At 45.0% G+C, this 576,716-nt stretch overlaps 2 protein-coding genes across 13 annotated transcripts; one reads left to right on the forward strand and one right to left on the reverse strand.

The window, feature by feature from the left end:
• Positions 1-12,975: 12,975 nt before the first annotated feature.
• On the reverse strand, positions 12,976-321,375 carry LOC117020555 (uncharacterized). Of its 7 annotated transcripts, XR_004422721.1 has the most exons (15): positions 321,265-321,375; positions 319,771-320,332; positions 310,045-310,125; positions 186,713-186,785; positions 134,254-134,433; positions 78,942-79,038; positions 63,133-63,241; positions 39,774-39,873; positions 28,698-28,805; positions 25,324-25,840; positions 22,231-22,373; positions 17,131-18,102; positions 15,663-15,719; positions 14,410-14,490; positions 12,976-14,215 (listed from the first exon to the last, which is right to left on the reverse strand). XR_004422721.1 is itself a non-coding variant. In XM_033103138.1 (4 exons), exons 2-4 carry the CDS (start codon positions 319,908-319,910, stop codon positions 228,730-228,732), a joined length of 642 nt encoding a protein of 213 aa, XP_032959029.1. In that variant the 5' UTR covers positions 319,911-320,332; positions 321,265-321,375; the 3' UTR covers positions 227,441-228,729. The 7 variants fall into 7 exon arrangements, 2 of the variants coding, with proteins under 2 accessions (XP_032959037.1, XP_032959029.1); XR_004422722.1 differs by lacking the exons at positions 12,976-14,215; positions 14,410-14,490; positions 15,663-15,719; ... (5 more) ...; positions 63,133-63,241; positions 78,942-79,038 and adding exons at positions 121,635-121,699; positions 123,739-123,810 and having other exon boundaries at positions 321,265-321,370; XR_004422723.1 differs by lacking the exons at positions 12,976-14,215; positions 14,410-14,490; positions 15,663-15,719; ... (6 more) ...; positions 78,942-79,038; positions 134,254-134,433 and adding an exon at positions 171,976-172,101 and having other exon boundaries at positions 321,265-321,368.
• Positions 321,010-357,434, forward strand: PNPLA4 (patatin like phospholipase domain containing 4). 6 transcript variants are annotated; one of them, XM_033103094.1, is made up of 7 exons: positions 321,010-321,158; positions 322,736-322,920; positions 326,471-326,565; positions 326,734-326,869; positions 335,047-335,112; positions 338,387-338,539; positions 339,311-339,981. In XM_033103094.1, exons 1-7 carry the CDS (start codon positions 321,140-321,142, stop codon positions 339,440-339,442), a joined length of 786 nt encoding a protein of 261 aa, XP_032958985.1. In that variant the 5' UTR covers positions 321,010-321,139; the 3' UTR covers positions 339,443-339,981. The 6 variants fall into 6 exon arrangements, with proteins under 6 accessions (XP_032958985.1, XP_032959014.1, XP_032958993.1 ...); XM_033103102.1 differs by lacking the exon at positions 321,010-321,158 and adding an exon at positions 321,419-321,548; XM_033103088.1 differs by lacking the exons at positions 321,010-321,158; positions 339,311-339,981 and adding exons at positions 321,645-321,841; positions 356,675-357,434.
• Positions 357,435-576,716: the final 219,282 nt, after the last annotated feature.

Below are 576,716 nucleotides of genomic sequence, written 5' to 3' on the forward strand. Positions count from 1 at the left end.
CATGACGTCGAAAGCTTCAAGTCTCCAGTGTCCAAAAAGCATGTGGAGAGCTGCTTGTATTCTCCACTTTGAGATGCAATGGATGCAGCCTGTCTACTGGAGAATTAGAAGAATGCTGTTCCTTAAAGCATGACAAATAAAGTGGTGTCTTCCGGAGGAAACTGGGTCATTCTTTTCTCCATCAAAACCACTTCTTTATTTACCTGTCATTTATCCAATAGACATGTCCTCACTTTCCTGCTATGTTCCTAGTCCAGGTGTAGAGGTGGGACACTGAGCAAGAAGGGGAGCTCCCAGGATGCACTGGTTCTCCATTCTAGAAAACACTGTTGGCAGGGAGTGACAGAGGCTCCTGAGTATGAGGTGGGCAGTAAGACCTGTGTGGGATGGACAGGCCAGCTCAGACTTGAGCAATGGAAAGACATTTGCCCAGAGTGTGACAGCCTCTGAAACCACAGCACACGGTCAGCGCTAGGAAACTGATGTCAGTACCCCCCAAAGAGCTTACTCGGATCTCCCTGGGTGCTACAGGCTCACACTGTGTCTGCATTTCGTTCTGTGTAATTGGATCACGTGTGCATGGCAGTGTGTTTAGGGAGAACGGCATCTAAGAGACACAAATTAGTTTTAAGGCAGGCAGTACTGCATATCTTTGCACATTTCCCTAAGGCCGGATGCATTTGTTTTAGACACATTGGAAGTTTAATGCTACAGAAATGACCCACTCAATCTGCATTTGATGCTGGCTTGAATTTCACGTGATGCATTCTTTGCTAAGACGCCTGTATGCCTCACAAGTCTGCCTCAAAAAATCCGTCTTGTCCAACGAAACCAAATTTACATGTAAGTAAAATCTGTGGATTGGAAGTCATTTCACAAACAGAGAAATTCAAGGGCACATTTATGGTCCAGATGTAGATTTGAGGGAGGGGGCAAACAAAAAACCAACCAAAAACAGTGACTTCATTACTGTTTGGAAAGTTCGACAGCGCCCAAAGTAGGAAAGTGATTCGAGCCTCTGATTAATGTGACATTTCTAGATTGACCTTTGAACAATGACCTCTGATATGCGTACAAACCCGGGCCAGACGCCGTCTAAACTGACTGCTTATCGGAATGCCTGGGGGAGCTTTTAAGAAGAGCAGTGTCTCCTGGCACCTTCAGATCTGGAGTGAATGGTGGCTGTCTGGGCTGTTTTCAAGGGTCCCCAGAGAATTCTCACAGGCACCCCGTGTTGAGAACCACTGCTGCGGACCACGTGGAGATACGGGATGATAGCAGTTGTAAACATCCCTGCTTGCAGGCCTGATGAAGTGAAAAGCTACCGAGAAGCATGACGCCGGGCGCTGATGTTCTCTCCCCACTGTCTGCTGCGCTGCCTTCCACGTCAATATACAGCTGTAGACGTGAGTATGACGCATGCCAATATACACAGGTGTAGACAGCTGCATGAGTGCGTAGACATTTCCCATTCCATCTTCTGTTGGGCGGGATTTATTGGGGGAAATGCTGATGAAACACAGGGCTAGTCAAAGCCGGTTTCAGCCATTCTAGGGTGTCATTAGAAGAGATTACATCTGTCACACAGGGTGTCATGCGGGGTCTCTGGTCCTGCTCCCCACATAAGAACGCGGGACATGGTGAGGCCAAAAAGGAACACCCACGGAGCCATAGGTAGGGGAGTCACACCACTATATTCTCACTGAGCGCTGGGCTGGAGATACAAAAGCAAACATTCGCCAGAACCCCAACAAGGGGTCTTCCTGTGCCCCCGTTTCTCTGGCGGCTGGGGGAGATACAGGAAGTAGGATCCACACGATCTGCAATCTACCATCCACTTCTCTGCCTGCCAACCAACCAACCAACCAATGCAGTCAAGGCAGTTATCAGTGGCTAATGGCTCACTGGTCACAGCTGATGGCCAACCAGTCACAGCTGACGGCCATTTACTACCCGAGCCAGCACCTTTCCCCGTGAGGCCGAGAGCCTGGAAACTGCTCTCTGGGGCTCTGTCCCCACAACGTCTCTTCCCCGGCCTTGCACAATGGCTCTTGCGCAGGCAGCTTGTCGTGATTGAAATGTAGTCACATGGCTGCTTAGAATCTGTCAGTCGGCCTGCTGACAGCACCAGTCTGTGCAACCCGACGCTGACAGGGACCGACCTTTTCATCCCACAGGCTCCCGCCTCATGTCCCGCCACACCTGTCAAATGCAGTCGGGTCCACTATGAAAAACGGACACCATCTGTTCTTCCTTGGAGTGGACCGTTTGGTATTACAGTAGGTCCATCGTGAGCTCCCTTTTGTATTTTGCTAGAGAAACAGCTAACAGAATGAACCTCTGGACCTAACATTTACCGAGGGCCAACTCATTGTGAAGCACTTGGGGAAGCGTGTTACTTGGGGCATTGGGCTAGCCGCATCGGGAGGCAGAGGACAGAGACACACAAATGGTTCCAGTCAGCTGCCGCAGCTCAGGTGGCTAGTGAGTGCCACGGTCTGAAAATGAGCCCAGGGCATGACCACCAGGCAGTATCCATGCAATTAACCAGTAGCCTCTCCTGCCTGCCTGCCTCCAAGTACGAAAGATATGATGTTGCAAGTAATATATGATTTTATGTGTGTGTGTAATTATGTGTATGAAATGTGCGTGTGTGGGGACAGAGTCCCAGAGAGCAGTTTCCAGCCTCTTGGCCTCATGTGGAAAGGTGCGGGCTCGGGTAGTAGACGGCCATCAGCTGTAACTAGTTGGCCATCAGCTGTCACCTAGTTACATCAGCTAGTTATTAGTTTACATCAGCTGTCAACTAGTTAGCCATTAGCCACGTATGTAACCGCCATGTCTGAGCCAGCAAGAGAAGACTGCCATTAGCTAGTGGGTTGGTTGGTTGGTTGGTTGGCAGAGAAGCGGTCGGCGGATAGCAGTCAGCAAGGGGTTGTTAGTTGGCAGAGAAGCAGACGGCAGATTGCGGCTCATGAGGCTCCTGCTTCCTGTGTCTCCAACCCAGCCACCAGCAAGAATATAGTGGTATGAATCCCCTATCTGTGGCTCCGTGGGTGTTCCTTTTTGGCCTCACCATATCCTGCGTTCTTGTGCAGGGAGCAGGACTAGAGACCCTGTATGACAGTGTGTGACTATACCTGTGTGTGTAACTATATGAGGTCTGACAATGAAGATCGTGAACTCATCCTAGAAAAAGTGCTACACACCTCATTGCTGAATATCACTATGGTCACCTTCGAAGGACTCCCCTTGGGAAGCTATGCACCAATGCCAGCACCTAGTCTACTCTTCCAAGCAATTTTGGAACTATTTTTCTGGAATGGCCATCAGACCTGTCGTCGTATTACCCTTGATGTCCTGAATGTCATCCAAATGTCTTCCTTTCAATATTTCCTTTACCTTTGGGTAAAGAAAGAAGTCATTGGGGGCCAGATCAGGTGAGTAGGGAGGGTGTTCCAATACAGTTATTTGTTTACTGGCTAAAAACTCCCTCACAGACAGTGCTGTGTGAGCTGGTGCATTGTGGTGATGCAAGAGCCATGAATTGTTGGTGAAAAGTTCAGGTCGTTTTCGTGTGACTCTTTCATGCTGCCTTTTCAGCACTTCCAAATAGTAAACTTGGTTGTTTGTCCAGTTGGTACAAATTTACAATGAATAATCCCTCTGATATCAAAAAAGTTTAGCAACATTGGTGCAACAGGTTCGCGAATATAATTGTCAGACCTCGTGTGTATGAAATGTGTATATGAGCTATGTATATATGTATAAAATACCATGTATATGTCTGAAATGCATTTGCTACCAAATGTGTAAGCTACTAGATCTATTTATCTATGTATAGCTAGAGCAAGTGAAGTATCATGTGACTTGCTAGGGAGGAGGGTTTTTTGTTTATTCTGCTTTGTGTTTTGCGTTATATCTGACTGATTCCATCACAGTCTTGAAGGGGGGATGTTTTCAGAGCTGCTGAATTGATTCTAATTTGCAGCCACAGAGGGAACCGCCGCCTTTTGGGGTTTTCCACTCTCAGTGCGGATGGCAGGGTCTGGCAATCTGCCCGCAACCTAACTTCCTCCCGATGTCACGTGGGTCAGCGAATGGCAGGTACAGAATGACCATGGCTGATGTGGAAGTTTTACAAAATGCCCTTTTTTTTCTCTCCTCCCTCCTTTATCCCGACAGCAATGGAGGAGGGGGTCCTACTTGTTATGTTTTTTTACACAGAAAATAATCCCTACATTTTAGTTTCTGAGTCAATTTGGGAAACTGAATTCAGGAGACACTTTGAAAGACTTAGAGACTGAGGCAAAGTTCTGTTTTTATAGTTGTGTTAGCACTGACTGCCCGCCCTGGGGTTGGCAAATATCTGTATTGTCCCCACTTGTCACTGACTTCCTGTCAAGTAGCCCGTGGGAAGGCGAGGCTGGAGGTTTTGGCAAGCCAAGGAAAAGAAGCTCCTCTGCGAGGTTTGATAGGACTCCGGGTTCCGGTTTGGAAGCTAATACGTACAGGGGGTGCGGTCTGTCCATTTGGCTCTGTGCTGCGTTTGTGGGCAGTCATGTGCCAGCTCCAACGGGACTGTGCATCGAACGTGCGCTGCTGTGGGCATTTTGGATGAGCAGATGTTTTTCAGTTTATTTGTCCTACAGTTATACGTCGGCATAAGTGATTATCGAATGAACTTGATCAAATGTTAAACCTGAGTCTCAGTAAGTCAGTCCTTTCCTTCACTTAAAAAAGTTTATTAACTGATGAGTCGATGGAAGACCCCGTATCATTCTTTGTCCACAGGAGGAGAATTCTGTATTTTTTTCCTAAATGGATTGCACGCAAAGGTTGAAGATTTCATACTGAAAGTATTTAGTAGTCTCCTGTTCGTAGAGTCATCATGCTGGAGGGAAAGGTTGATAAAAGGTGCCCCGGGGTTTCCATGGGCAGCAACGCAAACCATTTTCGCGCCTTCTTCCTTATCAAGTTCACTTACAACATGTCCTTCATCCCGATTGGCAGGGTGTGGGTGAAGACGCCAATGGGCTGTCACCTCTCCCAGGGTCATCCATCACACCTGCCCTCGGCGTCCTCACACAGGTCCCCAGAAGTGGCACCACGCCGAAGCCCGGGCCACATTCTGTCACAGGGTGTGAAAACCAAGGCTGCCTCTGCAGCTGCCACCCCCAGGCAGGCCTGAGTCTTCCACAGCTCTGCACCTCCCTTCCTGTCTTTACAAGTGCTGTATTGTCACTTGGGCAAGTGCCAGCCTCCTCACGGGAGGCCCAAAGCCGACGCGTGCATATTTACCCGCCCGTTGAACAACCCAGCACCTGGCGAAGGAAAAGGAAAATGCTGCGTGAGGTACACAGGCAGCCATATCCAAGCCTGGCTTGGCATCACCTGTCTGCCACCCAGCGACACCCCGCTGCCCGACCCGGGATGGGCTGACATCAGCACACAGGCTCCGGCGCCGAGGCATGACAGAGAACCGGAAACCTGTTTGATGGAGACGGACGGCCATCCCCGTGAGGTCCCTGCAGAGCTTTCCCGATGTGACCCCTTGCAGGCATTTTCTCACTGCCTCCAGGTCATTTGGGAGGGTGGCTATGAGTTGTGGGGATGCTGTCCATTGCCCTCACAGCCCCGCAGGACTCTCAGGACTGGCCGGGGTTTGTTTTCTTGATGGCTGTCCAGAATCCAAAGGCAAGAAACTAAGGCTGGGCTTTGGGGCGGGGAGGGGGCCTTCCTGTCAATGCTGGTGTACAGTTGGGGAGTTTATTTGCATCCTCAGACAGAGCTCTGTCAACCCAGGGCTACCTGCATGGCTGGGGGGCCCTGCTCAGCAAGGAACCGTTAATTGGGTGTGCGGGGTGGAACAGGTAAGTGGCATATCTGATGACAAGTACACAGCAATTCACCTGGGAAGCTCCAGCTCATTTGGACGTGCAGACAACAGTCCACATGGAAAGGACCCAGCAGTCCTGCCCTGGGGACCACCCGGGGAAACCTCAAAACGGAGCTGGGGGTCCAAGCCAGTACTTAATCCCAGAGATACTTTCTGTGCAAAAGCCTGAGTCTTTCAGACAACGGGAGTTCTTATGCTTTTTGGGTTCAACAATTTAATCAAATATCCGAAAAGTAAGGGCTTTCTTCAAGCTATTTCTTCAGTCCCTTCCCAGTTTTAAATGAGGCCGGCTGGATGTGGGTGAAAGCGCTTACCTACCTAAGGCTTATTTTTATAACAAGAGCCTGTGACCTTATGCGTGGATGAGCTTCCCTGTCTGCTATGGCCGCTCCCTAGTGCCAAAGACACAGGACATCATCCCAGGGAATTCTTTGGGGGATTCAGGGAAATCTTGGAGCAGGATGTTAAGAATTGTTTTGGTTCATCCTTGGGAATCTTTTGTCTTACAATTTACGAAGCACACTTTACAAAGAACCGAAGGAGAACTATTCTGAACCACAACATAATAGTTTCACAAAGAGGGGCCGACAGCACGACCTCACCGGATGGGCTGGGGGTCCTGGACTTCACTCTCCCAGACCCCCGTCTCCCAGCTCGTGCAACCACGGTCACCAATCATTTTCTTGTTCACTTACAACCCCCCTAGTAAACAGTTTTCAGCATTCATCCTCAATTTGTTGCTATTCATTACTTTGCAAATTATAGGCATGCATTATTGTATTCATGTGTTACTTGAAATTGTAAAACCAACGCAGAAAGAGAAAAAAGCTGGGGTCCACCTAAAATTGTCATGCAAAAATATTTTTCCACATATTTTTATGTATAAAGGATGCACATTCACTTTTATTCTCATTAAAATATAAATTAGCTTGAATAATGTCCAGGATGGTCGACTTTTAATTGCTTTGCTAATTTGGATGGCTTAATAATAACAATTATTGATGACCTCAAGACATATACTCAGGGGAGGTTCACGGCTGACGTGTAAATTCACATTTCAAATAATGCTCTTGATAACTTCGGATCTGGCGGGTGATTGTTTCATTGGATGGTGGTGGTGCTGACCTCATAAAAAGGCGAATGCAAGGCTTCTATGGGGATTAACCAGGAGAAGACGGCTGGCTCTTACCTTGGACTTGAGGTATGGAGAAATATTTTCAGTCCACAGTTCTTCTGCAAGAAAATTCAGCCACATGTCCATTTTTGGGGGGAGTGGGGTAGGGTGGGGACGAGGTTACTTAAACCTACATAAAATAATCTGCAAAGCTACTGACTGGTGCGTAGGGTCTGTTACTGACGAAAAGGTGGGGGTTAGATGGGAGGCCAGGCCTGAGTGTCTCTGTGCTGGACAAACTCCCAATTGGCTCTGAGGAGCTGTCACCCTCCAAAGACATGGCATATCCTATCCATCACGGGGGGCTCAACATCAAGCCCCCTGTCACAAATCAATACATCTTCGTCACTCTCTTTTTTATGTAGGTAGAAATAAGTACAAATGAAAGTTCTAGGACTTTCTTCCGACATCCAGACTGGTTGTCTTACGAACCTCACCATCAAGTGAGACAACCATCATTGGAGAACAGGAAGACTGGGACCACCTCTGCGGAATTTTACCTCTGGGAGGGAACTGTAAAAAAAACTCTAGCATCTTTCAGTTCACTCTGTGGATGGGTGACGCCTGTGGGAGGAGAACACTTCTTGGGGTATCAAGAAAGGAAATATCCATCAGTGGTGTTTCTATTTCCACAGATTATACCAACTCTAGTATTTGGACATGAGGGTTATCTGGGGCAATCGGTATTTTGGTTATGCAATCCTCCAGCCATTAATGCAAGGGCATAAGCATTTAAGAAATGAATTCATGATGCAAATGAATCAATGACTTGTAAGGAGAGAGAAGAAGATTTGCTTGAATTCTCACGTGATCCGTACTGGGAGTTCCAGCCTTCAAGATGGCGGCCGCCAACAGCTGCCCTGGAGCATGGGATCTCGGTCGGGCAGACGGTGGTGCTGGTGGCATGTAGATGTGTCATGCATCGGATAGTCCAACACACTATTTAGCAGCAAAGAGCCTCGCTGTATTCCGAAAGCTCTGTTTTTTTAGTCATCGTTTCCTTCTTTTTTTCCTAACTTCTATCTTGCACCATTACGGAATGCCTGCTAAAGCTAAATACTTCTTAGTGACGAAAAGACCCAGTACAGAGAACTATGAATGAGAGAGACCACCGTCCTCTCCTTCTGGCCCTCCCCCTGCCGCTTCAGTATGGAGTTGGTACCACGTGTGTTCAGCAACTGTTGAGCGGACTCTGATTCTCACTCTGGCCCAGGACAGCCAAAGGAAGTGACACAGACCGAGAAGAAAAATCATGCGAATCTGAAGGTGGACTCAGGATGTTTCTGAGGTACCGTGAAAGATCAAGAGATGTAAGTAGAGGAAAAAGTATGAGAGCTCACGCTGAATGACCAGGGTGATTTCCCTCTTCCCATTTTTCCATTGCTTAATATATATGTATATATACTGGGGGTGCCAAAAAAACGTATACACATGACTTGTATTCACCTATTGTCATTGGTGTATACTGAGTGCTACAATTTTAATAGTTTTTTTTCCTTTCTTAAAATGTGTAGACATTTTTTTGGCACCCTCTATACATTATAAAATACATGGTCTGTTTTTAAAAAACTAAACTTGCCAGAGGATTGTTTTGATCAACATTAGATGAAAACGGAGAGGGGGGGAAGACGGAGACTGGTTCCTGAAGAAATACTCCCTTTCTCCATTAGTGCCATGTTTATCCAAGTGTTATCTGTATATTTCCATAAGTTACTTAGCATTCATTGTTTACCACAACAATAAACAACACTTTCTTTGAAGGACTCAATATGTTTCATTTATCACTGTAAAACTAAGGACAGTTTTATAACGTCCCTAGACCTGGTTGTTAATTAATGGGGAACATTTTCCTACGTAGACATAAATCCTAGTTCATTTTTTCCTGCAAGTGCCTCGTTGTTTTCAAATGTTCGTTTTATTTTTGAAGCAATGATACAGACACGAGGTATGCAACAAAATACAAAGATTGGATTTATGTGCAAAGTGAATTTACAGCATTAAAAAGCACAAAAACAAAACAAAACTCACGGCCCTGTTTTAACGAAAAGAAAATGGGAAACGCTGACTCTTCTCTCCTACAGAACCAAGTTGAATTTCTCACAAGAGCATGACTGCTGATGCCAGCACACAGAATGCATGTTCAGTGTACCCCTCCAATCTCAGCAGCTTCTGACCTGGAACAACATCTACCATGATACAGTGAGCAAGCGTCATCAGATGGCACAGTGACCTCGGATAGGCAAACAACTCCTGCCAGGAGACGTGCCCAAAGCGTTGTCATCTGAGCTGGGTTGGAAGCCCTGCGTTGGCACAGCTCTTGCTTATTTCAATGCTTCTATTTTAAGCATCACTTCTCAGTCCAGTGGGTCTTATTTACCCTCCCTCCAATGGGTGTGTGAAATGCCACAATATCCAAATTACCATCCAAGGTCTCTGTGGACGGAAGCTCCTTGCTGATCTGATGATTTGCCCTTGACCTCAGTAAATGTCATGTTGTCTTGAAATCCTTGGACGGTAAGTCATGGATCTATCGGGTCAATGAAAGAGAACTGGCCTAAGGCTGAGTGAGATGTCTTTAAGGTCTTTCTAATTCTGATTTGGGCAGGCGTCATTTTCAGGTCTCCTATGTCTGTGGACAGGTTTCTCTTTTTCATATTTAGAGCATACACTTTAATGCATGTAAGTTCCGAGGCAAGACAGCCTGCTAACATATCCTGAGGCTGTTTGGCAAGGTGACATGACTCCAGGCGAGATAGCCGAAACTGGCTGCTATCTGCCAAGCATTTGCAGACTCTCAGAACACGTCTGTGGTGTCCGTGCCAGAGAGCAACGAGAAGCAACCATTTATCAAGTGGAGAGCTCTTGCCACGTCTCCTGTGTGCAAAGTTTCAATGTGTATAGTAAGGGTGCTCATTTCTCATTTTCCTTAAAAAACAGAATTGTAAATGTAATTCTATGTGCCAAAAAAATGTAGATTTTTAATTGGAAATCATCTACACATCCAGATTTTTATAGACAACAAAAGCATTTTAAAATTTTGTATTACTGGGGAGTTTTTACGTACAATTGTATGATTTTTTTCATCTCCAAGTGTGCAAATTACCTAGGTTAAAGTGTGGTAATAAAAGTCACAAAATGCATGTGGAATCCTGGGGGGGGTAAATGTTAGAGAAAATGACTATATTGACTTAACAAAAGGATGTCTAATAATTCTAACATATTTTAATCACCTGGTAAAGAAACAACCATGGGGAAGAGTGAAAGTAGACTGTTCCAGCTTCTTTGGCCAACCACAAACACCATTACCAATGAGGCCGTGGGCCGTGAATAAAGCTTTGGTTCCGACTTCAGCAGATGTCACTTGAAGTCTGTCTTTCTCAAGAGAAATTTAAATTTTTTGAACTAAATGAAAATGAAAACATCAAAATTTGTGTCATGTAGTGAAAACAGTGCATAGGGGGAAATTTATTGCCTTGAATGTACATAAAATCAGTAATTCAACTTGTCACCTTAGGAAACTAGGAAAAAAAGAAGAAATTAAATCCAAAGTAAGCAGAAGAATAAGAATCACAGCACAAATCAATTGCATTGAAAACAGGAAACCAGTAGAGAAAAATCAATGAAACCAAGACCAGGTTCTTTGAAAAGATCAATAAATCAGGGAGCCTCTGTTAAGATTTTTCCCTTTGATCTTGGTGATGGTGCATACTCTTTTTCAATTTACAAATGAATCAATCGATTTACAAACGATTAGGTTTCAGGGGTCGTTTGGTGTTGTTACCTAGCTTTGTTTATGAAAATGATTTGTAAGATCTGGATATTTTTAGAAAGAGGATTATTGTTGCAAAGTCATAATAGTATACAGATAAATACATGCCTAACACATGTATCTATAGATATAAATGTACAGATATAGGTGTAATTGGAGATATAGATACTGATAGTTTTATATGTATAGATTAGATATAGATACAGACATAGTTATAGATATATATAGATATATGATGGAGACATAGATATATGGTTATTGGTATAGATCTATATAGAGACATACAGTGCTATAGAGATACATACACATATACCGTTATAGATTATAGATATCGATACGATACAGATACAGGGATGATATAGACATGTAGATACAAACACAGATATAGCTATCCTGCCATATTCCCTGAGTCCTTATGGTTTTCAGGAGCACGGCTCTTGTGTGTCTTCTAGCTCCCTGCACCTGTGTCTCCTTGGAGAAGGACCTTCTCTGGCCCCCAGCGCCTGCTCTGGCAAAGCACACCGCGTGCCGGAAGTGCCAGGGGATCAAACCTCCCACCTTGGCTTCAACCCATGGCTGATGGGAGCTGATCTCTCACAGCTGTGGCTCCCTCCCCCGCGGGGCAGGCTGAGGCGTGGGTCCTGCACTGCCTCCCAGAGGCCCTCAGTGGAACGGACAGCCAGTTCCCCACATTCCAGCAAGTTTGCTGGAACAAACCTCACCTTTTTATTAGCTTCTTCCCTTCCCTTCCTTCCCCTTTCTCTCCCATGTCCCAAAAGCAATGGCCGACAGGTGTCTGGGACCCTATCTTTTAGTAAGTGATGAGTTAGACCGGGCGAGAAGCTCATTTTTTCTACTCAGTTCAGTATCACCTTCTTCAACAATGACAGCAGGAAACCACGGTGGGACGATCCAAATCAGTATTTGAGCAGCCTTTACTTGGAGAAAAGAAGAACGAGCATGAAAAGTTTGGCAGCCCCGTGATATGTAGAAGGGCTTGGTCTGGGTCTACACACATTTGCTGGTTTGAGAAAAAAAAAAAAAAAAAAGCCAAAACAAAGCAAGTACATATAACGTGAGCTGCTGAATTAGAGATCTGTAATCACTTCAGGCTGGATGCAATGAGGTTGGAAACCAGCCTCAGCGAGTCCCATCTCTGGAGCATTCAAACTGACGTGAATTGGGGATTCCTGGGGTGTAATCCTTTCTGAAGTTCCTAAATAATGGTTTGGGGCTCCGGCTGTAATACGCCAGAGGCGGCTTAACAGAGGGCGGGTTAATGGCCCTCTCTCTCCTCTACATGACAGGACGTACTCACACAGATCGTAAGTCGTGTAATGCGTGAAATGCTCCTAGAGATTAAGTGCTTAGAAAGGAAGTGAATACAAATTGAGATGAAAAGCATGTTGCATTCTCTGGTCTTCCTCAACTGGTATTTGGAAGGATAACGAGAGCATTTCTACTTTCAAGCACCGGAGCCTCTTTCCGGCTTATCTAGTCATGCGGTGTGTAGGGATTTTTCAGGACTTCTTCTTCAAGAATGATTTCAGAGGTCGAGAGTTCACCTGTGGGCCAGAGTGGGTACCATCACCGTTATTCATCGGAGTCACCTGATTCCATGAAAACCTAGTCAAAATGATTAATTAGCTTTACTCTTTGGCATCGTGTGAGTATGATGTTGAAATGATTAAAGTATTTTGCTTATTGAGCCCAGTGGTCCCCTAGTGAGTTTGTGGTTATGTCCATGAAACAAACTCTGGGTCTTTAAATGCTGAATAGTCCTGGTAATATTACCTCTTTGTTACGGAAAGTTTCTCAGTGCGTACACGGGACGTATGTGGATATAAGCAAAGATGACGATGGCTATTGTCTTATTTGTAACAAAAGCTATCTATCTCTCTAATGCTAGAGAACAGTGTTTTTGATTTTCTCGGATGTAATGTAGCTTAACTCAAGGTTTGTTTTGTTTTTTAAATATATTTTCTTAAGACACCTGTGGAGAACAAGCAACCTTCCAGAGGCTGCTGGAGAACGATGCCAAGTAATTATGCGTGGAAACCTGAAGCGTTGTTCTCACTTCTTCCAGCTCTCCTTGTGCTAATGTCACCCCTTTCCACACAGGGTTTGAGCCTGCTCTGCAGACACTGGGCTTGGTGACAGGACTTGGCCAGGCTGGGCCCAGCTCACCTGTATGACCGTGCGTGACCTTTCAAATGTTTGTTGTTGTGGGCTGGGTGTGGGGATGACTTTTTCTTCTTAGCATTACTGTGACAATTGCTCCCTAACAGATGCCTTAACCATGGCTTGCCCACATAGTTTGACCCCATCTTGCACGAGAGCCCTTTGGCTAAAAGCGTAACAGTTCCAACAAGATAACTGTCTGGCCCAAACCCGGGTGCTCGCACACAACCCCACCCCACTGTGAAGGGAGCTCCATTACCCACTGTGCCCTCCTGAGCCAACACAGGTGATTTCTTACACAAAAGTCCCTGACCCACATTTCGGAAACCTTGGGCCAAAGGACAGCCGCTGTGTTGGAGACAAGAGCAAATGCAGCAGAGAGAGCAGGAGGCAAAAGCAGTGAAAACCAGTAATTTCTGAGGCTGGGCGAGCAACAAAGAGAGGTTGATCAGATCTGCCTGTAACTCTATTCTCCATGATTCTCGTGATATTTGGGTCCCTTTTCTTCCAGTGAAACCTATGCAGACAATCCCATCTGAATTACCTCTTCAGCATGTGGCCTCTTGACGGAGACACTGTAGGTTCCTTATTTTCATGCATCTCACTGTTTGCGGTAAATGGAGTGATGTTCTGGTTTTAAAGCTGGGAAAACCTATTCCCACACTTGTCAACAGGAGACCTTTCTGTCAGGTGCCATGGCTCTCACTATATCAATGCTACTACTGGAAAACATCTAGACTGTGAGTTCAAAACACCACTCCTGTTGCTCTGGCGAGAGGCTGGGCATCGTGTGTACTTTTGTTGTCATGGTGAGTGATGGTTTTATGACGTCTGAACATCTTGTCGGTGCCAGGCTTTGTATTCTGTGCCTGGGGCACAAAGACACCGACTCCCTTTCCCCGGGAATCTGGTTGGACATGGAGACGTATACAAGATCGTTTCCATGAAGGGCGTTAAATGCTTGTACCCACTGGGCGTTCGGGACTCTAGCAGAGGGGCACAGTAGCAGCTTTGTTGGAATTCACGAGTTTTAAACAACTGGTTTGCAAGGTCTCTTTATGAGTCAGTCCTTCACTGTAGCGCATTTATACCGGCTTTCTGAGCGTGAACCAGAAGTGCAAACTACGCAGCAGGAGCTCCAAGCATTCCTCCTGGGATCCACCCTTGGATGCGCTTTGGAGGTGAGGAGACCCTAACAAAAAAAAGAGAGAGGGTAGACCAGAAGGCTGAAAAATTCTGCTGGCCCGAGTCCCATCTTCACTGCTCCATGTCACCTGGGTGTGTTAATTGTCATGAATTCCTCATATGTTGGGAATGCACATTCAAACAAATCCCGAAACGCAGTCAAGTTAGACATACATTGGTCTGTCATCATTACACATTTACGATAATGCATGCCCCCAAAGATTCTTCCCCAACAGTGCAGAAATGAAAGTTAAGATTCAAACGGAACTGGAAGAGTTCTCCCTGTTGACAGAGTAGGAAGACAACATTACTATTAATAGCATTTAAACTACTGAGTTAAAATAGGAACAGTTTCCATTTAAAATGAAATTTGATAATATACAGTAACGCATACACCAGTGGCTCGGAAGTATAAACGACAAAAGATGGTGAGGCTCCGTCTTTGTGACATATCCCGTCAGCATATTCCAAAATGGACTTTATAAGCCTAAGTTCTGTCATCCTGTGTTTGGCTTCTAGGCTGATCTTAGTGAAAACCTCAGGGGAACATATTTTAAAACTTTCTAGACCAATATGCTTTGTTGCTCATGGAAAGGGACGTCTCACAGGTGAAGATAAGGTTTGAATTGTGTAACGTCGTTGAAAAATAAAACTAGGCAGTTTATTTTCTCACTTTATATTCTATTCATACATGCACTTTTACCTCACACTTAAAGTTTTCAGATTGAAAAGCAGAATGTGTACTGCCAGCTGTTTCACACGTTTGACATCTCAGTAGTGACAGGAAATAATCACAATGCTTACTTAATTTGCATAACGCCCAGAGTTCTGAAGAATGTATATATATAATATATAATACATATGATATATAATTAAATGATATATGATATGTAATACATAATATATATTATGTATTATACATAATATGTAATATATTATACATAATATATAATACATACTACATAATAGTATGTATTATAGTAATTAATATTATTTATTAATATACAGAGGGTGACAAAAAATGTATATACATTTTTAAAAAGGAAAAAACTATTAAAATTGTAATGCTCTCTATATATTGATAACAAAAGATGAATGCAAGTCATGTGTATACAATTTTTTGGCACCCCAGTATATGCATTTATAGTAAATGTCTAAAAAAAGATCTTGCTTGCAAGGAATACGCATGCATATATACGCTTGCAATATTATCTAATGGTATCGGTATGATTCTGCCTAGGAGACAACTTTTAATGTTGCAAATTTGGAAGTCACTTGCAATTACAATCTCTGGAAAAAATTCACTCAACTCTTTCATATGTGGTAAATTGTAATTTTCTTATTCTAGACAGAATGTTCACGTCCTTCCTTTTTTATTCAATGTTGTGGGCACCCTTTGGAGAGGACACTTCCCCTCCCCCTTCCACCCCGCCTGGGGATCCCCATTTCCTTACCTTCACGGCTTGTGCAAATCCCTCCTACTGAATGTGGTTGGAAGTACTGCCTTCGTTCTAAGGAAGAGAATAGTGCCAAGTGTTAGGATAACACATCGGAGATTAAGTTACAAAACATCATGACTTGTATTTTGTTGGTCTTCTCTTTTGGGTTCCTCTCACTAGCTTGTTTTAATGACGTCATTTCTGAGCGGCCCCTGAGGTAGGCGAGGAACTGAGGGCAGCTTCTGGCCAAGAGCCAGCGAAAACAAAGGCCTTTCGGCCAACAGCACATGGGAACTAAATCCCGACACCCTTCCGGTAACTATGAGAGCCTGGGAGAGAGTCAGGCTAGGCTTGAGACTGTTTCCCAGGTGACTGCAGCCTCATGACAAACCCTGGGCCAGGCGACCCAGCTACGCCATGCCACAATTCCTGACCCACAGACATGCCCTTGTTTCCAGCCGTTACATTTGGGGATAATTTGTTATGCAGCAATAGGTAACTGGTATCTTCAGTATACACCACCTCTGACCGTGAAACGTCACAAAATCTCCTTGACTAAATCCATCATCAGTAAACAGAAATCACTGTGTCCCATCTCTCGGTATATTTCTCTTGGAAATAACTCACTAGTTATTTACTAGATATTGGTTGAAAGTGCATCAGTTATAGATTAAGCATAGGTCAGTTCTTGGGAATACTAAGATTAATATATGTGATCCACGGTGGTTGTTTAAATGTCTCCGATGGTGACTTTTGGCAGAACTCGTTGCAAGTCTGAAAGTGACCACTAATTTTTGATATGATGTTGAGCAGGCAAGTGGGCCTTTTTGAGCCTGTCTTACTAACAAAACGGAAATGACAAAACCTACCGTGGAGCATTTTTATGAGACTAAAATAATGTCTAGGGAGGACCTGACATCTAGATGGACGTTAATTCACCACAAGTATTATTATTATGCCCCCAGTCACCAAGGAGCACTTAATTCGATAAAAAAAGGCAGAAACGGTTATGGAAACATATGGTAGGTGGTTTAATAGCAGTGGATTCAGTGTACAATGGGAATACAGCTAAGGAGCAAACACTCCTTCCTCTAAATATTAAGAACACCTTTATTTGATTGCCTGTGAAGAGGAGAAAGTGAAAAATGGATAGGACTACGATTTCTTTCCCCTTTAGCAAGACTTCACTGGCTAGCTCTGAAGTGCGGCCAGCCTTATCCATCATACTTGGGTTTTCGTAAGTCGACTTAGAGGAAGAGAACATGTGTGTTTGGTCTGCAAGTCGACTGCCAGCAACGCAAAGAATTTATCTGACACACACATACACACACTCCCTCGCTAATGATTGGCTGTCCTTAGTTTACTGTACAGTGTCGTCTGACAATGCACGCCAGCTCTGCCTGGTGTGAAAAGCTTCATTAAACGTTTCTTGAGTCCAGCTGTCAGGACATGAGACGAATTTAGATAAGGCATCAATCAGTACCTCGGGAAGATGTCTGATGGCAAACCGCTTTGTCTTGATGTGCAATTCACGTTTGTTGAGGGGCATTTCTCCATTTTCACGGGGCAGTGTGACTTCCTCATCTTCCAGCTCCTTCTACCACGTAGTTATTCCCATATTTACCTTTTCAGCTAAACCCATTACAAGGGGAGACATTTACCTTTGCTTTTTCTTTTTTTGACTGGCTGCCTCATATAAATACCATGCTACTTCAGTGGGTTGAGGGGAAGCCATTACAACTCGCAAACAACACATGTAGAGCGTGAAGCTTCTTGCTTGTGGCGTCGGAAATATGGGGAGCGGCGGGGGACGTGTCAGAAGGCCACAGGTGCCCGTTGGAAGGGCTCACTTCAAAACTATGCACGAGTGTCATCCGCGAGCTTTTCTGGGTGGTGAAAAACATAGTGGAGCACAACGGGATGACCTTCTTCAGCCAGCTAATAAGTGTTCAAGGCATGGAGTGAGACAGTCACCATTTTGCAGCCATCCCTTCGCCATCAATGGCTACTGGCTGCCAAACGCGTTTGATGGTAAAGATGACAGAAACATAGCCTCCAACTATCTCACTGGTTTCTTATTAATGCCACACATTTCTTATGAATTGCATAGGGAAAATCTGTAACTGTATGGCAGAAAGCATCATGGAAATCCCACCGAACCAAGTGACGGAGTTTAACGTCACTGAAAACAGGGGAAAGGGACGCCTGTCACGCAGGCTTCCTGATGTGAGGTTCTGGAGAGCACACAGCGTCACTGAGGTGGCTTTCTTGCCCCAAACGAATAAACGGAGTCATGAGGACTCAGACAGACACACGTTGAAGGGCATTCAACAACATAATCTCACTGACGTGGCAAAACTAATATCCTAACTACAACAAGAGATGCAAGGACTAATCCAGATGGAAGGCAATGAAACACACGACAATGTCACCAGTACGTGGTGGTGACTGGATCCTGGAAAAGAAAAAACAGATAAAAAGAAAATTAGAGAGACAATGGGCAGAGGCTGAATATGGCTGTGAGTCAGATGATGGTATTATACCACCGTGCCCACGTCCCATAACTGACCCAGGGGTATGCAGTCTTTACCCTCTGGAAATACACACCAAAACATTTAGGGCTATGTGGATGTGATATCTGATATCAAAAATTGTGTATGCATTTTGTGTACCACGGTGTGTGTATACGTGTTGTGTGTGTGTGTGCATGAAAACACATGGGAGAGAATAGATAGGTAGGTAGATAGATAGATAACAGATAGATAACTAGATAAATAGATACATACACAGACAACAGATGATAGATAGATGATAGATGATAGATAGATAGATAGATAGATAGATAGATAGATGACAGATAGATAGGATACAGCAATCAAATGTGGAAAACTTTTAACAAATCTGGATTCTGGGTAAATATTTCCAGTTAATTTTGAACTATACTTAGACATTTTCTGTATCCTTCAAAATATATCGAAATAAAAAGTGACCAAAAAAATCAAAGAGAAAGTGCAGTAAGGATTGAGATAAATGAAAAATAAACCTAAAAATCGTCTAGCTCTGTGTGACTGATACGTTGATTTTGAGTTCCTCCTGACCAAATTTTCCGATGCATTGACTTTAGTGGTGGACCTTGCTTTCTAAGAAATTTGTCATCTGACAAATCAGGCCATCGGACACAAAAGTCAGTCTCTAAAACAGTAGAAACAAAGCACAAGAAATGAGGGTAAACATTTTACTAGACTACAGCAGATTACTTTGTAAGACGAAGTGCCGTGAAACTTACCTTAACCAGGAAGATGCCCCATAATATTTAGGTTTTTCAAGGTGTGTGGGATTCTACCGTTGGCACCTGCATAATGCCTGGGGTGCCTGGACTTCTGAACAGTGACTGCAAAATTTCTGGGGTGCTCTGTGCCAAGTGTACAAGCTGGGAAGTATCATGCATTTCTAGAGTCTGCCTTGAATGATACATGTTTGAGGATGTGCTTATTTACATATGGTGAACGGTAATGTAACGTGTATGCTTCATTCCGTGGGTCATCCAAATTTTAAGTAAAAGATTCGCATACGATATGTTAGCCAACAAAATATGAAAAAAAATAAGTAATTCACACTTGGCTTCCCGTGACAGCCGCCAAGTTCCATTATATGTATACAACTTGCTTTAACTGTTCAATGTCATTCTTGATTTTTCAGAAATGGAATCAACACGACTTACATGTTTGAGGAATTCTGGCCCCAAATCCTCGGTGCCAATTACCTGTCTCCCCAGGGAAAAATGCATTGTTTACTCCCCTCGTCCGAGGGGAAGCAGAAAGACCAGGGCCAGAAAATGGGTTTGAATAAAACAAATGACCACTGCGTTTCTCATTTGTGAAACCCATTCCTCAATGGGTTTTAAGAATATTAGAAGTGGTTCTGTCTGCTCAGTGTGAAGAATAGATGTCACGCTATTTGGTGATAAATGACCATGCTACATGACACTTTGTCTACAACGGTTTCTTCTCCTTCTGTCCTGCAAAGAAGCACAGAAGCTCATGTCTCCTGAGTCTTAGATGGTAAGTGAGCAGAGACTGTTTGGCCAAGGGGATTCGAACTCAAGCACGGCCTCATTCTCCTCAGGCTTCTGAAATGCCGCCACTAGTCCCCTCAGGTGGAGAACAATGTCACAGAAGGGCTGTCCATTTCGGCAGCCCTTGGGGAGAACCAGAAGGGTAACTATGGCATGCATTTCAGAATTTCAGTTTGGAAAGCAAAAGTGGAGGACACGGTTCTTCTCCCAGCTAGCAAGTGACCGGTTGTCTCTCGAGTCCAGAGGCCATCAGGTTAGAATTCACACTTTATTCCTGGGAAGTCAGACCCGGGTTGCCCACCAGAGCGGGTGGTCCTCACACGAGGGTCACTCCATGAGGACTTCACTTTCCTCACCACTGGTTCCGTCCATTCGCTGAGACTGACGGGTGCCGACGCCTCAATCAAGCCTAAAATTCAACACCGACCACTGTCAAGGTGGGTCATCTGTCCACCTGGCCCTTCACTGTCCCCACCCCCGGCTCCATTCTGTGCAGGGGGGCCTGTTCCTTTGAAAAGTAACAGGTCAGGGAATCACTTCCTTTTCTGAGTTGTGACCCGACGTTGCGCATGAAAGCCCTACGTCAGTCACACTCCGTGCTCACTGACCATGAACACGAGAAGGACCTTCAACACGGCTGCTCCATTCGTCCAGGGCCGGGCTGAACAGTTTCCATGCTTCCCACAAACCAGGAGTGACACCACGAATGTCTCTTTCACTGTGTTTTTGGAAAACGGGAGATAGTCTCCATGATGTTCTTTGCATCTTGGCTCTTTCTTTATGACTTTATGACTTTGTACTTTTTCATCTAAAATATGGGTAATGCTGAGATGGCGTAATGGAGAAGTGCTTATTTCATCCTTCACTTAAGCGCAGTATTCTGGGAGACTTCAAGAGCTCAGAATGCTTCACTCTTAAGAGAATACCCACGAGGAGACACACAGTACACAACAGCAGACGCGAGCAGTATCCATTTCCTGGTGTAGAAAGAATGGACACTTTCCAACAAGAGGCAGTGTCTTCCTACGCCTGCCAGTTTCATTCCTGGTCCCGTCCTTACCTGGATCGGCCGGAAGCATCCTTAGGCCGCCAGTGGAATGGGGAGTGCTAAGCGACTTTTCACACTTCCCCAGATGCGAATGCTTTCAACACTCAAAGCCTGCACCCTCGGGGCTATTGTTTTGTGCAAGGAACTGGAGTAACGAGATTTGTGTTCCTGTCTTTCGTTTCAGGAACCGTAAATCTTGAGCGAGTTAAAAATGCTTGTGTGGAGATTTCATGAGCAGCTGGTGTTCTGGGGTCTGTTTGCTCCATCAGATGTCTGTGCGCCGTAGCTCACAAGGTATTCGAGGAGTGTTACAAGTCACACTTGTAACAGCAGTTTCCTCTAGGATAACTCTGTGAAACGATAATGTATGTGGCTCCTGGTCCCTGCAGCCGGCCTCAGGTTAAACATTCTGCAAACACGTCTGTGTGAATTCAAGTGTGCATGTAATTTTCCTGTCCATTTTAGCAAAGCGTCTCTGTTTTCTATCACTCATAACTTTAGTTAAAAAATGCCTTTTTTGGGGGGGAAAAAAACAACATTGTCAAGGTTTGTGCTATTAATATAAATTATATGAGTTTCCCTAGCTTTGGACTATAAGAACGTCTAGAAAACACGTTAGTTTTTTTTTTCTTTTTTAAATGATACTTTCCTTTAGCAGCGATTCAAAGAGAGAAAATAAGGGATTCATCTTCCATTTGGGAGACTGTATCCAAATAAGAAAATCTTAATAAAAGAGAATGGAAAACAAAACCAAAACAAAACTTTCATTTGTCGTATCAACACTTCCAAAGTGTTTCAAGACCCTCATTCAGGCCTACAAAACTCTGGTGACATTTCATGGGATAAATCCCTTCTCTTTTTAACTTCGGACAGTTACAGAAACCCAAATATCTCTGGTAAGACTCACTTCTTGATGGAAACTCTACAGCGGCAAGGGTACATGAAACAACGTCTGTCAGCTGCTGATTTTCGGAATAATCACAACCACAAGCATCTCGTTTGATGTTGTCCTCTTATTTCCAACCATATGCAATGTACCCTCTTTTAATTTTTTTGCAATAATATCGGATGCCATTTTCCTTCCTGGTACTTCTTTCTCTGCAGCCTTGGGTTGAAGGTTATGGCCCCATGAGACAATGAGCACAAAAGAACCTGCAAGGACCAGAGTGAAATTTGTGGCTTTGAGTGGCAAAGCTGAAAGAACTCTTTTGGTTCAGAGCAGAAATATTGGTCTCGAAATCAAAGCATTTCTTCCAAACATGGGGGTTTCAGAAAGTTTTTGTGGTTTTTTTTAATTCCAATTTTTTCTTTTAAATGTCGAGGCAAATCCCAGAGAATGCAAACATTATAGCTTTCACCCCGGAGTGACAGAAATGCACAATGAGACAAGTGCCTCCCCACGCAAGGGGGGGTGAGTTTTAACAGAGACCAGTAGGATGAAGGGATGTTTTCAACCTTACCTGCAGGTGGGCAGGTGAATGTCTTTTCCCAGGAAGCAGATGAGACTTCAAGATAGATTTAGGCATCTTTTCCTCATGTGGAACTCTTGGCAGCGGCCATCTCTTTCTTCCTCCAAAAGGAAAAACATTTGTGTAGGAAACGGCTGTACGAGAGTAGGAATGGCGGTTAGACAGAGGGATGGAGGTGATCTTCGGACTCTCTGGGGCCCCACTGAGGTCAGGAACTTTCGAACAAGAGAGGTATGGGGGCTACCAGGCCCTCCCAAGTCAGCTGAAATGAACCATGGGGAAGCTCAGGGAAATGGAGACTTCCTCAAGAGGAAGGAGACTGAAAATCCATTTCCCTCCAGGAAGTGAGAGCCTTGCATTGGCACAATGGGGACGTGAAGGGCTGAGCCGCCGCCAGATACAGAGGAAAAGAAACACGTGTGTGGGCTTGGACCTTCGCTTCCACCATCACTAGCAATGCACGCTATCAAGAGCAAACGAATTAATCTCTCTAGAGTTCGTTTTCCTCGCAGCAAAGCGGGGATACAGTAACCCCTACATGTTAAGGTCGTTGCTAGGATTTGACGCAAGTGCAAAGCAAATGACAGGCGGCAAGCACTCAATAAGTTGTACTTACTATTACGACAGCGATCATTCTGTTAGAAAAACAAGCCTGTGATGCAGGTTATTCACCGTGATCGCTGTGCCCGAATCTAACTAGATGAGAATAGTCTGTGCCCATCCTCTCTCCCTAGGACTAGTAGCACACGGCCACCATTCCAGCGAAACAAAACGAAACACGCGACGAACCATTCCAACCCATTTCTGGGGCTCTTGCTAATTTCAGAGCCATGATTTTGCAGTGGCAGCTGCAAAGCTCACGGAGATGCAGGGTGAGCCATTCCTAGCTCCCCGTGACTTCTGAAATGGAGAAACCCCTGCAAGACCCACTTGTGTAAGAGAGTGGGATTTGGGGTAAAAACCAGTTCCATTCTGTGGCTATCCTGACTGATCTCTTCCAGCCAAGCGTGGAGCAGACGGAAAGTGTCACGGGGCCGTGTGATGGGACATTCCAGGACCAGCTGCCCAGATGGTTTAAACAACATGCCACAGACGCAGTGGACTCCGTTCCTTGTTCCAGGTATGGCCCATGGACCAGCATGTCCACACCACCTGGGACACGGTGAGAAACGCACACTCTCAGGCTCCAACCAGCCCTGCTGTGTCAGCCCCTGTATTTTAGCAAGTCTCCACCAATGCCTGACAGACACATTACAGTTAGACCGACTTCCAGGTTAAAATTCTAACACTTGCATTACACAAAGCGGGAGAAATCATTCTGAGTAGTGTCTGTTAGTCAAGTTCATTTTTATGGAGTATTACACAAATAGAGAAGTTACATATAATCACAGGCACTGGTAGAGACGAACAATTTTAGAACGAAAGGAGGAAGTAAAATTCTATGGAACGTCACGTGAATATCATGTAAAAGTGACATCTATGCTCCATAAATATTAGTTTTTGTTTGAAATTATATTGTTTCCAGAAATCAATAAAGTGAAGGCCACGGTCCTGGGAGTAGAGTATCGGTGCTTTTTTCCATTGTGTCAAAACCATGGGTGTAAAAAAACATATTTTTGTAGTGCAGACGTCCATCCCTTTGTCACCAAGCCCCGACACCACTGAGTTATAATCTTCCTGAAAAACTTCGGGCCCATCTTCCGGTTTCAGATAATTAAAATGGTTTGCAAATAAATAATTCCTGCTTCCAAAATATAAACTCTTTTCCACTGATCGCATGAGAGTTACTCCGTGGTAGTCACGCTGACCTACCTAGTACGTCACCTGCTAAGATGTTCAGAGAGTAATGCTTACAGAACCCACATCAGTGACCACATTGCACGGGCAGTGTTTTATGTACCTGTCTTGTTCCCTGAGCAGACAGGGGACGTGTCTTCTACATGTTTATTCATCCCCAGCATTCATCGCTGCCCAGCATGTTGTGGCTGCCCAATTAACGCTGTTAAACTAAGAAATGGTTGTAGCAAACCTTATGTGTTTGTCTGTCCCTGCCATACTTGTGGTAACGGCCTGGAACAGGGCATACGTCACTTCCTATCAGGTGCTTAAAAATAGGAAGTTTTCTACGTGAACTCAGCTTGTCATCTTTTGCCTTCATTTGTATGACTTTTTATGCGTTGTTTGCTGAATTCACGTAACTCTGATATTGGGTGCCGTGCTACCTTTCGGGAATCTGAACGCCTATGGGCGACATTGGCAGAGAGCGTGGTGATGATGACAAGCTTTGAGAGGAGAGAGAGTGGCCAGGCTCTCATCCACCTTTAGACCACCAGAATGGCCCCTATGAGCTCAGGTAGCCGGGAGTCCCGGCCTGCCCCCAGGCCGCAGTGCTGGCTGGAACCCTGGCCATCGAGAACCAATTACTATCCAGCAGTTTCCTTATGTCCTGACCTTCAAGTTCACTGCAAAATCAGTTTGCAACAAACACCCTGTTCCATTTTCTATTCAGAGTAACATATTTCTGGGCACTCAGGCATTGAAACTAGTAATGGGTGTTTTTCACACTCACTTTCTTTTCCTGGAAGAAATACATAATTTGTTTTTTGAGGATTTTGTCATTGCTTCATAACCTTTGATAGCCTCTACTTTTTATAGTTTTTTTTTTAATCCCATGTCTTTTAAAGTTTATTTTTAAATAATTTTACCTTTCACCCTTGATAATTTGGGAACATTTAACATGGCAACGATGACAGAAAGAAAACCGAGACCCTCACTTTCTGATAAATCTGGAATTCATTTGTGAGCTTTAAAATAAATTTCACATATTACTCACCTGAAATGTCAGTATTTGCCTGTAAAATTAAAACTAAATGGCAGCGCTGTTTTACTTAAGAAAAAAATAGAATTTAAAACTGTTCATGGCAAATATTGACAGTATAAATAACACCTATTCCATTTAAGACTGTTTTTAAAGATGCATACATAGGATGCTAAAAATAGAGACAGAAACCAAATGATTCTAGTCCAATTAGATGTTTGCTCAGTTAAATACAGAAAAGAATCTTCCATAGTGACTGCACTCACCGGTAGGTATTTCAATGGAACCAGACAAATGAGTGAGTCAGACTTTTGACTGGTGTCTTCTGGAGAAATGTCCCTGGCTGTGGTTTCCGGGGCCATCAAAGCAGTGAGACCCACACAGTGTAAAGAGCGTGCAGGGTTCACTTAAGGAGGCGGGAACGTCTCTGAGGACAGTGACATTTCGAAAACCCTTTGGTTACTGTGATCAAGTAGGCAGTGAAGGCTTTGGCTCATTTTCCTCCTTGGAAGCTGGTCAAACTCCCTCTGTGTACGTGATGTCCATCGCTACCCCTTCCCAACAAAAATACCGGAGGACAAACTCCCAGGTGACTGCTGGACATCTATCTCGCTGATGTGAACTGGGGTTGGAGTCAGCTCATCTGACGCAGATTCCAATTTTGAGTCAATTTGGGTCAATCTGGTAACTGCTGTGTAGCTTTGGTCTCTTTCTGGGAATTAAGACACACATTCTTACCCCGTGAAAACAGCCCGAAGGTAATGGAATGGTATCCAGAAAGTTCTGAAAAGAAAAACCAAAAACAAAACAACTTGTCAGTGTATAATTCCACATACAATGAAAATATCATTAAAAATGATGGCAGACATTTATATAACTTACCACTATGCTGTATACCTGAAACTAATATAAAATAATACTGACTGTCAATGGTAACTGAAAAAAAAAAGTTAAAAATATGGTGGGGGGAAAATAGAAACTTTTTAAGACACACAAGAGCTGAAAAATTTGTCTGAAGCAGACCTGCCCTTCAAGAAATATTAGACAAACTTCTTCAGGCTCCACAGAAATGATACATGAAGGAAAATCGAATCCTTCCAAGGTGAAGGGTGAGAATGGTGACTCTGTGCAAATATAAAAGGCTTTTCTTGTTTTTAAATTTCTTTAAAAGATAATCAACAGTCTAAAGCAAAATTTAATACTACGCGATGGGTATATACTGTTGGCACTTCTTATAATATACATGGCTTTACTATTACTTGAAGATATTACAGATGCATTATAAACACTAGAGTAACCGCTGCAAAATATTTTTAATTAGAAAGAGGTATGTCTAAGAATCCTATGGTAGAGATAAATGGGATTCCACAAAACACAAAAATGGATTTTTATCTTTCACATACTCAACATGGTTACCTTTCTTTATCTTAAGTAGTACTTATCATTTTAATACAAATAATAAGATGCCCAAGCCCGACCGTGAGAATCTTCCTAAGATTTCTACGGAGATTAAAGGCACATGCTGACTTCATTGAAAAGTTAAAAATCTATGAATGATCACGTCTTGAATTTGCTGACTGGCTGCTTAGAAATGCCAAGTGTGACACGACGCGGCATGCCCTGCCGAACTGTGAGCTGGGGTGGCACCGGGCCTGTCTCCCCACCCCCCACACAGCCCTCCCAGCCAGCGGCACCCTCCCCATTATGACATCACACCCAGCATGGGGTGAGTCCTCATTTCCACGGCAACCACCAACCAGGCAAAGCCTGCTCTCTTTCCCTCAGAGATGACTGAGGTACCCCAGACAGAGTGAGCCCAGGACACCTGCTTTCCAGGCCATGCGACTGACCCAGTGACGAGAGTATTAACACCGGTGCCTGTTCTTATGCTGGAAATTCCTGGGTCAGGGGTCATGTGGGACACCGGAAGCAGGGAGATAAAGGTCAAAGAAACCAAGGGAAGGGCAGAAAACCAGATCCAGAGTCCTAATGACCCTGTCTAGGAACCTACAAAGACATATGCCAAACAGTCACTATGTAAGAGAACGGAATGGATCTCCGATTACTTCTGATGTGCAATCTGCACCATGAATACGTCAAAATACTTTAATAAAAATGTTGGAAGGCATATCTGATAAGAAGGAACCAAATAATCCCAAGACCAAGTTAATGAGTGAAACATCAAACACGAACTGTTGACCCTGAACCGTTTACAGGGCTCAGTACCCACTTGGATGGGGATTCCAGGGACAGACAGAGGCATAGCTAAGGCTCTGAATTACTTTAACAGCAAACTAGTAGAATCTACAAAACGTACTATGCGTGAGCATCCAGTAAGGATCCATCTAGGAGCACGCTTGAGGCTCATCGACTATGGTTTACTCCAACGTAAAAGAGAAAACAATGGGATCTCTATGGCCTGGAGTATGAGCTCAGAAATTTTCTTCCAGGAAGCAGGTCTCCGAGCATTGTGTTCTCAAAGAGATATGAGACATGAATCCTCCCCATTCTTAAAATGATGGAATTCAATGGAAAATGGGGAGAAGGGAGGACGTAACTTTGGAAATGGTGTGGGTGAGGGTGCAGAGGTAAGCATGCACAGAGCATATTTGGAAGAGAAGGAGAAGGCCAGCCTTTCGGAATGGATAAACACATTTGAGTGAGCTCATTACTTTAATCACAGACTGTGTTTTAAATGGATCCCTTCTTCACTCCTTTCTAACATGTGTATTGAAATGCCATATACCTCACTTTGTTTCTCCCTTGGATTTCAAATGCATACAGCCACAGATATTTCAGTAAGTGAGGCAATCCTCACCAACCCCCTCCAAAAAAACAAAAAACAAAAAAACCCACACAAACAAAAAGCAAAACTCCATTCACTGCAAATCTCAACAATAAAAAAATAGTTTACCGACTGTAAATAAGACAGTGATAGATGCTAAGGCATACATAACACATGGTCCCTGTTCTTAAATAACTCCTCTCCCGACTACAGTCCATATGCACGTGTGATTACCTTTGGAAGCAGGTTACAACAGCAGTACGAGGAAATTCAGAGCGGGGATTATGGCTTCCAGTTGGGACTAAACTAATGGAGTAGGTCATGAATCTGCTAGGGCTGCATAGAGCTGTGCCATAGACTGGGGCGCTTAAACAACAGACCTTTATTTTCTCCCAGTTGGGGAGGTTGGGAAATCCAAGATCAAGGTGCCAACAAGGTAGGTTTCATCCAGAGGCCTCTTTCTCTTGGCTTGGAGGCGGCCACCATCTTGCTGTGTGCTCACATGACCTGCTCTTTGTGTGCGCTTGGGCAGGAAAGAGGAAACACGCTGGTGTGTCTTCTTGCAAGGGCACAAATCCCATCATGGGGGCCCCACCCCTGCACGTGGAGTGACTGGAGATTGTTCCCATCTTTCCTGTCCCTAGTTAGGGGTCGTTGATGGAATCCCATTCTGGCTACAGGCAGAAGGGTTCTTTTGAGAACTGTTTGTGGGAGTTTCGCAATTGGTCAAGGTTCAGAGGAGGGCGAGTTAGCAAAAAAAGGGGAAAGGGAAAAAGGGAAGAGAAAAAAATAGTGGACATGTTTCAAGGGTTCAAACAAAGGAAACTGGACTGTGTTTTAATCCATGCATACCACCTTGGGCTGTCCCCATGGGCTGTGTCCTGGCGTCAGTCATTTTTTACCCACGACTTTGGGAGACGGGGCAGTACATCAACATAGGGAAGACACTTTTCTGACCATCTCCTATTAAAAAGAAAAAAAAAATTTCATTTTGAAAAGACGCTTGAGGTTTATTGGGTCTTTCTCATTTTATGGTTCAAGCTGACCTCCCACCCTGCTTTGGAAATGTCTTTTGGTCTCATCTATAATTAGCGTAAAGCTCCTTGGAGTTACATCGAAGTGCAGATTTTCTTCCCACTGCTTTACTCTTTTACGTGGCTCTAAGTGGATAATTGCAGTGAGACACATGTCCTCTCGTCAGGAAGAGGAAGCAGTGATGTCAGCAGATGTGGAAGGTTCTGTTTCCCAGAGTGTGGCCCCTGTCATGCGTGAGTTGCAGGCGAATTGTGAATACAGTTAGGAATACATTTCAGTTGAACTTCCTGTTCGTGAGAAGTGATAACAGGATTCAAGTAATCGTCAGAATATAAAGTCTACCTTGAAAGATAGTTACTTACATTCAAGAGCAAGTTGAAGGAGAATGTTAAGAAATAACAAGACGGGAGCTATGAGGGTGTGGCAGACGTTCTGACAGGTGCCACTGGCTATGTCTGGGGGAACCAGCCAAAGATGTGGGTCGGCCAGAGGTGCGCCTTCTCCTCCGGCTACTAAGCCTGGGGCTTGGCATCAATATGATGGCATTTCATTCCTCACTGTGGGCATGTGGCCTGATGGCCACCCTTCACCCCTGTGCCCCCAACTTTTGTCCCAAGCATTGTGTCCTCGGAGAGATGTGAGACACAATTCCCCCCCACTCTTACACCAGTGTCCTGGACTCCACATCCAGAATATCGTCTCCAGCCTGCCTGCACCGTACCTCGGCCCTGGACGTTAAGTCTTCACATTTCTTTTAAGGAAAGACATTTCCTTCAAAGAGTTCAAGGTTTTCAACCGAGCCCTTGAGTCAGCAAATACCTCGTGTTGCAAAATGTGCACAAAAAGAGGCAGACAACGAGACAGACGGAGCTGTATCAAGGACAGGCATGTTATGAGGACTGTGCCGGAGAGACTCCAAGGAAAAATGGGATGGACGTGTCCAAGGGGGCTGCACACTCTCAGATGTGGCCTCCACGCTGCTTCTGCTCTGTCTGAGCGTGTGCTACGTAGGAGGCAGGGCCCTCACAAGTCTCATGTAGTCGGAGCTGACTGCTGCGTCAGAAGCTATGACCCCTGTGTGCGCACAGGACCCAGCACAGAACAACGTGACCCAGGCTGGCTGGCGCCTTGTCAGTCTCTGGACCAGGAAGTACGTTGGGTAATGCTGGACATGTAATAAAATGCATCCGCCTGGGGGCCAGCTTTGTGGGGAAGCTGAGAGGACTTAGTGGGAGGCCACACAAAGCTTTTGGAAACCTTTCAGCCCTGCGGAAAAGCTGAGTCTGTGCTCATTCTTAGTATGTGCAAAGGAACGGACATGAAGGCTGGGCGAGGTATACTCCTGTGTCCGATTTCATGTACCTGACGAGCTTCCTGACTCTTGACTCAGCAATTAAGCATCACATAGTCATTCAGGGCAGGGAGTCCTTTCCTCATCCACGTCTGGACACACAGCACATAGTAGGGACTCAGCAAAAACCACTGAGGATGGATGCCACCCAACCAGTGTTCTGCATCACATCCCTTCTTGTGTTACTGATGTCCTCAGGACATCAACCCAAAACAGGTTTCCGCACGGTACTCCCTTCTGTTCCCGTTCTCATGGGCAGATCGGCCGTGCTTGTGCTATGGTCCATTTCCATGGCTAGCAGACGGCCAGACCAAAGAAGGCTTTTCAGAGAAGCCAGAGGTCGGGCTGGCCGCCCTGTGCTCCCGCCGAGGACCAAACAAGCAGCGGGGCCGTTCTGGTCCCCGCATCCCATGGACAGGAGACAGCCCGTCAGCACAAGCACACACCCTCACAGCTGCGAGGGGCTTCCAGTGCGGGCTCCATCCCAACCCTTGCTGGAAAACAGCAGGGAGCAAACGTCAGCCTGCACTTGCTGCAGCTGCAGACAGGGCACTTCGTCCGTCCTTAGGGGGGACGGTGACGCAAGAGGAGCAGGAACGAGAAGAATGGAACCACTACACCCTCTGCTGGGGAGGGGACATGGGCCCTGCAGGGACAAGGACTCCTTAATCTCCCTAGAGAACCACTGCCAAGGGCGGGAGCTGCCCTGCAACAGCTCCTTTCTCACAGACCTGACAGCCGTCTTCCTGCAGCACACAAAAACAAAACAGCACGCGGATTCCGTCAAGCGGGCTCAGTCCCCTGACCTCCTCTGTCCAAACACACAGCGATCACAGGTAAACATGAAAAGGGAAGCTGTACATGTCCGTAGGTTAGAGCCGGGGTCTGCTTTCGGCACGCATGGCTCCCAGATGCGTGTGTGCCCTGACAGAGCAAGGACTGCGTGTTCCGACACAGGTGAGGGGACCGCGCTCTGTACCTACAGGAAATCCGAAGGCCCTGGGGGGAGTGGGGGCTACGTTGTGACACCTGGTGGCTCTAGCTTATTTTACGGGGGTGGCCTGGAGCCCCACCTCGAGTAGACACACAGGAGATAAAGTAACTGCCCCACTCGCTCAGCTGTGTGAAGGTCAGCCCCCACTCCCGAGGTCACCATGGGGTCCTGTCGGGCACGACACCCCTCCCCACTCGGGACTCTGGTGGCATGGCACAGGTTGTGAAATGAAAACTAGGAGATGTAAGGTGCACAAGAACAGCTCCTTCTCTAAATCCACCGACAAATACAGATTCTTACGCCTTGAGAGAAATACGAAAAGGGCAGCCAGTGAAACCAATGATTGTAAGGTTACGTTTAGTCCACATGAAACTAGAAATATAGAAACGTGACAGAGATTTTGAAGTAACTATTTTGGATGTGCCAAAGGATAAATGAAAGTGGAAAATTGAAAGAAAAAAAAGAAATTGGAAAAAAAAAAAGGCAGATGTGATGGAATAAAGATGGATTTTTAAAAAAGAGACAATTGGAAATACTGAAGATGAAAAACATTCTCTAAAATCAAAACAAAACACAAAAACAAGAAAACAAACGGAATGGACAGAATAAATACCAAACTGGGAAAATCTAAACAGAGAATTTGTAACCAGGAAGGTAGTGTGTACCAAGTTACTCCAAGTCAGCATCGTGACAGAAGGAATAAAAAAATGTAAAAGAGAGGTTTGACAATATGGAGAACGGATTGGGAAGATACTACGTAATGTTAATTCAAGTTCTAGAACAAAAATAAACATTTGAGGAAGGAATATCTGGCAATTTTATGTAAATTGAGAACAGCCAAAAAGTATTCCACTCAAACGTACCATGCGGTTCCGTAAAAGCCAACAAATCCTAGGCCGTGAGGGGCCGCCCAGCAGGGGCTGGGCCCATTAGGGTGTCCTGGGGAACTCCTGGAAATCTGACACCCCGGTTGCCCTCCAAAACCTCTGGGTTTGGGCCCCAAGCATTGCATAAAACAGCATTGCGTGTAATAGTGAAAAACTGGAAGTAACTCAGGTGCTGACTGGTCAGAAAGCGCGTAAATATGGGATGTACACTGCAGTCTCGATGTGAAATAAAATCTATCCTGCACTTAAAATTAATGAATCCGTACCCTCATCGTACAGCATGAGGGAAACCCAAACACATAATTTGGTGTGGAAAAAAAAGCACAAAAAAATGGAGACAATAATTCGCATCTTCATAACATAAGCATAGTGAACCCTACTATATACAGTTTACAGAAGCATGCGTATGATAAAAGTTCATGTGGGAAAAGAAAAACCGAGCAAATGTGACTAGTTACGTCTGGGACCCGAGGGAGAGTACGGTGAGAGGGGGTGATAGCACGCTGGATGATTCTGTCTGTAATATTTTAAAAATATCTGAAGCAAATAATAAAGCAAAAAACACAACTTAATGCAAGGGGACAAACTGTTGACTACGGATTCTCTATCCTTCTTTTTCTGTGTGTTTTAAAAGTAGTTTATGATTGGAAAGTAAGGATAGCGGACACTAATAAAAATCTAACCCAAAGCAAGTGGCAGAACTAAGGTGCATCACCAAACCCATTACCATAATTACTATTGTAATAATGATTTTCTTTTATCTCCAGGAACAACATTCTATGCCGACTGTCCATTTTTTTTCACCACGTCTTCCTTCCAGTTTCCATCCAATTCCTTCCTTTTCCAGCTTTTCCTACTTATTCTAACAGGAACACAAAAAGCTTCACGAAGCAAAGGAGAAAACAGCACACACAGATACACACACACACACACACACACACACGTTTTAACTATATTGCGTTTTCAACATGGTTTATTCCTCTTTAGAGAAAAACGCTGATAACAGGATCTGATTTCACCGGCCAAGCAGCACACGTTGGCTCAGTGTTGCAATCTGGTCTGGTCATCATTGCTTCCAGATCCTAACACCCCACATGATGAAGTGTGAAACGAGGACGCCTCTTAAGAGACGCAACTTCTGTGGTCACCAGTTATCGGCAGCGAAATGTCTCCCGAAGGAGATGGTTGGTTCACTGAACGCCTAGAAAGCCTCCGCCTTCGCCATCGCAGGGAACTGGCTTCTCGGACTCAACACACGATTTCAATAATCGATGCAAACCTTGCCTTGTTTTCTTGGCTTGTTTGGAAATGTCGCTTTGCAGCTGTGCACGTCCTGCTGATATCCTGACTGGGAAACCCAGGGAGATGGAGAACGTGGTCTGGCACGGACAACGCATTCAGCACGCTCGCTCCTTTTCAAACCTGACGCGCAGCAGTTTTTACACAGAACCTTGCGGGCGGTTTCCAGTGGGCTGCTTGTGCCATGAGGACACACGTGCATCTGCCATGCCCCTCTGCAGGTGGGAAGTCTGTCAGGAGGAACCACAGCGGAGTGGCAGAGTTGGAATGAAAGGCGCCGGGCTCCACACCATCTGCTTCTTGCTGCAGCCCTGGGGGCACAGCCTGCAAATGCGGTCTTTCCGTGCACATTCCGGTTCCTGCAATCTTTCTCCAAGGGGGGAGACTCACATTTAAATGCATCCCGCGTGCAGGTCAGGAGACGACACGATTTCACGTATCATTTGATTGAAGCCCCAAATAACATGAAACTGGCATTCTGAGCCCTTTCTCAAAGTAAGAAGAATGTGAACGAGAGGTGTTCATTTGCTCGCCTGTACACAGCGCGTGAGAGGAGAACCCTGTATTCGCACGGCCTGGATCACTACAGCCCGTACCTCTCCTTGGCAAAGCTGCTTCTGCAGCTCGGTCTCTGCTGTCACCAGCTGCTCCTGTACACCACAGCCCAAGGACACTCTCTGTCCTCAGCCTCTCCTCTTATGGCAGCCATGCTTCTCCAGCTCCCAGCTCCCCTTCTACTCATGGCCATGCTTCTCCAGCTCCTTCTACTCACAGCCATGCTTCTCCACCTTCTTCTACTCACAGCCATGCTTCTCCAGCTCCTTCTACTCACAGCCATGCTTCCCCAGCTCCTTCTACTCACGGCCATGGTTCTCCAGCTCCTTCTACTCATGGCCATGCTTCTCCAGCTCCTTCTACTCATGGCCATGCTTCTCCAGCTCCTTCTACTCACAGCCATGCTTCTCCAGCTCCCAGCTCCCCTTCTACTCACAGCCATGCTTCTCCAGCTCCTTCTACTCACAGCCATGCTTCTCCAGCTCCTTCTACTCACAGCCATGCTTCTCCAGCTCCCCCAGCTCCCCTTCTACCCCCTCTGCATCTCATGTCTGTCCATTTGACCCAGCCACTTCTGATTCCTGCACGTTGGAAGTTCTCTTGGTCCTCTTCCATGTCCGAGCCTGATCCAATGTTTCTGTACCAAAGCTGCATCTGTTGTGTAGATGCCAAGACCAAAACTATGAGGTTTTCACTCCCGCAGGCATTAATTACCCTGAGGTCATGTCTGCTCCCTGCAGTTGTGTGATACAGCAGAAACTGCGGACCCACCAAGAGCAGACGTCTCTTCACCTGGAACTACCACGTCTGCTTACCTAAGGTAGTTGTGAGAGCACAACCGAGAGGCGGGCTCACCCGGTACATGTGTCCCCCTCACTTCTAAGGGCGTCCTATGGTTTCCAAGCACACCTTCCTTTTCTCGGCCTGGTTTTGAACTTGAAAATCAGATTCAGGACTGGAGAGAGAACAGTCGCCCAGTTCATGCTCTTTGAATTAAACCCGATACACTTCCAGTCTCTTCTAAGGATGCAGACTTCTTGAAATAAACGTACTATTTTTGAATAATTCTGGACCCGTACAGCAAAGTTGGAAAGTTAGTTCGTAGACAGGGGTTCCTGGGTGTCCCTCATACAGTGTCTCCTCACTGTAAGGTCATTTACAACTAGAAGACAGTTGTCACAACTAAGAAATGAATGCTGCCACGGCACTATTAGCCAAACTCCAGACTTCATGTGGATTTCCTCAGTTTTCCCCATGAACGCCCTCTTCCGGTCCCACGGTGCCATCTAGGATCTCACACAGCGATGGTCACGTCTCATGGTCCTCATCCAACGTGTGGTGGTTTCTTTGTCTTGCCTTGTTTTTCATGACCTTGAGCATTCTGACTACCGGTCAGGATTTTCTAGAACGTCCCTCCCTGCGGCTTCGCCTGATGCTTTTGTGACCAGCAGTCTGGGGTTAAAGGTGATGGGGAAGAACTCCTCAGAGGGACACGCCCTTCTTGTCACTCCAACAGAGGGGACATGATAAGGAGGCTGTGTTCTGAGCCTGCCACCTGTCCTGTTGCCGGGAATCCGCGAAGCTCCTGGAAATGACCCACACCTCAGAATGACTTTGCTCAGAATGCCACATCACACACAGCTTCTCAGTGGTTTCCGGACCATGGATGTGAGCCGTTTCCAACAGGGCATGTGAGCTGAGCTGCTGGGTACACAGTGCACCACCCAGAAGCAGGGTGGCAACGGTTACTTTGCCAAATGCCCCTCGCTGTGCCGGCCTGAAGCTCGGAGCTGCCATCCTGATTCTGAGTCCGTAACGCCTGTTATAAACAGCTGTGCCCTTCTGCAAACAGTGCCACCACATGCGCACACACAGAATGAACTATCCCGGGCTGCGTGGGTGGCCCCGCTGAGCCTGGGACCTGCTCCTGTGAAAACAGAATCATTCTTCCCACTCTGAGAGGGAGGGATTTAGTACTTGAGAAACTCTAGCTTGGTGAAAGGACACACAAAATGCACGCTTCCTATGTACACACAGCACGGGAGTGGTGCGTGGAAGTGTAGGGACGCGGGCGGCGAGAGCTGGAGGTTTTCCCAAAGCAGAAACGGATGCGGATAGCGTCTTTCTCCTCCCTTTTTTCCCTCGCCCCACTCTTTTCTTCTCTCCCTCACACACTGAGGTCTAACTCCAAGTCAGTGGTTCTCAACCACGCTCACTGCCCTCCGAAGGGGACATCTGGCCACACGTGGGCACTTCTGTCACCCTTGAAGAAGGGTGGTCCTGGAATCTGGTGGCTGGAGACCAGGGAGGCAGCTCAACGCGCTACAGGGCACAGGACGTCCCACAGCAGAGTGTCCCAGCCCCAGGTGCCCACACTGCCCACAGTGAGACCCCTGGGGTACATGGATTCCTCACCTGTTCCAGTCTCCACAAATCCTGAAGCCTAACGCGTCTGTCTCTGCCCCGTCTTCTTCATGCTTCCTGTACACTTTCTGATCGGAATCCATCCTCACCACTCCCTGGGTCCGCTGCATGGCTTTCTCCCGTGACTATGGCTGCAACTTGGCCCTGCGATGCCCCTGGACTCTGCTCCGTTGTCTTCTTGACACCCCGGCCTCCCTGTAGGGTCCTGCATGTGTTCAGCTCCAGCTCGCTCTCCGAGCTTCACCACGGTTTTGGACGAGCTCCAGCAGAGGCTCCCAACTTGCGTCTCTCTGCACATTTCTCACGACGTCCATGATTGTTTTTCTTTTTTTTTTTTCAATTAAATGTATTGGGGTGACAACGGTTAGTAAAATTATATAGGTTTCCAGTTATTTTCTTTATTGTATCGGACATCCCTTTGAAATTACTCGACACCAGCTTCACCTCTGTTTGCACGTCTTCCCCTTTCTTTGAGTCTGTGTGGCCCACACTTCAGGTTTTTCTCTTCCCACCTTACCTGACCCCCACCCCCAACTTTATTTCTGTGCACAGCAGTGCGATTTCCCCGGGCTTCCAGGCTCAACACGTCATCTCTGTGTGAGTCAGCCCTCTGTCATTCCCCATCCAACCAGCCATCCACGCCCACCAGTTCTTCCTCTGAAACGGCTTCCATCCACTGAAGGCCAAACAGAATGAAAGGCAAAAGAAGGCAGGGAATTCAGGCCTTTTCTCCTGCCTCGCTGTGTCAGCTGGGACATCTTGTCTCATCTCGTCCTGTCCAGGGACTGGAATTTACACCACCAGCTCCCCTGGTTCTCAGGCCTTTACACTCAGACTGAACGACACCACTGGCTTTCCTGGGGCTCCAGCCTGCAGGTCTGGGCACTTCTCAGTCTCTGTCATCATCTGAGCCAATTCCTCATAATAAATCTCCATATAGTTGTATTATAGATATATTAAAATCTATCTATCTCTTTGGTCTCTCTATATCCCCATCCATCCATCCATCCATCCATCCATCCATCCATCCATCCATTATCTGCTATTGCCTCTGTTTCTCTGGAGAATCCAGTGTAACCTGGAACCTAAGCCCTATCTATACGCAGTATATTTTGAGGATGTTTGCATCCCTCCATCCCAGGGCCTTCTCTGAAGTTTTTGTTGCCTTGCGTTTCACTGAAGAGTTTTGCATTTCGCTGTTCTCTCTTGGCCTCTGCTCCAGGACGTCCCGCTTTTCTGTAATAGATGCGCGGTCTGGTGCAGAACCGTGTCCATCAGAAACCTTCCAAAGACACATGCTGAGGGCAATGAATGAGCCATTCACGAAGAGCTTATGCTGGGGTCCTCACTCCCAATATCGTATTTCTTGCACCAAAGCAAGACTAATGCAGGTTTAATTAAGACAACACTGAAAACCTTCTGGTTGCAAAGCTAGAAGCATGCAAGGGCTCGGAAACGCAGCCCAGTTTTAAACATGTGGCAGACACCAGCACACAGCTATGCTTTCCTTTACAGAGAGACAGTTTCTGGACGGTGAACGCCTGGGTTGGCAGCAGGGTACAGAGCAGTTCCTACCTACACACCAACGGGGAGTCAGCACGCCGGACACTGCGTGGCATGGGCTCAGAAATGCACCCCGCAGCCCAGCCCAGCTGCACATGTGCCAGAAAGCCTTTCCTCATGATCTAGTTGGGAACCAATCTGTTTGTCCACTGACATCGTACAGACGTCTGTCCGAGCGCCCCCACTCCTTATCACTGGGTCCCTTCAGTTCTTACACTCCCGTCTCCCTTTTGCTTCCATCCACATGCCATGCTGCCTTGAATATGCAGGAATAGCAGCAGCTGTTCCCCTCTGGGCAGGGACACCCGAAACACCCCGAGACAGGGATTCTGGCAGCAAAGGGGGCTGCTTTTCAGAATGAAACCCGTACAGAGCCCTTCGTATAACCCATTTCTTCTCCTAAGATATGCCATCCCGACTGCAAGACACAGTTCTTCTAAAATTAGTCTGGGATGCGGTCTTAACATGAAATCTGTCAGTCAATACCCATTTGCTGACTGATGAATTGATTTCCCTGTAGTATCTGCATTCAACGGCCCACGCCACCTCCCAAGAGTGAATGTTCCAGAAAGGTCTGCGTCCTATGCCACCTCCTTTTCTCCCAGCCTCCCCACCGCTGCAAAAGCTCCATGAATCATGAAAACGGCCACAGACTTTTCCAGTCTGCTTCTCATCACCAAACCTGGACAATATACAAATAGGACTCTGAGCATGTTCCAAGTATGTTCTCTTTACACCCCGAAGGAAATAGTGGGCTCTGTGATCGTACAGCTGAGAGCGTTTTTATTCCAAACACCATCATTCACGCTTAACGATTAAATGAATGATTTCACTATTTAAGACACGGCATGTGTTAATTGTTGAGTCTATTTTGAGCGACTTTTCCACCTTTGACCTCACGCTTTTCCAGGCTTCACCTACTACAAATCCTCAATCTGTATGTGTGAACTCAAGAGTTTGGGGTAATACAGACGCGTCTAAGATAAGATAGCAGTCCCTGCCTAAATTCATAGGGTTAGCTTTGGGAGAAAAATTCTGTCCCACCCAGAACACAAAATGATGCTGAATCTTTGCAACTGTCACAAAAGTTCCTGTCACACGAACGAATGCCTTGTCAGAAACCGTCCATCGGCCGGAAACAGCTGACGGCACACGGCTCTCATTTTAATTGTCGACATTTGTGTTTTTCACATTCAGCTGTATATGAACAAAAAAGTGGAGAATCGAGACCAAAATTCAGAAAATTAAAAAAAAAAAAATTCTAATTTTTACCAACGATTTGAGTATGAAAGTGAAGGTTAAAAAAAATAAAAACAAAGATTTAAATTTTTACCTGGGCAGTAGAAGGGGTAACTGGCTATTAAAATGCAATTTCCATGTATTTGAAGCGTTTACTTTAATTTTCATATTTTAAATACAATGAGACCAAGACATGACATAAAGATAGCAGAACTACTGTATCTAAGCTGAATATGAAGCACAGGGCAGCAATGGAGTCTTTATGCACAAAAATTCTTGAGGTCACGGATCAACAGCAAACACTGAATTTTCAGAAGTGGCTTTATATCGGGGCTTATACATACTTCATTACTGTAAGTACATGACTGCTCCTCTAAGCCACTGATCAGTCTTCTGAATCATGTTCCATGTTTACAAGTAGGATCTGATATTTAAACAGTACACGCAGCCTGAATATAACAGGAATGAGTCGCTCACTTCGTCTGGTCACCTGGAAATGTTTGGCTCCCATGTCAGGATACGTGCTTTCCCACTTTCGGCAAAGAATCGAGGCAGACGCACCCCCTTATCCAGGGCGTGCTTACCTGAGCTGGTTTATAAGATGTTTTACAGCCGTAACTGCAGCTCCCAGACACGTGTGTGTGGGGGACACACGACTGAATGTTGTCAGTCGGCACCTGAAAACTAAGTGAATTTACAGGCAAGAAGGATGCTAGGACACCAATCTGTTAACCCTCCCGTAGGTGCCACGTCCGAATGGTGGGAGCTCTGAATGGGAACAGTTCTCGGTCACACCGTGAGAAGGCGGGTTGGTGGCAAACTACCATTTGTCAAACGGAAGGTGTTGTGAGTTGATCTGGGTGTCCTGTGTGACGGGCATGGAGGTGAAGCCTGTTCCGAACAGGGAGAGATGCTGTTTCCATTCTCTACAGTCTCGCAGTGGCCTTGAACTCCACTCGTCATTCCCTCTTTCGCTGGACCTAGCAAGGGCGTGGGTGATCGGACCAGGGCTGTCGGGGAGCTGGACGCCCTCCCGGCACAGACGACACAGAGGGCTCTGTGTGAGAGCTGCTGACTCGGACACACACGCGGGAGTCTCCCAAGTGACCTTAAATCCCACAGCCAGGACGGGTAGGAATTCTGCTGAGTCATGGATTCAGATCTTCGTAAATCTGGTCCATAACTTAGCTCTGGGGCTCCTTCGTCAGTCTGGCATTGCCCCCCGCCACCCCTCCATTCTCTACTCCTCATTGTAGACGCTGCTTTTCTTAGGGAGCATCTCTACTTTGCTCTGTCTCCATCTCTAATTTACTCTATCTCGACTGTCTGTATACTGACAAAGGACACTGGCAATCTCATCACTGTCTTTTCAGGTTCAGGTATGCATTCTAGAGGTACTCATTAATTTGGAAGTTTGCACAGATCTCAGGATATATCCTTGGCGAAAATCCAGGCGGTATGCTAATGACTTATTTGCATAGCTGTTAGTTTACAAAGTATTTCCACTTCAAGTCTCTTTTTGAACTTTTATGAATAACATGCTGTGGGGACAGAGCCAGGAGAGCAGTTTCCAGGCTCTCGGCCTCACGGGGAAAGGTGCTGGCTCAGGTAGTAAATGGCCATCAACTGTGATTGGATGGCCATCAGCTGTGGCTAGTTGGCCGTCAGCTGTAACCAGTGAGCCATTGGCCACTAATATAACTGCCGTGGCTAGGCTAGCAGACAATGGGGGGCTAGCAAGGAGATGGTGGCTGAGCCTGCAAGCGGCGCAGTGAACGTTGAGAACAGTGTGGCTCCTGCTTCCTGTGTCTCCAACCCAGCCGCCAGCGAGACTATAGTGGTGTGACTCCCCTACCTATGGCTCCGTGGGTGTTCCTTTTTGGCCTCACCATGTCCTGCGTTCTTATGTGGGGAGCGGGACCAGAGACCCCGCCTGACATCCCGCATGAGTCCCTGCATGACACATGCCTTATGCTGTGTTTTTAAGACATTCTTTCTCATCAACCAAAACACATTAAAATTTCCCGATGAAGCACATGCCGACCGGCGTGTCTTAAAAAATGACATTTAATTTTAAAACAGGAAATTGGCATTTTTGAACCGCAGTGGAGAAATCACAATGACATGATCACGTGGGGTTTTGGGGAAGCAGCAGAGTCCATGAGTCAATTTAGGAAGACGGCGATTCCTAGAAAAGCAGGGGTGACGCTCAAATGATTTCAGGTTAATTAAAAGCGGGCTTCACTTAATGGCCCTGTGGACCTCAGCTAGCTGGTGTGACCTGGGTCAGAAAGTCCCCTCGGTGGCCTGGCTTGTCAATAAATAAACTTAAGGGCCGGGATCTTTACTTTCAAAATGAAAGCACTTTGAAAAGGCGTCCTATGCTGTAGAAATCAATGTCACATTAAGGAGTCCAAGCCAATGAACGGTCTAAAGTAGCAAGTCCCCACATCGATTCCAAATCACATCAAGTCCAATCAAATGAGCATCCGATAATTTCCTCAGTGTCAAAAGTGCTGCCTTTTTACTTCAGAAGCTAATTTTCTTTTTTAAAAAGAGAGATGAACCAAAAAATCCACACCGTCACTTAGTAAGTGGAAAATAAGTGATCTGTCTCTTAAAAGGTTTAAATTTGTATTTTCTGGGTGACTTTTGAAGTCGTGTATGTTGATGGGTGGACATGCATTTTCATCAATCAATATGCATTATTTAATTATAAATAGACACTGAGCAATAATATAATATAGTGCTCCAACTTATAAAGCAAGATGGGACATGGCTTAGGTTTTCTGTGTGTACAGATGTCAAAGCCATACACAAAGTGAGGTAAGGAAAGTGGAATGAATAAAAAAAAAGTAACCAATTATTAATATTTTTAAACTAAATTTATCTCCCCTGCTTTAACAACTGTTGAGGATGCACCCATGCTTGATGCAAGGGAAACACTGGTACATGTCTCAGACACGAGGAGCAAGGGGACAGCTGCAGAAAGACCGACGGTTAGTTTTGAAGGACAGATACGACCGCTGCTTGAGCAAGAAATGGGGTCGCAGCTTAGATTTTTCGTTGCCTGGATGGAAAGTATCTTGTGATTTGGGAGGTGTACAGTAGGTATGAATGTACAAGATTGGACAATGAAGTTTGTGAACTCACCCTAGAAAAAGTGCTACACACCTCACTGCTGAATATCACTACGGTCACCTTAGAAGTGCTCCCCTTGGGAAGCTATGCATCGACGTCAGTGCCTAGTCCACCCTTCAAAGCCATTTTGGAACTCTTTTTCTGGAATGGCCATCAGAGCTGTCATATTACCCCTTGATGTCCTGAATGTCATCAAAATGTCTTCCTTTCAATATTTCCTTTCTCTTCGAGTAAAGAAAGAAGTCTTTGGGAGCGAGATCAGGTGAGTAGGGAGGGTGTTCCAATATAGTTATTTGTTTACTGGCTAAAAACTCCCTCACAGACAGTGCCCTGTGAGCTGGTGCATTGTTGTGATGCAAGAGCCATGAGTTGTTGGTGAAAAGTTCAGGTCGTCTAACTTTTTCACGCAGCCTCTTCAGCACTTCCAAATAGTAAACTCGGTTAACTGTCTGTCCATTTGGTACAAATTCATAATGAGTAATCCCTTTGATATCAAAAAAGGTTAGCAACATCGATGCAGCAAGTTCGCGAAACTTCACTGTCAGACCTCGTATGAAGGAATGAGTATCCTGAACAATGTCAGGGACTCACCGGTGATCACTCTTAGCACTGGGAATGCACCCACCTTAGGAGGGGTCTCCAGTATGCACCCCCCACGTATGTTCCACCTACACGTTTAGTCCTGAGTGTCCACCTCCATCGTTTCTTTTAACCGAAGTCCCCTCAGAGGGACAAGAGTGAAGCGTCTCTCTCCTCAGGCCGTGCATGACCCTGGTGCCCTCTGAAATGTGCCTGCACTGTGTGGTCTCCAGACGCCAAAACCTCTGATGAATACTAGCTAAGAATTCAAGTGGACAACTATTTTTGATCTGCCTGACCCCTAACGTGGAGACTCTGTTGTTTTGTGTTTTTGTTTTTTTTTCCGGTTCTGCAAGTGGATTTTTAAGTGATCATGTTGTGTCTACTGATTATCTCTAGAAAAATCTTTTTTTTCTCATAAGAGAAAATGTGGTAAATCATAAGTAAAGTTAATCACAGAAAATGCATTAGTACAACAGTTAAATTAAAAGTCTATTCTATTCTTAGACTCCAAATATATAATGGCAAAGCTAAACGATAAGTGACAGCTTTTTTTGGTTGTTTATTCTTGCATTAAAGAGGACACATGTTTGACACATACGTTTCCAAACCTTCTCTCCCCAAATTTGCATTAGATTTTTATTGTTCATGTTTTTGACATTTCTGCTTTTATTCGGTATATAGTGAAAAGCAGGGGGCAGACACTTACCTGCAAAGGGCCACACAGTGTAGACTTTAGGTTTTGTGGGCCACATAAACCTGTCGCATGCTCTTCTTTGTTTTCTTTCATTTTTCTCTATTTGCCTTTTTTTCCTCCTTTCTTGTATTTTTCTTCTTCTGTTTTTTTCTACACACAAGAAGTGCATTCTTAGACTGGGCCACACTGAATCCACTCCCAGGTTAGATCTCGGCATAATTTGAATCCTTGTTCAGGCAGGAACCAGTAGGAGGGCAGTGAAATGGGAATAACTGGTCTTGATAACATTAGATAAGAGGTAAGAGGTAGTGAAATAGAGGAAGGGTTTGCTCAAGACGGAGGGTGTTTCCAAAGGCTTTATTTTTTCCTTCAGAATAAAGATAATCGCATACATATGTCCAAACTGTGGAGTGTGAGTCCAGAGTAATCATAGCAGTTATGTTGTGTCGTCCGATTGTCATTTAAGAACTATCTGACTTCATAAATGGACAGATTAGGGTGGCTGGTTTATTCTTTCACAACACGGACACGATGCTGTATCATCACCCTGGTATTTTTCTACTGTCGGCTTGACCTCTACTTTCAGATCCTTAAAACAAATCGCCAATTCAGGATACAGCCAACTAGCCCGTCTTCAAATGGGCACATTTTACGGAAGGAAATGGAGTTGACCAACACTGTTACTTGAATTGCTCTGAAAATGTTTTACAGTTGTCTCTGCCAGTTATCTTCGGAGAGACAGGTCACGTTGTCTGATCCCAGGCTCTAGCGTCTTCATTTCTGAAATGAGCTCATCCGCACAAGATTTCTAAGGGATGTCCGCACGTCAGCGTGTGCTGGTAGGAAGTGTGCAGGTTAGTTGAGGGAGACCCAGCTGTGTCTCCGTGGATCTCTTGATTGGAGAATTCAGCTTCATGCATGGGAATTCTGTTAGTATAAACTGAGTGCAAGGGGAATTTATGCTGCTTAGGCACGGTGCATGGATTCAACAGGTGCGCTGTTTGGTGGGTGGGCGTGGGTCTCTTGCTGAGGACTGCACAGGGCTCAGAGGTCATGCTTCAAGGGCAAGGTCCTGGATGCCTGGCAAACCTCGGCAGCCTTTCACAGAGAAGGGGAAAAAAAGGAATGCAGTCTCTGTGAAATTTATGGGCTGCAAAAGATAACAGCTCCTGCATCTGTTTTCTGTTATTGAAAACACGTGAAAGCTAGGAGAGGCAAATTCAACTCTCGTTTCTGCAAGCGCAACGCTGCCGGAACCCCAAGGTGACCTGGGATGTATTGGACATGTGCAAAGTCATCAGTGGACCACAGGAACCCACACTGGACACTCCCACGTGTCCTGAGCTTTGGACCATGAGCTTCTGTGAGAACCAGCAGGTGCAGATTTCAGAGGGGGGCTGTGTTCAATGTACATGACGTGAGCGCAAAGGGTTCCACATGTTTCAGAAAGTTCTCTCCTAGCTATTTCGGTCAAAGGTGATTTCCCCAGGTGTACGTACGCGTGTGGACCTGCACTGCCCAGTATGGCTAAACCTACCTACCTACTTCTACCTCTGATGACGAATAACCACAATGCAACTCATACCCGTCATTTGCAAGCGCCACGTGAAGCCGTGAAGCAGTTGTTCCACAGGGTTGAGAACTTTCCATGAATTCATAATAGGTCTGGCATTTGAAATTGAAAGATGCACAAACTATCATCCCTTGATTCAGTAGATTGGAGCGTTTCTAAGTGTTTCTGTTCCTTACACCATCATTTTATTAATTTTTCTTACAGTCTTTCTAAGTTTTCGTTCATTACTGTCCATCTCCATTTCTTAACTATGATTTTTCTCATTAGTTGATGACCCACATAGGACATATTAATACCAAACCATCCTTTGACGCCTCCGTATTTCCCTGAAGGACAGAATTGGGTGGTTGGAGATTTTAGTTTCCCTCAGAAGAGCAACTGGATTAATTCAGGTCCCGGTAAAGCCATTTGCCTCCCTTCAAAACAAGCAGCTTAGCAAGACAGTCTCTGCTGTCCCTTCTAGTTTCCAGGATTCCACGATTCAAGGTGAGCTGCTAACCTTAGGTATTCACCCACACAGTGCAGCTTTGATTACTAGATGTTACTAGGATGAATGTGAAGCCAGAGTTTTACTAGAATCATGGCTCATAATGATATGTACCTATAGTTCTATTTCTTGATAGGAAAAAGTACTTTTTCTGGATATTTCTCACGCTTCTCCCTTAATGGAATAGTCTCCAGATAACTTACGACATTTTTCAGAATTCCAAACCCTTCTTTACAAGATTTGTTTTCGAATGCTTACTTGAAGAAATATGTATAAACTCTAAAATAAGATTCCCAAGGTATTTTGGATTATCGGAGCATCACTGAAATAATTATGTAACTTAAACGAAACATCATGCTATCCACTGCTCAAGTCCAATTAATTGTCATTTTCTTGCATGCACAACGTACTCCGTTTCATGTTTTATTAGCTTTTCATTTACTGCATTGCAGGAGAATAACATAGTCACGTCTTATTGTGATCCATTTTTTCGTACTTAAGTAACAGTATTGTGCAAAATGTCTAGCACAGACCAGCGAGTACATGAAATTTGTCTTCAAACAGTCAACTACAAAGAAGACAGTGGGTTCTGTGTGTTAAAATAAATCTGAGAAGTAGACGCAGTGAAACAATATGGCATGTTCTCACATGTGGAACCTGAACCATAGAAAGCAGAAAGTGGAATGGTGGTTGTCAGGGGCTGGTGGAGAGGCAGGGGGAGTTATCCACGGTCGTAAAGTTGAGTAAGTTCTGGAGGTCCAATATGCAGCAGAGACCCTCCAGCTCGCAATATGCATCGCTACTTAAAACTTGCTAAGAGGGTAGGTCTTGTGTCATGTATTCTTCACATAACCAGTCACCATCATCATCGTCATTGAGGGTGGGCGGAGATGCTGGGAGATGATGGATGTGTCTGTGGTCTTGATGGTGGTGACGATTTCACAAGTGGACACTTATCCTCAAACCCACTGACCCGTATACGTTACACAGGTGCAGCTTTTTACATCTGGATCACACCTCACTAACGTGGCTTGGAAAAGCATGAAGAAGCATTGAACCCCACTACTGACAGAAGCACACGTTGAGTAAAAAAGTAAATACCTGGCTTTCCATGAGCCAAACCTTTGAGAAGGTAAGACTGTGTATTGTCTGAGTGTGTGCAGTGGATATAAATTGTAATTTGGTAAGCTTTTGATTTATCAAATATGCTCTTGATTGGCAATTTTACATTTGGAAGTTTATCCTAAGGATATTAAACCTAAAAAGTTATCCTACAAATATTAATATGTAAAATGACTACCTTAACAAATATTAAAAAACATAAAAAACTATCAATCTTAGTCAAAGCACTAACCATTAACTAAAAATAGAAAAATATCTAGCAACAGAAAAATGTGTAAGTAAAAACATAAGATGGTATTCTATGCAATTATAAAAAATGTTTAGCATGGGGACATATCATGCTACCTGACATCAAATCATACTACAAGGCTATAGTAATCGAAACAGCATGTACTGGCATAAAAACAGACACATAGATCAATGGAACAGAATAGAGAGCCCAGAATAAATCCATGCCTATAGGGTCATTTAATCTACGACAATGGAAGCAAGAATTTACATTGGGGTAAGGACAGTCTATTTAATAAATGGTGCTGGGAAAACTGGACAGACACATGCAAAAAATGAAACTAAACCACCTTCTTACGCCATATAGAAGAATAAACTCAGAATGGATTAAAGACTTAAGTATAAGACCCGAAACCATAACATTCCTAGAATATAGGAAGTAAACTCTCAGATATTACCCTTAGTAATATTTTTACTGATCTCCTTGGGAAAGAGAAACAAAAGAAAAATAAACAAATGGGACTGTATCAAACTAAAAAGTGTTTCACAGCAAAGGAAACCATCAACAAAACAAAAAGACATCCTACTGAATGGAAGAAGGTATTTACCAATGATACATCTGATAAGGGATTAATATCCAAAATGTATATATAAACTTCATACAACTCAATACCAAAAAACAAACAATCCAATTTAAAAATGGGCAGAGGACCTGAATAGACATTTCTCCAAAGAGGACATACAGATGGCAAACAGACATATGAAAAGATGCTCAACCTCACTAACCATCAGAGAAATGCAAATAAAAACCACAATGAGATACCACCTCACCCCAGTCAGAATGGCTATCATCAATACATCAACAAACAACAAATGTTGGCGAGGATGTGGAGAAAAGGGAACCCTGGTGCACTGCTGGTGGGATTGCAGTTTGGTGCAGCCACTACAGGAAACAGTATGGAGGTATCTCAAAAATCTGAAAATGGAACTACCTTATGACCCAGCAATTCCACTCCTGGGTATATATCCAAAGAACTCCCAAACACTGATTCGGAAACATATATGCACCCCTATGTTTACAGTAGCGCTATTCACAATAGCCAAGATATGGAAATAACTGAAATGCCCATCAATAGACAATTGGATAAAGAAATGGTGGTATATTTATCCAATGGAGTATTACTCTGCCATTAAAAAAAAAAATGAAATCTTACCATTTGCAGCAACATGGCTGGCCCCAGAGAACATTACGCTGAGTGAAATAAGTTAGACAGAGAAAGACAAATACCATATGATCTCACTTATATGTGGAATCTGAAAAACAAAATAAATGAACAAACGAAACAGAAACAGACTCATAGATACAGAGAACAAACTGATGGTGGCCAGATGGGAGAGGGGTTGTGGGACTGGGTGAGAAAGGGGAAGGGATGAAGAAGTACAAGCTGATAGTTACAAAATAGTCACAGGGATGTAAAGTGCAGCACAGGGAACATTCGCAGTCAGTGATACTGTAGTATCTGTAAGGTGCCAGGTGGGGACTAGAGTTATTAGGGGGATCATTCTGTAAATTCTGTAAGTGTGTAACCACCATGCTGTACTTCTGAAACTAACATAATATTGAGTGTCAACTGTAATTGAAAAATAAAAATAAATGCAATGTTAAAAAGTAATATGTATTCATTTTATCACTCAGCAACATTTACTTCATTTAACTCTTCCACTGCCTTGATTTCAAGTTTTTTTCAAAATGTGTCAAAAATCCACAAAAAAGAAAAAGTTGATATTTTGACTATTTTATGCATTTGATAACAGTTTGAGCTGCTTTGTACATCAATGACATTATGTTTATTTTAAACCTTTGTTATATGGTAATAAATTTACCATTATATTGAATTTTAGCCAAAAATACTCAAAACATACTAAGCGGCATCAAGTAGATTTAAGTAGAGATAAATTAGAACCTAGTGGCATTGATGACATAAAAAATTTATTATAAAATGTTACAAAATATGGCATTCAAAACATCTTTGGTGTTGATTGTGCAAGCCACAGGAAAACACCCCCACGTCGCAGCAAAATTAAAAGCAGGCACTACCAAACTATGTTTGTCTTTTCCACATTCATTTAGCGTTTTAGTGTGGCCATGAATTTCTTCAGAACTCTGGTCTCAAAGTTCATAATTATCACACGCTAGTGTACACGCTAGCACCGGGTCAACCTCTAGCTTTCTACTCAATTTATTTCTATGATTTTCTTTTTAAAAGAGATATATCAATTGTCACGAACAAGCCAGTGAAAACACAACAGCCACCCAGAAGATGAAGTTAAAAATCATGTAACAGGGTTTTGGCAAGTTACTTGAAAACCGACCATCAACCGGGTGGAATTAGCTCATTTCACTCAGCGAATGGATCAATCAAATAGTCACAAAAAGGTCTGGTTGTGGAATGAGGGAAACGCAGGCAACAGTCATAAATGACTCCCTTTGGTCTTGATAATGAGCTTGTTCAGCTTTTTGCTACCACATGAGTGACCGGCTCCCAAACTAGGATTTGTCCACGTGAGTGTATCAGACAGACGAGGACGGCCTGCAGCTCACATATCAGACCACAGAGGGGAACGTGGTGGGCCTCTCTTTCCTGAGGCAAAACAAAAGGGGGGGGGGCTGGGGAATAAAAGTAGGGAGACTCTACGTCATGATGATGGCTGATGCCTACCCACGAGGCTCAATCTTACGGTAAAATACATACATTTGCGAGTTCTTCGGTTCTAGTGTTAAAAATCGTGGGCCTGAAATGTTTCTTCAAAATATCCTGAGCGGCAGCACATTGTACATAATTAAATTGAAACTTGTCTGAGGTATTTTTAAGAGAACAGTATTTTAAGTGAACAGGACTACTTTAAAATCATCGAGTGACATTTGTGCGACAGCTTCTAAATTGCCAGGCTGTTTTTGTTTTCCCAATAATGCAGGGAGAGGGGTACAGTGAGAGGTAAGCTTTGCCGAGTGTCCTGTCTAATGGATAATCATCGATACTCAAAACACTAACCAAGTTCAGCGACACACAGTTGTTAACTAAGGCAAAAGAGGTAGCCACACTATGTGTACATAAAGACAACTACTAATCATCTTTTCCCAACTCTCTAAATGAATCCTGATGGTATTATAAGAAATAGGGATAGGTGAGGATAAAACTGTGACAGCAACCTGTGAATATAGTTTTCACGGAAAAGGAAGAAAACTTGTTGGCTGTGATTAAGGAACCCACTGCTTATAAACCTGACTGAATGTGTTCCTTAGCTAAGAACCACAAAACCTACAATAGCCTCACGCTCCCGTGTGTCAGCCGTTTCTCAATGTGGCATCACGACTGCTCTCGTCCCCATGGTGCCTAGAACACTGGGAGTATGACAGAGCTGTGCAGGCCCACGTGAAGACGGATTTTGGCCCAAGCCACTTGCTGCTGTCCCTTTTCCACCTGTCCCAGAAAGGACCTAGCTGTCTCCTGCTGCACACATGTGAAAAAAATACATGGATGGCGCCGCAAATTCTTTTGCTTGAGAGGAATGGAAACTACATTGGTCGAGCTCACACAAAAAGGTCTTTACATGTCTCAAGAAATTCCACGGGAATCCGGGAGAAGTGGCACATCCACTGCTCAGGAAACACAGACACCTCATGAAATGTGCACTCCCCCATCTGTTCCCGTCATTGCCAGCTCAGCCTTGGCCGACACCTGCTGTATTTCTTCCAGACTTGAAACCTCCAGGATCAACCTGCTCCTGGGACCCACCAAGACCCCTGCTCCACCCGGCAAGTCACATGCCATTCCAACATGCTAGAGACATGATGACACTCTTCCAACACTCCCCCCAGACTGTGTGAGGATATTTTTATGGCAAAAATATTAACATGAAACAGCATCCCTTATTCAGGGCAAACAGACAGCAGTTAAGTGACACTTACTGGGTGTGAATTCTTGATATTTTTCTTTTTTTTTTAATTGGGGAATCTTGGGGAACAGTATGTTTTTCCAGGACCCATCAGCTCCAAGTCAAGTCGTTGTTTTGAATCTAGTTGTGGAGGGCGCAGCTCACAGTGGCCCATGTGGGGATCGAACCAGCGACCTGGGTGTTAGGAGCGCCGCGCTCCAACCACTGAGCCAACTGGCCGCCCCCCCCAAATCTTGCTATTCTTGATTTGAATAGAAAAAAAAGATGTGAGTTGAAGGGGAATACTTAGGAGTTTATTCTCTATGCACACAACCACGTTGATCTTAGCACACAGGCAGCAAACTGAGGCGGGTGCTCCCTCCACAAATGAGGAATCTCTTCTATTTCACCTCGGCACGTCTTTCTTACTCTGTGGGACTCAACTGGACATGGTTCTGTAAGGACTAGTCACCTATTTTGCTCACAACAACTTTGCCTTTCCAATGATATTTCCCGTCTAGATGATTTTTCTTACTATTCAGATACTTTCACTTGAAGTGTACATGCTATTACTTATTTTCCTTGTTCTCAAAGCAATAGATTTGTATGTAAAGGAAGGTTTTCAAAATTCTAAACACCTACTTAAAACTCCAGCTCCCAGACAGAGCTAGAGAACCTACCGGAGATGCGTATCTCTGACACTGGATTTTATCACACATCCACCTGCCAATATATCATTCACATCTTTCCATGGCACATGTCATTTCCACAGCATAGCTTGAATGCTTTCCACTGGATCAAGGTAAGATCAATTATTTAATATATTTAATACATTTCCATTGTGAACAACAATGAGTGCATGCTTTGCTCTATAAAGATAAACACCTCGGTTTGCGTAGCTTATATATATATATATTTGTATCTACTCTTATTTTCTAGATAGATATACCTTTGAGCACTTCTGCAAATATTTCCATAAACTAGCTTATTTGAAGCAAATCACAAGATCAATGACTACATATAGTTTAAAACTGAACATACAGTGAATACATATAATGAGTACATTTGAGTATATTTATCAATTTATAATACCGCCAAGATTGTACGTGAGTTTCAGTTTTTCAGCCCCGTTTTAGAAAAACGCGATACTTCCACTTCGCTAAATCTCTGCCAGAATAAAAGAATAAAACAAAAGTCTGGCAACATTATTTTTCTGGCAAGAGGGATAGTCGTGAGTTTTGCTTTTTAAAATATGTTTATTGTCTAATTTTCTTCTCTGATTCTGGACATTGTCTGTTCACGCCTCTCCTCATTTTAGTTTTGTGGGTTGTGAAGTCTATTGGAGGGGTCAATAACAGGTATCAGCTTTTTGCTCTATACATGTCTTTATACATTTCTATAATCATTTGTTTCCAGATAGTTGTGTCATTTCAACTCTTATGCAGTGCGCTTTGCACACAGAACAAACAATATATCAAAGTTGACTGTGGGCTGTCTTTTCCGGTTGCCATACCTGAAAATGCCTTCTTCAGCAGAACCTGCGATAGCCACACATGCTTGTTTGTGTTTTTTTTGTGGTTCTGCTATAGTTTCACTACATGCAATTAAAAAAAAAAATCTACCTAGAACGCATTTTGCTGTGTGGAGTGAGACAACCTCCAGTTTTTATTAGAATCATCCATCTTGCCATGACATTTAGAATGCTAGCTTTCTGAGACACGACTTCTATTTCTTCCTCCATTCTTGGTTTTGTTACCATTTTATTCCCGCATGTGTTTATCACCATTTCAATTTCACAGTCCTATGTCCCAATACCCCATAAATTTCTCTTTTCAGTATTGTTCTGGCTGTTCTTTCCCTCCAGATGATTTTAAAAAGCCAACAAAGGACTTTTGGCTGGCGTTGTTTTGACTTTCTGTACGTTAATTTAAGGAGTACCAACATTTTTACCAGAGTGAGCTGTCTCTCTGACAATTTATGCCTCGATTCACTGAAGCTTTAATTTTCTTTAGCCTTATGGCTTTCTTCATAGTTTTCGTTCATGGTCCTGGCTAAGTTTACTCCTGGGAAAGTAATTATTGTGTTAGCTACTTCCAATCGGTATTTCTTACATACTACCTTCGGAGAGGTATTTGAGTATAGAAACGTGTTTTCTATAAGTGTCTTTCATTAAGTGAATTCTTGTGGTTTTTTTCCCCCCAATCCTATCACACTCCACTTGAACATTTTTTAGTGGTTAGCACTTTCATGTGCAAACATGTTGGTGATACCAGAACACTTCTCTTTTTTCTGAGTGTACTTAGGAAGGCTTCTTATTGCATTGTCTAGCATGAGGCTGAGATTAGTTTTAGCATCGCCCGGATGCAGCAAGCAGTAAACCCTTCTCCTTTCACGAAGGAATTTTATTAAGACGAATGCTAACTTTTCCCCTATGTCTGTTTTTGTGCAGTAGTGACAGCATCTCACTGCTTTGACTTTGCCCTCGTGACGAATCTCACCCACGTGTTCACTACCGTGAACTTGGACCTAACCTTCGATTTCTGCCGTGGGACCCTGTCACATGCTCTCTTTAAATAAAGTACGATAGGTTCACTTCTGCCTTCAATCGTTGAACGTATATTTGTTCCATCCCAACACCTGTAGCGTGATGTAATGTGACGTCCCGTACGCAACATGTTGAAAAGTCATGCAACGTAAGGAAACGCAATGTAATGCTGCGAGATGTAACAATCAAACATAGCGTAAAGTAATGTAGGTACGTAACGTGATGTAATGTAATGTAAGTAATGTAACCTCATGTAATTCCAGAGTGTGCAATGATTAAACACATGCATATTGACCTTGGAGTGGGGTGCTGTGTGAGTACCCCAGATTCGCACCCAGGGCCCATCTCTCAGAAAAGCTGACCATTTCCATGAAGGAAGGATGCAAAGGATCCAGCCTGCACCTCGCAAAAACAATGCCGGCTTGCCACGTTAATTTTTAAAAACCAGTATTCGATTTAGGATAAAACTAATGAATCTTGGCAAGGCTCATTCCAGTCTGAGACCTTGCACCTACATTCAGATTTCGTAGTTTTCTATTCTTTTCTAAAATAATTCTTCAAGCTTCACATCTCATAAAAGCTGTATCTGCCTCTGCTGGCAATAGAATACTGAGTGATAAACAATGAGATGTGATAAGCTTTTGGCCCAGTCAATTAAGCAATCTAGACTTTCCTTTAAGGATAACGGAAGTTTATAAACAGAGGAATAGCTTGACATATATATATCTATGATGTGTGTATGCATATATCTGTGTATATACTATGTGTATATATATATATATTTGTGGTATATATGTGCATATATGTCTATATATATGTATAAAAGATCATCGTGGTTCTTGCTCAGGTAATTATACAAAGGGAACATTGGAAGAGAGGAAACAAGTTTCTATGAGTTGGCATTTTGTTTTGCTTCTTGCGTTACTATTGTAAACAACGAAACGGATTCTAATTGTTGTTAGATTTGACGCTTAAAATATCTTTCAGAAGTTGGAGTTTTAAGCCTTTTCTCAGAAATGAAGCTACATTCCTGTAAAGTCTTTGGCTTTACAGTATCCAAGAGAATATTGTGAATCTCCTTTCCATCGTTTGGTGGTCAGCGGACCTAAACTAACGAGACAATGTAACTTCTCCTCAGGGAGAAGAACCAAACCAGAGGGTGTCCAGGTCACCAGAATGAGCACATGGCCACGTCTGTGTACTAAGGGCCGTGACACAGAGGTACGTTGGGGCCTCACGTACCCTTCCTTTTCTGGGGGTGGCTGTTCTGTGTGTTCCCATGACACCCATGGATACTTCCTGCAGCATAATCTCTCTCAACCACACAGTTGGTTTTCATTATTTGTGGTCGTAGTGTCCCATCAATCACCATAAACACTGGCTTTGCAAATCCTGAACCATTGCTCCTAGGAGAAATACAGGGGTAGGTGTCTGCCAGCCTTCTGACACTTACGGACACCACTGAGTACTTCAGCCCGCTCTCAGGGGTTCTTCTGAGCAACAAACTCACCAACCAAAAGCACAAAAATGGGAAAGCCCTTCAGACCACGTACAGGAGACCTGTTCACAGTATGAGTGCTGAAAAGGGGAAAGCCGACCACTCACGCCGCTAAGAATTCTGACCCCTCGGTGCAGGTCCACGGGTGACTAAGAACGCAGTACGAGTATTGATGTGAGCGTTACAGGTAAATGTTAGGTGAGCCTGCAAGTTAGAGCCATCCTATAAATAATGAGGGTCAACTGTGTGTGACAATACCTTTTACGATGGACCGTGAGTTTTCGGAGGGGAGGACTCAGACATTTCTCATCCTGTTCCAGTGGAGACAGCATTGTACTCGGCAAATCCATGGACTACATTATTTTCAAACTTTAAAACACCACAGCGTTCTTTTTCCTAAACCTGAAACCCAGATACGACAGATGAATTTGATAACAGTCAGTTATTTTTCTCGGCTTGATTTTTGTCCTTCCTCTTGCCCTCTACAATAACACCACGTGATGATAAGCAAGCACTGATACTCTATAGAGATCAAGCTTTTCAGATTCTAGAACCTCAGTTCAGGGCGTGTTTCCTTACCCAGTGCCATCTCACTCACTCCGCAGCTGCTCTTCCAGTCAGACAGGGGTATTTCCGCTCCTAGAAAATGAGCGACGAACCACCACCTACGATTCCTAACTACATATGTGTCCCCCTCGAGCTCTCTGCTGTGTGAAAATGTCTAATAAAGAACAGCTGTTACCACAACGAGTATTTCACCACACACTGTAAATTGTCCAGTTGGTATTTCCAATGGCCTTTGTCCCCCTGGGAATTATTTGGTAAAAGAGCCACCTAGAAAAATTAATCTCTGCTGTATGTGGAGTCCTGTTAGGGACATGGCAGCCCCCGAGACCAGTTAAGGCGCATGATTTAAAGGGGCCTGCATAGAAATCCGGCACTGACATAACCCTCCACGTGGGACGTCTTTGGGAGCGTTTTCAGTGCATTTTTGTCTCATAACTCACCCTGCATGGAGGTATACGAAAACCGTGCTTAAACCTTAGGGTTGGATCATGTAAAACAAAGCAGAGTTAGACTTTAACCTGTGTCAACATCAAGTTGATGAAGTTTTCCACAGACTCAGTCCCTGGTTCTGGCAGAGAAACGGTGTCATGCAGGGTCTCAGCTCCCGCTCCCCACATAAGAACGCAGGACATGGTGAGGCCAAAAAGGAACACCCACGGAGCCACAGATAGGGGAGTCATACCACTATATTCTCGATAGCAGCTGGTCGAGACACAAAAGCAAACATCTGCCAGTACCCCAATGGGGATTCTTCCTGCACCCCAGTCTCGCTGGCAGCCCGGCAAGACACAGAAAGTAGGATCAACATGATCCGCAATCCGTTTCTCTGTCAACCAACCAACCAACCACTAGCTAGCTGCAATCCGCGCTTGCGAGCTTAGCCATGGCAGTTATATCAGTGGCCAATGGCTCACTGGTCACAGCCGATGGCCAACTAGTCACAGCTGATGGCCATCTACTACCTGAGCCAGCACCTTTCCACGTGAGGCTGACAGCCTGGAAACTGCTCTCTGGGACTCTGTCCCCGCAATCGGGGTGACGAAGCCAACAGTTTGCATGTCTGCCAGCTCGCCTTCTCTTTGCGGGTAAGGGCTGTGATAGGAAGAGTTCCCATGGTCCCAGGACCTCAGAAGCTGTCTGTAGGTGCACACCCCCTTTCACAAGCCCGACGTTTGAGAAGGTACCCTGACGTAAACAGCCTGGCTGCAGGAGAGAGGACCAGCGGGTTCTTTCGGCCTCCCAACGCCTATAAACCCACACGCGGAAAAGTCTGGAGCTTCCTGGCGGGAAAATACCAGGAAATCAGTGGGTATAATGCCATGCTCCTATGGGAGCTGCTGAGAATGAAGGAAGACCAGGTACACTGATAGGGGAGGATGGGAAAGTCAGATAGCCAGTGCGTGGGGGGAGGCAGGGCTGGGCTCCCACGCATTCCCGTTGGGTTCACATCAGAACGCCCACTGCCACTAGGGAACCCGGTCGGCACGGGAGGCCTGGGAGAGCTACCAGGGGATGGATTCCTGCAGACCCTTCGGGCACCTTCGCCAAGATCAGTTCCAAATCCCAGCTCCAGGCAGCGCGGGGCTGGGCTTCTCAAGCAGCACCAGGTGTGGTCAGGACTGGCTCAGGCATCTGGTGAAGCTGGCTCTCGCCTCTGATGTGTGTGTGTAAGACATGAGGCCACTCAGAACACAGGACAGAGCCGCCGGGCCGTGGTTCCTTCTCTCACCGGAAGGGCCAAAGGTCGCTCCATCTTCCTCTATTTCCCTTCTCGTGCAAATAAACCAGCTTCCTGCAAGAGTACTCTAAGCAGACAATTTCTCTAGGACTCAAAATAAACGTTTAATCTAGGAGACTGGCACTCACACGGTAACCTAAAACTACTGTACAGTGGGACCTCGGTTTTCGAAGGTAATCCGTTCTGGAAGACCCTTCGAGTTCTGAAACGTTTGAAAACTGAGGCACGGTTTCCCCATAGAATCCATTCCAGACCTTTAAAATCCACCCCTAAAAGTGCAAATTTAGCATGAATTTTACTATCTAATGGTACCGTACGTAGGCCAATAAAATTTATGGCGTTCTTAAACCGAAATGTCCGTCAATGGAAACGTTTGAAAACTGAGGTACCACTGTACTTTTAACACTGGACAATGATAATAAGATCGGGTCTTGTATTAATTTTTGCTCCAAAAGATGCATTAGGGCGTATTTTCAGGGGATGTCTTATTTTTTCATGTACAACAATCTGCATTTATTCAAACACAGTCATGTCATCTTCTGCAACATTGTGAGAACGTACTAAATGTGTCCGTCTGGCTGATGATCTCAACTGGGGCTTATTTTCAGGGTAGGTCTTATTTTCAGGGAGACACGGTAGTCTTGCTAAGAATAAATACTGAAGAGATGTTTGCTTCCTGGGTTTGCCCGCTCTGTATGTATGATCGCTTCAGCATTAGTTGGCAATAAACTTCTAGCAGAGCCAAAAACCATGACATACAGTGAAAATGTTAGTCCCGAGACAGGGAAATGAGGACGTGGCTTATTCTTCATTCTCTAGTCTTAAGCAATTCATTGTGGTCGAAAAGTGGAGAAGAAACACATTAAATTTGTTTGTTTACTTCTCAAATTGAACTAATCTTACCATTTGTATGTCTATAGGCTCAAAAGCAGAAGTATAAATGTTGTTTCTAAGAATTCCAGTGTTTACAATTTAAATTTGTTTTCATGTCTAAAGTAGACCTAAAAATCCTCTCATTGCAGCACTCCAAGTCAACTAACATTTAAACAGATATCTAGGTCTGTTTATTGCGTTGCACATTCCTTTTTAAAATGCTCTATCTTGTGAAACGTAGGTTAATTGGAACTTTTTTTTCTAGTTTTGTTTTTTGTAAATCTCAAAGGTTACACTCCTGCTAATTTTGACACAAAAGCATGTTGTGCTAATAAATCTCTCGATAATTCTGTCTCTGTTCTTGTCAGAAGAAAAACAACTATTACACATATTTCAGCATTCTAAACTGTTCCTGGAGGTCCAATCCATTCTGAGCTATGACTTTTCTTGGATGGGACAAATTTCCCTTTGCTATTTTAACAGGATAGGTTGAAATGGTATAAAATGATGGGAGAGTTAAAGGATTTGGTTAACTGACTGTGATTAAATAACAATTAATTTCAATCAAGTGATAAGCAGGCAGGCCGATATAAATTACATCGACATCAAAGAAAAACAAATGAAAATTCCCAAAACTTAGGTCAAAGGAATTGCAACTTAATAAAACATTTTAAACTATTAAATTAAGTAGATTGGGAGAGAAAATGTGTTGCGATGGGAAGAAAGTTAGCTTGAAAGAGTTGGAAGACCGAGATCTTAGTCCTAAATTAATATCATTTAATGCAGTGACCTCCGAGGTTCAACGTCTCAGTGTGTGGTTATAGAATTGATTTACTGAGACCCAAGTAGGTGCCACGTGAGTTACTCCTTCGCGTCACATAACAGACATGTAATTCACGTTTTAAAAAGCTGGGGCGGCTGCATGGCTCAGTTGGTTAGAGCATGGGCTCTCAACAAGGTTGCCGGTTCTATTCCCGCATGGGATGGTGGGCTGTGCCCCCTGCAACTAAGATTGAAAACGGCAGCTGGACTTGGAGTTGAATTGCACCCTCCACAACTAGACTGAAGGACACCGACTTGGAGCTGGAGCTGGAGAAACACACTGCTCCCCAATATTCCCCAATAAAATTTATATATATATATATATATATAAAACATTTACTTAAGAAAATTTCTCTTTACCAAGAGACTACACATTCCATGAGGCAGGACATATGAAGTTTGTTTGGATTTTTATTTTGTTCACTATTTTTCCCCAGTGCTTCACCCAACCCTTGGCACATAGTAGATGCTTAAGAAACAGTTCTTGTAAAATGGATGAGTGAATTAACACATACTAACTGTTTCAAACAGTCATTCCCTTTTCACGTGGAGGAAATAACATACGCGGTCTGTGTCCAGACAACAGACTACACCTTTTGTAAAGAGCCCTTTCTGTATGCCGACCTGTGCATCTGCTATTTTGAAGAGCAAATAATTCTTACTATGTAGCTTCCAAAGCACGGGCCTTCGTATGCTTTTTAAAAATGGACATCTTCCTACTGTGCGATTTAGAATTTGGAATACCAGAGGGAGGGAGCATATCTGTGTTGTCTCAGACTTGGTTTTGTCCTGGCCTGGAAACTCTGCTGGACTGTCCCTGGTGGGATACCTAACGTAACGCTAACTCTCACTTTCCCAATCGGGGATATTTGTGTTCACATTGATGGCCCTTGCTGTCTGCCTCACGGGTGTCTGTCCGTGCCTGTCGGGAGGGAACTGTGATAACGGAATCAGCAGTATTTTCAAAGCACCATATACAACCGTTAGTGACTGAATGTTTGCTTCCCCACACCACAGTTCCCCAGCCAATGCATAGGTTGAAATCCTAACCCCTAATGTGATGGAGAGAGGACGTCATGAGGTCATGGGGGTGGCACCCTCACCAATGGGGTTAGTGCCCTGATCACAGAGGCCCCTGGGAGCTCCCTCAAACCTTCTACCATGTGGGGACACGGCCAGGACTCTATGAACCGTCTATGAACCACAAAGGGAGTCCTCACAAGTCAGTGAATCTACGGGCACCTTGATGTTGGACTTCCAGCCTCAAGGACTGGGAGGAATAAACTGTTGTTTACAAGACACAAGTCTGTGGTGCTCTGTTACAGCAGCGCGAATGGACTACGACAATTCCGTAGTATTGTCATCCAGAATAGCCCCTGCATGTACTCTGTGTACAAACGCAAAGTACTACGAATGACCACCTATAGAGGAGAATATTCACGGGGCTTGAAGACAAAATGAAACACGGGTAGATTATTTATTCGTATCCTGGTCATTAGTCAAACTTGATTCGATCTATTTTTTCTCACTGACTGCATTCTATAATTTCAAGACGACATACCTATATACAAAACAATGATTTACAACTTGAAAAACACCCACAGCTATTTCCCTTCTTGAACACTCCTTTCACATGCGAGATGGTAATTTAGTCCCGGTCTTTAAAAGCACAAAAATAATCAGTTAAGAACGTCAATGAGCATTTGGGCCCTTCTAGTGACTCATTTGATTCAGGTCTTTGAGCTTTCATTTCGTTTTTTGGATATTCATTCTCCCAAGTCCTGGCATTGGTTTGGAACCGTGACAATCTGTTTTCTATTCTTTCTACGTTTGATTCCTTGTTAACTTATATTGGAAGGGAGAGGCTCCGAAAGGCTCAGCCACACTCTCTAAAACGTTTCATCATTGTGTTCAGTGCGAGTGAGGAGGCCTGGACCTGAGAATTGAGACTAAGGCCAGGAATCGAGAAGTACAGAAAACCTGACCTTTGCCGACGTGCTGATGTCGGTGACAACCCCTGGGTTATGAGCATGGCGGCGCAGAGAAAAATGCCGCTGGCTGTTAAGCAACACTGGCTTTGCACAGTGTGTATTCTGCTGGTCACCAGGAGTAAAATGATATAGAGAAGAGATCATGGATGATCATATATATGCTAGATTAGATGTGATACATTACATAGGGTGATATGTATGTTATAAGTAAAATATATATGTGGATGAAATCATATGTATATTTGCCTGTAATCTACCTTTGTAAAATTTATTTTTCAATGACAGTTGACATACAATGCTATATTAGTTACAGGTGTACAGCACAGTGGTTAGACATTTATATACCTTATGAAGGGATTCCCTGGATAAGTCTAGTCCCCACCTGGCACCATCCATAGTTACCATGAGAGTATTGACTATATTCCCTGTGCTGTACTTTACATCCCCCTGGCTGTCTTTATAACTGGTAATTTGTACTTCTAAATGCCTTTCACCTTTTTTGCCCAACCTCCCAACCCCTCCCATCTGGCTGCCATCAATATGTTCACTGTGGCATTATTTACAGTAGCCAAGATATGGAAGCGCCCTAATTGTCCATCGATAGAAAATAAAGCAGATGTGGTACATATACACTAAATGGAATATTACTCAGCCATAAAAAAGAATGAAATCTTACCCTTTGTGACAACACGGATGGATCCAGAGGGTATTATTTAAGTGAAATCAGTCAAACAGAGAGGAAAAAAAACCCCACCTCATTTCATTTATATGTGGAAGCTAAACAACTAAATAAGTGAATAAACACAAACAAACTCCTAGATACGGGCAACAAATTTGATGACCGCCTGTAATCTACTTTTAGAGGAATCTTTTGGCATCTCATATAATTCATGTAAAAATACAAACGGTGTCCAATCTTATTTCTTGTATACTCGACTCTTGATTGCAACATTTTGGAACAACAAACAAAACCACATTCAAATGAAATCATGCTGTACACGGTCGCCTGGAACATGCTGAAATGTCCCAGCAATTCACTTCCCGGAGTCTAACAGGACTTTTCCACATAAGTACATAAGTGTTTAGTGCGTGTAAAACAATTCGGGGCATTCAATACGAATCGACAAAATAATATCTTGTTTATCATGAATATTTACCTAAGCCCCCAGCTATTCTAACATGAATCATCGTTCGAGGTGGTGAAATATCCAAGATAAGATAACGTTTGTGAACCTGTGTTTACTTACAGAGCAGTACTGCTCATATCTAAATGCCTGGGAAGACGATTTTTAAATGTAGCAATTAAAATATTGTATCTTTAAGTCTTAGTACGATCGCGGAGTGCAATGTTGGCCATATTGGATTTGCTAAGGTCCTGCATTGGCTTCACATATTCTATGATGGGAGAAAAATGCAGCTTATTTCATGAAACCAGGGGGTTTAGAAGCAGTGTGGTGTTTGTCTGATAAGAAGGAATGCTTTATGTTCCAAAGCAGTTAAGGTTTAGGATTTTTCACTGTTCACACATAAATCACAGATCTGTATGAGGGGAGCAGTATTACTTAATCTCATTCAATCCTTTCAATTTGAAGGATCTGAGCCCTCTGGAATTTAACTGAGTCACGATATGTCGACCGAATACCGAGCACATGGATGTCCAAGGCACAAAGAGCAGGTCTCCAATCACCGGGGACGTGTGCTATTATCTGCCATCGCTTTGCAGTGTTCCCCAGCTGCAAATTCGTAAAGCCCTTCCAAGCCTCTGCATCCACACCGTGCTATGGCCATACTTCTCTGTACTGTGCAGAACCTACGTAATTGAAAGTGTTCATTGCAAATACTAATTACACGTGAGTATAGCTTCGAGAAGATAAATATTAGCCACACCGGACCGTGATGCTAAGGACAGCACAACGGCTGCCATCCTCAGAGCAGGGCTGCCTGCGGAACTGGAAGGTGGCCCACAGATCCATTCGCTACCTGTTCCCGGTTTCCCTCTGACATAGGTCTGTGGGGTGCTGCACCCACAGCCAGCATTCTCATCCAAAGTTATGTAAGACAACCGTGAAGACTCCCGGGCAGGTCTACGTAAACTCATGCCCATGCTGACCCCGGTGTAGACTCAGAAAAGAGTAGCAGGACCTACCTGTCCCGTGCTGACCCACGCTGGTCATGAAATGACTGTAGATGCAGGAAGCCGCGGGCTTTCTTAGTTGTCCTGGATAAGGAGCCCAACTGCAAGCAAAATGCAAAACCTAAACAAAGAAAAAAACAAAGAGTGTGCATCAGGATGCACCAAGGCAGATGTAGCTGGATCAGGCATGTGGGCCATAGAGAATAAACCGTGACCCCCATCCTCTGGGGGCTTGCATCTCAGTTGGAAGGATGGGCCACATATGCCCAAGGAGGCTTTAAATAACCAGCTGGAAGTGACACAGAGGGCTCCAGGCTGAATGGTATCTGTATGGGGCCGGCAGCAAGGAACCAAGTGTCTCAGCTTCGCTGCTCTGAAGCCAGTTAGTTTGGACACGTGAAGAGACTGGCTCAGCTGAACTTCGTTTATCAAAGCAGGGATTGACGTTAGCATGATGTCACAAACGGGCTAACGTCACCTCCAGGAATTCCATAAAACCCCAAAAGGAAAGGAATGCTACGCTCAACTGCGTCACGCGTCTTCCCCTAACTTCTCATTTCTGCCCCTGACCTGCTTCTCTCAAGGTCAAGAGAGAAATGGAAACCCCTGTGCCCTTGGGACAGACGCATCCCACCACACCCAGCAGGTGGCCTGTGGTTCCGGTTCCAATAGGATGATTGCATCCGAACGCCGTAGTCTGCTCATCTATCCCTACGTACGCATTCAATCAAAGAGTATTTACTGGATATTTGAGGGGAAAGCCCATTTCTGACACTGGATTCTGTGAGGGCAACACTGAACAGCATGGACAGAGCCCCTGGCTTTAGGGACGCTGGTGTGACACCAGCAGGTTCTCCAAAGTGCAAAGGTGTGGGTCGTTTGGGTTTAAATCATCGCTTAGCGTCCCAGCCAGAGCTTTAGCGTCCAGCACGTCCTTCTCAGGTCCTCTCCTCTGGAAACAACTGCTCACACCAGGACACAAACAGCTGTATGGACACAAACAGTAGACAATGCAGCATCTTGCATCACCATGGATTTTATACTGATCCTCCTGGAACAAAAAAATCCACACTCCAGACACAAAGCTGTGACTCCACCAATGACAGCAATTACGACACCAGACGGAAGCTGTCTTCTGGGCTTCTCTGCCTCCGGACCCCGGGTCAGCCTGGAAAGAGTCACAGGATGGCGTCATAGACAGGCAGACTGGTTCGAGGAGGTCATCATCAGGGAAAGCCCTTACGGCCTCAGGCGAGAGCGGGGCCATGAAGGGGTGGGGGCACCCGATCCAAAGAGGAGGGCTTGTCCCGTGTGGAGAGGAACTCGTGGGATTGGGCGTGGAGTGGGGGCCGGAGGGTCGTGCTCAGGACATGCAATGAATGACCATGGCTTTTGGGGGCCGGGAGGCTGCTCCAATGCACCCAGCAGTCCATTCGTGGGGAGAGCCGTAGGGACGAGAGTGGGTACCAGGTCTGACCAAGCTATGCCCATCTTGAAAGTTATACTCCATGAACCTATTTCTCCTTTCTCTCCCATCATTCAGAAAAGCCCTGAATCTCAAAGGGAGACGTGGAATTTCTCCTGGAGATACTGGGAAAATGCAGGTGATCAAAGCCTCACCATGGGAGGGATGCACCTGGCGGTTTGCCACCTGTGGGGTTTCCAGAAGCTCCCTGGGAAGCCAGGGCATTCTATTCCTTCTGCCAGCGTAGGTCCTAGGCTACCCCTCGCCCCCTGCCACATTTCCTGTTGACGTGTATCAGATCTGGGCATCCATCTGATGCCACCTTCTAAGCTTTGGAGAGAAATCCTGAGCAATGGGTTTCAGAGCCAGAGCAAAAACATTCTGACAGCTGCTCTACGGGAAGGGCATTTTTTATCCTGGTGAAAGCTGGAGGAAAAAAGAGAAAATCTGGTTTGACACTGATAACCAGCCATTAGCTAGAAAAAAGTCACTGTGACTAACTGTGTACACACCATAAGAAAAAAAAAATCACTAATTACCTTTCTTTATTCTTTATTTGACATTGTATTATATCAGAATTTGGTAGTTTTCGTTCATAAACCTCATTTTCGTCTTTCTGCCCAAGGAAACACCAGTTATGACACAACTCCTGCTAAACCTGACCAAATCAGGCGGAGACAGTGGAGTGAGCTGGGTGGTACCCTTTCTGCAGGTGGCTAGTCCCAAAGGGAGATACCAGTTATTTTCTCTAAACATGTGCATGTGTAAGAGTGGATTGTTCATCCACCCACACACCCAAACACACGTATTTATGAAGATACATAATGAGACAAGGTGGCTTTTTTTCAGGCTCAAGCTCAATGCATCAAAGGCTCCTTTTAGGGCAGAGACAAGAGCTGGATCTCTCTACTACTTTATTTTCTGACATTTTCACAGAACACTACACCCCTAGCCAGGGAGGGAAGCTAAGATTTTGTTTTCAATATTCTAGGAAAGTTTGCCGAGGTTTTATGAGCTATACCAACGCCTGCATATGGAAAAGTCATTTCAAAACTAACTGAGACCCGGTCATGGGGTCTCCACCAACGAGAGATTTCCATGGTAGCTCCAACTACAGGCACTCAGCATTTTCAAGCTCAGTTACCTTCCTTGCAGTACATTTAAATTGACACCAAGTCTGTGCCTGCTTGGGACCTCTGGATGGGTGAGTACGTGGGCAGAAGCTGAACTTGGCACAAAAACAACCCTCCCCCCCAAAAAAAAAAACACAACAATGAAGCTTCACAATTCTTTCACGATTCTCTAGCCAGACCTGAATGGAGCTTTGCGTGTTTTTCGTTTTAGCTGCTGAAAAGGTTTTCTCAGGATCCCATTGCTGAAAACACTGACAGAAAAGGCAGTGCTGTAAAGGATGGTTTTCTATTGCATCTACTACAATGACATTGAAGTCAACCTACCTTTATTATCAGGCAAAGCCGTGCTCGGTACTTTGGGGATATAAAGGTGGATGGAACAATGTCAGAGGAAGTTTGGGGGAAAATACGTGTTGCAAGGACAGGTCTACAGGGTACACTGAACAATGGGGGCTGCATGGTTTCAGAAAGTATCACAGGAGTTCACTGAAGCACTTGGTCACAGTGGGTGGAGAGTCATAAAGCATCTTATTTAAAACCCAACTGCGGTCTACAGGTCTCTTGAGGGCTGGATACAGAGAAGATGGACATGGAGGGAGTCTCCAGGAGTGTAAAACACTGTCAGCCAAGGTCAAATCTAAGCTGTGTGAAGGGAAACGGTGTCTGAACTACACACAGAGGAAGAGACAGAGATATGCTGGGAAAGAGGAGTACTGGCACGGAATGAAAACTATTCGGAGGCTGTCGAGATTTGATAAGAAAACGCTACGCTCAGGGCTGTACGTCTGGTGGGACTGGTGTGAGCTGTGTCAGGAGGCGCATCGGGAAACTGCCCTAAAAATGTACTGAGATGTCGTTGTGTCTATAACAGCTTTGAGAAACAAGTGAGGATGGAAAAGAAGAAGGATGTAGAATGATGTCTATACGTTGATTAATGTTTGTGCAGTGAGAGAAGAATTTAAAAATTACTTCACTTATTGTTGGTTGCACCAAAGGGTAAGGTCAAACAGTTGTCTCAGGATTCAATAAAACCTGAACGCTATGCAGACAACCATGAACGAATGGGACATTTACAAGTCAGGAAACAAACAAATAAGTGAACATATAATATGCAATACCGTCAAAGATACCAAAATAGCAAGAAACAAATCTAATGAACAATGTGAAATCTTTTATGCAGGAAACCACAAAACGTGCTGAGAGAATTTAAACAAGACCTAAATAGAGCGTGTTTACAGATGGAAGGATTCAGTATTTTTAAGGTACCACTCTCGCCAGCTTGATTTATAGGTTTAATGAAATCCTTATCAATATTTCACCAGGCTGTTTTGTGGCCCTTGAGAAGCTGACTTCTCCAAGTTATATGGAAAGTGAAAGCACGACCAGTAAACCTGAACAAGACCCAATACCAAGGGCTTACTTTTCCAGAGATGAAGACATACTTTGAAGTTACAGGAATCAAGACAGTAACACGATATGTGTAAAACACATACAAGAAAAGTAGCACAAGAACAGACAAAAAGACCTGTGGAAAACAGCCGAATCTGGAGGATGACCCATTTGTATAGGCAACTTAATTATGAAAAGGCGCCCCAACAATTCATTGGGGGGAGGACTGCCAATTAAGTATGTCATTTTGGATCAACTGGATATCAATATTTTTTTTAAAAGACTCTTTATCTCTACCTCAAATAAATTAATATGAAATAGATCACAGACCGTCTGTGAACTGTAATTAGTGCAGCCTGTAGAAAAAAAACAGGAGAGTATATTTACGGACTTAGGGTATATACCACAATTTTTAAACGACATGCAAAAATCACTAGGCACAAAAGAAAAAAAAACCTGTAAGTTTTTTTCTTTCATTAAAATTAAGAACTCTTGTTCATGAGCAGACATCAGTACACGAGGGGAAGGATACACAGAGAACAGGACATGAGAGTCTTTATGTATTCCAGTATCCAGAGTATATAAACAACACCTACAAATCTGTACAAAAAAGACCGCTGAATTAAACATTTTCAAAAAGACTTGAACACTTTCCAAATGAGGACTTCCACACGGTCAATAAGCTTGTGAAAAGTGACTCAACATCATTATTCTGTGGGAAAACACAAATGAGAAAGAGCCAGAGTGCACACCCCCGCCAGCAACGAGGATAGATGCCATTGTAACAAAACAAAGAATGACAACCTCAAGTATTTACACGGCTGTGAAGGGACTGAAACCAACCCCACGGCGAGCGGGTGTGTGCATTGGCACAGCCGCTGCGGAGGGCTGCTAAGCAGGGTCAGCTAGGCCAGACAAGTAGCTAGCCCACAAATGTGCATGTCGCATTCCCAGGTGTATACCAAAGACCTCCGAATGTGTCTGTCCAGCGAAAGTGCAAAAGTGTTCATCGTGGCTATAGGGACGATTGCCGCAGATTGGAACAACCTGAATATCGTTAACAATATGTAGATGAAACAATACTGCAGTCAAGTGTTACAAAACATGCTACCCAGGAATGATGAAATTACAATGAAATGTCACTGCAGGGAACAACACGAATGAATCTCAGAGACACGATGACGACCACAAAAATAACACAGAAAGAAAAGAGTGCCGACTGTAAGGCCGATGTAGGTCCATGTTAAGAAAAGCTAACCTAATCTGTGATAATAGGTGTCACAATGATGGCAATTTCTAGTTTGGACAAGGGAGGCGCCTGGAAATAATTCTCTTTTGACCAGAGTGCTGGTCACATACATCTATCCACATGTAATATGTAAGTGAAGTCGCACTTAAGACTTGTATAGTTTGTGTCTGTTATGCTGAAAACAGAATGGTAACATTCGACCCTAATACTCCCCGCTTCCTTAGAATGTGCTAAACTGCTGCACTGTAACAAAAAAAAAAAAAAAAAAAAAAACAAAGAAAAGGAAAAAAAAAAGATCGTAAAGGCATTTTCTTAAGAAAGGAGGCAAAAATCAATTTCTGCTTCGTTTCCCCCTGTCCCCCTCACCCAGAACCCCATGCACATATACATTTTCACATATTATGCCTTTCAGCAAACCAGTGGAGAAATATATTTTCTTCAATTTACTGAGGGAAAAAAAGATCCCTGCGGCGACTGAGAAGCACAGCAATAATTGGAGGCATAAAAACGGAGCTATCTTCTTTTATAAAAATGATCGTCCTCATCATATTACATATTGGTCTTTCAAAAGAAATGTTACCCCACAGAATTCCACTGTACCATTCAGCACACTCATTCCATTTCTAATATATCGTACAGCTCTCTCTGGAAAGAAAATGGTTCTTTGGTAATCTACACGGAATCGTATGCTGAATTTGCAAAGATGGGTAATTTTGACTGGAACAAATTCGTAACAGCGTTAATACGTTTTAAATAGACGGGCTGATAGTCACTTTACTCTCTGCGCCTTTTCTCCACTCTTTGTCATCTAATGACATTTACGGGAAACTCACTGGCTGATCTGAAAGCTCATATTCCAAAGCGATTCCAACGTAACTAATTTAAAGCATCTAATAATGTAAAAAACACTCACATCGTTGGAAAATTCCCATTGGTCAAAACATGCTACCATGTCCGAATGATGTCGAGTAAGTATATTCCACAAAGCTCTTGTCGTAAGAAACACGCTCGCATTATTTTAAGAAAAATAATTTGGTATTAAAACAAGCAGATGTAACGGAGAGCTTCCCGTGTGCTTCCACCACCTCCGACCAGGTTGACTGTGGGTCAAAATCTGTGTTGAGAAGAAGCGCCACGATTGCAGGGTCCAGAGGATGGTTGTACGGATCTCTGCTCTTCAAGAACACACAGGGGAAACCAAGCCACCATCTTATATTCTTTCCATCATCTCAGTAGATTTCCCTGTTGTAACCAGACAAGCTCTGGGGCCGTCCCGTAGCTTTCACGTCACTCTGCCAATCTGCGGTCGGGATCTTGTGAGCTAATCATTTCATTATGGCTGACAAATGCAGAACTCATGGCATTGCCACAGCCCAGCATATGCCCGAGGGTAACATGTATCCACTGTTGGCAAGACAATAGTGAAACATGTCAGAAAGTGTCCCTGCTCTGTGCCGTTGAGAAGGGATCTGAGTGATAGGATTTGCGTTATTGGAAATCTGATCAATGTCAAGTTAAGTGATTGTGTTTTCCAAAGAATAAGACAGATTGGCAACACACCAGATACTTTATAGAGAGCTGTATTTTCCTTGGATGGAGAGCGTGTGCCATGAAGGCTTACGGCTGGGGTTCCACCGAGGTTTGTTATTTCCGCCTTCTTACAGAGGTGGGGTACCCAACCGATCTGTGCATCACTCAAATTAGTTAAGGCCGGTTTCACCCCACTCCTCAGGTTAGTGGGGACGGCGCTATGTTGTTCCAAGCAATAAGGGTAAGTCACATCTTGGAGAAGAGACACTAAACACAGGTTCAATACACCACAAAAACTGGGTAACATAAGCCGATTCTCTTGTAAGCTTTTTCTTCACAATTCTTTGTGGGGGAGGAAACCTGCCTTTTCATTACAGCTCCACGATTTTTCTCTGCTCTTCCTGACATGGCTTGTTAGCCACCCTGATTACATTCTAGAGACTTAGGGAAATTCTGGGTTTTACCATGTTTGCAAAATGTTTCTCATAGAGCAAAGGGCCTGCTGAGATGGCAGCCTGCTGGGCTAATATAATGTTACTCTGATTGAGCTGATTAAACGCGGTGTGTTTTGACACACACCCTGGAAACGGCTAAGCTATTGGCATCGCAGCCTGTAATGAAACAGAGCTTAGCCTTGTTCCATGTCATACGATAGCACGCTCCCTCCTTGCAAAGATTACGACGACATTTCCAGGTTCTTTTCTCATCGAATGCTGGACTTGGTGAGGCAATGAACACACACATTTCACAAAGCGTGGCTAACAGCAGAATGGCTGAGAAAGCGGTTCCCCAGGCCAACTCTTAATACAATGTGTTCTGTGACATTAACTCACATTTCCTAAGTTTAGAATTGTAAAGGCCATCCGTCAAGAAACGGGCGATTTCCCCAGAACTCTTTCCAGCTGTCGGAAAGCTGACGCTGGATGCATCCGGGGTGGTTTGCATTCCTGACGCTGCTCCCGGACATTTAGCACCAGATTCTGCCAATCGAGCAGGCACTTTCTACAGACACACACACACACACACACACACACACATTTCTTTCTTATTGTGATGACAGGGTAACATTGATCAAAACACCGTATTTCCTCGGTTTCAGCAAAGGAAGAAATGAAAGCATTTATGTACCTGAGTTCTGGGCAAACAGTTAGGCCGATAAACTGAACAGTAACCAACTGTTTCTTACCTTGAATTGCCACAGTAAATGTCCACCCAAAAGAAATTAGGGAATGAAAATGGCAGACAGAGAGCATGAAAGCCGGGGACACAAGGCAATGTCGTGACTGAATTTCGAAAACGTGCTGCTGGGAAACAGAGCCTGTTCTTGCAGCGCCCCCACCTCCCCGGTGGAAAGGGGACAGGGAGGGAGTCACGGCAGCGCCAACGGCAGTTCGGTGGCACCTGTGTTGTCTACGAAGGATGGGTCTTTAGGAAAAGACAGCAAAGATGCCAGACGTCCCCGAGGTGGGAACCAAACTGCGCTGCCAGGCTGTGAACGATCACTGAACATACACGAGTCAACGTGTCTACGTACGCTGCCGGTTTCCGATTTCCCTTGTTTTTCAGGACTTAAAAGGAGCGCTTTGACCCAAGCGTTGGTTTTTCCAAAGTGGTGACACGCAGAAAACTGTCACTGCAGTGGTGATCAGGTCACGAGCCTGGTTCCAGCCTTCACAGGTGTGAAAGGAAGCGACATGGGGGACCAGTGGTCTCCTGTTAGCGCCGCTGTCCTCAGATCAAGGCAGGTGCGAACAAAGGTGTCTGCGGTCACGTATGGCGGGGAACCCTGCAGAGATTCCTCCGAGTACTCAGAACCGTGTCCTTCTCGTCTGATCTCTCCCTTTCGCCATCCACAGCCTTTGCCACCTTCCTTCAGCCTTCTGACCCTGAGATCACACCCACCTCTCTGCCTGCCTACCCTCTGGGGAAAGTTCCTCATGCTTTGTCAGGCCGAACAAGATGCTTTATCTTTCTGCATTCCTCCACATCGTTCCTCTAAGGACATTTCTGTACTCCGAGGTAGTCGCAGATTCGATGCAAAGGTCAGAAATAACGCAGAGAGGTCTCAGGTCTCTTCTGCCCGCTTTCCCCCAAGGTGACATCTCACACGCTTACCAAGGTGGCAGCAAGAAATGGACACACACCAACCTGATTCACGTTTCCCCCACTCCACATAGATGCGATTCCATTGCATATACAGTCACTCCCCACTTGGATGAAGTCTCAAAATTCAGTGTGTCAAAATTTGCCCAAACTCTCCGAGACCCTGACTCCTGTTTGCACTCAGCCTGTAACCCTATTTGGCGGGAGGTGAATATTTTTGGATCCTGAAATTCCTTTCAATTAACCACTAGTCAATACTTTGTTGGGAAGGCTTCCCTGAGAAGCGCAGTCCCTAGAATTTAAGTCACGCGTCTGAATGGCGAACCCTCACTCTGAAACGTCTCGGTCACCTTCTCTCGTGAACACGATCCTATCATTTACCGGTACATTCTGCCACGGTCCGATTTCAGTCCTTTAGATAACAAAACTATAAATGTACATACATCTGATACCTGAGGACAGATGCTACACAGGTGGTAGAAAAGACTTCTCACTATTTGATTTCATTTTACTGCAAAGCCCCGGATTAGAAGAAGACGCTGGATCACGAAAAATGGTTAGACAATTTCTGATTATTTGCAGAGCATGGGGAAGACTCTGCTGATCCAAGGAACGTATAGGGAGGATTTTATTTGCCTGCCCAGCAGGAAAGTTCCAGAACGTGGCAGAGGGATGAAAAGAGGTGTGTAAGAAGCACGTGTTACGTTTTAATAAATTACACGGACAAGGGAGGAGTCAGCGATGGCTGCCTCTAAAGTTGACAGATGAAAACGTCTGCTACCCCAGGGAGCAACTGCAGTCATTTTCTTCCCCAAGGCGAGGGGACAGGCGACATGCTGGCTGCAGGGAGAAGCACATCTTTGCAGGCAGACGGTGCCGGGAGGAAGCCACAGACGATGACCCTTCTAAACAACACTTCTCCAGTTGTGTAACATTCAACACAGTCGCGACAACCACGGTTAAACAGGGAAACAGCACGAGGTGCATCCGATGGAGCCAAGTGGGGACACAAAGGGTTTGGGGAAAGTGTGTTCACCCACGGTCACCTGCCCTGCGGACTGAGATGGAGGGAGGCACAGGCCGGCCGTGCAGGTGTGAGGCTCAGGTGTGTGTGTGTGTGTGTGTGTGTGTGTGTTTGGTGGGGGGCGTGAGTTACCTGAGCACAGGTGGGGGGGCGTGAGTGACGTGTTGCCCTGTAAACAGGAAAGCAGATGAAAAGGAAATACTCTGTGTACAGGGAATGTGTCCACCGTCCTAAAATAATTACTGAAGCCAGAAGAGCACGCAGACCAGCCAGGGTTATGCATGAATGTTTTAAAAAATGGAACTGCATGGACCCATTTTTCTAGGGGCAACTCCTGGCATGGGGAAGGAAACAGGGCCCCCACCGACTAAATAATCTCCTTTGGGTAGACAACGTGTGTTGCAGTCTCTCGTTTAGTTACATGCGCCCTGGCCCCCCGAGTCCACGGCTGCATCCAGACGACAGCCTTTCTTGTTCCCTGAGGCTCTCCAGAGAAACAAGAGTGCATGCACGCTGTTTGTCTGCGTTAAGCCAGGGAAAACGTCATTCTGCATCTCCCTCTGTCCCAGCAGCCAAACTAGGATTTCACAAGTTGGTCTTTGCCCATAAGAAGCAAAGCAGCTGCTGCCAAGCCGAGAGCCAGGACTGCTCGGCCGCCTGCACTCTGAGCCGGGAAGGAGGTGATTTTGTGCTGAAGCTGTGGATCCAGAGCAAAGGCTTCCTGTCTCTGTGAACCCCCCTCTACCCCTCCCGCAGCCGAGAGGCACTTCCTGCCACCTCCCAGGTGAGCTGCAAGTTTCCAGTCCTGTAACAGGGCCCACACGCCTCAATAGCAACCTGGAAAGATTCTTCTTTTCCTTGGCACAACCTCTGGAACTTGTAGGTGGTTAACACAAGCTCCTAAGAACTGTCATCTGAGAAGCTCACAAACCGCCAGCATGTTTGTGCTTGTGATTCCCCAGGGGGGGCAGCCGGCAACAATGGACAAGTTCCCTTCTGTGTGGGGGGCCCCCCCCCTGAGTGTCGGTTTCCGGGCACAGCATCACCACCCCATTATCAGGACACCCGAGAAACGGGGACATAGTCTCTGCTGCCTTCTTGGCACGGAGGCCTGGAACACTTTTCGCCTCTTAATCTGGATTTCCCTTCCGCTTGGCAAATACAGCCAGCTCCTTCAACAGACGTCCTGCCCACTGTTAAGACTGCAGGTCACGGTGGATAGGGAGCGTTAAATCAAGGTATGCATTTTGTACACGGCAGGCTTGGCAGAGTGAGCACGAGAGTTTTAAAACAAGAGCCTGGATACCTTCTTTTTCTTTTTTTAACCAAAATTAATTTTTGTCTCAGTAATTTTTTGGGGTTACGTTTAAGGAAAGAATGTCTGAATGCAAAGATGGTCCTCTTACATATTTCCCGAGACACAGCCCTGGATTTGTGATTTTTGAGAGGAATGCCGCAGAGATGTTGGTCCTCATTCCAGAACATTCCCGGCAAAATGCCAGCCGCCTACTTCCTTAGAGAATGGGCCCCCCTCTTAGGGCAAGAGAAACGGAGTGGGTGGAAGGTGGTTTTATTATGAAGCCAGAGAAAAAAACGGGGGGGAGGGGTGTTTAAAGAATGACTTCGGCTAATGGCTTCTTTAAAATGTTAAAGGAAAGAAAAGAGGTCTGTTTGCTGAGCTGGGAGCAGTTCCCTCTTACACTTTAAGACATGAGCGCTTTTCCATTCCAGGCAGATGGTTCCCGAAATGGAAGCATTCCCTGGTATAAATCAGAGTTTGTCCATGTAAAATTAAGACAGTGGGAAAAAAAAAAGAAAAAAGGCAAACACGGTGTGGATAGGTGTATTTTTTGCACATTAACCGGACTACACCGTCAGCTGGAAGAACGCGTCTTTGTACCTGGACGCTGGGACCCCATCGCTCATGAGAACCAGTCTCAAGACTGAGGAGGGTCTGTGTGGGGTTTTCTGACTTCATGCAAGCCGTGGGCAACCCCGAGCTGACAGGCAAAACCATCACAAGCGCTAGCGGATGCCAAGACGACTTCCTGGCCCCCTAAGCGGTGGGAGTATCACAAAGCCACTGCCACCTGGGCTGTCCAGGCTGAGAAGATCTGATTCTGTTCAATGCAGGGACTTGATTTTCAGTGTGGCCAGTAGCTTCCATTTGGAATATTTCCAATAGCTTCGCTTTGGGATAATTTAAGGAATTCGTTTTTCCTTCGCTCTCCCCAGCTACCATCCTGAAGGGTGTCCTAGCTTGCATGGGTTCAGCTCAGACTTTTCAGATTTTTATTCATACCCTGGCCCACAGAGTTTTCTGTACAATTTTCCTGTAAGTGCTCGAGAGGACACAGTTTTGGTTTTGTGGGGCATGTGGTCTTTGTTGCAATGACTGCCATCGAAGCACAAAAATATGTGCCATCAAAGCACAAAAATAATAATATGCAAACAAATGAATGTGACTCTGTCCCAATAAAACTTTATTTAAGGAAACAAGCGGTGGGCTGGCCACTTGTGGCCCACGGACTTAGTCAGCCGGCCCCTGCTCTCGCGTCTGGAGCCCTGAGCACTGGGGTAACAGCTTAGCTAATGGGACTGGAAAACGGCTGCCTGTGAGCCACATCTTACCAGGTTAGCAGTGAAATGTTTCAGGACAAGCAGAATAAATAAGGTAGAATGAATGAACCAGGGCAACAAGTAACAGTATCTTAGGAACGTGATACTCTGGGAAGTAAAATCAAGGCCCTGGATACTACATTGAACGTCCTTCTTTATGAAGCACAGAAGCTCACAAACGGCTCTGCCTCGGTGTCATGCTGCAGTGTCCTCTGTTGCAGCATTTAGCCCCAATGCAATCCTGCAGGAAGTGCTTTTCCATCTGGTTTCTTTCCCTCAGCATAGGGAGTCTGAGAGTAGTCCACCCTGCTGCAGGTAACATAGTTTCCTCATTTCATTGCAGAGAATCCATCAGTGCTTGTCAGTTTGTTTCCCTTTTGTCCTGTTGACAGACGTTGATTCCAGTTTAGGTCTGTTCTGAAGGAAGCTGCCAGGACCCTCGTGCATCCATCTTTGTGTGGATATATGTGTAACTTTTTAAGAAAATGCTAAGTTTGTGTTGCCAGTGGGAGGTGACATCTCACATCCCCACCAGCCATGTGTGACCAGCCCAGCTTCTCTACATCTTCCCCACACTTCCTATGGCCAGTCTTTCATTTTGATTATTTTGGTAAGTATGGATAGATGTCTCATTGTGGTTTTAATTTGCATTTTCCAATGTTGAACGATAATGAGAATTTTTGGTCAACAGCTTCCCGGAGCTAAGAAGGCTATGCCGGGAATTATTACGAAGGGGGATGAAATAACATTTTGGGGTGATGGAAACATGCTCTGTCTCATTATGGAGGTTGTTAGATGAGTGTATATCCATTAAAACCAAAAATAGACGCACTTCGTTATATATGTAATAACCTCAACAAAACGAATACGTACATATAAAATAGATTCAGAAAACCCTCAAAAACATCTCTTTAGGTACAAATAACATACGTAATAAAAATTCTATTAAAAAGAACCCCAAGATAATAAAAAGCACAAAACTTCAACATAGTGGCTATTGCTGGGAAGAGACGCAATAGATGACAGAGGAAGGCAGAGATAAAGTGACAGGTGTTTGGAGGGTCCATCGGGGTTATTTTTAGTTTTGGTCAGGAGTGAAGAGTACAATAACGGAAATGAAGAACGCACTAGAAGGACTCGCCAGCAGACCAGGTGAAGCGAAGGGTCAAATCAGTCATTCGGAAAACAAGGTAGCAGAAAATACACAATCGGAAGAGCACAAAGAAAAAAGAATCCAAAAAAATGAGGAGAGTTGAAAGGACCTTGGGGACAACATCAAGTGTAACAACACTCGCATCATAGAGGTACCAGAAGGAGAAGAGAGAGAGCAAGGAATCGAGAATGTATTTGAAGAAATAATGACTGAAAACTTCCCTAACTTGGGATGGAAATAGGTAGGTACACAAGCCCAGGAAGCGCAGAGAGTCCCAAACAAGATGAACCTAAACAGGCCCACACCAAGACACATCATAACTAAAATGGCAAAGGTTAGAGACAAAGAGACACTCTTAAAAGCAGCAAGAGAAAAGCAGTTAGTCACCTACAAGGGATCCCCTACAAGACTGTCAGCTGATTTCCCAACAGAAACTTGGCAGGCCAGAAGGGATTGGCAGGAAATATTCAAAGTGATGAAAAGCAAGGACCTACATGCAAGAGTACTCTACCCAGTGAGGCTGTCATTTAGAATCAAAGGACAAATAAATAACTTCCCAGACAAGAAAAGGCTAAAGGAGGTCATCACCACCAAACCAGTATTACAAGGAATCTTAGAGGGACTCTTTAAGATGGAAAAAACCAAAACAAAGCAATATGAATAATAAAATGGCCAAAACTATGTATCTATCAACAATTACTTTCAATGAAAATGGAATAAATGCTCTAATCCAAAGACATACGAGGGCTGAATGGATAAGAAAACACAACCCTTATAGACACTGCCTACAAGAGACTCACTTCAGATCAAAAAACACACACAGACTGAAAGTAAAGGGATGGAAAAAGTTATTTCATGAAAAATGTTATTTCATGAAACATGTTATTTCATGAAAAAAACAGCTGGGGCAGCAATACTGACACCAGACAAAACAGACTTTAAAAGAAAGGCTATAACAAGAGACAAAGAAGGACCCAGTAATCCTTCTTCCCATTTCCGGGAAGTAATCCCACTTCCAGGTGCTTATCTGAAAAAACCTAAAACACTACTTCGAAGGGACATATGCATCCACATGTTCACTGCAGCATTTACAGTGGCCAAGATGTGGAGGCAGCCTGGGCGTCTGCCGATGGAAGAACGGAGAAAGGGGACGTGGTATATCATACAGAGTTGAATTTTTGCTCAGCCATCGATGTGAACGGGTTGTTGTCATCTGCCGCTGCATGGATGGACCTGGAAGTATTGTGCTGAGTGGCGTATGTCAGACAGAGAAAGACAGACGCAGTGTGATTCCACTTATATGTGGAATCCTAAAGAACAAAGAAACAAGCAAAACAGAAACAAATTCATAGATAGAGAACATTTTGATGGTTGCCAGATGGGAGTGTGGTGGGCGTTGGTGAAAAAGGGGAAGGTGTTAAGAAGTACAAATTGGTAGTTGCAAAACAGTCACAGTGATGTAAAGTAAAGCATAGGGAATATAATCAATAATGTGGTAGGTAATACCTACGCATAGTGCCAAGTGGGTGTTAGACTAGTTAGGGGGATCCCTTCGAAGCTAAATGAAATAAACGTCTAATCATTATGCTGTACACCTGAAATTAATATAAAATACTATTGAATGTCAACTGTAATGGAAAAAATTAAAGTGGGGGAGGGTCGAAGTGAAGGGCAGTAAGAGGTTCAAATTTTCAGGCAGAAAACAGACAAGTCACGGGGACGTAATATGCAGCACAGGGAATATAGTCAATAATATTGTGACAGCGTGCGATGGTGTCAGATGGTTGCCGGACTTATCGTGGTGATCACTTCTTTAGGTCTACAAATGTTGAATAACTATGGCGTACCCCTGAAACTGATATAACGTTGCATGCTAACTATATTTTTCCTAGAAATCTTTAAAAAAAATAGCGACATGATCAAGTTTGGCTCAATGGCTGCAACTGACAAACTATAATAAAGCTGTCTAGAGAGCAACATAATTTATTCCCATATTATTGCGTTCAGGGGTTTCATTTTCAGCAGGGCGCATTATAAAATCTTCACTGCGATCTTTATGTAAAAAAGATGCCAATACATATTAATGAAATGACCTCATATACATATCTGACGCAGATGGGATTCAAGCGGTCTACCTGACAATGAAAATCAAGTACCTGAATATACGAAGTCCGGCAGCTTCCACCTGCTGCGAAGGAGATTATTAGTCTTGAAAATCTGGCATCATGTGAAGCTTGCAAGTCTTCTCCTCCCCTAAAAGATAATAAAATTGAGGACAGCGTTGCAATTATTCGCCTAATAAGCAAATAAAGGAGACACTTAACATTCAGTATCCTTGTCTGCTGGGATTTACTGCTGTGCTTAATTTCTTCCTGCCACCTCCCTCAAATGTACATAAACTTTTACTGTCTTAAACAAATGGGATTTTCTCTCTCTCTCTCTTTTTTTTTTTTTTTTTTTTTTTTTGATGAGCAAGACGGTGACTGCAATTTGCCATAGTACAAGTGGGAAACATAGGTTTCATTCTTGGATAGCATCCACGGAATGTTCTAGCAGCAGAGGAAAAGGCAGCACGAGCACACACTTGCCCAGGCGCCAACAGAAACGGAGACGCCTGGAGACAATGTTGGATACGAAATGAAGGAGATGCAGGTAGTGACGTGGTCGGTGTGTACATCTTTCCCAGGAAACCAGGTCTGCTGAAAACCACGGTTTCAAATATTACAGTTGTGCCTACAGGACCATGAAAAATTTTCCAGTGGCTACACTGCAAACGGTGCCAAACAGCAGTCTGACTTCAAAGCTACATAAGAACTACGCCATGTGTTTGAAGTCCACAGGACAATGGGGGATATTCATTGCTACAAAGTAGTCATTTAAGGGAAAATGTTACTTTTCATCTCGCTGCCATCCAGGAACTTCAAAATGTTCAGTGTTGAGAAACAAGTAAGACCCTGATTACGTGCCAGTGGGTTGGGACTTTTAGGCTCTGTTTGTGCAAGTTCTGGAGAATGGACTGTTTTCCCCTAAGGTTGTTCCAAAGGGGAGAATTATGAGACATTCAGTGGTGGAAACCGAGGGCTTTTGTGTTGATTGTTTCTCCCGAGGAAACGTTATTCTGCTACCTACGTGTCTTTCACACCTTTCCCAACTTAATAAACACAAAGGATACAAAACAGAATATCCGTTTGGAGAGGCTGCGGACTCTAATATTTGTAAAGCAGAAGCAAAACCTACAGGAAGGTTGAATTTTTGACATACTGAAACTTCATGTGCTGATTTTGTGCAAGGGTAAGGTTGCCAAACTAACACAGTTTTTGGATCAAAAAGCTGGTTTCTCTTTGCCTTGCTCACGTACGTATGTGCAGTCATAGATGATTACAATGTAGACTAGGAACCCGATACTTTGACAACTCATGTGGAAACGTGTCCCCAGGGTATGGAATCCAGCTCCTCTCTTACACAGAACACGGAAACGTAAACGCAAACGGTCCCTTCTTTTGGTCACGCAGACCAAGCATGGTTCCATGAGGCAGAGAACCACACGAGACCAGGCACATAGGACTCGTCAGAGCTTGTCCTGAAGATCGGCTGCCAGACTGTAGAAATATGTTTTACAGACCGTTCATCTTCACTTCAAAATTCTCCTTCATTTTGCATGTGTCCAAATTGACATTTCCCCTCACGATGTAAAGACTAAAATTTCTGGATAAAATAAGACATGGTTTTAAGGCTGGCGGAAAACAACATGGTTGAGGATTAACTGAGAGTTCCAATTGTCTTTGAAATATGTTTGGCTCAGCCAGCTCTGAGATGCATCGTGCCAAAGTCAAAATTGCTTTTACTTTAAACTCCGGAGGATTTTCAGGAAATTTAAATCTGAAGGCTATTGTTCATTCCTTTACTCAACTCTTGAGAAAATAGTTTTTTTATAAGCTACTTAACATCCAAAAATTGTTCACGTCTGATTTCTTACAGAGAGAAGGCCACGTTTGCCAGCGCTATATCAAATGATACACCCAGAATTTGGGGTTTGGTTTACATTTTCTACCTGCTTAGGGATCTGGTGCTGGCCCTCCATTATTTCTTTACTAATTCTGCTTCCTTTCAAAACTCTTTCCTAGATATGTAGGTGTCTGTTCTTGTTCTCTCGTAAAGTGAAAAACACAAGCAAAACACAAGTAGACTAGCCCAATCGATCCAGAAGCATAAATTCCTATAGAAATAAAGTGTAAGAAATAAAAAACAAAACAAAACATAGTATCTTTTTAGACCCACTCTGCGGGGTCTCCATGGATGTCTGAATTCCTTGTCTGAAAGACCTAACTGTGGGATGATGGTTCCATTACATCTTTGCATCCATGTAAGTGAGGAATTGTTACTTGAGGTCCAGTGTCCCACGGGACCTTCCGCAGGCCTCCGTCATTTCGAAGCACTCGTAAGTGATGGGATTCTCGCCCTCACTGAGAGCACAGGTGTCGTTCCGCTGAGACCCCGGATACCCACAGGGAAGGAATCAGATGTCAGAGAAGCACAGCCCTCCTTCCAGCAGTTGGTGGCCTCCGGAAAGCTGGGACAAGGCTCCAGAGCACCTGTCATACCTCAACCCCCACCAGCAGACCTGTCCCGAGGAGCTACACCAAAACCACGTCTGCTGCTGTGGGCCTGGGGACACCAATTGACCCCCAGGACGACTGTTTTCTACCCCTAAGGGTATAACAGCAGCAGCAGATAACCCTTCTATAGCACCCACTATATGCCACACACCGTGCCATTAACCTTTCATTTCATGTGTTTAATTCTCAAACAATTCCACAGGTAGGTGTTCTGTCATTATCCCCACTCTGCACACGAGAACGCCCGAGGCACAGAGAGGTTAAGGAACTTGCCCGAGGCCACACAGCAAACACGATGTGAAGACCATCCCATGCCATAGTGTGTGCTCATAACCGCTTGACCTACACCCCCTCCTTTAAAGCCGGGGCAGAGCTGTTTGAGGACGAAACCAGGTAAGGGATTTTGAGAGTGAAAGTAAATGTGTGGGCATCTGCTTCTTTGAAAGTGAAGCCATCAACTGTGACTGTTTGGACGTGCCTCGTCAACGCCTACACCTAGACGTGTATCTGTTCTTCCAGTTACACAGCATCACACAGACCAGAAGTCTGTGTTAATATAAAAGAGAATCTAGTATCCTGTTACTTTAGGTAACGTAAATTCAGACTGGTTTCTGAAAGCTGCCTTTCCTTACGGAAGGACGCAAACTTCCAAAGCAAACACGTAAACATGGTCTTTCAATGGAGGAAAATCAAAGATTCGACGGGTCAGTGCATTTCAAGCAGTGAAAGTGGAAATGTCTCTGCCTTTTGCCCTATAGATAGCCATCAGGAAGCCACCAGCGTCCCAAGCCCTTCCCATGATGCATTTGCTTCTTCTCCGCTGTATTAAATGGAAACTCAACGTGCAGTTGTAATTAATTCACGACGTTTGGTTCTCAGGATACAGAAGGAGTCATTCCCAAACTGCCTGAGACAAACGTAGAAGAACCCTTGCCTTGTTTTAGGTCCAACCAACCCTACACGTCACACTGCCTAGGAAAGGCTCCATATTTTCAAGAAAAACTTTTTTTTTTAATTTTGCCTCGACTGAGAATTTGGTCACTCGTGCTGCCTCTTTTTACTAAGGAAAGAAAGTTAGTTTTTGTTCCTCCCTCCATTCCCCACCTCGCTGGCTCACTCTTGAATGTAGCGTATCACTGCTGTTCCGGGTAGACCAGACCCCTTGCACAGGAGAAGCTAGGAGAGGACAGAAGGCCGGGCCCCGGGAAAGGCAGCCGGAAAAGAGCACACCGGGTGGCCTGGCTGTCCTCACTTGGTTTCTCTCAGAGCCCATGGCAGTGACGGCCCCCAGCCAAGCCAGTACGTGGCTATGATGAGCGTGCGTGCATTACTGGAATGTCAGGGGCAGCTGGATGACTCAAAAGCTACTTATTCTTCGGTGGTGTGGAATAACCAGGAACTTTGGGTTTTGAAAGAGCATCGTTTAGGAGGAAAATGACATGAGAAGATACTTTGGAATCCGTTTCTGGTTCCTGTTGGGACTTCCTCTGTGTGACGTTTGAGTTTTAATTGCATTTCGATGGGGAGCCTGGACCCCCGTCACAGAGTTGGGGTGAGACCTACAGTGCTTTGGGGATTACACAGGGGATTTTACAAGTTTTGAATGACACGTTCATTCGAGAACTAATTGTTCTGATGTAACACTTCAGGGGACTAACGCTCGAGGCTACAAGTAAACCCAATGAAGGGAAAATACCAACATACTGTCTCTGCAGCTTGTAGGATCTGCATGCTTGTGGTTTAGGTATTAGGCCGTTTAAAAAAAATTCTGGGCATTCCAGGAAATAATGCCACGGGACGTATTTTAGAAGGAATAATGATCGATGCCCCGAGACTTTAAAACATAATCCTTTCGGTTTTTTTTCCTTGCGTAACGTTCATAGAGCTCTGTGAGTCGTGCTATGTTTCTAATTTTATTTTTGCGCGCCGTGAATGTGCTCTATTCCGATTAAGTCAGGTAAAGGCGATTTTGTCCTCCCTGTGAAGTCCTCCAGAGGGGCCGTCCTCACTGCACCAGAAATAAAAGAAATGACATTTAATGGAACGTGGCTGCTTCGGGCCACAGCTCTTTTTGCGGGATAAGCAAAGAGGTGAACTCTGGAGGTCCGTATGACGCTTTTGATCGGGGTTTTCGCTGTCTGGTATTCAGGCTCAGACCAAAACATTTTGGTTGAAGTAAGAGCATTAGAAAAATAAAAAAGAACGGTGCCAGCCTAGGTTGCAACCAGCAGCACGAAAAAACAACAGGACTGAGCTGAACAGGGGAGAAAAGGTGTCACCAGCCCAGTGACGCCACTTCTCTTCCCCCGTGAAGACCCTCATGGCAGTTCTGGCAGCTCCTGTAAGAGCCCCGGGAGCCGGCAGTGTTGCAGACCTCTGGGACAGCTGACCTGTGGGACAGCTGCGCTCGGGTCAGCGGCGATGCTGGAATCCGCCCCTGGGAGCCGCCGGCTTCATGCCCAGTGAGGTCCCCCCACGAGGGAAGGGATGAAAACGCAGAGCAAAGCCTGCCCTGCCGTCCTACACACAACCACGCACACACAGCGCCCCCCCATGTCACCGGGTGAAGCCAGACGGCCGTCTGTGGGGGGCGGTTTGCTGTACTTTGCAACCAGCGTCAGTGAGGCCTCCTCAGAACGGCCGTGTGGGACCAAGGACAGCCTCCGAGTGGGTCACCGGAGAAGAAGCACGTAGGGACGGGGCCTTCGTCACGGCCATGGGCTGTTTCTAAGAAGTCCGAGGGAGTCAGCGTACAAAAAACTGCATCCTGAAACGTACGCTAAAGCAAAGTGAGTTTAAATAGAAAAGGAAGGTCAAACAATGCTCAGCATGACCACAATATAATCAAATTGTCTGCCATGTGAAGGCGTCCAGATTCATCCGCATGATGCAAAGCAGACACTGAAAAACACTAATTGCTCCACTAATGCAAGGAGAAGGGAACGTCACCGGAAAACGTGGCGTTCGGCCCAGATGACAAACCAAAGAACACAGCTGCTCCGCTTGGCCCTTGTGTGACAAACCAGCCCCACCCCCCACCCGGGCTTAGAGGGTCACATGTGCTTTGCTCAGGGACGCGGGCTGAGCAAGCTGAAGCAGGTCCCTGGCCTGCAGCTGCCATCAGACAGGGGCCGGCCCAGGGATGGTCTCAAAGACCTCTCCACTCGTGTGTCTGGGAGCCAGGCTGGGGTGGCACACACAGCTGGAGGCTGCTCCCACTGTCCCCCTGCCCTCCCCCCACCGCTCGGCATGGTCTCTCCAGGCAGTAACCTCAGGGTAGCCAGACTTCTTACAGGATGAGTCACGGCTCCGAGAGCCCTGTTCCCAAGAGATGCCAGCAGCCACGGCCTCCTGCAGCTTTCTAACAGGCCTCAGGAGCAGAGCCTGAACACTCTGCTGCATTCTTTCCACCGAGGATGTCACAAAGGCCCACCCAGGCTCTGTAGGAGGGACCCCTCCCCCACCACCCCAACGCCCGCTTCTGGATGTGGAGGAAGGTCAAGAGTTTGTGGATATATTTGAAAACCATCACAGTCTGCTCTTTGGTGGTGGATGATTTACACGTGTCTCACATGCTACCTGCCCTTCTATAGACTTATCCTTTCTCAAAATCCCTTAGTGGTCTGGTCTATGAGGGCATCAAGTTGACGGTGAGTGCCCAGGATCCTGGCACCTAAATAAGGACCAGGGGCAGAGAAGGTGCTTTTTCATCTGAAGATCAGTGACATAGGGACAGCTGACCCCTGTCCAAACACACCCATCGTGCAGTGGGGACAGTCCCAATGCCAGGATAAGCACTGCAGCTAATGCCATTGAAAATGCAGCAAAGCACATGACAAATGCGGCTGAGCCCATCCCCGACTAAAGCGGACGGGTCTGAGCCGGGCTCCCTGCAGCTCGGGGCTCTGCCTTCTGGGAGTTTGGGGTTTTTTCCCCCTGACTCAGTTTTTCTCTTCCCATAAAAATGCTGCTCCGTCCCATAAAAATGACTCCAGGTCCCAAACGGAGGAGTATTTTTCTCAGCCTGGACACCCAGGATCCAAAGCCCTTTCATTCTGTACCATCTCTGGCTTTTCTATTCTGAGTTGGAGGTACGTCCATCAACACAAGTCCTTTAAAGCTTCCTATGGTTTCCATGAATCTTACCGGAGTTCACGCTTTTAAACAAAGGCCTCACCCCCAAGTCTCCCCAGTGTAAGCCCTGTTCTTTCTTGAGTTCCCTGTGGAATTACTGAGGGTCAACATAGGGCCAGCCTATGTCTGGATTCTTAGCATCTCTAGTATTTAACCAAGAAGATCTGTGGGACACGCCCCTTACGACTGCTACAGAAATCTGATAAATTCTACCAGGAACAACCATAAATCTAACAAAAGGTTTTATATTCACCCTTGCATGCATATTTATTTTTTAAAGTTATTTTTTAAATTACAGCTGACAGGGCGGCCGATTAGCTCAGTTGGTTAGAGCGCAGTGCTCTTAAGAAAGTTGCCAGTTCGATCCCCACATGGGCCACTGTGAGCTGCGCCCTCCACAACTAGATGGAAACAACTACTTGACTTGGAGCTGATGGGTCCTGGAAAACACACACTTAAATAAATAAAAGCTTCAAATGACAGCTGACATACACTATTCTATTAGTGTCAGGTGCACAACGCAGTGATTAGACATCGGTCAACCGTGCAAAGTGATCGCCCTGATAAGTGTGACCCAGGTGACGTCATCCGTATTTACTATTATATTATTGACTAGGTGCCCGGCGCTGTACATTGCACCCTGACTTATTTTATTGCTGGCAGTTTGTCTTCATTAATCCCGTCCCCTTTTTCACCCACCTTCAACCCCCGCTCCCATCTGGCCACCATCAGTTTGGTCCCTGTATCGATGAGTCTGTTTCTGTTTTGTTTTGTTTGTTCATTTTTAGGCCATGTTTTCCTGACAGCACCCACCCTGGATTTGATCTTTGGCTGGGAGATATTTCTTAATTTGAGAACCATTTGCCATCTGGAAAGCCTGGGAATGAGAAATAGTGTACGCGTGCGTTCAGCAGTACCTGGCTCTTTTTTATAGTTAATGTTTTAATTCTGGAACTCATCTCGCCTCTTTAATTTTATTATGGGCAGACGGAAGAACGCAGGTGGCACCTCTGACACTCTGATCTTAGCTAGATTATCCAATTCAATGGGGAGACTTTCTATTTGCCAAGTTATTTCAGGGGACAGCGTTGCTACATTGTCTGCCTGCACAGAGCAAAGGACCCCTTTCTTTGAGTTTGCAGTGACATTTTTCTCAGTTTCCTCTGAGCTCTTGACAACCTCTTCTTCGAGGATTATCAGGTTTCACTAGCAACCTCTTGAAGGACCTTCTGACTTCTGCCCACCCCCAATCCCAAAGCCACAGTTTAGGCTCTGTTACAACACTAATCCACGTGAAAACAACAGATTTGTGTTTTGTTGCTGTTGTTCACACGTGTGCAATATGGGCCTGGCTCACTGTGGAAGGTCGTCTCTGCTCAGTGTTGCATTGACCAGAGCGGTCTGATGGAGGCCTGGAGCAGCCCTTCCGAGACCATGTTTTCCTCGCATCCCTGCCTGGTTACCAGCTGGTCGCGGGGAGCCTCGGTTTCCCTGCACACACGCGTCTGCGTGGGACCTGTGCTTCCTCACAAGGTGGCGGCTTGGCGCCCAGGTTGAGGGTCCTGAGAGAGAACAAGGCTACAGCTGTATCACTGCGTACGTCGTGAGATTCAGCGGTCACACTGTGTCACTCCCACCGTCCTTTATTAGCCAAAGCAGACAAGGGTGCCCCTGCTTGATGGGGAAGGGGGAAGGAGGTTCTGGAAGAGAATCTGGGACTAGAAGTACAGTTGGGCCATTTTTTGGAAAGCGCAGTCCTCCTTCCACAGTCATGATCCATATGCAATTTCACGTGCGCAGGTGACGAGCACACGTCGTTCTGTGTCCTCAGAATGGAAGGGAAATCCAATCGTCTAGTCACACCGGGTGCTATCTGCTGAGACTCAACAGCACAATGGCCCTTCTAAGCTCTCCCCTGTACTGCCGGGCATAAAGCCTGGAAATGATGTGTCTGGATGTTCTTACCACAAGGGTGCTGTTTAGATCCTGAGGATGACGGGTCCTCAAGCAAAACTTGACAGGTAGAAGAGAGAGAAGGCATGTTTCCCTTTGGATCTCGGTGCGGCAGCTTCTGGTTGGCTGACCACACCCAGGATTTCCCCCATGGCTCTTACGTGACCTTCTGAGAACCCAGATGCGTGAGCTGCAGGAGGCAAAGAACACTAAGGGCTCATCCCTGGGAGCCCCATGCCTGAGCTCGGCCCACCCTAAACCCAGGGCGGCTTGGGTGCTGACAGAGCCATGTGGGCAGTGCCCGGTGGACGACTGTCTCTGCTCCCCACGGTGTCTGCTGACGGGGGCCGCTCGAGGGCAGGTCTTTCATAATTCCTCTTGGTGGCAGGTTGTGAGTTGGCTAAGATCTGGGGGTTTAGCTGGGGGACGGGGGGACACCCTGATTCTCCTTATATGGTCTCCGTCACAACATGGCGATGGCTTCCAAATGCAAGAGTCCGAGAGAGAGAGAGCCCGGCTGGCATCCCCGTAGGTGTGAAAAATTATGATGTGTGTATGTATGCGATGGACACTGATACAGGACTGTGCATGCATCTTCTACATACCCATCCGCACATGTGTCACTATTACGATAGATACGTATACACAGTTTGATCGGTGTAGCTGTATTACTCACTGTATACCAGTAACGAAAGATGAATACAGGTCGGGTGTATACATTTTTTTGGCACCCTCGGTAATTTGAGCATTACAATTTTTTTTTTAATTTATTGGGGTGACAATTGTTAGTAAAGTTACATAGATTTCAGGTGTACAATTCTGTGTTACATCATCTATAAATCCCATTGTGTGTTCACCACCCAGAGTCAGTTCTCCTTCTATCACCATATATTTGATCCCCCTTACCCTCATCTCCCACCCCCGAGCATTACAATTTTAATACAGGTTTTTCCTTTCTTAAAATGTGTTTACATTTTTTTTGGCACCCTCTGTACACGCATTTATATTTTGAGAAAAAATTTTCTAAGAGACACAAATGTTGACTTTGACAATTAATTAGCAAGCAACAGGCTCTGCACAAACCCTGAGGAGGATATGGGGTGGAGAAAATTACTCTGTGTCTCTAAGGACACAGTAAACCGCGCTTTAAAACGATTAACTCCCAATTCTGCTCTGCTCATCTGTTCGTTGGCTTCTACTGCCCGCATAACAGTCTTATCTTTTCAGTAAATGCTAAACGCTGAAGAGCCAGGAAAATCGAACAGAACTTTGGCGCTTTTCTTTTTCCCCAATGCCCCTACATCTCTCAATGCGGAGTGCAACACGTGAGCTCAAAATCTGCTAAATGACGAAACAGAAACAAGCCATACTTCTGTTTTGCCTTTCCCGAAGAGATGGGGAAAGAGGTGCCCGCTTTTGGCGTCAGGGGCTGCAAAGCAGGTGGCAAATATTGCAGTCCACCACGTCCAAGTTCAGGGGCATTCTAACGGGTGTAGCCCACCTCCCATGCATGGCTGTGAGCGAGTTTTTATTCGGTTGGGCCCTGGGGCAATTTAATTGTTCCTCCCACAGAAAGCACGCCAAGAGAATGCTTTCTCTGGACTAGTGAACCCAACATCTGCTGCGATCAACTGGCAGAAGGGAGAGACTTTGAACGCAATTGAGAGCTAATACATAAACTAAATAAATGGCTGAGACGCTCTTACTATGAAGTACGACTTTTGTAATTGCTGCCAGCAAAGTCTGGAGAGCTGGACTGCTCCAACACTCATAAACATCATAATAACAATAATAAATAACTGTTAAAAGCCCTCTCCTTCCCCCACGACCTACAGTCTTACTGGCTATACTGCATCTGGATGCAGCTTCCAAGCCATGCCTTCAATGTATCATCCGAATTTGCCAACAAAAGACCGTCATGTGTTGCTGAAGAGAAAATGTGTCCGTGGTGAAAGAAGAACTCATGGTACAGATTTGTAACTGTTATTTCAATCGTAGGAAATATGTAAGCTGTCAAGAAAACTGTATTTACTGACTGTCCATCGGGTCAATGGATACAAGAATTCAATAGTCTCCATCTGCGCATGTCGGAGACAAAACAACAGGCAATGTCATGACCTGCCTTCATTTCTTTCTCAGTGTGACCTCGTAGCTCTACCACGTTTCTTTCTAGCAGGCACAAATGTCTGCATTTGAAACCTGTCGGGAAGTGGTAAATCTAAATCATTGAATCTATTCAAGTAGCAGAGTATCAGGCAGCCATGGCCTGAGGCCTTAAACCAAAGTTGGGATCTCACTCGGGCCGGAAGTCTAAACAGTTCTAAAAAGTGTCACCGCTGTCCTTTTCCCCAAAGCCCCTACAGACTCCCGTTTTATCCCCTGAACGGGGACCTGAGCAGGGCGTGCTGGGGAGGACAGCTGGGAGCCATCCCACGTCCTGGGAACCTTGGTAACTGGAATTCTTACAAAGTCTCAGCATTTGCAAAGCACTTGCACGTGAATTCTGCCCACGTGTCTGCGCCGTCGTCCTCAGTAGAGCAGGACCCAGCTGCCTGAGACGAGTGGCAAGTCACCCATCACGACGCCCCGTACCTGCCTGCCTCCCTGTCTCCACGGTCCAGCTCTGTCTCGGCGCCACACGACGGTAAATACGGGACGCCAGGGAAACTGTCCATGCTGATTACTGCTCTTCTGTCTCTGCCTGGCACACAGCAGTGACACAAACCTGCTTCTTCACAGGAGGGACACGCGCCTTCCGTGAGTCCCTGCCGCCAAGGGGCCAAGCTCAGCCGGGAACTGCCGGCCCTGTCGTGTTCCGGGCAGTGAAGGATCGGGAGCAAGGGTGCATCCGCTGAGGGACCAGAGAAGAAGAGCAGGAAGGAAGCTGGGAGGAGGGCGGGGAGAGCAGTCGGTGGGCAGGACCGGCTCTCGTGTCTGGCCGCCGTCCCTCGTGAGGCACAGACAGAACTGGGCTCCGGCCTCCCTGATGTTTACGTTGCTTTGCCCCGCTCCTTTACATACCTGCGCATTCACCCCTGGAGGCTGCTTCGTAATCGTTCTACACTTTCAACTTTCCATCGCTATGTCCGTCTCAGGCTCAGCCGTTGAAACGGATTCACAATATGTAGTGCATTCGTACTCGGCGCCAAAAGCCGCCGTAAGCAGATATAACAGGTTCACATACGTAGTCGTCATTATTGCCACCCCCGAGGGCCTCGGATTATCCCATTTGGGGGCTACAGAAAGGGAGGTGGAGGCGCGTCAGGCCACCTGACTCAGCAAGAACACCTCTGAGGCGGGATTTGGGAACTGACACGCTCAGGACTCTACGCGATTCTCCGTTAGGGAATTTCTGCCTGCCCTCCTCCCCCATGGAGAGATGCCCCACTCCTTATCTAAGACTGTAGCTTCCACAACGGCTCAGGACTCTAGCCCATCTAACCCTCCTCGCTCAGTCGCTTTTCCCGTATCTTCATCTCCACCCTGTGTCTGGTTCCTGGCCAGGAGTACCTACACGTGACGTGCTTTCCCTTATAGAAAAATCCACCACCCTGCACCCTGCCTTCTCTTAGAGCCTCTCACCATGTCCACTGCGCCCCCCATGCAGGATCAAAGACGTGTCTCCATTTTCCATCTCTTCTTCTTCACATTACATTCAACGCAAGTCCACGGTCGCATGGTCATGCCCCGCTGTGCCCCGCAACTCCTCCTGCTACAGATCCCTCTGACCTTCCCACTCTGTGACCCGACGACTAGGCCCTGACCTTCCCACTCTGTGACCCAACTCTGACCTTCCAATTCGGTGACCCAATGACTCCTCTGACCTTCCAACCCTGTGATCCAATGACCCCTCTGACCTTCCAACTCTGTGACCCAATGACTCCACTGACCTTTTAACCCTGTGACCCAATGACCCCTCTGACCTTCCAACCGTGTGATCCAATGACCCCTCTGACCTACCAACCCTGTGATCCAATGACCCCTTTGACCTTCCAACCCTGTGACCCAATGACCCCTCTGACCTTCCAACCCTGTGACCCAATGACCCCTCTGACCTTCCCACTCTGTGACCCGACGACTGCCCTGACCTTCCAACTGTGGCCCAATGGCTGCTTTCTTGGTCTTTCTGACGTGATCTCTCCGGGCCACGATATCCTGCTGTCTCTGTGTCTTCCCTTGGCTTCCATGACACCACAGTGTCTTGAGTTTCGGTGTCTCTCTGTTTCTTTACAGTCTCTCGTGTGGGAGCCTTTCCTACCACTTCACTTTCCACGTGAAAGCGAGGAGGATGCTGTCCTCACGCCTCCATCTTGCACTCCTGCAGCTCTGTGTCAGGGTTTCTCAACGTCAGCACGACTGACGGACCGTGGGCCTGGGTGACCCTCTGTTGTGGGGCGGCCGTCCCGTCCACTGTGGGATGTGTGGCAGCGTCCTGGGGCACACCCAGAAGCTGGTGGCACCCCTTCCTCTGACTGCAAGACCTGAGCTGTCTCCAGACTTCACCAAGTGTCCCCTGGGGGTAAAATCGCCCTGGCTGAGCTCCATTTCACATAACCTCCATGCTTTCATTAGCGTCGGTGTTACGATCCATGAGTCAACAGTGACGACGTTTACATTCCCAGCCCAGACCTTTCTCCTGAGCAGGAGACTCTCCAGCATATTGGGTCATCCCCCCAAAGCAGAGGAAGACTGAGTTCAGCATTGCACACAGGGACTCACCTTCTCCCCATGTGTGTGTGCTCCTGAGACGCCCAAGCTCAGCACATGGCACCATCACGCGCTCAAGTGCCCGGTCCAGGGCCGCAGGGCCTCTCTCCCCACGTCTAATCCAGCCCAAGTGCCTCCGATCGCCCTTCGTCGACACCTTCTCTCTCTCCCCACCTTCTCTCTGGCGCCCGCTGTCTCTCCTGCACTGGGCTCCACAGTTCCCTAAAGTCATTTCTTTTCAACGTTCATTAGTCTAAAGGCAACCAGTGATCCTGGTAAAGCGGAAGCCGGCCCGTGCCTTGCAAACACCTTCCTGTCTGAACACATTTCCAAGTCGTCACACTCAAGTCCAAACTCCCGAGCTCTACCACGTGGCTCTGCTCAACTCTGGTCCCTGGGGAAGATGCTGACGTCATCCCCACCCGTGTCCTGACGTCTCCTCCTCCAGCCGTTGGTCTCCTTACAGCTGCCATCTCTGAGGCTCGGGCCTGCAGGTTCCTCCCACCCGAGCAGCCGTCCTCATGTCTCTCCACTCCTTTCTGTCGCCCAACTTACTGGTCCAAGTCTCAGCTTACCTCAGAAACGTCCCCAAGCCACCCAGACGGAGTGGAAGGTTCCTCCTCTTAGCCCGTCTGTCTGATGTCCGTGACACGGAACCCACACTGCACTGCCGGCTTCCTTTTGTTCCCTCCGCAGGTTTAAGGTCCTGGGAGCTGGCTGCTCATGTGATTACTGTTTGTTGTTTAGCTGCCATTATAAATGATAGTATTACCCTGTATGTCCTTCTTACATGTATTGATGGAGTACTTCTGGGCCATCGTGTATTTTAGCGCCCAGGAACAATTTTGTGACACTGTAAAGCACAATGCTGCAAGTTAAAACGATGGAATGAAATTTGACTGCTATGTTCTTTGTTACTAGCATCACCCTTTCTCCTGGTAAGGGACGCGGAATGAAAAGGAATTAGGTAGGAGAGGCAAGGGACTAGCATTTGCCGACTACCGGTCCTACGCCAAGCTCTCTACGTCCCATCATTCAATGCTCCCGGCAGCCGGGGAGGCAGGCACCCGTTTACAGACCGGGCAACAGAGGCTCCCAGGATGGAGCCACCCCTTGGTGACTCATACAAACATGGAGTTAGTATCTCAGTTTCCATGGGTCAGGGATGAGGGCACAGGAAGTGTCATCCCATCGTGTTCACAGGTGCAGCCCCAATTCAAGACAACGGGGTTTTACAGGGCACGTGTGGGACGGGGAAGGGATCCAGTAACCTGAAAAGACAGGAGACTGCCTGCCAGAGAAGCTGGGTTCAAACCCCACATCCTCAGTGGGGTAGCTCGTCACACGTGCGTCTCGGGGAGCTGCCGTGGCTTGTGCTGGCGCGTTAGCCAGCAGTGGATGACGCATCAACGGTGCTGAGTGTCTGCACAGAAGCCTCACGCAGAGCCTGCAGGAGACAGCAGGAAACTCCCTCCTTCCCAATATCCGGGACCCCCTGGGAGGGGCTGCCAATCATGTCCATTCAACAACAACAAAAAATCCTCAAATCTGCTCTGTCAAGAAACCTCGTTTCGCCAGTAACAATGTCTCTCTCCATACAAATTACCTAGTAAGCTAGAGCCAATTGCAATTCTACGCACCTCAGCAGTTCCCCATCTTTTGAAAGGACTTTCCCCACAGCCAGTGTTCTCCAACGAGAGACCTGAGTGAAAACACAGCTGCACAGCACAGTGTCTGGTAAACAGGGGCTGCACTCAGGTGGGCCTCCCGGCCCAGGTTTACTGGGCTGAGTTGGCCTGACTTCAGACGCAAGTTACAGTGAAGCGTGCTGGGAATTCCTTGCTACGGTTCCGCTGAAGAGCGGGTAGGTCTGGACTCGCACAGACCTCTTCCTGGGAAGTGTAGGGATTGAATCCCAGATGGAGTGGTGTCTTGCCAACAAAAACCCAAAGCTTCAGAAGGTAACAAACCAGCCTACCTCCAGTCTAGGGTTTCTCATCCTTGTACTACTGATATTTGGGGCTGAGTAATTTTGTGGTTGTGGTGGGGGCTTTGCATTGTAGGACATGGAGCAGCGTCCCTGGCCTCTAGCCACCAGATGCCAGTACAAACCCCCTCTCCTCGCAACCAACAATGTCTCCCAGGTTGTTGACCCGAGAGGGGTGCTAAATCACTCCCAGTGGCGAGTCCCTGTTTTATACACATGAGGTCTGACAATTAGATTCGCGAACTCATCCTAGAAAGAGTACTCCGTACCTCATTGCTGAATACCACTACGGTCACCTTCCAAGGACTCCCCTTGGGAAGTTATGCACTCACACCAGTGCCTAGTCCACCCTTCAAAGCAATTTTGGAATTCTTTTTCTGGAATGGCCATCAGAGCTGTCATCGTTTTATACTTGGTGTCCTGACTGTCATCCAAATGTCTTCCTTTCACTATTTCCTTTATCTTCAGGTAAAGAAAGAAGTCACTGAGGGCCAGACCAGGTGAGTAGGGAGGGTGTTCCAACACAGGTATTTGTTTACTGGCTAAAAACTCCCTCACAGACAGTGCTGTGTGAGCTGGTGCATTGTTGTGATGCAAGAGCCATGAATTGTCGGTGAAAAGTTCAGGGCGTCTAACATTTTCACGCAGCCGTTTCAGCACTTCCAAATAGTAAACTTGGTGAACTGTGTGTCTAGTTGGTACAAATTCATAATGAATAATCCCTCTGATACCAAAAAAGGTGCAACAAGTTCACGACGTTCATTGTCCGACCTCGTAGAACAGCTGTGTTGTCAGCACCAGTGACAGCCCAGTGATCTGGTGTGAGCAGGATCACGAACACTCACAAAGCGGAGCATCTGAGGAGGTTGCTAGGTTCTAAAACGCAAGCTTCCAACGTCCACGGCAAGGTGCCTTTTCAGTTGTTTCCCAGACTTGGGAGACACAGAGCCAGAAGAGAAGCACCCTGATTACGGCACCTCCGTCGTGGATTCTATGGGGAAACCCACTTTAACTAAGCATGGTCGGACAGCTCACGGGGTGTGTGTCTCTGCAGCATCCTTCTAGAAAATTCTACTTCATTTTCAAGATAGGTGAACCAGTGTTCCTTGTAAAGAGGATTGATTATTCTTTTGAATCGCAACCAGCTAATAACTGGGCGGCTTGCGTTCACATTTCTCCAGGCCCTGTTTCCGTAAGAAGCCTGCGCCCTGATAAAGATGGATTGTTCTGAGATTGGTCTTGGTCCTTGGAACACGACGTCCGTATCCTATTATTTTCAGTGTCTCTAGAATCACAAAAATATTTACATTTCCTTTGGCTGCTTGAGGGAAGTTTCTCATTAGTTGTTAACTGTTTGTGTGAACATCTTTTATTTTAGAAAAATGTAAAGTAGTAATAGTTCGGTTTATCTTGAGTCATACTCAAAAATTTTCAAAGCTGGAAACAAAAGCAATATTGAAAGGACTTCTTTTTCGGGCCAACTTGTTTTAGGCAAAATTACCATTATCTCTAATGTACCATGTTTTAATGGAAATGCTTTCTGTTCCTTGAAGGGCATATTCTTAAAATGAGCACAACATTTCTTTTCAATTTTATTTGCACACTAATAAATGTAAATCACATGTGTGCTAAGGTGTATGACAAATTTAATTGTGTTTCAAAGTCTTTGTTTAAATACGGAGACGACTACTAATCCCAGAGATGTGGGTTTTATTTGAACACAAATGGCCTCCTAACCCACAGTAGATTGATGCTATTTCTGAGCCAGGAATTAAAACTACATTTTAAAAAAGAGAGAGTGGAAAATATCTTTATATAGCCACTCCGTAGGTGGAGAGGAACTGGAGCGTGGATGCTTTTTCTAAAGTCATGAAGTTGGATGTGGCAGAATTTGCCCATGTTTAGAAATGAGGGACAGGAGAGGAGAGGAGAGGAAAGAAGAGACGAGAGAGAGAGAGAGAGAGAGAGAGAGAGAGAGAGAGAGAGAGAGAGAGACAGACAGACAGACAGACAGACAGAGAGAGAGAGAGAGGAATGCAATGACCATCCTTTTATTTCAAACACAGCGGCTGGCTGACTAGCCAACACTGAATACCGACACTCTAGAACTTGGCAGAACCACCATGCACCCTGCACTAAATCCAGCATTTTAGCCCATTTCCCTTCTAATACCCAATCTGAGCAATGTGACTATGCAGCAATGACCAGCCTTGTGCACTGGGCGAGGAGCAGCTACACGTCCTCTCCTTCCTAACCTCACCACCCCGTGACGTGGTACAAGACAATCAAGCTTCCGACCCCTGTCAGGGCAACACCCACACACATTTACTGGCGAGTGTCAGGCTGTTCTGCAGCCTCCGGAAAGCAGTACCTTCCACTCTGAGGCACTCAGAGTACTGCGGGCTTCAGAGTCACCAGTAGCCACACGGGACCGTCTTCCCGGCAGGATCCCACCAGGAAGCAGACGCCACAGAAACACTGGCCTTCCTCCTGCAGCACGGACCGGGAGACCGGGGACTGGGGGCCAGGGCTCAGGCTCTCAGGCCACTGGCCCTGCACAGGCTTTTCAAACCAGCAGCAGGCATTCCGCAATCAGGCTCTGTTGTCTCTAATGCTGCTGAGGCTATCTGACAGGTTAACCGGTATCGTTCTAAATAGCAATGTCTCGGTGCTAAGTAAGCACCTCTGAACGGACCGCTGGGGGCGGTCCCCGGCAAGTGAGCCCTGAATGGTGAATTCTTCCTACAAGTCCTGCAAAGGTTGGCGCCTTGAGGAGTGTAAGGGGATTAATTACTACGGGTACATCCACACGTGGCAGTCTGACCGTCACTACCGTGTCTCCCCGAAACTAAGACCTGGCCGGACCATCAGCTCTAATGCGTGTTTTGGAGCAAGAATTAATACAAGACCCGGTATTAGGTTGTATTATATTATATTATATTAACTATATTACACTATACTATACACTATATTATATATTATATTAATTACATTATACTATATTACATATTATATTGTATTATATTATACTATACTATACACTATATTAATTGTATTATACTATACTATATATTATATTATATTATTATTATATTATATATTATATCCTGTCTTATATTAAAATAAGACCTGGTATTATATTATATTATATTATATTATATTATATTATATTATATTATATTATATTATATTATACCTGGTCTTATAGTAAAATAAGACCTGGCCTTATATTAAGTTTTGCTCCAAAAGACGCATTAGAGCTGATGGTCCGGCTAGGTCTTATTGTCGGGGACACACGGTGTATTACCGTGATCGTAACTATTTACAAAACCATTACAGACAATACAACTATATTACTTTCTGCAATGCACACATAGCCCTAAGATTCTAGTGGGAGTTCTCTATTTCTACAAATGGGTGATTTAAAACGAGCAATCAGCAATTAAAACGTGCTACACAGTTGGAACGCAGTTTATTTTCTCGGATTTCTCATTCACGTGCATTCTGGTATTCCCACTGCTGTGCTGGCTGTAGTGAGTGGACACTGGAAATCACATCCCGGCCACAGGTGAACACATTGGGAAACAGTCGTGAAACGGTGGGATCTGCAGCTATAAAACAGAAGGGAGGGGCAAGTTCAAAGAAAACAAGAGAATGGACAAAACGTTTAAAGTGAAAAGACTGTCAGAACAGTGAGCGTTTTAGGGGGCAGGCAGGAGAGAGGAAGAGATACAGAAAGGGGAAGAAGGGTCTTTACTTTTCAATTTCTGCCTTTTTACCTCTTTGAACTTTTTTTTTTACAATGTCTGTGTTACAATGTTTACAGCTTTCCTTTAACTCTATAATATATTACAAACACGGGTTCGCCTCCTCTGTTAACAATTTTAGGAGACGTAAAAAAGAAGTCAAAGGGAGACTTTTTTGTTTAACACATACGATTGTGTTAAATACGAATATTAAAAGAATTAAGATAATGTTTAAATATTTAATCCAAGACTAACGGTTGTGGTCAGGATGAAACGAGGAAAAAAATAACAAGAGAAAGGGAGAGAGATGAATGAAAAATCATGCATGGAGGAGTTGAGACTGAATTGGGTGGAATTCCAGGGAGGCCGGGGAGGGTTAGTTAACACATGAAAACATCTCAGAAAGAAATGTATATATTTTATAGATCTTTGAGAAAAGGGACTAATAGTACTTTTCTAATACGACTAAACCTGACCGACAGAGTTCGACCCATTGTGCCAGTCGGGGACACACTTTTACCAAAATAAAATACTCGTTGGTTGCTTTGAAATAAATCACCCCCACGCACACACCCCCACTCACTGAACAACACTGTGACCACAACCTGCTGTTCACCAAAGCGGCTTGAGGACGCCAATGGCACAGGAAGTGACCAGGTCGCTCTAACACGGACCAAGCTGAACTTCAGTAACATGGCGAGAACTACAGACCTGTGGCCTCAAAGACCTTCAGACCGAAAGTTCTCAGGTGGACAAACCCCATTATAGCTGTTCAATCAAACACAGTTGCAACAGCTGAAAGCAGCAGTGACGTCTAGGCCACCGGACCAAACCAAATTAGGTCACGAGGCAGTTTAAATTTCAAATGATTTCCTAATATTGGTTCTCCCGTGGCCCCTGGCTGAGTGTGAAACTGAAAAGAATGAATACAGGACGAAAACGACCCGGCCTCAGGTCACCGGGTATCCGCTCTCTGTTATTTTCCCATTTCTCAGCTGTTAGCAAAGGAGGTGACATTTTCGTCTCTGTCAGGGGAGGACTCCTGCTCCAATGTAAACTTCCTCGCGGAGAAGTTTCTTTGTGGAGGAAGGATACTTATCGTACAGCAGATGTGTTTAAAGTTGTCTGGGTTTAGCTTACTGCCTGCAGGAATTTCAGAGCTCTCCCTTTCATAAGGCCCATCAAATACTTCTATAGGCAACTGGACATTTGCCTTCCATGGAGTGAGGCAGGTACATCACCATGAAAGGAACAGGGCTTGGTCGCATCACGCTTTCTAATATACTTGCTGAGAGAGACCAACCACGGCCAGCAACACAGACGTTCTGTCCCCTTCTGCACAAGTGGAAAGCTTATAATTTGGAGTCTTCCCCACGGCCTGCGCTACTGGTGTCACCATGTGTGGTCCCTTCAAGGCTGATGCCCGAGGCGGCCTCACTGCACGTCAGGTGCATGACTGTTCGGATGTTCCCAATCTCCCTTTGACCTTCCTTTTAATTTTTGTTTTTTCTTGCACACTTTAGGAAATGCAGACAACAATGAACGGGTAAGTGCAGTGAAAAGAGCAACATTTTTTTTATTTTTTTTGGCATTGGACTGAATTTAGTGTTCAACACCTGCAAACACTGATATTGCAGTAACGGGAGTAAGACCCATTCTCCGGATGAATGACTCTCACAATGTGCTGCCTGACGCAGCAGCAGCAGCGTAACCTGGGGACCCTTTAAAAGCGGCCATGCCGATGCTCCACCTGACCCACCAGTCGGAGCTGTGGCGGTGGTTTCAGAGCCGCTGCTCCAGGCGGTCACCAGAGTATCAGCTTCTCTGGAACATGATCACGAAGGCTGAGTGACGCGCTGTGCCAGCTACCTCTGCATCACACAGTGACAGCTCATCTGCTCCGCCAGAAAGAGGACGCTCTCCTGGGTCTCATGGTTGGCTGATTACTTCCTTAGTGAGGCATGTCTATGCTCATGTGAGACTGTCTCTTCTTTGAAGGCTTCTCTGAAGAACACACAAATGGGGCAAACCACTGAACAGAATCGCCAGCCTCGGGACGACCATGGTGACGCCATGTAATGCCTGCGCCCGCACCGACGCCAAGCTAACTGTCTGGCATGGATGGTTTCTTGGAAACCTCACCAATTGCCTAGGGTTTGGATGTTCCTATGAGTCACACTCAACCCAGAAGAAAAGTGAGTTTCCCAGCATTTGGACATCTTCCCTGAAAGCACACGCAAGGCTCGTGAGGCAGGTTTCATACCCCAGGTGTGGAGCCCATGCGTTCCCCTCTGGGGAACTACACGCGTGTTCTTTTTGGTGAAAGGTGACAAGGGTAAGGAGCGTGTGTGTGTGCATGCATGTGTGTGCACACATGTGTGTGTGTTCATGTGTATGTGTGCGTGTGTGAGCTCACTGCAAGCCAGGACAAAGCACCTGGGAGGTGAGGGTGACAAGAACGTCCTCCCTCTGGTCCAGCAGGAACACTGTTTGTACGTCCACCTCACTCGTGCTATGCTCGTCTCAGCAGTTTGGCTGGCAACATGCCTCTGGTGAGAAATGGTGACTGTTCTGAGATGTCACCACTCACAAGTCACCTGTCAGCACCTGAGTCTCCAGGATCTACTAATACAGAGAGAGAAATTAAGGTTATTCTTCAAGGACAAAGAGCCACCCAGAGAATGTGCAATGGTTAATAATAAAGAATTAAATGAATTCAAATGATGGAACTCAAGACATTTGTAGGCAAGCCGAGTTCCATGGTTTATGTTTAAACAATATATGAAGTAATAGAGTTGGTGTTTGAACTGTGTGCTTGAGGGAGAGTATGTGTGTACTTTGAATAAGAGGAGGTGCCGCCAAAACATACATCACTAGGAATCCTCAGCTCTCCTGTCTTAATATTTGCAATATGCTCAAGGAAGCCTGATCTCCTGCTTTCAACTTCATCTGCACGGATTTTAACTTTCTGGCTTTCACAGCAATTCCTGCACCCCTGGACGACTTTCCCAACAGGGGGGTCCAGGCCGTTCCCGTCTGTCGCCTGGACCGAGACAAGAGTCTTTTGCCTGTTGGACCATTCTTGCCTCCGTCAACCTATCCTCTGCCTGAAGTCCGAGTAAAGCTGTTAAAATGGAAGTCAAATCTTACTCCCTCAACCCCCGCAATGACTTCTCAACTAATTCCCTGTAGAAAGCCAAATCCTTATACTGGCCCGCAGCCCTCCACGGTCCAGCCTCCGTACATCCCTTACTTATGCACTTTTTTCTCTCCCTTGAACTTCTCCATCCTGGCTCTCCTCTTTGCTGTTCCTGTAAAAACGCCCATTTCCCAACCCTCAGACCCCTCCCTTCAGCCCCCTCCACCCAGCCTGCTTTCATCTGTAGAGCTCCCATCATGAGCAGACACGTTACATTTTTGCTTCCTTCTGCTCCTCTCATGCAATGCATAGCACCAAGAACTGGCCGAGGAGTATGGAAAACAGAGCCATGTCACGTTACAGGCGCTCAGAAAATAACAGTGTCACCCTTGAGTACGTGGTGACAAATATCTAGGAAATGTCCACAGAAATGCAATGCAGAATTTCCCATCGAAAATCCCACCAAAATTTCAAGCGCTAAGCTAAGGAGCGTCATTCCAAAGTGTTGGGCCCAAACACTGGTGTATAAGTCATGCGAGCTGGTTTGAAAGCAGACGACACGCCTCCCACTCAGTCCCCCAGAAGTCGGGCACAGGAAGCCCTCGTCTGTCGTGTTGCCTGGGGCCCATGCTTTACAGCAGCACAATGCAGATTCCACTTCAGAGGCCCGGGTCTACTTTCGCAAAACTACCTCCCCGCCTCCGTGCTGGTCCTCAGAACACTTGTTATCATCTCAATGACCGAGGTGAAGGTGCGGACCGGTGCCTTCCTGACAGCTTCTGCTTTTGTGCCGTAAGGGCTGGGTTGACCAGTTCTGACACAATATGCAAAGCATAAAACATTACTATCTGGCCATTAACAGAAAAAAAAAGCTCACCCCTTATCTATGCTATGATTTTTAAAGTCTATATGGACTATTTTTTCTTTTAAATTTGACATCCATTCATGGCATTGAATTTGTATTATATACGAAATATGCTTACTACTCAGAGAGGTTCTATTACCTTTTGATAAAATATCATAATTGGTAAGAAAGAGAGACATTTGGGCCTTGTCTTGAGGAAGGAAAATATCTTGATTTTTTTTTTTCTTTTCATACTTCAGGGCTTTTGTTTTAGTTTATTCTACTGTAATATATTTTGAATTGAGCAACAACTAGTTATTTGGTCTTCACTGGATTAAAATATTTTCCTTGCAATACGTTGCCCGAGTCATGAGTTGCTGAACAAACCCAGTATGATCTTTACAATTTACTCAATGGAATTTTTTTTTTTTTTTTAAAACAATGGTTAGAACTGGGCTCTACCAAGCAATGATGACACGTAAAGCGGTCGTCTTTTTCTTTTCTCTCGGACAGCAACAGTTAGCATCCGAGGGTGGGGAAGCGTTCCTCATCGTTTTTAGGTCTAGACATTCCTAAACCTCCACTAAAGTCTCTTTCACAAAAGTGTGCAGCGGATATTATGGGAGGAAGTCTCACGTTATTCCCCTCACTACTCCACTGAGGCCCGTCTGCAATCGGGGTCTATGGTTATTGCAATAACAGAGCCAAAAAAGAACACTGGTGTTGGAGCTCTCAGGCGCACAAGACATGTTCAACACATTATTTTTGGAAGAGGGTTTGGGAGTGTAACTTTCTATGGTAATAAAGTTGCAAATTTTATCTCAAAACAAATGAGATTTCATGATGATTAAATGGAAAGAGAATTATGTGTGCTAACTCCAGATTTCCTTATTTAGACCCCATTCATTTGGAAACCCTTTAATGAGAATTAGTCTTGGACTAACATCCTTATTGTATCTTGTTCCTTTTCATTCTTGAATTTTGAAGTATAAAGAAATGTTTCTGAGATTGTTATTGTAGGATACAAGAGTTTCCTTCACCAAATGTTTTCATGATAAATGATTAGTTATCAATGGGTATTGACTTCACCAATGAAGACGAATGAACACGAATGAATTATCAGTTAGTTTTAAATTACTGCTGTTGTTTGCAAGGTTACATGAATCGTAGGTCAGTTTTTGCTCCTGGTTGTTTGTTTTTATGCCATAACCAGTCCTCTAGGAATAACTAATGAGCCCTAGGCTGGTTCATTTCTCCGACCCTGCACTTCCCCCTCTTTGGCTGACAACCAATCGTTCAGTTGGCATTTCTCACTTTTCACCTGGGAAGTTCGACCCAGTGTGTCTGACTCCTCCAGGCTGGAAGACGTGGCCTGATCTCTCCTCTTCCCCAGACAAGTTTTCAAGGGAAGGGGAAGGGGGACAAGGTACGTCGAGAGGGGACAGGATAGGATGAGAAGGTTTGGGAAGGACTAGCAGACATGGAAGAGAACAAAGTTTCTATTTTAATCTAAGACCATACTGCATGGTGTAGGTGACTGCTGGTTTTATCAAACAGCGGATTTCAAAGCAGACGTGTGTGAAACGAGTTTGAGACATGCAATTGATCCAGCTCATCTTTGAGGAGTCATATCCCACATTTTAACCTCAAACACGTGAAGTTCTGCAATCCTGTTGGTATCACTTCAGTTTCCTTTTCTAAATTTAAGAGAACTGTATGTAGCAATTATCACTTAAAGAGCAGGATCCATCTACCTGTATCTGTCTAGCTGTGTATCCTGGTATCTATATATTGAAAGAAATCTGGAATGATGTCCTCTAAGCACTAACACAGATTATGGCTGAGGTGCATTCTGGGTAACTCACTGCAATGTCTTATTTCCCTAGTACTTTAAAATTTGTAGAATTGCATAATTTCTATCTAAACAATAAAATTATTTCTGTAATTTACTTAATGAGCTGTGTAATGTTAGCTATTTTGCTTGACGTACTTCTTAAAGTTATAAATCTTTACGTAGAGGATACTTTTGCACTTAAATCTTGGTCCACATTTGTAATAGGGCCAGACTCCTAGATCCAGAATCTCCAAGCCCAAACGTAAGAAGACATTTAAGGAGCTTGACACATATTATGCTATTTTCCAGAAACGTGCCTTCCTCATGACACTTCTGTTTTGTTTCACTTTAGAGCTAGTCATCGAAACCTCTTTCCTAAAATAATAATGCCTTTCCAATCAAAGGACAAAACATGCAAAAATATATACTTCTTTCATTTTCTGCTTTTATAAAGATCAACTGATGCTGTAATCTGGCAACCGAGATCTGGAAACACTGGCCAGTGGACAAAAGCATGGTGTCGTCTATACACTCTTTCCTGTGTGGAAATCTGTCTGTGAAATGCGGTCTCTGTGTTCCTCTCCTCCATCACTTCACTACCTTCCCAAAGACTGTTTCTGCTGAAACGACAAGGTAACGTGCAAACGTCATACTGTTTTAAACACAATTATTTATCACATACTCACACTGGACTAACAAATTACACACCACATGTCTCCTTTTTGTGTCCTAAAACCAAAGTCTTACACTGAAACAGCAGCACACCAAACCCCCTGCATTGTTTAATGTAAAAACTAATTATAAAACCCTCAAGATAATATTTTTGTTGAACAAACCAGTGATACCTGCAAAGAGTCTTTAAAATGAATCATGCCAATGTTTGTAATTAATCCGAATAAACAGCATGATTTACAAATCAATACATTTCCACTAAAATCTGCAATTTATATTTAACTTTTTAAAATATTTTTGTGAATCTATTGAATACACAGTGTATCTTGAAGGATCACATACAGGGGATATATTTTGTTCAGTGACAAATTAGTTACATCAAATGCCATTATTTTTGGACTGGGATAGTCTTACCTATAAATGTCATTATGATAATTTGCTACACACTTTGCTAAGAACCACAATATTGCAAACCATCTTAAATATTATTGGCTTACGTACATATTGATGCCAAAGGGCTCAATGAATTGACATATTTCCATATCAGAGAACAAAGTGGCTATGAAACAGGAGACATTAGTACATTGAGCAGTTTCTACCACCACAAAACTTCACGTCTTTATATCCAGACTCGGTGTCTAATATTTGACCAGTGAGAAATCCAGCAACATTTAAAGGAACAGCTTCCAAAGCATGTGTTTTATCCTTCTAAATCTACAGCCTCTACAAGTTCATCACGGTTAACTTGTAGCTACGTACTTAGTGCAATCTCAAACTGGAGGGCTTTGAGGTGGCCTATGACCTGGACATCTTAGGAAAATCTAAGTTAATCAGGGAAATTTCTAAGTTTTTCTCTTTCAGCCAAACCTTTCTTTCATCTTCGTCTTGTTTGAAAGATCGAAATCTCTTTAGACTGATGAGGAAGATTGGTCAAGCCAGAAGGACAGAGTGGAAACTCAAAGCCTGAAGCTGCATCTAGAATGTAAATGCTATTCTAATATAATTTGAGCCTGATTGAAATGCCCAAATTTCTACCACCCTCGACCCAAAACAGGAAATCTGTACCGTAGCCAGAGACATTCCCTGAATTCCAATGAAAACAGAGTATTTCTCCAATCCTTGAAGTTGTACCAGACTCAAGTATGTAGCCCAGAAAATAATGATGAAATGCTGGTTTTGGACCAACTCACGAGTTAGTTTTAAAGCTGCTACAATAAAAAAGGAAAGAAAAAAATTACCCTCATACAAAAAAAAAACACAACAACAAACAAACAAAAAAAAAAACCCCACAAGATCAAATTGTCTTCTGGCTCAAATTTTCTTCACATTATTTTACTGAAGTTCATATTAAGTCTTTCTGAAAATAAATTTTTCTGTGGCCTTGATTCCCAGAGAAAATGTGAGTTGGCTCTCATTTACCCCACAGCATCTGAGAGAGCCCCATGGTACCACGATTGCAGCCCCGAAGGAATCGGTCCCTTAACATTTGATAAGGGACATGAACGAAATAATAGACAAGACATTGATATTTCTTCCTGAATACGGGACACAATTCTGATTGTTTTACTCAACTTTCATTTTTGCCCTCAACACCTTGCATTTCAAGTATAAAGTACTCTAGGATGGCTACAATCAAAAAAGAGAGACCATCATGGATGTTGATGGGAGTGGAAGAAAGTGGAGCCCTCATTCGTTGCTGGTGGGAAGGAAAAGTCGGGCAGCCATTTTGGACAACCGTTTGGCAGGTTCTTAAAAAGTGAACTATAAATGTACCAGGTGACCCAGCAATTCAACTCCGAGGGATCTATCCAAGAGATATGACAATGTGTCCACACAATGCCTTTCACACGAATGTCCACAGCAGCATTTTCCAAGAGCCACACATATGCAATCAACGTAAATGTCCATCAACTGATGAACGAACCCACAATATCTGGTGTAGCCATTCCATGAGCTACTGTAGCAGCCTGGGTCCATGAGGAGATGGAAACCACGCAGTAGGTTAAACAGGGGAATTTTGATGTAAGAATTATGAAGTATGATTGACAAGTGACTATAAGATATATGGAAACTCTATATTGGTCCCTGGGCTCCTAGTGGCTTCACAAAGACAAACTACCGACCGAAAGTGTGGAGATGTATGCTGGTTTGATCAGGTGATGCTGGGAAAACCGTAGGCCACCCGCTGGAATGCAGGTAATCCAGCCAGCAGGTAATCAGCAACCAGCGGGTGAGGCCATGTGGAGAGCTGGGTAATGGCGTGGTGTGTGACCCTCTGTGGGGACTCAGGTGTCTAAACTAGAAGGCTGGGGACAGAACACTGCCAGGCCCAAGTGTGAAGGATGCACAGCTGTCTTAGTCCCTGGCTGAGGCAGTGCCATACTTCCCATCTCCCCTGCCCACCTGCACAGGAAGTTGTAGGAACTTCTTCCTCTTGCAATGTCCCTCCCGCACCCCCTACTGAGAAAGCTTAACATGGTGCTCACGTTACACGGAGAAATGTTTACAGGGATTCAACACGTATAGAGGGGTGCCCTGGGAGCTGACGGGAAATGAACTGATGGCTGACAGAAGGAGTATCGAGCAATAAAAAGGCATGCAGTGTTGGTACTTCCAACTGTATAGATGAGATGCAAAAGCACGCTCAGTGACAGACGACTGTTACGAAAACCCGCATACTGCATGACTTTATTGACATGAAATGTCCAGAACAGGCGAACCCACAGGGACAGAAAGCCGAGTGGTGGTTACCAGGGCGTTCCGGGGAGGGAGCATGGGGAGGGACTGCTAAAGGGGTGGAGTTTTTTAGGGGGCTAATAAAAATATTCTAAAATTACATTATGGTGAAGGTTGCACAACTCTGTAAACATACTAAAAACATTGATTGTACACTTTAAAGAGGTGACATTTATGGTATATAAATATATTTCAATAGAGCAGTTTCAGAAATACAGCTACACAATTGGAAAAAAAACTTTGATGAGACCTAGCTTCCACCACGTTGCGTTGTTCGAAACGTAAAGAAGGGAGAGTTGTAGCAACATGGAAAAATTCTATAATTAGTGTTTGGAATCCTGTATGAGCTAGTCCTGCATAGTTTGAATGATTTGAAGAATTATGCTGACTCGAAATTTATGTGCTTGCAATGTGGCTAAATTCCCATTGTAATCTGTTTTTTTTTTTTTTTTTTGCTGTTACGTCTTTGTAAAAGGTAGATATTTACATTATACAAATACTTAGACAAGTTACTAGTGTACCCTCAGCTTCATTCATGTGAATTTTCCCTATATGCTAATAATTTGCACTAAAAATAGGAGCTCCTTACACTGACTCTTTCACTTGTGTTGAGAGTATTTATAAATTCTGAGGGTTTGGCAAACAAAGAGATGGCAGTCAGGAGGCCATCTCTCCCCTTTTGTGTATCCTTTTCACACTTACTTGTGAGTTCAGTCTGTGCATTGCGTCCGAGGACAGAAAGAAGCAAAGCTTCCTGTTCATCAGTACCCAGAAGGGGTCACTTCTGGGAACAGGGAGGGTGGCTGGACCTGACGAAAGCCAAGTCTGCCCACAGAAGCAGGCTCGGTTGGGGGCCACGCTTCAACAGCAAACCCAATCACACCCACACGTCCTGGCGTGCATGGTGTGAAGTCCACCACACTGTGGCCTGGGGACAGTACAGTCACACTGGCTGTATATCACAGCTGCTGTGTATTAATGGGTCTTTCTATTCAGTGCCTGACACCAGTCCTCTGTGTTGATGCACAGAGTTGACCACGCTCTGTTGTTAGCTGCCGTGACCGCTGCCTTCATTTTGCAGAATTAGCTTCTGTGGGCTGCCAGGCTGCCTGTAACCATCGGAAGGAGTTCCCGTTGGTCTTTTAATCACTGCAGAGAAAGGGCCTGGTGAGTTTATGAACACAGTAGATCATGAATGGCGGTGAGACCCCAAGGGCCCCAAAGCCGCTCCTTCACCTGTTACGAATGAAGAAGAGAGTGCAGATAAGTAGGGTGCAGCATTTTTGAGTGAGGTTGTGTCCTGGGGCGTGTGCCTGGGGCACTCAGGGGGGTGCTGCTGGGGTGACTGGGTCTGTCCTGGGTCAGAAATCCACCCTGTCCCAGGCGGGTACACTTGTCCTGGTCCAGAGGAGGGTCACTTCATATCCACTCTGTCTTCTGCCTCCAGAGCCAAGAAAAGATCTTACTCCCGGAAGTTTACCAGCAGAAGAAAAATGAAGAAATGGGGATCTACATGTCTCCATTTGTCAGCTGGGGAAGAGCAGGAAAGTTCTTCTCAGAGACAATTAGATGAGCGATACTGTGAGGTGACCACGGAAGCCTGGTCTGAAGTGCCAAGAGTTAGGCATGAAGTCAGAAAACCGGGTATTAGAGACAGACATAAAAAAGGCTCGCCTTACACACAGATGACGGTGTGAGAAGATACCCTGCACACACGACTCTTCTCACTTACGTAGACGGTGAAGACCCCGATGACCTGCCTCGAGGTCACTCCTTCTGGAGGAACGGGACACCCAGAGAAGACCGAGAAGGAAGAACATGACCCAGCTGTTATTTTAGCACCAGGGAGTCAGTGCTCACAAAAGTGGAGAGGGTCTTTCCAAGTCTCCCCAGACGTCTTCCACACGTTTCCTGGCACTTCCTGGCCACCCAAGAAGCACCGTGGGGATGAGTCCTGGGTACCTCCGGGGTACCACCCCATCTACTCACAGACACACTTATTATTCAACCAGGGCCTCTCCACATCCAACTCCTTTACCCAGTTGCATGACTCAGAAGGGAAACTTCACGCACTGGCAGGGCAGTGGGAAAGCTATTTCGAAGCAGATGGGCCTCTTAAAAAGACTAATTATAAATAGAATCAGAAAAATGCAAATATGTCATCTTGCTTGACCATAGTAATAGCATCGGACTTTACGTTTTTGTTTCTCAGTCCGGACCATCTGGGCTTCATTTTCATCTTCTGAAATTCTACGGGAGCTATTTTGGTTCTGCTTGGGAAAGTCTGGGTTGAGTTTCAAGCCAGGGTGAGTATCTCGTCTGGTTGCTGAAATAGAGAGATGTCGCCCTCTCTCTCCTCACTCTTAGTGTGAGAAAAGTTGCTTTGGGAAGAAGAATTTGGGGCCTTGGAATACACTTAAGAGATGCAGAACGTTTCACATGTCACCAGCTATCGACTGAAAGATCAAATGACCATCACTCACACAGGAACAGGACAGGCTATCTCCTCCATTCTGAAAGAAACCCGGTGTCCCCATCCTGTGGACATTTCTGTGCTGTTCCTCACTGCACGTGCCTTTGGATAAGTTCACTCTGTTTCCAGCCAAGTTCTGGAAGCGGACACACATTACATGGTGACAGACTCTGGAAAGGAAAAAGTCTCTTTCCTCCCTTTGCCTCTGTGTCACAATGTCCCCCATCCCCCCAAGTCCCAAACTCTGCGGAAGCTGCTAAAATGGGCTGTGAGTCACTGATTTCAGAAACATGTTTTGTTTTAAAAGTTGCACAAATGCTCTTGTAACCTCAATATTCAGACTTCTGAAGGCAAAAATACCACCCATAATCTTTTCACCCTGACAAATCCTTTCTTAAAAAAAAAAAAAATTCTCATCTTGTCTTTGTCCATATGGGTCCATAATTTTAAAAAATGGTTCCATTATAATATAATATGTCACACACCTGGATTGGTTTTTAGTTTAGCTCAGCTTTAAGGAATTCTTTTTACTTCATTTGGCCTCTTGCAAACTTGGAATTTTTATTCAAATAATTTTGTAAGACCCACCCAATCCAGTTACACTCATTTAATACTCCCTAGAAAGATTGATGACCTCAAACATCAGGAAAGAATAGAATGTTGAATTCTGCCCTTTAAGGAAAGAAATAGTTTTAAGATTACAGTAAGCATTTCAGTGTTCAGTGCTACAAACATCCCAAGCGACACATTAGGGATTCAGCACACATTCCACGTGGAATGATTTCCTGGTCACATAGGCGTGTGCATATTTTCAATTACATTTTCTATCTTCTGCACATTCAGGAGGCTCCCTCTGTCTGTGGAAATTCAAGGCGGCCCCTGGCGCAACATTAGTGAGTTAGGATCGGGTCACAGATGTCCCCAGCTACAAATGAATGGATCAACCCCGGGCAAGAGTGACATGGGTGATCCCACGTGCTGCTCCACGGCTGTGGTGGCCTCCAACGGGCCCCTCCTTTGACGGTTAGGAACCAACAGATGGGACTGAAGACCTCTGACTATTACACCTCGCTATTCCACATGGGGTGCGGGCTGTGTTCCTTCTTGCCCCGTTTCAGCTCCACCCCACCTCATGTCTTACTAAGTGTGCTTGGATTCTCCTCGGCCAACGGACTCCTTCCTCAGTCTTAGTTACCCACGTGGTTTGGGAGGCTTGAGCCCATGTCTGAATCTAGAAGGCGACCTTACGTGCCTTGGGCAATGAGATCGTGTGATACCAACGGCAGTGGCCAGTCCTAAAATGGTTCAGGACGTTGCTACAGCCATGACCTGTAAGAGATGCTCATTCTCCCCACGGCTGGTGAGGACGTCGTGCGGGGGCTGACATGTGACCCTTCAGCTGCCACAGTGAGAGTCTGGTCTACTGAGCAGCCATCGTGTGCAGGGGAAGAACGTGCAGGTTCCCTGTTTCCTTTTGGGAAACGCGGATTGTGCAGTACCTTTGAGATTCACACGTGGATGTGCACCTTTGCAGTTTAGAGGCGAGCCTGGACTAGAGATGTTTATTTGGGACCGAAAGGAATCTGGGTGTTGATGATATCACAGTGATTAAACCTGGACGGTTCAGGATTTAAAGGTTGTAAGAGACCCATAGAGATAACAAGCTGGTAATTGCCTAGGGAGGGGCGGGGGCTGGGAGCATGGGAATTTTAAAAAAGAAGAGAAATAAACACATATATATATATATATATATATATATATATATATATATATATATATATATCAAGGTCTTACTTAAGAAGTTCTCCATAAGTATTTGTTGAAGGCTTGATTGGCTTTCTCTGAGGGGAGTATCTATTCTTGGTGATTCTGACGTTGATTGGTTTCTCACCACGTGTTAGAGTGGGGGTAGGATCTGGAGAGGTCTGAACTGTATAAGGGTCCCCACAGATGTCACACCCTGGTCCCTGGGGCCTCTCCATGTTCCGTGACATGACAAAGACGTTGCAGAAGAGACGGACGGTCTCGAGACGAGGAGGTGACCCGGGATTACCCCTCAGGCCCTGAGAAATGAGAAATGTCCTTATCATCCGGGCATGATTCAAATACTGCATGGAGTATACGCTTCCTCAAATACGATCAAAGAATCCAAATCAATGCTTCTCTGACCTTCACATTTCAGAGTCCTATGCTTTTTTATTTGCTAAATCTGGCAACGCTAGATCAGGAACAAGAAACAGACACAATGGCTGCCTTTTCAGACTGTACCGTCTAGCGGACAAGACAAGACATAAAACGCTAATTACGAGAAGATGATGATGATTTTGTTTTCAGGTGGAAGAAAGCTGAAGTAAAGAAGTAGACACTTGGTAATAAGGGGTAGTTAATAGGGACCCACATCCATCGTGCCGGTTTCAGAAAAGGCTTCATCTTATCTCTTAGTTCTCAGCTATTCGTCAGTACGCGTCAGGCTGTATCACGTGACAACCACTTGTACTGTTGTGCAGCAGGGGTCCCTGGGACACCACCATGAGAGGAGCAAGCAGGTTTTCTGCACACGGGTGGTGAAAACAAAGGTGCCTCAGGCCGTACAATCACAGCACTGCTTGTGTCAGTATCGCAACCAGCCCAGAGCTGCCACCCAGCCTGCCTTCCGGCTGCGACAAGCATTCGCAGATGCAAATGCCGTCGGGCTACTTGCAAGAAGCAGTTTCTGCCCCCAACCGCCCCTGGCCACGCGTGCACACACGTCTGCCCCGTGCAGTGATTCTCATCCAGGCAACACAGAAGGGAGAGCTAGACGGAGACATTCCTGGAGATGGACCCCGGAGGAATTCAAAGTACACACGTTGGTTGCAGCCATGGCGGAAAGCCACGCGATGACCCTCCAGCTCCAGCGGCCAGATGGTGTTAAAATGCAAAAGCCCAGGAGGGTTAGCTGGGGAAGCCTGGGGCTCTGCGTTCTTAGAAGCGACCAGGAATACGGCTGCTGGCCCGGGGACCAGCAAGGCAGTCACCTGGGGGTTGCTGAGCCGTCCCCACACTGCCCTGGGCACCAATAAGATGCACAAACGCAAAGAATGGGTGGGGCGTAGAAGGGGTTATTGATGGGAAGCCTGGTTGAGGGAAAGCAGGTTGTTAAGACGCAGGATGGTCTGTCCCAGCCCTGACTCTGCTCCCCGAGCTGTCCCCTCGCTGCCTCACCTCCCACATGGCAGAGCCGGCGGGGTGGCCGGGGAGGCCCCCGTCCTGCCTCTGGACCCCAGTCTGTCATGCAGAGAGGAGGGCCCACCTTCCGCTAGCAGCATTTACGTGGCCCCTTTTATGTGGTGGTAGGTGCCGCCTGTCAGCCAGATAGCAGGTCAAGCAGACAAGACCAACTGCACGTACACACGTGGTGACAGGAACGGCCCTCGTGATGCCCTTAATGGAAAGATGAGCAGAAGTCCGGACAGAGAAGGCTCTCCCAGGAGGAGGCGTCTGCCGTGGACAGAGGAATGGCCTTTCTCGCCGGTCTGTTCATCGCCCATCCTCAGCCTTTAGCTCAGCGGGGCGCTGGTGTCCATGTCCGCTTCATGCAGAATTCAATCACAGAACGATTTCCTCCCACGAAAGACTTCCACTGCCAGCGCCTCTTTCCTCGCTGGGAAAGTACACTGATGTCCGACCTTGGACGTCAAGGGCACCCTTACTATTCCTCTGAGTCCCAGGCTTAGACGGGGAAGGTACAAATGCACAGAGGGCAGCCTGGCCCGCCCCGGGGAGGACTGGGGTTCGCAGAAAAACAGACTGGGATGTTACAGCCCTGTCTGGTCTTGTGTGAGCGAGCCGCGGTGAGCGGACGTGCCTGGGCAGGAAGCGTCTGGTCCTAATGGGTTATGGACACGTCTGAATCCAGGCACATGGATGCCCCCCCGCCCCCCTGCAGAAACCAGCATGGATGCTCCCTCCTTCTAGTCGTCCTAACAGAAGAATGAAACAGGCACCTGAAACCCAGGAACAGCACAGCCCTTGGGGACATGGGTGCTATTCCTCGCCACACATCCCCAAGTTTGCCTGCAGAACTTGGCCGAGAGGCACTGCAGGTGGAGAGGACACGAACACAAAATTAAGGAGTGCTTGCTTTTCAGCTGTTTAAATGCCAAACATAGTTCTGCAAAAAATAAAAAAAATAAAAACCTTTCCAATTTATGAGTGTGATTTCATGCACACAGAAGAGGGTCACGTAACCTTTGATGATTTGTCTAAGCCTGAAGTCTTCTGGAGGGAACGTAATCATAGCCCACGGGTGACACATCCCTGGGGAACTTAATTTATGGTGGGTGTAAATATGACATGATTTTACTAGTGCAGCTAAGAAGAGCATGTCAAATCAAATAGCCAAATTCACGCATAGGGAAATCAAAGAGGTGAATCCAGGAGAAAATATGGAAACTTGTGCCTTTCCAAGAAAAGTATAGCGTATATATATATATACACATATATCTTTCATATATAGACACACACACATATATGCACATATCTCTTAAGACAAACGACCTCTGTGTTGAACGAACAGAGGTAGCTTGTTGTTTTGATTTGGAAGGAACAATCATTTCTGGGGCCTGTCTGACAAATCCCAGGTGAATCTCTAACTTCGGTGATCGACAGGGAGAAAGTTTATGCAAATACTAGCTCTCTTCTCTTCTCTTGGAGTACATCGCGGCAGGACTCTTTGTAGTATAAAATTCTCCGGGTGGAAGGCAATTCGAAAATTAGTTGTTCAACTAGCTCATGAAGAAAATAAAGTAAGACACACGAGAAAATCCTCCTGAGCAGGTGTGTTTGTTGAGATCAAATATGTATAAGGATATGTCAATACAGACAAACCAAAATTGAAAGGTGAGTGGTGAATGAATGAGTCTGAGCAGATGGGTGACTTACAGGATTCAAGCTGGTCCCCGTTCCCAGGCTCTCTCAACCCAACACCCAGGCTTCCCTCGGCTTGAAATAAAATACACGCAAACGTTGTGTGGGCACAGGATCCCATGCAAACACAGCTCCTCTCCCCTGGACTGCTGTCCCTCTAACCCTCAGGGTGGCTCCCTCCTTATCCTTAACTATTGGCTTATCCCATTGTGTACTTCAGTAGTTGTTTAAATAATTACTTTAGCCTCCTGTTGAGCCTCAAGGTCAAGGTGAGAAGACACAGCAAGTGCTGAGACAGTAAACGCTGACAACAGTTGTGACGGGAAGGCAGTGGGTTGCTCCAGACGGTATTTAGCTCCCCGGCGTCAGGGAGCAGACCTCCTCTTTCTCCGATCCCAGGGAGGGAATGTGTGACATGGCTGCAGAACTGGATCCCCCGCGTGGGGTCTGCGCCCAGTGCTGGGGCAGCCCCGACAGGCCATGGGTCGCACCATTTCATGGCTGCTGTAGGACCAGAGCTGGTGAGGGACCCGACGCTATCCTGGTGCCTGAACAACACGTTCCAAGTCCGAGGGCTGTGCGTGCTCTGGGAGGTGGTGAGTGAACAGGGAGCGGCCGGTGTTCACAGCAGGGCCCAGGAACATCCAGCGCCCGCCTTGTAATTAGTGAGCCAGGCGAGGGCCGTGCCAAGCCAGCTACTCGGGGTCCGGGTCAGGGCTTGGGCGTGTATTCCGGCGTTGGGTGTAGCCTGGGGTGTCTGTACGGAGTGCAGGGGTGTTAGCTAAATACGGGCTGATCTGGTGGGGTGATGCGTGCCAGACATAAATGGAAGTAGGCGGACCAGGGAAGGCTGATGGGTGCCTGCCACCTGGCACAGTGGCTCAGGCACAGGGACAGGACCTGAACTCTCCCTGGGGGTGGGAGCCTCTTGGGACCTTTGATTACAGAGTTGTAAAGTAGACAGGAAAGCAGCAAAAGTAGCCGCTGAAGAAACCAGGTGGGACGAGGCAGTGCTGGTGGCAAGGACCCTTAGAAATTAAATGCGGGGGAGGGTCAGAAGGGGGAGGAAAGAGGAGGGGAAGGCAATGAGTCAAGGTGATGAGTCAAGGAGAGGGATGGGGAAGGGAGGAGGGAACACAGAGGGAGGAGGAGGAACGAGAGTGGGAGCTGCTGGGGGAGGGGCACGTGGAGGCGGGCGCAAGGAGTCAAGGTGACTTGTCCACGGGCAGCTGTTAAGGTCGCACACCACCACTGCTACCCTGTGGGCACACACCAGGGACCCTCCTGCTTCTGGGGTTACGTGTGGTTCCTTGCAACGAAGATGACGGAAACCCTGGCACTGAGCCTGTGGCGCATGCTGGGGCGTGAATACTGGTTCAACTTGGAGAGCTGTGTCCATGCAGGGTTCCGGCACTCGTGCCCACTTTCCACGCAGGCAAGGACCGCAGGACTTGGAAAGGGTCCTCTTGCACGCACCCCCTCCGTGCGTGAGGCTGATGCAGATGGTTAGAACCTCGAGTTTCATGCATTTTCTCATTAACTGGGTTACCCAGACAGCACGTCTGCCACGTGCTGTACTCACAGCTCTATGTGAATAGATTAAGTTCTGGATGAATACGGATGGTGATTATAAATACTTATGTTTGAGATAGTCTTATCTATACGAATATATTTATCTATACGAATATATCCTCTCTGCTGTCAGATGCTGAAGGTTAATGAAACGGGGGGAAACCCCTTCCTCAGGAAGCTTTTGCAGGAAATATGGAGAACACATCCTCATATGCTGTAGGGTTGGGCAGAGCCAGGGAACGTGGAGTCTTGGACGTGGAGTCTGTGACATGATCTGGGCTCTGAGTTATCAAGTACGTGTGCATGATATGTGTTCTTCCTACATCTGAACACCTTCAGGTACCCGGTTTAAGGAGGACAGAAGAGGAAGCGTGGTCCCTGAGACCTCTGGAAGCCTGTGAAAAGCGGGACAGGAGGAGCACGTCATTGGATCTGCTTTTTAGGAGGACCCTGCAGCCGAGAGATGATGAATGGACTCGAGAGTGGCCGGGAATATACCTATTGGTTTCTGCGCCGGGACAAGAATGAACAAAGGCTTCGATGACTGAATGACACGTGTATCCACTATATTTATCGCTAATACGAGCGGCTCCGACAAAAAGATGCTTAGGGATCTAAACACTCACATGCACCTTTTCTATGAAGACCATCCAACTGCAAAAGTTAGCCGTGCAGCGTGCTGTATGTACCAATCTGCTTCCTCCTCTCAGGGTTTCTGCACATTTCTCCACGAATGGCAGGGAGTGGAGACGACCTGACCCCCTGGGCTCGGGGATGGGTCCTCATAAAACACAGAGATACCGGGTGATACACACGACGACGGAAATGGCATGGCTGAAAGCCCAGAAGTCGTTTCCGGCCACGTATGCATTCACTGAACAGACCTCAGGTGAGTTCGTAATACGTGGGGTAGACGGACAGAAACGAACAGGAAACGGCCACTGCCATGGTCTCACGGAGCCGATCTTCAAAGAGAGCGTCTTTCTCGGCTGCCAGCCTTCCCCTCGGAGGGTGGGGGTCTCACAGTACACCGCTGCCCCAGGGGCAATGGGAGGGAATGCTTACATGATGGGGTTCCCTGTTAGAATGTGGGGTCCCAGCCAAAGGTCTGTTACAAGCAGGATCTGAGCAGGAGGGGCATGGCAGGGGCGCCTCAAGGTGGGAGAGGGACAACGGGGGCAGACGAGGGCAGTTGGAAACCCGAAGAGAAGGTAACTTTTGGGAGTCCTTGTGAGGTAGACCCCATACTCGAGAGACAACTCAGTGAGAACGGAGGCGTACTTCGTGCAACGTCTGGATTCCAGGGGCGGCTGCTGAGTGATGAAATCCTGTGTGTCCACATGCTTTCAGATGTAACAACAGGAGACGGCACAGTTGTACAGAGCAGACACACAACTGGAATCATTCCGTAAGAATTAGAGGCTGAAATCACTGTATAAAAGTATGCTAGTGGAAGGATAGGAGCGGCAGCGTATCCCTTAAGAATGTACCGTGTTTCCCCGAAAATAAGACCTAGCCGGACCATCAGCTCTAATGCATCTTTTGGAGCAAAAATTAATATAATACCCGGTCATATTTTAATATAAGACCGGGTACAACATAACATAACATAACATAACATAACATAACATAACACCAGGTCTTATACAAGACCCGGTCTTACATTCATTTTTATAACACCGGGTCTTACATTAATTTTTGCTCCAAAAGACACATTAGAGCTGATGGTCCAGGTAGGTCTTATTTTCGGGGAAACACGGTAGCACTATCCTAAACCTGGCAGGTCACAAGTTTTCTGATCCTGAAGGGCTTCCTTTAATCAAAAGTAAAACACCAACTCACGCAAAACAAACAGACCCGAAACAGTCCATTCACCAAACAAAGACACGGCGATGTGCCAGGTGACAACATGTCTCCCAAAGCTACGCCCCTCCTGGGGACCCGTGCATGCAGTGTCCTGAGCTGAACAGTGGCCCACGAATTCATATCCACCTGGAAGCTGCAAGTGGGGCCTTTTGGAAATAGGGTCTTGCAGATTTGATCAGGGAAACTAAAGGGAGTTTCTGCTGAATGAGGGTGGACCCTAACCTGCAGTGAGTGGTCTCCTTGTAAGACGACGAGGGACACACAGCGGAGCAGACCAGTGATGACGGAGGCAGAGATAGAAGTGGTGTGTCTACAGGACAAGGAGAAAAAAGACGACCGGCCTGCAGCAGAAGCTGGGAGAAAGGCGGAGACGGGCTCACGTCCAGAGCCTCACGCAGAGGGAGCCCGGCACAATGGACACCTTCATTTCGGACTTCCGGTCTTCAAAAGAGAAGAGAACAAATTGCTGCTGTTTTCCACCACCAAGTTAGTGGTAAATTGTTTTGGCAGCCCTGGGAAATTTCATATATATGAAGTCTGACAATGAAGTTTGTGAACTTGCTGCACCGCTGTTGCTCACCTTTTTTGATATCAGAGCTATTATTCATTATGAATGTGTACCAACTGGACAGTTAACCATGTTTACTATTTGGAAGTGACGTAAAGGCTGCGTGAAAAGGTTAGACGCCCTGAACTTTTCACCAACAATTCATGGCTCCTGCATCACGACAATACACCAGCTCACACGGCACTGTCTGTGAGGGAGTTTTTAGCCAGTAAACAAATAACTGTATTGGAACACCCTCCCTACTCACCTGATCTGGCCCCCAGTGACTTCTTTCTTTACCCAAAGATAAAGGACATATTGAAAGGAAGACATTTTGATGACATTCAGGACATCAAGGGTAATACAACGACAGCTCTGATGGCCATTCCAGAAAAAGAATTCCAACATTGCTTTGAAGGGTGGACTAGGTGCTGGCGTCGGTGCATAGCTTCCCAAGGGGAGTCCTTCGAAGGTGACCATAGTGATATTCAGCAATGAGGTGTGTAGCACTTTCTCTAGGGTGAGTTCCCAAACTTAATTGTCAGACCTCGTATATATAAAGAGTGTGGATGAGTGTAAACACTGTTGTTTAAGCAGATTTCCCTTAAATATTTTCCCGTCAGCAGGGGGGAGGTGTGGGAGGCAGTGACCCCCACACACTGGCGGCTTGCTAACCCCCAGGCTGTCACTGGGGGTTGACACACATCAACTCCCGTAACCTCCAGAAATAAGTCTGCAACGGGCACATTTTATTCCCATTGCCGAGATGAGAAAACCGATGCCTAGAGGGGCTATGTTCCTTTCTCGCCTCACACAGACCAGCTGTAACCTGCTTTAGAAATTGCAAACCATGTGCACTTCTCCCTGCCAGCATGTGTCCTGTACTTTTGACCCCGTGCACTGCCTGGAAAACTCTGTGCTTAGGTGAATGTCACGTGTGTAAGAAACGGCCGTGGTTCAGGGATCCAGCACGGACGCGCGTTAGCTCTCGCTGACTCTCACTTCATCCCATTCAGGAGGCGACAGGCTCCCTGGCAGAGCGAATCCGGGGGGAGCAAATGAAAAGACGTCCAAACGGGAGTCGCTCGTCATCTTGACAGTGCCAGGCATGGCATCTCCGTACGGGGCAGGCAGGCAGCACGTTACATTCCATGTGTGCCGGGGAGACGGGGGCCACGGCTGACCACGGGAGAATGCAGGCCTCCTGCTTCTGACACAGAGTGCTCCTGTGAGAGACAGAAGAGTGGAAAGTTCTTTGGTGTTTGCGGTCATTTCCTAGGGCTGACAAAGGACCACACACGGGGCGTTTAAAACAACAGAGATTTCTTTCTCTGAGTCCCGCCAGCATGGAGGGGTGGGCATGGCTCTGGAAAGGGTCCTTCCCACCTTCCAGACTCCTGGGCTTGCTGGTGGTCCCTGGCGGTCCCTGGCTTGCAGGTGTGTCCCGCGGTGCTGTGTGTCTGTGTGTCTGCGTGCACAGGTACCTTTCCTTCTCAGGACACCACTCGTGGGGTCGGGCCCACTGCAATCCAGCCTGGCCTCATCCTGACTCCATCAGTAAAGCGCTCGTTTCCAAACACAACCGCATCCACAGGCCCCAGGCAGGCGCGGAGTTCTGCGGGTCGTTATCCAATCCAGCAGCATGACGCACGCTGTCCAAAGCACGACTATAAGCTTCCTCGGTCTGTACTCGCTTTGGGAGTGCCTCCTCCTGTCTCAGGGTTACAAGGAAATCGCCGTTTCCCGTCATCTATGGTCTTTCCGATCCCTTGAAGGAACAAGAGACCCAGGCGGGCACCTGGGCTGTTTTCTCCTCACGCTCGAAGGGCTGACTGCTCGCTAAGGAAGTCTCATGTATTCTTGAGTTTCTGCACCTGTGGTCCCGGGCCCTGTGCCCTCATTGCTGGCTTATGCCAGCTGCGTTTCCTTCTGACTCAGAGAATTTCCTGAACCGCCCGCCTGCCTGCCAAACCCACCTTTCCGTCATCACAAGCAAACATGAAGTCTATGGCCATTTTTGTGTCGCGTCATCGAACACCTTCCCTGCAGCTGAACGGGGCTCCGCGGTGAACCAACTGCATGCACGTCTACCCACAGCCAACCTACACCCGGCAATTAGCAATTCACACCAAGTACGACGAAAGACCTTACCATTATTTCAGTTGGTAGTTTTATTCCCCCTTCCGTATCCTCCTTCTATGTAGAGAACAGTATGTTTGCAATTAGACATTTTCTTAAGAGTCCCATTTCCAGATTAGCACTCAGCTCACACACCAGCGAGCTTTGCCACTGGTCCCAACCACCCACCCAATACAACAGCCGTCAGACGTAGACACTGTGAACGGGGTTTCGGATGGAAGAGAATTTTTTTTTTCCCTTTTAAACGAGAGCTCAGCAGTGCTTCCTCTGTCTGTCTGTGAATTCCTCTGGCGACAGTGCCCATCCTGGAGCAACAGCCGTCTACACGGGAGTGGGAAAACGAGGACAAGCTCCACATTCATCCGTCTGTCTTTCGAAATAGCCAGGCAGACGGGAGAAAACAACAACAACAACCCATACACAACCCAGGAGTGTTTGCAGCGGTGGGAGAACACAATGCAAAGGATGGAGCTGAAAAGCCTCACACGTTGACGCATTCTCTCCAATACTCAGAATTACGAGGAAGGCTGAACGAGTTTATCAGTTTAAAAGACGCTTAACAGAGGAGGCAGTATTTGCTGAGGGTTGCGGGAGCAGTCATCAGAGAAAAGGTACACACTTGAGTTATCACTTTTATCAGTATTTTAGCAAAAAGAGAAAAAAGCCTTAGCCGAAAGTAGGCATAACCTCAAACTTGAGTGTGTTACGATGGTAGGAGCCCACAGTCAGTGGGAGGAAGAAACAGTATGTTGATGAGATATATATAGAGAATGGTCCCCACACACCACGAGTGCCACATGTCACCAGTCCCAGACACGCAAACACAAACCAACAAACGAAAAGGCTGAGAAATGGTGCTCTTTCCCGAAATGAGGTCGTCATAGAGATTCAGTACAAAGAATTCTGTTCTCTTACCTGTGTTTTCATGAAAGCATTTTCCCCGTCTCTACAGCTTCCTTCCTGACTCGAACCAGACAGACCCTTGGCGACTAGGATGGGAAGAGGAGATTTGGGGACGTTTCAGGAAGAAGACTCTGTTTCCTATTGAATGACCACCAAGAATAATGTGGTAGAAAAACGCAGGGAACATTTCACCCATCTCCTACATTCACCAAAAAACCCACATTAACCGGATTCCAATACGGGACAGAACAAAACGCCATTTTTTAAAGAAGCAATCCTTGTTAGGGATAAAGGTATTTAGACCAGCTCTGTAAAAATACTGTTTGACCTACGGAGACAATAGTGGAAATGCTTTCATCCAATAACTTCGTTGCAAACAAATGAAAGGTTTCAAAAGCATTTTAAACGGAACCTCGCACACCTTACAGGCGGAAACAGGCGTGTAGGCAGCTAACAGAACACCTCAGCACGGACAATGATGGTAGTTCTATGCTCCACGCCCGCTGTCCCCGTTTCCGCTCACTTAGGCAATCCTAGAAGGCTCAGACCTGCGCTGTCTGACAGAGAGAGATTTCTCGGTTTCCAAGTCCACACTCTTGGCCAGGGAATCGGAAGTAAATTAGGTAAACCACCCAAACCTCAGTTTCCTTATCTGTCCCATTGGGAGAATACAAACTGATATCCCCTGATAACATTCCTGGGATTAGTGACACCACTCAGGCAAGCTACCTCGTCCAGCACATAATACGTGCTAAACGAAGACTGGGTACTGTTCCTTTTAGAATCCTTCCAAAATGCTAATACGCAAACTTTGCTCTTATTTAAAAATGAAACAGATTTGCATATGTACACGTAACGATTTTACGACACCATTTCCATCAAAGATTTCCAGAAGAAAATATGAGTGCATATTTCCCTAAACACTCCCTCATCGTGAAATAACAATTTTGCCGATCTTTGGGAATGTGTTTAAATCACACGGATTGGGGGGAAAACTAAATGTATCCAATGGTAAATGTGCAACGCCAGGCTTCCCCAAGTTGATTTTTGACATGTTAAGGGACTCACAAAATGAATGCGAGTCATGGCAGATCATATACCTCCTTGGAAAACGAGCGTGTGTTTGGTGGTTTTCGAGATGATTCCAGCTCTAAAAGGTCGACCCAATCCTTCAGACACTCTTTTATCCATCACTTGTGTCGGCTAACAGGTTTTCTGCCTTGCATCTGTCTCAGTGACGTTTTTCTGTTACTTGATGCCTGTTGCTATTTTGTGTCCCTTTTTGGACACCAAGTACTGTGATATCCTGGAAATGATTACAGTGGATTTTAAGCAGCCAGCCAACTGGTTCTGAGCTGCTGCTTTTTTCACCAGACGGTGCATGGACCCCAGTCTCTGCTCTCAGGGGTCTCAGGGCTGTGGCCTTTTCCTAAACTGGAATCCACAGCCCTTCATGATCTCTGTCTTCAGTCCTCACGCCTCTTCCCAACCGAACAAGAGTCTACTCAGGCCCGCGAGTGTCTGCTCCGACCTCCACGACCGTCCCCTAACCCCACCTACTGTGCTTTCTCACCTGCTCCCGTTTCCTGGGGCTGTGCCCTGCGTCAGTCGTACTAAATCTTCACCACTCATCTGAATTCAACCACTTTCTCCCTTTAAAGATCAGCTTCGTCTTGGAGAAGCTTCCTTAAGCACTCAGACTTGCAATGGGCTCCCCGATCTCCTTTTATTACCCACTCCCACACCTCCCCCCAGCACCTGGGCACCGGGTCATGTCATAAGCTGTAAAACATGGCCTCTATCTGCAATGTGCACACACCCAGAGCTGCCAACTGTATTTCGGCAACTCCCTGGCCCACTGCTGGATGAACGGAAGGTGGCGTCCGAACCTCACCTGCTTCAACGAACCAATTACAGGCGACACTTAATAAATGCCGGGTTCGGGTGTTGACCCCCACTCAGCTGAAAATCCACCTGTAACTTTGGACTTCCCCCAAACTTAACTTATAGACTGCTGCTGACCGGAAGCCTTGCCAATAACATACGCAGTCAATGAACACGTATTTTGTATGTTCCACGTATCACATATAGTCTCCTTACAACAAATTAAGCTAGAGAAAAGAAAATACTAATAAAATCATAAGGAAGACAAAATATATTCACAGGACAGTACTCACCAAGACCTTAACGTCACGTCATCTGTTTACAAGATGAATCGTCTTGTATCTCAGCACCTGCACCAACACCATCTGATATGATACAAAACACTATGGATATTACATGTATCGCTGACACCAGACATCAAAAGTGACATGATAACATACAAAAGAAACCCGTGTGGATTTACACGTGTAACAATCCGTGCACTGAAAACGAAGACGCAGCAACATGACCGCTTCACGGCAGGCTACTGTCATCGACACAACTGCTTCCCCGGAGTAACAAAAGCTCCAAAACTTTTCCAATACATTTATTGAAAAAAAATCCACATATAAGTGAAGCTGAACAATTCAAACTCATGTTATTCAAGGGTCAACTTAATTAGCAGGTGTATTGATTAGCCAGGAGTTCCCTCTGGCTGTGATTTGGCTGAATTTTGTGCTCAATGGGCACGATCTGGACGAAAATTAGAGAGGTATGCCTTCTCAACCCAGTAGTTTTGACTGCAATTTCATGCAACATTTTCGGAGTGTTTCCTTGTTTACTGGAAGAAAATATAAAACAGTATAACCGTATATATGTGTGTATATATATATACATATATATATGCATGCATATATTAAGAAAGGAAAACTGTATTAAAATTGTAATACTCAATATATACTGATAACAAACGATGAATACAAGTCCCGTGTGACTTCTGCAATGACAAGAGGTGCTCAAAGTGGTTCCCATCAGCGTCCAGACACCTCTGATGATGGCGAACTCCTGCTTGAGCAATGTCGACCACAGTGTCCACTTATACAAGCGTACACATTTTTTTTTGGCACCCGTGTGTGTGTGTGTGTGTGTGTGTGTGCGTGTGTGTGTGTGTCTGTGTATGTACATCTATATATGTATACATATGAAAATTGCTTCTAGATTGAATTGAGCCGTTGCACCCATGAATTTCATAGTGAATTAATGACGTAAATTCACAAACAGATTTCCCAACAGGCAGATGAAGAAGAGAAAAATTACTGGCATCCCTCAATCCACTCTCAGGTCTCTCTCTGTGTATTCATTCCTCCAAAACATTTGCCATGAGTCCGACTGACTGAGCTGAATCACGCAGGAGAGAGTACGTGCTATCTATTCATTACTGGAGATGGTTCGAACATTAGTCCTGCAACAGGGCAGGTGAGTACGCAGCTACTGTGCACCATACTGCATTGCTTACATGGTTTTCCCACAGAGAAGTCTCCACAAAGCTGTCCTTTATCAATGTGCTCTGACCTTTTTGGAAAGCCGTCTTAGTCCGGGGTCCCCCAAAGGAGACCTTGACTCCAGGACTGCAGGGCCCACAGTTTATTTGGAAAGGGAAGCACTACTTAGGCAGTGACCAGGTTCAACAAAGAAGCGAGAAAAACTAGAGGAGCTCCTCTCCCTGTGGGTCTGCAGAGCTGCTCCCATCACCAGACGTGGAGAATTCCCAGTGGTCGCACTGAGGGGTCTTGAACCCTTGAGGTTTGTTTGACAGGAGTGAACTGCTGTCTGTTTCCCGGGAGTTACTGCTCAGGGTGGATCAGGCTGCCGAGAGGCTGGGGAGAAGACCGTCCATAGAAGACAAAGTGACCCACGCCTGGGCAGGGGCCAGCAGTTCAGAGGCCAAGCGGGACGTGGACTTACACAGCATCAGAGCTTCGCTACAAGGCTCACGGAAGTCAGCATTAGTGGTGTGAGAAACTTCCATCGACAATATTGTCTTCGCATAGTTTATACCAGCGGTGTCCAAACTTTTTTCAACGTTTTTCACCAAGGGCCATATGCAGTAAAATGCACAAACAACTGGGCCACTCACTCGAGGTGACGTACGTATTGCCTCACCTGGTTTATTTAAGTAAACTAAATATATTTTTGGAATTTGCTGCGGGCCAATTAACAATGGATCGCGGGCCGCAGTTTGGACACCCCTGGTTCATACCGAAGGATGTGCCATCCACACTGCTCAGACCCGGGAAAGCATCAGTGTTTTCTCACTGAAGACCAGGCACCTCCGACCACAGTGCTTCTCTCCTGGCCCGGCCGCCCAGAACTCCACGTTCACGGCCGTCCACCGACTCACTTTCGTTTCCTTCCTTTGCCATTACTTCTCATCTCCACATCATTGTGGAGTGTTTAGCCGAAATCTTGTGGATTTGGTAACTGCCGTGTGTCTTACAGATTGCCTGGATTAGAGACAATGAGTCAAAGGGCAACAGGAAAAGAAATCATCAGGTATTGTGCAGTTGTTCAGAGAGCTGAGTCCACGCAGATATCCTTGTGCTGAGTCTGCTCTGTGTGGGAGGCACAATGCCTTCTGTTTTTCTTACACCCCGCATGCCTTCCTTGTGCCAACGAGAAAGCCGAGGCTTAAGGAGTCCAGGCACCTGCCTGGAGTGACAGTTTGGTGACTGGGAGAGCTGATACCTGCATGCCCTGGCTCCAGGTCTTCATGCAATGGACCACAAATACGGAAGACTGATACTAGGTAACTCCTACCGTGGGAGACATGCCGTCTGTGTGTTGTAATAAATAGTATTTTATATATTGTTATTTCCGCTTTCCTTTAACTTTGGAACTTTTCCTAGCATCGTGGAGATGGGGGAGCATGAAAGATTCAACGTAGGGTCAACATTCCCTCTGCTCTTGGAAAGTTTCTACAGCTCATTTATACCCGGAAGATGGCAGACTACTCAGTTTGTCCCAGTATTAAAAGCTTTGGAAGATAGTAGGCTTTCTGTAATCATTGGGTGCAAACATTTAGAAGCAATTACAAAAAAATTAGAGTATCAATCCTTTTAATCTGATACTATTTGCTTGGAAAAGCAGATTCATGGGATGAGTATAAATTCCAGCTAAAGTTTGCTTGTGTGTGTGTGTTGGGGCGGCGGGGGCGGGGGAGAGGGATTTGGCTCTTCCCCGGGTTGGTACAGGTAGAAAAAAATGTTGCTTCCTGCTCACCAGCACCATTTATTTTGAACAAAACTCATGCCACAGGCCTTTCTTTCTCAAAACGTAATCCTCATAAATCCAATTATGTCTCAGCCTGGACTTCACACAGCCTGGCATGCACAGATTTATATCTCATAAATCAGTGTTGTGGGAGCCACCACGGCCAGTTCGGGATGACAGCCTTCCTCGATGTGGTGAAAATGGCCGTCACTATGGAACTCGGAGCTGCCCTCTCCGATGTGTCCGTCGGTTTCAAAAGGTTGTTCTGTTTCAGTTCTTCTGGGAACCTCTGCTGCCAAATCTTCATGTGTTCTGGGCTCAGTTCAGAGGGTTTACGTGAGACCACAGGCATGAAATGGGTACCAGCTGTCAGAGGGGGGTTGGAATACTGAGTAACTACCAGAATGAGCACACGCAGTTCTCACAATGGGAGAGGCTCGGTCCCAACGACATCCATTCCAGACGACAGGGAGACTCAGCGGTGTGTTCAGGGGGAACAGCTCTGGACGACCCAGACCTAGGGATTCCTCATCTCTACCTAGAGTTCACAAAATCCAAACAATAGCAGAGGTCAAATTAGTAATTCCAGACTTCCATACAGAGGGTAGAATATAGATGTTTCCAGTTCCAAATAGGACTGAGATGTACCTAAGTGTGTTAATTTGCTACAGTATATTCATACAGAAAAATAACAGCAGAAACTCATACAACTCAACAACAAAAAGACAAACAATCCAATTAAAAAATGAGCAGAGGACCTGAAGAGACATTTCTCCAAAGAGGACATGCAAATGGCAAATAGACATATGAAAAAATGCTCAACATCACTAATCATCAGAGAAATGCAAATAAAAACCACAATGAGATATCACCTCACCCCAGTCAGAATGGCCATCATCAACAAGACAAATAGTAACAAGTGTTGGAGAGGCTGTGGAGAAAAAGGAACCCTCATACACTGTTGGTGGGAATGGAGACTGGTGCAGCCGTTATAGAAGGCAGTGTGCAGGTTCCTCAAAACATTACGAATAGAATTACCATATGACCCAGCAATCCCTCTCCTGGGTATCTACCCAAAATATCTGAAAACATCTACACATAAAGACACGTGTGCTCCAATGTTCATTGCAGCTTTGTTTACGGTGGCCAAGACATGGAAACAACCAAAATGTCCTTCGATAGATGAATGGATAAAGAAGTTGTGGTATATATACACAATGGAACACTATTCCGCGGTAAGAAAAGATGATATAGGAACATTTGTGACAACATGGATGGATCTTGAGAGTATAATGCTAAGCGAAATAAGTGAGACAGAAAAAGCAGAGAACCATATGATTTCACTGATATGTGGTATATAAACCAAAAACAACAAAAGAACACGACAAACAAATGAGAAACAAAAACTCATAGACACAGACAATAGTTTAGTGGTTACCAGAGGGTAAGGGGAGTGGGGGGTGGAAGATGAGGGTAAGGGGGATCAAATATATGGTGATGGAAGGAGAACTGACTCTGGGTGGTGAACACACAATGGGATTTATAGATGATGTAATACAGAATTGTACACCTGAAATCTACATAACTTTACTAATAATTATCACCTCAATAAATTTCAATAATAATAAAGGTGGCGGGGGGAGAATGGACACATGCTTAAAAACTGCAGCGAGTTCAGCAGTGTCGATTGCATTTATTCCGCAGTGCACACTGAAGAACAACGAGAAGATAACATTCGATTGAGATGATGAGAAACTATCTGTTTAAGGGAGTAAAATGAAATGATGGGAACTGCAGTGTTGAAATGGCCGCTGATCTGTTATGCTGGGAAATGCGTAATCTTGATAAATGCTCTACTTCCTTCGCGTGGTTACAGGTACAATGAGATGGACTGCACAAACAAAAGGTTGTTAGCATTTCTGAGAGCCACGTGCATCTAGGAAAGGAAATCTGCAAGTCGGTTAGACCTCGGAGTTACGTGATTCGTGTCCACACTGCTTTGGACAGACTGAAGAAATTAACGCTCTTTAAACTTTTGCAGTAGCTGCATGAGGAACCAGGGTATGTCTAAAAATCACACGTAGCAAAATAGGCCTGCTCATGACAAAAACATCCGTTCACCCTATATACGCTGTGATTGTATACCCACCCCTCCAAGGGACACGGACCACTAAAAATTAATGTTTTTAATTAATCTATGACTCTGTCTCCCTAATTCTAAATATACATATATGGCCATTTCTTCATTGATCATCTTGAGATACCTTCCATCTTCCTTCCATCATCCTCTCCTCTCCCCCATAATTCCCGCAGCTTAGCCAAATCAATAATCAGAGACTGGTTCGTTATAGGTCTCAAGAATTATTTTTGAATTAACCATGTACAAAAAAGGAAAGTAACAAATGTTGTCCTTCTTTCCCTAGACGTACCTTTCTTTCATGTGTATGAAGCTACATCAGCTTAGAATTTAACACGAGAGGTCAAACAGAGCTTCTAGTGTAGGTTAAGTCCATTGACGATCTGGCTGAATTTTCAAATATGGCAAAAACAACAGTTGGAAAACCAAAGTGTCTGATTCACAATAATGAGACGGATGAGAGAGACAAGCATTTCTGGGTCCTAAGGGTCAAGAAGAGTGAAGTCAGATATCAGCCACACCAAAGGATGAAATCTTGCCATTTGTGACATGGATGAACTTAACAAAATGTTAAGTGAAATACATTAGACAGAAAAAGACAAATACTATACGATTCCCCTTATAGGTGGAACCTAAAAACACAAAGCCAATGAACAAACAAGAGAAAACAGAATCAGAGTCATAGATACGGAGAACAAACTGATGGTTGCCAGATGGGAGGGGGATGGGAGAGGCAGAAAAGGTGAAGGGCGTTAGGATGTACAAACACCAGGTTATCAAATAAATCATGGGGATGTAAAGTCCAGCACGGGGAATAGAGTCAATAATTATGTATGTAATAACTGTGGACGGTGACACATGGTTACTAGACTTACTGTGAGATCACTTCGTAAGGTATATAAATGTTGACTCATTATGGTGCACACCTGAAACTAATATAATATGGTACGTCAACTATAATTAACAATAAAGAAAAATGAAAGTGAAGTCATTTTTTTAAATACCAGGAACCAGGGTGCATGGAAAGACTGCTGCTGGCATCACAACTATGATTCTCACCGAAACAAACAGGTGTTTGACCAGAAGGCTGGAACAGTCATGTCAGCAGAATGTACTATGCTCAGTCACAATGGATCCTTAGTTTCCAGGTCCCGTGAGTATCCAGTACCACTGTCTTTCCTCTCTTGTTTCTGAGTGCTCCTTCTCGGGTCATGTGTGGGTTTCCTTTTCCTTCGTCACGCTGCTCTTCTCATCTCATCCCGCACAATTTAAGCCCCACGGATCTCTTTTCCTCCTCCCTATACTTTCTTACTTCTAAAAACTCATTTAAAACATTCTCCTGGGTTCCACAGCCATATTTCAACGTTTTCCACAAGGTGTCTCTCCCTGAACCCCAACAGGCCTCACATTCATGACGTGCTAAAGCTAACTGATTCCTTCATTTCCACTCCCTGCATCACACACGCTCTCTCTCCCTCCTGTGTCATTCGAGTGGCTGCCCCATTCAAAACACTGCAAATCCTACAGTCACCACGCCCTATTAAATGACCTCCTAAAGGATGCATATAGCTTCTCGGCACCTGCACTCAGGTCTCCTGCTCACTTTGCGCTTGTGCTGTCTGCGCTCTCTGCTCTCTGGGGCCAGCCAGGTCTTCCACCCCTCTCGCTAGCTCACCCCCTGTACTGCTAACAGAACCACTCGTGTGCACATAGGACCGTGCTGTTCTCTGCTTCACAATTTTTCAGTGCTTGCCGACTGTCAGTAAGTCCACATGGATTTTTCTGGTGTAGCGTATCTTTCACGAGCAGGTCTATCCAAGCCCTTCTTGTGTGGCCGTGTGCCTGTGCCGTGGGCATGTCTCCTTATCCCTCAGTCTCCAGGGCTTAACAGACCCCACAGGTAAGGTGGATATGCCAACCGCCATCTTAAAACCCATTTCCCTGGCCAACGTTGTATGTTTAAGGCTTGACTCAAAACCATCTCTTCTCATGCGATGTCCTCTGTGACTTTGTATCCCCCATATGTTTTCTCTTCACCTTACACATATCTGCGACTGAGTAATTATCCTTTTGGGTTTTATTTGTTTTCAGATGAATCGTCCCAACTGCAGACCACGTTATACGGAGAAAGGACCTTTTGCTTTTCAGGTCACCTTCTGTTTTCTGTGTGACAAGCACAATGCTATGTTCTCAGGCAGAAAACAAGGGACGTTGAATTGACATATTTTTGGGGGTTTTCTCTCAGCTTGAACGGACATTGGGCTTGAAACACCAGCAGAAAAGTTTGCCTTAATTGGTAAGGAAGATATCTTTAAGTGCAAAAGCTATTTTTCCTAATTAAAGCCGGCAGTGTCTTCTAGCTCAGAGGCATACACTGAAGGCAGGGAATGAACTGTTTCGAAGAGTGCATGTAGTTTCTGCGGGCCCCAGTTCCCAAACATCCATGGGGGGGGGGGAACTCCTGTTTAATCTGCATGTAGATTTAGTAAATGAGTCACTGTGGCAAAGGAATCCATTCCGAAGACCCAGGAGTCCAAACAGAGCTGGGTTTCCAAAGCATCCTTAGCGATGAGCCATGGCTCCAGTATTTCCTGAGAGTTCCACATAAAAGGGATTTAGAATAGCGCAAACGTGCTCATTGCTTCAGACACAAGCCTGATTGATCATCTTCGTTCTTTCTCAACTCCCAGAGACACGAAGCAGCTTTCACCTCTTCCTTTCAGAACCTCTACTCCAACACTAGCCATTTACCTTTCTGGTTTCTGGGTATTGCTAGCTCACCCTGTGTTGGCAACAAACACACATTGTCATGAGTTCTCCAGTTCTCTGATTTCTCCAGCATTCACACCGGAAGGCCTTCCTCCCCGAAGAAAACCCAAAGCAGTCTGATGAATAGGCCGTTTGGAACAGGATCATAAATTTCTGATATAACAAAGGATGAGGACAGCAGAAACTGATGAGGGTGGTTGTATGCTTCGGAATTGACGAGCAACAGTGAGGGAGGAAGTAGAACCATTGTCCGCAGTGCAGGAAAGACGGAAAATGTGGACAGCTCAAAGGAAAAAAGAAAAAAAGAAATGTCCTCATTTGGAGAGAAGTAATGGACAGCTAGCTATGGCCCTTGGGCCGAATATGGGCCCCCATCTCCTTCTGCAAATAAAGTTTTATTGGAACACAAGAACGACCACTTGTTTACAAATTATGTATCTCTGGATGCTCAGTTGTTAAAACAGCATAATGGAGAAGCTAAAACAGACTGTATGGTTCAGAATACAATCTATGTATGACCTGGCCACGTACAGGAAACATGTACTATCCCCTGCATAGCGACGGAGCACACGGATTCTGGAATCTCCATTACTGCTAGTAACAGCATGTTACATGTTTGCTATTGTGGATTGGATGCAAATACCTGGAACTAGCTCCCATTACATCAGACATACTCTCCAAATGGCAGTATTTTTCCATCTCTGATGTAGATAATACAAAAAGCAAACCATTGTGTGCCCAGACTCTCGATGGGTATTCTCTCAGAGAAGAGGACACAGCAAAAGATGTGGTGAACCAGTGTGCCTCTCTATGGATCAACTACATTATTTTCTATAGAATATTCACCAAGTGAGGGTTCATCTCAGAATGTACCCGCTAGGATATTGTTTAACAAATTATGCCATCAGGATAGGTACACATTACATTTTCTGATAATTTTTGAAGAAGAAAATTTGGTTCCAATTCGATCCCAAATATAGGTAAAGATATGATGGAAAATCAAGTTGGATAACCTATGAATACTAATTCGACATCTTCAGGAGATTGGGATTCCGAGAATAACCTCACGACGTGGGTGTCCTATGCGCTTTATCGTTGATGTTCAATACCACGGTACTATTTAAATAGAAAAGGGGACACTGTTCTTGGAACAAAGGAGAACTGCAGAGTCAAAGTTACTAAACCACCATAAAATAAATAGGAAAGAAAGCACTCAATTTGTGTCATGGCGTCTGTAGTTTGCTATACGGTCATGCACCACTGAACGACGGGGTATGTTCTGTGAAATGCGTCGTTGGGTGGTTTTGTTGTTGTGTGAACTTCACAGAGGGCACTTACACACACCAAGACACTCCAGCCTGCCACACACCTGGGCTCCTGGGCCACACACCTGTACTGCACGTTGCTGTACTGCATACTGTAGGCAGCCGTGACACCAATCTAAGTATGTGTGTATCTAACCATCACTAAGCACAGAAAATGTACAGTAAAAATACGGCACAAAAGATAAAGTGTGTGTGTGCCCACGTGCGGGAGGTGAAGGGGGCTTCTGCGGAGGGAGGTGCAGAGAGGGAGGAAGGAAGCGGACAGAAAGGGACAGCAGAGGTCGAAAGAGACCCAGTGGCATAAGGCTTGAGAGGAGGGCAGTGGAGACAGGGAGGGAAAAAGGGAGGGAGGGAAGGAGGACGACCTTGCCTATTGAAACGGCTCAGAGCCAGCTGCGTATTCAACATCTTAGTCTCGGTCGGGTCCAGCCTTTTCTCTCAACATCACAAACACACTTGTTTGCTTTTAATCCATCATAATCGTACGGGCCCACAGTCGAATATGCACTTCCCTCGTGGACCGAGAGTGGGACGAGAAGCTGGGGTGAGTCACCAGTCCGTCCTCCTGCAAACAGCCTTACGGACAATCATCCAGGAGCCTCTGCTACTCTCACCCCCACCCACCCCCGCCCTGTAAAACGTGTGGTGCTCGCACGCGTGTCTTAGCAGCGACACCCAGAAGGTGGCACAGCCTTGCACACGTCTGCTGCCCATTTCATAACGCCACCTCCAGCCTCCTGGCCTGAACCTAGGGGGTCTTCCCTCACGCACTCAGCCCGAGTACCCCCATCTCCTCGTCAGACCTCGTTTCTGGTCCCACCTAGACACGCCGGTGACCTTCACATGCATGACCTTCACCGCTGTGGCGAGGGAAAGGACCACTTCTCCAGCACCGCTCATCAACACGTGAACGACCTCCACGAGGCGTTGCCAGCTCCGAGGACACAGAGTGTATTCAGAATATGTGGCTGGGGAAAATGGGGCGTTCTCGAGTTTCCTTGGCAATGGCTGTCGGACTGAAACTGCTGGCCGGGATTCGGTCGAGCCTGGCAGTGGCCCTGCCCCAGCAGGGAGCCAGCGTGACCACCCGGGCAGGGGATGCCATTGCTGGCCCACTGGAAGAAGTCCGGCCGGATAAATGTCATCTTATTAAATCTCCATTTGTATGACTGAGTCGCCACCACAAGGTAGCTCTGGGAGCAAGAGCAGACGCAGTGATCAGAAACACACGTGCCAATCCGCCCTCTCAACTGAAGCAACGGCCTTGCTGAATGAACTTACCGGAATGGGTCTGAGCGAGCAAGTCTGGGATGGAGACATTCACTCACCTTGGCTTCCATCTGGCACGTGTACAACTGCTCCCGGATGACTAGGCAAGGCTGAGTGTGTGCCAGGCTGTTCGACGGCGGTGAAGACACAAACAGCATTGTTGGGTGAGCAGAGGCGGTGCCCAGAAGGCGAGACTTTCCAAAGATCGGGGGAGGGGAACTCTACTGATGCCAGAATACCTGCAAAATAGGAGAATGGGAAAGACTCAGCGGCAGTTTGCATCTATGCATTTTTAGGTCAATGACAGAACTTGGTGGGAGAGCCATTGCCTTCAAATGGAAAATTACCTCTATGAATAGTCCCCTGAAAGAAAAACTCTGGAATTAGCAGAGCATATGCTGATGGGAACCATTTGCAATATGGAGGCAACACCCTTCGCCGTAAACATTGGAGATTACAAAACAAAATGAACAGTCAACACACACACACACGCACACACACACACCCCTCATTAAAAAAGGAAACAGCTCCCATGAAACAGATAACTTATTCCTCCCATCAACAATCAAGGTTGGCAGATTGCTAATTAGAACAATTTCACGCAGCTTCTAATCCAACATTTCCATGTAAGAATAGCTTCAAGCTGCAGCGCATCGGTGCTGTGAAGCACACTTTCCGTCAGGTCTGTCTGGGCTTGGCCTCTCCCATGCCACGGTCGCAGACAAATCTGGTTTGATTTATGAGACCTGCGAAGAGACCACATTCAGGGTCCGCCAAGTTCTCCCCCTGTTGTGCGTTGCTGGGAGGCGACCTCCCTCCCAGCCCTGGCAGGCGAGGTGGGTGACAGTAGTTTGGCTGTTCTGACCACATTTCTTTCAACAGAAGAAGGAGAATCGCTTGTTATTGGGGAGGAAAATGTCTCTTTCTCTCAAGAAAATGCCTCTTCTCCTTTTGCCCATCTGTAACAATTCATTTACATCTCCTTAAAAGTAGACTTTTTTCGCAGCCTTCCTTTACTTGCAGAAACACACAACCCAGAGTTGAATAGGAAATGCATGAGTGAGAAGCAGCAGGAACACACGCCCATCGGCTTCCTACAATTTTTCTTATTCCACTAACCGTCTCAAATGAGGTTGATCAGGCTCCCTTGTGAAGGGGGGTCTCCAGTAGGGAAAGCCCCCTCTTCTATACTCTGAAAAGTATCCTGATAATTTCAGCAGTGACCCCCACAATCAAGTTTTGTGGTAGGTTTCAACTGGTATTAGCTTATGGGACATTTCAGATGGTGTCAATTTTGTTGCAATCAGGAGATCAAGACACAGAAATAAGACAGTGATCTTCCCACTTTGACAAAAGGATGGATTATGCAATGGACGACAGGTAATTACTCAAATCGTGTAGGACCCTGCAGCCGACACACGAATTCTCCAAGTCCTAACTCAGAACAAAAGAATGTCTCCCTTCCTGGATCTTAGATAACCTGCTACGCTCACTGAAGAGAAAAAGAACTCGTGCCTAAGAGAACCATTTCAAACTGTTCCGAAAGAACATTTTATTGGACCCTATCTATGAAGGAAGCCCTGCGTGAAGTTACGTTGTCTTTATTTAGCCACAATCATGAACTCATCTCTCCTTCGTTCTCTAGTGGGTAGAGCTGAGCAATGAAGCAACCTCGTCCCACTATTCTCTCTGGAAACTTTCAGGCTAGAAAGAGAAACAAAACAAAACAAAACAAAAAACCAACCAACCAAAACAAACCAAAAACGTTTCTTTCAAAATAAACTATTAATCCTATGCAACGCACAGAAGAAAACTGCCCCCCATTGCATAATCAAGAAACTCAATCATTAGAGTCAGATTAAAAAATAAAACAAAACACCTAAAGGAGATCGAGGAAAAAAGGACCCCAGTGGTGCCTGTGGGTGCAGATGACCAAGAGTGGGTTCCACGCTGGGATTGGATCTGAGGGCTCCCAAGGAAAGCTCTCTCCGAACACTTCCCTGACACGAGAGCATCTCCCCAAGGCCTGAAGCTGCATGAGCAGGGACCCTTCCAGTGGGACTGGAGTCTTACATTGAGCAGGTCTCTCGGAGGTCGTTCTGCCAACCTGGAGACACAGTGGCTTCTGGAAGAAGCAGTGAGAACACAGGAACACCCTCTGTGCCGAAGTTTAAGAGTCGTCTTGCAAATGGCAGGTACGTGTGGCTCTGAGAGGACAGGTCCTATTCAGGGAAGCTGGTTTGGCGGATCGGGACAGTGACCGGTGGGTGCTGCCAGAGGCAGCTGGCTCAGGGAGACCACGGAATTGGCTGGAAGGAGCTGGGCTCTACGGGACGTGCTGCTGGTCAGAAGGAAGCGTGTGTGGAACCAGAGTCCCGAGGTCGGAGGTGCCAACCCTCTGCCCTGTGTGTGGGCTGTGGACGGACGCTGGGCTCCTTCGGGACGAACCCTAACTCACCGTGCGTGACGAGTACAGCGTTCTTATTTCCATTCACAAAGACTCACCCTATACATTAGATTCAACAACCATAAAAAGAAGTTTACTTAGCTGGGGTACGGTGGACCTCTTTTTATTATACCAATTTAGAATTTACTGGCCCAGGAGCTCAAATGCTTCCAGGTGGCATCACGGAAGGTTTTTAAAAACTGGCTTTGCAAATTCACAGTGAAGGCACTGGGCCTAAATAATTAAAGGCAAGTCATTCTCTCGCCCCCAACCCATAACTAATATTTTACGTAAGGCAGAGTTAAATGCTTTCACCCAAACCTTGACGTGAAAACCAGTCCTGGCCACACTGGATGTCCGTATACCTGGGAGCTGAATGGGGCTGAGGACAGCTGTCACTCAGGACCCCCGCATTCATAAGAAGGATTTCGGAGCCGGGCCTTTTATTACGCACAGTAAAAATGGCAGACTTGGTGACCACCTGTCAATCACCCACCTCCAGTCCATCAAAATGAGAAGACTGGAAATTTCCGGGAAGTTGGTTCACGGGCTGCGTGCTTGTAATGCGCTGTCACTCTAAGAGACGTCTTGTGCCATTAGGCGCGCGCGTCCGGTATGTCATGCTGTGAGGGGGAGTTCCCAGAGCCCCTCCCAGGCCTTGAGGGGTGACAGATGGGCATCTTGACGGAATGCCTGCGGATGGGCAGGACTCGACTTCTTCTTCTGCCATCTGAGCAAGGCCGTACGTGTGCAAGCCTCCTTGGGAGCCTTGCCATGTCCCTGAGAGTCGGAGGGTCTACAGGGACACTGTGGGTGCTGCCTGCTGAGGGGCTGGCAAGGCTGAGGCCGCAGACATCTGGGAGAGCCATGTAAGGAGACACTGCTGGCTGGGGCCGCCTGCACCCCTCAGCGGGGACACCAAGGACACAGCTTTCTGTAGGTCACGTGGACAGCGAGAAGGGGCACCGGGTTTTGTTTTCTTAGTGAGCGTGTCCCAGTGGGACAGTTGCAGAGGGCTCCCGCTGTGGGAGGTTGGGTGGGACACCAGGATGGAGGCGGGAGGCCAGTGGGAGGCGAGCTGGAGAACGTGTCGCCCATACAGGCAGCAGTGGAATCCTGAGGACCGCCCTCCCCCGGACTCTCCAAGAACTGGCATGGGCAACTCAAGAAAAGACGGGCACTGCACACTCAAAAACACCTGCCACAAAGCCTGCCCTGATCACCAGCCAATGTACGCAAAGAGAGTCCTGAAATAGCAAGACTTGTGCCATGAAACCACACCACCCTCCACCCCCTTCTTAAATATTTCTCTCTCCTGTTCCAAATCTGCAAGAGGCAAAGTGGGAAAGGCAGAGGCAGAGGGAAGAGTCGAACCATATACCCTCCGTCAGCATGAGCCACAGGCTGCGGGGAAGAGGAGAAGCTGTGGACTGGACCCAAACCTGCAACTGGACAGGCCTTTTTAATACCAGAGAAGGAGACTTCACTATGAAAGTGAGACTTCTCCTACCTGGACCTGTCTGGAAAGCAATGGGATATAGTCAAGACGTCTTGGATTGCTGGGAAAACGTCCTTGAGCAGTAACACGGGGAGAGCAATGTTAAAGAAAAACAGAGCTGTTTTCCACTGTGTTGCCAGAACTGCACAATTCATTAGCTCCATTTTATGCTAGGACAGTCTCAGCCCCAATCTGTCTCTCTACTATTTCTTTCTTCTCCATCAGCCCAATTCTCCAAGCAGCTGGCATTCTCACTACAAGCCACCTACCCTGTTTCCCCCAAAATAAGACCTAGCCGGACAATCAGCTCTAATGCTCTCATGTCTTTTGAAACCAGAATTAATATAAGACCTGGTCTTATAGTAAAATAAGACCCAACTTATATTAATTACATTACATTACATTACGTCACATTATATTATATTATATTGACCCAGTCTTATATTATAGTAAAATAAGATCGAGTCTCATATTAATTTTTGCTCCAAGAGACGCACTAGAGCTGATTGTCCGTCGGGTAGGTCTTATTTTTGGGAAAACACGGTGCTATGCGGTCACACCTAACCACACACGCTGTGGTATCAGACAAAGGACTTTTTGTGATCATTTCGCCTCCCAAGGAGGCTTACTGACACACTATCCTAATCAATACCCATGAAACTTTAATGCCACAGATATACCTGTCCATATACTAAATCACATCTCGCTTTGCACATGAACATAGTAGGATTCTTTTGGCCATTCCCCGCCCCCAAGAACATGTTTTGAGACTTCCTGCCTCAGAGAACTCATAGACTCCTTCTGACTCGGGTAAGATGAAGAAGTGAGTCTGAAGTTGATGGCCTCCCGTGTTGTGTAGGAAGGAGCCCTAGGTGGCACAGACTAACGTGCACGACCCCCAAAGGCATGAGGTGAGGCCCCAGAGGGGGTGCCATCTTGCTGCCACCAGGAGGGGCACCGTCCGTACTGTACTGGACACGAATACCATGCACTGGCCCTTCTGGTTCAAACCGAAAGGCTCTGTTTTGAGATGTCTCCGTGTTAGGGTTCTGTGCAACGTGCCAGTTTATAAAAACGGTTCAGGGTTTTAAAAAAGTGAAAAACCGGTTTGTCTCAATGTACCCGAATGTCCCCCACACATTCACGTTCTGGCTCTGTAGTTAATAAGGTCCTAATGCAAAAGAGAATTTTAATAGCAAGGCGAGCATGTACCCAGGAAGACTTGTGGGAGGCCACCAACCAGGAAGAAAGTCCTTTTCATGGTGATTGTCCTGTGTGCCCCTCAAATTGCTCCCATCGGCAGTTGGGAGGTGAGCCCTACTCCGTTAACCCACGGGAGAGAGTTCTGTCAGTGATGTGTATTTACAGCTTTTATTTATATACTGGAGGTGCCAAAACAATGTACACAAGTGGACACTGGTCAACGTGGCTCAAGCGGTAGTTCGCCGTAATCAGAAGTATCTGGACGCTGATGGGAACCACTTTGAGCACCTCTTGTCATTGCAGAAATCACATGGGACTCTTATTCATCTTTTGTTATCGGTATATATTGAGTATTACAATTTTAATACAGGTTTCCTTTCTTAAAATGTATATACATTTTGTTTTGGCACCCTCTGCATATACTAAGAACAAAAGATAAAATACAAGGGATACAAACCGCAAGAACAGTATAGTTATTACGGTTTCAACCTCTTGTGTGAAACTTGTCCCCCATGAAATAAGGACAAAATATATTATAATCAAATTTCACAGAGTTGTCCCATTTTAATTTCAGCTAGCCCCTTTATGTTGCTTTGAATAAAATGTATAAAGTCTGAAAAAGCTCCATAGTATATGACAGGCCAATTTTTCCCCCTAAAATAAATAAATATATGTATATACACCGGGGGTGCCAAAAAAATGATCCAACCCATCGCGTCATTCGGTTTGACACAAAACCAATAGCACTGTCAACACCCACAGACACATGGTGTACGGCCAGCTGAAATTCTTGTCCCGTTGTGGAGAGCTATGAAACGGGGAGGGATATGCTGACTTGTTAATGTATGAAATGTTACGGGAAAACAGAGGGGAGAGGGACGAACTCTGCTTAGAGGCTCTTGTGACAGGGTCGGGGGACTCTGGAGCTGGCTTTCGTAGGGCATTGCCAAGAAGAGCAAGGAATAAGATTCCAGACACAGGAAGTAACTTGATTAACACATCCCAGGAGTCTTACAGTGTACGGGATGTCAACCAAGTTCTTGGATTCTTCAGGCAAAGTTTCTATGAGACACAGCAAGAAGAGGGGCAGACGAGAGTAGGTCTGGGGGAGAAAAGAAACCATGAAATATGTTCTCCTGACTTTCAAGACATCCCCACAGTGCCGGCATGCTGGAGGGCCTGTCGCGGGAATGTTTAAGCAAGGGAGAGCTGTTGGTCTTCACTACACTGGCAAATCCAAATGTGTACAAAACATAGACAGTGAAAAGTCCTGCCATGTGGCTGTCCCTAGGCTACGCTTGGCCGTTCTTACGTCCTAGACTCGGTGTTAGACAGAAGCGCATGTCACTGAGCTGAGTCTTGCTTTTGAAGATTGCTATTGAGAATAATACGATGAAGCTCCACTTCTAATAAAGTCATTGCAAATTATTTAGATACAAGTGACCCGATATTTGGTTTTAAGTCTTCCTGAGCATACATATATGCACACACAGACATAGGTGTAAATCTATACAAGATAGACAGATGCTAGATAATGGATAGAGAGCTAGATAGAGAATATCTAGATCTCTGTGCTTGCATTTGAAAAACAACTGATTTTATGCTATTTTAACTCACTTGTAAATGTATTGGAGAGGGTTTGAACTCTGAATGAACCGAAACAATTTAAATCAGAAACCAGAGCAGTGAAATGTCGAACTCAAAAGAATAATTCAGGCAGACTCCTAAAGCTATTTCAAAACGGTAGGATTGAAAAAACAAAGATCAGCAACCCACAGATCTCAGGTCAGACAACCGTCACATTTACTCTCTATTGAGTTAGGTACTAGATTGAATGCTCACGAATATAATTGTACAATTATCGTATGAGCTGCAAGTTTATCATATCTTCAAGAGAGGGCGGGGGAGAGAGAGAGAAGGAAGAGGGGGAAGAGAGAGCAAGACACTGAGATTTTGCTCTAAATATAGCTTGTGCCAACTGCCAACTCAGTCCTCCTCACCTGTTTTCATTTTCACACACCGAGTGTATGCGTTTTGCCCGCCCATGTTAGACAGCAGCAAACACTGCCCGTAGCACACACTGTTTGGCAGCACACATCTCAGTATTTCCATAAATCCGATTCCAACACGAGCACGTACTGTGTTGTAAAGCCCTTAGCATTTGCCAGAGCAATGCCAATGATGATGTGCTTCACTTCATATTTTCATAGATAACGCCACGTGACGATGGAAGCAGGGCCACGTGCACCTTTTCCAGTTGCAGGCAGATGGCAGGCCCACAGGCTGGCGTTGACAGGGGCTGCCCCTGGGGGAAGGAGTTCTACAAGCTCCACGACGTGGGTGACTGATCGATCACACAGCACCCTTTTATCCCTCTTAAACATTAGTACTCTCTTTACGAAAGTAGAGATTTTCGTTTCTGGCCGGTATCTAGCAAACCTGAAGTTTCCCACACAAAACCTGTATTCAAATCATATGCATTTTGAGCTTTATTCAAATCGTGTGCATTTCTGAAGTGGCTCTTCTGTAAGGAAATTAAATCCAGGGGAACCAAAGCAAAGTGTAGCGACAGAAAGCCTTTTTACTTGAAAGGAAGATTCAGAGCGGGATTCCTTGAAATACTGAACTTACCTGGTGCCTACGCATATGGAAAGAGTTAAAACTCATGATTTGGAAACCATGTACTGCATCGTCTGGTCAAGTAAACACTTAACATAAACACGTAAACGCTGTGTTGACGCTCTGACAGCCCCCGGCGTCTCTTCTTACTGTCTGTCCATAGGGACTGACAGAGAGAGGGAACTACAAGATGTTGCCCACAGCTGCTTATGACGGCCCGACGGCCCAATCAAGATGCTGTTTCTATGGTACTTAGCATACGCTGAGTGCACGGTTTGATGGAACAGCTTGGAGAGAGGGACCTGGTCCAAATCCAAAGTTCTCCGTCCATCTCTTTCCCGAGAGGCTTACAGGCCAGGGTTTGGCCATGACTCATGCTAAACGACTTCATGTCCTGGCGCTGCCTATCTGACTGCTGGTAAATGGAGGTGACAAACCTCTGGCAGAGGACCAGGCAGGGGTGCACGCTCGTCATATGGGACTGGATGAGCTCACCCACGTGACAATGAACATGAGGGGATGCCAAGGGAGCCCGGCTTGGCGGATGCTTCTCCTGTACCAGACGGAACAGGAAAGTCATCACCAGAACAAACATCGGACCGAAGACATTACCTTGCGTGTACCGATAGGTGGGAAAGCTAGCAGCAAGGCAGGCCATAGCACAACTGGTAGGAAAACAATGTGGCGCTGTGATTCTGACGAGGAAGTCTAGAAGAGGGAGTCTGTGCACAGCGCACTGGCGCCAGCGAGCGGATTTCCAGAGCGAGGGTTGGCCAGGGTACGCCTCACAGCGCCCTGCTTGACTCGTGCTGTTTCTTTAAACAACGGATGGATAGTGTATTGACAAGCAAACTTATAAAGAGCTGCGGTCATTTGCTTTCTGTTCCTGACTTATGCAAATGTTCCTAGTACAGCCACCAGCTCATCTTTCTTCAAATACAGAGAAATGTGCTGTCTCATTCGGCTCAGGCTGCCATGACACGATACCACACAATGGGTGGCTAGTGAACCACGGAAACGTATTTCTCCCAGTTCTGGAGGCTGGAAATCCAAGGTCAGGGTGCCTGAATGGTCGGGTCTGGTGGGGACCTCTTCCTGGTTCATGGAGAAATTGGGGGGCACACAAACATTCCGTCGATAACACTTGATCTTGAATAACCTTCAATAATGAAAAGAAGGATCACTGAGTAGAAATCATTTGCTCTCATTGATTCAAAAATGTTGTCTTTCATATACAAACATTCCCTTAAAATCACATTTCAGGAGTTATTGTATCTCTATCCTGTTTTATGATAGATAATAGGTAAGATTGATATGTAAGATGATAGATTATATAATAGATTACATATATATCATATATATATATATAGAGAGAGAGAGAGAGAGAGAGGGGAAGATTAAGAAGAAGAAAGGAACACAAGGAAGGAAAGAGAGAGAGGGAGAGAGGATGGAAGGGAGAGATGGAGGGAGGGAGAGAGGAAGGGAGGGAGAGAGGGAGGAAGGGAGGGAAGGTGGGATGGAGGGAGATAGGGAAGGAGAAAAGAAAGGAGGGAGGGAAAGAGGGATGAAGGAAGGAAAGAAGGAATGGAGGGAGGTAGGTAGGGAGAGAGTGAGGGATGGAGGGAGGGAGGGAAGAAGGAAGCAAGGGAGGGAGGGAGAGAGGGAAGGAGGGAAAGAGGAAGGAAGGAAAGAAGGAAGGAAGGAAGGGAGGAAATGTGAGTCATTCTGGGTTTCTCCCCAGACCAAACCTGTAAAAGAACTTCTGTGCTTGTGGCTTATTTCGGTGGTGATCCGGGAATTAGGGTAAGGATGGAAAGAGCTGGGGGTACAGGGGGTAGCTGCTCCCTATCTGCTTAGGCGTGTCCAGGTAGACTTTTGGAATTCTATCACAGGGAGAAGCACTGATCCAACAGTTCCCACGCCCTGGGGACTGCAGACTGTCCCAGGTGTCCATTCACTTCCGTCCTGGACGAGCAAGCATGCTCAAGGTCGCCCCTGGAGTCCTACAAAGCACACGTCTGAGAAGGTCAATGGTAGATGGTGGAAGACAAGCAATGTACACTTGAAAGGCAATGGGATCAGGAAAGAGTAAATCCAGCGGGCAAGGGACTCTCAGCACAGCAGGGCCGGCCCCCCGGTGGGGCCGATGGATGTCTGGTTGCCCAAAGGGAGGTCAGGCACAGAAGACGCAGAAAGATAGTTACTTGCTTCCCGAGAGGTAGCTTTCCCGTTGACAGCGGTGTTGGTATGATGAGTGCATGTTGGAGATGGTTTCTTTGCAAGTCACCATTCACAGCAGAAGACTCCTGCTCCGACTGGGGAGGGCAAAGGTCAGGGTGATGCTGGAAGATTTTCTGTGCCATCCTGCTAAGCCATATTTACCAGCAATAGAAAACTGAGGTGTAAAGTACACTTTCTAGTCACTAAAACTGATAAGACATTTCTGTAGTATTATTGGTCTGCATTACAAATCCAGTGACCTCATCAATGATGACCTAAGACATTTTCTGACATGGGGGACATATTTTCATCATGTCATTTTTTAAGACAATAAAAAGAAGCATAAAAACCACTGGTCTATTTTTCCAGTTCAGTATTCAAACAGGAATGCAAACACATCGTGTTTATTCTAGACTCCACCAGCCACCAGAAGGATTGATATAACTTTGTGCATCATCAAAAAAATAGGAAGATTATTAATATTTTTCAAAGGTTGAAATTTATCGGTAGGCATTTTTCAGTTCTTATTAAGATTCTGTCTCCACAGGATGCCGGGACTATCAGTCAAGAAGAATGAAAAAGGTGTGGGAAGACATAAAATAAATAAGAAAGAGAGTAATGGTATTATTTTGTCTGGATTTTAGAAAGACGGGCATGATATAAAAATTATCTCGTATATTTATACGCATTTGTTTCAAAATAGGAGCCTCTGTTTTTCACTGAAATTCAGGCACAAAATTACAGAGATGCTGCTGCAAGCCCTTGCCTGTAAATCTTCAAGAATTTGATGGATGCCCATTTGTCTTCTCAGAGTTAAAGAGTCCTGCCTTGTAGCAAAGAAATACAGAAGGTGACTTTGTGCAGTTCCCCGTCATTTTTGGATTCTCTAAATAAAGTAGCCAAGTATTTCAGGAGCCCATGTAACCACGGAGGTCTCTATCTGTAGTAAGTTAAATGCAGAAGGACTTAATGATGGTTTCTGGATCGTTACTTCAGTCAGCTGGGCATTTGGTGACATTTCCTTAAATGGAGTGGCTGCCCCCATGGAGAAATGGCTCAGTGGATTGAGGTCCCTCTGCCACTACTTTCAGAATGGAGTGGTGCCATGTTAGATAACACACAAAGGGTTCTACACAACATCATCCGTCGGCACACACTTACTTTCAACGCCCTATCTCGTGGGTTTTTGTTTTTTAGTGGCACCCGATGAGCCAGCAGTCAAGTGTCCTGAAGTGTCACTGTCCAAGATGCCACTATTTCTTTTAAACTCCTGAGATTTTTCTCCAGTGATGCTGACAGTATGACAGTGGTGTAGGTACCAAAAGATACAAAGGAACATGGCCGCCTGGTTTGAGAAGCACGACAGAAGAGCTACATAATACAGAGTCTTCAATAGCGCTATTACCACCACATTTTAACACTACTTGTCGATTCCCCAGGGATTAGAACACTGTATAGGGAGGGATTCCTTACTTGGGTTTTCTTCTCAGGGCAGATCGTGAAGTAAAGATTTGAGGGCAAGTAGCTCACACAGGAGACAATCCGAGAACCATGACAAAGCGATGGGGTTAGATGGGAAAGGAGCAGAGCTAAGAATCGGCGTGCTGGTGAGCAGGAGCTGCCATGGGGACAGTCGCTCCACCCGCAGGGTCCTCGACAAGACGTATGGGACACGTCTCAGAACTGTCTTCCATGAGGGACAAGTAGTACTAGCCAGGAGCTCCTGTCCTTCTGTAACTGAGTGTTTCTGCTAGGTTGGGGGCTGCCAGGGGCCAGGAATTCTTCCAGCAGCCACAGGAGGCCCTCGGGTGGGGAGACAACTGTCCTCGAGGTCTGCAGCTGTGGACATGTAGAGAACTCATCCACCAAGGTGCACGTGGCCTCTGAGATAGTTGCAAACGGTACTGGAGAAGCGTCAGTCTGGTCTACCCCGACACACTCAATTATCACCCAGCACTTACGAGATGGGCTGTGAACCATAAGAAACGACGTCATTTTATAGAGCTGTAGTAGGTTCACTGACAGAGACGCAAGTACAGGTTCCCACAGAACCCTCCCCCACACCACTTTCTCCACCACCGGAGCTGGACATTGGTTACGATTAATCAACTTCCACTGACGTGTCAGCATCAGCCAAAGCCCACAGTTTACATTATGGGTTCACTCTCTGCGTACTACATTCCATGGGATTCGAGAAACGCACAATGACCTGTATCCACCATTAAAATATCAGGCAGCATAGTATCACTGCTCTGAAAGGCCCCTGAACTTTGCCTAGTCATAATTATTTCCTTCTGAATGCTAGCTTCTACGTGGTTTTTTATAACCTTGTTAAATCATGGTTCCCTCAACTGTAAAATGAGGAGTCCAATTAAAAGACACCTTTGCTTCCTGCAAAGATGTTATGAATGCATTTGCAAATGGAAAAATCTATCTAAAGCATAGTTTTGAAAAAAATGTGGATCAGGTTTCTGAACTCTGACCTACGTTATTTGGTATTAGCTCTCGTCGTATGAAATGTAAAGGAACCATTGCCACATGTCGGCAGCCATGGGAGTTACAGGCTTCACTCATCCGTAACAGCCCCCGAACGCAGCTGAACCCATCTCTAGAAAGTATGTCCGGCCAGCTCAATCTTCTTTAGTTATTTATTTAAAATTTTTTTCAGTTTCAGTTGACATCAATATTATTTTATATTAGTTTCAGGTGTACAGCACAGTGGTGACAGCAAATATTAAAGACGTCGAATGCCCTCAAGGGCTTAAATTATATATCAATTTCAGGATGGATTTGAGTTAAAGACAGAATTAGTTACACGAAAATAAATAACTTTACTCCAAGCATGGAATTAAGAACAGGGTTAGATGTAGCTGTGGCTAATTGGTTATGCATAGTCAATTCAACTGAAATTTACTGAGAGAGCTGTATGTAAGGAAAATGGGAAAGAGGAAAACGGGAAAAAAAGAGACTTAATAAATTACAGTCCTTGCGTTTAGAGAATAAAGTCGACAATAAATACGCAGTTCATTAAGGTATGCCAAACTTTAAAGAAAACATGTCGTTAAAGGTTATTGATCCTAAGAAACAATGCCTTTCCTTTGGTGCGTGCACATGTAGCATGATTTAAAAGTTGGGTGTTTCCAATTAACGTGACTAATGCCAGCTACTAAGCTAACTGAATAAAACTAGAAGTACAATCCCCAATGGGTCATGGAACTGTCACTCGAATGAAATCATAAAACCTGTCTTCTTTCTGTCCCGTGGTTGTACAGTGTCTGAATTCCCTTGCACTGGTCATGTCTCTGAGGCCAGGTTATTACGTTTGGGGAGGATGAAGGCATCCTTGATGGAGGATGACCATCAAGACCAGTGTGGTGGTAAACTGTTTATTCCATTACCTGCCAAGAAAATCACCAAAGAAAAAGGTATCTGGAACAATCATGGTGGTCACCCTCGATGGTTCATGTAGATGGTTTCAAATGAGCTTTTCGAGTCTCGGTACATAAATTGGTGTTTCTTAGTCTTTTTTTTTTCTCTCTCTTTCTCATTATTGCTTGCCCAAGAAACCTCTTTAGGCATCATATTAACAAAAACAGGCCATTTCCGATGAAATGTTAATACCTTAGAAATTCTGTCTGTGTGTTTATGTACTCTACGTATACCTGTACCTTATTCATAAAAAAAAGAGTGTGCCTTTTTCACCTCCAAGAAACAAGGTCTCCACCCCTTCAGAGACGATATTATTCCCTCTGAGAATGCAACACATGAAGGAACCATTCAGTAGTGAAGGACAAAGCATGTAAAATACACAACACTTCCGTAAATGTCTACAGAGCTTGTGTGTGCTTACTAAGAACGGGAATTACGAAACCAGTGAGGGTCTACTTCTGGCCAGATATGGTATCACACACTTGGAACAGGACTGTGTATGTTCCAGATGTTATAAATCTATCAGAACAAGCATTTCTCAAGGCAAGCAACAGCTCGAAGTCATTGCCATCCTCCTTGTCGGAGACAGAAAAGGGCACTCACAGCACAAGTTAGCTTTTGCTGAATGAGGGGATGAGTGGATGGACGTGTGCATGAGTGTCACCTAACAGGACTTTACAACAGGCGTTTACACAGTGATTATTAGACAACAGGACTTGACAATAAATAGGCTTTCACAAAAATCCACTGACTACGGGGGAGTGAAGAGCTGGGGTTGTGAATTAGTAGCAAGGAACGTCAGACACACAATTATCTATCCAGGTGCTTAGCAACAAGGAATTTCAACAGTGGGTTGTGTGTCTCAACTGAACTAGTTAGGACAGTAAAGCCTCGTTGCGGTCAGCTGGGTGTATCTGATGCAAAACCACTGTGCAGAGAGAGAGTGAGAGAGAGAGAGAGAGAGAGAAACGAGCAACGACCCATTCCACCTCCATTACCTTTACTGGAGAGAACTTACTTTTGAAAGAAGGAGAAAATTATTCCTCTGCTTCCTATAGATGTCAACACTTCAAAATACCTCCCGCTTATAGAAAAGAGGAAACGATACGTGCACAGATTATGGAAAAACGGAAGCCTTTGATTGTTTCTCATGCCTGCCCATTGCCACCTGATTCTAAAGCTAAATGCCCAAGAGAAATGCGTCAAAGGAAAGGGCTGGATTATACTTAATCCACAGCGTTTTCTAAATCAATCCATGTGGTGAAATGAACTAAGCAAAATAAAGTCCAGAGACTTGAAATCAGTCACAAAGGGAAGGGAGGTGCCTTGCCCTCCATACTCCCTGAATTGCAATCAGGGATTGAAGATGTTTTTCGTCTTCTTAAGACATCTTCATTTCATTGCCATGGTATATGAAGCTCTCATGTTGTCTCCATTTGTGAACTGGACAGAATTCTCTAATACAAAATAGACTTTCTTCTTTAGAGTAGTTTTAGGTCCACAGCAAAATTGAGCAGGACGTATGACAATTTCCCACGTACGCCCTGCCCGGACTCAAGCATCTTCCCCCACCATCAACATTCCCACCAAAGTCCGTTTCTTACAAGCAATGAACTTCCATTAACACGTCACTGTCTCGCAAAGTCCGTCGTTTGCATTAGGGTCACTCCTGGTGTTATACATTCTACAGGTTCGGACAAATGGGTAACGAGATGAGCCCACCATTCTGGTGTGATACAGAATGTACATCCATAATCAGACATACAGGATTTTCACTGCTCTAAAATTCCTCTGTGCTCTGCCTATTTATCTCGCCTTCGGCCCTGGCAACCACTCATCTTTTTACCGTCTCCATGGTTTTGCCTTTTCCAGAATATCCTATAGCATGTAGCCTTTACACATTGGCTTTTTTCACTTAGTAACGTGCATTTCACTTAGTTCGCTCCAGGTGCACTCAGGGCTCGGTAGCTCCTTTCACTTTAGCACTAAATCACATCCCATCATCTGGATGGACCACAGTTTATCCATCACCTACTGAAGGACATCTCAGTTGCTTTCAAAGCTTGGTGATTATGAATAAAGCTGCCACGAATATCCATGTGTAGGGTTTTGTGTGGACAAAAAGCAGACGCATTAACCATAAAATCGAGGGATATTATTTGGTTGTTTTTGCAGGGGTTTTTGTTTTGTTTTGTTTTTGGTTGTTTTTGAAGTCTTGAGGACACTTACCAAACTCATAATCCCAGCTTCAAAACCATACATCTCTCTCACACACACACACACACACACAAAACAAACAAATAAAAAAACAAATCAAAAAAGATACACACGCTTGTCTTTGCCACATAAACTGGCACGCCACAGATCAGTTTATATTTCCCACGAGAGGTGTCAGATTATGGGTCAGTATGCTTTGCTTTCTTTGGAAAATAAATGAAAGCACGTTAGTACAAGTCCCCTTTCGTAGGGTGTGTGTGTGTGAACTGCCATTATATTTTGAGGTAAAGTATATCATTATGCAAACATCAGACTGATGACTTATTTTGAAATAGGTGGTATTTCTGGAGTAAAGGTTGGCTATGAACCTGAGGGTAGACTATTATCAAATTGTCCACAATAAAATTACAGATTCCTGTTAAAGTCCGGTCACTGGGTAATTCAGTGTTGTCGTGGTACAGCGTTAGCATGTTATTTTTCAAAGACAGAAACCACAGGGTCACTTTTACTTTCCTTAGTACAGGAGATCAGAAGAAACTTACCTTCTTTCATCAGTATGATTAAGAAATACCTTCTCTGACAAATGGAAAACAGCAGTGGGTGGGATGTACACGTGAAACCTATATAGTTTTACTAACCAATGTCACTCCAATAAATTTAATAAAAATGTGGAAACAAATGTTCTCAGACCCACTGATCTGAAAATAACATTTCTTTTTGCATATTCATAATTTTTCCTTGACCTCCTTGAAAGAGTTGTAAAATCCAATTATTCACAAACATTATTTTTTTCACTTGTGTGTAAAAGAAGGAGCTTCCAATCTTTGTAAGTATCTCTTATGGAACATTATGAGTAATAAAAGAGAAGACAGTGTATTCTGATTTCTATTTAATCCTAAAACTCTCTGAAATTATATGTCACTTAAAATGGAACATAAAATGTCATGTCTGAAAAAACAGTACAAGTTTATAATTTAATGAAGAAAACTAATATAAAATTAGACTGAAAAAATCATGCCATATGCTGTCCTTTTAAGTAAATCGAAACCTTTTTTCTTTTTGTTATTCATTACCTCCCAGCTGTCTCTGTCATCACAAAGGAGACTTTCGATTTTCCTATTTTTGGAATCAGGTGGATGATTTGAATGGTATTTGCTGGTATTAAAATTCCTTCAGAAGACAACACAATTAGGAAAAAGAATATGAAAGTAAGGATTTCCAGAGCAAAATTTTAAAAGAACAAAAACATTATAGTACTTCCATATTCAGTCACCATTTCTAAAGCTTCAATTCGATGGTTATAGAATGCTGCAAGTTTAAAACGAGAAGCAACCTTTCTAATCCCATCACATCATAGAACCAATGACGTTTTAAAACCTGACCTTTAAGATAAAATGCACTTTTCCCAGAGGAAAATAAATTGTCCTAATTACCTATTAAGGATATTATTGCAGAATATCTGCTTATCCTCTAATTTTGGTGGGTTTTTCCTCCTCCTTTTGGGAATTTTGAAAGTTGTTTTAACCTATGAAATATATTGTCTTTTGAAATGCAGTAAGTGAATATTTTTTGTTCTTTTTTTTTAGTTTCAGGTGTACAAAACAATGTAATAAACATTTATACCCTGACAAAGTGATAACCCTCTCCCCCCATCCACTACCCCTCTGACATCTCACACAGCCATTACATTTCCCTGTCTCTATTCCTTAAGCTGTGCTCCACTTCTGTGACTATATACATTTATACTAAATTATAGTTGACATTCATTAGATTTTGTAGGGTATCCGATGGACACTTGTCCCATTAGGGAGACCACCTCAGGGACGATGTAGATGCCTGACCACTGCCCTGTACACCTGAAGCTGAAGTTGAGGAAGTGAATATTTTTTGAGGAGACTTTAGGGGCTTTCGAATGGGATACGACACCAGCCAGCTCGTTCCAATGTAACTAGAGACCCGCGTCTGTGTCTTGGGGTCTGAACCTGCCCTGCTGAGAGGACGGATGGGGTAAAGGCGACCCATTACTTCTTGGAAGATGGGGAGCTGGGTGTTTGTACAGGCAGACATCCGAGGAAGCAGAGGACGCTGAGCTGGCGGATGCTGGCACGCATGATATGACACCTGCCACACCTGTCCCGGCCACACCCCGCACCCACCATCACCACCAAAGCCCTGAATCTCTCCTTTATCACTGATTTCCCCCTGGTATGAAGTTATCCAAATCCCCGTAGACCATGGGTGAAAACATTCTAACTCTGCTGCCAAAAAAACAGGAAAAAAAAATCCCAGTTCTCTCACTCGGGATCTGGGTACTGTGGTCCAAACTAGCCTTTGGCGGCTTCAAAGACGAAAAGAAGCCATCACTGTGCCAAATGCCCGAAAGAAACCATCACTGTGCCAAGTGCCCGAAAAGTGTGTTGTAAAGTGTTGGTTGAATCCCCTGCTGAGAGAAGAAACGTTCCACACTGAGTGCAGGCTTGGGTTTCTATGACAAGGTGCCACTACAATTAGATGACAGGGTTGACATCATTTTCATGACACAAAACACGATTCGTTATTTTCTGATTTAAAGAGGTTGTTTTTCATGGCACAGCACAGCCAACATAATGTTACTACAATGAGGAAAGTACCATTTCCTGGAAGTGGGATATTAGCTCGTTAGGTAGGGTCTCAGTGAGAGCTCCTTAGTGAAAGAGCTTCTGTGGTCCATATTCACAGAAGGTTCAGCGTTTCCAATCTTCCCTCTGACGGGAAAGCCCAGGTCACGTCATTGCCTTTTGTTGACCTCAAGTCAATATTTTCAAGTCAAATGCCAGGAGACGTTTGAATGACCAATAAGTACATTCGAAGTTTTGCGCAACATAAAAGACTCTCAAAAAAAAAAAAAAAAGTGTGCCATTTCCTGATTCCAGTCATTTCAAGTTCCCAGAAAACTTTAACAGTCATTTCATTGCAATATTAAGAGGAGAAATTGCTTGTGAATTTTTTAGACCTCAACAATTCAATGTTCCTTCTGGAATCATCCAGCATCCCCAGACAGAATTTCCTGACTTTATCCTCCCTCATTTTTCTGCTTTTAGTGAGTATAATTAATTTTTAAATAACATACTAGGTTATGCAAAATACTAGGACTGAAATTTATGGGGCATGGTCTTTTGAGCCTTTGAGGCAAGCTGGATCTGCAAAAGAACTGTCACTGATTTGGCATCAAGACGGACAGGCAAATGAAGACATCGATTTTATCTGATGGTTTTAATTCTGTTAACAGAAAAGGAGTAACTGAAATATTTCAATTTGACTTTTTTTTTGACAACGAAAAGTCTCCGGACTTGTTTTCTCCTTCGAAGAAAACAGAAAATAACACCATTGACTTCATCTGAGATATTGTAAGTGAAAGTATTTCAGTGGTGTCTGGGACATGTTTTCCCAATGAATATGTTATCTTTTTCTTCATGTGACTCATAAGCCGGTCCCGATACCAATGAAAAAACAAACAAACAAAAAGGTTTCAACATTGTTTGGGGGCCATCAGAACATTTTTGGAATCCAGGTGTAGACACTCAAGGGGACCACTTTGAGGAAAAACGCTTCTTTGCGTGTGTACATTCTCACATTGTTTCTTTAATAGTCATCACGTAAAGTGAACAGAAAGCTCTTCTGTCAGCATGGAACTGATACGTGGTTGCTATTCATGGCATCCAAAAGGGAGGTTGCGGAGTCTAAACCTCTTTGCAGTTTCTAATTCTTAGTCACCTGAAATAGTTCAGGGGGTTCAAGGACCTCCCACAATGAGGAATGCCTTCCCTTCCTGGAAGGACCTTCCTGTTCTGAAGTGGATGTTTGTGGCTACCAGGAGTGAGGGAACCGTGAGTGGTTCTACATCACATGCTGAGGAATTAGGCTGCTGGACCTGACTGCTTGCAGGTTCCTTGTGAAGGAGGGGACCTTCTGCCACCATGACCCAGGACCCCAGTGAGGCGTGTTTCCCTCGGACACTGTCCACGAACCACGTGACCTCCATGGGAGACATTTGAAGACTGCTTCTCATCCTTCCGAGCCGTTAGAATTCTAACACCCGGGGCAAAATCTTCTCTGTTCTCCAAGGGAGCCCTTGCACGGCTGTTAAGAAGACACTTCCCACAGAAATGTTACAACACACATTCTTTCCCCTTACCCACATTCTCTTTCTTTACTGCTCTATGTTGTAGAAAACCGTTGGAGGACGTTGCTGAGGCAATTCCATCTACTGCCATGGAGGAAGGAAAAGAATCCTGTAGGGTGTGGCTGGGGGTTTCCTGAGACTCTCAGGAACAGAGGTCGGTGGCAGAAAACTGCTGGGAACATGCAGATGTACGGGGAGTGGAGACGTCTGAGCCAACAAAGGGACTGTTTTGATTGATTTTTTTTAAAGAAAGGAAAACTGTATTAAAATTATAATACTCAATATGAACCGATAACAAAGGATGAATACAAGTCCCGTTGGACTTCTGCAATGACAAGAGGTGCTCAAAGCGGTTCCCATCAGCGTCCAGACACTTCTGATGACGGCGAACTACGGCTTGAGCCACGTTGACCAAAGTGTCCACTTGTATCCATTTTTTCTTGGCACCCCTGGTATTTAAGACAATTACATTATAAATGAGGGAGGAAAAAGGGACAGAAAGGAAGTAAGGTGTCTATACTTCATTCAAACTAGTAAATGGTATGCCAATAAACTGAGATAGTTATGTGTGTATAATATCCTGAATAACTACTAAAATAGCTGTATAAAAAAATGCTCAAAAATCACTATAGAGAAATAAAAAGTGAATTAGAAAAAATTGTTCAAGGAAGCCACAGAAAGGCAGAAGTACACAGAGAAGCGAAAAACAGAACAAACAGAAAACAAAAGCTAACAGGGCAGAAAAAAGCAGCCTTACCGTATTACTACACACTCAATTATGTTCCCCTCGAATTTCTGAACTGTTTTGATTTATATGTCCCTATCATATCGACGTGTCTACGTGAGATGGCTCAACGGAATTTACATGTGAGATGGCTCTATAGTTTCTGACACTTTAATTTTTTTTGTAGAACAAGGCAGAGACAAAGCTACACCTCAGGGGTTGTCTTTTAATTGTCACTGGACGCGGTGTTATCTGGGAGACAGTTACTACTCCTTTAGCCTGTGTTTCTTTCATTGTTCCAGAGTTATTCAGGGAACGCACTGCTTGAATCTAAGTTGACGCTTATTTTTATCAACCTCTTTCCTGGTGTGTATAATGCTTGAGCTTGGTTTTGCTTTATCTGACACTGCCACGCTTGCTCTTCTTACGTCTGCCTTCCCCTGACGCTTCAATTCACTGCCCTCTTTAGGTGGACACCACACCTCATACGACGCGAGTGCTGTAGTAAGTCCTGGAACCACAGCATCAACGGCCCCGATTTCACTCCTCATCCCCATCATGGTCTGAAGTACTTCCTTCCCATGTCAGTGTAAGTTTGAGCATCAGTTTCTCTATTGCCATGAAATCTGTTGAAAATGTATTAGGACTTCACTGAATCAATCTGTCTCTATCTATCTATCTATCTATCTATCTATCTATCTATCTATCTATCTATCTATCTACCTACCTACCTACATCAATTGGGAGAGAAACAGCATTAGAAAACGTCAAGCATTCTAAGATCTCTCAATTCATTTCAGTCTTCGACAATTCATCCCTAAAACGTTTTGTAGCCTTTAAGTGTGCAAACCCTGCCATCTTCTCTTAAGCTGGATCTTTGATACTTAAAGGTTTTGATGCTGTGGTGCATACTATTAGTTCTGAATACCGTTTTTGAACCATTTTCCAACAGTTCGTGGCTGTTCCTAAGGCAAGCAATGGGTGTTTTATATTTTTATATTCATCTTCTATCCTGTGACCTTAATAAATGCACTTCACATTTTGGAATATATATATGATTTTTATGGGCATATGTTGGGTGCAGTAATAGTTAATGACAGTTTTACTTCTTCCTTTCATAAATTTGGCCTTGTAATTTTTTTTGCCTTAGTCACTGGCTAGTACCTTCAAAAAATGTTGGGTAGCAGTGGTGAAAGTAGATACCCTTGTCTTTTTCCCTTAATTAAGAGTAAAATACTCAATATTTCAACATTATGTATAAGGGTAGCTTTTTAAAAGACATCCTTTATCAGACTGGTAGAATTATCTTCTGTCCCTAGTTTTCTGAGAATTTATAGCATAAACAGGTGTTCACTTTCTTAAATGGCTTTTTCTACATTTACTGACAATTTCCTCCTTAATTTTTTATTAATGAGGTGAATCATACTGATTGATTTTCAAATGCTATACCTACCTTCCATCTCAGGATACTGCCCGGTGGGTCACAATACATTCTTTTAAATTTACGCACTCAATGCAAGTTGCTGTTGTTTTATTAGGATGTTTATGTCTTTGTTCATGAGAGATATTGGTTTATAAATTTTTTTTGGCAAGTTCTTGTCAAGTGTCGGTATCGCATTTTCGCTGGTCTCCTAAAAGAAGCTCGGGAATGAATCTTTCTCTATTTTCTGAAACTATGTGTAACTGATTGGCAATGTTTTCTTACATCTTAGTTCACCAGTGACAAACTGAACTGCTGAACTGTGACGTCTGCACCAGGATTTATTTTAAAAACTTTCTAAATTCAATTTATTTTGCAGATAGAACAATATTCAGAGTGCCTTTCACCCCCTTAATTTTAGGAAGTTGTGCCTCTTCTAGGATTTTGTCAATATCACCTAGGATGTAAATCTTATTAGCAGACTGTATCTTCAATGGTAATATTCCTTTAACATCTAGAAAATCTCTACTAATGTCCTCTATATATTTTTGGTGCCTGTTTTACTTGTGTGCAAGTGTGTGTGTGTGTGTGTGTGTGTGTGTGCGCGCGCGCGCGTCCATGTGTTAAATGGCTTTAGTTTCCAAATGTGTGGGTGTTTCTGAACACATCTTGAGGTTACTGACATGAAATCAACTGCATCTGTGAAAATCAGTTCTGGAAAATTCAGCTTTCTCTCTCTAAATCTTATGTCTTCTCCACTGTCTATCTTTCCCCCTGGGGGGGGCCCTCCACTTCTATGAATGCCAGATTTTCTCATTTGATACCCTGAATCTCTTAACTTGTGCTTGGCAGTTTCCATTTCCTTTTCACTCTGTGATGCCTGCTGGGGGAATTCCCCTAAATAAGAGCGATGGTTAATTTTCTGTGTCGACTTGACTGGCTAAGGGGTGCCCAGATCGCCGGTAAAACATGATTTCTGTGTGTGTGTGCGAGGGTGTTTCCGGAAGAGGTTAGAGTTAGAATGATGAAGAAGATCCATCGTCACCAGCGTGGAGGGCGTCACTCACGCCATCCGTCAAGGGCCCCAACAGAAGAGAAAGGCAGAGGAAGGGTAGAGGTGGCCTGTGCTGGAGCTGAGTCTTCTCCTGACCTTGGACAGCAGGGCTCCTGGTCCTCAGACCTCCAGGTGAGGAATGGAGCTACAGCACTGGCTCTCTGGTTCCCCGCTTACGGACGGCACATGGCGGGACATGCCAGCCTCCGTACTGACGGGAGCCAGTCTCTCATAATCAATCCCTTTCTGTGTATCTGTATCTTCCCTATTGATTCTGTGTCCCTGGAGAACCCAGGCGAACATCGTATCTTTCCTAGTGCTCTAGTTTTCTTTCCAATTGTGTCCAGTCTGCTATTTATCCTGTCAGTGGAGCTTTTCATTTCAGCAATCAGAGTTTACATCTCTAGGAGTCCCTTGGTAAAATTTCAAATGCTTATCTTCACTCTTAATAACCTCCAGTTGCATCCATATTTTTGCGAGTGCCGTTTTCCTAGTTTTTTAAACATCATTTACCCATCGGTACTGCATTATTATATCGAAAAGTCCTAAAATCTGTAAGAAATCGGCTCCTACCATAGTAGCTTTCCTTCATGCGCACCCAACGACCTCCAATGGTGGGCTCACTGCTGACCTCAATAGTTAGAATTTCTGGAGGCCCCATCTGACATAAGCTTTTGTTTCTACTGGTAGCCAGGGAGGAGCGCCCACCCAGCCCCCTTTCCTTATCCTTCCTAGGGCTCTGGCTAAGCACGGGGGTCACAGGTTAAGCTTCCCACCTCTCCCACATGTACCCTTAGGAGAGCACCATTTAATTTTTAGTCTGAAGTGGGATATGTACTTTTTAATTCGTATGTAATATGATACTATATGTGTATATCTCATAATAATACCATATGTAAGATTATACACACTTATCACATTTCATGTGATATATGGTATACATATTAGATAGCAGCTACGTTAAATTTTGAATTTTACTTTATCTTGTATTGTTTTTCCTGTACTTGTTAATATTTTCTTAGAGGCCAAAACACCTAATCAATTTTCTTCTTCAATTCGCAGAAACAAACGTAATGCTATATGACATCACGACAAAAATGTGTTTTAAAATAAAATGTTTGAGCTTGTGGCTGACTTTAATTCTGAAATTTATACTTTATGAAGTTCTTTTAAACATTCAAAAGGTATCGGTGTTCCACTTCCCTTAACTCGTTCTACACAGGACAAATCTTGTTAATGGGTAGAGTGGAGAGAGTAAAGAACAAAATTAAACATTGGGATAACAGTTAAAAGACAAAGTGAAGTTTTTATCTATTCCTTTAGGTTCTTTAGGAAATGGTGTGAACGTGCCCCTAACTGGAATGGTGATTTATGAAGGACGTTTACTGCTCCCCGACTCCCAGTACATGAGACGTTTCTTTGCTCTGTGTCACATCCATTTAACTAACATAACCGGAAGAGATAAGTACCCTGTATTACTTTGAAATGCTTCAAAATTCCAATATTCTAAAAAGGGAACTCACACGACAGTTGTTATATTACACCAGATATCGAATGCAACTGCTTACCCGCAATTTTTCATACTTCCATGTTTAGTATCAGCGATATCTCTTATTGATTTTTGTTACCAGCAGTATGTCATCCACGTTAGGGCATTAGTGCAAATATGTTTTCCAGACGATACGTATTTGTACAATCTATCATTCAAGACGAGGTTGGGACAATTTTAAAATAGAAAGTGAAAATTATAAAAACCATGTAAGAAAATCAAGTGTGGGCATTCTAGTTTTGTGTCGTGCTCATTACTGTCGTAACTCTGTTTTCCTTTTTTAATATAAGTTCTAGATGTCTGATGAAAACGCTACTCTAAGTGAGTGGAATAATTCAATGGAGGTAGGTGGCTTCATAAATCTTTAAATTATTTGAATTCAATTTTTGGTATATATTTGTAGGCAAAAATAGTGCCCATACAACTTTTCCTTGAGATAATAAAGTGTAAGTTATGACAATAGTCATTTCATTGATTATGATATTCCTCTTAAAAATGTCAGCCGCGGCTTTCCACGTGGCAAACACTGAAATGTGCTCTCGTTCAGTTTCAGCTTGTGACATCGGCCTGGCTTCTGCCCCCATGTGCTTTCTGGCTGGGTGGACCGCTCATCTCCTCAGTCTCTTCACCAGCGTGAGGTTCTGACATCATGTCTCATGGATGGAGAGGTTTTCTAAGATTCCCAAAGTTCTCTGCTCAAGCTCCCATTTCACAATCTGGCTTGTGCACGCTGTGCACACATTCTGATGTCATGGTTTAAACACCGGTGTCTCGGATTAGGTCAGCACGAAGCCTGCTTTATCCTGCAGCCTGGCTGTCTTCACGTCTGAAACGTCCTGAGTATTTCATATGAGATTATGGGTTTTCCAGGTGGAATTGCAACATCTGCCCGAAACACATTTCCGAAAACTGGTCCCATTATTCCCCGGAGCCCAGGAGATACATCAGCTGTAACCGCCCTCACTGCACTCCTGTATGCACATTAAATCCTTTATGGTGGTTCCAATTACAAGCATGGCCTCAGCCAAACCTCCCCAAGGGCTTCATTCTCTCCCAGCTCACACACACTCCTACCCTTCACCCGCAGCTCCCTCTCCTCCCTTCCGCTTCCTACTGATGTCTGACTTCAGGTCCCATTTCCGGTACAATGAAGGTCTTCCCAGGTTCAGAGGTGTCTTTCACTTCACCGGATTTAAGGAGTAGAATGGAATCTGCTGTACATTACATGCTGTTCCAACTTACTAGGTAACTCAACACTTTTTTCCGAAATGCTAGTAAGAATTTATTCCTGCAACAGCTGTATCTCACCACGCCACACGGGTCAGACATTTCGATTTTGGCCAATCGGATGAATCCAAAATGGTATCTCATCGTAGTTTTAATTTGCCTGTCTCCCATTAATAATGACAATAGACATTTTTTTCTTATATTTATTGGTAATTTGTGTTTCTTCTTCCATGAAATGTTTTCTCACATATCTCCTTAAGTTCCCCTAGTTTTCTCTGAACTTTCCTCATGGCTTTGTAGGGCTTATTTATCCATTTGGAAGAACAATCCTTTTGTGGGCAATACGTATTGTGAATATTTCCTCGTGGGATGTGGCTTTTTGCTTTTGTGGCTGTCATTTTAAACATTGAGTTCATACATTGTACACAATGAAATTCACTCATTTCAAGGGTAGTGTTCAAAGAATTTTGACAAATATCTCCAACTGTGTAGCCATTTATATTTAGTGTGGTAAACTAATACATTTAGGTGTTAGGCTACCAACTTCTACCTGTGTGTTTGTCTCCTCTATCTTTGTTCCCTTTTCCTCTTTGCCTTCATTTTGGCTTAATTATTTTCATGATTCGACATCATTTTTTTAAGGCAGTTGCTATAACTTTTTTACTTTAGTGGTTGCTGTTGGATTGCTATTAAGCATCATTAACTTATTATAGTCTACCTTGAAGGATATGAAACCACTTCACAGTCATTGTAAGAACCTTAAAATAATTCACTTTCATTTCCCACCTGGGAATTTATGCTGTTGTGCGTTTTACTTTTACACGGCTTAAACAACTCATAATAAATTCTTCTTAGTTTAGTTAAAACAGCCAACTACATTTTAAAGATATTTGAATAATAATAAATTATATATTTACTTGCATATTTATTATTTCCAGTGCTTTTCATTCTTTCACTTAGATGCATACATTTATTCTGATAATTGACATCTTGGGCTTACAACCATACTGTTGTTTGTGACTTCTCTTTGTCTTGATTTCACTTCTTTTACTTGCCTCCTTGATCATTCCTTCTATTTCATTTATGTTATTTTAGTGGTTATTTTATGGGATTTATCTTGCATGTTTAACTGAATAGGGCCTGGAGTGAATGACTACCTTCACTTTCCTTGCTCCTGGGCTGTTCTAATCTCATGCACTTTTATCTTTCAAGATAGTTATTAATAAACTTAAATAACCTAAAGAGTGTAACAGAAACAAGATTGGTTATAAAATCAGATAGTCCTGATTTTTCAACTTAGTTTTATCTTTTCTTGGCTAGAAACTGTGGGAAATAACTTACGTTTTTTGAGACTTGGTCTTCTGATATGTAACACTGGGACAACATATTTAATTGCATTAATTATAAAAGAGGATTAAAAGGCACAGGGCAGGTTCTCCTAAATACTAACGATTGCTCCCTTCCTGCAAAATTTCACAAAACACATATTAATAAGGGAATCCTATCCACTTGATTTGAAATACTCAAGGTAATATTAAAGCACATTTCGAGCAACCCATGATACAATGTGAAACTAACATCATGTTTAAACAGAGAAGGGAATATTGAAACGATGCCTCAATGAACTAACAAATGAATGGATGTCCTACATTTCAGCATGGAAGTTATCTAATAAACACCAGTAACCTCCTGTACTTCGAAAACAGAGACAGAATGAAGGAAAGCATTGTGTTCTCATCTTGTTTGTCAAATGACCACATGGGCCAAGTCCCTTTATATCAACGAGTCTCAGTTTCTTAACCTATGCAGACACTGGATTTTAGCATCTTTAACATAATGTGGATTTCTAAATGTTGAGGGTTCTCTAATTTGATTTGGGTATTAGGGAAAGTGAACTGTATGTCTCCTTTGTTCACGAATGAAGGCCTAAACACGTCCAGCATTTCAATGTGTGACATAATCTGACAATGACACTTTGAGGAAGTTCTATAAAGAGAGTATTTTAGATGAATACTCCTGTGTGTTTTAACTTTTTTTTTTGGTGGGGGAAAGGGTAGAAACAGGTAGCTTCTTGCTCAGAAGCAGTGAAGACCCTGTTTATTGCCCTCTGATCTACAACTGAAGTCTGTTTCCGTGTGTGTCACCATGCTGTGAGGCTGTACACGCTACACTTTGATGCATTTTGTCATCCATCTTTAGAAGGCGGGGGCCCACCGCTCTCATCTGTCTGACAGTTCCCCAGCGTGTGAGGTAATGACTGCTTTTCCCAGGAAGGCTTCCTCGGTGTAGGATGTTATAGGTTTGCTTCCTAACGAGGGGATGAATGTCTTCAGTGGCCTACCTCGTCACCATTCCTGCAAATTAGTGACAAGAAATCAAAACATGTTGCTACCAGCTGACTGAATGCCTGAGAAAATGACACAAGCTTTCACATCGAACTAAAATCACTTTATCTAGTTCTCCTTTTTTCCAAAAATGCAATAGTGCCTGAATATCTTATTATAATAGAAATTGGGCCAATTTCCCCTACTCTTGCTTGCTTTTATCATATCAAGTGGGATAAATTAATAGTGCTCTTGAAGAAGTCTAATTTTTTTTTAATTAAAGTTGATTGGCGGTGACAATGGTTAGTAAAATTACACAGGTTTCAGGTGTACCATTCGTGATACATCATCTCTATGTCACATTGTGTGCTCTCCACCCAGAGTCGGTTCTCCTCCCATCACCATGTATTTGACCCCCTTTACCCTCTTCTACCACCTCCCCAAGAAATCTAATATTTAGCAGCATTTCTTTACTAAACTACTGCTTTAATGAGCACATGTTGTTTTGTATCTTATTGAATGGCACAATAATGACCACTTTCTATATCACTGAATAAATAAATGAATATGCCGTGTTAATCACTGGTGCCCAAGGTTGGCTATAAAACGCATCCCCATTTTTATGCCTGAGGTCTCCTTTTTGTCCATGTCTCTCCCCCACAAGAAATGGATTTTTCATATTTTGTGTTTTAGTGTGACGATAGTCATCTAGTATCACCCCACTCACGGCTGTCCCCTGCATCTCAAATGTCCCCTATGCTATTTCCCGTTCCTTCATGTGTGATCAACATTCACAGCCCTTGTCCACATCAGAACAAAAACTCCATCTCTGTACAAACCCTCATCTCATGGTCCTTCAATTTTCTATGGAATGTTCAATTTATGATGTGACTTTCTCCTTCCATCCTCAGTTGCTACTTTTCCATTACTACTTTTCCCCACATCTGAAGACACGCTCAACTCTTCCACGATTCAAAGAACCCCACCCCAATTCCACATTTTTCTTAAATTTTTCTTCCCTTCGAGGAAAAATTAATATTGTGAGTAACCGAGCACTTTTCCCTCCCCAGCACTTGCCACTTCTCACAACACAGATTCCTCCCCTTTTTGGATGTTTGCTTCAGCAGATGATTTCTTTTTAATGTTACGTGTTTACCATCTTGAACCTGCTCAGCTTGCAGCATCTGAAAGCATACTTCTCGGCTCTGTCATTCTCCGATTTCCCGGCTATCCTCTGTATCTGCACTTGCAAATCTCTCCCGCTGGACCCTCTCTCTTCCGTCTGCACTTGGCCCTGAATGTTGACATTTAGTCAGCATTTATCCTCAGCCGTCCGTCAGCTTTTTCACTCTGAACTCTTGGCAGCATCCAGGCTGCCACCCCTACCGACGACATCTCTGGGCCAGGAACGCCCCCTCTCACATCCCATTGTGTCATCCCAGACCTCTTTCCCACACCTCCTGGGCATTTGCACATGTACGTTCCCCGGATGATCGAGGTGCATTTTACTGGACAGTGAATTCACATTCCCCTACCCCAACATATTATTCTTGCTGGTGCACGTCTTGCGGATGAGAACCTGTGAACCTGCTCACCCCAAAGAGATAAACCCCACACGTCCCCCTCACTGTGAGTTCTCCTTCCCCACTAAGAGCCGGGCGTCTGCAGTCTGTCTCGGGGCTCACCTTTTCCTTCATCACAGCCACCCTGATGGCGCCCACTCATGTTCATGACGACTCTCACGAACCTTTTCCTACGGATGTGTTTCTTCATCCACAAGGGTTATCCGAGAGCCAAGACGCTGCCCTGTATTAGTGAGGGCTCTCAGTAGAGAAGACGGAAGGGAGAGAGAGAAGGGACAGGCGAGTAAATACACAGTTAGAAACACTCGTGCAGACACGTATGGAGACGTGTGTCGGGCAAGAGTGGTGCCAGCGTGGATGTCTGAGCACAAGAAAGCCAGCCAGGGGAGGGGACCTGTGAGTGGGCAGTTGAGATGAGCATGACAGGCCGATGGCCAGGACACTGGGCTCCAGACGGGAGGGAGGTAGGGACAGGAGAAAATCTAGAGCTTGGCAGGGGTAGAAAGAAGTATGAAAGGTCTCCTAAGATGTTAGATTTCGTCTTTAAGTGAAAAAGGAAAGTCTACCAAAACGATTTATGTAACCGGTATCTCTGTGCTACTCTTTCCAACGATGGTCCGAAGTGGGATTTGGTGTGTGGGGAGTATAAAGGTGTAGGGAAACATAATTTGGAGTGTGATGCCGTAACAATAAATTAAAAGGCAGTTGCTAGTGCAAGCAAGAGATGGCCGAGAAAAGTAGCAGGTTGGGTCTTCAGGATGTGGTACGTGATTAGATGTCAGCTGCTTAAATGTAAAGGAGGACAGAAGGTAGACGCAAGGCTCGGAGGCTTGGTTCATGTGGGTGGTGGTGCTTTCATTGAGGAGGAGAAGCAAACACTGAATTTTGAGCATCCTGAACTCGAGGGGCCCTTGGTAAAAGCAGAGGAGAAGTCGAATCATGTTTAGATTGATAAGGATGAGGAAGGGAGAGAGTTTGTGGGAACTTCTATGTTTCAGAGTTCTCAGTCACTGCTGAGTAGGGACTACTGGGAACTGTGGGGATTTGAGAAAGCTGCCATTCCTGGGAAAATACGGAACAGTTTTCAGAGTCTTACGAGTGAAAATGTAGCTGAGAAGACCACTCTGGTGAAAGCACTGTTTCCAGGGCTTCCTCAGGAAGCACTGCCTGAAGAGAAAATCAAGATGGTGCACACAAAGAGGGAGAAGGAAATGAAAAATAGTCACCATAGAAAATACGAATGGGCTCATGGGAAAGAAGGAATGGGGACGCGTTAAAGAAAACGGAGCCCGGATGGCCCTCACCCGGGACCCACGCGTGTGTGCCTCCGAGACGTCCCCCGTCAGAACTATCCTAAGGATTCTCTGCCTATTCACTTCCACCTAAACACGCCCCCTGAGAGCCGTTGGGCTAGAGCACAGGGCTGACACGATACGGTTCTCACAGTTATGGGCCTGGATGGAAATCCGACTGCTCAAGTCCACGTTCAAATCCTCTTGCCGTTCTCCCCCAGCCCATTTGTACCTCGTCCCCAAAGCAATCGAGAACCTCCATGCTCTGAATCCACCTCTCCCTTCCTTCTGCCCGTGGGACTTTGATGGCAATACGGATTTTACACTCGCCTTTGTTCTGGGTGCGTGTAGAGGTGCTTCTGTCTGCCCAATGGAACTCGCAAAGGTTTGCTTCAGTGCACTGTTTTGCACCGAACAGATGAATTGATCTGGGGGAATCACTGTCCGTTTTATTAATCTCTAAGGACGACTCATTCAAACACTGAATTCCCTCTATTATTTAGAACTGCAGTCGTCTTCAGAGTCAAAGGACCTCAGAGATCCTCGAGCTCAAACAGCTCACATTCCAGACAAAACCAAGGCCCGAAGTTATTGGCGCAGAGCCATGAAACCACCATGGCAACACACATAAACACCCGCTCTTGATGTGGTATAAAACGGAAGTGAAATTCACGTCAACTCGTAGGATATATGTGTCTTTGGTAAAATCCACAGTGAAATCTCACAAGTAAAATATCCTAAGTTAACATGTTTATGAAAGTATGTTGGCCAGAAATTTCCTGACAGCTGTTTGTGCTACAAAATAAAATGCGTTATTTATACATGTAAGTTTAATAGGATTAACTTGCAAACCACACCCTGCTGGTTAGAAAAATTTGTGTTTAGTTTTACTTTTTAAAAATATTAGTGCTTTGCGGTCGCATTTATAAAGTCCCTGGTTGGTTTCACCTGGCATCTTAAAAACATATTCCTTTAAACTGTATAATTTTAGATTCTCAAGTAACTGACAAAGGTCAACTAGGTCTGCCCAACATTCACACAAAAATTAGCCCCCAAACTGGAGGGTTTGTCTTCAGAACAAAAATAGCTATTTCTGCCAACATGGAAAAAAGATACTGTTGTTCGATTAAACTACTACCATTTTATTTTTAAATATGTGCAGCCCTTGGAAAATATCAGTATAGCGTGAAAAATCATATTCCCTTATAACTCACACTCTTGATGCTTGAAATGACATTTTATAACCGCGGTGTGTGGTGTGCTTCTTTCTGAGTCAGTAGTTTTGTCCTCGGTGCCCTGTAAGGGGGTGTTCCTGAATGTGAAAATCATGTACGCCTTTGTATTACACTTCCCAGCCAATCTGCTGATGGGCACGTCAAAAGCAACGTTCCCCTTTCTGAAGAAGAAATCCCTCGTCTTCATCTACACGGTTAGAAACGTGGTAAGCTTGAGATTTAAAATCACGTGGTTTCCTAATTTAAGTGAGTGAGACATAATCTTGTGAAGAAGAATAAGTCGTATTTTTAAGAAAAGGCATAAGGTTAACTTCATGAACCACGGCCACTTTAGCTTCTGCAGAACCACCGATGACTTCCTCATTGTAATTCACCCCAGGGAAGCGCTCCAGTTGATGTCTAGGCAGACGCCGGAGGATTCTGTGTCGTTTGTCTGGGACCTATTAGGTCTTGAGTTTAGCATCTATACTTGACCGTCTACGTATCACGGAGAGGAAGGGAATTGAGTAGCTAACAGGGGAAATAAAATATGACCCAAGTCATCCACGTGGCTGCTCTGTTGGAAAGAGAAGGCCGAGCTGGTGCGTAAATGACGCTGGGAGCTCCCTTACAGCAGAAGCCCTGGTAACACAGCACACGGCATCTTCAGTCAGCTGCTGCTGAGGCAGGTCAGCTGCTGTTCTGCATCGCGGGCAGGTGAAAACCCCAAGAGGGGGCTGAGTTTGCTCGGATCCACGCCCTCTCAGAATACACGTATGGGGATTATCCACGGAGCAGACATCTATTTAAAGAGATGTGTTAAAAGACATGTTTTTTAAAGATACGTTTAAACATGGGTTTTCCTCACCTGGCCCCTTGATTTTCTTAAGAATGTGTCAAGCTGGCCCTCCGTCTCAAAGACGGGAAAGCCGTCCAGGTTGGCCGTCAGCAGCAAACACGCCAAACGGTCTTTTTACCAGTGGCTAATAACGCACACTGTGCTCCGCAACACTCACCCTCGCTGGGCCGTGAACAGTAACAGTCATGGAGCGTTGCTGGAAGGCTGGGTACGCTCGCTATCTCTGGTTTTCGTGGGTCCCAGGTTTTAGAAACGGGCTTTGGCTGCACGGCTTGCGATCCAACAAGCATTTGGGTTATGCGTGGGTTTTATTATCCTGACCTCCCTTCCCTTCACTCTGATTCCATCTATTTTTCCCTAGACTATTGTAAATGTTTCTGTAAGTTAGCACTAATTGTTTTAGCATGAGGTAAGCCAAGTAAACCTAATTGAATAAATGAGTTAGAACCAGTAAGAAAAGGAACTGGAGACTACAGTTGCCCTTCGGGACCTAGTGAGATTTGTTTAGTCGTTCATTCCTTCTCCTCAAACTCTGAAATCGTAGAAAATATGTGAACACGGGTTTTATGTAAAAATGCATTGAAATACACCTTGGAAAGAACCTTTCAAATACAAGGAAATTGAGACTGGAAAACCCAGGCAGAGGGCAAAGTTGATACTCTCATTTTCAGGTCCTGTGCCCTTCAGAGAATCCCAACTCAATTCTGAAAGGCTTTTTCCCATCGGGATGTATATGTAACATTTTGGCAACCATATAATTTAGTCCAGTTCATATTCCTGAATCAAGAAAAAAAAAAAAGAAACTCTCCTTAAAACAACTCTTGGCTTCAACAGGTTGACTCGACAGGAAGAAAGTAATTGCTCCTTTGAATAATGTTAGTGCCAAACACTCTGGCTATTTGAGTTGGACGGTGAAGAAACCCTTCCAGGGGCTGTCCAACGCACATCTCCGCAGTGATGGAAACGTTTCCTAACGGTACTTTCCAAGATGAAATTACAGGGCGAAATGTGGCTGGTACCACTGAGTCACAGGTTCCCGTCTGAACGCAGTTCCGGAGGCTACCATGCTGGAGCTCAGCTCTGGACTTGGAGAAACAGGCACCCTGGCCCGTCTCTATCCTGACACGCACGCATTGTCTACGTTGGCGGCCCGTCCAGATATCTTTTCTACTCGTTCCACTGTTAATGGCATTGCTACAATTCTCCTGCTCTGTACTCTTAGTTACTCTTAGTGCCCCAACGCGTGATACCCGCTAACACGAAACTCTGTCAGGCTGACGCACTCTTCTACGGGGAAAAGCAGGCAGTGATACTCTAAAACCCCTCTCAAGTAACAGACACGATTTCAGCTCGAAGGCAAATGCTACTGCATTTATGTGGCTGGTGCACAGAGATTTTTGAAAACAGGAAATAGCTAAAGACAGTTTGTGCCCATCAGTGTACAAATATAAACTGCACGTAAATAAACTCCAATCTACAAATGTCTACACAGTCTGCTTGATATGGTTAGGCTAGTAAAATTGTGCTAGAAAATGGATTATGAATTAACGAATGTGGGTTTTGATCATTTGGCGTCTTTTCTAATTGGATGAGAAGCGTCTGGTGATGTCCAGGAAGTACAGCAGGTCCATGTCTGCAGCTACGACCGTGACAGGAAATTGCAACGGCCAGTTCTGGGGGTGCCTCATGACTTTCCGAAGTCAGGTGATGGTGCCACTTCCTTTTCTATATGCAGCCTAGATGCTAGAAAGCCATTTAGACTCACTTTACATCTCTTCCCTCACCCCATAAATACACAGAGCCGTCAAGTGCTGTTGATGGAAACTCCCCATTTCGCCGAAATCTATCCTGTCTTTCCCCGCAGCCGTTCCCGTGGTGCAATCTTCTATCAGATTCTGATTAGGCTTTTTCAACACCCACCAGCCTCTGTTCTATATCCTCCAAGACGCTGTCACCATTTCTCTTCCCAAAGTTCACAGCAAATCATAATCTACTCTGTTGAAAAGCGAACAAAACGAAACGCACAAAAACTGCTTCCAGAATACGAGACAAACTCTTTCTTGCTTTATATTTAATAGCCTCCAACACACATACTTGTTTATTGATGAGCTCCTTCAAATAAAATCTTTGAGTGGCTAGAGACACAACTGCTACCATCACGAGTTAATCATCACCAGGGCAGATACTAAGGGAAAAAAAAAAACCTAATAAAAAGAACCAAAACAATTATAGAGGATAGTAAATAGTACAAAGAGAACTAAACAGTACTGATGGAAAGCACGTAGCCTCGCACCCGAACCTAGGGGTTCAAGAAGTACTTTTATGGGAAGCTGACCTCTAAACGGAGCTCTCAGCACCTAGAGAAGTAACGTGGAGCCCGACCGTGGGCAGACCCTGTGTATGGCGCTGTTCGAAATTCAGCAGGTGCCGGCTGACGGGGAGACGGTGGGGCAGCCCCTCTGCAAAGGCCACTGTGCCTGCAGTGCTGAGGGAGTGATCACTGCACGGGGTTGGGAGCCGTCAGCCGGCCGATGGGCAGGACTCGGCCACAGACGCAGCAGGACTGGGAGAAGGGGGACGGCTGCAAGGGATTTCTTTGAGGGAAGGATTGGTTCACGCAGTCGGGTTTAAGTTCCAGGTGCCACGGAGACGCGTCTGAGTAGAGACGCGAGGGCACACGTCAGGAAAGGAGATGCCGGTTTGGCGGACATCCACACTTGGACAGTCGCTGGCCTCGGGCATGGTGGACGCTGCGTCCTGAGCTTTGCTCTCAGGAGGGTCAGACGGCATCGGGGTGACATCTGGCTGCAGGGGAGCTGCCTCCGGCCAGAAGGGCACCATAAACAGGGAGTGTTTTGATTAGCTTTGCCCGGCTCCCGTGCCAGCTCCCCTGTACCACAGACCCGACAGGTCCCAGTGTCACCCTGATGTCACCAGCCCCGCTCTTGCGTCCCTCCCTGGCCCCTGCAGGCCACTGAATTCCAACCGGTGCTTTGAACCACCGTGACCTAATGTTCACGCACATCTCATCCGACCACTTCTTTTTCTGTGGGGTGGGGGTGGTCTCAGTCCCTGCCCCACGCGGGGATCCCCACTTTCCCGAGCATGGGCCAGTTCGCGGTCCTTCACGCTCCAGTCGGACACTCCCTCTCCCTTTCTCCTGCACGTCTTCTTTCCCCTCAGGCTCAGCTTCATGCCCAGCTTCTCTCTCAAGACGCCTGGGACTCCCATCCCGGTCAAACCGCGCTCCACCCTCTATTCCCACGGCGGTTTGCCCCACTTTCAGATTTCTTTAGGTGTAAGTTTTTGTACACACGTATTTCCGTTGGCTGTGATGTGGATATTTCAACAGAGGAGGGAGAGAGTTCTGTGTTTTTCCATCCTTTGTAGCATTTGCATAATGGGATGTCCCCAACATGTGTGCTCCCGGAATGCGGTCGTGAGAACTGACGACGACACCAGGATCCCAACACGGGGCTTTGTGTTTTCTGCCAAACGGCGACAGCCGTGCTGAAGGCACACACTCTGAATGGTCTCTCAGCACCCTCACCGGGAGAAGGAGAATTCGGGATTCCATTCGCGGCCCCTAAATGTGTGGGTGCACCAAAGCCTCATGGGGGGCGGGGATGCTTCTTCTTCACACACAGATTCGCAGGACGTGCCTCCGACTCTGTGAATCAGGTTTTCCAGGGCTAAGCCCTGGGACAGTGCGTTTCCAAGCAGCCGTCTGTGGCTGGTGCTGCTTCTGTTCCTGCCTCTTACGTTTCCTTAAGTAGTTTTAAAATTAGCCACCTCGTCACACTCTAGTCTCTTTGTGGTCTAACACGTGACTCGTTTTTCAAGACAGGTGGAGATCACGTGACACAAATCACCTTGGCTGTTTCTTCTTTGAGACATAAAAGCTGTATTGTCATCCTAGTCTGCACGACCCAGCAGGTACTGCTGAGGATTTGAAACTTCATAGTTTTTTTGTTTTGTTCTTTCTCTTCCCGCAGATTTGAAAAGATAAACCATCTCCTTTTAAGTGGGAAAACAGCAACATTTGCAAGAATGGCCTCAATTAAAAAAAAAAAAAAAGCCCTCTATGAAGATATTAAGATAAAGACGTAAGTATGAACAGTTCTGATTTCGGATAATGTCCCTCCCATGGAAACAATGGGCTAATTTAATATTAATCACTCGTTTGAATTACGTCTCTTTAATTTGAAACGTGCAGAAGTAAAAGTCTGCCTTCCTTCCTGGCTATTCGCTTCGTACTATTGAGCCAAGTTGCGCTAGGGAGGGAGCAATCAAGAAATACTCTCCTAGCTAAAGATGAAAACGTGCATACCTACTTTTTTAGAGGGTGCCCTGCCAATGAGAAATTTATCTGAGACTTCCCCAGAATTCTGCATGACTTGGAGCAGGCTCATTCTTGGCTACTCTTTTCAGTCTTGGGTTGTGCTAGGATTCTGGTGTTTTCTCTCAGGTTTCCAAGGCGTCTCCAGTGAATTGGACTGAGTTTTATTTCTGCGTTCCCATGGCCGAGGCCTTGTTTGATTGACAACTGTTTGCAGAGAAGCTGCCCGGCGCCCAAGAACTTGGCATAAGGACCAAGAAATAACAGACGGCCTCTCTCCACACGGAGATTCATAGATTCGTCTGATAAGGCAACCTGCGACTAAGACCATCTAGACTCTTACGTTCTAACGGAATTACTGACCCGAGGCTCAGGCAGGCGGGAGGAAAATGCACAGAAATGCCTCCTCGTGGGCACAGAGGCAGGTCTTCCCCAGGGTGTCTCTGAATTACTTCCTGAAGACTCTTACCCCTGAGCAGCGGTCGGCTCCTGGAGATCACCACGAAATGGTGCTTCAAAATTAGAATACTAGGAATGAGAAAACAAAAAACATATACAAAACTAAAATAGAAACAGGTAAACCACGCACTTCAAAAGTAGTCATAAAAATCAAGCTCAGATTCATAAACATAAGAGTAGCACGTGATTTTCTTTATTTTGAAGCCCCACGCAGAGTCAGGGCGGCATGGTGGGTGTTCACGATATTTTTCTAATTGAATTTAAATCTCTGTAATACCCATTTACATAAATTCTTAGGAGCACACATTTCTGCTGTCAATTGATGGTAACTGTTCCTTCACACTGAGTGCATTTTCAGACTTGAATTTAAATGTCTCTCGGACGAGTGCAAATCCAACGTATTAATTCTTACAGAAAGGGGCCAACAATTCTTATGAAACACGGTGGGGCCACTTCTGCACGTGAGGGTTTTCTGCACTGACAAGGTAATATCAACCCTAAGAAATGCAAACATGGCTGGGTGGGCCACTTAGGAGCTGAGAATCTTCACTACACAGGAACATTATTAAGACTCTCAGGAAATGCTTGTCTTAACTCACTGGAGATCAACATTAAACACTGAAATTATACCTATCAGACTGGCGTCAGGCCTCCTCAATTGTTCTATCTGACACACACACACACACACACACACAAATAATCTTTAGAGGCACTCATTTTACAGAAGTATAGATAAAAACTACATATGCAAGACTGCTGTGGCACTTTCCGCCGTACCACGGATGGTGCTGCTTCTCGCTTGGACGTACTACCACTTCTGGGTCCTGGCTGCTCACGGGCACCGGTGAGGGAGCTGCCCGGGGCAGGCCTGGGCTAATACCATGCAGATCTCCGGGAGAGGGCGCCCCAGGCACTGCACCTGTGAAACTTCTCAGGTGAGGGCCACATGCAGCTGCTGGAGAAGCGTGGGACTCCCTCACGACACCTTCCACGAACACCTGGGCACCTGGGCAGACTGCCGATTCCAGTTTGGGGTGAACCGTGAGATGCGGTATCTTAACCAGCTCTCAGGACAGGCTGAGTACCATGGGGTCCGATGGCCCTAACGGGAGAGAGGCATCCCAATTCTAGGAACATAACATGCAGGAGTACTTGCAGTAAAAGCGGCGTTAAGAAAGGGCTCCAGTTGCTGTCACTCAGAGAGAGATGTCTACAGTAAAACCTCACCGTGAACTGAAGAGGCTATAACACAAGTGCACGAGCCAACGGTAAGACAGCCTCTGTGAGTCTCACCTTCTGGGGTCTGTGCCCCGTGTCACCTCCCCGGTCACGTGTGGGCCCGACCAGACTTGATGCTGAGTCATGGTGGCAAAGGGCAGGGGAGGTCACTTCTGTGACCGGCTAACAAAGCGTGGTAACTTGCATCTTGCCAGCAGACACTCTCTATGTCAGACTTGGGACTCACAGACAATGCGAGATAATACAGGGGTGTTGTTTTAAAAACCATGAGGTGTTGTGGCCATTCTTTCCCCAGCGACAGATAACCCACACACTGGGTAATGCAGACAAAGCATGTGGAGACAGGGCAGCAGGACAGAAAAAGGAGAGAAAAAGCTACAGTGCTCTGTTCTCAGCATGAATAAATCTGACAGATGAAACACACTCATCAATTCACTCTTCTGCCAAAAGAACAAGAAGAAAAGGACGGAGCAGTGGTTGTTGGTGGTGGTTTTTTTGTGTTTTTTTCTAATAAAAACACAGAATAGCAGCTCTGAATAAACCGTGAGAGGCAACAACAGATTAGACATTTTGATGGATCCCTGCTGACTGCATCAGATACGTGAAGAAATAAAATGGAGAAGAGAATATAAAACATGCCCTGATTATGTCAGAGGTGCCCAGTGGTGCTACAAACCCAGACACAGATTCCAGAAGAGACTGGCGAGTGATCACTTCCTCAGTTTATCCTGAGCTCGATGCTGAACCCATAAAACACGACTCTCTCTGACCTGAGGTGTGGACTGCTAAATACTCAGCTTAGAAAGTGTCTTTTGAAGACTGCATTTTCAACACTCCTTACTTAGAGATGTGTTCCCACTCCTACAATGCAGGTCAGTAATTGTACGACCCTGAAACATCTTTGACGAGACACGAGTCACACGAGGTGGCTCACTCTTGAGTGGGTGATGCTTTCACATGCGTGGGACCAAACTCAGAGATCCCGTGCCAAATGATATCCGTAACCTCCAGTCGTTGCGAGTCACCGTATTTTAACACCATAAACGCTGGGCAATGTTCTTCACCGTGGTGGAGCTGTGTGTTGGGGAGGCTCGTGCCCGAGCACTTGGGAGCTCAGGCTTCCCGGCTTACACAGCAGACCCGCAGGGTGTGCGTGAGTCCCCGTTTCTGTCTCAGGTGCTGTCGTCCTTTCAGGAGACAAGCAGGTGCCTGGCTCTTTCCCCCTCCTGTGGTGCTGAGGGTTATCAGCTGCAAGACGGCCCCACTTTCTCACACCTCTGGTTTCCCAAACGCTGCTTGTCCTCTGAGGATGCTTCCGGCTCCTCTCAGCCACAGGAAAAACGTAATGGGGGTCTAGCTTTCCACCAAGACACGTTTCATGTGACCTTAAGGAAAAAAGGACTGTTTCTGACACCGGGGATGGTGCCTTGCTCTCGGCCGTTCTGTGGAGTACGGAGAAGGAAGAGATTGAATTGTCCCGGGGCTCAGCTCCTGCCTTCAGCAGCACTGACTGCTCATCTGTCATTCCGTGCTGGCTGTCCCACGGGCTGGAATTTCTCCTCTCTCCTCTCACTCACCCATTCCTTCCCAACCACAGGCATCTAAGCATGGATGCCGGCGCACTTCCAAGCTTCTGAGCCAGCTCCTCTCTGGGCACGAAGATAACACCTCTTGGGTTCACCATTTATCTGGACTTTAGTTCCAGAAAACGAAGACGGCCAGTAGCTGGAAGCTACATTTGAGGTTTTAAAGTTTACTTGGGGAAAATGTAGGCACACACCCCGACACACATCTTTCTCATCGTTCCCACAAGTAAAAAACTGACCGTGTTCCAAAGTGAGGTTTCCCTTGGGCTAAGAACAAAATGCGGAACACAGCATGGGAACTAGTGCAACTTTCGTGCTGGAATTTTATCTCAGATCCAAAGTCATGGCCGCTAAGAAATATTGGATGGTGGTATGTTTACAATATCTAGCAAATGTCACTTTTATGCCAGCATCTATGAATTCCATACAGATTATAGAGACAGTATCTATAGTTACATAATTTGCCTCCTTACTGATTCAGTTAAATAGTCAACAGCCAAACCAAGATCTGACGGGAGCCGAAACCACATGACTCAAAGTGTAACGTGCCTCTGCTAAGTGTATTGCATTCTCAGATTAAGGAGGGTGGCCCATAAAAGCTACATTTATTTTTAAACATACTGAGCTCCACGACGTGTCGCTGTGACACGTGTCTTCCCATGAAGACAAAGTCACACTTTCTAACATTGTCTTTCATGGTACCAAGACTTTTTTCGTTTATCGGTCTTTCCACGTATTAGTTTCCAGGACACGAAGGGTAAAAACATCAACAGCTGGTAGTTCTGTACAGGTCTTGTTAGGTGCAGGTCAATGATTAATATCAAACCTGGTGTTTTATAACCCTGTGTACTGACTGGAGACAAGCTATTGGAGGCCGGCGGCATTGGTGATTCGGTGACAACCCGTTGTCATAAGGGCCGTAACTCGCTACGAAACCTCTGGGCCCCAGAAGGAATATGTTGATAATAAATGCATCCACATCGGTCCAGAGAAAAACTGGAAGAGGTTTCCTATGAGTGTGTGACAGAGAAAAACCAAGGACTCGATGCATGTTTGCAAACTCCAAGAAAATCTGTATGATTACGTGATAAAAGCTTGATTAAAAACAAATACCGGGGTTGGAAGGAAGACAGAGGGAGAGAAAGAGAGAGAACATAGGAATACTGCTTTCTGACTTGTCTGGATGTTTGTGGGGAACCCCAGGCTGCCCGACCTCTGAGCACCTCACCCCCCCGACCCCCCCATGCCTCCATAGCACTGGCTCCAACACCACGAGTCGCCATTGCAATGGGTGGTATATGGCGCAAGGAGAACAAGATAACCCCAAGGAACGAGTCGCACTGCAAGTTCTGTCTCCATTGAACGTCAGCTCCATTTCTGATTCCTGCTTGCTCCCTTTCAGTTTACAAACATGGAGCCGAGTTGGTTCCCGTGACAGAACTGACTGCAGTCATGTCTCTTACGGGGCACGGCAGGACAGGAAGAGACAGGAAGATTCGGTGACATGCAGTGAGCCCGTAACACCACCAGCACAGGTACAGACGCGTGGAGGACACAGTCCGTGGGTTTTCACGTGTCTCTGGCAGACAGAAGACGTGGCCACAGCCACACACACACCAATTCAGGGTTTTACACTTGCCAGCGTTACGCATGTCCAACGCCGTGCGTTTCTCAGCGGCAGCCACAACACGAGCCCTGCTGAATTCAGGTCATACAGCTGGTCCGTTTTCTAATCTTCTATGTTTACAAGTCTCTATTTTTATCACATCGCTGGGGCCCAGTTCGTATATGCACTCATTCCTGCTGCGGTCGGGAGCTTGTGTTGGCAGGAGCTGAGCGGTGACAGATTCCTGCGTTTCTGAGTCTCTTCCAGCCCCTGCCCAGCTCCGTTCTGCAGCAGCTCCCAGCACGTGCGGTCAGCCCACACTGTGCAAAGAGAGCGTGATTTTACGGCACCGCTTTTGTCTTCCCGCGGCTCTCTCTTTCCTTTATCTGCTCACCTGTGCCTCCCTTTGCCTTTGTTTCTGGGATTACAATGGACAAGACAACCAGCCTCACAGGGTGTGAAGGAGGAAGCGGCAGAGATGCCTGGCCTGCGCCTGAATCAGGGTCCCCTCAGGCAGGCAGTGTGCTCCGAGCTTCCTGCCCTGCTCTCCCCAGCTACCCACGTACCATATCACACCCCGTACAAGGCGGAGGGATCTTCTGATCCAATCATTCGAGTCTCAGTTCATTAGAAGGGAGACTTCTAATGGATCCCATCCCGTCACAGGAGTCCTCAACGAACACTCTTTCCTCTGTCAGCTAGCACGAGGGGAACTCAGAGCTAGTATTTCAACGACCAGGCGAGTCTGCATCGTTGCTGGCTTGGAAGGTAGAGGGGGCCACAGGTAGGGGCAGGTGAGAGGTCTCTAGGAACCGAGAGTGGCCCCCGCCTAACACAGGACCTCCACCGTACAGTGGCAAGGGACTGCATTCTGCAACCACATGCCTGGGCTCGGAGCGCTTCTGCGAAGGCCGAAGGTAAGAACCCAGCTTGTGGGGAGGGCTCTGTGCGCGTGGCCTTGTCAGACCCCCCCTGAGCAGAGTATCCAGCAACGTCTGGCTGGATTTCTGACCTCCATCCAGAGCTGTGCGCTGATAAACAGATGTTGTGTCAAGTCCCCAAATTGGTGATCATTTGTTACATCGTGACAGAAAACGAATGGTGCTCTGTTCTATTAAAAAGTAGGTCTGGTGTTTTGAGATCAGAGTGGGCTATGAACGTCCGTTTTGGGGATTAATTCTCTATGCTTACTCTCACAGTTAGCAAGGCATACTGCTTCTACAACCTCTACATTTCTCAAGTGCATCTCTTTCGGATTTTCAGCCTGGTGACTTATCTAAAACTTGGTGACAACCTCCTCACTCTTCTTCTCATTTCCGATCTCTGCTCGAAGCTCCCTCCTAAATCCCACTGCTACAGTCACCTTCCAGAAACACAGCGGTTTCAGACCATGCTATTCTGCTCATCAACTGCTATTCGTGCACCATCATTATCTACTTGATCTCGTGGAAAACCATTCTGCTGGAACTCGAGTTCCCCAAGACCTTCTCCAGTCAACCTTTCTAGTACCATTTCCCTTCTCCCGACATCACAGTTTTCTCCAGGCAAACCGAGGTGTTAGTTCTTCCTCAAGCACGTTGTCACTTGTGCCTTTGCACAGCTGTGACAGCACTCCACAGGGCAGATACCGGACATTCTTTGCAGATGTGACCAACCTCACGAGGCCCTCTTGCACGGGATGACTGCCTTTTCTTCCTGTAATCTCCACGGCATCAGAATGTGGCCCTGGGAGCTCTATGCCTCGCGAACGAACAGGTCTTGTAGCCTCTACAAGCTCCCAGAAGGCAAATCTGTGCTAGGTTCACCTTTCTGTTCCTTCAAACACTGGGTTCCAGGCCGTATGTTACAAAGATTCCCCAAAGTGATTCATTTGTGCAAGGAATAAAGAATAGCTAATGGGATGGGAGTCTGTTCAAAAATGCCAATTACAAAATATCATGCACGAGACGACCAGGGTTTTTGTTATGGTGGTTGTTCTTTCTTGGGTCACTTTTGTGAGAAAGGAAGAAAAAGGAAAGGATAAAGAAAGACGGGACTCAAGCGGTGTAAAAACACCAAATGCTAAGAGTGGGTACGACCTATTCATGGAATTATACGAAACACAAATTATCTTAGTTTTATGTGGTACATATTCCACAAATTAAGTGTTCTTGGCTAATTCACATATTATGCCTGTTTCTATGAGCAATTCGTACGCTGACGTAATGACTCGCAGGTCAAAACGCCCAACTCTGCTGTTTTTCTCTAACTTTCCAAAATGTGCTGATCAGTGCCACAGGCCTACTTTGCTCTTTCATTTCCAATCTAATTTAGGCAAACAGTAGGGGTCATACGAGAAATCTGATGGAAGCAGAATGGATGCAAATATTCTAAAGTCTCAGAGTCCTTACTCGGAAGACATTTGCTTTGCTTCGATTTGAAGAGAGACAGGACATAATCTTGCGGCCTTAATTCATTAGGCACGACCTAAAGGTCCATTTCCATCTTTCCAGAAGACCGTGAAAACAAAACACTTGGCATTTAAAATAAAGCTGTTGAAAAAGCAGGTGTTTGCGATATGCTTTCATATTTACAAAATCAAAACATTTTTCCTAAAGTCTATATAAAAATATTTTCAGATTCAGCCCTTTCAGAAGGCAATATTTACATTTATGAAATTCATTTCTAATACGAAGTCACATTATGAGTGCTTAGCATAAATGCCGTAAAATGGAAACATTTCATTAGTAATTATATATGTTTGTGAATCAAATTTCAAAAACGGCCTATTTTGTGTTTCACGTGTTTCCTTACATTATAATAGTGAGTGGGGAAGGTCAAGGAATCTTCGTGTGGAAGGGATATTCTGCGTCATTTATACAATCTCTTCCTTTTGCAGGAGAAGAAACAGAAGGCAGGGATATCTGAGGTTACCGTGGAAACCGAGTTCTGTGTGTCTTATGTTGAGACATCAAACTGCACTGCATGTATGACAAGGTGTTGATGGAGTCATACATTCTCATAAGTTAAATTCTTGAAAAATATAAACTCTCAGTCTTTTCTAGTTCAGCACGGTGGACGGAGAACAATGATAGGTCTTCACTCCCTCCCAGGTGCCCATTTGAAAAGAAGAGAGAGAAAACAGGAAAGAAAAGTGGGAGGAGGTCATTCTCTGCACAACAAACGGCCCCAGGATTCTGGGAGGAGTATTAGAAACCGGGCAGAGCGAGCACTGTCCGTGACACGTGTTTCATCACTTAGTGACAGCCAAGCTCAGAGAACAACGGGCAGACACAGGTGGGTGGGGAAAAGGGGGAGGTGATTAAGCTGGGCTGGGGGGGGTTCCAAGTCAGCCTCTCAACCTGCCTTCTTCATGCCTGCTCACAAACAACAAAGAAACAAACTAACTAATAAACCAAAAGGTGCTTCTCTTTATAAGCTGAAGAAAACAAGTAAGTAGGGTGCTTTTTGGTTCCCCAGACTAAACGACATCCATCATTCAGGCACTCTGTGACACTTAAAGCAACCCTCGGAAGCTCCATCCAGCCACCCCGGGCGGTCCACCCACACCGCTCAACTGCACTGCGTGGCTGGAGTCCTTTCACTGTCACCGGAGGAAACTCCTGGGGAAAGAGAACGTCAGGAAACCACAGTGGAAAGAAGCCTATCACAGCCTCCTTCTTCTCAAAACCAGACGCCAATAGTCAAAAAGAAACCAGGCACAAGGCAAAGACAGTAACTTCATGATAAAACTGATCTCAAAGGAAACCAGAGACGGTTTCAGGAAGAGAATGTGAAACACACACAGACGCACACACACTCACACACGCTGATCTAACCCTCGGCAGCAGTCACGCCACTGGCTCCGTGAACAAAAACCAGATTTCTATGACTAGGAAGTAATGAGAAAGCCGGAACACATACCTGAACATTTCAAATGCAAGGACGGAGACTAGAAGAATGGAAGACAAAGTAAGGAGACTCCCAGACTGTAAAGCATAAAGGTAAATATATACAATTTGACCCCTACGTGAGTTACTTGTTCAGCCAAGGCACTTAAATCCCACCAGTAGGACCTTTAGAAACACAAAACAGAAAGGAATCAATTGTTTTTTAAAATCTCAAATGAACAAAATCGGTCTCACAGTCGACAAGGAAACAGCGAATAAAAACAAATTTCAAAATGGATTTCAAAAAATAACATTAGAATCATGTAGTTTGGGGTCAAAGGTAAAATGAATGAAAAATAACTCATGTCCTTGTGAAATCTGAGAAGGCCAGGAATGAAATAAACCTCACAAATGGCGGAAAATGCAGTCGGCATAGATTATCTCCAAATGAATGAGGTTAACATTTGCTCTAGACATTTCTTTTGTGACTGGTTGTGGAAAATACAGAGCAATACCTCAGAGTTCTTAGGCAAAATGACATGAATCCAGGCAAAGCATTCATCAGATTTGAGGCCCAGCACACACATATTCCGGCTTCCTAAACCTTACGTCCTATGCCGTCTTCTTGATGACATAACTTAAAGATAGACTATTTTAGGAAAACAAGTGAGCAAAATAAAGAAGAGAATTATGCGTTTCTAGGAATGGTTGAACTAACCCAGCAGTCTTAAAGCAAATGACACCCGAAAGCAAACAGTCCAAATTAGGACTGAAAATTCATACTTCTTTCAGGAAAAAAAGAAAAAAACTAAAAGAAACATGGAGTGGATAAAATTCACGCAATGAATAAAAATGATACATACCTTAGCGTGTGCTTTAGAAAGCATGTGCTTATTCTCACAAGAAACAAGAACCATCAGAAATTCCAGAACAAGCGCACGGCCACCTAAGAACCGAGTGTCGAGTATGAACTGAGGAACGGCAAGCGAATGGAAGAGACTAGAACGCATGTGTGACCTTGAAGTCCGCCAATGGGGCGTGACCTGTGCGCGGTACAATGGAACCTGAGAGACACACATCACATATTCTGAGCCATAAACAGTTTCCAGGTACCTCTCAGTATGAATGGCCAAACGAAGGGACGACAGAGCGTCTGGGGGCTCAGAACATTTTCAAAACCATACTGATTCCCTTTAAAATCAGAAGGAAAAAAAACACAGTGAGGGTCAAATGAAAATTTTTTTTTTCCCGCACATAAGAAAACCCTGAAATTTTCTGGGAGCAGGATAATCTGTGAGGGTGGGACGGGCTCCCCAAGGAGAAGTTCCTATGCCCTGGCAGAGTCATGCTGGGGGCTGACTTTTCTCTTATTTTTTTCTTGTCGTCACGTGTGACAACCAGGTTATAGAAAAAGCCCAAGATCTAACTGCATTTCCAGAACAAAACCTAGATGTCATAAACACTTGACACTCAGAACATACAGAGGCATGCAAATATCCATGTATGTGTATGTATGTGTCTATACACGCATATGTCCCCAAGAGGTAGAAGGTCAGGTAAGAATTGGAGGGGAAAGTCGGGATCCTAAAAGTGTCATCTAAATGGAGAATGAAAATAATGGTATCAAATGGAAAAATACATTTACGTGTAAAAATCCATCAATAAAAACAAGTGCAGTCATCAGAGAGAAAGTGCTTACACACGGCCTGCAGCCTGCGGGGTAGACAGAAGAAAGAAGACCCCCTGCCCGCCCCCCAATGCCCACGCCCTAACCCCGGAACCTGTGACGACCGTACCAGCCAAAGGGCCCTTGCAGGTGGCAGTGAGTGAAGGATCCTGACATGGGCAGGTTCTGGGTGGGCCCCACGTCATCACGAGGCTCCTTATGACAGAGATGCAGGAGGTGAAAGGAGGAAAATATGATGTAAGAAGAAGAAAGCAAAACTGGCAGCGATGAGCTTTGAAGATGGAGGAAAGGGGCCACGCTCGGGAATGCAGGCGGCCTCCAGAATGGACCTGCCAGCGGTCTTTGCTGAAAGCCAAGAAAAGACCTCAGGTGGTCCCATGGCTGCCTTTGATTAATTTAAAACGGGGGGTGCCAGAAACACTTTCCTCAGCCCGTGACTGGGGGGGGGGGAGGCTTCTCAGGGAAAATGTCCATTTGGAACGTACTACGAAGGTTGCTGATGTGAAACTGCAAAATGCCGAGATGGTTCTGAAACACAAGGAAGGCCACGCATAGGTCTGCCTCACAGCTTCAGCCAGGTCCCGCTCACGTCATAGAAGCACAACAGAAACAGACGTGTAAATATGGAACTCGATTCTCTTTATGACCCCAGGTGGGGGTCACCGCTCTGGACGTGCATACAGATCTTCGGAGGGAGCTTTAAGGAACGGACAGGCGTCCTGTCCGTTTTCCCACCACCCGACAGGGCATGAGCCCCCCACCCTGCCCCAGCATTTACAAACAGCTCTCTAGTCCATTTGAGCAACCGGACTAGAGAAACATGACCTCCAGTAATTAAGCTATTGAGACCCGACCCACGTGACATGTTGTCTAATGAGCACACAGATTCTGTGGCCGCCTGGCGTGGCGCCTGTGCCACCAGCACGTACCCCTCCTTCTGCCTTTCAGGGGAACGCCACCCCTAGTGTTTAATGCACCAATTTTCACATGTCACACGCTCCACAGACGTGGGCACAGATATGCCTCCATCCTTCTCCGCAAGTTACCCTCCAAACTGACTCGTGAACATACAATGGGCATTTCAGTCCTGCTTATAAACGGTAAGACTGGAGCTCCCTAAGAACACAGTAAAGCTGCAATTACGTACCCAGATTATTGTTAAAATGTCCCTCAATTACAGTGGTCTTAAAATAGTTCAAGAAAAACTCATGACACTGTTTGAACTCATTTTCCAAACGAGCTAGACATTCTCTGCAACCAACCCAGGTGAACAGGTATCCCAAATAAATAAAGCTGATTTCCAAATAGAGAACCTTGTAAAACTATGGTCCACCCCAATTTTTTTAAATTTTAGTCCCTGTCTCCTCCAAAGATCGAATTGCCTTCTGGATTGTGGAACATTTTCTTCCGGGACAGAGTCATCTGGACAACGTGGCGTTTTGTACAACAGAATGTCCCGTCTGTGCTGCTTACTCAATTGGTGACTTTGGCCATGTCCCCTCTTCCCCCTCACTGGCACAGTTTCAGGTTATCCAGATTTCCACACATCTAATTAGCACTTCATCTGTCTCACACATTATAATGCAACTAAAGTGAGCATTCGTTATTCCTTGGAAAGATCGAGGGAGTCTTTCCTACTTGTATTTCCATCCACCGCCATCCATCTCTCACACTGGAAAGTACTGATAAAATATTACTTTGTAGCACCTACTTAAGCACTGTTAAGTGACTGACCAATTTAATGGGAACGTGTCCTGTTCACATCATCTTATCTAAGGCTCTGCGGAGTTGATTCATCTGGAATGTACCAGCCCATCTTAATTCTACTCATCTTAGATGTCTGAGATTCATGCTTTATGTCCAAGGACAGACTGAAGAATGCAGACTTCATCATGTTTGGCCACTTCGTTCATAATTTTCAAGTTCTAAAGCCTTCCTTTGCAATTTCTGTGGCATTTTCTCTTTTCACTTAGTTTCCACTTTGTATTCAATTCTTTTCAGCTATGACAGACATACGCACCAGCCCAAAAAGGCATTGCCAAAAAAAAAAAAGCCTGTTTTTATCAGCATCCTGAGGCAGAAAACTTTCTTTTTCTTTGCAAGTTAAAAATTATAAATACATGTCTTCGTTTATACACTTAAGTAGGAGGTGGAGGATATGTAATTATTCATTTGACTGATGATTTTTCTACTTTAACTTTCTACAAAATACTAAAATCTCTGTATCTTTTCAAAACAAAATGACTCTGTGAAAAGGACACATTGCTTTAAATATACTACAATACAAAATGCTCTCGATGGACCGTAGAAAAGATCACAAATTACACTCAGAGATTTTAAGAGTAAAATCAGTAACTATGTATTATGCTGCATTGTATACACATCTCCAATAGATAGAAATGTTTTGTGTTATATTCCCACAAGAACATGTAGCAAGAGTCACAACAAAAAAAGAAAAAAGAATTACCATGCTACATTCTATTTTCTCCACACAGATGTCATTTGGCTCAGAGTGGTCGGTGTGAAAGCCTTTCTTTTGCTGCTCGAGGAAGCCCCCACAACTGTGACCACACCGTGTAAATCCACCAGGCCACCTGTTCAAACCTATGCATATGTAACAGACAGGAAAGAAACCCATCCCAGAGTTAACAGACTCTAAAGGTAGCAAGGGCAGCGACGATTTTGAAACTTTTTCTGTGCTTCATTACTGTGTGTGACTTACAATGAAAAAAACTGTTGTTTTTAAAAAATGTCTTTTTAAAAAAGAAGTTAGGGGTGGGGTAGGTGAACAGGCCAAGCACAGAGGGTGTTTGGGGCAGCAAAATAAATCTGTGTGACACTGGAATGGTGGGGACCTGCCACTATGCATTTGTCCAAACCCACAGAACGTACAACACCAAGAGGGACTCTAATGTAACCTATGGATTTGGGGTGACAATGACAAGTCAATGTAGGTTCCTCAATCGTGACAAATGTCCCACTCTGGTGAGAAATATTGACAGTGGGGTAGGCTGTGCATATGTGGGGGGCCGGGGTACATGGGAAATCTCTGTACCTCCCGCCAAATGTTGTTTGAAAGCCTAAAACCACTCTGAAAAAGATAAAGTCTTAAAAAAGTCCCAGGAATGGTGGCTTTGAGTTCAAGGAGCATAGAGGCACGTGTGCGCTATCCTGTGTCTAACCATCCTCTCTCTTTAACATGTGCTGAAATTGGCTCATTTACAAACCTGAGCCGTTGCTCTTAAAAAATCACCATTAGACACAGCCGGCCTAAATCTCTCAGAATGGACACATTACAATGTTTCCCCTTCATTAGAGTAGCTCCAACTTTTTCCCCATGCCAGGGGACAACCCCCAAATATCTCTGCAGATTCTCCGGGGTTGTCAGTGTGTTTTTCTGGCTTCCCAATGTCTAGGACCCATACTATTCAGAGGAATGACATGTCAGCCAGGGATTCTAATGGGCCACTCAAGCCTGGTACATAGTCACTGAAATATTGTCTGGTGTTTTAATCCATTAGTAGGATGGACATTATCTTTATGCATTGCTTTTATTTTCGGACTAGCATGATAACTACCCCATTCATTTAAGAAGGATGAACTCAGAGAAAATCAGAGAAATCTAAATCAGAGCAAAGTTAAGGTATAATTTTAGGCCCAAGACTTTTAAAATGAGACATATTCCAGGCAGATGGTGGAAGAGAAAAATACCGTAACACTTTTGGAACTAATATTTTAACACACATAAAGAAACTGTTAACCATCGTTGAGCATTCACACATTTTGCGACTGAACAGAATCTTTTCTTTGTAAATTGTCTTAATATCATTCCGGTTAGATATATGTGACTACACTCAATTTAAGAATAAGACAAGAGGTTCGAAAGGCTACTGGGTTGCTGAGTCCTAGGCCCGTGAGGGAGCAGGTGGACTCCGCCTCAGGCCTGTCCCTTACCTGTACGCTCCTGTGTCTCCTATGCCAATGTTTGTCTTGTTCTTTTGTTGTTTTTGGTTTACATACCACATATCAGTGAGATTATTTATGCCAATGTTTATTCATTCTCGATACACTGATTGCAATAGCCTCTGTCCTGAAGCTTTATCAAAAGGAGACTTTCACAAGTCAAAAGCTACGTGCGTGGAAATCTTCACAGCAGGAAACACTGTGAAGCGCCCACAAAAGGGGTTAGTAGATAAGTCTTGGGGGTGTTCATCACGAGACCTCCAGTAACTTACACTTTGTGATTCGGAAACACCTTTGGTATTCTGGAAAATGATGCTGAGAACCAGCGAAACGAAACAGCAGACAAAAGCATGTTATGGAGACTGCAATTTCTACTACAGCAAATGTAACTCGAAGGCAACACTTAAAAGCCATTAAAAGTGTGATTTTAGCATGTGACAATTCTAATTTTTTCAATTTATGCCTCCTATAGCTTTTGTCGTTGAAAATATTAGAAGTTGCACTGTGAATTTAATGAAAATCTTCAGAGACTCCAATTTCGATGAGCTAACAGAACAGAGACCATAGAGCCTGTCGTGTTGTAATGGAAAAAGAAATAATCTGGCCATTAATACACCTTTCTGCCACTTAACAAACCCTGGAGAAAGTGAGACCGATCTTCTGCTATGAACGGCCTTTGCATTTTGGGATCCCTGGTGTCAGCTCTGTGAATGAACACAAGTGTCCTTACCTGAAAAAGGGTGAGTTCGGAGACGATCTCTTAAATGGCCTTCCGGGGGAAACAATCTGTGAATTTACAGATCCTGGGAAGAAAACATAAAACAAGAAGGGAATTAAATGCACTGCCCTGGCACTGTGTAGCATAATAAGAGAACCGTTGTGAAAGGATAAGTGAGAGCATCCAAAACACACCGGACCTGGGCAATTTCAGCTAAGGGTCTATTACACAGCCCGTTTTTGATCTGTGACAGGTTATTAGGCAGGTTGAAAAGTCTGTGATACACGCAGCTGGTTCCACAGGTGATCCTTAGGACGGTATTTCCGGGCAAATACCGATGTGTTAATACCACCGCTTCCCTCCGAGGGGAAACTACCGAGTCCCGGCACACACAGAGACGGGTTCGCTGTGGTCCAGGCTGAGGGCTGCTCTCTGGGGAGATGCACCCACAGGGCACTGCTGAGCTGTCCACCGCCCGCAGGCCGGAAGGTTCCGGATGGTCCCACCGGCCTCCCGTTTCCTCCTGTGCACAGTGCACTGCACTTTCCCGCCTGGCTCTCCCGTCCTGAGCACCGCACGTGGAACGCCTCACCCCACCCTGGGTCTCAGCTCTCGCTCCACCCACGCCAGCTCGTCTTCAGAGGGATTTGGCCCGAAGATTCCTGCTGGCCAACAGACACAGCAGCCGTGGGTCGTGTCCGTCTATGGTTATTGTCAGGCTGGTAGAAATGATCCGTGCTATCCACTCCTTCAGGGGGGTCCACTGTCACGAGCCAGGCAGCGAATCCCAGACTTTATTTTACTGTTGATAGAGACTTGGGGAGTTTCCAGTTGGGGGCTGATAAATCAAAACTTCAGCCTGGAAAATTCTCCTTGATGTGCGACCTCATCCCTTGGCTGCACACAAGTAAAGGACGGCCGAAACAGAGGCATCGGGTGGAAGACGGAGATGCAGTCACCCAGAAACAATTTTTCCAACCCTCTCTGCTATCGTGAACCGCTTTTTTGTTGCTGCTGTTTTGTCAGTAGTGATACGTTCAAACCATTTACAACCGGGGCGGTCTCCATAGCCTATGCCGTTGTGTTTGTGCTGCACGTGAGCCAAGGATGAAAACCAATTCTGAGCTGTGCAAACCAAGGAGTTGCCCGCCCCACGTGACGTATATAACTGATCTATGTGCAGCTTCGTTCTCTCTGAGTGCTTTTTCACATTCTTCCCATCTGTCACAAGCACAACTTACACAGACACCTGAAAGACATCAAATACGATTCCATGTATCTGCAGACTGCGCTTCCGGCCAAGCCCAGCTTCTGCAAGCATCCCTCTAGCGGCCACCATCAACACCCACCCTGCTGAATCAACGCTGCTCTCTCCGGTCTTGGATGAGAATCACGTCCTCTTCTCCTACCTTGCCAGGACACGAAGGGCACCGCCGGAGATGGCATCCATACCTCACAGGCTCATAATAGTTGGAGGTTCTAAAGTGTCATCAACAACCATCCTGAACTACCATCCCCAACCATACGTCTGCACCTACGTGGAAGAATGAACTGGACAACACATGTTGCCACAGAAGAAGCCAAGAAGAAAAGTCATTCCGGGATCCTGAGTTCAGGTAGCAGCCTCCACGTCAACTTCTTTTTCAAGCGATGGAATTTCATCCTGTCCGAAAACGGAAATAACAGGAAATGACTCTAAGAAGTGAATTTGTAACGGGCTAACTTACGTAAGTTTTACAGGAACAGCTAGAAGAGCACAGGATGAGCTTTAAACACGTCCGACTATATCTCACAACCCAACAGGCGTTGTAGTTTAGTGGCATCAACACGGAACACACACGTCTCTGACAGCACACACCTCCGGGGCCAAACTCTCCCCCCAATCTGCCTTCGGAGGAACACCAACTGTATCGCATGCGGAATGTTCCAGAAAAGATGGTCACGTCTGAACGTGTCACATGACCACGATGGTCGACCTTTCCAACTCCGTTCAGTAATGTTCTACACTCTCTTCATCGTCACCTCCCTTGAGGGCGTCACTCTGACAGTTCCCACAGTCCCTCTTTCGACAAATACACACTCCCTGGGTACTGGGGCTACTGCAGAGGCAGAGCTAAGCATCTGTTATGCTGGTGACGGAGGCGGAAAGCTGCTTTTGTTTGTTTGTTTTAATGAAAAGTGGCGGTGAAGGTTTCATCTATTTTCAGGTTTTCAGTTGAGAAACTTCTAAAGTGTTGTAAGACTTCCAAATCTGAGGTTTCTCACCATCCCTAATAGCGTTTGATTGAATCATACGAAGACCTTCAGTCCCTGTCTCACTCTTTTAAACGGAAGGGAATGCGGACTTTCTCTCTGCTACAACTTAGATTTTGGTTTGTTTGTTTGTTTGCATCTTTGGAGTCTGTTTTCTCAGTGTGGCTTCCAACTGACTAGTCTTCAAAGGGTTCATTTTCCAACACATCCATCATTTCATTGTTTGCACTCAGCGGTCTCTTGAACGTTCTCAAACATCAGAAACATCTAACTACTGGCGTTGGACTGATACTGATTCTCTCGTGGCCGTTACGAATTTAAAAATGTTTTAATTGGAAAGCAATTTGCATGAAGCTCATGCAAGTTATTTTCTGGTGCATTTGTGCCTGAAATCTGTAAGGCAAGAAACTTTTTTCAAAGGCCCGTTATTGCTATCTGGGCGCTCAGTGTTATTTTTTAGGCACGTAGTATGATCATTTTACAGGAGCGAAGGGCCGTGAATCCTGGAACTCTTCACACACCCCCGGATACCCGAGTGAAAGGGACGTAGCAGGAAGTTTCCAAACAGTGCCACACTTGAGCCTAGAGAACGCTGAACTTCTTTTCAAACGCTCACACAGTCTAAGGTTCTGAGAGTGTAAGGGTCTGTGCTTTTGGCTTGACTCAAATTTCGAATCCTGCTTGGAGAATGAAAGGTCTCGTGATTATTTCTAAGGATCCAGTAAGTATAGGACCGAATCTTAGGGACTGACCCACTCTGCTGATAAAATTGCACTGCGAGAGAACTACAGTCTGGATATGTAAGTGTACGCCGACACAGGCGGATTTATTGAGAGGGCCGCTAATTTTCCACTTTATTAATATTTGTGTTTGTTTTTTAAAGGTGATCCTCCTTACAGGGAAAGGGTAGGATTTTCTGCTTTTGCAAATGCAAAGGGGCCAGAGGCAAGCAGATGTGTAGAGAACACCCATTTTGTTATTTCTTGCAATTTGTTCCTGAACTATTTCAATGTTATAAGAAAGTTGCTATTTCCAATGTAGTAAATTGTAGCTTCCCAGGGCACAGGAAGACGAGAACTGATCAGTAAACAGGAGTCTTTATTCTTTTGCCATTTTCCTAGTTTCCTGTGTTCTTTATTGGCCTTTTCATGTGTTCGATGGCAGATGGACCTTTGTCAAGGAGCTTTTCCTCGGAAAATGGCCTCCACTCCATCCGGGGGTACACAAATCCCTTGTCTAGCCTCACACCACTCGGAAAGGTTGAGGGTCACTGCTACCCATATAACAGGTTTGGATGTGGTAACCGCTCTCCTCACAGCGATTCAAAGGAGCCAGAACTGGGCGGCTCCACAGTCTCGCCAAGCTGAACGCTGGGACACACCAGTGGACACGGCAGGCTCCAGGCCACGCTGGCTGTACATCAATTTCTTTGTCCGCATGCGGCCTGGCTGAGGGAGGACGCTGGCGACTGTTTGGTTTGTGTGCTTTTACACTGTACTCTTGCTTATTCTCCCTCGTTCCGGCCACTGTGATTTATCTGTTGAAGGAGTCGGGTGGTCTGAGGTGTAGTTTTCACCTTCTGGACATCAGCCACAGTGTATTTACATTGTGGTTTCACAGGCGGTGACAGTGTCTGCACTTCTTGACATTCGTCAGTGGAATTCAGAAGCCCCACCGAAATCGGATTTGATCCACTTGGCAAGACGACGGTCAGCACGGAATTATTCCATGGGGAGGCCCATCCTTTCTGGCATTCACTGTTTTCTGTAATCAGCGTTGTTCGATGTCTACACCCATTCACTCATTGAGGGCTGCAAAATGGTGCTGTCCTGATTTGATCCCTTTATGTGTTTATTTAACTGTAGTCACTGTACAACCCTCAGGGAACACTCTGTTGCTTATACAGAAAAAGCAAGATACATGTTAAGATTTTCGAGGTCATAGACTTGCTACCTCTCATCTATCTGCACAGTGTGACTGACTAATTTTTGTTTTTAATATCTTAATAAATTCATGGCTTTAAATACATTCGATGGGTTTCAAGTCAGTGACAAATCTTATTACTGAAGCTCAGACTGGCTTAGCTTTGACCAATGCAAGTCCCATTAAACTGGCCACGGAGACCTACTGCCATAACCTTTGGTATCTTCCTTGCTCCGATGGTCATTTCTCCAAGAATCTCCGGCCCCTTGGCGTAGGAAATCGTGGATCAAAACCAAAACCTTGGCACTAAAACTGCCTCTGCCACTTGGTGGGTCACTGTTCCTAAGAATTTTCTGCGTACTTGAAAAGTTATACTGGTATGTGAAACCCAAGAGTTCATGCTAATATATCCCATGCAAATTGACGAGTGCCAGATGTTTACTAAATCTCTTCCCCGTCACGTCTTCGTTCCACATTGACAGTCTTCATTCTCAGGCCCCCAGGATGGCAGAACTCAAGCCTCTCATCAGTATTCACGGGCTCTGTCCCACTGCGCAAGCACGATGTATGAGTCTGACGGCAGAAGGCCACTTGTCACGGGTAAAAACACTTCACTTGCTTCTCCCTATGCTGTAGTCATTCTCGCTCGTTGCCAATCATTACACTGCAGTGTCAGATTATGGGACAATTGCACTAATTCTTTCCCCTTGGACCCATTTCGTTTTCGTTTTACATGTTACTCTGGAATTCACGGTCAATGCTATTCGTGAGGTGGTGTCTCTAGTAACTTCTGCTGCCTGAAGATGGACCCCTGGTCCACAGGTTCCTCAAGAAAGACAAATGGGAACAACGTTCCCTCAGTTCTTGCATGCTGGTAACAGTCGGTGCTATTGTAAGTGGAATTTTTAATTCTGCTACAAATTCAATGTGGCTTCCCTAGAAGAAAGCCAGCTATGTGTATTGCCTCTTTCGTAACTGGTTACCTTATTTAACATGCTTGTGTTTTCTATTAGTTGGTTGTAACTCATTGCTTTGGCTTTCCCACCTCCGAAGAATGTTAATTTTGATTTCTAAACTTTCAAATAATTGTACTGGCTCGTTCGTCCACACTGCCGTTAATGATAAAAGTGAGAGCAGGAGCCCTTCTTTCTTACAGACGCCATCGAGACGTACGTAGGCGTTTGGCTGGAGTTATTTTTTATTACTTTCATTTCTATTTCACTTAGAACTTGTATCCAAAATAATGGTTGGATTTTATCAAATTCCTTTTTGGCACTTACTGAAATGGGGAAGTTATTTTTTTTTTTTCATTTAACGTAATAATGTCATGAATTACATGAATACATTTCCTAATATTAAATCATTCTGCTCTTCTTAAAATAGATACGTCATCATGGGGTATTACTGGTTCATATACCACTGCTTTCACTGCTCTCTTAAAGAAAGAGTGTGCATGAATATTTATATAAATGTGACGACACGTGCACACGTATATAACTTTACTTTGTAATCCCTGTCAGACTCTAATATCAGAGTTACTCTACCTTTATAATATTTAATGCAAGTATTCCTTCCTTTTTTATGGCTTTGGTCCATTTTAGTGCCACAGGGATTAATCGCTGCTTTAAAGTGCAATGGTACAGACATTTCACTTTCCTTATATTATGGGGCAAATTACCTACGAAACGACCTTCGTGTGTCACCCCTTTGGGTGGGTAGAGAGAGTGGAGGGAGTCTTGGACAACCTTTTCCATGGGAGACCATGTCTATCAGTGTGTCTCAAGTTTCCTAAACTAGGACCAAAAAAAAGACTCGCCTCGTGCTCACTTATGTATAAACATTCTGCTGTTTGCACCACATGTGACCATTTTACATTTTTTCTTATCCGTTCTATTTTATCCCCTCTCTCTCCCTACCTTTCCCCTTTCTTTCCGCTCTCTTTTCCTCACTTGACTCGTTAACAGGATTTTTGCTATATGTTCGGCAGTGTGCCCCGTACCTTAGGAAAAGAGACCTTACGGGGTATTATCAGGTCCGTTTCTAGAGTACAGGGCCGGTTCTCAGGCAGCCAGCGCGTAGCTTGTCCCCACCTACAAATGCCCACGTATTTCTTGGCTTCTATGTTGCCCTGAGAAACTGACGGGAGCCAAGGTGCGAGGATCACGAAACCAGCATGGAACTTCCAGGGGCCGACCTCAGACACTGTATCGTATTAACATCTAACCCTGGAACAGGCAGATGGGAAGCACACTCCCCCATGAAGCGCCAAGAACACAGACAGACAGACAGACGAACTCCGAGCTTCCTGCAGGACCCCAGCTGCCACCGCCAACACCCTGGGTTTGTTGTTTAGGGGAAGCTCTGAGGCGGCCTTTGCTCTCAGAGTCCCGTGAAGGTGAGCCTGTGGTGGGCGCCCGGCTGCCGCCCGGCCAAGTGACACACAGAGCGTCCCACGGGCACCCACCACCTGCCAGCTGCAGCCCTAGGACAAGCCCTGCTTTGTGCAGGTTCCCAGGACTGAAAGGGACAGGTGATGGCTCGGGTCCCTTTGTGCCCCTCTTTCCTCTGACCCAAATACAGAGTCTGGATTCCTTCGTACGTCTCTGGGTCAGCTCACGTGGGCACTGGTATGGGCACCGGTCCTACTGCTGCTGGGTGACGTCTTCCCACACCCTCAGGACCGGATCCAGGACCTGGCGTCTGGTGAGAAGCCCCCACCCAGCGTGGGCCCCATGAAGCCATATGGAGCCTGACTGAACGCTGCCACCGCAATGGGACTTGACCATCCCCCAGCTCTCAGAATGAGGCCAAAATATCGGGCACTGAAGCTGACGCTCGCTCCAGAACAGGTGGACAGCAGGTAAGCCTTCAGGGTCAAACGGCTGCAACCCCACCACCACCGCCTTCCCCACACGCCCCATTTCCCGGGTGGCCTCCTGTGCTGCGTGCGCTCTCAGGTCCCGCACCTTCTCTTAGGAGGCCGCTGGGTCGTCTTAACAGATGTACGCCCGCGGCATACACTGCACGTGGGAAGACACGGCTACAGGAGTTTTCCTAAGTTTCTAAGTTCGACCCTCTTTTCCGATCTGCCAACTACTATTTTCATTTTTACCTTTATTCATTTCTCCTTCCTCCTATTTTGCACATTGCCTCGTTCAGTGACTGTAAGGTTTGTATTTGATTTTATTGGGTTAGAAATGAAAACGTTCCAGTCTGTGAATTTTCCTCTAAGGACACTTTGGACGGGATGGGCGGCCGGGCAGACGGCTCATGCCGGCTTGTGGAAATCTCGGGAACTCCGGGACGTGTTGTTCAGTGCCGTCATTATTGAAACACATTCTGTAAATTTCCAGTTACAATTGTATGAAAACCAGGGGAGGACATGTTCAAACCTCTAACTCCCTGATGGTTTCAAGACATTTCTGTATCTGAGGTCACTTGTGTCGTGGCGGAGACACTAGCGCTCACTCTTTTGGGTTCAGGGAGCATACGGGTAGATCGGAACTGGTCACACTGGGAGTTCTTCGACCACAGAAACCAGCCAGTGCTACACATCAGGGCTGCACTTACGGTGTTGTTGATTTTCTAGCTCATCCAAGGCTTCCTCATGTGTCATCCTCACTGGTCCGCCTCCACCTGCCAGCTGTCACCTCCCAGGTCCCAAGGGCAGAGCACCCAAGAGCTGAAGCACGTGTGAGACGTGGTTCCAGGCAGGCCCGGGAGCGGCTTTTGTCCCTTTCTCAACATGAGTTGTCAGAACTTAGTGACATGCTGAATGCTATCTGCAAAGGGAGCACCGGGGGCCCGTGGCTGGAGTCAGAACTGGAACCTGTGGTGGGCGCACAGAGTAACCTTCTCCAGGGACGGGTGGCCTGCGTCTTGGGGGCAGCACGGGCTCCCCAGGGCTGGTACACTGGAGGGTGGGTGAGGCAAGTCGGCCGGGCTGCAGGCTGACATCGCTGCGGACTTTTAACCATTTAGTACACAAGAAAAGGCTAATTCCCATGACACATGGAGTGTGACCTCCCTCTCCCTCTCCCGAAGCCCCGAGAAAGATGAAAGCTTCCCTCTCTGGCCCCTGTTCCAATAGGTACAGCGGCAAACAACTGACCCAAACTGACCAATCATCTTCTTTCTCCTGATAATACAAGGCTTGGATGGAGGGACACCAAGAAAGACACGAGAGCTGTAGTCGGGGCTCTTCTGATACTCCCTGCCTGTCACCACCACTCGTCCCATGCGTCCCACGCGGGCTGTCCTCTGGCCTCCAGCTGCTGTGCAGCGGACGACGCAAAGCTGCAGGAAGCTTCCGGAAAGCCCAGTGGTCTTTCAGAACCAATGCATGCCATTTCCTGCCTGCACTGTACATCCATTGGAGGACCAGTCCGGCTTCTCTGCCTGATCCTGACACAGCTGATCACCCACAGGACCATGAGATGGCCAGTGGCCACGACATAGAAGCCACCCGCTGTAAAGCAGGTGCCATCTGACGCCCAGGCGCTAATCACACCTTTTTCTTTTCTGTTCTTTGACATCTAGGGACCCTGCTGGCCCTTGGGAAGTGTCACCCAGAACTAGCCAGACGACCCAGACGACACACCAGGAGCCCCCGATTCACATGGAAACCCACCAGCCCAGACCCCTTCCTCACTCTCCCACCTACTTCCGTATTAGGTTCCCACTCCAGGTGCTGTCTCCCTGGGAATCACCAGAGTCAGGAGTCGGAAAGCTGGGGGTGGCTTCTGCACCCCCGAGCCTGCATCAATTATTCAAACCAGCCAACCTGTGGAGCTTGCTCCCCTCACCCTTTCCTTCCCACAAGAAGGGCTCTTCTCCCCGGTACCCCTCCTTGAGGGAAAAGCGAGTAACAAACTGTCTTTTCAGAGGCAGTCGTCTCCTGCGCCGGTGGCCTGCCTGTACCTGAACAGTAATGTAAAGACTGCATAATAAGACGCCCCCCCAAATCCTGGCACTGCACACGCACAGTAGGTTTCACTATGGAATGGGAACAAAGTCGAAGCTGAAGGAAATCTTCCACGCAGCAGGCTTGGAAGCAACACATCCCGTGGCCCTTTCGTTCTGAAGGAAACGGCCTCAGGTGTGCACTTTACGGGACTCGGGGACAATGGCCACTGGTGTGGCCAGGGGCTCAGGTTCTGGGAAGAACAACACTGGAGGACTGAGGTAAGGCTTCGTGGGGAAGAGATGTGTGGATGGAGACGAGAGGTCAGAGTGTGGATATATTCATGCCCCATGTCGATGCCACCGGGGGAACTCAGAACCGGGCCATCCCAGCCACACGGGGCTCGTGCACAGCAGCCATGGAGTGCGGTGGGGGCGGGGAGGAGAATGGAAGCTCCCCAGGGGCTTGGGACCCTGGACTTCTCCCCAGGGGGCCTTAGCTGGCGCCCACCACTGCCACACCGGGCCAAGAACGGGTCCCTTGCTGGGGCACAGAGCAGGGGGAAGACAAGTACATTGGGAGGAGCAGACGGCAGCTGCCTGCCCCCCTCACCCCGACACCACAGCTGGACTGGGTCCAACCGAGTTCTGAAGGCAAGACCCAGACGCAAGGTGGGGCTGACCTCACGCCGAAGGTGGCTATTCTGAGACACGACTACCTACCTTCACACACACTCACGGCCCCAGGAAAGGCACGGGTGTGTAAACACATTTTTTAACATCATTATGCATTCTGTGGGTCATCAGTCTTTCAATTATAAGTGCCTGAATATAACTCCTTTTTTTTTTCATTCATTTCAGGTGAATTAGAATCATGTGCTTTTCTAAACCCAATGACGCTTACAGAACGGTTCATACCCAGATTTTTTAAAACCACATTTCATTTAAGTCCTTCATTAATAGGTTTCTTTAAATGTAAACCACAAATAACCTTATCACATATTTTCTTTCCAGAGTACTCTTTATGTACTCTCTTGTTTTTGCCATTTTTGTCTAGGGATGTTGAATAACTTTCGTTATCATTAAAGAAACCAATGAGTCCCTTAATATTTGATGGCAGACGAGATTTTTTTTAAAAAACCGTATTATATGTGACAACCAAATATATGATTTGAACCTAAAACTACTGTCACAATATCTTGGTGTCACTTACTGGCAGGGAAATCAATCCAGTTTTGATAAAAGAAGATATGCAGATGACAAAAAGTACCGATTGAAAAACTAAAAAGCTGTGGAGACAGGGAACAGACCTACGGTTACCCGGGATTAGGGGAATTTTAGGGAAGTGGAACTATTTGACAGTGTAATGGTGGACACTGGATATTACGCATTTGGTAAAACCCACAGAGCTGAACACAAAAAGTGCACCTAATGCAAATTAGAGACGTTAGTTAACAACCATGTGTCAATATTGGTTTCTCAATTGTTTCAAGTGGACCACGCGGAGGTAAGAGCTTAATCGCAGAGGAAATTGGCTGGAGGGAGTATATGGGAACCCTGGACTTTCTGCTCCATTTTCCTGTCAACTTAGACCTACAGTCTATCGATTTCTTTTTAAATGCCAACCACAGAAGTCAGAAAATGAAACGCTGATTTATGACGCTAGAAAACTTCAGCGACGGCTTCCTTAGGATCTCCTCTACATGAGTGACACAGTGTGTCACAGCATGGCAAACACGATTTTGAGCTTAACAATCATGAACTTGAAAAAAAATGGAGTTTTCCGAAAGTAAGACGACAAAGAGGGGGTGTGTCACAGCAGGTCCGCGCGGGAACCTACCGGAAACGCTTCAGGTTGTTTACAAGGCCTCCCTGTCCTCCATTCCCCCTCATGCACCCACCTCCCCTGTGAAGGCAGCCGCGTCCCCGTGAGCTCTTGCTTTGCCAGGAGCACATGAATTGCAAATCACTTAGACTTAAATTTATCAGAGGGCTTTGTCCTGCGGCAGGGGGGAAATAAGGCCGGTGTGACCTCCGTCCGTCTGAGGGAGCACAAAGCCCCAGCGGCACGACCCCCAATATCCCTGACCTGGCAAAGCCCCGCATGTGATGGGGCGTGTTCACCACAGCCCGTACGGAGCCGCCTTTGCGTCCCCGACCCAGGCCTGAGAACATTTCCGAGCTGGCGAAGCGGGTCTCTCAGGCTGGGGCACAGGCCCCGAGCGTCCTAACTGCACCCTTGGCTGCTGATAACCGAGCAGCCGGGGCTCCGGCTCCCGTGCTTTCCAACAGGCTCCGAGAGGCTCCTTCAAGCCCATTAACTTTGAATGTGGTCCCCACCGACAAGGCCGACCATTGTTAACTCAGCTGAATTCCGTGAAACGCTGGTTTTGAATGTTTTGAGTAAAAATTCTTCCCAAGCTGTGAAAAGCTGGCAAGGGCCTGATTAATGGGACTGGGGCTGAAACAATGCCCCCAGCCGCTACGCAGTGGGGCAAGCGTGGAAAAGGAAGAGGAGCTGGGAATACAGACATTAGCCAAGGCTGGGGACGCCAAGCAAACCAAACAAAATAACGTTATCGTCCCGGCAAAGAAACACACAGACGGCTGGCAGTGTGCTCTATGGCTTGCATACCCCTGTCGTAAGCAGAAAAAAGAAAGAATGAAAAAAACAGTCGTGAGCCGTTGTACCCTCTGTTTTACCGAAATTAGGAGCAGAATCCTGATTCTGCTGGAGTTCAGCCAGAGGCTCCTTGCGTAGCTTCCTGTAACCCCCACACATGGCCATTTTTTCCTGAAGGGATTTAGTTGCTATCCCTGGGATTCCTCAAAGTTGCTCCAGTCTGTTCCGACATTTGGGTTGTATCTGTCTGTAGAGACACTCGGAAGCCTTCAGAATGATTTCTCTACAAAGCTCCCAAAAACCTATTCTCAACTGAAGACCCCACATCTTACCCCAATGGGAAAATACGAAGCCATCAGCCTCAGACCCACTCATGAACCCCGTATACGAGTCCTGAACGTTTTCTGTATCCAGACCCTATTCTGGATTCAAGAAACAGTTCTTCATTCAAGAAGCCGGGGGCCAAAGCTGGGCTGCTCCCAAAGCTTGTCTCTGTCGCTCACCCTCTCTGTGCCACTGAATCAGCTCTTTAGCATTTGAAGCCTCAGAAGTTAATAGCAGTCCCTGCCTTACAGGGTAGTTTTGACAGCTGCACGCTAACATACGGGAGACGCTTAGCACCGCGGTACCTGCCCCGTGCATTCCCTCCGAAGCTGGGTTACAAGTCGAGTCTCGTGAGCGCCACTGATACACGCGCTGTCACATAAAACGTCAGACATACTCATCATTTCCTCATTTCCCTTCAGCACCCCGTTAAATACCCCATACCCTCGATAGTTAAAAACCAGGGAAGAGCGAGGACGGCTCAGCAGTGATTTTCTCCACCTGCTACAATGTGCTCGGAAAGCTACGACCACATGCCAGACACAGAATAATCACTACGTACCGGGTGTCTGCTTTGTGTCGAGAGTTTTGTATGGAAAACAAAATCAGTCCAGGAAACAATGACTATCTAAACGCAAGGCAACTCATGCATCCAGGAAATGGTACCGAGCCTTCCACAACTAGCCTGGTGACATGACAATGGTCAAAAAGATCGACGACTCCTCACCGAGCACAGGTTTCAGTGTGTGACGAGACAGGTAATAAACAAAACTGTACACAGTCCGTCGGCGGTGAAATTTCCGGAAAGAACAAATCAGGCGAGGGGTAGAGGCTGTTGGGAGTTTGAAGGGACAATGACCTTTGCAAGGTCATCGAGAAGAGGTGGGAGGGGGTTTGGGGGTGGGGGTCCAGTGTAAGAAAGTATTTACTTTTTCTCTGTGTCCTTTCATAAGGATTGACGACGCAGGACGCATATACTTCTGATTAAAAACTGTAAGAAAACAGTGGGGAAATGAAGATTCGATTTCTGCACCGTCACGAAATACTTGATGAAATGAGTTGAAATAATATTAGTTGCAAGGAGTGTCCATGTATTAGTCCGCCCCGCAGGTCACGTATTTTGGACTCTCCTGGGCTCCACGGAGGAAGGAGTATGTCTCCGGCGCTTAGGGTTTTTATCCCTGAGCTGTCGTCCTGCAGTGGACATGGTCAAGGTTATAAGCAAAAGTAGAACAGGTGTATGTTCGTTCTCCTTGAGCCCAGGACGCTCTCTCCCCAAGAGGCCGAACCCCCACTTCTCACCCATACGGTTTGACATCATTAGGTAGGGGGCTGCCATTGTCCAAGTGGGATACTCTTGTTCTACAACCAGAGTCCCAAAATATCACGCTTGCTTTTTCAGAAAAAGACAACAAAAAAGCAATAATGCCGATGTCTGACAAAAAGATTTAGAAAGAACAAGCCCAAGTGCTGAGTCCATTCTTCTCTGCCTCCTGCCTCTCCCCTTCCTTCTTCCTTCCTTCTCTTTTCTCACCATGAAGGAGAAGCTCTTAATACAAACTCCACGCTGGCGTGAACACAGAAGAGTTGGAGGAAAAAAAGACAATGAGGTGCCCATCAGCTCACACGAGAGGCTGCTGCCTCCTGGTTCTTTTAGATAAGGAAAGGGGGACAGACGATGGAACCCCCGAGGGAATTCAGGGGTCCTAGGGGCACAGGGAACACGTGCTCACATCCGGGGTGCAGGGGCCGAGGATGAGTCGGTCGACCCCATCTGTCTGGTATGCCCGAGGAGCAACGGAGAAGAAAGGGCAGAGAGGAGGGGACAAGCGCAGACCGTCCACCCAGCATGCTCCCCCTGGGCTCGGAGAAACAAGGTGAGGGCCACCAAAACTCCAGTTCCCCCAACGGTGCCGATTTCAGCTGAGACAGAGAGCTGGCACGGGCAGCCAGGTACCGTCTGGTTAAGGTGGAACAGAATAATCGATGGCATTCGGCATGGGACCGACCAATGGCTGGGAATCGAGGGCAACCTAAGGACAAGTCAGAAGGGACCGGAAATGACACCTCACCCCAACTCCATGACTACAGACAGCTTCAGATTTCGGGAAGAGCAGGAAATCATTTAACTGACGCAAAGTGAATTGAGTGTACCTAGAATTTTGCTGCAGCCTAAACTCTCTGCTGTCTGGCAGAATGAGGACTGAAAATTTAGCTTCCAGAGAGCTACAAAAGGGGTGGAAAACGCATTTTTCTACGGCTGGGTATTTGATCTAAAATACCAGATCCACACATTCTTGTCAGAACTTGGTAATATCACTGTCAAAAATGGTAGTAATAGTAACACCAATATTAAGAAGAATATTAAGAAGAATATTCTTCTTAATCTATTAAGAAGAATAGAAAAAGTACGCAAGTATTTCAACCCTGGTTTCGGTGGGGGGAAAAAAAAGTTATGAACGTACTGAACAAGCAGCGCCTTTCCTTCATTTGCAGAGCAGTCACAAATGGCCAAATGCAGCTTCCGGGAAGACGAGCACATGTGACAAGCCAGCGCTTGTGTCCCCAGGGTGGCTTCCGAGGGCAGCGTGCCCCACAACGCCCAGTGTTGTTTTCCCGTAAAGGAGCCCTGACCTAGTTGAGCAGCCTGCAAGGGTGGCCGTAAAAGGGAGCATTTAGAAGGTTCTCCTCCCAGTGGCCCAAGACTGACACTTAGTTGTTAACCACACAGTATGTAGAAGACCTACGACAAAACCGGGTGATTTAGTCAGACCGGAAGCCACGGGTACTTCAGGTAAGTACCTGCTATTCCAGAGCAGCAGGTATTAGGTGAGTGTATAAAATGCAAACAACGCCTCTCATAGAGAATCCGTTCTATTCATGGTGGAACTGGGAGGTGGGGGAGCCCAGAAAAAGCCCGGACTCGCCAACTGTAGGTACAGCCACTGTCCCACCCAATCACCAGTCACCACGTGTGGGGACATAGCACTTCCTAATGGACAGGTGCTGTAAGCGGAAAATTCACACTGATCCCAGAGACTAAATGTGAAAAAAAAGGGGCTACGAAGCATCTCATTTAACATCGTATACAGATTGCAGGTAGAGCGTACAATACTTTGGATACATTGTTTTCAATAAAATGGAATGGTGACCATAGAGCTTACAATATTTTGGGTATATTGTTTTAAATAAAATGGAATGGTGAAAGGAATTTCACTAGTTTCTTTTTACCTTTTAATGTGGCTGCTAGAACTTTTACAATTACACGGGCACCGCGGATTTTGACGTCTGTCGAAATTCTACTGGACGGAGACGATGCGGAAGAACCGGAGGAAGCATTCATGTACCTTTCCAAGTATCATTTCGTGTTTTCATAGGAAACTTCCAAGTAGAATAAAGGAAATTTTCCTACTAAGTGTTCTTATACGAATGTAGAGTAACACGGGTACTCTTTCCATGCTACTTTAAAGATTCAACAGTTTCGTGTGGAGAAAACAAACAAGCAGAACCACCGTTCACGTAAAAAGTGGACGGCATTGTCTGAACTTCAGTTTCTCTGGGAGCGTCCAGCTTTACACCTTGTTGTAAACAATACATGCGCCTTGTCCTACTAAAAAGGCCTGCTCTTCATCCTGAAAGAAGCATCAACCGGTCTTGCTGACGACTGCAGTTTCCTGACTTATAACCCCAAACCCAGGGTAAACCCAAAGCATACGAGGGTCCCCGAGGCCAAAAGGTTGGGCCCAGACAGGAACAGCCTAAGTTTTTGCAGGCAACTACTGGGAGTTCAGTGCGGTCTCTCAGACATCCCGTGACCGTCCACAAATCTGCTGTGCAGGTGGACGGGTCCTTCCACTGCACCCCCCTGCCCCCCCCACCCCCGGCCAGGCGCTGGCATTGCCACCACACCCTGTGGCCTTCCCAGGAGGTCCTCAGACTTCTCATGCTCCACTGCCTGCAATGAGCTCGCCAGTCTGTGAGGAAACAGGGCATCTCTTTGCAAAAAGTGCTCCCCACTTGAAAAAGGGCAGCGCTCTCCTCAACACGAGACAGTTTGTGACATTATTATTATTTTTACTTAAGGGCAAACTTGAGCTTTCCGCCTCTTCGGTGAAACTCATGAGGCAGGGCTTTCAACCTAGCTCCTCGTTGTAGGACTTTTTCGTTGGGGGAGCTGGCCATGTTACTCAGGTAAAAGGCGTTCGTTATTCTTGGCTTCGGTATTTATTTACTCCGGCCAATAATGAGAAAAATGCTGCGATGATGAAACGATTGGCCTTTGCAGAAGTTATGACTTGTCTGTCTCCCACATGTTTTTACAGTATGTTTTCACTTACATAATGGTTCACGTTATCTGGTGAGTGCCAAGGTCACGCCGAGTTCATATTTTGGAAATACCTGTATAAACAGAGTGCAGTGCAATGAGGCTTTTTTCCCTTGGGGAGGGGGGTGGTGGGGCATTTGGGGGCCACAGTGAGTCGTGCTGTCTTTGTACCACTTTATCAAATGAACGAGGCCCTGCCTTCCCTCACTGGCCTCCAGCTCCGCCTCAGCATCCTGACGGCGGGAGGAGATGGGTACCTGATAAAAGATACGTTCTGAGGAATTCTAAACATCCTGAAGAAGTCGGAGCACAATGAACCTCATTCCGAATTTGGTGCCGATGTCATCTGACCATAGTCTGCAGGCAGGGGGCACATTTCCTTGTTGGCAGCCAGTGGTGTTGCTCACGCCTGCATTTCAATCGCTAACAGAGAGCTGCTCCATACACCACAGCGTCAGCCCACTTGGCAGGTCGCACGGGAAACCACCCAGCACTCCTGCAAACCCGATACTCTTAGGTTACTGGTACCTTGGTTAAGACACATCTTCTCCTGAAATTGCATCTCAGATATACAGAGGGGGCCAAAAACGTGGACACACATTTTAAGAAAGGAAAGAACGGTGTTCACATTGTAATGCTCAATATAGACCGATAACAACAGAGGAACACAAGTCCAGTGTATACATTTTTTTGGCATCCTCGGTATTTAAGAGGAACTAAAGTATGATCTTGACCAACCCCCGCTCCGCTCCCCCCCCCCCGTGATGGCCCCAAGCTGTCTAGAGGCCCAGAGACGTCACTGGTCTAGGAAACCACCACTCGCTTGGAGGATTGCATGGAACCACTTTCGGCAACATGCAAAGGTGGCTCCATGTGCAGAAGACAGCACAGGAGTACCAGATGCCACCAAAAACACCGTTCCGATTCTTACTCAGCACCTCTATTTTTTTTAGATGTCAGTTCTCTGAGAAGAACCAGGGAATAAAATCCTCTTTGGTAAAATCCATACATACCGTGTTTCCCCGAAAATAAGACGTAACCGGAAAATAAGCCCTAGCATGATTTTGCAGGATGACATCCCCAGAACATAAGCCCTAATGCGCTTTTTGGAGCAAGACTTAATGTAAGACCCGGGGAAACGCGGTAGGTAGAAATCGTACTAGTGGTCTCTCCTCCAATTTCTACAATAACAGGCAGCATTGTGCATATGACCACCCATCCCGTATGCTCTTCTGGAAAGCTGCCGAGAGAGTTAGCGCTCAAATGTCCTCCCGCAAACTAGAAAGGCCAGTTCTGTGATTTGATGGAGGTGTTTGCTAAGGCTATGGGGACAATGGATTGTAACAAATCCGTGGATCAAACCAGCCCACTGCACACCTTAATCCTATACAACGTCGCATGTCAATGATATCTCCGTAAAGCTGAAGAGAAAGTATCAGGAAACTCTCCCCAGCCCCAGACCTGACCTCCGACTCCTCTGCCCCCTGCCTCCTTCAGATCTCACGTACCCCTGTACCTGCTGTGCCTCCTGGCTCTGAATTACAGGCTCCTCAAAACACCACTGATTCGGCAAGTTGTTACATGTGACCAGTGCCGCCGTTTCCTTTCTCATGTGCATATTGTGTTTCTTTCCACCTGCATCCCCTTAACACGATAAAATGTGATCTACCAGTATTTTATCTTCCCTGCACAGAGGTGACGCAAGGGACAGAATCCCGCGGGAGTTCGTGCATCCTTCTCCTGTAGCCACAGTAATTGCTTTAGACGTCGCTGGTTTGTTTCCTTAGGTATTCATTGTCTGTGGGCCTGCTTTCCACACTCCCAGCTCTGACACGTCGTGTGGCGTGGACACCTGATATGACAACCGTACTGGTATACGACTCGCACATCATACACTGACGTCTGCAGGAGCAGTGCTCAGCCCGGACTGCAGCTGGCCCACTGCCCATTTCTGAATCTCCGAGGACAGAGGTGGCCCTCTCCTCCCAGAAGTCACCTCAGAGAAACATACGAGGGACTTTTAGGGAACATGAGGTAGGCATTAAAACTTTATTCGCAAGATAACGAAACATAAACACAGGAGTCATGCTGTGAGAACGATCTGAAAATACATCTAGGAACATTTTACCTTTAAGTTCAGTTTCCCTCCTCTCCCCAAGTAGCTATTAGATTAAATCTAGAACAAATAACTCTCTGAGCACCCGAGTAGACATTTTTACTTGATTTCAAGAGTTTGAAGTAAAGCAATTTTGGTGTCTGCTGATTAGAGCACTGAAATTCATCCCTGTTCTTTTTGTGTTTCCAGACACTGATGTGTTTATAACATGTGCTGATGTAATCCTGTATCCAGGTAGAAAAATTATGCTGCTATCCAGAGTTGCTTAAGAAAACACTTAGGTTGTTTTAACACTCGTGTTAATAACTATATTACTTAGGAACGGTTGAGGTGTTCTATTTCCTTAGGAACTAAAAAGATTTCTCTAACATTTCAGGCAAAGATAGCTATCAGGGTCCTTAAATAAGTAAAAATTCTTAATTCCAAGCTAGCGTGGGCATCAAGCACTTGTGTAGGATAACACCAACACACCTTTTTAATAAAGAAGGGATCCTTAACGGGGTCTGCAGTAAAAAATGATCCGAATGACTGAAAATACCCTACATGACGGCAACTGCTATGTGTTTACAAATGACCCCAAATACCCTTCAGCGTGGAGCTCACACGCTAAGCACAGTGTTAGTGAATGTTTCTCCACTGGATTTCCATCCATAGCAGCAGTTTCACTCCACGTCCTCTCACTGCTCCTTTGTCACTCTCGTTGCTATGCCTGCTGCCGACACCTGATTCATGTACAAAACCACGTCACGTCTAGATCTGTGCATGCTGATATGGGATGCAGCACGCTATACTCCTGAACTATGTTTTGTGTGAAATACGTACTATTCTGTGCAGAACAGACATTAAGGGAAGGGGCTGATATGTCCGTGTGGAGCGCAGCTGTGTCTGCCCTGCCTGGCCGTCCCTGTATGCCACCCCCACTCCTCCTTCCACGTGCTCACCTCCAGGCGCCCTGGCTACCCGCGGCCCTGGGCTCCAGGAGAAGGGCACACAGTTCCTGCTGCAGGCCTGAGTCTGACTGCAATAAGGCTGGTTGCTTGGAGCTGGAGAGCAGTCTCAAGGGACCGCCGCCACGTGCCACGCCAATGTCCTTCTCTCTGTGTGCCAGACATGGGGAAAAAGTCTACAGCAGAGAAGAGGGAAAGAGGGATCAAATACATGGTGATGGAAGGAGAACTGACTCTGGGTGGTGAACACACAATGGGGTTTATAGATGATGGATTACAGAATTGTACACCTGAAATCTATGTCACTTTACTCACCATTGTCACGCTGAACAATTCAATAAAGATAAAAAAAATAGTAAGGATATAAGATAATAATATATTATTATTAGTATAAGTATAATATATATTATATTAGTATAATATACTAGTATAATATGCTAATAATATATTACATTAGTATAATATAATATAATTTATATTATATTAGTATATGTATTACATATATTAGTATAATATAATATAGTATAATATAATAATAATATAAGACTAATAACATGTTATTATTAGTCTCATATTAAATAACAATACATAAGACTAAGGTGAACAAAGGTCCCCTGCCTCTGCAGGTGACACATTCAGGAGTGCCATGGGCCCATTTGGGCTGATGGGGTGAGAAAGTTTCTTCTGTGACCGGGTGGGGACCGAGTCCCGAAATGCTCTCCTCGCCATCCCTCCCAGGCATCCAAGAATGACCGTCCTCAGAACGTCATCAACAAAAGCCACCATTTGAAAACATTGCCCGAGGACAAACTCTCTTCTTCTGAGAACCACCCAACACCAAGACTACATGAGTGGAAACGGCAACCTACTCTATTCATACGACCGTTCTTCTCCGTCTTAATCCGCTGCTAGGAGAAGACGTCCCAACACCAATGGGAGCCCTGTGTTCACGCAGGACTGAGGTCCTAACACGAACCCTCTGGGGCGTTTCCTTAGCGCACACACGGTCCCCACATACCAAAGTGTCAGATCCCATCTGTGAACTCAGGCGCTTGAACTGGAATTACAAACGCGGTGGGCGGTGGTTTGCTTTCCTGGTTTGTAGTCTTCTCTGTTATTGAGATATGAAAGTTTGTAAGGTACACCAAGATAATTTTGACCCAAATTCTCACTGGCTTCATCTCTCAGACCTTCATTTTTTCACTAGGAAATGCAGTCCACAGACATAAGAAAACCGTTTCCCCATCCAACGCCAGCCTGGCCCTCCGTACCTTCACCTGCAGCCACCCCCTTTGGGACCATCATCACGACAGCTTCTTCCGGTCTTAGTGGCACCAACCGGAACTGTCCTCGGCAGTCCCATCCCTACCTGGGGCCAGCTTAGTGCAAACAGGCATTTCCGCTTCCTTCCCACACAGCAGTAAGGTCACGTCCTCCGCTTTGAACACTATCATTCTTTCTCCAGCTCTGTTCTCTCCAGAGTCTGGGCTCCAGGAAGGGGCCTCGTGCGACGGGGGTGGGAGGTGTGTGTCCAGGTCCTTGGACCCCAGGGTAACTGTGAAGAAGTGGGACATCCCCCTCAAAGACCGTTTGAAGCACAGCGGTCCAGGTCCACGGACACCCCTGGAAGGTCTCCACCTGGCTGTGTGGATCGAGTCCCGCATTGAGGTGACATTTTCCTGAAAAAGCCCCTCCCTGTCACTGCTACTCCTGCCTGCCATTACTTATTTCAACGCAGTTTTTCCTATTTGTGGTGCTTGAGTGCATGTTTTAGCCGAACCCCGAAACCAACGACGGCAGCACGCCTGTGCGAGCATGAAATGACTGTGAAACCGTCAAGGGAAACGCTCCCTCCAATGGAGCGGCCACCGAGCCACACATTTGATTTATTTTTCAATTTTTTTGCATGTCTGTGGTTTTTATAATTCTACTTTTTTTTTTTTTCAAATTTTTATTGGGGAATGTTGGGGAACAGTGTGTTTTTCCAGGACCCATCAGCTCCAAGTCAAGTCGTTGTCCTTCAGTCTAGTTGTGGAGGACGCAGGTCTCTGGCCCATGTGGGGATCGAACCGGTGACCTTGGTGTTATGAGCACCGCGCTCCAACCACTGAGCCAACCGGCCGCCCCCGAACCACGCATTTTAAAGGGTGGAGGGCATCTGACACACACCCCACGAAAACGTGGAACGACAATTGATCAAGTAACGGCAACACACAGGAAAACAGAAACTGCAGAACCCACATTAGACGAGGCCATAGACCATGGACCATCCCCAGGGTCCATCACACCCTCTGGGGAACCGTGACGACGTTCTACACATCAGGTTTCCCAGTAAGGCCAAGAATGCCAATCGCAACCCGACGGAGTATCAGAAATGGCGAGAGGAGAAACCTCCCGACGTCCAAAGGCCCCCGTCGGCTGTATGTTCTTCACCAGGCGTCACAACGTCCCCCAGCTCCACTCGACACACTTAGGTAGCCAGCTTGGCGAACAGGGAAGCTGGCGGCTCCCTACGGCGATTCCACTGAGCTTTCAATGAATTACAATTAAGCTAAGGTCTCAGCCATGCTGGCCAGTTAGCGGTTGAACACCACACGTGGCTGCTGTTGGCGACAGCGGATGGCACAGACAGGGAGCGTCTCAATCACCACAGAAGGTTCTGCCCGGTCCTGCTGCCAGAGATGCCACCGGCCCTGAGGAGGGCTCCGTCTCGGGGCGTTTGTGTCCTGTGGGGCCGGCCTTTGATGGTCTTCCCGAAAGTTAGTGCCACCTGCTGCAGTGAGGAAGGACACGTTCCGTGTCTCGCAGCGCCTTGCAGCGTTCCCCTTCAGCTGCACGCCCTGCGGGGGACCCCCTGCCCCACACAACGCCCCCACCGCCCTGCAGCTGGCATGCAGCCCTCCCAGATGGCTCCAAGGCCTCCAACATCGGTCTCTGCCCCCAATCGACGCGCACCGAGTGCTGTAGGCAGAGGACACAGCGCACTCTTCCCACGTGTGAACCCGTGCGTCCTTCTCCGTCTCAGCTTCTGCTCCTAGCACAGTATTTACTGGCCCACCAGAGTCAGGGACACGTGTCCCCTACCTGGAACGCGGAGTCACTGAAGGCTTTCCTTGACAACATCTGTCCCCTTCTCCGCTGCGTCCCACGATGAGCAGACACGCGTACAAGTCCACCTGCCTCAGAGCCTCTCCGAGCTCCGGGCTCCTGTGCCTGACGCACAGACATTCCCTCAGCAACTCTGGGATTGGCCTCCACTGGAACGTCAACACGACTCTTTGGAAACGTCGTCTGGTCTCCACCCTTAGCCCCCCCGCCCCCCGATTGAGAAATGAGTGCTGCGGGTGCCAGCTGGGTGCTAAACCAATCGGGGAACCCCTTCGTAAGGTATCTGGAGGTCTAACCACTGGGCTGCACACGTGAAACGAACAGAAAGCAATACTGAAGGTCAACGGGAATTCAAAAGGCAAACTAAATGTAAAACATGCTAACTTTATGCTGCTCCCGTTTCTGTAGGGCAATACTGCAGGAGCATTAAAAAGGTGCCCACCACCACAATTTTATAGATAATGGAGTGTACGGTTGGTAGCAGGGTCCACTTTTTAGTCTCTCACGAGAAAGCTTTGCTTGTGGGAATCAGGGATGTGTTGGTAGGACGCGGACAACGCTCTTCTTTGTTCCCCTGGCATTGTGCATTTCTTTCTCTCCATACACACACGTCCACACACGCGTGTGCACACACTCACACACACACACAGACACACAGTGTTTTCTTTCTCTCTCTTTGTTGTTTGTGTCTGTTCTCTCTGGCTGATTCTCCCTCCCTCCTTTCCTTCCTCCTTCCCTCCCTCCCTCAGCATTGTGCTTGTTTTTATTCTTACTCTCCTAACAAATCCTTTTATGCTCTTCAGTCTTCTGCTAAGCGTCCTACCGTGTTTGATCCTCTTTTCTCCTCTGCTGCTCTCACACCTCCGACTGCCCTCCGTCTGAATGCCTGCGTGCCGTCTGTGCCTGAATACCACACACACCGTGGCGCGTACAGCCCAGCTGCCCTGGCCACTCAGGACACTCTCACCCTTCCTCAGACACGCACCTGGGCGGCCCCTGTGTGGGGAAGACAGGCCCTCCTCAGCTCTGTTCTAGGTTAGAGTCCGGCTGACATTGGGAAGACGGAAGGCACACTCAGACATGAATTCTTCCGCGGCCTGAGCTTTCCAGGTTGGAAAGCTGGGAAGTCGGAGAGAGGCAGGAGATAAAGTCCGTGGGCTTTGAGCTCAGGCCACTGAGCACGGCCCTGCTGTATAAATAACACTTCAAAAGCTCAGGGTGTCTGCAGGGGTCGGGGCATTCTGGGGTGCCTGGGGCTTGGTCAGCATTGCACACACTGCACTGGTGGGCTTAGCTCTGCAATACACGTCGTGATGAGACCCAATTAAACGGGGACGTCTCAGGCTTACAGTTTTCTCAGTTTATATATATATGTGTGTGTGTGTGTGTGTATCTGTGTGTGTGATACGTGACCCAGCTGACCCCCAGGCCAATACACAACCAAATACAGTGACCTACGTGTGCTCTCAACAGCTCTGCGTGTGGGCTTCTCAAAGGGACTGTGAGAGAAGTTGCAGGAACCCCCCTTGTGGGCTGCCCTGCGACACACGGCATCCTTCCTACTGAGCCGACGGGCTTTATTTCAAGTCCCTGAGCCCCTCGCATCAAGGGACACATGAATTAATCTGTCACGGAATTTACTGATGGGCTCTCCGCTGCCTCTGCCCTGCAACAACAGACACACACCCTGAGGACACACACGTACAGCGTCCTCTCTGAAATGGTACAACAGCCCCCAGGGGGTGACAAGCGAAGAGGGGAGCAGCTTTCGGGGTCTTCACTTTTGATTCATCGGTACAATGGAACGTGGCATACACGTCTGCAGAAATGGTCTGATTGGGTTATTTCTCAGCTGGAAGCCCCAAATTCGTGTATAATGACCTAGTGGAATGACACACTTTCTCTCCTCAATGGAGGGTCCCATTGTGTTTGGGTGGTCAGGATTCCAAAAGGAGAAAATAATTGACACGTTCGCTTTCAAGACCCGAGGCAGGGAAAATCGCTTTTAGCACATACACACGAGATTTTATTTTAAACTAACATACCCTGAAAACAAGTTTTAATGTGAAAAAATTGCTTTTGAAGGCCATATATATAATTTTTTTTGGGGGGGTAAGAGAATGATTTGTCTATAAATGAGTGCTGACCTACACACAGACAGAGCCACCCTGCAGGTGAGAAAGGTTGAGATGTAACCGACATACGAACACAGGATCACAAAAGCAACGGGGGACTTACTTTCGAAAACCGACGGCCCGCATCCATTTGCCGATTTGTCCAATGTCTATATTCAGTCTGAGTTTTCCTCCACGAGACAGGGAATTATCTGAATCCATTTTCCATGGGATGCCTTTGCTGACCTCCAAAACAGGAGAGACCTTTTCTTTGCTCCTGGTGCCCTCGGGGTCACGTTGTACAGAATGTTTTTGGTTCCCATTTTGCCCAAACACATCTTAGCAAAGAAATAAACAAGAAGACCTGCCACCACGTGCACCAGAGTCCAGCCCGGCAACTCCCTTCTCCCGGCTTCATCCTTCCTGTTCATTTACCACCATGGTGAGGGATGCAACTGGGACATTTGAGCCTAGCTCAAGGTATGATTTCCTATGCGTCAAATAATGAGCTACTACTTTCACACATGGTGAAATAACTCACTCCCCACTTGCAAACACTGAAGTCTGCTAGGATGTAATTTTCGTCTGGCTGTTCTCTAGGTAGGACCTAATTCATCAGATGAAAGGACACTCCCCCACCTAAATCATCCTGATGTCACACTGAGACGTGCTGGGAGAAAGACCCTGCCCACTGGCCGATGGGCTTTCGTCTGCTGGCATGACGGGAGTTCCAGGGTGCAAAGTGCATGCAATATGCAACGCTGCATTCTGTTCAACTGAGAGCACGCTCATTTTCACGTCTGTTTCACCCAGGCATCTTCCGTACCTGCCCAGACCTGGGCTGCATCCCTGGTCACCTACTTCTCAGTCTGACTTTTCCATTCATTGCTGCCTCTCCAACATCGCACACGGAGGTATGTCATCTTCAGACCACCATCTTCTGTCCCCGACGACGGGCTGGCAGACTCACTACTCACACTACAAATACTGCCCAATCTCATGGGGTCCAAACAGCTCTGACATGTAGCCGTGCTTGGTACCTATCCTCCCTTGTTGTCTTTTCTGGTTGCGTATCCCCCTGGGGCATTAGCATAATATAATATATAGTATATTATACTATACTATATATTATATAGTATAGTATAATATAATAATAATATAAGACTAATAATATGTTATTATTAGTCTCATATTAAATAACAATACATAAGACTAGGGGGGTTGCTTTAGCATGGGTACATTTATTCACACATTTCTTACATCTCCTTCTTTGCCCCATGTCAGTTATTAGTGTTTTCCTTACTTCTGTAAACCTGGGAAGGTCTATCGCAGTGGTTAAGAAAAAGTTCCACTCGGATTCCAACCTTTTCACGGCAGCGACTCGTAAGTTTGAGCCTCCTGTTAAAACGCGGGATCATGGGTGTACTGAACCCAGAGATCCCACAGCTCGCGGGGCGTGTTAGCACAACCCAAGACGCAACGTGTGGTTTGCAGAGACCCAGACAGAGGCCACCCACCCTCTGGGGGAGGGCCGGCAGGAGGCCTGGTCGTGTCTACAACATGGGGCATCACCTCAGCCCGTCTAGGCTGCATGGCCGCTCCTCCACGCAGAGGTGACAGACTGGCTACACTGGTGCTGACCTGGCTTCTGCTTCCCCGTCCCCATTTACTTCCTGTGCACAGGCCAAGTAGGACGGTTGCAAGAGTCCTAAATGCTCCAACGCAAAGGAGTGGAAAAAGAGTGAGCTGGGGGGTATGTGATGAGCGGACCTCATGTGGAGCCTGACACCATGGGAACACAGGAAATGAACGGGTCCTTTGTCTCGCCGAAAGACGCACGCTTTCCTCAACCACGTCGCTTCTTCACCATGGACGAGGCGAAACCAAACCTCTGACAGCTTGCTGAAACGACTGAGTGCCAGAATCGACTGTTGAGAGTTAGCCTTACAAACTTTTCCACTGCCAAGAGACATATGCCTCGGCCTGTTGCATTAAGTAGGAATATGTATTACCTCTCCACAAAGAAGTAGAGGCGTTAGCAGGAATTCTGCATTCTCTGAGAATTTGGGGACGTTTTCTTATAGGGATTGCAGTTAAGACACACGCATTCGATGGGTACGTTTTATCTTGTAGTCTTCTAAATGATAAACGGGGAAATGTACGGGAAAACAGGGACACAATTTTTCTGACTTAAGGACAAAATGCAATGAATGATGACCATTTCAGTACCCAAAGTCCATTTCTTAATTCCAAAACCAAAATTACAACGAAAATAAGTGTTATACACTTGAACAGCCTTAAGTTGCAGAGGAGTCTGAAGTGAACCTTAATAATTTGCTGAATTGATGGAAATCGCACTTTAGATAGATAGCTTTACCAATTTCACCTGGTTTGGGTCCAATTAGAGTAAACAATTTACTCCTCTCTCCTCTGTGAAGAGAAATGAGGAGCCCTTTGTTTTGCTATATCGGAAGCGTTAAATTGTATTAGACAAATACCAAAGTCATGTTTCCTTTCTGCATCGAGTGCCTTATCCGTAAAAGCAGCCTGCGCCCCTTGTTACGTCAGTACCACGCTACGGACCCCACTTAGCCGCAAGGGCTGCTCCAGCACTGACAGAACGCTGTACATATTTCATTGCTAGAGAGCAACACCATTGCAATTTGTTTTTTTTTTTTCTTTCTAATACTGAAGTTCCAATAAAAGAGCTAGCCAAGTAAATGCCACTAGAGGGTTGGAGTTGACGGGTGGCATTCAATAATTCTGGTTAATGAGGCACTGAAATGAGAGAGACCAGCAATTGGTGACAGTTTGCGTCAACGTGGTGGCACTTCTCAAGGCATGAGCGCAAGCACAAGCTTCAGGAATGTCACACCCACGCTTTACAAAACCTCCAGGGCATTCTCATGGGCCATCAAGACATACAGGGCCTGACACAGGTCCCTCCAGAATATGGGAATTGAAAGCTTCTCTGTCTGTCTCCAGGTAACCAGACTTGAGTTTCACTTGTCTTCTGAAACCACCGATTTCCAGATCAACATACAACTAACGTGCCAGGATTAACTAACCCCATCTAGACAGTGTGGTTTCCTTTTAGGATCAAATGTGTTGTCTATAGAAGCGGACCTTGGGGAGACATGGACACTCATTTTTCTTCCTAGATTGACGTAATTAGAACAAAATTGACAGTCACGTTTTGCATGCATTTTACATTGGTGAAGACCAGGCAACCAATACCTCTGACATAAATCGCAATAATGGTTTTAATTATCAGGTTGGTACAGAAGTAACTGCAGTTTAAAAGGTTCAAAACAATTGCATAAACCACAATTACTTTTGCACCAACCTAATATATATAACTCTTCAGGTTTCTACGTCTTCCAGAAAGAAACATGAAAGCAACAAGTCCACAGATGTCATCTTCCCATTTAGATCTGGATGAGGAAAAATGCCCTCGTATGTAATTTCAGAAACATGAAGGACCACAGGCTGCTTTTAACCACTTGGGGTGCCGTCTTTAGACGTCAGATTGCATGTAATTGTCTGTGAAATGTCTGCATAGGACCCAGAAGAAAACAATTTACCTTTGTAATTGCAAGACATTTCCTTTTTAATTGAATTTATGGCTAAGTTAGCATCTATAGTCGCAGGGACACTCACTCACTTTGTCTAAATAAATGCCCCTCGGAAACGAGAGATCGGGGTACCTGCCACATTCGGCCAGTCCACTCAGGGCACCCAGTTTCTTTCTTGTTTGATACTCTCAACATTAATTAACTTTCTTTCTTTCCTCCTCCCCATTCCTGTTTATTAAATATATTCAGAGTAACTTTGTTTACCTTTCCTTTCCATTGTTCTGCCAGGGTCTGCATTTTAAATTGTTCTCTTTTTAACCGGGTGGTAACCTGCAGCTCAAAGACTGTCTCGGTCGAGTTTTGCAAAGTGACACATCCTGATCAAAGTAACACACGTACCGATCCTTCGTCCTTTACTGAGTGCTGCAGTCAGAACATAAGGAAAGCAGGTGGCCTCTGGAACCAGAAAGACAAGAAGAGAGACGTCTCCCTCCAGAGGCCAGCAGGCAGGCAGCCCTGCCGACCCTTTGCTTGCATCCCACTAAGATCTCGCAGAACTTCTGACCTCCAGGACCGTAAGACAGCTCACGCGATGTTTGTGGCAGTCTGTTACGACAGCAACAAGACAGTCAGAGATGGGCAGCCTATGTCCAAGGGCCCTAGAGCTGACTACCTGGCTTTCAAAGACAGTGCTTTGTGATGTAAATCAGTGGACTCCATCGTGCTTTACCTGTTCACTAAAAATCGAATTTCAATGAATGAGAGGGCAGGCGCAATTTGAGAAGAGAGAGATGAGTTCTGCTATTGTAAACATTAAGCCCCAAGTTTCAGAATCAGACCCCAACGTTTTTGAACCCAATTTCGCCAACGCCCGTTCTAATCCTCAGGTGTGAGAATATATAACCATCTCTCCATTTTCATTTCTTTGAGTAATCAACCTCTGTATCACGCCATGCCACACCTCTACTGCCATTTTTGGATTTGTCAACGCTACATAATGACCTCCTGTGACGACACATGAAATCTATTTATCATCTCTCTCTCTCTGTCTTCCTCTTACCCCATTATTTTTTGTAATCATCACTAGACCTTGTCTCTTGGTTCCGGCTACGGGTTGAATTGTGTACTCCCCCAATTCCTAAGCTGGAGTCCTAGCCCCCATCACCTGAGAATGTAACCTGACGTGCAGACTGGGTCTTGACAGAGGTCATCAGGTTACAACGAGGTCATTAGGGTGGGAGGACTCCAGTATGACCAGTGTCCCCCCCCCCAAAGAAAGGGGGACACTGGGTACGGGACAGGCTTGCCTAAAGGAAGACACCGTGCAGGGAATCAGGACCAATGTCACATGAAGACGCAAACAGAGATCGTAGACTATCTGGAGTCTTTCTCTGCTCTTTCTGCTCCTACTTTTCTCCTGGTGGAAAATGATACCACGTCTTCATCCCTTAGTCCTTTATCTATAAATCCCTCTTGGGATGCTGACAGATCAACGAGGGGCCCTGTGCATTTCGTCACCCTTTATTTCCTTAGGGCCCTTTATCAATCACTTTGAATGGAATAACAGCTCCGATATCTGACAGATTTAGAAAGGGCATCCGCATGCTAAGCATTTTACACGTATGACTTATCAAGGCCCACAGGGTAAAGACCATTGCTGCCCCGTCTTACACCCTCCTGCAGCGTGGAGAGCAGCTCAGATACAGAGCCTTGAAGGGAAGGCCTCAGATTCCCACCCAGACGGCGGCCTGCAGACCCCATACGCTCAACCAATTCTCTATATTATGCCTGCAACCCGGGGTGTGAACAAACGTGGCCCGTCTCAGGAGGTATTTGTTATCATCTGCGGTCCACCGCAAAGATGCTGAGATCCGTGTGGTGCATGGCGTTGGCCCTGCCCCCCAAACCCCCACCCCCACCCCCCGAAGGATGTGGGGACTTGAGGTTGGGATTCTGCTGAACCAGGGAGCCCCAGCCTCAGGCTGCCCACCTCTCCCCCTTCCTCTCCCTGCCGTCTCTGTCCCCTGGGCCATCATCTCTGAGGAAGAACACGGCTTCTCCACTGCTCTGTTCCTCTGACGCTCCTGCCACACTTTCCTGGCTCTGCAGGGCGCCCACTGACCTGTCGTGCACCCATGGCCCTCGGGCAGCAGTGCCTTTCCATCTGCTAGGAATCTGGGCTGCCCCAACTTCTTCCTGCCCACCTGCCTCCGCTGCTTTGCCACTTCCGCCCCCCACCCCAAAGACTGGTCCCCAGAGCGAAGGCTAAAGTGTCAGCAGCACACGGATGGCAGGGCCCAGCACCCAGGCCTTTCCTGCAAGGCTGTCGCTTTGCAACACATGCAGTGACAGACAGCGGGGCTTCAAAGGCATGAGGTCCCTTTTCCCAATTTGTTTTGGGGAGACCGTGCTGCCACGGACCATGCCGTCAGGCCTGATGAAGCCAGTCACTGTAATGGTTATCCCACGTTGCCGGAAAACACGGGAAAATGCTTCAAAGCTACACCTGTGACGTCCTCCGCTGTCACCTCCCCTGGTTTCACCCAGAGCGGGAGCAAAATGCCTTTGCAGAACTGCACTGAATACTGTCTAGCACATCTGTTTTCACTCTCCTCCCCAGGCAGGTTTCCAGAAAGGGCTGAAAGCTACCCAAGTGTACTGTGAAAAGGGTGGTGTCAGCGACGGCTCCTTGCGAACGGGAGACACATCAGAGGATGCGACGTGTGGTTCTCATCGAAGACGCCCAGACCTCAGAGCCCTGTCCTGGCATCTGGCCTCCACCTATGAAGCGGGTGGCCTGCCAGGCTGTTTCATGGTGTATCCTCATCAGGCTAACGCTTCAGACTTCCAAAGCACTTCAAAGTCGGTTGGCTTGAGTCAGAAATCTTTGGCATTCACACAGCCTGAGTCATGGCACCCGAGAGAGTTTGCTGAAATCGTCCTCAATTCCTTTCACCTTTCACCCAAGGGCAGTCTGTGCAATGAATCTCTTGATGAAGCCTTCAGAATTGTGGTGGAGTTTTTCTGTTGTTACTGTTTTGTTGTTGTTGTTTTTTTTTTTTTTTTTAAAAAAAGACTCTGAATATAGCTCATTCAGTGTTCTGCTAAGACTCCATCCTGAATTTTAAGCCGTCTTTTCTGAATCTGTCCATACTTGTGCCTTAGAAAACAGCAACAGAATGTTACACCGAGTTTCACTCTGATTTAACTGAAATACAAGTTGAGGAAATTGTTTGTTATCTTTAAAGACAATTCAAATTTCTGGGATTCAGTCTCACCATCGTAAAAACAGCAGGAAACATATTGGGACTGAGACCGAAAACTCTGTCAGTCACTTTCACGGGCAGATACTCAGGAAAGCCGAACTTTCTATGAGATTATAAGTGTTTCTGAGTAACGAGGTATGTGACTGGAGGTTGTAAGTGTTTCTGTGTAACGAGCTATGTGACTGTAGCCTGCTACCCTGTAATCCACGAAGGGTTCATGGAGTTTCACATTCCCTCCGCTTTCCAATTTAATCAATCACTAACGGCCTAGTCTCACCTCTCTGCCAGGTTTGAGTGGCTGGAATGGAGTGAAAGGGATGAGGAACAGAGTTCACCTCTGCTTGGGAGCAGCTGGATTTTCTGTGATTATACTTTTCACGAGTATTACAATTAATTTTTAAAAACAGAGGCAATGGCAATGGCATCACAATCCCCTTTTTGCAATTTCCAATCAACCAGAAAACCAATAACTGAGGTACATATGTTTCTTTTTACATGCAAAACCCATTTCATTTTTTTAAGACAAGGTATTACCTCGGAAAGGCTACCCGTCCCTGTGGCACGGGCTGAAGCATTCTTTGTTGAATCATATGAATAAAGAGCGAATTGTACAATTCTGTATGTTTATACCAAGTCTAAAGCAGAAATGGAAAATGTGGACAATACTCTAAATTGTTTTGTCACAGCCAATGGTAGTTGTCCGTATTTACAGCGACTGGCCTCTTATTCTCGTGTGTACTGTGCTTACAACTTTGCAAACATCTATGAAATACGAAAACAAAACAAAACAACCTTTCTAACACTAAATGGCACTTTGTAAACCTCCACTTTGTATGAATTTTCTGTCCCTTACGATATCAACCACCTCTCTGTAACAACACGGATGGACCGAGAGGGCATTACACTGAGTGAAATCAATTAGATGGAATCTAAAGGTCAGAATAAACGAGTAAACACAAAAAATACAAACCACCTCCCATTTTCCCCCTTTGATCATAACTAATTTGAGAACGTGTTCACGTGGTCTTCAGAATATTCTGCAAAGAAGAAGATCACTTCATAGAGTCAGGTGGGGAACAGAAAACACTCCGTGTGTTCCCGGGATGGGCATGGTGTTGGGACACGGTGACTTTGTGTTGCCAGGGTAGTAGGTGGGAGTCGGGGGCTGAGAGGCAGCTGTGGTAGTGTGCCAGGGCTGCCACAACAAAATCCCACAGGCTGGGCGGCCGACACAGCAGCCATGCAGTTCTCAGAGCTCTGGAGGCTGGAAGCCTGGGGGCACGGTGCCGGCTGACTGGGTTCCTACTGAGAGCCCCTCCGGGCCTGCAGATGGTCACCTTTTCACTGAGTCCTCCCACAGCAAAGAGAACACAACCTCGCTCTCCATCTTAGAAAATCACTAACCCCAGCGTGGGGTCCCACTCTCGTGACCTTATCTCACCCTGATCACCTCCGAAAGGACCCAGCTCCAAATACCACCTCCCAAAGGACCCACCTCCAAATACCATCCCCTTGGGGATTAAGGCTTCAGCATATGAATTTGGGGTACACAATTTTGTCTATGGCAACACCTCGGCTCCCCCAGTTTCCGACTGGAGACCCAGACCTTGTGAATGAGAGAAGGGTGTCAACGTTTGCTCAGAGGCTCTGCGGATTCCGGATCAGAAATGTCAGCAGCCAAGGGCCTTCCCCTGGAGAGAAGAGTCCTGGCACCCAGGCTGGAGAAACACAGCTGTAAAGAGAAGGGTTGGACTGGACAGTGCGGCATGAGCACCGACGTGGAAGATGAGGAAAGTGTAAAGAAGGACATGTCCTAAAAGGGACAACACATTTCTGATGGAAAGAACGGAGGAGGACGGGTCCCGGCTGAGTGGACCAGGAGAGGACCATTCCGCAGAAAATGCAAAGCAGAATTAAAGTCATGGGAGAAGAAAAAGAGGACTTCTGGAGAACAAGCAGGACACAAGGAAAGGAGACAGCAGGGGCGCCAGGGGCCGAGAGGAAGAGGTGCACAGGGAAGGAAAGCAGACGGATGCAGTCCTGAAAATGCTTCAAGAAGGAAAAACCGAACAGCTAAGAGGAGAAAGGTGTCAGAGACGCCACACACAGAGGAGTGGCCAAGAACTGGGTGCTGACTGGTGGGAAGGGAAGGGGACAGAAAGAAAACGTGGAATGAAGGGTGCTAGTGGCTGAGAACACGGATGTGGTCCATACAAAGTTTAGCACCGACGAGCGGGAACACCAGATGTAAATCCTTGGGAACTCATTTAATAATATCATCAATGGTATTATTACCAATGTTTGGAGATACTGGGTTTCCTGAAGTCCGAAGAATCAAATGCATGGGATTCTGTACCCATCCCTCGCCTTCTTACTGACTGGCTACTGTCCATCTCCAAGATACTTCCCGTTTACTACAAACGGCACCAGCAATGCCAAGTTTGTGGCATCGGCTGATCCCACTCTTTCAGGCGCAAGGTCTTTCATTTCTCATTTACTCGTCTCTCTCCCGACTGCCTCTCTCCTCTGATTTAGGAGGCGCTGCATGCATGCCTTCAGAGAAAATGAGCGCAGGAAAGGGAATGGATATAAACAGACATGCCAGTCAGACCTGCAAGGGAAGCAAAGGCCTCTCTCTTCCCGACGTGCCTAGCTGCACCAGCAAAGACCGTCTTCAACCCCTTCTGCATCTATAACATGGACAGTCACCGTCAGAGGGGTCTACAGAGACACAACATGACCTTGCTGCTGTCGAAGTCTCACCCTTCTCATCATTCAGAAGAGAGAAAAATCGTTCCGAAATCCTTCACACTTGAGTTTTGCTTACGTTTCCCCAGCACAGCTTACTCAGGCCAAGTTCACCGTTCTCACGTGACGAGTGACGAGTGCGATCGGTGCGACGCAGAAGCCGAGGGTAGAGACGCACACGGACGCCGCAGGTCCTGCCGCTCGAGCTCTGACTCGAGAACCGCAACTGCCAGCACACACGTGGGGACCTGACACTACCAGGGCTGTGACCTGCTTTAGTTTATAAAGATCTGTGCCCCAAGTAGGCCCTTTCGTCCCCGTTTGTCACTTCTTTCATCATTTCCCCAGTTGCTGGAACTTTATGTTTAATCAAACATTTCTCTTTTTGGGGGAAAAACAGGAAAATGGAAGTTTTGCAGCCGCCTCTCTGCATTGTGATAATTGTTTTAACATAAAGCGGGGCAATGTGGATGAATGTGACCAGGAAACAATTTATGACAATGCATGCTATACTGTGACACTTTTTCTAGTGACACATAAGGTGCGCATGGATCTGAGTGATCCTTGAAAGGCAGAGCATTTGTAAGAGACAACCAGACGACTGATGGGTGGGACGAAATCTGGAAAAGGAATCCTGATTACATACAGTTACACAAATGGCTAAAATGCACACGGCACCGACTCACACAGTGATAATTCTTTTTTAGGGTGGCGACAAAGGATTCATCCCGGCTGCCTCATCACGAGTTCCTTGATCTTGATCCCACGAAAACATGAAATATTTGTGCAACAGACAAGCAAGCAAAACACTGCCAAAGGATTCGGTTAGGAAACCAGCGGGTTGATGGACACCCTTTTCTATTTATAACTTTATATTAAGTTGTCATTTTCAGAAACCAGGTGAGATGAAAAATTTTTTTTTCCTAAATCAATCCCGATTCCTTAATGATACAGGGTTTACTTTTGAAAAAGGCTAAAATGTAACGGGGAAAACTACAGAGACAGTGGCTCAGAGCTCCTTTGCTCTGATAGGAGTTTGGAAGATGTTTCAAAACATGAACATTTTACCTCACCCTCGGTCATGATGGATGTCCAAACGCACGCAGGCGGAGATATCTAAGTAGTAAGTTTTGTTTTGAGCGCACATTTCTACACGTGTGTGCCACACACATGACACGCTCACATCCATCCCCGCCATCCTGTCAGCCGATGTAACTGCTGAAAACAAACAGCTGGGCATGTCAGTTTCCCGCGTGCCCGTTTCCCACGTGCCCCTGCGTTCGCACTCACTGAGATTCTAAGCTGACTGTCTCACCCTGCATTCAGAGTTGTTCATCGCGGACTTGAGTCGCTGCTTCAGCCTTCCGACTCACCCCCCGGCGTATGGCACCCCGGCCCTCTTCCGTTGCCCGCCTCCTGCCCACCGTGGCCCCGCCGGCTTTCCTCACAAGGCTCTCGCTCCTTACAATGCTCTCTGGTCTGCTCTGCCAGCACCCATGCCTGCTTCAAATCTTCGCTCAAATATTCTCTCGTTTATTAAGCCTTCCTCGAATCCTTCCCCAGAGTCAAAATGAATGAACTCTGCCTCTCTGTTCAACAGAATTACACGTGCCCGTCTGCTGTACCTGGCAGAGCCCAGCTGTGCTGTGTCACTGGAACGTGCCTGTGTCCTCAGCTCAGCTGTGGCCTCTGGGACAGAAACTGGTTCTTGTGTGCGTGGCGGTCTCCTCCTTGCAGAAGCAGAGCCCCCGAGAGCAGCGTACCAGACAGGCCAGTGGAGGCTGCAGGTATCCACGGAGGCAGAGGGCCAGAGAAGGCCCAGTGACACGGCACAGGACATCTGTCCCCGTGACACTTTCCGCGAGTGTGCCCTGAGGCTCCACCAGGCTTAGGGCAGCTATGACTTCATACAGAAGGTGAAGGCCGCTGCAGGTCCCGGCAAGACGCCTGCAGCCACAGGACTTTGCATGTGTCAGGGGAGGTCAGACACGCGCATTCATGAACGCGGTCGAGAGCCCTGTGTCACGATTCAGTCAGGGGCTCAAAGAAAGGCTCTGAGTGATCGTCCCACTGAGGGCTCCCCTCTGGCTGGTGCAACGACAGAATGAATGCTTCCTGAAGGACGTGGCCCTGACCACGACAAGGGGTCCCGACCAGGAACGGCGCTGGGAGCAGCGTGTGTCCATCGGTACGTACCCCAAGGGAGGCAGCTGCAGCTTGTGGTGCGGCTGGGGACGCCGGCTCACAGAAACCCACAGCTGCAAAAGCGGTGGGAGGTGCAGGGGTGACAGCGCATCCTCCAAGCCCAGCCGAAAACGGGAGGCCTTATTAGAGAGACCACGAGGCAGAGCTTAAGATTCACAGGCCACAGTTCAAACAACTGCGCAATTAAGGGCGCTACTGCAATGTCCTGTGCTACGCGTGTGCGCACACGTGCGTGTGCACGTGTGTTTTCATTTCACAGACCTTTAACTGACAGAAGTAAGGTTTGAGCAGCCCGCCAACACTGTTTTCCGCAGACTTTTGTAAATAAGCCACGTCAGGATAGAATCAACAGTCCAAATAAATTTGATTTTATTTCTGGTAGATGCCGGCGAGATAAAAATGATGGAAAAAGCAGAAATTAACTCTGAGAAGAAAAAAACAAATAGACGAAATTTTTGAAACTGGGTTCTGTTTTGTAATATTCTAGGGTCTCAGATTTGATTACGATTTTCACAATAGCGCAGAGAGCACAGAGGAGTTTCAGATTCATATAAAGACATAAAGGACTGTCAGAAAAATGTGAAATAAAATTCAAAAAAAATCCCCAAAAGACACAGATGGGGAAAAATAGGGTTTCAGCCTGGTCAGTTCTTAAATGACAGAAATGTTTCAGCCCCTCTGCCGAAGTCATAGGATAGTGTCTTAAAAAAAGAAAAAGAAGTTAAAAAAAGGGCATGTTTGTGGTTCGTGAAACATCAAACATTTTGGAAATCGGAGCAATGTACCTACAAAGAAAGTGTGTTTGTCCCGAGCAGAGAAACACTATGCGTTCTGCATCAGCCACTGTCACTTGTGTACTGGGGCTGTGGCATTCCTCTGGCACTTCTGGACTTGCTGTGTGTGTGTGTGTGTGTGTGTGTGTGTGTGTGTGTAGATACCAGTCTACTCCAGACTACTTCAATTGCCTCAGGGTGACTTTGCTCTATCCTTACACATTTCTCTTGCTTTCTCTGTTGCATCTGGTACTCTCTTGATTTTATCCAACACTGTGTACACAAATTAATGTTCCAAAGAAAGCGACGTACGGTCACCAATTTCAAAATAAATCGATGACGCCATCCAATGAGCATGGGAAGCAGGGTCTGCAGGTCTGGATTAAAATTCCAAAGTCTACCGGCAGCATCTCTGATGTGGTTAGAGTCTTTCTCTCCACTTTCCAGCTGCCTCTTGATCTGCCCCAACTCTCAGCGAGAAGTTTTATTGTGTAAAATAAGACGAGATCTGTGAAAGTACTTAGGGAACTCTGAGTCCCACAGAGCGACAGTCAGGGGACTGCAACAGAGAAAGGCACCAGAATGCAGGCAGAGGTCCAAGTTCTAAGGTTGCTCACCCTGAACGAGCCACGTGACCCTGAAGAAGCCACGTGACTGAGCGGTGCTATAGAAACAGGGCAGATTCGGAGGCAGAGGAGACCACTGGCCCTCAAACCCCTACTAACCGCGTGCCGTGGACCGTCTTTCTCTTCCCCCCATGTCCCCATTTGTAAAGAGCAGATGGTGCATGAAGGCTCAGGGGATTTCTGTGGGCATTGAGTTGCAGAGCAGAAAGTTTGCAAAGCAGGAACCCCACTGACTGGTGTCTTGTCAGTGAGGGAACGTTCCTTTCTAAGGTCCTTTGGGGAAGACGCATCCACCCATGTGTGTTGCCAGGGGGCTGAGCCGTCAGCAGGTTTTGCTCGTTACTGCCCTTCCTGAAGACGTCTGTCCACCCTCCCCTGAATTCACGCCACGTTCACCTCTCCAGACTGAAGTCAGTTTCCCCGTCCCAAGCACAGCCTGTGCTACGGATCCCAGCCTCAGCCGACTTCCCGTCGGAATTCCTAGGCCATCCTTGATGGCTCTCACTCCCTCACTGACCCCTGCCGTGTGGCCACTCTGCCACTTGTCCCAATTCTGATTTCCTATTTACCGACTCGTTGGCTCCTCGTGTTTATTTTATTCTGTTTACGTCTGTATCTTACAGCCCCTCTCCGTGCTGCCTTAAGTAACACTGGGCTCAGTGAGTAATTTGTGATCTCGTCTGTTACGGCGTTCCCATGTGTGTATTTAAAATTATGATCTTTAGCTTGTGGGAGGCCCACAGAAGTCGATTTAATTATAGAATATTTAAAAATGTATTTTCTTCGCTTTTATTTTCAAAATGCACTTGTACAAGCTGTGTCATTTCATCCGTGTACCATCCCAGAGGTAAAACATATGCCAAGTATACGTAGTTCCAGTTTAAGGGGCCTCCGGGACAACATCAAGTGTACCGACATTCGCATCCCAGCCGTACCGGAAGGAGAACAGAGAAGGCAAGGAACTGAAAACCTATTTGAAGAAATAATGACAGAAAACTTTCCTGACCTGGCAAAAACAGACATACAAGCCCAGGAAGCGCAGAGAGTCCCAAACAAGATAAACCCAAAGAGGCCCACACCAAGACACATCATAATGAAAATGCCAAAGGTTACAGACAAAGAGAGAATCTGAAAAGCAGCAAGAGGAAAGCAGTTAGTTACCTACAAGGGAGCTCCCATAAGACTGTCAGCTGATTTCTCAACAGAAACTTTGCAGGCCAGGTAGGATTGGCAGGAAATATTCAAAGTGATGAAAAGCAAGGACCTACAACCAAGAGTACTCTACCCAGCAAGGCTGTCATTTCGAATCAAAGGACAGAGAAAGAGCTCCCCAGACAAGAACAAGCACAAGTTCATCAACACCCAACCAGTATTACAGGAGATCTTCAAGGGGGAGAAGGGGAAGGGGAAAGGAAAAGGGAAGGAGAAGGAGCGGAAGAAGAGGAAGAAGATCAAAAATATGAATAATAAAATGGCGATAACTGTACACCTATCAATAATTACCTTAAATGTAAATGGGTTAAATGCTCCAATCTAAAGAGTGGCTGAATGGATGCACCATGTGTTCACTGCAGCATTATTCATAATAGCGAAGATGTGGAAGCAACCTAAGTGTCTGTCAACAGACAACTGGATGAAAAAGAAGTGGTACATATATATGCAAAGGAATACTCCTCAGCCATAAAAAAGAATTGAATCTTACCACTTGTGACAACTTGGATGGACCTAGAGGGTATTACATTAAGTGAAACACATCACAGAGAGAGAGAGACAAATACCATATGATTTCACAGATATGTGGAATCTAAAGAACAGAATAAATGAAACAGAAAGAGTCAGAGATACAGAGACCAAACTGATGGTTACCAGAAGGGGGGTAAGGTTTGGGGCGCTGGGTGAAAAGGGGAAGGGGTGAAGAAGTACAAATTGGTAGTTACAAAACAGTCACGGGGATGTGAAACACAGTCTGGGGAATACAGTCAATAATACAATAATAACCACGTGTGGTGCCAGGTGGGTACTGGACTTATCCGGGGATCACTTCATAAATTACATAAATATCTAACCACTATGGCGTACACCTGAAATAATATAATATTGAATGTCAACTGGAATTGGAAAAAAATTAAGTATACGTAGCTCCATGTTTTAAGGTGGGAAATTCATTCATTAAGAGGTGCTGATCCAACTTGATCAGCATTTCAGACAGCTCACTGGTGCCTCTGTTTGTTCCATCTTCATTTTGATTAAGTAAACCTCCTGATGCAAAAAAAATCACATCAACTATACTCCTTCTCATAACACAAAATCAAAATACACAGTTTAGCGAAATAAACTTCAAACCAAGATGCTACCGTTGTACACACCTTGGTGAATCAAGAGAAAAACGTAAACATGTAATTTGCACATTCAGACAGCTGTTCACCCTGGTCTGTTTCCTTGGAAGAGTCTGTTGTGTTTATCTATAGACCTGGAGGTACATATTCACTGAACTCAAAAACTCGGGGTGACTTGTCTGTTCACGCAAGTGCAGATATTACTTAGTTTGACCAAATACCCTGCCCAAGATCTTGCCTAAAGCACTTTTTTTTTTTTGTCTTCCCAAATCTTATATCTATTTACTAGCTCAGTACAGGCAAAAAAGATGCTGGTGTTAAAGTGAAAAAAAAAAAAGCAGCTGCAGAAGTACTTAATAAGGCTCTTTGGCTACTAACCACAGTACCAGGCCCACAGCTGTGCTCACAGTAACCGAAGATGATGTTGTGGGGGGGAAAACACCCAGCTCCAGGCACTGCAGGATGCACAGACCGGAGATGAAACGAAATTGGAGTCATCTGAATATTCACCTCGTCTGACCACGTTGGAATACAAACTTGAAATGACTAATGGCCACGCAATATAAATGTTCCCGAAAGCAACATAAGCCCTGGAGGGCGCGGTGGGGGGACATTAATTTAACAAATGCAATAAAACTCCCTGATTTGCATTTTAATATCTTTTCAGATCACAGTACAGTGAAATCATTCTGCAAACTTATCCAAACGGATAATTCTGAGATCGGACCGTGTTACTAAGTACGATTCAACCGAGTTACAATAAGGGAGGTGGTCAGGCTACAGCATTCAGTTGAAACAGCCCTTCTTCACCAAAAACATCTGAAGTTTCTCATTTCAAAAAGCAGGAAAGATGGTTCTGTTCCTGTACGTGACGGGATCCCTGCACACAATCGCCCTGTCACTAGCAGTCTAGCATATTCTCACTTCACAGGAGATCAAATTCAGAACACTTAGACAAACAGGTTCAATTAAGCAACCTTTTATTTTCTTTCCAGTAAGGCAAGGACCGTTTGCATCTCCAGATGGGATGGCCCGAGTACAGCACATTCGAAACAGCCCGATTAAGACGGGATGGGAAATATTTTCGAGGACAGTATCGTATCCAAAGCCGCTTAACGTGTAACCGCATTTTTCCCTGAAGGCATAGGCACCATTTTCTCAAAGTACTGGCTGTAGTTGCCACACACGTTTTCTCTATTGGAGCTGGATGATATGAACCCTTCCTCTGCCCTTAGCACAGCTGCGAATAGACTTGGTAGGTTTGTACGTGCTATCCCGGGACGTCTCCTAGGAGTTCTGACCTAACTCATAAGAGAAAGCCTGTTCTGAGTTCCAAACGACCTCTTACAAATGGACCTTTCCTATGTAATGAGCACATCCACACAACAACATGCAATGTCACTTAGCATTTCTTGTCCTTTGACGTTTTACCTTCAGTGAGAACACAGCTTGCAATGGTCACGTGGTAGTAACAGGAGTGTGGTTACCTTGGGTGAAACGCTTATGAAACTGGGAAAGTTTTCCCGACATGTGTGACTCTTGTTATTTACAGGAAAGCAGAAAAGTGGTTTCAGAGGAGCTTCCGCACACGTGACAGGAATCCTGTAAAACCGGAAAGTGACAAGGACGTGTACTCAGCTGGAAGGGGCCACAAAAGACCGACCGAGGTGAACGTCTACATCCCAACGTACCTGAGAACCGCGCTGGCTTCTGGGAATTGAAACAGAGAAACTGCATCCTATCTCAGGACTCGGACGGGTAGGCGGTGTGATTATCAGTGAGGGGACAAGTGACACCAGCTTGGAAGACGACTGGAAATTCAACCTGCCCCTCTGGGAAAGCGGGGCTGCTCAGAACCCCAGACACTCAGAAGCCCAGTTTCCCCGAGAGAAGATGGAGCCACGGGTAAGATGAGAGTCGGTCAGGTGCAGAAGAAAAGTCAGCAGAAGGTCTCCAGAAGGACGTGAGAGCAGCGCCACGGCTCAGAGCTCTGGCTTTGCCGGGCGTCGCTCCTGAGGACACGTGCAGACTGCCTGCCGCACAGCACCTACCAGCCTCTGCCTGCTCTTGACGTGTCTGCCTCTGGCCTTCTCCTTCTGTAAAATGGGATTCACACAGCAAGTCGGACAACGTTGTCGGAGAGGCCAGGGGCCAAGGCGTGCTGTGTCTGCGGCAGCACAGGGACTCCCCGTACTGTGCCCAGGAATTTCCACGGCCGATGGAGAGTCCCATGGAGCCACACAGACAGGAGAAGGGGCTGCAGCAGGACGGCAAGCGGCTCGCGGGGCTGTGGGAGCAGAGGGCAGCACCCGGGGCATTAGGCTTCCATCCCCACTTACAGCTCCAGTGCCCCTACTGAGGGCAGCAGATTCAGAAGGAAAGGCGCGTGAGCTCTGCCTGTGGCTCCTTCCTTCCCAGCCACGCCCAGGCCATTACCATGGATACGGCATCCAGCTCCTGGGGGAGGGCCCAGTTCTGGGAGCTTAGGGTTCTTGGCAGAACTGTGACGTCACAGATCAGGGGTGTGAGCAGCAGAAGCAGAAAAGGCAGGCGGCATGCCACAGGAGAGGGAGAAAGGAGACTACGGTCTGCTCAAGAGCAGCGTGGGACCAGTAGGCGGGGGCCTGGGGGACAGGACCGCAGTGGTCCTGCAGATGGACGGAGACTGAACTCCACACACAGGATGAACAGGCCCAACTGCCGGCAAAGAAGAGGCCAGGCAAGCAGGGTACTGGCTCCAATATCACGCTGAAGTGACCCCCAAGTGCGTAGGGCACCAGGCTGTCTGCGCCTTGCACATGAAGCTACAACGTGCCACCTTAGGGGCCAAACGCGTATGCCCTTCAGTGCTTTCTTATTGTGTTTGGCTCGAAACTGCCACGAGCTGTCCACCGTGCTTCTCTCCTTTTTCAACAGCTGTTTTGTCATCTGAAGTTCCACGGGGAAGGTCAACTTCTCTTTCCTAAGAGAGAGAAGCTTCAAAGCTTTGTTGTTGCAAAAGCTAGCTGAAATGCCCAACGTGTAAATGTTTGCTGAGTGTTAATTAGCCGACCGGCACCTGCTGTGTCTGCATGCACAGCCCTCTTTGATCTTTGCTCTATTCCCAGTTGTCTCTCCACCCCTAAGTACCTGGCTGGCTCTCTCAGCCCTGAAGGTAAAGGGCACCCACCCAGGTGACCATTCAGGGTGGTGGTAGCTGCACACAGTCTCCCACCTGGATTCATTGTTGCATCCTGGGCAGCAGTTGCTGTTGGCCCCAAAGTTTCATCCACGCCCACCAGAAATTCAAACTGTATGGTGACAGCAAAACCCTGGCGTGGACCCAGCTCTTCACAGATAATGTGCTGCCCTATTTTCAGTTCTGCCTCCATTGTTCCTGGAACGTCTGAGAAGAAGTGGGATTTATCTCACTCCTACAAGGTGAGGATAAACCGGACTACAGGATGTCCAGACACGCAGTTCTTTTCGCCTTTCCCACAAAGTTGGAAGAGAGTTTCCCCGGATAAATCCAAGCATCTGCAGCCATGAGGGATAAAAGCATCTCTCCCACGTCCTGTTTCGTCCAATAATGTCCCCAGAGTGCCACCCACAGCCACTCCGGAGGTCCTCCACGCTTTCACTCAGGGCTGGTGAGAGAGGCAGACTCCGTCTGGACTTGCGCTTTTAAAGCATCAGGGACCCAAAAGGACAGTGATCACAGTAAGTAACGACAACACGGGCAGCACAGTTTTGTTTTGTGAGTGGGTCAGGCTAAAGCTGTCTCTCCCTCTATGGTGCACACACAGGGAAAGCATTAAGCAACTTCGTGCCAGCTCACAAAAACCAGCACCAGGAAAGAAACGCAGTTCCCCTACAGCCATTTATCTACACGCCCACACGTGCCCACATCGAACGAATTCCACACGGCTACACCGGGTCACTCATGCGTCGCTGTGCGTGACTCCACGGCATGAAAATGCTTCTACATTTTAACGACTCGTGTCCTAAGTGCCTGTGTTAGCCCTAAGAGTGGCCGATGGCTGAAATTTCTCTGCTGACTTAGTGGAGGTTTAAGAATCAAAGAGAAGATGCCATGAAATGCCAAAGAGGGTGGATTTATACCAGTGTGACGGAGACCCAGGTAAATACGTCATGGGCTACATTCTCTAGTTCCAGGCAGCAGGGAAGCACTCCCGACTGACTGTCACCCACTCACCACTGTCAGCAAGAACTGGGTCCCTGCCTGAATCAGGACGGGCAGCTACAAACCACGCACGTGTGGTTTCTTTGGCTGCTGTAGAAAATAAGTCCCAAATCATCCTGGCCCCTTCGTGGGAACGCGTGACCCTCTAAGACTTCCTCTGCTTCGAGCCAGGCTGTGTAGCTGTTAGGTGGTCCTGGTTCCCTGAGATACACAGCTTGGGTCAGTTGGTAGTAAGTAATCCGTCCACTGAGGACACCGCCTGGCCCTCCACCCAGCGGCTGGTACGTGGGGCTCCCAGCCGGCTTCTTCTCAGCCAGGTGCACCAGATGCATACCCACTGCCGCGGAGCTCCACCGCCACGAGCAAACCAAGTATTCCACTGAATGTGCTGTTTTCGTGATCTATGCTCAGCACTGGAGCTCAGGGCTACAGCAACCAGTTTTTTACTTCCCTACGGTGAGGCCCCCCACCCTTCAACTTTTGCACACCAGTTCACAATCTTCAAACACATCAGGCAAATTCTCCAAAGAGGAAGGCTGTTAGCATGGTCACGATTTCTGTCCAGGTTTAATTTGAATGCACTTCACGTATGGAAAAGAAGCTGAATCAATTCTGCCTGTACATCTACAGACAAGTTGCGGTGCACTTCAGTGTGCGCAGCGATGCTAATCCTTCCCATTCACCACCGGGCATAAAAAGCAGAGTGCACGTGAAGTGCTACTCACCAGCCCCCCGATAAAAGGCAGACACCGCTCGGCTAAGTAGGAACAAAAGGAACCACGTGAAAGATGGTGGATGACAAGGGGACAGAACCCAGTCAACCCCGTAGAAGGTTCATTTCACAAGGAGCCTGTGCCTGTCAGGGTTTGCCAGCTTCGGCAGACTGGTACTCTGGGCCACTTGAGTCTGCTGTGAGCACGGCCCTGGGTGCTGCAGGCCGCTGCTCACTCCAGGACATCAGCACTAACCCCTTTCAGCTGTCACTAACCCGTGACAACGTCTGCAGACACTACCACTCGTCCCTTGGACAACCAATCACTGTCCTCTGTGGACAGACAGAGAACAGGGCATCCAACCTGGGAGGCTGCCAGTTAAAGGTGATTCGCGAGTCTGTTCAACATTTACAGGGCACATTTCGAGGGCCAAGACTGCATGCACAGTGCAGGCGAGGTAACAGAGAAGAAGACAAATCCCCTCCAAAGGCACGCAGCCGACCGGGAGGGAGTGACAGGCACAGGTGGCCAGCCCCAGCGGTCATGGCGGGAGGGCCAGGGTGGCCCTTGGCCACGTGTGAGAAGTTCCTCAGCCCCCCACTGAGGGTTCTGACACTGGAGACGCTACAAACCACATCCCAGAGCTGCTGCTGGTCTCAGCGGGGACAAAGGGTTCCAAGAGGAGGAGTCGGGGCCCCCGTAGAGGAATCGGGCTGTAACTAGATCCCAGGGAGCAGGACAGAGAATGGAGAGAAGAGAAAACGGATCCTGAGAAAATGCCGGGGGACAATGCAGGGCCATTGATGGGTGTGTGGAGGGTGGGCGGTGCCGAGGGGAAGAAAGACTCAGGCCAGAATGGGTCTTCCTGTCCTGGCTTGGGCATGGCTAGATGCTGACCTCTGATAACCCTGGAGGGAAAAACAGGGTCAGGATGGGGATGGCTCATGTGATCGTGCTATCTCAGTGGTCAGCTTGCCCCGGACAGAAGCCCGACAAAGCAGTACTGTCAACACTGACAGAATTCCTGTTTGAATCATTCGAATGACTTGGATGTTCTAACAAAAACGTCTCTAAGCAATTAATTTCCTCCCAAGTCAAATACGTTCAACTTGTAAGTCTGTGCGATCTCCGCTTTGCAATCATTCCGCTATTTTTTATGAACCTGGTAAAACACGTTTGTAGCTTTCATTTAGAATCCATGGCTTGGTTGTCCATTTTACATGAGAATTACAGGGCTAACATGTTCCACTTTTTAGTGGGCACCGTTCTCTTAAACGTGGCCCTGAATAACTCCTGAAATTGGCACAGAACGGATCGGGATAGTACGGGTTCTTAGAGTGCACTCCTGTACGTGGTGTTCAGCTTCCCCAGCTCAGGGCACTCGCTGTAAGTGGGATTATGGTAACTCAGGCCATTTACTCATCTCCCTGGGACGCAGCTGTGTCCTCCCAGCAAGCAGGTGTTCAACGTGAGGCGTGGAGCACAGACACGCGGGCCTGTCATTCCCCAAGACTTGTTCTGAGTGCTTCGTGTCTGTGGAGAGACAGACTGCTCCTCTCCACCCCTGGTGTTCTCACACCTAGTCCTTCATCTCAGGCACAGCTCTCTCAGTCTACTCTGATTTCAGGTGACAACACCCATTCTGCTTGCCTCGCTGGGATAAGCCACGTACTTCATGCTACACTTGACTCTCAGCTCCTTATAGAGTCTTTCTATTGGAGGCACCGTCCCTCTTAAAAATCATCGAGGGGGCTGCTGGTTAGATTCTGTGTAAATCTCTCTGGGTTTGGATATATTTCACAACTCGAACATCCCGTGAAAGGCAAAGCCATAAAATAGTGAATGTCCTTCTTCACAGTTTGAGTGTGAAGTCCCCGAGTAATTTAAAAGTGATACTCTCTAGAGGCTGCGGTCCATAAGTTGGCCAAATAGAATTTTTGGTTAATATATACATGGGATTTTTGACAATACACCGAAATTGTACCATAATTAGGAAGCTTAATAATTTTTGGCCAATGTATAGATAGGTTCACAGATTATGGAAATAAACCACTCAATTGCTACCATAAGTATGATGGTATTTTAAGGTGGTTTTTCATACCATCGTCAGAAAAATGAAAATCCTACCTTTCACCAATGTATGCTTCCACAAATAAGCCATCTTCCAAATACATCATTTTGTGCAAACATCTGGCCATACTTCAGGGTGTTTATGAATGTCACACAATTCTCAGGTTTCAGTCTTACGTGACTAAGAAAGAGTTGTTCCCCCACCTGAGATCAGGAAGAGAAAAAGAAGAGTAGATGGAGAGTGGGGAAGATAACGGATTCAGGTCGGGACATGTTGAGTTCAGTAAGAATTGCATTAAATCCATTAATTTATTCTTTACGTCTTTGAAATATCCATTCTTCCCTTCCAGGGAAGGACAGCAGAATGAAGTCATATTGCAAAATTACTCTATTCAACTTCTAATGATGAATGCAAAAAAAAAACAAAAAAAAAAGTGAAAACCGACCACATCCCAAATTTACCAAAAGCCACGCTACACACTTTCACAAAGTGCTAGACAAGGGGAAAAAGTAGTTAACCTGGAAAGGAACAGGACTGACTTGTAGTTATTGGTCTATACCCATCTGTCTAAGAACATACTACAGACTCCATAACTTCTTGAGACTTCTTAACAACACCCCTACTTTTGGAGAAGAGCAGAGAAATGGTGACCAAAGGAAAGTGGGGAGAGAAAAGGGGGAGCTGAGTGCTGTGCAGGAAGGTCAGATTCCAGGGCCACGTCCTGACAGGTGTCAAGGGTCTTGTAAGACACAGAAGACCTGCCTCGTCTCCACAGGCTTGGAGAGCGGGGCGGGGAGGAGGTAGATGCAGAGACAGACAGAGACAGAGACAGATATGAGAGAGAGAAAGAGAAAGGGGGAGGGAGATGTGTGCATAGAGAAGGGGAGGGAAGGGGAAGGGGAGGGAGGGGGAAGGGTAGGAGGAGGGAGGAGAGGAGAGGGAGGGGAGGAGGAGGGAGAGGGACAGGGAGAGGGAGAGAGAGAACATATAAACCCATTCTGGAAGGAAATATAAACAACTCCCCAAAAGGTCTGCGTTGGCTCTGCAGAAACTCTTTGTAAGCACGTGACTCCCGACTGCTAAAGAGCCGACACCACCGGCCCCCTGGCTGTCCTCCCACTGGGACTGGACCTGCAGCACCGCCTCTCCGTCTCCAGGAGGCTGATGGCAGGCCACGGTTACATGAGCCAATTCTACAGACTACACCTCCAGACAGACACACTACAGCGATAGGTAAGATACGGGTAGATGAGGTCTGGTTCTGGCTCTGTAAATCACCCTGAAGGAAACCCGTCACGTCCCCTCTTGAGAAGACTTTCTGAAATGAAAGCTGCTATGGAGGCCCCACTGTTTGTTGGCAAATGATCATATAAGAAAAGTCTGTCCTCGCTTGTCCCCCTATTTCTTTCCTAACCTTCGGTGGCATTCTCGTCCCTCTTCTCTCCTCTAATCCCCCATGTCCACCCAAACCTGTACTTGGGAGACTGTAAAGCCACCTTAGGTGGGCAGGGCACAGTACAACCTAGGGTCCCACTGTGTCCGTGAATTCTTGGGGCCATGCTTGGAAAGAGACGCCTCAGTTTCCAATGTGTTACTCCAACACGGGTGCCTGCATCTGACAGCTCGAAATGCAAAGGCAGCAGTGATGGCCCGAACGGAGCAAGACCACAATCAGCAACACAACACAACCAATGAGAGTGCCCTTGCATTGAGGCCCAGTGCTTCAAGTGTATTGTGTCACTTCATCCCCACAGGAGCCTCCCAGGGAAGTACGGCGACACACGCACGAGCCAACAGGTTGGAGAAGCTGCGTATGCTGCTCAAGGTCACAGCAAATTAGTGACGAGACCAAACCCTGAGTCTTCGGTCTGAGTCCAAATCCATAGCCACTACAGTGAGAAGAGTGAAAACCGACGGCAGGCACTCACAGCGGTTGAATTTCAGAGGCCAGAAGAGGAGTGGAGAAGGCTCCGCCAACAGAGGCTGAAATTTTCACCCCCTGGAATTTCCTACGTATTTACAGGGATAGATACGGCACGGCAAAGCAGAAAGGGTCGGCAAAACCACAACGCTGAGTTGAGTCTGTTCAAAGTTGACACTTGCTCGTTCTTTTGGTGCGTGTTTAACGTTCGACGTGTTCTCATTAGTAGCTCCTGTCACGCAGCTATTACTCGACCTTTAGTTCAGTGTTTGCCAGAAGAAGAGATGCAAGGGAGGTGCAACTTTATACGCGTCCTGACAATGGCTGGAAAGGCCGACGGGACCATTTCCGCCCCTTTCCCCAACACCCGATGCCAACATACGAGGACAGGCCTGGCGGACTAGAAACTGAAGGCAGCAGGTCGTTTTCAATGCTGTGTGGGAATAAAGCGCGGCAATTTAATCTTGGAATTTATCTTCATTCCTATCTGATTCGCTAGTATCTCCAGAGGCACGTTTTGCTAGGGTGCACACACACACAAACCGACGACTTGCCTCCCGTTTCCTCCCCCAAGTCAAGACAGCGAAGCTGGCTGTCTAGTAACCTGAGCTTGTACAATTCTGACCTACACATAACTGTTAAGTTTCCCCAGTTCAGAAATTCTTAGGGACGTGAATATACTAATGTGAATTTGGAATCTTCCAGAATGAATGCAAGTATGCTCCATTTCCCAAACTTCCATGACGTCCCCCCTCCAAACATGACTTTGTCCTGGGTTTTCCTGCATGTTGACCAGTTGCTATGATGTGATATCAAATCAACTTCCTGTATATTTTTTGATCAAATAACTTCATATTTGGTAAGCATAGGCCACGCTGCTAGAGTGGCCGGATTTAGCAAATAATGCTACCAGATCTCACATGAAATGTATGAATTCAGGTAAGAGTGGGGAATTGTCCAGCATACGTTCACGTATGTCAAACGATTAAAGAAAGAAATGTGTTCATGTGAAATTCGGATTTAACTGGGTGCCCGGCACTTCATCTGGAAATCCTAAATACTGGAGAAGAGAAAGACGGGAGAGCAATGTCACGCAGTGGGGACAACGGAAACCGGAAATACATCGCGTTGGGGAAGCAGATGCACACACACCCACACCGTTCTGAAAACTGTCGTCAGCTCTGCGGAGCCTTGACCTTTCATCCCACGGTGTCCCTGACGTATACGTGACTTTAACACATAGAATTTGGCCAGGTGTTTGTGTTTTTTTTTTTCTTTTTATTTACTCCCTCCCTGAGTTGCAGCCTCACATGATAAGGTATCAACCAGAAAGGGAATGTACTGGCAAATAGTGAAGACTGCACTTAAGAAGGTTTTTTTCCACTGTGAAATTGCACCTCCGAGGTCCAAGAACTAGCGGCCAAAAGAGATGAGTCACGGGGTATTCTCAGACGTACACGATGGTGTTACGCGTTGGTCGGTATTCACATTTTCTCAGCGTTTTCTCTTTTCACGCTGACTAACACATCATTATTTTTCTTAAGTAATGAAAAGCTGGGCACCCTGCCAAAAGTTATCTTAACAGATGCTATTTTATCATTCCAGTGAATGCCATCATTTTTCACATCCTGATAATTATATTTCAGAGGTAGGATTCGTGCTGAGTACAGCAGGCTGCTGTTACAAAAATAGACGTGGAAATAAATTAACCTGATAAGTCCACCAGTCCTGGGGGTGTGGGGGCCCCCCCTGCGGCGTGGTTTGTGGGAATCCACGGTTTCCCATTTTGTGCTTCGTTTCAACTCACCTTTTCACTCCTGCCCCACTGAATTAACTTCGGGGCACCATCAAACTCTTGGTTTCCTTTTGAGAAGATTAACTCATTGCAAATATTCTGGGGTTTGGGGGGGAAAAATCAACCAAAGGTTCTCTCATGAGTTTTCACTTTCGAATCGAACCACGGCAACATTCCCAGAGATAGCACAAAAGGGTAGATGCAGTTTTAAATGTCTGCTGAGAAGGACAACAGTATGTGTCCAATCTTTCTTGCAATAAACCGAGTCCGGAATCCAGACTGGGTAGAGTATGACGATGGCTTCAGTTGTTTCATTTGTAGTCATTTGTTTCCTGGACAGAGCAGCAAATACACAGGAGGAAAATCTTTGCTTTTCATACGCAGTGTTCATTAAGCCACATGCCTTATTTGTCCCGATGGCAGGGGATTCGTACAACATGCAAACTCAGCCCCAAGTTGGCCTTGACCCTGAGAACGATGCTATTTCCAAGAGTCACCTTCCCTCACGTGAGGACAGAAGAATGAGGGCTCATGCAGCCAGTCGGAGCTAGCTGTCGTCGCGTCCTGACGCAGACAGAAAGGGACATCCATTCCCACACACAAGCCCGTGTTTGTGAGAATGGAAAGGGACAGTTGTTTTTCCTGGAGTTGCCTTCATCACCAGGGCGGTCCCTGGTCTTCTGTGACACTGGAAGGTCAGCCTAGGCGAGGTCGCTGCTGGTAAAAGCTCGCTTTCCCAGGCCCTTCCACACCAGACGAAGCTGCTGCGGCACCTGGGATGCTCACGGGGGGGGGACGTGAGGCTCTTTGAGGGAAAAAAAACTAGAAACAAATGTCCAGCTGACACAGGTTGAGTGGCCCAGAGACACAGCAGTTGGAGGCATTCAATTAGAGAGCGCCACCGGTGTCCGTTCCCTTTCTTCATTTGTTCTGAAAATCAGTAGGCTGCCTTCATTCGCTCCGCTGTCAGCCTGGAAAGAGGGAGAGAGAACACTCACCTGAGAAAGCCCACCTACGTGTGGGGTGTGCGTGACCCACAAGACCTGAACATAAAGAACCCTCCTTCCTCTCTCTATGAGTATGTTTTTAAAGTGAGACACAGAGGGGCCAATGCTTAGGCTCTGAAAGCAAAGGGAGGAACCTCTTCTAGGAAAGGCCCTCGAAGACAAACATCTATCCTACTTCTCTGTGAATTAGCAAATGGCAAATGTGGACACGGGCGGAGGTCCTAAGAACAGCTACTAACAAATCCTTTATGAAACTAAAGAGGAAAGAAGGAGCACTGCTCTGCTTACAGCACTGGGAAGACTGGTGACGCTCATCTTTCTGCCAAAGTGAAGGTTTTTCTAATCCTTCAGAAGCGGGAAGAAGTTATTCGTGCTAATAAATTAACGATCTCTGAAGTTTTTTACCGGTAATACTGCCTGTACACCTAGAAATCTGAAAGGGGTTCTCCGCTCTGTCCTCCTCCCTTGTTCGTTTCTCTTTCGAAGCCTCGAGTTCAAAAGTGTCGAGCCCATTTGAAAAGACAGATGGTTATTTTGCATTAGTCTTAATTTGGCTGCGTTAAATACACATTCATCTGCAAGTTGAATGCTTTATACTGTTTGAAATCAAATACATGCAAGTTACGGGAATGTTGAAAACTAAAATAAACAAGGCTGTTTTGGCATGAACATATTGTTTCCAAATTAGATTTTGTGAGTCAAAATGAAAGATTAAATCAGCATCTATGAAAAGTATGAAAATACCCTCTATCTGTTACAGTGCTGGAATATCATGGTTACAGCTGTCTGCCTGGCCTATCTACCTATTATCTATCTATTTATTTATTGTGACAGGTATAAAGGAAACAAGACCCGCATCAGACTAGGTATCCCTCACCCTCTCCGGTAATAAGTATTTCATTTTTAAAAATTTTATTTTAATGGACCAATATGTGACTCATGTTGATTTCATTGTGAGCATTTAGTTCTCCGCAGATTTAGAAATCTGGGCCATAAAAACATTTACAATTCTGGCAAATAACTTTATGGAGTTTCTGTGAATAAATACAGGGATACTGTTTTATACTCCATAATCCCCGATTCTGGGGGGAAAGCATGACGATAGTTGCAACCAGAACGTTCACTGTGACAGAAAGCACCAGAGGAAAGCTACAGTGAGCCCGATGGGGAAACAGCTGCAGCCCAGGGAACGGCCTTTCCCTCTAACCTGCACAGCCGTCTTCATCCCCGTAAGTGAGGCTTAAGAATTGACAGGACCAGCCTGTTCTCAGCACTCATTTTTGGCTTTGGGAAATCCAGGAACAGATCAGATCTGAAGCTTTTTAAAAAATTGTAACAGCGGTGTGAATACTGACTCTCGGGCACAAAGAGCTAGTTTTGAGTCGGCTATGGTTTACATCACACATGGAATACTGACCTTTCAGCCGTGCCCTCCACCCTCGTAACCAGGAGGACATGTGTGGGGCCGCCCCCCGCAGCACAGAGTGTCTGTGCCTGGTTCCCAAGGTCGTTCCCGTGTCGGGAATCAAGGTTCGCCTGTCGGCCCCAAACACCCCCTTGCTCTGCCAAGAAGACTTCAGAGCACGACCCCCCAACAGGCCTCTTTGGCAGCCGGCATGACGTCAAGCTCTGTCAGTGGAGTTCTGGGGGACCCTGCAAGGGAAACGGACTGCTCCCTTGCCTTCCGCTGAGGACCCTCCATTTGCTCCTGCGATGTAATTTCCAGGGGCGAAGCGTGGGACGCCCAGCAGTGGTCACGTTCCAGCAACTTCTGTGAGTCCATCCCAGCCCAGATATCTCTGCCCACGGCCTCATCCAAACCCCTGGACCAGCTCTCTCCTGGACAGCCCAGCAGACTCATCAACCCTTCCGGGGGCTGCCGCTGCACCCTCTCCCATAAGCGCTGAATCCCACCCGTGGAGAGGGACAGCAAACTGGAAAGTCCACGGCACAGAGTGCGAAACCGAAACCAGGAGAGAAGCCAAGACTTCCCAGGAGAAGGAGGAAAATGGGAAGCGTTTCGGGATGAATGTGCAGGATGTAGGAAGAGGCGTCGTCCACAGACAAAGCGAGGAAGAACAGGTGCAGGAGAAAAGAGGGAGCCAGGACAGAATGGCCCGAGACAGATGAGGAGTGAGGGGTAAGGTGTGAGCCTGGTTGTAAGCCGGGTAACGACCCATGCCGGCCAAATCGCTCCACAAGTAACAGCTCTTAATTCTGAGTCACGGCGAAGGCACATCAAACATTCCTGCCTGTTTTTGAGACGTGCATTGTGTAAAACATGTCACCCTCCCGCGGCAAACATACGTACACATTTCACATTTCTCATCCTGCCCAGATGACATGTAAAGTCCTGTACCCATAAGCGGAGTGTCTGACTGAGGAGACCTGTCACCAGTGAGAACTACCCACGGAGTTATGGCTGGAGGCAGTGAACTCGAAACACACACAAATCTGTGTGGTTTCATTCAGAGGAATGCAGCCCATTCCTGGGAAACGTCTTTCGATGAAAGACGGATAATCAATCCTGCTTTTAGCTCCAACCAAAGTTTTGTCCTGTAGCTGTCGTTTGAGGTACCAGCCCTTCGGCAGGTGCACTTTTCTTGTTGCTCTGTAAGTTCGCTTTTATTTCTCCATCATCAAGTGCCATTAAAACATCTAGGTGACTTGGTCATGCTATTTTAATATGTAGAGTGTAGTACACACACACACACACACACACACACACACACAAACAAGCAGAGTCGGTTCACGGCTCATGGAATGAAAAGCCAAAGATGAAGACTAAGGGGATTAAATTAAGTATCAAAAGCTGTGGTCGGGGACACGTGTGCTATGCTGAGAAACTCAAGGAACAGTCAATGTTTTGGTTAGAATGCAAATCTTGGACTAATATAGAGAAATTATCTACATATATATTTGAACATATACAAATCATATACACAGATACGGGAGTGGAGGGGGAGAGTGAGAGAGAGAGAGAGACAGGGAGAGAGAGAGAGAGAGAGAGAGAGAGAGAGAGAGCGACCCCCTCTCCTTAGGTACCTGCTTGCTGCAGGCAGAATCCCCAGCCGCCTCCAGGGTGACATGTCTGTGTGGCCCCCTCCCCTTCAGTGGGAGGAGGCTGGCACTTGCCTGCAACCAGAAGAAGAGCCAGGACAATGGAAGCCACTCGTCTCACTAGCTAAGATCCCATCTTAGCAGACTGAGCCCGTCAGAGTCCCAAACAGACTCCCGGGGGCCTTGAGAAAGCAAACTGCCCGGCTGGGAAGCACACAGGGAGAGAGGTGGGTGCCGACAGCCGACGGGCAGCCCTGAGGTGATGCAGGTGGCCTCCAGCCAAGACCCAGCACAAAGTGGGGCCCTCAGTCATTCAGCCCCAAGGACGTGAGTTCTGTCCACAAACTCAGTGCTCCTGGAAGTCGGTTCTTCCCCAGGCAAGCCCGCAGGTGAGAACACGGCCCAGCTGCCACCTCTGTACAGGGAAGGGGACATGAGAATAAAGGATGGAGTTTGGCTCCTCTGGGGCGTCCACGTGTCGAGCTGCACTCTGGAATAGTGATCTCCGCGCAGTGAGAAGCAGTGAAAGGGCCCAGCTTTCCTAAGGTAACTCTGGGCTTTATTCACGATGGTTAGAGCAGGGAAAGACTGGAGGCAGAGACAAGGGCCCGAACAGTTACGTGACTGCTGTGGAGAGACGTGACAAGTCAGAGCAGGGATGTGGAAAAATGGGAGCAGAGATGCTACGTCTCCAAGCCATCAAATTAGCAGGACTTCGCTGCAGAAAGGCCTAAGGAATCAGGCAGAGGAGCGCTGAGCTCATCCTCAGGTTCTGAGAAGGACCCAACAGTAAAACCACCAATTCAAACCTGAAAAAGAGAACGCCGGTAACTTGGTTACCTGAGACTCACAGACCTTCCGGTGGAGGAGAGGCAGGTGGGAAACACAGAGCAGCGGCCCACAGGGCAGTGGTGGTGGCAGGGACACCTCCCTTTAATGGACAGAAGACCTAGCTCAGATCTGCACAACCCCAACCGCTAGAGGTTAGCTTGTCCTACGTGACAGTGAGATAAAGGGACACCCACTAACTAACACGGTACGTCACCGTAAACTTGTTTAAATATAATGTGTAAGGAACGTATTTGCTCATTGCCAAATGTGCTTTCAGAGGAAGCTAAAGAGACTTTCAGACCACAGGACAGGAGAGAGGCAGTGTTTACATTTTAATGTGAGGCAATATGTTGGCAAGAGACGATAAGTACGACATATCCCTGTAAGTCACCCCGCAGTGGACCTGCAATTGTAAATACATCTGCTGTGACGACACATGAGGCTGACTTGGTCGAAATGGTAGCTGGGCAGATCCCAGCCCTCGGTTAGGATTAAACTCTAAGTTATCTGTTAGCTTCACCTACACATCGAACTTTCCTCGTGAGTATCGTGTGTGCTGAGGGAGGAATTTCGTCATGACTTATCCAGTATTTGCTCCTTTTTCGGCAATCATGCATAAACCTTTGTCCCTAATGTTATGCTATTGTCTTAAATTTTTTATTTGTAGTATTTATTTATGCTTCTTCCTTCATGGCTATGAAAGGTGTGAAAAAATCATATACTTTTTGCCTCTTCAAACTTAGCTGGAAATAAACCCTGGGCTCATGGTTCAAACCAAAGATACTGGTGATGGAAAGAGAACTGACTCTGGGTGGTGAACACAGAATGGGATTTATAGATGATGTAATACAGAATTGTGCACCTGGAATCTATGTAATTTTACTAACAATTGTCACCCCAATGAATTAAAAAAAAAAGTTTTCCTCATCCATCTAAAAAAACAAAAAACAAAAAAACAAAACAAAACAAAACAAACAAAAAAACAAAACCAAAGCTATTTCGCCAGTCAGAAAGAACACAAAGGGCCAGCCTGTTGTAGTCTCTGTGTGCACATTTACCGTCTCTTCAATGAATCCACTTACAGACATGATGTGTCGGTGCCCACACGCTCACCGGCAAGCGTGCAATCAGCACAGCTCTAGTCTTCACTTGCCTCCCGGGTCTCTTTCTCTTCTACGTCTCGGACACTCCGAAGACTGTTCTAGTCCTGGCCAGGCTGTCATGTAGGTGTCTGGCCTTGAACAGGCATTGAATTCCTTGTCTGTCTTCAAGGAGAGACCCAGGCGCCCCCCAGCTCCATACTCTGTGAGGTGCTCACAGCATTACTGCGTCACTGCCTGTTCACCTTGTTTCCCTGCCCTTCCTCTGGTCCTCTTCATAAAATACATCTCTATTCTCTGTGAGCGACTATTTTTAAGCCGTGTCCCTAATGACTATTACTTACAAAAATGAAGAAAGCCATTCATTCATTTCATTGCGCATCAATTAAATAGCTACTACGTAACAGGCACGGTTCCAGAGGTAGAGAGAACCTCACTGTCAGGGAGCTTCTACCGTGATGTGGAGACAGAAGAGTACGGGACAGATCAATGTACGACAGGGCAGGTGACAGTGTGACATCCAGGAAGAAGATGATGCCAGGTCGTGGGGACAGAGAGTGACGGGGAGGGTGGAATTTGAAATGAAGCAGTCGTGGAAAACAATCTCTCTGAAAGTCGGGGTACAGTAGGAAGCACTGCAGGTCTCTGCAGGGAGAATGTCCACGTGGGAAAACAGGAAGCAGAAATGCCCACCAGGGAAGGGCAGCGTGGATGGCTCCATGTCTTGAGAACAGGCCAGGAGAGGGGACATTAGATCTGAGAGCTAACTGGGCACAACATCATGTCACTAGACTTTGGGGTTCACGCTGATTGAGAAGGAAAGCAATGTAGGGCTTTGTTATGACTGATACTTTCGTATGCAAGCGTAACGACCTACTGTAATATGGAAGTACTAAGCCTTAACACTCTAACAGAACCACTGGCTGCACAGGAAGACAAGGGTAGAAACAGGTAGACCAGTGAGACGGCGCTCACAGCCTGCAAGGTGAGTTGGGATGCTTGTTCGGTGACTTGGTTTACGGCGGCAGGGGTGGAAGGTGGTATTCTGGATGTAGCTGGAAGACGGGGCCTACAAAAGCTGTCCAATTATTTAGCTATACGGTGTAAGAGCTGCAGAGAACTCAAAATCGATCCCAGCTATCGAGGTGGAACAAATAGAAAAAGACTGCCAATCGCTAAAACGGGGAAGCCTGGAAGAGGATCAAGATTCTTTTGTGGGGTTAGGGGTGGGGAGGGGGATGGAAATCAAAAGTTCTCACAGATGGACCCTTTCTCCCTGTAAAGACATTAAAAAAAAAAAAAAATCCAAGCATCTCTGATACAAGCTAAGGGTTTTGAGACTTTCTGGGCAGTGTGATTAAGCTCACACCGGACAAGCCTGGGAGAAGAGGCACTTGCTCAAGTTCCCTCTCACTGCAGGAGGTGTAGCGCGACTTAATACTCTAGTAGATTCTGACCTTCTCTCTCTCTGTCCTCCTCTTTCTTCTTTAATGGTGATGAAAGTCTTGCCTGCCCCTAGAAAACGACTACTTTTCTTTGGCTGCATAACACGTTGCCACAACCTTAGCAGCTTTCTCTGGTCAGGGTCTCCCCAGGCTGTCATCTAGGCGTCGGCAGCCCTGGGCTCTTACCCGGAGGCCCGGGGAAGACATGCTCCCGAGGGCCTTCCGGTTCTTAGCAGAATACCACTCCGTGAGAAGGTGAGAGCAGGCCTGAGGCCCCATCTTGTCTGTCTGTCTGTCGGCTGGGGTCCCTCTCAGCTCCCAGGTCCTTCCACATCTCTGCGTGTCACAGGGTCCTCTTGCACCCAGTTCCTCTGTACATGTCCCTGACTTTTCATTCTCTTACCAACACGAGAACACTCTGCCTTTACATCACTCGTGTGATAAGGTAAATCTCCCCCTCCCACCACCACCCCCAATATCCCCTTTCTCAAGGTCAACTGATTAGGGGGCTTAAGGCCTGCAAAATGCCTTTCGCTATGGACCTCATGTGACAGAATAACGGCAGTGACACCCGGGGGTGGAGTCATAGGAGCATCTAGAAGGCAGCCTGCCATAACTCCCAACTAAACTTCCAAGCTGATGTATTTTTGAAAAACGAGCCTATACTGGTAGAGACTACCGGTTGATGAAACTGACGTCCAGACCATGTTTTCAGGTGAACACAGGTGCGAGGCATCGCGAGGAGCTGACACTATGTCCAAACAATGCAGTGACGTCATGCCCTAAAGAGCAAGAAAGGGGAGCTGGATCAAATGGACGAGGGTCAGGCGTGCAAGGGAGGAGGAACCAATCGAGCATCTGCAAAGACTTTAAAATATATATAAAGACTTGTCTTTAAAATATATGCAGAAGGAGCAACTGCCAAACATTGGAGACGCAGATTTCTACCAGGTCTCAACTCATGACTCAAAGGAACGAGGCCAGATGTTTACAGGGACCTTTCCATTCTGTGGAGTTGCAGAAATCGTGTCATGGCGACACGGACAGGAGATGCTCAGTGAGTGCTGATCTGCCCACAATAATACTGTGTCTCTTCACGGATGAAGAGACTTAACAGTTAGAGACCCTGGCCGGGCTACGGGAGCCTCTGACCTAGCTGTATTCTTTGAGCATCTACTAGATATACACATATGTGTATGTTTTAAGTGAGGCACCAATAGATGAAGGAATAAAAACCTCAATGTTCTTTCTGCTTTAGTTCAAACTGTCTCTCCACAAACTGACACTCTTAAAACAGCTGCTGAAAATAGTGACAAAAAAGGGCTGGGTGGGATTCGACAGACCCGCCCTTTTGGTTAACGCGGGTCCATTTGTTATGTGAGTAGGGTACTGTTTCTTTGAAGCTTCATCCATTCTAGTCTATGCCACACAATCCTCACTGCATTAGCTCCTTTGGCACTCAACACGTGTTGCTAGAGTCACAGGAAAACTCTTCCTCTGCATGTGTTTCCTTTTTCGGACTTTCTCCATCAGGGTGGTTTGACAAACCCGGTTCATCTCGTCCTGTTCAATCTTTCTTGTCCCCTGAAGCAAATCTATCGACAGTGCCCACCTCTTGGTGTCTTTCACTATCGGATATTATCCTGTTTGACTTATTCTTTCTAGCAATGACAAGGAAAAGCATCTCCACTCTTCCCTTCATGGCTCTGCCCTACAATACTGTACAGAAATGTTACGGTATGGACTTCACCATGAAAGCAATGATGGACACGAAACAAAGACTAGATGACTGCTCCTTTAGTTCTTTTTTCGGTAACAATTATAAACGTATGTATTTATATTAAAAAAGAGGCAGCGTGGTGCGTAAAATCATCACTGCAATCTGTAAAAAATGATTTCCAGCCCTTGTACTTTCATTAACTGGCGACATGACTTTAGACATGCGCTTTACTCTGCTTAAAACATTATTCTCCTCTACTTAAAATAAGGACAGGCGACTTATCAGCATCCTAGGTCACGTTCACCTAAAAGCCACAGAGAGCGTATCCTTGGGTGAATGAAATACTGCAGACACGCTCACTAGTTTTACTACTTTGAAGCAATTTCCAAAAAGTACCGGGATTTTTTTTCTATTGCCCCATCTCATTTAATGGATGGTAAACACTCAGCGTGATTCAATCACCTCTCGGCATTACAAAGTCACTCTCCTGAGTGAAGAAGGTTCACTGCGTTTGTCTGCCCACAGTCAGTCCGCCAGCTGTCCCTCTAATACCCACACACAGACAGCTAATTGAACTATTTTATTGCCTGCATTTCTGTGTCACAGCCCTGCTGTTTTATGTGACCACCGTCTAACTGACCGGGCTCTCTGTGTGATCCCGTGGTGTTTTCCACTGTTTGTGTATCGTATACTTTCACCAACCCAATCTACTCATTCTATCATCGAGGCCAAATCCAGGAGGAAAAAGATTAATTTTATGACTTGCTGTTAAAGAGGTGAATACTAACAATATTCCAGATTGCAGTCATTCTTTTGGGGAAATTCAAATATATTTCAGTCACCTGTTGTTTCATTAAGTAGAAATTTTATTAAAATCCTCCATTCTATTAGTCCTTTTCTTACTGGTCCTTACTCAAAAAAGGAAAAGAAAAGAAAGAAATCCAGACACAGGACAGTGAATGCAGGACAAGCTCTCTGACTGTGCGTCCACAGAAGAGCAAAAATACAGCCTATTGGGTGACACAGGATTGTTTCCCATATTTTCCGTACACACATATAACTAATGTGAGCTACAAATACCTGAAACATACACACGTACATGGAACATAAACATACGCCTGAACCTACATACGCATACACCCATGAAACCATCCCCAGTCGTCAGTCTCTCTGGTCTCACGATTACGACTGCCTTTGGAAAACAAGTCCTGCTCACTTGAGCACTACGGCGCGTCAGAACCAGAACTCCAGAGAGACCCAGCCATTGCTTGGCTGACATCAGCAGTGTTAGCCCCCGTGGAAGACTCGCTCAGCCCCCAGGAGGTAGTGACCCATGGCTTCTGAGATCATTTGTCTTCAACGCTAGAATCAGGGACCCACAACTCTCGGCCATTCTCGTGGACTCATCTGCCCACCCGTGTGAGCTTCTCAAACACTTAATCTCCATCAATGGCTTTTCCATAAAAAGTTACACAGATCGACCAATGAATAATTACTAAATTATGGGACCACTCTGACGAACTGACACATTGCAAAACTGGGTGAGAACAACAGAGGTCTACTGGGAGGAAATAAGATGTATGTATAAAGGGTCCCGAGGTCATCAGTGCGTCCCCTCTGCTGTCTACCCCACTGCGTTGGGCAAAACCTTCATCTAATACGTTGCTGATCTCTATTTATTTTTCATCTTCGCAGACAACGGCCATGTCTTCTAATGGTAACAGCAATCATCGCCAACGTGAGAATTATACCGATACTCTCCGTACCACTAAGAGGTAGTATAGTACCATTTCTCGAATGCTTAACATCATGGAAGCATTTCATGTAAATCTCCTCACTTTAATATCACCACATGACGCTCGGGGGATTATTTCCTTCATTTTACACAAGACGGAGATGAGGCGCTCGGAGCGGACATAGCTGCCCAAGTTACTCATGCAGGACGTGACTTGGTGACAATGAGCCGAAGAATCTGCAACTCTGGACCTGAGCCATTACTTCTTCCCCACTGAGTACCCACGATGTGTGTGTCTTGGGCAGAGCAAGTGCACAACGAGTTGCAAGCCGATAAATAACATGCTTTACAAGGATGACAAAATGCAAATTAGTAAGGGGCTTTGCTTATCCCCCCCGGGTAAAAACTGAAGAACAAGCAACAGAAAGCAAACCAAACATTTCAATGTATATATACATACACAAATGAGAAGATTATGTATGCATTCATATGAGAATTTTACACATTTCCAAGCATCAACGATATTTATTTTCTATCTTGATGTCGGAGCTTAATTGGAAAAGAAAAATTATTCCCATAAGCACTTTGGTCATTTTGTAAATCGAATGTGTGGTTAATGGAGGGTGAATTCACTAAATTCGTCTTTTCATGACTTGGCGGATGAGAAGCGGAACTTGGGGAACTTGGTAAGAGAACTGCCGCTTAGGTAGCCAACCTGGGAACACTAAAGCAAAGTATCTTACGGTAATCAGTTCCCATCGTTGCTTGGAGTATCAGTCAACTAATCGATGTTAGTTCAGGACAAGCAGAGAAAGGAACCCCCAGAAACAAAAGCAGGCAGACAGACAAAAAACAAACAAACAAACAAAACAAAACAAAAACCATCGTCAGATTCGTCTGCGGTCCCGAAGTCAGCTTTCACTGAAAACACAAGAGGCAGATGGAAACAGACAGTTGTCCATCCCTGTGTGGCAACGGCAATTCAGCAAATTTCCTCATTTCCAAATCAACTCATTTCATAACTTGACTTTAGTGCTTCATCAGAGAAGAAAATCTCCCCGGGGCATACAGGTCACTTTGTAAAATTTCACATGTCCGTCCATATCCTGCCTCAAAGGATGCAAAGAAAAAGACAATTATGTGATCTCTTTCTAAGCTTGAGAATGATCAAGTCTCAACTGCCCCAGATTTACCCTGAAGAAAACTTGCTTTTGTACAGAGAAGCAAAGTCATCTTTGTTCTACAAATGCAGTGCCACCCATTAGAGAACAGCTGTCAGGGTGGCTGGTGGCTGAGTCCCAGATGACACGACCTACACTTTAAAATAGCCCCCATCCTAGGCCACACTCTAAACCGGGTCCCTAAAGGGGAACAGCGGTGCCTGCCGTCTCTGCATCTGAGCCTCTACACCAATCACGTACAGTTTATAAACAGATTTCTCAGCTCGAAGCCAAACAGAGTCACCTTTAGAAAATAAAACAGGTTCCCCATCCGGTAAACGGCTCATGCACGAATCTGTCCTTTCCAAATACTGGAAAACGTATGGGGAAAGTCTAGAACAACTGTACCATGAGCCACGGATTCAGGGCACAGTAGAATATCCAGTTTAGGTGAACTGATTAAATCGCTGGGACATGAGTCAGGGGCATTTGCTGGGCTCCACGTGCCCAGTAACTATAAAAGTGTGTGTGTGTGTGTGTGTGTGTGTGTCTGTGCGTGTGAGTGTGTGTGTGAGTGTGTGTGTCTGTGTGTGAGTGTGTGTGTGAGAGAGAGAGAGAGAGCAGACTTTTGACTGTCTTCAGGTTGGCACAACTGTCTAGGCATCTGCCTTCCACCTTGCAGGAGAAGGGAACTGAATTGCCTACAGAACTGTTACCATCACAGCACAGCTATCTCTTCCGGGCTGCTTCTTCCCAATCTATAGAGCAGTTGCCCTCTTGGCTTTGCATGAAGGTCAATAACAATGATAAAACAAACAAAAACAAACACAACAAACGAAGCACCCAAAAAAAAAAAAAAAAAAATCTCCCCTGAGATTATAAACTGACAAGCTGACCTCAAGCAGGATTGGCCGGAAAACTCTCTAAGTGGCCAGAGAAGCAGCAGGGAGACAGTCTGTTGACAGAGGCTTCAGTACTGCAATATTCCAAGACATCAGAAGCGAACATAAGTTCTCCCAGGGAAAAGTACCCTCAAGGCAGCCTCCTGGAAAGTTCATGGAAATACATCCCAGTGGGGGGGAAAAATTACAATAAAAAATTATAAAATATGTGATGTCTACCCACCACGTATGCTACCCTTTAGAATCAAATACTAGGATAAAATCCCCAAAGATATCAGACATTAAAATTGTCAATGCAGAATATAAAGTAAGCGTATATCAAATAGCTAAAAATAATAATAATAATAGTAGAAGGACTTAACAACATGAATAAAGAACAAGATACCAGAAAAAGGGCCAGGCAGATATTTGAGAGACTACCAAGTACAATTTTTTAAATGATAGATGAAGTTTTAAAAATCAATGGAGAGGATTATAGACAGATCGGATATTGAAGAGAAAACTAGTGAATTATAATACAGATGTGTAGAAATGATGCAGAATGGACTATAGAGAGGGGAACAAGTAGAAAAATTATATCGGAGAATTATTTTTTTTAAGGAGGAAGACGCAATATTAAAAGAAAATAGTGAAGAATTTTCCAGGTTTGATGGAAGACACAAATGTTCACAATCAGAAAAGTCAGCCCATCTCAAGCATGGTAATTCAAATGAAAGCTACATCACATGCTAGTCAAATGGATACTGTCAAAAAGGAGACAAAAATTTTGAGCCTAAAATGCGTACGCTAGGAAAAAAATGATTAGAGTGTCTTGTGCTAAGAACTCAAACCAAGCAGTTAAGGAAATTACTTAAAGAAGTACAGGATTATAATAATAAAGATAGCACAAAGGAATGAAATAGAGAACAAAGAACTGAAACACAGTAGAACAGAGCCGCGGGCTAAGTCTTTAAAAACAAAGGGAAGATCGATGACCATGTGGAAAGTTGAAAAAATACGGGTGGCCTGTTAGCTCAGTTGGATAGAGCGTGGCGCTAATAACACCAAGGTTGCCGGTTCGATTCCCACATGGGCCATTGTGAGCTGTGCCCTCCTTAAAAAAAAAAAAGAAAAAAGAAAAAAAGCACACAGAATTGACACGAGAAGCGAACACGATGCCCAAAATTTCAAAATTTAAATTATACACATTCCTTTAAAAACAAGTGGGCCCAAGAATGTGTGTCCCAACAGCTGCACTGGACTACGGTATCACAAACGCTGTCTCAGACCATTCGTCCACGATGGCCACGGCTGTGTTCCAATAAAACTTTGATCACAAAACAGGCAGTGGGCCAGGGTTGGCCCAGAGGCAGGAGGTTGCCAACCCCCGGGACGGCGAAAGGGGCACATCTTGAGGACAACGGCCTCACATGTCTTCAAAATGCTTTTCTGCCAAAGGAGAAAAAGACGGCATGGCAATGGATTATTATTTTACACCCCGTGGTACATCCTGGAACATAATACATTCAACCAAAACCAAGCAAAGCAACGCAAAAGAAAACACCCAGCAGGCAGGCCGGTGAGTGTTTGCGCTCCCAGGAAAGCACCCGGGCCCTGTGAAGGGCGTAAGGCTGGCTCTGCTCTGTATCATCTCTTTCCCCTGTGCTACGCTTCAGAGACTCCATCGCAGGAAGCGCAACGGCGAGATGGATCAAACGGGCTTGGACTATAAACTACCTGGGGACATCACATCCCTTCAATCCTGAAGGGTTTAACCCTCAGCAGCACCCCCAAGGGGCCGGGCAGCTCCCATCAGACTGTGGCCCTCAGGGGCCCTGTGGCAGCTGGGGCAGCAGCTGGGAACACAGGGCAGGTGACCTCCCTCACCATCCAACGCGTTCTAACTGCCTCCTCGGAGCCGGGTCCCACTTTCTACGTTTGTTCTGTACTCCTGACGGTCACAACAACGCTGTTGGGAGGGAAGGCCTTACCTCAAAGCTCAGGACATGGATTTAAAAAGCCCCCAACCACCTCAAACCAGATTCACTTACCAGCAACCTGGGGCCCCTATGGAAGGTTATGTCGCTCTGCTGGACGCCTTTCTAAACAGCAGGGGCATCGGGCACAGGTGCTAAAACACAGCTCACTGCTCAACCACTGTGGAATACAACACTGACACGGGACAAACAAAGCTCGTCTTTATCGAGAAAAACAAGTATTTCTGAAATCACAGTGATTTTATTCAGGTTCAGGGCTTGGTACAAGGGCGTGGATTTGCCTATAAAACCTTTTACATAACTGTGATATTACACTTGCCTCCGCTCAGGTTAGTTTTTTCGTTGTTCGTTAAGAAACAAAACATATTTATGTAATAAAACCCAGGGAAAACAATGACAAAATCTGGACTGCTTTCTGGATGCATAAATTTAGGAGTGTGCACTGTAATTCTTTGATACCTGGGGCTAATACTTAGTAACCTCTGCTATGGAGCTTTGCACCAAGCGGATACTCATTAAATAATTGCAGAATCCATGAAAAACTCTCCAGATGACAATGTATGACTTGTGCTGTGTTACTGAGGGCGTGTCTTCACTACATTCTGCATCTTCAGAAATGCCATAGACAGATAGATGGATGGATGGATGGATGGATGCATGGATGGATGATTAAATAAACACATAGACAGATATATAGGTACATAGATAGATAGTAGATGATAGATAGATAATAGGTGATAGATGGATAGATGGATGGATGGATGGATGGATGGATGGATGGATGGATGGATGGACGGACAGACAGGCAGGTGGACAGGTAGACAGACGTATAGGTACAGAGATAGATGACTGATAGACAGATAGATAGATAGAGACAGATGATAGAGAGTAGATGATATTAACAGATAACACATAGATGTAGAGAAGACAAACAGATACTAGGTAAATGACAGCTATATAGAGATAGATGAATAGCTAATCCGTAGACAGATGACTGATGTAGATGACAGACATACACATACACGTGTACATAGGTACATGCACACACAGACATACACGCCTACGTACATGACAGACAGGTAGGAACAACGTGAATGAGTGTCTACTGAACGTTGCGAAGTCTCAAAGGCTCTGTATGAAATCTATTATTCAGTTGTCCAGATGAAGACATGGAACCTCACAGACGTCAAAACGGGATCACCTCGGTCGAAAGGAGGTGAGTCCCATCCCTAACGCTTCCGGATGCTGCATGACTCCCGTACCTGCTTTCTTCTGTTTCCTACAAGAGCGGGGTCACAATTAGATTCTCATAGGCTATGCGTAGTTGAGATAACCTAGGACTATGGGTTCCTGCTACAGTAAAATTGCTACCACCATGATGTATGTATCAAATATCATATATATGTGGGCATATGTGTACATGCCCAGGGTGCCAAAAATATGTCTACACGTTTTAAGAGATGTTATCTATGCCCAAGCAGGAGTTCGCCTTCATCAGAAGTGTCTGGACGCTGATGGGAACCACTTTGAGCACCTCTTGTCATTGCAGACGTCACACGGGACTTGTATTCATCCTTTGTTATTGTCATTGAGCATTACAATTTTAATACAGTTTTCCTTTCTTAAAATGTATGTACATTTTTTTGCAAAGATATCCTTCATTCCACATAAAGTTGATATCAGACGCTCTCAAAATTGAGGAATAATCTTTTGATGCACTAGCACAGAGAGAACTTTCTTCCACAATTTTAATGAGCTGTTGAATGACATTTTAGATTTATTTAGAATAAACACGGGTTTATCTTGTATTTACATTTTCGGGACCAGCTCAGGAGAAGCCCTAATGTGCAATCGCTGTGAAGGAAAGGAACACAAAGTACACAGTTTGGAGTTTGAGTCACCGGGGACTGCCCCACTCCACTCCTGATGAATTTCAACTAGGGGATTCCCAGACTGGGGGGAGCCTCAGGGTGGTGCTGCCAGGCATGTCCCTCCATCCCGCCCTTCCTGCTCCTGCCCTACCTCTCCACAGCCCCGCCCTGCCCCGCCTGGCAGGTGGTGCAGGTGGCTTTTTCTGGTGGTTTCAGTGAAAGTCTGGAATGTTGTCTGGCCACTTCCCCAGACTGTTCTGGACTCAGCAGCCCTTGTGTGCCAGCACCTGCAGGCGGCAGTCGGCAGGGACAGTCAGAGCACTTGCTGCCAACTCCCCCCTGAGATTGCTCAGTCTCCTGCACTGCGCTGACCAGCCAGCTCCCTCCAGCTGCTCCTTTAAACTGCAAAGCTAATCTGTCCTGATCAGCCGTGCATCTGGGGAGCCGAGTGCCTGGGGAGCATTTGCAACTGGCTCTATCCACCACAAGACGAAGTAAGGGCCTGGCCAAAGGGGAACTCTCCTAAGACACTGTAAGCCTTACTGTAGCATTTATTCTCCCAGTCCCAGAGGAATTTATACTCCATAAAGATGCAGAGGTCACCCTTCAGGGTCAAATGTCTGGCTGACATCAAACTGATGTTTCCCAACAAGCTACCTGTCCAACATCACTGGAGCCTGAGAAGCTACGAAGGCAACTAATCACAAGGCACTTACTATATTGTTTAGGAAACAAATCTACATTTTTTGTTTTCTCTCCACGGTAAAAACCTTAGGTTCAGAAACCCACAGACATACGTGTTTTCTGACGAGAGCTTTGCCTCCTTTCTTTAGTACGTGTTGATGTGAAGAAGGAAAAACACGCATCATCAGAGCACCGCAAATCCACTCCCTAAAGCTGGTCTTTCAAACTAACAGCTAAGGGTTTCTCTTGCTGCTACGATACGAGGTGGGTTACTTGGTCGGAGAGGCACGTGGCAGGAAGTCCTGGGTTGGAAACAGAAGACAGACTTCAGTGGGATGACACCATGAGCGCGTACGACGTATGTTTGGCAATGACCGGATGGTACTTTTTAGAGGACAGTCAACCTATATATAAGCTGTTTCTCCTCATCTGAAAGGAAAGGTGCTCTCTAATCCTCCATCTTCCTAATGCCAAGCTCTGCCCCCGCCTTCCAACAGAGCGTGAAGAGAAGACGGGGTCCCTCCCAGCAGCAGGGGGCTGGAGAACCTCACTTTGCACATGTGCCCCAGGCACGGGCCGCCTTACGTGCTGTGTCTGTGCTTCTGTGCGGGTGCTACACTGCGTTTCCCCGAAAATAAGACCTCGCTGGACCATCAGCTCTCAGGCGTCTTTTGGAGCAAAAGTTACCATAAGACCCAATACGATGATATGATATATGATATCATATATGATATGATATGATAAGATATATAAGACCCACTATTATATATAATAAAATAAGACTGGATCTTACATTAATTTGTGCTCCAAAAGACGCATGAGAGCTGATGGTCCGGCTAGGTCTTATTTTGGGGGAAACACGGTAAGAGGGGTACAACAAAGCTACAGAAACGCAGCCAGGGGAGAGTGTGAACTTCAGGTGTGACAAGCCGTGGAGACTAAGACTTCTGGAATGATTATAGCAGCATGACATGACAAAGGGACACATATAATGATCGGGACGGGATGGGACAGTATAGACCCCAAAAAAGGGTTGGCAGCAGAGGACCGGACAGATGAAAAGGAACAGTGCTGTTCTTCCCCGCCCCGACCTTCTCCTTCCCCGGATATAGATGGAAGGCCTGTTCTGTGCAGGGCAGAGGGCTGAGCACTGGAATACGACAGCGACCCGAGCAGCCCTCCTAGACCTTAGCGTGCACTGGATCCCCAGCAGACGGGCCAGCGACGCCAACTCTGCGGAGAGCCTTCCAAGTTCCTCGATAAAACTCAATTCTCCAACGCAAACACGAGAATCGCACTTTGGTTTTGCTGGCTACGGGCTGGGTGCAGACGTGCACACGTCCGCCCATCACAAAAGTGGGTCCCGTGTCCTGGGCTCACCTAATACCTGTCTCCTAGTCCCAAGTATGACTTCAGAGATCACTAGGGAGAAATCCCAAACCAGAGGCCCCAGCCGACAGCCCCTGCTGACACGCCAACGGCCAGAGTGAGACTTTTGCTTACGCGAAGTATACATTCACAGATTCCATCCATGTTTGAAATGCCACTTTCCTGGCTCATGCAGGTAAGACTGCTGAAGAACGTCACGTTCCACACACAGGCACCACCATGAAAATGCCCAGGAGGACGGGGGTCTTGTCCTTTTTTTAAAGGCAAAAATATATTTTCTGCAGAACTTGTAACGTCCTATCTTTAGGGAAAAAAATAATGCGTTCTTTTTTCACAACAATACTGCAGTCAGAACAGTACAGGCGTCTATCAAGCTCTGCCGAGCTGTTAGAAAATGCAGACAAACTGTGTCTCCAGAAATCCATCCCGTTTCTCTGCATTGGCCCTTTCCCCTGTCTTCCCGAGTCATCAGATCACGCCCACCTGCAGGGAAAAGCCAAACACAAACGACTGCAGTTCTCTTCTCTTTCCACACTCTTCTTCATCCCACGCCTGTGCGACGGCTTCTGTCTCCATCCACAGACACCAGCTTCCTGCAGTTAGTTGCCGCCTTGGCTCGCACCTGGTTGTCTGTCAGCGCCCAGTATCCGGACGCTTGGGCCGTTCTGAGCCCCTCCCACCCCGCCCCCACCTCTGCTCTGGCACCCATCGTCCCCGTCACTGCTGCTCCCTCAATGCCCCCAGTCACTGTCTGTCATTTTCTGCCACCCGTTCCTTAATGCCGAGTCCATCCAACGTTCCGTTTCGGTATTCTCTCCAGTTCCCTGCAGCCCTCCTTTTGGAGAATAAATCCTCCTTTTCCATGGCCATCTCCATCGCCAACGGGGGCAGGAACCCCCGTTGAAGTATCTGCACACCCCTCCCTCACCTGTGTCCCACTCTTACATTCTGGGTGCTGACAGACAGCTCGATTCTTTCTTCGTCAACTTATCTTTACCGACTCAAAGCATGCTTTTCCCGCAGAATGTGCTGCTTCTTTCCAACTTTCTCACTGGTCACACTTCAGCTCTGCTAGGTTGCTAGAAAACTTAGGACGTGGGGCTTTCTTTGACGGTTCCTTTTCATTCTGCGCGCCTGAGTTTGCTGCATACCCACTGAGATAAGGCAATCCATGCAAGATTCTTTGGGATCTCCCTTTGAACGATTCTTTCCTCTATTTATTTCAACAACCCGTCCTTTTTCCCCCTTGGTGGAAATGCTGTGGTTCCAGCCCACACACCCACAGATAGTTTAACTACCACGTGAGGCCTCTCCTCTCACATCAAGCCCCACACCCCTGCCTGTATGTCAAGTCTTTTCATAATTTCCCTGTGACCCCCGTGATGGACCCTCCATTCCAGTCACAGTTCTCTCCCTCTCGTAACACAAATCCCTCATTTCTATTAGAGGGGGGTAGCTTCCTTTGATATAAATGGCCTTTGTTACAAAGCTGTCTTTGGTATACAGTGATCTCCTGGGTAACATGCTTGGCCCAACACCTGCTCTGAAATATCTCTCTGCTTCCGGAAGTCATGTCCGTACTTCTCAGCGCCCTCCACGCGCGGCCACCCTAGGATTCTGTGCGTGTTGTCCCAGGCTACTCCTGAGGTCTGATGGCACGTCCCTTCGTGCTACCTGCCACCCACAGTGGCCCCTGTCCTCCTTCCGATTCTCAGAGCCGTCACGGAGCCGATGGCGGTGTGCTCTATTAAGACGTCGCCAGCCCACACTCCCCTGCAGCGAGAGGCAGCCACGGAGAAAAGGGCACAGGATCGCCGGTGCCTGCTTCTGCTCGCGACTCTTTCGGTGTCTTTCCACCAACACCTCGTACCTGCAGGAGCCGTCATGCAAGACTTTCCAGTTCAGAGCAGGACAAGTCCCAGAGTCTACATCCCCAAGTCGTCCATCTGCAAAGCGTACGTCCCGGGTTGTGTCGTGTGAGAAACATAAAATCCGACTCCGTTATGTGCTTCCTCACAGCTGGACTGCAGCGTGTTCTGGGGCGCCCAACAATTGTGCCCTGTTACCAATATCATGCATTTTGTAACACTGTGTCCCCAATTATAAGACAAGAACTTATCAAAATCAGAAATAAAAAGCAACGAAATCGGTACACTCGTCCTAGGCTGCCATTAGCTATTTTCCTTAGGCTCAATTTCATCCATCAACAATGGAGCTGGTTTATCAAATTGTGTCGGTTTTCCAAAGTCCAGAAGCCAAAGAATGACTCTGGTCAACAATGCGAGTCACGTGATTACGCGTCTCCTTGAGCCTGACCACAGAAATGGACAATGTGGGACACGATCTGGACGTACTGCCGAATTCACCATCACCAACCTGTCGTTATCCAGCACGCGATCCTAACTTCTCTGGGGATTTGGGGCAAGTGGTGAAGCGCATTCGTTTACGCACCTTACACGATGTTCTTTTTCGGTGGGACATCGTCCTACGCCCTCTCTTGTTCTGTCTTAGGACGAGGAACCTTGCTCACTGGGGACCAGGGACAGCAGGTATCCCTTACACGCAGGGTCCAGTCTAGTGTGTGGGAGGCTTTGCTGTTCCCTAGAAGGGCCACGCCGTAAGCCCTTTCTCTCCTCCATGGGGCTTCCTTAGGACAATGTGGCTGCAAATAAGAAGGTGACAGATTTTTCGGAAGGTACACTGGCGAGGCAGGCGGGGACAGGGCTGGAGAAGGCCAGGGCTCCCTGCTGTGATGGTGCTTTGTGCTTTCCTCTGCAGCCAAGATGGGCACAGCTTGGCAGGGACAGGAGACACCCCCATCGGGCTCCGAGCCCGACACGTAATCCTTCTGTCGCCCTTCCAAGCAGAGCTCTGAGGGTGCCATCAGTCATCTTCCCAGGGAACCGTCAGCCGTCCAGCCCAGACTGGGGGGTCTGTCCGTGTACTGACCCCTCCGTGAACAGGGCTGCCAGGAAAGGAGCACTGTTCACGCAGCGTCTCAGGAGGAGGCCCAGCCCAGCCCACACCTGCCACCAGGGGTCCCTGCCAGGGTGCTGCGACCTGCTGAGCCGTGGCCACCGGCTCTGTGGGAGCAATAGCCCATGTCAGGCCCCAGCCAATGGTCTTACCGCCGTCCCGGCACGTTCTGAGGCAGGACGGGAAAAGGCAGACCGTGAGGGAGGAGGTCTGCACACAGAGCCGAGCATCCACAGACGGGACTCGTCAGTCAAGAGACACACAGACACACACACACACACACACACACACACACACCAGTCGACACACACACACACACACACACACACACACACACACACACACACACACACACACACACACACACACACACCAGTCTGTGTCTGCCTGCAAATACCACCAACCTAACTTTAAACGACACGGCGAGAATATCATAAGCCGTAGCGCTTGTACAGTTTGGAAACATTCCAGTTGCATCATATGTATTTATCTTTTTTCAAATAATGTTGAACGTGACTAACACTGCCTGGGATAGTCATGTAAAAATTGAAGGAAGACATCTGTTCAAATCATCAGGTTCTAGTTGCAGATCGAAGGGTTAAAAACCAAAAACACAAGGTCCAACTCACAAGTATCAGTGCAAAATAAAAACTGTAAAAATGTAGTGCTTGGATATACTCACTAAGCAGTAACTAAGTAGCGGGTACTCGTTCTACTTCCAAAGAGTTGAGGGGCCCCCCAGTTCCCCCGCGCTCCGACGGGCTTGAGCGCGTCTTAGGGTACACAGGCGTGGTACCCTCCAAATACACAGAAGCAGGGAATTCCTGTTTCCCTCTGACGGACAGCATTCATTTTACAGATGTGTCACCTCTTGTCCTGAGCTGTGTCAGTCTTTGAACTTATAACCATGAGTTCATGAACACTGATAATTTCTTCTGATAGATATTTAACTGACTCCGAAGAAGGACTGCTGATGGACAGGCCACTGTTAACGCCGCTGGCCTGTGGGAAGTTCTGGCTCGGGGGGCCACGGAGTTGTTCCTCGACTTAGTCCCTTTTGACAGCGGTTCTGGTCACCAGGGTGACAACATGCACGTCCCCAGGGACCTCATTTGGGAAGACGAGCCAAAGGGTTAGAAAAGAGAATTTGGATGTCCATGGTTTGGAATCAGCTCTGAAGACCAACATGTTTATTTTTAACGCGAGGACACAACTAGTCTATCCTCATTAACAGAAACTCAAAAACAACAATAAAAATGATCAGTCTACCCCCGTCCCATAATACGTTTACATTTTTTTGACCCAATTTTCATAAACCTTCTTTTCCTCAAAGATACTATTTTAACGTAATGGCAAAATATATAAAGTCTTGAATTTATGATTAAGAAAAATTCGTAAGTACTAGATGTGGGGATGTCGCATATAAAGTTACAAAGTTACTTTGCTATAAGCTCCACATAAATCAACAGTGTAGTTATTGTCTCCGAAGCTCATCCTCCCGTCATTAATAGAAGGAACATGAATAAAGACGCCGCAATGCACCCCACCGCTTTACCCTACCCCAAGGGTCCTGTGAGCAGTACACAGGTATTGGCGATTTGCACAGATATTCTAAAGGGTGAACGCAGCAGCTGGGCCATGGAAAGCCCTCCATTGGAAACGAGAGTTGGGGACACGGAACAAAGACCTGCAGTGGAGCCCCAATAAAAACCCGCCAACATCAGAAGCTGTTTCATGGAGAGAACTTTAAAAATGATTCAGTGTGGCTGGGAACAGGACAGCCCCCAAAACCAGACAGGGGCACCCTAGAGAGATCTCTTTGCTCGGGAACAAGTAGGGAAGCTCAGAAGGCGCTGTCAGAGCACGTAGTGAGTCCCTCGCTTTTAAATGAAGGTGTTTGCAGGGTTTCTGGGGAGGGTAAGAATGGAGTAGACGGTTAGATTGGAAAAACTCAGTCTTTTCCAAATATAACATTCTGTCATCTTTACGCCTACGAGATACAGATGTTCAAAAATTAAAAATTAAATGTGTGTGTCGTTCTCCACACCTCCCCCCCCCACACACACACACACACACTTTAATCTGTGCAAAGTGAACGCCAGAATCCATGAATGCCACGGCTTCTGGGCCAGAATCCAGGAACTGTGGAACCTGTTGCTACAGCACTTTCAAAGTGGAGAGACCAGAATACGTTACCCTACTTATACAGCGCAAACACGTCCCTCTCTTCCAACTCACACAACCAACGGTGAACGTTTTTCGTCAAGTGATGAAAACGAGAGCATTAGACGACCATAGAATTTGGTTTCAAATTTTGGCAAAATACGAGAGTGTTCCCCAACGAAACAAAGGGGAAAGCATGTGGGTAATCCGATATTTTCTGATTTTTATTTAAGACTCAAACACTTCTACTCTGCTTGGCTCTGCTGTCACCAATGGAAGCCAAGAACAATTAGGACGTAGCGAGGGTTTTGAAAATATTTGAACTGAATTCACAAAGTTAAAGGTATGGGGACATTCTGGGTGTAGAAGCCAAGCTATGAGTAAGAAGTGAAATATACGCCATAAAATGATTCCCTTGAAATTTCCTACTGTAAGGGCAATCATAAAACTTCCCAATCTTCTCACGAAGCCAAACGCAATACGGAACACCTGACCAAAAAGGCCCCGTGTGAAACACACCGTAATCTTTATTTTTGTAATGTTGGGGTACAGAAGGCCGGCATTCACCAGTTAGCACTTTCCAAAGTTACTTCAAAAATATTCCATCGGCCACTTATCCAATCTGCCAACTGTCTGTCTTTTTCCTGCAAGCATATGAAGGTCTTCCGTGGCATTGGATGGCATGAAGCCAAATGACCACTAGCTTGCACAGCTGGTAGAGGGGCAGCGAAGAAATGGAGGAGGCGAGACGGACATCTAGATCAAGAGCAGGGACACAGCTGCCTTTCAAAGAGCTGTCCTTTATGCCACCAGGGTCACACAATGACACATCAAGACACCCGAACGTGAACAGGGTGGGTCTCTAACGAGAGCCGGAGATTGCTTTCGGCAAACACACTGAAATTACCCGTCCAGTTCATCCCCAGCCTCCGAAGCGGTCCTCTTGCAGGCTGTACTTATAAAGGAACGCCTCCTCTCCCGCCATCATGTCTGGCTTCTCTCCCCATTGGCAGGGTCCTTACACCCGAACTATTTGTAAGAATATTATCAGCGGAACAGCTTCAGTCTCTTATGATGGGTTTGACTAGTGGACACAAGCAACAGGCATTCTGGAACAAGAAAGGCTGGTAGAGATGGTGGACTCCTCTGACACGTAATTCAATTTTCAATATAGGAAAAAAAATCATGAAATGTTTTCTTGAAATAACACGAGTGTAATCGCAAGAGAGTTTCCAACATCGTGCTTTGAATAATTTCAGAAACTCACCCAGGCAGCCCTGCAAATACCTATGAAAATCAGGAAAGTGTTTCCTCACCACCAGTCTGAGAACCGATGTTGCCAAATAAGAAATTTGTGCAAATCTATAAAAGCTTTACTCTGAAAACCTAATTTTCTCAAATGCATTCGCTTATTAAGCGACTTTCTTTAGATGTATTTGCTGTTTGTATTTGGGCGACACAGGGAGTCCTTTATGTCTACTGAAAGCTCTAAAAGGAACAGAAATACCTTATAGCCTTCGTATTTCTCATCTTAAAAACATAATTTTCAGGGAATACCGAAGTCTGTTAAATTCACAAACCACGAATGTAATGATGAATATCAGCCACTTTCCGAGAGGTATGGCTCACTTCAAGCATTCTATTATCTTCGTTCTCCCCAGGTTTTCTGCGGCGCTCAGCATTTTCCTCCCGGTGACCGCTCCCCACCCCATGCTTTCCCTCTCCCACAGGCTGCTGTGCCATCTCCATTTTACAAACACACGCTTCTCCTCCCCCTTGCACAGAAGAGGGCCAGATCCGTCCCTTTCGAAGGCTAACCACCTCATTCCCCTGTCACGTGTCTGGCTCACTCTGCCACCTCCAGCCAGGGCTGCACGTGTGTCCCCACGGTGGGCTCCGGGATGCAAACACATCCATCCTTCCAACGCTCAGCCAGCGGCCCCTCGGGCGCTCGCCCGGCAGGGAAAGCCGCCAGAGGAGGAAACAAAAAAGGCTACTTGCGGGCCTTTTGCAGTGACAGGCAGGTCAGTTCCCCACAGAAGCAAGTGAGTGGATTACCCCTCACGATCCGCACCTTTTAGGAAGTCGTAATAAAAGCCTGTCTGGGGAACAGTATGCTGAGTGGCCAAAATTCTACCGCGGACGTCTGGATCTGGAAAGCTCTGCAGGGCCACCTTTAGAACGGCGGGTGTACAAATAGTTCTGTCTTGCTTTCGTGTCGCTTCTCAGGACTGAACCCAAGTTCCCGACACTCTGTACTAACCGACGCGCGCTCGGTCAAGTGAAACGTTTCATTAATTAAAGAAAGCACGGATGGGTGGCAGGGGGCAGAGTCTATCAGTCGGCGAAGCCCTGCCTGGCTGGCTGTGCTTCTGGCTTGGCCACTGGCCAGGGAACTACTTCTGAGTTCCCTTCTCCTCATTTGTCGTGGGGACCTGACATGAAAAGCTACAACTCTGCGTGTTGTTTGCCAGTTACCTTTTAAACTCACTTAATTTGACTGAAAACATATTGTACCCCCCAAAAAAATAAAACCAAATGGTTAGGCTGAGTTTAACTCGATTAGTTGATGATCTATCTCGGAGGCTGGTGGTCAAGTCCTACAGCGAACGTGCTTTCAGGTCTTTAGTGAACAAACGGAGTTTTCTGAAGCAAATGCTGTACCAAATGTTCATCAACACTAAACCTCGTCCAGACTCCACGTTACGGGTCCACGACGTGGGGAACAGCGAAAAACACGTTTCACATTGTGGAGAAGCTCTATGCTCCTTCAGGCGGACTCTCAGCTTTGTGATGACAAAGGCGGATGTATCTTGAGTGTCTCGTAACACTCGTGTCGGTACTGAGTGGCCTGACCCACAAGACGTAAGCGACCCTCTCAAAGCCCACGTCTACTCTTAGTCCCTTTTGTTGTCAGGGTTTTCCAACAACGGCTGCTTGAAGCCCCTCGCTATAGCTCCGATGACAAGCTTAAACCAAAGATGAATTTAAATTTGTTTTTCATTAAAAAATAATTTTTTAAAAATTAAAAAAAAAGAGAGAGAGAGAGAGAGAACGACCCACAGAGTGGCTCTGGCCAGTGCGTTTCTGTGAGGGGGGCTCACGTGGGTGTGACCAGGTTTTGAACCGTCACACTGCGCAGCACTCCTTTAGAAAAGGGACAACGTAACGTGGCAGGTGGCAGCGGTGCAGGGCCGCAGGGCTAAAGAATTAGGAGCCAGGAGTATAAACAGGAAGGCAGGCTCGCTGGCCAGAGGCACAGGCATCCCCAGGAGGGCCACAAGAGGGAGGTGACACACACACCCAGTCTACTTCCCAAGTAGCAGGAGTGAATCTCATCCGGGAAGGTGGGTGACCTCAGGGATGTCACCCCGGTGGTTTAGCTGGCACCTGCGAGCTGACTGACGTTACCTTCACCACAGGGGGCAGCCAGCGGGCTTTCTGGTAGACCTGGGGACACTTCAGGGGTCACACTTCACAAGTGGACGGGTCCTCGCTCTCGCCCAAATGAAGGCCCTACCACTAGGACAGAGACACGCCCAGCACGTGGAGACGTGGTGGCTCGCAGCAAGCACGCCCAGCTCTGGATCACAAGTGCGCACGCCAAGCAGGAGACAGGGGCTCCCGGCCCAGCTTCTCAGCACATCCCTCGGCACCTTGCCAACACTCCCTGCTCTAACCCACGTGTGCAGTCACGTGGCTGGAACGCAGGAACCACAGTCCTAGAAACGAGTCTCTCCTGGGTTCTTCCCTGAAGCTGGGAAGCCCTTGCCCTATGCTAACCAAACACAATGTAGGTGGCACTTACTAAGCTCCGTTTCCTCAGGGTGCTCTGCTAATACTGCTCCCCAAGTCCCAACGCTCTGCCCTTGTGGCCGTCTTCATTCCTCACTGATCACGCTTGCTCACCCCGCCTCCACCAATGGACTGAAGAATCAGTGTCGTGTCCTGTTCAGCCCGTGTAGCTAACTACCCACTGGATTTATCCCAGCCACTCCAACCGGAACCGTGGCCATCTCAGCTCCTTTCCCCAAACCTCACATACCCTGCTCCTTACCCTGTGTCCCCATCATGCCTTTGTTCCAATCCCACCGCCGTGTTGTTAACTCTGCTTCTTGACACGGCCTTCCCGGGGGACGGCTGTGGCCTGCATGGCGCATGTCCCCTCACACACCGCCTGCACAGCCGGGGACGGAGCTCACCAGCTCCAAGTCTCACAGCTCCCCTCCCGCCCCCCTCGGTCTACCTGACTGCGTCCGAAGCCTCCAGAGTCCTCCGTCGTCTGTCCCTCCCAGGTGCCACGGCCCCATTCTTGCCACGTCCCCCCTTACGGATGCACGTGATGCATGGATGACTTCCATGCGCCTAGATTCACCACTGCAGTTCGGGTACGGCTCTCTGTACCACAACCCCCTTTTCCCTGCTGCCTGGACCATCCTGATCCAGTTCAAACATCACCTGGTGAGACACGCCAGCTGCCGGGCACCGTGCAGGTCTCCCCACTGGGAAGCTTTTCCTGCGCACCGTCTCACGCACACACAGAAGTGAGCTCTCGTTCACCGCAGTGCCTGGGTGAACAGCACAGGGCACCCCCAGTGCATCTGTACACGAGGAGAGCCTTGTGCGGTGGCAGCCCCTGGGAGGCACTCCAGAGATGCTTGAATGCAAAATGCAAATCAAATGTTGAATGACTGAGTGTCGTGATCATGCCTGCATTTGCTCTTCCACCACCAAACCCTCAGGAAGACCTGACAGAGGACGCTGCCCTTGAACTCTGCAGCCAGCTGAGCAGGGCTACCCAAAAGAGAGACACGGGCGTCCCCAGGAAAGTCTCGGTATTATCCGACATAATTCACATACCACACCGTTCACTGCACACGGCTGCTGCTGGGAACTTTAGATAAAGAAGAACCAATTCTAACTTTACTTACAATACCCTCCACAGCCACCTGATATTTTAAGTGAACGTTTTAGTTATTGTAAACGAGGGCAAGATTTACAAACCCAATTAAAAACTCTATTACCTTTCAATAATGTCACAAACACCTTTTGAATTTAAAGCTCCACTCTGTTCCCTTAAATTTAAAACCCTAGATATTTATGCGAGACAGTGATCCCACACATCTATTCAAACTCCTTTCCCCCGATGGTTCTTCCAAAAACTAAGGAATTTGTGTACCGAAAAGTTCAGAGAATTTAGGTAAACTTCCTGCTGGGAGTGCAAGACATTCGGTCTTGGTTTATGTCATGCCGGGACTCTGGTCCCGCTCCCCACATAAGAACGCAGGACACGGTGAGGCCACAAAGGCACCCCCACGGAGCCACAGATAGGGGAGTCCTACCACCATATTCTCGCTGGCGGCTGGGTCAGAGACACAGGGCGCAGGAGCCGCACGATGAGCAAGCCACCCTCTGCTTCTCAGCCAAGCAACCCCACTTGCTAACTGCAATCCGCGCTTGCTGGTTTAGCCACGGCAGTTCTATCAGTGGCCAATGGCTCACTGGTTACAGCTGACGGCCAACTAGCCACAGCCGATGGCCATTTACTACCCGAATGAGCACCTTTCCACGTGAGGCCGAGAGCCTGGAAACGGCTCTCCTGGCTCTGTCCCCACAGCCATAGTCCTGACCTCCCAGGGCCAAGCTGCATTCATTGAAAAACAGTTAACAAGTGTGGCGTGCAGCTGGGAATATCCAGGGAGGGGACGGGGGTGGGTAGAGCATTCGAGAGGCTCGGACAGCACGAGACTCCGGAGGCCACCTCCCAATTATTTGATTTCACAAATACAGTTTATCCGAACTGTATTTTATCCGCCTTCAAAATAATAACTGCGATGCCTTGGGACCGTTTGGAAGAATCCAATGATACGCTGTCGCATTGAAATAAAATGTAAAACTATGTACACAAGTGGAAGCTGTAACATGGGTGTCAGAAAACACTTAACAGTGAAGGGGCATCTTGCTTTTTCATCATCTATTACTAGAATCTCAAACGTCTTCAACTATCAGCCAAGACCCGCACAGGAGAGCTGCTGAGGTGGCAACTGACAGATATTGGACATAAATTTTTGCTCTAAACCTGGGAAGGACGAAATTGGAAGATAGATGTCTTTCCATCTTCCAGACCAATTCATGGCCTCAGTTTAAACAAGCCCAGGAGACAAAGTTGCTGAAGCTGATACTTTAGGTATAGCTCTCTGGCTGCCTGGGGAAAAGTTACAAATTATTCATTGGCGCACAGTGGGAAGCCAGAAAACAGGAAATTGCCATTTCTCTAATGGCCTGTGATACAAATCAGCCCAAACCCACAGATTTTGCAACCCTGCTAAGATCTAAATGTGGGTCTTTTTCTCATGGGCTTTTCTTTCTTTCTTAAATGCAGGTGTCTGTGTTTATTTTCAAAAGTTCCTGGGTTCCTATACTTAGCAACGAAGAACATACAACTATTCTGGAAAACAGGGGAGCCCAGGTTGTGGGTGAAACCCTGCCCGAAAGCAGACACTGTCTTCACAAAGAAGGAGAAAACAATGGAGTGACAAGGTCAGCAAAGAACAATGAAGAGCGGCAGACAGGCCCTGCGTTAACACTTGTGAGACCAGCAGGAGGACACTGCGCGCTGAGACTTCCTCTCTCCTAGTTTGGAGGTAGCTCTTCTTGTCTTCAGAGGACAGCTCTCCATGTCATTATGAAGTGCAACTGTCCACAAAGGGGAGCGTGTGGAAAGCTGGAACCTCAACTTCTGGCTGTTTTTTAAGAGAAGGGATACAGTCCTACGGCGCGTATCGACTGTATAAGAGTCATATAGTCCAAAATAAGTAAATAAATGCAGCTGCCGTCATTACAAGGAGCTATTTCTACACCTTACGTTAATAATAATTAAGCTCAGGCCTCCATCTTCGCCACCGCTGACCCCAAATACACTTGAAGTTGACCATAATTTTTCCAACTGGAAACGGAGGGGGAATGGTGAATGTCAGGGAAGGGACCTTCTACTAAACAGTGCGATAGAGACGGTTGAATTAAGTCTCAGACAATGAGTATCTTGAAAGCATCATGAGTTATGCATTCAGAAAATCAGTTTCTGAAAGGTTTTGGAAACATGACAAGAACTGCGTAAAGTAAAATTACCTGAAGACAACGCGAGTTAGAGCGAACGGGGTCTGGGAAACGTGGAGCTGCTGCTGTCTGCGATTGTTCGGGCAGCGAGGACCTGGTTAGCAGCGGCCCTGGCCACGACCCAGCAGATACCATTAGCCTGCGCCCTTGGACGGCTGGGGTCGGGAATCGCTCCCAGCTTAGAGCCACCGAGGCACAGCTATTCCGGTGGCCGTTCAAATGTCTCAGGTCTAACAAAACATTGGGGAGTGAGTTCTTCCATCAATTTCCTCTTACACGTGTATTTATACTCCTTTGGGTGTTGAGAGCTTGCTGCGACAGTCAGCAGGAGCACGTCAGTGAATCGTGACTGGTCCACAGAGCCCAGCAGCACTTTGGCCTGGCATCTGTCGTGGCGTCAGGACCTGGGAGGGACACGGCCCTGCGCGGACGAGGGGAGACAGACAGAGGAAAGCTGAAAGGAGCCCGGTTAGAGCTGCAGGAACACCTCGGGTATAGATGACGGGGAGGGGGGTCGTGTGCTCACGGGGCCAAGGTGAGTTTCCTAAGTGACGAGAAGGGCCACCGTCACCAAGTTCGCTGTCGGCAGGACAGTGACCGGAATCTAGGTCAGCCTGGCCGGGGCAAGTGCGTGCCTGCAGGGAACACCGGCTTCCCCTCGGCAGTGACAGCCCTGTCCCCGAGTGGTCCAAGGGCAAAGGGCAGGAGAAAGCCGGAGACGGGCACGTCGTTGGCTGGGGACGGCATGAGACGCGGAGGCTGCTGGGTGCCCGAAGTCTTGAGACATTCCAGAGGCGGCGCCAGACGGCCCTGGGAGACCCCAGGGGAGCACGTATCACTGCTTCATGCACGTGAAGACAGCAAGGCCGACGGCACGTGGGGAGACTCGCTGCGTGAACCTGTAGGGCAGACGGTTGTCAAATGTACACACGAAAGGTACAACGCAGACCATCTCAACCGGCACAGGGTACTAAAACGTAAGAGGAAAAATCAAAGGCACTGCTACAGTGTCGTCACGAGCGTGTAAAGTACAGCACAGGGAATACAGTCACTAATGTTCCGACAACCACGTACGGTGCCAGGCGGGGACGAGATGAATTGGGGGGATCACTGCATAAATTATATAAATGTCGAACCGCTACGCTGCATACCTGAAGCCAATATAAAATAATACTGAATGTCAACTGTTACTGAAAATCAATTTGAAAATGACTTAATGCATGAAAGAATCGATGAATATATTGTTGGGATTCAGTGAGAAAGAAGCATCAGATAAATAATGACACAAACGGATTATAATCTGCTAAATAAAACAGGAAGCTGAGTCCACATAGAGATAAATAAATAGGGAGAGGACAAAAGCTTTTTACAGGATAATGGCAAGTAAGGACTGTTAGAAGAAATGTTGCGAATGGATGACAGAACCAGCAGGGGAAATTTCACGAGGAACGGACTATTTACACGGTCTCAAAGTTCTTCTACACAAAATACTTACTGATTACCGTGGAAAAACCTGGAAGGCACGTCCTGAATCACATGATCCAAGTGACAACGCCAGTCACAGAACAAAAGTACCATCAGAGAGGATGGAAGGAGAACCCAGAACCCTACCTGTGGTAGGGCTGTTAAAAAATGCGTAACCCAGATCTAATCACGGAGAAGCACAAGCCTCACTCCAATCTAGGCCGAGCACACAACGTCACTGGCACGTGACCTTCAAAAATAGCAAGGTCATGGATGGTTTCAGACTGAAAAAAACCACAGAAACACGAAAGCTACACGCAGTGCATGGTTCTGTACTGAATCTTTTTGCTATAAAGAACATTATTAGGACAACTGGAAAAACTCAAGTGGGGCTGTGGTTGTCACGTCCCACCCTGAATGTCCTGTTGTGATGGTTGTACTGAGGTTTTGTAGGAGAATGTCCATCTTTGTGGGACACACACACAGAAGTATCATGTCAACAGCTGGCTTCAAAAGGCTTAGGAAAATAAGTCCCTGGGATGTTTTTGCACAACTATGCTTTAGATTAAAATGGCTGCAAAATAAAAATTATTATACATGGATTAAATGTTTTGCAAACCAATGGCAACTTTAAAGGACTGCAGAAAACGTAGTTGGGAATAATTAGAAATATTTTGGTAATACACTCGTGAGAATACACATTCTGAGACACCAGGCGTAACTTGGGAAGTAAACTTTCACTTTTGCAAAATAAAAATACTTAGTATTCAAAGACACTGAATGTTTTAAGGAGTAGGAATAAAGAATACTGCCTTAGAGGAAAAATACCGGTTTTTAAATTTAAAAAAGAAAAGCCAAAGCATAGAAAGCTACATTTCAGGTACAATTATCTTTTTCAAAGATAACTGTGATTGAATTGCTCTTTTAAACGGACGTGCGTGTATAAATACATATTAGGAAAATCTGGACAGCTGTATGTTAATGATTGTCACACACCTTGGGTTCCCCATTGTCCTGACTTCGCATTAAATTTGAGTGCCTAGTGAGGGAGAGCAGAAACTGTGCAGGCAGCTATCGTGTTTCCCCGAAAATAAGACCCAGCGGGACAATCAGTTCTAATGCATCTTTCGGTGCAAAAATTAACGTAAGACCTGGTCTGATATTATATTATGTTAGATAAGACCCGGTCTTATATTATAGCAACATAAGACCGGGTCTGATATTAATTTTTGTTCCAAAAGATGCATTAGTTGATGGTCCGGCTAGGTCTTATTTTTGGGGAAACACATGGTACGTTAGAGTGACTGGTCTCTCCAGGGATCTCACACGCTGCTCAGTGTACATGGCAAGGTCGCCCACACTACGGGGCTAGTTAGTTACAAGTCTCGGTATTGATCCAGGCCAGAGGGTCAGGGTGAATGATTTTTAATCGTTTCAGTAGTAGAGAAAAAGGTCCATTTTCTACTATAATTACATATACACACACACATATATTTACACATACAGACATGTGTGTATATATATATATATACATATATACACACACACACACACACACACACACACATATAAATGATTGTCAATACCAGGGGTGCCAAAAAAATGTACACAAGTGGACACTTTGGTCAACGTGGCTCAAGCAGTAGTTCGCCGTCATCAGAAGTGTCTGGACACTGATGGGAACCACTTTGAGCACCTCTTGTCCTTGCAGACATCACACGGGACTTGTATTCATCTTTTCTGATAGGTATATATTGAGTGTTACAATTTTAATACAGTTGTTTTCCTTTCTTAAAATGTGTATACATTTTTTTGGCACTCTCTATATCTAAGTATTCATAATTGTGAATATACAAAAAATATAAAAAGTATGTTTAGAAACTTGTAAAGGTTGTCCGACTCTCTCAAGAATCAGCAGCTTTAGCCTCATTACCAGTCGTATGTCTTAGGAAGTTGAATTCCATTCTTAAGCCTGTGAGCCAGCTGTCTCCTCCTACGTCAGCGTTTCTGTATTTTCACCCAAACTAGAATGTAGGAACTCTCTCACTCACCTCTGCCTACTCCACGGGACACAGCTCTGGGACGAATCGGTGACTTTTACTTAGGTTTACAAAAACACCTACGTGTTTACTTTGAATTTATGTCCAACATGTGCCAACAGTCCATCTCAGAGCTCCTCGTTGCTCTGCTGTCCTGCGACCCGCCGGGTCTCACTGAGTACGGCCTCCTTTCCGTACTTGTCTGTGGATTTCTTTTCCTTTTTATTCAGAATAGACTCCACTGCTTTTTCCAGAGCTGCACTAACGATCTGTGCGTTTCCCACTTCCCACAGTTTCTCCCACTCCCACATGCCGTTGTGTCACGGGTCTTTTCTCTTTACCATCAATATTCCGTCCGGCCTTTTTAACTCTCCTGAAATGAAATCCACAGGTAGTGCAGTCTACCGACATATATTATTATAAAAATTATAGGCAGGGTGCCCATTGGAATATGAAGCAGACATAGAGACAATATAACTTATTATCAGTTATTTTTGTATGTGTCTAAATGCTGGAGCACAACGACACCAGAATGCAGCATGAGGTGGCTACTTGCTTGCTTCTGTTCGTAAAGAACCTTCGACGTAAGAGAGGACATAATTCAACTGAATAATGATACCTTTGGGGGGGAGGGGGGAAACCTGATAGTTTGAAAACAGATAAGCATATTAGTGCCCAGTCGTAAATCAACCCCGAACACATAAATATCACACGTAGCCTGATCACGTGAGTATCTACCAAAACCCAGACACCCAGGGGCACTGACAAAGCAGCATGATTGTCTCAAGCAGTAAACAACTCTTCTAGGCCATATTCTCCATGAAACAAAGTAAAGCATTTCTTCAGGCTACCTGCTGGTTGCGTTCCTAGAATGGCCTCTCTTTCTATGGATTCATAAAGTGACTGCCCTGAGTGTCTATGTAGAACAAAGGCAGTGTTCAGCTTTGGAGACTCTTGTGCAGTGTTTCTTGCGGGCCATGGAAAAGCGGTGTGTGACACGGGGTGCAGAACTGCTCCGTGCATTACCGTGCCGTGCAGCCTCCCCCGTAACCAGGAGCACGAAAACGTGCCGCCCTCCGAAATTCAAACACACCCTGGAGGAAGTGGTGACATCCCAAAGGAGAGCTACCGTCTCTCCTTCAACCCTTTTCCAGTCCCTCTCTCTCTCTCAGCATCGCCTTGGAATGCTGCTGCAGAATCTTCCTGTTCTGGTCTTTCCTTCTCCTGTATGTGTACAATTCTGAACCGTGACTTGTCCCCAGTCTCAGCTTTATCCCCTGCCCTCTAAGCCCTTCATCTACCTACACCTGTGTTCACCTTTCTATGGATTAATGTTTGCAAAGAAATGCTATGTTAAGTGACACACACATAGCTCCATTTCTGAAGCAAGACATACAGGTGGTATTTTTATTAGCCACGTTAATATGTATTTAGTGGGAAGGATTTGCGTAGAAAGAAGTGAGGGAAATTCAGCCGATAAAAACTTAATAAATACAATATGTTAAGCCCCCGTATTTTATTTGCTTATTTAATGTGAAATGGTCTTACACAAAGATTTTTATTAAATCCTACATGCCACTAGACATTATTTAACACTTCTCTGTATCAGAGTTGCCAGAATAGTCAGTCATCGTGTTAGAGAAGTGAAACTTCACTTGAGGCTTTCGCTGTTTGTGTTCTCGTTGCCTAAAGCACTTAGCTGTTCCTTTGGATGAATGAACTTGGCCTCGTCCACCCCGGAATAGGCGGCCGTGGCGTGACTTACTTGGGGTGAGAGCACCGCCAGGCTGGGAATTCCGTTAATGAAATTCTGATCGTATCAGGGCAGGACTGGGTAGCTCTAGCCTCGCTCTCAAATGCTGCCGTGTAGCTGTAGCCATGAATTATTACTGCTGCAATCACGTATAACGTTTCAGGGTGCGGAGGCTTCAGCTACGCCCCCACCGACATGGTGTTGACAAGACTTCTCAGCTTCTCCCAACCTATGAATGAGCCCTAACAGAAGGCCTGGAATGAAGACGAATTCCTCAAGAGTTTAACCTTTATGAGAAATACTTAATCTGCCTGATGACAGATGCCACGATTGTCTCATGCCCCCAACCGGGCGCTCCCAGGACCTTTACGGACAGAGATTTAATCTCAGGTGAGCTCATTTCAGTAAATATTGATTGCGCACTAGCCCCATGCGAGGCACTGCACAAAGCCTCCGGAAATACCAAAACCAGGCGTCACTGGCCACGCGGGAGGCCCCACGCTGGTGACCACCCATCCGAGTGTTTTCACCGCTCGGGATGAGAGCAGTAAGAGCCCTCCAGTGGTGAGCCGACAGCACGTGTCGTGTGCTGAGCTGCGTGAGAGCGGCAGAGGGGCCCTTCTCCTGGTCACGACCACAGCTCCTGGGACGGTCCCTTCCCCGGGCGTGTGATGCTCTGTCTGAGAAATGCAAGGCCGACAAAGACTGTCAAATACAAGTTCTCAGGGCCCGCACAGGGCGCAGCGTGAGCCAGAGACTGAAGGGCAAACCTTCAGTAAACAAGAGCCTTCCGAGTCTCTTTCCAGACAGTCACATGTTTTATTGCCCGGTGAGAAGCAACGCGATGACATCAGCTGACAGTCTTGGAACGTATGGTTCCAGCATGCGACTGCCCATACACGTCTGCAGTGTCGCCACGGCACCTTCAGCTCCAACGAGCAGCCGTGGCCGTGACACTGGAAACGGGCCTGGGCCAATGTCCACGGCCCCGTGTGTGCCAACGAGGGGCATGAGGGTCGCACATGTCACCATCCGGCAATACGGCTTCTCTCAGTATTTCCCGCGCATGCATCTCCCCTTGTTCACAGCCATGCATGTGACGTGGCCGAAGGGAAGGGATTAAGGAACCGGCAACTGACCAGGAAAAGAGCTCAGAGGAAACAGAACGTCCTGGGCACAGGCGGGAATGGCCACAGGGCTGGTACGAGGGGCATACGCAACAGGAGAACCACTCGGAGGGCGGGAAGCTGAGACCTGAAATGAGGCACCCAGCCCAGTCCGAAGACACGAGAGATGAGCTTGGGCCACACACATCTGGAGAAGACGGGGTGCAAAAAGGCAGAGAGGGCCGACGCCGACACTCATAGAAGAAGGGGGTAAACTCAGCACCGCCACGTCGGCTCTGGAAACAAGTTACTGACTATGTTGCGGCTCTCCAGGTCCCAGGACACGGGCTTCTAGAAGCGCAAGTTGTACGTGTTCGTTCCCTGAGTAAAGCTAATAAAACCTGTAGGTTATCAGACTCCCACCTTGGATATAACCTGGGTTTCTTGGCCGTCCTCTCGAAGCTGCTGCTGAGATGGCTGTGGCAAAGAGGGGATCTGACCGTTTCTTCGGAGGCAATTGCATCCGAGATGTACATTATCAACAAAGTGGTGCTATTTTTACCCTTTCCCAGGCCTCTGTCATGTAGGTGAAATAGCTGTCTTCCGGTCTTTGTTGTCCTGACTTTTGTCACTCCGTATGCCCCGACTGTATCACAGGAAAAAGGAATCCATCACTCCTTTCTCACGTCCACCGAGGACTGCCAAGTCTTCGATCTCCCACGTGGGTTTCTTTCCTTGTTCCTTACCCAAGACACTCATGAAATCTCCGGCTCCAGTTGCCTGGGTGGCTGACTTTAGGACCTACTCTCCTTTGCACCTAAGTCTAGCTGAGCAGAAACTCCTCACTGCTAACCAAAGCCTGCCTCATACTAACGTTCTGTGATGGCGTCTGACAGCCAGACGGGAAATGTGGGAAAACGTTCTGAGGCAACTGAGCTCCCTCGCTTCCCTGGAAGCTTCTCTGCTGCTCATTTCCACTGGGCTCATATCTGCCTGCGGTTTTTCTTCAGGTTTCCTCTGTGTTCTTTCATTCTTCTCCCTCTGCCAAGGGTTGTCATCTTCACAACAATCAGACTGGCTTCTTCGAACATTCTAGGGTATTTCTGTGATGCCCGAACATCTTAACACTCACATAACCCCAGACTTCTTCTTGAAGGGAATGAGAGAGCCGTTAGCCACGGCGAACTTGAAACACGTTTCCCAAACGCATTTTTTTTTTCTCTATTAAGCAAACAGTCGAATTCAACAGCAATCTTAAGAGCCAAGTAAATGTTTCCAAAATAAATGCTTACTTTGCCAGAAAATATTTGTAAAGGCATTTCAAGAGCTTCAATAAAACCAATACCCGCACACTGGGTCAACAACACATCAGAAATATTTCTGCATTCCTTTCTGTGCACCTGCTCTTGCTCATGCTTCACTGCTGAGCCACCTAAGAACTCCATAGACACGGGGTGACGTCACTGGCTCCCTCATTCCTCCCGACCATGCACAGTACATTGAGTGAAAATATTTTGTTTGCCAAAAAGAGGATTTTCGTAGTTCATACACACCCATTTCAAATCATTTGCAGTTCCTTGCAATTCAGTACGCCACAGTGGTTGTCTGGCAGGAAAGGACTGAAAAAAGGAACTTGGCATCACTGAAAAGCAGCTATAGCAGGTCGTGATTTGCCTGTAAACTGCCTGGGGGGCTGGTGGGACGGGTGGGTGGTTCCCACCTGAATTCTTATCAGGAATGGGTGCTTGTTGACCAGTCCTGACAAGCATAGCACCAATCTGATGAGTGCCATTCCACAGAATAAATGCACCCTCGTATTTGACAAGAAGTTCAATCAAAATCTATTCACAGATAACTTGCTTAATTGCTACGAAAAAGGACGATTCTTGGTTCAAACTCTTATGACATTTATAAAAAAAGTGTCATTCTTTTAGCATCTATTTTAAAATATGCTATACTAAAAATACATCTCCAGAAATATTTAAACCCTATCTGGTCATCTTTTCTCTTAGAAGTTAAACTTAAAATCCAGTATGTTGAATAAAGTAAACATTGAAACTTCTACTTGAACATATCTCAATTACCATCTATAATTACTCCCATAGTTTCTCAGTGGAAAGTTTTTTTAAGTGATATAAAAACTCTCTAATTTGCTTCAGTAGTTCTCAACCAGGGGCAACTTTGTTTCTCTACCTTTGGTGCCCTAGACAGGGACATTTACGATGTCTGGGCATAGCTTTGGTTGTCAGGACTGGGAGATGCCAGTGGCATCCAGTGGGTAGAGCTCCAGGTGCCGCTAAATGTCCCACGATGCACAGAAATGTCCCCACAACGAACAACTACCCAGCCCACATGACGCCAGTGCTAAGCTGAAAAACTGTAGTTTATTTTGAGCATGTATCCTCTCTCGGTAGCACAAGTCTGAAACACCCCGAGGAAATACCTTACGGAACCTACTTGTAAATTAAACACAACGTGTTCTGGGATATTCCAAATAATATGAATAAACTAAATACAGTATAGGAAATAGGTCTCTGGAAAGTAACATGTTCTGTATCCTTTCACAAATTGTAGCTTCCTGTCTTCCTACAGAAACACTTCGGCAGTTCTTACTCCAAAGATGAGTTCTTACTCATCTCAGTTTGATGAGTGTTCCAGAAAAAAAGATTGAAGAGTGAACTGAAAATTAATCAGCAACACTGAGCTTTTGCTCCATTTCTTGTAAAATGTCACACACACTTTAAAATTAAAGGTGAAATCTAAATTAAAGGTGAGACATGAGGAAGAGGTCATTCAACATTCGAGAGTTAGGGGTACGTATCAACTATTAAAAGAGGAACGGACGTTTCTCATCTCTGCAGCGTAGATGGAATCATCACCGACTGTAAGCTTGCTTGCTCACTGAGCGAGCATCAAGCTCTCACCTCGTTTAACAGGACACAGCTGACACTGGGGACCAGCGTTAACCAAATCACCATCAGGAATGAGACACACCGAAACTGTGCTCCCTGCAGGTGGAACGCCATGAAAAGACCGGTGCCACTGTGTGCTGCTTCCGACAAAGACGTGTCGCTCAACCACCGTCACGAGGAAAAACCAAAGAAACCCAAACTGAGGGGCCTTGTAAATTTCCACTGTGCCAAGAGCTGAAAAGTCCAAGATGCGTGGGACCGGAGTCAAGGAGAGAGCAAGGAGACATGACAACTCTTAACGGCCTCCTTCTGCTAGAAAAAGGAGCATTATTGAGGAGCACGGGTGCACCGTGAACGGGATCTGATCATCAGAAGAGAGTGACATGTTGGTGTCAACTTCCTGCTTTCGGTGTCGATGTACAAGAATGTTCTCTGAGGAAAACGCAGGGTCTGAGGCGTCCGGCTCGTCTCTTACCCTTCAAATGCTTCAGCAAAAAGAAAGGTCTTTGTAATTTACTTACAACCTTTCTGTAAGCTGGTGAGGAGTTCAAAGTAACATGTGTAATAATTCATCTCAAAATTTACAAATTTACAAATTATTATTTCAAATACATATATGTGTATATATATATATACACATACACATAGATACATAGAAGGAAAAAACTGTACTAAACTTACACTGATGGGAACCACTTGGAGCACATCTTATAATTGCAGAAGTCGCACGTGACTTGGATTCATCTTTTGTGATCGGTACATATTGAGTGTTACAATTTCAATACAGTTTTTTCCTTTCTTAAAATGCGTATACATTTCTTTGGCACCCTCTGTATATGAGTTGGTACCAACTGAACTCCAATGAGGCCACATTAGTCGAGGGAAAAATGTTCAAAGTTTCCACCCCATGAAGGTAAGACAATAACACGAAATGTGTTCACTTAAAATTACTCCCGTAAGAATATCTGCCTGACCACTAGATGAGGCAGGGACTTCCCACAGGTAAACACAACCCAAACACCCATCACCTGATGAATGGAGTGACACAATGGGATACATCCATATAGCCAACATTTTCCAGCTATAAAAAGGAACGGACTTCTGAGCCACGCTGTAACATGGATGAACCCTGAAAATATTACGGTCAGTGAAAGAAGCCAGACACCAAAGGCCACGTACGCGATTGCATTCGTACGAAATGTCCAGACAAGGGAAATCAATAGACACAGAAAGTAGATCAGTGCTTGTCGAGGACAGGGAGGGGGCTGGGGACACAGGGGTGGTAGCTAAATGAAAAATATTCTAAAACTGTGCTAACGGCGGCACGTACCTGTGAACGTATTAAAACCACTGGATTGTACACTTTCAATGGGTGTGTTTTACGTTATGTGAACTTTATCTCAATTAAGCTCTCTTTAAAACGTGTCAGGTACTATTTGTCTTGCCTTTACGTAATTTGCAGATTACATAAGGTACTCTCTTCATTCATTTGTTCACTGGTTCAGCCAATACCCTGCCGGTGAATGCTGAACTCCAGCAGGAGAAAGAAGGACGTGGCAGACTGGCTCTCAAAGGTACCCTCCTCTGTCGTTTTCCACGCACATCAAGGCTCATTCGTGAGTGAGCAAATGATGGGACTTACGTACATGGATTACGCTCAGTTTCTGCCACCCACGTGAGCACTGAATCTTTATACATTGAAGGGGGTCGGCTTAGTGTGTCCAGCTAAACACTCTGTGCCTTCAAACTGTGTTTTACAACGTCTGCACGTTCCCGGGGTCTGAGGTATTTGGAAATCTACGAAACACCACTTCGCTCTTGGCTGATGTCACACCGACACGGAAATATTCAGCTGTGCTGATTAGGGTGCCAGATTGTCACATTCTCCCCAAACAGCGTCGTCTAGGTCTTTCTTGTGCTCTCCCCTTCTTTGCCTCTCTTCCCCCATTTTTCAGGTTCCCTGATGAGGAGACCAGAGGTACATTTCTTTGGAATATGGTTTTTTTTTCTTTTGATTTTTTTTTTTTCATTTTTTCATTTTGGGGTGAACGAAGCCATCTGTGGTTCCATCACAAAGCGGCAGAGATGGGAAGTGAGGTACACTTGCCTCTCACATTACAAATGAGGGTGGGCCGGTCCTTTCCACAGCCTCTGCATGGAAACTGTTCAGAATGTGATAGATGGGGGTATTGATAGGTGGGGGTTTACCTTTATAACCTAGACGAAATTGAGCAAACTGAAAACAAACAGAAATGAATGAAAATAGACCTAGTACTCTGAGAGGCCTTGTAAAGGTATTTCGCTCGAAGCCTTGGGGTGATACAAGCAGGAGTTTCAGTATGAACTCATACCCACACAGCTGGCTCGCTTGGCACAAACTGGGCCGTCTCTACAGTAAGTGGAACCTGGAGTCTTACGTACAACCCCCTGCGTACCTTATAGAACCCACTGCATCTAGAGAAAAATAGATATATCAATGTTGGAATATTCACTCAACAGCTACAGAGTGTCCTTACAGAGTGCAGGCAGGTTTTGGTATCCTCAGAATATCTGCATTGTATTTCTAAATCTGAATTCTTAAAAAAAAAAAAAAATCCTCTTTAAATGATGATAGAGAATTATTTTAGAGGAAGTGAATTTCCCTCACAATTGGAGGCCCGATTCGAATACTCTGAAGACCAAACCAAGAGGAATTATCTGCCAACAAACTGGACAACGGAGAAGCAGATAATTTCCTAGAAATACACAACCTACCAAGACTAAATCATGTCGAAATAGAAATATCACTCAGCCTTAAAAAAGAAGGAAATCCTGCCATTTGCAATGAGAACATGGATGGACCCTGAGGACATTGTGCTAAGTGAGATAAGTCAGAGGGAAAAGACGAATATTACACAGCACTGATTATATGTGAAATTTCAAAAGAACATGTGAGCCAGAAAGTAACTGATTGTACAAAAGTTGTCCGCAGGGTGGGGGAAGTAGGAAGAATCTGCCAGTGATGAGTAAGGTCTCAGGACCTGACGTGCTAACATGGTAACTAGAGTAGTTAACACTCTATTGTACAACTGAAACATGCTAACTCACTAAAACTTACATGGTCTCACTCACAAAAGATAAACAGGGAAGCGAGTGGATGTGTGAACTCTGGGAGGCAAATCCTTTCACAGTTTATATTGTATCAAATCGTTCCATTGTACCCTTTAAAAATCTGACAATCTTATTTGTCCATGGTACCTCCAAAGAGCTGAAAAAAAACAACAAGAGCACAGCAAGTGAGAAGCAACCCTGAAAGCTGGGGTCTCTGCAAGCCTCCTGTGGGTTTGCCATATCCTAACTCCCAGAGTCTCTGTCCCAAATGAAACTGCACAGGGGTCAGTAAGCAAGGGACAACCCGCCTGGACCCAGCCGTGTCTGAGGTGACCGCTAGGGACACTTCCCAGGAAGAGCAAGCCACCCACACAGAGATGAGGGCTGCAGGGCTGGATGAGACCTGGGGCTGACACACGCAGGTGAGACGAGGCCACGGAGCCCCAGCTCACTGCCCGAGGTCTGACTCTCGGTGGCTCTGTCCAGGGTGCATATTGCACAGCCTGAGCAGACGGACTGAATTATACATTGAGGAAGGGCTGGAAAGGAGGAGGGAAAATGCAGGCCTCCACCCAGTATGGGAACTGCTGGGTTCTAAGGCCCCGTTCCCGGCTCCAGCTGAGCAGGCAGAGTCAGATTTGCATTTCAGTCCCAACAGGGACACTGAGAAGGGCCAGCTCTCTTTTGCAGTCCAAGTGGAAATTCAGGTTGGCAATAACAGGCAATCTTTGGGTCTTTCCAAGGGGATGGGTGCCCAGGCTTTGGGCCTGGGGTGAAGCTGGTAAATCCTGTGCAATGATAAACAGAGACCCTTTTTGCCAAGGGTCCCCTGTTTCACTGACACAGCAGGATCCAGGACTAACCACTGAGCTACAGTCAGGACGCCTCCACTCACCTTACGGCTCGTCGGTTTAAAAACAACAATGATAATACAGCTCTAGAAAGCTAAGGCATCATTTTACTATTGGGATGCTTTTTAAAAAAATGCACTAAAAATAAGAATCTGATGTTCAACAGCAAAAATTCAAACTATACATGTATGTATTTTCAATGAAGGACCAAGACCAGTTGCTAGGAAATGTCACCCCCAACAAGCACGGCGGTCATCACAGTATGGAAAATGCATTTTGAAAACGTCTGATCAAGAAGCCTGGTATTCACAGAACTGGAGAGCAGGGCAAAATCAAAAATCCCAGCACGCAGAGGGACCTTTTTCTTTTTTTATTGTAGGGCAGCGCCCCCTGCAGGACAACGAAGGCTCTTCTCTTCCGAGTTAGGGTTCTCCGCAATCTCTCCTCTTCTTGTGTCCGGTTTGCTTACTTCGTAAAGTCATAGGTGAGAAGTCTGTTAGGATATTTTCCTAGTGCCATCACTGTATGTTGGCAGCACTAGATCACGCGGCATGCCATGTGCAAACATAAAGCAATGTCTTCAGAAGGCATCACACCACATTATATAAAGACTTCCACAAAGGGAAGCCATTCCCCAACCACATACAGAGGGTGCCACAAAAATGGCATCCCGGCTCCTCTTCCTGGGGGGCATTTGGTGCAGAAATGTGACCAGGGCAAAGGGCAGTGGCCCGTGCTGCTTCCATCCCTTTCCAGAGAGACCCATCAGGGGACACCCTCTCTACTGCCTCGTTGGCTTCCCCAATGGAGGACACAAGTCTCACCTGGGGTCCTGAGCCAGGTGCTCGGCTCCGCCCCCATCCGTGTGGGGGCACGTGGATCACGGGGGTGACACACCTCTTTGTCCCGGCCCTCTTTACACAACAGCACCTCTCTCTTCTCATCACGAGGGTCAAAATGGGGACCCCCTCCTTTCCTTGCCTGTTGGAAACAGAAACGCTGCTAGCAGCTGCAGCTTATAGTTTCATGAGATTCTTTCTTGTCCCCTGGCCCGCGAGCACCTGCAGTCCTGCAAAGCTGAGCTGCAAGGACAGGAAACATCCAGTCCCTCTCTGCTTGAATGTGTACCCTACACGCAGAAGGACAGCACCACATCTTCACGGGCAGGCAGTGAATCTATCCGGTCCTTTGACAAGAGTGTGTTGTCTGGTTTCTACCTGCTCCGCGGCCAGCGTTTCGCTTCTCACTCCTGAGCTCGGCTAGTCTCCCAGTCCCGCCCTGACACTGTTTTCCGTTCTTGCTGAGACATCAAGACCTCAGCGGGAAGTTGTACACTTTTGCACTTCTCACCACCAGGGGGCGCGCGTTCTAAAGGATTCCTCCCAACAGTTGGAGGATAACACTTGTTGTCTAGACACCAGCACCCTGCCATCCCTACCGAATAAAAAGCGTATTTCTAAGGCCATAATGGCAGGTCAAAAATGCCTTTTCATATTGAGAGGTTGGCATGTGGAGAGAAAGACATGAATGTCACTGGTGATTTTTATCAGGACAAATGATCTAATCTTTGACGATTGGAAATGCAATATGATTTATGTATCTTTCATATATAAGTAAAGCAACACCATGACCTTTAATTATCATTATCTCCACTGCCAATATAAAAAAATCAGTATCACTTAACAGTCACTTAACGTGGAAAAAAGGGTTTTTTCTGAAGGTCCTTTCTTTGGGAGTGATAAGCATATTTTTTTTAACAGAAAAGATGAGAAACTGCTTCTTCTTAAGTATTGTAGTTTCCGTTTCCTACGCTTTTTTTCTCCGATGGTTTGTAAGGGTTATAAAACCTTTGAGAAACACCGAGGCACCTTCCCTGAGAAAAATGCAATTATGGACGTGCATATATAGTTCTCAGGCGTTTATGACTCTCTGAAGCCCATCCATAGATTCTGGAAGAGTCCATGGATTTTAGAATCTGGCAGCCCGGGTACAAGTAGAACATGCAATGCATTTAGATGCAAAAGACAGTGAGGATCCTGCGTCCACCACATACCAATGGCAACTGTCTCCGTGGCCTTTGGTCGGCTGCAGCTTGAATACAATTTATGGCGTTAGATCTTATATAGTGCTTATGAGCATGACACGAGAAGATAACAGAACCTCTGCCCAAAGCTACGTGCTTCCTCTCTTTTAAGTTTGATTAATAGTACTGTGTTCCCCTTACGCTTATCACGGTGATTTCCTACCCACAGGTGCGTTCCTGCCGTCTCCTCTGTGCTTCTCCACCAGACCCACCAATTCTCAGGACAGTTCAACCTTCCCCATTCAATGCGTGATGTGTGCGCCTTTAGGACTCCCCTCCCCCGACTGACTTTGGTTATAAAATCCTAGCAATATCCACACTGTATGAAAGCAGCCGCTTGATTAGACCAAGTTTGATTGCGTGTGCTTGGATGGGTTATTTCAGGGGCCACGTGTGTCTAAAGAGATGTGGTGTGAGCTGTGAAAAGGAGAAAACCCAAGATCTCCACAACCAAAGAGTCTCTGGGAGGCTAGAGTTGCTGATATTTGATGAAAAGATGATGTCTCCTCAGCTATGTTAATTCAATGAACCCACTATTAGGTTGGTGCGAAAGTCATTGTGGTTTTGTAATTAAACCTTTTAAGCCGCAGTGACTTGTGCACCGACCTAAGAAGTAACGCGTCGTCTTTAAACATGTACTAGACTCCAAGTGTCCTCATCGGTGACCTATGAGGGTGCATTCAAGTGGGAGACGCACACCCTGCCTCAGACATTCCCCAGCAACCCTCTGCCCGGAGATGCCCTATGCACACTAAGTGACAATTAACGTGTGACACGGGGACCCATCAGCTGTGCAGGGCAGGCCTGCAGCCCCTCCTCCCACACACACAGCCCCAGAGGAAGAAGCTTCAACTAGCAGCTGGGACAGAGGCTGGACCTAGAAGCAGGGAGACAGGCCATGTGGAAGGAGTGAGGTCATTTCCTGGCCGAGAGGCGGAGGGATGGGCAAAGGGAGGACCTCTCGGGTGACCGTCTATCTGACTGCGCTGTACATCGGTGATTACACCTTTATAAACACTAACATGGCCCTGAACTACAGCAGAAAACAAAGCTGTGGCTTTGGTAGTGAGGAAGGCTGGGTGACACTGTCGCCAGTTTCCTACAGTAGAACGCTGACGTCTCTGTCCACCTTCTTTGTCCAATCTCTATCGAAATAAGATGCCTTTGCACGGCTAGTGCATTGGCCTGATGGAAAGAGGCGAATGAAATAGTATTTGGAGGACATTAGAGATCTTCGCAAAAAAAACGCATGCAGTATAAAAAAAGAGATGGGGGAGAGAGGAAGCCGGGGAAGTGGAGGGGAGGGAGAGGCGAAGGAGGGGGGAGGGAGAGAGAGGGAGGGACAGCCGTTTCACATGAACGTCCCATTTCGCAGAGTGCTTTAGGCGCTGGACGCAGGAGAACGCATCTCAATAGTTACTGACCCCTCAGCCTTCAGTGTTGGCCAAGGCCGCTCTGCTGAGCAAGTTAACCGGCACCCAAGTCCCAAAGCTGCGTATGATTTGATTTGAGGTACGATCGGAGGGAATCTAGGCTCAGCATCGTACCCTCCAGGGCTTCTTGTGACGCATCTGAGATGTCTCCCACAGTAAGAAAAGGGACCGAGCTGTACGAGGGCGTTCCAAGGTCCAGAGGACGACTACCGGGAGTTCTGCATCACTGGCAGCCACATGCTTTCAGTGACAGACACCACGGAAGGTAACGGACAGCACGCCATCCTGTCACAGAAATCCTCTAGAGGACCACAGCTCTGAGAGGGTGTGGTGGAGACGGTGTCCTATCCGGCACACAGGAAGATGGGTTAGAGGGCACAAGACTTTTTTTTTTAAATTTTAAGCAAAAAGGCTGGAACATAATAAAAGAGGTTAGGGAGACGTTAGAAAGGAACATTCTGTCTATTAAGTCCATGCCACAGGCAATTTCCCACAGTTAATTGTCTCAGTTCACCATCACGTGGGACCATTTGTCACACCACCAATTGAGCAGCTACACTCACTGCGTTTGAAAGGACAGACTCCAAAAGTCACTCGATGTTCTGCTCTCATACTAGAGTTTCTAATCAGTGGTCCATATGCGCAGACCCTAAAGAGCCAGGTAACTGTGGTGCAGTCCTGCTCGCTTACAAACAGATGGTGCCACTAGCCAGCCCATCGCTCTGACACCTCCAGAACGGGTTTCGAAAAACACACACGTGTTACTTACAGGGAACGACCAATATCCGTAACGAGTGTGTTGGTAAAAGGAAGTGAGCCATTCAACACGAATTTCCTTTCCCTTCTAGTATACAGTGAGTAAGCCCAGGACGTTTTCTATGCAAAATGGCACTTTTAGGGGCAGTGTCAAGAATCCCATATTCTTACCCACAAACTAGTGCTTCCAGTCATGGTTTAGGGGAGGAAAATACTGGACAATTTGTACTCCACTCAGCCCTGTGCACTCAAGTTTACCTGAATCATCGTTTAGGAAGCGACCTCTCAGACCAAGGCGGGAAGACAGTAGTGGGGTTTTTAGGTCTCCGTAAATCCTTTTTGCAGAACTGGAGACAGCCTCTGAAAACACAATGGGTATCGAATCGGTTTCCTGGGGCTGCTGGAACAACCGACCACCAAGGTCATGCCTTAAGACAACACAAGCTTACGATCTTCCATTTCTGGGGATCCAAAGTCCAAAAAGATCTCCTGGTCCTAAAATCAAAACGTTGATTGGGGTGTGCTCCTTTCTGGGGGCTCTGGGGGAGAGCAATTTCTCCCCAATTTCTTTAAAGTCTGATCATTTTGAGAGAATAGACCCCGATATTTATCCTTCGTGGTAGAGTGTACCTTTTCAGCATAGAGATTCAAATCATCTTTATTTCACGAACGTATTCCTAAATGACTATTTTTACTACTGTTCCATTCCACCACTGTGGGCTTTCTCTCAAAGATGGTCATTATGGGTACGGATTGTCTTTAAGGAAATACACAGCCAGAGAATGGAATTCATACAAAAGTCATACATATTGTAAATAAAGCTTAATAACTGATACTAGTAATGATTATCGTGTCCAGGACCTAAACAAGGTTGACATCCAAGCAGCTCCTTCTTACTTGAGACGATCTCGTGCCTGTCAGGCACAGGGAAACCCTGCGGGTCGCATGTCTGATGGTGGCGGCTGAAAGACACAAGCCCGTGGAACGACCTCCAGGTGCTGTGTGCAGGGGTTACTTGTATCTCGGGCATGCAGAAGTCTGTATTCTAAGGCACACTCAGCATACTCCATCACGACGACGGGCACGAGAAAGTCATCGAGACAGGAGCACCCTGATGGGGGAACCCCTAGCCCGGGACATCGGGCACAGATGGGCATCCACCTTGAGCTGGGCGTGACGCCCCCTGACAATGAATGGAGCGGTTTGACGCATGGCGTCTTGCAGGGTTTTCCGTCTTCAGATGAACGCCCGGGGATGCCAGCTGCTCAGGGCTGGACGAGACCTTCCATCTCCCTCCTGCACCGGCCAAGCCAAATGGCAGTGAGACGCTCCCCCTCAGTCCCCCTTTCTCATCCACGTGTCAGGCTTCCGTCTTCTGCACCTGGCCCCCCATGTAACGGAGAGCAGGACTGCAGCCAGCTGTGGAAGCTCCTCGACCACTCCCTCCCTCCCAAATAGGACGACTGGCCGCTTAGGAGGGTCTCAGACAAACAGCTTGGGGGGAGCATGGGGGTGCTCCAAGGCTGGAAGAGGAGGAGATGGCAGAATCACTGACCCCCCCCCCACCACTTCATGGCCTGTCCCCTGCTGCCCTGACATCTGCTCGCCCTCTGCTTCGCCTCGGGCCACCAGGAGCTGCTTCGTGACTGCATGTCTCCACATCCTTCTCCCGCAGGGGTGTCCCTCATGAATTCCAACAGGTGGGAATGAGGGAACCACACACACCCTTCAGACACCCTTCCAGCCCCGGGGCCTTCCAGCGCTGGGGCCACGAGGAAGGAAAGGCAGGCGGCAGAAAGGAGTTTTCCTCACGCTGTCTCCCCCTTTGTGGAGAAGTCTCTGCTCGTGAATGATGAACAGACCTCTGGGGAAGGAAGGGTATCAAAGAAGGAAGCAATCTTGTGGGATCTGAGTCAGGAAAAGTCAAGAATTGCCCGATCTCTGCTTTTGAGCTCCATAAATGTGTAAAATAGTCACCGCGAGATTTTCTTTTGAGGGACACCGTTCTCCACCCCAACGTTCAAAACCGTGTTACACCCACATTGTGTGTTTGGTGCCAGGCAGGCCCTCTTTCCACACCCAGAGAGTCGGCTACCAATTCCCGTGGGCCAAGCACAGAAGCCAGAGACTGTGTACGGTGGTGACGCTGAAGGAGTGACAAAGGGTGACTTCCGGCCGCGTTGTCCCTTGGCCAGCGTGCAAAACACGGCACGTGCACGCCGTAGTACAAAATACAGACACAATTATAAATGGTAATTGGACTTCCCAACGCAGATATATTTAAATCAAACACATGCTGTTGAATTATTTACTACTTCCATGTATATTCTGGTTTAAATACATTTTAGCAAATCAACGAGGAGCCTCACTTCCATCTATAATTTGTGTCTGTGGATGAAAAAGGGGGTCCTGTAGCAGTAACCTTATAGGGCGACGTGATCATAAATTCCTACCTGGGCAGGTCACAGTGGGTCGTCTCCTCCAGGCACATAAGGACTTTAGTAAAAGCCTTCTTCTTCCCTTCAGCAGCCCTATCCCGTTTCTGTGCTTCCAGGTTATGAAACGCGTGAAATGCCCTTCAGACCCCTCAAGCTCAACGCGGATGGGAACTCCTTTCTGTCCTTCTCTTCCTCCTGCCCCCAAGGTCACGTTCTCTCCACAGCACTGCCTCTGCTTTGAGGTCCCCTTGTCCCCGGCCACATCACCACACGGACTTACCAGCCGTAGCCACGTCCTGGGCCCCCACAGGGTCCCCTGGGGGCCACACAGAGCAGTCCGGCTCCCAGTGGAGGTCCCACCCTTTTCCAACAATGCAGCATTTCCACCCAGCTCAGGAGCCTCTCTCCCCACGGTCGGTGGGTCAATCTCTATAGCAGTTGCTCGTCTTCCAGAATTTCACAGTGGAAGCCGGGCGAACACCCCTCTGCCCAGCTTCCTTTCCTGTCAATCTCTGCGTTGCCCTTCCTCCTGGCACGTGACTCCAAAGGACAAGCAAAGCTTGTTTGTCCCCTGTGCCACCCTCTTCCCTCTGTGCCACCGCAAGTTGTTTTCATAGGAGTTCGGGGATCTTCCTTTAAATCAGGGGTCTGCAACCTACAGTCCGAGGAGGGCCAAACCTAGTCTCCATCCTGTGGGGGGTTTTGTTTTTGGTTTGTTTGTTTTTTGGCTTTGCTTTTCCTTTTCTTTTCTTTTTCTTTTTATTTTATTTTTATTTTTTTATGGCCAAAGAGCTAGATAGAATGAGTTTTACAATATGTTTCATGGTTAAAAATAAATCCCAAGCATTTCTGACACATGACAATTACTTAAATCCAAATTTCAATGTTGTAAAAGACGTTTTATCGGAACGCAGCCACACATCCAAGTATTGTGCATGGACGCCTTCCCACTGGACAGGCAGAGCCCAGAGGTCGTAAAGCCGAAAATATTTACTATCTGAAGTCTTCCAGAAAGTCTGAGGTCCTTCCCTGGCCTTTCCCTTCTCTCCACTCTGGGACTTAGGTCAGACTGCCTTTCAGGGGCCCAGCTTTCCTTTTGATATGTAAAGTTGGCTATAAATCCCCTTTCTCTCTGATAAAGCCTGACTTTCAAGATGGGCGGCTTCACCTCAGCTTCTCCAAAACAAGTGGGCTTGGGGAGCAGAGGGAAACAATGAGCTCTTTATTTCTTCTTTCCATTCCTGCTAGAGAAAACCTTACCGGCATGTTAGATAAGGGACATCTCGGCCTCACGGGGGAGGGTTTGGGGGGAAGCTATGCCCAAGGGCACACGAGAGCACAGGAAGATTTTTCAAAACATGTTACTTCAATAAAAACCCAAATTATATCAGTGAGGGAAAGGGGGGATACCTGGGTGTGGGGAACAAGGAGCGCGCCGGGAATGACTGAGGGACTGGAATGGAACTTTTAGGGTAGGACATTGGGGAGAAGAGATACAGGGAAAGGTTGGGCTCAAACAAAATCACGTGAGTAAAAGCCTCAAAACTAAGGTGCTCAGCCAGTTAGTCTACAAGCCCTAAATCTGGAGACTAGGAGACACCGGAAATGAGAGGAATAGTCAGACCCCTAAAAGTGAAATGATTACCATCTGCACATTTTCTGAAGTAGTTAGCCACTGTCGCAACCAATCAAGACACATTCTGTCAACAGGTGCCTAAAGGAGAAATAACGCAGCTTGCAAGCAGAATGTGAGTGAAACCACGAAAGCATACTGTCAACGAAAAAAAAACAGCCAGCCTCAGAGAAAGCTTCTAAGAGTTTATTAGAGCCAAACTGATGACAATTGCTGGGAAGCAAAGTCTCAGTGGATTGAGAAAATGCTCTGGAAAAGAGCCGTTTTGCAACTTACTTTATACATTAGAATCAAAGGAGGAAGGTTACATGAAATCCATTGGCTGTAGATTAAGGGGGTGGGAGAAAGCAAAGCAGGGAAGTCTCTGAGATTGGATAAAAGCAAATTGGAGAGACAGGTACCTCTTTTACATGGGTGGGTACAGGATAGTAACATTTTACAGCACATAGAGATGGTATTTGGGGACCAAGATAACAGTGAGAAATTATGTGGTTTCCTGCTCTGGTGTGGTGGGTTGTGGCCCCTGGATGGTCTGGAAAAAGGGATTACTCTGACATTCCAAGGGTATGGTATATTAGACGCAAAACGACAATAGACAGGCTCACTTAAGGTAAAGACTGACCTTTGTCAAGGAAGCTCCAGGCCAAGGATGTGACTTCCCGCCACGGCCCACCTGAGTTAGGGATTTTTACGTTCACGCCATCCTGTGTGGTTATTTTCAGTCTCCCGAGCTTGTCAGCTTTAACCTATCACCTCTTTCCTGTCCACAATACTCAAATTCATTCTATCCTATCTCATGAAAACAAAGAAAAAGAGAAATAAAAAGCACAATGGTAGGGGGATCGGGAAGAAGGGGAATGGGGGCTTTTTATTAGCCTATGTCATTTTCCACACTTGGTTCGTATTTCACTCTTTCCAAGTTAGATGCTGGATGGTTTCTTGAATCTGTCTTACCTATTTTAGTAGCCTCCTCTAAAACTCCTAGAAATCGCAAAAAAAAAATAAATAAAAGTAAGTCCATAAACGGTCACAACTGTCATGTGACCCAATAAAACAGGAAACCATGGTGAGTACAGTTTGCCTTAATTTATAGAGCAGATGTGTTCCCAAGCTATGGAGGTAAACCAGTATTTTAAGTGATAGAACACGCCTTCAGAATTCCCTTACAGAAATAAATGCACTCTCTTGGACTATACTAGAACGCCGTGACAGAAAAACAGGACTTCCATTTAAGAAAATGCCATTTTTCTCTTATTAAAGATCTGAGTATGAGGTTTTGATGTTTCTACCTCCGTATGGATAGCAAAGGGAGTCACAGAATATAAATAATACACGAAGGGTGTCACATAGCACTGAGACACGGCACTGGGTGCGAGAATGGGACTTTAATCGCTTCATCTGTTTGCATTTCAGTTGATGGATACAGGACTCCCTACCCACAAACATGGCACCTTCGCATATTAAATATTTCCAGCTGAAGGAATGTGAGAAAAAGCAGGTGCACGATGGACTTTCTGATCTTCCCCTGAAGCAGGTCCTCAGACCGTCATGGCAGAGGTGCCCTCCCTACACCCAGAAAAGAACGTCTTAGGCCCCAAAGACAAAGGGACACAGAGAGGTATCGGAAAATACAGTCTCACTAAGGTTCCCGTGTCACTACACTCTGCTCCTGTCTGTCCTATCTCGTCTCTCCAGGACTTCCCACTTTCCATCAGACCCAGTGTAAAAACACTCAGCTTTAACGGTTTCTTGGGGGGGTCTTCGTTTCCTGGTGAAGGCTCCCACATCACGTAAAACTTATGCTAAATAAATGTGTCTGCTTCTTTCTCGTTATTCTGCCTTTTATGACGGGGCTCCCAGGAGAGAACTGAAAGGGGAGAGGAAAAAAAGATTAAGTTGCTTCTTCTATGTGGTTCTTCGTCTGTTGAGTAAGGAGTTGGAAGCTGCATCGGACTCTTAAATGTGTAATCCGATTTGTTGAGGGACCACTACGTGCACAACCGTATGGCAGGTCACGTGGGCCGGGTTCCAACAGGAAAGGGTGGAAAGAGCTGGGGGTGGTCCCAGCCTCGGGGAGCTCCAGGGTTCATCCTCCGGCAACAATCCAGGTGATGAGAAAATGCTGTTCAATTCTCTCAACACTGTACCTCGATCTTGATCTCATTTAAGTGAGTGACGCCGTATAAATGCTTTCTTCCGCTTTTGGCTAGATGATTCTGTGCTTTCTAGCTTATAACGTGCCCGGTAATTTGTGTTTTAATTAAGAAACTCACAGCCATGTGGAAAGCATCACTAGGACATTTATTCCCAGCATTTTTATTTCCGTAAAGCTGATGTCGGAACACACATCTTGTATCAGCGTAGCTCTCTAATAATCTCCCTCAGGAACATTCTGTAGCATTTGCAGGATCGGTCTCCCCACAGGTCTCCCTCACTCGGCTTGCTTCACAAAGCATTTAAAGCAAATACCAAGGGATGCTAATACACGGTGCTATTCTAACTCGGTCCAGCTCACGGGCTGACCGCGTGGTTTCATTTGATTTAACTCGTGCCTCCTTTGATGGTGACCGGGCAAAATATCAAAATGTCACGCCGTTAGCCTAGCTTATCTACTCGTTCCAGTCATGGATGAATGTCCCGCTTTCCTCTGCATCTAACGTGTTTAGCAGTGTTCTTCAGCTGGCAGGTGAACTGATGACGGAATGATTACATTCTACTTGTAACCCATTTGGGACGTTAATCATATCCTGTTGATCTCTGCCTCTGCTCTTTTTAACTTCCGCCACCAGCCCAGAAAGCAGACCTAATAACACCACGCACTGCAAAACCAAGGAATTTTGGGTCCAATATACGGTGCACTGAAAGCACAGAACACACGTGTCGCAAATCCAGCTACATTCCCTTTCAAGACCTCGTTGTCCCATTTAACAAGTTCACATTTTTTTAAAAGTTCAGGTAAAGACAAGTACGGCTAAAAGTACATACATGCATCACGCATATACCACCACTGTGCGTGTATCACAAGCATTGTGTTCAGCTTACATTATTTTGTTTCTTCAGTAATGCTACGAGTAGGAGCAGTTTCTCCATTCCAAATCAGACAAGGGAAAACCTAGAAAGACTGAACACTTCAAGCACCGGCGGAAGAGATAGAGTTGAATTCCAAAACCCATCCATCGGGGGCTGGGGCGTCACGGAGGCGCTGGGTGTGTCTTCCTCTCGTCCGTGTTTGCTCCTCACGCACTTTGGATGTTCCTCAGGTCTTTCTTAAAATGTATTTGCAACAGACTTTCATGATCGGGTTTCAAAGTAGCATCGGTGTGAGCAGACAGCGGTTCTCCGATGAAGACGCCCTGCTACGTTCCTGTCATGGAAACAGTGATAATTCTGCGCAGCGTAGCCTTGGTCAGCATGAACCTACCACTGAGCACTCTCCTCCTACCTGCCTCGCCACCCTCACTCATACACACACTCACACTCACACACTCACTCACACTCACACACCTGCACACTCATTCACTCACTCATACACATTCACACACACTATCATACACTCACTCACACACATTTATACATACACACACCCATATACACTCACACACTCAACTCATACACTCATATTTACACATATACACACTCACATACACATACACTCACATACACACACATTCACACACACTCAGTCACACTCACACTCACACACACACACACACACACACACACACACACGAGCACCATTTGGGACTGACGACCTTCTCAGAAGCTTACATCAGGAAGCCACCTCTCCCAAGTTATTCCTCTGGTTGCGAAGGGGGAGACGTACAAGAGGCAGGGAAAGGATTTCATTTGGATGTCTACTAACCCCCTGACCCTGTTAGGTGTTTTACGCACATTCTCTCTTGTTAGCTCCCATCTATGGCTTAACACTCAAGAGTTACGAAAAACAAAACACATACATTTCACGTAATTAAATGTGATTCCCGAGTGGAACACGCGTTATCTTGTGCAATGGGTGGCTGGGCTTTGTCCCCGCGATGGGCTCAGTTGCGATGTGTAGAACGCATGCTTTCGGGCTGATCGACAATCTTGGAGGTCAGCCAAGAGACAAATCTGAACACAAACCGAGAAATGGTGTTTGCCAGTCACTCTGGGAAGGCAAACATCATAGCTCTGAGCTTAATTCTGATACCATCAGCTTGGGTAAAACTCCTGCCAAAAAGAAACTAGGGTAGAGCAGACAAATCATTGCGTTGGATGGAAACTCAAGGAATTGCTTCCAGGAAGTGCCGATTCTAAGGTGGCCCCGGGGGGCTTGGCAATGCTTCATGCTGTGCTGGAGATCAAGTCCTTCTTTATTTATTCTTCATCATACGAGGTGGGTGAACTCCTGGCCAGTCGGATGAGTGTGATGGTCCAGTTGCCCAGTCCTCTCCCAGAAATTGCAATTCTCCTGCCATGTCTCAGCACACACCACATGCGTTTCCTATCCATCCTTTCGTGAAAATCCTGTGAGAATACTAAACGGTTGAGGAAGAATACGCTCATTCAGATGAGATTTCTATTCTGTTTTTCCTATAAGCTTTTTGGTCTAAGGCACTGCATCTACTCATTAATTTATGATTCCCCAGCCACCCAGACTTTTACACGGCATATAGTGAATTCTGTCTGCAGATGGATTATTAATTAACTAGGGTTGTGATAGGTCAAACCATCATCAAGGAATCCATACTGCTTACCTTGCGAATGGCGGTACGAGAGAATGAAGGAACAGAGATGACCAAGAAAAGCGAGGAGAAACAATGTCCTAAGTGCTCTCTCCCCTTCCCCAATCTCTCCTGAAACACAGGGAGTGGCAGAGAGGGCACAAGCAGTGTCCGCTCAAGTTACCCCGGTCCCTTCTGCATGGCTCTTCCAAAAACTCATTCTTTTTCCACGAAATAGGATTGTTAGTGCTTTATGCTGTGGTCAAGAAGTTGTAACTCCACAGGGCTTTTCTGATGAGGAAAATCATGGCTGCGATGCACAGGAAATGGAAGTGCAGCAGCTCAGAGACAACCCTGGCCCTTCAGGGCACAAGACGTGCCATGGCACCCCTACACACACTAATGCACACTGGCTCACAGCCGGGAAAAGTGGGACTATTGCTTTCTAGACACTTCTTTCCCAGAAACAGCTGTTTGATCTCTTACTGAGTTTTTCTTCCCAAAGCTCTCGTGTGTCACCAGGAACGGAAGGCAAACCTGGAACTGTCCTCTGTTCCAACATCTCCAGCAAGTGGCTGAAGGCGCCCTCCCTTTCTTCTGAGTGTGACCTCAGGGGCTACTGTCCCCTTTGGGGATTTGGCTCAGGAAGTTGTCTCAGTCCTCTCCTCCCCAGGTTTTTCCATCTCCCACCCTCACCCAGAGTCCCCCAGACATGAATCTATGTTGCAGTTGTGGACACTGAGGCTTCCTGTCCTGTCTTAGTGTTCTTAGGCTCCCAAATAAAGCAGCTAACACAAGGGAAATCATTGTGCGTGGAGAGGGTGAAGCTTTACCAGGTTCAGCAGAAACTTACCCTGTACTCCCACTGTAAGCCCCATCAGAACTCCTGTTATACAATAGTCGCTAGATATTCTGCACACCACAGGTACCCATTCAATGCCGCTTACTTCTCTTCTTTCTAAAATGGAATTCTTCCCTAAACACCATTTTGTGAATTTCAAAAGAGGTGGCAAACATTCAGTGACTCTTGAGGCAGCAGCACAGAAAGCTGGGATGAAACATGCCCACTGAATGCTAACTGACTGCGATGTCTTTTTATTCAAGGACAAATGTGACCATTTTTAACAAGACTTCCAATCTCCATTATCCATTAAACCTATGAAAGCCTGAAACATTATTGTCTGGCTATCAAACGGCGTATTACAGGAAAAGAAATGACACTTCGTTTTACTACTCAAGGAATTAAAATTAGTATTTGAGGAGTGCTTCATTTCTCATGCATAAAGTTCTAAAAGGAAAATGTATATATACTGCTACGTAAAGCTAGCTAGACTATATACTTTTATGACGTCTGAATTTGCATTTGACTCGGCTTTCCCACCTGTTAGCTCTCCGTGAGGCTTCTCACAGGCACGCAGTGGGGAGGGCTGCTCGTAGTAGGACCTCTTTATAGGTGTTCGGCTGCAGGTCCCGCATGGAAATGAATGTGTCGAAGAGGAAGAGGTGAGTGGACAACCCAGGACCCAAACCCAAGACGTCTAAGTGAAAGTCTTATGTCCTTTTACACGGTACTTTAACATTAATTTATAAAGGATTTCTCTTGTGGAAAAATACGTGAGACCAAATGATCTCTGTCACTGTAAATGTTGTTTTATAATTTTCAGGTTCGTAAAACATCCCTTTGAATTAATTATAATACATGATGTCTGGTTCAGTCATATTCTAATGCCAAAAACACAATGATTTGATGGAGTGAATTGGTATTAGATTATATTTGCAATCCACTTTACAACCAGTTGTCAAGTTTTCCATCCTTGCTATCTCCTGAGAAATCTATGCTGATAGTCCCATGTTTGCCTAATTAGAGATACACACAGGATGCAAGGGAGCGAGTATTGCTATTTTGCTCTTTGAGGATCTGCCATGTTCTCCATTGCCCCAGTGGGATAGTGAATGGATCCCGTTCTCACAGGCTTTCAGTAAGACAGCAGGTTGGAGTAAGACGTCCCTTTGAAGTCTTGTCTCAGCGGTATGGTGAGGGTCTAAAGCAAGGCACTGAAATGGAGGCGCTTCTTTTATATGCTAGCGTCACACTTGATGGTAAGAGGTGATGGTATCTCACAGCGGAACAGAACTGATAACCAGCAAGGCAGAATCCCTGCACATCAGCGCTGAAAATGCCTCAGGCACTTCTCTGCATCGGTCCGTCCCAGGAGTCACCTGTTCCTGCGAGTGCTCCCTCGGAAGCATCCTGACACTGTTGTAATGCCCGAAGCACGGGGATCGGCTTCTCCTGACATTCTCTGCCTCTCTCTCATAACAGCTTTCAATGAGCTCACCTTTCCAGTACGCTGGAGTGCAGCTGTAGTGCCAGCTTCCATTGCTGAGCTGGGGTACCCACGTTAGACTTCTGGATACGGCACGAAGAAGCGTGAACCCAAGAAATGCGGCAAAGGAATCCATGAGAAGTTATGACAATGCAGAGTTCATTTACTCATCCGGTCATAATTTTGACACGTGCCCTGACTTTGACCATAAAGAGTATGTACAAATAAAGCGGTGATACCTCTAGAAAAAAAGAATAATTTAGGCTACAGGCTACACTCCTGAGGCCGTTTCCAAAATGAAATTAGGCCCTTGGCCTGGTCCAGTCTGTCCCATAGGTCCCCCCTTGTCCTGAATTCCAGACACTGTGATCCAGGATGGCCTCTCAGCCAAATCCAGGGGAAGCGTCAGCTTCTACTAGTGGGCTCACCGGGACGCAGAAGCGCACTTCCTCTTACCTGTCCTTCTTCCCCGACCGGCTCTCAGCAGATGCCACGTGATGCCACGTCCTGTGCATTGTCACCCTCAGAGCGCTCACACCTTTCTCTGCGCTTCATTTCCACCTTCATCATCCCACATCAGGTGTTTAGCCACCCCCAGCCCAGGGCCACCTGCCAGCATGTCAGCTACACGTCCCTTCATTTCTGCCCTCACCGAATCCTTGACACCTCGACAAATGTAACGTCACGCAGGTCCAGCTCTCGTGTGCCCGCCTCCCTCACCCATGTCACTTGTGCCCCCCTCACAGTGCACAAGCTCAGTCCAATACTCTAACCTGGCGCACTGTTCGGCCGTGGTCTCATTTCATCCCGTATCCTGCTGGTCAACCAGCTCCCTCTCAGTGGCACACAGCCCTGACTGCGTGAGGCTGCACAGCTCCATTGATCTCAAAGGGAAACCCCGCGCACCCCATGTAAGAGACACTACAACTCCCATGTGAATCTTGGGAATTTCTCGGGTGTCACTTATTGTCTTTTGTATTATCTGCATTGTGAACTGTGTTTTTCTTGGTGAACATGCGATTTTCGATGACAAGCAAGTTTAGGAACTGCTGGGCTAGGGGTCCACTTACAACTACGCCTTCCTACGGACGTCCGCTGTAATTTCCGCTTTCCCACTCAGCTCCCCATTGTACATGGGGCCCCACTTCCACACTGGGTGGTTTGGACAATGACCTGTGGGGACCCTGCCAGCTAGCATTTCTCTCCATCTCCCAGACAGACTCCATTTCTACTTTCTCTTGCCTGAACCTTTAGGGATTTCCCCAATCTTCAATGGCAACTTCAGCCAGTGAAGCTCCCGAAAAGCCCTTGCTACACACAAACGCCCATCACAGGTGTCTACTGTGTCCTGTCCTAGAATTAACTAGAAATGGGGGAGATGACAGGGAATTCTCCTCTAGCCTTCACCCCTCAGTGTTTCCTCCCGTCTACACAGACCCTGCTGTCAAATGGATGAGTTAAGCCGCAGCCTAACTGTGCATTACTGTCTGTGTGTGTGTGTGTGTGTGTGTGTGTGCGTGCCCCATCTCCGTGCTAAGCAGCAAACAATTTCTCAAAGTTCTCTCCTTTATTTACGGCCCTTAGCGAAACATTAGATAAGCAGATATAGTTTGGACTCAGAGGGGAAAATTGTTATCAGTGAATCGGGGAAGTTTAGAAACTGCTCTTTGCAGCCAACCGTCAATATTCCAACTGCTCGTATCTCGTAATATCTCTGCTAAGTGAAGGGCTTTATTTTGCAACCAAACATCGATAAAAATGTGTCAGTTTTACCTTGGCAACAAATGTTACGAAAGAGCTAAACGCGAGAAACTGACTCACATGCATACGTGTCCCATCAAACAGACGAGAAAATCTTTTTAAGGAGAAAAATAAAAAAAGACGATGCTATGCATGATGGCTTTTTGTGAGTTTTTGGAAACAGGAAAAAAAAACTGGAAAGCAATACCGAGGTGTCAGGACCTGTGCCCAGTGTGACCTGAATCACGGTTTATAAAGGGCCTTCCAGGAGCAATGAGATCCATGTGAAAACGCACAGAACACGCATGTCGCAGAGAAATTAAAGAAAGGGGGGGCAGCCATTTACAGGAAAAACAAAGCTGGAAACATATAGCCAAGCAGTGTTCTCATCAAAGCACAGAACTGTAAGTAAATTACCACGCGGCGGCCGGGTAAAAAAAAATAAAAATGAGGCCCCACAGAAAACACCAGTTCCTGGCAAAAAAATTCATTATCTTGAAGGAAATTAAATCGAGGTACTTTACTTTAGATGGAAGAATACTTCATAAGGAACCGTCAGAGCCAAAACAAACAGAAACCGAAAGGGGAAGAATGTGAATCGGTATACCCACTGCCAGCATGACTTTCCTTGGGAAGAAGTTTTTATTTGCATTAAGTAGTAAGCTTATCCAGAGCAACGAGACGGGGAGGCAGTGTAATGTACTTTTGGACCCAACAGTTCAGAACAGAGCCGAGGACACAGCTAAGTTACATGCTGGCAGAAAGTCCACGTAAAGACTGGGGCGGGGCCGACGCCCAGCCATGAAAAGCGATTCTGTGTATAGTTCTGGGACCAGGCCCCGGACTGCTCTCCACGCTCTGCTCTAGGGTTCAACCTATCAAAGGGCGTCCTCACAGACTCCTGAACAGTCCTGGGGGCGACGGGTGTCTGTCCCTCCCTGCAGTGAAGCTCGTGAGGTCCCACTGGGCCACGTGGGGAGCGAGGGAATGAGTGGGTGCAAAGCTGCAGAGACACTTTCGGAGAGGCAGAGTTGCCCCATAAACACCATCTGTCTTTCATTTTTATCTTTCGTTTTTGCTTTTCTCGAGAAAGATGTACTCACACAAAACTTCCTGAAGTTCCCTATGGTGGGGAGCAGGTTGATGAGCTGTAGAAGGAAAACCTGACATCCAGGTGAGCACAGGGAACTACCGTGGAAGGAATCACTGGGCAAAGACAAGAAGAAGGGGGGAAGGAAAAAGGAGGAGGAGGAAGAAAAGGGAGCGGGGCAGAAGGAGGGGGAGAATGAAGCAGAGGAGGAGAAGGAGAAGGAGACGAAGAAGAAGAAGGAGACAAAGGAGAAGAAGAAAAACTATCAAATAAGAAGCAGCTGAAGTACACAGGGGACCAAAAAAAATGCACACACATTTTAAGAAAGGAAAAAACTGTATTAAAATGTAATACTCAACATAAACCAGTAACAAAAGATGACTACAACTCACATTTGACTTCTGCAAGGACAAGAGGTGCTCACAGTGGTTCCCATCAGCGTCCAGACACTTCTGATGATGGTGAACTACTGTTTGAGCAACGATGACCAAAGTGTCCGCTTGTGTACATTTTTGTTGGCACGCCCAAAACATTGGAAAATGCGGTGAAATAAATTTAAGTAAGTAGGTATTAGTAAACCCTTGTTTTTATACTACTTCATGTTTATAAAGCATCTTCAAACTATCACTTACAAAGATGACGTGAGATACTGTATTTTACAAGTAAAAGAACTACACATGTAAGCGACACACCCAGGTCACACATCTGACGGAAAGTGAACTGCACACAACAGCTCGTCTCGGGAAAGCCAGCGTAGCACGTGTCCCCCAAGTCACAGACTGCTCGAATCAGACCCCTCCACAGCACTCTGGGAACCCCCTCACCCCACCCTGATGGAAGAGACGTACCTAAAACCAACCACGAGCCCTCTCATTAGAGTTTGGGCAGAAGGCACTAACTCATTTACTCTGTTGCAAACTCATAAAAGTGGGAAGCTTTTTGTTTAGCACGTAATTCAATTCCTGAAATGAAACTTATTGATGCTGATGGTTCCGCCTAGTGCTCACGAAGGAAAGTCACTTGTTTTCCATCCAAAGGTCACCCAGGGCTGAAGAAAGAGTCAGATCTGTCAAGTCTGTCTGCAGGTGGAAGTAACTTCAGAACTAGCTCCCGGCAGGGATACCCTGAGCACATGGCATGGTCTTAGGGAACAAAGAGGAACAAGATAAAGTCCAGCACCTATAGGCCAACAAACAGCGATATATGTGAATATATTCACGTAATTAAGCAGTGATGAACTAGTCAGTAAATGTCAAACAGAGGAAGAAGAAAAGGAGAAGCAGGGGGCATCTATCATATTTCTGCCTCACTTAGTCATATGCATTTCAGGCTCCCCCAGGTCTTCTCATGGCTCGGTAGCTCGTTTCTTTTTAGAGCCGTATAATATTCCCTTGTATGGATGGACCACAGTGTGCTTATCCATCACCTACTGAAGGACATCTAGTTGCTTCTGAGTGTTACCAATTGTGAATAAAGCTGCTACAAACATCCGTGTGCAGGTTTTTGCGTGGACGTAAGCTTTCAGCTCCTTTGGGTAAATACCAGGGAGCAGGACTGCTGGATTGTATGGTGAGAATGTGTTTTGTGAGAAGCCACCCAACTGTCCTGCAAAGTGGCTGCACCGCTGGCATCCCCACCAGCAATGAACGAGTTCCTGTGGCTCCACGTCCCCGCCAGCATTTGGGGTCAAGTGTCCTGGATTCCCACAATAATGAGACACCATTATTGTTTTCCTTTGCATTTCCGTCACGACATGTGAAGAGCAGCAGGTTGTCACGTGCTTGTTTACCATCTGGACTCTACTCGTTTTAACCGTTGGAGATGCCGTGCAGAGTAACCGAAATACCCGGAAAGATCTGAAAGGTCTGAAAGATGTGTTTCATATCCATCTGAAAGATAGACACGAAAGATGTGTTTACAGTCCCCAAATTTGGCTTTCCTCATAGCGCTGAGTTTAATGGCCTCTGACAGGAGGTGGACCTTCTGTCCCGAGAAGACCAGCAATAAAATTAGACATCACGTCAGGCAGGACCTGCCACCCCTTGCAGGGAGTGTGGGCAGAAAGGAGGTCTCACGCACCTGATCTGAAGAGGCTCTGATGGTTCCTTGACAGTTTGGACAGGACAAACCAAGAGCCCTAGTGACTCGCCAAATACTGCAACCGATTTTATTAACCTCTATCTGGAATCGTGAACTTCGCAGAGCTTAATGGCCTGTGAAATAAAAAAGGACATTCACAAACATTGAGAAACCAGCTTTCAAGGGATGGGAACCTGCACCTCCACTAGAATCTTATAAAAAGGTTGAAAAAACAAATGAACACCTGGGTTTTGCACTCATGGTAGACTCCACACCGAGCCGTTCTAAAAGTCGGTTCTAGTAGGCTCTCCCCTGCCGCAAGGCAAAAACTATTAATGTCGCCAGAGTCAGTTCTGAAAGGAACGCTTCTCGAAATTAATTTAATACACTGTTTTCTTCATCATTCTGAAGTCTGGACTATATCATATCATAGCTATGGGACAGCATAAATTCTATGGAAAAAAGTTTCATTCCTGGGAAGTGGAACTCAAATGCTTGTGCAAAAGCCAAAATGTATGACTTCTTTTTTTTAAAAATCATCTCCAAAATCTCTGTTTGGAAAATTACAACTGGACAACGGCAGAGCCACCTACTTCTAAAATGCATCATTTTTTGAGAGTACAAAAAATAGAAAGACTGAAGTCTAGAAATAATGGAACCCACAATATTCCGGGGGAATGGATTATGAAAACAGAAAGACAATCACTTTTATTCAAGCCATGTGAAATGGTTATGCTACTGGTGAGCTGTGAAGTGGGTCGTTTGCAAAATGATCTGTAAAGATGCAGAGGAGTAGATGTCGACTCTTCTTCCTCAGACAGAAAGGCAAAGAAAAGATCTCCAAAGAAAGTCAGCCCTGCCACCTTCCCCAGGGCTAATTTCAGGGAAATTTTTCTTTCAAATCTGGGTTTTAGACAGCAACACAGTTTCAAATCCCTCCTAGTTAAAAACAAAAAACAAATGAAAAAACCAAAAAAAAAAAAAAAAAACCTAAAAACCAAAACAAAAAAAAAAACACGTCAGGACTGGGGAGGGGTCCGACAAGGCTCCCAGCAGCCCAAGGCTGTGCAGTACTTCTCGCATCGCCATGTTGTGGCTTGAGACGCCAAAGACTTTCATTCATCTTGCAAACAGATGATGGCACAGGGCAAAACACTTCTGTGACGTGCCGCCGATCACAAGATCCAAAGGATTGATTCCTCCTTGGAGAACAATCCCCAAAGTGGCGTGTACACATCACGAATTGTCAAGGTGTAGTACCTGCCTGGTTGTGAAACTTCTCTGGTCCCAGGGTAACTGCTCCCCTCCATCAACCTGTGAGTTACGTAGCTACAGCGATGGCCTCCAGCCATGGCATCGCTTTTGATCAGTAGGCGAAGCCGGAGCCTCAGGGCAGCAGGGCTTTTATGACAGGGAACCAGTGAGCTCAGCCCGAGGCTTTTCAGAGCCCTTTGAACACACCCAGGGAAACCGGGAACTGCTTGTATTAGAGAAAGCACCTTCACGGTCAGGAGTCCAAGTCCATTTCCTGCTCCTTCGCTTGGCCTCCTAGGTGATAGATACAGTGGCCCAGAATGGATACTTTTCTGTAAGAAAAACTTTGGACGTCGGATGGACTCAGGAAGGCTCAGCGTCTCTTACAGGAGAGGACAACTGAACTGTCTCTTTGGAAAGGAGGCTGTCACAGATGAGACATGCTAAGCAGGCGACGTGATTTTCACTGAGATAATGAGCCAGAATTTTCTAGGATTTCTTGAAATCTTTGCATTTAGGTCATCTTTGATCAACTTCATTAATACATTATTCCAGAAAATGTATCCACGAAGCTCTGGCCATTTCCTTGTCGAAAGACAGTCCACACCGAATTAAGTCAACATGAACTTGGGGGACCTCGACTATTTCAGCATCTGCAGTAATCATCAAAACACGTGGATCAGTTGTAGCAAAACCAGATTTTGACAAGCTCTCCCTACCTCCCTCATGCTTCCAGGCACGTACAGTGAGGAGCAGATTCTCTCCAAACACGGAGTGACTTCAAGGGCCTCATGTATAGGAAATGTCTGGTTTCCATGACGTTTCATTTTACGTTTTCTTTTCAGCCTAAGTATCACAGCTCACTGACCACGGGTCCTCTCCAAGGACATAGTTCCTGATTGGCTACTCCAGCTCCTCTTCCGTTCATGGTCAGTTAACTAATTCATTCAAGGTTTTGCATATATCCAGTATGCATTAATTTCTTTGCTGAGTGCTGGGGATGAAATATAAGCAGGACTTGTTTCCTGTTCTCCAGTTTACGACTAGAGAAAGACTTGCAAATAAAGGTGCAATGTGCTATGAATCCAGATAAGGGATGTGCCTGGTGTACTAAGAATACAGAGGACGGACACCCAGCATGTCTTGGGAGAATCAGGAAAAACACCTGGAATGGCATGAAATGTCTCCTTTAATTACCCCCTTCCTGAAACAATGTCTGGAAATCTGCTGACCTTTCTTTTTTAAACAAGGTAACTATCTGAGTATCCATTTCTTGGACTCTGAATCCTAAGAAAGGGAGTCATCCTTTCCTTTGCTGAATAACAGGAGCCCGCCGTTTGCTGAGGGGACCTGGTGCACGGCCCTAACACATTTCCAACATCAATAGTGTGATCACGGGAATTCTTAAATTAAGAGGAGTGTCATTATCTTTTGCCAAGGGCTTTTTTTGAGACGTGCGAAAGAAGGACTCTCCTATACATCAAAATCGATGTCTGACTTTTACCCCCGGTCCTCCACGGACGAAGGTGTGACTACCCCTGTCTCCTACAGGGTCCTGCACCGGATCTCCAGCGTAGCATAAACCCCTGAATTCCAAGCACAGGTAAGGTCATCAATGCTGGTGGACATGACTTTCTACTGTCCTTGGTCTCACTCTGGATAGACTGCAATGAAAATGGTGTTTTGCTAATGGTGTTTCTACACTTCTGACTGGGTCAGCTGGAACACTATGCCCAATGATGAGGAGAAATCCTTACCACTGAACCTGTCAATACGTCCACATCTGTGCTTCAGTAGGTGCATGAGGTGTGATCACAAAATAGGGTGAATATTTAAAAGAAAAATAATTATTACAGTAAAAGACACGTTGCCATGAATCCCCCTCAAAATACGCCCCCTCGCTTTGTACACACTTATCCCATCGTTCTTGCCACTTTCTGAAGCAGTTCTGGAAGTCCTCTTTCCTGAGTGTCTTTAGTTGCACTGTCGTGGCTACCTCGATGTCCTGAATCATTTTGACTTTGGGGAAGAGCCAGAAGTCACACGGTACCACATCCAGGGAATAAGGTGGATGAGGACACATCGTAATGTTTTATTTGACAGACATTGCCGTATGCCGGAAGTGATATGTGACACAGAGCATTGTCACGATGGAGGATGAAGTAAAGACACTCACAAAAGAGGACTTCCAGAACGGCTTCACAAAATGGCAAGAATAATGGGGTAAATGTGTTCGAAGCAAGGGCAGGGGGTGTTTTGAGGGGGATTACTGGCAACGTGTCTTTCACTGTAACACACTTTTTTTTAATTTAAACATTCACCGTATTGTTTGACCACACCTCGTACTTCATACAGATGTCTCATGCACCCTGTAAAAGCCAGACTACAGTGGAAAAGTATCTTAGTTATTCTGGGGCACGTGTTCATGGGTTATACAGACCTTAATGCCAAAATCAAATGTGACATTGGCCGAGAAAGACTCAACCAGGAAGATTGCTTCACCGCCTCTCGGACAAACTATAGGTCAGGTCTCTCAGTCAATGTCAGGTCTCTCAGTCAGGATTCCATAAATGTTGTCCTGAGGCTTGCCGTATCCTGCAGGGTCCAGTGAACCACACATGGTGTTCAGAAAACTCGCTGAGACAGTTGAGAAGGCTGTTGATTTATTTCCTAATTTTAATGTCCTAAATAATAGCTGACACCATTCACATCACGAGAAGGTACTTTCAGCCATTAAAAGCAGTGAATAAGTGTCCTCGACACTAACAAATGAGGTGGGTGACAGACCTCAGTGCTGCAAAACTTATTTGGGTTACAGGCAGACACAGCATATTTCTATGTTAAAGAGTTGTTATTTGCATAGGAAACTTGAGAAATTCTCTCAGCTTAAGAGCCTCAGGCTTACCCTCCTGGCGTTCCAGATTCCAAAGCCTCCCTGAAAGCCCAGGGCACACGCTACGTTCCATTCCTTTTAGAAGGAAAAGAGGCTCCCAGAGCTTCACTGCACGGTCAGCAGAGGACTATACAATTTCTTATCCAACCCACGACACAGAGTGAAAGGGAAGGGCTCATCAGATGGCACAGTGGGTGCCAGGTTCCAACCAGAAAGGTCCTAGGTAAACATATGGTACCCCAGTTACCGGAAAGAAGCTTCCTGGTTCAATTCAGTCATTCTGCCCTGACTACACGCTGGGAGCGTGCACACACACACACACACACACACACACAAAGCGTATAATACGTCTGTATGCACATACACACATTCACCTGTACAAATACACGTGTTTACACTTCAACATATATTTAGGCACCTAAGCCCTACTCCAGACAATTCAAATCCATTTCTGCAAAAGGAGATATACAACTGGATCAACACTTGGCACATATAAACCACAGAATATCACTTGGTCATAAAAAGGAATGAAATCTTGCCATCCGCAATGACATGGGTGGACCTAGAGGGTATTACGCTAAGTAAGGTATGTCAGGCAGAGAAAGACAAATACCATATGATCTCACTTACATGTGGAATCTAAAGAATAGAATAAACGAACAAACAAAACAGAAATCGACTCCTAGATACAGAGAACAAACTGATAGTCGCCAGATGGGAGAGGCTGTGGGGAGAAGGGGAAGGGATTAGGGAGCACACATTGGCAGTTACAAAACAGTCACGGGGATGTCAAGTCCAGCACAGGGAACACAGTCAATAATATGGTAATAAGTGTGTATCGTGCCAGGTGGGGACTAATTGAGGGGACCACGGCATAAATCATACAAATGCCTAACCACTGGCCTGCACACCTGCAACTAGTGTAAAATAATATGGAATGTCAACTGGAACTGAAAACAATTAAAATTAAGCTTAAAATTATACAATAATGTTTCAAAGCTTCCCCAAGCGAGATAAACACGCAGCTGGGTTGAGAACCACCGAACTGGATAATCCCCAAAGGCTTTTCCAGCTCTCACATTCTGGGACTCAAATTCCTGACAATGAATGTCCGGCACGTGCTATTGTCACAGGTTGATAACTGCACCCGAGTCTCATTTCTAGAACACAAAATGTTTAATACCGGTAAGGTCATAACCAACATTTACCTATTTACGTATGAAATTCACAAAACACTCTCTCAACATCATCTTTTTTTTTTTTTTTTCAGTCTCCCATTAAAAGTCAGGCTGGTTATTGTGACCATTGACTTTCTATAGATGAGGAAATTGAGGCTTAAAACACTAAACACATATCGTGTTTCCCTGAAAATAAGACGTATCTGGACTATCAGCTCTAATGCGTCTTTTGGAGCAAAAAATTAATATAAGACCCAGTCTCATTTTACGATAATATAAGACCGGGTATTATCTAACATAATATAAGACCGGGTCTTATATTAATTTTTGCTCCAAAAGATGCATTAGAGCTGATGGTCCAGCTGGGTCTTATTTTCGGGCAAACACGGTAGTTGTAAATTACACTATACAAGGAGCATATGGAATAATTGAGCCCACATCCAGACTCTAAGTGGACGTCCTACTACTACGTAGGTGTGAATTCTATCACTTATTAGCTCGATACACTGGGACGAGGTATTTCACTTCTCTATGTGTTATCTCTAAAATTAGAATACTATAGGTACTTGCTTTGTAACGTTGTAAGTATTGCCTGAGATTTTCCACGGCGGACCTGAGCACTATGCCGAATAAACACTAATTATTAGCAGAGGCACTATTATTGTTAGTTACCCCTTCTTCTCCTCTGGCCCTTCCTTTTACTACTATGATTCACCACTACTACCACTACCACTAGAACTAGTAATAATTATTGCTGGAGGCAGAGTAAGCAGCCCTTCCACTAGAGCAGCTTAAACACAACACAACCCTTTGAGCTCATCTTCACACGCTTCCCGCACACGCTCCCAGGAAATCACACGGAGACATGACTCATGTTCACAGAAGACACTTCCGGAATCACAGAGCCCAGAAGAGTGCCCACAGTGAGCCCGGGTGACCCATGGCCCACGCAGGAAACAATCCCACTCCACCTGGACGCTAGGCTGGATTTTGCAGACCACCCAGGGGCCCAGTAGCCAACCGGCCTGGGAGGCAGAGTTGGATGGTCAGCCCCAAGGAGCACGGCTAGCAGGCAGCACGCACGTGCAGCACTCGGGGCTTCTGCCACGTGAAATCAAGGCCGCACCCTTGGTGGGGAAGCCACCGGCCAGTGGTGGCGATGGCCACGGGACAGCAGCAGGGTCCAGCCATTTCCGCCCAGGCCTTCCCACTCCCCTGACCTCCGCGGGGACGCCTGACCCTTCCCCGGAGGTTCTTCCCGCCCCGTTTTCCTCCAGGCCCCTCTCCTTTCACAGCTCTCAGACCCTGTGGGATGAAGACTTCCCCGTCTGAATGAACAGCCCAAAGCACCCCCACATTTCAAACAGCCCTGACGCGTGCAGTGGGGTTGTATGCTACACAACTGAGACACAATGAGAAAGAGAAATCCTGAGGAAACATGTTGTGTCCAGATACTATCACAGGATGATGTTCTAAGCATTTATTTATTTGGAAAGTTCTATGGCGTTATATGACTGACCAGTCTGTCTTCGTAACGGGGTACATACAACTTGAGGATTAAAGGAAAAGCCATGCCATCTTTGTTTTGCAAATTACAGTGGTGATGCCACATTAGCTCAAAGATATGAATATTTTAATAATGCCAGATCTATAAATTGCAAGAAAAATGAATTAGCATTCTAAAATGTATTCAGTTCCAAGGAACTGAATTTCTTGGGGAAATCTTTTTCATCTAAGCAGAGAAAAGGTCTTCTAAATTATTGAATTCCCCTTTTAGCCATTTCATTTCATTCTCACTTTAATAATTCATATTTCGCAATATATTTAAAAACAACAATAACCGAGAGCTTCATGCAAATGGTAAACTATTTTAAAATATTAGTTTGAGCTAGTAATCTAGATGTTTTGGATATTTATGTTTTTGTGCATAAAGATAGTAGCAATAGTTACCATGTGACAAACAGTATTGTATGTTTTTTATATATATTAACGCATTTGACCTCAGAAACATTTTAAATTTTAAATCTAATCATTATCATCTTGTATAGATGAACACGCATTTTATAATTATTTTGATTCGGTAAACTAAATTTTTTTTTTTTAATATGTTTATGATTCAGGACGGTAACAATCCGATAGGTACACAGTTCTAAGTATGTGACATATAGTATTCCATGCTGCTTACGCATGCTCCTAACTCCCTGGGCCACACACACATGCCATAATTTAGGCGTAGTCATTACCCACAAAGTATAAATGAAGGAATTGAGGAACAGAAAGGCTAAGTAACCTTCCCAAGGTCACAAAGCTAGAAGTCGTAGAGCCTGGATTTGAGCCAGACCGTCTGCATGAATCAGGAAAAATAAATGTTGACTTACCTCCAGTCTCATCCATTAAACTTCCAGTCTGTGAGTACATGTCAGCATATGATGTATCAATACACATTCAAAGCGAGGAATTTGAAATCGAACTGATTTGATTTAAACAGATGCATCTGAATTTTAAAATCCAACCACACGTGACCCTTCTCGAAGTACTCACCCTGAATATTCAGGGCACGTTCCACATGCTTGGCAGCCCACTCTCTCCTGTTCAAGTGAGTCTCGCGTGGCCGAAGCGCTCCTGGAAGCGACAGGACGAATTAGCAAAGCTACACAAGAAAATCAGGCTCAGACTCAGACCTATCTGCTTTCAGACCCGAAGTGGGATTTTCCCGTTGTGCAGCAATCATTTCGTCAGACCTCTTGTCGTCAGTTAACAAGCATTTATTGAACACCTAGGTATGTCATTCCCTCTGCTAAACCTTGAGGCTTTGAACGTTAAGTATGACTGTAATACTTCCTGAACTAGCAGGTACCCACTGGCGGTCATGTGGTACCCACATGACTGTAGCCTAGAGAAAAAGAATCCAATTTACATCAAGTGTTTATCATCTGCCGCTCTGTGGGATGCTCAATACTCTAAACCTAGGAAGACAATTCCGAAAGCGCTGGCTCCTTTTCCTGTGCCTGCGATGCCGCCCGGATTAAGACACTTCCCAAACCCTTCCCCCACGCCCTGGAATGCCGTTCAGCTTAGAAGGCATGTTGTTCTCACCGGGACCTGACCCAGGGCTTGGGTTGGTTAGGATCCCATATGACCCAGGGCCACCTTCCATTTCAGGATTTCGGGCTTCCACTGCCGGCTTGCAATGGCCGGGTATCATCTTTCTCCCTCAAGAGACTGCAGCCTACCTGTCCTGTTCATTTCCCACCCATAGGGCCTGTGAATCACCAGCACACAGGGGTCGTGGCTCTGATGCTGCTGAAGGAGCACACTCAGGAAATGCGTTCACAGATTACGGGGACAATTCATAAGCTCTGAACCTGACTAAGGTGAGGAAAACACACACTTGAAAGTACGAGCTGTGACAGGTGCGCTAAAAGTCTATCCTATCGCGTGTAGGCATCCCGGCTCTTCACGCCTTTCATACTTCTAGCATTGAGGCCCACGACAAGTCGTAATGTATATACGTTTAGTAAGACATATTCAACAGGGTGGTCGTTCCAACTGGTAGGAAGACATCATGTGGGTGCTGAAAAAGCCTACTAAATAATCAAGTACCAGTATCTAATACAATCTTTGTTCACAAGTGGGAATTATTACGTGCTAACATGATATTCACGAGTACGGGTTATCGATAGGATATCAAAAAGGAATCTTCCATACATGTAACAATACTACGTCACGGACTATATAATCAGTTACGTTATTGGCTGTTAGGCGTTTAGATTATCTCATGCTGTATTCATGGCTTTTATATAATGCTTTCCATTAAAAGTCGACAGAAATCTCTAGAAAGTAAATTACACCTGCTTACCTGTACGTGTGTGATATACTATTCGTTGGTGCAAAAGTAACTGTGGTTTAAAAGGTTAAAATTGCAAAAACTGCAATTACTTTTGTACCAATGTAATATGTCATACATATTGATTTTACCTGAGCAGTCAGTATTTTATTTCTCTAAATTTGTGTTTGTAATCTCTATGATGAATATCTATTTATTTGAAAATAAGGAAAGTATTTAGTTCCTTACAAAACTAAATTCTAAGGGGAATAGAAAGAACCTGTACTTCTTTTTGAAACAGTTAATGGTCCTTGAGTGTGTGTGTGTGTCCAGTTTTAAAGCTTATTTTCATGTTCTAGAGGTTATACTACCAATACCCCTAACTACAAGAGCTAACCAGCACATAATTATACTGTTAATACAGTACTATGCTTCTTTAAATTTAACTTTCTTCACTAAAAAAAAAATAGAAAAAGAGTCCATAAAGTGGACTTAATAAAGCGAAGGCTATATGGCATCTCAGTGAACATTTTGAATGGAAATAAACATTAAAAACAGTCTAAACAAGTAACTGTACTCAATAATCACTGGACTTTTATGAAGACAAAATCCAGTTCACCTAGCTTCGAAACCAAAACGTACAGAGTAAAGGTACAGGGGGCAAGAGACAAAAAGGGAAAAAAATGATCACCATTACCCTCAGTCATTTTCTTTTACCGTCTATACATTTAATTTTATATCGAGATTTCAGTCACCACTCAAGCAAGCAACACAAAGCTGCTGTGCCAGACAGCACGTGGAGGCCACATGCACGCAGATGGTAAAAATTTGATCTGAAAACTTCCTGACTTCTCCCTGGGGGTCATTTGGGGAGTGGTAAAAGGCTGGTAGAAAGAGAACTGACCCTGGGTGATGAACACACCATGTGATAAATATATAGGTGATGTTACAGAATTGTACACCTGAAACCTATGTAACTTTACTAACCATCGTCACCCCAAGAAACTTTAATAAAAAAAAGAAAAATGCTGGTCGAGTCCGCTGGTGTCTAAGATGGCTAAGGCCACGTGTAACGGAGCCGTCCTGGGAACCGGCCACCCCCAGCATTTACGACCGTCTGTGATTTGCCATGTTACATTGTCCTCAGCCAGCAGGGGGCAGACTGCAAACAGTTATAGAAAACAGTAAACGTCTTGCAGACCGGAGGAAACCTTGGGCAAGTCTGCTTCATCCCGCAGGGATTTTTGTGGGACTATGCACGTCATTTGGGAGGATATACGACCACTCTTCTGAAAGTCACTCATTCACCGAAGGCAAACATTTCTGAGACTCTGCTGTGCTTAACTGTTACCATCCTTTTAATGGGGCTCCTTGGACAAAATCAAGCCTCAGAAGTTTCTCAACCCCAAGAGTGCAGCCAACGAATAACCCCGGGAAACGGGAACTATAATATACGACTGCGCAAACAGTCTGTCAACAGAGCAGCGACAAGAACCAGCCCGTTTATTATTTTCCAGCAAACAGGGTTCAGAGCTCCGTTTTGAGCTCTGACGAACCTGGTTTCCTTCCTGGCTTTGCTCCCTTGTTGTCCAGCTCCTCGGGGGAAAGAAACTACGGGCTCCATAAGGGCACCCCGAGTGGTATTCGTTATTCTTGCTCCTCACGCGCAGGACATTTCATCAAGCACCGAGGGTGCAGTAGAGAACGTGAGCAGTGTTTGCCCAGCCTGTGGCGCCCTGGCCGTGCAGCGGTGCTCGGGCCATGAGATTCCGCCAGGCTGGGGGAGGAGTGTTTTCCTGGTCATACCGGTGTGGTCTGGGCTCCGTCCTCGCCAAAGACAGCAGAATGAGGCCGCACTGGATGAGACGCCCACCGCGTCCCCAGGCTACAGGCCATGTCCAGGAAAGTGCACAGGGCCTAGCTCTCTGCATCGGCCACGAGCCCCTCCCCACCGACGAGCACGAGGAGTGGGGAGCGGGCTCGCTGGTTTTCTAGCTCATGGAGCCTCCTTTCTTCGCTCCTGAACTGTACTAATGGCGGGACGGGCTCTCCCCCGTGGCTCAGACAGGGACTTGCCCTAAATTACACCCTGAGGCCCCCCAGCCATTGTCAGCCAGTCCACACGTGCAGTTCTCACGCCACCACGCCAGCTGACGTAGACACCCAAGGGCGGGGGTCTGCACCAATGCTTTGGGCACAAACGCAGCCACCTGGCGTGAACCTGCAGAGAGAGAGCCGGGAGAGACCCTTCTCACAGCAACGAGAACGCCCACATTTAAGGGCTCGGTGGAGGACGGGCGCTGAGGCTCCTGGGACGGTCCAGCTGGACAGCGCCACAGCTCGGGGTGTCCCTTACCAACACCCTCAGGCAAGTGACCGCTGTGAACACCCTGCGCGCGCCCGCCCGGCTGCCCCTGGCCCTGGCACTGGGAGCAGCGCAGGAATGCAGTCAGGGGATGAATCCTGACTTTGCTAACGACCAGCCGTGTCACCTTTGCCTCCGCTGCGTCTCACGGAGCCATCCTGAACACGTGAGTGCCGCCAGGGGTGCCACCCTCGCGGGCTTCTCATGACTATTAACCGTGCTGGCGTGTGTGAGGCGCTTAGAAGAGGCAGACAGCAAGCGCCGTGCAACTGCATGTTCGATAAATAAAAACACATGCAAATGTGACACCCTGTCTTTCCTCTAACAAGGTAGAACAGAAAGCAAGTAAGAGCACCTGCAGAGTGTCTGAGTTACCCGCACAAGGTACCTGTGATTTGTGCCATTCTAGCACAGAAAGGAGAAAAAAACAAACAAACAAAAGAAAAACAGGCACGAGCCAAGTGTCAGGAAAAACGTGTAAGTGACGGAATGAGGCAAGATTTCAACAATTACATGTCAACGTCTAATGGAAATGCAGCCTGGGTGGATGCGAAGTGTAAGAACACGTGGGGTCGCTGGCCTGAAACGCTCGTCCACGTTGTCACGACGGTATTTATTTCGCTTTGAACGATTAAGCAGTAAGGGCATTTTTCTTTTCTAACAGAAGAAACGTGAACTTGAACAAGTGTCTATGTTCATAAAATAAGGGGACGAAGCAGAGTTACGCGTTCAACGCTATCTTGTGACTGTTTCTAGACCCTGAAGAATCCAATCTGTTTCTAAGATACAACTTGAAAACCGGGGTCATCTTTGGCACCCAGCTGATTTTTCTCAAATGTGGCATGTACGACAGGAAGACACAGGAAAATTAAATTTCGCAATTACAAAAAGCCTCCCGGAGACTCTTAAACTTCTGGGGCATTTGGGGTGCTTTCCGCTTGTCTAGTTGCTCCTTACGTGCGATGTGATTACCAGTCTGTGGCTATGCAAAGCTAGGAGTGACCTCACGCTCCCCACCGTGAGGAGAGAGAGAATAAAACACTGGAAAGCAAGCTTAGTGCTGCAAATGACAACACAAACAGGACTAAACCGCATCCGCGCAGGAATTTATAGAAATGCAAGACTGATATGAACACAGCCCTGCAGACGGACAGGCTCTCCCCGGCAACGGGTGCTGTGGGGACCACTCTGCACGTGCCATTCGGTTCCTTCACAGAGAAGGAATGCTACGCGTTCGTCATTTTAAATGGACCTGCGTACAGGGCGGCTAGGGCACTTCATCAGAACTTGAGAATTTTTTTTTCCAGGAAAAGCGGAATCAATTCAATCAATTACCCCATCCCAACGGTCCCTCCTCTCTGCCACGAGTCTCCTGAGAATTCAAGCCATGGTACGAAATGCTGGAACGACACGTCCGCCTGCGTCCTTCCAAATTTCACTTCCACTCCCTTTTCAGACTCCTGACCCATTTGACCTGTACGTGTTGTATGTGTAGTTTTCCATCTGTATGGCTTGGGATATTATGACACTTTGTCTTACACATGCAGGGAAGATGTGGTAAAGGATGTTTCCAAAAGTTTGTGTGAGCGGTGTATTTATTTCTGGTTTTAAACTAAACTGGGACATACATGAGTGGATGCCCTTTTCCAAAATGCTCTGAAGTGAGAGATGATGGGAAGACATCTGGGGTCCCTTCCTACCACAGGAAATGTTTTTGGGAAAAGGCCGTTGCCACTGCCACGCTGTCAAAAACCAAACGTCGATGTAGCACCTACTTCTCTGACCCTCCTACTGTGTGTGACGTAAGACCTTTGCCCCGAGTCCGAGCTCCACAGCTTCCCCAAGGGAAATAGGTCACAGGGAGACAGAGGCTTACACCCACTCACACCGCCTTGGTGAGCAAGAGTCTGGTCCCATCTCTACCATCGCAAATACCCCACATAATTAAAACGCAACAGGACCACGAGTTCACACTGAGCGACGTGTATGCCAAGTACTGCTGACTGTCCACGTAAACCCACCTAATGTTGCCGCTGACTTTGCAACGCACCACACATCACAGTGGTGTATTAATTTGTTCGAGGGAATACTCTCCAGATGCAAATGTATCACGCAGCCCGTTTAGGGACCTGACACATGCAGCCTGATGACTGCCAACGTGTATACCGTTTTCTGTGTCTGAGCCACCTTTCAATGCTGCTGAACACCGAGAAGTCCACGACAGGCCCCTCTGCAAAGCAACCGTATCTCGACCAAAAGAAAAGGTCACACAGCCTGCGGCAATGCCTCCTGCACAATAACAGACAGGGTGTGCTCAGTACGGACAGCAGAAGACTGGATGTATCCCAAAACGATCGACTGAGGCCACGGAGCCTGAAGCGTGCCTGCAAAAGTAAGTGGGGCTTCAAAGAACAGAAAAAAGTGCAAAGGCATTCCAGCAAGAAAAACACTGAGCTGAAAATGCACAATGTATCTTAAGACTTAAATTTAAAAAATTTTAAAAAAATCTAAGTCTAGCCCAGCCCTTGTCATAGATTAGACACTAAATGAAGTTTATTTGGCGAGTGAGCAAAAACGTGAAGGCAAATGATTAGATACGTGATTTATCTGGAGTTAAGACCTTGGTCGGGGAAATGGTCCCCTTTTATATCTTTGCTCCTAATGCAAATGATGTTCTTTTTACAATAACCGACTTTATGACACAGCTTCCAGAAACAGGAGGCGTCACAAAGAGTTACTGCCATCACTGACAAATGGACAAAGGGTCGTTTCAACTAACTGCCAGCCTTGCTTTTTTTCTCCCCTCCCTCTTTTCCAGATGTGAACAAATTCCCCAAATGCTAAAAATAAACACCCTCATAGGCCACACTTATTAAGGACGTTTACCGTTTCTTACGTCAAATTTTCACCATCTAAGTATGAATACCAACTACAAATTCTGAGTGGAAAAAGAAATGAAAGAAGCTGCAAGGTGGAGAGATCCCCGGCGGCAGAACGGCCGCTGCTTGGCGCGTAGGCAGAGCTCGGCCTCTCCTTCCTTCCCTTTTTGGATCAGGGTGGGAAGGAGGACTTGTGCACAGGCTTTACAACTGGGAGACCTGGGCAGGTGATCTCTGCCTCTGGATGGATGTGGAAACCTGAACTCGAAATTCTCACCTACTGCGCCTCCCTACCTCTCATCCCTGTTGGAAAGCTGACAGGAGACAATGCGTAGGACAGAGTGGCACGGAACGGGCACTCATAAGTTTAGTCCTTATTAACAAGACTCCAGTACATGGGAGGAGACGCAAAACCAAAACAGACCGAAACTCTCCTTGTGTCTCTTTGAAATGAGGCGATTCGACAATTGGGTGTTTTGCAATTAGGGGGTTTCTCGTCAGTCCTGAGTAGGTCCGGTACTCCGAAAATGCAGTATTTTGCTGAATTTGAGGGTGCATGAGGCTCCAAAGCTGACATTCTGTGTAGCACTCAACAGGTATCCCTTATCTTACACGGGTACTATTTCCCCCAGAAGCCCTGCCGTTGTGAGAGCATGATTTGGAAGATGACGAACAGGGCGATTTCTGTCCGTCTGCCAAACTGTGCCCCTGAGTGGCCAGATCAAGGACCTGCTGTTCGGCCACCAACCTTACAGGGAGGACCACACACTGTCTCCTACCGGGGCTTTTAGGAATACTCAGGACCCCGCCATGCAGTTGGCTCCCCGCAACACCACCACCTGGCTGCCGAAGACCTGAACCGCTTATCTGTAAGAGACGGTTTTCCAGTATGAACATTTGGAAAGGTGATCGGCTCTATCTTACACGTGCACAGCCTGTCACTGGTGACGACGGTAATTCAGTAATTAATTCTAACCCAGTACTAGACACACTCGGAGAAGCTCTACCACCTCTACTTCTCAGCGCCATGCGTCACATCGTATTTGAACCTTTCACATGTTAAATTACAATCAGGCTTCTAAACAAATGTTACATTTCAAAACAGTTTCTCTAGAATAGGAATAACTTGATACTTAGTTTCTCTGCCGCATAAGGAACACCTACAGATTATTATGTATCCTCAGGTGTATCTGATCCTAAAGTACACTTCTTCAGGATGTCTATTTGTTTTCAGATGTTACCAGTCTTTTGCTACGTGTATGTATTTCGACACATGTAACAGAAATACCCATGACATGTTGTAAGTGTATAACTCACGTACTTCTTGAATTCCTCTAAGTAGTCGGTTCTTCCAGGGTATTCCTAACAGAGAGAAAACAGGTGCAATGGAAAAAACACTTAAATTAGTGAGAACTCTTTCCCTTGCAAGACTTCAACACGGTTCCAAGTAGCTTAAGAAAATAGCAAGTGCAGGTGCTGCATGGGATTGAGTTAGGGAAGGCCCCAGGTGTATGCAGCACAGGCCAGGAAATGCCAGCACACCGAGGCGCCTCTCTCTCTGTCTCTCTCTCTCTCTCTCTCTCTGTTTCTGGGCGCGGGTTCCCTCTAAGGTGGCCCCCTCGCGAGGACCCTTGCACTCTGTCGTCCTTGGACATACGGTGAGTGGGAAAATCTGCAGCCTCTTTCTCTGGGGGTTCAGAAGAGAAGTTCTGTTCTGCGTCACGACTGCAGAAGTGCCTTTCTCTGATTTCTACGGCGCTCTCGAAACAAGGGATGGCTTCCACTAGGCGCAGAGGGCGTGCCAACATCAGTGGTCCCCTGGGACCCCGCGGAGAGGGCACTGCTGTGGGCGCCAGCAGCATGGCCCCATTCCCCTGAAGTGCAAGGGCATGCATGTAGCCTGCACAGGGCATCAGGCGCACCAGACATGCTTCCGGGAGGAGGCGACCAGGATGGAGACTCAGCAGGGGGAGGGAGAGGGAGGCGGTTGCAGGGGCCAAGCCAGCAGCATAGCCCACAGAGGTGTCGACATGTGTTCAGCGGCCACGATTGGGAAATAAAGGAACGCTACCTGGACAGCAGAGTGAAGAACAGCTCAGACTCAGAGACTGTGAGACAAGGTCCTGTGCTTGGGGCAGAGGTGTGGCAAGCGTCCCTTAGCCTGTACCTTTCTCCCTCTTCATGGAATACCGGATAAAACCTTGTGGGAGGAAGCCGGGGGCGGGCAAGGAGCGTCAGGCTTGGGCACCTCGTGTTTGTGCCCGGTGTCCTTGTAGGAGCCACGCACAGCTCCTAAGGGTTTCCTACTCCAGCTCAGGGCACACCCCAGATCCCTGTGGTTTTGCAAGAGCACGTGACCACGCCTCTGTCACTGTGCATCGGATGTCTGCCTGCCCACTGGACTGGTACCTCCCTGAAGAAGAAGAAGAAGGGATTCTTGTCTACCTGGTATGCTCTGTACCCACACGGATGTGCTATGCGATGAGTACGTAACACGTTTCATAAATGCCTAGATACATAAACCAGTTCAAAACTACATTAGTCAAAAACCAAGAGCAGCAAACGCAAGCAAATGAATTACTGAAAAACGTTCCTACAGAGCAATGAAATTACCATATACACACATCACGAGAGTAATTTCCTTAAATCCAACATCCAAATAAATATTGGTTCATCATATACTGTGCGCCAAGTGTCGCGCTTGGCACTGAGATTACAAAGACAAACGCGAATGGATCTGGTATCTCTGATGCTATGGCAGGTCTGTCTGTCTCAGCACTGCTGACGTCTGGGGCGGGGGCCGCCCTGCGCCCTGGGGTGCTGAGCAGCGTGCCTAGGCTGTACCCACCAGATGCCAGGAGCACCCCCGTGTGACAAGCAAAAGTGTCCCCAGACGTTGCCACATATTCTCTAAGGGATGCTTGGTTATTAAGCACTGCCATAGGGAGAGAGAGGGAGAGAGACAGAGAGACAGACAGAGACAGGGAGAGACAGGGAGAGACAGGGAGAGAGAGAGCTGGGGGAGAGGGAGGAGGGAGATGACTGACAGATGGATAGAAAGACGATAGATAAAACTGATGATCGATACATACACGTATGACATGGGGTAGAAGGGAAAAACAAGGAGAGCGCTTAAAAGAGAGTCTGGCACTTTTTCCACACTTTTGCCAAGACAAATGAAACGGCACCTTACTCACCAGAGCGTGTGGTGATGACAGGTGACTGTCTTTCCTTCCAGCAGAGGACCCCGGAACGTGGTGTTGGTCCAGGCTGCCGGGGACACATTTCTGTGCGTCTTCTCACTACTCTCCACGGACAGTGCCCACACGCAGGCCATCGCAGCTCTGCCACCACAGATTCCGGCTGCGTGGACTTGTCTGTCCTTCAGCTTTCCGTGTCAGCCCATCGCTTTAAACCGGGTCAGCCCTGGAGTTGGCCCAAGGCTTCCCGCTTTGCTCGGCGTGGCCATCGCTGGGGATTCTGGTAAAATGCAGCTTCTGCTTCAGGACACCTGGTAGGAGGCCTGCGAGTGTTCCTTTGTCACCGGCTGCCTGGAGGAAGCTGTCGCGGGAAGCTGGCACTGGACCACAGAGCGAGGGGGCCGCGGAAGGATGAAGGAACGAGCGTTTCTCCGTCTGTGTCCTGATGTTCACCTCACCTTCGCCTCACTCAGGGCTAGTGGCCGTAAGGAATTCAGGGCGTCCCGGGGTCGCGCTCTGCTTACGCATTAGGGTGTTTCGGGGTCAGCTGTCTCAAAGGCTAGGAATGAGAATTAAAAACAAAATATCTCTCTGAGTCATCACATCCATGGATCTTGCTTAGTGCTGTGGGGGAGGCCAGGTGACGGGCACCCCAAAAACAGGAGCAAGCAAAAAGCCAAGGTCAAGGCCCTTTGGGAAGCTTCCTGCCTCTATTTTGCTTAAGGCATACAGTCTCACGTTTTTCAGACTCTCTTCTGGAGCATCAGTGAGAAGTAAATCTGTCCTTTAAAAGAAGGACCTGGAGACCCATCAACCAGGAAGTCTGAGCGCCCGCCAGGCTTGGAGATTAGGATTAAACAGGGAAGACATGGTTCATGGAGAAATATTTGTCAGGGTCCTTTGAATTTTCTGGGGGAGGAAGGGATGTCAGGCAGCTTGGCCACCATTTAAAGCTGCCTCTGAAGTCTGTCCAGAGCCAGTGGTGCCACCGGACGAAACAGTGGCTGTCTGTTGAAGGCTCGCTATGGCAGGAGCTTTACAATTTAGCAGCTGAGTCACCTGGGAAGCTCAGAGAGGTTGTGCAACCTGCCCAAGGTCACACAGCATAAGGCTGACTAAGGACGTGAACGATGCCCAAGCACTTTCCAATAAAGTCCAGCCTTTCCAATAATTCGTAGGTAAAAATCATAGGTAGGCCTTGAAAACAAAAGCTGCCCGGCATCCGGGGCCAAAACGTAGTCCCTGGAGCCCGCCCTCGGAGACAGAGGGACCGCCCCGAGGGTGGGGACAAGGAGAGGAACCACTTCCGGAAGACAGCCGCCCAGAGCGGCGAGTACTTCCGGTGCGCCGCAACTGAGGGTCGTTCATGGTCAGCGGGCTCGCAGGTGAGGGCCGCCCCGCAGGTGGCGCTAAACGGCGCCCAGGGACTCAAGCGCATCCCTAGGTGTCCGAAGACAATATGCCTCCAGACAAGAAAGTCCCATATCTTACCCGCACTCGGGGACGCCCGGGTCCAGCGGCCCAGTGCGCGCCGCTTTGCGCCCAGCCTTTTAAATAGAGCAGGCGGGGCCTAGCGGACGCCCGCGTCGGCGCGATGACGTCACAGACGCGCGCCGGTAGGCCCGCCCCAACCCCTTCCGCAGGACCTGCCTGGACCTGCGCACGGCGTACGTGGCCCGGCCCTGATAGGCGGGGCGGCTTTGAGTGACGGCCCGGCCCCGCCTTCCGGCCAAGGGGGTGGGGCTTGTTCACGGAAGTGCGGCAGGCCTGCATTGGTAGGGCGGAGCGCGGGGCTGAGGAGGGTCAGAGTGGGGCGGGCGAGGGGCCGGCGAGGGCGGGCGCGGGGCGGGCTTCTGCTCCCAGAGGTTGCTCCGTGCTCCGGGGATGTGTGCGCAGTAGCATCAGGCGCCCGAGCCTGGTATGGCGGCGGTTGCATACAGAGCGTGCGCGGGCCCGGCCCGCCACCTGCCGCGTGCACATTCTATCCCCACCCCCGATCTGCAGAAATTAAACCCAAACCGGGGCTTGGCTGCAATAGCTGAGCTTGCTCCGGCACCACCCCAACCAGGTGCATCCGTACAAAGAGTCTTAAGTTTCTAAATTCGAGGCCTGGGCCGGGTCCCGGAATTGGGGTTCTCGGAGCCCCGAGGAAGCCCTAAGGGCCTCCAACTGAGCAGCATTGTGGAGACACGATGTCATCCACGCGGTGAAATCCTGCCCTCGGAGGCTTCGGCGGCGGGTGTAGTTTTACGGTGAAATTCGTTACAGGTGATCAGATGGTGCGGAGGACACCTCTTTGAGCCTGCAATTGCCCTCGCCGGTCATGACCTCGGGCTGCTGCAAAACTTGCCTATGAAATATATTGCATGGTTGAATAATTGCTTATTGCATTATTGAATAATTGTAGGCATCCGTTCTTTGCCGAAAATGTGGTTTCTTGGAATGGAAACGGGAGGGGAAGGAGCGGGGACCTCTTTGAAATGAAATCGTGCACTTGCAAAAAGCACATGTGCGCTTCGTTTGGGATTTGCTATATAGTCTACGAATGATTTTACTTTTCCACAATGTAGCGCTCCCCTGAAAAGTTTAAAGATCAAGTAAACAGACCAAATGCCTTGCCAATTGGAATGTATCCATCTTGTTTCTTGCCAAGCCATTAAATAGTGGATTGTGTCATCCGGACAAATATGGAATGTTGGAACTTTTTTTAATTAATAAAACTTGGGGTGGAGGTGTCAGAGGGGAAAAAAATAACAAAAACTATTGATTGGGTCAAGGTGACAGAGGTGGGGGAAGTTTCCTTGAAAGATTTGGGTGTTTAATTAGACCTTAACTGAAAATATTGTGCTTAGAACAGAACACTGTACATTCAAAGAAAGGCTTAGAATCATGACTCCGCAGCATGTGGCATAAACCATCCCAGTTTACGGCTTTTCTGGTTTTTGTGTCGCCAATTTTGCAGCTGGAATGAAGCACATCAACTTGTCCTTTGCAGCCTGTGGGTTTCTGGGCATTTACCACTTGGGGGCAGCATCAGCACTCTGCAAACACGGTCAGAAGCTCCTGAAGGAGGTGAAGGCGTTTGCAGGGGCTTCTGCAGGATCCTTGGCTGCTTCTGTCCTGCTAACGGCACCCGAAAAAATAGAGGTAATTAAGTAGTTACTAGGATGCGTTCCTCAGCAGGAAATTAAGACTGAACAGCAAAGATGAGTGTCAACTCTAACATGGACGTTAACTGCAGAGAAATAATCCTCTGCCTGGGCAACACAAAGGGTTAAAACTCTGAAAATTTTAATCAATGGGGGTCGATGCTGTGGATTTGGAAAAGATTATTCTGGGGTGACAGTGAGACTGGAAATATAATGCCTTGTTTTACTCTTGAATGTTTATTGAGTCTTGAGATTCCAGCTCTGTTTCCAGCTCTGTGTCTTGCAAGCAAAGGATATTTCTTCCTTATCTGATCCTGAGAAGAGAGCTGGGGCCTGTTTTCAAGGCCTTGAACACGTGGCCCATAATTCTGTTCACAAATAGGCATATACATCGAAAAGAAGGTGGGCCTATAATTTCTATTAAGTGGAGTGACAGTAGAATTTCATTTGTTCCATTCTCACAGTACGAAGAAACCTTGAATGCCAAGCAGTTTCTCCAGAAGTAATAAAAAGCAGCCTTCCTTAAGTATTTCATTTAATGAAGTCTATGTTTGAAACATCTGTGTTCTGCTCCCAGACAGGAATGTTACGTTTGTGGGCTTCTGTAGCTGGAGATCATGACATCTGTGAATTACATACCCAAGTGGGTTTGAACAATGATTCACATCCAAGAATACATGTATGTCACATTTCCGTTTTAAAACTACCGCAATTTACACAGGAGAAAGAACTCTTGTTTTCAAGTCTGTGCTGAGCAGCTTGTGAAAGAGAAACTGGATATGAGGCCAAGTACTCAGAAATCCACGTTATCTTTTCTTCTAGTCTTTATACGGTGGCTTAGTGGGGAGCTAAAAAGGGGGATTAAAAGCTGTAGAGATTGCACAGGAGCAGAACCTGAAGTGTGCAAACTCCTCAAACTAGCCGTCACAGGCTCTGAGTTGCAAGCGACTTCCCTCCCATACTTTGTTTTGTTTTTGAAGCAGGTTCTACCGCCGCCGGGTCCTGTCCTCCATTGAAGTGCAGTCTTTCCTTTCGTTGGGGCAAATCCTGAGCTCTGGAGTTGGGTAGACGGGGCTGGGAATCCACAGCAGACTTTGAAATGTACTAAGTGTGATTTAGAATTAACGTGATCTGGAAATACTGCACTAATACAGCCCCTTCCCTGGGATTCTGTGATGGTCAGATATGCAGCGGTTTACCAGAATCTGAGACTGGAATCTCCAGGTTCTTAAATCAGATGACCTGTTCTTACTATTCAACAAATTAGACACCCAGTTGTATTGTCTAATTGCGCTGGTGGGACATAAGAGTAGGTCCTATTGCTGCTCACATTGGAAGCTGGAAAAGGACTCTTTCACCTCAGGCATCTTCATGCTCCTTTTGCCAAATAAATGTTCGGCCATTTGACTTCAGGTTATTTTGTTTATCTTCTGTTCAGCCGTGGAAACACGCAGCCTGTAGGACGGCTTTGAGTTTTCTGAGCAAAACTTCCTACCCACTCCAATCCCTGTTGGCTCTGTTCTTGCGGATGGCGTGCGTGCGCTGTGTGGTCGTGTGACAAATACGCGAGTAACTAACCTAGTTCTGAGTGATGGGTGCATAATTACGGGGAGCACGTGATGCCGGCGTATTTTGGGTGCTACGCAGATGTAGACGTTGACATGTTAGGAGCTGGGTGCTGCCAGTCTTTCCTCCTCATTTGCTTGGTGTCAGACAGTGGGGAACCCAGGTGAGTAAGTCCATCCCTTAATACATTTCCAGTCTGGTCAGGGCCGTGTGTGTGTGTGTGTGTGTGTGTGTGTGTGTGTCTAAAATTAACACAAGAAAATAGGCGAAGTGGGCAGTCTAGCAGAAAAAGCACACAGCTGGGGAGCGCACGCATTGCTCACTGAGAAGCTTCCATCAGCATCCTGCCTCCAATCCTCACATCTTGTAGCAGTTCGACTGATTTCCCCGAACACAGATCCGATGATCTCAGTCCCCTCCGTCCCCTCCGTCCCCACCCCCACCCGGGGCTCCCGATGACTCAGGATGGGGTCCAGGCCACCTGGCGTGCCTCACAAGACCCCGTGTGATGTAGCCCTCTCTGGGCTCCCAGAGGATGCACTCAAGCCTCTGCCCTCTGTGACCTGTCCTCTTGTCTTTGCCCATCACCCGCTTCCACCCCCACGTCCCGTCCAACTGCTCATCATGTTTCCGGTCCCAGCCTATGTGTCCTGTTGGAGGGAAGGCTTTGGGGACCCCTGAGGTTGGAGGTTGACGCCCATTCTACTGGTTTCCTGTTGTTGCTGCAATCAATGGCTGTAGCTTAGTGGCTTCAAACCACACACATTCTGTTACAGTTCTGGAGGTCCCAGGTCTGTAAAGGGCTCGCGGGGCTCACACGCGGGGCGTCTGCAGGGCCATGCTCTCTCTAGGGGCCCCGAGGGACGATCTCATTCCCGGCCTCTTCCAGCTTCTAGAGGCTGCCTGCATGTCCTGGGTCGTGGCCCGTTTCTCTATCTTTAAAGCCATATGCATAGCATGTCTCTCACTTCTAAGCACCTTTGTGATGACCTTGGGCCCACCTGGGTCATCCAGGATTGTCTCCCCTCTGGAAATCTTTAACTTAATCACACCTGCAAAGTCCCCTTTGCCCTGTAAAGTCACATATTCACAGGTTCACAGGGGACAACAGTGTGGACTTCTCTGGGGGTAGGCGGGAGCTTGAGCCTGCCTCCCTCACAGGGGACAGACAACACTGGGACCTACCCCCTGAGGCACTCCCAGGTGTCACAAGGGCAGAGGTTCTCTGTTTCTCATTCTCGTGCAATCCCCATGACGCGCCCAGTGGCTGGTACCTGGGAGGTTGCTGAATGAATGAATGAATGAGTGAATGAATGAAAGACAGACCTGAGTTCAAATCCTGGCTCTGACTCTCACGTTCGATGAGATATTCAGGAAGATGCTTCACCTCTGCGAGCCTGCTTTCTCACCTGTCGAACAGGTGGTTGTACGCACCTTGCAGGGTTAGGTGAAGAAGAGCGGACAGAGGCTGCATCTGCGGAGCTCAGCCCTGCTTGGCCAGTAGAGCCCCGTAGGACACGACGAAACCTGATCCACAAAGCCTCTGATTTGGTTCTTGCATGACAGGCCTCCTGAGTCGGGGCCCTCTCTGATGTTGGGGTCCTCCTTAGTAATCAGTGCGGTTGCTGAGACGGAGCTGGGTGGGAGAGGAGGCTGGCTGTTGGAGAGACTGTGAAAATGCGCTGCATTAGAAGCGAGCCCTCAAGGATTTCCCACACGGGAGCAGCGCCGTTTGAGGTGATATAAATAGAAAAGATTGGACCTGAGAGAAGCCTTCCTTAGCTCGCCTGGTGACCAGGAATGGTGGGGCAGGACCAGGCCGGGTCGGGGGGTTGCCGACCCCGTGGAGGAGTGTGGCTTCCAAAGACTGACGTCCGTCGGGTGGATAGGGTCCAGGTGCAAGGTGTGGGATCAGCCCACTGTTCTTGAACCAGAATGCATTTTTTCACAAACCGTCGTCACCTATTAATTTTCTCTTTCAGGAATGCAACGCATTTACCTACATGTTTGCTGAAGAAATCCGGAGGCAGTCTTTCGGGGCAGTAACACCTGGCTATGATTTCATGGCCCGATTGAGGTATATGTGTCTACAGTACAGGGTACGTGTGCCCCAAAGCATGTGAGAGCAGTGTCCAGGACACGCTCTGACCCATGGCAGGCGCAGCTCGGCCCTCCCTCTTCTGAAACACATACAAGGCGTTCGGTAACCAAAGGTGAATGACCCCGGGCCCTTTCTCCCCTTTAGAAGTGGAATGGAATCCATTCTGCCTCCCAACGCCCACGAGCTGGCCCACCACCGGCTACACGTCTCCATCACCAACACCCAGACCCGAGAAAACTACCTGGTGTGCAGCTTCTCCTCCAGGGAGGACCTCATTAAGGTAACACGGCGGCGCTTCCCGCCAGAGGAAGTCAGCAAGCCTGGGGTAAATGCTTCTCCCAAGCAGTGAGTGCTCCCGCTTCCCGTAGATCCAGCATTTCCTGTCACCCCTAGGAGACGCGAAGCGCCCAGTAAGTTCCGTGCTGATGTGTGGGTCCACCACCTCGAGACACACAGCTCCATTTGTCTGGTGGGGGTCCCCACGCTCACCTTTACTCTGGGAAGCAGGTCACCTGTGCAGTTCCTTCAATGTATGTGGCTACTACGATACTTGGCTGCTGATGTGAGACTGTGTAAATAAAGCTTCTGTCTCGTTCAGGCCTTCCCCAGAGCTCCTGGAAACCAGGCAGGACACGTCTGACTAATGCCCCTTTATGTCCTTCCAACAGAAGACAAGGGGGAGGGAAGTTCTGTGGCAGACGAGGTTACACGGATTGCCATGGGAACAGGTTCTGGAACCCAGCTCTCCACTTGTCCATCTAACGCTCCCGGTTTCTTTCTTCTCTTTGGAGTGGAGGCTTTTGTCTCCAAAGACCTCTGAAAGTTGGTTGGTTGAGAATTCATTACCTCGGGGAACTGTAGTTGGGCGTCTGATGTATAAATGACAGTGCTGGCTAAGGTACTACGTTCAATATTTGTAAATTGGAAAGGATGCACTTTTATAAGAGCTGGGCAATTCTGTTTTCTGTTTCCTTTCGTGGGAATGATAACAGGCTTCGGTGATACCGAGAAGCTGTGTTTGGATGCAGAAGGGGACGGACTGAGCGTGAGCGGTCGAAGTCCGCCTGAGTTAGATGACAGACGCATCGATTCTTCCTATCACATCTCGTGTTCGAGTTTCACTATTTGAAGGCCATCACTTGAAATACCTAATGAAATGTTGAACTGACAAGGAAACTACTCTGATTTAAGAGATTAGAATATTTGTACTCGGCGGACCGAATACGCCAGTCTCTCACTAATGCATTAATAGTCGTTCTGTCTTAGAAAAAGACACTTTTCTGTCGTCTTGTTATAACCGTATGTAGCCGTACAGAATATAAAGGGAGAAGCGGGTCCATCCATGGCTACGTTGTCACCATCTGTCGACGCCAGGACAAATACATAAGGCTTTCAGTGTGCTGGAATACCGCTTCCGGTTTGTGTGGGACCAAGGCTTTGTGTCATTGTGTCATGACATATGACGGAGATTCTTCCCCCAGCGTTGAGTGTCCTTAGCTACCCAGTGAGCAGTGGCAGAGCCCTGGTGGTCCCTACGACCCATCCTGGTTTCCTTATCACTGTGGAGCACACTGAGTAGGTTCCTGCTTTCCTCGTTTAGGTTGTAGTGTCTCCTCCTCGACTAGAATGGAGGCTCCAAGGGGGCAGGGTTGCAGTGTCTTGCCCCCCACCCTCGCCCCAACGCCAGCCACCCCCCTCAGGCTGTGCGCAGTGCATGGAGACGGACGAATAAATAAATGAACGGAGGTGGCGTCTGCTACAATGGCACGATTTACAACACGAGAGAAGAACACAGACGCTGGACCTACATGCTCAGGGACCTGGACAGAATAAACTAGCTGGGACGACCGTCCAGGGGTCTGACGTTCTCCCTAAGGACACTGCACGCTGGAGAGAATCCCTGCCTCTCTATTCCTTTTAGGTGGACACGTGGCTGGCTGAAGAATGACCCCCAGTGACGTCCGCAGCCCAGTCCCCAGCGCCTGTGCCCATGTCACCTTGCGTGGTGAAAGGGATGAGACTGCAGATGAGATTGAGGGAAGGGACTTGAGGTGGGGACATGATCCTGAATTATCTGGGGGAACCCACACCAAGCACGCGAGTCCTCAAAACTGGAGCTCGTTCCTGGGTTCCCAGTGCTGCTTCTGAGATGCAGGACTGCTCGCGGGAGAACAGCAGAGGCTTCTGGGAGCTGCAGCCCACTCCCACTGCCAGCCCGCATGGCAGAGGGGACCGAGTCCTGCAGCCGGAGGGCCGGGCTTCTGCCAGCAGCTCATTGAGTGAGGATGCATTCTCCCGGAGCCGCTGCAAAGAAGGCGACCCTGCCAGCACCTTGGTTTTGCCCGCAAGACACAGGTCAGATTCCAGCCACCAGACCGCAGGGTCATACATCTGTGTGGCTTTTAAGCCTCCAGGTTTCCGGGGGTTTCTCTGGCAGCAATAGCAAACTAGGGCAATACGTAAACATGATTTTTTTTTTCACTTTCCTTTGTTTTGGATAATAACTATTCAGACAATTGGTGTGATTACTTGAGTTCATTGAACAGAAGAGAAACCGTTGACACAAATGTATAATACCTTGTAAGGAGAATAATTGAATAATGAGCAGTTAACGTAGGTTATACAAGAAGCGTTTTAAATGTTTAGCAAAGCGCTCAAAAAAGAAGGAAGGCTGCGCAGTGCCTGCATAGCAGATGGCAGCTTTAAAAATGGACGAAATAGATATGCCTAGAATATTCACGAAGCAGTTAGTTCAAACGAACAAGACTGGGTGAAGAAGACGAGACGAGGGGAAAAGGAAAAACATGAAGGGGAAAGGAGAAGAGCCTCTTGTGAGCAGTGGCAGTATCAAGCTTAGGTGTTCTGATGAGAGCAGAGGCCCATGAGAGCACGGACGAGGTGCTGCTGCGTGAGGATGGTTGTTCTGACGGTGTGGGTCGGTTGGGAACGAGGGAAGAAGCCACCTGCCACATCCTCGAGTAGACACGGCAAGGCTCTGAGTTCTGAAAGCCAAGAGCAAAGGAGGTGCTCACCAGGGGTAACACGAGTCTCCAGGCACTTCGCATGGCTGGCTGTGCACACACAGCCTCGGGTTCCCTTTCCACTGTGCGGGAAGTCTGCAGATGAGAGGGAGAGACAGAGAGACCCATCGGTCAAGGTGAAACCCGGAGGTGCAGTAGCTCAAGTTCTAGTTGAGAGCCGGTAGAGGAATGTGGGCAGGTCCGAAATACTGGTGATAGTGAACAGCCATCCTGCATTGTGTGTGTCTGTTCGTCATTAACTCGTTTATTACGAACTAGTTGAATTTTTTAAAAACGCTGCGCTTCTCGTTAACCACCAGTTCACCATGCTTTTTATTATAGACAGGTGTCTAGGTACCTGAAAATCCAACTAGACGCCTCTGGCAGGTGTGCGTGCGTGCGTGTACTTTTACGTCCCTTCTTCATGCTGTCTTGGATTATGGCTTTCTGTTCGTCTGGTGTTCGTCTCTAGCTCTGTGATTCCCGACAGTGTCCTCTGGGACTTACCATGTTGGAGCTTCTGTTTTCTCAACTGTGACACGGAAAGAAGCGACCCCCAGGCGTGCTGCCTGTAGCCAATGTTTAGTACGTAATGAATGAGTAAGAAGAAAGCACACGTACTCGTGGGTCTGACGTTGTGGATTGCCGCTTTCTTGTCTGCGGACTGAGTAGCGCTCATCCTTTCTTACACGTTTAGCTCTTTGGCCCCTTACTGCCCATCTTTGCTTGTGAACAGTGTGCTACCCTCCGACTGTGAGAGCTCGGGAAGTGGCTGGCCACCCGGGGGGTGGTGGTAGGAGCTGGGCCTGTGGGAGGAGATGAGGTTAGGAGGCTGGGGCCCTGGTGAACGGGACCAGTGCCCTTACACAGAGACCCCCGCGAACCCCTCGCCCCTCCACCATGTGAGAACAGTGACAAGCTGATTCTCCAGAACTGTAACAGATACATGTCTGCTGTTTCTAAGGCATCTGGTTGAGGATGTGTTGTGAGCACAGCCCTCATGGACTGAGACAGGACGTGGGTACTGAGAAGTGGGGGTGCTGCTGAAAGAAATACCCACACATGTGGAAGTATCTTTAAAACTGGGGGTGGGGGGTGGGCAGAGGCTCAGCGACTGGAGGCGCCTACTAGAAAAATCCCGCATTACCCTCTGCATTCTGGGAAGGGCTTGAAAGGAAAAGGGGGAGCTGCAGAGATGGCGTCCACTTTCTTAGAGCACCCCTCCGCAGTCCTGAGCAGAACGTCAGTAGCACAGGGAATGGAAAGACCAGTGAGAGCGGGCGGTCCGACTGGGCATCCGACGAGGCAGTTTGTGAGGCATGCTCAGGGAGTGGGCTGGTGTCTCTCCACGGCTTCTACTGACACGCAGGAAGAGAGAAATGACTCAACCAGGGACTCATTCATCAAAAGCGCAACGGAGCCGAAGGATTTGGAACAGTCTCAGCCCGTCCTTAAGGAAAACAATGAGAGCCTCTTCCGAACAGAAGGAGTGGGGCCACGTGGTCACATAGGCGTCTGATGAGGACATGAGCCGGCCATCTGAGCAGAAGCCAGGACCTGTTGTCCAAGACAGTGGAGGGACGCCCGACCCCAGAGGCCTCAGACGTCGCCAGGGTACCCCCTCTGATCACAGGCCCAGAGGGCCAGGGCTCCAGCGAGCGTAAGGCCACTGCAGAGACCCCCACTAGAGCCGTGCCCAGCGAAGCCACCGGGGCGGGGCCACCCCCACCCCGCCCTGCCCACCCCCCAGGACCCTAGACCATCCAGCAACCAGCATGCAGTGTGTCCAGCTGCGGGGAGCCACGGGCAGCAGCCCAGGATCAGAGCGACGTACATTATCACGGACCCTCTGAGGTTCCTTTGCTTGGGGGCCCCTTTACACCTTGTCCCATGAAAGTCCAAATGTGTACGTGTTACACATCACCTTGTAGAAATTCCAGATTTTATTCTGGGATTTATTTATTTATTTATTTTCCCAGAAGGAAACATACAATCTGGAAAGGCAAGCACATTTTAACGTTAGCCTCAGCAGAGCGTAATCAGGGAGGTAAATCCTGTTTCAAAGAGTCCTGTCACCTCCACCGCTGAGCAGACATGACCTTGAAATGGATCGTGCCACAGCATGGGGGGGCGCACTGCCACTTTTCTGAATGAGCACACATCAGTGAATTGTTCAGGTTCCAAACCGACCCCCGCACGTGGCCTGAAATGGTCTGACCGATGTGCATGAACTCCCTTTGATGTTTTCTGCCCAGAAGGCTTCCATGCACGATGGAGTCCCTCGTGGGAAGAAGCACCCGTTCCCACTGCTAGGATGTCCTACATTTCCCTGCACACAGCCAGACACTCCTGCAGCGAGATCTCTCCTCACGTGGAGCTGCCTGGAGGTGATCTAAGGACGGAATTTCAGATTGGCCATTATCTCGGGAAGACTGGGGGGAGAAAAATGTGAATCTGACTTTGAATTCCAACGGCACCAGCAGGTTCTGAGTAAACAGCCATATTCTCATTAAACTCCACAGTCAACTTTCAGCATAAATGAAACTTGTTGGGAATTTATTCTCCAAGGAAGCCAGGCCCCGTCATTTTCTAAACACCCCTTTTCTGTAAAATGTGGAATGAAGAGAGCTTGTCGGAACGTGCGCTGCATACACACTTGGCAATGCTTTATAGAGTTGCTACAGGAAGTCAGTGACGTTTATTTTTATCGTTGCATATTTCGTAGGAATGAAATGAAACCCAAATCTCAACAGTTTAACATACGTGTAGTGCTTCAAACGCTGAGCAGAGGGGCACCGCCGAGCAGGTGGGTTCCTGTGCTTGGCATCTATGTTTTCAACCCAAACTGTCCCCAGACATTGCTAAATGGCCCCGTGGGAAAGACACCTCCGGTTGAGAATGTCAGTCCTCTCGTCCTTCCTGAGACAATTCTATGTGCTTGCAAGAAAATGGCAGTACGCTGACTATGAATAAGAGATGTCGTTTAGTTCTTTGCTGTCGGAAGCTAATTTTCCCGCTAACGTGGTTGATATACAAACCGCCAGCCCTTAGAAAGGGAGCGTGAGCGATGATGGAACAAATACCTTGATTTGGAGGTGACAGGTAGTTTCCAGTTCAGCGCACTCTTTGTGTCATTCAGCAGGACTCTTAACCATTATTATCTGCAGGAAAGTAATTGCAGAGCGTTTTTTTCATCCAAGCACTTCAGAAGAAACCCCGGCATTAACTTGTGAACTTTCCATTAGACTTTGACACAGAGAAAAAAAGAGCCCGCATAATTCTGGTTCTAAGCGCAGGGACTCCTTTTTTATTTTTTATTTTGCAGGGCACATATGTGTGTGCCGTGCAGTGAAATAAACGGTCAGAGTTAGAAGGTCTGGTTCTCTAAAGACCTCTCAACACTCATTTCACAAAGTGTGTGCTCACCCATCACCTCTCCTTCTGCGGGTGCAAAGGTGCATATGGCTGAAGAAGTTCACGAAATAGCCACTCTGGGCTTGCAGAACACGCCTCGGGTGTGTGGTTACAGTTTATCAGAAGGGGTAGCCAGCAGCTGACATGGCCGAGTGACGTCTCATGTGGTCTCCATCGCTGGAAGCAGCCGTTGTCTGAACGACTCGAACCACTGATGTGGTCACTGCTCCCAGCGGACCGAGGCGTTTGGGGCTGGGCCTGCCCGCTTTCCAGCGTGTCTTCCCCGTGAGCTGCCTGCCACACATCCCGTGACCGGACAGCCACTCCTGCCTGGCACCAGGCTGTCACACCGCCCGCCAGACGCCGAGGTGTTGAGATGAACGCCTGGGTACGGGCACGTCTACAGGGAGGCTTCTTTGTAGACGGCTGGCCGCTCTTAGGCAGGGTGCCGTCATACCTTGGTTTAATGTGTCCACATGCTGTCATGCTTGGAAACCTGCGTGCTCATTTTGCAGTGGGCCCCCGGGCAATGTGCCGGTTCTGGCACCCAGCCCCAGCCTGGCACCACGGAGACGGGGTACACGTCCACCTCCTTCCTTCTTTCTTCCTGTGCAGTCCTGTGTTGTACCCTTCCCCCCCACTCAGCTTGGTACTACCCCACCTGACGTCCCAGACACTCCAGGCCACCTGTCATGAGTCCCTTGCGGTCACAAGCAGGACCTGTCACCTGGCACGCAGCACGCCACCAGCACCGTGTAAGAGTCCTCTTCCTGCTGCCACCATTGTGAGTGGACACATGCGTCAGGGGTCTTGACTCCCATGGAGAAGGGAGGGGCCTGGCTGGGGTGTGAGGACACACAGACCCACTTCCCCTCGCTGGGCTTTTGGCTGTGAGGGGCCAGGAGACGGCTTAGAGATTGGAGAAGCCCCTGCACGAGAAACCCGTTGCCACGTCCAGCACACGCAGAAATAAATGGGTCCCCACTGTGACGTTCCACCCCGAGGGGACTTTCTCGTAGAAACTGTGCTATGCTGGTGGGTGGCCGGGTCTGTCCTTTAGTCTCAGTTCAATCAACAGCCTTGGAGAGCTGGCCTCAGACATCATACCTATAAGACTGTTTCTTTGGGGAAAATGCCTTCTGAGAGCCCAGTCATTCATACGGATGAGTCACAGATCAGTGTGCGGGCCAGCGTCCACTTCCAAATCATACATGCCGGAAGAAAATATCGTGAACGCTGACAGCGAACAGCCAGAGTCTTGGCATGTCGGTGGCAAGATTGTCGCTTAAATATTCAGTTCTAATGCGCTAGCTTCCCAAAGAGAAACCTAGGGATTCAGAAGTCACACTGCAAAATAAAACATGTACGTGTCCAGGAGGCTCCTGAGCCCAACTTCTGTGGGAAGAAATGGCAGTATTTTCAATGGCAGTCTCTCTCGACTTTTTCAATGGAAGAGAAAGAAAAATTCGGGTCCCATACCTGCTACTGTCTCATTACATCTCCAGACCATGTCACCAGTGCTTAAAATGTATTCTCCTTTAGCAACATCCTGGTGACACCAATTAGGACATCCCCAAGCCGTCACCTCCTCCCCCTGTAATAACCAGAGGAGTTTGTTCCTCTGCAAAACATGAGTGTACGTCTAAAAGGATGTTTACAGCGTGGGATACCACACCGGAAATCATCTATTTGCAACCTGCACGTACTCGGGAATATAGACTCAACTGCACTTGAATCTTGCACTGACCTGCCTGTCTCCAATTAAAATGCCGATTTTGCTCAGGTGACGTCCAATGAGTCAGACCACTCGGATTTGTCCGTCTCTCCTTGAGGGTCTAGTCAGATACAAACCATACGGTCATCTATGCAACTGGGTCCCATTGTGGACTCGACACGTATGGCATTTCTTGATTTTCTTTTCATAGTGCATTTCTGGTTTTAAAAAATTCAGAATTTTTTATAGCGAATACCATGGAATCTGGTGTGTGAGTTCATGAGCTGTTTCTTTCTTGTGTCCACCTAGGTTCTCTTAGCGAGCAGTTTCGTGCCCGTTTACGCAGGACTGAAACCGGTGGAGTACAACGGGCAGGTAACATTCTTACAACTGACGGACTCCACCAGTCCGCTTTGATATGTTTCCTTTGAAGAATCCCATTTTATAATGATTCGGGGGGCTGCAAATCAGTTTATATGTGTTTTTCTTTTCATAAAGAGTTTTATTTCTGTTGATTAAATATTCAGGGGGAAATCAAGTGAAGGGGCCCTGGCACCTGATTGTCAAGATCTCACGATTGACCATGATTAATGGGGATGCTTCCTTTTACATCTGTTTTATAAACTTTTTTTTGGAAATAAAAGGCTTTTTTCCCCTAATAAACTCCTAGTCACAGCCCCTTCGATAAACAGCGAGAAGCAGAAGTGAGCTGTCGGGGTGGAAAAAGGTATCGGGGAGCTGGACATGTGCCCCCCAAACAATGGACATGTGCCCCCCAAACAATGCCGAGAGCTTCATTCCATCCCACCCCGGGGAGCTCTGGGGCAGCAGACCCCTTTTGTTCCATCTCCCATTTACCCGAATGTTTGTCCAGGCGGCGGAAGCAGCTTTCCTTCCCAGAGAGCTCTCTTCTTCCCCTGGGGCTGGCTCTCCAGGCAGGAGGCCAGTTCCTCAGAGAGACTTAGAGGTTAGGGGGCCTGGAGGCTGCTCTCAGCGGGCCCGGGCTAGGTCAGCACCCCCGCCCCCACCTTCTGCATTGTGGCAAGTTCGCCATCTTCCCTTGCCGTCCTCTCGGAGCACGCACGCGCCTTATGATCAAATACAGTACATGTCACACTAGCAGGAGCTCCCGGGAAGCCTGGTTTGGGCACAGTGACCTTTAGGGAACAACCGCCACAGACCCCACACCCACTGCAACAAATGTCCTCATTTTCTCTTGAACAGTTGTTTACTTGCAACTGTTTGGATGCCGGCAGTGGACTGTAGCATGAACCACATTTGGGAAGTGCTCAGAGATGCACCATAAATGTGTTGACTGCGTATTGTATTCAGTATAAAGGACAGGAGCTCAGGTGATAGCCACAGAGGGCCAGCAGCACGGTTGATTTGGAGAACGTTTTGCAGGAATTTTCACGTGTACGTGGCCTCCCTTTCCTTGGTGGATGATGGTGCTGGGTGCTGAATAAACACGGGCAGAACCTCCCGGGGCCACCCAGCAGGGTCATGTGTGTTGAGGACGCTTTTGGAGTCCCAGAATTCATGGTCACAGTGACCAGCTGACGGAACGCGGCCCACGAGGTGGGAGGTGGCAGTGACGTGCGGCCAGAGTCCATGGTCAGAAGTATTGAAATGCAGAACTCCAAAGTATCTAGCCGATGGCATAGAAACTGTTTCCACGTTTCGTGCAGAGGGTGGGGAATGTCTGCTGCCATTACCACTGTTCCCAGGAGTTTTGTTCCAGTCGGCGGCCGGAACGAGCGGGAGCTTATTGGGGCCGGTGGGTTCAGGAGAGTCACTCCGCAGGACGCACGCCACTGCCAGCTGAGGCGTCAACCACTGCTGAGGCATCCGGTCGCTGGGTAGGCTGGATGGCTGCTGGAGTCGTTCACCCAATCAGAACAAGCCAGCAGGAGCAAACACCATTAGGAAACAGGATTTCCAGGTCCCTGGAACAGCCGGCATTCCATTTTTGCATCACTCATGAGCTAGCCTATTGAGAATGTGACAGAGAATTTTGGAAGGTGCCTTTTTTTTCTCTCTCTCTAGGTATTAACCTATTCCATAAATTGGCCTCCATGCCCAAAAACTCAGGCAAAAAACAAAAAAGAAGGAAGCTCTGGAACAGAACCACATATTTTGGGTCCTTTTTATTGCAAACCTCGTTTTTGAAACTGTTTATACCCATACACACGTGCATATAAGCATCTCTACATGTACACGTCAGATACACAAACACATGAATGTGTTCAATACACACAAAAATGAATATACATATATATATCATACACATAATTAATTATACAGTAATAAATACTATGTTCGTTAAAAAATGACAGTACACAAATTATCCAGGTCACGTTCATATTAATCTATCTATGTTTTCTCCTCCACCCAAATGCAGTTCCCTCAAAAGAAGTTTTCAACACGTTTTCACTATTTATTTCCTTTCATTCCCTTTCAGGGAGTTGGTCGCTGGCCAAGGCCATTGTAAACAATGCAGTACCGATCATTTAGTCTCCAGCTTTAGAAATAAAAACAAGTAACCAAGACATTAAAAAAAAAAAAAAAAAAAAAACCTTAGAAAACAGGAATGAACTTTTTTAACTGAGTTAAGGGGGTTTTATACTAACCCGTTTCTGACTCCTCGCACTACCTTTGTGCTAAATTTAGCACAGCTTTGGTTTTCAACATTACATTTTAAATGTTCACGTGAAACGCAGCGTACAGGGTTCACTGAAGATTCCTTTGTCAGGGTTCTCAACCATTACCAGACTTTTTTCTTTCTTAATTTTTGCATATCAACTGAAGGATTTTTCCAATGACAGCGAGAACTTGGAGAACTTGACCTTCGTCGTCCTGTGTGTGTGTGTGTGTGTGTGTTTATTGGTAGAGCTGCTTATGCTACTACATGAGTTCCAGGATGGGTTGGGACGTTTGCCTTGAAAGAGAAGTGTAAGGAATATTGTGTTTCTTCAGTTCTCCTTTCTCAGCATACAACTCTGCAGCTGCCTCTAGAATCTTCTGTTCCCTCTTCTGTCCATCCCTGTCCTCTGGGCTTGGGTCTGAAAGCACAGACTGTCTTCTGAGTAATGTTTTTAATGCAGCATTTCCCATTCTTTATGGTGGGAAGACCTCATGTACTCAGCAGCCACGCTGGACATGGGAGGATTTCTGTGGTTCTGTTTAGTTCTAATTTTGCTACAGAAAATGCTGATTTCCAGTTCTTATAATAAAGATGGAATGTCCTGTGCCGGTGGATGGTTTGTTCAGTGACAAAGTAAAAGCTGGCTTTCCGCTTTGTTTAGAGAACGAATCCTGACCTAATTACACATGGCTTCCGACCCCTGTACTGTCATCAGTAAAACTCAGGGACCTCTTCTTGAAAATAATCGAGTTAACAATTGAGACAATTGGCAAGGTTTCCTGATGCTGTCAAGTTGTGGTTATCTGGGCAAACGATGTGTTTACAAAGATTGGTTTTGCGTCCAGAAGAAATCCCCAATTGGATTAGTCCCATAGTCATTCAAGAGCACGTCCAGGCATGGATTGTATTAGATGGAGAGTCCTCTTGGGAATCTGTGCTCATTTTATTCACGCCAAGGCGTGTTGATGACGCGGCTGACGGATGGACGGGTGTTTCTCTCCACAGAAGTGGGTGGACGGAGGCCTCACCAACAGCCTTCCCATCCTGCCTGACGGCCGGACAGTGACCATCTCCCCCTTCAGTGGACGGCTGGACATCTGCCCGCAGGACGAAGGGCAGCTGGAGCTGTATGTCAGTATCGCCAATCAACACGTAACGGTGAGTGACAACATTCGCCCATATTTGAAGAGTCCCGATCTCCTGAAATTTTCCACGTGTTCCGGAAACTTGGGCAGCTCGCACATAATTGTATGCCCAGGTTGCATCTTCTCGGTCGTACCCTTCTCGGCCTTACACATGTGTCATGTATGTAGGCCTGAGCACATGCAGACGGGCAGTGTGCGATTCTGTTACGGTTTAATAACTGCCCGTGTGTGGGGTGTTTCCTGTTTCTTCATTTCCTTTTTGGGTCCATAAACTTGCCAGGATTTCAAGACCATTTTCAGTTAGATCATTTCATTGTTTAGAAAGGTGGCAGAAATTAAGTATGTAAAAATACTGCAGAAAAAACTGCGGGAGCCGACTGAATAATTTACGTAAACGACTGCTCCCCTAATTGAGTCCTCCACAGGGAGTCGTATGAGACGCAGGAGACATTTGGCAACGTCTGGAGACATGTTTGGGTGTCCCACCTGGGAGCTGCCACTGGCATCTAGTGGGTGGGGGCCAGGGACGCGCTCAACGTCCTACCTTGCCCAGGACGGCCTCCCACAAAGAATGATGTGGCTCCCGATGTCACTGGTACCAAGGCTGAGAAACCCTCATGCTGTCTGTGGGTGGAGTTCACTATTCAAGTTCAATTTTTCCTCCTGATTTTTTTTGAAATCTCTAACTGAATCTATGAGAAGAATGCTGAGGTTACAGAGATAACATATACTTCCTTCCCCGTCCTGTAATATCCTATAGCTTCACTCTGTCTTTCTGTCCTAGCTGTCCGTGGCCAATTTGGTGAGGCTTCACCAAGCCCTTTTCCCACCATGCAAGGGGAAAATGCAATCACTGTATCAACGTGGCTTTGACGACGCCATTAAGTTTTTACTTAAAGAAAACTGGTTTGAGTAGAAGGCTGGAAATTTAAGTTTACAACGCAAACACACGTCAGACAGTTTTTGATGGAGATTTCTAATTCAATCTTTTAAAAAATAAAAATACAAACTGTCGGAACTCGGTCAGATTTATCAGTTTTGTAATAGTCTTCATTGCTTTTCGTATTTAAATTTTTACTTGCTGCAAGGAAGTAAGAGGCACTTTATTAGAACTTGGTAATGTCATTAAGAAGGACACACTCAAGTGACAAGGGGTCATTTTCAAGAACTGCAGTCGATAAACTACTACAGAACACGAAGAACCAAATCAACCAAGGAGCCTAGTACATAAGAATTAAATCCAGAATCATTTACTTACTATTTTTAAGTTACACTGATGTCAGCTGTTCCATTTCTTGAGCAGTTGGCGTGTCACCTCAGCGACTTGTGTGTGGGTTTCGACTAACCCATGTTCACTGTCCTGACTCCTAAATCTGTTTTTATGGGGCTTCACCAAGTGCGAACTCTTAATTACTAAGAAGCCGTTAGAAACAAACCAGTTTCATCACATGCCTTTACTTGTTATGCATTTGTCTTGTCTACCATTTCAAACCACTCTTTAAATCAATGTGACGATTCTTAAAATTGCCAGATACATAACTCTTAGCACGTAAACACCACGTTCCCCTCTTTTCATACGACTTACACAGAGACTCACGGTGCAGCTGCTTAGTTTGTATTTTTCGTTTGTGTTTTTTTGGTTTGTCTTTTTTTCCGACGGCAGCCAACTTGTAGTTACATCTAAATATGTCATTTTAAGAAGTGACATGAAGTAAACGGCTTCTCAGTTCATTCTTACATCTGTATTTCACTAGATTTTTCACCTTTTGCCGTTTGACGGGCACATTCTGTTTGTGTGATAGTTGAGTCCATTCCTTGTGGGTGCCTGCCCAAGCAGAAACAAACGTAGTATACTGCACTCTTTAAAAGTATCCGGCGCCTCCAGCGTGGGTCTTAGACCATGTGGGTGGAGGGCCCTTTCGTTGAAGAATGTTGAATGATCGTTGACAGACAGGTCTGCAGTGCAGTGACATTCCAACATGGGGACGTGTGACCGTGTCACAAAGCGCATAACTTGTGTGCACCGGGTATTGTCTGGTTGAGGGCGGGGAGTAGGGGTGGGGGTGCTGGACCCAATCCGCCTGGGAAGCCAGGCACAGAGCATGCTCTGTGGGGCTCAGAGTGCGTCCGCACGCCTCCAGACGAATGGCAAACAGGCACTCACAGCAGGCTCCGTTGTCTTACTGGGGACAGCGTTTCGAGGTGCTGTGGAACGGGTACACGGAGAAGCTGAAGACGCTTTCTGAGCCAGATCCCCATGTGTTTGCAGGGTAATTACAGTGATGGGTGGCTTGATAAGTCCCCAGTTCCCTGGTGGGGCAATTTCCTAATATTCTCCAGTCTGTCATTTAAAATTTCATTAGTTTTTCTTTTCTTCTTTTCAATATCACTTCTTACCTTGTAACTATGGTAACCCACTGCTTCCACTGACAATGAGAGAAGATAGATTTGGTTTTAAAGTTAAATACTGCTCTAAAGGAGCAGGCAGTGTATTAAAAAACCCGCACTCTGGTACATTCTGGAATCACAGTATCGACGTGGCCGGTGTATCACAAGCTTGGGAAGATACAGTCGTGTGGCCAGTGCACTGAATTATGATTCCAAATAGACATGACCACTCGAAACACACAGATTTCCAGTATTCTGCTTCTGATTTTTTTTTCTGGTGATGAAAACAGGTGCATAGCATTGCTTCCCTTTTTATATTTATAAATATTAATCATAGAAAGCTTTCAGATCCAGTCCACCAATTGTACAGAGGAGGAGCCAAGCAGGAGGGAAGTTCAGGGTTTTGACATTTTTCTTGCCTAAGCGGTGTCTACGCTATAGCAAAATAAACCTGAACGTTGGAGATATTATCCACATACCTCGAAGCAGGAAGACAATGCAATTACTGCAGATCAGGAAAATAATAATAATAATATAAATTGCTGCTATTGTTATTTGCAGACTGGCAGTTTAGTTGGCCCGAAGTCACCCTGTCATTGCTCAGCTCTGCACTTCATTTTGCCTCTGGTGACACGACTCAAAGGTTTGCTGACTCAATTCCAATACATATATTTAAGTTTTCCTCACATGTGTCCCTCAGGATAATTTCCCTTGCTCTTGATTGACTTCGTGAGGGGCAAAAATAGGATTCTATCTTCTCCATGCCACAGAAAGCATCTCTGACTATCCGATCCTGCAATAGCATATCCGACTTAATCCTGTAATGAGGTGGTTTTTCAAAAGTGGGAATATAGACATACTTAAATATATATATGCATGCACATACACACATACCTGAAGTACAACAGGTCATGGCAAGTACATTTTAACTGCAATGATGAAACACTGACCTCAGGCTGAATTTCATCGTGTTTACGAATGTTCTTTAAATGGTATGGTATACCAAGGTGGGATCAAAAAGTGCAGTGAATGTTTACATAAAAAAATCATTACAGTAAAAGACACATTACCATTGATCCCCCTCAAAATACTCCCCCTCGTTTTGAACACACTTATCCCATCGTTCTTGCCACTTTCTGAAGCAGTTCTGGAAGTCCTCTTTCGTGAGTGTCTTTAGTTGCACTGTCGTGGCTGCCTCAATGTCCTGAATCGATTCAAAACGTTTACCTTTCATGGTCATTTTGACTTTGGGGAAGAGCCAGAAGTTGCATGGTGCCAGATCCGTGAATAAGGTGGATGAGGACACACCGCAATGTTTTTATTTGACAGAAATTGCCAAACCAGAAGTGATGTGTGACACAGAGCATTGTCATGATGGAGGGTGATTTATGGCACACTTTAAAACACACCTTCTCTCAACCGTGGCTCACACCCCACTGACTGCACCAAACAAACTGAAACTTGTCACAGACTGTTACTAAGGTTCGACGCATTGCTTCCCGTATTGCAGATCCCTGGGTCCTAGGCTGATACTTGTAGGCTGGCAGGCTCCTTAGATTTAGAACTGTGTCCAGTCTCGTGCTGGAAGGTACAGGCCACATGAGGTGTTCTACCTCTGAAGACAGGACTTGAGCTACACAACAATTCTGTAGGACACGTGTAGGTTCCTGGTCTCATGGAGCTCCCCTGAGCACGTGACATCATTCAGGGCACAGCCTCATGAGAGGCCCATGAAGCCCGAGGAGGTGCAGGGTAGCTGCTGCTCCTTCACTCGCAAAGCAGGTGGAAAGCATTGAGACGTCCTGCGGTCCATTGCTACAGAGCTTCACCATCTCCCCCAACCTACCACTCACCTGGGTTGGGAAGAAGAGCTGCTGGCCGAGAAGCTCAGCATGACACCTGTTCAAATCCAGGAGTTGCTTCAGAAAAAGGGCACCTGTCAATCGCTGGGGGTACTGACATCAGGGACACTGCTCTTTGGGGACCCCTTCACGGTGCCCTTAAAAGTTAGTTCCCGGCAGGGCTGTGGGGTTGGGAAATGAAACTGTACAGAGCAGCCTGAGGCAGATATTCCAAGGGGGTTCCGAGCACCAATCCGCCCGAAAGAGATCTATTTCCATTTCTGACTGCTCCTTCCACTGGCTGAGCAGAATCTGGTAGTGGGTGGATGATACCATCCGTATCGAGATATCTCAGTCCACTCAGGCTGCTAGAGCAAAACACATAGATGGGGCAACTTAAAAACCACAGACAGTCACGTCTCACAGTTCCAGAAGGTCAAGGTCACGGCACTGGCAGCTTCCGTGCCTGTCGAGGACCCACTCCTCCCTGTGTTCTCGCACGGTAGAAGTGGCGATGGAGCCCTCCACAGTCCGTTGTAGAAGGGCCCTCATCTTACTCACAAGGACACACCCTCCAGATCTAAGCATCTCCCAAAAGACCCCACCTCCTGATACTGTGACCCTGGGGTTAGGATTGCAGCATATGCATTTAGGTGGGGTTGGGGCACACACATTCAGTCTACAGCACAAGGGGCCATGGAGCTGCTGCTATCCATATAGGGTGGGGAGGGAGAAATGTCCACGAAACCAAGGTAATTCCCTTGGCCCCCTCTGTAGCCATCACCAGTGAAGTGCAATAGTTCATAGAACACAACCACGACCGCCTGTGGCAGAAGCAAGGCTACACATCACTGGGGGCTGAAGATTTGGAGCGTTCCACCAGAAGACAGGCTCTGAGCCCTTGAGGTGTGGCAGAAAGCGAAGAGCATATGGAAGGGAGAATGAATGCAGAAGGTCAGTACTGGCTCAGGAGCAGGGCTAGCCCCGGCCAGGACGGGGGAGGCCACCATATCATGTCCTCGGAGTACATCCTGACTTCACGACAGCCGGAGCACGTGCGTATGTTTTATATAGAAAGATATCAACACAATTTCCATGAAACAGAGCCCACTCTCATTATATATAATGCTTTTTGATATTGTTATTCCATTTTATTAAAAAATAGCAGGACACATTGAAATGGTTATATATACACTAATAGCTCGTGATATATAGTTTGAAAACACTATTCTATCCCAATTTTAGAACAGCACAGACACTGAAGTTCTTAATTTGTGTTTAACATGCATTTAAAGAAAAAAAAGCTTTCACATAAATAATGGGATGGTAGAATAATCACTATGGTATTTAAAATAATTTTCTTTTTATTTCTTTTCTCAGCATAAGTCTTGGATATATTTTATGTCATTTTATGGCTACAGAACATCGAACAGAAATAATTTCTACTCCAAAACACAAATGCCTTCTATTAATAGAGTATTTTACTATGTGCTGTAAGACAGCTATAAATAAAAATTTCTTAGTTTATGTGTATTTCATCTACATAAATCTACTAAAATGGTGACAGTAATCACATTAGAAATCTTTGATTAATTTTATAAACCAGGATGTATTTTTATTTTTCAGCTACATTGTAGATGTTCAAATAATACAGTGAATGTAGCTTTAAATTTGTTGCTACTTCATATCTTACATAGGTTACGGTCACCTTTCAACGATGATCATATAATTAATTAGCCAGATTCTCTCTTGAACAATTTAGTATTTCGGGCTAATGGTATGAAGAAGTCCAGTTGATTCCATTGTCAGTTGTTATTGTATACACCAACAATATATATCATGTTGGTTGTGATTTTTTGCAGTGCCTATACACTTCCTGTCAGTAAAAGACAATCACCTTGCTATTAAAAATGAATGTACATGGCGTTAGAAGCACCTCCATTGGCAGGATCGTAGAATACTGTGCTTAAAGATCTGTCTGTAATTTCAGTGTTCTGCTGATTTATCACATTTGCTCAGAGATAGTAACTCACTGGTTGCCACCCTTCTCATTCTTAACACTGCCATTTAACTATTGGCTGTTACCAGGAAGATTACCATCGTGTACATTTCAAAATACCAGTAATTTGCAAAATGTTGACACGCATTAGAAGGACTGGGTAGACATTTTGTCTGTTCCTCTCTGGTCTGTTCCATCCGTATTTATAGAGAATTTAGTATGTGCCAGGATCGGTTCAAAGATGCTTGTGATGGAAAAGTGAACAAATGGAGTAGGTCCCTGACTCAGGCAGCATTTGTTTCGCTGGGTGAATAGACAGTAACAAGAAAATGAGCAAACGAGGAAGGTTTTAAAAAATGCAGATTGTATGAAGTTACAAAAGTAAATAGAATATTGTGCTCTCTTGATCATGGGAGGGGTCTCAGGTCAAGTGTCCCAGGACTAACCCTACACTTACTCCCACTGCCACCTTCCTCTGAATTCAAAAACTCAAGATGCTGTATTTCCATTTGCTGGGAAAATATCATACTTTTGTCATTGTAATGGCTATCCTCAAAGTCTTTGATAAGAATTACACTTGACCAACCAGAGGTGGGCAGCATTTTGAAGACACGTAGAGACATTGATTCTTGGTGGTTCTGTTTTGTCTGTTTTGCTGTTGTGATGGATTCTTTTTCAACGCTTTTCCTCTTGGGTTCGCTTAGTAAGCTTTTGTCACAGATGATGCAAAATCACTGATAATACTAAAAATACTCTTTTGCTGTTCTTGTGGGAGTGTTTTTCCATGTTCTCACCGCTAACCAGCTCTCCTTTTGTAGCACAACCCCACCGTTTTTTTTCAGTTTTACTTTGTCAAGACATTCTTCTTCTATGTGACTACATAATATTTTTGAAAGTTCAAGGATTCATGGTCACCTCTGTAGTGGTAATGTATGAAAATTAACAGTACTTTTATACCCACAGAATTTTAAAAGTGGAATTATGTATTCACAACAGCAGCAATAGTGCATCACATCTTAAAAATGCGCAAGACACATATGAGAATTCTACACACTTAGCTACTGCTGTGAAAACAGTATCACGTTCCAGAAAGGGGGAGTTGAGTCTCTAGGTTTGCTGTCTAGTCTCCTCATAGTAAACCACACATTTTACAAATTTCCATCACACTGCCAGTGTTTTCGTTTTCCAACTGTGACAGGTGGGTGTTAAAGTTCATCTGGCAGAATAAATGCTCAATGACAGCCAAGAAAGGTTAAGTACGTGTGTAACCTCAACCTTCTTAATTTCTTCCGGATTTCCTCTTGGTGTCTTTTGTCCATTTTTCTGAGGTGTTACAGATGCTTCTTAAGAGAAGCTGAAAGACGAGATCGTTTTTAGGACAGTGAATTGTCCAAAGTTTGTGCCGCGTGTGAAGGAAACCGAAATCAAATTACCTTAAGTGAAAGCAGGATAAAAGGAAGAGGAGGGTGTGACTGGTACACTTGGCTGTTACCCAGCATGTATCTGGCACAACTGGGCACAACTGCTTCAGTGAGATCTTTAGACGTCATTTATCTTTAGAACAGCTTCTCTCCAGATGGTGACTAAGGTGGCTGCTATCTGAGAAAAACTCATAGCGTGTTTCCCCGAAAATAAGACCTAACCTGAAAATAAGACCTAGCATGATTTTTCAGGATGACGTCTCCTGAACATAAGCCCTAATGTGTCTTTTGGAGCAAAAATTAATATAAGACCCGGTCTTATTTTCGGGGAAACATGGCATTTTTATCGTATAATTGGACACAGGGCATAGGGAGGAATTTTATTTTACTTATTTATTTTTTTAGTAGGAAAGTCCGACAGAAAATTATGTTGGACTTCATTGGGTCATGTGCCATCTCTGACCTCCTGTGGGCTGGGGGGTCAGGTATTGTGACAGTTCAGGCTCGGAGCCCCTAGTCACCTGTTTGCCCAGAGGCTCAAACAATGTGGAAACAGGTAGACACTGAAATATTTTCATTACTGACTTTTCCTAAAGAATAACATTGCTGTTTGCACAGGAATGCTATGAGAAGAATTTCTCTCTCTCCCTACCCCCTCTCCCCACCTCGGAAAGCCAGAGCTGTGCATTTTCATCGTATGGGTATTGCACTGTGTTGAATTCGGCAGAGAAAGCCAGTGAGGTAGGGACGGAGAAGGGAGACGGTGTGACACCATAGAGACCATCAATGAGAGACAAGTTTGTGGCGGGACAGGCTCCTGAAACACACAGCATTGAGTTGAAGAGTGAAAATAGATGAAAAGACGCACACAAGATTCCAGTCTCCGGTTTCCAAGAAACAGCGTGCCAAAAAAATGGACACATTTTTGATTGACGATCCTTTAGCTCCTTGCATTTCAAGGTCACCCATGAACCAATTGGGCATTTGTTAGAAATGCGAACTCTCAGGCTTTTTCCCCACCCTCAGCAAAAGAATCTGTATGTTAACTTCATACCCAAGTGAGTCATTGAGTTTTGAGAAATCCCGCTTAGATGATCGTTTCCGTAGGGATGGGAATAAAAAATTACCATAAGAGGGTAATAAGTGACAGATTTTACAGGCGACATTGCCACATTTTACCGAGTTTTCCCCAAGATGTGTGATATGAAAAGGATGGAGAGAGGACAGTGACCACCAGAGAGTCAGAGGTGTGGCTAGGTGTGATGTTTGGCTGGGAAAGCAGGGAAACGGGGACAGAAGAGTTGTGCGTATTCGTCGGCTTGTGAGGAAGATCAATGAGTGTAGGAAAGGAGGAAAACACAAGGGCTGTGCATGTATTGAGCAAGTTTCTGGTGCGAGTTGGTGTAAGCCAGAGCAAGGTGCCCGTGGAGGACAGAGAAGGAACTCTTCTAGGGAAGTGAGATCTTAGGAAGAAAGGAACGTGGGCTCTAACAAGCGTGTCTGTGGGGTAAAGTAAACATGGTGTTAGTTTTCATCTCAGGACACAAGACAAGTCATCTAAGTTTAGAACAGCTGCATACAACACGTGCATCTGCCAGGCGAGCTGCCATATGCATTTGGACTGTTTGTGATACCAACGCATTGCTCTCAAAGCGTCTTGCTGCGGTTACATAGCTGACACCTAGAAACTGAGACGCCGGACTCTTGACAGTGGGAAATTGGCAAACAGGGAACGGGACAGGTGTAGCAAGCATGACCCTAGGTAACTAATAAAGGGCTCTGCTGTCAGAGCCGCCCTGGATTTGACTGCATAGACTATTGGATTGGAAGAAATGAGGTGAGATCATTGGGGAGAGACATAGCACTATCGCAAGGTACTTCCTTTCTGACGTGAAATTCTGTACATAGAACCCTACTGTTGGTGAGCAAGTCATCTAAACTCATTAGAGAAAATTGCGTTACCTTGAACATTAATAGAAAATGAATATCCAAATCCCATTACCCTTTCAGGTTAAAGTCTATTAATAAGTGAGAGGATGTCCTGCAGTAACTTATCTGAATGATCCGTAATGATAATATTTGTCTTCTAGTGGCAGAATCACTTTAGCAGTTTACTTAATCATTTAAAGTTTTAAGACTTTACAAAATCGTTGATCCATTTTTATTAGACCCAAACTTTGCAAAAATCTGAGTTTTCACGTTCTATGGACTTCACTGTGACGTTTACAAAGAGCCAATAGCGAATATATATTGACTCTACTCTCCCACTGTGATAACTGTTTTGTTCTTTCTCTCTCCTGCTTACCCACCCTGCTTCCCCACTTCTCAGAATCAGCCTAGAACCTCTCGTTCTGCAATGAGGAGGAAATAACATGCATCCAATGGGAACTCCGTCCCCTTCTCATACTGAAATCTATTCAGTTATCTTGTATTCACTCCCATCTCCGCTTTCCCACTCATTCTTCTCAGCAGGTTAATGGGTCTTCAAATGCTGTCCATCAAGCCAACATCTAGCTCGGGTCCACACTTCCAACCAGCTGACCCCCAGACCCATTTCTCCGACTGCCTACGAATGCCTCAACTCGTGGTCTCTGAGGCAACTTCAGACCCGAGAGATCTTTACCCAAACTCTCAATCTCATCTCCACCCTCACTCTGCATCCCTCAATGATATTCTTTTTCAAGTGGTGCCTGTCTTCCCATCCAGGTGGAGCATTAATTATTTACAGTTTTCAGCTTTACTTATTACCCTCTCACTTTTAATTCTCTCATTCTTTTAATTGCTGGATTATGCTGCGTACTTTTATTCCAATGGTGAACAACTCTGTTAAGAATTAATTATATGGCATACACCTGAAATAAGAGTGAGCTCTATTGCCAAAAGAAAATAATTAATTATATCATGAGCCAAAAACTACTTCCGTGGACACGATCTCCTTTGCTTCCTATTGACTTGATTTAAATATGTTTAAATCACATTCTCAATTAGTGAGTATATCCTCCGTATTTACAGGGTCCTATTAACCACACCCCTGAGGGTATTGTAACAACCCTCCTTGCATCTCTCCTTTATCAGCAGCTATTTGTAGAGTTTAATTTCAGTCCGATCATGTTCTACTAGCCGTAAACCAGGTGATATATTGATGCATCTGTGCTCATTGTTGACAGAGGCCCTAAGATCCAGAAAGTTTGCGTTCATGAACAATACCACTCTTTTTACTTGGGTGGATTTATGAAGCCCTCTTCTAAATACCCATCTTTTATGTATCACCGATAAAGCAAAAGCTTATTAATTAAACAAATTAGACTTCCACAGACCTGTAGGCATTGATTGCCCACCTCATGAAAATTTTCTCATAATTTAACTCAAGTCACAGTGTGATATATCTGATTTTCTTCAGTGCATCAAGCACTACATCAGATACTCACTTAGGTTAATCAAGTCAAAAGTGCTAATAAATGTCTTTTTATTATCCATATTCTTATTGTCAGCCATCCATTCTTCCTGCCTTTTTTGTGTGTCATCAGTTTTACCAATTATACCCACGTCCGGGGTTCCAGTACTCTCACACACCCCAGAGAGAAAGAAGGAGCATTCCAGATGTCCCATGGTTCAAGGATCTGGTTTATCAACCAGCTTATGCCTGGTCTAGATCATGAGAATTTGTTGTACCTTCCAAGGTAATTTTACCCAAGTTGATTACTCAACAGGAGGGATTCCCCCCTTTATCGTTCACTTTTGTCCTTTATAAAAGAAATTGTCCAATCCACTCCTTCCGACAGTTGGTCAGTTTTATTTTTAGTTACCGTAGCTTTTATCCCAAACTGTCACTAACTCTGGACCTCTCATCTTCTTAGTACAATTCACTGTAAGATTATTTTTGTGCAGCGCCTGCCTTCATTATACAAACTGGCATGAGCCTTCTCTGCCACTGTTTGTTCTGAAGGTGACCTGGTTGAGTCTAGTTACATCCGAAAGTTTAGGTAAGGCTGCTCTTGGAAATTACTACTTTTGGTGCTCACCCCCCATTTACTTCTATATATAGACTTGTGTGACCGTTATTATCATGGGCTTATCACTCTCAGGATTTGGTCCTTTCGACGGTTCCAGGCTTCTGGTTACCCCTCATGCATTCCTGCCAAATACATGTCCTGCGCTGTTCAAGTACTGTGACATCTGTGTCCAGATTTGTGGGTGATGACAAAACATAACATCATGAAGCTGCTTTTGATGGCCATCTGCCTTGTTCGAGAAATAGTATCTGTACACCCTCACTGACTGTCACCAGGTGTGTAAGTTCAGAACCAGACTGGTGCTGTGGAAATAAAAACAGGTGTTTCACATACCATCAACGTAGCTAGGCAGATGGAATATTTAGAAGGAAGAAAAACACTTCTTCATAACTTATGTTAGTTCCCATTATCTTGTTCTTCCTGAATAATCTGAGACTATCAGTAGAAGTTTCCTTATGGGAGAACAGGCATGAAAAAGGGAGAGAAACAAACTTATTTACGGCGTATCACACAATGTAAAAATTGATGAGCATAGAATGAGACAAAGCAGAACTAATGGAAAGTACTGAATTAACACATACAGTTATTAACATTTGTTTTATACGTGCTAATGTTCTGGATTGTGACAGCATTTATATAAATGACACATCTTCATTACCATGATGAATACTCTGATTAAAAGCACTGTTCATATTCTGCAGATTTTTGTCACCCTTTCACCTTTCATGACACCAGATATTATGCAACAGTATTCCCAGAAGTCCCATAAGCCTGAAATTTTGTAGAGGAAAAAGTCACTTATTTTTACAATCATCTACATACAAAGCATTTCCAAACTGTTATTTGGGCTGAAGTGTTTTCCCCTGAGGGTTATGATGAAGTTGGAGAAGTTTTGAGCCTGACAACATGTGACATGTTAGTGTCAGGTGGGTGTACTTCCTCCACACAAGTTAGAAGACAGACTGAAAAATACACACACACACACACACACACACACACACACACACACACACAGAGAACCTCTCAGGCTGTCAAGCCACAAATTTTCAATGGATGATAAGCCATAAGCGGCCTTCCACTACAGGGATTCTGAGAGGTTTTAGAAACTTTGCATCTGGCCACAAATCTTACTTTGCAAGTTGTATGTTTCAATTGAAAATGGTATATTCACATTGGGAAAAAAAGGTAAGTACATTAAAAAAAATTGTCTGCATATCATCCCTCGTATCCCTGCACAAGGAACATTCATTGTTATCTGGAATATATTTGTGTGTAGATATAAAGACACAAAAGTACATTTTTTTGAGATTAAAAAATAGGTTTGGTTCGTGCTTTCTATGGAATGTATATTCTTCTGCAACTTTCTTCCCTCCTGTCCCCCAACCCCCAATCCGGTAGCATAACACAGACACCATGTCCTCGAAATAACTCATTAAGTTACTCTTGTTTGAGTGTGCTAAAACTCGCATAACCATTTCCTATTTTTGGTGACTTAGTTCTTTTTGACCTTTGTGCGTCTGTCTTTGCACACTGCACGTATTCCCATAGAATAAACTCCTACAGATAGAATTGCTGGCTCAAAGGAAACACACAATTAAAACTCTGAAAGGTTCTGGCAAAGTGCCATTCAAAAAAAATTGTACCGACACTATCTTTCTCAACAGTACTTGAGCACATTTTTTTCCCCACCTCCACTAACGATGGAGAGTATCCATCTCTTGAAATTTGGGTGGTCAGGTTGGCAAAAATAAACCAATGGGAACTGTACACCGTTTTAATTTAGAGAGTATATTCAGCTCCAACAGAGTTGGTTTCATCGAGGTAAGGATCAATTTTGTCCATATTCTGAAACTCATGCCTTGAGCTGTATTTGCTATTGGATTTCCTACTTAATGGGTTTCTTTGCTTCCTGGTTGCAGTGGAGATGGACGTGATTTTGGAGGAGTTGTGTCTCTTACTACTTTTCATTTTCCATCGCGAAGAAACCCTCCACGGTTAGAAAGAGATGGGTATTGGGAAAGACTGGTATTACCTCCTGCTTCGTCTTCCTTTCACTTCTGTCCAAGAGAGAAAGTTCTTGAAAGGGGATGTCAGGTACATGGTGTTATGTGGCAGGGCCCTGGGTCAAGACTCTCATTCTTTCTCTGTCTTGGAAGCTTCCAAGGCCTTCACACAGAGGCCTCCTCAGGCAGAGGATGTTCACCTCCTTCTGGTTCTCTTCTTCGCATGACAGATGTGAAGATGGTTTCACATGTGTCCGGCGTGGCAGCTGTGTTTAGAACGTGCACCATTGGTCCCAATTTTTCCAAAGATGGACTCTAAAGTTTAAATGAGGGAGGGTGGTGGGAGCTGAGAAGATTCTTAAGGCTAATTCATGGTCAATTACCTACGACACCCTACAGTTTGGAGATGGGGATTTTTATGCTGGTCTTCACATGAGTTCTCATTCTGAGCTTCAGTAATGAAGAGGGCAGGAGATGCGTGCTGACTAACACCTCTCGTCCTCCAAATGTTTGAGCCAAGTAGTTGTCGTACCTAGTTAATCTTATTTGTGAAATTCTACCGGATTGAATTTCTTTGCTCATACACAAAGGGTGTCCAGCTGGAGGGAGGTTTCTATACTGCTTCACACATCGTGTATATATAAAACCTAAAACGATAAGCACAGTGTGTAAGTACTTCTAATTTGAGATGTATTTGTAAAATGGAGATCCTAAAGAAGAAGAATTTTTATATCACAAAGAAAAGGGAATTTGCCTAAGTTGCCCCAATTTTTTTATGAAATCTGAAGACAAACATTTGGTAAGTGTGTTAAATTTCCACGTAAACAGAGGTTTCTCGTGAAATTGGCTAATCTCACAGTAAATTTGCTCTGCATTCTCCATAATACTAAAAACATATCATTTAGAATGAAGGCAAGGTCTGTATGTCAGATTTGCACACACAAAGAAACTCTATTAATGGGTGTTTAAATATTAATCAACATTACAAAGAATCAGCCTAATAATTTGATATTTGTTTAGGGTTCTACAATTAACTACTCACAGAGAAAATTACAAATGGAAAGCCATGCGGTATGCAAGAAGATAACAAGTCCAGTTTCTGTGCTGATTTAAATCTTATTCTAAGTGTGGGCAGGATCAGAAGAGGAAGAAATGCAAAGGAGAGATGTTCCTAGAACATTCCTTTATAATCATTCATTCACTATACATTGAGGAAATGCCAATACGACCGCATCCCCCAAGGACAACACAGAAACAACTGGAACAGTTTTGGGATGCAAAATGTAAGACCTTATGTGAACACGGACGGAGCCGAGTGACAAGGAAATCACAGAAATATCAGCTAATCACAATTTTTCATGCAAACAGCACAGCAAACCAGCGCACTGCCTTCAGAGCATGGCAACGATATTATGTAACTTAGAAATGAGAGTTCCGCCATGGATCTGCCTGAGGAGTTTCCTTTCTGCAGCTGGGTGTCCGTGCTCAGGTATTTGTGGACTTAATGCTGCATGCTGCCTAGTCACTCCGAGGGAGTGAGGGTTTTTCTGTTCCCGGAACTCACTACTGACAACAGGCCAACGAAGCGCTCTCTGTTGTAGGGAATTCTGTCTGAAAAATTCCAGGAAGGCCTCTTTGCACTCAGAACATAACAGAACCCACAAAACAATGAGCAGACATGACTTTGCAGCGCACACTTTGCTTTTGCGGCTGTGTAATCGTGGTTTCTAAGCATAAAACCCACGAACGATGTGGGAATTTCATGCAACTCCCCGTTACAGTCTGTCCTGCTAGTTTTCCTCCCTCGTTCTATCCCTTTCTCCTTCTCTCCCTTCCTTCCTTCCTTTTTTTCCTTCCTTCCAGTTCAAAAGGACCGAGGTCCCCTTTAGCCTCCCAACAACAGCAGAAGACACGTGCTGTCTCTGGCCCCATGGAAAGTGGGGTGCGGTCCAGCCTGCGGGGCTGGAGTGGGCCTACTGGCTACTGCACCCCAAAACAGACCTCATCATGTGGCTCTACTATTACAAGCTCAGCTGGTGAGCTGGTCAGAGGAAATCACATGCCCTCGAAAGTGAGTACCTGAGAGTTTAAGAACATGTTCCCATCAGCCCCTCCCAGCCATCTGATTCAGCAGGACTCTCAGCCCCATATCTGTATGAAGGTTTAAGCTCTGACCCCAGGGAGCTGAATTCCTACCCAACGCCTGGGCTCCGGTCGGAGATGGCGGCGTTTCTCCTTACCCGCTGTTGGGAATCCCCTCAACAGCTGCCTGCTTTCTACAACTGTCCTGAGTTGCCTGGGGTCTCCAAATCTGCCAGCTGGTGACCCCCATTCGATTTCCAGTGTTGCTGGGATTTTTGCTCCTGTTCTCTGAGTGTTGCCCAGCTCCAGGGTGAGACTGAATTTACAACTCGCACCCTCACGCCCCCACCCCATGTACCCTTTTTAATAACAGTCGAGTCCTCATGTTGCTTCCGTCCTCTATTCTCCAGCTTTCTTGGGGAGCCTGTCCGGCGGCTGCCCTGGAGACATCATATCCACTTGGCATCTTTGAGCGGGTTCCCCATTAATTCCTTCCCACGAGTTTGAGCACATAGTTTCAATCCCCAGAACAGTCCACAGAACAGGAAGGAAATCCAAACAGCTACTTAAAGTCTGTGAATGAATTTTTCCTTTTCAATCCACAAGATGTCTTGACATTTGGTAGAATTTCTCCCAGTTTATAAGTTACAAAGCAATGACAATATCTAATATGTTTCTTATGTCTCTACCACGGTGTTTACAATGGCCGTTTAGTTGAGTTTCTAACCCAATTAGGAGAGAGGAGACGGGGCAAAAGTAAAAGATTTCTATTATTGGTAGAAGTTACCAATCTAAGGTCAATAGAATTCCTTTTAACACAAAGCTTAAGAAGAACTCACGTAGATTTAAATATATTAGGAAGGAAAGCACATCTTCTCTTATCCACTCTAAGCCTAGGCAGATGTATTTTGATTATATTTCTATTCATTTATTCAAGAAGTAGGTATTTAAACTGCTAGGCTGAGGATAGTAACCAAGCTGGATGAGATCTCTATTCTACAGAGCTTATGTTTTCTGGGAGGTGAGGGTAGGAAGGTCTCAGATGGGAGAGAGAGAGAGAGAGAGAGAGAGCGAGCATCTCCTGCAGTGCAGTTATAGGAAACAATGTAATCACGTTTATACAGTGGTTCTCAGCTGGGGCACTACTGTCCCCTGGGGATCACTGACAATGTCTAGAGTCATTTTTGGTGTCACCTTGGAGGGGGCTACTACCCCATCTAGTGCTGCTGTCCATCTACAGTACCCAGGACGGACCCACCACAGAGAATGATCCAGACACAGACGTCCGTCGTGCTGAGGTCAAGAAACCGTACTCTAACACCAGAATTATAATACACATAGAAGACTTATTTTATATTTACTTCCTGTCAGATACACATGCATAAAAGACATTTTCACTGTTTTGGAGTTCCAAGAGTGTTTTTAAGATTAAAAGTTGCAATTTTTTTTTCTCAAAAGAAAAGGTGAATATCTTTAAGAATTGTTTCTTCCTTCACATGTGCCCTAATCTGGTTCCCTTTTATAAAAATGCCTGCTTGAGAAAGGGATGTGACTTTCACAACCTCACAGGAATGACCGCCGCCCTCATTCAGTTGGCAACTGACCGATGCCAAGACATTATTTTTGTTATTGTTAATTATTATTACTGTTGTTACCATTGCTCTTGTGAATCTGTGTTTGTGACTTTTGAAAGCGGGAGAAAGTCTCGAAAATTTCCAGGCTCTCGGCTGCGTTGGCATTTTTAGTATAACTGGGATCTCCTATCACTTGCAGTCTCATCTGCGTAGTCAAATGAGCAAATTATCAGAGCAAAATTATGGAGGGAAATGTGGCTTGGTTAAGCTACTGCCAAACATAAGTCCCAGACTCATTATGCCCTGCAAACTAGAATGCAAACTAGAATGAAATATCCTTATGGTCGACGATATAGACTGCAATTGACTCGTATGTCATTTTAGAAATGGCCAGTGAAATTTACCTAGCACTGGAGACCATGCTTTTATCATTCAGAAGATATTCTTTAAGGCTTCTCTAACTTTGTTTCCCTCTTCTCTCTCCTTTTTTCCCAGTTCCCTCATTTGCCATTCACCTGCCTACCTTTGTACCGAATCACTCGTCTTCCTAACCTGCCTTCTCTCTTTTGCTTTTCTTCTTTTTCTCTTTTTAATGTTCATGACTGCGCTGTGTCTCAAAAAAGCAACTAATTACAGGGTTGTATATTCATAACCCTTTCTCGTTTCCCTCCATCCTTTTTATAGCTTTAATTACATTTAAGCGTTTCAGGAATCCATTATGTGTCTTAATCAAACACCATCTTGCCTTGTGTGTGGAATTCCTCTTTTAAAACTAGATTTCTAAAATGACGGTGCTATTTTTACCTGTTTAACTCCGTCCTCTCTAGTTTTCCTGGATGAAGAGAGACATTGCAGTGGTTTGTCTGAATTCCTGCACAGTCCAGTGACAGAAAAGAGAGACGGCGGTCACAAAAGCCTGAACTTGACAGGATGGATTCTAATCCTCTCTCAGCTTCTCCTAAGTCACATAATCTCCTGAACCAAAATGTATCTGTCTATCAGATGAATATTGGACTTATTTTGAAGTTCTTATAAGGATTACATTTATGGGCAGCTTGAGAAATGTCTGCTACCTTTTCTGTAAAAATAATGCATGCAGGCTTCTCGTCAAAGCACGAACACCTACCTGAGCAGACCCGGGCTCCTTTCTCCCTCATCCTAAAATATACATCACTGACTTTGTAGCATTTTCAGTGAAAACGCCATCTGGCCATTTGGGGACTAAAATGCCAACCAACTTCTCTTCTATGGCAGAAATTAATTAGCTATAGAGATTCCACTCTTGAAGTCACCTACAAAAGGAGGAGAATAACTGGACTGAAAAATAGGTTTAACATTCCTTTAAGATGATTTGTAACAAAAGAGGATTTTGTGAGCTTGTAAAACTCTGAAGCCTTCTTTTGTTTTCAAAAGATATATGCATATAGACATGACATATGATAGATTGTCACGGGGTGAAACCAAACTTATGTTCTTAGAAAAGCAGGAAACATTTCCAACTGTTACTTCAGGGAGAAAGTGGAGCTGCCAGGAAACTAGTTAGTAACAATCACTTCATATAAATATAGGGCACATTTCAAGGACTGAAAGTGAGGGTCAACTTTACTCTAGATGGAAGAGTTTCTACAAAAGTCAGAGAAACTAAGCACTTTTCTCCCCTTAAAAAAAAAAAAAAAAAAAGATTAGATTTCACAAGTGGAGGTTCCACATTCTCTGTGAATTTCTTTCATTACATTTAGGTGGGTATTAGCGAGAAATTGTGGGAAAGGTGCCTGCATAGCCTCCTTGAGTTTGGCTTCCCTTCTGCAGCCTTCGTGGCTATACCGGTCTGTATTGTACCCGACAGCATGTGCTAACACGGAGGCCGAGAAAAAGCCAGGACTTGTATTTGCGGGATACTGTTCTGGAGCTCAGAGGCGCTGCCAACATTAAAGGCTTCTCCTGTCGTCTAACGGAATGAATCAATGGTTTTGTTGTGGTCATTTGTCAAAATTTCCGTTCTAAATAATGATATTTCATAGTAAAATCAAGACAGCATGCGGGAAAGAAATAAACATGGAGATTTAGAATCTAAAATGATATAGTTTTCACAGGAACTAGTGTTTGAAAACGAGACTGGATACACACACACGCACACGCACACACACACACACACACACACACACACGGGAAGCTTTCCAAAGCCCCACATCACGTCATGAAATTATTGATTAAATGAGAAAATTCAATGATGCCTAAAGCAAGTCATTATTGGGGAGTCTTTCTGCTAACTTCAGACGTGTGCTTCATTTCCTGACTACTGACTGAAAGAAAAGACGAAAACAAAAGGCGGAATAATTAAGCTACTCTTAGCCTCCCATTTCCATCCAGCTGTGGCATGGCTGGGGACCAGCAAAGACAATCGCCAATGAACGGAACTCAGCCCATTTCCAATTAAGCTCTAACACCTCGAGCTTGCAAAATGGGAATAATGGGAACTTTTTAAACACTGGACCCTCTGTGCCCGGCCTGATGAATATGAACGATGTCCCCACAAGTCTTCATGGACGAAGGGTGACCCCCTCCCAATGAACCTCTGTTGGACCTGAGCATCCACCTCCATGTTGCTGTGTGGACAGAAGTTGACCAACTCTCGACTATGGGGGAGTCTTTTGGCTTTTGCAAATTTGTGCATTGTCAGCAAGTGAGTCTGCTAGGTGGCAACTGACAAACCATAGAAACAATATAAATTTACAGGTCATCTCCCAGTTCTGGAATTCAGAAGCCTGGAACGGGTTTCACAGGCTTAACAATCCCTATGTGATCCTTTCTGGAGGCCACATGGGAGGACATGGTTCCTTGCCTTTTCCACCTTCTAGAGGTTGATGACATTCTTTGGCTCGTGTCCTCGTTCATCTTCAAAGCCAGCAATGACAGTGGGTCCCCTGACGGCACCCCACCCTAACACTGACTCTGCCCCTCTCTACTTCATTGAAAAACCCTTACAGTTACATTGGTCCACCCACGTAACCCCAGAGAATCCCTCTGCTTTAAGGACTGCCAGTCACCAGCCTTAATTCCATCTGCATCTGGAGTTCCCTGAGCCACCCAAGGTAACATATTCACAGGTTGCAGGAATTAGGGCCTGACATTTTTGTGGGAACAAGCATCATTTTGCCTTCAACAGCAGTCACCTAACTCCTTTTATTCACAAAGTTGCAACTGAAGTACACAGAGATTACGTGATTGATGTTGAATGGATAAAATTTAGAGTTGACTCCTAAAACCATGAGACACCAACCATTTTAAAACTATGCTCTTATCTTCTGTATGTGTAATTTTGATATATATTTCCAATATAATAATGGTTGTTAAATGAAATCTGCGGTGTGCCTTTTGCACAAACATTCTACACTTTAAAGCACTGAAATATCATCATTCATTTTAAAATGTCTAATCATATAAATATTAACACCATTTTGCCAAGTGAAGTCCATAAATGCAAGAAGAAAAAAAGCGTGTCATGGTACAACAAACTCTAAGGTTGAATTATATCAGGTAGTAAAATGGAAACCAGAATTTGATCAGATACTTTGTCTTAACCAAGGACTGTTTGTATCAATATATTTTAGGGTTTAGTTCTCTCTCTCTCTCTCTTTCTCTCTCTCTCTCTCTCTCTCTCTCTCTCTCTCTCTCTCTCTTTCTCTCTCTCTAAATTTGGGCTGGCTTATCGTATCCACTTCCTTTCAAAATTAGTGTACACTGAATTATGAACACAAATACTGTTGTGGTTGATGGTTTCCTTGTTTTAATCACCCTAGGAAAGGCTATTGAGAAGTATTTTTCTCTATTTTTAATAATTTGAGATTGATTTTTAAGTAACTCTAATAACTCTATTCAGTTTTATCTTTTTCAAAATCCATATAAAAAACGAATTTTCCAAGTCTTTACCCAATTCATCTGCACAAAAACGTTAAGAAAAAACCAAGAAACAACTTTTGGATCAAACAAAGTTTGATTTGCTCAAACATTTGATATTAAAATATGTCAAGGATAAAATTGGAAGGAACTCACCAATTAAGATAAAATGTCAATGGATGTATTATAGTCATGAATACTTATGAGGTGAATGACAAAGCATCCATATATGAGTATATCTGCAATGTATTTTGAAATGCAGAGACCAATTGGGGAGATGCTCACATACTTTCCCCGTCTCTGACAGAACGTGTCAACAGAAGTAAATAAAAACGTAGAGAATATGATCAATAACATGGATTAATACATAGCAATTAAACTGTGAGCCCTAGAAGCAGGGAATGCTGGTTGTTTTTTTGCAAGTGGACACACACACATTGATTCGCCAAAAGGATCATGTATTAGGTGATAAAGAATGTTATACTACATTTTTGAAAAGGAAATAATTGTGAAAATAGTCTTTGACCTGAACACACACACACACACACACACACACACACACACACACACACACAATTTGATAGCTGTGTGGTAATAACAGTACTCTTGTCACTACAACAGCAGCAGAAACCCTGGGAAATTGATCGTCCCTCTCACGCAAACAGAGGACTTCAAATCACCCTCGGACGGAAGAAGTCAAGAAGCATATGATCACTCATGTGTGGGATATAAAACTGAAAGCAAATGAACGAGACAAACAAAGAAACAAAAACTCACAGACACAGACAACAGTTTAGGGGTTACCAGAGGGAAAGGGGGCGTGGCATGGTAGGGAAGAGTAAACAGGATCAAATACATGGTGATGGATGGAGATTCGACTCTGGGTGGTGAGCACACAGTGCGATATACAGACGATGCATGATAGAATTGGACACTTGAAACCTACATAATATTAACTAATGTCACCCCAATACATTGTAAAAAATAAAAGGAAATAAATGCACCATAATCATTTTTTAAAAATATCCTCAGAGAGGACACCCAAAGCCCATCAAAATTTGCCCCCTCTGCCAACTTCCTGTGTTACTACTTTCGGGCATTTTCTACAGCAAACTTTCCTGAAATATATAGAAGGTGCCAAAAAATGTACACATATATAAGTAATGAAAAAGCTGTATTAACATTGTAATACTCAATATACACCGATAACAAAAGATGGCACCCCTGATAGATCTGTCTCTCTCTCTGTATATATATATTTATACATGTATATCTATATGTATATAGATATATCTATATATGTATATAGATAGATAGATATAGCTATATAGATATGGATAAAGAGAAAGATACAGATATATAGATATATAGATAGATATAGATACCTATATCTACATACATCTATATATCTCTATCTCTCTCTCTTTATCTATATAAATCTATATATAGCTATATCTACCTATCTATATCTATATATATATGCATATGTATATATATAGACACAGATAAATAGATTACATAGGGGGTGCCATCTTTTGTTATATAGATACCTATGTCTTTGTCTCTATATATCTATCTATACATCTATATCTAGATATACCTATATATAGACAGATATAGATATAGGTATAGATATAAAGAGAGAGAGAGAGAGAGATTACACTTTACTTTTTAGAGCAGTTTTAGGTTCACGGTAAAGTTGAGCAGAAATCACAGACTTCCCATGTACCCTGTGCCCCCACATGTGCATAACCTACCCCTCTAACCAACACCTCGCTCGAGAGTGACACATTTGTCTGAATCTGCAACCCTATATTGACACATCATTACCACCCCAAGTCCATACTTTATATTATTATATTATGTTCACTAATATATTATATTCATTAATTCATTAATATATTCATTAATATATTATAATATATTATAATTAATATATTATATTATATTCATTAATATATTATATTATGTTCATTATAATACTTTATATTATTTATATTATTATATTATGGTTCACTTTTAGTGTGGTACATGCTGTGGGTTTTGACAAATGTACAATGACATGTATCCACTGTTACATTATCACAATATCATGCAGAGCTTGTTTTCACTGCCCTAAACATCCTCTGTGCTCTGCCTGTTCATTCCTCCTTCCTCCTAACCTGGCAGCCCTCGATCTTTTCATTGTCTACATAGTTTTGCCTTTTCCAGAATGTCATAGAGTTGGAATCCCACAGCATGGAGCCTTCTCAGGTTGGCTTCTTTCACTTAGTCATATGCAGTTCAGGTTTCTCCACATCTTTTCATGACTTGATAGCTCATTTCTTTTTAGTACTGAATATTATTCCAGTGTCTGGATGGACCACAGTTTATTTATCCATCACCTACTGAAAAACATCTCGGCTGCTTCCGAGTCAGGGCATTTATTAAGAAACCTGCTGTAAACATTCATGTGCAGGTTTTTGAGTGGATGTAAGTTTGCAGCTCCTTGGGGTAAATACCAGGGAGCACAGTAGTGGATATGATAGAAGTATGTTGAGTGTGTAGGAAACTGCCAAAGTGTCTTCCAAAGCGGCAGCACCAGTTTGCATTCCCACCATCAATGAATGGGAGTTCCTGTTTCCCCACAGCCTTGCCAGCATTTGGTGGTGTCGTTGTTTTGGATTTTCACCATTCTGACAGCTGTGTAGTGGCATCTCTTTGTTGTTTTCATTTGCATTTTTCTAATGATACATGATGTGGAGCAGCTTTTCGTACCCCCATTTTCATACACTCATTTGCCATTTTTAGTGTGTATCTTCTGAATCAGGTTGGCTTGTTGAGTTTTAAGAGTTCTTTGTATGTTTTGGATAATAGTCCTCCTTCAAATATGTCTTTTGGAAATATTTCTTCCAGCCTGTGGCTTGTCTTCTCATTCTGTTAATAGTACCTTTTGAGGAGTTGACATTTTCAATTTTAATGTAGTCTGGCTTATCTGGTATCTTTCATGGATTGATGTTGTATCTAAAACGTCATCACCAAACCCCAGGTCAGTGAGGTCTTCTCCACGTTAGTGTCGAGGAAGTTTATAGTTTTGCATTTTACCTTTAGGTCTATAGTGCATTTGAGGTCATTTTTTTAAAGGCTGTGAGGTCTGTGTCTTTCTTTTTTTAACCTGTGGATATCCAGTTATTTGTTCTAGAACCCTTTGTTGAAAAGACTACCTTTTCTCCATTGCATTTCCTTGGCTTCTTTCTCAAAGATCTGTTGACTCTATTTGTGTGGGTCTATTTTTCAGCTCTCCGTTCTGTCACCTTCATCCATTTGTCTATGCTTTTGCTAATACCACACTGTCTTGGTGATGAAGTATCTTTTTACTCATGTGCCTCCTTATATATTGGCCATTTCCCCAATGTTCTCTGTCTTTCAACAACACATCAATAAACAAATATTTTCTAAATAAATACATTCAATAAATCGCCTTAAAGAGGAAAATAAAATGTCAATTACATTCATTCATCTCATTTAGAAGCACATGTAACTGGACCACGATGGGAAGCAGACAGCGGCAAAAGGTGGGGTGTGGAGATCAGAAATGGCTAAATGTTAAAATATGTGAGATTTGGTCTGAGGTGCATTGAGAGTTCGTCTTCATAAAAGTTTTCCACATTAAGCAAACAAACAGAAAAACAGAATATATCCTCTACTATTTCAACTTACTTAGTTTCAAAAATGAAAAGTGAACAAAACTGAAAAATAAAAAGCACAGCCATCTAAGTATAGATAATAGGGGGAACTAATGAGTTAGGAAAAATGTGAATCTACAGAAGAGAGAAATAATTGGGAAATTAACAGAAACATGACAGTTGAAGATGTGACCTATTTTTGACAGATTAAAAGGCAAAACTAAAGAAAATGAATAATTAAATATAAGACTGAATTAATCGCTATACTCGTATGTGAAGCTGGGTAGCTCCAGATGTATTTACTAAATAACTTCATTGATCATAATTTTATTTATTGCCAAATTATTGAAAATCAGTTCTTCTAAGGCAGTTTATTGCTTTTGAATATACTTACTTTGCCAGACTCACATCATTTTTAAGCAAAAATCATCTTAAATCTAGTAAATGAATTTGAATTAACTTTTCCCATTAATTTCTTTCTCAACCATGTTGTTTATCTGAACCACAAAGTACAAAAAGATTACTTTAGTGACCATTTTCTCAGAACGAATAGTAATGTTGATGCACAGAAGAAAACTCATCAAGTGAAGCCCCAATTCTCTCGAAGCATCTGGCTGACAAGGGCTGTGCGGACTCTTTTCGTGGGTACATTCTTCTTCAGCACTTTTGAAGAATAGATGTGTAAACCCCTAGTATTCAACTGAACTCTTTAAAAACAACAGGATTTTTTTTTAATCCGTGAGACTATGGTATTATAATGTCAAGTATTGGTTATCATATCAACTGTTGAATTTTCATAAGTTGTTTATTGAAAACCCTTTCAGTACTTCTCTCCACCAATCATACTTCCAGAAAAGGTACAGATGGTTAGATAAATACACAAAAGTCATATTGAGGGATTCAGAGCAATCTGTTTATAACATTAAAGATAAAGGCAAGCTAATGTATCCCAAGAAATGCTGATAAAACAACTGCTGGCCGTGATGCCTGTTTCCTGAGACGAGCACCACTCATTCTGACAGTTGCCTCATTATCCCCGTAGGGTAATGTATCCCCTACATTATCCCCGTAGGGTAGGTCTGACTATCTCTGCCTCACACAGAAAATGCTGGAGGAGGATACAGAGTGCATCAGAAATGTGCTTCTTGTTACTAAGCAGTGACAGGCTGAGAAGAAGAATTCCTGGCTCCATAACTCCAACTTCCACCTATTCACTTCCTCTATTAACTCATCACTTCCTCTATTTTCCGACTGAGAATAATCAAACCGATGATTAGGATTATATATGGGGCCAGTTTAAATACCTGTAGGCAGGTGCCGAGTGCACATAAATGCGTAGGAAACATCTTCAAGAGAGAGATGTCACCTGCGTTTTCTCTGAGGACTATCTCTCCCTCGCTTTTCCTATAGGTACAGTCTTATTTGTCTACTATAGACGGGTTAGTTTTTAACATATGCTTCTTAAGTTCATAAAAAAGAAAGAGAAAACAATGACTATCAATAAGCCCACACAATGAGTCTTTGAGTCAATCAGTACAATAGATGAAAGTCTTTAAAGTAAAATGAAAAGGCAGGAAAAACGACAGAAAAGGAAATCCACAAACAGGGGCATGAGAAACAATATGGCAGACAAAGAGCTGAGCAATTTATAAGGCAACACTATACACAAATCCCCGCAGATAAATTGGAAAGTTTTTAGAGACGTGGAGAATATCCTTGGAAAATAGAAATTACCAAAATTAAATCAAGAATTCTAGAGAAAGTCAGAAATCTGCATGAATCAATAAAAGAAAAAGAGGGAAGGAAAGTCTGCCCCCTCCCTCAAAAAAGAAAATAATAGTCAAGACTTGGGTCCCATAGATTAATGGATGAGGTTATTCAAACAATAAAATAAAACGAGTCCCATGCATACATGCATGTGTGTGTACACACACACACACACACACACACACACGATGGGATACCCATTGTATTATCAAATACTCACATATCTCTCGGGAAAATATGATGAATACAGGGGTTGGGGGAACACAAAGCACTGGACAAACTATCATGTTCAACTCTTATAAACTTCCTTTTAAATCTTTTGCAGAAAACTACAATGGAGAACAGCTACAAATCGAGCTGTTCTGGTTGGAGAGGGACGGAGGGAGAAAAATGGGAGCGAGAGATTGCTGGATAGCTCGCCATCACCTCTTATCCTCGGGTGCTTGGCAAAACCCCAGCCCTTGTTAGACCCGGCGCATGACCCACAATGCACCTGGTCTTGTGCATTTTATGGCTGCAGAAGAGCTCAGGACAGAATGGTCTCTTTCTGTCATGGGGATTAACACCCAGCCATTAACCCCCAGAGGCTTTCCCCAGTTCATTCACCAGAATGCTCAGTCTTCAAAATTGGTGCCATACTAGCCTCATCTGGGCCGCGTACAGAATGCCGACGCCAGGGTCCCATTCACTCCCTAAAACATCCCGATGGAACTGGCCTCAAGTGTGGCCCGGGCATCCAGTTTTTTCGAATCTTCCTGGTTGATTCCGGGATGTTGCTTGGAAATCACCTAGAGATCTTGGGGAAGTTCAGGTTCCGGTTCGTTAGGGGCAGGAGAAGTTGGTGATGAAAAGGGAAGTCCTGGGTCGTGGTGATACTGCTTGTCTGCAGGTCACACTCTGAACGGCAGAGGGTCCTACCTTCTCCTCTCTCCTCCAGGCGCCTGTAATCCAATCCCTCCTCCCCATCCCTGCTCTCAGTTCATGACCTTCTTCCTGTCTTGCTGGGAAAATCCACCCATCAGTGGACAGATTCCACAAGCTCTGCCTTCACCTACCCTCCTGCCACCTTGAGGCCCCCATTCTACCCTTCCCTCTTGGACCTTAGCTTCCATCTAAAGAAAACACACCCTCTTATACATCAGAGTGGACTTGTCTGTCACGTCCACGGTTCATCCTCATTCTGTCTCTCATGATTGGAGTCACGGTTGACGAGACATGGCATTCCAGCAGCAGGCTAGGACTCTGCTATCATAACCTCAGAAAAGAGACAAATGTCTTCTTAGCCTCGTTTCCTCTTTCAGGAACTGCCCCGTTGCTCTCTCCTGACATGAAAACATCTCGGAAAAATTTGGTTTATTTTTGACATCTTCCAATGTCTGTCTTCCATTTTTCATTTAAACAAGGCTGTTGACACACCTGTCCCGTGAAAATGGTCCATTTCGAGGTGAGCAGTGACCTGCGGGCAGCTGCATGCCATGGTACTGTCAGCCCTGGGCTGACGGGACCTACCAACACGGTCTGGCGGCATCACTCTCCTCCCCACTTTGGAAAGCGTTCCTGTGTGAACACCCGCCTCTCCTACTCTGCTCCCCCCACCCCCACTAGCCGCTCCTTCCCAGGCTCCCCTGTTCACTTTGTTTGTCTAGACAACCTTTGAACATTGCAGTGGCGCCGGCTATCTTCTCGCATTCCCCCAAGGATCTCATCTACCTCCCGACCCCAGCTCTCTGCTGATTACAGCCTTTCAAACTCCCGTTGGTATCTCTCTCCTGAACACCAGATTCACGAATCCCGCTCTCCCTCAATAGTTCCACATGGATCCCTCATACTCATCTCCATCCTTTTTCTCCAGCTTTATTGAGATACGGTCGACACAGCTTTGTGTAAGGATAAGGTAGATACATGATGCTTGGACACACTTATCTATTATGAAACGATTGTCACAGCACGGTTAGCTGACACCTCCATCGCCGCACATAATGACCATTTCTTTTTAGGGGCGAGATCGTTTAAAATTTACTCTCCTCGTATATGATACAGCGTCATTCACCACACTTGCTGTGCTGTACGTTACATCCCCCAAACGGAGTCATCTTCTAAGTGGAAGCCTGTACCCTTTGACCAACGCCTCCCCAGGAACTAGTAATGACCTTTCGACTCTCCATTCCTGGGAGTTGGGCTTCTACAGATTCCACATCTACGTGAGATCAGACGCTATTTGTCTCTGTCGGAGGCACTGCACTTAGCGTAACGCCCTCAAGCTCCATCCATGGTCACCAAGGACTTCTTCAGCCATTACAAAGAAGGAAACACCGATTTCAATCTTCACGTGTCAAAATCTCACGTCCTCATCACTCCTTCTCCAACACCATAGTCACACACACACACACACGCACACACACACACACACACGATAGCCCTGCTTTCCTTGCAGTCTCCAAGTGAAAGCTACCTCCACTCAGACGAAGCCTCAGGAATTATCATTCTTTCCTTTTATTACAGAAATAATCATTTATTTCCCAATTACAGCTGAGATACACTATTATATTAGTTCCAGGTGTCTAACAGTGATTAGGCATTTGTAGACCTTACGAAGGGCTCACCCCGTAAGTCTGGTGCCCACTTGACACCATACATAATTACTCTAATAGTACTGACTGTATTCCCTGCACTTACCTATACTCCCCATGCTGTCTCTTTCTTTCCTTCATAACCTTCCATCCACTGTTTCATGAAGTCCTATAATGTCCACCCTCCAAGGACAAGGAGAATGTAACCATTCTTGCAGTCCTCTACCATCCCCTCGGCCACCAGCATTGCTCTGGGGTACAGCAGGTACGTCCGTCCTCACTGGATTCCTGATTCCAAATGTTCCCCCACACACTGCTGCCAGCACAGTAGACAGAGATATGTGTGGGCCGGGTAATGCCAGCCTCTGCCCTAGCCTACCAGTAGCCCCCCGTTTCCCTGCCACTCAGGGAAACCTCACGACATCCATGTCCATAGAGAGACCTGCAAGGCCGTAAGTGACCTCACCCATGCATTCTTATTACTCTTCCCCTCACCCACTCCACAGATTCCACGGGGCCACATAAGCCCCTTGGACCCTTTGGTCACCCCTGTAGGCAGGACAAGTTCCCCTTCTCCAAATGTTCTTCCTCAGATAGCCGCGTGGCTTGCTTCTTCACCACCTTCTAGATTGTCTGAAATGTGCCCTTCACCAAGCCCAGGAAGACGGGCATTAATCGTTTTCACTGAGTATGTCTCAATATTTTTAATTTCTCCTAAGGAAACTGAAGGCATCATTGACAATTTTTTAAAAATGGGGAGCTATTAAAAGAACATCTTAAAATAGTGCGTCTGGAACTTAGATGGGCCTATGAAACACCTGGGGATCTTGTTAAAATGCAAATGCAGATTCAGGAGCTCTGGAGAGCAGACCAGGATTTGCATTTCTAAGAGGCTCCCAGAAATGATGCAGCAGTTCTGTGGGCCACAATTTAAATAGAGGGTCCGCAGAGGATTTTTCCCCCCAGCCTTTAGAAATAAAAGAAATACTGAGCCGTAAAAAGAAGAAATGCAAATCATCTTGGGTTCTCCTGACGCCTAATTTATTCCTAGTCACCTGTTAGTATACTTGTGTTTTCCTCACTTTGAAAAAAATTGTTAAGCTCATACTAGGCACCATACAAGCAGTGGATTGGGTGTTGAGTGCATAAAAATGAGCGGAGTCAGCCTCTGTGGTCAGCGAGTTGACATGGATGGGAATGAAGAAGAGGACAGACAGAAGGTATGAACTCAGTGTCCACGGTGACGATGGGACAAGCACACAACTTCAGGCAAACAGGTCAACCTTGTTTAGCACATACTAACTACTCAACACCCCCCACACACACACACACAGTAAATATCAGAAGTTTAGCAACAGCTGACCATGGGGGAACGCACCGTGTCATTTCTCTGTAACGTTTGGAAATGATTTCCATCATGGATGGTTCGTCTGCATTGTGTGTAAATGTATGGCAAAGACAGACCAAGAATGCAACATCGGTGACATGTCGGGAAAAGTATTTCTGGAAGTTCAGTCTGAATCAACACATGCACATCCTGGGGTGTTTCGTTTGATTTCCGTGATGGAAACTATTTCATTCTGCTCATAGACATAATGACTTTAGCGCCAACCACCATCTCATTAAAGCGGCATTACATTTTAGCATAAACTTGGATGTTTTGAGAATTGATAAAGGAGCTAATTCCTTGCTGCACTGAACAATGGGTTGGTCGTTTCACTATGGGTGTGTTTGTTATATTTTGGTTTTGTGCCCGGGGAAGATTTTTACAGGTAGAAGAGGAACAGTGGTGTCCGCTCACAGGACGCCTAGGCTGCTCATTCATTCATCCACTAACAGCCGCGATCTATTTATTCCTGGACTGCACTTCTCCTAAGTGTCTGCGACTGCTGGGCTGACGTAGGAATATAAAGACGGTTAAGACAGTACCTTTGAGGAGCTCAGTACAGAAAGGGAAACATGGAAGTAGACAAGTATGAATTCCTCAGGGGAAGGGAGCGAATGCCAGTACAGAGGAGGGAGCACGGATTGACCAGACTCCTACGAAGGGAGTCTTGGTTTTCATGGGTCTTGAGTAATTAAAAACTTAAGAAATGAAGTTGAAGTTTTGCATCCTCTTGGGAAGAGGAAAGGCGTTTAATGTTAGAAGGTGCAGGATGTGGAAAAGCTTGGTGGCAGTTTCAGCAAGGCCCAGGTAGGGACGATGGGATGGAGCAAATGAAACCCAAGAAGGAGTGAGGCCAGATTTTGACCGACTTTGTTCCCCCAAAGGAGAACATCAGCTAGAACGAAGGGACACAGCTTTGCCCAATGGAACCGCCACTTAGAAGGAGCCAAATTGAAAAAGATTATGCATATTAAACTATGACACTTATATAGGACACGGCATGTGCTCCTTAGGCTGCATAGAAACGCTGAGTTTGGTGCCCAAATCACAGAACGGGTCAGAGAAGAACCATCACATGGTGCCCAAAAGTGATGACACCTATCTGAGAGTCATATCATACACTGTGGCTATGTAGGGAGCCTGACGCAGAAAAGGAAGGATTTGGAAACTGAGAGTGTTTCTAGAAAGCAGGGATGTCTCAACGTTCTTGGGTTTTTTATTTTGTAAAAATGTTTAATTTGAACATGTATTAAAGGTATACGTGTGTGTGTATATATATATATATATATATACATATATATATATATATATGTATATATATATATATATATATATGTATATGTATAAATACTAGGTAGGACAATTAAATTTGTGAACTCATCCTAGAAAACATGCTACAAACCTCATTGCTGAATATCACTCCGGTCACCTCAGAAGGACTCCCCTTGGGAAGCTATGCACTGATGCCAGCGCCTAGTCCACCCTTCAAAGTAATTCTGGAACTCTTTTTCTGGAATGGCCATCAGAGCTGTCATATTATCCTAGACATCCTGAATGTCATCAAAATGTCTTCCTTTCAATATTTCCTTTACCTTTGGGTAAAGAAAGAAGTCACTGGGGGCCAGATCAGGTGAGCAGGGAGGGTGCTCCAATCCAGTTATTTGTTTACTGGCTAAAAACTCCCTCACAGACAGTGCCCTGTGAGCTGGTGCATTGTCGTGATGCAAGAGACATGAACTGTTGGCGAAAAGTTCAGGTCGCCTAACTTTTTCATGCAGCCTTTTCAGCACGTCCAAATAGTAAACTTGGTTAACTGTTTGTCCAGTCAGTACAAATTCGTAATGAATACTCCCTCTGATATCAAAAACGGTTAGCAACATTGATATAACAAGTTCGTAAACTTAATTGTCAGCCCTCATATATATTTAATAAAATCTCTTGCTTCCATCCACTGTTTCATGAAGTCCTATAATGTCCGCCCTCCAAGGACAAGGAGAATGTAACCACTCCTGCAGTCCTCCACCATTCCCTTTTGGCCACCAACCAGCGTTGCTCTGGGGTAGAGCAGGTACGTCCTAACTGGATTCCTGATTCCAAACTTTCTTCCATAATGGAAACCAGCAGTCACTCGTCCCCATCTCATGAACTCAGAGGTACACATTTTTAACTACTTCAGGGACTCCTTCAGGTTCCTGTTTGTAAAATATAATAGCCGCCATGTGCTATTTTTGAGTCTTTTGGTATTAGAGATTCTCTCCCTGTTATTTATTGGTTTGGGTCTCAAAGAACTAAACAATCACTTCCCATCAAACCCTTTCCTTCTCCTTGTCACCCTCATGTAACGATCACAAGTTTTGGTGAAAGCAGGACTTTGGTTGTACGATGAAAGCTGTCTACCTGTTATTCCTAGCCAAACAAACCATGCAGTACACAGTGTTTACCATTTTGTTTCGTACAGCTCTTTGCTTTTCCTTGGAGTTATTTGCCTGCCTGATTTTTCTTTAGCTACTACTGAGTTATCTCTACCCTGTTCCACAGAAGCGTCCAGCTCTCCTCAAACATGCGCAAATGCATCTGGTCGTCCCCCAGACATGCCATGGAGCTTCCATACTAGGATTTCCCTTCACCATGCCTATTGGAATTTCTTTGGCTTCTCTCGTCTTGACACTGCTATGGCTTTACCCTCATTTTTTTTCCTTCTCTTTTGGTAAAGTACACTCTTCCATACTTTCCTCAGAAAAGAAGGTAAATTTTTGAGACTTTGAGTGCCTGCCAATATTTGTATTTTATACTCATACTTGATTGATCATTTTGCTTGGTACGGGATTCTAGGTGGGGAATCATTTTCCCATGGGTTTTCGCCACATCAACGTGATTAAGGATTATTTTGATGTCAAAGTGGACTTCCCTGACCTTGAAAACTGTAAATCAGGCTCAATTCTTCCCTCGAAAGTGTTAATTCTCCATTTTTCCCCCCAACTGTCCACTAACTGCTGACAGTCAGAATTCCTCTCTCAAGAAATTGATCAACTCAGGGGGAAAGAATTTCAGAGACTATGAGTGGTGAACCCCCGTGGAAGGTCTCTACTGAGTTATTCTACAGTGAAGACGTCCAACAGTGGAAAACAAAGGAAACCAGCTGACATTTTAGTGTGTGTCACTCTTACAATGGACTTCACAGTCCAGGATAACCCAATAGTTAACAAGCATTTTAGCACGATGCGTAGACCAAATCAAACAATAAGACGCTAAACAGGGATATCAGAGGAAAGGGAATATTATCCTTAGAGAAACATATCTCTACCATTTCTTCTTTTGTCTTCTAAAGTTGGATGCTTTATGAATTGATTTTGAGCCATTTTTGTTTTATAAATATGACAGAGCAAAGTTGGCATTATCGTATAAAACATTAAAATATGACATATTTATGTTTATGGACAGAGGTGAGGAATATCTACTAAAATAAAATCAGCATAGAGATGAGACTCACTGGATTTTCAAATGAGACTCTGAAATCTTTCCCAGTATCACATTTTAGTAATAATTCCACACAAGCAAAGCAAGTTCTGGGATCACCAACACTACGGAAATAATTTCTTGTTTCATTAGGACGCTCTCTGGTCTTCATTGAACACATGAGGGCTTTCAGTGGTGCACTTGGGAACATCCTCTATACAGAAGGGGCCCAACGTAACTTTTTTGGGGAGCCATGCTCCTAAATCCATAAACAGCATTAGGCAGGCCACTTGCATTCAGCTAAAAGTGGATCAGAAATATGGACTCTCCCGCTAGAAGATAGCATTACAGCGTTTGCCAGAAGCTGGCACTGACAAGCTCACCGGAGACCTTTTCTGGCCACCTTTCTTTCTCTTTCTCAGTGTCCCCAGTAAAAGGAGACAGTGGATTCCTGGATGGCTGCTAACCCTTTCTTTTCCAAGGGTGTTAAGATTCGGGCACTAAATTTTTGCTAAACTCATTTGATTTATATTTAAAATTTTCAAACATCCAAAATAATACAGAGAATGAGCTAAGATTCAAGTGTCTGGATAACGTTAGGACGTTAGAGGGAACTAATGTCAGTATTTGAAGACCTGCACAAGAAAGCGATCCTGGAAGTGTGCTGTAGACTTCTCAGTGGCAAGGAATAGGTCTCTGTCTAACCCAAAATAAATGATTTTTTAAAATGGGAGGTCGATCTGGATATATCCGAATTCTTTGTGCATCACTATCGCCGAAAGGTCTGGAAATGTAATACTGCTTCAAATTTCAAGTTCTATTCCGGATAAGCCTTTTCACTGAGAGAGTTGTTGCAATTTCTTTTCAGCTAGTACCCTATGCTTGGAGAACTTGTTCCCCAAATAGTCCTTATACGTTTTAGGTTGTGATACCTGCAGGGAGTTCCTATTTGGCTAAAGCAGATGGAACCCACTACAACAGATTCATGCATTGGGAAGCAGCACTCTAACCGAGGGAAACTCTTCCTGCAGTCAAACTGAATGCAGGGCCAATGAAGCATGAGATTGCTGACCTAGGAAAAGTTGTATAAATCAATGGTACTCTCTAAATAATACATGAGACTGGATACTCAATATGTTTCACACTGAGGTCTGGAAGGAGGGGGAAGTTGGGTTAGGCAGGGTAGAGATTAATGAGACTGTGCATGTCCTGCTCTGTGGGTAAATAACTCAATGTTTGCCAGGGAAGTCATTGATGGAAACAGTATAGACACTGCACTTAAGTGTTGGGTATTTTGAGAACATACTCAATAGAAATTAATTAAGTGCTATAAGATCTATGACTAACTAAGTCTTGGGGGGAAAGTAGGAAACTCACTAAACAGGACATGAAAGAAAAAGGAAGTGAATTCTAAGCATCGGTAGCAGAAACAACAATAGACTAGGACGAAAGCACAGCTTGTTAGAACCACCCACGCAGTAAGAGCCCTGAGTCCTTTATATTCCTCACGTTCTTGTGTCAGTATTTGTTGGGATTTGTTCCTGTGACAAATGGTATTGGAGTCCTCAAATAGGGAGTGAGTTAGCCCAAAGTTGGTGGGACGGGGCCTTGGAAGTGGGAAAAGAGACAAGAATTAACCACAGCGAATGACGGAGTAGTGGGGGAAAAGATGGTGAGCAAGGCGGCTCTACCTTTCCAATTTGCTCTGTGTCACCAGGCATATGAGGGAAACAGACACATTTTTTAAAAAGCGACGATCGTGTCATGTGACAAATGTCTGGAGTGAGGTCAGGTGAGTTCACTCCCAAAGCCTTTCAGATCAATTCCAGGTACAAGTCAAGCTTTCTGGAGAAAGTTACATCTCCAGAACTTTCTCCAGAATTTGAAAAGGACTAGATGAAGGATGTCAAAAAAGATTTCAAGAGGTTCCATCTTGGAGAAGATGATGTTTCATTGAGATTTGAAATGGGAATTGGCCTTAGACATATGGCAATGCAAAGAACAGGGAGGAACTCATGAAGATTTCCCAACTGCACACGTCCTTACCAGGGGGAGAACATGTACAAAGGGCCTGCCTTTTAGGGTGAAAACCAGCTTGCATGGAATACGACCCTTGAGTTCTCCATGAACTAGACCCTGCCAAACTCTCAGCATCCTTTCTCATCACCACCCACCTTCCCACCTGGCCACTCTAGGCTCCCACCATGCAGCCATTTGTGACCCTATTTCAGGTCAGATAGTAGAAACTTAGCAGCTGGTTGATTACGGGCCATGAGGGACAGGATTCGCTGGAATTCACATATGGGGCTGGCAGGTTGGAAACTGCTACAACCATTTTGAAGGCGATTGGCTTTACACTCGGCTAAGTACCTTACAAACAAATGTTTTGAAGGTATTATATTATTATCTCTATCCCAAAGAGAAGGGAATGGCCACTTAGAGAGGTAAAGTGATCCACTTAAAGTCACATGTCAGAGCTTCATTTTTGAAACACATTTGCCAGGCTCCACATCCCTTGCTCTTTCTGTTATTCCTCTCTTCCACCAAAGCCAACATATAAATATATATTATTCCGTGTTATCCTGCTCAACATTAGCTTATGCAAAAAATGGCACCTTTTTATAATATAAGGACAGGACACTGGAACTCACAGCTGTTTTACAAATAGTGACTGCATGTCAAAATTTTATAAAATATCATTGTTCGTATTCCTCTAAGAAATGGCACTGTTATGGGGGAATGAACGTAACTGGCGTTCTGATTCCTTCCTAATAATGTTTTATGTTATTATAATGTGTGCTACAGACCGCATGTTTTTGTTCCTCCCTCCGCCCCTTCATATGTGGAAATCCTAGCCCCCATGTGATGGTACTAGCAGGTGGTGTCTTTAGGAGATCATTAGGTCACCAGGGTGGAGCCCCTATGAAGGAGATTAGTGCCCTGATGAAAGAGGCCCCGGAAAATGTAGTGAGAAGACTATGAACCAGGAAGCAGGATTTTACCAGACACGGAATCTGCTGCCACCTTGATCTTGGACTTCCAGCCTCTAGATCTGTGGGTGTGCTGCTTAGAAGCCGCCCAGCCTATGGTATTCTTTTACGGAGTAGAGGGGAAAAGGATGGTGAGCAGGGCAGCTCTACCTTTCCAATCTTAGCCTGAATGAACTAAGACAATAGTTTTGTGTTTTTGACAGTTTAGGATACAAACAAATCAGTGAAGTTGAGACTAACAGTGGGCTTACAAAGTTCCAAATGGATTTATTTTCTATCCACTTCTATATCTATATTAGCAAAGAAAAGCACACATTCCAGAGAATGAAACTAAATTGGTTAATTCCCCTAATATTAAGCCTGTACTAAATGTATTTTTATTTTTGCAGGATTCATTTGTTAATCTATGTGAAGTAGTGAGCCTCAATTAAATGATACATAGGAAATGCTACAAACAAGAAAGGAAACCAATGAAAAAACAGTTGGAAAACACAGAAAGAGAACGAATTTAGTTAAAAATTGGCTGTGTATATAGTTAGAAACTGGTTAAATGGTAAACAATTAGCAAACCTGCATATTAAGTGGGGCAGTGAATTACACACCTACATATAGCATACAACTCAGATTAACTACACTGTGAATGGTACACTGAGAAGTATCAAAAATAAAACAAAGTAACACCCTTTATAATAACACCAGCTTCAAGCCATAGACGCCCAACTCTAGGGTTTTCACTTTGGTAGACAGAGAAGAGTCCAGCAGAAATGCACGTTATTAGATTCAATGTTTATAACACAATCTTTGAAATTGTGTATTAAACAGAGAATATTAGTATTATAAATTGTTTTCAAATTATGCATTTTCTTATTGCATAAACATACGTGTCTTTTTTAAGAAATTGGGAATCAAGGGGCCGGCCTAGTGGCTCAGGCAGTTAGAGCTCCATGCTCCTAACTCTGAAGGCTGCGGGTTCGATTCCCACATGGGCCAGTGGGCTCTCAACCACAAGGTTGCCAGTTCGATTCCTCGATTCCCGCAAGGGATGGTGGGCTGCGCCCCCTGCAACTAACAACGGCAACTGGACCTAGAGCTGAGCTGCGCCCTCCACAACTAAGATTGAAAGGACAACAACTTGACTTGGAAAAAAGTTCTGGAAGTACACACTGTTCCCCAATAAAGCCTGTTCCCATTCCCCCAGTGAAATCTTAAAAAAAAGAAAAAAGAAATTGGGACTCAAGACTTTCCAGTCAAGAGGGGGAGTAGGTAAACGCTGTGCTCACCTCCTCTCACAACCACATCAAAAGCACTATTAAACTACAGAACAACCATCACTGAAAATCACTTGAAGTCTGCTGAACTGAAGCCCTACAACTAAGGACATACAGAAGAAGCCACTATGAGACTGGTAGGAGGGGCAGAGACACAGAACGGCTGGTCCCACACCCATGTGTGACTATTAAAAATCAGGAGGGATACCTTGATGGCTCAGTTTCCTCCCCCCGCCCCAAGGAGCGAGGGAGTCCCAGCCCCTCCCCAATCCAGGGTTCCAGTGCCAGAGAGAAAAGACCCCTAACTTCTGGCTGTGAAAACCAGTGGGTTTGGTGACTGAGTGACACAGAGGACAGCTACAGTCCCAGGCACTCCTCCTAAAGAAACTGAGCACAGATCAATTCACTGAAGGACTCACTGGCTCTGAGCTCAGTGCCAGGGTTGGCACTGAAGCTTGAAAGGGAACAGGGAAAGACGAGGAGGAACTAAGTGGTCTGGCTCCAGGGTGAGGGCTGGAGGGGCAGCTTTCTGCCCGACAGAGCTGGCAGAAGCCACTGTATCTTTGCTGAGCCCTCTCCCTCCAGCATGCAAATGCATGCAGATGTCATACCTGAGTATCACCTTTCATGCACCCCACCCTAATTCCCTGAGACCATTCCCAACTCAACTTTCAGGCACACCCAAGATGCTTCCAGTTTCTTTTCTGTACAAACGGCCTGACTTAGCTCATGCTGCAGACTCTCCTAAAATCTCTCAAAGGTTCACAAAACTCAACAAGCAACATGTGGCTTGAGCGTGTCCTGTACTTCTGGCTGAGCACCCCCAAGACCTGCACTAGCAGCGGTCAGCCTCTGTTGATAGACTGGCCTCTTAAGGCATTTGCAAGCCCAGAATGGGCAGTGGCCATCTGCAGATCACTTTGTTGCTCACACCAGGTGACCCTGGGCAGGGCACAGGCTGTGGCTGAACTTGACCTGCAGTGGGTCTCCTCCCAGGAGGCCCCAGGGCTGGCACACCTGGTGGCCAGCTTCAGACCAAGCCAGAGCATCACATGGCAGCTTCCAAGAACGATACACCCAAAGGGCACACTGGGCGGGCACCAGTGCTCTGCTAATGTGAAACCTGTTCTGTAGGCTCAGCCCTTGACCACAAATCCTCCACTGTAGTCACAGCCAGTCCTCACAACCAATCAACCAGTGGTTCAATCCCTCCTACTGATGTGCAAACATCAACCAAGGCTCAACTATGACAGGAAGGCACACACAAAGGACACACCTGGCGTATCCAGCTTGAGGGAGACTGCGCCACTGGGCTCCATAGGACACCTACTACATAAGACCACCCAACTAAGACCGGGAGATATAGCAGCCCTACCTAATACATAGAAAAAACACAAGGAGACAGCCAAAATGGGGAGACAAAGAAAAATGTCCCAAACCAAGACACGTCATAACTACAATGCCAAAGTTTAAAAGCAAAGAAAGAATCTGAAAAGCAGCAAGAGAAAAGCAGTTAGTTACCTACAAGGGAGCCCCCAAAAGACTGTCTGCTGATGTCTCAACAGAAACTTTGCAGGTCAGAAGGGATTGGCAGGGAATACAAAGTGATGAAAAGTAAGGACCTGTAATCAAGGGTACTCTACACAGCAAGGCTGTTATTTAGAATTGAAGGACAGATAAAGAGCTTCCCAGACAAGAAAAAGCTAAAGGAGTTCATCACCTCCAAGCCAGTATTACAAGGAATCTTAGAGAGACTTCTTTAACACAAAAAAAACAAACAAAAAATATGAGTAATAAAATGGCCATAATTACATATCTAACAACAATTACTTTAAATGTAAATGTTCCAATCAAATGATAGGGGGGCTGAATGGATAAGAAAACAAGATCCATACATACTCTGCCTACAAGAGACTCACTTCAGATTGAAAGACATACAAAGATCGAAAGTAAAGGAATGGAAAAACATGTTTCATGAAAGTGAAAAAAAAACAAAACCAAAAGCTGGGGGAGCAATACTGATACTAGACAAAATAGACTTTAAAACAAAGGCTATAACAAGAGCCAAAAAAGGATCCAGTAATCCCACTTCTGGGTATGTATCTGAAGAAACCCAAAATGCTGCTTTGAGGGGATGTGTGCATCCATATGTTCATTGCAGCATTTACAATGGCTGAGATGTGGAGGCAGCCTGGGTGTCCCCGAATGGATGAATGGATAAAGAAGAGGCAGTCCATATTTACAAGGGAATATTACTCAACCACTAAAAAGAGTGAAATCTTGCCATCTGCAACAACACGGATGGACCTAGAAGATATCGTGCTGAGTGGAGTATGTCAGACAGAAAAAGACAAATGTCATAGGATTTCATGTATAAGTAGAATCTAAAGAACAAAATAAACAAAACAGAAACAAACTCATAGATGCAGCAAACGTTCTGATGGTTGCCAGACAGGAGGTGGGTTGGAAATGGGTGAAAAGGGGGAAGGGATTAAAAAGTACAAATTGGTTGTTACACAGTAGTCATGAGGACAAAGGCTATAGCATAAGGAATAAAGTCCATAATATAATAACTATGTTTGCTGTTAGATGGGTACTGGATATATTGGGGTGATAGATGGGAGGGGGTTGAGGGGCAGGGTGAAAAAGGTGAAGGGATAAAAAAGTACAAAATGGAAGTTACAAAATTAGTCAATGGGATGTGAAGTACAGCGTTGGGAATAGACGAGTCAATATATTATTGTCAATAAGATAGTAATAACTATGTATAGCTCCAGGTGGGTACTAGATTAGTTAGGAGGATCACTTCTTAAATTATATAAATGTCTAACCACTGGTGTACACCTGATGTAATATACACCATGGGGAATATAGTCAATAATATTGTGATAGCAGAGCACAGTGTCAGATGGTTGCCGGCCTTATGGTGATCACTTCTTTAGGTTTATAAATGTTGAATCACTATGGTGCCCACCTGAAACTAATATAGTATTGCATGTTAGCTATATGTTAATAAAAATCTTTTAGAAAAAGAAATTGGGGGCCAATAATGAAGCCCAATGAAGGCAATATTGGATTCACATACAATGAAAACCCGATAAAAGCATCACACGTCTTCGTGTGTCATTGTCTTCAAACCTTACAGATGGTACAGTCTTCACACGCACTGCAACAGTACCATTCCTGCATGTGATGAATTCAAAGCAGAAATGCACATCAGCTATCATTTACCATTCCAACCTGCTGGTAAATCTGCCTTAACGAGGTTCACCTTCCACCTAATGATATATTTATGTGGATTCAAAATTCCCATGAGCATTAGCGGAATCTTTGATCCTTTCATGATTGCCAAAGCAGGACGTTAGGATGAGCTATTGGGTGATAATATTTAATTTATTCGTCACATATATAACGCTGCTCGCTGTGACTATTCCAACTGAGGTAATTTGTTGCAATTAAAATAATGAGATAGTCCAAATAATGATACATGTACTACAAATACAGAGTGAGATGTAATTTGTAATTGCTACATCATTTTTATGCGGGTACATTTTTTCCTAATTATAATAATCTTGTGGGCTAATAGGAATACATTTTTTTTTATATGGATTATATTCTGGAAGAATTATTTTCAACAGAGCTAATTTGAAAACCATTATGACTGGATGTAAAAAATAGTGTCAATGTGGAATTCGGAAAATGAACTTTGAAAACTGGTGGTATCTAGAAAGCTGAATGCATGCTAACTCAATGGCCCAGCATTTTCACTCTTGGGTAGCTATCCAACCGACACGTACAAACATGTTTATGGAGTCGCTCTGTAGTATTCTCAAGCTACAGGCCTTTGAGAATAAAACGAAGGCCTTAGCTATCTGACCAGCTTGAGTTAGGAGGTAGTGATGATGATTTGGAAATTGGACGTGGGCAATACAAAATAATATTGAACACCAACTATGATTGGAAAAAAAATAGTTACGGGATGTAAAGTACGGCACAGAGAATGCAGTCAATGATAGTGTAATCACTATGTACAGTGTCAGATGGGTGACAGGCTTATTGAGGGCCTGTCACTTGTGAGGCATATACATGTCAAATTGTAATGTTGTTCTGTACACCTGACACTAATAGGTCAATGGTCAGTGAAAAATAAATTTTTAAAAATTAAAAAAAAGAAAAAGAAAAAGGAAATTGGACACGAGCACTGCAAGGCAGAACTACTGCCTAACTATCACCTGCAATTTAGAACAAGTTCCTGTCCTAGATAATAGGATAGTTACTGTTCACCAGCTAATATTTATTGAACGCTGTGTGCAAAAATAAATGTATCGATCGCCTGTGTGAATACTGCTCTCACTACTTGACAGGCATTAGCTCCTGTAATCTCCAAAACAACTTGATGAAATATTATTATGCCCTTTTCAAGACCAAGACTTGAGGTGCAAAGAGATCTCTTGTTCAAAGTCAAATGAGTAATAAGTGATGGATACCAAGGAGAACAGACGTCGGGGAAATGCAGGGACACGGGTGGATTACTCTACTCTGTGGGGTGGGGGCTGGCTTTGGGGCAGTGGACCTATCAAAGGGAATCAAAAAGTTAAGAACGCAGACATGTGAACGTACTGTGGAAGACTGGTCCAGGAAGAAGCAGCAGCGCATGAGGGGAGCGGTCAGCGGGAAACAGCTCAGCGTGTTTGAGGAACTGAAACTCAGCCAGTGTCACTGAAACAGGGTGGTTGAGGGGACACTGATGGGTCATGGGCTCAGGGAGGTAAGGGAAGGCAAGTCAGGTAAGGGTTTGTAAGCTCAATGACGTGTTTCACTTCCATCTTAAGTATGAGCGGGAGAACTAGAAGAGAGATCAGAGCTGGAGATAAGAATTTAGGGGTCATCATGATATACACTCTATATGTGACCTTCAGAAGAGATTACATTGCCTGTGGAAACTGAACAGCTGGAGGAAAAATGGGGGCCAAGGATGGAGTCCTGGGAGAGCCCACCATTTATAAGTTGGACAGGTAAGGAGATGGTAAAGAAGAGAAAACTTGTGTGTGTGCTACCATCATGAATAAAAAAATGTGTTTACAACAGATATCGTGTGATGAATAAAAGCATTGCAACTGAATAACAGGAAAAGGATTTAAAAATGCTTTTCAAAAAAAAAATTCCCCAGATTTAATTAAATAGCAATCAAAATTATAAGATTACAATAGATGCAAGTCTCTATTTTGTATACTTCTTTGTCTGTGTCAAAGAAAGGAATATCAGCTATTTGAGAAACTTTCAAACAAACATCTTTATCACATAGCATGAGTTTAGTTTTCCTGAGAGTTGGTCCAAAGAGAGATCTAAGTTAAGAAAAGTGTATCTTTCTTTTCTTGAGCCAACAGAAATAGATCAAGGGCAAGGTCTTCTGTCAAGTATCACCAGCGTGGGCGGTCTGTACCCCTTTCAAGTTCATCTTCCTTTGGTGCAGACCCAAGATAGCTAACTGATAAATGATGGTACCTGATTACCTGATTCACTGATGTGTTAATTTAGGTTTCCTCGGGTGACCATCTCCAGTGAATGCCAGATGGTAACTCAGCCAGCTGTCAGACATCACAGAGAGGTCAGAACACCACCTGCCTGGTGGTAATGCATTTGCTGAAGTTAGAATCAAGATCACTTACGTTTTCTATGGAAACACCACCTGGGAATAAGAACACCCTTTGTTTCCAAAACTTGTATTTACCAGCGTTCATTGTGCAAAAGTAAAGTTTGTTGGGTGCACATTGAAGCCCCGGATGAAACGATCTGTTTTTCTCACAATGTATCCTCAGTGTACACAGCGATTCTATATGTGATCCACAGGGCAAGAGGAGTTTCTGGGGAGGACGTAGCAAAACACCGTGCCCTCTGTTTGCAGGACTGATCCCTGTGGAGCAGAGCTCACTGGCTCCTGAATATGCCACGTTTCCTGGTTCACACTGAGGCAGGCAGGAATTGTCCCAGGGCAAAATTACCTGGGACACTTCTTTGCCTCCAGGCTTAATAAAGGGAACTGGCTCGGCACCGATGGCTGTGCCAAGCCCAGGGTGGACTGGCTGAAAGCAACCCTCTCCATCTCTAACCTGGATCCTTGGATGCGTGCATGACCCTATCCTCTGTGACCCAAAGCAAGGGCAGAGTCTCGTGTCTGATCCCTGGAGTCTCCGTTCTCGCATGGGTCACAACACAAGGACTGTGTCTTTGTGTTGATCTTGGGGCAGTACTTTTGGTCCCCAGCAGGTCTTCCCTCTCACATGTCATGCTTTTCACAAAATGTGGCGTTTCCGCATTGTCATCGACTATGGATTTTACAGAATAACAAGTCAGGATCATGTTGCATCGTATTTTAGAAATCCCCCAAGTCAGAGAAGACAGAGAAGGGGTCCTACAATGTCTTTACTAGATTTAGTCGATTGTCTGAACCTCTGAAGATTCTGTTTTTGTTTTCTTCTTCCTCCCTTGTCTCCTCCTCCTCCTTTTTTCTCTCTGTTTCTCTGTTAAGTGGTGGGGGTCATAAGGGAGTATAAATCAGGGTATCCACAAGCCTCCTAGATGTATACGTAGATGTCTTTCAAATGTTAATTAATTCTATATAGCTAGTATTATAGCCTGTAGTTGTCAATTAATATTCTAGTTTTGGACCTTTATCCACAAATGTGAATGCACTGAAACCCTAATTTTTAACTGCTGCATAATACTCCATTTTATGCAGGCACCATGATTTTCTCTCTGCGTTGGGTCCTTAGATCCTTCTCCTCTTCCAATACAGTGTTTAAGATCCTTCTCTGGGTGTGCTGCTTCGCCAGAGCCCACAGTGCTGTTGTGGAAGCAAAGTTCTTGGTTTCACATCTTCATAAACTATAAATACCGTGTTTCCCCCAAAATAAGACCTAGCCGGACAATCAGCTCTAATGCGTCTTTTGGAGAAAACATATAAGACCAGATATTATATTGTATTGTATTGTATTGTATTATATTATATTATATTATATTATATTATATTATATTATATTATATTATACAAGACCCAGTCTTATATTATAGTAAAATAAGACCGGGTCTTATATTAATTTTTTTCTCCAAAAACACATTAGAGCTGACTGTCCGGCTGGGTTTTATTTTCGGGGAAACATGGTAGTATCATTGTATCATTGTCATCATGACCGAGATTGAACGGTGAACAGGATTGACTGGTGCCCAAATCAGATGGCTAATGGAGCTTCATTTCAGTCCCGATACATGTCTTCAGAGGTATACACGATCAGAGTGAGCTGGGGGACACGTCCCTGACAACCACATAGGACTGCAAGAGGGTTTTCCTTCCTCCCTCAGAGGCCACCCTTCCTTATTCAATTTGTTCTTCTCAGTCAGTGCCAGACGATGAATGATATTTCACCCCAAAGCTTCCCCCCAGCCCGCCTCTCTGAATTCACAACATAATCAACACACTCGTCATCATCTGTAAAACAACGTTTCTGGTCCCAGGGGCAGCCCAGCGATAATTCCCCGTCCTCTTCTGATCCATTGAGAAACATCAGAATGGAAGGATATCCTACCTCTCACTCCATTTCGGGACGGCCACGGGGTTGACACAGCATTAAGTTCAAGAACAATGGTTGAAATGTCCTTTAGGAAAGCACATCTCACTCTCCATGGTAGACCAAACTCTATAAATGTCAGCACACTACCTTCTGGGAGGAACTGATTAAAAAAAAAAAAGAAGCACAATTGCTACAAATCTATGCCCCCAAACTATGCAGTAGAAAATCATTCTATGGTAGTTGAATGCACAAAATAGAAACGAATCCATGTGGAGCTGGGAGTCACAGGTGGAAAATAAAAAAATGAGACGTGAGCCCTTCCAGGAAGTGAGATGATAAACTGCCATATAATGACTGAGAAAAAAAAATGGGGAGACCACAACTTAAAGTCTACAATAATATGGAACCGTTCTTCGGAAGCGGAGCGGGAAAAAATCATCTTTACAATATGGAAGAAAAGCCAGTGGCAAACCAAGGTCACAATCATCTGTTCATACTGTGTTTCCCCGAAAATAAGACCTAGCGGGATCCTCAGCTCTAATGCGTCTTTTGGAGCAAAAATTAATATAAGACCCGGTCTTATTTTATATTATACTATATTATACTGTATTATACTATATGTTATATATTATATTGTATTATATTATAAGACCCGGTCTTATTTTGCTATAAGACCGGGTCTTATAATATAATATGAGATAATAGAATAGAATAGAATAGAAGACTGGGTCTTATATTAATTTTTGCTCCAAAAAATGCATTGGAGCTGATGGTCTGGCTAGGTCTTATTTTCAGGGAAACACAGTACATGAGAAGGCAGAGCAAACTGACTGCATTCAGACAAAGGATAGAGAAAGAAGAAAACAAACACCCTATTTTGCCATGCTAATAAAAGTACTGGATATGAAAGTTCCATTTCATTCAACTTTTAAAGAATGGGATTTTTAAAAATTTAAACAAAACAGCATTTTAGCGAAGCACGAAATAAACATTCCCAAGGTAAGCTTTGCCCTGAATAGCCCCCGTGCTTTATCCTCCTCAATAGTGATGTTTCAGATGTATGGCCTTAAATAAACGAGATTTTTGGGGTGGAGGGGACGATAATTCAAATTCTTTGCCCTGATGCTGACAGTACATTTGGGATTGGGTTTTATAAGGTGTTCCATTTTATAATTTTATTATACGTATAAATTTATTTATATGTATAAATGTATAATTTATTATATGTATAATTTTATTTTATACATTCGGAAGAGCATTTCCCTAAAGAATGTTCTTACATCCTGCATCCCATCCAAGACCAAGCTTCCACCTGCATCTCATAACTGTAGTATGAGTCGGATGGCTTCTTGCCATGTCTACTTGTACCAGTCCTGTCTGAGTGATGGTAACTGGCCCCTTATGTCCCTCTACTTCTGTCACAATGGCCCCTCCACACCCATTCCCGCCAGTTGTCCACTCACCTGTAACCAGAGTGATCCTACAGGATTAGAAATCAGGTCACTTTATGGGGCTGCCAGTGACCCTCCAGTAGCCATCCATCTTGATTGGATGGATGTCCACCGAGGTGGTCCCCAGGGCACTTTGCCACACAGACTGGCACCGCCAGCTCTCTGAGTGCATTTCCGGAACTTTCTCTCCTGCATTGTGCTGTGGACACACTGGACCTTTTTGGAACCTCACTGACTGCATCTCGTCACCGGGTCCTCCTGCCGGTAATATACATTCCCCGCATTTCTTTTCCGTGGTTGGTTCCTTTTAACCATTCATTTCTTCAGTTCAGATGTCCCAGCCACCAACTGAAGTAGCCCACCTGCGTCCAGTCCATTCCTTTTGCATTTCTTGTAGCAGCTGCTCTTCTCCAATACGACCCTTTGCTCTATTACCAGCCTTCATTTTCTTCCCTGTCCCTAGTTTCAGCCATTCTCATCTCATTTGTTTTGTGTTTGTGCAGCATCTGCCCCATGTCATTGAAACACCAGCCCCGGGTATCAAGGAGCCTTGTGCTTCTTTCTCACTGTTCTCTTTTCACCGCCTAAAACTGCTTAGCAACGGAGAGGTGTTCTCTAAGTAGGACTGGGTTGTGGTAGGATTCCATTCCTCGGCGCCTTCAAGAAGCAGGAATGGAGCAGCCAACTCAGCTGTGTCATTGGACTCGCTGTCCCGAAGTTGCTCTGCTCTCGTATCTCCTGCTGACACTGCCTTCTCTGTAAGGTCACAGGCTATTGTAAAGTGGCGGCTGTGAGGGGACCCGCAGCCACTCCCCCAGACCCTTCCTACTGGCCCCTGCAAATCCCCCAGCAGCTCCTATTAACCATCCCCTGCTAATACCAACACTCACACACCAGCTCACAACCTGGGCGCGGTTATTTACTTGCACAGTCTTCACCCAACTCCCCATTAAGGGGTTACTGCCACCATGTTGAGGACATGCCAGCAGGAAAAGTGGTTCTCAGGGCACGAAGTGGTTCAACATGGCACTGCTGATGTGTGGCTCTGAAGGGATGGTCCCTCCACAGCTAAGGGGCCCTCCCGCTTGCTTCCCAGGGTTGCCACAAGGATGACGTCCTTAACTGGCACGGTAACTTGACTTTCATCCCTGCTCTCCAGTTCAAATTTGTCCCTGCTTCCAATGGGAGCGAGCGCAAGGCTTCATATCGTATTGAAGATGCCTCGCAAGTGAACAGCTCATTGGCTTCCCCAAAGAAAACGTGCACTCTTCATCTCTATCGTAACGACACAGTACAAACCGCAGAGATAATGGCGGACCCCTGCTGCCTGCTTGCTTTGGCCAAGTGTCCTTCTGGAAAGGCCATCCGTGTGAATCTACTCAATTCCCAAAGCACCCAAAGGCTTCGGTATTTCTCTTAGTACCAGTGCTTTGTAGACGGGACAGTCGGAGGGCAGAAATGTCCATTGCCAGGGGAGCACACTGACGTGTCAGAGATGCAGGTACCTGTACCTTGCAGGACTGACGTCATGGTAGACATTTTGGGATAGGCCGGCTCTCCTGCCACAGTTATAGAGAAGCACCCAGGGTGCAGGATGGGGACTTAAAACATGTGGTTGCCATGCACACGTGTGCCCTTTCACAGCACGTGTCTCTCAGCCTGTCGGCACCGTGATATTCACACCTGCCTCACAGAGTATTGGGGAATGTAAATGAGTAAATAGATATGCAAAGACGTTTTACACTGGGAGCAGTATACTGACATGAGCTACGTGAAGGACTTCAGCAGTCGACAGTGGTCTGGACCCCGTAAGTTTCTCCCCCGTAGCCCACTGGTACGAGTCAGTAGATAGACACAACTGAAGAGCATATTAACTTCAGGTCATCGGAATGGCTTTCACGGAGAAGGCACCGGACGTGGTTATGTAACATTATAAAAATGACGCCACGTTGAATGGCTGCTTGTCCCAGAATTCTTGCATCGTCATTTCTAAGGATCCTTTGATGGCACCACACATAATGGAAAGTTGATTTCCACTGCCGTCCTGTTAGATCGTGACAATCTCCATGGTAAGGTTTCCTGGCTTATAGCGTCTCACACTTGGAAAACCTCCGTGTCAGCCACTTGAGGAAACCATGTCTTAGCATCACTTTAAGCACATCCATCCCATCTGGAGTCTCCTCGACCTCCTGCCTGCTTTCCACGTACTCTGACCTCTCATTCCTCCTTCAGTGTTCTCCATTTTTGTTTTCGAGACATGTCCTTTCCAGAATCATCTTTCCTCCTTCTCAACACTCCTTTGGTTTTGTTTGATGGTTCTTCTTTCCCTCACCCTCCAAACTGGGGGCCTCCCTGAGGACACTGGCCTGGGAATCTCACTTACCCATCTGTGTACGTGCCTTCTTTTTGAAGATTTAATTAATGTTTGTGACTTTTGCCATCATTAGCGATGGTCTTGAGCAAAAGGATACAGGTCACATGTTACAGCATCTCCATCAGCTTTTCTGATGTCACAGCATTGCCCAATCACCAGTTTCTCATAAACATCCAAGTGTTTCCAGGATCCCTTTCTGTGCGACAGTCAGAATTTTCTGGGGACTTTTGGTCAGATACAGTGTTTTGCTAGAGGTACTGTCATGTAGTACAAATAAAGTAAAACTAACTTGAAATGAGGTTTGATAGCATTTGCCTGTACCTTGCCCATTCTTGCCTAGATTTGAAGAACTGGATACAATTCAAAGATGAAGAGAATGAGACAGGGACAGATTACTAGCAAGGAGTTCTGTTAGTCAGTCAAGGTACATCACAGTGACAGATGCCAAACCCTCTAGAACTTGTCTTGATGTTCTGTGTACAGGGGTAGAAGACTCTTGTCCAGCAGTGTATTCGGGAGGTCTCAGAGCATAAACCTGATACCTGAAGCTTCGTCGAATCCAGCGTTTCTTTGAAGGCACTACCCTGTTTTACATGTATTTTTGAATAACTTCAAATTAATGTAATAGGTAACTTTTTCTCATTTTCCTTCCTCATTTGTACATCCTGAACCATCCATCCATCCACCTACTCACCCACCCTTCCATCCATTCATCCATCTATCCATCTCTATAATTATCCATCTATCTATCTATCCATCCATCCATCCATCACACCATTCAATATATTCACTCCCTCTCATTCATTTATCCAACAAACATCAATCAAGTGCCTTTTAATGCCAGATACCATGCTGTTTCAGAAGCACAGCCAGTACTTGCCCTCCCACTGCTTATGGTTTAACACGAAAGACATCAAATGCAAAAGTTACAGTAAACCTGTAGGACACACAGAGAACGTGAGCAACACTTTCTAACCTCCAGCCCCGTGTGCCTCCCCTGTGCACACAAAACAAAAATCTCAATCTCAATCAATTGCACTTTTGTCCAGTATTGCTCTCCTTCCCTGAGAAATATTCCAGGTAAAGTTAAATCCTGGGCATAGGGAAGAAAACCCAAATAACCTGCCCACTGTCAGTCACAAGGGGACCCCCCCACAAGTAGTGGCCTCGCCTGGCCCGAGAGATTTGAAACCTATTGAAAGGAAGGTAGTGGACTCCCCATTTCACAGGAAACCATGTGACAAGATGCAGTCCTTTCCGCCCCACTCCAATTCTGCACAGGTCTACACAGCTACCCCAGTATATGGGTGTCCTCGGGGGCTAAAGACTGATGTGTCTGTAGCAGCCCTCATTTTACAATTCTGTATTCAGCAGTCGACTTGGGTTGTCCACAGACATCCTGGACTTCCTGCCAAAAATCAGGCTAACAGCATTTATGCTTTAGTTACAAACCACCCCTGGTCCCTTTAGCCCACAGCCCTGACCCCTCACCCTTGACAATCACCACCATCAGGAAACCCCCTCGGCTTTGTCTCCACCCTTCCCTTCCATCCAACAGATTGCAGACTTCCTCATCTATGTTCAGGTTCCATCCTTGCACATCCAGCATTGCCTCTTCGTTTTAAATGCAATGAATCGGTAATAAAAGCCAATTTCATTAATTTGCTCACTGTACTCCTCCGGAGGGAAAAGGAGGTAATAAAAATCGTGTTCAGAGGGGTATATTGTGTGTTCTCCTCTGCTCCAGGGCATGATACTTTCATTTGATTTATGATGAGCCACGGACTCCACAAACAGTTAATAGAAATTAATTCTCTTGTTTGTAAGATATGATTTCAGTACGTTTTATTGGATTTAAAAATTTGTACAGTTATCCACAGGGGGATGAGACTTTTTTCCAGTGGATACTTCTGTGTAATAAAGGAATTAAAGTTTATAATTATGGAAAACTTTCAAATTCTGTGGCTGCAGCGTACTGACTGTTTACTGATTTAAGTGGCAAATTTTAAATGAATTATCATGTTCACAGTATAAATGAATTTAACCCTTTAGATTCCATACAAATACTGGTTATAGCATCCTAGGGGAGCATAACTTTTTTTAAACAAGCATGTGTACATATGGTTTTTCCTGCATTTGCAGAGCTAAAACTTGGCCACTTGTATATGGTTTTAAAAAGTTTTCTATATACATACACATGTACCGGGGGTGTCAAAACAATGTATACAAGTGGACACTGGTCAACGTTGCCCAAGCAGTAGTTCACCATCATCAGAAGTGTCTGGACATGGATGGGAACACTTTGAGCACCTCTTGTCATTGCAGAAGTCAAATATTGCTTGTATTCATCTTTTGTTATTGGTATATATTTAATATTACAATTAATAGCTTTTTCCTTTCTTAAAATGTGTATACATATTTTGGTCACCCTCTGCATATGTATATATATGTACATATATACCCATACGTGGAATTTGAATCATTAAATCATATACCATATGCACAGTGCTGTTACACATATTTAAATATGGTTTTATTACAAACTGGTCAATATTCAATAGGTATACTGAACATGTGGATTTTCAAAATATGTATTCAAATGAATTAATGAAAATATGGCCAGACTCCTTACTCTAGGGCTCAGGACAAATGTTTTACTCATGAGAGAACCAGATATAAGTCAATAATGGGAGTGACGACCATGAGATCACACGTACATCAGACACTACAGGATTAAGTACCATGAATTAGCTTTGCCTCGGGATTTCTGAACGTGAACTCAGAATAGGGATACCAGATGGGAAATAGCATACAACATTTTCTTCCCTAGATGGTCCAAATCAAAGGTACATTTACTCACATGTACTTTTCTGTGTTGCTCATGTTTCCACAGGTTAAAAAAAAAAGTTTTCATTGAACCCTATACTTGAAACACAATTAGGTAACAACTTGTCTATCAGCTTTATAGTCATCACTAATCAATAATATATCAACTTTGGGATAACCATCTGTTCCGCTTGTTTATTTTAAGCCCGCGGCCACTGAGAAGTGCAGCCTAAGTTGTGAAGTGCATTTCTGGAACTCGGCCATGCGATCGGATCAGAACCTGTTACTAAACAGGACAAAGGAGGATGGCGGGTTATTTCAGGGAAGCCCGATTCAAATCTTTCTTGGTTGACCCCAATGAGGAGGACATGAAACGCTCTTAATTTTTTTTTTTAAAGGGAATTTAGAATACAATAGTCCAATAATGCTTTCAGAATTAATCTGAGACGAGGGCAAAAGGAAGCTAGAAGATTTGGGTTTGCATTCCCGTTCAGCAAGTTATTCCTCCCTCTAGAATGCAGAAAGCAATGGTCTCCCTACACTGTGACTGTGGTGATCTCATCCATCTGTTTTGACTGAGATAATACTTTAGGAGGTCTTGGCACACAGTAGGAACTCATCCCTTTCTGTCCTTTCCTTTCATGGATGTACACGAGGTCTGACGATTAAGTTCACAAACTTGTTGCAACGATGCTGCTAACCTTCTTTTGCTATCAGAGGGATTATTCATTATGAATTTGTACCAACTGGACAGACAGGTAACCAATTTACTATTTGGAAGTGCTGAAAAGGTTTCATGAAAAAGTTAGACGACCTGAACTTTTCGCCAACAATTCATGGCTCTTGCATCACGACAATGCACCAGCTCACTCAGCACTGTCTGTGAGGGAGTTTTTAGCCAGTAAACAAATCACTGTATTGGAACACCCTCCCTACTCACCTGATCTGGCCCCCAATGACTCCTTTCTTTACCTGAAGATAAAGGAAATACTGAAAGGAAGACATTTTGATGACATTCAGGACATCAAGGGTAATACGACGACAGCTCTGATGGCCATTCCAGAAAAAGAGTTCTAAAATTGCTTTGAAGGGTGGACTAGGTGCTGGTGTCAGTGCACAGCTTCCCAAGGGGAGTCCTTCGAAGGTGACCGTAGTGATATTCAGCAGTGAGGTATGGAGCACTTTTTCTAGGATGAGTTCGTGAACTTAATTGTCTGATCTCGTATGACCCTCAAAGTCTCATTTTCTGACAGCAGTGGGATCAGGAGGGGGCACTAAGATTCTGCTGTCCTTTTGAGACTGACCCTGGGCAGTAAGGAGACCTTTTCTGGGTGAGTGGACCTCACACTTGACTTGAACTTCGGGCCCCGTGATCTGACATTCACATCCCAGAGTTCTCCAGGAAAGGCAAGACACAAGATGACAAAGTGTGAGAAGTTCCTGAACGCAGTGACGAGGTCACAAAGACAATACAGGTCTGTTGTACCCCAAAGCAAACACGTCCCCTTAACCTAACACCTGAAATTTGGAATTTGCATCCAGACAGCCAGCGATGCTCAAACGGTAAGGGGCCACATCATCGCCGTGAGTGGCTCTTACTGGTAAGATCCCCAAAATGTGGGTCTCAGGAACGTGCCCTTTACGTAAGGTCCCCGGTGTTTCTGACGCGTGTGATACCATGTTGAAAACCACTGAGTCAGGTAGTAGGCGATGCAGGGTGTCTGCTAACCCCAAAGCTGCCACCGGTTCATACCTGCCGATCCCCACTGTCTTCAACTAGGTCTCCTTTCTCTAGTAAACAAAATCGTTGTTAAAGTAAGAGCGAAATATTGGTACAGGACAAACGATCCATGCCTGGATATTTACAGGTATTTATTATCTAACACATATGCAGAGGTAGAGATTGTACAGAAACATACCATCTACTCTAGGACAAGATTTCCATTTAGTTTATTTTTCTAGCCATACATGGCATACTTCGGGGTTTGCTTCTCTAACCATCGTAGGTAAAACCGCCCATAGTCTCCCTTGTCCCCTCCCAACCTGGGATATATAACTGTTCATTTTCTTCATGGCATTCAACCCCGTTTAAAGCAATAACCTTGTGAAATGGCTTTTTGGCCAGATAATTCTGTGCTCCTCACCTCAACAGATTGCAAATTCTATAGGATTCCTAGATTCTAGAGCAGTCTTTTAAACTTCAGAGGGTTCAATGAATATTGAAAAATTGTGTGGAAGGAAGAAAAGGAGGGAGAGGGAAGGAAGGGTTATCTTTATTTCTAAAGTAATCAGTCTTTCTTATCTAGGTTTTTCTCTGGTGTGTGGTAGCATAAATCACTGTAATTTCTACAGTCTGACTTTGCTTCTGTGTCAGAACCTTCATTTCTACATTTTTGTTTCACAAAGAAAAATGCATTTGTTACCTTCGCTGTAGATTTTTTTTTAACCTGAGGTCTTTTTTCCTCCATGCAGCTATGACTCATTTTTGAGTTCAGATATTTACATGCTGTGCATATGGTCAAGGTTCCTCATATGTACCAACAAAATATGTCCCTTACAATTACTGTAAGAAATGACCCTAATTTGCTTGGAAGTTTTCTGAGCTGTGCTGTCCCATGCCACGTGAGTATGTAATTCCACGTCTGTATTATGTAATGAGTAAATTTTGCATCTATTAGCCCATTCTTTCTTGGTGCAGTTCCAATGCTGCCTTCTTCATAAACCTCACGTAACTCTTGCCTGGGAGAACCCTTCCCTAGCACCACATTCAGCGTCAAAACTGGGGGATGTTGCTGGATTTCTTATGTCTGATGTCCCGCTCACTCTCAAACCTTGTCACTTGACCAAGCCGAGCACTGCTCAGGCCCCTAACATCTGTCCCCCACCTGGACCTACGGACATACAGTCAATGCTGTTATTTATGGTCCTGATGTTCTAGAAAGTCGTGGTGAACGCTGAATTAGCAAAGGCAAAACCACAGCTCCTTGGGAAATCCGGAGTTAGGCTGCTGTAGTGTGTCAGCAGGATGCATTAATATTTATTCGACTCTTCTGCTTCACATCACCCATCAGCTTCCCAGTGCAAGCAGAAAACTACAATTCAAGCACCCTTCCATGGCCTGCCAGGACACAAAAGATTTTCCTCTCACTGTTTCTCCCTTGTCCCTTCACCCTCACTTTCTCTTTCTCCATGTGTCTCCCTCCCTCGTGTGCTGGCATGACCTTCCATCACGAGGTCTCAGCCTCCATGCTGCCTTAGCAGAGAGTTACCCGATGGCCTGGGGAAGACCGCGGTGCCCCTCAGCTCTGTCACCTTGCCTGTGTCCTGCCCTTATCTTTATCGGAAGTGCCTTTACGCCTCTGTACCCGTACGCATGCAAGACCCTTGTGTGTCATCCTGTGTATTTCTCGTGAAAGGGCAACATCCCTGGCACAGAGTTATCATCACTACACACGTGACGAATGAAGACCTTGCTAAGTATTCCTGTGAAGTATTGGATGGTACGAAAGTACGTCCTGGTCTCCAGGTCCCCCAGAGTAACATAAGCTGCTGGCCAGCAGAAATGACTCCATTTTGGTTTCCCACAGAGGGGCTCACACTAGGTCTCCTTTCCTTCCAGGTAATGGGAGGATAGGGTCTGGATGGCAGCAATGACACACACGAGGAGCTGTGGGACATTCTACGCTAAAAATACATCTGTTTACTTGGTGGCTCCGGTTCTGGCGCATGTGTGTTTCAGCTATGTTTTGCTTCTTCACAAAGGAGTCCACTACTTGCTGGCTGAAATCCACAGCAATCCTTTCTTTTCTGTTTTGCACACATCTGCAATGTGGGCCGGTCTCGGTGGGCACAGCTCGTCTCTGTTCCACGCGGTGTGACAGCTGGCTTGCCGGAAGGACAGCTGGGGGCTGAGTCATCTGAAGTGGGGCTCCTGGGGATGAGGCTAGGTATCTCTGGGGCTGTGCGTGGGGCCCTAGCATGGCACCTGTCTGCGTGGCTACCTGGCTTCCCCGAAGCATAGTGGGTGGGTCCCCAGGTGAGATTTCCATGCAGTAGGAAAAAGCTGTATCACCTTTGAGTTCCCGGGCTTGGGAGACACATAGCATCCCTTCCGCCCTAGTTATGGCACCGATCTACCCAGATGCCAGGAGAGGGGGCATTAGCCCTACGACACACAAGAGGATCTGCCTCGCTGATGGCAAGACAGCTCATTCCCATCTGGACAAAACGGTGTTAAATTGATGACTGACTCCTTCACTTGTCTCTTCCGAGTAAATGCGGTCTGCGTCTGTGTGCCTCAAGGAGGCCGTAGGGAAGCTGAGATGCAAAATAACGGCATCTGACCTGCCTTGGACCAGTGGCTGTTTCAGGGCAGAATAAGGGTAAAATGCAATGGGTTATAGAATTTAATCTGAAAATGCAGCAGAACCCCAATAACGAGTAAATGTGCCCCAAGTCAGCATAGCAGAATACTGGTGATTGTAAGCAGTCCCCCCTGACTGTTTTGATATTCCTGTCTGTAGTTAAGCCAGATTTTTACCAATTCCAGGAAGTCGCTGTTTGCCCTTTTACTATGGACCCGCAAAACACATCCCAAGAGGAGAATGGCACAGAGAATGCTTCCCCTTGCTTCCCTCTTAATAAAAGACATCACTTACCCTGTTCCCCCCAAAATAAGACCTAGCCAGACAATCAGCTCTAATGAGTCTTTTGGAGCAAAAACTAATATAAGACCCGGTATTATATTATATTATATTATATTACATTATATTTATTATATTATATTATATAAGACCGGGTCTTATTTTACTATAATAAGTAAAATAAGTAAAATAAGACCCGGTCTTACATTAATTTTTGCTCCAAAAGATGCATTAGAGCTGATTGTCCGGCTAGGTCTTATTTTCGGGGAAACACAGTACTTATTGTTAGTAATAATTCTCTGTGCAGCTCCTAGTGCTATCCTTTCATGTTTATCTCGTTCGTATTGCAAACAGCTTCAGGCATGTTTTCCGCTAACAGACTGACTCATCTGTGTCAGGAACTGATCCAGGATTTGGAGAATCTGAGCTAACTTGTCACAGTTGCTCTCTACCCTCAGGTAGTTCCTGGAGCGGTAGGGGAAAGAGACAATGGACTCCAGCTCTTACGTCTACCTCAAAAGAAAGGTACACAGGCACTCACAGGAAGTTTAAGTGCTTGAATGCCATGGGTTCCTTCCCAGGGTCTGAGCAGGTGCCACGAAACTGCAAAGCCTTCCTCAGAATTACAACAGCTCAGCCATCTCTGAGCTTCCAGACAGGCACCATTTCCCCTGGAAGCGGAACCATTACATCTCACTTGTGGATCTATTACTAGACAATGATTGCATGCATATGAATGCAAGTGTACGGTCATCAAAATTCAACAACTATCCCTCCGTACGTACGTGTAAATCACCAATCTGCCAGAATTGGTGCAGTTGGTCAGTAGCTGTTTCCGTCATTTTTCTGTCTTGGGCAAGGATGTATGACATCTTCAGGCAAACATCCATGAAAATTCATGGCCATTTGGTTCACTCGGTGGCAGCTTTATTGTTGTCACGCTTTGATAAACCATCAGCAAACTTCTGATTGAGCAGCCATCTTAATCACTAATTGAATATTTTCACTCTTTTCCTCTGTAGAGCTGGTGTGTCATTCTAGTTCCCATTTTTCCGCTTTGCTTTTCATGCATTTAAGACGCTGGAGCAGCTGTTTATTTGGCAAGGTTCCATGATGGCCATAATAATCTCCAACTAATTGCACATCAAATATTTATTTCTTGCACATAAAATTAATGAAGCAGCTCTACCAAGAGAAAAATTGGATCAGGTTGGCAAACGTTGCCTATAAATTCACAAAAGATTCCCAGTTCTTTTTTGGCAGGATTCCTTTCACACAGATTAACAATTTTTAAATGGAAAAAAAATTTCTCATTATCTAGTTGTAACTTTTTAAATAGGCAAGCTTTTTTTTTTTTAATACTTTTCTCAATTTTACCCAAATATACCATATTATAGCTTCAGGAATAATAATAATAAAAAAAAGTCATACTATTGATTTCTATAAATTCTCTATGTTCGTCACCTTGAATTTAACATATTTTCTCCCTCATTCTATTTCTGATGCTGTAAATGTTTTCAACAGAGGCACTTTTATTTATTTTTTGTTTATTCTTATTTTTTTACCAGCTTTATTGAGATGGAGCTGATATACAAAGAATAGCACTTTCTAAATGTGTACAATTTGATGAGTGAAACATGGGCAAACACCTGCGATACCATCAACACAATCACGACAATAAACAGCTATCACCTCCCAAAGTTTCCTTGTGTCCCTTTGTTGTTTCTGTGGTAAGAACACTCAAGGTGAAATTGATTTTCTTAACAACTTGGAAGCGCCAAGTACCATATTTCTGACTGTAGGCTCTGTGTTGTACAATAGATCTCTAGAACTCACTCACCTTGCCTAACTGCAGCTTTATGCCTGTTGAACACCTCCCGATTTCCCTCCCCCCGTCCCTGGCAAACACTGTCATAGTCTCTGCTTCGATGAGTTTGACTTTTTTTTTTTAACCTCACTGAAGTGGAGTCATGCAGTATTTGTCCTTCTGTAACTGGCTTATTTCACTTGCACAGACATTTCTCCAAAGAAGACACACAGATGGCCAACGGGTGTATGAAAAGATATTCACCGTCAATAATTACCACGGAAATGCAAATCAAAACCATAGTGAGAGAGAACCTCACAGCTGTGAGGACGGCAAATTATCAAAACATCCAAACAATAAGTGTCGCGGAGGATGGGGAGAGACTGGAGAGTGCTGGGAATGAAAAAAGGTGGGACACTATGGAAAACAGTACGGCAGGTCCTCGGCGAATTAAAACTAGAACGACCATACGATCCAGCCCTTCCTCTCCTGGTTGTTTATCTAAGAGAATTGAAATCAGGATTGTGAACAGATATCTGCATCCCCACGTTCACTGCAGCATATTTACGACAGCCAAGACAGCAAACAACCCGTGTCCATCGACTGGTGAGTCGATGCAGAAAATGTACGTACATAAAATGGAATCTTATTCAGCCATAAAGGGCAAGAAAGAGGGAAAGCCCTGGAGGACATCATGCTAAGTCAACGGGTGGATTTCAAACTTTGCCGACTAAAAGTAAGTGTTGGCTAACAGTTTACTCCTCTGAAAGTCAGTTTGGTCTTTCAATGGACACCTTTTTTACTTTTGATGCATTCTCTGAAAGAGCTCTGAGAGTATTTCTTGTCAGTCCTGTGGCTGGTGTAGAGAAAATGACTAGCTGTTTCCAGAAGAGTTTCGGGAAAAATTTTCTCGGAACCGTTGGTCTGTCCATGCTAAGGATAATGTGGACGGATTTCTTCCATCAGAATAAATTATCTCACCATTTTATAGTAGTAATAATCATGCACAGTTGCCACCAAATATTACTGAGTGTTTACAATGCGTGGTTGAGACTACGGCTCCCACAAAAGTTTCCCGGATAAAGGGGTTTTTATGTACTGACCGTACGTTGCACGAGCAGCAGTCGACCCTTTCTGCAGAACCTTTCTGGAGGGTTTCTGGCTTCAGTTACTTGTGAATGGAGCATGGCTTGCTTTTTTGTTTGCAGAAAGGTCATTTGAAAGCCTGTTGTGACGTTCTCATCATGCTGTGTCCTTAAGATGGAACACACACACACACACACACACACACACACACACTATCTTTTTTTCTTTCTATCTCACTATCTACCACCTATCTATGTATCAATCGATCGATCGATCGATCTCTCTATCAATACCTATTTGTATGGCTGCATATCCATTCGTATGGTTAATTATAAGAAATGGGCTCACATGATTATAGAAGCTGAGAAGTCTTACAATCTGCCCTCCACAAACTGGAGACCCAGCAAAGCTGGTGTGGTTCCAGCCCGAGTCTGAAGACCGAGAACCAGACAGCTGCTGGTACGAGTGCCCGTGCAAGCACAGGAGGAGCCAAATGGCCAGCTCATGCAGTCAGGCAGAGCCTGAATTCTCCCTCCCTCCTCCTGTCTGTTCTGTTCACACCCTCAACAGACTGGGTAACGCCCATCCACAGTGGGGACGGCCATCTATCTGCTTCACAGAATCCACCAAATCAAACACTAATCTCAGCCAGAAACACCCTCACAGGCACACCCAGAAATCATATGGAACCCAATATCCGGGCACCCCATGATCCAGCCAAGTTCACATATAAAATTAACCATCATAAAATTAATGGAGCTCTTGGATTAGTATCATATGCTGTCTAGCAGAAACCCATGCCTTCCCGGCCAATTTTTAGGAGCATCTCTGGCCTCCATCCACTAGATGATAGTAACCACCCTCTAGCCCCCTCCCCACCCTGTCATGACAGCCAGAACTGCTTCCAGACATTGCCAAGTGTTTGCTGGGGGCACAGTCACCCCCTAGCTGAGTGACAGTGGCCAAAGTCAACTCCCTTTCAGTACTTCCTACCAGTGAGCTCCTTGACGTGAAGTAAGTGCAATTCGACCGATCTTTAATTATCAAAATGAAAAGCACAGCAAATGGCACTCTTTCATCTTTTCTTATGGCAGCATAATATTCCATTGTGTATATATGGATGGATCCTATGCTAAGCGAAATAAGTCAGACAGAAAAAGTTGAGGACGATATGATTTCACTCATATGTGGAATATAAAACTGAAAGCAACAAAGGAACAAGACAAATGAAGAAACAAAAACTCAGAGACACAGACAACAGTTTACTCATTACCAGAGGGTAAGGGGGTAGGGGGGTGGGAGATGAGGGTAAGGGGGATCAAATATATGGTTATGGAAGGAGAACTGACTCTGGGTGGTGAACACACAATGTGGTATATACATGATATATTATAGAATTGTACACCTGAAACCTATTTAACTTTACTAACCAGTGTCACCCCAATAAACTTTAATTAAAAGAAAAATAAAAAAGAAAGAAAAGTACAGCAACAACTGTGGATTCCACAGGAATAACGGCAGATTGAAACTTCTTTGAAATTTCCAGATCTTTGAAGGGAAAATATTATTGTCTAATATTTTATTGCCTAGATATTGTCAGATATTATTGCCTAAGTTAGTGGTTCCCAAATTTGTGTGCACATTAGAATTATCTGATGACTTTTTAAAACTCCAAAGACAGTGTGACACGTGACGCTAATTTCCGACGTCCCCCAGGTAACTCCAGTGTGCAGACACATTTGGACACGACTTGTCTAGATTTTTGCTAAATTGGAGGACGAACGCTTTGTAATCAATTAGCGATCACTTGTGCTGTTGTAATCCTGAATCTAGTTCTTACACAATCTCCGTATCATCTTGGGTACATGCTGTCATCTAGCTTTTTTCCTCTATGTATTTGGGCTGTAACTGCTATGATTATCACAAGACGGAAAAGAGACGACTTGCAAGAATTCCAAAATACAACTACCAGCATCTAGAAGGTTCATCGTCAACCATGGTAAGTACATAATTCTTCTTCCCCCCATATAACTATTTCCAAAACTTACATTGAGTTCATTCTTTGAATTACAATCACATGTTCAATAATTGTCTAGAAAGCTGATCAAATAGTTCATTCAATGGGTAACCATCAGGAATGCTTTTCTGTTCATCATTGCCGTCTATCTCTTGGTACCCTGGGATAATTTTCAAGTCGGTTTTTTTTTTTTTTTTTTTTTGAATCAGAAAAGCTACTTGTGTGGTATATACTGTAAGCCACACCATTACCGAGACTATCCCTGTATGCCTCACACTTGAGGAAAATGTTGTTGGGTTGAATTCTTGGGTCTGCAATAGTAACCCATCAGCCTTGCACAGATGGTACATGAACTTTTACCATTTGGTTTTCCAGGGAAGCTGGACCCCAGCCCTGTTTTGCTTCCTTCTTGTGTCACAGGCTTTGTTTGCCAGGGTAGTTACAGGTGTTATTCCCCTTTTATTTAAATTATGATGGCACAGCATGTCTCAATTTGGTTCTATTTTTATTAACTTTTCCCCAAAACTGTTCAAACTGCAGTCATGTCATTTTCTCACTTTAGTAAACTTTTCTTTTGTTACAAACCTCGGCTATTATTTCCACTCCGTTTACTTTCAAATCATCTTCAAGAACACTAATTATAACTTCATTCTTTTCTTTGTCATTTATAATTTTAACCTCTTTCCGACTAAGTCTATATTTCCTGTCTTCTGGGAAAGTGTCCCACGTTTTTATACGCCAGGAAATTGAGTATGTTTTTCCACATCAGTTTCACTCTTGAACAATTTCAATGTAAATTTCAATTTGGTACTGAATTTTGGGTTTCTGTTTCTTTCTTAAGTCATGTCTCTGTTCATCTTATCCTGTTCTCTTCTTATACTCTGCAAATGCCTTTCTTTTTGCAGTATTGGAAGAATAAGAGCAATCTAAGAATTCTAATTTCAAAAGAATCCCAGTTCCTTAGAAAACCGACTGTGTGCTGGAAAGATCTAGAACATCGTCCAAAATAACTCTTCAGGAAGAAATGGTAGGTGAAGGTACAGGTCATGCTGGAGATTTCTGTAACTTACACATACTTCTCTGAAAAGCAGGTCCTTCTGTGACCTATGTACAGTTCTATAGATAACCCATGCAAAATTAGACCAGCATTTTGAAGGATTGCATTTGTCTCTGTCTTGGGAGGGGTTTAATCTCACAGCAGAGGAAGCCACGCTTCTGGGAGACTGTGGGCTGGGTTGGGGTGCAGGCAGGGTCATCCCTGGGCAAAACCTGAAGAAGCCTCAGTGTCTCCATCTTCCTTCCATATGGCAATTGCTCAATCAGTAATTGGCGTTCAATCCATGCATTCCCTGAAACCCTTCAGGAATTGAGCTCCTTCTTCCAAGCAGGTTACAAGGCTTGTGGTAAGGAAGGAGTAGGAATAAGACATGCATGAGGAAGGCTGGTGCTTGATGGAGGCTCCAGGCTGAAGAGCGGGAGTTTGCATATTACTGCAGGCCATGGTAGTGTGATTATGTAAACGATAAGGAAAGTGCAAATCCTGTAGGAAAGCGGATGCCTCACGGGTACAGAGGTGAAAGGCAAGACTGCTAGGTCTCAGGAATCATACTATTTCACGGTAATAGACAACAACTTCCATTTTGTATTGCTGGGTCCTTCACGCCTAATGCTTTGCATAACTGTCTGAACAGATTTCTGCAGGGAGCAGGAGACAGCAAGCATTGGGAGCCCAGGTTTGGGAAGAAAGACCTGACAATAACCTTCTGAGCAGCATTCCTGCTGAGTTTCTACCTCGGCCTCTATTTCTTTGTCTGTACATGGGGCAACAGGACCAGCTACCACACTTGGTTGTCACATAGATGCATAGAATTCATGCAGGTTAAGTATTTAACAAAGTGCCTGGCAGTTAGGAAGGACTGTGAGCGTTCGTTATATAAAACCATCCCAACTACATCGGAAATTTCAGCTAGGGGGCGTGTTAAGAGACGTGTGCATATTCGTACATCAAGTGCATACCATGAGTCCCCGAAAATAAGACCTAGCCGGACCATCAGCTTTAATGCGTCTTTTGGAGCAAATATTAATATAAGACCCAGTCTTATAGTATAGCATCTAGTATAGTATAGTATAGTATATAAGACCCGGTCTTATATTATAGTAAAATAAGACCGGGTCTTATATTAATTTTTGCTCCAAAAGACGTATTAGAGCTGATTGTCTGGCTAGGTCTTATTTTCAGGGAAACACGGTAGAAGAACCGTAAAGTGTTCTGGATTTTGAGTTAGGAGATGCGAACAGATAGAGAAAAAATGTGTTTGGGGAGAAGAGAAATAGCCAGATTTGAGATGAGCCATCTGAAGCCTGGGCGGCATTTCTTCTAGAAAGTACCATTTCCCTTCCACTGTCCCTGTCTTTCACCCTTGGCTCAGAAACTCCCAGAAAAGCTTCTTTTGCTTTAGTCATTGAGAACAAAATAAGGGCCTGACTTATGTGTTGCCTAATAGGGTGCAGCCCTAAATGACCTCACAATTAAATTTGGAAAACATAAGTTTCCGTGAGAGCCATCAGCCAGCCCACCTGTTTCCCGCCTCCACCAGGAAGCACAGCTTCATCTTGTTTTCTTTAAGAAAATTAGCATGCTTACGTTTGTCACACTTTAGGTGGCACATGGGGTGGCAGGTGCTAATGAAGCCATCACTGTCTCACCTGGTCACTAGGTAAGCGAGAATAAAGTCATCTTGTGATGACAGACTAGAAACCAGACCGAAAATTGGCATTCTCTTTTCAAGTCTCTCTGCCGGAGGGTGTTTGAAATGCTCATCTCAGTAAACCCACATCTTATTCCTCCTACGGTTCTCATAGGATTATGAACCCAAATCGGCTGCTGACGCGGACACCATACACCGTGAACATGCAGAGACGGCTCGACACAGAGACGGCTCAGCTAAGCGGGGCTCCCACATCGTTTGTCACATCCAGAGGGGTGCAGACCTCCCCTTTGTTTTCCTTCCCCCAGGGCAGCAGGTTGTTTCCTGGAGGAGTTTTTTGGACAGAGTCCCTTTTTTGGACAGATTGTGGAGTGAAGGGTGGCAGACCGCAAGTCGTATATGTGTGGGCAGTTCATGAATTTGAGGAGTTGGCTCTGGTGATGCTGAGAGACTGAGGCAACGTCCAAATCACATCTACCCCCCTGGGTTTAAAGCAGTTATGTCTCCCTGGTCTGCTGTGCAGTCTTGCTGCTTTGTGCTGATTCTGGAGAGTTCTGATTCGAGACCGTGTGGACTCCAGGGGTTTGGCGCACGTGCGTGTTGGGGAAGCATTGACCAAGTTGGGAGACCCATAGAGAAAAAGCACTTGCGATGCTGTCAGACCTTTCAGCATGTCTCTGGTGAACCTTCACAGTCCCCCTGAGTTGTGGGCATTCGCACATCCTTTTTACAAAGGACAACCCTGAGGCTGAGAGGTCAAGTCAGTTGCTATGGTTACAAGTGAGAGGTGGGGCCATGAATAAACCCAGGTGTCTCTGATGTGGGAACTTACAAACTTGTATTTCCATACGTCACTCGTCTCAGTAGGTGAGAAAAGAAGGGAGGAAGAGAGCTGGAGCGTGGGGTCTAGCTCTGGTTTACATTGCTCTCTTAGGAGTGTGACATTCTGTCCTGGAGGTATGCTTTGCTCCTGGAAGGGACACCTGCCATTGGGCTAAAAGGAGTGAGAATCAACTTCTCAGTGTCTTCCTGCTTCTGGAACTGGAATCCCGCATCCTTGGCTGCTCGCTGCTTGGAGTTCTTGTTTTGTTTCTATTGCAAGGAGATGATTTCCTCGTTTGGGAGCTTGACTATCATGCTTCAGTTTTTACTTCTTATGTCTCGTCTCCCAGTTCTAAATGTTCGAAGCTCAAAGTGTGGGCTTAAAATTTCATCTAAAATGGGAGTTGTTAAGGACTGAATTGGGTACCCTCGAAAGCCATCATTTGAAACCATACCCCCAATGTGACGGTATTTGGAGACCGGCCTATTGGAACACAATGAAGTTTAGAAGAGGTCATGATGGTGGGGCCCTCATGATGGGATTAGTGCCTTCATAAGGGGAAGAGACATGGTGGAGTCCTCTCTCCACCATGTGAGGACACAGCAAGAAGGCGGCCATCTGTAAGCCAGGAAGAGAGTCCTCACTATAACTCAACTGCAGTAGACTACACGTGTGTCCCTCCAAAAGTCATATGATAAATCCTAACTCCCAATCTGATGGTATTTCGAGGGGGGGCCTTTGGGAAGGTGATGGGGTCATGAGGGTGGATCCCTTATGAATGGGAATAGTGCCCTTATTACGGAGACCCCAAAGATCCCCTCGCCTCTTCCACTGTATGAGGACACAGTGAGAAGACAGCCCTCCATGAACTGTGAAGCAGACTCTCACCAAACACCAAATCTGCCGGCCCCTTGATCTTGGACTTCCCAGTATCTAGAACCCTGAGGAACAAATGTCTGCAGTGTGTAAGCCATCCAGTCTATGGTATTTTGTTGTAGCAGCCTGAATGGAGCAAGCCCCCAAACATGATGTCATCCTGATCTTGGATTTGCAGCCTCCGGAACTGTGAGAAAGCACATTTCTGCTGTTTAAGTCTATAGCATTCTGTTATGGCAGCCTGAGAAGACTAAGACAAGAAGGCACAAGATACGGGACTCCTCTGCCCAAAAGGCCAGCTAACATTCTGAGAGCGCCAATTTAGGCTGGACCTGAGGACCTGGTATCAATATCTGTATATGCATGTTTGTACACATAATAACATATCATTTTAATTGAAATGTTTTCAATACTGGATATTTCATTGAATACATTACCAGAATCATATTTCCAATCTGGCATCATTCCTTGAACTCTAACCCTCATATGCCACAGTTCTAACATCTTCAAATAGAGGACAAAACACATCAAGATAACATTTCCTAAGATAAGTTACCACCTTAGAAGCTTCTGGAACAAGACAGGCTGTAGATAAATCAATGATTTGCATAGAAAATAGATGGATAGGTAGCCAAAAATATAGCACTAGTTCATTATCATCAGCAAGTGATTCAATCCTACTAGAACAATGAAAAATTTTTGAAGGGCAAAGCTAGACCTTTTCATTAATCACAAATAAAAAAACTATATGAAAAAAATAAAGCCAATGAAAAATCTACAAGTATAAAAAACAGCTACTTTTATGTCACCAACGAGACTCGTCTTTTCCATATGAGACAGTATCACCTATTTAAATCTTAAGCTATTTTTGCATGTGCTTCATCTGTGCAGGTGTTATATTTAAGGAGACGGTGTGGTGGAGGAAATAACGCCTACTCCAGTGGATTAATTTAGGGGATTCGCTTGAAAAATAGTCTTACCTTCCTCTAAATTAAGAAATATTTACTCTCACTCTGCAGATGTCAAATGAGAAAAGAAATGATAGGGCCCTTGGTTTCAAGAGAAATCTCTCTTTATAGTATCATAAATTGTGCCTTGCAAATTAAACTTCTACAAGAAAGTTTCATTCTGGGAAAACAGACATTGTTAATGCAATGCTTTTCTTTTCCAATTCTGCATAAACCTAAAAGAAGTTAAAAATAGCCAAATATGACTCAGTTAATAACAACAACAAAATAGAAAACAGTAAATCAGTCAACTGATTAAGAAAAATCTACTGATGAAATTGCTATAAAGAATAAAAACCCCTGTTTCTGCAAAAGCATGCTGTCTTTTCTCAGTCCATTTATATCACAAAGTGGCCCCAAATATATTTTTGAGATAAGTATAAGTTTTAAGTAGACATGTTTTTGTTTTTGTTTTTTTGTTCTTTTTTGCTTTCAGTACTATATTCCACCAGATAGATGAAAATTACTTCACAAACTTAACAGTTCCAATAAACTTCAAATGTAATCAAAGAACTGTGCATTAAAAAAAATGTCAATTAGGGAGACATTTCCAGTCAAAATGGCAGAGGAGGTAAATGCTGTGCTTTTCTCCTCTCACCACCACATCAAAATTACAACTAAGCTACAGAACAACCACCAATGAGAATCCCCTCAAGTGTAGCTGAACCAAAGCCCTACAACTAAGGACATACAGAAGAAGCCACCTTATAGGAGGGGCAGAGATGCAGAACGGGCTGGTCCACACCTCAGTGTGACCATTAAAAACCAGGAGGGATATCTCAGCTGCAGAGGTTGCCCCCATAGGGGTGAAGGGTCCCAGCACCCCACCAGGATTCCCAGCACAGGGTTCCAGTGTCAGGGAGAGATGTCCCCATAATTCCTGGCTGTGAAAACCAGCAGTGTTTGTGGCTGAATGAGACGGGGGGCAGCTGGAGCTCCAGGTGCTCCTCTTAAGGGCCCACGCAGAACTTAATCGCTGATGGACTCTCTCGCTCTGAGCTCCAGCACTAGGACAGCTACTCAAATGGTGCCAGGGACATAAGGAGAGGAAGTCGGTTGTCTGGCTACAGGGTGAGGGCTAGAAGGGCAGCTTTCTCCTGGCCAGAGGAGCTGGTGGAAGCCAGTTATTTTTTTTGTTGAGCACCCCCTGCCCCTGCATGCAGACTAAGGCAGATACCATATCAACTTGGCTAACATGTTTGCCCAGCCCTGCTAATCCCCAGGAACCCCACCCCACCCAACTTTCGGGCATACCCAAGCCACTTCCAGTGACTTTTCTGTACAAACAACCTGTCTTACATCATTCTCTGGACTTTCCTAAAATCTCTCAAGGGTTCACAAAACCCAAACAAGCAACATCTAGCTTCAGCCTGTCCTGTACCTCTGGCTGAGCAGCCCAACAGTAGTGGCAGCCAGCCTTGGTTCACAGCTTGGCCTCTCCAGGCACTTTCAAGCCCAGCAGAGGTGGTGGCCATCTGCAGATTGTTTTGTGGCTCATATCAGGTCACTCCAGGCAGGGCACAGGCTGCAGCTAAATGGGGCCTACAGCGGGTCCTCTCCCAGGAGGCATCAGGGCTGGCAGTCCTCGTGGCCAGCTTCAGACCAAACCAGAGCATCACCCAGCAGCCTCCAAGAATGACATACCCAAAGGGCAGACTGGAAAGGCACCAGAGCCCTGCTAAAATGAACCCTGCTCTGTAGGGTCAGCCCTTGACCACAATTTGTCCACTGTAGCTACATCCAGTCCTCAAAACAAATCAGCCTGGGGGTCAGTCCCTCCCAGTGATGTGCAAACAGCAACCAAGGCTAAACTACAAGAGGAGGGCACACAGAACCCACACAAGGGACACACCTGGAGTACTCCGCTCTGGGGACCAGGAAGCCTGCACTACTGGGTCCTAAAGGACAACTACTACATAAGGCCACTCCTCTAAGACTGGAAGACATAGCAGCCCTACCTAATACATAGAAACAAACATAGGGAGGCAGTCAAAATGGGGAGACAAACATATCCCAAATAAAAGAACAGCACAAAGCTCCAGAAAAGGAGCTGAACAAAATGGAGACAAGCAATCTACCAGGGGCAGAGTTCCAAACACTGGTTATGAGGTTGCTCAGTGATCTCAGGGGGAACTTCAACGAAGAGATGGGAAACATAAAAATGGAGATAGAAAACATAAAAAAGAACTAGTCAGAAATAAAGACTACAATAACTGAAATGAAGACTACATTACAGGAATCAACAGTAGATTAGATGAAGTTGAGGACTAAATCAGTGACTTAAGAGATAAGGTAGCAGAAAACGCCCAACTAGAACAGCAAAAAGAAAATATCCAAAAAACTGAGGAGAGTTTAAGGGGCTTCTAAGACAACTAAAGCATAACAACATTCACATTATAGGGGTACCAGAATGAGAAGGGAAAGAGAGCCAGGAAATGAGAATCTATTTGAAGAAATCATAAGTGAAAACTTCCCTAAGCTGGTGAAAGAAATAGATATATAAGCCCAGGAAGTACAGAGACTCCTAAACAAGATGAACCCAAACAGGCCCACACTAAGACACATCACAATTAAAATGCCAAAAGTTAAAGACAAAGAGAGAATCTTAAAAGCAGCAAGAGAAAAGCAGTTAGTTACCTACAAGGGAGCCCCCATAAGACTGTCTGCTGATGTCTCAACAGAAACTTTGCAGGTCAGAAGGGATTGGCAGGGCATATTCAAAGTGATGAAAGGACCCACATGCAAGAGTACCCAGCAAGGCTATCATTTAGGATTGAAGGACAGAAAAAGAGCTTCCCAGACATAAAAAGCTAAAGGAGTTCATCACCATCAAACCAGTATTACAGGGAATTTTAGAGGGAATTCTTTAACATGAAAAGAAAAAAAAAATCAAAATCATGAAAAATAAAATGGCAGCAGCTACATATCTATGAACAATTACTTTAAATGTAAATGGATTAAATGCTCCAATCAAAAGATAAAGTGGCCAAATGGATAAGAAAACAAGACCCTTATATACACTGCCTACAAGAGACGTACTTCAGATTGAAAGACACAGACTGAAGGTAAAGGGATGGAAAAAGATATTTCATGAAAATGGAAAGAAAACAATACAAAAAAGATGGAGTAGCAATAGTTATACCTTTAAAAAGGGGGCTATAATGAGACAAAGAAGACGCAGGAATTCCACTTCTGGATATTTATCTGAACAAACCCAAAACACTATTTTGAGGGGACATGTGAATCCATATGTTCATTGAAGCATTGATTACAATGGCCAAGATGTGGAGGCAGCCTGGGTGTCCGTTGATGGAAGAATGGATAAAGAAGAAGTGGTACATACTGTGTTTTCCCGAAAATCAGACCTAGCCAGACCATCAGCTCTCACACATCTTTTGGAGCAAAAATTAATATAAGACCGGGTATTATGTTATGTTATATTATATTACATTATATTATATTATACCATACCCAGTCTTATAGTAAAATAAGACCAAGTGTTATGTTAAGTTTTGCTCCAACAGATGCATTAGAGCTGATGGTCCAGCTAGATCTTATTTTCAGGGAAACACGGTATGTACAATAGAATATTGCCCGGCCAGGGGAGCGAATGGGTTCTTTCCATTTATGACAAATGGATAGACCTAGAGGGGGTATTGTGCTGAGTAGAGTATGTGAGACAGAGAAAGACAGCTGCAATGTGATTTCGCTTATATGTGGAATCTAAAGAACAAAATAAACAAATAAAACAGAAATAAACTCGGAGATACAGAAAACATTCTGATGGTTGCCAGAGGCGAGGGGGTTTGGGGGTGTAAAAGGGGAAGGGATCAGGACGTACAAGTGGATTGTTACACAGTAGTCATGGGGATGAAGGGTATAACATAAGGAATATGGTCCACAATATAATAATGACTATGTATGCTGTCAGATGGCAATCCATCACCCTGCTTGCCTAACTCTTTGTCCTTGAAGATAAATCTCTGCCTCGCTACATGGCCCCCAGATAGCCAGGACTGGCCGAAAGCAGAAGCATAAAATGAAGGAGGAACGTGCATTCCTCTATCTTTTTGTAAAAGTCTCTAAGAATACCACCCACCAATCTTAAAAGCCTCAAGCACTCCTCAAACCCAAGTACGGTTTTCAGTTTTTCCCTAATCGCTGCTTCTCCAGGCTTCACCCTGGAGTACCCTTCACCCATTTACCCATCACTCTTTACTTTTCCCTAAGTCTCACCTCCCAAGAGTCTACCCACACGTCAGAAGCACCATTGTAAAGCATTCGGACACCCAGTTTTGTGCTAAGGACTAAGCCATTGCTTCTCAACCTTGGCTGTGCACTAGAATAACCTGGGCAGCTTTCAAAAATTCCAATGTCTCTCCAGACCAATTAAATCAGAATGTGCCAGTAATGTTTTCTAAGCTCCCCTACAGGGGACTGACTGTGCAGTGCAGCCAACAACTGTAGTCTGTGACAGGGCCATTGACTTATTCCCTTAGCCATCTCGAGATATTTATATCATATATATCTATATGCCACTTATATCAGGACACTAAAAATAGTGCCTTATTACAGAAGTTCATTAGAACACTCTGTTGAGATTTAGTAATATATACTGGGTGAGTCAAGAAAAGCAGAGTTCTATAGCCCCACAAATCTGTGAATTGACACATATTATGTCACCCTCTCAGAGATGGAACTAACTGTGCAAATACTCTAGGAAGTCAATGATTTAAAAACATACAACCAAGACAAATACAGGGGGAAAAAACTCCTTTAAAATGATTTAATCTGGAACTCCAATTATTTTGATCACGAAACACTTTTTTTCACAGCATCAAAATTAGTCTATAAAAATGAGGCTTTGTGATTCATCCATCGGGAAGATACTGTTTTAATGCCATCAGATTCCTCTTCAATGGTAGAACTTGGACCCCAACACAAACTTGTGGGGAAGAAATCCTGGAAAGAGCCTCGCCTCAGACATCTCTCTCTGCCTTCATAGAAAGTACTAGACCCCTCAGTCTGCAAGGTCACTTAAGAACACAGGGACACGTTTTTCTTCACCCAGGGAAAGCCATTCCCCGATTCTTTAGTTGAGATTCGTTTTATTTCCGTGACAAAATTTAGATATCAAACTTCAGAGCTGGAAGGATCCTAAGACATGACCTAGAGTACTCTAGAATTACAGTTGTGGGACCTCGGACAGCCATCTGGCATCCACAGTCGTCAGCTCCATCATCTTTAAAAAGGGGACGATGGAGCTACTGCCCCTGCAGCACGTCTGTGACAACGAGATGAAATGCATTTTCAAAGGACCTAGCGAACGTCTGGCACGTAGAATACAGTCAACAAGCAAACACAGTCAGTACTACCATGTTCAAAGGGCCAGACTTTATGGAAACACTGCTTAGAGAACTGGCAGCAGGGGCCGTATAAGGAAGACCGTCCTGTACAGGACCCGTTGCCAGTATGTGGCAAGGTCATCAGCAGGTCTCAGGTGGCAAGTGACACATACAGGAGGAAGAAAAGAAGCAAGATGGACTATCTGCTAAGAGGTTCGACAGAGTCCCCTTGTCCGTTTGCTTTCAGAAGACCTGGGGACACAGGAACTGAGAAATGTCCTTGGAACATACAGACCCTTGAGGAAGCCAGAACCATCAAATGCAGATTTGTTTTTTTAACACTTCATTTTTCTTTTCAGAGCAGTTTTAGGCTTCCAACAAAATTGAGAGGGTATGGAGATTTCTCATGGACGCCCATGTCCCTCCTGCCCCACAAGGGGACAGCCTCCCCCATTCTCAACACCACTCACCAGAGTGGAATATTTTTCTTTTTTTTTTTTTTTCTTAACCATCGATGAACCTACATTGATTGACAAATCATCATCACCCAATGTCAGTAGATCACTTCAGGGGTCCCTGTTGGTGTACATTCTATGGGTTTGGACAAATGTATAATGACGTGTCTACCATTAGAGTGCCACACAGACTATTTTCACTGCCCCACCCCCCGAATCCCATGTGGCCTGCCTGTTCATGTCCCCTCCCCACCCCAAACCACTGATCTTTTCACTGTCTCCAGAGTTCTGCCTTCTCCAGAATTTCATAAAGTTGGGATCATACAGTGTGTAGCCTTTTCAGGTTGACTTCATTCACTTACTAATACGAATTTCAGTTTCCCGCAAGAATTTTGATTCTACAAAGTAATGCACGATCGAGAGGAGGATGTGGTGAAAATCCTTTAGGCTGGAATGAGCTGGTGGAGGATTTCAAAATTAAATGTCATTTATTATGGAGACTCCTTCGCAATTTTTAAGGAGAGTGAGTTGGTCATAGCAAGAGTCAAGTCTACTGTTGCTAAGCTCTTTGTCTTGAATATTACCTTGCAAAATGTGCACCATAATATGTGCCCTTGAAAGTCTGCAGCAGCTCTGCATAATTTTCATGTATCGTACTGGACACTTTCCTGAGTGTCAGGAAGTACGGTGTAGGTAGAGGTAAATCAGGTGTTAATCCAGGTTCCACAGCTGATGAAAAGCCACTTCTGCAAACACCAGATCAGGCAGCACTCAGATCTGCAAATACCAGATCAGGGGGATGACATAAGACGTCCCCCTTGGGTGATAATATTTCATTATTGCCGATTGACTAATTGAAAATTCATGAAGAGTTCGACATCACCTAGCAAAATGCTACCTTTGCAAAGCAAAGCTCTCCTTCATATAAGGGTGCAAACATGTACACAGCTCTAAATGATAATACAATTTAATATAACTTCAACTCCTCTTTCTGCCATTAGGAGCTCGTGAGGCTTAGGGATTTTCTGTTCCAATGTACAATTTATACTTCTGGCATCTTCAAAATAGAACCTACATTTTATTCGCAGCATCTTATTTACTCTTGCATTAATTTCAAAGCAATCATTTGTACATAAGATTGTAATGGTTAAAAAGACTCAGGATACCTAATTCTTTAGGGTAGAGCTTTTTTTTTTTTTTTTTTTCCCCGTAAAAGGGAAGAGGTCTAATTTTAAGGGCGCATGAATCTGTATGAAATCAGAACCATTATCTGTGCTGTTCGTTGCTATGGTTACATACTCATGTGATCTGTACATCTGACATAACTCAGGTGTCTGCAGAGCTGTATCACTGCAAAGCCATCGCAGAAAATTTGAGCAGTGCAGGAAACCAAGAGAAATATTTACAAGAAAAGATTTTAAAAGAAAAAGGACATTCTAGGAAGCAAACTTTCTATTTTTATTCCTAAATACCCACATATCTTTTTATATATGTTCTTTCTCTCTTAGAAATCTATTTCTTCCATTTAATACTTCAAGTGCACACTTACTGGACAGGAAAAAGATAACGATCTTCTTAGCTGTGGAATACTGCATTGAAGTAATGTGAAATTTTGTAGAGATTACAACAGTTGATTGTTTTTGCTTTCAAATCATAAATTGCAAGAGCTATGTCTATGAAGAGATTTTCTGGCACCAAAACTCTATTAAATTTTATGGAGTGACCTTTGATTAAATAATAGCGCTATGTTGCTTTTGTAAACATTCACTGTCTGAGTAAACAGTATGGTTTGTGATCCGAGGGTACAAATGAAATTTAGAATAAAACGATGATTATGTATTTCCATTGTAAATAAGGCAAGTCTGTTCATGTGCATGCCTGGCTAGATGGTTGAGAGATCAGAAGTATACTGATAGACATACAAACCACGTGCTGATATTAATTACATAATTAATTAATTTCATTGAACACGATTTCAACATGAATCCATTATCGCCAAAGCATGTGTTCACCACCTGGGATCACAAAAACATAATCCTTCTTAATGACCCATTAAAGTGGCTGGTAAATACTGATTCTCTGCAGGGATGTTATGTTGGGCAACCTGTTGAAGTACAATAATGAAAAGAATACAGAATGGATCACGAATATGAGAGAAGAAAGCAAGCAGGCCAAGAGAGAAAAAGAAATATACAATGGTGAAGATGGAGAACACTAAACAGAGAGAATAACGATTGGAAATAAAAGATGAAATACTGTGAATGTACCCCTGACGCGAGTAACAAAGTCATCCCAAAGGATACTGGTGCTGGAAACATGAATTTTATGTATGAACTTTCAATGATCTTGGCTGTGTCTTCACACTGACTGTATCAGCAGGGGTTTCCAGGGAGACAAAACCAATAAGATAGATAGGTAGGTAGATAGATAGATAGATAGATAGATAGATAGATAGATAGATAGATAGATAGATAGATAGACAGATGATGGGTAGATGATGGATGGATGGATGGATAGACAGACAGACAGATAATGGATAGATAATAGATGACAGACGGATGGATGGATGGATGGATGGATGGATGGATGGATGGATGGATGGATAGACAGATGATGGATAGATAGATGATAGATGATGGATGGATGGATGAATGGATGAATTATATATTATATAATGTGTAATATATGATATATATTATATAATATAATATGTGATATATAATGTGTAATATATGATATATAACGTATAATATATAAATAACATATAATATACAATAGTATACATAATAATTATATATATACCGTTCACTGAGACAGAACACAGAGACGCCATTTCCTGGACAACACTGGCTACGTGCTTGGCAAATGCAGCCCAGGGCATGTTCACCTTCAGAACTGCTTTGCACTGAAGCTAGAGTCACCTAGGTAGATGAGAGTACAAATAAGGGCACGTGAGAGGGCCGAGTGCTTCCCTCCCATGCGACAGTCCCACTGTGACTTCTGAGCACACAGATCCATTTAGAAGACATCAGCCATGGGTTGGGTCGTCTCCTTTTCCCCTTTGACTCCAAGTGGTTTTCTCAGCCTTCTACATCTTTTCTGTAGGCACACGTTTTTTTCATAACTAAAGATTCTTTTTTTTTTAACTCATCCCAAACATCACACTAGACTCCATGGGAAAATCTGTTAATAAACATATTTAAAGAAAATGCCTTAGGCTCTGAAAGAGGTATTCTTAGAAGACGTTTTGAATAGCACCATCTTCACTGGAATAAGTATATGGTCTTAGAAGATGACCGCTTTGAAAGGCAATGTTCATTTGCATAGAAGAGATCGGGTCTCTTAGTTTCAAAGACAAAACATCAGCACCATAAACCAACCATGAACAACAACAAAAAAAAAACACAGTAAAAAGAAAAAGCAAAATGCATATACTTCATGATATTCACACCTTGCATGATTTAGCTAGCATTATTTTAATGTCACAATCTAACATGTTGGTCTCCTGGCTTAATATTTTCACTCTCCTGCTGATATCAACACTTTACAGCTAGTATGAATCCGGAAGGCACCCTGTTTTCCCCATAACCTAAATTATTAACGCATATGTCAAGGGAAGGAAACTAGCATCGACCTTTTCTGCAGCTTGACTACTCCTTACGTCAATACAAATACAGCTTCAAGGTAGTTTCCCACAGGATGGACTGTTTTGGAAGAAGCTAATTTGCTCCTATCTGTAGGGAAGCAGATGGTGCAGTGACCCAAACAACTGTCTGACGGACAAGGGGCAGGGTTTACTATCCTCACACAGCCACCCAGGCCACCATTAAACCTCTCCTAATCTCAGTCTCCTGGACTCTGCAAGCAGAGGAAAGACGGGGATTGGGACTCCCAAGATCCCTTCCATTTCAGGAGTCAGTGCCAAAGCGCTCCTTTTGTGGTGGGAGAGGCAGGTGGCCTTGTAAGTAGACCTTTACACCAGCATTGCCACCCCAGCTTTGCATGGCTGCTTGTCATCCCTTGTCATTGGCTACACGGGGTGATCTGTTAGCAGAAGGTCTGACATAATCATGAACCCGGAGCTTCTATTCCCTCTTCAGGTTCACTGTCAAATCCTCCCTGGGTCATTTTTGAAGGACATAAGGAGAAGAAACTGAATATTGAGAAAGTCCCCCCACGATTCAGGCATACGAGAACCAATCAAAAGGACAAATAGAATTTCCTGGACATTTCCTCTGAGCTCTGTGATTATAACATCTCACTGAAGGTAAGCGTTGTTAATCCTTCAACTGATGAGACAAACCAGCCTTTCAAAAGTTAAGGGATGTCAGGGCGGCCGGATGGCTCAGTTGGTTAGAGCATGAGCTCTGAACAACAGGGTTGCCGGTTCGATTTCCACGTGGGCCAATGAGCTGCACCCTCCACAAATACATTGAAGACTACCACTGAGCTTCGGGAGGGACAGCTGGATGGCTCAGCTGGTTAGAGCGTGAGCTCTCAACAACAAGTTGCTGGTTCAATTCCCGCATGGGACGGTGGGCTGCGCCCCCTGCAACTAAGATTGAAAACAGTGACTGGACTTGGAGCTGAGCCGCGCCTTCTACAACTAGATCAAAGGACAATGACTTGGAGCTGATGGGCCCTGGAGAAACACACTGTTCCCCAATATTCCTCAATAAAATTCATTTAAAAAAAAAGTTAAGGGATTTCAATATGGGCCTTGCTCCTTCCCTCCAGAGATGGTAATAGGAGTGGCTTGGGGGGGTTGGAGAGACCCCAAAACTCCATCAACTCCCGCAATGTCACCCGGACAAATACACAGTATTAGCCACCCACAGGTAGGTGCCTGCTGTACAAACACAGTTTCTAAAGGTCCATCATAAAAGCACTCTTAAGCTCCTTTCTGTGAAATCCTGGAGTCTCCACGATCTAAATCAGATGACACATATTTCTGTTTTAAGAACAATAAAAGGCAGTATGGAGGTTCCTCAAAAAATTAAGACTAGAATTACCGTATGACCCAGCAATCCCTTTTCTGGGCATCTACCCAAAAAATCTGAAAACATTTATCCATAAAGATACATGTGCTCCAATGTTCATTGCAGCTTTATGGACGATGGCCAACACATGGAAACAACCAAAGGGTCCTTTGATAGATGATCGGATAAAGAAGATGTGGTATATATACACAATGGACTATTATTCGGCGGTAAGAAAAGATGATATAGGAACATTTGTGACAACATGGATGGATCTTGAGATTATCTGCTAAACGAAATAAGTCAGACAGAAAAAGTCGAGAACCACATGATTTCACTAATATGTGGAATATAAACCAAAAACAACAAAGGAACAAGACAAACAAATAAAAAAACAAAAACTCATAGACACAGACAATAGTTTAGTGGTTACCAGAGGATAAGGGGGGTGGGGGCTGGGAGATGAGGGTAAGGGGGATCAAATATATGGTGATGGAAGGAGAACTGACTCTGGGTGTTAAACACACAATGTGATATATAGATGATGTAATACAGAATTGTACACCTGAAATCTATGTCACTTTACTAACAATTGTCACCCTCAATAAATTTTAATTAAAAAAAAGAACAACAGAAAAATAAATTCCTGAGCAAATTCCCAGGGTGAGGAACCCAGAATCTACACTTCTAACTGGAAAAGCAGGTGGTTCTTTGAACAGTACTGTTGGAAAACTACTGTTCCACAGCGTTCTAGGTTCTACCAGATTAAGCTGAAGTGGCTAGAAAGGCAGAGGGCGTTTGGGGGTTGACATATAAAGAGTCTATGATAAATATATTATCTGAGTTTGTCCATGATTGAATATTGCCATAAGTGGACGGATGGAGAGTGTTGTGGCATGTCCTTACTCAGCATGTGGCCCATGGACGAGCACGACCAATCCCCAGGGTCACCCAGGAGCTTGTTAAAAATGCAGAATATCAGGCCCAGCTCCAGACCCCCGAGTCCTAACCTGTGCGTCATCATCCCCAGGTGATTCGTGTGCACGCTCAAGTTTCAGAAGGGCTGGGAAATAGAGGAACAGGACCTAACTATAATGACTCACCAGGGATCCCATCTTCCCCAACGTAGGGAGAAGGCAACAGATGCTCAGGCATTATCCAGCCTACGCCACTGGTGTGCTGGACACACTTTATAAACCATACCAGTCATTTCTTTCAAGGTTCCCCAGAGTCTTTCAGGCTGAGCACTTGGCTCAAATTGGGACTCAGTAACTGGTTCTGACAGATAAGAGTCTACAAGGGACAGAGCAAGGATTCTAACTCTGAATGAATCTCACTCCAGTTACCCTGACCTTTGCACAATGAGCCAGATGAAAAGGGGGTGCAGTCAAGAGGACATGGATTTTTATATGTGACAACCCTGCAGGGGACTCACGCACGTGACCACCTGTGCAGGAAAGAGTTAAACCCATGAGTGTACGTGACAGCTCCGAGGGAAAAACACTGGGTTCCAAGACTCCAGGGAGCTTTTCTGGTAGACAGCCCTTTGATGTGTCACTACAACTCGTGACTGGAGGAATTAGTGTGTCCTCTGTGACTTTGCTGGGAGAGGTCTCATGGAAGCCAGCTCCTGGGGGCCCTGGGTTTCACCCTGCACCCCTTTTCCCTCTGCTGACTTTGTATCCTTTCACTGTAATAAACCACAACCATGAGCGTAAGAACTTCTGAGTCCTTTGAGATCTTCTAGTGAACCCCTGGACATAGGGCTGGTTTTGGGGACCCCCAAAGCATGATCTTCCCTCTAAAAGTCTGCTCTGTTACCTCAAAGACTAGGGGGGAGCTCTTTTCCCCCTCCCCATGTTGTACAGTTCTCTTCCTGTGCTAGGTGTTCAGGCTGTTTCTTCTCCAAGATCAAGATTTTCAGAGGCTTCACTATCAGCATAGTTAGACAGTCTGGGGTACCATGGCATCAGTGTCTCTTGGAGGCATTTAAATGAGTCTAGTTCCTTGTCCAATTGATTGACTCCAACCCTACAGGTATGTCCCAACCTGTACAGATTGCAACCTTATCACCACTTCCTTCATTCCAGACTATTCTTTAGGAATGAAGCCTGACATCCTAGCTCAGCTATCTTTGTAGCTACTCTCTATCTTCAACTATTAAATAATAAGTACTTGGGTTTGTTTATTTCTTATTCTATTCTACATATCCACAGTCCATTTTCCTCTGAAGTTCTCTTTGGGCCACCTGAGGGAAAGCGGTGACATTCACACCATCAACATTCATCGTGGAAGAATACTTTCATAGTTTCCAATCTGTCGGTATCTTTTGGATTCTGAGGAGCTGATGGGAGGCGAGACTGGAAACGTTCAAACAGAGCTTTTATCAGACAACTAAGAGTAAACATGAAATTCTCCACAGAGAGCTAGAAAGAAAATGTTTACAGGGTTACACAGTTTCTCTTTTTGATCCTAACTCCAGCTGACATTGAGCTAAAATGTACTTTGGTTGGAGCCCGGGCTTTGCCGCTAAACAAAGGCATAACCCTTCTTTTCTGAGACGAACTTGACCTGGCACTGCTTCTACGTTTGTGCAAGCTTAATCCTTCCCAGACTTGCTTCTTCTCCTCTCTGTAGCCCCAGGGCAACATCTTCCCGGCATCACGGCTTGGTCTCTGCTATTCTGTCCCTGAGGTCCCTATGGTCCAAAGCACTTCTCATTAGACTACAGAGTTTCCTTCCTGGGTTCCCAGCCATCTTGTATTTTTTAATACATCTTTGACCCTTTCCTAGTGGACCTCGTGACCTGGTAGTGATTCCAGCTGGTAGGAAGCTATTTATATCCCAATTCAGTTCACTGAGACATTTGTGATCCCTCTGCAGCTCAGTTCCTGTGAAAACTCCTGAGCACGTCTCGTGTCCGTGTATTTGACAGATTGCTAATAATATGGGGACTGAAGACCCTGAAATCCAAGACTTGCCCTATGGATGTGTTGGTCCACTCGCGGATGTCTCGTTAGGCTAACTGCTTGCAGAGCTGTTAGTTTGCTTAATTTAGCCCATCCCTTCTCATCTTGCCTCCGACAATTGGCCAGGGGAGCAGATTTTAAGCTCTGTCCTGAAGTGCAGGGACCTAACCCAAGTAAAACGAAGCTTAAAATGACTCCCTATGATTCCAGCGAAAGCGTGGCCATCTTTTCTGCCTCAAGTAGACTTGTGAACTGAGAGAAGAGAGCCATAGAAAAACGGGATGATTTGGAGAGAAGGTTGGTGAAAGACAGGGTCCAGAATAAAGAATGAGGCAGAATTAAGGAAATGAAAACTGTTCCTAAAGACCATTAATTGGATTCTGTTTACTATTCTTGGAGAGACACAAGTAAAAAGAGGAATACGGTTTGGGATTGTACTTTTGTGCTTGTATGAATAAGTCACCACCGTGGCACATACCAGGTGGCACACACCAGGTGACCCACATACTCAACAGAGTTGTCACGTTACAGCACAACGCACACAGACACACCGACACAGAAATAGTTGTAGGGACACGAGCATAGGATGAAATCCCGGGAATCACAAGGTCCTGGTTCGCACAGCCAGTTGTTTCCACTCTCTGGTCTCCTCATTTACTGGGGAGAAAATGAGGAACATGCAGAAAAAAGCCTAAAACGATCTCTGCAAGCATTCTGTGCTCCTATCTGACTGTTCCTCTCATCTGGGACAGATAACAGTGTACGTATGTGTAAAATACACCGGGACTTTAGAGGAATGTACTAACAGTTTGTTGGAATCCATTTGTTCAGTGACTATAGGGAAGGATAAAAAGTGTGCATAAAAGAAAAAAAAAAACCATAACTAGAGGATGCATTGTCCCGGGAATTACGTTTCTGTTAGTTAATTCTAAGAGATTGTTTTTGTATCTCTCGATCCGTTATCCTCCAAGTTTCCAATGCTGCTTCAGGATCGATGTGGCACAGCCCTCGACTCATGTAAGACGGCACGGGGCAACAGTGTCGTGCAATGTTCTCTATCAGATAGGGGTTGCAGGGCCAAAGGAACATGTGTGCAAACACAGTGGTGTGTGCAGATGGGGGTCAGGAACTTCTGTCAATCATCGAAATGGGGGTCAGGAGTGCATGAAAGGAACCAGGGAATTGGTTACCCACGGTTCGTGGCGAGCCCAACGGGATCAAGTACAACAGTCAAGTCCATTGGAAGAAAATGCTAGGTTATGGAAGCTGATATATGCAAGAGCTGGGAGCATAGAGAAGTGACATGCAAAGGAATGACGAGGTGTGGTTGGAGGTGTATTACATTGAGGGGAGATGATTAAGGAAACCCTTCCGTCAGGTGGAGTCCTGAGAAGACCCTCTGTTACAAAGTACTGATTCCCCTGTGGGCCTCTTCTGTTAAAAACTAAGGGAGAACCTCAGAGCGTATTACTCTGTTGTAAAAAAGAAGGCAATTCTGACATATGGTACGACATGGATGAACCTTGAGGACATGATTCTAAGTGATATAACCCATCAACAAAAGACAAATACTGCTGTAAACTTGGCTCCCTTTTGTCAGGGTCCACTCAGCAAACAGCAGGCGATATACACAAAGATTTTATGTTCTAGGAGTGAATTCTCTGGTGCTTATACTTAATGAACCAAATAATTCAGACTGAAAGAAAAATGTGCTGGAGCCTGAAATCTTGGCTCAAAATGATAGAACCTTCCTTTACTGACTAGATAACCCACCCATGCCACACTATGCCCTATCGATAAGGCTATGCATTCTGTAAAATCAAGGGGGGCAGAGGGAATAAATTGAGTGGAGGTTACACAGACAATTCCACGAGCACGTTCTGCAAATGAGAGAACTCCCACACATTACTGTCTGGGGAATTTCCACAAAAAGAAACGAACCTGAACTCTTCTGGTCCAACCACATGGTTCTCCACTCACCTATTTTTCACAAAAGTCTGTTTGGTCGAATTATTCAAACTGAACTTTCGTACTGTTCTAAAACCTCCCCGGCAGAATACCCTGACAAACTGCTCATTACTGCAAATGTGAATTCCGACTCAAGGTCTATTAAAGCTCCTGTTGAAACTCAGGCAAAATCCCCAGGTTCGTTACGACCAATACCAAGTGTCCAGATGAGCAGGTTAGCATTAACACATCTTCACTGAAAATGAGCTGCGAAAGGATATTTTGCACCTAACTGGAAAAGTATTCACTCGTCCAGTGGGAAATAACCCATTCTCTCTCCTTAGCAAGGTATTCGCGCCTAAGAAAATTGCTTTATATCATCTTCCTTCTCGTTTCTGATCCATCTCCAGCTTCCCACGGCAGTCTTATATACAGAGAGGAGTATTTGTAACATCCAGTGAATATTGTTATGGAGTTTACATTTTTAATTTTTCGAATGCAAATACAATGTGTTAAAATAATGCTGGCATCGGGGCCGAGGGCAGGCTGCCCCCAAACGTCCCACAATGGCACACCAGTAACTTGGAAGGAAAGTTATTTCACCAGCAGCCGGTGCAGGAAGGTCTCACTGACCCTTTTCTCCTTGGTGGCAGGGCATCGATGTCCCTTGTGAACGCTGCCCTCCTTGTTACTGGGGGACCGAGACAGACACCCTGATTGCTAGAGATAAGGAATCCAGGCTTTTAACAGAAAAGCTTGCAGAAGCAAACCTTGCTACTCCTTGACTTATGCATTCCCCAAGCCCAAACTTCATTTTAAATTTCTCAGTAATGAGCATCCCAATCTAAAGTGTCTTTGTCCTGTCACTTCTTCACAAAACATCACTGTTTCTCTGCCTAAAGAGTATTTCAGAAAACTGGCTGGTTCATGCTTTCGGACAGCCTCATCCTGGATGATCTCCCACGTGTACATATTAAATAGGTTTTTCTACTGTTCGTCTGGTCTCATGCCAATTTTATTATGAGCCTGGACACAAGAACTCCAGAAGGGTAGAGGGGGTAAGTCCCCCTCCCCAACACTGGGAAGTGACTCCAACATCTTGCATCCCAATTATTTGCAATATATCGTACAAAAGTCTTTGTTTTAAGCATTGACTCAAACCAGCTGTGATTGTGCCTCAGGGTGATTAGTTCCATTAGTGAATATTTTAGTAACTAGATTTTCTCCTCCATGTCTGCAAAGGACATCCCTGGATGGTTTTATGGATAATGAATTATGTGAAATGAACAAGTTTTATTAGCTGCCACAGAATGGTGTCTCGCATTGTCACATATTTATTTACTATGTAGACTACTTTCTGAGACACTGTAATATTGGGGGACAGCATCCAGGAGATGCACAGATGTACCTGCTGTGAACCATCTTCTCACGGACAGGGAGGCCCAGGTATTGGCAGTGGGAGAGGCAATGGAGCCACAGAGGACAGAGAAGGTGAATTCAGAGCTCCATTAGCAATCAAGACCGCATCTGTAGTGTCTCTGCATTTCTTAACCACCAGGTCAGTCTCCCATCGGGTAAGCATTTTCAAATGACCGTGGCTGCAATTTACGAGGTAACTTAAGCCTTCATTCCAGCCTAACCTGCGTCTCCATGCCCCTCCTTCATGTTCCCACAGTCACCCTGTGCAAAACTTATCCTCGTCCTACCGGGGCTGTAGGTCCTGTGCTTATTTTCCTTCTGTTTCCCAAGCAGACAGAGCTCCCTGAAGCCTCCAAGTGGGTCTTTCCTGCGTGTCTGTGCACCATGGTTGACACATCCAGTACGAGTCTGTAGACTGCATACAGCTACGAGTGTATTGTTCCCCTTCTTACAGGATGGAGAAGTACCCTTCCCCTTTTCTTCCATCCCTCAATTTTGTAGAAAAGCTGGTCAATAAATGTTCATTTGTCACAACGGCATAGCTTTACCTCCTACACTGCCACCTATAAACTTCAGTTTTGAGATTTATCATTCATACTTCACCTTTTCTATTATTGGCATGATCTCAGAGGAGCAAAGTTAATAAAAAGTGGGGTTTTTTTCCATTTGGTTTGGTATTTTTTTTATCCAAATGACCGACCATCATGGTGGGTGGCATGAGCATCAACGGCCATTTCTCTATGCGAGGAGTTTCCGCCCCCACAAGAGGATATAAATTCAAAGGGTGTTTCATTTCGAAGTAGTCTCTTGACTTACACAAGTTCAGTCTTGAAAAGGTACTGCGGGAGAGACTGCTAAGGACCAGTAGTATCTGAACGGTCCTTCACCCCTCAGCTGTTATACCAAACTCTGGTTTCTTAGCACTTCTGCACTGGCAGTCGGACCAACGGAAGACTGAAATATAGCAATGAGCAATAGCATTGACCTTGGTCCACGATATTCTGAAGAAATAAAGACATGTTTAATGAATGGAGGCCAATGTCTGCCATGGAAATCGGACTGGCTCAAAGTGGATATTTATCCACCATTACATTTCCTGTGTTCTCATTTCCTTTGGCTTTCAATTTCAACATGGATTTTTTTTCTGTTCTTCCTCTGCTTCCTCCTTCTCATTTTTATTCTTGTTTTCTTTCATGGGGAGCTACAAATGCTCTTATCACTGCTACTATACAGTGATGGTCACTTTTATATACTTAGATACAAATCGTAGAAGGAGCTGGGCGAGAATATGAATTCCACAGTTGCCACGAATAAATGTGAGAGAAAAATCACAGACATCTAAAAGCAAAACTTAAAAACCTCTTTAATTATGATGAAAACCTCTTGAATTATATCTGGTATATGCTTATAATTACATTCATTTTATATATTATATATTTTTTATTTTATATATTTCATATACATTAATTCATATACATGAAATATATAAAATATATATGAAATATGAAATATATAAAATAATGTGCATTTTACATATTTAATATGATATACATTTTACATATTATATATTACATAGATAAAAGTATTATATATAAAAAATATCATAATGATATCCCCCATCATTGTGTTGTTATAAAATTGAGATGTTAATTGGGTGTGTGTGTGCCTTTTTGGCTTTCTTAACATGAAATGGGCAATCTGTGATATTTCCTTACAGTCTATGCCTCTAGGATTCTGGTCAATTGGGAGAAAAATAATGATTCTGAGAACAGACTAAAAGAAATGGAATATTTTCTGAAATAGAAAATTGTTTTGTCTATCTCAGGGATGATCGTTTACTTAGTCCCTGTATGTCAAGCCACGATCAGAGGAGTAAAAGGGCCCAAGAGAAGAATCTGCGGGACTCAAAACATGAAGAATTTAGAAATGACAAGGAATCAATAAACTTCGGTGCTGTGGAGACAGACGAGACATCGAGAGGTGAATAATAAAAACAGTGTGCATTCTTTCAATACAACAGTTAGGGCAAACCATATCGGACACGGATAGTACTGCACAGAGTCCTATGTGGGTAAGCAAAAAGGAATGAAGATATCTTTCTTAAGAGTGAGAAATTCACAATTCTGATAACCCCTGCTTTTCTAGACTCTTTCACATCCGTGACCTTTGGGTAGCTGGACAGTGCCTGGAAGGACATACAGAAATGGCTAGCTCTGCTTACATTAGAAACTCTATCTATCCCAAAGAAGCTAATGTACCAGAAAAAGCTTAAGAGCACATTATCGGGAATCCAGACTCCATTTCAATATGGTGGAGTAGAGAGCACTGGGGTTTTGCTGATTTGCAGGAATTGGTTTGAACCCAAATATCAGCCCCATTGCAACCATTTGACCTTTAGCAAGAGGCAGCTCTGAGCCCAAACCCTTCATCTAGCACACAGATATTATAACACGTGAATGTTTCTGGCAATTAAAGGAAACAATGAAGATTTAAGGCTATGTGCACTTTGGAGGAACTCATATACAACACAGCATAGAATGTGTTTGCACAAATGTCAGCAAACGGTGGCCTGGAAGCCAAGTCACTCCCAGCTCCCACCTCTTTTAACAAAGAGTGAGCATATGTACAAATATCATTTTATTGGGACATGGCCAGGCCCATTAATTTAGGCATTGTTTACGATGTGTATAGCACTTCCATGCGGTCATAACAGAGTTGAGTCATGGTGTATCATCAGATATTTTCCATTTGTTCAGGGAAACACAGAAATAGTTGACTGCTGTCAGCCATCAGCAAGCTACTTGCTGGCTGTTGTTCCAAGTTGCAACATGAAATCATGCTTCTGTCCTTTCTGCGGGGCCACAGCTCGGCAAAGCTCAGTGTCACACTTGCCACATGAAAAATCAAAAGGAAACAGGAAACAGGGAAGGTGTAAGTGCAATCGGATTCCGGAGTTTGTGAAGTCGTGCGGGGCCTTACAGCCATACACATCCCGTGAGCAACTAGTGGTAGTCATTGAAGAATGAAATGGAAACACATTTTTTTCTTTTCATTTCACATATGGTGTTATTTAAAATGTTGATGAACGTGTTAGTGTCGACATTCTCCTTGACCAAAACTCTGAGGTCTTTCTTTTACCCTAGAGGGATCATAACAAAATGACGGAAACATCATAAAGAAATTAGGGCTCCATGACTTAAGATTGGGAACTCCTGACCCAACCTGGACTGTCACATGAGCTAACCTTGATTGTCCTCTCTTGCCCTCTGCATCTGGCTTGGTTTTTCCATTGCCCAAGATGACTGTTGCCTTGATGATCCAATGAACATTGATTTTATGATGTTGCCTTTCTAGGCACAGAGTAGCAGATTGGATAAAAAAAAAACTAAACCCAACCATACGCTGTCTCCAAGAGACACATCTCAGCTACAAGGACAAGCATAGACTCAAAGTGAAAGGGTGGAAATCGACACTCCAAGCAAATGGTTCCCAGAGAAAATCAGGTGTATCCGTACTAATATCAGATGAAACAGACTTCAGGGTGAAAAAGATAACAAGAGACAAAGATGGACATTTCATAATGGTAAAGGGGACTACACAACAAGAAGAGATAACAGTCATCAATATTTATGCCCCCAATCAGGGAACACCGAAATATACCAAGCAACTACTAACAGAATTCAAGAGCAAGACAGGTGATGGAAAGTGAAAGCGATTTCCTGAAAACCAAAGCACACACTTGAGAGTAAAGTGCGGGGGGAACGCAGAGAACAACAATCACAGAGGAAGTCACCATCAGGGGTTTTCACGCCTCCTAGGGTGGGAACTGGGGACATCCCATTGATGTGGTTCATTTGTCTTCTACCCTTAAGTAGGACCCTCTGTTTCGCACTTTCCTTCCTTATTTAATTCCACGGAACTGTCATGTCATCAGATGCATGATGGGAGTAATAATAACCACAATGCAAATGAGATTATAATGACATTATAATTAGCTAAAGGTCTGGTCATAGGATTCAGCCCAGCTGGATGAAACCGATTCTTGCTTTGCTCCTGCTGTAGGTACTGGATACAGTCACTTGTTACTTGTGTAACCAGTGAGGCACCTCACGTTGTACCCTGGATGGGGTTATGAGTTTCCTAGGTTACCTATCCTGCCTCAGGAGCCCCTGTCTGCTGCATGGGGAGAAGAAAGAAAATGAACTCTCGGTTATGAGTTCAAAGGCTGACCGTGGAGCACGCAACTACCGTTCATTAATATCCAGATCCCCTCTCCTTCCAGCAACCAGGAGAACTGCAAGCCTTCTGAAGAGACGTGGCCATAGGACTTGCTAAGGCTAAAAAAGTATGAATACAAATGGCATCTGTCATTTCATGATAGAGACATTTAATTGCCCAGCTTAACTTTTCATCTCTGCTTTTTCGGCTGTAGTGACTGTTGAATTGTGTATAGATATGAAGGTTCAAAGGTTAGTTATCACATCAATAAACTGACTGGAAGATCACCTTGATTTGTGTATGTATGTGTAAGAAAGGTATGTGTAAGAAATAAACAACTGTTTCTTAAAAAAAAAAAAAAGATGTTGCCTTTCTGTAAAAACTACCATGACCTTGACCCCTGAGTGTGTGACCTTGACCTTGAGTGTGTGGCCTTGACCACTGAGTGTGTGACCTTGACCCTGAGTGTGTGACCTTGTAGGGATTGAATCTCCGTAGATCACTAGTTTCATCGTCTGGGATTCGCTTACGCGGACTCTGCCAAGGGTCCGGCAGATGTTAAGTCTGACCTCACTGTACTTCCGCAAACATTTTGCCTCTACGCTGTCTTTCAACCGTTCCCATCGGCTGTGAGCAGCCGTCACTTTTATTGAGCCACTGGGAGAAGCTGGATTTTTGGAGCATTCGTTGTTTCCTCTTTGAAGGCCACAGCTGCTCATTTGAAGCTTGGAGCTATTGAGTTGCAAAAGAATCTTCTGTGGATAAAATGCAGGGTTCCCCTAGCAAGGAAAAGCACTTGGGAAAACATGTAGTTATCTTCCTTTGTTCCCGACTAATGGGGTTTTCACCGTCCTCCTCCCCTACTCATTATCATTTTAACCTCTTCATTTCTAATTTTCTACACTGTTATTATTAGGCTGGTCTGGAGACCCGTTACAGACAATACCTGACAAAGCCCCGTACACTAATTATTGTTACTTTCCTCTGGCAACATAATAAAGGTTATTTTCAGTCAGAATACATTTTGCGGTTCAGTGCTTCTGGCCTGTTTGCAGTTCCTGACTGCCCTATTTGAGAGATGAGAATAATACTAATAATTTAACTGACAAAAAATAAAATAAAATACAAATATATGGTGATGGAAGGAGAACTGACTCTTGGTGGTGAACACACAATGGGATTTATAGATGATGTAATACAGAAATGTACGCCTGAAATCTATGTAATTTCACTAACAATTGTCACCCCAATAAATTAAAAAAAAAAATTCAAAAGCAAAAAATAAATAAATAAATAAATAAATAAATAAAAATTAAATTAAATTAAATTTAAAAATGCCGCATTGGTATGGATTTCTGTATTTTTATATCCCTATGCAGAGAAATGCTTTCTCTTGAGTCTTGATGGTACTGAAAATAGAACGTTTCCCGAGGGCATGTATGTTTTAGGAAATACACATACAGATTAGGTGGGAGACACAATGGTTCCTTCTTCTGAAGGTAAGAGCAGACTCTTGCTGAACTTCGGAAATATTAGCAGGCTTGTGTTTTTAGCAGAATAAGTTTCAAGTCTGGGTTGCCATCAAAACGCACAGCCAGCTCATCTGTCTATACGGTGATGTTAAGCCCAGGACACTTCCCAAGAGAACATTTTGGAAGTTTGCCAAGTGCTATCTTGAGGACAAGTTGAGTGTTTCCCGGAAGTCTGGATGCTGTCCCAAGTCCCATCATGTGACCCACGTCGCAAACCCAGACTTCTTATTCCTGAGCCCAGCTGACCTCTGGTGCCCTGGTCATCATAGGTGTCTTCTTCACCTCACCCTGGGCGTGTTCCATTTTGGTAACGGTCCCAGGGTCCAATCTCCTTTCTCCTAGGACATGGCCTTCCTTTCAGAGGAAGTCATTTACTCAGATCCTGACCTGGTTGTGGAGACCCTTTATCAGTTGAGAAACTCAGTGTGCACTGCCAGTTATTACCTGTCTCTGTGCCCGGAGCCCACTGTTCACACACCTGTTGTGTCACCTTTTATACTCTGAGTGGGACGTCCCTGAAGCTCCCTGCTCAGCTTTATCCATTTGGTGTTGCCCTATGACCCTCTTCTACTTATCAAACAAACTTCTGGAGAAACCCTGAAAAGTCTCGTAGTTTCTGGAAGCTCTCTGTCCTTTCACAGTGAATTGGCCCACCCAAGTTTGACGTGGGATGTGCCCCAGCCTCTCAGTCAACGTTTGGACACCATCTAAGCAGCTGGCTGTTTCTTAACGCAGCAGGCATTGATTTAAGCTTTCCAATCCCTTTACCTTCTCCTCCATCCCTGCTCCCATCTAGCAACCCCGTTTCCCACCCCAACTCTCTGCATCTGTTTCTGTTTTGTTTGTTTATTTTGTTCTTTAGATTCCACATATAAATGAGATCATATGGTATTAGTCTTTCTCAGTCTGACTTGTTTCACTCAGTATAATATTCTCTAGGTCTATCCATGTCATTGCAAATGGTAAGATTTCACAATATAGCCACAGGGATACGAAATTCAGTTTGGGGAATATAATCAATAACGTATAGATTTTGTAGGGGGTCAGATGGGCACATGTCTTACTAGGGAGACCACTTCATGGACAGTGTAGATGCCTGACCACTGCACTGTACACCTGAAGCTGAAGCTGAAGAATATTGAATGCCAACTGTAATTTAATATATATATAGTCACAGGATGTGGAGGACAGCATAGGGAATAGAGTCAGTGGAACTGTAACAGCTGCATACGATGTCAGAGGGGTAGTAGATAGGAGGAGAAGGGGTTATCACCTTGTGAGGGGTGTGAATGTCTAACTATTACATTGTTTTGTGCACCTGAAACTAATAATAATTTTTTTTTTTAAAGAAAGTACGGTGGGTCTAATTCTCACCTCTGCCCTTTAAACCACTGGACTCTGGGTTGTGGGGAGATTTTCTTGACAGATCAATGTAAATGGATGGTCAGCAAAGTGATGATTTCAATATGTATCTCTCTGTTGAAAAAAAAATCTGCATCTGCTAAGCCCACTGGAAGGAAAATTTTCTGGAATGTTTCATGCCTAGTCAATAAAGTGTACAATTTTGTGAAATTTAATTGAGGAGCTCCCTATGCTGACCCTTTCTTACCTACTAGAGCACTTCATTTGCGTCTTCCTTCAAAGGGGAAAGGTCGAAGGGGAAACTTGGGGTCATTCTGGCTGCACTCCCCAAGCATAACTAATTAACATACTAGCATTCTGCAGTTTTCCTGTGTGTTTTGCGTTTAGACAGACACAGCTTGAGGCTTCTTTATAAGAGCAGAAGTCATAGGTTTTAGTGTAAAAGATAAGCTTCCCCCATTCACTTGTTATTTTGGATTTGTGCTCTAACAAAATTGGAATGTACCCATTGGATTAAGTTACACTGACAAGTGTGTTGTGGTAATTGTCTCAAAATGAATGGAGATAAGTAAAAAAAAAAACACAGGAAGAATATCCCCAACTAAATGGGATGTTAAACACGGCCACTTTGGGTCTTGAATAAATCAGATATTTATCTGCTGCCAACAACAAAATTAAACAAGAGATCGTCACATTTCCTCTTCCTCCCTAGTCCAGGGACGGAGAGGAGGTGGCCACACGTTACCTATTACATGCTTATAGGACAGCAAGCTAAATACATGAATGCTAGTGTTTTTATATCAGCATTACATGTACAACTTACAGTTAAATACTGTAGAGAACAAATTATCACCCAATAGGTCTTTCTTTAGATAAGTGATTCTCAAGAGGGCAACGCAGTTTCCCGTGTGCCGGGGACATTTGGCAATGTCTGGAGATATTTCAGTTGTCAAAGCTGAGGCAGGAGGAGGTGACTGAAGAGGCAGGAATGCTGGGGAGCCTCCCTGAAGGACCAGCCTGCCAGCCCCTGACATGCCCTTCCTCAAGTATCCGTAGTGCAAAGGTTGAGATGCCCTGGTCTACACAAGCTTCGGTATTTTCTGGTGTGATACTCACTGTGAACCAGGCCCAGCACGTAGACTATGTACTGAAATTGCCTCATTTGCGTCTCACCACTTTGCTATGCGTTTGTGCCCATTTTTCAGATGAGCCAATGGAGAGTGAGACGTTCAGGAACCGATTTCCCTTGATTAGAAGGAGGGAGAGCCAGGACTCAAAGCAAGATGTCTGTGGTCCCTGTGGCATGACAAATAACCACACAGCTTCTCGTGCCTTTTGCAGAAACTGCCTGCATTAGGTTTAGCAGAGCCACTTTAGAGCAGGTGATGCCATTTTTATCTTACCGTCATTGAAGAACTTAATTGACAACATGAGTCATTGCCCAGGATCGCGCCTAATAAATATTGGAGTCAATGGGCAAGACCATTCTTCAGACTCCAAATCTAGGACTCCATAACAACATATCATCTCATGCCCACATTGGCTAGGGAAGTCATGGTGGTGGGCAGTAGAATGCCCCACCCCCCACACAGGGCATCCATATCCTAATCCCCCAGGACCTACGTGTATGGTACATTACCTGGTCTGACAGAATTAAGGCTGCATGTGGAATTAAGGCTGATAATAGGATGACTTTGAGACAGGAAGGTCACCCTGCATTATCTGGGGTGCGGGGGCAAATAGAAACACTGGCCACCGAAACCCTTTCCCATATTGAGACACACCCACCATGCTTGTCGTCAGGGTAGCAGACTGCACCCATTATAACAGAAAACTGGAGGCCACGCTTGTTTTCCCAGCCTCTCAGACAGTTAGAGTGTGGGTCTGTGAGCAGACATGCCCCATGAGGATGTTGAATTTGTCAGCAGTGGCGCAAAAAATCAAGAATTTTGGAGAATTACTGCTGGCCATGGAAGTGGTGGCCACATCGTCCCATTTCCAGGGGTCAGCAGGCCATGTACCCATGCCTGTTGGATGGAGGTATAGCTCAATCCTCAGCCCCCTGTGACAAAGATGTGGTGACCTCATCACTCTGGCATGACCTTGTCTACCGGACCTATCTCCCGAGGGTCCCCATCCGACCCATGCACAGTGCTCCAGTTTTCCTGGTGACTCAGTGAGATGCCCAGTATCTCTTCAGTACACTCCTGTACCAGCCCTCAGCCCATGTTAGGCCCTGCGTATCGGAGCTCTGACTCCTGAGCAATAGACACGGACAACCCCAGGTCCGTAAGTTACCTGGACCCTGGTCGGTGGTGAGAGGTACCAGAAGACCCATGGATCCCGGGTGGCCCTGTGCGGACTGTGAGCGTGGAAAAGCAGAGGATATCCACAGAGAGAGGAAAACGAGGCAGAAGAGGAATTGGAAAACTTCACGGGCTCCTTAGAACAACGTCCAGGTCATGAAGAGAACCACCTGCCCCCCTCTTCCTGAGAACTTCCGTGTTTGCGGTTTCATCCTCACACAGGCTGTGTTGAAATTCCTCTTCTCGAATATCTATATATAATTGATGCACATGTATGTATATATCTTATGCCTGTATATGTGTGCCGCATAACTTTATAGATGGCATATTTACAGTTTATATACATATATATCTTACATATATCCTTTAGTGATAGACAAATGGCATGAAGGTAGATGGCATATATTAGGTTGGTGCAAAAGTAATTGTGCTTTTTGCAATTATCTTTAACCTTTAAACCGTAATTAGTTTGCACCAACCTAATACATCCTAAACCTATGATATGTATATTAAATGTGTATGTTCTGTATGTACATAATGTGTGATATTATGTATCCTACAGTAAATCTTTGCCCAAAGCGTGCTTGCAGGCGTATCCCTTTCGTGCCTTGATAACGACTCCTACTGTGTACCTGTGGGAGATGCAAATGCTTACCACGTGGGATCAAAGCCCCATGGCTCACTCATGGCTGGAACTCAGTACGGAAAATCTAATTAAGGGGATATGTAGTGCATAGCGAGTTAGGAGTCCAGGGAGCAAAAAAGGACATGTCAATCACATATGGTAGAAGAAAACACTGAAGAATTCACGAGCAGGAAACTGTTTGACGTTTCATGGCATTCTCAAGAAGGCACAGGCGGGGGAGATTTACACAGGTGGACTTGGACAGGTGGATTTGGACAGGTCGAGCTGATATTTCCCAGAAGAACACACGGCGTGAACTATCACATATTCAGAGGAAAACAAATGGGAACAAGAAATAGTCCTCTGGCAACTCGAAATCGGCGGGATATTTTAAAACTCAGTGAAAAGGATTAAAAATATACAGAGGGTTCCAAAAAATATATATATACATTTTAAGAAAGGAAAAGACTGTACTAACATTGTAATATTCACTATATATTGATAACAAAAGACGAATACAAGTCATGTGTATACATTTTTTTTGGCACCCCCGTTTGTAATAAGATTCTGTTGGAAGAAAAGGCCTTTCAAGAAAGCTAGGTCCAGAGAATATATAGATCAGAAAAGTCACTTAAGTGGAGAAATTATGGACGTGACAAGTGAGTGTAGGGAGAATCCAGGTTAAATATTAGGAATAGTTCAATGAACTCACATTTGATGTTTTAGTTACGCTTCAGTGGGCAACTGCAATCACAAGGCATGGCGGTTTGGAAGGTTTTTGCAATGTTGGTGAGTTCTACACTTTTGCAAACATATGACGTGAGAACGACTGGTCTACCAGAAGGGAACTAAAGGTAGTTTGCTTGGTTTTCTTGCCGCTGAATTGTCTTTCCCGCCTTGGCATTGTTGGTATTTGGTCAGCTCGAAAATTCTTGTCGTGGGGCTATCCTCGGCACTGAATGGCATGTAGCCACATCCCGGGCCTCTACCCGCTAGAGGCCAGTAATAGCCTGGTCCAGGCAGCGCAGCCCACAATGCCTCCCCACTCTGCCAGGTGTGGCCTGGAGGGAAGATAGTCTTTCGTCGTTCAGCAGTTGCTGACATGTCTATCTCAGTTGTCTAAGACAAAAGCTTGCCAATCCTTAAACAAGATTTTCACAGATTGCTCCTTTGAGCTCTCCTCACGTCCGATTCCAGAGTGTAACCCTGAACTTTGTTTTTATGAACCCCTGATCGGTCATCCAACAGCTAAAGTAATTCTGTTAAGATGCAGTAAGTTCTGTTGGCTGGACAATCTGTTGAGTAACTCAAATTCGTCCCAGCAGCAGAGTTATGAAATCATTTCATTCGAAGTATTTCCTCCATCTTCCGTGCCGATAGAGAACAGCTGATGGGACTTGCCAAGTACGGACGCGTCCTTTTCTGTGCCAGTCCTGATACCAACACATGCCCGGAGGAATAGGGCTCAGGGTACTGAGGACATGTGATCAAAGAGCCAGCCTGAGGTCGCTGCTGGGTCTCAGTTTTGCGAAAGGGGACGATACAAAGTGGGTGCTGCCATTCCCAGGGCAATTCCCAGAAGGGTTAGCCAGGGGTCCGCGCGGAAGCATAGGACTTGGGGCCTTGGATCCTTGTCTCCTCATTAGTGGTGCCTGAGCCTTCGTTCCCCTCCTCTGTGACCCGTCCTCATTTCCACCACTACGGTGTACGCGGCCAGGGTTCTCCTGCCACTCATCCTGAAAGAGCACCTGGGGGACTGCCTTCACTCTAAAGCTTGGCACGACTCTGATGAAGGAGGAACAAGGGGACAGCTGCCCCACGCCCTCAGTGTAATTTGCCAACATGAATTCCCGCTGGCACCATCCTGTGCCCAAATTGTAAGCCCCCAAGTTTCAGGTGCATCTTCCTTTCTGCCAGGTGTAGCCCTTGCGGAAAGACCTCCGTGCATTTCAAACGATGGATATGTCTGACAGAGCTGCATGCCTGTGCAAAAGAAATGACAATCATATCCCTAATGTTTCCTTCACGCCCAGTATTTCAAAAGGCAATTCTAGACAGGAGGCTTCTTTTGGTAACCCAGCTCCCCACTTTTTCTTGAATCCAAAATGTATAGGATAATCTAAAGTTTTAGGATTTGAAACAGAGCTGCAGCGATCTGTTCACTTTCTGTAGGCTTTCTTACTTTGAATGGCATCAGAAATAAACATGTTTTATGGTCTTGAACTTCAAGTGGCTTTTTAAAGTCATTCACGGCTAGACCTCAGTTATGTTTGGGATCCGATCTTGATGGACAGCCCACTGTGTCTATCCCCACCCCCACCCCCAAGGAGGACCCCTACTTTATGAGGTTGGACTGTGACTACTGAATAAGAAGAAGAAACGTCAAGGATCGCGACCAGAAGCAAAAGTGCCCCGTCATGGATGTATGATGGTACATTAGGCACTGCAGGTGCTCAGGGAAGGTTAATATCGCTATAAACCAATGACTGAGCAAGGAGAGCAGATGTAATGAATAAGACCTGATCCGAAAGCCCGAAGAGGTGGTGCACAATTCAGCAAGCCAACAATTTAAGATGTGTACATTTTAGTTCACTTTTACTGGTAGTAAAAGACACATGTCTGTGTCTTATCTCTTCCAAGCCAAGGAGGGTCGGTTCATTCTGTTATGGAAGAGGAAGAATTTACAGAAGTGACCTGTGTGACTCTATCAGATCACTCTGAAGTGTATGATTCTAGCCCCAACCAAACTCATTTGTGATCCAGAAACTTGTCACCAGCTCTCTTCAGAACCGTGACACTCGAATGCTTTGCTATTATTGACTTCCTAATGTGTCAAATGGTGAACTTCTTTCTTTACCCCAAACCACCTCTGGGTCTGACGTCTTTATTTCTTTTAATGACATAATGAATTTCCAAGGTCTTGAACTAAGAAACTTAAAGATCCTTCCTCTAGTCCTTTAGACACCTAACCAATTGCATTTATTTATATTTTTGCTTTTTCATTCTATTTCGCAGGCTTCCTGCCCTTTAACCACCATCCACCCAACACCAACCAAACCCAAACCATTGCAAGCTGTCAATCACACCCCCACGACACGCTCCTCACATATTCCCCTACTACAGTTCCAGAAGAAATTCTTCTCATTTCACTCTTTTCATACTTCACACTACCATTCGTTCTCTGCCTTTTAAATAACTGTAACATTTATTAGCAAGACAGTAAAAACTTTTGATGACCAGGGCCCAGCCTGCCTTTCTAGTGTCTCTTCCCACCTTAAAAATTAACCCATTGTTATATGATTAAGATTTAAAATCATTCCAACAATTGACCCCAAAACTCTTAACCTCCATGGACTGTCTCCCTATAATGTTCCATGCATCTGGAGTGTTTGCTTACTGGGAGCAGTAACTGGCTGTAATAACTTCTTTTCACTTCCCCCAAGCTCCTACATGGCACTATGCAGGCACAAAACACCACACCGAACACACATTCCACAGTCAACAAATATTGAACTAAATAATACGGAATTATCCTCTTGTCAAAAGTACAGCTAGGAAAATCGGTAAAGAGATGGTATTTTGAAAAAACTTAAAAAAAAAAACCAAACAAAATAAAAACCAGAGGGTTACCTTTACAAAGTTAATTGTGGAATATTTATTCCACAAATGAGTTGCGGTGAAGTTCTTTCAAGTAGATAAGTACCACATTTTTAGGGTGCCCACAATGTACAAAGTAGGATGCCCTCCGGGGAAGACATCAAAGGAAAAGTGAAGCAGGAAGTAAGACAGATAGTTTTAATATACTGTGCACTTTTATAAGAAGGAAATGCACAGAGTGCAGAATTAGAGAGTAATGTGTGTGGCTACTTTGGAGAAGGCAGGAGAAAATGAGATGTCACTCAGGGCCATCCATCCTGATCGTGAGGATATCTTTATAGGAGAACGTGTGTGACGATTGGTGGGGGTTCCACTTTCGGTGAAAGGAATAAAGAGTAAACAACCAGAAAACTGCGCACGATATATGACACGGCTGCCTTCGGACAGGGCCCCGAGGTTGGGAGAGAAATGTGATCTCTTGCTGAGCTGACAAGACAAAGTTCAGAGAGGATGCAGTGGCTACATGTCCAGAGAGCAGGGGCTCTATAGTAACAACCCTCTAAAACTTCCCCGGGGATGTGTCTTTCATCAGATAGAGTCTTGGATGCAGGACACTGGCAAACCTAAGAAGCAGGAGGTTTATTAAAAGAAATGAGGTGGCTGACCCAAATTTCTAAACTGCCTGACACACTGAGTCCTGGGTGGGCCCATCCTCCTGGCTAATATTAGGTTATGGTCGATGACAGATCAGGTCAGGGAGAGCCAGAATACGACCTTGACGCTCTGCCAGCAAGTAGCACAGCTCTGCCTCCTTGGAAGACGAGTGACTAACCGTCTCCCCAGACCCACAGAGAGCTTCGGGGAGGTTCAGTGACCACATAAGTACTCACATCCATCAAATCACCTGGGCTGGAGAAAGGGCTGGATACTTCCTTTTTTGTTTCAATCCATTGTTTTAATTAATTCATCCTCCAAACATTACTGCCTGAATAACATTCCTTTCTTCCTATTGAATTCAGATGACTAACATGCTGTATTCATGTTATGACATAAAATACATCTCATGTTTTCAAATAGGGCCCCTCTGTTTAATAACTGTGCAGTTAGCTGCACGAGTTTCTATTAACTCATAACATTTTCCTCTGCAAAATTTCCCTGGCTTCTTTAGGTGCTTTGAAAGGAAACCCCCATGTTCAGTGACCTTCCATTATGTGAAAGCCATAAGTACAAAAGCAAATAAGGACAGAGCTTTGCCACAGAGTTGCCTTAAAGCTTGTATTCCACATCCTCCAATCTAGCACGTCAAATTCCAAGTTATATCTCAAAAGAGAAAAAGAAACCCTCTAGCTCAGTGTTTCTCAACACTTTTCTTTTTAAATTACAGTTTATTGGGGTGACAATGGTTAGTAAAGTTACATAGATTTCATGTGTACAATTCTGTATTACATCAGCTATAAATCCCATTGTGTGTTCACCACCCGGAGTCAGTTCTCCTTCCATCACCATATATTTGACCCCATTTACCCTCATCTTCCACCCCCCTCCTCCCTTACCCTCTGGTAACCCTTTTTAAAATTGTCTTTTCTAAGGAGTCTTTCTTTATAGACTTCATTTCCCCTAATCTCACCCCCTCACGTGTAACTTGAATACCACAGATACGCTGCATATACACTTTACATGTGGTATGTTTCTGTTCTGTGTGTATGTGGGTGCTTTATAAATAGGACTGAGACTTCCTCCCTGTCCCCCAGTCCTTGGGTGTCAGAACTCCCACCGAGACATTTGCACTGACAGTAGAATGTGCTGTGAATGTGGAAATGTGCTCTCGTGTCGGGTAGCCAGTGGCCACAAGGGGCAAGGATCCTGGCTTTGACTGCAATTAGTTTAAACGGTCACACATGGTTAGTGGCTGCCAGGGGAATCACCACAGTTCCAGAGACTTAAGGAAAAAATGATTCGATACAAGTAGACAAAGAAGGGTGTCCTGTGATGTCCCAGTGGGTCGCCGGAGAGATATTTGTGAAGCAGCACACGTTGAACTCAACTGGGGGTGATTTTACTGCACCCCGCCCTACCCATGGGAGCTGGAAACACGTTATAACCCACAAGGCAGCCCCTCCCGACCCCCAAAAAGATGTGCTCAGCCCCCAGTGCGGACAGCGTCAGGCCTGAGAAACCATCCTGCACAGGCAGGCCACTTGGACTCGAAGTCTCTCCAAACACCCCCTGCCCGTTTTGGGGAGCGGCCGGGCTCAGAGGCTCACTTCCTGTCATGATTTCTGAAAAAGAGAAAGAAACTGCTGCGCTCAGCCGAGGGATATATTAAACCCACCTCGCGGGATTTGGGGAGTTCTGTCAGGTGAGAATATAAATAGCATGTCAGGTAGAATGTTGACTTCCGTTCCGATTCGCGTGCGAACAACAGATAATAAAATGCATGTTGCTGAAAGCCTAGGGACGCACTCACCATGCTACTCACGCTCGCCTGTGCGGCTTGCTTTGAAGGTGGAGAATATCACCAATATTACTTTTATGCCAGTTTGGAGAGCTGGATCAGAACATGAGAATTACTGGTAAGGAGCCATCTGGGGCTTTGCAAGTATAATCTACATGTTCCAGCTCGGTTTTGGGTGAGGCTAGTTGTGTAGGAGAATATGACAGGCCATGTCCACACACACACGTGTATTCCAGGACAAGAGAAGTCCCCAGGAGTAGGCCAGGGGATGAGGGCTTATCAGAGCAGCAAAGGAAAGCCTGCCCACCATTGTATACAGGGATGCCTGTTTTACTGACTGAAGTACAAACGATGGTTTTGCGACAATCCTGTCATTCTCTGGGCCTCTCTGTCTGTATTTCCCTTCCTGTGGTATGAGTTAGGGTTAGCTTTGCCATTGTGAAAAAAATGTGTGGCATATAGTGTTTCAGGAAAAGCAATTAGAGAGAGGAAATATCAAGACCAAAGAAAGTGATTACAGAGAGCGTGTGTCTCTGATAGAGGAAACTTATTTGAATTGGATCAACCGTTTATACGGAGAGGGGTGCTTGTACATGCCACCGAGGAATCTCTGCAAATACGTTCAGATGGGGGCCCAAAAATTAATGTCAAATTATTTCGCAGTATTGAAACGTAGTGGCCTAGGAACGAAAATAACTACAAATATAATTTAAATGAGAAACAAAGGTGGTTATGTACTTCCAAAGGGAACACATGTTCGCCTGGATCTCCCGATGACATTTTCCTTTTCGCCATCATAAGCGTCCTGCATATGACTACAGCACTCCAATGCTGTGTCCAAAAGTCATTCCATTTCCTAAGGCGGGATTTAAGCACTTTTAGCTGTAAATGCAGCTGCTGATAAAAACGTTCTAGGCCAAAACACTGCTCTTCTGATTCATTATGAAATTATGCTAAAAATGAAAATGTGGCCGTTATTTTTTTTTTTTTTTAAAGCCGGGCCTTAAGACGTGAAGCAATTTCACATTTTTTGAAACAAACTGGAGAATCGGCCAGATCCCTCGAGAAATCGTCTGCCTGTTGACCATGGCATTGGAGAAATAACGGTCCCCTTAGGAATCTAGAAATCTCCGAGGAAAAGCAATACCTGGAGAAACCCATGGGAGGCAAAGTTTCGAAAGTTCTTGAGACAGATAAAAAAGATCAAATGGGACGTGTTTGCCTGGAGAGAACCGCTCTTTCATTTCTCTCACTGTAAACTTTTTTTTATTGTGAGGATCCATCAAACATTATGAAGAACAACAGAACAACAGGGGGCTTTACAAAGTAAAAGAGAAAAAAGTCCCCAGCTGTAGTTCTTTTTTTTTTTTTTTTTTTTTGAGGCTTACAACAGATCATAGCTGTGATGGAGAAGCTTAACAGCTGCAACAAAACGTTACCGGGGGGCCTGTAAATTAGTACAACTGTCTCAGAAACCTACGTGGAAATAAATACGTATCCACACGTGGGACATCCTCTACCCTTTGATTTAGTGTTACTGTTTGTAGGAATCCATCCTGAGCATATCCAAAACATAATAAAAACAGTTGGGTACGGATGTTCGTGGGGTGAAAATTACCAGCCTAAACAAGTCACGGCACATTCGTTTGGTGGAATCTTAATGCAGGCAATGAAAATATCATGCCGACAACGGAAGGGAGGGCAGCTTGGCCGCTGTGCTGGGTGTCGGTGTCCTTTTTGTAACATCACACCCAAGGTGGAAAAGGATGCAGGGTGCGTCTTAGATCAAGAAATGTCCTGACACCTCCAGGGGAGAGAATGGTGGGCACTGGGGGTTTATTACCTGTGCTTCTGGGCAAAAAAACTAGTAACCAGTAAATTGAAAGAAAAATAACGTATCCTTGACGCACAAACCAAAGACATCAAATTATCTTCTCTGAGAGGGTTGTACTGGAACCCCCAGGGGCCACTCCGGCCAGTTGGGAGTCTGAACAGATGTGGCGACTTGACACATCCATAGAAGCCCAGGACACACCTCTCAGCTTATCAGCAGAGGACCATGACCTCAGCTCACTCAGACCCAGCCCGTAAGAAAATGCAAGCCTTCCGAGCCATTCCCAGCCACCTGAGTTACCATCAGGCTACTGCAAACAGGAGCCAAGATGTGAGCCCTTGTAATCAGGCAAGAAGAAAGTGTGTTTCATTTATGGGGACTGCAGACTCTGTCAGAAAAAGGCACAGCCTCAGCGCCAGAGACAATGGTTCCTACTCACGTCCACTTCACGGGAGACACAAGAGAAGAACCTCACAGGAGTTATATGAGTTTCAAAGACGTAATAATTAGAAAAAGACATGGGCTGCCTGGCTCTAAAATAATGAGTTCCTAAATAAACAGACAAGCAGAACTCAGAACGAGAATTGCTGAGACCTGAATCACCAAGCTACAGAAATTCTGCCAGCACAATGGAGTGGTACCCACAATTACCAAGGGTGTGTAATCGGTAATTGTCACTATGTTCCCTTATTAGCCATAGCACTGTAATTCATAGACGCCACTCAACAATTGTCTCGTTGACGAACACTTAGCGTCTTTATTCCCTCCTTGCAACAAGCTTCCTTGGACATAATATCTGTGTTCATTTGTTCAAATGCCTGACAACTTTTCATTTGCATATCTGGTGTCAACTTCATTAACCTTGAAGAAATGTGAAATATTGAAAGCAGGTTTTAAGACTTGCTGTATACAGCTGGGCTCGCTGTCTGATTACATGTGAAGAAGGGTGGCAACAACGACACTGATAAATAATCAAGTCTGTCAAGCTCTCTGGAGGCATTACCTAATTCCATCTGAAATCCATCCCAGATGGGCCCACCACTAAGGCACAGCTCTTTAGAAACCACGTGCCGTAGCTGGGTTTCAAACGGAAAAGGAATTCCCTTCTGCCGTACTAATTTTTAAAACATCTGTACGTTTGTATTTAATTATACATCTCTCTGCATCTTATTTTCTAGATTAAAGTTTCTACTAGATTTCCTTCTTCTCTGCTCACTCTGTCTTCTGAGTTATACAGCAGCCCCTCCCCCCAACCCTTAGCCACAGTTGCAGTTACCCATGAAAATATGACATGGAAATTCCAGAAATAAACAATTCATAAGATTTAAATCGTGCACCATTCTGAGAAGCGTGATGAAATGTGAATCCCTACATCCAGCCTCTCCACCTGCAGATGCCCCCTACCCATCAGTCCCTGAGTAGTGGTCTTGGTTATCGGTGATCGGACGTACTGTCACCATATAGCAGTGCTTGTGTTCAGGTCCCCCTTATTTTATAAAACGATGGCCCCAAAGTGCACAAGTAGTGACGTTGGCCATTTGGATATACCAAAAAGAAGCCGAAAAGTGCCACCTTGAAGTGGAAAGGTGTGTGTGCATGGGAAAAAGTATGGTATAGATAGGGTTCGGTACTATCCACGGTTTCGGGCATCCACTGGGGGTCTTGGGAAGTATCCCCTGAGGAAAAGGGGGCACGACTGTGCCTTCATCAACAAAAGCTTACAAATTGGAGCCCTTGTGTGATGAAGTCAATCACTAAACATTATTCCCTTTGAGTGCAAAGGTACCACCACTAACCATGCTCTGGTAGAAAAAGGTCTACCAGACCTTTAGTTACTTGAAAAAACTAAAGGGATTAGTTATTTGACAAAAATGACGATCTTCACCAATTGTATGAGCTGGAGGTACCTGTGTGCACTTTACTCCAGGAGCAAATGTCTGTGACACCCTCTGTTGACTGCAACCTCCAATCACTGTCCAGCCCTGAACGCGAGGAACCTTCCAGGAGTTCCGCAGAGTTCCCACCTTGGAGTGGGCCCACCCCAGCTCCAGGAGCTGGCTCTTCCTTCTGTCTTTATTCCCCGCTGCTCTTCCAAGCGGTGACTAGCCTGATATCTTTTTCTTATTCGTGACTGATTGGGTCACAACCTAATTATGACATAGGCAGGCAGCTGTTAATCTCACGGAGACTTTTTTTTTTTGGTAAGCTTATTATTTCCAGCAGTCAAAGAGCGATTCTACCAAAACCTCTCCTGACAAAACTCCAGTAAGGGCATATCAGTGGGATCTTCCTAATCATTCTAGTTCTGTGCACTGGCTCCATAGCTGAATTTATTTGGATTTTTCCAAGGGGATGGGGTGGTATGGAAGGAACTTTTTGTCTCACTTTTCTCCTGGGGGAGAAGCAGCTTGTTTAGCTGAAGCTACGAAAGGGTTGCAGGAAATGACACACACTGAGAAGCCTGCTTCCCCAGGTCAGTAACTTCATCTTCGGCATGAATCCTGGTCCTTCTTTGCAAAGTCTGTGGATAGACAAAGCTCCCAAGACAGCATCCTGACTCCTTCCTTCCACACCTGCCTTTCATCCAACAGCAAACATCCAACATGCACCATTGGTCCCAGCCTGGGCCAGGCACCATCCTGGCTTCAAGGGTCCAAGAAGGAACAAAAGAGACATGATCTGGGGCCCCCTGAGTCAGGCAGGATGTGGACACGCAGAGAATAAACCAGATGAATAAGTACAAATTACGTCACATCAGAGTGGGTAAACGTACACACACACACACACACACACACACACACAGAACTCTGAAGGTGGTGGGGATAAGAAGACCACACCCTTTCCTCTCTTTCATGATTTGCATGATTATTCTTAGCCAAACCTTTTCCTCTCCGAGTTCTTCCATTCAGGCTGGTCCAGATGGATTGTGTGTTTTTGTCCTAGTTGTATTTTCCCTCTCGTTACTAAAGCGATCGTGCAAACAAATGCATCGGGCATAGTTCATGCCTTTGAGTGCTCTCTCGCCGCTATCTGCTATGCCTGCACCCTCAGCTTAGGTCGTGCTGCACACACTAGACTGTTTCTTCTTCTGCTTATGGGCTTCAATCAAAGTCCCTGGAGTTCTCTTTTCTCTGGAAAGGGCAGGACACCCTGGGTGCCTCCAGAAAGGGGCTCACTGACTTTTTCTTGTTAAAGCCGCCATTCAGTAAACATGGGTTGGAAACGATCGCAGCCCCATGCCAGGGAGGGCTGCAAAACAAAAGCACCTACGCCCCGTCCTTTCCTTCAGGGACCTCATAGCAAACGGGAGACCACGGTGCCGACAGGTAACTTGCGTCCATTGTCATCTGTGCCACTGCACAGACGTGGATCCAACGAAAGTTCCCAGCCCTTCAGACAGAGTAAGGAGGTGCGTATAGTAGGAGGTATTCTGTGGGATCACCTAATTCCTCCCTAAAAGCCCTGGGAGGATTTTTCTTTCTTTTCTTTGAGAGGTGGGTCATTGAAACATTTGGACTTCAGTAAGCAGACATCAGTTTCTGCTACCTGAAGCCCTACGTGGGAATTTATTAGGATTATTAGGTTTCTCACTACGTACAATAACTGCAAGAGTTGGAGAACTAAAAACAAAACAAAAAACAACATCGAAAGACAACTTCTTAGACGTTGTAGCTGGAAAAGACTGGACATATCCTAGAGAACAGCCATGAGCACAGCCGAGGCTCTGACCGTCCCAGCTTCGGAATGCCAATTCCAAAGGCTCCCTCCTAACTAATCTGATGAGGGTCTCATCTGAAGTTGCTGTGTGCCTGTTGATCAACCAACGACAACCAGAAGAGCCAACGGTCGTGTAATTCAGGCATGGTCACTGGAGCCAAACCCTGTAAGATGCCATGTCTACACACGGGCCAGGAAGCCGTATGCTAACATCTTCATAGGCAGGTCACCCCATGCTTTCATAGCATGTCCACCTGCAGGATAAATTAGGGGGAAGAGCAAAGGTAGGAATGAGGAAAGGCAAAGCAGGTTGCAGACATTCACTCTGAAGAGTGACTCAGCAACTGTCATCAAGTAAATGAAGGGTTATTATGGAGAGAGCTCTAGCCAACTCTTCTTAATCGTCACTGAGCAAGAATAAGTGGATTCAAATGCCAACAAGCAAAGGTTAAGTTAGAGCTGAAAAAGAATGTCTTCACAACGAATTATGAAACATTTACCAAGGATTCTTGGTCCTAAAAGGTAGTAAAAGAAATCCAATACTCCATTTTAAAAATCACGTGAGTCACGATTGCTTTTATACAAAATTGATTGTTATAAGAAAGCTTTGGGGTGGAAAAAGAATTACCAGACAAGAACAAACAATTTTTACAATCACACTTGAGAGCTTGGGGATTAGGCAATCTCACAGCATCCAAAGAAGGATGTAAGTACTTGATAAAATCAGTTTTAAATCAGCTATTTTTGAAAAAATAGATGGATTTGAAAGATACTGGAGTGCACTAAAGTTTATCACTTTATGTTTTGGACTGTGTGTCACAGGACTGCCCCTAGATAAAAAAATGTCATTTTAATGAAGTCCTGTTAAAATCATTCGGAGGAATTGCAAGTCAGATGTGACATATTCAGATACTGTGTCTTTATCAGAAAACTCTGAATATTGTGTTAGCTGGCTACACACACACACATAGAGTTCTTTTGCTCAAGAACTACCTTCGATTGACTGACTCCAGTGTACTAGGGACTTTGCACGTTACAAGCACAAGCAAGAAGCTATTAAAATATAATGTCATTATTTCAAATTAGGAAAATTTCAGTGTGGTGTTAAAACCCAGACTTACAGCATGGTGACTCAATTTCTGTGTGTCATCTATCTCCTGACGGCTCTGACTGCCACAGAAAGTGTTCCCTAATTACCTACACCCAGAAAATGGTTTTCCCTGATCTGCTCCTGGGGTCATGCCGTATTCACAATTGCCTCCTGCTAGACTGCATGACATTGAGTCTGAGAGGCACATTTGCCCTTCTTCTCTCAATGTCCACGTCTTTTTCCCCCATATTATTGTTGCTATTGACTTGTTTTGTATCTTTTAATCTCACTGCTCCAAGAACTTCACTTTAAGACCAAGGGAAACCCTCACCTTTGGCGCTCTGGCCCTCACACCTTTTCCTCCCTCAGTCATGGTCCAGCGAGCTGACTCAGACGCCAAGAGCTGTTCTGACCTTTGCTCCCAACTCTGGCAAGACCCAGTGCACCCAGCGAGGCAGAATCACACAGGATTTTGCCTGTTTTCTCGTCCATAAACACAGTAGACTTTTAGAGGCTGTGTTCCAAACTACCGTGTTTCCCCGAAAGTAAGACCTAGCCAGACCATCTACTCTAATGCGTCTTTGGAGCAAAAATTAATATAAGACCCGGTATTATTATATTATGTTATATTATGTTATATTATGTTATATTATGTTATATTATATTATATTATATTATATTATATTATATTATATTATATTATATTATATTATATTATATAAAACTGGGTCTTATAGTAAAATAAGCCTGAGTCTTATATTAATTTTTGCTCCAAAAGATGCATTAGAGCTGATGGTCCGGCTAGGTCTTATTTTCGGGGAAACACAGTAGTTTCTTTGAAACACAGATAGAAAACTATTGATCTCCCTTACATGGTTCAGAGAATCAGAACACGATCCAGTGAACTATTACAACTAGATGTGTGTACTCTCCTCTTGCACCAACAGGTATCTGGAAGCTGAAGTTAGATAACACAGTTGCCGCTCGAGGGAGCAAAGCAGTGGATGACGTGTGTGTGTGCGCGCGTAGTGATAATGCAGATGCCTGAATCAAAACTCATAAAATTCGGGGCCAAAGGGGCACACTTCTACTTATTGTGTGGAATCACCAGTTAATGGACAACAAACAAACTCAGTTAATCCAATGCATTTCTCAGCTGGGTGTTAATTTGAAAGTCACCAGACAGCATTATTCGCAGGCGGTAGATGTGTTCACAGGTTCCACAAATCCAGAGGGTCCTGCTTCTCCAGTGGAGGCTCTGTTTTAGTTTAACTCCACCCCCACTCCTCAAAAGCAGACCCTCCCCTCCAAGGTTTAGGACATGCATCATTTATTTCAGAGGTGATTCTTCCCAAGGAGGAGTTGGAGAGGTGAGACGGGGAAGAAAGACAAGTCAATAGAGGTGTGCTAACCAGTGTGTATATTTACATATTTACATGTATTTACATATATTTACATATTCTGAAGAGACTGTAGAACAAAGTTACCCAACTGAAGGGCCAAGAGGCTGGGACATCTCACACTGACTCCAACCTTCATTGATGGAGGGTCACAGGTGAAATAACTGCCCAGTGCTTCCCATGTCCTCCTTCTTGGAGTCAGAGCATGGTCACTGCGGTGACTTTGGGAAATGCTATAAATATGGGCTGGATGACACCAGAATCTCCTACACTCCATGTTGATGTCCCAAATTACAGTTGGATCCCCTCCTCCAGCGAGATAAGCAGGAAGTCCAGTTTTGCCAATTTCCCATCCCAGGAATCCATCAACTTTGTCCAAAATTGTTAGGGGAGCTAAGCCAATTGAGTGGCATCCTCCCCAACCTGGACTTTCTTGGACCCAGGGCTCTGCTCGCTGCTACGGGGTGTCAGGTCTAACATTCTTTCTGCCAGAGTTTAGCATTTGGCTTCCTCGATTGGCTTGAGTTTCTTCAGCGACATCTTCCAATGGAAAGTGATTTCTAGTCTGTCAGAGTTGCCTCTTTCCAGGGTGAGCCCGGGTCGGATGGCTGGGTGGGAGCTGTCCCCAGACTGGCCACCCACCGATGGACCCATTAGCCCACTGGGCCAGATTCATCCAACTTAGATTATAACATTTAGTTTATGCTCAAGTCTGTCCAAGATCCGTAATAGCTTTGAGGCTCAAAGGGAAGAAACATGGGTCTGAAACTCGTTTGTTTTTTTTTCTTCTTAAGGGCTAGGTAAATTCATGGCTATATACATAAATGGACGCATAAGGGAGGACCACCAAAAAAAAAAAATCCCGTTTGCAATTATCTTTTCAGAAAGCATTCTCTTACACTTCCCCTCTCCCTGAGTAAATCTTCCTAGAAAAATGGCAACATATGGTATTGTCTAATGTCTACACAACTAAAGTCGCTACCCAAATACTCACGTCTGGAGCCAAAAAGATAAGCAAACAAACAAAAAACACCAAAAAAAAAAAGAAATACACCCTCCTTTCAGCAACACTGGAATGATAACCTTCCAGCTTTGGAATAAATCTATAAACAAAATGCAGGCTCGATCCATTGCTTCATCCATATGCACAATCCAACCAGACAAAAGCCTCTATACTCCCCAGACCTGTGCTTTTACAATCAAGTGGGCAGTTACTTTTTCCCAGAGCTCTGTCGCCTATGAATATCACGTCTTGTTTATTCTGACGTCAGGGCCATGCTGCTTAGGGTCTCTGCTCCCCAGCCTCCTAGAATTGGTGGCCAAGCCATCTGTCAGCACCAACTTCCCTGGGAGCAGTTCTGATAGACATGATAAGTCGTTTGCTATGTTAATGTGACCAAAAGTCCATTTCTGATCACCGTGAGTAGCTCCCAGAAAGCAGTTGGCTCAGGCTGTGTGTGCTGGCAGTGTCAGAAGACAGATTTCCAGGTAGACTTGAGAGACAAACCACACTACAGGCACCTAAGAGAATTCTGCTCAGAGTCTGCTCTTCTCACCCAGATTCTTGCATGGCACCTGTCTTGGGCACTTTTATAATGGAACTTTCCCAAGTTCCAGAGGAGAATTTCAGCTTTAGAAACGCAAAGGGGGCTTAGTAAAATCCGGCAGTAGTGACTTCAAACTTGGAGAGTTCATCACTATTTATGGAGTTGGATTATAGTCATTTGCAAATGATGCAATCATCATCTGAAGCTGTCTTCTGTGAGTTCATTTTTAAGTCAAAATGCCTGCGGCACTCACGATGTTTTGGTATTTAATTGTCTTGTTACCTGGGTCTAAATGCCAGTTACAGTCGCTTTGAAAAACGCACGCTGAAATAATCAGCTCTCATTTATTTCATCTTATATTCATTCATACATTAAGTGGTAGGTTAATTGAAAGTGTGTACGGTTAATGTATTTCACAATTTGGGTAGGTAGGTGAAAATATAACTTTAAAATGCAGTTTGCAAAAGCAATGTTGAACATATAATTTGGAGCATTTCGAAAAGCTTGACATTTAAATCTAAGTACTCATTATGGTTTTCTTAACAAAACAGATCTGGGCTGCTACGGATTGAAAATTTTAGGATAATGGTAAACCCGGACTTAGGTGCTTACCAAACACTTTTTCTAATGCAATCCAGATAAATGAGGGCCCACTACGTCATACCCTCCCGCAAGATGGCCCCGAGAAGCCAACTCCACTGTAAGGGCTGCTATTGACTGAATCTTTGAGTCCCCCCAAAATTCGTATGTTGAAACCTTTCCCCCAGTGTGATGGTATTTGGAGGAGGGTCCACTGGAAAGTGATGAGGTCTGGGTGTGGAACCTCAGAATGGCACCAGTGTCCTGATAAAGGGGACCCCAGAGAGCCCCCTCGCCCCTCCTGCTGTGTGAGGACACAGGGTAAGATAGTCGCCGGTGGACTCTCACCAGACATCGAACATGCCAGCGTCTTGACTCTGGTCTCCCAGCCTCCCAAACTGTGAGAAATGAGCTTCTGTTGTTTATAAGGCACCCAGTCTACTGGGTATTCTGTTTTTAACCCAATGGGATGAACTAAAACAGGGTGGTACAGTGAGGTCCGGGGCTCCGGCCGGAGGAACGGTCCACTTAACAGCACCTAAACAGTTAGAAGGCTCTAAGCTGCAGCCCATCTTCCTTCCTTTGGACAACTCCTCTGAGTGGCCCCATGTTTACAGACATACCCACAGGATGCCAAGCCCAGCCGCCTCCCTCGTCACAACCAAGGCTCTGGAGGTGCGATCCTCTTTCGAGAAAATAGATGAGCTCAGGGTCCCAAAGAAACTGTTTTCTTACAAACTCAGATATGGTGGCCATTTGGGAAAGGAAAGGGTAGTCACCCACAGAAAAACACACGTCTGATTCCATGTGCAGGCTGGAGGTGAGGAATGGAGGTGAGGGGGGAACAAAGCAGGGGCAAAGTCAGCAGGTGACGAAAACAGGTGTGCTCTCTGGACGAACAGGTGAGCAGATGTCAGGGCACTCACGCTGCAGAGCCAGGAAGAACAGGACACAGAATCTCGAGGGAGCAGCAGGGGACGTGGTCACATCCCCAGCAGAGACCAGGGTGAGAGGCTCTAACAGCTGTGTGACCAACGGCAACTTAACCTCTCTCCCGGCCTCACTTTCCACATGGGTGAAGTGAGAATGAATCCCTGGCTTTCAGCACTGTCTGTAGAGTTAGGGGCAAGCCTCATCCCAGAGCCAGTTCTAGACAAGACGCGTTTTCTCTGTAAGGACGACACTGCTCATTTGGTATAAGTACAGGAGACAATTCCTTCCTTTTCCTTTTTTTCTAACTATACTTCCCGTTTGCTCATTAATTAATAGCATATACCTGTCCATGTCTCAGTCACCCACACATGGTCTAATCCAGCAGCGTGTGTGCATGGCAAATGCACTTCACACAAAGTTGTTTCTAAAACAACTTTGGGGCTGATTTCCAGCTCTGTCATGTACTAGGTGGGTGACACCGTATAAACTGTTTAAGTTCTCTACCAAGGGAGTGTTTCACAGAGTTTTGGGAAAATTCGCAGGTTGCACATGTAAAAACACCTGGTATGTATATATGTATATATGCATGCATGCAGAGAGATATCAATATGTGTGCTTATATGTATGTATATATATGTATGTGTGTACATATATACATAAACATGCATATTTATACACACATATACACACACATACATATACTTGTATATGTATGTGTGTGTATATATATATATTTTTTTTTCAATTAATATTAATTCATTTCACATTCTTCTGTCAAATTTTCAGCAAACCAGACTCTCTTGTGCTCTATCCATCACAGGAACTTGCCCTCTACGGCTTATCACTGTGGTGCAGATTTCTTGTGTCCTTTTGCTTGGAAAACATTTTCTGTATTTACTTTCTCCCTAGAGGCTGACCTGCGGCAAAGGCTCCCATCACACCCCGTTGCCCAAGTCCCCAATCACTTCAATCCTCCCTGGCGGCTTCGTGCGTCCCATCGCAGGTTCACAGACTTACACGGCGTGCAAGCCTTCCAAATGCACACAAGGTTTGATATCAACGCCTTTCCACCCACCTACCCATCTTTGGAAGAACACGGCCTCTGCCACTGCTACAGTCTAAACGTGAGTCACATTCCACCCACGGCGATACACGCAGGCATGTCTTTGGGTTAATATGTTCACTTTGCTATTTGCTGCCTGTGGCTTGGCCTTCCCGTCGCTAAGGCTGGAATGGTGCTCCCATCTCTATCTCCTGTGCTGGTTTTGTACTTTTGTTTTTTTCTGAGATATATGGAGTATTGTCCCCACTGCCCTCAGTTCCCCAGGACCTTTCTGGCCTGCAGAGAGAAGCTATGTCATCCTTCATTTCTTATTGCACGCAGCCTGCCTGCTCATGAAAACAAAAATGTGGCCGTGCGTGATAGATCCCCGGGTGATCTGCCTGATACACATCTAACAAAACCCACCTGGACGGTATTTCTAAAAGCTGGTACTTGTTCCTCTGTTTCAATTATTCTGCGTTTAAACCAGGGGAAGACAATTTGTCATGACCCACATGGTAAGAGAGTCATGGTACAATTCCTTGGAAACGTTTGTCTCTCCAGGATGATGTACTAAAAGAATAACAGTGAAGTAATGTGGTTCTGATGAGAACACGTTGCAGAAAAGAAGCATTTTCCTAGAGTACTAGCGCCATCGAGTACATAAGGCGGGGTCCGGGGGCCTTTGCTAATTGTGGGGGCTGCAGTCTGCCGCAGACACTGATTTCGGCAGCAAGCATCAGTGCATTTGATGGAGAGGGACGGCACTCGCGGATTCCCCAGCACAGCCATATTTCTCTTTTCCTTAGACCTCAGCCAGTAGCTCACTACTCTTACCCAAAAAGGTCAATTTTAAGACCATGTTCCACATCTCAGTTGCTGCAATATTTGACGACGCTCGGGTTCCGCGGTTTTTGTTTTGCTTCTGCTTCCTTTGGCAGGAATAAGTACGAAGGCATTCCTTCTCAAATTGTACTCTTTGGAGAAGTAATGGCTTCAACCTGTTGTACATGCATCGTGTCCTCCTCTGCCCTGACCTACCAAATGGGACACGGAATTTTAACAAGATCCCCAGGAGATCTTCAAGTTTGAGACGCACTACACTGAGGCATGGCAAGGACATGGCACTTTGCAAATTTAGTCCAGTGCTTCTGAAATGTGGCTACACAGTAAAATCACGTTACGGGATTTAATAAGAGATTTCAATGTAGTTGGTCTGGGGAGGCATTCAGATTTTTTTTTAAAAGCCCCCCTCTTCCAGGCGGATGTGCTGCCAAGATTAATTAGTACCCAGAAGAACATAAAAGAAATCCTTAGCCTTTGCCAAATACAAAAGATAAACATTTATATGTGTGTATACAGATGTACATACATGCTCACACGTTTGTATATACATGTATGTTTATGTGTGTATATATGTATATATACACACAGATATCATTTTTTGCAGGGAACCAAAAACCGCATCATAGATGGTTAGAACTCAAGACACACCTAGTATGAAACTTCTTCATGGATTGTGTGGATTTGAAAACCTTTGCAGAGAGAACACAGACACTATTGTGACACGGTGGAACTTCTAAATTCTAAGAATTCCTCCTCACGAGTGCCAGAGAAGCATCTCATACTCCACATCTAAGGAGGATGACATCTGGACACCTCAGACACTGTGAACAATCAGATTATGCCTCCTTGCAAGGCAGCAAGACAGTGAGCCAGTCTCACGGTCGGCAGAAGACACAAGACCCTGGGTCAGAGATGAAGGAAAGATTATTGTTCATGACACTGCAAGGGTCGCCATGTTTTCTTCAGTTCCATTTGCCCCCACGTACCCCAGGGTGAAGCACATGGGCTGAATGAAGATGGATGCCTACGTACGCTGTGGGTTATGTTGTAAGAAAAGAATTGTGAGCTTGAGAAACCTGAAACTTTCATAACGGGTGGGAGACATGCTTCCCTTTGCTCTGGAGGAAGGTGTTGTTCTGTCTTCCCAAAGCTGTTCACTGTACAAACATCCTGAGAGAGATGGTCTGCAGGAAATCGGGGGTAGCATCTTGCCCGCATGCATGCTGCAGTGAGACAGGCTCCGTGGGCACCACAAGTAGCACAAAACACCTCCGTTAATGAAGGTGACGGCATTCACACTGGGTGTTGCTGAATCACATTTCAGTTGGCTGAACATTTCTGGCCTGCTGCTTTCAATGATACACTCCGGGGGACACTCACATTTACCTCATTAAGCCACCTTTTACAGACATTTCATTTACACCCCAATCTTTAAAGAGAAAAGCACAACTTTCGCACTAATTTTATCAAGACTATATTATGGGTATTCAAAATAGATTTCGACGGAGATGTTGCAATTACTGCTAAAACACCAACTGTAAAATTCCCGGGGACCAGAGACTGAAAAGTGCTGGGATACTGAAGACCAGTGTGTGGCTTTATCTTCCTGGTATCACATTTCTAGGGGAAGAAATAGCATCCAAAATTATGAAGGACTTGGATTGCTGGAGATAGAAATTTCAATGGTAAGTTCATCTAAATATAAAAACAGTAAAAAAAAAAAAAAAAAGTCCACAGAGAAAAAAACTTCACAGCCTAAATTAACGAAAAATGGGATATACACGTGTACTTTTTCATTTCTTGCACCGAGGTGTATTTGAAACCATCTCTCTGTATCTTTCTTTACAGTGAATTGAGTAATAAGAGAAGATGACAGCTAAAATTTGTACCATCTAATCCTTACATAAAATTACACTGTATCTAAGATCTTCTGCATTTTTTCAACCTACACAGAGATCATGGGAACGCACGCACATATTTATCCATTGTCTGTGAAAAACAAGAATCTAAAAATGTGCATAATCTCATTTTAAATCAACAAAGTTTATTCTTTGTGTTCCATCCACATCTCCTTACACAACCACACACATTACAGCTGCTGTCTTGCCATGAATAAAATTTTGGTTTTGTCTCTGTCACTTATTTGGCACATTTTCAATGTTGCTATACAAATTTGCGGATTATCATTTTGATGGCCGTGTGATATTTCTATCAGTTTCCAAAACATCATTTTTCCTCATCTGTCTACTAACCCTTGAATTGTTTTTAATTCTCCTTTCCCGTCTTTTGGATTATGTCCAAATCCACATCTTTAAAAACCATATTAGACAGGAAAATAGGTACTCATTTTTGTGCCTCTTTAAAGATTTTTATCAAATGGCCCTTCAGAAGTTTCCCCAATAGAGAATGTGTGATTACAGAATTTTTATTACAAACTTAATAGTATAGTGTATTACCAGTATTTTACACACCCTGCCCCTCAAATTTATTAACGTAAAACAGATTCTCTCTCTCTCTTTTTTTTTTTTTTTTTTTTTTTTTTGCTGGGTGTAACTGGTTGCCCGAAGAGAAACCCTCTCAAACTAACAAAAATTATTGTTTTGCTGTTCGACCAGAGCTGGAGGTAAAAGAAAATCTGGAAAGTAGGGCTAGGAAGGGAAAGAAAGGCAGAAAGAAGGAGGACAGATGGAGCTCTAGGACTTGAGCAGAAGGGGTTTCTCTATCATCACCTATGCTTTCCTTCACTCAGCTTTGCCCAGCTATCCTTTCCTTGTTGTGTTCCAAGGAGAACCAACACGACCTCTCGAGTCCTTTACAGTCCCATAAACTCTCCCGAGAAAGCCAATTTGCTCTTGACCTAGCAGTGGATTCTGTGGGTACCCCCATCCCCAGGCCAGCTATCCTCCCCAATCCCACGGGCTGTGAGGAGACCGTGGCCCATCACCGCACCTGCCTGTTGGACGACCTCTTCAGTGGGACTCGGCAGTTACGGAGACTTCTCAGAGAAGAGGGGGCAGCGCTTCTCAAAGTCCCTTGGGCATCTTGGTGAAATGCTGATTCTGACTCGGTAGGTCTGAGGTCTGCATTTCTAACAAGCTCCCAGGTGACACCAATGGTCCCGGTATGTGGACCAGACTTTGAGCCCCAAAGCCACCGGCCACTGATGCTCAAACGTGCCTGCAAACGGAAATCACCTGGAGCGCTTTAAATATTCCTTTAAAAATCTGCAGGAAGAATTACAGTACTGCCGATGAGGGCAATTGTGTTCCCCGGTGGACACTTCACACTGTCTGGAGATACTTTTGGTTATCACCATGTAGGTGGGGATGGTAAGTTACTGGCATCAGAAAGGTAGACGCCAGGGCACTGATAACATCATACAATGCACAGAGCAGCCCTACGACTAAGCGGAATCCAGCCCCCCTACCCCCTGTGCCAGTGGTACCGAAGCCGAGAAGCCCTGGGGGAGGCTGATCCCCTGAACCAGGCCCAAATCACCTGCTGTTTACTGGGTGTTACATTACGCACAAGACTCGCCTAATTGGTTCATGTATGTTGAAACGTATCTTGAGCACACAGTGTTGACAACTGGCTTGGCTGAACTGCAAGACACAGCAGCAAATAGCCAGCTCTGTATTTAGTTCTGTGATCAGATACAACATAACAGGAGACGTCTCCAAATCGGGCAAAATTTGGAGCGCGATGCTGCTCCATCCTCTAAACCATGAACTCCTGCAAGGCAGATTTTTGAGAACGAATCATGGCTCTGTGGTGGTTTAAATACCAGGCTCCTGGAGACAGGCTTCTCTGTGTTTTAACAAGTTGTTGTTATTATTATTATTTTGTTTCTTTGCATTGCGCAGTGCAGCTAAGTGCTTTATAAATGGTGTGTTTTATGACCTGCTTCATAAATGGTGTGTTTGATGACCTACTTGAGAAATATACTATCCTATATCTGCAGGATGAAACTGGAGGGCGCCTGGTTCCATGGAATCATCGAAAACAGAAATGTAGCACTCTGCAGAAAGCTGTGGCGGATGCTACTTGAAGAAACACTACGGAAGGGCTTTTTACGAATTTTACTCCATGCACTAGCTTACCTTTTATTTTCTGCCTTTTCTTCATAGCTCTGCAAAAATGCTTCGCAGAAGGCGAAATAAAATAAACCTCGTGGGCATTTTGCCTGAAGCTCAGAAACCAGATATAGGTGTAAAACAAATGAAGGGAATGAGTGTTTGTCACCCAGAAGCTAAAACGAAAGGACCGGAACATGGTAGCTATCAGGAAGTTTCATTAATGTCAGTAGTTAGAATGTTATAAAAGAGCCTTCAGTGCTGATTCAAACTGTTCACTCCTAGATCTACGTAAGAAATATGTGAATATACCAGTGCCCGTTTACTTCTGATGTGTGTGTGTTTAGTGCGTGAGTGTGCGTGTTTACTTACACACACCACACACACACACACACACACTGCAGAATGGGTTTAACAATGCAGAGATCAGGGATAGAGTTTTTGACACAAACATGCTTTTAAGAGGAGTTCAAGAGTACAGAGGATGATGGAAACGGTATGTCTGTCTGCCCGTACGATTATCATCCCCAACGGTTGAATTGATTAATCAAGACTCGGCAGTAATGCTAAATACTGACAAGTGTTCCAAGGGTCATTACAGAGACTCAAAATCCAACACTGAGCATATTTCAGTACTTCTAGAAATAATCTGCACAAAACAGGGCCAGACTGCGAAGTCTCCCAAAATTGTCTCATATAAAGAAACAATTTCCATGCTGTGCGTCATTTTTTCCTTAATAAAAAATAAAATAAAAAGAGCCGAGGGAGTGAGCTAAGTGCCTGCCAGCTAACGGCTCACCCCATGCAGAAGGACACACAGTGGGAATGAGAACTCAGGTCTGAACCCAAATCCCAGGATCATGCAATGTGTCCCGCTATCTCGGGTCACTGGGGACGTGCCTCGATTTCCCCAGCAGTTGGGTGGCCAACCATATTCTAATGCACAAAGTGACTGGAAACCTGGAGCCCTCTTCATCTTCTCAGCCAGTGTACTGATTATGGAGATTGATTAGACAAGGAGCAAAAGCCAACATGGATGAAGAAGGTCGCTGAGTTCTACCACAGCCAGCGCCCAAATGCGTCTTTATCAGTCGCTTTGGTGTATGCGTTTCTGACGTCAATGCACTAGCTCCACATTTGGGAGCTCGGTGACTTTCTGTTCATAATTACCAAATAATTACTTCATTATGGTTTAATGTAACAGTACACATTTATGTCACTTAGTAAAGTGTGTGTGTGACACTGTATTTGTGTCATTTATAGCTGAAAAGGATTGAGATAAAATTGTTTGCTTCCTGCATGTGTTTCCAAGGGCTTTCAAGCCCTTTATTTACCGACGCTTATCTATGCAGCTCTGAATAAATAGGCGGCCTGTATTGAAGCGGCTGACGGGCGCCCTTGACTCTCGGAACTCCCCAGCTAGCTGCACACATTTGGCTGCCTCGTAGGTGTCCCAGCGCGCATGCAGGCTCCCTTTTGGATGGTCGGCTTAGAGAGGCACCCAAAGCGAAGGCAGCGAAGGCAAGACCTTGGAGAGTGAGCGGACGTTAGCACGTGGGCTCAGCTCCATGCAGAGAGCCGGAGGATGTCTCGTGAATGCAAAGCTGCAAACACTGGTTTGCCAAAGGAGTGACATTTTTTGGGGGGGAAGTGCTGAGGGACTGGCAATTTGGGGGAGCGTGGCTAGGGGGCCACGCACACCTGGAAAGGTCTCGGGCAGATAGGGATGCAAGGGAAGATGCTAGACTCGCAGGCAGAGGCGGGGAAGTACACGCGCCAAGAAGAAGAGAGAATATGTGAGATCAAGAGGTAAGACTGAAGAGCCTGACGCCCTCTCCTCCTTACATATATGTGGTGGGCTCAGCCGCCATCTGGAGCCTGGCGCAGGTGGAGGGAGGGATACAGAAGGGAGCGTATGCCTGAGAGCCCAGCCAGGATGCCAATGCACACTCGGCGTGTGGCCCCAAGACAGTGTTTTCCACGTATTCTCATATGAAGCTGTAAAGCTAAACCCTCCAGAAAGCAGATTCCGACACAAATGTGCCACTGCCATTAGTCATTTTTTGGAAGTGGATATAGACAACACGTTCAGTGCAGGGCGCTTGCTTCAGCACCTTGTGAGGCTGTCCCAGCATGAGACACTTGTCCCGGGGCTCTGACAGAAGGGGCATGTGCTCCATCAGTGCCGTCACACGTGCCCAAACGGTTTTTGTGTACAATGTGTGCTGGCTAACAACTCGCCCAGACGTGTCATCTAATCTGGTCACCTAGTCCCATCATCCCGGGAAGGAAGAAGGAGTTCTCAAAGAGCTCTAAGGATTCCTGAGCATTTCACCTCCAGGATTTTACACAAGTGTACAACTCAGTTCCTCCCTAATTAGTGAGTTTACTAATCAGTCACCATCTACATCTTCCCCCAAACAACTGCTTCTTGGGTATACACTGAAAGCAACAAAACAAAACAAAACAAAACAAAAACCCTGTGTTCTTGTGATAATAAATGAAAAAGTATGGGCGCTGGCTCTGTGCCAATACTTATTGACTTTTATAAACGTTTTCAAAGTTACAGGGAAACGGTATACCCTAAGTCATTTCAGCCATGCTCAAGTCCACGTGTCACTTAATGACTTCCGCTGGCCATTACTGGATATATTAATAATCATAGATACCAGGCAGCGGCTGCCAGCCGGGGGCGGTGGTTGGGTGGGGTAAGGGCTAGAAATTAAGCAGGCGTTTGTTCAAAACATGAAAATCAGGAGATTTAAGTTAAATTGAGAGCATAGCGAGAAGACGAGTTCCCTTCCTGTGCTCGAAATGAACACCTCATGCAATCATCGGCCGATAACGTGCCCAAGTAAAATGTTATTACAACTCAATCTCCCTCCACGAGCAACCTGTTGGATTTTCTTTTTCAGGAAATAAATACATGGAATAGCATTAAGGTATTTTTTTTCCTTTTATATCCGGTATATGTAGAATAAAAATCTCAAAAGAGCTGGAAGTGCCACTGCTATGCAAAAATGACACTAACAACAGGAAGCAGATCTATATTCTAAAAATTCCCCTAAATTTTTACTAGCACTTGGGGAAGAAAAGGTGGGAAAAGGATGATGTGAATGTCTCCATTGCACACTTATCTTTTTAACGAGTTTGCTCCTTTTTCACATAAATATTATCAAGTTCACACCGGCTCCTGTATCCCCTACACCACGATACAAGTTAGCTAACTGCGGTGTGCAGTAACAGTATATGCATTAGAGGACTTTCCCATTGTATGCTTATGTTTATAAATATGTCAGGTATATTAAACTCTGCTGCTTTCCAAGAACCCTTTGTTCTCAAAACAGAGGCTAGGGTGTTCTAATTACATATAAGACAAGTCACATAGAAGAATACTCCACGGATCTGCCCTGAGCATGCTCAGGCCTTTTCACAATGAAGGGTCTTCTCAGGCTCTGGCTACAGAATTTGAGCCATTACCCTGACAGACCCATCCTCAGTCATTGTGAAATCATGCCCCGTGCTGTGAATCCACATCACACCTGAAAGAGCAGGTGCTTCTTTGAAACACCTGACATCTCTGCTTCTCACAACAGGAGGGTGTCTGCCATCCCCAGCCACCTCAAGAATCAGAGTTCTTTACTTCAGGGCTTCTAGGGAAGCATGTGGCCCAACCTGCCACGTGTAGGTTTCACAGAAACAAAGCAAAACAAGGCAAACCCTACGCTTTACCTTTAGCCCTTCCTGTTTGGATAGGATTCCACTAGTTTTAGGATGTGACCTTCCCCCTTCTCTTAGTTAAGCTACAGAGAACAAAGAAACCGCCGGTGATCTAATCAACAGAGGCTGAATTTCAGTTGGATGCACTTCACTCAGATAATGGTTACTTCAAAATCTGCCAAAAGCAAACCTGCTAGGAAATGAAAACTTTTCTTCCACACCTGCAGATACACTGCCTGTGTAAAAACCAAAACCGAACAAACAAACAAACAAAAACACAGTCACACTCTCTTTCTAGGGAACGCATATATTTTGTACCTGAACTGCTAAGAATACATATGGCTGGTACCTCAAGTTAGGACAGATAAATTTACCTCGTATCTTCTACATTTATGCTACGAAATCAGGTGGAGCAGGAGGTGAAAGGTGCAGATTCTCACCCATAAGCCCAGAGGGAAATGAATCTGTAAACATAGTTTCCACTTCCAGTGACGGACGTGGTTTTGTTTAAGTCTCGCTATCAAAGAACAAGATCCAGCTTTGTTCCTCATTTTATGTACAAAGTAAGTTCTTCAGTTCTTTTCGAATCTCATTGAATCAGATTTAAGTATCATGGCATTTTAGGACTTTGAGACTCTTGAATTAAAGGAGAAAGAAACAAGAATGATGAGAAGAAATAAGTCCACTAAACTGAAATACTTGTAACGAATATTATACCACAGGAACTTTAAAATATTGCGGTAGTTAGAACTCAATATCATGATTATATATATATATATATATATATATATAAATATATATATATACATATACATATACACACACACATATACACATGCATGTGTATATGTGTGTATGTATTATTTTATATAAATGTTATATAATATATGCATATAATATCACATATATATTATATGCATATAATATGCATGTATACATATATTTTACTGGTTCTATTGTGTATGGAGTGTCATTTCACTAAATGAGTACTTTCAATGGAACATAAACTGAAAAAGAAACTAGTCTGACTTTATCGTTTTAATGTCTCCTTTTAACTAGATCCCCAATGTATGAAAACAGAGTTGGCATCCTTATAATTCCTCACTAGAAACAGTCTTGTTACCACTTGGAAACGTACGCTAGCATACAGATGAACAGACAAAACACGTACCTGTTCATTCTTCTCCTTGAAGTCGCATCCCTCTTTGAAGTTCCCTGGGTTTCCTTCAAATCCCATGGACTCCTGGAATATTCAGAGAAGGAAGTTCAAACATCAACTTTCGTAACATTGACTAGGAAGCGAGGGAACTTGGGTGTGGGGTAGAAGTTCGCGGACTGTAATTTTCCCCTAAGATTGGCTAAAACAAGAGGGTTTCCCTTCTGCATACCGTATTCCTAACACAACTCAGTAGTTCCACACATTTGCTGAGGTAGGCAAATGAAAACACAGGAGGGAAAATTCTCAACATTTGTCTAATCATTTCAATAACAAGTTCCCCATAACTTCCCCATAAATCCCCCATGAAATGTGCAGGATCCACCAACAGTGGCTCCACAAGAAAACTGTTCTGCTACCGGGATCTTGAAACACAGAAGAATAATTATTCTGTGCTAGGGACCTTAAATTCTGGTGTGTGCAAGAACGTCTAAAGTTTCGCATCACGAACTATGTGCCTGAGAATGAGAAAATCCAGGTAAAACGAGGTCCTGCTGAAATCATTCTTCCAAACTGAAGTCACCTGTATCTTATCCTTCATTTCACATTTTTAGAGGCCAATTATATGCTTTTCACACCTTGATCTCCTTTTTAAAATACAACCCTATTTCCATTTAAAGATAACAATTAGATGAACTCTAATGTATTTGAAATTTCTGCCTTATTATTTTTTAATAGAAGTAACCGAGTGACTTAAGTCAAATCTGTTTTAAAAATATTTTTCAATCACAGTTGACATTCAATATTATATTAATTTCAGGTGTACAGTATAGTGGTCAGACATTTATATGACTTATGATGTGATTCCCCCAATTAGTCTAGTCCCCATCTGACACCATACCTAGTTATTACAATATTATTGACTAATTCCCTATTCTGTACTTTATAAACCCGTGGCTATTTTGTAACTACCAATTTGTACCTCTTAATCCCTTCCTTTTTCAACCGAGTCCCCTAACCACTCTCCCATCTGGCAACCATCAAAACGTTCTCTATATCTGTGAGTCTGTTTCCGTTTTGTTTGATCATTTATTTTGTTTTTTAGATTCCACATATAAGTGGAATCATATGATATTTGTCTTTCTCTGTCTCACGTACTTCACTTAGTATAATACATTTTAGGTCTATCCATGTTTTTATGAAGGGTAGGATTTCACTCATTTTTATGGCTAAGTAACATGGAGGTTCCTAAAAAAATTAAGAATAGAACCACCTTATGACCTAGCAAATCTACTTCTGAGTACTTATCCAAAGAAATCCAAAACACTAATTCGAAAAGATGTATGCACCCCCATGGTCACTGCAGCGTTATTTACAATAGCCAAGATAGGAAGCAACCTAAGTACCCATCGATAGACGATTGGATAAAGAAGATGTAGTACATATAAACAATGGAATATTACTCTGCCATGAAAAATGTCAAATCATTTATGGATGCATTTTATTGAGTTACTATTATAAGACCAAAGATCTGTCACATGGTTAAGAAACCTATTCTTTGCAGTAGAAAATACTGGAGGTCAAAAGGATCATGAGATTTATTTACTTTATGGTGATGGTTATAGTCAATTTGCGTAAGTTGAATGCCTTTTGTTTCTTTCTATTTGAGAAAGCGTGTACGGTTCTAAATAGGTGTAAGTTTTGTGCCTGTTCCAAAAGGAAAAGGAAAAGAGAGAAAAGGTAGTATTTATTTTAGGACTAAGTGCTTAGTATGGTTTGGTCAATGCATCTCCAATGGATTTCCATTATTGCTGTAACAACTTCTATCCTACTCAAGTTGGGAAAAGAAATGAGCTGTGCCTCTCTCTTCAAATACATATTGGATAAGGTATACAAATGTGAGCTCTGAAACAATGATCTCAACCTGTCGACTTCGTTTGTAGCAACTTCCACTCCATAGTCAGGGTCTGGGAACTTTAAAAAAGGAGAATGTTCTAGAATATTCCATGCTACCTTATTACCCGCTGTAACTTCTTCTATTTCTAAACCTTAATGGTTTTTCTTAAGTATCTCTCCAAGTCCACAGCCGGCGTATTTCCCTGTGCTCTATGGTGGGAGCCTTAAATTGCATGAGAAATGTACATTTTAATGATGTTCAAATACTAAATTGATCTGCCAGGGCTCAGTGGAGCTGTGAAATGAGTCCAGTGATTTGGTGCCTCTCCCTCCCCGGGATATTTTAATGATGTAAAAGACCCCTAATTCCAAGATATAATAGCTCTACTGTATTTTAAACAACTCCCATCTTTCTGCGGCAGGTAAATGGAATAATAATTTCTGTTGAATAAAGAGTCCAGCAGGCAGTCTTATACAAAACAAAGCCCTCATTTAATTCCATTAGAAACTCTCTACCACCTGAATTTCTCCTGCCAATGGTTACAGACCAGGCAGGTCTGGTTTCCTAAAGCAATTAACACATCTCAAAACACACCAACGGGGGAGTCTTAGAATGCCATTCATGACACCCATCTAAAACAGACGTGTAAATAACCTGTCCTTTCAACAAGCTTTTGCCAAGGAACGCACTTAATGACTAAGAAGCGTTTGTGAAGATAGGAAATAAATGGTCAGATTTTTCTGATTTTTCTTGAGACCAAGAAGGATCTAAATATAGTTTTCTTCACATTTATTGTCTAATATTCTTGAGTCAGTTTGCCAGAAAAAACAATTAGGCACAGAGAGGAAAAAAAAAACAACTGTTTGCTAAGAAGCAACACTGACATGTTATAATGAAAGGCAAATTCCAACCTATTATAATTTTTCACTATTGAAAATAAAGAAAAAAAATTTTCAAATGCGGCTTTGGAATGTCTAATTTCATTATTTGTTGTCTAGTTGTAATCACCAATATTATCAATGTATGAATCAAAATGTTCTCTATATTATAGAAACTAAATTGGTAGGATACCTACATTAAAGAGGTAGGCGATTTTTAATATTTGCTTTTCTCATCTATGAAAACCTCTGATTTCACAGCCCACTTCTTCAGAGCCGTCTAATTTGATTGGCCCAAACCCTTGAGGTGTTCCTAAACCCCCGTCACTGTCAATCACCCCAAGTTCTAAGAGTCATTCTCTCCTCAGTGACCCACGATTGAGAAAAATGTACCCGAGACTCCATCTATCGCAGGACTTCTTACACTGACTTATTATTGTTGTTAGACATGTTATTTGCACTTAGGAGAGTTGGGAAGTTGCTGAGGTCGTTCTGCTTGGCTCTATTTTATGGCCGGTGCGGAGGAGAACACACGGCACACAGACGCACATTGCTGAGGGCACATTGCTGCGACTTCTGTCCCCCAGAATGTAGACTCATCCTGACATGTGCACATGTTTGTCTGTGCACTTCCCCCCACGCGTGGATGGATGCATTTCCAGGAAAGAAGCTCACTGATTAGCTTGTCCATACGCAATGGAGTCTGCGGACTAGCTGACTCATAGCCTCCTTTGATACCATAAAAATTGTATTGAAGGAGGAAAGGACTTCCATATACTGCTCGAGTCGAAGGACACACATCTGTCGCTCTAAAATGACTTTTTTCTAAGAGTCATTTGGTGTCTGTTTCTTGGTGCCCAGGACTCGTCTAAAACAGAAGCACTGAGTTCCTCTGAGACACCTAGATGACATTCCCGTTACTGTCTCCGGTTTCTGGCTTGCAGTGACAGTGGGCGACATGGCCCCTTTGATTTACAGAAGGTCCCTGAGGACCAGACGTATTGTTCAGTCAACTGGTGAGTGTTTCCCAGTAGCTCCTAATGTAATTATATCATGCTCTCTCTAATTGTTTCCACTGCGTTTATCTTTATTTAGCCTTCAGGCAACAACGAGTGCATTGCTTTCAGTTTCCTTTTTATTTATTACTAAACTGATATTGAGTTTCTACTGTGTCAAGCACGTGCTTAGCAGTGGTGGTAATGAAGTGAGGAATTGATGTATGAGCTGTGTCTGGCAAGTCTTTGTTAATATCTGGGAAACGGAATTCATCATAAAATAATAGTAACAACATCGAGAATAATGGTAACAGTACTTACTGAACATTTCTTAAGTGGTAGACGTGGCAAAAGGCATGACAAATGCAATTATGAAAAAAATAATAGTTTTGGGAAATTGTCTGCGTATGAATTACAATTATATTAACCGATGTTCTTTCCGAAGCAGTATTATATTTAGAATTCTCACGTTCGGCCTATTTTTATGTTTTTTTTGTATGTCTGCCTCCCGGAGCCTTTCGCCCATGAAATGTAGGTCTGCCCTCTGGAATTCAACTGGGTTCATTTGTTCCCTCCACGAGCACCTTGCAAACATTTCAACAGCAAGATTATGGCTGTTCTAGATTAATCACCACCTGTGCCAAGGCTTCTGAAACAGCACTTCCCAGTAAGTGCACCGGATGGATGGGAGTTTCCCAGATATCACGTATTTATTCATGAGTATTTTTAACTCAGGGGGCAAACGAAGGAATGGAAAACTCCAAAAAGGTCTAAGAGGAATAACTTGGAGATTTCATGTCCATAAAGGACAGACACTCGATCGCTGTTGCCCTGGGATGCTACATGACCACACCTATTACCTTCTTCCACATACCTGTTCAGAGCCCAGGCAGGTCCACCCTCCCTTTCACGCGTGGGCAAGCCCAACAGAGAAAGAGAGCAGCCAGCGATTGAGGTCATGTGGTATGTGGGCAAGGAAGTGGTCATGTTTCTTTTTCACTCACGTACCTGCTCTACGCAAGTAGCATATTCTGGAAAGAAAACCTGGGCTTCCTTACTGAAACACGGAAATGTACTGGGAGAAATTCCAGTAAGCCATTGCTACCCATCCATCATTTTAATGTGTTTTTGTACATTTGTAGGGCCAATCAGTCATCTAGCTGATGGAAGTCTGCAAAAGCGAAATTTAAATGTATTGAGTAAACGCTGATTAGGAAGTCCCCCAATCATTATGTGTCCATAGTGACGGCCTGGAAGAACGCAAGTAGATGCTTAGTAAATACATAGTGAAAATGAGGTATAGGGGAAACAAAATGCTGATGATTATAAGTTCTTTGGATGATTTGGGACCTCCCTCTGTATTTTCACTATCTGTAAACCTGAGTTAAAGCAGTCATTTGAACAGGATTTCCTCTGTCATCTGGTAGACCACCAGTCATGCCTCTGCATTAAGAATTATGGATCTCCCAGACACTGATTCATCACTCTGTTACATTTTGTCGTGTCTTTGGAAGTTAGAAAGACTCGAAAGAGAACTTCATGTCTTTGGCACAGGCAAAAAATATGCCAAAATTGGTGATTTAATAGTTCCTAAAGTCTTGGTGTGACTCCCCAAAATCATTAATGATTTGGGAGTACCCGAAACTTCGTTCACAACATCCAGTGGTATCGGTCTGATTTGTCAACTAACCTGCTCTGGGATGATCTCATCTCACCCCCCGAGATGTGTTCACCTTCTGTTCCAGATGTGACACTTCAAACCTTCCTATGCTTCCTCTAGTCCCCTGGGCGTGGATCACTAGGATGAAATTTAAAAAAAAGGAATCTGCCCCATTTCAAAAAGAGGCCCCACTCTCTGTGTCAGAAATGTTGTGATTCATTATTTCTCTGCATAGCTCATCAGAACTGGACTCTAATTTTATTCTCAATAAAGTGCTGCTCCCGAGTTTTCAGGCTTATATAAGCAGCAAGAAGCCTTAGCAATAATAATTGTAATTTATTGAACAGGAAAACACCTGCCAGGTGCTTGGTTAAACATTCTGAACATATTATTTAATTTAATTCTCTGAGCAACTCACTTATGGAAGAAATATTAATAGCCCCACTTTTTCTTCCCTGAGAAAAGTGATGCTTAGAGAATTTAAGGACTTTTCCACATTTCCAAAACCAATAAACTACCATGCTAGGATTTGAACTCAGGGCTCATTTGCCTCCAGTGTTAAGCTCACCCTGCTGCCATCTGATTCTACAGCCAATGTCCATTATCTTGCTTTATCTTCTGGCAAAAATGTACGTTCCATAAACATAGGCTCCTGATTGGTTTTGATTATTCAACCAATTTCCTGGTGTTATTAAGCATAGTTGAACATTTTTAAAGAGTTTTCCTTCTTTATTCATTGATTTCATCCATAAGGTACTGGGACGAACTAATACAGGTAGACCCTCCCCCCCAAAGTGGACCCTGCTTTCACCTTGTGACACAGCTGTTAATCTTCTATGGTATGAAACATGATTGAACTCTGTCTCTCTTACATTAATATAATTATTATACTTATTTACATATTATATTAATGTAACAGGGACAGAGGATGTTATATTACTAACTTATAATCACTTATGTTTATTAATTCTGCCAAAAGGTGGATTGATTGCGTGCCCACATGCCATGGGGAAAAGTGACCCACACACCTCTCTATTCTAGTGGGGTGACTAACATATTGCCAATCAGACAAGAGCATGCTTAGGAAAAGATCAGTTATCTCATGCCACCACGCATCTGCATAACAAACAGCCCTTACCTCAGTGGCTTACGATAAAATGCAATGACTTAGCTCAGGAGGCTGGGTTTTGGACATTTAGATTGTGTTCAGCAGGGCAGTTCTTTGCTGTGTTGCTGTCACTCACAGGCCCGGCATCTGTCTGGCTGTTGGCTGAGATAATAGCCCCCATCCATCTCTCATCTTCAAGCCAGCTAGCTCAGGCACGCTTCCAGGACTGGGGTGAGCGGTGGGAGCAAACACAAGGGCACAAGCAGTTTCAAAACCTCTGCCTGGGTCACAAGTGTTGACATCCCTTGGTGAAACCAAGTAACATAGGTGAACTCAAGGGGTGTAGAGGTCTGCCCCAAGGAATTCTGGGAGGAGCTATAGTCACCTGGTGAAGGGTATGGCTGTAGGAAGGGGTGAGGAATTAGGGCACGAATGCAATTCCTATACCTCAGGGGACACCAGAATTTGGTGAAAAAGAATTATCAGAAAGAACAGTCAGTGACAGGTGTCCAGATGCTATACAATTTTGTATAGATGTTCTGCATGGTTGAATTCAACACTGGAACAGCCCAAGCACCACGCAGACACACGTTCACATTTGAAACGAACAACATGTAAGACACGCCAATGTTTCCTAAGCCAAAGGAGCATCTTCTCACTTTAAGTCACAGATATAAGAAACCTCCACTGAATCACTACACACACTGTTGAAGAGTTACAATGTCATGAGATAAATTTTAATAAAATTTGGGTGTCTGTATTACAAAGTCGGGAATGATGTTCCATCTTGAAAACCACGTAACTAAAGACCTTTCTTTCAACAGTAGAAATCAACTCCGTCGTCCTCAGAATGACTCTATTCAACGCATTTTGGGCAAACTGTGCCGTGTTGAACTTAGCATACAACTTCCGACAAAAACACAATTTGAATTAGAGATATATTGGAAAAAGCATTTTAAGTGGCATATCTATTTTACCCATTCTTTAGATTTTCTAAGTTCGTTCCTTTGTCAAAATATGTCCCCAGAAATACTCAACTCTCTCACGGTAGACTGGCTCTCTTTGACTGCTCATTGAATATCTTTTTTCAGAATGAGACAGATAAAAGCAATTTTTGTATTTCTTTAACATAGCTGCTATAGAAACTTTCCATGAGATAAATCCCTCCTAATATTTGGCATCAAGAGAAAATTTTATCTGACAAACTTGTTTGCTTCCTTTATCAGATTAAAAGGAAAATGATAATTTTGTGCCTTATCTTCCTCCAAAAGGAACAGAGCACATATCAGTACACAACTGCAGTTTCTGCATTTAGAGTTATCATCTCTTATCAGCCTTTGCATAGATATATTTTGTAATGAATTCTTTGGTTGTGAGGCAGAGGACATTGTATCAGCTACCTGTTGCTGCATGGAAATACGAGGTCTGACAATTAAGTTTGCGAACTTGTTGCAACAATGTTGCTAAGCTTTTTTGATATCAGAGGGATTATTCATTATGAATTTGTACCAACTGGACAAACAGTTAACCACGTTGACTATTTGGAAGTGTTGAAAAGGCTATGTGAAAAAGTGAAACAACCTGAACTTTTCGCCAACAATGTATGGCTCTTGCATCACGACAATGCACCAGCTCACACAGCACTGTCTGTGAGGGAGTTTTTAGCCAGTAAACAAATAACTGTATTGGAACACCCTCCCTACTCACCTGATCTGGCCCCCAATGACTTCTTTCTTTACCTGAAGATAGAGGAAATATTGAAAGGAAGACATTTGGATGACATTCAGGACATCAAGGGTAATACAATGACAGCTCTGATGGCCATTCCAGAAAAAGAGTTCCAAAATGGCTTTGAAGGGTGGACTAGGCACTGGCGTTGGTGCATAGCTTCCTAAGGGGAGTCCTTCGAAGGTGACCGTAGTGATATTCAGCAAAGAGATGTGTAGCACTTTTTCTAGGATGACTTCGCGAACTTAATTGTCTGACCTCCTACATTCAACAATTCATGGCTTAACACAGCAATCATTTGTTTTCTCCTGATCCTGGGGGTTGATAACTTGGGCAGGCTCAGCTGAGATGGCTCATGTCCTTTGCTTGCGGCATCTCAGGGCTCACATTTCCGGGGTCTCAGCTGGGACAGACATGATGGCTGTGTTTCAGCTCCCCTCACTTCGTCCAGGAGGCTAGCCTGGACATGTTCACATAATAACAGTGTTCAGTGAGAGCAGAAGTGGAAACCACAGTTTCTAGAAGTCTGGGCTTTGAACACCAACAGCATTCCTTTGGTGAAAGCGAATCTTAACGCCCTATGTACAATCACTGGTACAAACCAAGAGACTTCTCTGGTTGTAATGGAATGCTCGCCTTCCACCTGAGGCAATGAAAATCCAAACTCAGTCCGTGCCTGTCCCACTATAAATAAAGGTAATTCATGTGTACTTCAAAGGAATACAAGATTCATCAATGACGGAAACATCAGAGCTTTCATAGTACAGATGAATCACAGCCAGTGAAACAGAACTGAATTGCAGTACACGTATGCAGCTTATGACATGCTCTCAAAAAAACTTAAAAGAATGAACTGAATTGCAGCCTTCCTGTGATTGCAAATAAGTTTTTATCTTGTTTGCCCTTATAATGTATCTTTTCTATTAATGCTAGACATGTTTTTAAATAATATGGGGGTGTCTGTTTCCCAGTCCTTTACAAGACGCAACATAACAGTACCTAAGAAAACATTAAAACAACAACAATAATCACAACAACAAAACTACCTAGAAGCCATCTTCTATTTTCCCCCTGCAACTATCTGCCTAGGGCACAATACTTAAGTCTAGATATAAATAGACACAAATTTAAAATGAACAAATTTAGTCAGTGAAATTTAAAGAGAGGAGAAATATAAGTGTATGGACTTGTTTCTTATTAAGTATGCATTTCTAGAATTTTTTTGAATTTGACTGATGGATAGATAAACGATCACTGGCGTCCTGACCCAATCTCAGTTTGTCACCATCAGCTCAAAGATAAATAGGAGTTATCACAATGGCAACATCTGAAAGCAGGTATTTCTCTCCATCTCTCTGCCCTCACCCCATTCTACAGCTGCACGGGTATAACTGTAGCTTCTCATTCAAAGTGGCACCTGTTCCCAGCACAAGAAGTGCCAAGACGAGAGAGCGATCTGGACAGCAATACCTTTTGCAGAAACGAGCGGATGCGGTGACATTCTTCAATGGCTTGGACAGAACACGGAGTGGAGCAGTGAGTGCTTGGTCGTGTCCTTGGATGTTTTGGTGAGGCTCAGAAGGGAACGTCCTAGCAGGCTAATGACAGGGCCTCCACCATGAAGCACTGTAAATGTGACTTCCCAGCTCACTCCGCGAGCTGGCACACCTCCGAAGAGCCATTACGCATCCGACCAGCCGTCCTTTGGCTGAAGGTGTGTTATTATTACTTCACCATGAACGAGGGGTTGCCATCACTGTCATCAAGGTAACCCATTGAATGGGACAGCTGACAGTTAAACGTGATCCCCGCAGAGGTTTTGCAAGGAGACACAGTGCTTTCCCTAGAGTCCACACAGAGCAGGCTCTTCCCTCCATGGGACTGAGACAGAAAAGCATCCCATGGATGACTCCTCGTTGTGGTGCTATGGGACCTCTGTGGAGAAATATTTATGAGTTGCCAGTGTGCTTGGGACCGGGGCTGGGGCACAGACGTGAACCACGTCTTGTCCTGGCACCATGGGGCAATAGCTCCTCTAAGGTTCTAGTCTATCATTCAGGTCCAAGTTTAATTATGGACAGGAAACGGTGGTCTTAGCTTACAAATTGCCCTTCCAATATTGTATGATGTAAGCCAGCAGTGAATGAGATGTTCCTGGCTCAGAAGACCTCGCCTCCAGATGTGTGTCCAGATGTGCCTACATGAGGCAGGCTCCCTTTCTGGAATGGAAGACTGCACGTGGATGGTCTCTGAGAACCTGGACCTGGAGTGACCGTCCTTTGTGGCAGGTGTCATGCATCACTGACCACCCACCGAAGGGAAGATTCTGCTTGGCGGAAATGCACAATGCTGTCCGTCATCCACAGTGATGGGCATTTGTCAGTCATGTGTCTGGACTTCCCTTCACACACTAATTCAAAGTAGTGTCTTTCAAATGCGGATCACGAGCCTTAGTGGGTCGCGAAATCAGTTGACTGGATTGCCTTCTGAAACACGAGGGGCCGGATTCGATCCGCAGACTGGAGTTTGACGCTGCCTGCTCTAGGTCAGTGATTTTCACACTTTGTGTTGCCAAACATTCTCAGGGGTCACGGGTGTGGGATGAGGAGGAGGGGAGATGGTAGGAGTAGCCGTTACACTCCCCCAAAATGCCTTCATGGTCTTCCTTCCGGAGACAACCTCCCACACACACTCAGAAATAGTGTTTTACCAGTTAGCTGGGCTTCTCTTAGCCACTCACGTTGACATAAAATGAACCCCCACAGAGTTTAAGCATGAAATCATCTTACGTTTACACGAGCTGCCTCCTGGGAAGTGGTTATTGGTCAGCTCGGGTGGCCGTAACACAACACCATAGACTGGGACGCTTGAACAATGGACACTTATTGTCTCACAGCTCTGGAGGCCAGAAGTCCAAGATCAAGGTTGGTTCTTCCAGAGACCGCTCTTCTTGGTCTGCAAATGGCCCTCTCCTCTGTGTCCTCACATGGTCTTTACTCTGGGCAAGGGTACCCTGGTGCTCCTTTGTGTGTCTAAATTTCCTTTGCCTCTAAGGATATCAGTCAGGTTGGATCAGGACCCATTCTAATAACCTCCTCTCACCTCAATCACCTCGTGAATGGCCCCAAATCCAAATACAGTCACCATCCGAGGTTCTGGGGATCGAGGCTTCCACATGGGAATTTTGGGGGATACCATTCAGCCCATCACAGAACTTTCTCCTTCATCACTTTCAGTTGTTGGGACAGTCTTATCTGCCACTGCCCACACCACCGCCATGATAACTAAGGTGTGTTTTCAGGTCCAGTACGACGGCACTTCCTCTACCCCAGACAGAGAGGAAGGAGAGAAGCACTCAGGTGTCCCTCTACGGGATGACATGCTAAGTTGCAGTCCCCTGTCCCCTCCTTCGCTGGCTGTATTTGTTCTAGTTTCATGAGCATGGAGGTGGCACCAGCAAGCCCAGGATAAAGAACTGTCTACATGGCAGCATTGGGCCACACTTCCTGCTTGATCAGGAAGTGTGCCGCTGGTGCCGTCATAGCACTTATGCAGTTCAAGGTTGCATGTTTTTCCTACTCAATGCCATTTCATGACCATGAAGAGCGACGCCTCCAGGGCCACCCACTCTTCTTGAATCTTTGAGCTTGGGACTGTAGCTCATACAGAATCCATAGGCTCTCTCACTGGATGAAAGAACTCACACAAGGTCACCCAGGGACTCAGACAGTTGAACTAAAATCCCCTACATTTCACAGGAAGTTCAACATCCAAAAATAACTAGTATTTGGAAAGTTTTGCTTGTGGGGGAATGAGTCAGAAATTTGCACGTGTTGTTACTTAAGTCTCATCATTCAAAATTAAGCTTTTATTTCAATCTATCTGTATTTTTAAAATCCTAACTCTTTTATATAGTATTACCTGGACTACTTTCTTTTCATCTGCCCTTTGAAAAAAACCTTCATTTCAGCCACATTTCCATAAAGATAAAACTGTGGAAAGGATCCATTAACAATGGACTAGATACCATGCTCTACTTTCTGCACACATTCTTTTTGTTCTGGAACCCCTGAGGGTTGGTCAGACAACTTGAAACAAGTCTGTAAAATTATACTGTTGTCCAGCTCTCGTTTTCCTTTGGTTTGTCCGGGCGGAGGCAGGAAAACATTATGGAAAGGACCTTGGCACTGAAACTTGGAGCTGGGAGACCTTATTCCAGACCTGTAGCTACTGTGACCTTCAGTGCCCCTGTCCATACAAGAGGAATAGTGATAAGCAGTGATATAACTTACTCTAGACACGGCAGCATGTTAAGAGTTTTGCCTGCATTTCATTTTCACAGTATTTAATCCTCACCAATACTATCTGAAACAGGTCTTATAATTTCACTGTTGTACAGTCAAAAAAGCTGAGATTTAAGGAGGTTAATTCACACACCTGATCTCTGACAGCTAGAAAGAGGCAGAGCTGAGATCTGAATGTATGGTCTGCCTGATCCTGATTTGCAGAATCCTGAGATCTAGATGGTATTTATAAAGTTCCTGAGAAAGGAAGGGGACTCGAGAGAGGGTGGGTGTTATCGTTACAAACAAGCAGGAAGGTGGTGCCAATCACTTTTCTGAAATTCAGTTATCACGTGACTGAAACCTTTCCCGGAATTGTCAGTCTTGCATCAAGAAAAAGAAATGAACAGACCCTTGCGTGCAAAATGTGTCCTTAGTTGAATCCATACTGACTTTTAGCAAGGGCCTCTTAATTTTTGGTAAATGCTTATAAGACAATGGCTTAAGTAACCATTCTAGAATTTGGTCCCACATTTGATATCTCTGTCACTCATGTACTACCTACTCCATTGAAAGGAACTCCATTCAAAAAGATGACAGGAAAAAGCATTCTTCAAAATCTACAATGTGGTGCTTGTACAGGAAATGACAAACAGGCCGCATGGAAAAAGGCAGAGGGTGGATGAATAAAAGTTTTGAAAAAAACACAAGATACATTTCAGACTCTATGCTCTCACTTTGGAATACAGATAAAACAAAGAAAGATTCTTACCCTACATAGTTCTTTTATACATCACTAAAATCTTTCAGGCTACAGAAAATTAGAATCTCATCTTGAAGCTTTTCCAACACTGTCTGGACATCCATCTTCCCTTACAGTAGATAAGTACACTGCCCGTAAACTTAATATATATATTCTTAAAAAGGCATAATCTGAAACTCGTCATAAGGAGACATGAGACAAGCCTGAATTGAAGACATTCTGCAAAATAGATGGGTCTGTGCTCTTCAAAAGTGTCAGTGTCATGACATACTAAGAAACACTCGGGAGTTATTCCAGATTACAAGAAACTAAAGAAACGGGACAGCTGAAGGATGGTACCGGACATTATTCTCACAGGTACTGACTGACTTGGTTTCCCTACTATATTGGTGGTATGGACAAAAGCAGAGGATGGGGGAATAAAACTGTCGCGTCTGAGTAGGTCTCTACATAGATAACAGTCCTGTGTTAAAACCCTTGACCTTGATCAGAGCATGACTTATTTACCCTTGACCTTGATCAGAGCATGACTTATTTTAGAGCACACGTCCTCCTATGCCTTTTATCTCTGCAAGCTTTGAATTGGTTGCAGGAAAGCATCGTTCACTACTTCCGTAGGACTCACGTATCTGTTTTATGCCTGAAATATCTTCTCATCTTGCATGCGTGCCCAAAATTCTCTACTTTGAATTTACATTTATGTTCATCGACTTTTATTCAACTAAATATATATATATATATTTTTGGAATGAAGCATGGTTCCACCTCCTTTCACAGCAGACTGCTTTATTTTCAAGACAACCCAGGAGCAGTATGAGAACACAGCGATCTATGAATCGCGTAAACGAGGAACTATCATTTTTCAGAAGCATCCTCCCAGGCAAGGCAGCCCACAGAACGAGCTCGTAAAGCAGGGTTTCTGAAAGTGTGGTTTTCGGCTGTGTTCATTGGCTTCCCCGGGGTGCTAATGACACAGGCTGATAAATTCCTGGGACCAAGTCCAGACTGCTTGAATCTCAGCCCGTAGTGATTTGGCTGGGAAATCCACATTTTAAGTAGATGCTCCGTACCTTTCAGTACGAACAAATATTGATCGGTGTCCTCCGCGTGCCAGAGGCTGTCCGAGATCCTCAAGGTGAAAGCATATAAAACAGAAATAGGGTGCAAAATGCTGCAGCCACTTTGGGAGACAATTTGGCGGTTTCTTACAAAACTAAACAGACTCTCACCAGAAGACCCAGTAGTCACACTTCTTGGTCTTAACCCAAGTTGTTGCAAACTTGGGGTAAATATAAAAACCTACACATGGATGTTTGTAGCAGCTTTTGTCACACCTGTCAAAAGTTGGAGGCAACCCAGACGTCCTTTAGTAGGTAATGGATACATACACTGTGGTCCATCCAGACAATGGGATATAATTCAGCACTAAAAAGAAATGAGCTGTCAAGCCATGAAAAGACATGAGGAACCTGAAATGCATTCTGCTAAGTGAAAGAAGCCAGTCTGAAAAGGCTACGTACTGTAGGATTCCAATTCCATGACATTCAGATAAAGGCAAAACTACAGAGACTAAAAACATCAGCGATTGCCAGGGGTTTGGAGGGAGGGAGGGATGAACAGCCCGAGCACAGAGAATGTTTAGGGCAGTGACGCTACCCTGTGTGAAACCCTAATGGTGGACACACGTCGTTATACGTTTGTTCAAAGCCATAGAACACACAACACCAAGAGGGAACCGTAACGTAAACTATGGATTTGGGGTAATCATTTCAGAAACAAAAGCAGTACATCATTTAAAAGGTAAAAATAAACAAGAAACAAAACCAACTATGGCTGGACTCAGAGTACCTGTCGTGGTGTTGACAACAAATATCCTAAGGGATGCATGGCAGCTCCACTAGTTAAGAACTGACGACGAGAAATCCCTGCCACATGGAAGTAATGCTACCATTAGCACAATGTAATGCAGAAACGTAAGAGTCCAGGTTTCCTGTCACTTTTGTTGAATAACAACCTTTTTATTTTGCAATAAATTTGGATTTGCAGAAAATTGGCAAAGGTAATACCGAAGCTCCCGTGTGACATCTCTCACCCATCTCCGCAAATGTTAACGTCTTCCATAAATTTTTTCTTTTCACCTCGACCGTTTTGAGAAGAACTGAGCAGGTATTTTGCAGAATGATTCTTATTTCAGTATTTTTGATATTTGATATTTTTCTCCTGATCGACAGAGGTTAGAGTTTTGGGTGGAAGGCCACAGAGAAGGGTCTTTCTGCTCAGATCACATCAAGGGGTACAGGCCAGCAACCTGACTTATCCTGGGCAATGACCTTGATCACCCAGCCAAGGAGAACATCTGGGCTATTCTTTTTGATGTCAGGATGACCAGAGGATAGTAGAAACTTTTCCTTAGGGGGCAATGCAGCTGGACTCGCCAGTGGGACACCCGGATGGAATCAGTGGAAATTCGGGTCTCTGTCTTTCAGAGCAAAGATCTGAGAGTAACACTCTTTCTCACCTATCTCCAAAAGTGCCATGCAAACTATAGAAATGGCATCGATAACGTGGTCGTGATTCCCCAAGAAACTCACCCCCTCCGTTTCACTCCACCCTTCTGCTGGCCACGAGTTACTCCATCCTGAGGACAGACTCCCTCACTGATCAAACATCTTCCAAAATTTAGAGGGAGAAAGTGCTTTCACATCATCAGCACATTTCCTTGACATGAAAAATGGAATCACATTTTTTGTTAGAAAATAGGTCTGACTTGGTCTTTTGACCAGACCACGAGGATTGGCTTTATAAGTTTCGCTATATAATGTACATTTCTTTCATCAATAGATTTGCATTGTCCAACAGTTCTACAGAAATATGATAAGATGATATGATACCATATGATATATGATATATGATATCATCCTTTGCCAGCATTCAGCATATGAAATATTTTAGATGCCACCTTTCAAATAGTTGGGGGAGTATATCATTTTTAAAAATTACATGAAATTATTTTTAAATACTGAGTACTGGAAGAAGAGTGTTGAAGAAGAGCGTTTAGTCCACCATTAGCATTGAACCTCCAAGGTTATCTGGAGCTGATCTACAGACTACAGAAAGTGTATAAAGAGACGGAGCTGGGTAGGTGATGGGTGGGCATGAAGCGGAAGAAAACTGGAGTGAGTTGAGAACAAACGACGGGAAGCCATTGAGTCGTACCGGCAGCCGACTTTCCGGCATGTGATGACAGCTATTTTCATCCTCACTGCAGAGAAGCAGTGAGGGAAGGGCGATGGGGTCTCTTCCAAATCTTGGGAGACTTTACAAGCCAGGAGAGTGCCATGGCAGAAGGGGGGCTGCTTTATTTAACACAGAAACCTGCCTCAAATTTCGACATCCAGATTCTCGGGGCTGCACACCTGACTTTTGCATTCCCACCACCAAGTGCAAGGGTGTGGCTCCTTATGGTGCACTTGGATGTGAACATTGATCTGTGGAGATAAAAGACTGAACAGGAAAAACACAGCCACTCGGTGCCAATCAGAGTTGAAACAGGACTGTGGGAAAATCCCCTAAATGAACGCATGGTAACATAATGCCAGGTGAACAGATTTGAGGGGGTAAGGGGCTGAGGGGGTGGGGTGATCAGGAGGGTTAGGGTATCGTTTCGTTTCAAGAACAAAATAGCAAACATGTTTGGTGTGGGAGTGAAAGGCATCTAAGCCTCAGTGACAGGGGATCTCAGGGCTGCATTCACCAGTGAGAAGGAAGTCAGAAGCGGAGAAACGAGTAATCTGGGTGAAAGGGACAATGCATCACAAGCTCAAGGAAAGAAGAAGGGAGTGCAAGATATGTTATAAATCAAAACTATGAGTGCTACAAGAAGAAGGGGAGAAGAAGAAAGTATGAGGTTCGGAGAAAATGAGCAAGGAAGTGGAGATGGGAAAGGAAAGGACGGCAGCAGATTTGAAGGCGTCCTACACAACTTGAAGAATCAGGGAGCCACGAGAGGTTGGCAGCACCAGGCGTCACTCTCAGCCATGAATAAAAGAATGGACAGTGATTTCTGGGATGAGAAAAGGCATGGCCTCATGTGCTCTTCCATACAAGTCCCCCCACCCACCCGCCCACGTGATCACTGAAGGGTCCCAGAGAAAGAAAACATTGCAGAATGCCAGACGAGGCGAGAATAAGTAAAACACTAGTAGAATAATGTCTTCTTATATATACAAGCATTGATTTAAAGCACGATATTTTCATTTGAGTTTATCAAAATAAGTTGAACTGGTCATTGAGATAGAGAAAGAGAGAGAGAGAGAGAGAGAGAGAGAGAGAGAGAGAGAGAGAACGCATTTTTCCTTCTAGAGACTACAAAAGATGTGCAATATTTATAATACTCTTTTAGTAATTTAAAAATTACCAGCCTTATTCATTCTAATATCCCTGGGTATGATGTTCAGATGTTCTTTATCTCCAGATCAAAGTTATTTTCGTTTTAGAGATCATTGTCCTGAGTTGAAATTATCTCAGCTCCCCATCTGCCTCCTCACTGTAGTGCTGTTTTGTGAATAAAACAAAGCTTTGGCCATGTCAGATGACAAAGGTATTTATTTATACCACAGGGGTAGTTGGAAATACACGGAAAGAGTCAGTATTTTATGTCTAAGTAAATAGTCCCCTCTCAAAGAAGTAATCCCGCACAGAATTAAATTGTAATTGCCTTCTGGGGTGCTGTGTGTTTGGTGGGGACAGGGGAGATATTTCCTAGCAGATGAAATAAATGTCTCAGCATCATACATTTTCTAGCCGTTATTTCTATTATGGAGATAACTGTTCCAATTGATAAAAGAAACAAAACTGCACTCATGATGTTGAAAGCTTTAAAATCACAGTTTTATCCACTGTTCATATTTGTGTAACAGGTAGAGCAGAAGAAACTTCCCAGAAAGAAAGAAGAACAATATGATAGGGAAAATCCATCAATAGGAGCAAACCCCCAACAACAGAAAAAGACATTACAGCAGCTATTATAACTGTTCTTTGTATGTTGGAAAAATGAGGTAGTGACCTCGAAGGCATAAAAATGACCCAAGTCAAATTTATGGAGCTGAAAACTACAATCTTTGATATAAATACAGTAGTTGCAGTTAACAGCAGATTAGACACTGCCACAGAAAAGGTTAATGAACTCGATGGTACAGCAATAGAAACTACACAAAATGAAACACAAAGCGGACAGAGATTGAAAAAGGAAAGAGCATAAGTGAGCTGTGGGACAACTTCCCATGGGTCTAACACACGTATATTCGAATGACCAATTTTTAAAATAGACTTTCAATTACTGTCTGGAACCTAGAATATCTCTGGTTCAGTCTCCGGAAAGTAACCTTGTGGGTTTATACCAAAATCACATAGGGGCCATGCAATTAAAACATCTACCTGTTTCATATACAGACTTTCGACCGATCTTATTTTAACCCAGCTCTGCTTTTGCCCCAGGACCTAATTTTGAGTCTCAATTCTGAGCCTTTGGGGGTTATCGAGTGCAAATCAGCTTCTCTGCTCGAGGATAAGAGTTTCCACTTTGGTCTATTTAACAAGTTATGATTTATTCACATGCTTTCTAGCTTCCAAAAATATGAACCCCTCACCGGCTGCTCACTATTTTCCTACATTTGGGTCCCTATGGATCTCTGTCACCATAACGTTATTCCTGGAGTCAAGAACGTGCTTTGATCAATGAGTGGTTCAGTGTATGACAAATATCCAGAAATTACAGAATTTCTTGAAGTAGCTTTCAGGACAAAACCAAAAATAAAAACTGTGGCTGTTACACTTTACAAGTACCGTCCTCTGTAAGAACATGTTTTTCTTACCTTTATAAATGAGCATCGTAAGTGACTATTGAAACCTAATGTCATAATCAGTGGTTCTCAAAATCCCGTCTACGGCTGTATTCTGTTCTGGAATCTACTGTCGCAAGGAGAAGCCTGATGATTTTTCCTCCTGTGTACCATCTCCCATTCCTACTTTTACCCTGTCAAACAGCTTAGAGGATTGTTTCTTTAATGTTGATGTTAAAAAAGAAAGTCACCAGCACACACAGGCATCTTTCATGTTGCTTGGCTCACCATAAAATGTAAAGGTCCCTTTCTCAGAGGACATTGCCTCTGTTATTCCTTCATGTCACTTCCCATTTTCCCTGTTATAATCATGTTCAGTGCCCAGATACCCTCCATAACACATCTTTCCTTTCACCAACTTTACCTCTTTACTTTTTAAAAATCTGAATCGCAGCATAATTTCTAGCTTTCACCTTCCAATCCATCTTTTTAAGTATCCAACACACACTTCCCTGCTCTAATTGCAATTTTAAATATTCAGACACTCTTTCCGTTTAATCTCTCTCCTTCTTGATCTACAGTTGCTCGCTTCCGTGACTGCCCTTATTTCTTAATCCCTCAAATCCTAATGACAATACTCTGGAGGATATTTCTGAAGGATATATAAATGCCTACACAGCCACTATTTTGTTGGCTTATCACTATGGGGGTGGAGAATGGTTTGTCTCATCTTTTCTCTGTTTTCGTTGACAGGCACTGACCAGCTTCCTTGGCTCCCAGGTTAAGTAGGACTGTTTTCATATGAAAGGGGAGGGTGTGGGGGAATCACGTCAGGTTTTCTGCAACTTCGCTTTTCTTTATGGCCAAAGCCATGCTCTCTGGGAGTATGGGAGGATATGGATACAGGGGCTGCTGTAGAATGAGGCAGCCTCCTTGGTGAAGACCTGTTTTGGTTCTTTGGTGTGGCCGTTGGCAGTCCGATGGAGCCAAGAAAAGTCACTATCACTGACAGCAGAGCTTTGCAAGGAGTGAGAAAGGCAGTGAGCTATTTGTCTCCTCCCCCCGTATACGCTGGGTGTGCCCACACCCCAGGGCATAGGTCACGCTGTGCCAAGTGTTCCCTCGCTCCCATCATGAAGTGCCCTTGTATGGGCATTTCTCTTCCTCTGTGTTCTCCACTTGAAGCCTCGTGTGAATCCCAGCCCCCATGTCTTGCACTAAACATTTTAAGGGGTGTGTCTACGTGAAGCTTTCCATCACAAGTGCACTTCAGTGTGATGGAGTTTTCTTTCTTCCTTATCCTGTATTTTGCACATGAGAACTACTGATTGCCACTTTCCAGAAACAGATTATTTTGTTATACACATTCTGGTCATTTTCGTTGGAATTGGAAAAAAGAGGAAGTTAAATTCCGTTGCCCAAATTGTCTTGAGCTAAACAATCTCTCTGGTTCAGTTGTTGTTTTATCTGAGTTAATCAACTCCAGTTCCTTTAATCTATCTGCATGTAATTTATCCCTTTAATCTTCTTTGGCTGTCTTCTCTAAGCCCTTTCTGATGTTCTTTGATATAACGTTGCACTCCCTGGGCAGAGTCCTCTAAAAGGGGGAGAATATTATCCAGGGAAGTTATTGCATTTCTGCCCAACAATCACCAAGACTTTACTCCACTTCTCGTATTATGCACAGCATTGTGCAGACTTCACAGCCTTGTGTTATCAGTGTGGCTTTGCTGTTGCAGCAGGATAGCTGTGTGCACCCCCAAACCCACTGGCTTCTCCACCAGGCACATAAACACCACCCCACTCTTACAATTAGGTGGAGGCATTAACATGTGCTGAGGTTCTAGACAACGCAATGTAGCCAGAAGCGATGGGCGCCATTTCTAGAGCCCATCCTGAACCATTAGTTTGGAGTTTAAGAATTTTTTTCTTTTTTTTTTTTAAAGAACCTTTACTGCCCAACCCTTTCACCAACCACATTCACCACTAAAATACAAATCATGGGGAAGGCTCTGAATTCTCCTGCTTAGCTCTCAGATCTTGTGTTCTCTCCCGGTTCTTGTGATTTCAGTGGTCTCCTGGACCATCCACTTCTTGTTCTACATCAGTCACTGCAGTGGTTGAACAATTCTATGTGGGAATGGGGTTCAAGAAGTTTTCTCCCGGAGGATCCTCTGCCTTCTCCTGGCTGGATGATAAAGTGAGTTCTACACCAGGGAGTACATTTTCAGCAGTGGGAGACAGAAGGCAGAAGGCAACTCAACAGATAAATCCCTGGCTGAGTGAGTACAACTATTTCTCTACTGTATACATATCTACATATTTTGTTGTGGAGTGAAAGGCAGTACAGTAATACCACATGTTGCATTCTTCCTGTCCTCACTTCCTTTTCTCCTCACCCCTTCTGCTGCGGGATGCACCTTCAAAATTAAACACCTAAACGTAATCCTTTCCTCAGGCTCTCTTTCCCACTGAAGCCAGGGTAAGACATCCCATTGCCCAGCGAACTTGCATTTTAAAACACAAGTCACTCCTTAAGGAAAAGGAACAAGGAACTCGTTGAGCATTCTCATGGAGGATTATTTTCATTTCGGCACAGAATTCCCAACAGTCTTGAACCCCACTGCACTGTACTTGTATGATATCCATAGATTCAGTCTGCTCCAATGTAGTTCTGGCCTGCATAGGGATGAAACACTTCTCAAAATGTACATCCTGTACTGATATATTAAAGGGCCTGCTCCTGTGTAAGATACAGGTGAGGATTCCGGTATCCATTTTCTAAGGCTGGCCTAGCAAAGTACCAGTGACTCAGCCACTTCCGCAACAGACATTTATTTTCCTCATGGATCTGGAGGCTACACGTCTGAGATGAAGGTGTTGGAAAGGTTGGTTTCCAACCTTTGAGGTGTCCCTTCTTGGCTTGCAGATGGCTGTCTTCTCTGTGTCTTCATGTTGTCTTCCCCCACTACGTGTCTGTATGGTAATCTCTTCTACATGTAAGGACAGCAATACTATTAGATGAGGGCCCACCCAGTGACCTCATTTTACCTTAATTACCGCTTTACAGACCCATCTCCAAATATAGCCATATACTCAAGTACTGAAGTTAGGACTTCACCATATGAATGGGGGGGGGAGGATGGGGGCGGCATAATTCGGCCCATAATAATTACTATGTATTTTTAAACATTGTTCCTGGAGACCACAAAATCGTTGAATCAAGAGCGAAAGGGAAAAGAAAATTGATACCTGTGTGTGATACTTAGGGATTGTTGGTTGCACACAGTAGAACTATTTAGAACTAACCTGAAAGAAAAAAAAGAAAATGATAAAAAAAGAACTGGGCATAATCCATGAAATTCAAGGAATAAACAAAAATTCAGGGCAGAAATGAGAAAGCATAGGGAGCTCCCAGGCACCTACGTAGTAGGAGACCATAATATCCCTCATATGCACGTACATACTGCTCGTGTGATTGAGAATCGGTACGGTAGTCCCCTGTATCCGTGATTCCCCTTGCTATGCTTTTAGTTACCTGTGGTCAGCTGCAGTCCAAGAATATTAAACAGAAAATTCCAGAAATAAACGATTCGTAAGTTTTTAAAAAGCACACCATTCTGCGCAGCGTGATGAAGTCTCATGCCGCCCTGCTCTCTCCCTCCCAGGACGTGAATCCTCCCTTTGTCCAGCGTCTCCATTCTGTAGACTCTCCCCACCTGTTGGTCACTTAGCAGCCCTCTCAGATATCAGATCAACTGTCACAGTATTGGAGCACTTGTGTTCAACTCCCCTTATTTTACTTAATGGCTCCAAAGTACAAGAGTAGTGATGCTGGCAATTCAGATACGCCAAAGAGAAATTGTAAAGTACTGCCTTTAAGTGCAAATGTGTGTATTTATAGGAAAAACGCAATCTATATAGGGTTTGAGGTAGTATTTGGGGTTTCAGACATCTTCTTGAAATGTGACCCCCATGGGTAAGGGAGAACTACTGTGCCGTCCTTTAGTCGGAACAGGATTCAGCATCCTAGGCAGGGAGTTCAATTGGTCATCACTCATTCTGTGATAAAAGGTGGAAAGGCATTTATATTCTGAGCCCGCCAGAACTGCACACAATCCAGGAGGTCTGATTCTCCAAAACAGAGTTGCAATGGTATTTCACTAAGAAAAAGAAATGGCTATTTGGCTGCAAAAACGGAAAATAAAATCGCACTTCCCTAAGTTGGCTTGCATTCACACCAACTGGCTATGTGCCGTGATTCCCTCTGTGGACACAAATGGTCCACAAAGCTGGGAGGGAATTACCCCGTCTGTGATACCCCTCCCCCGCTTGCATCTATGTTTTATCCTCCATTAGGTCTGGCACTACATATTATGACTTCCTTGGCCACAAGCTGTGAGAACAGGAGGACACTGCTGAATCAGCAGGCAGTCCCCCCAACCCATGTGACAGAGGTGCCCAAAGGCATGTCCCCTGCCATTAATTTTCTAGTTTTCAATTATTGCTCTTTGCATCCACATGGTTGAAATTGTGCCATATTTTAGTTACAGCTCTTTCAAGAAATCTTTGCTATTCTTTTTAAGCTGTTACAGCCTGCCAGTGGTTCTTTTAAAGAGCCCATGTCTTTTAGAGTACAAAGACATCCAATAGTGGTTTTTAAAATAATGAGTAGGAAGAAATCTGATGGCTGGAGAAATAAGCTTGATTGTCTTTTCTTAAATCTTATTTCCATAGAAGGAGCATCTAACTCAAGAGGGATTTTTCCCCCTTCTAAAATAAATCCATATATCATATTCCACACACATATTTTCATGTTTCCCCGAAAATAAGATCTAATGGAAAAATAAGCCTTAGCGTGATCTTTCAGGATGACATCCCTGAACATAAGCCCTAATGCATCTTTTGGAGCAAAAATTAATATAAGACCCAGTCTTATTTTCTGGGAAACATGGTATATGAGGACACTGTGCTAAGATGCGATTTGACATAGATCTCCTAGCAGATCTGACCCAGCACGTGATCGGCTGCTGTTCAACTCTGGTGTCCTGGCTTTTCAGCTCTGCATCCAATTCTCCTTTTGACAAACATCATGTGTTCAACTTCCCATCGACCAGAAGGAGCCCAGATGTCTCTGTGACAAGTAAATCACAGATAACCCTTTTGCCATTGTCCATTAGCCCCAGACATAGATCTAGAAGAGAAGTCACCCAAGATCTTCTGGAAAAGTGCAGACAACCAATATTTTTGGCTTAGTGGCCCCAAATAGGATCTGCTGCAACTACTGAACCCTATTTTTGTAGTGCCAACCCAGCCATAGATGATACACAAATGAATGGGTGAGGCTGTATTTCATTAGAATGTTATTTACATAAGCGGGCAATGGGCCCGATTCGGCCCAAGGGTGGTAGTTTGCTGCTCATCTGTGCTCTTAGAATTCTGCCTTCATCACTAATGTACTGAATTCTGACCAATCCAACAACAACAATAACAAACGTAGTTACTATCTTTTTCATCTTATTATGTGTCTATTTACTATATGTCCATGAACCTTGTGCAAATATACTATCTTCATAACAACCCAATAAGATAGTTATCTATATTTTGTTTAAAAAAAAAAAAGAATTAAGTTCAGTGAACTAATCTGGTGAGGATCTCCAAATTTTCCAAATGAAGCTTCAGATTTCATAGTTTTGAGTGTTTTTTGTTAGTGTTTGAGTCAGGATGGGTTGAGCTGTGCTGCCATAGAAATAACCCCCAAATCTCAATAGTTCAACCAACAGAAATCTGTTTCTTCCTCTGGGAAGGCAAGGCAATGCTTCAGATTGTGTTCCATGTCAATCATTTGTCACCTCTGCACCAGCAAACTTCAACATGCACATAAATCACCTGTGAGCTTTTCCAATTAAGCCTCTGCTATAGGAGTTTTGTGGGTGGTGTCTGAGATCTGAATTTCTAACACTGCCTGGTGGTGGTGATGCTGTGGGTCTAGTAACCACATCTCAAGTAGTAAATGGTGCCCTGGCAAGAAAATGATTTTATAGGGAAAGAGAGACATCTGGTCAACCTTAGATGGGCCAAAACAAGTCACAGGGCTATGCATAACTGGAAGAGGATAAGGAAAGGGGCTTTACTGCTACGACAGAGACTGGAGGAAGCATATCTATTGACAAGTAGTTGTAATACCTACTCTGTCCAGGCTTGGTTGACCCCAAAGTCTTGACCTGTTTCTTTGCATCACTCTGCTTATCTTGCTTATGGAGGGAGATCGTTTGTAACCCCCGTCCCCTTAGCTTGGGACGCCACCTTTCCTTGGCAGTCTTCTTCGCTGAGATTGCATCCTTATCTCCTAACACCTCGCCATGCAAAATGTGGTTCCCACTCCACCAGCATCAGCATCACTGGGAACTTGTTAGAAATAGAGACCCTCAGGGTCCACTCCAGACCAACCGAATCCTAATTGCATTTTAACAAGATCCCTAGGTGACATGCATGCACATTAAAGAATGAAAATTGTGCTCTAATCCACCCCATAGACAGCAGACTTCCACCTGTGGAGAAATTGTCCAGCTCATGAATGTTGCCTATAATAATCCCCATTATTCCGCCTGCATCCACTGTGGCAGGTACTTCAAGAATTGCACCTGCAGCCTAACGAGCCTAGAGAGAAAAGTAGCAATCATCTTAATGGGCCAGCAGCCACCTTGAGGAAAATTAGGAAGAACAGCCAGAAGAAATGCCCCAGGAAGGGGAACAGCTGGAGGAGGATGATGGGAGACTCAGTAAGAATGCAACACATATTCAAATGGATTTCTATGCAATTATGATGTAGTCTGCCTCTAGCAATGTGGTAGCCTATCGATTTTGAAAGTCTCCTTTATTATAAAGCATACAGGAATGCCAGACAAAATATTTCAAAACATCCCTTCAAATACATATAAGAGCTTGGAAAGAAGTAAGATAAATTCTGAGAGGTGAAATAAAATGAAGTAGACAAACGAATCAAGAGGAGTAAACTAGTACAAGGCCCCAAACTGCCCAAGGGTTATCTGCCTCTCCCAGCTTTACGAAAGAGTTTCCATTTTAATGCCTGCACATGTCATGGGGAAAATGTCTTAGGTCCTTACAATATGAGGATTAAGCCAGAACCCTGAAAATGCTACCATCTCAGTGACAAGGTGACCTATGAGTCACAACAAAAAAATATGAAATGGGGGTGGTGGAGTCAAATGATTCTGTTTTTGAGATTGGCTTCTATGCATACGGGGGTGGGCATCCATAAGAATTCACATAAGTTTCTGGCCCGAATTCGCATCAACCAGGTAGTTAAAAATCTTTAAAGTGGGAGGTTTGATTTAATGTGCTTTTAGGCTCTTACTACCTGCAGGAAACTGGTGAATATAAATCAGAAATTTTCCGGAAAGGAGCTAACTGAAAAGTCAGGCCACAAAGATTTTTCTTACGTGAAGTTCCAACAAACATGAGGTAAGTAAGAAATAAGAAGCCACAGAACAAACGACAAAACCACGAGAATGAGCAAGAGTTGGCAAAAGAGCAAACAGCAAAATCAGATGCTTTACTTATTGGAAGAACCAAATACAAAGGATCAAATAGATATTTTCATACAATTAAACATAAAGGAATGGTTAAAATCATGAATAAGAACGAAATATTCTCAAAATGGAAAAGAAAACTTAAAGGAGTTAAAAGACCATCTAGATTTGTATGTATACATTTGAAACTGAAAACGATTGCCAAAATAACTTCTTGTTTACCACATGCAAGGCATAGTTATGGGAAGTTTCACACATTAATTGACTTAATTCTTCAAACAGTCTTATGAGGAAGGTGTTCATTGGTCTAAAGTCACACAACTAATATGTCTGAGAACTAGGATATGAAACCCGGTAGTCGGTCAGCATACCCTGACCTCTTGACTTTGACCAACACAAAACTATCTGTGAATGGCTAAGTCTAAAGAGCAGAGGAGAGAAAGGTAAAGAGAAAATTAGTGAACTGGAACATACTGCTGAAGATTATGAAAGGAAATGCAGGGAGACCAAATGAGGCTAAGAGAGGTGGAAGACTGAGTGAGAAGGTCTAACATCCATATAAGTGGAGTTCCTGAAGGAGATGATACAGCAAATTGGGCAGGGTCAACATGGGGGGGAGTCCAGGTAGAAGAGGCATTTTCCACAAGTGGTAAAATTCGCAATAGATCAGATTCAGGGAATACCACAGGTCTCAAGCGAGAAAAATTAAAAGAGATCCACACTTAAAGACAGTGATGAGAAGACTGTACATTAAGAACATTGATGTGACATAGAGATCTTAAAACAGGTGAACACACACACACACACACCACCCAGCAAGATATTACACATAGCAGGCGCCAAAAAAATGTATACTGATGACTTGTATTCATCTTTTGTTATTGGTGTATATTGAGTATTGCAATTTTAATACAGTTTTTTCCTTTCTTACAATGTGTAGACATTTTGGGGGCACTCTCTGTAAACTGAGAGCTGACTTCTCAACAGCATCAAAAGCAGCTAGAGGAGAGTGGAAACCATTCTTCACATTGCCAAGAAAAACTAGCTACAGCCCATAGTTGCACTCCCAACAGAACAATCTTTTCAAGGACAAAGTAGAAATAAATACATTTTTAGATCACTAAAACCGTGAGAATTTACCATACAGAGACACACTAAAGAAATCACAAAAAGAAATACTTAAGGGAGAAGGAAAATATTCTCAGAAGGGAGAACTGTAGTGCCAGGAAGACTGATGAGGAATTAAAAAAAGGGGGAGGGGTTCATACAACTTGACAAAATCTTTTAAAATTTCTGTGGAAGTATAAGGGGTCAAGAATCACCAAAATACTCCTTGACAAAGGTGGTTATGCCTGAGCAGATATCAAGCCAAGCCTAAAATAGTTAAGGCGATGTGCTTTTGGCAGACAAACCATCCAGTGGAACGTACTGGAGAACCAGGAACAACCCAGCCATAGACTTACCACGTCACTGAGCACACAAAGCAGGGGTGGAAAAGAAAGACTTCGAGAACAAAGGTAAAATTATGGGAACAGACTTGCCACAAAGGAATGCCCAGTAAATATACAAAGAGATGTGCAACTTTGCTCTTCATCAGGGAAATGTTCATTAGAAGCATGGCATTGACTGTGCACCAATTTACAGCTACCAGATGAGAAAATATTTGAATGGACCAAACCCCATGCTGCGTAGGATGTGGCAGAATTAAAGCTCCCAGATACTTCTGGTGGTCCTGTAAATCGGCAGTAATTTCCACGGGGCCCCATCCTCGTTAGGCTGTCTGACCCTAATTATCTCCCAAATGCCCCACCTCCAAAAACCATCACATTGGGGAGTAGGGCTTCAACATATGAACTTTGGGGGACACACGTATTCAGCCCGTAGCACCACCCAAATGACCATTTTAAGAAGAGCGTACACAAATTATAGTTTATTCACTGTAAAGTTTATATGTATATATAAGTTCATGATAATGTTCTCTTAAATTAACACACTTTTTTTGCCAGGAAGAACCATTTATTACCAGACAAATTTTATGGGGCTTAATATCCTAAGACATTGTAACGTACTCATATAACTTCAGACCATTAATCTTTTATTTTGTTTCAAAGGATAGCCGTTAAATGCCAAATCCTAAGTCCTGGGCATATGACAAATAATAAAAGAGAGGCTTTGGTGTCCAGAATCCCATAATTCCGTTTGTAAATAATGGAATCTCAATAGATTGAAATAAGTGCTTTTGCAAAGGGGTGTGCAATGTGCTATGAAAGCACAAAAAAGAGTAAGAAAAGGGACCTATACTATTGAATGGCAACTATAAATCACACATTTTGCAAAGCAGTTTCATCTGCGTTTTTCTCTTTCCATCTGTCAACAACAACCCTGTGACATGTGACTATCCTTATAACACCAGTGAGGAAACTAGCCTGGAGGATATGGGAAAGAAAATTGAACCTCCCAAGCCCTCTGGTGGAAGTGTTAACCACCGAGGGGTAGGGTGTGGGTGGTGGTGGGGGTGGTGGTGAACAACCATTTGGAACATTACTGTGGCATGACCCAGAATTTGGAAGGTATATACACGCAGAACCCAGCAAGCCCATACCTGAGCAACTCTCTAGTCCAAACCAGGATCGAGAGTATCAACTCTGGGCCTGGCAGACTTCCGGTTGCCTGCGTTTGATGACTTCCTGCTTTGTCATCTATCTTAACCATGGACCAAAGGCCCGGGAAATTCTTTTGAAACCACTTTCTTAACATCCCTGCCTTCAGCCACGGAGGCCAAACTCTCCTTATCCTTTCTCTAGGTACACTCGGCCCCAGAATGAGGATGTTGTTTCTTTATCTCCTGCACAGTTGGGCGATACAATTATTTCATCTCCATTTGACCCTTTTCCACACACATTGCAATTTCTGTAGAGTGGGAGGTCTCTCAGTGTTGAGAACTGAATTAAGGGAGACAGTTATATGTGTAACTTTCTGTGTCCAGTATTTGACTTGGGTGGCCTGTGACGTGAATTACTTGGTAAGTCAAATTGGCAACCATTAGCCTTTTGAGAGGGTATGAGCATTGGTTCTGACTGTGACACGGGAATACTGCGGTTCACTGAAAATATTTTGCAGAGGCAAGGACTGATGGGGCATGTCCATCCCTGCTGTGTGCAGAAGCAGCTGAAAAGCTTGATGTCTGGCAACGGGTTCCTTCTCTTCTTGGCAGGATGTGTGATGGTACAACCCGGTGGTTCCCAATGACAGCTCTTTGGACTGGAACTGCCAGACTTTGGGTCAGCCTGCAGCTCATATCTGCTTATGGTATGTTATGCTGCTATGGTGATTCCAGCAGTGTCACACACAGCGTTGCCAGGGAGTCGGGCAATGGAAAATTACTCTGTCTCCCGATAGTCTCAAAGCACTTGCTCCCACCGTTACTATATTTCAGTTCCTGAGCACCAACAGTGCCGTTGAGCAATTGTGCACCAGTGTGAGGCATTCAGTGCATCCGGGGGTACGTTTTCAGTCCATGCTACATCTCTTTAGCCTCAGTGTAAACTGTTGACCTGGGGATCAGAAGCAACAATGACAGCAGGTCCTGACTCAGTCCTAACAGGATAATGAATGATGGGCAGCTGCATAGCAGAGAGCCACCTCCGCCATCGTCACTTCAAAGAATGCTCTGTTTTCAGAATCCATCTTCCCACTTTAATGCACTATCAGCGGTGTCTGGGTGTGATGGTAAGATTCAATGCTAATTGGGATGATGGTTTCTTAACTGTATGTCCTTTCACTGGTACAGATCACCTGCACAGAAACGGCCGAATCTGGAGGCAGAGATCCAAGATTAACTCCCAGCGTGACCATTTATAAGCAAGCTGCCGTTGGACAAGTGGCCCATTTTCTGTGGAACTCAGATTCCTCATCAAAGATACTTAGTCATAGGTTTCCTCTAAGATTCAACGAAGAGATTTTTGTAAATCTCAGATACCATCATAGGGTCTGTGTGAGGATTCAATGATGAGATATATTCTCCCAAGTCCCCAAATACGGTTACGCCCTCTATCACGGAATATGACATCGGGCAAGATATTTGAAAGCACAGTTGTGAGAAAGAGAAGCACATGCTCACCCATATGCACAGTAAAAACACTCTGTAAACTATACAGTGTGATGGAAGGGAGAGTTATTCGTATTCAGGCACATAGTGAGGGGCTCTGCTTATTCTACCACGGACCCCATAATCTTTGGGCGGCTGGAATGTGATGACTGTATCTTTGAGAAGAAATACGTTAGTACTACTGCAGGACAGTATGCATATTTCTGATATGTTTAGGTGTATTTATGGTCTCTTGTTTAGAGAAGCCAAACCGGCAACTATTAGCCAATCAGGAATACGGCATTAACAGAAAATACTTTGCAGATTCAATGACTGATGTGCCATGCCCATCCCTGCTGTCTGCACATTTCCCTGGAGGCCAGGAAGTACACTGTCAAGAGTTTCCCCAATACCTGTTTTAGTGGAAAGGGGAACTGAGCAAAATAAGTAGATGCAATTGGCCCTATGATACAACCCTAAGTCTTTTGTTGTTTTTTTTGGGGGGGGAATGGGTAAATGGATGGAGCATGACGATCTACCTACTACCTAGGAGAAAAATCAGTGATACAGCTCTTCTCATTGATCTGAAACTCACCAGAAGCTGGGGGTACTTTCAGGCTGTTGCTGGCAACACCCACTTTTCCCCCTATAAGTTCATCGATAGCAGTAAAACATGCCAGAAGACACGATCCTAAATGCTCCATTAACTATGTCTTTAAAAAAATCACAAGGCAAAGTGTTTATCAGGAAACTATAAGTTAACAAACAAACCCACATCTTAGATAACTTCCATAAGAAAGGTGATTCATTAGATGGAATCAATTTAATGCCCCAATAAATATAACTGGCAAATGAAGACATTCAGGGAAGAATAACTGATTATGGTACAACAAAAATTTGAGACGAAGACACATGATTGACATCGAGCATTGTTTAATAAAATACTCAAAATGCCAGATAAATTTAAGCTTCCCCTTAATTAATCTTAGACATGATATGATCTAGGGGAAGATGTGGGTTGGGAATATATTCTGTCAGACTTGAATTAACCTGAAAAACTGCCGTAATCAGCACAAACGCTTCTGCTGGGAAGTTAATCCCTTATCAACACCTTCAGGAGGAGGACTTTCAAAGCTAGTTGAGAATACTTTCAGAACTATTGTTTTAAACGTTAATACATGAGAAAGTATATAAATTTCAACTTTATTACAATAGTCAGGGGAGTAAACATTAAGATGCGCCAATGAAAACACTTAGAACAGGATCGTATGTGATAATAGTTTTACAACATTTTCTAAAAGACTTCTTTGATAGTTTGTATTTTCTTTACATACACGACAAAAGCAAAGGATAGTTTTCATGGCTTTAAATATCAAGCCTGCTGTTTCTCATAATCCTGTATATAACTGCCTAATTTAATGAACTATATGTCAAGTCGACGTATATTAGTGCAAAGAAAACATAACAGAGCTGGTCCACAGGACACTCGGAAGCCATGCCAGTGACCCTCCACTTCTAAACTATGACAAATAAGCTGTAAGGTACTATGACTAAGACAAAGATAGCAATCAGGTGACGCTCAGGTCCTAGCACGTGTTCTCACGGACCCAAACACCCTCCCCCATCTCCCATATCTTTCTGCCCAATGTGGTGGACATGGAGTCCCTCTCCCAATGGAGCAAATGCCACAGGGGGGTGTGAAGTCAGATCTCTTTACTCTGCCTGTCATGTTCTTTCGATTGTTTTGGTCTCTCACTTGAAGACGGATGAGGAAAGACGAGAACACATCCACCAACGAATGTCCTCAACGTTATTTTAGAAAAGAAACTGACCTGCAACAAAAACAGACCGACCGAGATTTGGAGGTGGGACTCAACAGCTGTTTAAAAATATAGGAAGCGTCAGCCTCAGTCTTATTATTTAGCATTTTGTATTGTTGTCCCATGTATTTCAAGAAATTGGGTCTGCTGAACCTATCCAACAAACGGTAACCAATGTGAAAGTTTCATGAGCCTGATTTATGACTATCTATTGTTTTTATGACTATCTATTATTTTATGACAATCTATTGTTTAAAAAAATAGTCAAAAATAAAAATTTTCTATTGGCTTTTTTTTTTCTTTTTTGTACTTCCAATAAAATTGTAACAAGTTTGCATTGTTGGTAGCCTTAAAAGAGAGGTGGGTGCTACAGTCCTCAAATCATGAATTTTAAGATAGAAAAAAAGCAAGCCATTTCTCTAGAAAGAGCAAGAGTAAAGATTAATCTAAAATTGCCCTGCAGACTTCAATTAGATGCCTAAAAGAGATCTTGGATTCTAAAGGTAATTACACAATGAAAGTATTTTTCTAAAAGCATATGTGGAACCTTCCAACCTGAAAAATGTTTAAACATAGACTTCCAAGCATGTCCCTTTAATTGTTGAAGGGAAGACATCTCAGAATGAGGATCTCTCATTGAATAAGGATGAAGCATGCAGCAGCTGCTGTGTGCTGTCTCATCCTGACCACTGGAGGCCATTCCAGGCATTTTGCAACTGGGTTCCTCTAGCCACTTTTCTCTCCAGTTGGCAGCAGGAAGTGACACTGGTAACCATGGAGGGGTAGGTATTGGTGACTGCATAGCACACCTCCCTTGCTTTCTCACAGGATAATTCTAACATCAGTTCCCAGCATTTTCGCAGAAAATTTAAGCCACAGTCAACTTCAGAGAGAGCTGGATGAATAACACCTGCTTTACTGTTGGGAAATCCAAGATGGTAGCCATGAACCACAACTCTACAGAGTATCTGAAATGTGGACTGAACCAAGAGAGTGTCATTTGTCTGTTTTTACTCTTGATGCCTTTGCTTTTCATGTTACAGGAAAAAAAAAAAAAGAAAAAATCATGACCAAATCCAACGTCATGAAGCTTTGCCCCTATTTTCTTCTAGCAGTTGTATAGTGTTAACTCTTAGGTTTAGGTATTTAATCCAGTTTCAGTTAATTTTGGCCTGTGGTATACAGTATGGGTCTGACTCCTCTCTTTTACACGCGAGTATCCATTCTTCCCAACATAATTTGTTAAAGAGACTATCCTTTGCCATTGTGTGGTCTTGGCATTCTTGTCCAAGAATGTTTCACCACATGCACAAAAGATTTTTTCTGGGCTCTCAATTCTATTCTGTTGGTCTATCTGTCTATCTTTAAGTCAGTACCACACTATTTGGATTACTGTAGCTTTTGAATATGTTTTGCAATCAGGAAGCATGAGGCCTCCAAATGTGTTCTTCTTTTTCAAGATTGTTTTGGCTGCTGAGTGTTTTTCACCTAACTATTACAAAAAATGACATTGGAATTTTTATAAGGATTGCATTGTATCTGGAGATTGCTCTGTGCAGTATGAATGTTTTAACAATAGTAAGTCTTCCAATCCATGAGCACAGGATGTCTTTCCACTTATTTGTGTCTTCTTTCATTTCTTTCCGCAATGTTTCGTAGTTTTCCAGTGTACAACTTTTCCACCTCCTTGGTTAAGTTTGTCCCTAAGTATTTTATTCTTTTTGATGCTACTGCAAATGGGGTTGTTTCCTTAATTTCTTTTTCAGATCACTCATTGCTCATGTCGAGAGAGCAAATGATTTTTGTGCATTGATTTCGTATCCTGCAACTCTGCTGAATTTATTTAATGGTTCTAACAGTTTTCGTGTGGACTCTTTCGGGTCTTCTACATACAAGATTGACATTTGCATTTTTCATCCCTCATCTTTGTATTATTGCACTTGTCCTTGTGGTCCCAGGGGAGACGCTATTTCTGTGATGCAGAACCATAAAGACATCTGGGTAATTGATTCATTATTTTAGAAATCACAGCACCAGGCTCCATGTAACTGGCATCAGCCCAAGCTGTTGGATGCTGGAGCCTCAGAGCCTTTTGCTGGGACGTTTCAATAATGAACTAGAGTGAGAAGAACCGCTTCTGCCTGTGTGCCTGGCTGATTCCCCGACTGGTTGGCAATGATGGGCTTTTAGTCACATCTCAGGATCAGAAACCTAAAATGTATTCAGAGAGCACCATGGGGAAAAAAGGGAAGTGAAAAACACTCCACCGCCTTTGGCAGTCCCATCTATTCTACAAGTCACTTGTTAAAATGAGCCAATTTTCTTCTAGAGCTGGCTACTTACACAGCGTGGCTCTTTCTATCGCAGTCATGGATTCCGAACCTGCAGTGCGGATGGAACGCATGCACGTGTGTATAGATCTGCCAGGAGCAGCTCCTCCCCTCATGCAAATTTAAACTGGTGTCGGAACCGCGGCACTAAAATTTCAAGGTGCTAACATATTACAAGTTCCACGAGCAGATACAATAGGCTAGGAGATTAAAACAAAGATAATATTCCCAGCGTGGGAAGAAATATTACTCTGAATAATTTAAAGAGTGCTATCATAAACGCGCAGGAAATGAAATTCAGAATTGCCCATCTCGTGGCACTGAAATTAAAAGAAGGCGCTGAGGGAAAATGGAGAGGGAAGGGCTTGAAAAAATCATTATCACCTAAGTCCTTCTTGCGGTCATCTTTCCCTTTGGGGTAGAACTTGGAGAATGTAGATATGAGAAAGGTTAGAAGGGGTTCAGTGAAGGAGGAGAGGGAAGAAACATGCAGTGCTCTAGCTCGAGTATCAGGTAAACTTTCTCTTCTTCTTACAAAAGGCATGACCACTGTCCAAATTCTCTTGCAGCTGGATGACCCGTGACTGAGGTCCAGATGAAAAGCACGTAAGCAGAAATGTTGGGTGACACCATAAATACCCCCCAGGGCCACCTGCCCATATACTTCCCCTCCCACAGACTTGAAGCCACAAGCACTGAACCTGGGAACGACACAGGAAATATGACTGTTCCTAAGACCCTGGGCTCTGGGTCCCAAAGGCCCCTGTGAGGGAAAGCTGCCCGCGCATCAGGCATACCTGCCTTGGTCTTCACAGGACTGAGACACAAACCTCCATCGTATTGAAGCCACTGCATGTGTCTGGCTTTGTTTCCGCAGCCACGATTCCCGAACAAATGTTGGACATCTGTGGAACCTCGGATAAAACATTCCACGTGTCTGAGACTACACTTATTCATCAGAAAATATTCCGATGCGTCCATCAAGAAGGACACAAAGCGACGGAAATACAACGATGTGCCATGATCAGTGATATCATCATCATGTCACGTGAATGCAAACTTAGATATCTAATTCTTACGTAGGGAGGCACCTGACCTTTCAATACTACATGTCATTGATTCTAAGGACCCTGTACAAAACTAGCATGTGTCTTTTTCTTCATGGACTGGCAGAGTCAGAGTGACATTTAAAAATACAAATATCATAGTGGTATGTAAAGGAAGGGTTCCACTTTTAATCTGTGGCATGTTAGATGTGAGGAAATGGCAGCTATATGCTGGATCCCAAGGTTGTCATCACCATTAGATTCTTCCAGGATTAAGCCACCCTCGCTGAGTCTTCAAGCTACACTAGCCCCAGAAATCTGAGCTGTGACATCATCAAGGCCGAGGAAAGTAAGTCCGGCTTGGAAGGTAAGGCAGTCTCGTCACGGTGACTGCCTGTCACGGCAGTCAAGTTCACGGTGACAGCAGCACCCTCCCATGTCCCCAAGTTTAGTGCACTACCAAAGGCTCAAAATTTAATATCATGACTTAGAGAACGATTTGAGTTTGTCCTGGCAGTAACTATGAATATACGGAAATATTATGTAAGGAGAAATTCCAGACTTCTAAAGCTCCGATTAAAGCATGATTAGACAATGACAAATTTCTATAAATCTTGCGCTATGTATTTTATATATCCCACTGATCTGTAGCGTAGTATTAACTATACAAAAATTCAACAGATGGTTGATATCTGCACTACACATAATTTCTACACGTTAAAATGAGCGTGTGGGGAAAGAATGTGGCATCTACTTACTGTCCCTGGAGACATAATGAGGATAATGTTTTTTTAAATGTACATGAGACCCCTGACTTCTTTTATTCTTTCAGAGAACTAAACAAATCGGAGCATCTGAGGCCAGAAGATACTTACTCAGGCCGGTTCCGTTCCCTACAGACAATGAAATCCTAACACCCAATGCTGACTTAACACAGAGATCAGTGACGACATCCCAACATCCCGAGGCCAAACCTGGCCCATCACCTGTTTTTATGCAGCTCATCAACGAATAATGTTTTTCTGCATTTTACAGTGTATGGAAAGAACCAAAAAGAATGATACTGTGTGACACGTGAACCTTCTATGAACTTCAAATCTTAGTGCCCCTAAATAGAACCTGACTTGAAATGGGGCCACGTTTGCGGTTTCTGCGTTGTCTCCAGCTGCTTTCGGATGACAAAGTGAGTCAGGACAGGGAGTGTCTGGGCCATAAACCCTGCCATGTTTACTATCTGGTGCTTTGCCGAAAAAGTGTGGTGATCCCTGAGGGAAGCCTTGTTCCTCCGGGAACTGAGGCAGTGTCTGCATCCCCTGCGGACATTTGTGTGAAATGCAGACTCCCTGGCCGACCCCCAGCATGACTGATTTAGAATCTGTGGTTTGAGGTGACCCCCAGGCAATTTATAGAAACATTAAAACGTGTCGTGTCCTACTCTAAAGAAATGGATACTCTCTATATTAACCAAGAAAGGTATGCCAGTTTGAGGAAATGCAAACAAATAGATTCGTCACTCCTATGAGTTATGGGTATTTTAGTTAAAAACAAATACTAAATGATGAGGCATTTATTTTTCTGGGGCAAGAACAGAGGACATCTTAGATTTAAGCCTAAATGATGACGAACTGGAAAGAGATAACAAGTGTAAGCCGAAATTGGTTTTGTAAGGTGGATGCTTACTTAATCATCGTGGTTTTGTGTGTGTTCATAATTGACCTAAAGTATTCGTTGGGGTACAGATGTGACTAATTAACCAAGAAAGCCATATATGCTCCTTCATCGATACAATGGAAGACTGACTGACAATTGTAAGGGAATATTCGTTCTAAGGGTATCTGCCAGGACCAAAGTCAGGGCACGTCAGACCACCTGTCATTAGAGCCAATCAGCCAATACCTGGTCATTACAATAAGGAGTCTACTGTGCTTTTCAGGGGGACATTTTCAGCTGATTCTTTCATTATCACCAGACAGTGATTTCCTAGAGATGACCCAAGTATTTTGTATTCAGGAGGAGTGCAATTTAAACTCAACATTCTCTTTTTCTTAGATTTAAACCCAGGTTTCTCCGATGGTGTGCCAGGCAGTTCTTCGGAATTTCTTCTCTGGTTATTAATCTTAGCGGAAGACCTGACAGGATGAGGACTGTAGCTTTTCCTGGGGGCAATTTTTCACTCATCCCTAAAAGAGGGCTGGTTTATCACTGAAGATAGGACAGGTGACCTCAAAGAATTACCATTTACCCGGCTCACTTCTCACCAATGCCTATGCTTTCTCTTGGCCCTTCTCTAAATGAGGTGAGCAACTCCAGAAGGCCTAACCTTCAAAATCTTTGGAGGGAAAAAAATAATTTGTAAAAGATAATGACATCTGGTGAAATCTCCCAAGATAAAAATGGTCATACTTATCAATCAACTCCATTTACTTAGCGGTCATGAAATTGATTTGCATAGAAATCAGCTGTCATGGGCTATTTATAAACTTAATCAATCATCGATATGTTTTCCCAATTCTTGACACCATGGTGATCTATGTCCACACGGGGGCTTTCGGATTCAATTTTAAGTAGCGGTGATGGCCCCATCAGTTTTGGTCTAAATCACCATGGCCTCATTTGCCACCTGTCGCAATGAGTTGGCCCTTTAATCACTCCTAGCCTTCCTGTCACTAGAATGTCCCTTGTTCTGCCTCTGACTGAATGCCCAGCCCTGCCTCATTCTACTGGGGCTGACTCGGAGACAAGAATGCTAAAAGTGCCCACAACCAGAGCTGCTTCCCCCCAAGAAATGCACCCCGACAGCATTAAAGAAACCATGATGGCTTCTACTATTTGGAGTCATTGGATGGAAGAAGCTGTATCGATAAAGATGTTTTGGTTTTCATTTTGAACCTGAAGAGTTATTCATACAATCCCTATAAAAAAAAATCCTGTTAGAAAACAGGTTTTCTAACAATAGCAATAGTCCGCATTGGGACCCCTCGGTGATGAAAATAATACAACAGAAAAGCAGAGAATCCAGCGTTTTCAACCAGACTGCAAATCAATTTGAAGTTAATTCACAGTCACCTCACTCACCGTGATATGTTGAAATTAGTTATGCGGACTGTCAATTTGGAGTGATGTATTAGTCCCAGTGAAGGAAAGGAATGTCGCTAATTTAAAGGGAGAAAAAGGAAAAAGCATATAAGCAGTGGGCGAACTGGTAGCTCAGAGAGAATGAGGGCCAACCACCAACATGGAAAAAAGGTTCCCCAAGCAGCAGGGTCCAGCCGACTGTTTCATTTGGGTGTAGGTGGCACAAAGCACCTGCAGCCCTTTTTTGGCTCTGCTTAATATCCAGAGTCCCCGAAGAGAAACTCCAGTTGCCCTAATGTAGTTTACACTCTCACTCCTTCATGAGGCCAAGGCAACTCCATCCCCCCAAAAAAAGAAGTCAGGATAACCATCGTTGGGAGTGGGATGGGTGAATGTATGTGTCACCAAGAAACAAAATTCCCTTAAAATTCCCACCCCCTCCTATCCACAAAGACCCTGGTCTTCATATACACATTTTCCAAATTACCCTCTGCCTAATGTGTTACAATTCCACGTACAATGAAAACTGTCAGATGCCCTCCCAAAAAGGACAGAGTCTACAGCTTCATCCCCTGGCCGTGGATGTTGGCCATCTTTATCGATAGAGATTCTTCCATCAAATGACTCTCTGGTTTTATATGGCTCCCACGTGGCTATTCAACAACAGAGGTTGTACGTGGTACACACTGAACCATCAAAACCAACACACCCTACCATTTCAGGGGGAGAACAAGGAAATGAGGCACTTAATTTAACATTGGAACTATGTAAGACAGAGAAAGACAGGCCTACAACATCGGGTGTTTTTCACTGCATTCCTCACCTCACCACCTAGTCAAGTCCCTCTTTATCGTGGGTAGCACTTGGTGGCAGGAGGCCAGAGTAAGCAATCTGAACCCCGCAGGTATTGCCCAGGTAGAGTCAGGATGTTTTGCATTCACCCTGACCGGCATGCATGGTGTGAAGGGGACAGTCCCAGGGGCCCCACAGAGCACTTCCCTGTCCCCTTACACAAGAATCACATTTTCCCATAAATACCCAAATCACTGACGCCACACAATGTCCTAAGCAGCTACAAGAGGGACATGAAAAGCCCCCAATGCAAACATGGAAGGCTTCTGTCTTTGGGTTGGTCAATGTCTGCATGAGACAAGCTCAGAGTCAACTGACATTTTCTGAGTGGGTCACTAGGGATTACTGTGAGGAGAGAGGGAAGGAGAGGGGGAGAGAGAAAGAGTGAGGGAGAAATAAGAGCATACACTACTTGGAAAACTATTAAGCTATGAAGGTAGAGAGAGTATTTGGTTGCCAATACAGTGGTACCTTGGTTTTCGAACGTAATCCGTTCTGGAAGACCGTTGGAGTTCTGAAATGTTTGAAAACTGAGCCACAGTTTCTCCATAGAAAGCGATGCAAAATGGATTAATCTGTTCCAGACCTTTAAAATCAACCCCTAAAACAGCAATTTAGCATGAATTTTGCTATCTAATGATACCATAGATCCATAATTGACAGCATTCGTAAACCGAAATGTTCGTCAACGGAGGCGTCCAAAAACCGAGGTACCACTGTACCTTGACATTGGCAAAATGTTATGTGTTCTTGCCTAAAATTTTGCAATTTCCTCTTACCTTTAATTCAATGGATATTTAATTTTATTTCACTTTTTCATCTATGGGTTGTGTGTACGACATGGCAAATGTTTTACTTCGTAAACAACTTCTTGGCATTCTCTCTCCAGGGTCCTGTCTTACCTTTTGAGGTAATGTCCTATCATGGTGACGCTGCTTCTCACACAGCGCTTTGAAGTGGAGTTGTTGCTCTGTGTTGGGAATTTCCTAAAGCACCATCTGGGGAAGGAAAAATAATGTACTGTTAGATGGTAAGTACACTTACAGGGTTACAGAAATAATTAATGATAATTTATATAACAACGGAACTGGCATACAAAAAGCAAAAACATCTGTGCTATGCCTGACCATCGTGATTATTTTTTTGCTTATGCTCTGCAAACTAAGAAAGAAAAGATGAGGAGTTAAACTGATGAAAAATTCATAATCAAGGAAACCATAAGCGTATGGATTTATATGTGATTATTGCGGAGGGTAATATAGAAAGAGTATAATAGGACGAAACCAATTACCTATTTATTACCACAGAGATGTGCTGAGCAGGAAAAAGGAGAATATTTGTGTTTCATGAGGCTCATAAACCAGCGACCATTCCTGATTCATGGGTGCAGGGTGTGACTTGGCTGATGTCACCTCCCCAAATGGCTCTCTTGGGACACCTACCATTCGTCATTTTGTGATTGAGCACTAGGACCTTTATTTTATAGCAATGTTTACCATTTACTGATTTACTAGTAAACAGGTTCATCCATTTGGGGACAGCACTCTGCTTATAAATAAAACTACAAAATTAATAAAAAGAGAAATAGCAAGGGGAAAGTGGGCACAAAGTCGAGGGAATAAACTAAGGCACACTTTTCTTTTGCCGGGTGTATTTATGACCCAGAACTGTGACCGTCTGTAGTAACCCACACAATCTCTCATTGATATTTGCCACCCCATGCAAGATAAAGTTGAACATTACCACTATGAAGCATATACTGTATCTCAAGGTCATAAGTTCACAGTTGCTGTGTCTCAAGGTCATAGATCCTTGTGTGAAGTACTGGTTCAGTGTTGATTTACAACCTGGACGTCACAGCTCAGGGGATGACACGTGTATCACCAAATGCCTTCATGTCCACTCCCCCGCCTTGACTGTCACGTCCCAGCAGATAAGAATTCTACCTATTTACCTTCCTTGTTGAGACAACTAACACAACGGCAGGTACTTAGAATGGGGGCAAAAGTCTACGATGATACATTTTCAGATTCGTTCCTTGATTTCTTCTCCCAAGGAATGTGCGTGGTCCTGCTCATGGTTGATGTCTTTAAGTATATCTAGGTATTATTCATTTGTGTCCCTAGTGGGAGATCTTCACTAGCAAAATGTATTCTTTCTACAGAGAGATGTTTCTAGACTATCGTGGTTCAGGATCTCTCAGCCGTGGAACTATTAGCATTTGGGTCTGGATCAGTCTTCGTGGCAGGGAGGTATCCTGGGTGCTGTAGGATGCAGAGCAGCATACCTGGCCTGTAGATGCCAGTAGCATCCATCCCACCCAGCTGTGACAACCAGAAATGTGCCCACACATTGCCAGATGTCCCCTGACAAAGTGTCCTCAGTTGACGACCACTGCTGTAATTGGAGTTAAACACAAATCTGGAAACATTATAGCTATAGCTTCTCAGAGACAGAGAGACAGAGATAGAGAGGAGGAAGAGAGAGAGATAGATACAGACGGATGGGGGGAGGAGTTCTTCCCTACAGCTCTATTCATCTCTGACATTGAGTACCCAACTGCATTTTATTGTTACTCCTGCTATTAACAGCTTTCATTTTTGCACGGCCCCTACATGCTAACCAGTTTACCTACTTTCTTTTCGTAGCTGTCATATCTGTACAAGTACCGTAGGTCATTCTTCCCTTTGAACAATGGAGGAAGTGAAAGTTCAGGTGCCGAACCAGTGGTCCTCCAAATGCAATGTCCACACACATCATCTGGGTATCTCCTTAAAAGTCAGACCTCCTGCTTCAGGACTGAGGTGGAGACTGACAGTCTGCCTTTCTCACAAGCTCCCAGGTGATGCTAAAGCTGCTGGTCCAAGGACCACACTTCAAGGAGCAAGAGACATGGGAACCTACCCAAGCTCCTGCAGCTGGAAACCGGTAGCGTCAGAACTGGAACCCAAGACTGTTTCTCACACAAACTGTAGTCTTTCTTTCTCTCTCATTCTACCTCTTGATGTCAACCTCTGTGCCCCGCGGATAGATTTCCTCTTCTTTGAATGGCCCCAGGCTCCAGTATTTCATCTCCACGCGTGCTTACCAACAGTGCAGTAGGTCTGGTGAAAATATAATACATGCGTCAATTTCAATGAATTACCGCTAATCGGTAATTCACCTTCTTTCCCTTTTCTGATATTCATGTAATCCTTCCTTCTCCATCCTTCTTTCCTTTTCCTGATATTCATGTAATAAGTTCTTATTACATCACCTTCCAGTGGCCAGACAGAGCCTAGAGCTTGAATTCAAAGATGTAAAAAAGTACAGCTGACCCTTGAACAACTAGGGGACTAGGGACGCCGACCCCTGCCGACCTCTGCAGTTAAAAATCGCTGTGTAACTTTTCACTCCCCAAAACTGAATTACTAATAGTCTACTGTTAACCGGAAGCCTTACAGATAGCACCAACAGTCAATTCACACATCGTTGGGATGTTATACACATCATATACCATATTCTTACAATCAAGTGAGCTAGAGAAAAGAAGGTGTTATAAAGAAAATCTCCTAAGAAAGAGAAAAATACATTTAGTGTATGTATTGAAGAAAAAAATCCACGTACAAGTGGACCCATGCAGTTCGAACCTGTGTTGTTCAAGGGTCAACTGTATAAGCCTTCTCGCCCGAAATTCATGTTTAATTGGGGCTATCAATGGATGAACAGGTGAGTATGAAACAGCCTCCTAAATTTATCCCGGAAGCCTGAACAGGGAAATTATGGGTGCACAGACTGAAAGTGATAACAAAACTCCTCACCTAAAAGCCCTCCCCCAGTCACAACCTGTCTTATTCTGAGACCACAGCCATATGGGGCTACCGTTTGGAGATTGGTTCTTTCAACAAGTCTGTGTGGCTCTCCTGGACAAGCTGGAGATGATATTATAAGTCCATTCCTGAGCAAGATATGCGACAAACAATACAATACCTAGAACGTGTCATTTAGAAGGGATCATGAAATCATCTGCCCATGGTTTTTATTCTCACCCCTCTAAGATTTAATCCAACACGTACCTACTGTGTGTCCCTGCATCTGTGTCTCTTATGAGCTATGTACTAAAAATTTAGAAAAACAGTAGATAATGATTTCAGCAACTGAAAACATTGCCAATTAACCATGGAAGGCAACCACACATGACAATCTGTGATTCGTGAAGTGGGGGACTTGACCTGGATGCCTACGAATAACACTTCAGCGTGAAGAACTTAATCACAACTACTGGTATAGAGTCCTTTTGATCTTACATCATTTGGGACCTCCCAAACTTTCCTCTCCTGTACTGTTCATTCTTTCTATGGATACACACCTATTTCTGTATCATGAATTGGCTCGTACGCCATTGATCACGGGAGGAAAAATGTCGGTAGAGTGTGGATGGTAGAGTGTGGTTCATATAAGTTATATTCCAGAGATGAATGTTTCATACCATCAGGGCACAGCAGCAGAATACAGAGTGCACTAGCATAGCTGAAAGCATCAACTACACAATAAGAGAGAAAGAACTGTGCACAATTTGCATTCAGCCCATATTCTCTTTCTGGCCCCTGTAGCCGTCATTGCCGCCATCTTGGACAGGCTTACCACTTGGTTCTCCCTGACCTGTGTCCGTGTTTGCCTTTGTCTTGCAAAACCTTCTGTATACTCTCTCCCATCAGCAAGCATTCTTTATTTTAAGATAATATTCTGCCCTCCTCCTGGTATCCTTTTAAAGTTAGCCCTTCAACTTTCTTGTTGGCTTGTGTTTTTGATATAATCATAGTTACTTTTAGTACTCCTCCAGTTCTGAAGTTCAAAAGGTTTTGAGCAAAACATTCCCAGCATATTTTCCCATGAGCCCTGTTATGTTTAGATAATGATTTTGCCGACTACTAGGTTTATGTATCTCTTATCTTCCGACAATAAAAACTCACGAGATCCTCATTTCACCCTGTTTCTCCCTGGTACTACAGGACACTGGCTGTGCCTCACTTCACAGCGAGATTTCATAAAATATTAATCTATAATTGCCATCTCCTCTTCACAACTCTCCATTCACTCCTCATCCAAATTCAGCCTGCCTTGCATCTCATTCACTGTACTAGGACAGCTTTTGCATTGGTTTCCTCATGACATTTTTGTGACTCAATGTAATAGATACAACACTGACACAGTCCACACGTCCCTCAACCTGGGGATGGCTACACAGACTGTGGCATTCGTTGAATGAAATACTAGTCACTGTTAAAATGGAATGAACTGCTGATATAAAGTGACACCATGGACAAATGTCACATGCACGCTGCTGAGGGAAAGAAGGCAAGTTCAAAGACTAACTATGGTATAACTCCATGGACATGACATTCTCGCAAAGGCAGAACATTGTGGAAAGTCACCACATGATTGGAGGCCTGGGGCTGGGCTGGGGACACTTAAAGGGGGATGGTGAGTGAGGGAAGAACAGAGAGTTGTAAAGGGATTGTTGCACAAGTTGATTGAGTGGTGTTGCCGAACGGTATATATTTGTCCAATTCACAAAAGTGAATCCTGCAAAGGGTTAATTTTGCTGTATGTAAACTATACCATAATAAAACAGATTTTTACAAAAGATGTGCTTTCGTTTTCCTTGGACGGCTCATTAATACCTATCATGTGTGCTCTGAACTTGACTCCTCACTGTGCGCTCTAGCTTTAATAAAAAGCATCACAATTTCACGCTGAATGGGGAAAACCACGGACTGCATCAATGATTCCTTTCTTCTTCATCTGTCCTCCCCCAGCCCTGCCTTGACACACACACGTCTCCTGAAACGCAGGAGGGATTGATTCGACACTGTGGACTGAGCGAGTAGCCCTTGAACCTGCTTGCTTCTCTCCCCGCGTGTTGCCCCCGCCTGCCCTCGGACCCTGGTCATCCTCGGTGCACGCCTGTGCTAATTCCCAGCTCTCCTCCCTGCCTCCCGTCTTGTTCATCCCCACTCAGCTCCTCACTCATTTGAATAATAAGCACTGAGTCCCAACACTTGATACTTGATTTCAAGGACCTCCCAACCCAGCCAGTGGAGGCTACACTCCTAACATGTATTGAAACCAGAAAATCCTCATGAGAGCAGCTCTTAAAAGGAGTCAGGTTTAAAAAAAAAAAAAACAGGAATCGTTCATTGTCTGTTAAGTGCTGGAGACTGAATATACACGGATGAATAATATCCTACGAGTATGCTCAGCTCAAGGAAACAGGCGAGCAAATACATTTAATTAGGCGGCCCCTCACCCTCACTCCCACCCCCAGTTCTCAACGGCACCCTCTAAACACCTGTGCACTTCAAATAAATGAGTTGGTAAAGAGACAGCCTGTCGTCCGGAAGTGGCTTGCTGGTCTTTATCACTGATGTTCCCCGAAGTGAGGCTTTAATTTGGATCTCTTTCTCAAGTTGAAAATCAATGCCAGATTTAAGTCATTCGTCTGCGTTGTCGCAAAAGAAAACTCACTGTGTAGAGTGAGGAATAGAGGCAATTCGAACGTTCCCACCGTAGGCCTTCTCGACGCTGCCCCAACGTCCTGACTTTGCTCAGCTTTCCTCAGGTATACGTGACACATAAAATTGTAAGGTGTTTAAAGGGGACAATACGATGATTTGATACACGTGTGCTTTGGGAAAGGATCTGCCCACATCCCTCAGCAAACACGCTGACCTTTTATTCGCTGTTGCTGACAGTGTTTAAGTTCCACTCTCTCAGCAAACGTCAATTATACAGGACAGTGGTGTGCCTGCCCCCGAGTCACCATGCTAGACGTTAGAACCTCAGGCTTATTCATCTCACCACTGAAAATTCATACCCTTTGAACAACCTCTCCCTATTTCCCACACACCCCCAGTACCCCCTAAGAAAACACCTTTTTATGAGTTTCTATGAGTTTAACTTTTCTCTTTTACATTCCACATATAAGTGATACCACGCAGTATTTTCATTTTCTGCCTGACTTATTTCACTGAGCGTAACGCCCTCAAGGTCCACGCGTGTTGTTGCAAATGGCAGTATGTCCTTTTTTATGGCTGAATAATATACCGCTGCACATATACACCTCTTTTCTTTGTCCATTCATCCATTGATGGACAGTTAGGTTGTCTCCATACATTGGCTATTGTGCATAATGCTGCAATGAACACGGAGGCGCAGATACCATTTGGAGGTAATGGTTTTGTATCCTTGGGCTATATACCCAGAAGTGGCATTGCTGGATAATTGGGGAGCTCTATTCCAAACTCACGATAGGTTAAGAAATGGAAGGGAGAGGGATTCAGATGGAGATTGTGAAATAAAAAAAAAAATTATTCGAGACGTTTGTTAAAATGGTGAGGCAGACTTTGTTCAGGTCTGTTGGGAGAGACATAGGGACCCCTGCCATGGGGTTCTGCGACCGGGGATAGAGACGGGGCTTGACTCCAAAACCAAGGAAAGCCAAGAAGTACAGCGAGCGGGGTGGTGGGGTGAGCGGGGCAGTGTGGATGGACGATTGCTGACTGCAGGGCAGTTCTTTGCCAAACTGACCTAAGTGGATTCTTGCTGAAGCCAGGCCAGGGTGGTCCAACCCCACCGGGGACGTGGGCCCTGGGGAGGGCATCGGATATCGAGTGTGGATCACCCTGGCTACACCAACCTGACAGGCGTTTTGGTAAAACCAGGCTCTTGGAGGACACGCGCAAGGATGGAGTCTAGTGTGACTCAGAAGAGTCTGATTAGAGTTTGGGCAAGGAGAGAATCCTTGTCAAGAAGTCCTACATTGGCAAAGCCAAAGTTGCAAAGGCATATTGTGTAACAACAATAATGGCACACACTTCTGCAGCGCTCGCTACATTCCTTGTGAGGTTTGATGCACGTGATACGTAGTTCCCAAGTTGTCACTGGAGCCATCCAAATCCATGCATGTCGTTAAGTGCACAACTGACATTAGTAACCAGGCAGTCTGATTCCACAGTTTATGCTCTTAATCGTTAGAATGCTTTAAGAAACTGGACAAAATGAAGAACAAAATGCAAACTTATTTTTTCATGCCACAACTCTTATAATTACAAAAAAAAAAGAGAGAGGGGGGAAATAATGGTTTCTGTAAAATCGCTCTACAGAGGAAAAGAGTATTAAGAAGAAAAACCATCCTATAAAAAGTATCTTAGAAACGACATTAACATTGATAAAAAGATGTCTCTATGGAGCCTACTGAATCATGGGGACAAGACGAAGACAGCCACCCGAGTGTCCCGTCTCTGGCCCATCAATCTCTCCCTTGAGAGGTCTTTTGGGTGCAATGCAGGACATTCACACATAATGACTTCAAAAGTTGGAAATCATATTTCAAGGAACCTCAGTCCATTTTTAAGCTAAACACACATAAAATACAGCCGGTTCTACTTCCCAAAGTATTTCACTTTGACAGAGCTGGCAAAGTACGTGCTAGATCACGTTGTTTGTCAAGAGCTCACAAACTGTATCCTAATAATCTTTTTTTTCTTATTACCAGACAAAATATGTGGTGCCATATATCTGACGATGTTAAATAAGTACCATCTGCTCTTTTTTTTTTCCTGAGACAGAAGAGAGAGGAGAGAGAGAGAGAGAGAGAGAGAGAGAGAGAAGGAATGCTATTTCTTACCCAAAGTGCCTTTCCATTCTCTTTAGACATTTAACAAACATACGTCGGACCTCAGGGGCAAGAATAGAATTCTTCCCTGCCAGCATCCCTTTAAACCTACGAGTGACCTTGGGAAGCTGAATCCAGTTTCTTTACGTGAAAACATGGGGAAGGACAATCTCTGCAGCTCCTTCAAGAGGAAGATTTCTTCGAAACATTAAAGGATGTTTCTCTTAAAATTGTCTATTTAAAAACATATCAATCAGAAAGAATATTAAGACAATAAGAACCTGAGCATGGCCAATTTTACAGTAATTAATTCTTCTTGAAAAAGTAGTAAGTTAGGGCGATAAGCCACCTGTATATGTTGTATTTCCCTTTCTGTTGTAATATTTGTATCGCTATAGCAACAGACCAGCATAAACTAGGGAGCCAGGCTTTGCTGGGGAACGATCTTTCCCGGGGGAAAAAAAAATCTGTTTGTGGGTACAGATCATCCCAGAACTGTGGACCAGTGCTCCTCTACCAGCCTCGTTTGTGTTTGTTTTTTCCTGTATTTTAAAATGTTTGTCTAGCGTTTGACCATCAAGAGAGGCACGCTCGTAAACAGAGTTCGCTACCTCGTCAGACTTGAAAGCACCATTGTGCTTTTATCAAGACTACGTACACCTCATGCTGTAAGAAAACCATCTCCTTGGAATGGAGAGCGGTCACTCCCCAGTGTGTCAGCAACTCAGAACAGGTGTGTCTCTGCCTCGATGTCCTCCATCCCCCTGAAAGCAAGAGGTGACCAAGGGCACGCTTACATGAGGTACCCTCTCCTGTCTGAGTCTGTGCAGTGGACGACAGCACCGGGGCCCTCATTCAAGGCTTTGTGACACCGGGCTTCATCAGGAAGGATCCCTGCGGGGAAGGAAGCACTCTTTCCATGGGTGAAAGCATTCCGAAGACACGCCAAGGTAGACAACGTGATCTTCTCTGTACTGATGAGTCAGTGGGTTTCCTTCTCAAGTGGCTCACGGCTATCGGTGGCCAGGGTTGGGCTGAGAACCACCCTTTAGGGACACGAACTAGGAAACGAAACAAATGGCTGCACTTCTGAGCCCCTTTCAGCACTGTCCGGCTCAAACTTAAAACCTAAGACTAACCAAGTCAGAAGACCTTGGTTGGGGTGTTGGTGCTTTCTCCTCCAGGTACATGGTCTCAGAGGAAAGGACTGCTTCGACCACATGAATGAGTAGTATTTGGAATCTGCCACGGATAAAAGGAAGAAAGGACTTATCATCCATTTAAGATGTCCATGGAGCTCTTTAGAGAGCCCCAAAGAAGCCACAGTGATATATATATATATTTTTTTTTTGGTATGGCACAGAACAGGAGTTACCAGTAACAAAATGACCTGGAGGGATTTTTATAGAGAAGACCACTTTTAAGTGGTTGTGGGAATTTACAATTTGATGGACAGCCAGGCTGTCTCCTTGCACACCTGAGTTCAACGCTAGCTTAAGCAGTGACTTAGTGCCAATTAGAGAAAGTGTCTCCTTTGGTCCAAAGATTCCGTGATGGAGAGAAAATGGTGACCCCGTCACCAGGGGTGCAGAGCCTATCCAGGTGTGTGGCAGAGGCTAGAGCAGCATGCCTACCTATCCATCCCCCTGAGCTGGTCAGGTTTCGGCTCCTTTGCTCAGTGGATGAACTTCAGCGTCATGCTGGGTTTGTCTTCTAGTTTGTGACAATGGGGCCATTTAACCTTCACTTCTGTTTCAGGGAAGCCATGCACGGCAGTTCAGTATTGTCTCAATGTTTGAGAGTCATCACCTACAAAGGCTGGGGCGATGCTTTCCAGAACTTCTCTCCCTGTACGACTCTGGGTTAGGGTGGGCCACACAGAAAGTTCTAGGAGACAGGGAGGCATGAGGAAGCAGCAGTCATGACAGCAGCTTGGTATGGGCCCCTAGAGAGAATGCTTCCGTTCAGGCTCTCACTGACCTGCTTGAGCCGGTGCTGGCACAGGATGCCGCTGGGATCATATCTCCTCCAGGTCCTTCCAGAATACCTCCTCTAGTGATTCTAGTCCCTGGGCCAAGTGCAAAGAGCACCAACGTCTTCTGCAGATCACTGCATCGTCTGGTTTAGACGTGGTGCTGGAGAGCTATGGGTTCCAGTTGGTCCCCGTGGGTACCAGGGTATCCTGAAGGTCTCCAGTTTGTCCTCATTTTCTCCTGCTTTATGTCCAACTTCCTTCTCACCTGTCTTCCCTGCTGACTTCAGGATCACCACCAGATATACAGGTAACCGTCTTACATAGACATCTTTACTCTCTCCTTTCTGTGGTCTGTGGCTAATGAATTTCCTCTGATTCTGTAACTGTCTCCTTACAGATTTTTACCATCCCAACATCTCTCACAGTTATGCAAGAGCCAGGTCTAATTAGAAAGTAATTAGCAAGAGTAAGGTCTAATGAAAAATCCTGTATTCCAGTAAATTTCCATCAACTTTCTCTTCATACCACTTGTAATACTTCTTCATTATTTTTATTCCTATATTTGCAGTCGGGTTTAGTCATTTTCTTTCTATTTAGTCCTTAACCACCAGTTAAAAATAGCAAAACATCACTTTCATCTCTCCTCTTGGCTGCTTTCAAGTAACAAAATAATAAACACTTTCCAGTACATCAGTATTAATGTGCCACTGAAAAACATATTTCCTGTAATCTGAGAATATTCCTTAGACCGTGAGGTAGGATAATATCTCTAACCCACGAGAAGCATCATTCTACATTAGTACGTTTGAAACAGTTACAGCCTCACCCTTTCTTCAAGGGCCACCTACATCCTTCAACCTCACGCCATTACACCAGGGCATTTTGAATTTCTATGCTCCCATCATACATGAACAAAGAAAATCCCTTATTGCATACTGCTCATGGCACTTTACCATCTGCAATGACATCCTCACTGACACATAAGGTGTGGTTCTCCTAAGGACCTGGGCCCGGGGTGTGCACAGCGAGATGCACCTGTAAGAGACTTAGGCCAGTATAGCAAGACCCATCCTCAGAAACCAGCCTGGCTGCCAAGTACAACACTAACCCGAATTGCAAATACTTTGCACTTGGTTCTGGTGCCTCAGGGCCTGGTGTTAGCAGAGCTCCCTGCCTACTGCATTCTAGGACGTATCTTCTGAGGTTTCCATTACTACTATTCGTGTTATGAACACTACCATCCCCACTAAAGACAGAAAGAGAAATTCATAACCAACATACTCATGTCGGAAAAGGGGCCACACGCTAAACCTGACAAGCTCAGGGAGGCCAGCACAGCAAGACCTACAAACTCAGAGACCGAAAGCAACCACATAGGATGGTCTGAACATGAAAATTCCTGACTAACAGCAGGTAACGGCAGGTATTCCCATCCTTGGCCTGGAGCTTCCTTGACAGAAGTCAATCGTTACATCAAGTGAGTCTGTCTGTTGTCTTCTTCCATCTAAGACAGCATATCATTGGAATGTCAGAGTAATCCCTTTTCACCCCTGATCCCTCAGGGCACAACTCACCACACCAGAGCAGAAGAGTACAGAATTACTTGTTGTTATCTTGCCCCTGAATACATTTTTCTGTGTGCTGTGAATATTATTATTAACTATCCTGCACCCACCAATGCAAAAGTATCTGTCTCTCCATTTTACTTTTTATCTCATCCCAGAAATTTCTCTGCTTTGCTTTCTCCCGCCCCCTTAATATACCACCAATGGATTTCATGTAACCCTCCTTATGTCTCCTCCTTTGTTTGATTCTATGTATAAAATAAGCTGCAAAACTGCCATTCTCTGGAGCACGTTCTCATTCCATTGAGATTTTTCTTCCTGGCAATTGTCATCAGTTTGGCTCAAATAAAGTTATTAAAATTCCCTCCAGGTTTGGATGTTTCTTACGTCAACACTAACAACAACAAAACAAGGACTTTACTTAGCGTCTACAATACGATGGGAACTAGAATGTAATGTGAAAAATTCATATAGCAATCACATGAAGTAGGTACTTTTATACCTAGCTAATATGTGACAGAGCCGAACTATGAGTTCTGACCCAATTGTCTCTGAATTTCTTACTCTACTCATTCCCCAAACTAAAACTCCAATGAGATAAATTTCCAACCCCAGAGTCATGTCATGAATGCTCTCTAATTATATCCTCAAAAGCTCTGGAAGGCTCCTGGAGGCTTATGCCAATACATCTGGAACTGTATCTTGCAGCTGCGAGGTCCCTTTGGAACCCTTTCCTGTCCATGTGCCCTGGCTTCCATCTGTGGCTTTATTCTATAATTTCCAAAGAAAAGAGATCACCTGCCAGAATGACCACCTTGCTTCAAAGCTTGGTAGAGTAAAGCCAGTGGGAAGATTCAGAGTGTCATTAAAACCGGGAGTGGAGGAGGATTGCACAGTGTCACCAAATGTAAATTTGGAAATGTAAACCCAAAGTCGATCACAAACTGTAGGAAAACACAAAGTACTTGTATAAGAACAAACACATCACTGTCGGACCTCATGCTGCCCCCCCCAAAGGCTGTCATTCCCGTTTAATGTGTGCACTGAGCCACAGACTGGCTTCCAAACTGCCAAACAGCTCTGACAATAATCACAGAACTCAACCCCCCAGCCCTTGTTTGTGTCTCCTCAAAGTCCAGCAGCCTTTCTCCACAACCAGGCATCACCGTTTGCATTTCTCTTTTCTGTGTCCCACTCATTTCTGTCCCATTTCCTCATCCCCACCCCCATGCATGAAATCAGAAACTGTGAGGGATTGGATTCTGCACTGTAATATGCTGTGAAGGTCCTAGAATGCCTGAACATATCTTCTCTCCTTATGATGTTGAAAGGTTACCAGAATATGCTACCCCAAAATAAGCCTTGTAGGCGTAGGGATTACTTGGAGCAAAAGTCAATTGAGAACCAGCAGACACCAGAAAAGCTCTTTACCTCCCTCTAAGTGTCTCAAAATAGAGTATATAAATCTCTCCTTTTGTAAAGGAAATTTGCATCTATAAAGGAAATTTCCATTTGTAAAAATGCCTCTCACTAGGAAGAGGGCTAGTCCTGGGGAGTTTTTAATCACCTGAGAGGCTCTTGTGTGAATAACAGCCCTGATTTGCCTTAAGTCCCTCCCTTTCCCTTCCCATAACCTGCCTCCTCCTCCCAGAAGCCCAAACCTTTTTATTTGTTTATATTAACATGGTACACAAGCCACAACCATCTCCCTGCCTCCTTGAGCCACATTTTTCTTTGTGAACTCCAGAGCATTAAAACAGTGTGACTGTGTGTGTGTGTGTGTGTGCATTTCTTGTGTTAATCTGTCTTTTGTCAGTTTTATTCATGACCCCAGCCCTTGAACCTAGGAAGATAGAAGGAAAAGTTGTTTTCTTCCCTACATTTTCAAGAGGGTGCTATAAGAGAGGGGAAAAAATAACTGTGTGTATGTGTGTGCATATGTGTCTGTGTGCAGTGCATGCGTGTGTGTGTGTGTGTGTGTGTATGATAGTGTGTATGTGTGTGTATGATAGTGTGTATGTGTGCACGCCCTTCAATGCTGACCCAGGCTCTGGTCTACTCAGATGCTCCTTTCTTGTGCTGAGATCCTGTCTGTGAGGAGAAATGTCTTCACAGGGAGGGAACCACCTGCTCCGTGGACCTATTTGGGTGGGTTGGCTGAGCCAGCACTTTACATTAACCGTGCAGTGTCCACACTCCTCATCACGCAGTAGGAGCGCGTCTCACACAGGACCAAGCATACAATGTGCTCTTGTGCAATGAGAACAGACCTCGGCGGTATTAAATTATGCAAGACGCATTAGGGAGCTGCTTCTGTAAAGAAAGGCACTGTTCCTGAGTGGCCGTGCTTTTGCTCTTTCCCCGGAATGCAGAAACGCCGTCTGCTTCCATTTCGGAGAACAACAGGCGCGTGTGTACACAATCCACCGTCCGGGAATGGAAACCCAAATCCACGACAGCTTTCAAATGGGCAACATTGTTGTGCTGACAAAAGGGAGACAATGTACAAGCAATTGGTACAAGATGCACAATAGTTCTCTAGAGAATTAATCAGAATGGAAACATTAGCAAGACGCCCTGTACAGTAGGTCTTCGTGGGCAACTGTAGGGAAATCTCATTTAGACCTTTCATTATAATCAAATAATGGGTGGCAAACCCGTCTCCCCAACCCCAGCCTCCGTCTTTTCCATTTAGATCTCTCCTTAGGTTGAGGGGGACCACGTGCTCACCTAATTTGCTTCAGGATCACCTGCTTGCTCCCAAAGGACCGCACCCCGTCCCACACCGCTGCGACTGCCGGAACACCAAACCCTATGCTTTGTTACTTCTACTTGCCAGGCGCCTAGGATGGCACTCGATAAAGATTTCTTTGAACTCACGGAACCTAGGTGAAGAATGGCTTGAAGTACTTTTTTCAAGCACGGCCCTGGAAGAAGCAATGCTTTCACTAAAATCTCACTGTTGATGAGATTACCCTATTGTTTTTCTTCCCTTGAAAGAGAAGAACCACAAGATCCCTGGGTAGCTGGCAAGCACGTGTATGTGTGTGTGTGTGTGTTAGACACACACACAGACACAGTGACAGAGAGACAAAGGAGAGGGAGGAGGTGATAATTTAAAGAAGCTGGATGCAGAAAGAAAAGACAGTGCCCAGAGCAAATGCACAGGCACCCTCTGTAATTTTCCCTGGTGGCAGAATTGGTAGTTCTCGGATGTGAGCATGGGGGGGCAGGAATGGCCACGTCTATTCCCTCACAGGCAGCGAGTCTGACGCTGCTGGCCTCGTTTGACTGAGAATGGTCCACACCCAAGGCCTGACCTAGCAAGCAGTATCTTGGGATACCCTGGTCAGGTATATCCAGTTTCATCCAACACCTCCCACAGAGTGCCCCTTTCTGGACTTGACTGGCTGGGGTAATTCACATGTCATTCACACCATTCACTTAACGTGTCATCTATAGGAAAAGAGATGGTTCCCACCCTGCCCTGTGTGTACATACACACACACACACACACACACACACAGAGTAAAGGCAGAGACTCCATGCAGCAGAGCAAACAATGTACACGATTCGGGTTAGAAAAAGGTCTCCAAACTTTACAACAGAAGTGTTCTGTTGGTGTCCTTTGTTTGCTTTAATTATGTCAGTTCTCCACTAAGGTAAGTGAGGGCTGGTCGCAGGGCTCCGAACCTGTGGTTCTCAGTTGGGGATGGTTGTACCCTCCTTCTCTCGGACATCTGGCAATGTCTGGAGACATTGGTGACAGTCACAACTGCAAGGAGGACGGCATCCAGTGGGTGGAAACCAGGGACGCTGCTAAATATCCTACAGTGCCCAGGACGGCCCCCGGACACCCAAGAAGGATCCAGCCCCAAATGTGAGCAGAGCTAAGGCTGAGAAACCCTGCCCTCCACCTACATATGTGCAGCACGAGTACAAGCACGTGCAAATGAGTAAAGCCTCGTGCTGTCTCACGTTTGTTGGGAAAGGTGGTCTCATCACTGACTGATAACACAGGGTTTGATCTCCTCCTGGAGATGCCAGAGGGGGCGTCACCGTAGGAAAGGGCTGTGTAAGATGAACCCAGAATGGTCAGGCTGAATTCTCCTTAATCCCCTCCCTCCATTGAGCCTACACAGGAAAGCCTCCATCTGATTGTGTCATCCCAACAGCTCAGGCGGCTTCGGGAATCCATGGAGCGATTTGAAGTGGGATTCACGGTAAGTCGTTTCACTGAGGCTGATTTAAAAATAAAACAGAAAACACAGAGAGTTCCAGAATGGCTTCCCAGATCCTTTCCATCTTATTAGGCAAAGCCTCCTTGAATTCCTTTTATCCATTTGTGCCTTCTGTATTGTTCAATCCCATAAGTAAATACCGCATTTTGCTGTGTATAACGCACTCCTGTGTATAATGCACACCCAATATTTTTGGCCCCAAACTTTCAGGGGGCAAAAAATCTTTCACTTTAATTTTTTAATTCACACTTTTATTTGTTTATATTTAGGTACATGTTTTTTTGCATCACGAAGGAATTTTTGGCATCTATGTTTTTTTAACATATTATGGTACAAGACATTTTATGTAACAAATAATTACAAAACACAAGAACAGATACAAGGTACAAGAAATCTTATGTACCGGCAACAAATTTACGATATATTTATGCATCAAAGGCCACAAATTCTTCTTTGTTGCAAGTTCATCGTAAGTTCAAGAAAACCAGGGTATTACCCATTATATTCCAGGGTATTATCTTGCATACAGATATTGTTATTGATTTCTAGAGTTATGCTTTTAACTCATACACATAAATAAAAGAATTAAAAACATTTGTATAGATGCAGAATCAGTACCACTCATGCATAAGGCACATCCTTATTTTTTCCCTCACAAATGGGCAAAAATGTGTGTACTATACACGGCAAAATACGGTTCCTTGCCCAAAGACACTCTCTCCTCCATCCCTATATTTTGTACATACACTGGAAATGCTATTTCTCCAAGTCTCCCCAGGCAAGGAAAATTGTGCTCCAAAGAGAAAAAGGGGACTTCTTCGGCTAATACTTTTGAAAATCCTCCATGCTTACTTATTTGAAGGACCAAGCAATGAAAATCAATCTCTCTCTCTCTCTCTCTCTCTCTCCACAGAAAACAACCTTCAAGCATAACAAGACATAATATGGCATAACAAGAAAAAATACCACCAACTCTACATCGCTGAAAGCAAATACCTTCAGACTCACCTAAAGAATGCATTTTTAAGTGACGATAATTTGGTGTTGAGTTGGTGGCTAAGACAGCCGTCAAATGACTCAGCTGAATAGAGTAGTCTTATCAGGGACCAAGGAGCAGAGATGGTTCTAGACACCTGGAGAAAGAGCGAGTCCAGTAGATGGGGCATTGGGGAGACAAACGACTGCGGTCTCCACGTCCATCATTTTGCAGTCTTAAAGACACAGGCTTCTGACCTTTTAAAGTAAAGCCAACTAATCAATTAACCAACCAGCCAGACATACAAACTGTCAGGAGATTGTACCTATATTCCCATCAGCCGTCGTGCCATGCGGCCTTCTGGCATTCCTGTATGGGTTTTTCTTTGGATCTCTGTCTCAGGGTCACTGGTTTATCAATCAAGTATTGAAGGGTTTGGCAATACGGGACAGCAGAAGGGATTTCATCCCACTGTTAGATGTCTAATGTGTGCCGGTAAAATGGATAGCAGCTCCAGGGACATGGCGATCACATCATTCTCAAGTGCCGCCGTCCTGCTCCTGGCACCCAGCTGCACGTACTAGTCACTCAACAAACGCTTATGGATGTTGAGTGACTACATCCATGAATGAATGACTGACTGACTGACGGCATGAATGATAGCACAAGCTCACACATATGTTGAGCTTATCGAGTACTAGTCAGTATCAAAGCCCTACAATCCCGTGAGGACGGTGATTCAACAGGCCATCCACCTGGTAAGCACTGGTGCCAGTACATAAACTCAGGACTGCTGAGAGGGTTTTGCTAAAGGCACCACAGTAGTAGTTTAAGAATATCAAATATGGATGGAACAACCTAAGCATCTATTTATCAATAAATGGACACATGGTGGAATATTATTCAGTCATGAAAAAGAAGGAAATCCACCACCTGGACGGAACTTGAGGGCCAGTGAAATCAGTCACACAGAGAAAGACAAATACCATATGATCTCACCTATCTGTGGAATCTAAAAGAAAACAAACAACAAACAAAAGCCCAATAAACTTATGAAGAGAACACATTGGTGATTGCCACAGGCAAGGGTTAGGGGGCGGGCAAAATGGGTGATGGGAGTCAAAAGGTCCAAACTTTCAGTTAGAAAGTAAATAAATCAGTCAGTACAGGGACTCTAGTTAACCATACTCTATTCCATATTTGAGAGTTGCTAAGACAGTAGATCTTAACAGTTCTCATCACAAGAGAAAAACTTTGTAACTATGTTCACTGATGGATAGTAACTAGGCTTACTGTGGTGATCCTTTCGCAGTTTATACAAATAGGAATCATTTTGTTGTGCACCTGAAACTAATAGACTATTGCATATCGATCACATTTCAATAAAAAAGAAAAAGCTTTTAAAAAAAAAATTGAGACTCTTATGCGTTTCTCCATGCGTGCAACTAACTAGAGCTCTCACACATTTAAAAAAATAACGAGTATGGGAAACTCCTAAGGACAACACCAACTGATCCTCTGAAACTGTATATAAGCCAAAATGATACACAGCATTTAACAAACGCCTGCTAAGTATCCGGAGAGAAGCAAGGGGACGGGCCACCTCGTTATGTAAACACAATAAAATACATGACACTATCATGCAGAGGAGTCCGAGGCAGATAGAAAAAGGGAATACAAAGCACATCTCACAGACATGGTGCTCAAATTCTCAGCTCTGGATTCTGTAGGAAGCAGCGGTTAGAATTTATAGGGTGAGCTGAGTAAGCCTTCATCTGGGCATCCGACAACGAGGCTCAGAGAAAGAACAAAGCTCCATTAGCACAACCCAAGTGGTCCAGTCTGGAAAAGCCAGCCCTTTGTTTAAGAGCAGACTGATGGCCAAACCAGCCGCTCAGCTGCCATGTTGAAGCATTCTAAGCAAGAGTACGGAAAAACACACCATCAGCTAGTTCCTAACTGCTCCAGTTACTAAATTATTTATTCACGTGTACATTCATTAATTCATTCTTTCCACAAACGATTATCGATCGTCAGTTACAGCCTTGCTTCTCAAATGTTAACGAGCACACAAATCCCCCAGGGGTCCCGGGAGAGTCCAGGTCTGATGCAGGCCTGGGGGTGTGAGTGGGCCACAAGATGCCACACTTCCCACAGCCTCTGGGTCACACGGACGTGGGTGGTTTGTGGGCAACCCTGCCATCGGTGCTTGGGACCAGAGATGAGGAAGTCACACTCCTTCTGTAGATGCACTGCCTCCTGGACTGGGGAGAAAACAGTGAGGTTTTCCTCAAAGGACCTTTCACGCCTACTAACTGAGCGGGATGCTTAGCCAAAAAGAAAAAAAGGATATCCTTTGTGTTCTGCTTAATGTTGTTATGGTGTGTTGTGTTGTGTTATGTTGTGTTACGCTATACGTTATGTGTTGTGTTGTCCTGTGTTATGTTGTGTTGTGTTATTCTGTGTTACATTATATGTTATGCTGTCTTATGTTGTATTGTGTTGTGAGTTTTGTTGCTATGTTATATGTTGTGTTGTGTTATATGTTATGTTGTGTTATGTCGTGTTATATGTCACATTGTGTTATGCTGTGTTATGTTGTATTTTGCTGTGTTATATGTTATGTTATACATTATGTTGTGTTGTGTTATATGTTATATTGTGTTGTGCTGTATGGTATGTGATATGTTACGTTGTATTGTGCTGTGTTGTGTTGAACTGTTATATGCTACTATATGTGTGTTGTGTTATGTTGTATTGTGTGGTGTTATATGTTACGTTGTATTGTGTGGTGGTACGTTATAGGCTGTATGGTGTTATGCTATACGTTGTGATATGTTAGGTCATAACATACACATGTATGCATCTCCATGTGCGTGCGTTTGCAGAAGAAAATTACTCTTTAGTCCTATGTGCTCTGAGCAGGTTGTGAGGGCACCCTCAGCCTGTCACACTCCCCAATGGTCTGTGCTCCGAACTGCTCCACTACGTGACTATCTAGGAATACTGTGAGGGCAGGGGTGTGAATTTCCCTAACGCAGGATGGAGGGGAACAGTGATATAGCCACGGTGGGGTTCCAGGCCTCCTGGGCAGTGCATCCTGAACACCTGCCTGGTCCCTACTTGCCCTGCTGACACTCCCCGTGGAAACCTGGACAGCCGATCCCGCCAGCCCCGGGCAGGACCTGGTAGTCCTGTCTGGCTGGCATGGCCCTTGCTGGCACTCTGGACTCTGAACCAGCACCGAGCCCTTTCCCTGGTCCCTGTGCCAGGAAATCCAGCCCAGTCTCTGCAGGTGTGTTGGGAAGTGAGCCTATCCCTCGCCTCAGGGAGAACCATGATGGCCCAGAGACAACTCGTTCAGCTCCCTTCTTCCACGTTCCTGTTAAACACAAACAACAGACTCCAAATGGAGTCACTCCATTGTGGTAAGCCCCGGCAAGACTTAACACCTCCTCTAACTGCAGTTTCAGCCTCTCCCAGGAGTGGAATTTTAAACCAATCGTTCTGGAATTTCCTGGTCAGAACTAGTGAGGTAATATGTCTAAGAAGTCCCTCTGTCTTCCCCTAAGGGAAGGTGACCTTGCCGGACTTAAACCACTCTTTGAACTTTCTTGTCCTGCCTTGTTTCTGTCTATAAAAGCCTTCCATTTTGTATAGCTCCTCAGACCACCTTTCTATTTACTAGATGTGATGCTGCCCGATTCATGAATCATTCAATAAAGTCAATTAGATCTTTAAATTTACTCGGTTGAATTTTTGTTCTTTAACGTTCCCCGTTAGAGAAGCATGCAAAGTCTTGTGTCCTATGGGAGAGGGAAAACTTTCCCTCTACCCTTTTAAGTTCAGTCTCTGGGACATGCAAATTAAACTAACAGTAGATTAACAGAAGAAAAGGTATACAGATTTTAATGATGTTAGTAATTTTATGTGCATGGGGGGGAGGCAGGGGCTTCACAGAAAATAAATGAAAACCCTAGAGAGTCAGTCAGACCCAGGAGCTTTATATCATTTTACCACAAAGCGATAAATTGTGGAGAACTGACTAGACAATGGAAGGAGGGAGAGTTTGGGCTTCTAGGAGCAGCTGATTGCATGTGAGGGAAACTAGTGGTAGATAAGGGTTGTTATAGAGACTCAAGCTGGTGTCCTCTGAAGTCATAAGAGTCATTCAGGTGATAAAGAGTTGTTCTCTTTTAGATATGGGACGAGACACTTACAAATGAACATGTCTTACCTTTACAAGGGGGAACGTATGTACTGCTTTGAGGCAGAAATGGGGAGGGCAGAGAGATCCCGCTGTGTGGGCTATTTCTCAACTGCGTTCAGCTCAAAGTAAGCCTCATACCAAAGTGGCAGATTTTGGCCTATTCTGCTCCCCTCATTTGCAATGTCAGAAGCTAAATACGAGGTGCGATAAAAAAAAATGCGGTGAATGTTTAAATTTAAAGAAAGAATTATAGTAAAAGCCATGTTGCCATTGATCCCCTTCAAAATACCCCCCCTTGCTTTGAACACGCTTATGCCATCGTTGTTGCCACTTTCTGAAGCAGTTCTGGACGTCCTCTTTCGTGAGTGTCTTTAGTTGTGCTGTCGTGGCTGCCTCCATGTCCTGAATCATTTTGACTTTGGGGAAGAGCCAGAAGTCACATGGTACCAGAGCCGGTGAATAAGGTGGATGAGGACACCCCGTCATGGTTTTATTTGACAGAAATTGCCATATACCAGAAGTGATAAGTGACACAGAACGTTGTCATAACGGAAGATGAAGTACAGACACTCACAAAAGAGGACTCCCACAACTGCTTCAGAAAGTGGAAAGAACGATGGGATAAGTGTGTTTGAAGCGAAGGGGGGTATTTTGAGGGGGATTAATGGCAATGTGCCTTTTACTGTAATAATCTTTTTTAATTTATTTAAACACTCACCGTGTTTTTCAGTCACACCTTGTATTGTTTACTCTATTTTCTTACCATTCTCTGGCAAGAGACACACTCTTATTCCAGCCCCAATTACCTTTCGTTGGCATTTTGTGTGTTTGACTACCCACTTCCTTCTTCTCTTGAGAGTTTCGGGCACTCAACCAGCTTAGGTGTCCCCAATAATAATATGACTATAACGTAAACCCAGCTCAAAATGCTCCTACCTGTGTAACAAGATACAGAGTTGCTTTTTCAGAGACAACAGACCCAAGCCAAAGTACGTGAAGAATTTTGACTTCCAGCTACACTCAGAACCAAAGTCTTAATCCTCCACCAACCCCCAAACCAAAGGGCCAGGACTGCAGTGGAACTCAAACGCCAGACCCCTTTCGGAAGCCACGGGGCCGCTGTCCAGGAGGGCATGGTGCTGAAACCCCTCAGCATAAATGGCCAAGCTCCAAGGTCCTCCAGTTAAAACGAGCCTCACCAGCCCTTCCACCTACCTGTTCCCCCTAAACCCTTAAAAGCGCTTAACTTAGTCCAGTGAGCAAGATGGATCTGACATAACGAATGTCTGCGGGTTACGGAATAGAATGACAGGTTACACCTGCCCCGTGTTCTCCGTCTCCCTGACTCCTTCTAGGCACTTTGTCTGTGTCAAGTGATTTCATACTCATCACAACTGACAAACTGCAGCGTGGGCGGTCGCCACCTGCCTTCTGGAGTTGAGGAGATCACACTGCTGGAACAGGCACGATTCATGCCCAAGCGGTCTGCAATTGCCCCCAAGAAACGAAATTGGAGGGAGGTGGATGGAGGTGGGAAATGTGCTAAAATAATGAGCTAGCCATAATCCTCTTCCACGTCTTCTGTTTCACATATAAACGCCACACAGATTTTGCATTCTATGCCCTTTCTAATAGTTTAAGATTGCCTACAGGAACAATGAAAGCCTGAGGGTGATTTCCCTTTTTATTTCAAGCTTGGTCTCCTCACTGCTGCTTGGGGGTGGACGTGGGGAGGGTGGGGGTGGGTGAGAACCCACTGGATCACAGAATAGGGAAAAACGAAAACTTTGGGTTTGAACAGTGAAGATTGATTTCCTTCCTCCCCTTTGTGAGAAAGGCGCTATTTTCCTCAACATTTTCAAGCCCCCAAGTTGTTGGCTGTGATTTTCAGACACCTTCGACGTGTTTCCCATATACAGGAGCAATTGCCGCAATTGCAGTGGCGTGCTTCTGACTGTATAATTTCCTTAACGTCCCTGTAAACAGTTTAGGTGAGCAAGAATAAAGAACCGATTCGCCACACACAATGCTAAGATGGTGTCATGTGTTTTACATGCATGACTATATCCAGATGACATACGGCCATGCATGTATGATGACTGCATAATGTAAATAAATATACAAATGTCTCTAGGAACTATTTCCAGACTCAAACTCTTGGGGAATCTCTCGACTTGGCGATTTGTCAGTTTATTTTATTTTCACACCCAAATTAGCACTTGGCCAAATCACACTGAATGAGGTGGTGAAGCCAATCATAACAGAAAATAACCTTTGTCTTCACCGATGAAGGATCTTATAACTCTCTTGAATACATAAGGCTGTACAGAGTAGACCTAACATACTAAACCAATCTTGCAATCAAGGCACGCTACTCCTCTGTTCTATTTTCCCTGCTCCCTTTTCAACCCTGATGTCCCTTGCAGTGGCAATCGGATGTCACTGTGCTCTGAGCAAACGCACTCCAACTCCAATCGCGATGCATAAACAGAGGGGAACCCCAAAGATGCCAAAATGTGGCTGAAGAGATAAAAGCAAACAGATGCTTCTGTAACCTTTTAAATCATAATACAAAGGCAGCACACACTCTTGCTTAGACACGTGGAGAGGTTTCCTTCCCTGACACTGTCATTTCTGAATTCTACCAGCTGGTTTTCTTCCTTTGACATAATGCAAACAGGAACAAAAGCAAACTGGATGACGATCCACACATGTTTTGAGCTTGATATGAAATAAAACACGATGGCTTTGCTGATGATAGCAAAAATAAATCCTCCTGAATGTCAAGTAATTTTTTTTAATGACCCAATAATTTGAGTTGATGAACGAAACTGTGAAAACTGAAAAGCACAACTTGAGAAGATTTCAATATTGTACAACCACCCATGTGATGAATGAAACGGGGGTGGTGGGGGCTGTATACTCTACATACCATTTTATTAAAATTAGAGAATGGGAAAATAGATGATGGAAAGATATATGGATATAAATACAATAAGATATGTAAGTACAGTAAGAATATGGAAAAAAGTAAAAGTTATAATGACAGATACCAAATTCATACCTATTTAGTGATACGTGGAGAGATTTTTCTAAATACACACATTCATTTTACAAAAGAGCTCATGGGACCCAAACATCGGCATGTCTTGATCACTCGACTTCCAATTCATGACTTTTCCCTAACTTGGAAATCTGGAAGGCCGCGTATGCCTGTCTGGGCATTTGAGTCTGTACACCCAAGATTAACTCGTCAAATTACTTCCGACCAATAATGCTAATGGAAATTAGGTGCCAAACATTTTTTTCTACTTTCAGAGTGACATGTTATTTCGCATGCAAGGCTATTTTAGTCAGTATGATAATGAATCAATAAATTTAGCAATTAGGTCACACGGGAATAACTATAGAATATTACTTGTCAACACAGGTCATAAACACACACAGACGTATACATACTTGTATGCATATATACATACACACACACACACACACACACACTCACATACGTATGAGGTCGGACAATTAAGTTCACGAACTCATCCTAGAAAAATTGCTATATGTCTCATTGCTGAATATCATTGTGGTCACCTTTGAAGGACTCCCCTTGGGAAGCTATGCACCGACGCCAGCGCCTAGTCCACCCTTCAAAGCAATTTTGGAACTCTTTTTCTGGAATGGCCATCAGAGCTGTCATTGTATTACCCTTGATGTCCTGAATGTCATCCAAATGTCTTCCTTTCACTATTTCCTTTCTCTTTGGGTAAAGAAAGAAGTCATTGGGGGGCCAGATCAGGTGAGTAGGGAGGGTGTTCCAATACAGTTATTTGTTTACTGGCTAAAAACTCCCTCCCAGACAGTGTCGTGTGAGCTGGTGCATTGTCGTGATGCAAGAGCCATGAATTGTTGGCGAAAAGTTCAGGTCGTCTAACTTTTTCATGCAGCCTTTTCAGCACTTCCAAATAGTAAAGTTGGTTTCCATTGTTTGTCCAGTTGGAACAAATTCACAATGAATAATCCCTCTGGTATCAGAAAAGGTTAGCAACATCGCTGCAACCAGTTCTCGATCTTAACTGTCAGACCTCATACACATACATGTATGTATGTAATCACAGTATAGATATTATGACCATATATATATATATATATATATATAATCATAATATATATATATATATATATATATATAATCATAATAAACATCACTGACTTAGCTGGAAAACGAATTGCAAAGGAGAGGCCAGTTGGAAGGAGCAACACCGTGGCATCTGGCCCCTATCTCCGTCCTTTTCCCTGGACAATGTCAAGTGTCTTAGCTGAATTTCTGCTCACCGTCCCACACTCTCCTACCTCTGTACACAAACATTCACTTCTTACCTGTGAGTTTTTCAGAAAAGCACTTAGTGTCGCTTTGCCTCAACTTCTGAGTCTGTAAAAATCTCCCTGATTTCAAGCCAGCCATTGCCGACGTTCAGAGATGGCCATGAAGGTAAACTGCTTAACTTAAATGAGATTTACGAATCGCGGGCTCCAATAACCACCAAGACATGTAATTAGGACAGACGTATGTGAAGGAAGCAGTGCTAATGGAATCCTTGCTTCTCAGTCCATTCCCCAGCGGAGTCAATGGGATACGTTTTTTCATCGGAAAGAAGACCCAAACAGCGACACGCTCCGTCTCCCTAAAAATCATCTCCTATTTCATTGGTGACATAATGACAAGTCTCTGTGATTTCATTTCATGTCACTGTGGCACTCTGATTTCCTCCCGACCTTCTGGTAGGATTCTTGTGATCAGGGTTTCTCCAGAACAACTTCCCCATCTGTAAAATTGCATCTTGTTGCGTGGCACGACCCCCGTTTCATGAACAACTGGCATGCACGGAGTAAAACGCATGGATGCAGATTGACAAAGAGTGGTTTAGGAGGCAAGCCGGAGAGGGAAGACATTTTAGAGTCACATCACCCTGGAATACACATGTGCACTATGTACAATGACTGTGGGTATCGTCATTTTTCTTCCCCAAGTGGAGACCAGTGTCTGCCCCTTTCTCATTGCACGACTGACAATCGTGAGCCCACCACAAAGTTTGCTGCCTCAAACTTGCAAATGGCAAATGTGCACCAGCTTCCGTGATCAGGGGAACATATGTGCCACGCTAAGTGTCCCAGGCTCGGCCAAGTCTCTCAAGAGCTAGCTAGCCACTCCAAAGGGTGTGGGTCAAGTTGATGTGCAATCGATGCATTCTTCTTTGAAAGGAACTCGCTCTGAATGGGAGGGAATAAAACTGAGTTAGAAAAGTTGGCTCTGATCCAGGAGGGTGCCCTGACACCCCCAAGCCTGCAGGGTGACACTCGGAGTCAGAGTTTTAGAAGTTCCAGCTAGATCACGCAGCTTATCTGAAGACTCTTTTACCGATGCCAAGCGGTGTATTTGCTCTTTTGTTTGGGCTTCGGTGACGTATGTGTCTGGGAAGCATTTCTTTGCAAAACATAATAACTCCTGCCATGAAAACAGACTGATTTTAATGGCGATAACTTGATATCGCAGGTGGTTCCATCAATTACTAAGAAATTGCTAGGAGGTGATAAAGGTCTGTACACCTAAAACCTGATACAATGGTAGCTGAGAAGGAGGAAAAGATACTCTGGGGAGACCATAGTAATAAAAATGTCTAACCTAGCTGTAAATTGGGACAAGGAAAATACTCCTTGGGGGATAAAATTTCTGCCAGAGGAGGATAAGACCTGCTCTAGGCTGCCAAGGATCAGATATCATTGGGTAGCCCCACCAATGGTGGAGTGTGTCGTCCATCTTGTTCAAAAATAGGATTAGAATCTTTTCTTTTTTTTTTTTTTTCTACAGGAGAATAAGAGATTCTATCATCCTTAAACGGAAACCTAGGGCGTTATTGGGAACTCCGTCCTTTCTACTCAATTTTTCTAAAAACAAAATGAAGTCTATATACAAAAACAGAAATAAATCAAACCCGGAAAGCAGCCAGAAAGTTCTGGAAGCAATGAAAAGCACCATGGACGTTTTGATGGTGAAATTTGCTGGTTCTTAGGCTCCAGGCTGTCCCCATCTTTCCCTTTATTCTTTAAGCATGGGGCTGCCACAGGGGTGTTTGATGAAACGCTGGACAGATCTCAGAGAGACAAACACTGAAGTCCCTGTCCCCTGCTTTTGTCTTGCTTCTGTGTGTTTGAACGGCAGACGGATGTCACTTGCATTGAGGAAGCAGACCCTGAGATGCCCCATGCCAGGGAAAGTGGGCGGGATCGCCACCCACCCAAGGAAGAGGTCTGGAATGGTTGAGATGGAAAAATCGAGCAGGTCATCGGCGTGCAATGTTGAAGAGGAAGCATCATCTTACTCAAGTCATTCATGTCTCCTTCCTCCAGGCTCTGCTTGTCTCCTAAAAATTATGGCACCAACGGGTGAGAATATCCTTTAGATCCTGCTGGGACAGGGTCCGCTTCTGTACACTGGACAGAGCATGGCATCTGAGAACACCACCTCTGTTCACACTGGGAACAAAGGACCGTATTTGTAGCAGGTATTCAGGTGACAGATCTGAACCTGCCCTTTGTATATCAGTGCAAAACAGGTCCTTTGGTTTGTTTGGGTTCCAGGTCACTTAAGTTTCCATTCTTCGGTTAAAGAAATGGGTCGCTATCTTTTCTTTCTGGATTCAACTAGCTCCCCATAGCTTTCAATGTTTTTAATTCAAATCTAAAAGTGTAGCTGATTACAAAACACGTCTATAGCGCTTTGAATGTACTTCCCACCCCCAGATCACACAGGGCACGGTGGTTCGCTGACAGAAGGATCCACAATTCACATACAAGGTGGTCGGAAAATGCAGGGTCTCTCGTCCAGAGCACTTTGCTCTCTTCCATTTATCCCTCAAGTCATTCAAGAATGACTCTCCCCTCTGAGTTAAATGGTTGAGACAGTCGTACCCTAAGAATGACTTTGTTCCATAGGCTAAAATAAAAGGCACACCCCACCCCACCTTCTCCATAAATCTCTGTAATTCATGTATTTTTGCTTGAAACTGTATCATAGGGAACAAGGACAGTTTCAGCTGAGTATGAGTGGTTGAAAGCTTTCATCCCCACTTTGGTGAGACTTTTCTCTCTATATCTGTTCTGATGGCCCTAATGAGGGCTCGTGTTCGTCTTTAGGAAATTCAATGCAGCACTTCGTTTTATAAAATACTCTGGGGATTAGAGCTTCTCTGTTTACACTTTCATTGATGCTGTGTCCTAAGCATCTATTTTGTAATGAAAAATATGTTTATCTAGTACCCAGTGAGATAGAAATAGAACTCTGAGCGCTAGTGTAGCAGTCAGGACAGCAGACAGGGGAGTCCTGTAGCCTCAGGGGAATGCAGTGAAGATTTAATTGAGTGGGTGGCCTCTCAGCGTCTGCTATGAGGGTGTGAAGGCCATCATGGTATCGAATCAACTTTCAAATTCAGCAAGACATGAACACAGAAAGGGGCAACTCTTCCCTCTCCTGCTCAGAATAGCTTTCCTTCTACTTATGAGAACTCTATGCCTCTAGGAATCCTGTGGCAAACATAGTTTTAATAGAGTTGGTGTCCATATCTTACAATAACCACGGTTATTGTAAATACTGCTGCAATGAGCAGAGGGGTGCATGTATCTTTTTGAATTAGCGTTTTCATTTTCTTTGGATAAATGCCCAGGAGTGGAATTGCTGGGTCATAATGTAGTTCTATTTTTAGTTTTTTGAGGAACCTCCATAGTGGGTGCCCCAGTCTGCATTCCCACCAACAGTCCACGGGGGTCCCTTTTCTCCACAGCCTCTCCAACACTTGTTACTATGTGTCTTGGTGACCATAGCCATTCTGACTGAGGTGAGGTGATATCTCATTGCGGTTTTTATTGGCATTTCTCTGATGATTAGTGATGTTGAGCATCTTTTTATATGTCTGTTGGTCATCTGTATGTTCTCTTTGGGGAAATGTCCTCTGCCCATTTTTCAATTGGACTTGAAAAAACATTACTTAATGTTTTTGTTATTTAGTTCTATGAGCTGCTTATATATTTTGGATATCAACCCCTTATTGGATATGTCATTTGCAAATATTTTCTCCCATTCAATAGGTTGTCTTTTTAAAATTTCCTTCGCTCTGCAGAACATTTTTAGTTTGATGTAGTCACATTTGTTTATTTTTGCTTTATTTCCCTTGCTCGAGCGGACGAATCCAAAAAGATATTACTCATCCTGGTATCAAACAGTTTACTTCCCATGTTTTCTTCTAAGTATCCATCGATAGATGAATAGATATAGAAGATGTGGTAAATACATATAATATTATAGTATAGTATATGATGGAATACTATGCAGCAATAAAAAATGACATCTTGTCATTTGCGACAACATGGATGGATCTAGAGGGTATTATGCTGAGTGAGATGAGTGAGGGAAAGAAAGACAAATACTGTATGGTTTCACTTATATGAGGAATTTAAAAACGACACAAAACAAGCAAACAAAACAAAAACAGACTGATAGCAGCAGAGACCAAAGAGGTGGTTACCAGTACAGAAGGAAAGAGGAATAAAGTCAGTAATATTGTGACAAGTCTGCAGGGTGACAGATGACAGAATTAGTGGGGTGATCCCCTGTAAGGTACAAAACTGTCGAATTACTGTATTGTACACCTGCCATGAATATAACCAACATAAGATTGTATACCACCTATACTTAAATAAAACAAATAAATTTAAAATTAAAAGACAATAGAGCTGGTATCCTTTGAACAAAAGGTGTGCTGTGATGAGAGGTTATGTCTACACTTGGGAAGCACGGTAGAATGTAATCTGTAAGACTGAATATTTGTGTGAACGTAAGTAAAACAGCATTTTAAAACCGGCCCTTTTAAATTGCATTCAACGTGTTCAAGCAAACAGCAACCGTAAGCGTCTTTGGAGAGCTTCAAGTTGCTTAAAAGTTTTCAGGATGTGAAATACTGACATCTGGTTAGGATGAAGAAGTCACAACAAACCTTTGCTCCGCCTAGAATAACAAGGAGAAGGATAAACTGAAAAAATCCTATCGGTTCCAAGCGACATCATCCAATAGCTGTGAGCACACAGAATCTAAATTCCAGAACGGGTCAGTCTTCTCCTTGGTGGCACAGGCTGCAGCCCCCTTCTCTGCAGGGATGTGCTGGGAGCAGGAATGGACACAGACCGTGGGTGGGGGGAGGCCCCTGGGTGGGAAGGACCAGCTAAGCCGTGGACAGCCCAGTGGGCCGGCGTGATGGATGTGAAGGTCTTCCTGCTGCCAGTTCCCTCTGGAGGACGTGGCTAGAAAGCAGAGAAGGACCTCCACAGCCTTTCCATGCTTGACACCCAAAGTCCTGCTACAGACGAAGGCTCATGAAACACTGAGAAGGCCATTTCTCCCCTTGAGTACTTCCGCAGCAGCTGCAGTCAAGTGAAAGAAAGCTGCCACCCATCCCTAACCCAGTCCAAACCCCCACTGGCTACAAGTCAGAATGCCCTTCCTTCTTCCACCTGCCCTCTCCAGCGACACCATTCCAAACCCTGCTCATGAATAACCATTTTGAAAATCACTTCTGATGCCTGCAACTGAGTGCACGAAACACACTTTCAACAGCTCCTCACACCCCAGGCATCTTTAGGAATGGCTTTGCTCACGTTATACATGACGTGATGTGTGGTGCCTGCGCGTCCACTTCCTGTCTGTTGGCTCTGATCCCCTCCAGGTTTACTCTTACACCAGGGATCCAGCCTTGTTTAAAACAGGTGGTTAAATAAAATAAAGCTCTACCCTGGAGTGGACAGAAAAAAAGGATACTATTTTATAACGATACCAGAGGGTAAGGGGGGAGCGGGTGGTAGACGAGGGTAAAGGGGATCAAATATATGGTGATGGAAGGAGAACTGACTCCGGGTGGTGAACACACAATGGGATTTATAGATGATGTGATACAGAATTGTACACCTGAAACCTATGTAATTTTACTAACAATTGTCACCCCAATAAACTTTAATTTACAAAAAAGATATATTTTCTGTCTTAACCAACATTCTCATTCCAACATTTGGACTATATTATGATGCATAGTAGTTTATCAAATAAATATTGTTGCAGAAAAGGAAGGAAAGGAAGGAAAAAGCGAGGGAGAGGTAGAGATGACACACTTTCCAACCACTGCTGTATATGGGATATAAAAGCTAATATCCGTGTGTAGCACGTCACAAGGAATTCAAAAGCAATGCTTTAATAAATGTACTTATTGCGTAGTGTCTTTCCAATACCTAGGACCAAATGTCCCTAAGAGATGATAATCATGGAAAAGCAAAGAAGGTGTGTTTGCAAGGATAGTTTGCTCAACGCTGTTCGACAAGGCACACCAATTAATTAACTAATTAATTAATTATCCCAGAATGCATTTGAAACATGACAGAAAACGTCCGTTTATCAGCAATTCTAAAAAATAAAATTTCACTTGATTTCTCCAAATTTACATCTCCTTTTCCTTGCCAAGATTAAAACAGAAGGTGAACACTGTCATTTTCTTCACGATCCACATGAACAGGGTTTCCACTTAACGTGTTAACTCTTGAACTTCGTGTACCTGAATCAACAGCAGTTTCACCTTTTAATTAAAGCAGGAGCTTCAACAGATCTGACCTCTCGGGGAGTGAGCCTTTTCATCTTACTCTGCATCTCTTCTTCTAAGGGGAGCTGATTAATCGTGCTACGCAAGTTTTACTAGCATGTTTTCTTAGATCTTCTAATAACTATGAGCCGGAATGTGCCTCCTTTTAATATGTGTCAAATGCTGAAAGTTTAACCAATGTCTGGCTATTTTTCAAGGATTTTCTGCTCTCTTTGATTCTGCAAACCTTTGCTGTATATAGGACCCGGAGTATAGTTCTTTCCCGTTGCAGAAGAACCATTTCAGCTGACTTCACAATAACAGGTGCCCCACACATCACTGGCAATTTTCCTAAGAACTTTATAGAAAAGAATGGAAGACTTTATATACAGAGAGATACATACATGGACATAATTCATTGTAGTGTCTATTACCTACAACGTATATTAGTTATAATATATACTATGATGTATAATATATGCAGTACATAATCTGTAGAGGGTGCCAAAAAAACGTATACACATTTTAAGATAACATCTCTTAAAATGTGTATACGTTTTTTTGGCACCCCCAACATATATAATCTATACAGATATAATTCATTACAATACATGTTATATACTAATATAAGTTATTATATATATTATTACACACACACACCCTGAAAATGTAACTACAAAGTAAACTTTAAGTGAAACAAGTATTGAAACTTACATTCAAGAATGGATATTTCCTAAAGATTAGGTAAGCTGTGTATAGTCTACTAGCTGATTTTAAAACATGAACCTCAGTAGTAGGAAATGCCATGATTCTATATTAAATGGTAAAAGTGCAGTGTCTCATTGTGTGTATGCAGTTATCTTTCCTTTTTTTAATTAAAAATGTCTACCTTGGAAGGGCTTTACAGCCAAATTACTATAAACATCATTTAGTTCTTCATAGATATGGTACCAACTGCCCATATTTAATATATTTGCAAAGCTATATACATATGTGGGGGGAGCGTGCGTATGTTTACAGACACAGATAAACATAGCATTAAAAATAGCTTTAACTTAGGAGTAAAAATGACTTGACAGAGGACGGTCACTCGACTATACATGCAGCATACCACAGGGAAAATCTTAGAAAGGAAATTTGACCAGCCTTCGCTTCCTGATATTCCAAAGTGATGCACAAAATTAATGTGTCTCACATAATTTCATCAGAAACTTCCCGGGACTGCTCCGTGGCATATGAGTGATTATCTCAACGAATGCTTTATATTGACTTTTTGTTTCTAATTATACCCAAATAAAACCACCACAGTACGATATGCTTCGTCCTAGGCCAGACCGAGAAGAGGAAGGTGGCACAGACTCTTAGGAAATAAAATCATCGAAGAGGAAGACGAGAGGACTATTCGGCAGCTCGTGGCAAAAGCACTTTCCGGACAGAATTTCATGTTAGGAGAACAGACTGCAAACCAAATCCGGCGCTGGAGTACAGGTGAGCAAAGGTAACACGAATGCAGACACGCCTCTGGAGTTTGCCTACTCAGTGAAGGACATGTAAACGTCTTGTTAGATGAAAACAGAAAACATTCTTTATGGGGAAAAAACATGTGGTCCTTAACCACCTTTTGATTTTAAAGACATCAAAGGAGTTTCCGTATGATTCTACGATCGATGCAAAATAAGACGAGTGGAAGCAGACAGCAGAGGAAGACCAATCAGAAGGCAATGATGGCTAAGCCAGAGCTGCTGTCCTTCGGAACCGAAGTTCTTACTTACAGGTGGCTTTCAAGACCATTTTCCTCAGCCGAATTGCAGGAATAACCAGGAAGTCCGGTCTGGGTTCTGGAAGCCAATGGAAGGATCATTTATTTGACTTTAACAGAAATAACAATACTGATTCTCAAAGGAGCTCAAGTCAAAAGGAAGAAACTCCATCGACGGAAGCCGTTGGCAATCTGAGCTCCAGAAAGACATGACGTGTTTCTGGTTCAGTCCTGGACCCTTCACATCCAGAAACGTGTCTGACACACAGAACTCAAAGGGACAAATCCAGAATGACACGTCCGTATTTCCACAGCCAGGTAATGGTACAGTGAAGAGCCACAGAAAGCAGTGAGATATCCTATCCCCTAACTCCTGACGTCTTTAACACGATAATTAAGCCAAGTTCCGTGGCATTTTCTCAGTGAAGAGCCTATTCTCTTCCTGTCTCAATAATTGCTCCTTTTTCAAAAAAAGAATTAATCTGATGGAGGACAGATGTAGACCAGTTTTAAGAATGGAGAGGACCAAACATCTTTTACCGTAAGTGGAAGGAGAATTGGCTTTAATTAGGAAGAAATGATAGCTCGCCTCCCTGACAATTTAGGAAGCCGAGTGCCATGTCATGTCCTTGCAGACACACTGTGGCCTTTTGTCAACGGAGCCCGTTTACCAGGGGCCTCGGGCACAGCCTGCCTCATTCAGTGGAGACCATCATCTCGCCTTAGCCGAAATGTGCCTGTTGGCCTATGTGACAAATCCAACTCTGGCTGCCGGAATCGGAACTCTTCACTGCTGTGGGCCCAGTGAAAAGGCCGGAAAAACCCTGGACTCGTCTGCCTTTGCCTGCTACAGATGTGACAGAGTGAGAGATAAATCAGGTTTGGGAACGGAGGCAGGTGAAGCTGTTAGAGGAGCTTCTCCCTGGAGGCCATCACACAGCTTCTCGAAAGAATTGACATTTTATTGGCATGGCACACAGAGCTGCCTACTGAGGGATCCTGCTCTCAGCCTGGCCCCATCTTAGACGATTCTGCCAGGCAAGTTACGGTAAGGCACTAGTGTCTTTCCAATACGTAGGACCAAATGTCACTAAAAGAAGATATGTGTTGTAGTGGAAACACCTGTAGAGAGGGGAATGGCTAGACCAAGCCTGTAGAATTATTGTGAGTTGAATGAGTTGTCATGCGTGGGGCCTTACAGAAGAGAAGAGAGCTGTCACCATTGAGTTACCGCCGTTGGGGTTGTTGGCGTTTCACATGCTTTGCTTGTGTACTCACTTCTTTATTCATTTTTCTGTTCCTTTATTCAACCAGAGAGGGGTGGAGATATAATATTTTGCAAAATAGACTTAGCTGTCCCCGGGAAGCTTACAGACTAAGATGGAGAGCTAGTAACTTAAAGATGGAAAAGCAGAAAGACAGACACAGAGGAAGAGAGGGGAGGGCCAGAAAGACACATAAAGAGAAAGAGAGGAGAGGGAGGGAAAGAGTGACGGAAGGAAGGAACAAGGGGAGAAGGAAAGGAGGGAAGCGGGAGGAAGAAAGGAGAGAGAGAAAGAGAAAGAGAGGAAGGAAGGAAAGAAGGGAGAACCAGTAAGATAGTAACTGCTCGTGGCTATGGAAGAGAGGTGCTGGGGGGAGGTGCTTTCCCAAGAGTGGGGGTGCCACCTGGAGGGGTAAGCAACATCCAGAGGCAGGCTGGTGACTTGACGACAGCAGGACAATGCGATAAGAAAACTAGTGTTTGGAAATGAGGATTCTGAGAGTGCAATAAATCATCTGTGTGTCCGAATGTCTTCATCTTGAAAGTACAGGGAGTGATTGAGACATACGCTGACATCCGGCGGAGCCAGGCAGCACACAGGCACACGCCTGACAGAGCCTCACACTAACTAGGTCCTCCTGCGTTTGCTTAGACATGTTATCATTTCAGGTCTCCGTTCTTGCAGTATGTTTGGTCACGATCCAGGCATCAGACCCCAAGAGCCTGGACATTCGAGAGAAGGGTGCCACAGAGCAAGGATTAAGACCTTTGCATAAGAAAAAACGACTGCACTTGGACAGGTAGAAATCGAGATTAAAAATTAATGGGCCCTTGATTGTTATGGGAAAAGGAAACTGTTGTGTTGCTGCCGGGTTCATCAGAGGGCAAGAAAATTAGAGGGTCTGAACTAACGTTTCTTGACTGCTCTCCCCAGGATAAAGCAGAGCTACAAATTTCAGAGCATCAGATCAGACTTCCTTCACACTTTTTTTCTTTTTTAAGATCAACATGACATGAATATAAACTCTTTACAAGGTTCATCTAGGAAAGTTTGTTTTTGCCTTTCAATCATTAAATATGGAGGAGGAAGAAAGAAACTATAAAGTCAAGGAAAGACTGCTGCTGCAAAGCACAGTGGAGAGAATTCTGAGCGACCCATGGGAAGCCCAGTGGGAACTGTGCCTGGAGGGAGCTTATCTCTGCAGCTCCTTAGGCCTTCCTGGCCTGGGCCTGCCCCCCTGGCCCCCTACCTTCAGCTCCCTACTCACTGCAGGTCCCCAGGTCCCACCTTCTACAGCTCACAGACCTCGACTCAGTCTACTTGTTATAGGAGAACGAGCGGGTCCTTGGTGAACATATCGGGAAGGAATTCCAGGATGCACCCAAATATCCACGCAAACAGAGCCAAGTAAGATTGGAGAGAGTCCACTACCCTCTCAAGATAGCAGGAGAAGGGGCAGCCCCAGGGAAACACGAGGGCAACTGCCCCAAAGATCAAAGAACCTTAGCATTGTATTTGAAGGAGGGTGTGAAATAGTCAGGGTGCTGTCACAGGCATTACAGCGGGTCCTTGCTGTCAAAGAGAACTCCTTCCCGTGGGGAGGTAGGGTTCCCTTGTAGGAACTGTCATGGCAACACGGGGGGTGGAGATTTCCCCTGCCTGCTGTGCTAACCGTGTTACAATTCTCCGCGATTACCTGGAGCTGCACCTTTTCTTAGGAATGAGCTCACCCTCTGTTCTTTGCCCTCACATCTTCCTTCCTTTCCGCCCCCATCTCCCCGTGACCCTGTTCTCTCTGCCTACGGTAACACTGACTGCAGGACAATCAGGGCCCACTGAGAAAAGAGCCGGCCGTGAACAGCGGTACATACCTGTGTTCCTTTCCCTCAACAGCACCCAGACACCAGTGCCAGAATATTGGAGCGACTCGGATGCCGGGAATTTTTAATACAAGGACTTCTGGCCCAGTTCTTTTCACAGTGGGTCCAATGGTCCACAGACCCTCCTGGGTCGTTCTCCCCATTCCCAAGTGTGTAACTGGGATGTATCTACTTACAGCTGGCAGAGCCCACTTACTGGTTCTCTGATTTGTGGAGGAAAGGTCATTATTCATAGGAAAAGCCAAGAGGAATTCCCCTCAGTTGGGCACGATCATAGATCAGCAGCAATCATACACTCAGGAGAAAATGCAAAAGTTAGGTCCACCATCAAAGACCTGAAGCAGCGGGTGTCATTAGATCCGTCTTCAAACCACCTGTTCAATCTCTACAAACACCAACTGCATCATAGAAAACAGCTAGAACCACCATAAATTAAAACGGTGTTCACTGTATCACTTTCCGAGCAGGTCAAACCGGTATTGGGTGTATCACTTGTTGAGAATTACTCCACCTTCGGGGAGGACCAGAAGCATCTCACCTTCACAGGATGGCTCTGCAGCTCTCTCGGTCGTCTTGACGACCTTGACATTCTGCGTTGCTCACAGTGGTCCACTGTGTTTATGACATCACCTCCTGCTCAGAATGTGACAAGGGCCCTTTATGCCCTCCTAAGACAGAGGCAGACCAGAAGGTGGGAGACGAACTCAGTGAAGACTTCACAGCCTGCCACACTGATGACATTTTACGGATCCAGTGGCCTGGGGCCTGCCAGGACATCTCTTCTACGGGAAAGGACCATCTGCTGTGTTGTGAACTTCCTACCACTGACAGAGAGACACAGTGTTTGGTGGCATGTGACAGAAAGTGGGGCACCACAGTTGAATCTAAGGCTTTGATCTAACTCACTGGACAACGATTTCATTTACTGAGATAAGAAACTGAGGAAGTGACAGATTAGGTGAACACACACCAACGGTTGCCTTTAGCCCTAGGAACTTGGAGATTCGTAGTGAAGACACTCTCAGCTTAGTGGGTCTGAATTCAGGGCACAAATGACTGCTGACATCTGGATTTGGGAGCTGTCAAGATCTACTAGTGTTTAGAATCAGGGAACTGGATAAGGTCGCCAGGAAACAAAGCCACAGCCCCAATTCTCCTCCTCTGACCGAAACCCCCAGAGAGGGTAGACTCAGACACTTTAGCAGACACTGGGATTGCTCAACCAACAGCTTCTCATGGAACCAGGTAGCTGGAATGCCCTCCACCAAGGGATTTGCTCAAAACCTTCGACAACCTCGTACGAGGAGGACACAAGCCCAGCAGCCAGGCGTCCGTGCTTGCATGTGCACGCCCCACTTTCACGAGCCCTGCCCTTCTCGGAGGACATCCTAACTCTAACTTATTTAAGATTCAATAACACAAAAGAAAATGTGAGTGTGCTTCGAGCTCCATCATATTGAGACAGTCCTTACACTAAATGGCAGATGCTTAATTTTTCTTAGTTCTAAGACGATGTTTCATTGCAGGTTATGTAGAAGAGGTACCCGTCTGTAATGAAAATAGTAAAACTGCCTCCTAAACCCACTTGCTCGATTTCAACCTTGACAAGTTGGAGCAGGTTCAATTCTAACCCAAAGGCAAGGAGGTGATTTGCTCCAAAGCGAGAAGCCTGTGTGATATCTCCCTCGATAATGTAACTTCCTGCTTTGGATACGGCGGGAATCAGAAAGGCAGTTTCAAGCTAAAGCCCCAAAGTCAGCCGCTGCAAAATATTAACGTCTGAGCAAACCGTTGAAAATACCTCTGAAGTCGAAGCTATCGGCACAGGAATTTGACATGCACAAGTAAACATGTTTCTGAAAAGTCCCAGAACCATCAACGAAATATAATTAATACCGATTTGGCATCTCTTATTTCAGACCCTTTCCTAGGGCTACAGGGTGCAAGGCTGAATGACACGTGGTTTTTCCAATGAAGGACCTTACAGTGGGTTAGGGGCGCAGCCAGGGAAGCCTGACCTCCACGCAGAGATGTATAAGGTACAAGCAAAACACAGGACGCGAGAAGAGTGCATTGCAATGGGGTCTGTGAGAAGGCGCTTCAAGGAGACGATACCAAGTAAGCGTTTGAAGGGTGTCACCATCCGGCATTGAGACAAACAGCGGGAGGGTCAGTGACCAGTAGAAGGGACACGTTGCACAAAGCCCTATTCCCAAATACATTCCACGTCACCCTTGCCCCCAGTGCAGTTTCCTTTCAATCGTCCATGTCAGGCATTCAGGGTCCAATGAGATGGCATCTTTGAAGAATAAGCACATCCAGTTTGGGATTTCTCTCTCTGTGCCTCGTCCAGACTGAATCACCCCGACCCGTCCAAGAAAAACCCAATGTGTGATTTTCCAAAGCGTGGATTCCCTCTCTCGGTTTAGGGGCATTCCTCTCCAAGCACAACTGGGGTTTTCTTTTCTTATTAAAAGAATAAACAAGGTGAGGAGACATCACCTCTGCCAACTTTTTAATTCTATGTTGATGGCTTTTCAGGAATAACACCTTTCCGCAATCACACGCCTTCGGCAAGCAAAATTAAACCCACACCTGAGGGCCCATCCAATCACACACATTTTTACTGACGCAACGCACAACTAATTTGAGAAATGGGGATTTTGAAAACGTCTCCTCCCGTCACCATTCAATGAGTCGCCTCTACATCCAAAACCCAAGCCTTTGTATTATTGTTTGGTTCTGAGATTGCTCAGCAGGCCCCAGGATTGGCGAGGCTGGCAGGCGTCTGGAGAAACTTAGGGCCCTTTGGGCCTGTACTTGCATGTGCCCTTCCCCTGACTGACAGCTTTGTGTTAGTGACACCTCTCCACCGATTTCCAAGAGTTACGGGCTCCGAGACCTGCCATGTTTCCCCGAAAATAAGACCAGGTCTTATATTAATTTTTGCTCCATTAGGACTTATGTTCAGAGGCTGTCTTATTTTTTCATGGACAACAATCTACATTTATTCGAACACAGTCCAGTCATGTCATCTTTTTCTGGAACATCACCGTAACGCACTAAATGTGTCCATTGGGCTGAGATCTTAACTGGGGCTTATTTTCGGGGAAACACAGTACAAAGCAGTCCACTGAATTCCCCAGGGCTAGCTCTTCTTAGTACAAAGAGCCTCTTTAAATCTGTGTTAAGTGTTGTGAAGTCATGTCTCCCACCCTCTTTGCCAAAGGAAAGACACTCAACTCCACATGTCTGAGCTTTTTCCTACTTTTCACGACTTAACAATGACTTCTGACAATTTCCGAATTTTTCCTCAAATCCCACCCACTACGTTAGACAACAGTCGAGTGGAAACGTATAGATTGGTGGGACATAGCATCGTAAATAGAAGGATTATACGCTTTTGAGTAATTAAACCCCTATGTGTAGTTTTGCAATACTTTAAACCTGAACTTGTCATTAATTCCTTCAACAAAAACTGACTAGCCACCGCCGTGCACTAGAGATTCCATGCCGGGTGCTGGGATGACCCAAGCCACGGATTCCTTCCTTTATTCAACAAGCATTTACTGAACACCTCCTAGCTTTAGGAGACAATTTCAGGCTCCCGCGGTGAATAAAAAACAAGTTTTATAAAAATTGCCCCAACAGATTTTCTAGAAGTTCCTAGAACAACGAATGGCAAGAGACGGCCCCCCTGCTGTTTTCATTAAATGGATAAGGACTGTTTGGTTCTTAAAAATGATAATGATAACTAAGAAAATCACGACAACAAAACTGACGCACAGTGAGCTCTCGGTCTGAGTGACAGAACATACTATGACGTTTTACGCGCTATTTTTTTCTTTTATCATCATCAAAACAACCTGAGAATGGTCCTGTCAACAACTCCGTCATATAGACGACCCATAAGGTTTTACAGGGACTGACCAAGGTTACTACACCAATGAAGAAAAACCAAAATGCTCAATGACAGATGCCAGCTACCATATGGATTAACCTACAAAACATCCTGCTCAGTGAAAACAGCCAGACAAAAACTACGACATCCGTGTATGCTTCCATTTACATTAAAAGTCCAGGACAGGGAGATCCAGAGACACACATAGTTCCTGGGGGCTTGGGGTGGGAGATTGACGCCAGGTGGGCACACGGGATCTTTCTGGTGGTGATAGAAATGTTCTCCAACTGGACTGTGGAGGTTTGCACAAGTCTGTAATTTATTGAAAATCATGAGGCACACGAGTTTCCTTGTATATAAATTACACCTCATTAAAGCTGTTTTGTTTTTTAAAGGGAGAAAAGGAATGGTCCTAGACCCAGGAGCAATGAAATAGCCTGTCCTTTACTCGTTAACGACCTCTAAGGCACATAGCACATAGTCTCCTATTTGTCATCCACCCTGGTCAGGAAACCTACACGTCCCCTTTCGTCCTTACTCTCACACGACTACATACTCCTGGCAATTCTGACACCAAAGGTGGGGGTCTTCCCCCCACCAAGCAATCCAGCGACTCCAGCGGGGTGTCCTACGATCTAACCCAATCCTGATACTCTTTGCTCAGGGACAGCATCAGAACCCACAGGTAAAGGGCTCAGTCCTAGAAGACTGTCCCCCACCTTCAGATGCCAATTGAAAGTCTAATTTGTCACTTGTAATTCTGACCCCCCGGCTGTCAGCTGGACACTCCCAGGACCCCCTTGTCAGCTTCCATTAATTAGCGAGAGTGGCTCGCAGATCTCAGGAACAGTTGACCTACTACTTACGGCTTCATTACAAAACAATATGATAGAGGATAGAGACAGACATCAAGATGGAAGAGATGAGTAGGGCACGGTAGTGGGACCAGGGGCACCTCTGCAGTACACCCCTTCCTTTCATGGTACCTGCATGTGTTCACCAACCTGAACCGCCCTGCCCACCCCACACTTTACGGATTTTATGGAGGCTTCATCACATAGGCAGGCTCCATCGTGAGGGTGGGGCGAAAATTCCAAGCCTCCAATCAGGCTGGGTGTTTCTGGTAACCAGCTCCCCTCCAGGAGGCCACCAAGGACGGCCTCCCTGTAACAAAAGACTCCTAACACTCAGCAAATGCCAAGCAAATGAGGAGGTCTGAGCCAGGCACCAGGGGCGGAGACCAACACATATACTCTCGGAGGCTGGTGTAAAAGTAACTGCGTTTTTTGCGGTTATTCTTAACCTTTTAAACCGCAGTCACTTTTCCACCAACCTAATATCGTCGCACACCTTCCTACCCCAGGGACCTGCGTATCCTTTGTGTGGCTTGCACACCCCACTTTTCCTGTCGGAATCAAGCTGCCTTTCTGAACACAGGCCTGGATCCCCCCTGAATGCTTCCATGGCCACCTGAGCTCTAAATGCCCTTGGTTTCAGTCTAACACAGGATGCCACGCTCTGCTCTCTCAGTTTCACTGTCCCCACAACTTCATGGACAGAGAGAGATGTAGCGTGTGTCCCGCCCCTGCTGTGTGCCAAAAACAGCCACTTTGCACAAGTCTGTTCGTTCCTCATAAAACTCTAGACAACGCACCTCCTCATCTCACTTTGCACATGCAGAAACTGTCACTTACAGAGGTGACATCAGTTGGTCCCAGGCCATGCAGACAATTCATGGAGGGGCCAGAATATGAACCCAGCTCTCTCCAGTTCTAGGAACTCTCATGTCAATGAGTCTGTCTCCTCAGACGTGTACTCCCCACTCCACCACGGCCCACTGCATCTGAAGAAATGGGTATCATGCCCTTTCGGCACCTGGCTTCTCACAGGTGCTGGCTTGCGTTCTGCAAGCCCAGAGCAATCTGGCCACACACAGTGAAATAAGTCTATTTTCATGGCTGCATCACTCGGTCTCTAATCATATCGTCACCAAGCCACAGAAAATCCCTCGAGACCCGTAACACTACATTGTCTTTACAAAAAATATACCTTCAATGTCATTCTCATCACACCCGTGAATTAGTGCCAAACACACTTCAGTTGTGGCATCTGGTTTGGTTTGGAGTTTTTCAACATTCCACAGAAATCTTTTTCTAAAAATAACCTTTGCATCGCTCAGCCCAAGGGCAGGTAGGACAAGTTAGGAGACCCACCAGCATATTGGTCGTCACAGAGGACAGAGAGGAGCTGGAGACAGAGGCAGGGAACTGCTGGAGGACATCGTGCAACATGGTTTTTGTTAAAACACTTGAAAAATGCCCGAGCTTGTTTGATAACAAAGGTGAGCAGCCTGACAATGGGGCCACATTTATGATGAGCACTGGTAAAACTGTATTTCATTTCAAGGATATCGATAGTTCCTCGGTAAAGAAAAGATTCCACACAGAGAATCACAGGAAGTGTCATTTTCATCAGTCATTCTGAACTGGGGCAATTTTACACACACACACACACAGACACACACACACACAACCCATTTGTGGAGAACAGCTGGCAATACACGGAGACGTATTTTTGTGGTGGTTTTGTTTTCACTACGGGAGGCGAAGGTGCCACTCGCATATGGAAGCTAGGGACTTCTCTAAGCAGCCCACAATTCACATGGTCGCCCCCCACTACAGAGTTATCCCGTCCCGAATGTCAACCACTCCCAGCTGGAGAAAACCTGCTTTATCCTGAGGCCACAGAGAACTTCCCGAGCCTCACAAAAATAACCTTCGGAGGCTCACTTAACCAGGCAAATGTCCATCGTATATTTTCTTAGCATCATTGAGGCAACGTATTAGAAGTCTGCAAACATACGCCCGAATCATCACACGGGAATATCATTTCAACGTCTCTTTCAGGAAAAGATTAGTTTGTGGAGAATGACGGGGCTACCAGAGTACCACAATGTCCCAGGCTGGGGAGACTGTCACCCTTATGAGGTTAGGCATCAAGGCGTTTGGCGCAAAGTGCTACGTTGGATCGTGGGGCCGTTCAAACCCACCTCCGAAAAGAGGTCCCCGAGAGGAAATAAACAGATTTTTTTTAATTGCTGCTACAAAGGTGGAACCTGATCAAAGAGACTCATTTGCAAGCTGCCCTTGGCCACGAGACAGTAATTAAGCTCTCTTTAGGGATTCCTGTTCAGAAGCTGCTCAGCTGTGGAGGTTTTCGTGTTCAGGCGAGGTGGCCTGGCCTGGCCATTGAATGAAGTGGATCGATTGTGCTTCAAACACAAGGACTTGGAAATAAAGCTGCTCCACGCTGTTCCACCCAGTAATTTCCTGCCGTCATGGAGGCATCAATTACATATTGATTTATTAGAGAAATTTCAGGTTCCTGGAGCTTCATTCCAGCCTCCAACACCCACAAGAGCCATTTATGGCTTACCAGACAAAACGTACTTTTCCAGTTAATAAACTTCTTATTTATCTCTTAATCCTCACACAAAGTGAGTCTCTCGGCAAACCACCACTCAATATCCTGCAGGCTCACTTCAGCATTTTGAATGAAAAACACCCCCTGGGGGAAACCACCCTTCTTTCTAGGTGTTTTTCCCTGATTCCCTGCACTCCCGGGAGATGCCTTTGCCCAAGAAATTATCAGGCTGACGTTATCCCTCCCAAGGCAACGCTCCAGCTACAACCAGCAAGACAAAACGCAAAATCAGAGAGGCCACCAGCCAGGCCCGGAGGTTGTCCTAACTCTCAATTTCACACACCGCAAACCATTCTCTGTGTGAAGAAAGACAACCAGCGCTCAATGGGATTGTAACAACTATATATGATGTCAGAGGGGTAGCAGATTGCGGGAGGCGGGTTATCACTTTGTGAGGGGTGTAAATGTCTAACTATTACATTGTTTTGTACACCTGAAACTACTAAGAAAGAAAGAAAGAGAGAGAGAGAGAGAGAGAGAGAGAGACAGAGAGAGACAGAGAGAAAGAGAGAGAGAGACAGAGACAGAGAGACAGAGAGACAGAGAGACAGAGAGAGAAAGCAAGCAGCAGGCAAGCTAAAAAAAATGCAGCGAGAGTGTGTTAAGGTCTGTCACAGACTTGCTAAGTTAGGGTGGAGTATTTGAGCACAAGGATTGACAAACTGTGCACGTTGGAATTACCACGGGTAGGGGAGAAATGGGGGGCAGTTTTTAAGAAAAGGATCCACATCCCCCAACCAATAGGAACGAAATCAAGGTGTATGTGTGGGGAGGAGATTAGAACGCTGACCCCCTCCCTCTCTCAGCCTCTCCCTCCAGCCTTTCCCGCCCTCTCCACTCCTTTCTCCTCACCCTGCTGCTTACTGTACTCTCTTCCTCTCCTCTCGCTGCAGCCAAATCTCCTTTTCCCTCCTTCCCCCAGCCATGCGAATGTTCAGAAACTTCTGGAAACAACGTTTAGACAAGTTAACTTCTTTTCACACTCTGAGTGTATACGCATGTTTGCAACCACACACGGGACGAGCCCACCAATCCTTTCTTCTTTCCCACTTCCTCTGGGTGTTTGTATAACGTTTAAGCATTAATTATGTCACGTTTGTCGAGGGTTCAAACCTCTGAGGGGAAAGACACTCTACTGACAGGATTATTATTAGTGTTTTCTCCATTAAGTTTCCATTACCAAACGCATCAGGAAACGAGCCCCAACCATCTGTCACACTGTGGCCCACATGCTCCCATTCCATGGCATTTTGCTTATTGCCGAATACGGGAGGTACTTTGTGAGCCATATATAAAAATTATCTTTGAAAATGAGCGGAGCGGCTGGTGTGTCCTATACTCATCTTAACACCTTGTGAGTAGCTATTGTGTTCAACAACCTGAAAACAAACCAATTGCCCTTTACTCAGTTTTAACAACAGTCCTGGCCACGAGCATTGTGTTACGTTGTAAGCACTTGGGTTGCTAAATGAACAGCAACACTGACTTGTATCGACTTTTCTGATGGGTGGCCAGGTTTACAGCAAACTCAGTTCTTGCCTAAGCCAGTAGTTGGATTGTCAGTGACCAGAAAGGAGGTCCCCAGGGAGGGGATCAATGACTTCAGACATCCTGACCAACCCAGTAATTACCTGCCCCTTGGTCAACACTGAGTGTTGTAACCCAAATCTTGATGGTGGTGGGTGCCAACCCATTAGGCATAGAGAGCATCTGGTTTTAGTTTGTCCTGTCTTCCACCTTAAGCAAAACTGAATATTTTCTATGTACATCAGCCACGTGCCCTTTATTTTCTTTGCATTTCTTATTCAGATCCTTGCCCGTATTTGGAAAGGGGTATGATCTTCTTCTTTTGTAGAAGAGCTGAATTTACGGGGGGGGAAGCATCTTAAATAGACATTGCTGTAAGTCCTTCCTTTTTTATTTCCCCTGAATTTTCATTTGCCTTTTTCGTTGCTTACAAATTTGTGTGTGTGTGCGTGTGTGTGTTACGCAGATGTCGTTATTTGAGGGCATTAAAGAACAAGACAAAAAATCCCAAATAAAGTCACTTTAGGGGAAGCCTCACACCAACAAACTCCCAGAAACAGGATGTGAAAGCAGGTGATCACTTGCCTGATAGACCCTTATCACCCCGAAAGGAAAGCGACCTTGACTTTTCTGACGCATGGCTCTTTTGCCCAGTGTAACTTCCATGTTCTCACTCCCTCCTGTCCATAAAAGTCTTCCATTTAGTACAGGCCCTCGGAGCTACTTTCTATCTGCTAGTAGGTGGGTGCAAAAGTACTTGTGGTTTCTGCAATTGTTTTCCACCTTTTAAAGCGCAATTACTTCTGCACCAATCTAATCGATTGGATGCTGCCTGATTCGAATCAAGTTTTGCTCAGATGAACTCTTAGAGTTTTTAATATGCCTCAGTTTATCTTTTAACAAGGGACATCATTTACAATTTACAATTGACATTGTCTTTTTGACTTCTCACAGGGGGGAGAAAAAGACCTTTCTCACAGGGGAGGAAAAAACCAATTTACATATTTTCATGGTTTTTAAAAATAGTTAGAGGCTTGAATTGCATATAATTTATTTTGGTGAAAATTGTGAGGAAGGAATCCAGCTGTTTTTCCAGATAGCTTTTCTGTGTCATCACCACCAAAAAAGAAAAAAAAAAAATCCATCTTTCTGAAGTATCACATTATCATAGACTAAATTCCTACGTCTAACTGGGCGTTTTTCTGACATTCAACTAACTGCATTGTTCTTTCTCTCAATTACTAGGCCAATACCAAACCATTTAAACACGATCTTTATGGTGTATTTTTTTTACCTAACCCTCCTCAGAAGTTGCATTTTCTTCCTCGAATAACTTGGAGTAAAGGCTATGCCTGTAACTGAAAACATTCAAATGTGTCTTGACATCAAGGAGAAATAAAGTGCCAATGTACCCTCTGAAAACCCATTAATATGTTTATAAAGTGAAGCAATTCATGTCACTATACCACTATACCACTCTTAAAGGTAGGGTTTCCAGGCAGGAATTCCACCCGTTCTTGGGAATTTTTTTCACTTTCCCATTCCCGAATCCTGAGAAACATTGGTTGGGAAATCGGGAAAATTGGCTCCTTGAACCCAGGTGGTGGGTAGTATTGGCCTTCACTTTGTGGAAACGATTCATTGTGGAGAACAGAAAACAATTTGTATCTTGGGATTCTGGAACAGGAAAGCGAAAAAAATTCCTGAGAATGGTGGGAATTCCCGCCCAGAAACCCTTCTTAAAGGGAATGGTGCAGACTTGATCAGGTGTGTTACCAAATATCTTTGTAGCTGGGTTCTTAAAAAGAGCAACCAACAATTTTCAAGTAGGCTCTTTCAACTTTGTCTTTAAAAGTGAAGAGCTGAGTTCTACCATAACTGTATTTCTAGACATAACAGTAGATGCAAAGCTCATGTTTTACCCTGGCTACAAACACGGGTGGCAAATTGTGTGTCAGTTAGGATATGCTCTGGGTGGGAGTTTCAGGAAACGCCGACGAGGGTAACTGACAAAGTGACGAAGTTGGTTCGTCTCTAGAAACAGCATAGGGATTGTGGGGACAACTCATGACCGAGGCTCCTTCTATCTTTGATTTCATGTGATCTTTCTGTGCCTGGTCATCCAATGGCTGATGAACCTACAGATATGGTGCCAAATTTCCAACCAGAAAGAGAAGGGAAAGGAAAAAAGTGCCAACCATAGATTATACCTAGCTTTCATCGGCCACTCATGTCACATGGACACTCCTGGTTGCAGAGAAGTTTGACAAATCAAATTTCTTTCATAGATTTGGTAAAGAAGAAGAAAAGTAGACACGGTGGTTGAATCAGCTAAATGACTGTCATACCATAAAAAATATATTTTCAAGTCTGAGGGTACTCTGAATTCGTTAAAAGAAACCCACGCCTAAACATACCCTGAGAAGATGCTTACATTCAAAATGGCAAACAAATTTCAAGACTTTATTCCCTCAATACTTTAAGAAATCAGATAATCCCCCCCCCCAAAAAAAAAAAAAAAAAAAAAAACAATAATTTCAGAATCTTCTGAAGTTCCAGCTATGAGACGGAAATGAAGGTTTGGGCATTTAAGATTGTAACTCACTAGACAAAGAAAGTATTCTGTCATGCAAGAACTTTGAAAGTATGCCAAATGCCTACTGTTCTTTAAATACTCTTCAAAAACTCCAGTAAGTTGACAAATAAATCAAATTAATATACCCATGAAGGCAACTTTTATGTATAACCAAAATATCAATGAGCAATGAAACAGTGAAATTGTCGGTTAACGTGTAAACACTTATCATGGTGATGAAGTACAATTCAAGAGTCAGAAATAATAGAAGAGAAATAATGTAACATATAACATACTACATTATAACTAACATAGTTACAACAATCTAGATCTTAAAAAAATAAATTCATTTAACCCAAAACCTGTGCAGAGGGAAATGAAAGGGTGCTAAAAAGTGTTCTACGTCATTACTAAAGCGGGAGGGCAGGTGATGCTATTTTAGAGCTAAATATCCAAGCATGTTTTCTGTGGTGTAATTTTCAAATAACCGGGGGAAAGATAAGGAAAGTGTGAGCAACTAGTAAAAAACGGGAAATAATTAAGAAAGCACAAGTACTCAAAATTGAAAAAAAAAAAAAAAAAAAGGCAGAGAACCCAGTATCATCCACTAACGGAATTATACTGATGCTGTAACATACACATAGCTCAGACACGTGGTTTTTGAACATTTTTCCCAGACCAGATGGACTGAGAGATCCACCGAGCCTTACTGATAACACAGCTCAAAATAACTGCTAGTTTTGAGTTTTGTCGATATTCCAAGATCCAAGATGGCGGAGAAGATAAACACTGTGCTTGCTTCCCTCCGAGAACCCATTAAAATTACAACTACATGATAGAACAATCAACCTGGAGAACCATCTGAATTTTAGCTGAAAAGAAGTTTTATAACTAAGGTTATTTAAAAAAAAATACATGAGAGAAAGAGAGAGAGAGTGTGTGCAAGGACCAGCATAATATAGTGCAGTATAAATTCATGTAGGTAAAAACATACATTTGCATATCTTGAAAGAGATGTGGACATTTTAAGGAAACACATAAACTTACAGAAAAACGTCTGGAAGAAGACAGCCCCCAAATTAACAGTGGTTGTCTCTCTCTTGTGGACTTCTCAGCATTTTGCTCAGATATGTAATGCTTTGTTTTTACAACGGATTGTGTACAAATAACAGAAAAAGAGATTAGTAATGACAGAAGAAAATGTTATATTGTTAAGTCAAAAAACCAAGCTCTCCTACAAACATGGAAAGGAAGAAGAAGAAGAAGAACCCACACTGACTGGTAGGAGAAGCAGAGATGTGAAACAAGCCCAAAACCCAGGTGTCCTTTTAAACGGCCTGCACACAGACTCACTTGCTCGCAGGCACTCACCTTGAGCTCCAGCGGAGGGAGAGGGCATCAGGGGGTGTTGGGGACATATGGGGAGAGACTGAGGTGTGTGGCTTTGTCGCAAGAGCTGGAGGACAGTCTCCATTTTCCCTGTTTGGAGGTCCTTCTCCTCTACAGCTGGCAGCCCAGCACCATCTTTCCTGTGTTGAGCCCGCCCCCTACGCTGACGGCCAAATCTCGATCTGATTGGCTGGGGGAGCTCGACCGCTCCACCCTGGTGACCCTCTGGGGCCCCGCCCCACCCAATTTCAGAACCACCTGAGGCTCTTTCTTCGTGAGCAGCCAGCCCCACCCGCATTGCACTCTTTCCAGTTTTGCAATCTTAAAAATATACAAATGCTAGTTTCCAGTCAGGGGTTATGTGATATATTCATATGATGGAATACTATTCCGTCTTTAAAAAGGAGGAAACCCTTCCATTTGTAACACCACAGAAGAACCTGAAGGACACTGCGCAGAGTGAAATCAGCCGGACACAAGTCAGATGCTGCACGCTTCCAATTACACCAGATAATCTAAAATAGTCATGCTCAGAATCACAGAACAGAACGGTGGTTTCCAGCATGGGAAGGGAAGGGGAAATGGGGCATTGTTATTCAATGGGTATGAGCTTTGAGTCACCCTAGATGAGTAAGTTCTAGGGCTCTGCAGGACATCAGAGAGCGTGTAGTGAACACTGGGGCATTGTACATAAACACTGCAGAGGGTAGGCTCTTGCAACAACAGCCAAGAAACAAAACAAAAACCCAAAGCGACACAGGAAACTTTTAGAGTTGATGCAGATGTCTATTACCTTGATTGTGGTGATGAGATCACAGGAATGGCCGCATTTCCAAACTCATAAAACTGTACACATTAAATATCGGTCGTGGTTTTGTAAATCAATTATACCTCAATACAGCTGTTTAAAAATTTAAAAGTAAAATGCAGACAGAATGGATACGGCTGTTCAAAGACGAGCCCGCCTTCAGGGCTAAAAAGGATCAGGTCAGGCTGGGATATATGGCTAGTGTGAGTCTCCCAGCACGTGTGCACAATGGACTTACAGGTTTTTCTTTTTTCCACAAGTGAAATATATTAGGGCTATTTCTGTGGCCCTGTAAAAATAAAGCTTGGGTTTGGGGTTTCAGCTCAAAGTTATTTAACATCCGATCCTTAGTTTAGTTTCTGTACCATGTGGATCATATTTCCTAGTTCATGGGGATTTTAAAGATTTTTCATTAAGCTAGGTAAAGCATTTAGTATCACACTACAGGTGTATTCACGGTTCTTTAAATATTATCATTTGTGCTTACTCCAAAGGAAAATATTGGGGAGCCAGTGGTTTCTTGAGGTCAAACTAATCAGCCAGAGTTGGAGATTAGGAACCAGACAATCCATAGAAGCATTGCTGCATAGACATGACCCTTGAAACCGAGGTCAAAAAACAAATGCATAGTGATTTTACAAGGACTTATGTTTATATTATACCAAGTCAGTGGGTAATAGGATTTAAAGAAATGGAAACCTGGAACCAGAAGGGGGCTTTCTATGCATTCTGTCACCTCTTGACTTGACTTTGTCACTCTGGTCTCATTAAAATCTTCCCCTCTTCCTAAGGTCAGGAGAAGGAACAGTTCTGCCCCCTGTGCTGTTCTTGGACTCTGCATGTCCATAAAAACGTAACAGCAGGAAAAGGTCCAGTGAAGGGAGGAGAGAGGATGATGAAAAGTCCGAAGCCGCTGGCCCCTGCACACAGCCTTAAGGAACTGACGTGATTCCATTTGCAAAGACGGAAGCTGACAAGGAGCTAGGACACAAGTCTCTAAACTCTTAAAAGCGTGAGCCAGGATGAACACGGGCTTGCTCATCAAATCCCTGTTTGCCACGATGATGCTCCCTCCCTGACACCCAGAAAGAGGGAAATTTAGGACAGACAGAAAAAGGAGAACCAAACACAGCGTGTACCAATGACCCGATGTGCAGAAACCATCCCCTAGAAAATCAGAGGCTGGCTGCAAAAATAGAAAACAGCGAATGAGTCCTAGAAAAATTCACACATGACAGATCTATGAGGGGAGCTAAAACAATGGGGGGGTGGGAAGAGGCCAAAGGTGACCCCACACAAATGAGTTGCAATTAGAAACATTTTCGGAGTTTGAATGTTTACGACAACGGCATTGCACAGACGTCCTCACCAGCTGTGCAGGTTTGCAAGCGGCCCCTGCACTGCCTCTTCTGGGTAGCTGCGAAATATCCTCACTGCTTGATTTATTTTGTGTCAGCCAAAGTGCTGTTTTTATGGAATTGCCCACGGAGAGAAGCCCACCATAGATCCCGAGGCACATGGACAAGCCCGGCTAAACGACTGAAATTACACAGGATGGAGTCATATGCTGAGATTCTTACAATGACCTCACTTTTCAAATCTCCAGGCACGCAGCAGACCCACGAGTGTAAGAGGTGGTGCGGCCCTTTTCAAGGGACAAGGAGGCATTCCGCTATCCAAGCAGGAACATAAATCACAAGAGACTCGTCGATGAAATTCTCGGATGCTTGCAGATTAAATATAGTTCCCCAAAAGTCCAGTCACACCATATCCTTGCTCTCTAGGTGACTGCAGTCCAAAGCAAAGCACGTGGCTTCTGGTGATTGCAAGCCTTGTACTGGCAGTTTTTTCTAGGAACTCTTCCAGTTGAAAAGGGGTTCTTGACTGTTTGGATTCAACCCCACTGTCAAAAAGCAATGAGTGTGCTCAACTGATTAAAAAATGGATACGCGTCCTACTTGAAGGTTATGCAACACAGTTTCTCAAAAGAGGGGTGGATGTCTAGAAAGGCGTTCTGAACTATTCCTTCCCCCATTCTGGCAGCCGTGGACAGAATGGGGTCCACATGGAAACTTCAAGATGCGTCTTGAATTAAATCCTAGAGTCAAGATCACGACTGAACCTCAGTGTCGTCAATAAACAGATGTTTATTCAATATTTACCGTCATGGTTTGGGTTCTGAAGGATGAACACTCATTGCCAAAATTAAAAAGAAATGGAGAGCCACCACCCTCCAGATGGAAACGAATGCCTCAGAAGTGAGTCTCTGATCCATGTCCGCATTTCTTCATGGCACTCCAAACTCAGGACATAAATATCGTGACGGAAACATGGTGCTGTAAGCAGAGATTGCTACGTCCTTCCACCAATGGCCACTTTTTAAGGCAAGTATGTCATTAAATACACCTCATGATTTCATGTTACAATGTTGGCAACTCCCTGCTGGCCCCACTTGCACCTTTTAATAATGACAGTCAAGGGACATTACCTCTCAGGGCCAAACCTGTTTCCGTTTTTAGTGTTACACCTCTGCAGGTACAAATACACACACCTTCTCAGTAAGATATTGTGTAATTGTCAAAAGGGGGAACCCTTGAAAACGACTGTCATGTGGTTAACCTTTACCTCCTGCTCTGATCCTGACCCTTCCTCTGTGACCTCTCAGGAAATGGCACTGCCCGCTCCCCTCGATGTCACTTCCTGTCCCCTCTCCTTCCATGATGTCACTTCCTGGCTCCTCCCCTGCTACATCACATCCTGTCCCCTCCCTTCCTCTGTGTCACCTCCTGGCTCCTCCCCTCAACAACCTGTCCCACCAGGATTCATACTCAAATCTCCCCTGACTACGGAGTGCCCTTGAGAGGACCAGGTAGAGGGATCTGTTGATACAAAAGGCCTTCGCTGATTTGTCGGAGAACTCCGGGACTGGAATGCCCTTTCCCGGTGACCCCCCTTGACATGAGATGGAGGATCGGCTTTGATTCCCCTGCCAGGACCAGTTATGAAATGCAGGCTGCCTGTGAAGTGGGGGGCACACCTTGGGTGGGGCAGGTCTCTTCAGCTGAGGGCAATTCCAGGAAGACAGATGCAACTCCAAGGATGCGGGCACAGGGAGCTTCGTCCGGAAGGAGGCTGTGGGCAACGCTACCACTTCTGCCACCCTCACCTTCTCTAAGGGACTCGTTGTCACTGGGAGAGGTACAAGGAACACCAAAATGCTGCCTGTACCCTCGGAAAGCATGAAATTCCACGGGAGAGATTGGACAGATATACACATCGTAATAGCACACATTGTGTCTCCCCAGCAGAGATAGGTCATACCACTTGGATTATAATGGCTTTAAAAACTCTCTCACTATTGGCTAGAATCAGAGCAATGCACTGGTAATTTTAGAGGAGGGCTCCCCCTGGGTATATACTATGACCCAGGCGCCAAATCTTGTGATGACCCATTTTTCATAAATGAAGCATTCTTGGAGTACGACTGAGCTCAGTCCCTGACCTTTCGAACTGACAGCGTAAGTAGGACCATGAAGAACAGAACAGGTGTAGACCACAAAGGATTGATTTTTGTTTTAAGTTACGTAGACTGCAGATGGAAGGAGCAACACAAAATACAATACCCAGCCACCCACCCCAATTAGAGGACACTCAACATTTGATGTCACATCCCCTTGAAAATCAGACACTCACCATGCATGTGCCTGGACTGCATGCGGATAGGTAAAATGCAAGCGACCAAACAAGCGTTAGACTCAAAAGGTGCAATATGGGAGTCGGGAGCCAAGGCGGCCCCAGCAGGTTTACAGGTTACAATACCGTGTAATTCTGTGGAAATTACCATGGAAATTTAAGTGGCATCTAGGATCTTATACTGACAGCTCATGATTCCTGTTACTCAGAGAAGAGGAAGAGAAACACATCAGCCAGCAATCCTTTCATAAGCAAGCACAGGGGATCCAACTTGAGCGGATGTACAGAGATTTCCAGAGGTGACACCAGACACATTAGAGACAAACCCAGGCTTAAGGCTGAGTGGCAGAAACAGCCATCTGTATTCCAACGGTGCATCCAAAGCCACTTGCCTAAATGACACTTGACCGTTTCCGTTTAGATCTTTTGAATTAAAATTTCTGGCTTCACTGCAAATTTCCTCTGGTCCACTTCCAAATGAGTCTTCTGGCATGCTTCTGTACAATGATGGAGTGATATATTCAGTTTAAAAATCGTTACCTTAATCGTCCCTGCTCCTCTAACTTACTGTGAGGGATGGCTGGTTTAGTTTTCTTGCTTATTGTAAGAAGCTTACTCATGGTTCAGTTTTTATTTCAAACTGAAACTGTGGATCGCAAAACAAAAGTTTACAGCAACAAAAGTTTAGAGCACGCACATCTGGGATTTTGTTTCCTACACACAAGTGTTTAAATCAAACTTGACAATGGAACTTGGCCTGAGCGGAGCAAAACCCAACAATGTAACCACCCATTCGCAGTGAGAGGATACTGTGTCATGATGCAATCCAGTCAGTGATGCAACTTCTTACCATTATTCCACTTGGCCTAATGGCTACATTTTGACGTGTTTTCTGATTACTTAAAAATAGGTTCTCACCAGCAACAAAAGTAAAAATAGATAATAAACTGGACTCCATCAAAATTTAAAACTCTGTGTCTCAAAGGACACAATCGACAGACTGAAAAGGAAACCTATGGAAGAGGAGCAAGTATTTGTAAATCATGTATCTATCTCATAAGGGATTAATTTCCTGAATAAATAAAGAACGCCTACAAAAAAAAAAAAGTCAATTAAAAAATGAGCAAAGGAGTTGAATATAGATTTCTCCAAAGAAGACATACAGATGGCCAACACACATATAACATGCTCAGCGTCACCAATCATGAGGGAAATACAAAGCAAAACCACAGTATCACCTGACACCCATTACGATGGCTAATGTCAAAAACCAGAAAATAGCAAGTGTTGGCAAGGTGAGAAACTGGAACCATTGAGCACTGTTGGTGGGAATGTAAAATGGTGCAGCCACTGTGGAAAACATGACGAATATTCCACAAAAAAGTTAAAAGTAGCATTACCATACGACCCAGCAATGCCACCTCCGAGGGTACACCCCGAAGAATCGGAAGCAGGGGGGCTGCCTGTTGGCTCAGTAGTTAGAGCACAGTGCTAATAACACCAAGGTCACCAGTTCGATTCCCACAACTTACGTGAGGTAACCTAGAGTTGTCAAATTTATCGAGACAGACAGTAGAATGGTGACTGCCAGGGGCCGGGCAAGGAGTTGTTTTTTGATGGATATAAAATTCCAGTTTTGCAAAACAGAAAACGTTCTGGAGGTTAGCTATGCAACCATGTGATCAGGTAACCTGCTGAACTATAGCTTTAAAAATGCTTACGATGGCAAATTTCATCTAATGTATTTTACTACAATTTAAAACTTTTCTTAAATTTAAAATTAGTTTCTCAGGATCAAGGGTTTTGCCCTTTTCTGTTTGCTTTTAATCAAAAATTTCTAAATCACAGGTAGAATGTCTTGTGTGTCCACCTAAAAATATAAATTGGACTATTTTCATAAAACAAAATAATTGCGCAGTTTAAGTAGCTGCCCTATTTTTCCTGAAGGTTTCCAAGCCAGACAGAAATGGTGGAAGTCAATGTCACATGTCTAAAGCCACTTTTATCCATCCTGCTTTTGAAGCTCATGCATTGAGTTCCTCTAATATTTAGCTACAAAACACCAGTGGGCCAATTGTAAACTCTGGTTATTAGCCGACAAGTTTTCCATTAAAACCAGCATTAAAGATTTACGTTTCCAAACTGAAGATAGAAATGGATGACTGTGTATGTCGGGGTGTGTGGCGTGGGGGTGGCTAGAGGATGGGGTATTTATCAATCTGAATCTTGGATGCATCTTGCAGCTCCTGAAAGCTAGCACTTTTAAAGAAACTTCCTAAAATAATAGATTGTTGGGTGTTGCCAACAAATAGTGATCAAACACTTTTAGGTGGCTAGATAGCTATAAAAGAAAGATGTCCTGTTCATTGTCCCCAGTCAAATACAAGGTGGACCCCAGGACATTAACAGAAAATTCTAAATGGCTATGTCATAATCTGTAAAAGTCACAGCACAAAATACAAATAGACTCCTTGCTCCCTCCTTGCTGCCTTCCAACATCTTCTGCTTTCCCCATTGGCAGCACCTTGACAGCCAGCTGATTAAAGTGAAAGCTACTGGCTGAGTCATAGCTCCAGCATCAGGATGGAGAATATAGAAATCTACCATCAATTGACGTCAACTAATCAAGGTTACCCTCTATAACATGGTGGGCCTTATCCAATCAGTTGAAGACAATATCTGCACAAACACTGTGGTTTCCCGGAGAAGGCATTCTTCCCTGAGACTGTAGCAGCAAAATCCTTCCTGCCTGAATTGCCAGCCTGCCAGCCTGAACTACAGATTTTACACTCAAAACTACAACTTCAATTCCTGCCTGAATTTCCAAACTGAGGGAAGTGCCCTTAAAAAAAAAAAAAAGAAAGAAAAGAAAAAACACACACACACACACACAAAAAAAAAAACAGAATTCAGACTCAGGAAGACTCAACACTACAACGTCAACTCCTGCCTGAGTTTCCAGCCTGCCACTCTACCCTATGAAATGTGGATTTGCCAAGCCACGTAACTGTATGAACCAGCTCCCTAAAATAAATGTTTCTCTCATATAGTATATGCATATTTAAGTATTATCTATATACATACTTATGTGTGTTTATATGTATGTGTCTCCCTATGTATCTATCTATGTATGTATGTATGTATGTATGTATGTATGTATCTATCATTTATCTATGTATCTATCTATCTATGTATCTATGTATCTATCTGTCTATGTATCTATCATCTCTCTATCATCTATGTATCAGTCTACGTATCCATGTATCTGTGTATCTATCTATCATTATTTTGAAGAACCCTGACAGTTCTTTACCCAGCTAAGACAGCAAGGCTCAGGAAGCAGACACCTCAGCTGCAGAGAGCACGGTGGCATTGCCTAAAGTCATACTCTACTGAGAGGAGACACAACGCTGCTTTTCTCCTCGATAACTACTCTTACTTTTCAAGGACTGTGCTCAAGATTTGCCTCTCAAGGATGCCTGAATCCAGTGGATACTTTCCTTCTTCTCATCGCTGCCACTGAATATTATTTCTGGAGGGAGGGCTCTGCCTGGGGACCGGTGACACGTGCTGCTGCAGAATGCACACTGGAGACTGGCTACACTGCAGCAGCTCCTGGTTTTGCCCAAGCCTGGGAGAAGAGCAGACATACATCTGAGGACTCCCAGTCAGACCTCAGTAATCCTTTCCCAAGCAGAACTTATAAATAAACAAACGTGGTCAACCAGCACCACAGGAAGTAAGAGCTTCACTGTAGAATGCAGCTGACCATAAATGCTCATTGTCCCTGGGCAGCCTAATGAAACACTGTAATGGTAAGGTAGGATAAAGTAATTCCTTCATCTACTCTTACTTTCAAGATAGATTAAACAGATCTTCTTAAAAGAACACTGTTTCTTTTTCTTTCTTTCTTTCTTTTTTATTTAGAAAATTGGTTTTGGTTCTCCAGGTGGATAATAATTAAAAACAATGCCTATGAAAGAGGTACCACAGGTGATTTGGATGTTTAATAATTGAATCTCTTTAACTTGGGGTGTAACCTTTGTCTCTTCAAGTGGGTTTCTATTAACAAAGTGGACAGTTTCAGAGCTCTTCGCTGACACAATTTTTTCCAGGACACCTGCCTGCATTTTCTCTTAGTTCTATGGGGACCATCATGCCCGGAACCCCAAATTCCTCACTGGGCTTCCATCACTGTTTCGAGGTTTGCAGGTATTTCGTGATTACATCTATTCTTAGTCTGTACCCCAGAAAGAACCAAGGGGAGGCAGGCATCTTGCCACCTATCTTGTGGACAAACATAATTTAGATTATTCAGAGCTGTTCCTTGTGAATAATCATGACCCGAGAAGATGAAATCTTTTGTCCAAACTCCCCACTGCTGAGAAGAATTATGGCAAGTTTTGTGAAGGAGTATTTGCTAGTCCATTGGAAACATTTTTGCATGGTGAGATTTGGGATGCTGTATCATCAGGCTCCATGAGCAAAGGAAAGAAAGCTCCCTGGAACATCACGTAATTTTATTTCTGTCAATACATAGGTAATGTTAGCTTTTATGGAAATACGCAGCTAGGCTGGAAGACAGTCATTTCCACAGCTGTCTCTATGTTTAGAGGAAATTATCTTTTAACGGGAGGTTCAAATCACAGGGTGTGCAGTGAACATACGAATTAGCATGTTCTATTGGAAATAACCTCAATAAACATACAATGTTATTCTGCAGAGCCTTTTTTTATGTAAAAACAGGCAGAAGACAAAGTACTTCAAGAGAATCTTTATAGTTACCCGAGGAGTTCTTTCTCATTCCTTTACTCTCTCCCACCTCCTTCCTTCTCTTTCTTCCTTCTTTGTTTTTTGCCTGGCTTCAGAGGTTTGCATAAGACAATATAATGTGAAAGACACAGCTGGCACACACTTTAGTCTCTTTCCCTTCTTTTATTTACCACCTCTACTTTCTTCCTAGAGATAACCAGTTTTGTAAGGTCCTTGTGTAGTTTCCTTCCATTTATTTACAGTTTCAATAATATGACAATGCACTATTATTTTAATTTACGTTTTCCTTAGTACAGCAAGGGCTCATTCTTATCCACTCACCTGTCTGTAGCCTCTCCCCACTTTAAACAGATTGGGGTGGCTTGTCCTTTATTTCGACAATTAAGCAATTATCGAGAGCAATTGTAGCAATTCTTTATATATTTCGGATACAAATCTTCAGTCACCTGTGTATGGTGCAAATGTATCCCTAGCCTTCGGTTTGTTACTTGATATGTTCATGAGGTCCTCTTAATACAGATAGTTTTAATTGTTGTGATGCAGTTCCACTTACTTCCTTTCGAGAAGAAACCTCTGCATTCTTATCTCTGACACCAAATTAGCATCCCATGCAATGGAACGGGAGAAGGAGACGAGGCTCAGGTATTTAATATTTACTCCCATTTAATCAGTTCCATTTCCCCCTATTTCTTACTTATAACCCGCGTGTGCTTTGTGTCATCAGGTCACAAGCCTGCCAGGGTGCCGTCATTCATGTTGTGCCCTAATAATTCTCAACATGCATCTAAGGAAAGGGGGTCCTTCCACACCAACTACCACTCCTCTTTCATGTTTCCATCATCAGAATTTCCGAGATTTATTCAAATATATGCTCCACTCTTCCCTTTAGCATTTTCATTCTCTCGCTGTCACTACTGGAGGAGAAAGATAAATGTGCATGATACTGTCACCCTTTGTTAATGTGAAGACCATATACGAGGTGTGATTTAAAAAAAAATACGGTGAATGCTGCTGCCGAGTGACATCTAGCTGAAAGGCAGGGATCTTCATACGGGAAGTGGTGCGTTGAACCTTCGTAACAGTGTGTGACGAGTTTCAGCTTGTTCAGTGCAGTCAGTGGGGTGTGAGCTACGGTTGAGAGAAGGCGTGTTTTAAAGGGTGCCGTAAATCATCCTCCATCAGGACAACGCTCCATGTCACACATGGCTTCTGGTATACGGCAATTTCTGTCCAATAAAAACATTACAGTGTGTCCTCATCCACCTTAGTCACTGGATTTGGCACCGTGTGACTTCTGGCTCTTCCCCAAAAGTCAAAATGACCATGAAAGGAAAACGTTTTGAATCAATTCAGGATTTTGAGGCAGCCCCAACAGTGCAACTAAAGACACTGATGAAAGAGGACTTCCAGAACTGCTTCAGAAAGTGGCAAGAACGATGGGATAAGTGTGTTTGAAGCAAGGGGGAGTATTTTGAGGGGGATGAATGGCAATGTGTCTTTTACTGTAATAAATTTTTTTATGTAAACATTCACCATACTTTTTGATCATACCCCGTACTTGCTCCCAACTCAAGAGACCTCTTTGAATGAATGGCCTCTTCTCTTTGCAGACAAATGGTGGGAGCTGTCCAAGGTTCCCAGTTGATGCTGAGACCTACTCTTAGATACTCTGATTGGACAAAAAGTAACAATGTACATAGAGTATAAAATGACAATTAAACCACTGCTTGGTAATATGGAAGGCAAACATGTTACATTATATTTTCTGTTTCTACAAGTGTATCTACATGTTGCTATATTTATATTAGATAATTTATGACTGTACAATACTGCTTGAATATATACCATTGTTTACATAATTATTCTACTCTTGTTGGGCCAATTTAAAATCAGCCTACTCTTCATTGCAGTGATTCTGGAAGTGTGTCTTTTAACAACCTACATCATACTTGCCTTAGGTGCTTTTATAAAATCACATTCCTCGACACTCCCCAAGGCTTGCTGAGTAAGCATCTGCCCTGTTTCCCCGAAAATAAGACCTAGCTGGACAATCAGCTCTAATGTGTCTTTTGGAGCAAAAATTAGTATAAGACCCAGTATTGTATTATATTGTATTGCATTGTATTACATTATATTATATTGTATTATATTATATTATATTATACCTGGTCTTATAGATAAGACAGGGTCTTATACTAATTTTTGCTCCAAAAGATCCTTTAGAGCTGATGGTCCAAATAGGTCTTATTTTGGGGGAAACATGGTATGCCTGACTTCTCCACTGAGCTCTACTTCCAAATTTATCATTTCATATGAATACTCATACAGGTTCCACTATTACTGACAACTCCAAATGTTTGAAACAGGGACACATTTCCAATTATGGCAGGTGTAGAAACAGTGAATGAAGGTCCATGGAAACTCACTGTGTGGTGTGTGAATGCTGGTGGGTGAAGAGATAGGGTTGGCTTCTCACAGAGGGTGAAATCTGAACCAGCTGCTGCAGAACTGAATAAGCAATAATCGTGAACTTGCAAAATATGTCCCACAAGGGAAGCTAATATGAGAAAAGGCATGACGATTAGGTGGGGGACTGGAATATAAGCCAGAGACAGTAGGAAGACCGGCGGTGCAAAAGAGAAGCCATGTTGGCAATTCACGTGTTTCCGTTGCTACGGAAGCTTTCGCCCGTATCCTGACAGAGCTACGTTCTGAGACGCAATATGGAGCCACTGCAGCCTTCCAGATGGGCAAATCATCTCTGCTGGGGGATCCAGATTATCCTGGCCAGACAGAGCTCTGCCTTGACCATGGCAATCTCCAGGAGTCAAATGATGAGAACTTGGAAGCTTCCTGTTGAAAGATGAAGAGATACAGAATAGATGCAGAGGCATTTGAAGTTACTGGGAGTTTGGCAACTGCATCCAGACAACTGTTACCATTTGCATGCCGAGTGACTAATTTTTCTCAGTTGAGCTGTAGCCGTCAAGCGACACAAGCACAAAGTAATTACCGAATGCTTTCAGATTCCTTGCGCTTCTCATTCAAGTCTACTGGTTACTGATGTCACAGAGTGCTCCTATTTTTATCATAACCCTGTGGAAAAACCATGCATGGCCCACTCTTGGTCGTCCATTAGTATATACTCTTAGCCAGCATGCTAACATCTGCAGCCTTCACAGCTATTAAGTTAATTATGCGCAATACTGCTAACCAGAAAGAAACGAGGATGAAAGCAATCACAACTGAATCCAGCGAATTTGGTAACTTGGTAATGATGTTTATGCAAATATTGACATGGAAAGGGTTTAAGACTATGGGATAAAATTAGGCTTGAGCTTATCTAGAGGTTATCATTTACCCTTATTCCTCTTGCTCACGGTTACCATAAATAACAGAGTCGTGTCTGCCCTAAAAACAAGCTGCACTTCTTATCGTCATGTCACGTTCATTTCATGGGGCATCTTGACAAAGGAAGTTTTGTTGGATGTTGGTGGCAAGAGTTCTAGCAATGCGGGTTCAAGAGCCAACAGGCATTGGAAGAAATAAATGGTATAAATGTTGATGCTCTATATTCCCATTATGTGGAGCCACATTTTCTAGTAAAGATCAAGAAATAGCAATTGGCACATTAAGCAAGCTGAAACATACTTTTAATCTTAGAAGAAAAATAAAAAAGGCTGTAAGGCCAAAGGCAGTTTTCCTCAAGATATACTTCCCCTAAATTGTCAGGTAACAGAGAAGACACCATCAAAGGCAAAAATATTTCTCTGCCAGCGTTGAGGGGCCAGTTCTCTGACACTGGGAGCAAGATGAGCAGAGAACTGACAGAACTTTCTATTCGGATATTTTAACATGAGGACCCGTGGCGGTGTCGCAGAAGACATTAGTCTCAAAAAGTGTGATGCACCCAGAACTTCCAAGACAGGAACAGGAGAGGAGAAATCCACCAGCACAGCAAGCGCAGGGCAGAGAGCTACCGAAGTAAACACATCAGGATGTCAAAACGGAACACACAAGAGGTCTGAGAGGTGACGTGAAGGGTTAGCAGAAACGACGCAGACACAGAGCAAAGCTCCTGACAGTTCAAAAGACACTTGGGTGGGAATGCTGAGAACACAACGTTTCTGTCGCTGCGCTCTTCTCCATCGGGATTTACCAATAACGGCCCTAACTGAGATACTTGATCATTTTCTCCGGTGGCTTGGACCATGGGCATGTGCCATTTTGTCTCAGAGAGTGGCTCAGAATATAAATAGGTGCTGTGCAAAGGTGTCTGGGTACTTTCTCTGCGGTGCCCGGTCCTGAACAGCCTGATGCCGGGAAAGTCACTCAGGGCTGAGTCTGTCAGCTCTGATTTACAAGGTACAAGGCAGGTCTGAATTGTTGTTGTCAGTCACCACGTGAGCATAGGAGGACCTGGGGCCGATCAAACATAGCTCTGGTGACTGAACTATTTGGAGACATCTGCCCCTTGCAAAGATGCACTTGGCTGGCAGAGTTAAAGCTGCCTTTGTATAAAAATGAATTTAAACATTATACACCAAACCTTGATGCGTTACAAAGGACTCTTTTCTTCTGACACTCAAATCATTTAGGGGACCTGCAGGTTTTTGGTGGTTTTTTTGGTTTTCTTTTTTTTCTTTTTTCTTTTTTTTTGGTCAGCCTGTAAGAGACTCGAATATCTAATTGGTTCTAAAAGAAGGAATCAATACTTGTAAACCATGGTGTCAAGAATTAGAAAAAGATTAATTGGAGGTGGCCCTTGCTTAGGGCAAATTAACAACCCCAGTGAGCAAGGTCTTAGCAATTAATAAAACAACCAGCCATAAGATTTACATTAGTGTTCAAAGGTCGATCCATTACGATGAAGGAGTGTATTCATTAGGAAAAGGAAACTCCAGAGAAATCCCATAACTGCCCGCGATCCTGCATGATTGTATTAGCCTTTGCACTGGCAAAAACCTGTGAGAGGAAGGACATAGTGTTCCAGCAGGAATGGATAGGAACTGTTCTTCACACACCCTGAGTGGTAACTGCGTTATTGTTCATTCAGCATTTAAACTGGCCTCCAGGAAGCAGAAGGACACACTGGGGAAGAAAACACTGACAATGAAGTCTGGGAACTCATCCTAGAAAAAGTGCTACATCCCTCACTGCTGAATATCACTACGGTCACCTTCGAAGTACTCACTTTGGGAAGCTATGCATGGATACCAGCTCCTAATCCACCCTTCAAAACAGTTTTGGAACTCTTTTTCTGGAATGGCCATCAGAGCTGTGGTCGTATTACCCTTGATGTCCTGAATGTCATCAAAATGTCTTCCTTTCAGTATTTCCTTTATCTTCGGGTAAAGAAAGAAGTCACTGGGGGCCAGATCAGGTGAGTAGGGAGGATGTTCCAACACAGTTATTTGTTTCCTGGCTAAAAACTCCCTCACAGACAGTGCCGTGTGAGCTGGTGCATTGTTGTGATGCAAGAGCCGTGAAATTGTTGGTGAAGAGTTCAGGTCGTCTAACTTTCTCACGCAGCCTTTTCAGCACTTCCAAATAGTCAACTTGGTTACCTGTTTGTCCAGTTGGTACAAATCCATAATGAATAATCCCTCTGATATCAGAAAAGGCTAGTAACATTGTTGCCACAAGTTTGCGAACTTAAACTGTCAAACCTCGTATATGATTCCAACAACCCCTCAAAGGTATTCCACGTCGTCAATATTTGTACCAGTGGAATCGTAACAGACACTCTTCCGTGTCGAGCTTCTTTTGTTCAATAGTACATGTGTCACATCTACCCATACCCTTGCATAAAGCCCTCATTCACCTTTTTATTCTTACATAAAATTCCATTTTAAGAATCTAGAACAATTCTATTATCTTAGCCACAGGCATTTGGGCTCTATCTGGTTTGGGGCTACTATGAACAAAGTTCCTGTAAACAATGTTGTCTGTGTCTTTTGGGGAGAATACGAGCTCATTTCATAAGAAAGTGCTCATATGTGCTCATTTACACATATCAAGGAGAACAATTCCTGTCTTGTAGAGTGGGCCCTATTTTCAGTCTAAGCTGATACTGCCACGTGATTTTTTTTATCACAATTTACACTGCCACCCACTACGTATGAAAAAGTTGCTTCTATTCTCAACAACACTTGGCATTTCTTTTCTTTTTAGCTTTATCCGGTCCGGTAGGTCCAAATATCATGCTTTTGATGCACATTTGATTAAATTAAGGTGTGTTAGAACACTGCGTTTTTTTCCCCATATTTCTCAAATTGAAGAAATCTTGCCAACTACAAATTAAATACTCTGTGCTTGATATTACAGAGGAGAGAAATTCTCTCTTATATGAGTTGGCACTTTGAATGACAGAAATTAGAGTTTGCAAGGTTTACGTTGCTTTCTTTGGATTTAGCAGGACTAAGTCCTGGTTTTCTCTCGAAGTTTCTTTCTAATGCCCCAAACCAGAGCAGTGTTTAGCCTTTCTAAGCCTGCCTCATGGTCATCTCATTTCACTCCCAGACCTTTGGGAACTTGACAAATATTGACGTATTTCCCTCTCTAGCTCAATCACCTCACCCATTGTCTAGGGATCAAAAAGTCACCAAAGTAAAAAGAATTCCCTAAGCCGACCTCAGGTCTCATGAACTTGGGCCAAATTGAACCCTGATGTTTTAAATCCCTTTGGCCTGAATCCCCCTAAGCCAGACAAGAAAAGATGGAGCTGACGTCAACGTGGTTTACACGTCCAATTGTTAGTGTATCTGAAATGACCGTAGGTTTTCAGGTAATATAATCTGATCACAGTCCCGAGCAGCCCTTTACAAATAACAGAGTATGAATTGAAAGCATTTCTAATTACATCCGTGAAATATGGATTTGCTGATTATCGTACAAAGACAAGAGAAAGCTTAAGGTACGACTGAAACAGAATATTCATTCAGTTTTACATTCGTTCCACGTGTATTTATTGAACACCTATTATTATATGCTGGGGGTCTCAAGTCTTAGTTTTCAATTCATGTTTATCTAGTGGAGGATACAGAAATTAAACAAAGTAACCAAAGAAATATTTAACAGCTACAGTTCATTGTAGCTTCAGGGCACGAGCCGATACTCTAGCAATCTAAGATCGTTAAAATGTACCACAAATCACTCATTCATTTTAACAATTTAAACGTTTCCATGGATCCTTAGAAAATTCATCCCCCCGTCAGGAAGCTCCAAATCCCCATTTGGAGGGACACGGCCATCAACCAACATGTGCTGCTTTGGGGATGAAAAAATCGACACTAATACTGCAGGTTGCTGGCCAGTTCACTGCAGCGCTGCTACTCTTCTTACAAGCGCCGTTTTCCTGAAGAGGTAACTGGAGGAATGACTTCCTACTAGCATCTGCCTGAAGCACTGTGTCTGAACACATTGGCGCTGAGCTGTTTCCTAAAGAAAACGCACGGTCAGAAGGACCGGGAGGCCCATCCATGAAATTTCCTACAACGCTCCGCGCCAAGCTGATAGAGAATTAACCGTCGTCAGCCCACTGCGGCTCGTTCACATAGCAGGTTTTCTTCTCGGGTTCAGTTTTGTTAATTCAGCAGCTCTGGAAGCGCTCTTGCTATGTGTGGGTGCATTTCTTGCACGAGTAGCGCGCTTCATGGTGCATTGCCTTGGAAGAGACGACCGGTAGAGATCAGACACCAATCCACTCAGCAAACGCTTGACACAGAGCCCACGTGTGTATTCTCAAAGAGTGCATGCCTTCCTGTGGAAACTGTCATTGTGGGGACGCAGAGGTAATTTAATTTAATTTTGACCCAACCCAAACTGAAGGTGGGTTGGGTCAGCCATATCCCTCAGCATGTTCAAAGAACCCGAACCCTGTTGCGTAAAGACTCCAAATACATTCCCTGAGATTTTTCCAGATCAGACATCTTGCTTCACGTAGCCTGAATTTACTCTGTCTCGAAGCTATTTTTCCCTAGAACAGTCCATGTGAGAAATAATGAAATAAGAAATGAGACTTCCGCAAGAGGAAAACTGTCGTCTGTGAGGCTCGTTAACTGAGATTTAACACTTAAATCTGCCTTGTAGCGAGAAGACAGAATGTGTTGCCAACAAAGTGCACTGCCGACGCCACTTAACGTGCAGGAAATCTACGTCTCCAACAAAGAAACACATGGGATAGTTGTAGGTAGTTCCTCTCCATAAGTTTCCCCCACGTTCGTGACTGCTCTTTATGAAAACATGTACACTGTGGGGAGATCGTGATTTCTCTGATGGAGGAATTGAGACTAAAGAAGGGACTGTTGAAATAACCTCCTGCGCTGACTGAATTACCACACGGAAACTCACACTCCGAATGCACCGCTTTTCCTACTTACGAAATGCAGACAACGTTGACTTGTTGGAAAGTTAACGGAAGAAAAACATTGTCAAGCTCCCTCCGCTGTTCCACTTCTGTGAAGTAACAACCGCCTGAGTGCCAGGTCTCTGGAGGTATTTTAAGACCAACTGCACCTGAGGTCACCAAACTATGGCTGAAATCTGGATCCCCGCCTGTCTTTGTAAATAAAGTTTCATATTGGGAGACAACCGCAGTCATTCATGTATACATGGTCCATCTTGCCTACGTCTCCTCTTCAGCATGTCAGAACAGACGGGAGAAGTTCCAACAGGAATGACATGACCCTGAAACATGTACTGTAGGGCCTGTTAGGAAAAAGCCTGCCTACAGCTGAACTAGACAAAACCCCTCATGGAGTGATCAACATCTTGAGGTTCCCATCAATTCGGGGACCCACCCTAGACCAGACAGAAAACTCCTTCCAAAAAAAAAAAAAAAAAAATCCAAGATCACCCGTCTAGCGCTTATCGTAATAAGATGTGTTTAGAACTGCAATATTGTATACAATCATTGGCTTTCATTGGTGCGTTTCAGAGACGGGTAAAAACGGCTATGACCGCTAATATATATCTCCATCCACTATTCTTTTGGTTATTTTTATACCAAGTCACTGAGACACATGCAGGTGTGGATAACATGTTAGGAGCGTTTTCTGTAATATCTGGTCTGGGCGGGAATGGCGTTTCTCTGAGGACAGCGCTAAGCGCTTGCTGTAAGGACAGCTCAGAGTCCACTGCACGTCAGCAGGGATGTGAACCTGATTCTGTGTCGCCTGGCTAGGCAAAAATTCTGTAGCTCCGGCCCTAGGGGCCAGATCCAGGCTGCTGCCTGATTTTGTGCAACCTGCAGGCTAAGAATGGTTCGTAGCATTTTAAAATACTCCCCCGACCCAAAAAAAAAAAAAAATCAAAAGACTATTTTATGACATGTGAAAAACACGTGAAATTCAAATTTTAGAGTCAATGAAGACAGTTCTTATTGAAGCACAGCCATGTGCAATTGTGCATGAATTGTCCATGGTGACTTTTGCACTAAAATTGCAGTTGAGTATTTGCAACAGAGACGGACCCACAAAACCTAAAATGTTTCCTATCTGGCCCTTTGCAGAAAACAGTCTGTTGACCCCTAATACAGAAGCTGCTGTGTCTGACCTGGGGTCTGTCCAGCTGTGCTTTCCACAACACTGAACGGCGGCTCTGACCGGACAGAGAAAAATTGCCATGAAGGTTTTGTTAGTTCTCATGATGAAAAGTGTAGCTTCAGTTCTCAGCAGCGTCTCAAAAGACCACGGGCTTCTGACCTTGACTCCTGCATATTTCCAGTTCAGACCCTCCCCCTAAGCCCCCCATAGAGTCTTTTGTTTTTTCTCTCTCAACCCAGTGCAATTAGACCAGAACCTTATCTGATCATAACCTGTCCCCATGGATGTTGGGTATGAACTTAGGCTTGCCGATTTAAATGGAAGTAAATGAGCACAAAATGAAGATAAGCGATGCAATGGTCTTTGTTTATAACAGAAAGTCTGAACTCTACCATTCCATTCCAAACGAGGTCTGGGAGATTGATTTATATGAATGGAATGCTAGAGTGCTGACCTATGACCTGGGAGATGTTTGGGAAAGACTTTCACACATTTATATGTCATGTGTGTGTGTGTGTGTATGTGTGTGTACACACGGAGGGTACCAAAAAATGTATACACATTTTAAGAAAGGAAAACTGTATTAAAATTGTAATACTCAATATATACCAATAACAAAAGATGAATACAAGTCCCGTGTGACTTCTGCAATGACAAGAAGTGCTCAGAGTGGTTACCATCAGCGTCCAGACACTTCTGATGATGGTGAACTACTGCTTGAGCAACATTGACCAAAATGTCCACTTGCGTACATTTTTTGCCCCCCCCCTCCGGTAGATATGATATAGGTTCATGTTCAATATTTATTACATATTAATAAATTAATTAAATATTTATTACCGTATGAAACACTTTTGTTTACAGGCAACTGACTCCACACGATTGTGGAAACTGGCAAATCCCAAACCCACAGAGCCAATTCTCCAGTTCAAATTCAGAGGCAAGAACCTGCTGGAGAACCAGGAAGAGCCAATGTGTCACTTTGAACACCACCAGGCAGGAAAATTCTCTCAGACGCCAGAGACGATCAGCCTTTTCGGTCTACCCAGGCCTTCGACTGATTAGATGAGGCCCACCCATATTAAGGAGGGCAATCTGCTTTACTCAGTCCAGCAATTTAAAGGCTAATCTCATCTAAACACCCTCACAAAAACACCCAGAATAATGTCTGAGCAAATATCCAGGCACTTTATGGACCATTCAAGTTGACCTCCAGTATTTATCATCACTGAACAAATAATGATTTATACTCTCAGTACCCAAGGATAACTACAGATTTAGAGATTATTTCTAAACTTAGAAATTCAACAATTCCAATCCACAACTATGCCAGGTTTGAACGGAGGCTTTGGCCGCTCCCTACCTTAATGTACACAAAGTCACTCACAGTGTTGAAAGTACTGGACTGTGTCAGAAAGAAACACCCAGGTGCAGACATCATTATTCCTGTTATGGGTTAGACCCACAAAACAAATAAGCCTAGCGTCCTTTTTCTGAATGTATTTCATCCTCTTCCAAGATGAAGAAAAATTTCAATTTACATTGTATTTAGATAAACAATCTGCAGATAAAGGTCTGGAAGTACATTTCTGTAAGAAAGTGATTGCAGGCTGGCAGAATCTCAAGCAAGCAGTCTGTGGAATGATCACTGCAAATATGAATTGTGCCATGTTTACAAATGCTTGTTTGTTATCATTCCTGTATTTACATTGTGATATTAATTCTTTATTACCATTTTTTCCTACTGCCCAAACTCTCCTCATTCTTTCTGCTCCCTGAAACTTTCCACCTGCACGTGACACTGCAAATCAAAGTGCAACTCTAAATTCCACTGTTTTTAAGAGTATCCGGCTTTAACTTGCTTTTCTGATACTTGGGAACACCTAATTGCATGGGGCCGGTCAAAAAGGGCAAGGATTTAAGGATTATGCAGTCAAGGTTTGAATTCTGAAAGACTGCCCACAAACTAAAGTGAGGAAATTATTTTTGTCCCCAGGGCAACAAGAGCAGAAAAGCTTATTTAAAAAATAGAGAAAGGAAATGGAAGAGAAAGGAGGTGATAGGACATGAAGAGACTTGAGAAGTATATTTATATATATGTGGATATACATCGCCAATTGGTTCTGTTTCTCCAGAGAACCCTGACGAACAAAACCTGACTCAAAGGGGTGGGGGGAAATTGCAGACCTAAGAAACTTTGGAAATAGAGTCTATAAAACTAGAAGCAAAAAGAAGTGTATGTAAGCCCTTGATAAGGCTTTTTTTCCCCATGGGGATACGTGGTAACACTTCTGAAACTACTGTACTTTTAGACTGGAATCCAACAATTAAATCAATGGATGGGGAATGGGGGGAGCCAGGTTTCTCACTGTTGGAATGAAAAGTTACAGACCAGGAGGAGAAGACGTCTGCAACGATCGATGAGTTCAGGGATGAGAGTTGGAGACATCAGCCTGATCTCACGTGAATTTAACATCATCCGAACGGTTACGCACGGAAATACGTCCAGATATGTAGACATACATGGTCAGTATACAGACAATCACTTCTTCGCTCTGAGAGCTGAGAGGAGATGGGAGCAAGAATGCTCCAGGAGGAACAAGAAGAAATCTTGGTTTCTAATAACGTTTCCCAATTAAAGGAACCAGGGCTCCCGGGAGGAATGGCTGATTCCAGGACTGGGAAAGGAAATATGTAAACTGAGCCTGGAGTATCTCACGCTGCCAGAAAGTACGGATGTGCTTCATTCAAAAGCAACACAAAACAAACAAACAAAATGCTGTGATGACGGGTGAGCCGACTGCAAGAATTCCCAATGACCAGTGACCAAATCTTCAATCACCTGAGCAACAACAAAGGTGGTATTAGAACATAACCCAAATTATACAAGGAACTGATGAAGTAAACAAAATGGTAGAACAGACAAGTCTCCTGTGCAGACGGATTCCAAATAGTTTATGTAGACTGTGGGTCTTCAGAGAGGTGGAGCATAACTCCCCACTCCTTACGTGTGGGCTACGACACACTGACGTCCTTCTAGAGAGACCAGGATGGGGGTGTGGAGAGCAACTCACAGGGCAGAAACAGCGACGAACAGGGCACATTACATCTGTGATCTTCCCCTCAAACCCGCAGCCTACCATGACCAAAACATCGGACCAATGCCCACTGAGGGACGTTCTACCAGATACCCCACAAGTAGTCCCCAAATCTTTCAAGATCATTCAAAACAAGGGAAGTCTGAGAACGTGTCACAGGCAAAAGGAGACACGACCACTAAATGGATGGAATCCTGGAAAAGAAAAAGGCCACGAAGTAATAACGTAAGGGAAGGGTGAATCAGAATGGACGTTGGCTTTATGGATGATGTGATACAGAATTGCACACCTGAAATCTATGTAATTTTACTAACAATTGTCACCCCAATAAATTAAAAATAAATTAAAAAAAAAAAAAAGAATGGACGTTGGCAACAACGTATTGCCATCAGCTCTTTAATTGTGATACATGCACCAGAGGTAAACAACTGCGGAAACTGGGTGTGGGGTATACAGCAACTCTCTGTACCGTCTCTGTACGTTTTGTGTAAATCCAACACTCTCCTGAAACACAACTTTGCGGTTTGGTTTTTTGTTAAAGAAAAAGAATACGAAAATGAAAATGAGTTGGACGCCTTCTAAATGTGAAGACCACTGTCAGCATGTCCATTGCACAATAGAGACATTCACCTGGACTAAGCGCAATTTAATTATCCCATGCCATCGGGCTATGGGGGGTGGTGGCTGGTCTGGGAGTTCCCCATCACCCAATATTAATCCCTAGCCAGTTCTCCTTTCCTGGCACCTCTCTTCCTGTTTCCCCTCTTCCTCTTTCCAGGATACCAACTCGTGCAGAAGTAACATCCTCACCATGGCTGGTTTTCCGTGGAGTCATTCCATGTCACCACATGCAAGAGGCAGACAACATGCATTAGCCTGGACAATTCTTGTAGCAGTCCTGCAAAGTGATTGGCCTTCTCCCCGCTGGTGTAGATGAAAAAACACGAAAAGTGACAGAAGTGCCTCCCTCACCCAGTGTCACAGAGCTGGTGAATGCCCAAGTCTTCTGACGCTGACTTCTCGCCATCCTACCAACTACTGAGATCATTATTACAAACAATCTATTAAAGTTATTGCACCATCAAGGAAACCTTTAGAGAACCACTCGAAACCATCATTAATCACGTGCTAAATTATCATCTTTTTTTAAGTCTTCCAACAATTTTTACTTTGGTATCACACACTCAAAAACAATCCGTGCAAGTAGAAGGTAGATGAGCAGGAGGTGGGAAGATGTCTTAAAATCTGACAGCATTTATCTGTAAAGATACATATGCCACTATGTTCATTGCAGCGTTATTTTGGTGGCCAAGACACAGAAACAACCAAAGTGTCCTTCGACAGATGAATGGATAAAGAAGATGTGGCATATATACACAATGGAATATTCTTTGTCCGTAAGAAAAGACGAAATAGTGCTATTTGCAACAACATGGATAGAGCTTGAGATTATCATGCTAAGCGAAATAAGTCAGACAGAAAAAGTCGAGAACCATATGACTTCACTCATATTTGGGATACACAACTGAAAGCAACAAACGAACAAAACAAACAAAGAATCAAAAACTCATAGACACAGACAATAGTTTAGGGGTTACCAGAGGGTAAGGGGGGTGGAGGGTGGTACAAGAAGGTAAAGGGGATCAAATATATGGTGATGGAAGGAGAACTGATTCTGGGTGGTGAACACACAATGCAATATATACATGACGTATTATAAAACTGTACACTTGAAATCTACATAATTTTATTAACCAATGTTACTCAAAACATTTCATTGAAAAAATCAGCATTGATTTTCCTCACTAAATCACTGATAACTAAAGACAGATGGTCCTTAAAATTGTAACACAATGTTAATTTAAAAAATGTATAAATGAATAGGCTCTGAGCATGTCAGTATTTTCCCAGCAACTTTCTGCAAACGTATCTTTGCAGAACCAGTGGGAATATTCACTCAAGGTGCCGGGGTGTGGGAGTGGGGGGTGTGTCTCCACGAATCTCCTGCTTTTCTAATTCACGGGGTTTGTTAGGTAAAGGATCACATGCCCGTAATAATACAAATGTGAAGTATGACAGTGTGTGGATGGGAACTCCAACCGGAGAGCGTGTCATTGTTACGTCTCTTTCCTCCCCGTCGTCGAGTAGTCCGTTAGAAGAGTACCTTAATAACTGTGATTTATTTTAAGCCCTCACAAATACTTTTAATGAAGAACAGCTGGCTCTTGCACACAGCAATCCAAAGCCTCCAACGACGACTTTTCAGAATTTCACTTTGAGGGCAGAGAAGAATGAAAAGCACAGGACAGTACTTGAAATCTAAACGCGAACCGCAGCACCCAGGTGACAATGTTAAGTCTGCTCCCTCCCCAGGTCTCTCTACCTCCCTCTTCCCGCCACCCCTCTGCAATCATAACCGAAGTTGCCACCCCTCTGCAATCATAACCGAAGTTCAAATCACGTTCTGATGTTTCGTAAGATGATGAATCACCAAGAACATAACTTTTGTTCCGCGTGCTCCATTTACTACGACGGGAAAGTGCGCTGATAGAATCTTGGATTATTTGCAACAAGAGGAGAGAGTGTTTCAATAGCCTCAAATTAAACACAACCTTCATATCAACAGGCCACTCCATTCTCTGAGTATAGCAAGTGGCTAATTTTCAGTGTATACGTAAGGAGCAAGGTGGGCTAATTGTAGATGGAGATAGGTGGCTGGATACCCATAGATACAGATGGGTATATGAGCATAGGCACAGAGGCAGATGGAAACACATCATTTTCATGCATTACACCCAGGATCTTTTTCCATGTGTGGTGTTCAGACACACAGCCCTACAGTGGGGGTAAACGTGATCACCGGTGAGGTCCGGTCCTGTAAAGAGATGCTTGCCGACCTCTCCCGCTTCTTCCTCATGCGTTTACACATCTGTGTCTTCTCTGCAACAGCAAGAGGAAAATTGCCAGATGATTTGTTGATCACTGGACAATTTACGGACTTTCCTAAAACCAGTCGGGCAAGGACTGGCACTTAGCAAGTCCATGTCGCCTCCAGAAAACACTCATTCCTTTGCAATGGGCTCTCAAGACGTCTGTTAGAGGACCTCTTCTAGAACATTAATAATTATTGTCTAATTTACCAGTCTGTAATTTCCAGGATGTTATCCTCACCTTAGAAGAAGAAAAACAAAACTGGGTCAACACTGACTCATCCGTCACCATTCTGCACTTCTCTTGTTAGCCATGATTATTCATTCAGTGCCCAGCAAATAACCTCTTTCTCTGAGACAGAATTTACCCGAGGTCGAATTTATTTTAGAAAGCTGTGTCCTCTCATTGATTCCTCACTTATCAAAGGCTTAAATCCCTTCCGACTTTATTTGCTTTAACCTTTACAATTTGAAGACCATCCTCTTGTGTAGAAATCGGTATTTGAACTAGTCCAGGGCTCTGTTTATATCTGTTAACATACCACCTGCTGTCACAAATGCGCTTGGGTTTTCCTGGTCTTCTTACCCCAAAGCAGCCTCTAAAGCACTTTCAAGATTTCCTTTTTCCATTTTCCATTTGCCTGGGATTCAGGGCTCTTGACATTCTTTCATTACGATAGTATCGTCGCACATTATTAAATGT

This window comes from Rhinolophus ferrumequinum, chromosome X (genome assembly GCF_004115265.2).
Source record: "Rhinolophus ferrumequinum isolate MPI-CBG mRhiFer1 chromosome X, mRhiFer1_v1.p, whole genome shotgun sequence".
Taxonomy (NCBI): domain Eukaryota; kingdom Metazoa; phylum Chordata; class Mammalia; order Chiroptera; family Rhinolophidae; genus Rhinolophus; species Rhinolophus ferrumequinum.

Coding starts and splice junctions, on each gene's coding strand:
- LOC117020555 (XM_033103138.1), bottom strand. CDS start 319,910: ATGGCCTGCGTGTGGGCACTGTCCGTGGAGAGTAGTGAGAAGACGCAC. Junction 310,126..319,770: donor TGTCATCACCACACGCTCTG/GTGAGTAAGGTG, acceptor TGTCGCTTCCAG/GAGCGCTTCGGCCACGCGAG. Junction 229,151..310,044: donor ACGTGCCCTGAATATTCAGG/GTGAGTACTTCG, acceptor CTGCTCCCACAG/CCCCGCGAGCCGCTTGCCGT.
- PNPLA4 (XM_033103079.1), top strand. CDS start 321,694: ATGGCGGCGGTTGCATACAGAGCGTGCGCGGGCCCGGCCCGCCACCTG. Junction 321,842..322,735: donor TCCGGCACCACCCCAACCAG/GTGCATCCGTAC, acceptor CCAATTTTGCAG/CTGGAATGAAGCACATCAAC. Junction 338,540..339,310: donor TCGCCAATCAACACGTAACG/GTGAGTGACAAC, acceptor TTTCTGTCCTAG/CTGTCCGTGGCCAATTTGGT.